We start from the raw sequence: 499140 nt of genomic DNA, 5'->3' as shown, positions 1-499140 counted from the left end.
ACCAGGAAGGTCTCATGAATTACCTCGAACTCCTGGGTTCAAGTGATCTTCCCACCTCAGCCTGCTGAAGTGTTGGGATTATAGGCATGAGCCACTGCACCAGGCCAGTTTGCATGAATTATCTATGATAGTTAATTCCTCCAAAATCTTCGTGGGGATACATATACCACCTTTTACAGTTGAGGAAACTGGAGTTCAAAAAGAGTAAGAAACTTACTCAAGACCATCCAACAGATCAGCTGCAGATGAGAGGTTGAGTCCTGGGTTGACACCAAGTCCACATTCTTCAAACTACATTCCACAAGGTTGTAGGGCATTTAAAAATTATAGGTTAACTTTTCCACATTCAAAGGACTTTCATAAAACTCCAGATTTCCATCTTCTCTTGAAAGACTGAGAGACACAGCAACTTCAAGAGCTGAAAGATATCGGCCCCCAGGATGGCATTGTCATTTCTGGTGGCCACATTGCCCCACACCCAAGCTGGTTCACTCATTCATGGTACTTACCTGGTCCTTCTGTCATCAGAATTCACTGCCTCTGGTTTAGGTGGTGGCTAAATTTTGGGGAGCAGTGAGAAGGAATAAAAGCAAAGATCCTGTATCAGTGATGGAACTAAGAGGTGGGGAGGGCAGTTAGTTTCACCCTCAGAGGCCTGAGCAGGAAGGCAGCTTGGCTATGAGCTGTGGCGTAATCTGCACATTGGAGACCTCTCTTCCCACTACCTGAAAGGAGAATTGAAGTTTGTGGTCTGGTCTGGTCTTCCTATTCTCAAAGATGAATATTCATTAATCTCAAAAATTATATCAAATAGATAAACTACATGCATACACATAAAACAATTCCCTCACCCATAGATAACTCACGTGTATACATTGGTGCGTATTTCCAGACTCCCAATAAAAACATGAATATGAATATAAATGAGTATTTACATATTTAGTTTTTTCATAAAAACAAAATCGTTTTGGACCTATTGGTTTTATGACTTATTTTTGTCCACCAAACAGTGTATCATAAAATCATTCTATGGGAATCAGTGTTAATCTACAGCAACATTTGTATTGTCTGAATACTATATTATTTTATGTAAATTATTATAATTTAACTATTATATAGCATTGGGAATTCAGGGTTGCTCTTTCTTTTTTTTATTATAAACATGCTGAAAAGAGAAACACAAGTATACTAAAAAAATCCTAATGATGTCACTTGTCTAGGACCTTGTGCCTTACAGCAAGTCTGTCTACATGTTCTCTGCTGGACTGGCTGATCTTCCATGGGGAGGGTGGAGCAGTCACTGTTGTCCCTGTTGCTCAGCTGAGAAATAGAGGCCGTAGAGATGTGACTGGCTCCACATTAGGTCACACAGTGAATGAGGGCAGAGCAGATCAGGAATCGGCTGTCCTGACTTCCATCCTTGTGCCATTTCCATTAGCCATGCCTCATCTGGGCAGGGAACACTGGCTGTCCAAGTCATCCATGACCTTCCCATGGAGTTTCATTTATCCATGAAGTGAACCTACTTTGCAAGGTGCCAGCGCCATGCTCTTTTTTCTTAGTATCCTCAGGACTGAGTTGTAACCCCGGATTTGAGATGCACCCGAAGGCGTCTGTCTCTACAGAGAGGGAAGAAGAAGGAAAGTGGTTCATCTCAGTCATTTCCTGCAAACTAGTCCACATCACTGTCTGAGAGTCTGATTCCATGTGATCCCTCATCATTTGACAGGGCTGAGCAGGTTGCACAAGTTGATGTTGTGTTCCAATGGTCACAGCTGTTGCTAGATAGTTTGGCAATTTTAAAGACGAGTTCTGGCCCCATGAGGAGCCCATGTGTTCTCCTCCTCCCTCTATGCTGTTGTTTTTAGATGGAGGGACAAAAATATCCATTGAGGAATACCATAAAAGCTGCCAGAGAGGCTGTTGTACTGTTCTCTGAGAAGTCTGTTTCAAAATGTTTAATGTTTCTTAAGTGAAAAGAATTTGGGAATTGAGGCTGCCAGTTCATAACTAATGTCCTCCCCAGTATCACTGCAAAACAGATGGCAGGTTCAACTTCCTAATGGGTACATGAGAGCTTCTATATGCCTGGGCTAGTTCAAAGACAATATCTCCTTGAAAAGGAAAATTCTAAATGTAAAGCAACCCACACAGTATTTAGAGATCTCTGGGACAGGAAAGGGATCCTCAATCCCCACAGTGTTTACATTCTTTGGTTACTTTCAGTGGTTGATACAGCTTTTTATCATGGGTTGAGATAGTAACTGAACACAGAAAATACAGTTTAGATGGTATTTTTGCTATTGCACAAATAATTTCATGCAACTGCACTCCAGGGGCAAGACTTGACTGGGGGATGTATGTTGAATTAGGACAGATGCTGTAGAGATAGTCAGCATTAGAGAGTGCCATTTATGGAATAATCAGGGAAAATACTGAGTAGAAACAATGCTATTGGGACCAATGACAAAATTTTCCTGTAATACAACTAAATGAAAAACATTATCATGGTGATATTGTACATAGCTTAAAATATTAGAGAATTAAAAAGCTCTTATTGAAAAATAGAGGTACATTGTTTTATCTCTTTTCCATCCACAAGTCCTACTGCTTGGAAGTAACCAATTTCAATTTCTTTTCACATTGATCTCTATATTTCTAAGTAATGTGTTTATGCTGCTAACAGTTGATATATCAATTTTAGACATTTACTATTAGCTTCTTATCATGGTACATAAAAATTTGACCCCCCCGCCACACACACACATTTCTCTGTCCTCATTTTCCCAATAGTGTGTTTACATTAATATAATGACATAAATGTTGTTTTTTGCTGAGCAATGTATTATTTTATTAGAATTAAGTTGCCTCCCTTGTATAGATTTGCATCTTTCCTGGGATTAATAGTTGCCTCATTTTTCCATTTGGTTAGTGTGTATATGGCTCATATTTAATATATAGAAATGATTACTTTTAAAAACTCACTTATATAAGTATTTATTATATTATATAAATAATATAGTAAATATATACCAGCTGTGTCAAAAGTTTTAGTGCTTATTATTATATGTTCTTGATAGTTAAATGAATTAGATAATCTATCAACATTCTTTTTTTTTTCTTTTCTTTTTGAGACAGAAACTCCTCCAAGAGGCCTCTAATCACCTGGTTTAATCCATTTGCTTTGTAGTCTGATTTTACAACTGTTATTCTAGGATTCCCCTTCACAATGGTAGTGGGAAAACCCTTTCCCATTTTGCCCTGTTGGAGTCCCTGTGTCCTGGATCACATGTCTTGTCTTTTCTTGGTTGCTTCCCTTGTTTAGCTGGAGTACATTCTGTATTAGCTGTCTACACAAAGCTTCATTGGTGGTAAATTACTTGATGCTTGCAAGGCTCATAATATCTTATTCTTTCTTACGTAGTTGATAGTTTGGCTGGGTCTAGCATATTTGGCTGAGAAAAATCTTCCTTCAGAATTTTAAAGGAATTGCCCTATAATTTTCTATCTTGCAATGCTGTCATGGAGAAGTACAATGCTATTTTGATTCTTGTTTCTTACTATTTTTTTCTCTATTTCTGTTGTTGCAAAATGATGATCTACCTTATGGAGGGTCTTTTTCGTTTGCTGTATTGGATCTCTCATTCTGATGACTCGTGTCTTTTCTGGGAACATTTTCGAATGATTTCTTTGATTAATTTCCTTTCCTTTTTTTTAGAATGACTGAATTGAGCCCTTATATTTCTTATATTTTCTCCTGATTTTCTATCCTTTTTCTTTTTTAGATTATAATTTCTTCTACTTTAACTTCCAGTTTTTTAATTAAAATTTGGTTCTTCATTTGTTTTTAATTTCAAAGCTTTTTTTCTTTCTACAGTTTTTCCTGTTTCTAGCCCTCTGTTCTGAATTTTAGAAGCAATGTCTTTTACCTAAGTGTATTAATTATAATATATTAAGACTTTTCTGATTCCTGCTTTGGTTTTTTATTTTATTTTATTTTTTTATTTTGTTTTTTTATTTTTTGAGACAGAGTCTCGCTCTGTCAACTGGGCTGGAGTGCAGTGGCGTGATCTCGGCTCACTACAAGCTTCGCCTCCCGGGTTCATGCCATTCTCCCTCCTCAGCCTCCCAAGTAGCTGGGACTACAGGCCCCCGCCACCATGCCTGGCTAATTTTTTTGTATTTTTAGTAGAGGCAGGGTTTCACCGTGTTAGCCAGGATGATCTCTATCTCCTGACTTCGTGATCCGCCCGCCTCAGCCTCCCAAAGTGCTGAGACTACAGGCGTGAGCCACCGCGCCCTCCAATTCCTGCTTTCTTTTAATTTTATTTCCCTATTTGCTTATTTGTTTGTTTTGGTCTCTTTATTTTGTATTATCAGCCTTCCTCAAAGATCTGAATAGATGGATATTGCTGTCCATTCACATGCATCAAATAACATTAATGATGCACAATGACTAATTGTCTTAAATTTGTGTCAGGGTAAGTGGATTTTTTTATTCTTTTAGCTTAGTATTTTTCAAATTGAGGGTCAAAAGGTTGAGAAATCAATTTAGTATGTTTTGAACAACAATTTGAAAAAGAGAAACAAAATGAAATGAGATGGAATGGAGTGGGATGGGATGGCCTGGAATTACACAGAATAAATAGAAATACCAGAATGCATCTAAAAGAGGTTAATACTGTTTCATGTAACTTTCATTTCAGTCCTGTATGTGTATGTGTGAGTGTTGTTCTGGGTCACAATGTAAAATTTATGTCTTTCTGATGGTCACATAAAAAGGCTCAAAGATCCCCCCACAAAAAAAGAGTATTAATGAACTGATTGAACTTTCTGTAAGGGGATAGGATGATAAGTTAACATTTTTTAGGGTTCTCAAAGGGTAGTATATGAGTACCTGGAGCCATTTAGTTTTTCAAGAGGAGACTGTTTCATGTCCTAACTGCGGAAGGTGCAGGTATTCTGGGATCACAGTGAGCAACAGAGCCAGGGGGAGTCAGTCTAATCATTCAGCATGTAATTTATTTAATCCTATCTTTGTCCCATACTTCACTTTTGCTCTTTTTTGTCTCTGGTGGCCTAAACTCTGTTCTATTTTTATTGCCTCCATTAAAGAATCTCCAAGAATTTTCAAGATGATTCAACACTTGCTTTTACCATTGCCTAGTTGATGTAATCAATGTGGAACACCAAGGACAAGCAGTGATTGAGTATCCCCTGCTCAAACTCCATCTCCCTTGGACATTACTAAGCCAGCAGTAGTCTTGGATGCTGTTTTCATTGCTCTAGAGGTAACTGAGATTTGCACAAATGAGAGTAAAGTAGCTCTGCATGTCTAAAAGAGCAAATGTTACTAACAATTAAGAGCTAAAACTTATGTTAAAATTTTAAAAAACAATTTTCAAGCTGGGATCAAACATGGATGAGAAGCTGAACATATCCTGGGGTAAGAGGGAGAGATGATAACATGGCAAAAAGAGCCCTCCCAGCAGGAATCCCTGGCACATCTCACATTCCCTTGTCCTTTCCTGGATGCCTGATTACAGCAGCTTATGCAGCCAAAACTGGGGGTAAAGTGGGTGGTAGCAGATAGACGCAGAGTGTGGGGAATCTCTATATTTAGGTCCGAAACCTTACCTTCCCAATAATAGATTGAGGAAGCTCTGGCTTGGCAGTGTATCTGGAAGTTTGTGTTGACATGTTGGAATGTGACTGCCCTCAAGTGACAGCAAAGTTAGAATCTGTCTCAAGTCATTGGAAGCAAGAATGTGGCCCCACCTTGAATTAATCGATTCCCATATGTGGTATTTCATCCTGTTCTGGGTACCACATTTTAAAATGCATATAATGAACTTTCTTAGGTATTGACAAACTCTTATCAAAATAATTGTATCAATTAACACTTCCACCGGCAATATGGGTTCCTATTTCCTAAAACACACACCAACGTTTGTTGTTGGATTTTAATTCTTGCCAGTTTGATGGGCATACAATGACATCTGGTGGTTGTCGTTTTTATTTAAAGTAAAACCCACTCTTTTTGTTCTTTTGAAACACATGATTTTTATCATTTTAATGCATATTCTACTTAAATGTCTAAAATTAATCAATCAGTATATCTCCTCCTCCTGAATAGCTTAAGGGTCTTAGAATGCTTTAATACTGAGCAGCTCTTCCATTTTCATGCAATTTCTGTGCAATATTTTAGTTGTACAGTTGACCCTCATTATTCACAGATACCTTATCTGTGATCTCGTGTAGTCATTAAAACTTATTTATAACCCTAAAATCAATACTGGCAGTGCCATCATTGAAACTCACGGGCATGAACAGAGTGGCAAAAAAATTGAATTGCCTGACACACATGTTCCCAGCTGAGGTTGAACAAGGTGATGCCTTGGCTTTTTGTTTTAGCTCTTATAATTGTAAGCAAGTATCCTTTTCATAGTTTATTTAGTTGCCACATTTTCCCCAATTTTGTGCCTTTTGTTGGTGATTTTGTTATTTCGAATGGTTCCCAGGCATAGTGCTGAAGTGTTGTCTAGTGTTTCTAAGTGCAAAATGGCTACAGTGTACCTTATGGAGAAAATACATCTGTTAGAGAAGCTTCCCTCAGGCATGAGTTAGCATGCTGCTGGCCATGAGTTCAATGCTAATGAATCAAGAGTATGATAACGTCCAGAAAAAGGTATAGGAAATGCCAATCTATTTGTGAGGCCACTCTGGAAAGTGTTAGAATAACATCTATAGTGAATGATGAAACTACAGAAAAAAAAATTCTAAAGTGGCTATATTTGTGGATTCATGAGATGAAGACTGATTTTTTTTAAAAATCATAATGGACAACATTGTTGTGACACTGAAAGCCAAAATAAAATGTACAGTTGCATTACCCAGGGTCAGGAAAATGTAAAAGTCTTCTCAGCTAGCTGGCTACCTCACAGATTTCAAAAGGTGATAAGGCAGGAAAAATATTAAACTTGCAGGCAAATAAGCTACTTATAGATCAGAAGGCAGCAGAAGAATTTTTAAAATATGTGCCAAGTGTTATGTAGGAAAAGGGCTAAGTGAGGGTCTTGTTCTAAGCCTTAATTTGTCTATAATTGTCTTTTATTCATCCTAGTTCATAAAAGATAGTTTTGCTGGGTATACAACTGTACGTTGACAGGTATTCTCACTCAGTGCTTTGATTGCATTGTCTTCAGGGTTTCAATTTTGCTGTTGAAAAGTCAGTTTTTCTAGTTCTTGATTATCTGAAGTTAATATGGCATTTTCTCTGGCTTCCTTATAATCTTTTCTTTGTCTAATAATGGACTCAATGATGTGTTCATTAACCTATTAAACTTGAGATTCATTGCATTTCCTTAATCTGGGGATTGGTATATTTCATCAATTTTGGAAGTCCTCTGCCATTCTCTTTTCTAATATGACTCTTTACCTTTCCTTCTGTTACACTTATGTAACTCTGATTGCTCTTATTACAGAACTCATTCTATCAGTAATATCTCTTAACTTTCATATTTGTTTCCCTGGGAGCTATTGCTTTAAATCTATTGAACTGCAAGGAGTATGGTTGGTCAACTGACAGGCTGTCAGTTCCTTCAGGATCTTCTTTAGAAGACACAAGTTGCCTTTCTAAAGGTCACTGGAGAAGCTAATATCCTGTTTCTGAGCAATGAGAGGATATAAAGACCCTGACTGTTTCTTCCCTGTGCAGAACAAGGTGTCTGCTAGGAAATATTCACTTCAGATGTCTCTACTGGATTGGCCCAGGTTTGTTAGGACTCTATTTCAGTCTGACTCTCTGCCAAATCTTGCTTCTTTCTCTTTCCTTCCATAGATTAACTGTTTGTACCCCAGACTCAAATTCAGCATCTTATTCCAGAGAATGCAACCTGTGTCACAGCAGACTAGACACAATCGTAAGGAGACCGAGTAAATTGGAAACACTCCTATAAAGGTAGAGGCAATGCTGGTTGATTTATGAAGGCTTTTCTAGCCCTAACATTCTAAAATCCTAGATATATAAGGGTCCTTCTTTAGAAGGAACAGATTTGTCTTCAAAAGCAAGAGTAGAAGTCATAGATAGAGATGGAAAAGAGAAAATGTTTAGATCAGTGTAAGGAATCATAGATGAATGAAGTGGTTCCACAGTGGAGTTCTGACCTAGAGACATACTACTATTCTAGAGTTTTTAAGGCACAGATCCTGGAGCCGGATGCCTAAAGTTCAAAATTCTGACTTTGCAATGTACTACCTTTATGATCTTAGGAAAGTCTTATCATTTCTCTGCTTTAGTTCCTTCATGTGTAAAATAGTAATAAAAATGATACCTACTTTACAGGGTTATTGTGAGTTTAGAGTAAGTGAATATAAGTAATATATTAATAATTGGCACATAGTATTCATGACATCAGTGTTAGTTATAATTATTATTGTGTGTGTAAGATTTCTAGACAGAAATTCTTCATGGATTTACCTATAATTTAAAACTTTATATGAATCCCACTAATACCACAAAACTTTTACAAATGAAATCTCTCCCCTCTGGAAACTACTTTAACACCTGTTATTTATACTGCAAGGGCCTTGGGGAACCATGCTACTTTATTATTTGTTCTATTATTTATTTATTTTTGAGACAGAGTCTCACTCTACCACCAAGGCTGGAGTGCAGTGACATGATCATGGCTCACTGTAACCTCCGCCTCCTGGGTTCAAGTGATTCTCCCGTCTCAGCCTCCCTAGTAGCTAGGACTACAGGTGCACACCACCATGCTCAGCTAATGTTTGCATTTTTTGTAGAGGTGAGGTTTCAGCACGTTGGCCGATCTCGAACTCCTGACCTCAAGTGACCACCTGTTTTGGCCTCCCAAAGTGCTGGGATTACAGGCATGAGCCACTGAGCCAGGCCCAGTGCTATTTTATCAGGTACTCAACACTTCATGACTAGTGCCTAGAGTGCTGGGGCCAGAAGAAACCAACAAGCTTTCATATCAAAGGTTTTCAGATCTGGCTATATGTTAGAATTATCCGGAATGTTTTTATCAAAACGTTGAAGCCTGGGCCCCATTCCAAGAGATTCTAAATAATTTGTTCTGGGGTAAAGTTCAGGCATCAGTATTTATGACATGCTTCTGTTGAGACATTCACTCACATTTTGACTCATGTAAGCATTTCCATCCAGCTTAATGGACATGCATGTGCAAAAAAAAATTAGGCAGGTAGGAAGGGGGAAATGAATTTGTGGATTTTTTTGACATGTAAAAATGGTTAGTTGAATAGACCGGTATGTGGCAGAAGACAAGTACCAGGAAATAAAAATGGGTCAGTAAAATTGTGGGTGGAACGGAGAATGAGAGAGAAACCAGTGAATTCACTAGAGGTTCCAAGAATTCCTCAAAACCGATTATGATTTTTTTTTCTGATGTTAGTTTCAAGTAATGCCCTGAATGATTTGGGGACCTCATAAGTTGAGCACATATTTTAGGCCCCCCAATTTTTCTACTTTTTGCATGAGCCACTGGACCACTGAAATAACTGTGGCCAAACCTTGGAACTTGGTGGACAGTTAATATAAGATGATACCCAGACTAGGAACTTGGTGGACAGTCCAGATAGCCACACCAGAAAGGATGATCCTAGTACTGAAAGCTGCAAAGGAGGCATGCCTTTTAGTCAAGGCCCTGAGACAAACACCACCATCTGTGTGGGTGCCTTCAGCAATCAGCTAGCTGAGCTAGTGGACCTTTTCAGAGCAGGGGCTTTGCCAACTGGAAGAGAGGCTGCTTGTCTGTGCTTCATCTGGCAGGAACTCTTAGCAGCAGAGGGATATCTGAAGGTCTCCCCTCTTGACCAGACTTCTTGCTGCAGACCCACTGAAGAGAGGAATGACACCTTCCTTACCTTCACTTCTTGACTATCCGCATCTGCCTGGGAAGCCCAACAGTCTGACTGCACTGGTGCTTAGGATATCACAGGCTGGTTGGCCCACGTAGGCAAAGAAACATCACAAGCTATATTAGGAGGCAGAGATATTAGAAAAGGGGAGCTCAGGTGAAACAATCAGATTAGGTGCTTTCTATGGAAGCAGAACTAATGGAAGAACTGAACACAATGTCAATAAAAATGTAATTGGGGATCAAGAGATGTTTGCTTGAAGAACAAATTAGAGTTTCTGGAATCAAAAGAGATTCTGAATTAAAAAAATTATTAGAGGATACAGAAAGTTTATTTTCTTTTGCTTTGTCCCATAACAAATCTACTGATATTCCCATAAGATAGTAATTAAGTCAGCCATTAGCTTTTTCCTTTTCAAACTCAAAAAACATCTCTCATTCCTTTCCTTTTCCCCATTTTAATTTTTTTCAGTAATCTTCATTACTTGTCTCTTAACTCTCTTAAATCTCTCCATATCCTTTTTAAAAAAGTAATAATGATTTGAGCAGCTCAGGGAAGCCACTGTGTTCCACGTGATTACATGTTCCTACAAGAGGTCAGAGGCTTCCACATCAGCAAATGTCAGAGTAGCATTCAAAACTCAGTCAGCATTCACAGATACGAAGCAAAACGCAAAGTCATTTTGGCAGCTCCAGTGCTGTGAAGAACAAACACATCTCCTTTTATGTGAGTTACAACTTTCTGCATAATGTCTTCCCTCCTCTTCCTTCCTACTTTCTTCCCTCTCAACGAATTCAGACAGAGCTATTTTAATAGTATCTTTTCTGTTATTGTTATTTAATGTTTATTGAGTAATGGAGCAGGAAATACATCAATGAGCTCTTGACTATCAGACTACAGTTATCCATTAGCTTGGATGAAGCGATCATTTGGAAGTAGTTCAATGTTCAGATTGGCAAGCACACTCGTGAATTTACTTTCTGTGATGGAAAAGCATCAGAAGGATCCATATCTATTCCTGAGAGCAAGGGAACACAATGGTATCTTTAAGAAGTGCTGCTGTTACTCCCTGTGAAAGTGCTCCTGATACCATTGCCTTTCTTCCTTTTTGGTAGTCACAACCTGGAGAGAAAAGGGAGGAATAAGAGAAGGAGGGAGAACATAGAGAAAGAGAGAGAGACTTTTGTTTGTTTCTCAGGAGGAAAAAATGGAGCAATTTAGTAGTAAGGGCCTCTTTCAGGATGTTTAGGGCAACAAAATACACGATAAGGTGGAGTCGGCCTCAAGTCTCCAGTTCCCACCTCATTCATATTTATTAGATTCTTGGAGCAAGAAGGAATCTTGGAGAACCTCTCTTTCAACTTTCATTTTATAGATAAAAGAACTAAACATTAGAAAAGTTAGATGACCTGCTTGAAGCCACACAACTTCTTGGTGATAAAGACAGAGCAGCCAGGGCTCCAAATTCTCATCAGCATCCTTTCCACGACCAAGTCCTTCTGAGACAAGTTGTTGACTATGGCATGTTTGGTTTAGGTTTTCCTGTACTTGCTTTGTTTTATTTTAATTTTTAAAATTTAATTTAATTTAATTTAATTTAATTTATTTATTTTAAGATGGAGTCTCACTCTGTCACCCAGGCTGGAGTGCAAGGGCGCAATCTCAGCTCACTGCAACCTCTGCCTCCCAGGCTCAAGTGATTCTCATGCCTCAGCCTCCCCAGAAGCTGGGATTATAGGTGTGCACCACCACACCTGGCCATCTCCATTCTCTAGCTCAGGGCTCCAGCAGGAGGTGTGAGTGCTCAGGGGTTATGATCTGAATGCAGGTGGCAGGCAAATGGAGCACTACTGTGGTAAGCCGACAGAACCTCCCTTCATGTCTCAAAATGGCTCATATTTGGTCTGAACCCATTTTCTGTAATCTACAATAATAATGTCTTCTCTAAACCAGTGAACTGACTGGTACAGACTCTGAAGTATTAACACTCAGGAAGCCTTAATCAATCATTGAATTCAGCAACCTCTGAAGCAAGCAATCAATTGATTACTCATAATTTACTATCCTGGGCAGAGCATTATTGGATACTGTCGGGGAAGCAATAGAACCATAAGGCTTCTTGCTCTCAAGGAGCTGACACTCTAACTGGCAGAGACAAATAGAAAATAATGAAATGCTGTATTTAAGTATTAAATAGATAGTAAGGGCAGCATGGTAATAGAGTAGTGTTCCTCAACCAATCCCAAGAACCTCTGCTATTTCTCTTCAAAATTAAAATTTTTGTTTTAATTTATATGGTCATTTAAAAATTAATACAGTGGAGATGTATTCTGTATCACTTAGACTCTTCTTTCGATAAAAATTGCTCTCTGATTTCAGGGGCCCCATTTGCGCTGATCACCAAATAGCACTGTTTTGTGACTGTGGGCTAATGAGTAAAGGATAGGAATGGAATTATTATGTAAATGCTGCCTTTGTGCTAAGAGAGGCCAAATGGCATCATGACAGGCTGTGTGAGCAGAGGCTCCACTGTAATTGCAGCATAGAAATATGACCAGACAACTGAGTGTTCTCACAGCACCTATCTAAAAAGAACCTGCTCTGGAGCAAACAGGTGAAGGTGGTGATACAATTCAAGGAAAAACAACACTGTCATACAACATTAATATTAGGATTTTGAGTGTTTGGGTTATATACTCACATTGTATTTGAATATTATTTGGTTTTCATTATTGTATAATTAGTATTGTGACTTTTAGGCTTATTTTTGTAAAACATACTTAATTAAAATTATCATTAAAAGAATTTAAATGGGCTGGGGGCGGTGGCTCACGCCTGTAATCCCAGCACTTTGGGAGGCCGAGGCGGGTGGATCATGAGGTCAGCAGATCGAGACCATCCTGGCTAACACGGTGAAACCCCGTCTCTACTAAAAATACAAAAAATTAGCCGGGCGTGGTGGTGGGCGCCTGTAGTCCCAGCTACTCGGGAGGCTGAGGCAGGAGAATGGCGTGAACCCGAGAGGCGGAGCTTGCAGTGAGCCGAGATCGCGCCTCTGCACTCCAGCCTGGGTGATAGAGCCAGACTCCGTCTCAAAAAAAAAAAAAAAAATAATAATAATAATAAAATAAAACAAAAAAAGAATTTAAATGAATCTGTGAGAGTCTGTAAGAATTTCTTTTTCCTTTTATAGAGTTCGCTACAGGACTGAAGATTGAGAACCAGAGGTATAAAGTATGAATGAAATAAAAGTTCAAATAAATGTAACGAGAGCAGCTTTTGAATCCGTTGGGCAGCAAAAGCAGTGTTGTAACAGGAAGGTTCAATTACCACAATCCAGTTAAAGACCTGACTTGCTTGAAACAAAATGGGAAATGTAAATGGTTTCATGTGCGGCTCCCTAATGGTGAATTGGCCTGGATGAGTATCGCTGATTGCACTGGGCTCACCAGAGCCACTGAGAATAATAACAAAAGCACACCTCTAAGCATTCTGTTTTTGCTACAAGCAAACTCTGGTGCTAAGAGCGTGAGCATTTGTCCTCAGAAAACTTTTCTCGCTCCAATCAGCATCATCTCAGGGACAGAAAATGGAAAACTCTTTGGCAAGTAATTCCATTCTGTAATTCTGCATTACCTTTGATTAATGAAGAGGGGAGGGCACGCTCCAACGAAAACTGGTGCAGGGATTGGCATCACAGTGTAGATGACTCCATCAAGAAATTATTTCTTTCCTTGCTTTGCAAATTGCTTCTACCTGACTCTTAGTCATTTGGGCCTATCTTCTTAAGAGAATTTATTTTCCTTGCTCATGGTCTGAGACTTAAAGTCAGAGATGAATTTCAATAATTTGTGGCCTCAGTGTAAATTTATTTTCATTGTTGCCCATAACATAGTTTTTTACCCTTCTTTCAGAGGTTTTCCACCACTAGTATTCTTTTTTCAAAAATTCGATTGTGGTTAAGAATATATATAAAATTTACCATTGTAACAATTTCTAATTGTATAATTCAGGAGTATTAAGTATATGCACATTGCTGTACAACCAATCTCCAGAACTTTTTCATTTGCAAAACAGAAACTCTGTACCCATTAAATAACAACTGTTTCTTTCACCTTGCCCTGGTGCCTGGCAATCACCATTCTACTTTCCATTTCTAAGAATCTGACGACTCTAGATATCTCTTATTAAGTGGAATCATACAGTATTTGTCTCTTTGTGACTGGCTTATTTCACTTAGCATAATGTTTTCAAAATTCATCCAAGTTGTTGACTGTGTCAGAGTTTTCTTCCTTTTGAAGGCTAATTAATATTGCATTGTATGAATAGATCTCATTTTGCTTATCTGTTCATCCATTAATGGACACTTGCGTTGGTTTTACCTCTTGGCTATTGTGAATAGTGCTGCTATGAATATGAGTATGTAACTATCTCTTTGAAATCTTGCCTTCAATTATTTTGCATATATATGTGCAACAGTGGAATTGTTGGATCATATAGAAACTGCTACACTCTTTTCCTTGTGTCTGCACCATTTTACATTCCCAATCGTGCACTAAAGTTCCAATTTCTCCTTATCTTTATCAACTCTTCTTTCCCTGTCTTTCTTTCCTTCTTTCTTTCTTTTTTTTTCTTCCTTCCTTCCATCTTTTTTTTCTTTCTTCTTCATTCTAATGGGTGTGAGTGATATCTCATTGTTGGTTTTGATTTGCATTTCCCTAATGATTAACAATGTTGAATATCTTTTCATATGCTTGTTGGCCATTTATATCCGTTTATATATCACTTTTGAAAAATGTCTGTTCAGATTTTTTTCCATTTTTAAATCAGGTTATTTTTTTGTTGTTGTTCAGTTGTAGGAGTTCTTAATATATTCTGGATATTAATTCCTTATCAGATGTATTTACAAATATTCTCTTTAATTCCATAGTTTGCCTTTTTACTCTGTTGCTTGTGTCCTCTGATGCACAGAAGTTTTATATTTTGATATATTTCAATTTGTCTACTTTTACTTTTCTTGCCTGTGTTTTTGGTGTCATGTCCAGGAAATCTTTGCCAAATTTAATATCATAAAGCTTTTCCTCTATATTTTCTGGTAAGCATTTTATAGTTTTAGGTCTTCAGTTTAGATCTTTGATCCATTTTGACGTAATTTTTGTATATGGTGTAAGATAGAGGTCCAAATTCATTCTTTTGCATATGGATGTCCAATTTTCCCAGCATCATTTGTTGAGGAGACACTGTTTCCCCATTGAACAGTCTTGACACTCTTGCCAAAAATCATTTGACCCTATGTATGAGAGCTAATTTCTGAGCTCTCTTATTCTATTCCATTGGTCTATATGCATGTCTTTATGCCAGTACCACATAGTTTTGATTAATATAGCATTTTAATAAGTTTTGAAATCAGGAAATGTAAAACCTCCATCTTTGTTCTTTTTTTAGAAGATTGTTTTGGCTATTTGGGGTCCCCTGTGATTTCATATGAATCTGAAAATGGATTTTTCTATTTCTGCAAAAAATGCTACTGGTATTTTGACAGGAATTGCATAAATCTATAGATTGCTTTGGGTAGTACTGATATGTTAACAATATTAAGTCTTTTAACTAATAAACAAAAATATATTTCCATTTATTTGTGTCTTATTTGCTTAAACATTGTTTTGTAGTTTTCAATATACAATTTTTTGACCACCTTGGTTAAGTTACTCCGAAGTATTTTATTATTTTTGGTGCTACTGTAAATGGAATTGGCTGCTGCTTCTTATTTTTTTGGATTGCTCATTGTTAGTGTATAGAAACACACCTGCTTCTTTTGTGTTGAGTTTGTATCCTGCAACTTTGCTGAATTTGTTAGTTCTAGTAGTTTAAAAAATAATAATTGGTGAAATCTTTAAAGCATTCTACACTTAAGATTATGTCTGCAGACGGAGATAATTTTACCTCTTTCTTTCAGTGTGTAGCCTTTTACTGATTTTTCTTGCCTAATAGTGCTGGCTTAAGCTTCCAGGACTGTGTTGAATAGAAATGGCAAAAGTGGGCATAATTGTCTTGTTTCTGATATTGGAGACAGAGCTTTCAGTCTTTCACCATTGAATATGACGTGAGCTGTGAATTTTTCATATATGGCTTTTATTATGTTAGGGTAGTTACCCTCTATCCTTAGTTTATTGAGTTATTTTATTGTATTATTCAAGGTTGTTGAATTTTGTCAGGTTCTTTTTTATATCAATTGAGACGACTGAGTTTTTTTTACCCTTCGTTTTGTAAATGTGATATACTACATTGATTGATTTGTTAATGTGATATATTACATTGATTGATTTTCATCTGTTGAATCATCCTCACATTCCAGAAATAAATCTCACATAGTCATTGTGTAGAATCTTTTAAATATGCTGTTGAATTCTGTTTGGTAGCATTTTGTTGAGGATTTTGTGTCAATATTCATCAGGGATATTAGTCTATAGTTTTCCTGAAGTGTTTTTGTCTGGGTTTGGTATAAGATTAATGCTGGCCTTATAGAATGAGTTTGGAACTCTTTAATTTTCTGGAAGAGTCTGAGGATAATTAGTGTTAATTCTTCTTTAAACGTTTAGCAGAATCCACCAGTGACACCCATTTGGTCCTGGACTTTCCTTTGTTTGATAGTTGATTAATAATTCAATCTCATTACTAGTTATAGATCTGATTCATATTTCTATGTCTTCCTGATTCAGTCTTGGTAAGTGTGATATATATTCTTAATTCAAGATCTCCCTTGCAAAACTTGCATTTGATTACCAAGAGATTTGATGTGCTAATTATGGAAGTTTTGAGCATCACTTTGTGACGTACAGATAGGAGCAAATTAAATTCTTTTAGGGTTTTTGTGTTATTTAAATTTGCCTAAAATTTCTAGAGCTACTTATTGATTAAACTACTTCAGGATGGTTGGATTTAACTCTTATTCCACCATTTCCCTATTTACAACCAATTTGTTAAAATTTTAAAAATTATACCTCAGAAATATCTTTCAAGTATTTATTCCCTTTCCTAGCCCACTGTCACTTCCTCATATCAGGTCCTTAGTATATCTTGCACAGACTACCTCAATAGCCTCATAACTTGTCTTCCTGCTTCTTCCTGTCCAGCTTTGTCCTCCACACCTTGATACATTTCTGAAACTTACATTATATGATTATACCATTTTTCCTGCCTAGGAATAATCCATGTATTTTATCTTCCTATTCCACAAATTTCAAAATCCTCAGAATAGAAGAATCTCTCCAAGTGTCTGTAACTTGCCCCACTCTAGCCTCATCTGCCTCCCCTTCTTCCTTGCCACCTACCCCCATTCCAAATTTGTGCCATATCAATGTATTCTGCATTCTGTAGAACACCCAAGTTTTTCATTTTTCTGTGCTTTTGCAATGTGCTGTTTCTGGGTGGTAAAATTTCACTCAAACCTTTAGAGATAAGGCAAAAGTCATTTCTTTCCTGAGACTTCTCAGACACCAAATGTTATGTTATGTCCTTCAAGGTCATGCCCCAAGGCACATGGAACTTAGTAGAATGCAAGTACTTATATCAATATGTCTTATAATTATTACCCTAATGTTCACCCCACAAAACTCTGATCCTTTAAGGGTAGGATATGTCCACAACTTATCTTTGTGTAGAGTGTGAAACACAGTGTCCCGTATATTCACAGTGTCCAAATACAGCTAGCACAGAATAGCTAGCTACTTAATGAATGCTTATTTAATGCGTGTTTATTCTGGGGGATGAATAACATTGAAAAAGACCTGAACTTCATTGCTCCTTCTCCACTGACTACTTATGTGACCTTGGGTGAGTCATTTATCTTCTCAAGGTCTGTTTCTTAATTTGTGAGTGAAAGATGATGACAGATAATCTCCAACATCCCTTACAGCTCTGACATCTTATTATTGCCATTTTCATTTGTGCAAAAGACAACCTTAATTATTAAAATAACTTCATTGTGCATGACACTCAAGGAAAACAAAACCATAACCAAATTTCTTTACCTTATTTGACTTTACATTTCATGTTCATTCTTGAGTGGAACCATTCTAATCTTTATGAGCATTCCCAATTTTACCTCTATATACTGAATTAAAATGTTTTATGTTGTTTGTTTAAATCTATAGCTCTGTTTATATTTTTCCAGTGTTCTAAACCATAGGTTTATAATACCTCTGTCCCTGGTAGAGGCACAAGAGAAGATATATTTTAAAATAATACAGTATTTAATAAAATAATATTTATCATTTAAAATGTCTTACAAGTGTAACACTATAAATAATTTAAAAATTAAGAGTTATCTTTAAAGTCAACTAATTTCCTGTTTTGTGTTCCTTTTCTTTGTTTATTCATATTCTATATAGTTTCAAGGATGGTATCACTTAATTTTATATCCTAGTGTTTTCATTTAGCACATCATCAGCAATTTGTATTATTTCTACTTAGACCCACAACTATTATTTTGGAGGTCTGCATAAGGTTCCTCCACTGGACATTGAAAAATTTACTTAATTATTTTCCTATTGTTGACCAGCTAAGTCACTTTCTTTAATTTAACATTATAAACAATTCTATAACAAATATCTTTCTTTACTTGGAATCTTCATTTGGGATTTTTTTCTTAAGATGCATTTCTAGAAGTGAGATTATTTGATTAAAGAGTAATATTGCTAATTTTATAGTTAAGTTTGGAAATTATCCATAAAAGTATAATTTTAGGGACAAGATAGTCCAAATATCTTATTTTATATGGATTATTATGAATATTTCAATCAATATATCAAGTATTTTTCTGAATTTATTTGTGCCATGTTATAAGAATGCATTTGGCTGCAAGTAAAGAAAAAAATAAATCCACTTAACAGTGGCTTATACAGATCAGAGTTTAATTTCCTTACATAATAAAAAGTCTAGCAGTAGGTGGACTGTAGTCGGCTGGCAACTGCTCAAAGAAGTCATCAAGGACTAAGGCCTATTACATTTTCTGACTCTTCCATGCTTAGTGAATGGTTTTCATTTTCATGGTTGCAAGACGGTTATTATACTTGTGGGCATTGAGCTCCTCTCTAAGCATGAAGAAGGAAAAGGGCAAAGGACTGAGAGGGCATATTATCTTTCTGTACTAATAAAACACATCTCCAGAAGAAGCTCCATTTGATTATTTTGGCTTTGATCTCCTTGTTCAGAACCAGGTCACATAGTCACACTTCACTTAAGGGCAGTGGAAAAGAAAGCATTTCATCTTGTACATCTCTATATTCTAGGAAGATGGAGAAAGGGAATGTGAATGGCTTTTAAGTTAAAAGGTCAAGGTGTTTGCCACTTGACTTTCATTACTCTACGTAAAAAGAAGTGAAGACGAAAGGAAATGGTTTTCATTTATTACAATTAAATGGTAGTCTCTTCCAGGGAAGTTATCTAATTGTATCCATCTTTGAATCCTTAGCATTAGCAGAATGTTCATACACGAAGAGGCTCAAAAAGTCTTTGTAATATGCTGAAACAGTAAATATATGTTCCCTGCAAATCTAAATGGATTAATTAAAAAGTCATATTAGATTAGCATCATTTTCCTTGATAGCATTTCTTGTTTGATACCTTAGGGAAATGCAATAAAAAGAATATTAGGCATAGTTTACCAACCAAACTTTGCACACAAATACAGGAATGCAGATTGAATGAGAGTCCAGCTGAATGTTTTAATATGGATTTTAATAACTATACACAGAAGTTATTAATTAGTGGAACATTGGAATGTTTAGCACCAAAAGAGCAGGGTCTTTAGTTTTTCCTCACTGAATTACTGGTACCTTGAACAGTACATTATAATTACAAGTAGACATTTACCAACTGCCTGTAAAACAAATGACTGTCAGAATGAATTAAGGTTTCCAGGAGTGCATTGCACATTCTGAGGCCAACCTTATCCTTTTTGGGAGGAAATTTATTGGTGACTTCATTGAGTTTGCTGCAGATCAGGCCTGCTCTTGATAAGTAACCAAGAAAAATAGTGAATGCAATGAATGTCAGACTCTGGATCCCAAAGACTTTTGCCTGAGAGAGTGAGAGTCAGAACACAGCAAGAGGAAATTGAGTGGGAATGCAAGCTAATTCCTCAATTTGCCCCCCGCAAACTAGCTGCTCAAGTACAGTCATTGTAAATTATACATAGGTTTTTTTGGTACACCAGCAGTTCGAATGAGGAATAATGATAAAAAAAAAAAATGGAAAGCACTTTATGACAGAGCCTGTTGAAAATGACTAGGTTGTCTTAGAAAGTAGTGACTCCTCTGTAACTTCAATTGTTTAAGTCTAAAAAAAAAAATCACATGAAGAGATGCTGTGGGAGCACCATGCATGAGAGGGGGCTGGACTGGGTAATCTAAAGACCTCTTCCCTCCTTGCAATATAATAGTTCTATTTTTAGTTAAATCTAGCTTAGACACTGCCTGTTGAAATCAATTCCTATCAATAGAACCTAAAATATTTTTCTCCATACTAATTCAGCAAGCTCCCACTGTAGCTTCATATTTTTTATGGCCATGATATAAGTCTGACAATCTTCAACTCTAGGTTGAACACGGGAACAGTTTAACACAGACACAGTTCTATGTTAGCTAATGGCTGAGAAGGGCAGTTTAGGGAGCGAGAGGCTTCTCTGATGAGATAACATGAGAAGTAAGACCTGAATGATAAGAAGAATTGGAGCACATAAGACACAATTTATGTCCCCAGAATGGCTGGCTTCCATCTATTCTCTCACACCTTTGTGTCTTTGCTTGCTCAGTGGCCAGCCCAAGCCACCATTGCCATTGCCAGTGCCTCATATCCCAACTGTGCCAGTGACCTCAGCCTCTCCCAGTGACTGGATTCCACTGAGATTGCATTAGAAGGAGACTCACAAGTTTGGTGCTCAGGTGCAATCAGTCTGTATCCTCAGAGGTTCCTCCAATCACTGGGGGATCTGGGTTCCCTAGCAGTTGCCATAAAGAGCCAGTAACAGAACCTGGAGGTGAGGGTGAATTAATTAGTTCTCTAAGGGACAAACTTCAACCAGTTTCAACAGGAGACAAGAAGACATTGGCAGAGAATCTCCACTCTCTCCTGTGGACAGAATGTTTCTGGATATAATGATGTAGGTCCTGTCTGGAAGAAGTGCTGGTGACCAAGAAAGCAGGTATGTTGTTTTGTGATGCTGTAGTCATTCATAACTCGCCACCTTGAATTTACTTTCCCCTCCTTTTCAGCCTTGATTCTCTTTTTCCTTCATTCTTGAGTCCTGGAATTACAACTTCACATAAAGTCTTGGCTTGTAAGTTTTGCCTCAGGATCTGTTTTCTAGAAAACTCAGACAAAAACAAACACAATACAAAAATATGAACCATAGTTCAGGAATTGTGCTCAGGTTCATGGAGGTGCTCAGGTTTCTGCCGTATATTCACAGGGGCACCGCAGGATATATTAAAATTTTGAAAGAAACTCAGAGATACTTGACATTTGTTAGACACCATGCATACTACTGACTCAATGTAGTTGATAGTTTCAACACTAGATTACACTACATTCTTTCAGTGACATCATTATGTTTGCAAAGCTGGGTTTTGGTGGTTGCAATTTCATGTGGTATTAAGGAGCAATACCACATGAAAATTAGTGTGGAACAGGAAATGAAGGTGGTGGTGTCTAATATGATCCTAAGATTTGAGAGGTTGTGTCATGCCCATTACTATCCCATTGGTAAGTGATTGTGGCTGCTTACAAATGAAGTACAAACATTTTTTCTTTCAATTTATGTTTTTTTCAAATAGCTACTAATGTTGTCAAGAAGTAAATGTTTATTGAATTGTTAGCATCTGAATACTTAATAAACATAAGTGTTAGGTTCATCTTCATAAATCTCAGCCTAGAAGTGCCAGGAAAAATAATTACTGAGACATTCAGTAAAGGGTGGTGTGAACTGAGAAAGTCTGGGAACCTCTGAGGTAGAGCTTTACGGGCAGGCAGGAATAAGCTCAGCATGTGATGTGGTTTGGCTCTGTGTCCCCACCCAAATCTCATCTCGAACTGGAATCCCCATATGTCGAGGGAGGGACCTGGTGGGAGGTGATTGGATCATGGAGGTGGTTCCCCATGCTGTTTTCAAGATAGTGAGTGAGTTCTCACGAGATCTGATGGTTTTATGAGGGGCTCTTCCCCCTTCACTCTCTGCTCTGCCTCTCCTACGGCCATGTGAAGAAGGTCTTTTCTTTCCCTTCATCTTCTGCCATGATTGTAAATTTCCTAAGGGTTCCCCAGCCATGCAGAACTGTGAGTCAGTTAAGCCTCTTTCCTTTGTAAATTACCCAGTCTCGGGGAGTTCTTTATAGCAGTGTGAAAATGGACTAATACAGCATGTATGAGAAATGGGATGTTAGGAGAGCTGAGTCAGAAGGTGAGGGACTGCAGGGATGGAGGAGGCACAGGAGAGACCAAGTGGGGCCTTGTAGGCTTTGACAAGAGAGCTCAGTTATCATTTCTGTACAACATGATACATCCTGGAAACTTAATCCTGGAAACTTCTTTTTCTTTTTTTCCTCAGTGACAACATTTTCAAAAGCTCTATTATCTTTTCCTGGTTTTATACATAACTGAGGTCTCCAATGTGTGCATATGCATGTTTAAATGTGTCACTTTTTAAAAAAACATTCTGTGTTATTTCTGGAAAATTCCTGAAATTCCTGAAAACTACATACATTTAAAAATGTTAAATATAATGTTCTCATTATTATCTGGTCTTGCAGTCTTATCTAGACTTAAATTTTTTTTCTTCTTTCTTTCAAACTTCACATTGAAGCCCTTTTATCAAGCTCGGCATTTAGGAGACTCAAGGTTGGTATTTAAGACTAGGATGACACCTGTTTTAGATTGAACAGTAATTAATAATAGAAAGGTGAGTTAGGAAGCTCACCAAATGGGGCATGGCTTTGGGCCCAGTCATGGAAATATTGTCCATCTGAGGTCTGAGATTATACTTCCAGGTCCAGACACTGGATGTTTCAATATACCCAGAGATGCTCATTTTCTTGGTTATGTACTTATGTTACTCAAAATCACATGCAATGCAGTTTCAAAGCAGAATGTCAATTTATTTTTGTGATTAGAATGCTTTTGACCCATTTTCAAGGATTCCACTTTTTAGTGTCAAGGAAACTAAGAAGCAGGATGAATAATTACAAGGTTACTTGGTGATCGTTGAAAAATAGAAAGGAAAATAAATTGTCTAAGAGAATGACTAATATTTTAAGTAACTTCTCAGGAGATCACCCCACAACAGAATTCATTTGTCTTTTGCTGGAATTATTTGTGCTTCCCAAATGTCGCTCTGTCTTAAGTTAGAGTTAATGTTCAATGACTGTTTTTTTAAAAACCCAATATTCCTCTGATTAGCAACCCATTAATACACTATTTAAACATATAAATACACACTTGAGAGGTCCAGCTGGCTTTTCTGATAGGCTGGGAGACATTCTGTTGGCATGTACTTATTGAATCAGGCAAAACCTCAAGACTCTAGCTAGAGCCATTCAACTCCGCTTCACTGTGACCATTTTCTTATGTATCCTTCCAGAAATATTATATCTCTATAGATCTTCTTTTCTCCATAAATGATAGCATACTACTAAATACTCTGAGCATTGTTTTTCTTTTTTTGTTAACATTATATATTTGAGATTGTTTTATATTAATGAATGTTAACTTGCCTTATGTATCTTGACAGTTCCAGAGAATTCCATTGTTTGGATGAATAACAATTTAGGTTGTTTTCAATCTTAAATCCTTGTGTATACCTACAAGTATATCAGAGGACGAATTTTTAGAAGTGAAATTGCTTAGTTAATTAGGTCATGCATTTCAAACATGGATAGATATTGTAAAATTTACCATCAGAGAGATTTTACTAGTTAAAGTATATCAAAAATTTGAGGAAGCATTTGTTTTCATACCCCCTCATCAATACCATCTATTATCAAACTGTTTGTTCTGAAAAATGACGTCTTTCATTATGTTCACAACGATGTATATTTCTTTTCTCAGTCAATAAACACTTCATGATGGTCTATGATATACACACTTATGCAATTATGTTACCTGTTTATTATTACTGAAGATATAGTGATAAACAACATATAGCGTTTATATACATGTGGGATAAATAGACACATGACAGTTGCAGTGGTCCAAGTTTAGTACAATGGTGCAATGGGAGCTATGGGAGGTACGTCCATCACAGTCTAGAAAGGGATCATCAACGGAGGCTTCTAGTGGGGAGAAACATGGGGAGAGACATGTAAACTAAAATCCGATGGAGGTGTAGAGTAGTTGGCTTGGCAAATCTTAGGAAAAGGAGAAGCAAAGAAGAGGAGACAGCAGACTCACACGTGCAAAAATGGGAATGGAGAGAGCAGAGAGCGTGTGGGGTTTGCACAAAGAACAGTTCAGAACCTCACTGTCATGACAGTATGAAGGGAAAGCGGGCAGTACTCCACCACCCACCAATGTAGCCCTCAAAATCAGCTGAGTTGTTTGAACTTTACCCTAACGGCAATATGACATAATCAAAAGATTTTTAAGTGGAGGCGTGAAAAATCAGAAGTATTTTGGGGCTCACACTTGAGATTGGATTGGGGAAGATACGGCTAAAAGTAAGTGGGAGTAATGAGGGGGCTGTCCCAGTAATTGGGTTCAGATGACATTTGCTTGATTTTAGGGATGTACGAGATATTCGTGGATCTTGTGTTGAAGCACCTAATACACGATGTCCCTTCTGAAGACGGGTGCATTAAACTGGGGTGAAGCACAAAGGCCACTGAGCAGCCTGGCTTGACTCCTGGCTTTGCCAGTTTGCATTTGCACGTGTCCAAGCCCTTGAGAGGTGCTGTGAAAACATAGAGGTGGATGAGGGAAGTGCTTATACAGCACATACCGTATAAAAAGAGGGCTTCATACTTGCTAGTTGTTTTAATTTTTATTATTACTTTTCCTCGCTGCACATGGAAATGTCTTTACCTTTGTCTTATTATAAGGTACATACGAGGAGAGTTACAGAACATGGGTGTTAGAAGAGATTTGACATATCTGTTCATTTTCCTAATTTTAGTGATGAGAAAATAAAGGGAAAGAAAGCAATTTAGATTTTTGCCAGTATTACAATTCTTTGTTCACGGGCACACCACGCCAGCCTGAAACTGTTCATTGGTCTGGTTCTCTTACCACCTCGTATATGTAGGTTTATAGTTTGGTTACGAACACCACCTTGTCTTAACCATAGATAGTTCCTGTGTTTGCCGACAGCAGCGATTTCTTGTGTGGAAACCCCTAATTTGGGAAACAATCTGTTTTAAACACTTTGTAGCACATCACTCAAACCGCACAGTTTTCGATAATCTTAGAAACAAAAACTGGGGTTGAGGCGGACAGTTAAATTCTGCAGACACCACAAGCTTGGATTCGTTTCAGCAGTCGGTCCTAAGTGGTTTGAAGCCCCTTCCGGGATGCCTCTTCTTATACGAACAACGCAGCGGCGCCAGGCGCCAGGGTCCTCACTTCTGCCTCCTGGATTTCCTCCGCCTTTCTGCTTCACCGAGGGCCCTGTGATCCGATTCCATCGAATTAACCGCTGTTTACCGAGGGTCTGCTGCGCCTAAGGAAGGCACCGGGCGACGAGCAAGGCGGGGACGCAGTTTGGGGACGCAGGGGTCCGGGCCCCAGTCCAGAGACAGGAGGTCGGCGCTTCGACTTGGCACCCGCCGACGAATTCACTCCAAGGTTCCCACTGGCGGAGCTCCTGCTACCTCCCCCCTCCCCTAAATGCAGCTCCCGCTACCTTCCCGCGCCCAGGGGCTGCTGCCTGAGCCCAGCTCTGCTCACTGGAGGGCGGCGGTGGAGAGGGTGCTGGCCCAGCGTCGGCAGCTGGGCTCAGGACCAAGGTGGGCGCCCGCCGGTCCTGGTCCCCCCAGCCTCACGGTGCAGGACCCAGGGCGCGGCCACTCGAGTTCCCCGGACGCTCTCCTTCCTGATGCTCGCTGTCCCTGCCCTGGCGTCCCCAGCCCGGGGTCGCAGCCTGTCCTCCTCTCTCTCCCCCTCCGCCGCAGCCCGTCGCCTCCGGGCAGAGTTCATGTTCAGCTTGGGCTTTCGCTCGGGATTTAGGAAGAGGCCGGCGGGGCTGGAGGGTGCGGGCCGGCGCGGGAGGGCGCGGGAGGCGGGGAGCGGCGGCCTCTGATTGGCCGGGGCGGGGGAGTGAGCGGAGTTTCCCACAATGCCCCGGTGCGGTGCAGCCGCGGATGGATGCTGCGGGAAGGGGCTGCCATTTGCTGCCCCTGCCAGCGGCGCGCGGACCTGCCCGCGCTCCTGCAGCCGCCGCCGCCGCCGCCGCCAGCCCGCCCGGCCCCTGCAGCGGCGCCGCCTGCGCTCCCTCCGCGGCCGCCGGAGCGGGCGCCATGAACCCCAGCTCCTCGGCGGGAGAGGAGAAAGGGGCGACGGGCGGCAGCAGCAGCAGCGGAAGCGGCGCCGGGAGCTGCTGCCTGGGCGCCGAGGGCGGCGCGGACCCGCGGGGCGCAGGGTCAGCCGCGGCGGCGGGGGCCGCTGCCCTGGACGAGCCCGCGGCCGCCGGCCAGAAGGAGAAGGACGAAGCGCTGGAGGAGAAGCTGAGGAACTTAACTTTCCGGAAGCAGGTCTCGTACAGGTAGGTGCGGGGAGCCGGCAGCCGAGACAGGTGCGCCGCGGCGGGAGACCCACTCTTCTACCCAGCAAGGGGCGCTTCCGCGGAGTTGGGCACCTCTCTGTTTCCACGCCTCTCCTTCCCCCTTTCCCCCTCTCCTCCCGGGGATGTCTGTCTTCTCCCCATCCTATCATTCCAGGCTGGAGGGCAGCAACGCCTGCTTTCCCCTGTGGCAGGAGAGAAGCACTGGGTCCCTAAGGTCAGAGCAACAGAAATTTTGTCTGTGTGTGTGTGTGTGTGTGTGTGTGTGTGTGTGTGTGTGTGAGAGAGAGAGAGAGAGAGAGAGAGAGAAAGAGAGAGAGAGAAAGGGTTGCAGACTCAGTGATGCTTAGTTTTCTTAAGAGAAGTCGTCAAAGTTGCCCCTAAGCAGGTGTCATCTTCAACCACCCTTCCCCCACCTTCCAGATTTCGCTGGATGAACCTTTGGCACTAACTTGACAGCTGAGATCACTCCGACAGGCAGAAAAGAATAGCACTACACTGAAGAGAAATCCTTATGGAAGTTGGACCTGCCTCGAAATCCCCCATGAAGGAAGAGTGGGTTTATGTCTGTAGATGCGCCACTGGTTATGGGGGCTCCATGCCTGCGTGCTCCTTGCCTCTCTCCTGGCTGGAGGAGGGTGTGGGGAGCCCGCTGGCAAGCTAGGGGTGAAGGTGAGAGTGGGGACCATATTTGCACCTAAGGATGAGTGTATGTGTAAGACAAGGACAGTGTGGGATCAATGGCCTTTAAATTAGGATAAAAGATAACCCCACATTGTATTAGAATCCAACAACGAGGAATTAGGATTTATTAAGGTCTCTCTCACCCCTCCCTTCCGCAGGCAAGAATAAAGACATTGACAGGTTTGGAGAGTTGTTGACACTAACCCTACTGCTTATCGATGTTAAAGGTCGAGGTGATATGCAAGCATAGGTTTACAAAGATGTACACTTGCTGGAGCTCAGAGGGTTTCTGGAAAAGGGGTCAGTGAAAACATTCTTGTAACCCTACTCTTTCTGAGTTAGTGTTCCCTTCCCAAAAACCATATAAAGTATTAAGCCTGTCACACCATGTGCTGTTATGTAAGCAAACGCAGATGACAGAGGTGTGTGGGTTTGGGAGGGTGTGTTTTATTTATGGGGGCAGGTGTGTGAATAATTGGGATCCCCATAGACATCGCCTGGCCTGGAGGCCACAGTCACTAGGGCATGTGCTCTGTGTCTAAGTGTTGACTTCTGATGACTCCTAAAACGCCTTCCTGGTGAGGTTGTTGCTTCTGCGTTCCTCCCATGCATTTTGTTCGCTGTGCGCTGAGGGAGTTCCCCACCTGAGTTGTTCTCTTAGTTACTCACACAGATCAGGTCCAAATGGATCTTTCTTTTTATACTTTGGTTTCTAAAAATAGACAGATGGTGGGGAGGGGGTAGCTCTAGGGAGGTATGCTAGGACACTGGCAGTTCTACTTCCTAGTTATGATGGCCCGTCTGGCCCCTGGGGGAACAGGGACTACATTCAGCCTAATTTAGGAGCTGTGAGTTGGAAGGGGGTGGTGATTACATGAAGCACAGTGTAGGCTGCTCCTGGCTTATTGGTATTCATCAGAGTCCTCACTGGGTAGGAAGACAAAGCCAGAGTTTGCAAGGGAAATCATTTCAGCTTGCCTCTTGTCAGGGGTCATTCTCTGAGCCTCCTTTTTTAAAATGTATGTTGTGTGGGGTTTTGGCTTTCTGAGTTGCATGCTCACACATGCACGTGTAAGTGTGTACACACACAAGCATAGACATGGACACAGACGCAGCATGTTTCTATAGAAGAATAATAACATTGCGTCTGCTTTACAATCCTTACATAGAGGTGGATTCTACTTCGTGAACATCATTTCCTTTTAAATAAAGCTTTACAGTCTCCAATTCCTGCATCAGTGTCACCTCAGGTGTCTGGTTAAAAGTGCTCACCACCCTAGACTTGCAGAATCAAACTGTCTGTGGGTGAGAATTTTTAACACGCTCCTCAGGCGATGTTTATGCAGACTAATATATGGGGATTGCCACCCTATTTTGCCCCCAAGACTAAACAATTGATCTTTGAACTCATAAACCCTCCCCATCCAAACCAGGCCAGTCAGTCTCAAAGTCAGAGGAAAGATGGTGAAAAGGAGGTGCTTCCATCTGGAGCATGTTTGTGCCTGGGTAACAGGAAATTGTCTCCATTTTGATCACTGTTACTTATTTGTTTTGGAGTAATGGTGAATGGCCTGCCCACTCGTCATGGCGGCCATTGGTGCTGGACTCCTGCAGCAGGGCTGGCTGTTTTACTGTGGGATGGATGAAGGGTGTGTAAAAAAAGAGCAGGTTTGTCAGGAGCTGAGGGTCGGCTCCTTGGTGGGGACCACACCACCTCCCTTCTGGGGGCACCTGAGGACAGTGTCTGGTGGGAGCTTATGGAGAGGAGGCAGGAAGACCTCACAGAATGGAGTCTGAGTGAAAGGACTGAGTTAGGGTATGGAGCATGGCTGCTTGCGTGAGGGGGATCATTTGAGGTGGAGGAGTGGAGATTTGCAGGTAGGCAAAAAATATCTTTTGAAGAACATGTGTATTTTTGGAATGAAACTTGACAGGCAAAAAGAAGGGGGCTTTGGGAGAGAGGGTGTGTGTGTGTGTGTGTGTGTGTGTGTGTGTGTGTGTGTAGGGGGGTCTCATCTGCTCCTTCTGTTGCTAAGGAACATATAAGCTAGGGTTTAAAAATAAATGAGGAGTGGGTGGGCATATGCAGTGACTCCTGTCTTTTTAGGAACCAGAGCCCTTTACAAAAAGCCTTTAAATAACCATTTCTGGAGGCAGATTATTCATTTTGCTTGACTTTTACTTTGTTAAGTAAAATAAACTGCTTTCTGTACTCCTAGATTTCCCCTCATTATCTATTCTGTGTTGGCTTTTTTTGAGAACCATTTTTCCCATGAGAATTTTTTCCTTTATTTCAGAATCTGCACCCCTAGAGCAAATAGTCTCTGTCGACTGTAAAGCTGAAGGTTTGAAAAGGCAGTGCGAGTGAGCTGGTACTTTTCTTTTAAAATTACTACTTCGTTTTTCTTTGCAAATTATGGTGCTGCAACAGATACATATGTGTAAATGACTATATACTGTGTAGGAACTGTTTTTTTTTTTAAACTGCTGTAAGAATTCCCATATAAGTCAGTACAATAAAAAAAAAAAGACTTCAGAAACACATAAGGGAGGGGAAGGAGAAGGTAGCTGATGTTTATTGTCTTCTATGCAACAGGCACTGGGCTAAGCCTTATTGTATATTCTGTCTTAATTAATCTTTGTGACAGTCCTGTGATGTGACTATGACTATTTCCATTTTATTGAAAATGAACTTGAGGCATAGAGCTTGGGCAGGAGGCAGAATTTAAAACACAGATGACTCCAAAGGACTGTCTCTTTAGACCGCATCACGCTGCTTCCCTAAACATTTATTTTAGGCTTGAGCTCTCTGTCCATGTGTGCATATGTGTATGCATGCGTGTGTGCAGTGTGAGTTATCTTCCCCCTCATCTGTAATACACGGCAGGTCATTACATATTATTATTATTATATATTATTGCATACCTTTTTTTGGCTTGTGGCCCTTTGTCTATATAATTTTAGGGAACTCTTCTACTATCTCAGAAATATAAATGAATATAAATTCATGATTGCAAATATATCAGTTTTGCTTCTGAGAACAAAACCACCTACATGCACCTGCTATGAAGATATCCTCGTTAGAGGTTTATATGCCTTAAAAAAAAATTTACACAGGGTTGTGTAGGCGAACCTAGGTCCAATGAAGAGCTGGCCCATCGGTACCTCTTTGGGCAGCACAGAATGAGTGATGAAGTACAATTTTGCTTGTCAGTATGTCTGGGCAGACCATTACTTATGAGATGTTGATGCCTATGATTTAGTTTCTCTGCTCATAAACCATGCTGGTAATACTAAACCTTTCTTAAAGGAAGTTTTTGGTATGAGATAGAAATAGGAGCAAGGAGTATTAAACGCTTTAGTTTGGGCAACCATGTAAAAAATGATCTGTTATTCTTTATAGGTTGATGATTAGAATGTAGTTTTTTTGCGTGTGTTTTGTCCCACAAAGTAAGGTTGTGTTATTACAAGAAAGATATTTGAGGAGTTCGAAGCCACGTAGGATAAAATGGATATTGGTCTTCCTTGCATTGTAATCAATAGTGTATGGGGGAACTTTTCTCCTGAATATCAGTATGTATCCTCTTTTGTAAATCCATTTTATTTTGTTTTTATCCGTGTTTTGCACATCTGTTAGATTTTTAAAGACTGTAGGATCAGATTAAGATCTTGGTTCTAATTTAATTCCTTTCTCAGTAATGACTTACATACTGACTGTTACTTCCTCAGTTAGGATACACACTGGGCAAGATTTCAATTCAACCACTGTCCGGAGTACTTATTCTGCTCTAAGTGATCTTTTAGAGGCTTGATTTTTACCTGGGAGATTGACACTATTGGGTCCTGTGGAATCTGGGGATAGGGAAGTTGAAGAGAGGTCTTTGCTGGTGTTCAATTCTGCTGTGGCAACAAACAACAGCATTGCCTCATGGGGCCAAATTCAATTAGACTAGAGCTAGCTCTTTCCAACACCGCACTTTCTAGTCTGAGGAAATGAGGGTTCCTAGTGAGAGCCCAGGCTGTCTACACCCTGTATGTTCGTCTGGCCTGGGATCTGAGAACATGTTCCCTACACAACCCCAAGGTATCCTTGAAGTTGAGTACACTGTGAGACCAGAAGCATCTGGAAGAACTATTGCCTACACGTTGGGCTGTGACATTTGCTTTCTTCCATGGGTATGTGTTGGTAACACTGATCCTGTGGAGACTAATTATTTTTCCTGAGGTCCTGTAACTAGTTTTGGGACAGTAGTTACTGCAAATAAATGATGGCATGTGAGCTTTTCTTACAGTGGATAACTTTGAAAGAAAGGTCAGAAGTAAAATGAAATCTAAGCCATAAAACTTTTTTTCATTAAAATTTAATTTGCTCAAAATGCCTATAAAAATGGGCTGATTTCTAATTGTTGGAACTGATTGAAACCTATTTCAAGGCACAAAAACAATGCAGATAATTGGAGAAATAAAAATACCAAGCTAAGTCTGTTTGCCCATAATGCTTCCACAACTCATTGCTGGCTTGTTCACCAGGAAAACTCCTCGATTGGTATGAGCTCAAAAGCGTCCACTTGGGGTGATGGGTGGCTGGTGCTCCCCTGTTCTTTCAAATAGCTTTGTTGAGACAAGTGTCATTTTCTGGTCTGGGACTTAGACTAGGGTTTGAACTTGGCATCTTTCTGCTAATCTCAGACAAGCTATGTAACTCCTTGGAGGCCCAGCCAATGTGTTTCTAAAATGAGATAATAGTAATACAGGTTTGTTAGGAAGATTAAATGAGTTACTTTATTTAAAGGACATGGCATAGTGCCCTACATAGAGTTAACTTGTGTACTTATTACCATTCCCCAAACTAAGTTGTTAGCTCCTTTGAAGACAGAACTTGCACCTGATCATTTGAATCGATGACTCTGATTCTTCTTGCTTGGTAGGTGTTGGATAAGTATTTATTGAATAAATACATTTCATTGGCATTTTAAAATAAATTACTACTGTTATTCATTCTTGGTTCATCTCAATTGTGAGTTTCTTTTCTACTAAAGAAACCTCTGCCTTTTTCTTATTTACACTTTGTCCAGCAGCCCAGGACTGCGTTACTGTTTACAGCTTCCTGTTTGCGTACCTGCATCAGCCATTTAGGCAGCTGTGAGGCTGGAGAGGGGTGGCAGAAACTCTTACTTAACCAGCTATTTGCAGCTTGTCAAAGAAAAGGCCTTAATTTGCCTTCTGAGTAGCACTAATTAGCTCTCCGGTTCTCTTTCTGTCTGTCTCATCCCTTTCCAAGGGGCAGCATTGATTTTCTCCTCAGGGAAATTTCTGTTGACTTTTCCTTCAGTGATTAAAATGTAAAAATGCAGAAAAAGGGCTACCCAGCATTCCTGGAGTCCTGACCATTGTCCAGCCAGCCGGAGGTCACTCCAGCCACCTCTGTTCTATATTACTTCACTCCCTCTTTCCTTCCAGCTCATCTGATTGACTTTGGTGAAAAAGTTATTTTAGGAAGAATGCATTAGTCCGCTTAGTGACTCTAAGCTTTTGCTTTGTTTTTAACCCACTTAATAAAATCTTCAGAAAAGCACCAGCTACTTTTTATTCATGTACCATACAGAGCACTTGAAGAATGGCTCACGAGTGTCCTGACACCCATAGTGTTTAGGGAGAGGAGGGATGAGCACTGCTTGGGTTACTTTAGAGAAAATTAAATCATCTTGTGTGTGCATATTAGCTGAAGGAGGGGGCTGTGATTGGGTAGAGGTGGGAAGAAAGATCTTTGCATATGAATGTTAATGTTCTTTCCTTCCAGCCCTGAGTTTTGTGAGCCTTTGAAATAAAGCAAACAGCATTTTCTTTTAAGGGCAACAGCTTTCTAACAGGGGCTTCTGTCATTCTTGCATCCAACCTAGTTTTGCTGAAATGGAAATTTGCCTTTAGATTTCCAGACTCATAAATAATGTTCTGATAAAAGAACCAATTCTGGTTTAAGCTGTAATATTTATAGCCTGGCTTTTGTTAGATGTTGGGAACAACATTCGAAACAGTAATATTTAAACCACAATTAAATTTCATTTTTCTTAACTTTCAATTACTTGAGAGGTAGAGGAGAGTACTGGTGAAGAGCCCTGCTACCTGGGTCCAAAGCGCCACCTCTGCCTGCTGTGTGCCTGCAAAAGTTACTTAACCTCTCTGTGTCTTAATTTCCCTATCTGCAAAATGGTAGTGATAGTAGTACTCATCCTGTAGAATTATTTGACATTTAAATGAGTCACAAAGTACATGCTATATGTGTGTTTGTTAAAGTGGTATTATCTATACTCAAGTCCAGTTAAGGAACAGATTTGTCTATTATTCTTCAAAATACAGAACATCATCAAATGTCAGCAGCTGGTGATAAAATTATTCAGGTAATATGAAAATGAGATAGACATAGACTTGAGAAATTTAACTGACAGGTTTTGGCATTCTTTAAGGTATAGAATATGTACTTTTTCTTTCATAACTTATTAAAACACAATTCATTGTTACTAGGGGATGTGAAGGGGAGAAAGCTGCTTCTTAGTGCTTTGGAAATTGGAGCAGACAGAAGGCAGAGGTCGGAGGAGAGAGGCACAGTCAGTGTGCGGAGGAATCAGGTAGCAGCAATCCAAACTCCCAGCTGGTCATCTGAGAGCAGGAAGCCAGCCGTGGAGGGGTGGGTGAGAGGGGTCTCAGAGCTTCACAGTGTCAGGAATGGATAAGCTGATAAAGACCGAGGTACTAGAAATAGAATTGTCCCCTGTGATTCCAGGACAGAGGTTATTTCTCTTCTGGCCTGTCTTGATGATGCCTGCTTTGTACATACAGACAATGGCCGGCTGGCATGCCCTGGCAATCACAGAAAGAAGCTTCGCAGATGCTACCTGCCCTGGATTATTTCAGAAATGGAAGGTGCAGCCTTCTGGGATGTTCCATCAGTTATTTGAACCAGGCCAAACAGCAGAATATATTTTAAAAGATGTAGATGGTTATTAAATATTTGTTGGACAAATAAAACGGCTCAGGACTGTGAAATAAATTTTGAGGAGGTGAATTCATTTTTTTTCCCCTAAAAAAGGCAAAGATAAGACAGTTGGACTGCTTTTGTGTATCATGTAGTCTTTCAGGAAATAGCCAGAAAATAGATTCCTTGAAAGGACCAAAGTACATTTTAAAAATGTGTCATTCCTTTGTACATGAGAAAGATGTCAGGCTTGTAAGGAAAAATACATTTTTGCTTTTTTAAAAAAAAAACTTGAAAGCAATTTGTTGAAAGATAAAAAGAGCTTTACATAAGCTTATGTGGAAGCGGTCGGAAAGGGTTCCGTGTATCATTTAGAGACAAACTTCTGGAACATTCCTCAGGCTGAAAGGCCTCAGATCTCATCATTGTCCTTATGGATGTGTCAGAGTTTGAGACAATCTCTTTCAGACTGAAAGCATTCTCTTTAAGAGTTTTGAAGGAAGAGCCTGTAATCCCAGCACTTTGGGAGGCTGAGGCAGGCAGATCACAAGGTCAGGAGATCAAGACCATCCTGGCCAACATGGTAAAACCCCGTCTTTACTAAAATACAAGAAAAATTACCTGGGTGTGGTGGTGCACACTTGTAGTCCCAGCTACTTGGGAGGCTGAGGCAGGGGAATTGCTTGAACCCGGGAGGCGGAGGTTGCAGTGAGCTGAGATCAAGCCACTGCACTCCAGCCTGGTGACAGAGTGAGACTCTGTCTAAAAAAAAAAAAAAAAAAAAAAAAAGTTTCTCCCTTTTAAATTGGCCCCCTCTCAATGCAAAGACTAAGGTGTGGCATGTTTCTTTTCCTATGCAATTGAAGCACCGTCCTCAGTGTCTGAAGTTACACAGGAAGCTGCCAAGCATGGGCTTCCCTGACAGCGCACAACCTCGGGGCTGCTTGGTTTTCATGGCTGTCTTCATTAGCTTGGGCTGCTGTAACAAAGTCCCATAGACTGGGCGGCTTCTAAACAACAGACATTTCTTTCTCATCATTCTGGAGGTTGGAAGTCTGAGATCAGGGCACCAACATGGTCAGGTTCTGGGGAGGACCCTCTTTGGGGCTGCAGACAGCTCTCTTCTCATGGTGTCCTCACAGGGTGGAGGTAGTGAGGCTCCTGGGGGTCTCTTTCTAGAGGGGCACTCATCCCATTCATTAGCGCCCCACCCTTGTGACTGAATCACCCCCAGTGGCCCCACCTTCTAGAACCATCACATTGGGGGTGATAATTTCAACATGTGACTTTTGGGAGGACATAAACACCAGCCTACCCTGCTTTTTCTCACAATATTCCAGGAAGCCACAGACATCACTCCTCTTGTCCTTCCCAGTGGCCTCTGAAGGCCATTCCCAGAGGCAGCAAAGGCAATCCATGCACTTCCAAGCTTTTTGTAAGTGCAGCTCAGAGAAGGAAAAAGCTTTTCTTGGTTCAAATACTGACCGCAACGATTAACTTACCTCCCTACCTGTGAATATTAATCATTATAAGTTACTGATTTTGCCAAATGCTTACACTGTGTCAAGAGCTGCTAAATATTTTACATTTGGGATTTCACTGGACCGTCAATTAAGTAGGGACTATTATTATTTCCATTTTACAGAGAAGGACATTGAGGCTTAGAGTTTAAGCAGCTTGCCTGCAAGTCACATAGCTGAGTGGCAGAGTTAAGATCTGTGCCCATATTTGCATATTGCTTATTACTTCCCTATTGCAGCTTTTCTTGTCCTCTTTTCACCCTTTCCCATTACCCTCTCTGTGTGCAAATAGCCATATTTTCACAATCTAGTGGTTTATTAGACCAAACTCTCTTGAGGAGAGAGACCCATGTGTTTCATCTTCATGGGCCCAGCCAGACCTCACACAAGACATAGAGAGAGGCCTTGACAAAGGTTGATTGGCTGAGTGGATGAACATTCTTTTTATGTCTAAGCATAAAACTTAGCTCTGTGAATAATCATGTGCTACTGTCAGTTGTAGGGAGGCCAAGATTGAGCTTTCCATGGTGTTTTTTTGTAAAAACTATATGAATTTTCCATTGCACAAGACGGGGGAATAAATCCAGTTTCCTGGGGCCAAGAAATGATTGCAGGGATTATAGACTGGTACTGCTCCTTTTAAATTCTACAGTACAAGACCTTGTGATTTGTTGTAATCACAGTGGAACTTGAAGGGAGGTGATGGTACCATGGATTGGGGTCCAGTGAAGAAGCTAGGGTTAACTTATGTGCACTTTACATGTCTGAAATGGCATAGTCAGCCCCATTTGATTTTTACAAAAGATATTCTTAGAAGAGTCTGGTCTTTTACCTTTAGCTCGAGGACCTGTTTGAGCTGCAAGTCTTTGCAATATGAGTTTTTCCATAACAACATCCTTCAGAATTCGTCAGTATGTTCATGAGTGCAGTTAGAGACACCTAGAAAGTTCCAAAGGAACATTTTGAAAACCTGAGTCATTCTTTCTCATTTGAAGAAAACTTTCAGAATTTCTTAGGAAAATAAACCTCTACTTCAAAAATAAATGCCCAAGCTATTTAAAGATTAAAACAGAAGCTTTCTATGAGCCAGCGTGGAATTACTTATAACAAAGTCTAAGGGATTTTTTTTAAAGACAAATTTCTGGAGATTTCTTAAACTGTTATACTGACTAAATTTAGGTACTTAATAATAATAAAAATGTGTGTGGTGCTTTCACAGCTTACCATTTATAAACTCCTTTCACATAATTAATCTAACTACTCACAAAACAATCTTAGGCAACCCCGTATTGTTTTCATAGCCATTGTACATTTAAGGAAACAGTCACAGTAGCTAAGCGACTTTCCCAAGGCCATGTGCCATAAGGGACATTGCCAGGTTCAGGCTGGTTTTCGGATCTGAAGTCTCATACTCTTTTCACTGCAGGATGCTGTTTCAACACATGAATCTATGGAAAAATAGCACCATTTCCCTCTCATTAATTTTACTTACTTGAATTAATCTCACTGGTTTATCACAATGGACAAAGTTGGAATCACTAGCTGGTATTCTAAATCCATATTGCATTGACAATGAGGATGACCTCATTGCCATTGTCATTGCCCTTCCTGTACACATGAAAACATGAAACTACAAGTGTGATGGTATATGTTTAACACTCCTCTTACTGGGGAAAAAGAAAAAAAAACAGGTAGAGATAGAGTCAGGCTCTTTCTTTGCATTAGTTGCTAAGCAGCAGCCATTTCATTGTAAAGGAGACCCAGTTCAAGTAATGGCATAGGTATTCCAAGAATAGTATTTCATTTTTATAGCAATTGCATTTCAGGTCTCCAGAAAGCATATGCTTCTGTAGCTCAGTGATTTTTAGGGGAAGAAATAGCCACCTCAACATATTTGTTGAACATATGGAGAAAATTCAGTATAGCTGATTACCTAATAACCAGACTTCCGTGAGCCGCACACGGTTCACAGGGGCAGCAGGTTCAGGCTACCCACAGTTTGAAGGATTTGGAAGTCTCCAGAAAATACTGCTAACAAACAGGTACGTTTTGAGGCTGTATTTGACATTCACCGATACCATCTCAATGAAATACTCTGGGTAATTTAGAATGCTAAGGGTATTGAAATGACATGGTATAGAACAAAATTTTGTTGTTGCAGCCAAGGGGTTGGATGGTGCCAAGATTTCATTGTATTGAGCTTTCGCTGGCAGCTGAAAGCTCTTCAAAATGAAGATAGAAAATACGGTACAAGACAAGCATAATTCATGGAGCTCAGTTTATCAGAAGGATCTGAGTGCAGAGGAGGACGTATACTTAATGTCCCAATGGGTATGTGTGTGAAGGGGCGATGTCAATATACAAAGCTGTCAGGTGCTATATTTTTTGATTGCACTATCACTATTAATTTTGAAGATGGATTGATCTGTGTGTGGAAGCCTTGAAGCCCTTGGCCCTGCCTTTTAAGGCATAAAAGGCATTTCTGCCATCTCTGTTGTAATTTGCCAAACTATTGTGAAACTTATGTGTATCTATACAAATGTATTTTCTTCAGAGAATTGCTTCATGGAGTTGTTAAGGGAGCAAACTTTGTTGTTTTCTAAGAGTGTGCTGCATAATACTGCTCCTCACCATTCCCCTCCTCAAGATATTTGAGAGAAAATGCCCCTTTCCAGGAGCAGCTGGGATGCTGGGAAGCTTGTCTTTAATTTCCAGTAAGTTGCCCTTCCATTTAAGGCAAAATACCTCTTCCAGGAACTAAAAGTCAGACTCAGAAGAAGTAATACATGGATGAATTCACAAATGGTGAATGGTTATTCCCATTGTGGTGCTGGGTTCATTAGTATGGTTGGTTTTAGCATCTCTCGAACAATTAATGCCTCTCATATATGTTTCATCATGCACTTTTACAATGACTCAAAACAGCTTTAGCAAAAGCACTTGTGTTATACGAACCCAATATATAGATGGTGAAATCAAGACAAGAAAGGCTGGGGAGGAGAGATCTAAAACATTGACTTCCCGGCCTGGCATAAAACCCATAGAAATGCAAGATCCTAAGTGTCTCTCAGAAAAAGCATATCTGGGAGGTGCTCAATGATATACCTTCAACATTAATATGAGGTCCTACTTGCCAAGAACTGTGAAGTGCTTTACATATGTGGTTTCAGTTAATTCTTATCACAACTTTATAAGGTAGATGCTTTTACTATCCATAGCTTTACAGAAAAGGAAACTGAGGCACAGGATAATGAAGTAATATGTCAGGGTGTCACCACCAGCCAACGGTGGAGCCAGGGTTTGAATTCCAGAACCCCCTGTCTAGTGCACTTAAGCATTATTCTGTGCTATATTCCTATATGCATCCAAAACCCTGTTTTTCCTTTTAGGAATGACCTCTGTCCTCTTGTGTGTAGCCTTGAGGGGCTGTACATCAAGGTGCCTGGCTCTCCACCATGGTAACCAATGAGGCCTTTGGAAGCTGTTGTAGGGGGCTTCCTCTCACCACCCTGATAGCATCTTGGGGCAAGTGTATGACTTGAGCTTGGACGACCAGACTCTCTTGGACTTGGACTCAAAGGATTGTCAAAGGGATTGCCAATTTGTTCATATCCACTGGCAGTGCCCTGGTAGGACAATTCCTGCTGCTCTGGTTCCTGTCTTTATTCAAAGCATAGGTTGTGATATGGTTTGGCTTTGTGTCCCCACCCAAATCTCATCTTGAATTGTACTCTCATAATTCCCATGTGTTGTGGGAGGGACCCAGTGGGAGGTAATTGAAGTATGAGGATGCGTCTTTCCCTTGATGATCTCATGATAGTGAATAAGTCTCATGAGATCTGATGGTTTTATCAGGGTGAGTTTCCCTGCACAAGCTGTCTCTTTGCCTGCTGCCATTCATGTAAGACATGATTTGTTCCTCCTTGACTTTGCCATGATTGTGAGGTCTCCCCAGCCATGGGGAACTGTAAGTCTAATAAACCTCTTCTGTAAATTGCCCAGTCTCGGGTATGTCTTTACCAGCAGCATGAAAACAGGCTAATACAGTAAATTGGTACCAGGAGTAGGGTGCTGCTGAAAAGATACCTGAAAATGTGGAAGCGACTTTGGAACTGGGTAACAGGCAGAGGTTGAAACAGTTTGGAGGGCTCAGAGAAGACAGGAAAATGTGGGAAAGTTTGGAACTTCCTAGAGACTTGTTGAATGGCTTTGACAAAAATGCTCATAGTGGCATGAACAATAAGATCCAGGCTGAGGTGGAGACAAGGAACTTGTTGGAAACTGGAGCAAAGGTGACTCTTGCTATGTTTTAGCAAAGACTGGTGGCATTTTGCCCCTGCCCTAGAGATTTGTGGAACTTAGAACTTGAGAGAGATGATTTGTGGTATCTCATAAAAGAAATTTGTAAGCAGCAAAGCAATCAAGAAGTAACTTGGATGCTGTTAAAGGCATTCAGTTTTATAAGGGAAGCTGAGCATAAAAGTTCAGAAAATTTGCAGCCTGACGATGCAATGGAAAAGAAAATCCCATTATTCAAGCTGGCTGCAGAAATTTGCATAAGTAATGAACAGCTGAATGTTAATCACCAAGACAATGGGGAAAATGTCTCCAGGGCATGTCAGAGGTCTTTATGGCTGTCCCTCCTATCACAGGCCCAGCGGCCTAGGAGGAAAAAATGGTTTCATGGGCTGAGCCCAGGGACCTCTTGCTCTGTGCAGACTATGGACTTGGTGTCTTGTGCCCCAGCCACTCCAGCCAGAGCTAAAAGGGGCCAAGGTATAGCTTGAGCTATTGCTTCAGAGGGTTCAAGCCTTAATCCTTGGAAACTTCCACATGGTGTTGAGCCTGCAGGTACATGGAAGTCAAGCATCAAAGTTTGGGAACCTCCACCTTGATTTCAGAGGATGTATGGGAAATGCCTGGATGCCCAGGCAGAAGTTCACTACAGGGGCAGGGCCCTCATGGAGAACCTCTGCTAGGGCAGTGCAGAAGGGAAATGTGAGGTTAGAGCCCCCACTCAGAGTCCCTCCTGGGGCACCACCTATTGAAGCTGTGAGAAGAGGGCCACTGTCCTTCAGACCCCAGAATGGTAGTTCCACCGACAGCTTGCACTGTGCACCTGGAAAATCCACAGACACTCAATGCCAGCCTGTGGAAGCAGCCAGGAGAGGGGCTATACCCTGCGAAGCCACAAGGGTGGAGCTGCCCAAGACCATGGGAACCCATCTCTTGTATCAGCACGACCTGAATTTGAGACATGGAGTCAAAGTTGATCATTTTAAGCTTTAAGATTTGACTGCCCGGTTGAATTTCAGACTTGCATGGGGCCTGTTGCCCCTCTGTTTTGGCCAGTCTCTCCCATTTGGAATGGCTGTATTTACCCAATGTTTGTATCCCCATTGTACCTAGGAAGTAACTAGCTTACTTTGGATTTTACAGGCTCATAGGCAGAAGGGACTTGCTTTGTCTCAGGTGAGACTTTGGACTGTGGACTTTTGAGTTAATGCTGAAATGAGTTCAGACTTTGGAGGGACTCTTGGGAAGGCACAGTTGGTTTTGAAATGTGAGGACATGAGATTTGGCAGGGGCCAGTGGTGGAATGATATGGTTTGGCTCTGTGTCCCCACCCAGGTCTCATCTTGAATTGTACTCCCATAACTCCCACATGTTGTGGAATGAGCCCGATGGGAGGTAATTGAATTATGGGATGGGTCTTTCTTATGCTGTTCTCATAATAGTAAATAAGTCTCATGAGATATGATGGTTTTATAAGGGGGAGTTTTCCACACAAGCTCTCTCTTTGCGTGCTACCATCCATGTAAGTTGTGACTAGTTCCTCCTTGCCGTCTGCCACGATTGTGAGGCCTCCCCAACCACGTGGAACTGTAAGTCCAGTAAACCTGTTTTTCTTCCCAGTCCTGGGTATGTTTTATCAGCAGCATGAAAACGGACTAATACAGATCATCAGTCTTTCTATTCATTGTGAACTATCCAACATCTTCCCGATAAAATTCCTTTTTGTTTAAGTTAACTAGGTGGTTTAAAAAAAGTCTAACTGATAAAATATCATTGGCGAATGGCCCAGCAGCCTCTGCTTGTGAATGTCCTCAGTGCCAGAGAGCTCTTGGATACATTAGGGGCATAGTTACGCCGTTGGTCAATTCTAATTGTTAGAGAGTTTTTGTTATAGGAAAAATGAATATATTATCATTTAGTGAATACTTAATATGTGTTAGGAACTTTCTTGCCTCCTTTTTGTGATTTTCTTGTTTAATTCTCACAACAACTCTGAGTAGTTATCACTATTGTACAGATGAGAAAACTGTCTCACACAGGGGAAATAATTTAAGTCAAAGGGCTATAATTGATGGAGTCAATTAATTGGATTCAGACTCAGTTCTAAGTCACCCAAAGCCCCTATCTTTTCCCATTACATTCTGCTGTCTTCATGTTGAGTCTGAAACTGACTCCTTAATTTTTTTACGTACTTAATATTACACTGTAGTTCTGGAGGACATTCAGGATAATACCCTTTCCTTTTCTGTATAACAGGTCTTCGAATATTTGAAGTCAAATATCACATGCCTCTTCAGCTCTTGTTTCTTTAGACTGCACCATCTCCACTTTCATTCTATCCCTTATCCAAAAGTGGTTTTCAATCAACTTCACTTTTCTGGCTCTTTCTAATTTGACAGCATACTGGGTTATCCATGGCTTTCTTCATAAAAATGCAGCACTAAACTAAAAATGTGGTCCAACCAAGGTCACCATTAGCACATATGGTGCCTTTGTTCAAATTAGAAACAGGTTTCAAGTCTGGGATGCATGAATTTACAAAAATTCTCTTGCACTCCAGAGCACAGTCAGCTCCAGCTAGGACCTCTCCTGTGGTGGGGGGCACTGAGGCTGGGTTTCTGTCCCCATCTGCTCCTCCTTTGGATTCTCTGGTGCAGGATACACCTACATACCATAGGCATAGCTTTGGGGACTTCATTAGCTTGCTGTGGCTGTTGGTTGTGGATAGGGATTAGTATGGGTGTGGACCAATTGCTGTGAAACTCATTCCAAAAGTTGAATATCCAGACTGCCAGTTTAACAAATTGCTGATAATATTTCCAAAGTTTTGCTTAGGTTGCAGCCATTTCACTTAAGACTGGCCATTTTAGCTTGGCTAAATGTTTACTTGGCTTGTTTCCTACTTATTTCAGATGCCATGCCCTTTTAGAATGTTCCACATCCATCCCTTCCTCTGTCCATCCATCTGTCCCTCCTTCCCTCTCTCTCTCATTTTTCCTAGATAAGAAGGGGCAAGCTCTCTCTTAAGTTCTATTTACTATTATCTCTATTTTTCAGACTTATGCCTGCATCGTCCTCCTTTTGACCCTGCTGCTAGTGGAGAAATGCCTGTGACCAACTCTTCCAAAAACTGGCTTAAGCTATTTGAGAGGTTTTGGCGAACTTTCTTTCAGTGAGTTGACACAGAGCCAATGAAGAAATCCATGTGGACTTTGGCTAAAACTATATTTGGTGGCCAAGAAAATTACTTATCTTATCCAGAGGACAGCATTTTCCTATTTTAAGTACAAAGGCTATGCCGTTCAATACAGTGGGCACTAATCCTGTGGACCTACCAAAACTAATTAAGTAAACTAAATTTGAAATCCGGTTCCTTCTTTACACTAATCACACATTGAGTAAATAAGGGCCTTATGTAGCTAGTAGCTGTCCTGCTGGACAGCACAGTTACAGAACGTTTTCATCATTGTGGAAAGTTCTATTAAACAGCACAGCGTTGTGGGATTAGGGTCAAGATACTAATTTATCAAAATTACAGAAGCCTCTAGATAGCCATCCTTGAATGATAACCTTGAATGATGAAGTTCTTGAATTACGAAGTCTAGTTTCCCAAGTTAAGAAGTTGTACTTTCAGGGTGTAACTAGGAAGGAGAGAGAACTGTAGACAGGAAATGTGGGGAGAGTCCTCTTTGGTGTTCCGCATCATCCTTACTGTCCTATGTTCCTCTCCTCACCACAGTGGTGACTGAGGATAAGGTTAAAGACAGAGAGTTTGTCTTCTCTTTCCTTTGCAAACTGCATCTTCCTCTGCTTTGCCAGACATATTGAGCATTAGATGTAAGAGAATGTGTTCTATAGCTTTTGGGTGGCCTAGCTGTTTTGCCATCTAAAATAGTTCAGCTTGTGGTGGCTGCACTTGGAGGTAGAATAAAGGTTATGGGAAGAGCATTATTGCTTCTCCAGCAATTAATTCCTAAAATTTGGGTAAGAGGATCATTCAAGATGAAGGATATGAACTTAGAATGTGGATGTGTAGCTTCAGGTTATGTCTGTGTCACAGAAATTGTTTCTTATGCTCTTATTCTTATATTATTCTTAACATCAGTTCCCATCATGTTAAATAAATATTTATTGTAAATTCACTTGGGAGGCATAGAAGTAAATGCATGGACTTATACTTTTACTGTGGCTCCCCTGATTCCTAGGGGAGAGACCTTAGGAAGCTGTGAAAAGAGCTTCAAGGACAGAGCAAAAGCCCCAGGAGGATCTGTGTGTGTTTGTGTGGATTCTATCTGGTGCTTTGAAGTGCCAATATTGCACACAAGGGTGTTCTAAAAATAACTCAAGTAATGTGCATTCTCTGCTGAAGGGAGTGAGATAATTCATGAGGATGATGAGAAATGAAAAAGGAAAAGGAGAGAAGCTTTAGAAGATGAGAAATGAAATACATGCATCTCAATGGTCTCTGAGGCTCTTCCACGCACTGAGTGCTTTCTTTCAAGTCTTGGTATTGAAAGCTGGGAAAAAGTACTTAAAAAAAAGCATCACTGGGAGAACATTGGGGTTTTCTCACCTGTTTTATAGCATGAGGAATCCTCTCGATAAAAACTTACCTAAGTTGTAAGAATAGATATGGAATACTAATTTGTTATATGTGCAAAACACTATTTCAAGCACTTGGTGAAGAATCCAAAATTGAATAATAAATGATTTTTACCTTAAAGTTGTTTCAAGTTGCTTATAACTTATTGGAGAAAGAAATAAAAAAAATAGCCACTATGTGCCAAATACTATGTGAAGTGCTAGAAATAAAAGAGAAATAAGAGTCTCTGTTATCAAGAATTTATGGCTTGGTGATAGAGAGAAGCAAGACATTGACCTGTCTACAGGCTGATAAATACAAAGAGAGCGGGCGGTCAGCGGGCAGGATAGGGGAGCCCTGAGAGAGGGCACTTATGTCTGAGTGGAGAGTGGAGGATCTGCAGCAAGTGATGGTTAAATGTGCCTTGAAGGAGGAAGAGAAGATAACCAGGTGGAGAGAGGAATTAAAGGACTTGTTCATGTCATTGATTGAATGGAGAAAACATACTCAGGGTTCTAAATGGCAAACTAGAAACAGAATTTTAGAACACAGTCCATTTGCTTCTAATCTCTCCTGAAAAGCTCTCAAAGTAGATCATTTGAATATTTGAAGGAATGAAAGGCTTTAACAGGTTCCACTAACCTAGAATTCCACACATAAGTGAGCTTTACTAGAAGTTGTATCTATTCCGTGCTTCTTAGACATCAGCAGCTTGAACAAAGGTAAAGCAGCGGGCATAGCATGATGCACATGATTGTATCTGGATCTGGGTGATAGGAACACAAAAGTGGGAGAGGTTAGTTCTGTTTGGGAGAAGTTTTCTTGGAGCACTGACTTTAAAGAGTTGGTAGGATTTCAATAGGAGGAGATGGGGACACAAGGAGGGAGAGTATGGAAAGCGTTCCAGGCAGCAGGAATTGCATGAGAAAGGATACAGTGGTAGAAATGTATGACGTATTTGTGCAGCAGTGTGAATGGTGATGAAGTAGTTTGGGTTGAGCATAAGGATAGAGTGGAAGATAAGGCAGGGAAGGTTAGTTAAATGCTCATTATGGAGGACTTTGAATGCCATCAGAAGAATTTGGATTTTATAGTTAATAGGGAGCCATTGGAGGTTTTTGAGCCTATAAGTGATGCTCCATACTCAGCTGTGGGGAGGTCCTTGTTCTCTCTGAAGCCATTGCTGGTTACCCTGCATCCAGAGTCACTGTTATAGCTGCAAGTCATTCCTGTGCAAGTGACACCTCCACCCTGCCATGCCTCCAGACACTCCAGTATGGACAATAACTTTTCTTTCTCCTCTAGCACATGAAGAAGGAAGGGGGACCCCTGTTCTGTCTGCAGGGGCCATGGTGGCTGAGAACCAGGCTTTTCTCATGCCTTAGGAATAATAGGAAGTAGGGTGAGTTTCTAGTCTCAAGCTTTGGGAAAGATTGAGTAAGGAGAATTTGAGATGTCCACAGAGTTTGAACGTGAAACTCATTTTTACATAAAGGAATATAACGGATGGTGTTTAGATTTGATGCCATTCATTATTACTTTAGCAAAATAACATTGTCCTAAGTTCTATACAGGTAAATACACAGAAAATTCTGGAACGTGGCTTGCCTCTGAGCTAGGCACTTTCCCTCTAAACTGTTTGGATAAACTCGCCTGCCCCCGCCGCCCCCTTCCCCCTGCCAGATCACATCACTGGACTTTAAAAAACAAAAATGAAGTGGATAGATTTTTTCCCCCAGATTCCAATACCTAGAAATCATTGAACAAATTAATAGGAGAAATGTGTGTTCTGAATTTATTAGAAAACAGTAGTCAAGCAGCTTAAACATTGTTCACTGTCAGAGGGCTGTGTTACTGTCTAACACTGTTACATGAATAGAGATTGGCTGGACCAGTTAATAGAAATACAGATAATTTTGCAGCTAAGAAAGATTTGCCTTTAGCTGCAAACCACACACTCTTTTCAGACATAATCTTCAGTAAATGGAGTGCAACATTGTGGAGGAAAGTCAGTGTGACCAATTCTGACTGCTGGCTTTCAGGCCTGTTCCAGAAGGATTAGGACGATGGCCGGCTTATTCTCTGCATTATGTACATGCATTGCAATGCCTGAGAGCTGGCTCACGCTCTGCATTTTGGAGAAATCACCTTTCTTCTCATATAATGGAAAATAGAGAAACATAGAAAAGAGAGCAACTTTGAGATCAAAGTATTATTAACAGGCAGGAAAAAATAGAGTCTTGGTTTAAGGCCACCCAGAGTGATGAACAGTCTTGGACCCACAGGCCCACATGACCTGCCTGACTTGGAGATGCAACCTACAAACTGATTTCATGATTAAGAAGTTAAAAACTTGATTTTTCAACTAAATCCAATTGTTAATAATGTGGAGACTACTAAGCAAGTTCATAATTCTAGTCAACAATACTAAATTCAAAGATGTAAAACTTCATATTTTTTTCTTGTTACTTAATAGAGGCAGTTTTATTTTAAATGAAAAAAAGTGTGTCCCACAATTTTCTTTCTTGATAGCCTTCATTCAAAAAGGTTTACTTTTCACTGCCCTAGATTGACAAAGACATAAACAAATTCAGAAAACAAGTCTGTTACTGTGTCACCGTCCATCCATGTTAGAAAATACTACTGCCTACCACTGAGTGTGTGTGTGTGTATGTGTGTGAGTGTATGTGTATGTGTGTGTGTATGTGTGTGTGTGAGTGTGTGTATGTGTGTGAGTGCGTGTGAATGTGTGTGTGTGAGAGTGTGTGTGTGTCTGTGTGTTGGGGGGTGCATGCCTGTGTAAATGGGCGTTTTTCATGTCACTTGCTAATCCTCAGATAGGTCTCATTCTCTGAGCCCCAATGTCCTCATCTGAAAAATGAGGCTAATGATACCTATTTCCCATCATGGCTGTTGGTGCTGAATGGAATAATGTGTGCACATTGTAAATTTTATAGCCCTACAGCCATGCAAGATATTGCTGTCACCACCACCATGCTTCATCACATGTATGCCGTCTGCCATGGGATAACGTGAAGACATTACAAACTTCTTAGGGTAATGAAATTTCTTAACACCAGCTCTGGAGCCTAGGTTTATAAATGGTACAGATTGTTTTGGAGACGTGCAAATGCAGTTATGTGAGGGTTGGCCAGCTTTTGGGTTTCGTTGTTAAATATAATATTTATTTAACCAAAGTAATATATAAGCAAGACTTAAGGCATAGCTCATAGTTAGAACTACAGAGCTTTATTGTGGAAGACAGTGTGGCAATTCCTCAAAGAAATACCATGCAATCCAGCAATCCCATTACTGGGCATATACTCAGAGAAATATAAATCATTCTATTATGAAGACACATGCATACATATGTTCACTGAAGCACTGTTCACAATAGCAAAGACATGGAATCAACCTAAATCCCCATAAATGATAGACTGGATAAAGAACATGTGGTGCATATACACCATGGAGTACTATGCAGCCATAAAAAGGGATGAGATCGTGTTCTTTGCAGGCATATGGATGAAGCTGGAGGCCATTATCCTTAGCAAACTAACACAGGAACAGAAAACCAAATACTGCATGCTCTCACTTATAACTGGGAGCTAAATGATGAAAACACATGGACATACAGAGGGAAGTAACACACACTGGGGCCTTTTGGAGGGTGGAGGCGGGGAGGAGGGAGAGGATCAGGAAAAATAGTGGGCACTAGGCTTAATACCTGGGTGAGAAAATAATCTGTACAACCAACCGCTTGTGTAACAAACCTGCACATGCACCCCTGAACTTAAAAGTGAAAAAGAATGACAGGGCTTTAAATAAAACCCAATAATTCCATTTTCTTTTCTTTTTCTTTTTTTTTTTTTTGAGATGGAGTCTCACTCTGTCCCCCAGGCTGGAGTGCAGTGGCACAATCTTGGCTCACTGCAATCTCTATTTCCAAGGTTCAAGTGATTCTCCTGCCTCAGCCTCCCGAGTAGTTGGGATTACAGACATGTGCCACCATGCCCAGCTAATTTTGTATTTTTAGTAGAGACGGGGTTTCTCCATGTTGCTCAGGCTGGTCTCGAACTCCTGACCTCAGGTTATCCACCCGCCTCGGCTTCCCAAAGTGCTGGGATTATAGGCGTGAGCCGCTGCACCTGGCCAATAGTTCCATTTTCAAAGTCTCTCCCATACTTTCATTTCTTCAGCGTTGTTATGATATATTAACTGTTTTTTCTGATTCTGCATTTGTATTTATACATCACATGCTACTAACCACTAAGTGCTGTTTGGTAATTTTTTTTAACTGTCCCTTCTGAGGTGAGGATTTAGTAGTTCTCTTTTTATCCCACCCTTATGTGTTTCTTCTTCCATCCTTCCAATACATATTACAATTTTATTTAAATCATTAATAAATGCTTATATTATCATGACTTTGTAAATCTTATCCATAGCCGAGTCACCCAGTGTGCTATGAAAACCTTTTCTTTCTTGTATTATTGGTCTTATTTTAAAACTTATTCTCATATGGACTTACTCATGATTCTTCCACAAAGTTCTTAACAAGACAATAAATGTTTTATTGCATTTAATTGTATCAAATAATGAGTCAGTTTCATGGTTTTTCTTGTAGACAGCCCTTCTGGTTCCTTCCATCATCTTGCCCTGTCTGAACTGGTTTTTACATAGCTTCCGTTCTTCTCCAATACTTTGACATCCTTCTGCCATTTTCCTCAGGCGGATCCTCTGACTTCCAGATTTCCTAAGCGTCACACCTCCTTTTCTGACTTATGCCTTGTCTGATGGAACAAACAATTTTAAGAAGGAGAAGAACAACACCAGCCTCCTCAATGAGGTTTTTTCCCCAGGAACTCTCTTCCTATTTTTAGATGACCAAGTTGAAAAAGTTTTTCAGGATGTGAAACATCCGCAGGAGCTTCTTTGCAGAGGGTACATGGGAGTCAGATATTTAGAGTCCTTTTATGTCTGAGAATATATATACATTTTACCTTCACACTTGACTGAGAGCTTTTCAGGTTATGGAGTTCTAGATGGGAAATAATTTTACCTCAGAAATGTGAAGGCATATCTCTGTTGCTGCTGTGCTTACAGAGTCACAGCTGAGAAAAATTCCATTCTAATTCTCAATAACTTTACATCTTTTTCTTTCTTTCTGGTTTATTTTTAACATTTTTCCCTTTATATACATTGTTTAGGAATTTCAAAACTGGTGTACTTTGTATAGGTACATATATTCATGGGTTTTGGGACCTTTTTAGATCTCTTCGCTCTAAAAACTTTTAATGCCAAGAAATTGTCTGGTATTTTTTTTTTTTGGGTTGGGGGAGAATATTTTCCTCCTCCCCAATTTACCAGTTGCTTTTTTCCTGGAATTTATATTAAATAGCCAATGTATCTACTGAACTATTCCTCTGATTTTTTTTTTCTATTAAAGTTCTCCTTTACCTTTTATTCTTCTTTCTGGGAGATTTCCTCATTTGTTTGCCATCCTTTCACTGGATTTTTAAATTTTTTGTGATCATACTTTTTATTTCTATGAGCTCTTTCTTGTTTTCTGAGGTTCCTTTTTGTTTTATTTTATTTTTGTTACATAGCTTTAATATCTTCTTTTATTCATTGAGGGTATTAATAATAATTTTTGGATGTTGTATTCACCCTACATTAATTCTGTTTTCTTCAAAAATTTTCTTCTCTTCATGCTGATAGCTTCTCTTTACATTGGAGGCTGTTCAAATGTCTGATGATCCAGTAATATTTAAGAGAGAGGCCCCAAAAGGCTGAATGGAAGCTCGGTGTGCATGTCTGTGACTTATGCTTCACCGTGGGGTCCTGGTTTGTTTTATTGAAAAAACCCTAAACTTTAGCATTTTCTGTTTAGTTTTCTCAGAGAAGAATCCTCCACTTTCCTTAAGAGTTCTACATCTATCTTTTTTCTGAGGCTGAATAATAATAATAATTATTATTATTTTGGAGACAGAGTCTTGCTCTGTCCCCCAGGCTGGAGTGCAGGGGAGTGATCTCGGCTCACTGCAACCTTCACCTCCTGGGTTCAAGTGATTCTCCTGCCTCAGCCTCCTGAGTAGCTGGGATTACAGGCATGTGCCACCACGCCTGACTAATTTTTGTATTTTTAGTAGAGACAGGGTTTCGCCATGTTGGCCAGGCTGGTCTCGAACTCCTGACCTCAGGTGATCCAACCGCCTCAGCCTCCCAAAGTGCTGGGATTACAGGTGTCAGCCACCGCTCTGTGCCCTGAGGCTGAATTATTATTATTCAGTGGATAGGCTTTCATTTGCTCTCTCTGCTTTTAGTAGAGGGTCTCACACTCAAACCCAGCTGCGGTTGTATTTTCTAGTTCTCTCTGGTGTAGCTTTTTTAGAAACTAAATCTCCAGTCTCATAGCTGTGTGTGGCACATGGGAGTAGTCAGAGGTCCTCAGAATGGGGGTCTAATTACTCTCTAGAAAGGATTCTTCCTGTTTTTGGCTCCTCCTCACACCCTCACCTTCAGCACTACCTGATGCCTCTAGTTTCTGAGCTTTTCTGGAACTCTGTGGGGTGACCCCACCTCTTTTTGTTTGCTGCTTCCTTCTTAACACATTTAATTTCTGGATTTGTCTACTCTGCCTGCATTCAGCTCACTTCGCAGCTTCCAAAAAGGTTGTCATCTGTCTCTTTTATTGTCATCTCCTGTTTTCTTTCTTTTCTTTCTTTCTTTTTTTTTTTTCTGATGTATGTCTTTTATTTCCTTGACTTTCATCTTACTGGGAGTTTCTGGAGAGAGCTGGGCTAAAAGTATGTGTCCAGCTCACCATAGTGACCTGGAAGTTGCTTATTCTGTTTTGCTTTACAACAATAGAAAAGTTAACATATTCGTGTATTTCTTCAGAATTTTTAAACAATGTTGTTCTTAGTTCCTCTTACTTCTAAAGGACTTTTAAGAGTTTTTTTAGGTATTTCATCTTTCCCAATTCTCTGTCTGTGACCAGGGGTGAATTGGTAATTTTACATCTTTTTTTCAAGCATTCCAAGTAGAGGAGGCACCCCCTGTGACTTCCAGTGGCATTCTGCAGCAATTAAGTCGCATTCATTCAGCTCATCATTTACCTTGCAGCCATCAACTCCTTTCAAAATATCCCTTTGATTGTCAGTAACTACGGACGTGAAGCTGTGGGTTTCTTCCAGGAACAATGCTCTTCTCTGTAGCCTGTGTTCTCCCAGTTTTCTGGGAAGCCCTGAGACTTGTCATTCTCCTAGCAGCTCAGATGTCATTCTCCTCAAACACCCAGATTTCATTTAGCACCAACGAGGTGCTCAGTCTGGGATTTCTGAGGGACTGTCACTGGGGAGAGGCTGTTGCTAATGAGGTGCAAATTGGCAGCAGCTGGGGAGGAGCTGCTCTCCCCCTCTAGGGCTGGGCCCCAGGGGAGGAGGGGAGGGTTGCTCTGACATTTTCAGAGGAGGTTGGTGAGGGGCCGAAACTAGAGACTCCTCACCCTTTAGCAAGGCCTGATGCCGGCTGGGGGAGGCCCTTGCGTCTTGCTGAGAGGCTGGTCTGGTCTCACACAGCCCCACCTCCAGAGTTGCTGCCAGCTGGCTAATTTCTTGGCTGCCTTTTCTGGCTGGCTTTACTTGCAAGCAGGAGAGGCCATGATCAGACACGGGGTTTTCCCAGACATTGGAGAGACAGCTAAGAAGACCCACAGCCCCCAGAGACACTGTCCTTGGGATTGGTGTTCTAGAAGGTTATGAGGTTGGGGTTTGGTGGTGGAAGAGGGGTTACTGTAGCAACTGTTGAAACAAGAGAGCCCATCCATCTCCCCCCAGCATTTGCCCGCCTGTTTTACATGGAAGAGCCTCTTATGCATTAAACTGTTCACCTGAGTGCTCCCACCAGCTGCGCTTCTCTGCTTCTGCAAGGTGCAGGGCTCTCACAGCCATTTTCATCTGCAAGGGTCTCTGCCAGAGCTGTGGCAGAGTTTTCTGTGGGATGAATCAGAAACTATGTTCTGATGAAGAGAAAATGGAGGGCAGTGGGTGGATGTGGAATGTCAGTAGGTAGTTAAGTGGCTTTTTGTCTCCTGGTCTGTCTGACAAAGTGTGCTGATTGGGGCCTCCTGCTGTGAGATTCATTTGGGTGATCTTGAGCAAATCTCTTAATTTCTCTGACTTTAGCATCCTTCATCTTTTTTCTCTGTATCTCATTTTTTCTAACTTTTTAAGGAGCACACTGAGTGCTAGCCTAGATGCAAGGATGAGTGAAATGAATAAAATGCAGTCCCTGTCCTCACAGAACTCACCTTCTGGTGGAAGAAGGTGGACATATGAATAACATAGACTTACACATGATGAGAAATGCACTATGTCGAAGGCATGCAAGAAGTGTCATGGGATGATGAAGGAAGGGGCAACGATGCTCTCTGAGAGGGTCAGAGAATGCCCTACAGCGGTAGTGACATTTGAACTAGTTGTTGAAGACTGATTCTGTAGGGGGACAAGGAATAGTAATGGAGGTTTGAAAAAACATGGTGTATTCTAGAAAAGACAAGTTGTTTGTTGACACTAGCATGCATGTGCAGGATGAACTGGCAGGCTGTGGGGCTGGCAGTGGACTAGGTCAGATGATGTAGAGTGCTTGCCATACAATGAGTTTGGATCTCACCTTCTTGGGGATGGGGAGTTGTGCTGGGCTGTGCAGAGAACCATGATCAAATATTTGCTAAATGAGTAGGCTGGGCCATATGATCATTTAAGATCCCTTGTAGTCTGGCTGGGCGCGGTGGCTCACGCCTGTAATCCCAGCACTTTGGGAGGCTGAGACGGGCAGATCACAAGGTCAGGAGATCAAGACCATCCTGGCTAACACGGTGAAACCCCGTCTCTACTAAAAATACAAAAAATTAGCTGGGCGTGGTGGCGGGCGCCTGTATTCCCAGCTACTCAGGAGGATGAGGCAGGAAATGGCATGAACCTGGGAGGTGGAGCTTGCGGTGAGCCGAGATGGCGCCACTGCACTCCAGCCTGGGCGACAGAGCGAGACTCTGTCTCAAAAAAAAAAAAAAAATTCCCTTGTAGTCTGAAGTTCTTGGATTTTCTGTGTGGGTACAAAGCTGTGGGTCTGGGAACACAGCTTCGTTGAGGAGTGTTATCTGGTGTAACGTCTGTGAGTAGGTGTTTAAATGTGGGCTGTACTCAATAGCTATATTAAGAGGTAGCATCAAGCAGGGAGTGGAGCACCAGGTTCCCAGTTAAGCTGGAGTTTAAATATGCAAGTCTTGTTTCAGCCTTTGATCGTGCTTTTGACCATGGCTAAAGCACTTAATCTGTCGAAGAGCCTTAGGATCATCACCTGTAAAATGGAAATTTCCACTTCTGTGCAGTTGGGAGGGCTTTTTGTAGAAGCTTTATTTGACAATGATTTTTCTGTTGCTTAGGTCATTTGAGGGGAAAAACATTATTTTAAAGTTTAACGTTATTTCTAATTGTCTTAGGAACTATCAACATACATGGAAATAGAAATTATCTGTGTATTGATTTGTGTGTAATACACTTATGCTGAGTTTTTCCTGAGTTTTTGATCCATAGATAGATAGGAATCTGGTGGGAGTTGGAAATATGGGCAAAAAATGGTGGGAGGGCCAGGTGCGGTGGCTCACGCCTGTAATCCCAGCACTTTGGGAGGCTGAGGCAGGTGGATCACCTGAGGTCTGGAGTTCAAGACCAGCTGACCAACATGGTGAAACCCCGTCACTACCAAAAATACAAAAAATTAGCCGGGCATGGTGGCGCATGCCTATAATCCCAGCTACTTGGGAGGCTGAGGTAGGAGAATCCCAGCTACTTGGGAGGCTTGAACCTGGGAGTCGGAGGTTGCAGTGAGCTGAGATTGCGCCATGCACTCCAGCCTGGGCAAAAATAGCAAAACTCCGTCTCAAGAAACAAACAAAAAAATTGTGGGAGATGGGAATATGTGCCAAAATGGTGTGACAGGAGCTCAGTTCATGAATGTACAGATACACAAAGCTTAATGGTCCACTTGAGCCATCTGAGGAGTGCACTTGTGTGGTTGATGACACATTTCTGGACTCCTAAATATTAGTTTATGCTTATTGAACTTTTGACCTAGAGGATTATTATGGAATGGAATCACATGATGAGCAGTTTGGACCAACTTCAGAGCAATTCTAAATCTCTGAGTTGCTTGTTTGCTTTCGGGTTGGGTGTATTTCCTTCAATTTTGTCTTAGAAGGTTTTTAGCTTGGTAGCCTGCCATCTTCTCAAAATATTCCCAGTTAGCTCATCTTTGTAACCAAATGGAATAAACGGTTTCTATATGATTCTCATGCTGTAAGACAATGTCATTGATAGTGTGTAGCCAAGTAATGGTGAAGCCAATAAGAATATTCAAAATATGGAGCAACTGGTACTGGTTGTGGATGACTGATAAGTTCGTACTAGTACATAGTGTCTGATGTTAGCCCCTGCTGTGGCTAAGAAGGCCTGGGACACATATGCATAGGAATAAAACAGATGTGGCATATTAAAGACTGGGTAAGAACGGGTAAGAAAGGCATGGGAAGGTACCTTTTAGCATTGGCCTCACTCAGATACAGTTTGCATTCTCTACATTCATAGGACTCTTATCATTGAAATAATCCACTGGTATCTGCAGATTGATTTTCCAGTAGGAGTGATGGTCAGTGTGACCTACCAAATATCCTCACATCTGGTCTGCAAGGGCTTTATTAATCACTAGTGAAATTATGACCATGGTCTGTGACTATAGGACTGTATTGGGGGAAGGTGAGTCACAATTCGACAGCAACAGTCTTTACTTGTTCTATACACATAAGAAAAGTACTCATTGAAGAGTATGTTTTCCTCATTCTGAACTCAAATAAACACTTTGTTATTATTGAATGTACGTCACTTATCACCTTTAGTATTATTTGAGAGTTATAGGTATATATATCTTGTGGCCTCTAAATAATTGTAAAATCCTGAGGGCAAAGTAGTTAATTCATTCAATAAATATTTATTAAGCACCGAGTATGTGTCAAGCACCTACTGTGTGTTATAGACACTGAATACAAATGAATTAGACAATGAGACACTTTGAACTGATGACACTTTGAATCGAATTGATGAAAGGATGATGGGGAATTGTTCAGCTGAAGAGGGGTGGGAAGGGTCTTCTACAAAGGTCAAGAGGTCAGCATAAGCACAGGTATGGCCATGGGAAATGACTTGGCTGATTAGGAAATAAAAAGCAAGTTGGTAACCGAGAAATATAACATGATCAGTTGGGTCAAGAAGTGAGACGAGAATGATAACAGTGTTTATCACTTAAATTGTCATTTTAGTGTTGCTATTCAGTGAGGGAGATTTTGTCATAACTCCTGGGATGCTACTGGCATCTAGTGGTTAGAGGTCAGGCTGCTGATAAACATCCTGCAATGCACAGGATGGCCCCTCACAACAAAGAACTCTCTGGTCCAAAGTGTCATTAGTGCCAAGGTCGAGACTCCCTTCTTCGGATCTTTTTACATTTGGATTGCATCATTCAGGTCTTAACTCAAAAGTTCCTTCTTTAGCAGCTTCCTTACTCACCCCCTATTGTCATATAAAAATTTGCCTCTCCTTCTCTGTCACTCTCTATTACAAAACAATGTTTTTTGTCTTTATACCTTTTGATACCATCTAATGTTATATTATGCATTTGTTTATTTTTATTATCTGTCTCTCCTCTTTTAAAATATAAGCACCACAAGGTCTTTGATTGGTTCACTGCTGTATCTCTAGAGCTTAGAATAGTGTGAGGCACATTGGAAAATGCATGGAAAAGTTCAATATATGGGTGTTCTGAGTGGAAGAATGTGGTAAGTTGGACATAGACTCTGAGTTCCTGGAATAATCACAGTAGTTAACATTCATTTTTACCATTGATACTAGGCCCTGTTCCAAGCATTTTGCATGTATTAACTCAATCCCCAAAACAACCTCAGGGGGTAGGTATCTGATTATTTCCATTCTACATATGAACCAACTGAGAAAGAGAGTTATTTTCCCAAGATGTACATCTAGCAAGGGGCAGTGTTCAAGAGGTAAATTGCCCAAGGTGATCTTGTGTGTTTATTCACACATGCTTTTTGTGGCTATTAGTCTGAGAATGCTATGGGGAGTTGGGGGTTAAGTGACTTGGGAATTGGATTTGAGGGGTTTCAAACAATGCATCCAAAACATAGATGGACGGGAAATATAATGAACTAAATGTTGGTCATATCGCACTCAAGGGACCTGTGAGCCATCAAGGTGAAGGCTAACATGAAAAGGATTCTCTCATTCAAGAGAATGGTTTCAGATGAAGTGTGGAATTTGTAATGGGAACTGAAATCAGGAGAGCAGACTTGATTATTTAGGGACAGGTTGATGATGGGAACAGACCCAGGGAACACCCTGACATCACAAATATATAAGGGCCTATAATATAATATAAAAGGGTACCCATAATGAAAATAGAAAGAGCAGTAGAGTCACATTTCAAGTTCTGCTTTGGGCACAAGCTTCTATCTAAAGTCTCTTTTCTCCCTTGTAGAACTAATCTTTTCTCTCTCTGTTCTACCTACAGTATTTTATATTTTCAATGTATTAAGTGACATAAGAGAGGTGTTAGATAATAGCTAGTACTACGAGTGTCACCTAAGCCCGTAAACTTCCACAGGCCTACATCTTCATCTTTGTTCATATCCATGTCCCTAGCGTGAACATCCATAGCTGACATCTAGTAGTCTTTCAATATTAATAAATAGATGATGTTGAATATGTGAATTAGAAAATGTTTATTGGGAGAATAAATGTATCATTTCATTAGAAAATTTGTTTGTAACCCACATCAAAAGAAGAAGAAGAAATGTGTAGATCAGTGAACTTTTCTGTTGTTTTTTCTATTTCAAAATACACTCAACCCCCGACTTCTTAGGCAAGCCATTTAGCTAATTTCTGAAAGGGAGCAGCTAATCCAGCACCAAAGCCTGTGCAGAAGCTGGGCCAGCAACTCAAATAAGATGATTTTCTGAGAATGACCAGCCATGTTGGCTTCACATATGGAAGACGAGTTTCTGAATTCTCCCTCCTCTCGGGTGGCACATGGTGTCTTCTCTTTCTAGCTGCTCCAGGACGAAGGAGGGGGGATGAATTTTTAAAAGATTCAGGGGAAGGAATTCAGGTTCTAGAAATATCCAAGAAAAGTAATAATAAAACCAGTAATTCTACTTTTATGAGCCAAAGGTCAATATTATTTAGTTTTTTTTTTTATTTTTTCCTGGGAAGAAAAAAGAGAGCTGATCTTTTGGGTAATTATTGATATTTCCATGTTTTCAGCAGGATTCAAGTTAGCCAAGGAGAAGCATAATCTTTCATTATCCAAACTGGAGATGTCTTGAGTAATCCAGTGGCAGGAATTGCTGCTGAAGGAGTGTATTTTCTTTTAGTTCATCTGCCTTTTTGACCTAAAACCAGCGTACCATTTTTTTGTTTTAAAATATACGTGATATACATACATGGTTTGTCTACCTCTGGAATATTTATAGGCTCATATTCCTTTCTATACTTGTTCTCTAGCGGGGGTGCTTATAACATTTAATAATACTTACAGAGTCTGTTTCTTAGTCTCATTTCAAACCTCAATGTTTGTGCCAGGTTGTTTGGAGCAGCTCAAGTCTCTGAGGTTATTTTCCCAAGATGTATATCTAGCAAGGGGCAGTGTTCAAGAGGTATAATACCCAAGGTGATCTTGTGTATTTATTCACACATGCCCTTTGTGGCTACTAGTCTGAGAATGCTATGGGGAGTGGGGGATTAGGGGCCTTGGGAATTGGATTTGAGGGGTTTCAAACAATGCACCCCAAAACATAGATGGGTGGGAAAAATAATGAACTAAATGTTGGTCATTTAGTCCATTATTAGCCTCAGAGAAGCTAGAAGCTCTTAAAATATTCAAGAGTATGAGAGATTCAACCCTTCGAAGAGAAGAGGAGTTGATGATGGAATTTGAATCGTTTTTTGGCATTTCTTTACTTTATAAGAACACATGACGGTGTTCCATTCCAGTGCAGAGGAGCTGTTCTTAACTCTTAAATGGAGAGCCCTGCTGTTAGAGAAAAGGCTTCGTGAAGGCTCCTGTGTGTGGGGTCATCCTACTCTCCGGGTGGCTTCCTCCTCCCATTCCTCACCTTCATCCATCACTGTACTTGCACATCCATCCTTTCATTCTGCTCTGGAGATCCTTTGGAAAGGGAGAATAGAAAGGACAAACCATTGATCGATAGAGGCAGTAAAGCTGTCCTTTGGGGTTTCACAATATGTCCTGTACTATTTTTGTGTTTAGCAAAAATCCATTTTGCCTCATTATGAGCCTGTTTTCCCTTGGGCTTTCACTTCTGAGATTATTTCAAGGGAAATTATGTCTATATATTAGTCTCATTTGCCCACATCTCACTCAATAACTATTAGCGTTATTAGATATCCTGAACCAGGAAGCTGCATTTTGCCAGCACTAAATGCAGCTTGAAATTCAAAGATTCAATTTGGAGAAAAATCACTACATTTGAGTGGGTTAAAATCTTGCCAAAAATGCATTTTTCCATCTGTCTCATGGCAAAAGCTCTTTTAAGATTTGAAATTTATAGCTAAGGACTTCCAGTCATCTTTGCAAAGTGGTCTGGAACTAGAGAATATGATAAGACTGGAGGTACTTGGGAGCATTCCTCTGAGGTGGAGGAAGGAGTTGACATCAGTTTCTTTCTGTTTTAAGTTTATTGAATGGTGGACATCCTCAGTATCAAATGCTGTGAAGTCAGCACCAGCACACTCAACACCCAAGGGGGTGGTTCACAAAGTGCATCCATAGCCCTGCCACGCCCAGTGTGACATGACTGAAAGTGATGATCATGGTCACTTTCATTCTTTCTTCCTGACCTGAATCTGCCTGGGAATATGAACATTGGGTTCATCCTTACTGACCTACTCTAATACATACAAAGAAGGCTGTCAGCTTGCCAAACCCAAACAAGAAATCAGAGGCCAAGTCAGGAGTTGGTTTTCAGCCTCTTCACTGATGTGACCCAGGAGAAGTGATGCTCCCGAGAGTGACTGTCTGCACTTTGTCTTAGCAGTGCTGATGAGACCAGTGAGCACTAGCACCATCACCAGTGAGAACTGTACCTGGTCCCCCTAAGTCTGTTCCTGTGTGGGTGGACCCTGCCTCTTAGGGTTGTTCCTGGTCTATTTACTTTCTTTAAACAGAGGAACTCCCTTCCTTCTGGTTGCATATCAACTTGTGTCTCTGGCATACTTTCTCAGGGTCATTGTTTGGGGCTCTGCTCTGTTGACTTCTTGACCATTTCTGCTGTTCTCGCAACTGATGCTTTCTGTACTTCGGTGCATTGTGCAGCAATGATTTGAGAGGTTCAGTCTTCTCTCTTACACATATAAGACATCCTGTATTGTTATTGCCTCAAATATGACTATATACCTAATTAGTATCACACAAAGGCGCAACATAGCTTAGTGAGTAGAACACAGGCTTTAAAAGTCAACCTTCTTGGGACTAAATATTTACCACTTTCCAGGTCTGTGGAGTCAGGCAAGTGATTTAAAATCTCTTGGCCTCAATATCCTTCTTTGTAAAATAGAGATATTAGTATAGTCTGTCACATAGGGTTATTGTGAGTGATGATTAAATGAATTAATATATGGAAAGGGCTTGGAATACTGCCATTTATGCATTAAGATATCAAATTTTAGTTACAGTGATGATGCTAGGGGCTCAGCATAAGGACCTCAAAATTGCGCCTGAAAGGGCAGGGTTTCTTTATCAGTCATCCTGCCTTGGCACCTTACTGTCCTCTAAGACTCTAGGGAAATATAAAACAAAACTAATTAAGAGGTTGAGTGTAAGCTTTGCTACAGTTAAATGCCTCCCGTCTTTATAGGATATAGAACCTAGATGATGATGATGATGATAGTCAACATTTATTGAGCAATTACCATGTACCAGGCCTGTCCTAAGCCAAATATGTAATCATATTTATTCCTCATAAAAACCATATGATGAGAAGCTTATCTCTGTTTTTTAGTTGAGGAAACTGCAACTCAAAGACTTGGAGCTAGATTTACACCCAGGTCTAACTATGAATAATCATTATGAACTTTCTCCTTTACACTAGACTGGTTCTCCTCAAAACAGGAAGCCCGAGGGAATGGAAAGTGAAGGGCATCTCCCTGGGATCTAGTCCTTTGAGATGTTGGACTTTGAGCAAGCTACGCAACTTCCCCAAAGTTCAGAATTTTAATCTGTAAACTAAGATAACAGCTATTTCACAGGTTGTTGTGAGGGAGACAAAACAAGCTAAAATATATAACAAAGCAGGCAAAGATGTATACTTCAAGAGTCACTACCTACCTAGGCTGGGGCAATTAGAAATTCTAAATATATGTACATAAGTATTTAGCAAAGTTATATACTTCAAGAGTCACTACCTACCTAGGCTGGGGCAATTAGAAATTCTAAATATATGTACATAAGTATTTAGCACAGATGATAAAGGATGGGCAATTCATTCTGAGATTAGGCTGTAGTTCTTCTTCAGTATGGAATCAGAGCTCAATTATCTTTAACCATTGTGATTTGGGGAATAGTTTTGGTCCTAATTGGGTGTACATGATGCCTTTGTCTTCAGAAGTCTGATCAATCAGGGGATGCTGCACCACAACCCTTATACTACGTTTTAGTGTTTCTCAATGTCAAGAGACTTCTGTAACAGATTTCAGTTCTTTCTGATGGCTTTGAAAAATGCTAGTAATTCTCTGTCTTTCTAATGGAGTATTTTGTGTTTGTTGTCTCCTGAGGTCAGAAAATTACTTTGGGGAAGTTGACTTTTGTGAGCTGTGAGTATGGTGTGTGTGTGTGTGTGTGTGTGTGTGTGTGTGTGTGAGAGAGAGAGAGAGAGAGAGGGAGAGAGAGAGAGAGAGAAAGAGAGACAGACAGAGAGAATTAAATCTGTATTGTTAGTTCTTGGTTAGAATAGAGCTTAATGGATCTTCCCATTTGTGAAAACCCCATAACTCTTCCTGTGTAATATCATTAAAGAGCCTCCTGACAGCAGTAGGTAAGGAGTAGCTCTGGGGTGTTACTTTTTAATCACTTTAAGCCCATTTTCGTGTGTTATTACAGAACCATCCCTCTTCTTTATCACTGCATCTTCCAATAGCACACCATTGCTCCAGGACCAGAATTCAGCAACAATTTTAGTTTTTCTGTTGACAATAAATATGTTAGCCTGACTGATCAAGGCTGATGCATGAGCTTGATCTTTGGGATTATTTCCATTCTACATCTGAGTACATACGTAGAATGTACTACATAAGATAGAGCCAGTTCTGCCAACTGTCTGTGGTTGTCATAGGTATGCTTCATCAAATATTCTGGCGCATGGTAGGTGTACTTCCTGGCTTTGTATATTTGAGTGGGGCCACCTAACCAGTTCTGGACAATATGTTGTGATTGGAAGTGATGTGTATCACTTGTGGGATGGAATGTTTATTTGCCACAAATAAATAACTAAAAAAAAAACTTCTCCAGGGATCTCTTTTCCTTCTGCCACAGTTACATCTTCTTAATTGTCAGCCTGGGTCCAGAAAGCCCCAGCCAATTCTTTATAGACAGGCAGTGCTAGATAGACATAAACTGCTGTTATTTTAACAAGTGAGATATGTCTTGTGTTCCTACAGTATAACCTACTTCATCTCGACTAACACAATGATCCATAGTCAGGGACATGTGCTTTTTGGTGAGCAGTCAAGGTGTGGCCTTGATGTCCCTTGTTTTCTCTGCTTTGCCTTTACTGTGAAGTCTGTCTAGCAGTCTGAGAAAATTTAAGACCCTAATAATAGATGTCTTGGGGCAATGAAACTTAGTACCTTTCATAGTTTCGTTTTCTTTTCCTTAATTTTTTTTTCTGTATTTCCTTGTACCAGCCATTAATGTTTTGCCTGTCACATAGCAGCCACTCAATAAGTGAGTGATGAATGAATTTGTACAGAAATCCATTGATTGGTAGGGAACAATTAGCATTAGCATTATAGAAGTGTTTTGATTCTCCCTGAACTTATTGTTGTCAATTACTCTTTTACTCAATTCAACCCTAAGTCATACTATTTTCTATTTCCAGGGCTGCCCTGATGAGAGGTAGCTTTGGCCTATCAATAGGTGCATTGGCCTCTCTGAGACAGCAGCACAGGGGACCTCAGCCTTCTACTGCCTACACTCAGCAAACAGAAATATATGAGGCTCTTGGCTGTGAAAGCAGAAGAACCTCTTACTCCTGCACCATTTTATGGCCAAGGCCGTAGCAAACTGCTGACTCCAGAGAATTTTTTCACCTTTTTTTTTAACTTATGTGGATTTTTTTTTTTCCAACTGGGTTTTGCGCTGTTGCTCAGGCTAGAGTGCAGTGGTGCGATCATGGCTCACTGCAGCCTCGACCTCCTCAGCTCAAGTTATCCTCTCACCTCAGCCTCTTGAGTAGCTGGAACCACAGGCACACATCCTCATGCCTGGCTAATTTTTGTATTTTTTATAGAGACAGGGTTTTGCCATGTTGCCCAGGCTGGTCTTGAACTGAGCTTAAGCAATCTGCCTTCCTTGGCGTCCAAGAATGCTGGGATTACAGGCATGAGCCACAGCACCTGGCTTGTAGTTTTAACTAAACTAAAACTTCTCTGGCCCTGGAGAATTTCCCTTTCTCTAAACTTACGCATATCAGGACATGCCTAAAGTGTCTATTTTATGATAAAGTGATGAGAAGGAAAGAGACAAGGGTTAGGACAGCCCGAGACTGCAGGCTGATACCTGGTGGCAAAATACTAGTCTCTTAAACACTAGGCACATATCCTGCCCAATTAGAGATCTCCCTGGAATCAATTCCTTCTCTCCATTCCTCCTGTCATTGCTTCAGATCAGGCTTTCAAATCTGTTGATTACACTATTAAATTAGAACTGTGCCCGAGACATCAATGAGTATGAGCTATTATTATCTTTATTATTGCTATTCTGTAGCCTCCTGTTCCCGTCTCCAGTTTTTCTTCATTTCAATCCATACTGTGTATCTTTTAAAAATAGATCAGATTCTGTCATTTCCCTGTTTATAAAGCTCTCTTGCCTCCACTGCCTAGAGGATAAAGCCCTAAAGTCTGAGCTCATTGTACCTCTTCAGCCATGTTCTCACTCATGTTAGCTGTATCTGAATCATCAAGGAAGCTTGTCAAACTCTCTGTGCCCCAATTCTTTTCTCCAAGAGATTCTGGGAAGCTTTTGGGTGATAGGGAAGGGAGATATGACACATTCCTGGGGGGGTGTGGAGTTTGAGAAAGCTCCCCCAGTGATTCTGAGGCCACTTCTTCCTTACTTAGCCATCCCCACGTCCACAGCTAGAACCTCTAATGTTGCCATGTGTAATGTTGGTTCCAGCCACGCCAGGCTTCTGGAGTTCCTTAGTCTCACCATGATCTTTGACATCCTCATGGTTTGCAGGTGTATTCTCATCACTCTTTATGTTCTTCTTCCTTTTTCTGCTCGGGTCTCTCCCATGGTTTTTTAATATTTCATTTAAATGTTAGTTCTTAGGCCTTTCCTGATATTCCCAGATGACTGTCTGTCTCCTCTCATGGCATGTTGCATTGACCTACATTATTATCCTTGTTATATTGCAGCCTCATTATTTGTGCCTGCTACTGCCTGGACAGTGGGGGCTAGGGGAGGCAGGTGCCTGGTTCTGTAATCTTCTGCCAGATTTGAACCGAGTTTGGTGCATAGCAGGCACTTAATGAGAAGCACACTTTATGAGGCAGCACTGTGTGATGGTTGAGTCTGGGCTTTGGAGTCTTCCCTCTTGGGGACCTTGTGACAAGTAAATGAAATACTGTAAACAAGGCACTTAGCCTAGTGTCTGGCTCTTAATAAATGCACAATAAATGGCACCTACCATTTTTTTGAAATAAATATTTTATGATTAAGTCTGTATTTATAAGATTAATAAGTCTCTCATTTATATACTAATTTCCAGGATGCATAGATTTTTCATCCAGATAGTTTATATACCAGCAAAATGGGAAATAACAACACCTGACTTTTTTACTGGAAAAATATTGGTTGCTGTGGAGATTATCTACTACGTTGTCCTTACTCTCAAAGAGATTACAGTTAAAACACACCAATATCAACATGAACAACTGGGAAATAGCAATGAGCCAATCACAGCAGAGATCTTAATTGGCTTCATAACAAAGTGTGGTCTGTAAGCCAATGGGAATGAAAGGAGAATCAATAAATCCCAAGAGACGAGAGTTGCCTTTTTGGGGGACACAGTCATACACACACCTATATTCGCTCTGGAGGAAAAATGGTGGCAAGAGGGTGTATGACTTGATGAGTGGGGGAGACATGGTCAAGGGGACAGGCAGGCAGGTGAGAGTCTGGGCTGACTCTGGGTTGGTCCTAGTGTTAGGGCCATGCCACTCAAAGTGTGTTTATGGACAGTAGCAGCAGCAGCGGCACCTGGGAGCCTGCTGGAAATGCAGACTCTCAGGCTGGCCCCATTATTTTTTCCAGTTTCTAGTTTCAGGGCTTGCCTGATGGGAGACAGCCTTGGCCTATCAATAGCTGCAGTGGCTTCTCTGAAAGAGCAGCACAGAGAACACGGATGGACTATAATCTGCATTTTAACAGGGTCCCCAGATGATTTGTGAGCACGTGAAAGTTTGAGAAGTGCTGGCCCAGGGATGTGCAGTGACTTGGATGGGCCCTATTTAGCGCTCTCCTGTGAGCTGCTGGAACAAAATAGAGGGTACTTAAAAGCATATGCACTTCCACTGTAGGCTTAAAACTGCAGAAACGAGGTAGCTCGTGCATAAATGTAATAATTCTTTGTTCCAAATGTACCTAGATGTCATTATGACAAAACATAAAATCCATTTGGAACTGTTACTGATTCCTAGCAGCTTTTTGCCATTAGACATTTTCCAGGCATCCAAACCTAAAATAACATGGATCTTGGGTGAAGGTTTTTGAAATGCCTTATATTAAAAAGTCCTTGTATTTGAAAACCAGTAAAGAAGTATTTGGGAACCATTATGCGTTCTTTCAGTACTGCATATGCAGAATATTTTGGGTCTTCACAGATAGACTTGTGACGCAAAAATAAAATAAACTATCTCGTAATCACACAGAACAGATCACTGACATATATGGCAAGCTGTTGCAGTGACCCAGGATTAAAAGTTTAGCATAGTTCTTAAATGTGTGCCTCATACTGCATCAGCTCCTTATTTCGAGGGCTCATAGTGGATGAAGCAATTACCTGGATGGCCCTGTTTCTTGCCCTTTCCCTGGTCTTCTGCCACGTAGGTTGGTGGTGATGGTTGGGAAATGGGGGTGGCAAAAGTGTCCTTTATGGATTTTATACAGTTCTTATTCCACTTTTTGGTGGGTCACTGGCCTGGTTGCTGTCATGCATGGTGGGGAGGTGGGCAGATGAGAAGCCCAGCTCTATTGCCAATCTTAGTCCTGAGCATAGATGCAGAGGTTCAGGCCGGGTGCGGTGGCTCATGCCTGTAATCCCAGCACTTTGGGAGGCCGAGGCGGGCAGATCACGAAGTCAGGAGATCGAGACCATCCTGGCTAACACGGTGAAACCCCATCTCTATTAAAAATACAAAAAATTAGCCGGGCGTGTTGGCAGGTGCCTGTACTCCCAGGTACTCAGGAGGATGAGGCAGGAGAATGGCGTGAACCCAGGAGGCGGAGCTTGCAGTGAGCCAAGATCGCACCACTGCACTTCAGCCTGGGTGACAGAGCAAGACTCTGTCTCAGAAAAAAAAAAGAAGCAAAGGTTCAGTTTCTGATATTTTGTTTCCAATCATGTGGCATTGACACTGGAATCAGCTAGACCTGCATTCAAATCCTGACTCCATCACTTAAGCTGTTGTGTAACTTTGGGCTGGTTACCTCACTAACCTCTCTCAGACCTCTCTCAGTTTCTTCATTTGCAAAGTGGGGAATAACAACACCTGATTTAGATGCAACGCAAGTTGCAAGTCATTCAGCATTTACTCATGATCAGTGAGAGTCACTGATATCTCCGTTTTTCTCGTTTCCCCTGCCTTCTAAAGCCATCAGGTGGGGACCTTCATCTACCAAACAGACGCTAAAGAAGGATGGGCACGGTGAGTGGAAAAAGGAGGTTGAAGAGTTGTTTTTGCTCCCAAGTGTTTCATAATGAATGAGGTTAAGAAGAGAAAATAAAATACCCTGTCCCCTTGCTCTTATCTGGCTCAAATACAGCCTGTATTATTTAGCGTCAAAGAAATTATCTTCTCATGCTTTGTTCAGACCACTCCAACTCATGGCCACAGTTCTGACACTGGCTTAGCCTTGGCTGACCTGTATGAAGTCAAATAAGTTCCTTCACCTTTCTTAACCTCAGTTTCTTTATCTTGAAAATGAGAGCATGAACCTTTGTGATCTCTAAGGTATTTCCAATTATTCAGTTCTAAGAGATTATGCCCATCTGAGAACAAGTGGAATTAATGTTATGAAGGGTGCCTTCAAAGGAGAAATGCTTGAGATGGGAGCAAGAATAGATGCAAATCATGCCTGTTTTTGAGCTCGGGAAAGCTTTCATATGGCAGGGTTTTATATTCATCTGCCTGGTTGCATGCTTATGCACTGCCCTTGTTTGGCCTTGAAGAACATGGTTTTTTCCATTGTTTCTGGTGGAGATAATCACAATGACTATGTCACGTCTGCTTGGGAAACCAACCACGGCTGCTGATCTTTGGATCCTTGTCTGGGAAGCTCTCAAGCCAGTAGTAGTTTGCCTCAACCATTCAGGGGTAGCTCCTCTCTGGCCAGGACCTTGTTATGCCTTCCCTGCAGACAGCGTAAGGGATGGTAGGCATTCTTTCTCCATTCGCTCCCTCGCCAGAATCAGCACTGGTGATTGTCAGGCAGGTAAGGAGAACACTGTCATGCTCAATGGAGATGTCAGACTAATGTGAGTCAGCTCTAGCTTCCCTCAAGCACAGCTGGAAGACAAAGAAACAGATTTACTGGAGATGTGCACAAACTAGTGCCTATTATGTTAAAAAACATAAATAAAACGAGGGAGAAGGCATACAGAGAGAAATTATCTTTTAAAAACATCTTGGCAAAATAGCACTCAATACACATCAGTACAATAGTGGAGTCATCCATGTGTGTCAACCTGTAGTTCTTAATGACAGGGATGTATAAACAAGTAGGTAATAAGCAGCCCAGCTGCTTCTGGGGTTTCTCTTAACTTACTTTCTTTGAAAATGAGTTGGTGGAAATACAGCTGAAAACACAGACTCAGAAAATGAATGAGTCATTTGAGTTGAACATAAAAAAGGAGACCTGGATGAGGATTTAGAGAGAAGATCCATTCAACTCCGTAAGCCTACAAAGTAAGATTAGACTAAATAGATAGAAATTTTATTCTACTCCCAAAGGATAAACATCATTTTCCATTTCTTTTTGTAGACAGGCAAAGCTCTGCCGTGAATCATGGTTTTAATGCAGACTTCTTTACAGAAAAAGAAATATATCCATTTCCTTTCCTTTCCTGTGCCCATCCAAGCTTGTTATCGAGAGGAGTGCCTCTGTACCCTCTGTCAGCTAGAATCAATGTTAAACACTGAGCACACAAACACCAAAAACGTTTACATCTTTTTATTTTTCTTCAAAGACTTCAAAACTGCCTTGCCTTTGTTCTTACAGATAATTTTTAATAGCTGGTCTAGTTGTATTTATGTTAAATGGGGGCACAGGGGTCAAAGAGACTTATTAAAAGGACGGAATGAGTGAAGGACTTCTCTTCTGACGAATGAACAGGGCATCGAGCCAATAATTAAATCTTATTGAAGCAGAGAAAACTAGCCTATATTTATATGCCTAGAATGTTCTGAGTGCTTTCTTGTAGGATCTCTTTTCAATAATTGTAAAGTGGTAATTTTCTTCATTTTCCTGAAGAGAAAACTGATGCTCAGAGAGGCTAAATAACTGCACAAGCTCACATATCCAGTAGAGAGGGGGAAGAGATGGAAGTCCAAAGTCAATGCCACACTGCTTCCTATTTAACAATATCAAACTCAGGCATCAAGCTCCTGCTCTATGCCAGGCATTTGCTGGGTACTGGAGATGTGAAGAGAGAATGGTCTAAGCGCTTACTGTTGAGTGCTTCCCAAAGCATGTGCTCAGTGTTTGCTGGTTGTCACTTACTCTCACAAAGGAGCTCCCTCAGTCTAGCCTCAGAGAAGATAATTGTGCAAAGTGGGCATGCTTGTTAGCTTATATTTTCAGAAAATGAAAAACGCATGCCCGGACTATTTACCTCACGAATCTAAGATGATATAGTGAGCGGGTGTTAGGGATGGGACCTGGGCCAAATCCAAATAGGTTATGCATTTAGCCTTCAAATCCTTGCTGTGTTCCAATGTCCGTTTAAAGCTTGTTAAATTCTCCAGGATATTTGATACACACTTACTTAATATGTTTCATTTGCAGAAATGGTTGTATTTTAATTGAAGCTCCTGGAAGTGAAACTGCGCTTTTGTAAGAAATTCTTAAGTAAGTGGAGGAAAACATTGTGCTCAGGAAAAGTTTTCCAGAGACTTCAAAATGACATGAAATGTTAAGGCCGTGTCCAGTCAAGATGCCTGTATATAAATGTGAAAGGTGCATTGTCTTAGTAGACATCATAAAGAAAAATAGCATCAAAAAGAAAGAAAATATCATACAGCTAAACAGGTGATCTAAATAATATACATAACTTAGAAAATGTGAAATCAGTGGATAGGATTCATATGAGGATCTTTTTAACATGTTTCCTATATCAGAATCAAAAATACAGTTCCAGTCACATTACTTTCTTGTTTGAAAACATTTTTTGGCTCTTTGTTACTGACCTGTAATTTGTCTAAACTGTATACTGGAATGTAAGGCCTCTGAAGAGTGATCACAGCCCCCTTTTTCAAACTTACCTCCATCTTCTCTACAACCCAGCAAAACTGGTCTCCTCACTGTGTCCTGAATTTCCTTGTTTTGTCTCACCTGCGTTTTCTCTCAGCTTGCACCCCTCCATCCCTTCTCTCCAAATGTAGAAACCTTTAATCGCTCACTTGCTTCTCCAGGATGCATTTATGGATCTTTCCTTAATGCAAGCGACCTGCCCTGGCCTTTCCTCTGGATTCCCTTTTGTAGTGTTAATATTTGCATAGTGATTCTTATTTTGCTTTGCTTTGTATTCATTATTTTTAGTGCTTGTCTTATTTTACCTCCTAAACTATAATTTTCTTGAGAGTTTTTCTCATCTAATTTTTTTGTCTTTGTAGCATTTGGCATAGTGCTTCATGAATTGTATTAATGAACATCAGTAGGTATTAGTTAAATAAAATTCAATTAAATAAAGGCCAGAGTAAGATGTGCAGTTGGAACAGCCAGGTGTTAGATTTTCTCTGACTCAGAGATGAACAGCTTCCCAGCAAGGGAAGAAGTTCGAGGAGAGAGGCCGGTAGGAGAGGAAGCCACTTCTATAATTTGGCACTAATAAGAAATTTACTCTGGAAAATCTCAGTTTTTCACAAACCATCTTTCACTTTTCTCATGATGGAGAATATCCCTTTATTAGTCAGGACCTTCTGCAAATTAATGGGCAAGTCTCATGTCCTCATAAAGCCATAACCCTATTTATGACATTACAATTGGTTACTTAGTGATAATTATAATGTCACAAATAGAGGATTATTATGATTTGAGGTGCAAAACAGCTGTAACAAAGAAAGTCAGCAATAAGTGGACATGATGTAGTAAATTTGCAGCTGGAAAAGAATAATTCCCAGAAAGATATTAAAAATCATTTTAATAGTTTTTGGGGAACAGGTGGTTTTAGGTTACATGGATACATTCTTGAGTAGCGATTTCTGAGATTTTGGTGCACCTGTCACCCAAGCAGTGTACACTGTACACAATGTGTAGTCTTTTATCCCTCATCCACCTCCCACCCTTCCCTCTGAGTCCCCAAAGTTCATATATTATCCTTATGTCTTTGCCTCCTCATAGCTTAGCTTCCACTTAGAGAACATACAGTATTTGGTTTTCCAATCCTGAGTTACTTCACATAGAATAATGGCCTCCAGCTCCATCCGGGTTGCTGCAAATGCCATTGTTTCATTCCTTTTTGTGGCTGAGTAGTATTCCATGCTGTAATTATACCACATTTTCTTTATCCACTCATTGGTTGATGGGCATTTAGGCCCATTTTATATTTTTGCAATTGCCAATTGTGCTGCTATGAACACGTGTGTGCTCGTGTCTTCCAAAAATGCATTTTTTTGCATAAAGTTTTCCACTGAGTGATGGGGCAGGGGGGCACATGCTAAAGTTGAAGCTTTTGCCAAGGAGAGAGAGCTGAGGGCTGCAATTCTTTTGGAGGATGCTTTTCCCAGCCACAAACCCATATTGATTTCTTCCAGAACATTTACTAATCCTCTCTCCCCAGCTCTCACCCCCAGTGGGTGCAAGCCTGTGCATATAAACACACTCCCTTGTTTCCCATTCAGGATATGGAATCTTATACATCATAAAAGAGACTGATCTCCATCCTGATTCATAGGACTGTCAGCAGATGGCAGAGAGAGTGATAATGCCACTTACTATCAGGTCACTCCGAATTATTATTTATTCTGTGGAGAGTGAGACTGAGGACTGAAACCTGATGTTTAATTTTTCAAAATCACATGGTTAGAAACTGGAGGGTCCCAAGCTTTCTGGTCCTACATCTAATGAACTAATGCTTTTGTTGTTTATTTTTGCACTATACTTTATAGCTATGTAATGATGTAAAGGACACAGTTGTTTTATGAAATCCATTTCCCCTTGCTCCTTCCTTTTGAAACCTTGATCTTTTTTTTCTCTTTCTAGTAGCTAATGAGATTCAGGAAAGCCGATCCCATTTCCAACTCCAGGGAGCAAGAAAGTATAATATTTGACCTTCCAGCCTCTTAGCATCAGCTGGTACTTCCTTCTTTTCTCTTCCTGAGCCATGAGTCATGCTTCATCAAAAGTTTCCCAGGCTCCTGAAGTGAAAATGACAAATCAGTGCATAAGAGTGATAGGAAGAGAAGTACAAGATTGTATTAGACAGTATAGAACAAAACACTTTGCAGAATGAAAAATTGCAGAGTGCTGACACTTGTTCTACAGAAAGGGCATCAGCACTTAGATCACTGTTGAACAACATTCATTTTGGGATGAATATTGTCTAAGGTGAGGCTGAAATTCTTTGCTTCAAATTCTACAAAATTCTTATTCTACAGAATGGTGGATTATTTAGCTACCAAACTTTACTGAGTATATAGTTATTGAGGATCAACTGGGAGATGCATAATTGGGCATCATGAGCATTGGATGGAGCATTGGGTGGGGGCAGAAAATGTTAAGGTCATACTTGAAATATCAAAGTGCACAACCTAGGAATAGACTTCAATATCAACAAGATTTGACTCAGCTGAATCTCTGTTTTGCCAGTCTTTTCTAGGTCTAGTTTTATACCTGTTAAACATGAACATTAAAACATTTCACTCTGTGTTAGTCAGTTCTTGCATTGCTGTAAAGAAAACCTGAGACTAGGTAATTTGTAAAAAAAGATGTTTAATGGGCTCATGGTTCTGTAGCCTGTACAGAAAGCATAGCCCTGGCATCTGCTTCTGGTGAGGCCTGAGGAAGCTTCCAATCATGGCGGAAATCGAAGAGGGAGCAGGTGTCTCACATGGCAGGAGAAGGAGCAAAACTGAGAGTTGGGGGGAGGTAGCACACAGTTTTAAACAACCAGATCTCTTGAGAACTCACTCACTATCCTGAGGACAGCACCAAGCCATGAGGGATCTGCCCCCATGACCCAAACGCCTCCCACCAGGCCCCACCTCCAACACTGGGGATTACATTTCAACAGGATATTTGGGTGGGGACAAACATCCAAACCATATTACACTCCTTGCCTGTAACCAGTGAGAACCCATTTGGCTGGTATATCACTCCAGTTTGTTCTAAGGATGTAGTAGGTATTTGCCAATTCTGTTGAGCAACAATCTCAACTCCAACCTTGCCATATTCTATAGGGGGGAAATTGGAATCCCCAAATCTCTTGGGTACCTGAGATTTCTCATTCTCCTTAAAAGGTCCTGGTTGTCCTAAAGCAACCATGCCTCCTATCCCTGCCACCCCTGGTATTTGCTTCCTGTTTTATTTCTAACAGTTGTCTAGAGAGAACCGTACTGAAAAACTGAATCAGGTGATTTCTAATGCCATTAAATACTTAAAGTTAGCATAGAACTAATCATTATAGAAGAAGATTTCAAAAGCTTCAAATACATGGTTCATAATCTCATTGAATTAAAAAGCTGGCTAAAGATTCAAAATGGACGCACCTAATGGGACAGCAAACAATATCTAAGTTGTATGGGAGATGTTGTAATTAATCTCTCATTTAATCATCCTTTCATTCAAGCATTCCTTTGATTGGTAGATGAGGCTGGCTGGCTTACATCAGAAGCAGATTTTGATCAGTTTTCCTTAGGAAAGCATGTGATTGACTTCTTAACCAATCCAGCCCAAAATGGATGAACCATAATATCAAAATAATCACTTTTAAAAGAGTAAATTCTAGGCAGAATAACTGTTCTCAGTATGTTCTTATGAGGAGTTGGACTGGTTTTGTTAATAATGACATTATGAGATACAATTTATATACCATAAAATTCATCCTTTTAAAGTGTACACTTTTGTATATTTTAGTGTGTTCACAGAGTTTGACTATCATCACTACTTTCTTGGCAATCTTTTAATCATCCTCAGAAGAAATTGTGTACCCATTAATAGTCACTTCCCCGTTCCCCACAGTCCCTGGCAAACACTAATCTACTTTCTATCTGTATATTGGCCTATTCTGGGCATTTCAAATAAGTGGAATTATGCAAATGTAAGTTTTTGTGACTGTCTTCTTTCATTTAACATAATAATTTCAAGGTTCATCTATGTTATCGGATGTATCAGGCCTTCCTTCCTTGTAATTGCTGGATATTATTCAATTGTATGAATATACCAGTACTGTGTTGAATAGAAGTGATGAAAGAAGACATCTTTTTTGCCTTATCTAAGAGAGAAAACATTCAGTCTTTTACTATTAAGTGTGATGTTGGCAGTGAGTTTTTTTAAAAAAATAGATGTCCTTTATTAGGTTGAGGACGTTCCCTTATATTCCTAGTTTTGTTGAGTGGTTTTTAATCATGGACAGATGTTGGGTTTTTACAAAAATGCTATTTCTATGTCTATTGAGATGATCATGTGGGTTTGGTCACTTAGTCTATTAATATGGTATATTATATTGATTGATTTTACTGTGCTAAACTAACCTTGCACTCCTAGGGTAAAATCTCCTTGATCATAGGTATAATCCTTTTTATATGTTGCTGGGTTGGGTTTGATAATATTTTGTTGAGGATTTTTGCATTGATGTATTTAAAAGAGTCTGGACACAGTGGCTCATGCCTGTAATCACAGCACTTTGGGAGGCTGAAGTGGGTGGATTGCTTGAGCTCAGGAGTTCAAGACTAGCCTGAGCAACATGATAAAATACCCTCTCTACAAAAAATACAAAAATTAGCTAGGCGTGATGGTGCACACCTGTGGCCAGCTACTCAGGAGGCTGAGGTGGGAAGATCACAGGAGCCCAGGAAGTTGAGGCTGTAGTGAGCCATGATTGTGCCACTGCACTCCAGCCTGGGTGATGGACTGAGATCCTAACTCAAAAATAAAAAATAAAAATAAAAAAAGCAGATATCGGCCTGCTCTTTTCTTTTTTGCGATGCTTTGGTTGGGTTTTAAGATCATGATAATACTGGCCACGTAGAGTAGGTTGAAAGGTTTTCCTTCCTCTTTCAGTTCTCACAAGATTTTATGAATGATTGGTATGAATTCTTTAAATGATTGGTAGAATTCCCCAGTGGAGCCCTCTGGGTCTGGGCTTTCCATTGTGAGAACTTTTAAAATTACTAATTCAGTCTCTTTGGTTATTATAGGTCTCTTCACATTTTCTGTTTTTTTCTTTAGTCAGTCTCAGTAGTTTATGTCTTTATAGGAATTTTTAAATTTAATCTAGGTCATCTAATTAGTTGGCATATAGTTGTTTATAGTATTCCCTTATATTTCAGTAAGATCAGTACTGATGTTCCCCCATTTAGTAATTTGAGTCTTCCTTCTTTTTTTCTTGGTCAGCTTAGCTGAGTTTTTCAATTTTATTTATTACACTTTTCAAAGAATCAACTTTTGATTTTGCTGATTTTCTCTATTGTTTAAGTCCTCTCTATTTCATTTATTTAGGCTCTAAGTTTTATTATTTTCTTCCTTCTGTTTGCTTTTGGTTTAGTTTTTCTTCTTCTAGTTTCTTAAGGTGTGAGGATATATTATTTGCTTGAAATCTTTCTTTATATTTTTTCTCCATTCTTTCATTACTGTCTTCTTTTGTGTTAAACATCTATTTCCTAATGTATCATTTTAATTATCTCTTCCACCTATTTTTGAGTTACTTTATTACTGCTTTTTTCTGAGGATTACATTTGAAATCCTAAAACAATGTAGTTCAGGTTAATATCAACTTAATTTTAATAGTTTTCAAAAACTTAGTTCATATACAGCTCTGTTTCCTTCTCTTTTGTGTAATTATTGTCATATCAATGACCTCTTTACACATTATAACTATATCAACATTATCTTATAATTATTGGTTTATGCTGTTTCCATTTAAATCTGATAGAAGAATTATAAACAAAACTTATTAATACTGTCCTTCATATTTACCTATGTGGTTACCTTTATTGGTGGTCTTTATTTCTCCATGGATACTCAAGTTACTGTAAAGTGTTCCTTCATTTTAGCAGAAGGGTTCTTTTTAGTATTTCTTGTAGGATGGATCTTCTTATGATGGGTTCTCTCAGTGTTTGATTATCTGGGAATGTCTTAATTTCTCATAAAATTTGAAGAATAGTTTTGCTAGATTTGGTCTTCTTGCTGACAGTCCCTTTCTACCAGCCTTTTAAATATGTCATTCCTTCTGACTCTGGCTTCCATGTTTTAGGATAAGTCAGCTGTTAGTGTTATTGAAGATTGCTGGCATATTATTTTTCTCTTGCTGATCTCAAGATTCTGTCTGATTCGGTTTTTGACAGTTTAACTATATTAAATGTATAGGTATGAATTTCTGAGTTTATCCTACTTGGAATTCATTGTGCTTCTTAGATGTATAGACTAATACTTTTTATTATTTAGGATATTTTCAGACTTTATTTTGTCAAATACACTCTCTGTCCCTTTCTTTCTTTTCTCTCCTTCTGGAACTCTCCTTGCATGTATGTTGGTATGCTGGCTCATGTCCCACAAGTCTCTGAGGCTTTGTTTATTTTCCTTCATTCTTTTCTGTTTCTCAAACTGGATGATCTCAATTGCCTTATTTCCAAGTTTGTTAATTCTTTCTTCTGTCCGCATAGTTGTGCTGTTGACCTCCTTCAGTGAATTTTTCATTTACGTTATTGCACTTTCGAACTCTAGAATTTCTATTTGGCTCTTTTTTAAATGATTTCTATTTCTGTTGAAATTGTCTATTTGGTGAGACATCATTCTCATATTTTCCTTTAACTCTCTAGGCAAGATGTACTTTAGTTCTTTGAACATACGTAAAGCTTTTTTTTTTTTAAATGGAGTTTTGCTCTGTCACCCAGGCTGGAGTGCAGTGGTGCAATCTTGGCTCACTGCAATCTCCATCTCCTGGGTTCAAGTGATTCTCCTGCCTCAGCCTCCTGAGTAGCTGGGATTACAGGCATCCACCACCATGCCCAGCTAATTTTTTGTATCTTTTAGTAGAGATGGGGTTTTGCCATGTTGATCAGGCTGGTCTTGAACTCTTGACCTCAGGTGACCCACCCGCCTTGGCCTCCCAAAGTGCTGGGATTACAGGCGTGAGCCACCATGCCTGGCCTTAAAGCTTTTTATTTAAAACTTTGTGTAACCCCAATATCTAGGCTTTCTCAGAGGCAGTTTCTGTTGGCTGTTTTTCCTTCATGTGTATGGACCATGCTTTCCTATTTTACTATGTATCTTATTTTTTGTTGTTGTTGAAAACTGGACTGTTAAAGTAATATAATAGAGCATCCTTGGAAATCATATCCTTACTTTTTGTTTTTGTTGCCATTACTAGTAGTAGTAGTAGTTGTTGATGCTGTGTGTTTGTATGTTTTTTAGTGACTTTTAAAATTCTGTAAAGTCTGTGTTCTTTGTTGTGTGCAGCATCTAAAATCTCTGCTTGGTTAGCTTAGTGGTCAGCTAATAATTGGACAGACATTTCCTCAAATTTATTCAACCAATAACTTTCCCACTACTTTTTTGTGATCTATATGTGTGAGTTAGAGTATGCAATAAATACTTTGGTAACTTGATAACTCTACCTTAGCCTTTACTTCCTGCTTTGTCAGCCAAAAGTGAGAGATTGGGGTCTTCTCAGATCCTTCCTGGGAATACTCACAGCTTGCGCATATGCATGGCTTTCCAGATTCCCAAGAATATGTCAGAACTTTCCAAAGCTCCCGTGGACTTCTCATTTCCCATATTTTGATTTTTAAGTTTTTCGATCAGCTTCTTAATTTGCCGCAACAGATAGGGCCACCTCAGGCAGCTATGATATTAAACAATTCCTGATTCTTTTGGAAAAATCCCCTGGGTACAGGGATTTCCTCACTGAGTAATAGCTGACTTAGGTCAAATGAGGATAATTCCATGTGAATGAGAATTTCCCAGGGAGCTTCCAAACAAGTACAATAGTGATAATTCTCTGAGGATGGGCCTTTTGTGGCGGATCCAAACCTATTCTGCTCTCTCCAATAGCTACTAGGCCACTGGTTTTCACAGCTACCATCTTTCTAAAGCTGCTGGTTTTCAAGGGTACTGCAGAGATAGGGAAAGGGAGATGGGAATAGGAATAGGGTAGGTTTAAGTATCACAGAGCTCACTGTTCTGTAGAATAAGCCATTTTTATTTCAACCTTTTGGTTAATTTTTAGAATTCTGAAAATGTTGATTTTGACAATTTTTGCAACTGCTCTCATACTTTCAGGGAGCATCATTCTGTCTGGAGTGCTTCTTTTTCCTAGGTGGTTTTCATATCAGGACTGACTTCTTTTGAGACACAAATATCAGACTAGGAAGTTGTTTTGTGAGTACAGAATCAGAAAAAGGGAAATAGATGTGTTAAAAAGGACGTAGCTGGACGATGAAGTCTGATGCTTGTCTCCTCTTTAGGAAGATTGATATCTGTGTCTCCAAGGGGAATGGTATATCTAATATTTCTGTGAACAATAACCACCACTAAATATTTATCTTAAGTCTTGAGATCATGAAATGAGGATGTTGGTGGTATTTGCTGCTGATAAAACCTGAGTAGATATCTGTCTCAACTTAGAAACCTGATAAAGCCAGCAGAACACAACTGAGGCAGTAAAGCTTTGGGATTGACTGGGGACTCTTGAGATACACTTGCTATCCACTTGCTACTTGAAGTATGGTTCAAAGAGTGCAGCATCAGCATCACCTGAGAACTTGTCAGAAATGTAGAATTTCAGGTCCCACTCCAGACTTTAGTAAGTTAGAATCTTCATTTCAACAAGGTGATTTATGCACACATTAAAGTTTGATAAATACATGCCTGTAGCATGTTTACATCTTCATGTGGTTGTCCTGGGAGGATTCCTGCAATTTGCTAGCTTCATCTATTTAATGTTCATTTGTATCAACTTAAATTTCAGAAGTATCTGCTCCTAAAGTCTTGGAGAATATTAATCTTTGTACAGTCTTGTCCTTCTTGTAACTCTTTATGGTAAGAATAAATAGTTGAGCTTCAAGAATATCAGAGAGGGAGAAAATCTGTGCAGGCTGGAATGGTCCAAAAGGCATTATTTGAGTTAGGCTTTGAGGAAAGGATGGGGAGAAAGTGAATGCGTGTCATGCAGATGAAAGAACATGGGCCAACCTACAGAGGTGGGAATTATTTATTATGTGCAGTAGAGGTCTAAACTGTAACATTTTTGGGGACATGCATTATGTCTTGCTTATATATGTATCCTCAGTGACTGGATTTCATAGATGCTCTATAAATTATTTTCAAACTGAATAGTAGGAAGATTAGTTTAACTCAAGGTGAGGGTTTATATAAGAATTATGGGAATTGATGCAAATTTATTAGCATATGGCTAGATGATGGTGACTTTGAAAACTTGGTAGGAGTTTGTATTTAAATTTGTTGGGTAATCTTCAGTAAGTTACGTGGGAATGGAAGGGGACTAATTTGTGATTATTAGAAAATTATTAACAGATTAAATAACTTTATTCAAACTCCAGAAAATAAAGTCCTTCAAAATCTTCTTGGCTCTTCCAGATATGTGGATCTTTGAATGAGAACATATTGTAGGAATCACATTAAGGAGAAAAAAAGTTGAAGAAATATGGTAAACATTAGTAGCCCATTTTAATGTTTTATATAAGTTCTTAAGCAGGGGAATGACATGTGAAAATGGTGTTTGTAAGAGATTAAAATGTAGGCCGGGTGCAGTGGCTCAAGCCTGTAATCCCAGCACCTTGGCCAGGTGAGGCCAAGGCGGGTGGATCACCTGAGGTCAGGAGTTCAAGACCAGCCTGGCCAACATGGTGAAACCCTGTTTCTACTAAAAATACAAAAATTAGCCGGGCATGGTGGTGTGTGCCTGTGATCCCAGCTACTCAGGAGGCTGAGGCAGGAGACTCGCTTGAACCCGGGAGGTGGAGGTTGCAGTGAGCTGAGATCATACCACTGCACTCCAGCCTGGGCGACAGAGTGAGACTCCGTCTCAAAAAAAAAAACAAAAAAAAGGCAGCAAAATGCTAGATGGATTGGAAGGGGAAGAGAATGGGTCAGGTAGACTAACTAGGGCTTTTTTTCGTTATCTAGAGATGAAGGCAGATGGACAGAGACCAAGGTAATGTCAGGACAGAGGAACGAACGTTGCTCCTTGAAGTCCCTAGTATTACAAAGTAGAGACATCTAATTAAGCAGTTTAGCTTTTACACAAAAAGAAAAAAGAAAAGAGGAAAGAGATAAACTATCTGATGCAATAGCAATAATAGCAACTATTCTTTACCATCCTCATAAGACAATGGTGAGAATTAAATGAGTGAATGCTTGTAAGTTGCTGTATTAATCTGTTTTACATTGCTGTAGGAATACCTGAGACTGGGTAATTTAAAATGAAAAGAAGTTTATTTGGTTCACGGTTCTGCAGGCCATGCAAGCATGGCACCAGCCTCTGCTAGGCTTCTGGTGAGGCCCTCAGGGAGCTTTTACTCATGGCAGAAGCAAAGGGAGATCAGACATGTCACATGGTGAAAGAGGGAGATGCCAAGTTCCTTTAAACAACCAGCTCCCATGTGAACTAATAGAGTGAGAAGTAACTCATCACCAAGGGGATGGCACCAAGCCATTCATGAGGGATCCAGCACCATGACCCAAACACCTCCTGCCAGGCCCCATCTCCAACAATGTGGATCACATTTCAACATGAGATTTGGAAGGAACAAATATCCAAACCATACTAGTTGCCTAGAAAAATGCCTGGCACATGGCAAGCACTCATAAATGTTAGTGATAAGCTATTGTTAACTGGAAGAAAGAACCTCCTGGTGCTATCGAGTAGCACTTCTGTTTCTCAAAATCAGCACCCAACACAGTGCTTATTTGTAATAGATGCTTAATAGATGCTTAATGAATGGATGAAGGGGAAATAAAATATCTCTCAATGTAGGAATGAAATATGTTGATTATAGGGTCACATTTTGCTGTTGATTTCTATTATACATATAATCCCCCAATGGAGGATTGGGGGAAAGTAGTTATTGATTTCTCATATTCTGTTCTCCAAACTAACTTTATCTCTATCTCATTCTCTTTCTCTCTTTGTCCACACCCATCCTAAGGGATTTCCATCTCTATGCTTGTGATTCTTGGAAGCCGGCTCCCCCTGTCTGTGTTTCATAGCACAGGTGCTCAGTCGACATTTGTGTTCATTGCTAAACCAATATATTCTAGACCTATGGCTCATGCCTCAGAGCAGTGCTCTCAGGGAAAAAGACACTCTCTTTTCTCTGCTGTATTTAATTCAGTCCTTTTCAATAGTTTATCCTTTCTGAATGGCCACTGAGATGTTTGATACAGCCAACTTAATGAGTTGTGGCTAAACTGCTTTATTTTATGTGGCTGAAATGTATTCAACTGCGCATGTGTACATAAGACTTAATCTCTAGACATTTCATGATAATTTGACAGCATAATTGAAGTGAGGGGGAAAGGATTGAGTGGTTTGTTTCACTTACATTTCTTCACCCACCCCTAAAATAAAATATTCTCTGAAGCAAATGTCAGGAACTTCTTCCACCACTGTCACCATGTGACAATGAGTTAGGGAATGGAATTAAATTCGTTATCTAGCGTCTCTTTCCAAAGAGCTAAAAGGTTTTTTTGTTCATTACCAGAGCATCTCTCCAACAGAATAGAGACCTTCCCATATACAGCTGCAGCTGAGTTTCACACTTAAGAAATCTTATAGGATCTTATAAATTTTAAGGGACATAGCTCTACCTGAAAAAGTCTGTAGAAACCTGAGGTCCAGCTCTTCTGATTGCCTTGGGTCCTTTTATTTAAAGTTGGCTTGCCTTTTGTAATGAAACAAGCCTTTTCTTTAGTGTTTAATACCAATGAATCTTTTGGAGAAGATATGCTAGAAAGATTTTGAGCAGGGGTAGAGAATCTTCCTATGTCAGGACCACTGACCCACCAAAATAATCAGGCACATTTAAGAAAGGACAACCTTTAGGTCACTTGCAAAAGAATGCAAACCCATTAAATAAGTATTCTTCTAGTTCATATTATGGCCAGCTGAGGAAGATGAGAGAAGAGATATAGGAGGAGAAATAGAGTGGATAAGAAGGAAAGAGAGAAAAACAGGAGAGGTAGACACATACACACAGAAATCAAGAGGGATAGAGAGGAGGAGGTTTGTGAGTACTGAGGTGAGAGTTACTGAGATGTGGTGCTTGTCACATGCCATTGCTCACTTGGGCTGGTTTCCTTGCTAATGAGTTGCTTAAGCCTTGCTCACAGCTCCTTCTACAGCAGTTTTTCAGGTGAAAAAAATTATCCTTTGGACTGTAGCAACACTGACCCCAGTGGTGCCTCTCTGAGAGAACAGAGAAAATTAAGCCAAGTGCTGAAGGTTGCCTAATCCTTTGAGGGGAATGCAACTAACATTAATTGAATTCTTATTCTGTAGGAAGTGCTTTATAGAGGTTATCTAATTTAATCTTCAACAAATCTAACAACAGGCACTGTTATACCCATTTTCCAGGTGATAATACAGTCATTAAGTGCTTTGTCAGGTAACACCACCAGTTAGCAGGGAGAGAATGGGATTCATGCACCAGCCATCTTCTGAGTCCTGCTCTTTCTGTTTCACCAGCCGCATCCACGTCTCTTTCTAGAGCTTAAAGAAATTTCAGAAAATCATCCAAGTTTGCAAATTGGTAGAAATTGCTCCACGCCTCAGACTGATAATAATTTGCTTTATTGATTAGTGCGTCATTGGGCCCCATGCCAGGCATCTGAGCTTTTTATCTATTTAAAGTAGAGCAGCAGCCAGTTGGTTGGAAGTATTGTACCTACCCTTCTTTGACAGATGGCTTTCTATTTGGCTTTTGAAATTCCATAAGAAAGAATTTCACAGTTTCTCACAGTAGCTTATTGCAGTCATATCCAGAGTCAGTCTTCGGATCATGAATACATTGATCCCTTTTCTCTGGCTTTGAATGCAGCATACTGTCATAGGCCTGGGCGAAAGAGTGGTTCCAGTGTGTGTGTGTGTGTGTGTGTGTGTGTGTGTGTGTGTGTTGGTAATACACAATCTGTAACATAGTCAAAGAAGAAATAAAGAGTCGGCAAACTATGGCCCATGGACCAGATCTCGCTGGCTGTTTTTGTAAATAAAGTTTTACTGGAATACAGCCATGCTTATTCATTTATGTATTATCTGTGGCTACTTTTGTGCTACAGTGACAGAGTGGAGTAGTTGTGACTGAGATTGTGTGGTCTTCAAAGGCTAAAATATTTATTTTCTTGTTCTTTTCTGAAGAAGTGTGCAATCCTTGCTATAGATTAACATATCAACTAGAGAATTCTTGAAAAGAACAGAGCATGAATATAGCAAAACTATGGTGTTACCTAGGTAATAGTACTATGAGGATCTACTACAGATAATATTTTCCAAGTGCCCCTTGTTGTGTTTGGGGGAATACAAAGAGGAGGTTCTCTTACTTGTATGTTGAAATAACTCCTTAGAATAAGGTTGGAGAATTTCTGATAGGAATGTTGCTTGTGTATCAAAATACAGAATTGCGCTTCTCCGTTCTGACTGTGGTTCTTGTCCAGGCAAGTTTGGAAATTGTGACTCCTTGAAACCATTCAGGCAGCCAAGTGTTCCAGCTGATGTTTTGTGTGTTTTTTTTTCCTCCTTCATTTAAAAATACACTTTGTAGAATGTTTTCTTTTTCACGGCTCCCTAAATATTCTGTTTTGAAACATTTAATTACCCAGGTTATTTATATGGAAAGGTTTGATAATGTTTCTATGGGAGTCTGTTATTTATTTCTTTTGCTAAATCTTATCTTATATTAGGGGAAGGGCTGAGGTTGGTTACTATGGCAACATTCTCAAAACTGCAACAATCCCATTACGGATGCTAAAACTATAGTCATTTCAGTGGGAGGGTAGCATGGGGAGTGGGTGGTAGTCTTTTTATTTTTATTTTATTTTTTTTAAAAAAACCTCTCCCACTTCCAAATCTTTTGCATTCATTTATTTTAAGCTTTGCAGCTTAGGGTACTAAAATGAGAAACAAAAAGTAAAAAAGAGTGTCATGTCTCTCTCCATTAAATTTCTGTAGTCCTTTATCAGCTCCCTTTGTGGGGATACCCAGTTTTCTACCTACTCTTTTATTCATTTATGCTTTCAGTTATTCCCCAAACTTTCATTGAGACCTGTGTTATGGGTGAATAAGAGAATCCTTGTTCTTGTTTCTCCTTTTAAATTATAAATTCTTTGAAGCCATTAATTCACTTCACTGTAATTCATTTAAACAAATACTTATTGAGCAATTTGCTTTGTATCAAGAATCATACTTGCATAAGAAGACAAAAAAGAAAAAAGGGATTCTGTTGAAGATTAACATTTTGTTTTGTTGGGCAGCACAGGGAAGGGCACATAGTGAAGCACAGAGATGATTGAAATAAAATTTGATAAATGCTTACACAGGGGCACTTAATCCACTTAACTCCCCAGCCTAGAAAGCATAGAAATGACTGCAGGGAGGTGACATTTGGGTTACCAGATAGGCATTTTCTGGTTAGGGCCTAGATGTGTGTGTGTATGGCAGGGGGATGGAGGTGTGTGTGTGTGTGTATGTGTGTGTGTGTGTGTGTGTGTGTGTGTATTTATGGGTTTGGGTATGCAGGGCATTCCAACCAATCTAGACCAACAAGAATAGAGATATACAGGCGAGGAGTCCTTGGCCATGAGCAGGAGAATTTAGAAAACACATGGATGATTGGTAGAAGAACAGTCTGGAGACGTAGCCATCAAGAGAAGTCATGTCTGGGAGGTTGGATTTCGACATTGGGAACCATTGAAAAGTTCAGAAGGAGGAGCAATTGAGTGTTCCAGTTTAGAAGTGGAAGACAGTGAAGGGAAGGGAAGGGGGAAGATGGGATTGGGAAGAGATATGGAGACTTGTAAAAATGGCAAGATTCACCTTGGGACATGATGAGTTTTAAATGAACCCCATCAAGTTGGACCGTCCAGTAGGCAGCTGGAAATGTGGCTCCAGAACTGACAAGAAGTGTGGATGGGACCCAGAGATCTGGATATGATCAGAGAAGGCTTTGAAGGAGGAACAGGAACCTCAAGAGAAATTACACATTATCGTATCCCTAATATGCTGTCTCACTTTTAGTAAAATATTAAGTATTTCTAAAAAGATTTTTAAGTGTTGATGTGACCAAAATATTTTTATAATTTTTTATTTTTTATTTCAATAGGTTTTTAGGGAACAGGTGGTGTTTGGTTACATGAATAAGTTCTTTAGGGGTGATTTCTGAGATTTTGGTGCACCATCACTTGAGCAGTGTACACTGTACCCAATGTGTAGTCTTTTTTCCCTTGCTACCCCTGACAGTTTCCCCTGAGTTCCCAGAGTCCAATGTGTCATTCTTATGCTTTTGTGTCCTCATAGCATAATAGTGTCCAGTTTCATCCAGGTTGCTGCAAATGCCATTATTTCATTCCTTTTCATGGCTGAGTAGTATTCCGTCTGTATATACACCAAATTTTCTTTATCCACTCATTGATTGATGGGCATTTGGGCTGGTTCCATATTTTTGCTATTGCAAGTTGTGCCGCTTAAACATGTGTGTGCAAGTATCTTTTTCATATAATGACTTCCTCTGAGTAGATACCTAGTAGTGGGATTGCTGGATCAAATGGTAGATCTATTTTTAGTTCTTTAAGGAATCTCCACACTGTTTTCCATAGTGGAACTATGTACTAGTTTACATTCCACCAACAGTGTAAAAATGTTTTCATTGCATCCATGCCAACATCTATTACTTTATGGTTTTTTGCTTATGGGCATTCTTGCAGGAGTAAGGTCGTATCAAAATGCAATTTTGATTTGCATTTCCCTGATAATTAGTGATGCTGAGCATTTTTCCTGTGCTTGTTGGTCATTTGTATATCTTTTCTTGAGAATTGTCTATGCCTGTCCTTAGCCCACTTTTTGATGGGATTTTTTTTTCTTGCTGATTTGTTTGCGTTCTTTGTAGATTCTGGATATTAGTCATTTGTCAGATGTATAGATTGTGAATATTTTTTACCACTCTGTGGGTTGTCTGTTAATTCTGCTAATTATTTCTTTTGCTGTGCAGAAGGTTTTTAGTTTAAGTGCTATCTATTTATCTTTGTTTTAGTTGCATTTGCTTTTGGGTTCTTGGTCATGAAGTCTTTGGCTAAGCCAATGTCTAGAAGGGTTTTTCCAATGTTGTCTTCTATAATCTTTATGGTTTCAGGTCTTAGATTTAAGTATTTGACCTATCTTGAGTTGATTTTTGTATAAGGTGAGAGATGAGGATCAAGTTTCATTCTGCTACATGTGACTTGCCAATTATCCCAGCACCATTTGTTGAATAGGGTGTCCTCTCCCCTCTTTATGTTGTTGTTTGTTTTGTTGAAGATCAGTTGGCTGTAAGTATTTGGCTTTATTTCTGGGTTCTCTATTCTGCTCCACTGGTCTATGTGCTGATTTTTATACCAGTACCACGCTGTTTTCCTAACTGTGGCCTTATAGTATAGTTTAGAGTTGAGTAATGTGATGCCTCCAGATTTTTTTTTTTTTTCTTTGCTTAGTCTTGCTTTGGCTATGCAGGCTCTTTTTTGGTTCCATATGAATTTTAGGATTGTTTTTTCTAGTTCTGTGAAGAATGATGGTGGTATTTTGATGGGAATTGCATTAAATTTGTGGATTTTTTTTGGCAGTGTGGTCATTTTCACAATATTGATTCTACCCACTCATGAGCATGGGATGTGTTTCCATTTGCTGTGGCATCTATGATTTCTTTCAGCAGTGTTTTGTAGTTTTCCTTGTAGAGGTCTTTCACCTCCTTGGTTAGGTATATTCCTAAGCATTTCATTTTTTTGCAGCTATTACGAAAGGGATTGAGTTCTTGATTTGATTCTCAACTTGGTCACTGTTGGTGTATAGCAGAGCTACTGATTTGTGTACATTAATTTTGTATCCTGAAACATTGCTGAATTCATTTACCAGTTCTAGGAGCTTTCTGGATAACTCTAGGGTTTTCTAGGTATACAATGATATCATCAGCACACAGCAACAGTTTGACTTCCTCTTTACCAATTTGGATGCCCTTTATTTCTTTCTCTTGCCTGATTGCTCTAGCCAGGACTTCTAGTACTGTGTTTAATACAAGTGGTGAAAGTGGGCATTCTTGTTTTGTTCCAGTTCTCAGGGGGAATGCTTTCAACTTTTCCCCATTCAGCATAATGTAGGTGGTGGGTTTGTCTTGGATGGCTTTTATTCCCTTAAGTTATGTCCCTTCTATGCCGATTTTGCTGAGGGTTTTAATCATAAAGTGATGCTGGATTTTGTCAAATGCTTTTTCTGCATCTATTGAGATGATCATGTGATTTTTGTTTTCAATTCTGTTAGTGGTGTATCACACTTACTGACTCATATATGTTAAACCATCCCTGCATCCCTGGTATGAAACACACTTGATCATGTGGATTATCTTTTTGATATGCTCTTGGCTTCAGTTCACTAGTATTTTGTTGGGGATTTTTGCATCTGTGTTGATCAAGGGTATTGGTCTGTAGTTTTCTGTTTTTTTAATGTCCTTCCCTGGTTTTGGTATTAGGGTGATACTGGCTTCATAAAATGATTTAGGGAGGATTCCTTCTTTGTCTATCTTGCGGAATAGTGTCAATAGGATTGGTACTAATTTTCTTTACATGTCTGATAGAATTCAGCTGTGAATTTGTCTGGTCCTGGACTTTTTTTTTTGTTGGCAATTTTTACATTACTATTTCAATCACGCTGCTTGTTATTGGTCTGTTCAGAGATTCTCTATCTTCCTGGTTTAATCTAGGAGGGTTGTATATTTTCAGGAATTTATCCTGAAATTTATCTCCTCCAGGTTTTCTGGTTTATGCACGTGAAGGTGTTCATAGTAGCCTTGTATTTCTGTGGTATTAGTTGTAATATCTCCCATTTTGTTTCTAATTGAGCTTATTTGGATCTTCTTTCTTCTTTTCTTGGTTAATCTCACTAATGGTCTATCAATTTTATTTATATTTTCAAAGAACCAGCTTTTTGTTTAATCTATCTTTTGTATTGTTTTTTTGTTGTTGTTTCAGTTTCATTTAGTTCTGCTCTGATCTTTGTTATTTCTTTTCTTCTGCTTGGTTTGAGTTTAGATTGTTCTTGTTTCTCCAGTTCCATGAGGTGTGACCTTAGATCGTCTATTTGTGCTCTTTCAGACTTTTTGATACAGGCATTTAATGCTATGAACTTTCCTCTTAGCACTGCTTTTGCTGTATCCCAGAGGTTTTGATAGGTTGTGTCACTATTATCATTCAGTTCAAATAATTTTTTAATTTCCATCGTGATTTGTTTACCCAGTGATCATTCAGGAACAAGTTATTTAATTTCCATGTGCTTATATGGTTTTGAGGGGTTCTTTTGGAGTTGATTTACAGTTTTATTCCACTGTGGTCTGGGAGGGTACTTGATATAATTTCTATTTTCTTAAATTTACTGAGACTTGTTTTGTGGCCTATCATATGGTCTATCTTGGAGAATGTACCATGTGCTGATGAATAGAATGTAAAGTCTATAGTTGTTGGGTAGAATGTTCTATAAATATCTGTTAAGTTCATTTGTTATAGGGTATAGTTTAAGTCCATTGTTTCTTTGTTCATTTTCGATCTTGATGACCTGTCTAGTGCTGTCAGTGGAGTATTAAAGTCCCCCACTATTATTATATTGCCATCTATCTCATTTCTTAGGTCTAGTAGTAATTGTTTTATAAATTTGGGAGCTCCAGTGTTAGGTGCATACGTATTTAAAATTGTGATATTTTCCTGTTGGACTTGTCTTTTTATCATTCTATAATGTCCCTCTTTGTCTTTTTTAGCTGCTGTTGCTTTAAAGTTTGTTTTGCCTGATATAAGAATTGCTACTACTGCTGGATTTTAGTGTCCAGTTGCATGGAATATCTTTTTCTACCCCTTTGCCTTAAATTTATCTGAGTCCTTATGTGTCAGGTGAGTTTCCTGAAGACAGCAGAAACTTGGTTGGTGAATTCTTTATCCATTCTGCCATTCTGTATCTTTTAAGTGGAACATTTAGGCCATTTACATTCAATGTCAGTATTGAGATGTGAAATACTATTCTATTCATCATGCTATTTGTTGCCTGAATACCTTGTGTTTTTTACACTGTGTTATTGTTATATAGGTACTGTGAGGTTTATGATTTAAGAAGGTTCTATTTTGAGGATTTGTTTCAAGATTTAGAGCTTCTTTTAGCAGTTCTTGTAATGCTGACTTGGGAGTGGCAAATTCTCTCAGCATTTGTTTGTCTGGAAAAGACTGTATCTATCCCTCATTTATGAAGCTTAGTTTCACTGGATACAAAATTCTTGGCTGGTAACTGTTTTGCTTAAGGAGGCTAAAAATAGAATCCCAGTCCCTTCTAGTTTATATGGTTTCTGCTAAGAAATCTGCTGTTAATCTGATAGGTTTTTCTGTATAGGTTACCTGCTGCTTTTGCCTCACAGCTCTTAAGACTCTTTCCTTTGTCTGGACTTTGGATAACCTGACAACTATGTGCCTAGGCAATGATCTTTTCACAATGAATTTCCCAGGTGTTCTTTGAGCTGCTTTTATTTGGATGTCTAGATCTCTAGCAAGGCCAGGAAGTTTTCCTCCATTATTCCCTCAGATATGTTTTCCAAACTTTTAGATTTCTCTTCTTCTTCAGGAACACCAATTATTCTTGGTTTTGGACATTTAACATAGTCTCAAACTTCTTGGAGGCTTTGTTCATTTTTTAAAATTCTTTTTTCTTTGTCTTTGACAGATTGGGTTAATTTGAAAGCCTTGTCTTTGAGCTTTGAAATTCTTCCTTCTGTTTGTTTGATTCTATTGCTGAGACTTTCTAGTGCATTTTGCATTTCTGTGTGTCCTTGATTTCCAGAAGTTGTGATGGTTTCTTATTTATGCAGTCTATTTCACTGAAGAACTTTCCTTTCATATCCTGTATCACGTTTTTGATTTGTTTAAGTTGGACTACACCTTTCTCTGGTGCCTCCTTGATTAGCTTAATAGTCGGCCTTCTGAATTCTTTTTTTGTCAATTCAGAGATTTCATCTTGGTTTGGATCCATTGCTCATGAGCTGGTATGATTTTTCAGGGTGTTAATAATCTTGTTTTGTCATATTACCAGAATTGTTTTTCTGGTTTCTTCTCATTTGGGTAGACTATGTCAGAGGAAAGATCTGGGCTTCAAGCGCTGCTGTTTAGATTCATTTGTCCCACGGGGTGCTCCCTTGATGTGGTGTTCTCCCCTTTCGCCTAGGAATGGGACTTCCTGAGAGCCGAACTATAGTGATTGTTTTGCTAGCCACCCAGTGGAGCTACAGAGCTCTGAGCTGGTACTGGAGAGTGTCTGCAATGAGTCCTGTGATGTGATCCATCTTCAGGTCTTTCAGCTGTGGTTACCAGCACCTGCTCCGGTGGAAGTGACAGGGGAGTAAAGTGGACTCTGTGAGGGTCCTTGGTTGTTTTTGTTTAGTGCACTGGTTTTGTGTTGGTTGGCCTCCAGCCAGGAGGTGGTGCTTTCAAGAGTGCATCAGCTGCGGTCCTATAGGGAGGATGCAAACCTTCCCCAGGGATACCTGGTTAGTATTCAGGTTTCTCAGGTGGTGGACGGGGCCATAGAGCTCCCAAGAGATTATGACCTTTGTCTTTGGCTACCAGGCTAGGTAGAGAAAGACCACTAGGTGAGGGCAGGGCTAGGCGTGTCTTAGCTCAGCCTCTCCTTGGGCAGGGCTCCCTGTGGCTGCTGTGGGGGATGGGGGTGTGGTTCCCAGGCCAATGGAGTTATGTTCCCAGGGGGATTTTGGCTGCCTCTGCTGAGTCATACAGGTTGTCAGGGATGTGGGGGAAAGCGGGGAGTCACAGGCCTCACCCATCGTCCACACAGCCTGCAGTCCTAATGGCCGGTCTCACTCTCATCATGCCCCCACGACAGCACCGAGTCTATTTCCAGGCAGCCAGTGACCAGGGCTGAGAACTTGTCCCAGACCATGAGCCTTCCCATTGAGAAAGCAAGCAGACTCACAGTTTTTTGGTGTCTCAAGGAGTCTGCAGAGGTGATCTAGTTCGTTACTTGAAAGGGTCTGTGGATTTTCTCAGCTTTTCTGGTATGTTCCTACAGTAGTTCTTGGAGCAAAAGTTCATGGTGTGAGTCTCCACATGCTGCTCTGTCTGTCTGAGCAGGAGCTGCAAGCTATTCCTGCCTCCTATCCACCATCTTAATTGACAGTGGTAACCAAAATGTTTAGAGCCATTTTGACAGATTGAGGAATCACTGCTATGATTAAAATGTAGCACTTGAGATGACCATGCTCAACTCGTAGGATGCCATCATCAAACAGCTTTGCCTTCTCCCTCCATTTATTCTTTAAACCTGCACAGTGGGACATGTCCTTCCCTGGCAATTCCGGTCACTCTTAGGCAATTAAAAAACAAAACAAAACAAAACATTCAGGTTAAAAACACCAGATAATTCAGTACCTGAAACGTCCAGCATTATGTACTAGCAAAAACACTGGAGTTGATTTAGAATTGAGCTTTCTTCCCTCCTCCAACAGGGGCCTGCCCCAGCCCTGCAGTCATGGAAGGAGAGTGGTCAGCTTCCCTCTTTCTCCTCAGTATTCCTTCACCCCTTTTCTTCTCTAGGCTAGCCTCAGTCTCAGACCCCATTAAATTGGGTTGAGAGAGAGGAGGAGGAAGGAAATATAAGGGAAACAGTAAAGTGCTTACTTAACTGCTGATGAATTGTTAGTCTAGTTTCAGTGCTTTCTGAATCTAGCAGATATGTAAGTTTACTTCTCTGTGGAGTTCTTTTGTGTATTCTTTGCCCAAAAAGAACATACCCTCCCCCCATTGCTAAGGGTCTCATATCTGTAGTTCTCTGAGACAAAAACAATGCGTTGCTACTGGGCTACACCTTTCCCGACCCTTAGGCTCCTGGCCACACCTCCAGCTAATTTCTGCTATGCCTTTTGAGTAGTACCTGAACAGTCCTGATATGGCTGTCTCAGATGCACAGCCCACACCTTGTTCATGGAAGACACTCAAATACCCTTTGCTTCTGCAAACTCTGGGAGTGCAACCACCTCTCCTAGATCCACCAACAAAACAGCCAGCAAGCCTAGATGCTATCATGTCTGATGTCAGATGTGGTTCAGACACAAATCTATTTGTTCCCCAAACTGCACAGACTGCTGAGGACAGATGTGAAGCCCTCTGTCTGCCTTTTTAAAGTCCCTCTTTCTTGACATGAGGTGAAGCGGCAAGCCCCACTAACCACTGGCTCTCCTTGATTGAAGGGTTGTGGACTCTCAACACATCAATAGCTTCCTTGAACAATCCCTCCAAAACTGTCCAATTCTTGATCCTTTTAAGGAATTATGAGTTTTATAAACAGTTTATAGCACCTTTTTTGGTAAATTTTGCAAAACGTCTAGCTCTTTTAAAAAAATTATTTCTTGATGCTTGAAAGAAAATATTCACTGAAACATCATGTTATGTGAGCATCATTTTTCTACCCCCATTTAGAAAAAAGCATTTCTGACTAGTTGCAGAAGGAATTTTGTTACATGGATATAGAATTGGCTGCATCTAGGGATAGATTGAATGGATGACAAAGTGAAACCACGCTTTCTTTATGAAGGTTGTATTTTCACCTTCCTTGTAGACACCCTTCCTTTTCCAGGGTGCCCTTAGATAAACAGCTGTGCATCTTACAGGAATTGCTTACAATGATAGATTTCCCCTAAGCTCATGACTGCCAAATTTGTCTTTGTAGCCCAGACCTCTTTCTGAGATGCAGATCCATATATCTGATAGCTTACTCTACTTCTCTGATCAAAGTATTACAAGTTTAGCTCACATCATCATTACTCTAAATACCATTCCTCATTCTGAATATCTATTTGCCTTCATGTAATTTATCTTTAGTCTTAAGAAATGGTACTTAGAAACCCTTAGTTGTTTAAATCAGAAAGTTGGGAGTCATCAACAGATTCTTAAGTTCTTGTCAACCATGCCACTTTAGCAATCTGGTGATGTCTCTGACCGCCTTTCAAAACAGTGTTTGTAAGAATACAGGACTACTATGGAAACCAATGATATGGAAACACAGTTCTGTTATGAATGACTTGGAATTCATGAATTGTTTTCCTTCTCATCTCTCACATTGATTCAGTATATCATTCACAGATCATCTCCTGAATAGCAGTCAGACTCATTTTATTTTCTCTATCTTCACTGATGCTTTCTTACTTCACTCCTTCATCATCTCTCACTGAATGACTGAAGTTTCATTTAAAAAACAACTTATACTGATAAATTTCAAATATAGACAAAGGACACAAAATAATATAATGTACCCCATGTTGCTGTTACCTAGTTTTACATTCCCACTCCCCACTCTATTATAATGACGAATTTATAGACTTTATTTTAAGTAAAACTTATAAACTGTCTTAGTCTGTTTTGTGCAGCTGTAACAGAATACCACAGACTGGGTAATTCTTTTGTCAAACGTCTGTTCAAGTTTTTATTTTTGACTATTTTTAATTGTTTAAAAATGTTTATTAGTAGTTGCAGGAGTTAAAAAAATCTGGATACAAATCGATTATCAGATTCATGGTTGGTAAATATGTTTTTCCAATCTGAAGCATACTTATTAATTTTCTTAATGTAATTTTTATAAGCAAAAACTTTTAATTTTTAAAAATGATATTATGTTCTATGTCCTTCTGAGAAATCTTTACTTATCTGCAAGTCATGAAGATCTTCTTCTGTTTTCTTCTAAAAATTTTATGTGTTAGCTTTCACACTTAGGTCTATGTATGATTCATCTTGAATTAATTTTTATGCTTGCTATAAGATAGAGGTTGAGGTTCATTCTTTTTTTTTCCATATGAACATCTAGCTGTTCCAGCATAATTTGTTGAAATTATTGCTTGCTTTATTGAATTTCTTTGGTGGCTTTTTCAAAAATCAATTGACTATAGACTTGTACTATTTCTGGACTCTCTATTCTGTTCTGTTAATCTATTTTTCTATCTTTATGCCAATAACACCCTGTAGGTTTAAAGTAAATTTCAAGTCATGTGGTATGAATTCTCTATCTTTTTTCTGTTTTCAAGATTAATGTATTCTGGATCCTTTACATTTCCAAATAAATTTTAGAATTAACATGTCAATTTTTATTTTCAGAAGACCTGCTGGAGTTATGATTGGGATTTCATTGACTTAGAAGATTAACCTGTATGTATAGTTTATTTTTTAGCCAGTGATTTGGGAGAGAGATTTATTTGCAGATTTTAGGGATCACTGCCTTTGTGACTTCTCTCTATTTAACATATTCCCCCTAACTTTCTGCAGTTTTGCCTTCCCCTAAGTTATCTGATACTTTGATCAAGTAAGGAAACTGAGGCTTTCTGCAACCCCAGCTATGTGCAAATTGGGAGTGCTAACAGTCAAATATTTGCAAACTTGCAAATTTCATTCATTGCAGTTTGTCTTTTAATGGGGGTCTCTGCTCCAGATTTTGCCTAACCATGTTCACTTTGTAGTGCCTTTGAGTAGTTTTTTTTTTTAATTGTCCAGATCTAAAAATTGTTATCTGTGGAACAATTGTTCTGACCTAGCTACTTTGCTATTAACAGAAGACAGAGCACCTCCTTCTTGCCTCCTCTTTCATCTCCCTGTAACACACCTGCCCATTGTCCCCTAAGTAATCTTTCAAAAAAGCAAACCCAAGCAAACCATTTTCTGGTTGAAAGCCCATCAATGACTCTTCATTGCTTTCTCTCTGCTTTCTTATCTTCCTTTTTTAGATTCCTCCTCACTTATCCTATGCACTCTCTGGCTTTATTGAACCATTTGGCATTTCCTAGACACACCCTTCCCTTAAAAGTCTCCCCTTCTTGGGCTTATATCATGATCCTGACTAAAATGCCTCTATGTTCTTTGTAGCCGGGCTAACTCCTAGTTCTTCAAAAGTCAGCTCGAAGTACCAACTCATTGGTGAAAACTTCTGGGCGTTATTGAAAGTGGGCTACTCATACTTTCATATTTTCCTAATGTTTTTGTTATGTTTTAGTATCACAAAACTCATCAACTTATATTTAATTGTTTAATCACTTATTACACTGTGAGCTGTGTACGCCTTGGTAGGGTCCATGTCTTACCTGTGATTGCCAATCGCCTAGTATTCTTGTTGAGGAAATAAGGGAAGGTGAACGGACTGAATAGCCACATGATGGTTGCATTTTAGGTGTATTTATGACGAAATTTTAGGTATCTGGTCATTCCCAAATATTTTCCCTTTGTCTTCTCACTCATGGCACTGAATATTTAAATACCAATATGCGATTAACAAGGTAAAGTTAGAACCACAGAAATGCCTCAGTTATCCAGAGGAAAGCTTTCCAGGAGCCTCAGAAAATGAACCAGATGAAGACTTAAAAATCTATGTATATAAATAGAAGAATTCTTTAAAGAGAATAAAAGACATTGATGAGTCGAAAGCAGTGACATAGTAAATAACTAAAGAGCCAATGATGCCAATATTTCATCTGTTGAGATATGACTTAAAGTTTTATGAACACAAAGGAAAAGGCTGATTCTGATTTCAAAAATTAAGCAGCTCTTGAAGCTTTAATTGGCGTGGCTACAGTATGACACAGAGGAACACTGAGGGAGCTAGACCATAGCCGTCGCTGCTGTGAGACACAGGGAGCCAGAATCCTTTCACATTTTCCTGGACATGTCAACCTTTCTTTGTTTCTTTTTTGACTGCTACATAATCATATAGGCATTGCATACTTTTTATGGAGATTCTTTCTTGGTGGAATCCCAGTTTTAATTACTGTTTCCATGTAAGTTATTGTTGGTGAGCAGACAATGCCTTTTCCACTTTTTAAAATAATGCCATAGAATTCCATATTACTACCATGCATATATACTAAAGTTTCTCCCGCCTCATCCTTTTTTTAACAGATTGGTGGGGGTCTCACTCTGTCGCCTGGGCTGAAGCTCAGTGGCATGATCATAATTCACTGCAGCCTCAAACTCCTGGGCTTAAGCAATCATCTGCTCTAGCCTCCTGGTTAGCTAGGACTACAGGCATGTGCCACCATGCCCAGCTAATTAAAAAAAATTTTTTTTTTTGGTAGAAACAGGGTCTTGCTGTGTTTCCCAGGCTGGTCTTGAACTCTTGGCCTCAAGCATTTCTTTTGCCTCAGCCTCCCAAACTGCTGGGATTATAGGCATCAGCTATCCTGCCTGGTCTTTTTAAAAGGCCTTTTCTTACAATTGATTATTATCTCATTACTCCTCCTTTTCTCATGTATTTTTCGTCTCTTCTCCAGTCCATTTTTGCTTTGAGCCTCTCCCACATACACCTGCCCCCTCAAATATCTGTCATTTATCACAAAGGCTTTCTCATACTGTCATGCTTTAAGACACTGATAATCCACTTCTTCCATTAAGTTGCCCTGTACCAATCATAGATGATCGATTGCGTGGTTATATGAAATAGATAATACAAAATGAAAAATGAACGTTTCTTCTTTAAGTACACCTTCCTCAGATACACCTCTTCCCCTACCCTCAGAGGTAACCACACTTAACCATTTTCTGTGTTGTGTAATCCTTCTATATTTTTTCTAAGCATCTATGAATAAACACACACACGTAAAGTAAGATGATGGTCAAAATGTTTAACCACTGCATGGTAATATAAAACTTAGCACTTAAAAATATGTTCTATTCTCTAGGCAGACCAAACTATATATAATTGCCTACCAGGTGATCTATGTTAGAGGTTAAATCATTCATCAAACTATTCCAATAATTTTCAAAGCATTTATTGATTTTTAATGGGTATAATCTTTTGTTTGATGCAGCTGTCGGTAGTTAAGTGATGTCCCTGTATCAACCATGATTTGAAACAGGGAAACACATCAATCTATTCCAATGATTCACTCATTGCATAATACTGCCACTTGCTTCTTTCATTTAAGAATATACTTTTAGCTGGGCGTGGTGGCTCACGCCTGTAATCTTAGCACTTTGGGAGGCCAAGGCAGGTGGATCACCTAAGGTCAGGAGTTTGAGACCAGCCTGACCAACATGGAGAAACCCCATCCCTACTAAAAATACAAAATTAGCTAAGCATGGTGGCACATGCTTATAATCCCAGCTACTCGGGAGGCTGAAGCAGGAGAATCGCTTGAACCCAGGAGGCGGAGGTTGCAGTGAGCCGAGATCACACCATTGCACTCCAGCCTGGGCAAAAAGGGCGAAAAACTCTGCCAAAAAAAGAAAAAAAAAAGAATATACTTTTGACATCTTTCCCTGTGAGACTATAATAAATCTACTTTATTGTATCTAATGATAGGATAGTATCCCATAATATGGATATAAGTTTATCTATCGAGTTCCCTACTGTTTAAATGTTTCCAGTGTTTTGCTATTACACGTAATGTTGCTAAAACATTCTCTTACATCTTTGTCTGCTTCGGTGCATACTTTTGTAAGATAGACTTATAGACGAGGAATTGTTGGTTCAAAGTAGATGTGCCAATCAAGAATTTGCCCACTTATAAGTAACTACACACATCTTGTGTGCACATGCACCGACATACATATTATCACCTGAAAATATAAACCCAGATGCAAACACAGGTGAGCACTAAATTAATTCTAAAATTCATTTGAGGATTTGGCACCATGAAGTTGCATAGCCACATACCCTCAGGTAGACAAGACAGGGGAATGGCAGAGGTACCTTGGTAGAAAGTGAAGGAGAAGAAGAAAGGTTGGTGGTCCAGAGAAGTCAGTATTTCCTTGCCTGGAATGAGTGCCTGCCTATCGAATTTTGATAAAACTTCTTGATTGTCATCCTTGTTTCATTACGGTCCTCCCAGGAATATTTTGCTTTTTTCTAAGCTTTAAAGATCATAGCTTCGTGACTTAATCTTTGGACTGGATTTCCCCACTTATATGAGAAGAACTAATAATGCCACATGGAGCACACCTTTTCAGGACTCAAGGAGTCTAAAAAAAAGAAAAGAAAAATGAGTCAGAACTTCTGCCTGTGAGTCTGAGTCAGCTTAGTGTGTTAAAAAAAATAATAATAAAAAAAGAAAAGAAAAAAAAAACCGTGTGAGGAGACCTGCCTGGAAAAACTGCTGAATGGAAAGACTTGAGAACAGCTTATAGATATTGACGGCAGATGAAGAATTTTCATGTCTTTTCAGAAATGGTTAGCAGCCACTCATAACAGTCCTGTGACGTCACAGAAATCTTGACTCCTGCTTGTCTTTCTCGTTCTCCTTTAAGCCCTTCCCTCCTCCTTTTCATATAGGACCTTAACACAAGAGGGTCAGGAAGAGAAGAGAAGGGTTGCTCACAGGAGGAAAGAAGGCAAGGGGTAGCTGTTACTTTACCTGGTGGGCCATGTGTCGCTACAAATCAGGTGGTCTCTTTGGAGGAGATGCCACTTGGTAAGGGAGGCTTCCTGAGCACTCGAATACTACTAGCAACTCAGAATGTGGGACCGCTGGAAGGAAAAACACCCCTGGATGGGGCGAAGGTTGAGTTCAATTTTATTTTTTACTCTGTGTGTGTGTAGGGGGAGGGTAATGGGAAATGTGTGTTTTGCAGACACATTAACATAAGGAGAATAGCGGATGCGACTTTATTATCCTCATTCACGTAAAGGTGGACATTTAAATTTTTTTTTACAGTAGGGAAAAAGAACCTTCTGAGTTGATTTGGTATAGTGGAAATTGCATGGAAATGTTTAGCTTCCTCTGTTTTCACAAACATGTAACCTTCTAAGAAAATCTCTCTTTGACCTATTTCAAAGTTTGATTTTTTTTTTTAAAACAGTTGGGAAAATAGGAGCTAACATGAATTGCCCCTTTTCCAACAGTGAAAATGTTTGTAATGTACCTTTTCATGTTGCTCTAATTATGACCATAACTTCTTTTTTATTCAATCCTGAATCTGTTATATTTTAAAATTATATAAAATTATAAAACACTGGCCAAAATTAGTCACCCAGGAAATAGTATAAGGGACCCAGTTAAGAAAGTAAGTGTAAGTGACTGAAAAAGTTTGGTGCCTTCTCATTGAGGCAGACTTGCTTATTTGTTTGTTAACCTCAGAAGTATTACCATACATACTGTCTATGGATTTAGATACATGATTTTTCTCACCTTCTAGACATCCACCTTGTTGTGATAGAAGGAGCATGGATTTAGAGTCAGGCAGCCTTGGATCTGAATCACTTTACTACTTCTGTGGCCCTTAGCAGGCTATATAGCTTCTGTGAGCCTCAGTTTCCTCATCCATAAAATGAAAATAATGTCTACAGGTTAGTATTGTAACAAGGGATCACTCAGATTAACTTTGGAAAAGCTTTCTGCTATTAAGCATTTGGAAAACATGAGTTTCTATTTTTTTTTTGTATTTTGGTTATCATTATTGGCTTGGTTTTCTTTCTAGGCCTTGGATTCTCCTTCACTTTATGTAGAATATGATCTTCTTGTAGTAGATAGATGTGAGTCCTGCCAACAGAATTTTTCTGAATTGGCTTCTTGTCTTTTCTTTACCAATAGCTGCCTATTCAGTTCAGCTGCCTGATCAACATCTTGTCTCTCAATTCCTGTGTGCCCTCACAGATCTATTAAAGCATCCTGAGAAGAGGGTCCCTCAGAGTCACCAGGTTTCAGGGCTCCAGCTTTTCCTGGGGATCAGAATACCCCTTCAGAGGCCAACACTCTAAGGCAGTAATGTGTTTCTCTGGCCAAACGCCTGATAGTATCTTCTTGGCAAGTTCATTATTTATTCCCCTTTACTGGTGTGAGGGTTTTCCCAAAGTGTCATGTCTTTGCAGAGTTTTTCCTACCCTTCCGTGCTATACGTGTGGTACCATTTTATGCATTTGTTTTTGCTAATATGAAATAAATCCCATTATAAATAATTCCAAGGGATTTTGCAGATGATTGTACTGTTCAGAATAAGAGGAGTGTTCCGTGAATCATGGAGCTGCTTTGGTACACAGTTTGTAGAAGTAAAATGTGGTATAATGTAATTGACCCATGGGTCCCTTCTTGTACAGAGTGTCACTTGCTGAGAAGTAAGCAAAAAAGGGAGTGCATTCCTGCATCTGGCAATTCACCCCCATCCTGCAAGAGTAACTCATAGAGCAGCAGCTTATTCCATTGTGACACTGACTCACCCTTCCTCTCTCCACCCCCATTGTCTAGTGCTGATGTGTTCTGTCCCCACTAATTCTAGGGTCACACTGACTTATGCCTTCATCATCCTAAGTGGAGAAGAAAGCTTGTCTGTGTTGATGAAAGTATGAAAATAGAAATGCCATAACTTTTAATGCAAACAATATATGTTTGTTGAATGTATGAATACAACAACTTGGAATAACTGCTGACAGTGTTTCCAAATATTTTGGGTCTATTTAAGTAAAGAGACATGAATAATTTGAAACTGGCATTCTTTTTCTTCTTCTTTTTTTTTGAATTAGCAATACATGTGATGAAACCTTAAAAACAAATTCTCATAGTTACGAATGGTTGCCTTTAGTGAGCAGGATGGGGAACAGATCTGGGGGCTTAGGTCATTCATTATAAACCATTCTGCAAGCTTTCTTTTTTCTAACCAGATGTGTGTATTACTTTAATGTTTTTTTGATACCTCCCTTAAGTAGGCCCAGTCCAGTTTAAGTGCAATCTCTTGAGTGCCTTGTGTCAGACACTGTGCCGGTCACCCAGGGCTCCAGGGTGAATCACGAATAGCTCTCACATGTGAATTCACAGTCTAGTTGGGGAGACAGAACAGACCAAAAGCAGATAATATTTAAATAACATGATGCTGGCTAAGAGAGAGGTAGCCATGGAGTTAAGTATCTTCCTCTCCATTTTATTCAGCCTTTTGTTTTAAAATTCTACCTTTATGATGTATTTCAACAGAGTTCTGTGTCATGATTTTGGATTTAGTGGAAAAAGAACAGAGGAGATTTTCTTGTTACCTTAATTTTCCCAACATGGAAGATTTGGGAATGAAGAAGGACACTGCAAAGAGTGAGGCCTAAAATGGAAACCAGTCATGATTTTTATTTTGCTACTTTCTTTACGGACACGAATGCACACAGTGTAGAGCAGCCTTAACTCTGAATTGGAACAAGGTCGTGTAAGTGCCAGGACGTTATTTCCAGAAGCCCACAGCTGCTGATTCCTACACCCAGTGATTTCCACTGCCTTTTCATGATTCTGGAATTCCCAAGAACAGTGTCATCTTATTAGAAGGTATTTCCCAGTTCGAGTTGGAGACAAACCAACCTTCCCTCACAGGCTGAGTCCTTCTGGTTTCACTGCCAAAGCTTCCAGACTCACCCAGGGTCTGTTAGACATATTTGAATGAATCTGTCAGATTGTTCAGTCGTTAATGAGGTCACACTTTCCATGAAGACCATAGTGGCGTCATTTTGTGTACCAACAATTGTATCAAGTCATGATGATTTTTTAAATATCATTGAAATAATCATTAAAATATTATTGAGATAAAGATGCATGTTTATTGGTATCTATTTATTCCTTTCTCTTGTTTAAGAGAGAATTTACTTAGATGTGTACAAAACTGCTTTCTGGCATACTTAATTTTATGGGTTTCTGATTTCCACATCACTGAAAGTATCTGGAATACCTATGATGCAATGTGAATCTTGTTTCCACTAACTAGTAAGTAAATGCTTTGTTCGAGATTTAAGAAAGTTGGCCTGGCACGGTGGCTCACACCTGTAGTCCCAGCACTTTGGGAGGCTGAAGCGGGTGGATCACCTGAGGTCCGGAGTTTGAGACCAGCCTGGCCAACATGGCGAAACCCCATCTCTACTAAAAATACAAAAATTAGCTGGGCATGGTGGCACGCACCTGTGATCCTAGCTACTCAGGAGGCTGAGGCAGGAGAATCGCTTGAACCCGGGAGGTGGAGGTTGCAGTGAACTGAGATTGCACCACTGCACTCCAGCTTAAGTGACAGAGGTGAGATGCCATCTCAAAAAAAATAAATAAAAATAAATAAAGAATGAATATAATTGCAAAGATAAAACGTAAACCCAGATTGGGAATAAGAAGCAGAATTATACCAAAATGGAAGCTGACGATTACACAGATTCACTCCTTATTTACTCATTCAAAGCTTGCCTCACATACCATAGGTAAAGTGGGTAACTCTTTCTGATTTTTTTGGTTCACTTCAAGACTATATGATCTTGAAATTTTAAATAAATAAGCTAAAAAGGCCCTAAAATATTTTATTAAAACCCACTGAGGGCCGGGCGCGGTGGCTCACGCCTGTAATCCCAGCACTTTGGGAGGCCGAGGCGGGCGGATCACGAGGTCAGGAGATCGAGACCATCCCGGCTAAAACGGTGAAACCCCGTCTCTACTAAAAATACAAAAAATTAGCCGGGCGTAGTGGCGGGCGCCTGTAGTCCCAGCTACTTGGGAGGCTGAGGCAGGAGAATGGCGTGAACCCGGGAGGCGGAGCTTGCAGTGAGCCGAGATCCCGCCACTGCACTCCAGCCTGGGCGACAGAGCGAGACTCCGTCTCAAAAAAAAAAAAAAAAACCCACTGAGTATAATTTATTGATTTTTATAAAACTAATTCTTTTTTTTTCTGTTTTACTTATAAGTTTTGGGATATGTGTGTAGAATGCGTAGGTTTGTTACATAGGTATACATGTGCCATGGTGGTTTGCTGCACCTATCAACCCGTCATCTAGGTTTTAAGCCCCTCATGCATTAGGTATTTGTCCTAATGCTCTCCCTCCCCTGCCTCCCACCCCCAGACAGGCCCTGATGTGTGTTGTTCCCCTCCCTGTGTCCATGTGTTCTCATTGTTTCACTCCCGCTTATGAGAGAGAACATGCAGTGTTTGGTTTTCTGTTCCTGTGTTAGTTTGCTGAGAATGATGGCTTCCAGCTTCATCCATGTCCCTGCAAAGGACATTTCATTTTTATGGCTGCATAGTATTCCATGGTGTATATGTGCCACATTTTCTTTATCCAGTCTATCACTGATGGGCATTTGGGTAGGTTCTAAGTCTTTGCTATTGTAAATAGTGCTGCGGTAAACATACATACGCATGTGTCTTTATAGAACAATGATTTATAATCCTTTGGGTATATACCCAGTAATGGGATTGCTGGGTCCAATGGTATTTCTGGTTCTAGATCCTTGAGGAATCGCCACACTGGCTTCCACAATGGTTGAACTAATTTATACTCCCACCAACAGTGTAAAAGCGTTCCCATTTCTCCACAGCCTTGCCAGCATCTATTGTTTCCTGACTTTTTAACAATTGCCGTTCTGACTGGCATGTGATAGTATCTCATTGTGGTTTTGATTTGCATTTCTCTAGTGATCAGTGATGATGAGCTATTTTTCATGTTTGTTGGCCGCATAAATGTCTTCTTTTGAGAAGTGTCTGTTCATATCCTTTGCCCACTTTTTGATGGGGTTGTTTTTTTTTCTTGTAAATTTGTTTAAGTTCCTTGTAGATTCTGCATATTAGACCTTTGTCAAATGAGTAGATTGCAAAAATTTTCTCCCATTCATAGGTTGCCTGTTCACTCTGATGGTAGTTTCTTTTGCTGTGCAGAAGCTGTTTAGTTTAATTGGATCTCATTTGTCAATTTTGGCTTTTGTTGCAATTGCTTTTGGTGATAAAACTAATTCTTAATTGTTATCACTCAGTGAATGGTACTAGTTTGATCTTCCCTTGCTGATTAATCCAGTTCTTTCCAGTTCACTTGAAACCCATTTCTTTGACTCAGATAGCTTTCACTTTAGTTCCAAATTTTCAGGGACATTTGGTACCAAACTCTTCTTACAGAACTTTACCCTCGACCACCATTGCTGGATCTGCCACAGTCAGAGTTCATCTACCGGGTCTAACACGTCTCGGCTTCTTTTGCATTTTCTCCCGTGTCTCCCTTGGGTGTCGCAGAAGCAGCAAGAGATTATTATCATGTAGTAGGGCTCCGTAATCAGAATGCGAAATCCCTATGCATAAATGCTGTCTTTTCTCAGAATTTCCTGACCCACTTTCTATTTTTTGAGAAGACAAAATTGACTTTTTTTTCTGACTTCTTCAGAAATCTCTTATAGTGACTGGTATTTTCATCTGCTGGCACCTCTGACAATGACTATTACAACGTGCCTCAGAATACAGAGTGCTAACACCTCATCTTCTAAAAGAAATGCTTCCTCTGTAAAAGTGTTTTCTCTGATGAAGCCGCCATATAGACCATTGAATAGGAACTGCAGAAGACTCCGGAACACAATTTGATAGCCGTTCAGCCAAGCGGCTGCAATTTATTTTGTCCCTGAGTGTGAAGGAGGCAGCCCAAAGAATGTTGGCTCTGGAGGAGGAAGGCAAGGATATGGGGAAACAGGGGCCAGAGAAGGGCAGGATGGGGCAAAGATTCAGGGCACCTTATGTAATGAGGCACAGCGTGATTCTGCCCGGGGCCTGTACGTGCATGCAGTCGGGTTGCCTCCCTTTCCCCTGGAAATGTGCCCTTTGCTTACTTTTTGTTTGGTTTTAAAGCAGCTGGAAAGGATATTTTTTGCTCAGAATTGGTGCTTAGCTTTTGCAGAAGCTGCTTCTTGAGAGTCGTCTCTTGTCATCCCTCTGGGTTTTAGCTCAGTGTGACGAAGCTATTTAAAATATGTGTGTTTTTAAATGATTCTAAAAATGAAGTATTCACATTGTTATGCCTCACTCCCTCCCCACTATTGAGTCCTGCTCCCCTGACAGCAACTTTCCATTTCTCTAGCTTATCCTTCTGGTATTTATTTATATCTGTGTTTCTAAATACTATGTTTATACTATGATCATTTGGTTTGCCAATTGTAGACATTATCTGTTAGGTTGGTGCAAAAGTAATTTTGGTTTTGCCAAGATGATAGTATTAGGTACCGACCTAATACCATCATCTTTCTATGAGATGGTACCATTTTAGATGAACATCTTGTGTCCACTTAACATCCTCCCACTTTCTGTAGCTTCCTCATATATGTAGATCAAAGTTCTTGGTTAGACTCATGATCAGATTATTTGTTTTTTGTTTGTTTGTGTTTGTTTTGTAGGGACAGGGTCTTGCTGTGTTGCCCAGTCTGGTCTTGGAGTCCTGGCTTCAGGTGATCCTTCTGCCTCTCATACTGGAATATTATATAATATTTTTAAAAATAGCTCACCTTTATTATGTATTTTCTGGGTGCAAGACACTGTCGAAGAGCTTTAGACATGTATTAACTAATCTTTATAGCAACCATGTAAAGCAGATACTGTTATTCTTTCCATTTTGCAGATACGGACATTGAGACCTGGGTTAACTAACTTTCCAAAGTCATGTAGGTAGTAGCTGGTGGAGCCAGACTTCAAACCAAAGTAAACGAGGCTCCAGAGTCTACTTTTAACCACTACACTTTTTAAATGATTAAGATTTTACAAATACTATTTATAGTGGAGCCACATGTATATTATTATCTCTTCTCCTTCTCTTCTCTTCTCTTCTCCTTCTCCTTCTCTTCTCTTCTCTTCTCTTCCTCTTCCTCCTACTCTACTCTTCTCTTCTCTTCTCTTCTCTTCTCTTCTCTTCTCTTCTCTTCTCTTCTCTTCTCTTCCCTTCTCTTCTCTTTTGGAACTCTTATTAGATGGAAGTTGTATGTCCTGAATTTATCCTCTAATTTTCTTACCTTTATCTCTTCATTACCTTTGACCTACATTCTGGGAGATTGCTTTAACTTTATCTTGTAACTCTTACCAAAGAGTTTTTTTTCCCCTGTGACACTTTAAAAGCCCAGTAGCTGTTTCTTATTTTTGTTCTGTTCTTTTATTTTTCAGTTCTTTCTTCCTAATTGAGTACTTTGGCCCTGTCTTTCATACTGGTGGCTTTCCTGCAATGGCAGGAGATCTGCAGCCATCAGGTCACATACATGAACAAGGCTCTGAAGAGCTGACAGGATAACTTCCGTGGGTGGCCCAGGCTCATCTGGTAGTGGCCCCCCCATCAGGTCACAGACATGAATAAGGCTCTGAAGAGCTGACAGGACACCTTCTGTGGGTGGCCCCGGCTCGTCTGGTAGTGGCCCCCCACTGCAGAGTGGCCTAGGATCACAGATCTGTTCACTTGGAGGATCCTCAGATGTCAGCATCTGGAAGCTTTTCCCTTGGGCTGGCCAGAATCTCCATAATAGAACCACCCAGACTTGTTCCTGGGGCTGTGCACCTGCTGCAGGTGTTGTGGGAGCCAAGTTTGGAGTGGGAAACAGAAAGATCTCATTGTGGGTGTTGACTTTCACTCAATTCTCTCTTTTCAGACTCACGTTTACCCATGCACCACCCTCACCACCCTGCAAGCCCTCCCTATTTGAGTCCCTAGTTCCTGAGGATCCCTCTTTCAGTTTCTCTAGAAAAAGAAATTCCTCCTGTCCTGCCCTGGGTGTGCTGAGTGGGAAGGAGGGAATAAGGAAGATTCTCTTTGCCCTGGAGGAAGTCCATGACACTTCCAATTCCTCCTCCAATTCCTCAGCTTTTCTGAGGGGCTCCGTGCAAATTGGCTTGCTTTTTCTTGGTTTTGCTCTTTGAGATTTGTAACTTTCTTTGTGCTAATAGGTTAGTAATAACTTGTCAATTCACTTTCCATCTTCCAGAAGACTGTTAACATTTATTTCTACCTCTCCATTTCTCTGTGTCCTTGTGGAACTTTACTTTTTAAAAAAACTTAATTACTTTCATTATGTTGGAGGTTGGGAAGGGAGTAGAGATGAACATCACGTTGACACAACCATATTTGATGGAAGTCCGATTAGATCACCATTGGAAATATTTGTTTCTTAGAGTTTGCTTCATTTTCCTGTTAGGCTGGAGGATCCCATGATATTTGTCTCAGAATAACGGGAGGGTTCACTTTTCATTCTGTTTGAGCTTTCCTGGTGTATACCTTTCTTCCTTTCCTCTTAGGATCGTAAGTCCTGAACAATCTTGTTCTAGCTCTTTTCTCCTCTTATCTTCATCTGTAAATGAAAGGGGCTGAGAGCTGGTTTCAGGCAGGAACTAGATCTGACATTTAGGAAATCTCCTGTTCAGGTAGCTTCTCTTGGCCTTTTCCTTTCAGTGATATTTTCTGAAAACCTGACTTGCCATACTGATTTAAATGCCTGATACCAGTGTAAGGTATAGATGTGACTTCTCCTAGGAACATAGATAAAGCTTTGGGGGTGAAATTGACAATAGAGTGTGTCTCCTTTCTCTCTTTAGCCAGTGGGAAGGTTGGGTGACTTGGGGCTGCAGGATTCCGGGAGGCCTCCGTATCGTATGCTGCCTGTCCTTAGAGTCCATCCAGACCTGAGGGCTACTTAGCTGAATTGTTTAGTAAACGACGTGGGATTCAGCTGCATCATCTCTATGAAGACTCTCATGTTGACTTATCATTACAAAGGGCTGATGGTGGCAGTGGTTCTAAACCTTGACAAGTGAACGGTTTCTGCAGGAAGGCTCTTTGGAAGACTGTGACATCACAGACAAGACAAGGAATATCATTAGTGAGGTCATTTTAAAATTCTCAGATCTTGGACTTGCTCTGGGCAGTGACTTTGCCAGCAAGTTGGAAGAGGGCACAAGAAGTGTGCTCATCAAATTTGTGGCAGACACAAAACTGGAAAGGATGGCCAATGTAATCGATGACAAAAACAAAAATATGTCTCAAAATGATATAGATATGCTGGAATGCTGGGTTAAAAATAACACAATGACATTTCAAAGGGATAAATGTAAAATCTTATTTTGGAATAAAAAAATCAACGATACATAATGGTGGGAGAAAAAAATCTACTGGCAGTAGTTCTGGTAGAGAAAGACACTGAAGTTTTATTTGACTAAAAGCTCAGTATAAGCCACTAAATCTGACTGAGGCAACTAAAAAGCTGCATTAATGGAACGTTAATGTATTGAACTCAGGAAGTAACACCCCTCTTCAATGGTTGGACTGCACCTGGCGCCTCATGTTTGCCCAGAGAAGGGCAATTAGCAGGTGCCTGAGGGTCTGGAAGCATGTCTCAGGAGAAACCATGGAAGGAACTGAGTATATTCAGATGGAAAAGAAAACTGTCTTCTCCTTATTAGCTGTGAAACTTTAGGCAAGTTACCCTGGAAGCCCCTGTAGCCTCTTGGGTAAAATGTGGAAGGAGACCATTTCTCTGTGGTATAGGTAGGGGGCAGAAAGAAGGAAGTACTGGAGGAAGAGATTGGAGAGGTAGGAGGTGGGGATGGGATTGAGAACATATTCATAGCTCAGGGTAAGGCATTCACAGTTTATCCTGAGCTGCAGGAAAATAATATGGGCACTGTATTATCTTTCAAACCAGGACATTCAGAGTGAAAGCCAGGCTTATTCAATAAAACAGGACAAAAGGTACCAACTAGGGCTGTTGCAGGTACCCTAGACAAACCAGGAGGAAAGGCCATACTGCCGAAGAGCACTGTCAGTAGAGGACATCTGCCTTTTGGGGTGGTGAGTGGTCTGCCTTTGGAGGCATCTAAGCAGGGCTTGAATGAACTTCTCTTGTGGACCAGCACAAGAGAAGTCGGGTGGAAATGAACGAAATGAACTTTCAGATCCTTATTGAGTACTGCTACAAGGGATGCTATGTTAGAGAATATATGAAACAAATTAAACAGGAGCCATCCTGGCTCTCTGCAAATTCTTTTAGATGTGTATATTTGGCAAAAAGAGGGCAGAAAAAGGAACTCTGACCCTTTCTCAATGTAAAAGTTCCTTCTGAAGGATGAAATTAACTTAAAGGTTCAGAATCTGTTCACCTGGAACAATAATTCTGGTGTGCTCAGGAAGCTTTTTAAAAACACAGCTTCCCAGGGTGCCACCCTGGACAAAGAGTCAGAGGAGGGGAGGGGCACTTTAAGGAATATGATCTGTCCTAGGGCAACACCGTTCACATCTAGGGTGAGCATCCACCTACTGCATATTTAGTAAATATTCGTGGGCTCTGGGCCTAGATCTGTGATAGTGTCTGATCAAAGTCCATGTGGGAGCCATCACTTGACACTTTTAGGGGCTTAAAATAAATGTTGTGACAATATGCAAACACTGAACAAATGCCAAAGCAGGTAGACGACCTGTCCCTTATTTAGCGGTCTGTTTTTCAGGCCTAGACTACCCTATCCTTACTGGTTAGAAGTATTACAGCATGCTTTGCTAATTATTACAAGAGACTGAAAATTGCTCTATGTGGAGGTTGAGACCTTATTGGAGACTTGGAGCAGACAGGCATGGCCTGAAATTCTCTCTGGATGAGGAAGGTGTAAGGAAACACTGGCCTGAGCTACATGAGTCAAAACTTTTTAGCCCAGATGAATTACATTCTAGATACAGAGAGAAGCTATAGAATTACTGTTTAGAATCTTTGGAGAATCGTGGATAATAAATGGGACAGGAGCTGGAAAGCTGAGATAGGCAAACATTTTCTAAGTTTTCAAAAATGAGGATACTTTGGATTTCACACACTGTAGATGAGAGAATCTGACATAATTTCCATAAAACATTCTTGAACAGGTTATGAAACAAGCAGTTTGGGAGTCGTTGGACAGGAGATGAGTGATCCCTAAATGCAAACACTGGCCCACTGAGAATGTTAAGCCAAAGCAGCATGATTTCTTTTTAGGAAAATTAAAGTTGCAAAGCCTTAAATAGAGCAAATACAGCAGATGTGGCATATCTAGGATCCTGCGAGACATTTGAGGTGTGTGTCAGTTCACACCCGTAGCTTCCTGGACAAGGCTGGTGCATATAAACTGTATAATAGGACAGTCAGATAGTCAGATAGCATCATTCTTGTTTGAATGGCCTCTCCAGTATTTCACAGGCAGGCAGACATTTGACGGTAGTCATTCTGTTGCCTATAAAAATATAAAAGTGTCCAGTCCTTTGCAGTCCTTACCATACCACTTGAGTGAATGAGTACCTAACCAGAGAGAATTCTCATGTGGACTCTGTACCTTGGCCCCTGATTTGAAACTTTTCATCAGCAATTTAGATGAGAATAAAGAGAACATGGAAATCAAAATGCTAAGTGATATGAAATTGGGAGGGAAAATGAATACTTTGGATGAGGCCATAAGGTTTTGAACAGATATGAATAGCTGGACAATGGAGCTAAAGCCTACTGGAATCATTCTTTGTCACTCAGTCCACAATATTAAATTCCCTATTTGTCTGGAACAGGCTAGGTGCTGAGATCAGGAGATGTGCACGCCATAGCAAGGAGAGCAGGAGGCAGACGTATCCTGTAATACTTTGGTGGAGGTCAGCCCCGGATGCTATAGGAGCACACAATGAACCAGATCTCATGAAAGCTTGAGGTGGGTAAGGGCTTGGGGAGAGCTATTGAACCGAGCAAGGAGATCAGATATCTGGAGAAGGTGATACTTGAATGGTTTTGAAAAAAAGGAGTTAGCTGTGATCCATGCTGGGGTGAGGGTGTTCCACATTCAGGCAGCAACTATAATGATGTCATAACCAGGACCTGGGTGTGAGACAACATGGAAAACCAATTTGCAATGCTCATCAATGGCAGAGAACTGGAAGAGAGAGAGGTGTTACATATTTTTCTCACTTTAGCGTTCCCTGCTGCTGGAGTATAGAATGTGAGAAAGACTCTAGGGATACTCTAAAAAGGAGCAGTTGTAACATAAAGGGCATGCTCTTTTATCTTAGAGGCCAGCATTTTCCAAACTTACCTGATCATTAGAATCACTTGGTCCTTGTTACAAATGTTCTCAGGCCACTTTCTTGGCAAATCTGATTTCAGGTGTGTCAGAGTGTTTCCCAGGAATCTATTAAGAAGATCGCTAGTTAAGTTTGGGATATACTGTTATAGACATGGGGAACTATTGGAGATTTAATATCGGGAATGAACTGGTCACATTGGCATTAAAGTGGGCTGTTCTGGCTACCGTATACGGAATGATTTGAGAGGGGTAAATACATTTGACACTCTAGGCCAGAAATAATGAGAAATAATTAAGAAAATCAGTAATAGTAGACAGCTGTTGGCTTGAGAGAGACTGAAGTGGAACCAAGTGGGTTTAATTACTACCTGGACTTAGAAAATGAGGGATGAGGACGAGGTGATTGACGGCACCAGTTTTCAGGCTTGGGCTTTTAGGTGGTGCCATTTATTGGGATAGAATCTTGCTTCGGTCAAGTTGAGTTTAGGCTGCCTGTGAGACATTGAGGTGGAGATATACAGTAGGCAGATGTATGGGTCTGGAGTCTAGGAGAGAAGTCTGGAGGAACATAGAGATTTGTGGGCCCACCATCTACTGTGGTAGTTAAAGCCTTGGGTATAACTCAGATTGCTTAGTGAGAATGTTTAGTTGAGAGGAACAGATGGTCCAGAACAGGAATCTGTGGACCATTCTATGAAAGAAAGCTAATGAGGCTTTCAAATGGGAGCCCAAGGGGGAAAATACAGGGAAAGAAGAAGAAAGAGGAGAACATGGTGAAGAGTATCAAGAGGAAGAGATCGCTGAGTGCTGCTGAGGGATTCAGGTAAGAAAATAGTCATTAATGATTTCTGTGTACTTTCTTTGAGTGAGCACTGCTGTGGTTGTTTTACAAATGTTGTCTTATTTAATCACCACAATAACCAGGTGAGGTAGCCCCTGCTATTTACGTCAAGGAAACATGGGGAAACTGAGGCAGCAGAAAGGGTAAATAACTTGACCAAAGGCACAAAGTTGATAAATGCCAGGGCCAAGATTTGAACATAAATGAAAGGATGCCGAAGTCCTGTGTGTTGACCACCACAATCACTTGTTAGGAAACACAGTGGCAAAAAGGCTACAAAGGGCTTGCAGAATTTAACAACAGGGAAGTTCTTCATAACCTTGGCTCTGGCATGGTCCTGAAGCAAACCACCGTGCAGTGGCTTGAAGGCAAAACAAAGAAACAGACAGAAAGGGGAGATGACTTTCCAAAAAGGTGAGTTGCTGGTTATCAAAGGGTAATACGGGCCAACTAGGGATGTCGTTTTAAGATGGGAAATTGTGTTTCGATGCTGAGAGGAAAGAGTAGGTAGAGAGAAATTGGTTTAAGATTCAAGAGAGGAAATTTTGGTTGAATTAAGATCTCTAAGGAGGCATGGGAGAACAGAGTGCAGAACAGCCTAAAGGGAATTGCCTGGACTAGAGATGGAAATGTCGTCCCTCTGGACTGGAAGGAAGGAGGGATATGACATAAGGATGCAAGAGGAGGGGAAGGATTACCTCTTTGAAGCAGGATGTAAGGTCTTATTCTGAGGGGTGGCTTGTTGGGTGAAGTGGTATTAGTGGACCTCAGCAGACCCATCTAATAACTTTAGCCATCAGCTTCTTTTTGCCAACCGAAATGGTTCCTATTGGACTTCCCCCTTCTGGCTCTCCTCTCTCCCTTTCTCCTCCATTTCTGGAGCCTGTGTAGAACCTTCATTTTCAATCACTGCTTGTTGCTGTCATGAGTGGTGCTTTTCCATTCGGGAACAGAAAAGAAACCCTCCCGATAAAATCCAGTAGACTAGAGTGGGGTAGGGGGAAGGAACAGTGATTGCTGTTCTTTCCTTTTATCCCTCAGGGAAAGAAGGGGACGAAGATGGGGCGGGAGGGAAGTAGTGAAGGCCACAGAGGTAGGAAGAACCAGGAGGTGGGCTGGAGCAGAGCCAGCTTGTTTAGCAAGCAAAGCAGATAAAGATTAGAGTAACCATGACAACAGGCTACTGGCAAAGGCGCTCAGCATTTGGGGAGGAGAGAGGGAGGTGGAATGGCTTGGCTGGGTATAAGCCCAGAGTTTTGGAAAATGCCGTTTCTTCCCGCAGGGCTCTTGGTTGTTAGAGAAATCACCATAGTCACCAACAGTGAGTGCAAGGGAAAGAAAGGAGAGGGCCCGCAGGAAAGATTAGTAGGTGAGGTGGGCTCTGCTGATTCAAAGAAAGAGGGAGTGACTCCTCTGTGACTGGAGGCACAGAAGAGGATTAGGAGGATTCCCTGTCGATTGCCTCAATTGCCTCAGTCTATCTGTGTGTCTCAGGGTACATATATTTTTCTGTTTAGCTCTATTTTCTCACTCACGCTATGGTAGCAAAGGCGCCACAACTAGTATGCCTTTTTGTTTCTAGTTTTTCAGGATACCACATTTTTTACTTCTGGAGAATGAGGCATGAGAATATCAAGACTCTGTTTTTTTTTCTGAGGATGCTCAAAATGTGTGTGAGGGAGGGAGGGACGAAAAGGAGGAGAGAGAAACAGAGAAAGAAAGGGAGAATGAGTTCATCTTGGTGTAAACTCTTCACCCAGCCTAGGCCTGTAATTAGTTAAGAATTTCTTGGAAATCTTTTTCCCTTGTTCTATTGCCACCCACTTCTATAGCTGCTTGAGAATCTCTATCAATAAGAATGTAGAAGGGCTGGGCATGGTGGCTTACGCCTGTAATCCTAGCACTTTGGGAGGCTGAGGCGGGCAGATCACCTGAGGTCAGGAGTTCGAGACGAGCCTGGCCAACATGGTGAAACCCCGTCTCTACTAAAAATACAAAAATTAGCCAGGCGTGGTGGCAGGCGCCTGTAATCCCAGCTACTCGGGAGGCTGAGGCAAGAGAATCGTTTGAACCTGGGAGGCGGAGGTTGCAGTGAGCTGAGATCGCGCCATCGCACTCCAGCCTGGGGGACAAGAGTGAGACTTCATCTCAAAAAAATAAAGAAAAAAAAAAAAGAATGTAGAGCAGCCATAGAAAATAATGAAATTATGTCATTTGCAGCAAAATGGATGGAGCTGGAGGCCATTGTCTCAGTGAACTAAGATAACTAAGTGAACTAAGAAATAGAAAATCAAATATTGTGTGTTGTCACTTATAAGTAGGCGCTAAACAGTGGATACACATGGACATAAACATGAAAGTAATAGACACTGAGAGCTCCAAAAGCTGAGGGAGTAGGAGAGGGAGGGGGTTGAAAAATTACCTGTTGGGTACAATGTTCACTGTTTGGGTAATGAGTATACTTGAAGCCCAATCCCCACCAGTATGCCATGTACCCATGTAACAAGCATGCGCATGTATCCCCTGCATCTAAAATAAAATTTAAAAAATTTAAGAAGAATATACATACTTTTAACATCTGTGAATATAGTTGTTCCTTTGTGAGTAAGCCCAAAGCGCCTATATGGGAAAAGTAAAAAAATGGTATGATTACAAACAAATGGTGCTTTAGGTTTGAGTATCTATCTCCTGATAACACCCAGTGTGATCTTGCCCAAAAAAGCACCAGCACTGTTGGGGAAGGACATATCACACTCTTCCTTAGTCTGATACGTCAGACTGAGATATATATATATATAATTTTATTTATTTATTATTATTTTTGAGACGGAGTCTTGCTCTGTCACTTAGACTTGAGTGCAGTGGTGCAACCTTGGCTCACTGCAACCTCTGCTTCCCAGGTTCAAGTGGTTCTCCTACCTCAGCCTCCCGAGTAGCTGGGATTACAGGCACTCACCATCATGCCCGGCTAATTTTTATATTTTTAGTAGAGATGGGGTTTCATCGTGTTGGCCAGGCTAGTCTCAAACTCCTGACCTCAAGTGATCCATCCACCTTGGCTTCCCAAAATGCTGGGATTACAGGTGTAAGCCACCGCACATGGCCTCTGAGATATGTTTTTAATATAAAGTGTATCACAAGCATGGCTTTGAGAGGAGAGTCCACTCCCTTCCTTTTCTACCAGACTACTACTTCGTTGCCTACAGAAATGGATGCTGGAGCTACCACTTGGGCCAGGACCTGAGTCCCAGAATGAGCCCATAGCTCACCCAGGGGCTCATAGAACCCCACTGGTTCCATAAGTGTGGGTGTTTCAGATATCATTGCTGAGACTTCTCCGTTTTGATTGAGGAGGAGGTAGTAAAGTGGATTCATTTCCATTTCCAAATCTCTTTCCTTCCAAATAAGCATGTATAGCCCAAGATATTGGAAAAAGAAGGTTCTTTTGCACAAAGGAAACTTAAACCAGGAGATACAGGACTTGAGCTTTGTTCTAAACTGTCATAAATAGCTGTGAAAAGAGAAAACATTAAGAAGACTGATTTCCCCAGGGTGCAGAGGGGAACAAGCTCTCTCAAAGTTGGAAAGAGTGTTACGATTCTCCAATTTCGCTATATGTCTTAAACTACTTTTTAGAGAAATATCTACTTCTGCCAGGTGGATATAGTTATCTTGTTCTTCTCAGCTACGTTCTAATTCATGAACACATAGATTTGGCCAGCAGTGATGTCAAGTGCCCAGTGCCTTGGGGAACCGGCTTGGCATTGAGATTTTATTGGTTAAGAGAGAGATTTCCTGAACCAATATTGAGCTGTTTGCCAGGTTCTGGCTTGAGTAATTTTTTTTTCTAATAGGAAGTAGAGGTGGAGGGACAGGTGTTGAGGGTCAGATAATGGGTACGGTTTTAGACATTTTGAATATGAGCCATTCCCTTCCAGCGGGTCAGGAGAATGGTCTCTGACAGGGAGAGAATGTTGGGACTCCTTACCGTATGGGACTAGCTGGGGCATGAAAGTGGATGACTTCTAGGGAAATCACATGGAGAGGAAGAGGGGCTGAACACAGAATCCCAGCTGACACCAACGGTTAAGAAATGGGAAGATGAGAAGCCTGGGAAGGAGAGGGTGTAGGAAAACTGGGAATGAATCATACACAAAAGTTAGATTAAGAAAGAGTGGTAAAGAGAAGGAAGTGGTTACCAGTGTCTGTGGCTGAAGAGCAGGACTGAGAAATACTAAGGGGTTCTGTCTCCATGGGGATGGTATTGCTGACTCTGGGGAGAGATTTTTCCTGAAGTGGGGTGGGGGAAGCCCGATGACCCAGGTTTAAGAAGTGGATGCAGCGTTAAGTGGAGCAGAACATAGTGTTGGTACCCAGGGCACCAGTGGTGCTTTGAAAAGTCAGGGGCGGCTTTCATGCCTTTATTTTGGAGAGGATTAAAAAAAAAATCCTGGAGAATGTTTACTGAGAAATTCCAGAGAAGAAACAAATACAAAAAGGAAATATTAAAAAATATAACCAAACAGTTATATACCCCAAACACATCCAAAATATATGGAACCCACATGGTTGAGAGAAGAAGGCAGATAAATATATCTGGATGAGAAATTGAAAATTAAATTGTGGGTAGGTATTAGTGGTCCTTGTGTGGTTAGGAGAGGGCTTTGGAATGGAAGGGCAAGGGAAATGTGTTGGGCAGTTAGTCTTAGGAACCCAGTACTAATCAACTCTTAAATCTACACAATGTAGTCTCTGAGGCAAGTTCATTTTAAAATTGGAACTAATTTTTTTTTTAAACCCACAAGTCAAAATACTTAGTCTTTTAGATCGTAGATATGGATGAAGTTAAATAGCTCTTTAAGAACAGCACTGCATGGAAAATAACTAGGTTTACTAGCTAAGTTTAGCATATAAAGCTCTTTACTGAATGGCTTCTTTGTCAACCCCAGGCTGGAGGAGTTCAATTCCTTTTTATTTGGTGAATTCCTTAATTGGATTTTGTTTGCCGATCTTACTTTCTCACATTGTAAGATTTTAATAAATCATTATAATCATTCCCTCATGTCTTACAAAAATAACCTTTCTGACGGTTCCCGAATGACTTTTTTTCTTCTGTGTTTGCATCATGGGATTATTAGTGTAGCTTACAAATGAATCAGAAAAGGGCTGTGCAGCTGAGGGTATATTTCCATTATTTTCTAGGTGTGAACTTGGAGCCTGATAACAAGGAACCTGTGAGGTCACGCTTGGCTGGGAGGGCACAGCAGGTCTTGGCATATTATCTCCTGTCTGGATTATTGATGAGATCCACTGCTTGGAAACAGGAGAGAGATCTCCTATCTGCTTGGTTATTAAAGCCTCTGCAGGAAACAGGTTTATTGGTGATGTATGTACACTGGGGCTTCTGTTGCATTCTCAGCTCAGATTCTTCTGTGTCTGTTACTGTTGATGACTGCATAAGGAAGAACTTATTTTGTTCAACTGACGTGTTTGTTGAATGTCTGGCTCAAAATATACCTCTCCTAAGAACTTCCATGACTGACCTTTTGCAAGGCTGAAGGACATGCTTGGTTACCCATTAGGAACTGGACCAGGAACCCAAGTCTTTTTCTTTCAATTTTCAGAGTTTTGCAGTTTGCTCTTTGGCTTGTGGATGCCAACACTTAGAGTTTATATAGTCAGTTTCTGCGATCCTGAGATGTATTTTTTTTTGCAATTGCAGTTGGTTGTTTCTCCTCCTACAGTTTGTTTAGCCTCTTCCTCATCCATTATCCTCCAGGCTGTATCTGAAGTGGGCATAGGAGGAGTGCCCTTCCCATGACCTGCACAATGTTCACAGCCCCTTTCCTGTTGGTGGGGCTTTTGGAGAAGTTGGGGTTCCCTTGGGGGATTGGCAGTTACAAGATTTTTCAGATGAGGACTGTGGTTTATTTGGCAATTCAATGCCCTAAGAGACTTAAGAGCATTCAGGTCGATTTGTTTCCACTTTGTTCCACGTGTGAGTGACCAAGGCAAAGATCTCAATCTAGACCTAGAAGCAATTTTTAAGCCTGAAAAGCTCACTTGTCTCGATTCTCTGTTTCTCCCTCCTCCCTCTGCCCTTAAACTAAAGTCAACCATCTTGAGGCCATGTGAAAAAATAGGCTTGGATGGAAAGGTGCACCCTTAATCTAATCTTTGCCATGGATTGGCCCCCTCGTTTGGTGGGGAACTCTTCATGGGACATGTTGAAAAAGACCTCACATCTTTATCATTTTTTAATTCATGTTTCTTACCATATTGAATTGGTTTTTGCCACTTGTAACAAAAGGATTCCTGATGAATGCCTCCTGTGTTTGGAGTCTTATTTTATTCTTCCTCTCTGTAGCTGCAGGGTCTAATATATACCTAATTTATAATCTGTGTAGGTGCCAATTACATATGTAATTGTGTGAGCATATGTATATAAAAACTTAGAAGCAGATATGCCCCTGAGAGCAAAATAAAGAATAAAGTTCCTAAAACATACAGAGAAAAAGATAATGTAGGAGAAAGAAAGCAGACGTTTTAAAGTATGCGTTGTTTGAGCTTTTATGCGTCTGTCAAACAACCCTGAAAGTTCCATCACGTGTGATATTTTAAATTTTGCTCCCAAATGGAGAAAGGCATCTTCCCACCCCTCTGCTGTGAGTCAAACCACTCAAGCAGGGCTGTGGCTGTCAGTGTGAAGCCAGCTCTTCCAAGGACCCAGGGGAAGCTGCCATCGCTGCCGTTTCTGCCTCTGCCTTTCTTTGCTCAAAAGTTGGCAAATGCTGGTCATGTCGTGGATCTATTTATAGTAGGCACACGTCTACCCACCTTGTTCTTTTCTTAGCATCAACTTGACATGCTATCAATTATCCATGAGGTGAATGACAACACAAGGGAAGTTATTTGAGGCAGGTGCCCTGAGGTGAGAGATGAGGGGGTGGCAGAGGTCGCACAGTGACAGCTCCGAATGAAAAGGGTAAAACAAACGTCCCTTGCTGCATCTGGCTGGTGAATGATTGCAGACAGGTTGGTGGGAAACCCTGAGCTGGTCACGCAGCAGTCTCCCACTGCCCTTCTTCCCTGTGCCTGCTGATGTTTGAAAAGCCCATTTGAAACAGACAAGGGGCAGGACCTGAAGATGTGATCTCCCTCCAGTGGAGGTCATTTTTGTTATTCTCTTAAGCCACAGGAGGGGAGGACACAAGGACCTCCTGGGGACAGGGGGTGGATGTGGCAGAGGCTGATACTCTTCCTCCACGTAGGAGCATTTCTGGTGGGAGTGAAGCAGCCACCGGGGGATGAAAACAGGGTGCCCCATTCCTCACTGCCTTTGAACCAGCAGGGAGGCTATTCCTGGCAGCAGCAGTGCACCTGCCCCTGGCCCACAGTGCCTCCCACCTTCTTTACATAACCCCCCATGACCCCTCTTGGATTCTAGACTACCCTGTTTTTGCTCCTCCTCACTGACAACATAGTTCCCAGTTAGGGGAACTACTACTTCTTCTTCTCCTCCCCCTCCACGCTCCTCCTCCTCCTCCTCTTTTTTAATGTTGTAATAGAAACATTGATTGCCCATTTCAGTGGGACTGGCTACCCTGGTGTCCTTTTTTTATTTATATGCCATTAATTTGGGGCTGCTCTGTAGGAGCTGGTGGCATTTACTCTCAAAGCTGCTCTAACGATGATGCTGATGTTATTGTTTTAGCTCCAGGAATTGAATTGCTCATGGCAATAGAGGCGACTTCTGCTTTGTCTGTAGCCTCATAGATCACCCCTCCTGTCTATGTCCTCTGTCCACCTTGGATTTTGAATGTGAAGAGAGAGAGAAAGATTGAATTATGGTCAAAGAGAGTGGAAAGCAAATTAATTAAACCTCTATCAGCCTTGCCTTCAGATATAAACTGACTCAGACTTTACAACCCGTTCCTCTCTAAGTTTGCTCAACTCCCCTCCTCCTGCTCCCACTCTGTTCCGTTCCTTTGGGCAATGAGGTACTAAACTACCTCTGTGATAAATGTGTGTGTTGATTCCTTAGGGATAGAGCGGCTGTGCCCTGAAAGGCCTTGGAACCCTCGCAAAATTCCTAAATACATGTGGTGGGCACTCCAGCAGTTGCTGGCAGACTCTCCCAGGGATCCCGGCTGAGTTTAATACTGTCTGCCAGGCTAATCCACTTTCCGGGGCAGTGTCTAGCACCAGAGACTCTCTGTCTGGAAGTATCCTGGCCATTTAAATGACTCCAGGTTCCTGGGGATCAGTTTGCAGCCTTTGTTATCTTTTGGCAGAGCCACCTTGCTTTTCCTTTCTCATCTTCTCTGTAGTCAGACCACTCAAGTGTAACTTTGTTTATTATTTAGGGACCTCATGGGGAGAAGTTGAGATGATTATCCTGAGTACAGAATAGCCAACTTCCAAGTGGGTATTGTGGGTGTGCGTGTGTGTGTGTGTGTGTGTATGTACATTCGTATGTACTAGCATGCACTAGTAACACGTGTATGTTTGTGAGTGATACTGGCTGTCTAGGAAGGATGAGTAGGGTTTGGATGAATCTCTTTTGCAGGAACCAAAACAGGTGCAAAATACCCGTGTCAGAGTCCTCAGATGGCTGGTGAGTGGAGGTGTAGCAGGACAAGCCGCAGACAAAACCCCTCAGACACTGAGTTAAAGAAGGAAGGGCTTTATTCGGCCGGGAGCTTCGGCAAGACTCACATCTCCAAAAACCAAGCTCCCCAAGTGAGCGATTCCTGTTCCTTTTAAGGGCTTACAACTCTAAGGGGGTCCATGTGAGAGGGTCGTGATCGATTGAGCAAGCAGGGGTTATGTGACTGGGGGCTGCAAGCACTGGTAATCAGAATGGAACAGAACAGGACAGGGATTTTCACAATGCTTTTCCATACAATGTCTGGAATCTACAGATAACATAACCCGTTAGGTCAGGGGTCAATCTGTAACCAGGCCCAAGGTGCGGCGCTGGGCTATCTGCCTGTGGATTTCATTTCTGCCTTTTAGTTTTTACTTCTTCTTTCTTTGGAGGCAGAAATTGGGCATAAGACAATATGAGGGGTGGTCTCCTCCCTTAGCGGAATTCCGTACATTTTGTTCTAAGTTATAACCAAAAAACTGAAGTTTATAAATATGAGGCCTTCCTTTTCCCTCTTTGTAGACTAAAGTTTGTGAACCAGGACCCCCTATCGATACCTTTTTAGGGATTGTGAGATCTGACTTTTTTTTTTTGTATTGTTGATTTTGCTATTTCTCAGGGATGGGAGTTCACCACCCACACTTTTGTGCTGTTACTATTTGACCACCTCTTCCTCTTTGCTCCCCCCACAACTTTTATTATCCAGGGAGAAATCTTTTGGAATAGGATAGAAGAGGTTTCTGGGGATAAGTTTTGGAAATAGGCAAATTTTTAGTCTGAAGGACATTGTAGTAGGATTTATGATTCTGAAATGTAGTGATTGTATGTAGTTATGTATTTGGGTACACAGCCTTATGTACATTGCGTTAAATACATTTAAATAATTGGATAATGCCTAGACATAATTAATAAAGTGATGCTGCTTTGTTTCTTTTGTTATTATCATGTTATTATTATTTTATATCATCTTATGCTTGCTTTTTGGTTCTGAGGTTGATTGCAAGGGTTAGAAAATGACAGCGTACAGGTCAATTTTTGTAAATAAAGTTTTATTGGAATGCAGGCTGGCTCACTTGTTTATATATTGTCTATAGTTGCTTTTGTGTTACAATAGCACAGGAAAGTAGTTGTGACACAGATTACCTGGCCAACAAAGCTTAAAATATTTAGTATTTGGCCTTTCGATACAGGTTTCCACCCTCAGGTTTAATTTAGTCTTTTCCTTTACATACTTTCAAAAGTGCTAGAACAATGCTTTAGAAAGTGCTAGTGTCTTTAATGGAAGAATGAGTCATTATCTATACTCAAGCATATTCTAAACCAATCAGAAGAGCTTGAGAGACACGTCTGAAACGTGTGTAGGAACACATATGATAAAAATATATGAAAAGATACTCAGCAGATGTTTGTCAGATGCCACCAAGTACAAGGTAGCTTTTCAGGTGCTATGAGAGGTACTCGGTGAATGGAATACCATCTTATTCTCAGAGAGTTAACTGCCCAATAGGAGGAATCTGCTAACATAACAGAGATGTCTGATAGTGGCTATAGACAATATACATTTTTATAAAACTGAAAGGAGGTAGAATGGCTTTTGTAGCCAAGTCTATGTGTAGAAAATTTGGAATGGAAATTAAGAAACTGTAGTGATGACTGCTGCTTCTAACAGTAAAGGAAATATTTATGTGTATCTTCCAGATGTTTACTGAAGTAGAACCTTAGTAAGTTATTTGACATGAAGCCCAAAGTTATAATAGACACAAAGATGCTTCATTTCAAGCCTTAGATAGGAACAAAAATATGATTGAAACCAAAATTAGCCTAGAACTAGAAGTGGCCTTTACAGATCATCTACTAATATCCTGCTCATTTTGCAGCTGAAAAGACGGGGGCCGAGAGATCTAGTTGTATAAAATTGTCTCTGAAACCTAGGACTTCTGACTTCCAGGTCTTTACTAAATTCCAGTGTAATTTTTAAAATTTTCAAGCCAGATTCTCTGTGGATGTGGAGAATATCAACATGAAGTCTTGCACTGCCTTAAAGATCTTCATTAGCATGCTATTCCTTTCCTTTATCTTCCTGAGTCCCCAAGGTCACAGATGTAGGAGTAAAGTATTGAAAAGCCATTCAGGACTCTGTCTTCTCCCCGTTGCCTTGTTGAACTGCTTATGGGGGTGATGTTCAGGGGCTGGGCTAGGGCATTCCACTAGAGTGCCCAATATCTTTATACAGATGCTGATTGCTGCCCTGAATACCCACAGCAGGAATTTTTTTGAGAGAGGAAGGTGAGTGTGGGCAATTGGGAAAACAGCCCACAGGTAATGGAGGGAGGGAACCTTAAGTTTCCTTTTAACTGCCAATCAGTAATTCTTTGTTCATTTATTCAAGTATTTATTAAGCACCTACTATGTGCCAGGCTTTGTTCTAGGCACTTGTGATACAACAGCGATCTACACAGGATCCTCCCCTTGAGGGCTTTGCATTTTGGTGTGCTTCATGGTGGAGGAGTGTGTTTTTCATGGTGAAGCCATTTGGAATCTGCCAGGTTGAAGCACTGAACCAGGAGTAGGAAGACCTGCATCTAGGCCTCAGCACTACCTACTCACCAGCTCTATAGCCCTGTGCATCTCATTTCTCTGCAGCCGAGTCCTTTCTTGTTAGAACCTTCACCCTGGCTCCTCTACGACAAGGGTATCTTTCTTCTTTATTCTGGTGCTTGCCTCCTTATCTGGTTTCCCCACTTCTTCTTGCCCTTAGTTTCTGCTGATATGTTCTTTTGTCCAGTTGCCTCTTACTGGGTCTCCCTGATGCCAGTTGTGTGTCCCTGTGCAGGTCTCTGCTCTACTGTGACAATATGTTCTGCCTGTTTGCACTTTCTCAGTCTTTGCACTTCTGCTCCTACCCAACCCCACTGAGCAGGTCTAGCTCCATATCCTGGATCCCACCCATAGGCTTATCCACACCAGGGAGAGTTCCACCCCTGGCTATGTCTGGAATCAGGACTTGCTGCATGTTGATTCACTCATTCAGCAGTATTTATTGAGCACCATTTAGGGATGTGATTGGAAGAAGATCTAGTCTCGGTGCTCATAGACCTCATGTGAACCAATGAGGAATCAGAATTGAATTTTGATTAAACTCAGGGACCCTGATTCCTCAAAAAAAATGATAAATTTGGAGTAAACTTCAACAACCCTTTAAGCTCAAGCACTCAGTCCACAAAATTTCTCTATTTCAGACATTTCTCCCTAGCCCTTAAATCCTCTGTCTACAAGCTGATTGACTAATATATTCAGCTAAGGTTATAAAAGCAACCAGGGTTTCTTAGGCAGCCAAAAAGAAGTCAGAGAGCGAAGAGGAGAGAAAAAGCCAAGAATGCCATAGATCCTGGATCAGGTGGGCCAGCTAGGGGAGCAAGGTGGGAAGTACAAGCTTTTTGATGCCTGAGACCAGTGGTTTGAGTGGGGAGCTTGCTTGGGAAAAATCAGCAGGGTCCACAGAAATGAAAGGGGATGTCTACCAGGAGCAGCTAAGAAGAGCCGGGAGGGAGGTCTGGGGGGCTCCTGGTCCTCACCTTGTTTTAGGGTGCTGCCCTTGCCTTTTTCAATTAAAGAAACAGAAACAGCAGCTATTTGGGGTTTTGAGCATGGAAAGGTGGAGGACAGAGGAGCTGTCTGAGTTATCTTAAGAATCTGGTTTTACTGTTTATTGAAATAAAATGGTCAGAGCTTGAAGGAAAAAGTAATTTAATTTATAAATAGTTGCTGATCACTCTTGTGAATAGTATATTCTGTTGTCTTCAGAAATAATCCTGTAGACATCACCTGCATGTCAATATTTGGTTCAGAAAATATAATCACCAGTTGCTGTTATTGTCTATAAGGCACGATACTAAATTATCTTGTCATCTAACTCAGTTTTTATCATTATCTCTTGGTAATTTTATTGAAAGAAACCAGTAACTTGTAAATCATAAAAAGATGAATAATCCCAGTTATAAATTCTTTTCCTTAACAGATGTCTTTAAGACAATCTGACTTAAGTTCTCAATTCTGACTAATTTTTTTCTAATGGTTTTTAGAGAGCTGCATCATGATCTGTGTGATGGGATATGTTTGGGAATGGTGGATTTAAAATGGATTTCTGATAGTATATGAAGGGTATATATCTTTGAAAAAATTGAAGGCAGAAAAATATACAGAAGAAAATAAAAGTTCCCCATGGCTTCCTCTTTTCCAAGAACTAATACTAGACTGTAAGAGGACTGTGAGGGGCAGATACATTGTCTGTTTTATGCTCTGTGCCTGTGTCAAAAAGTGCTTGGCAAATAGAAGGGACTCAATAAATAGTTGTAGGATGACCAAATGAATATTTTGTGCGTTTCCTTCAAACCTTTTTTCTATAGATATATGTATGAATACTATGTAATAATGATTACTTTTATATCTTTAAATAATATTCTGTATTTCAGTTTTATATTCCGCCCCCATTCTTTTTTTTTTTTCTTTAACCACAATAGATGTGTTTATATACATAAGTTTTTCGGGGGATCAGAAGAAAGTATAATACAAATAGTATTATATGTGGAGTGATTTAAAATGTTTTGTTTATATTTTAATAGTTAGTGACTAAGAAATTTGAAGTCAGCCTTCCTCCTTTGCCTTAGTTTCTCAGCTACAAAACTGTGTTTGTAGAATTAGCACTTAGGTACAGAGAGCCAATGTTCAGGGATGATAATGATAAAATGATGTTATATAGATAGGATTGAGAGCTTATTTACTAGAGTCAGAAGAGCCTGAATTTGAATCTTTTCCCTCTCATAGTATTAGATTATGTGACCTTGGGCAAGTGACCTTGGACAAGTGTCAACCTTTATAAATCTTATTTCCTTGTCGTAAAATGTGTTTGCATTTGTTAGGATTGGCTAGCTAGAGTGTGTTGCCATAACAAGTCCTGGAATCTGATCAATTTAGCAAAACAAAAGAATGTTTCTTGCTCACACAAAGTCTGAGTAGAGCCTGGATAGTGAGTGGCAGTAGGGGTTTAGGTTGCCTACTCTTTGTTGTGCTGCCATCCCATCTAAACAGATCTTTAATGTCTCTGCAGCAAAGGAAAAGGAAGCTTGGTGATGGTGTTACCAGTAGAAGGTCTCCAGGTTCTTGGTGTCTTGAACAAATAATTGGACAAAACACACGTACAAAGCAAGGAAGGAATGAAGGGTTTTATTGAAAATAAAAGTACATTCCACAATGTGGGAGCCGGCCTGAGTATAGGGGCTCAAAGACCCCGTTACAGAATTTTTGGGAGTTTACATACCCCCTAGAGGATTCCACTGGTTACTTCGGTTATGCCTTGTGTAAATGGAGAGGATGAGGTAAAGTTACAAAGTCATTTACGGATTATGCCCTATGGAGAGGGTATTTTCTGTTATAGCTGAAGTGTGAATCGGCCTTATGTTCCCTGCCTCCAGACCCTATTTTCCTGCCTCAATGGCACACTAGCTCTTGCTGCCTTGACAATGAAGTTACACATTACATATTACTTCTGCTCACATTTTGTTGTGCAGATCTAGTCATATGGCCACACTTGAGTACAAGGGCTGAAAGTAAACTTTTTAGGTGCTTAGGAAGAAGAGGAGACCCAGAAATAGGTAAGCACTAGTAGTTTTTACAACAGAGGTGAATAATAGTAACTTCAATCAAAATTGGTGTGATCTAATCCCCTACCCGCTTGTGATTAAAAAAAATAGGATTACACTTTTTTTAAAAAAACCTAAATTATTAGGCCAAGGAGCTTCCCACTAGCAAATCGCTAGAAATAAATTCTCCTCAAAATGGCTTTTAATGATTTTGAGGAATTCCCAGGGTCCTGACTCCTGGGTATTTTCAAAGAGATCTTTTAGGTTTCCCCATTCTAGTCCCTTCATCTTGCCCCAGGCTAACTCTGATGTTTTGAGAGGACTTCTTTGTTGTGCCTATCTGTCCCCCATTGGTGGCCAATGCTCTCCCTAGTTCTTTTCAGGACACGATAAGGCTGAGTTGATGAGAACATATTAAAGTCTTGAGGATAAAGCCAGCCAAACCCAAGGAACAGCTTACACCTGATACCAGGTGGGTTTGGACTCACAACCTCAGATCTACACCTAAACTTCAGAGTCTCCTTTTCTGCTAGTTCTTAGCTCGGTTCCATCTTTTCCCTGCCATAGGGAATAAATCAAGCCTGTGCATGCTTGAGCACCTAGACCCAAATGGTTTGCCCTATTTCTAGGCTTAAAAAACAAACAAACAAACAAACAAACAAACAACATCTCTGGATTACTTCCTCCCAGGATGGCTGCCAGTGGGAAATTCATTTTCCTCCAGAAGAGATTTCACAGTGTGGCTTGGCTCCCTGTCTCTGAATATGTAATGCGACGCTTGACAGCACTTTACTCTAAATCTAGATTATTCATGCGCAAATCATGCCACCATGGGGACCAATAGCCTATCCAGATTGTGCTTTGTCAAGTTTGTATCACCTTCATGTGACTTTTCTTCCAGCAGTTGATGAGGGAAAATAGGGCTTTACCTCTCTCTTGATATTCTAGGTCCAGCTCCATCACCCAAAAGCAGATGCCTGGACAACTTAAGCACAGTCTCTCCAGAACAATCCAGAATGTCAAGCATTGATCAATTTTAATTTAAGCTTTGGGAACCAAACCAAACCAAAAAAACCTCCAAAACAAAAACAAGAAACACCCCTATCTCTGCACATACAGTTCTGTTAGTGCAGCCAATTCCATCGTTAAATAGATACAGTATCCCCCCTTGGAAAGCCCCCCAGTAGATGCCTGAAACTGTGAATTGAACCAAACTTGATTCCCATCAATTGTAGCACATTTCTGTTTGTCTCTTCCACCGACAAATTTAATGCCTTTTCCATCTTAACTAAGCACTTGTCATAGACTGTGGCCATAATTTTTGCAATTTGAGGTGCAACAGTAAATCTAGAACGAATTTATTTTTCCTTCTTCACGTTTTCACCAATGAAATTGGTCTTACTGTAGATCTTAGTAACCTCAGCATATGTTTTTTTTTCTATCCTTTTTAAGCTGAGAACTCTCATCTATTCACTGAAAGAAAGCACTTTATGGCTTCTCTTTGGCATATCTGAGTTGCCACCATCACTACTCTTGCATTTTGGAACCATTATTAAGTAAAACAAGGGTTACTTGAACACAAGCACTGGGATATTGTGGTAGTTGATCTGATAATTGAGCCCACTACTGAGTGACTGAGGGACAGGTAGCACTGACAGCATGGATACCGTGGACAAAGGGAGGATTCACTGCCTGAGCAGAATGGAGCAGGACAGTGTGAAATTTTATCATGCTAGTCATAGTGATGCATAATTGAAAACTTGCTGTTTATTTCTGGAATTTTCCATTTAATATTTTTGGACTGCAGTTGACTGGGTGTAGTAACTAAAACCTTGGAAAACATGTCTGAATAAGGGGGGACTACTGCATTTAATGTGTTTGTCTGAAGGTTTTATACTGGGTGATTTCTTTGGACGTAGTCTTCCCCAAGGAGGAGAGAGAGGTACTCACTGCCTTCCATCTACATAAACAAAGGGGTCATCAAAGTAATCCTTTCCATAACACCGGCTAGTTTGTATCTAACAACAAAACAAATACATTCTTCACTTTATAAGGCAGAAACCCACAAACGGATGTTTTTACAGCTGCACTACATTTTTTTTATTTTTATTTTTAAAATATTATTTTAGATTCAGGGGGCACGTGTATAGATTTGTTACATGGGTATATTGCGTGATGCTGAGATTTGGGCTTCTAATGATCCTGTCATCCAAGTAGTGAACATAGTACCCTTATCTTGTTCCAGTTATTAGGGGGAATGCTTCCAACTTTTGCACATTCAGCATGATGTTGGCTGTGAGTTTGTCATATAGGGCTCTTATTATTTTCAGATATTTTTCTTGATACCTAATTTGTTGAGGGTTTATATCATAAACGGATGTTGGATTTTATTGAATGCTTTTTCTGCATCTACTGAGATGATCACATGGTTTTGTTTTTAATTCTATTTATGTGGTAAATCACGCTTATTAATTTTCATATATTGAACCATCCTTGCATCCCAGGATTAAAGCTGACTTTATCATGGTGAATTCACTTTTTGATATGCTGCTGGATTCAGTTTGCTAGTGTTTTATTGAGGATATTTGCTTCTATGTTCATCAGGGATATTGGCCTATAGTTTTATTTTCTTGGTGTGTCTTTATCAGATTTTGGTATCAGGATGATACTGGTTTTGTAGAATGAGTTAGGAGGAGACCCTCCTTGATTTTTTTGGAAGAGTATCAGTAGGATTGGTAGCAGCTCTCCTTTGTATATCTGGTAGAATTTGGTTGTAAATCCATGTGGTCCCAGGTTTTTTTGGATGGTATATGTCTATATTTTTTTAATTACTGATTCAGTTTCTTTACATGTTATTGGTCTGTTCAGGATCTCTGCTTCTGCCTGGTTCAATCTTCAGAGGTTGTGTGCTTTTAGGAATTTATTCATTCTCTCAAGATTCTCTAGTCTGTGTGCATAGAGATATTCACAGTAATTTCTGATAATCTTTTGTATTTCTGTGGGATCGGTTGTGATATCTTTGTCATTTCTGATTGTGCTTATTTGGATCTTCTCTTTTTCTTTGTTAATCTAGGTAGCAGTCCATTAATCTTATTTATCCTTTCAAAGAACCAATTATCTGTTTTTTTGACCCTTTGTATGGTTTTTGGGTCTCAATATCATTTAGTTCTACTCTGCTTTTAGTTATTTCTCTTCTTCTACTAGCTTTGGGATTAGTTTTTTTTTTTTTTCTTTTTTGAGATGGAGTCTCACTCTGTCACCCAGGCTGGAGTGCAGTGGTGCTATCTCGGCTCACTGCAACCTCTGCCTCCCGAGTTCACACCATTCTCCTGCCTCAGCCTCCCGAGTAGCTGGGACTACAGGCGCCTGCCACCACGCCCAGCTAATTTTTTGTATTTTTAGCAGAGACGGGGTTTCACTGTGTTAGCCAGGATGGTCTTGATCTCCTGACCTCATGATCCACCTGCCTCGGCCTCCCAAAGTGCTGGGATTACAGGTGTCAGCCACCGCGCCCGGCCAAGATTAGTTTGTTCTTGTTTTTCTAGTTCCTTTATGTGTGAAGTTTAGATTGTTAATTTAGGACTTTTCTATCTTCTTGATGTAGACGTTTTGGTATGTTGTGTTTCTGTTTTCATTTGTTTCAAATAATTTTTTGATTTTTGCCTTAATTTTTTGTTGTTTACCCAAAAGTCATTCATGTGCAAGTTGTTTAGTTTACATATATTTTTATGGTTTTGAAGGTTCCTCTTAGTGTTGATTTCTATTTTTAATCCCTCTATGGTCCAAGAAGATGCTTTGTATAATTTCTACTTTTTAAAAATTGATTGAGACTTGTTTTATGATCAAGCATGTGGTACTTTTTACAGTATGCTCCATGTGCAGATGAGAAGAATGTATTTTCTTTGGCTGCTGGATGAAGTATCCTGTAGATGTCAATTAGATCCAGTTGGTTCAGTGTCCAATTTAAGTCCAGAATTTCTGTGCCAGTTTTCTGCCTCAGTGATCTGTCTAATACTGTCAATGTGTTAGAGGTCCCCTACTGTTATCGTGTGTCTGTCAAAGTCTTTTCTTAGGTCTAAAAGTAATTGTTGTATAAATCTGGGTCCTCCAATGTTGGGTACGTATATATTTAGGATATTTAAGTCTTCTTGTTGAATTGAATTCTTTATCATTATGTAGTGTCCTTCTTTGTCCTTTTTTACTCTTGTTGGTTTAAAGTCTATTTTATGTGACTCAAGATTAGCGACTCCTGCTCTTTTTTGTTTTCTATTTGTGACTTCACTATAATTTTAAAGCCCAGTTCCCACTAGAACTTCGTTTTGTTAGATGCTTTGACTGTAATAAAACAGCCTTCGATTTTTCCATTTTTATCTTTTTATTCATTATCTTTTGTAATAAATTCCATTATGCATAAAATTTTAGTGGTTACTTCTGGGATCAAGCCTGTTAACCCACTCACACAATTAAATTTTCCTTTCTGACTTTATTTTTTTTCCCCCGGTAGCTGAGTACCTTTCTTGATGTAACATTGAGTAAAACATTGGCTATTTATACATCTAGGCTTTCATTCTCATAAGTGTGTGTTTTAAGCATGGGTATTAATTTCATTATGTGGGTCCAAACCTGTCTCTGACTTGGAAATGACTTACGGGTGCACATGGGTCTGCATATTAAGGTCTCTTGTGGCTGTGGGAGTGAGTGGGAGTGACGGGAGCTACTGTGGGCATTCTTGTGTACATCTGGCCATAGCAGTGGGTCCCAGGCTAGATCACTGGCACTTCTTTAATTAAGGCTCTGTTTCTGCCCAGAGCAAATTTGAGGTTCTCTGCTTCTTTTCCTATTGCAGAAGGGGCCCTACCTAGGAAGGATTTTGAAGTTCTGTTTCTTCCTTTATTTTTTTTTTATCCTTTTGGATGTAACAGCGCACCAACCACTGCCAGAGCTGACAGAATTGGAATGGAAGTAGGTGGGTGGGGGTTGGGGGTGGAAGGAGGGATGGCAGTCATCAGTTTGGGAACAACCTCTGAGCCAAAGAAATGCCTTTGGCATATGAGAACAGTGTGAGTTTATCTCTTTTCCTGTTTGGAAGAAGGTACACTATAAATCCGACTCTACCCAGGAACTGTTTATGGGAGATCGTTATTAAAGAATAGATATTTGATTTTTCCATTGGTTTGGAGAAACTAGGAGTCAGGCACTAAGGACGTGCTGTGTACTCATAACTTTTCTCCAGCTATCCATAAGGCTAATATACATTTTTGACAGGAATTTTTTTAAGTAAGAATTTTTTTTTACATTGTATTTATAGATGTAAAAGCACTGAGAGCTTCATTACTAGAAAGCAGCCCCTATGGTTTTCAGCATTGCTAGAATCAAGAGATGATATTCTTGTTGACTGTTGACCATGCTTTTCCAGATCACCCACTGTTGCACATTCATGAAATTGGAGTGAGCATACAAATTTGTTGAGAGAATTATCTTAACTAGATTCAACCTCTGTGCCCATGAGGTACTGTCATTCTCAGTGATTCAAATAGATATTTGGGTACAGGTGGTCATGTTTGGCGAGCTGGTTTCTGTGCAGATTCAGCACCTGTGGTTTGTTTCATCTTATCGTTCAGACACAGATGCTCTTAGAGCACCACACCATGCATTCCAATGAAATCTTTCCACTGAAACCATAACCTCTGTGATCCTAAAAGGAAGGAGTCAGTGTACAGAGGGACATGACATATTCAAAATCAGAAGTTGGGATAAGCCAGAAGGAACCTTGTGGGATTAATTTTCTTCTTTAAGTGTGGGTAATGTTTTTCGCATGCCCTCTTTTCAAACCTCAGCACTTCACTTGTCCATCTGCATTTTCTCCAAGTATTGTAAATGTCAGGTTTGTGTGAAGAGGCATCTGTAAAACTGCTGGCATGAATAATGACTCTGATGTTTATGTACGGAAGAGCGCACCTGACTTTAGCACTCTTATTATCTTTTACTAATTAAAATCAAGAAGATGTTTCAGCTAGACATTGCCTGTGCATAGCACCTGCTGGATTGCTTTTCTCCTTTTGGTGTTTCTGGTTTGGTGGAAAGGCAAGAAAGGTGAGCTGAATGACTTGGAGCAAGGAACAGTGGTGATGTCCCATCACTCTCGGACAAGCACTCCTTAGCCTATTTAAATTTATTTTTCTAGTTCTCAAAATAATAAAAAAAAAATTAAGACTTAGCCACCCTTTTTATCAGTGAGGAAATTCAGGCTCAGAGAGGTGAGCTCATTTACCTAGTTACTCAGCGTGTGACAGGATTAGGATTTGGACCCAGAGTCACTTCTGAAGCTTGTTCTACTTCCAATCTTATAATTACCTTAAAAATAGGGTGTGGCTGTATAGACCAGCTTTTGCATGAGAAAAGCCTCATTGTTCATGAATTTAGTTTATATTGGATGGTTATTTTAAATTATAGTCATGTGCTGAGCATTATGTCACCAGCAAATCATAGCCGTTTTCCAGAGATATTTCCCTGGTTAAATATTCACATGACATTTGAACATACTGAACAGCCAAGCATGTTGCTTAGTTGTTATGGTTGTTTTTGTGCGGGGATATCGGGTAGGGGAGGGGATTAAAAGTATTGGGCTGGTCTGGCTAATTTCTAGTCTCCATTTCTTGCAGACGACCTCTGATTCTCTGGTTTTGAAGTAGGGAAGTGTGACTGTGGTGAATCCCAAGAAACAGCTTGATAGCTTTACACCATACACCTGCCATTGCTGACATACTTTGGAGGGGACTGAAGTGGAGATGCAAAGCAGTCAGGCTGTAGGCCCCAGGGAGCTTATGAATCTGACCTCAGGGGTCCTCCCTGTAGAGATTCCTCACACCAAACATCTGAACTCATGTCAGGCAGTACTGTTTTAACCTCACTTTTTGCCCAGAATGATGGGAATAAAATCAAAATTGACAGACAGAGGAAGCTGGTCTTTCCTCCAGAATTGATAAACCAAGATACTTTAAACTTATTCCCAAGAATGTGGATTTCTGCATGTATGTATCTCTTCAAGGTTGCATAAATGGAATTTGTGCTTCAATTTGTCAGAATCCTGAATTTCCAAATCCTGATGTAAGGATTTAAGTAGGAGAGATACCTGGATTTGAATTGTTGTGAAATACAGTGGTAGGTTGACTAGCTTTATTCCAACAGAGTGAGGTTGATAGTCTTTGTTGCCATGAGATGCTTCACCTTTTCCCCTACCAACCTTCAAAGACATGGTGGAGCGGAATCACTGGGCAACACCAGTGGGAATAGTTCAACCAACAGTAGTTCTCACTTAGCAGAGACAGACCTCAGGTTCAACCTTTTCTTGACTGCCATTTCGATTCTGCAAGTGGCAAAAATAAACTGGAAAGTGGATGATCACTCTCATATGCTCTATTGACAAATAAGAAAAACAGGGACCAAAAACAACTTTCTCTGGGCAGTCTGGGGAATAAAAGCTGCTGGGAGGATCTAGTGTACACATGCGTGTAGCACTTTTTACATTCGCTAAACCCTTTTATAGTTACTCTGTCATTGGCCATTCTGACTATGTTGTGTGCAGGGCAAATGAGTTTTGTTCTTCCCATTGGAGAAAGGCTATCTAAGGAAGACCCATGGGAAATTAGCAAGTAAGCCAGGGCTGGAGTTCCCAGAGAGGCCCTGCATGAGGTCCCATAGGAAGCCGCTAGGATCTCGAGGTCTAGTCGTTATTTTTCCTCTTTGGCAGATTACACCGTAACTCTGAAAGAGCCAGGGAAGCCTAGGTTGTTTGTTCTTTAGAGTTTTTAACATGGAAGGAGGTTTAGAATTTATTTTGCCCGTCTTTTCATTTTAGAGATGAGGAAAATGAGACCCAGGGAGATGTGATTTCACAGGTCAAATAGTCCTATGACACTGGGTAGACAATAGGATACCTGATGTGAATGTTGAAAAATGTGCCGTAGGAGAAAACAGCCCTTTAGGCACTTGACTTGGCAAGCTGAGGTTACTTGGTGCAAAGGAAGAGATGCCCTTCTTTCAGGTGGATGTAGATCCATGCTGAGACACGTGGCTCAGAGTGCTGAGCATGGGCTGGATTTCAGCTCCTGATCCCTCTATTTTCAGTCCACAAACTGCATACTCTGTGAAGTGGCTCTGCATGGTTTTGCTGGTTCACTTAAAACATATTTGGATAAAAAACATGACTGAATGAGGGAGTCAGCTTTTCATTAGGTAGAGGAGGTGTCCATATGTCTAGTAATTGCCCTCATTTGGCACAAATCAACGAGACCTGAGGGATGAGGGATGAATCTGTGTCTTCTTTTTTATGGTTATGGGCATGAACAGTTAGGATGAAACCAGACCTGCGTGTTCTGGTTTGGCTGATGATGGATACTTTCAAAATTGTATCAAAGAAAATAGACAATGGAAGTCTGGCAGACTTTACAATGAGTATCTAGTAAATCGGATATGAAAAGGAAAGGGGGGGGGGGAACCTCATCTTCTCTGTGAATTTCTAAAAAAGTGTTCACATAAGACAGGGCTAGATAGTTTGAAGGATATTTTCCAAGCCCAAAACTGTACAAGAGGAAGTTTTCTCTGGGAGCTGGAATTTGAATGGACAAAGTCAGGTTGGTCTCAGTGGTTAATGCTTAAAGTTTATAAACACATCTTTTTGTTTTTAGCACATCCTACAAATGCAGTTTATTAATATGGCATTTTATATTGAAAGGTAAATATCACCATACCATTGTGAATAATTCTTTGGTAGTGAAAATAGCCCTATCTTACAGTGACTAGATCCTTCTTATAAATGCTCTTCAGGTAGCCCAAAGTTCTCCTTTGTATAACCCATTATAATTAGATTATACATATAATTGTGTAGAGGTATGTATTTAATATGTGTCTCTCCTAGTAGCTTGGAGTCAGTATAGCACAGCAGCTAAGGGTCCAGCCCTCGAGATCTGCTTTCAAATTCTACTTTTGTCACTTAGTATCTACATTACACCGATTAACTTAATCAGTGTCATGTGGTCCTGCTAACTGCATTAATTTGTCTGTATTTCATTCCGCATCTACAAAATGGTAATAAACATAGGACATATTTTATAGGGCTATATATTGAATGTATTAAATGAGAAAATCCTTGAGTATTGCTTAGCACTGTGCCTAGAACATGAAAACTCTTAATAAAGCTTGGCTATTAGTCTTGCTAAACGGTAAAGACTGTTTCTGTCTTATCCCTTGTGTTATCCCCAGTTCTTTGCACAGAACTTGTGGCACGCAGATTAATCATAGAAATTATTGAATAAATTAATGGTCCCATTTTTTTCCTAGCTCCACTGTGGTGAAGTCTCAGATTCCCAAGGATGTGGTTGTGTGCAGATAGGTTCCATGTGGCCAGGGCTCTTGTTCAGTTTAGTGTATTTATTCTGCCACACTTTGCTTAATTCCAGATTGATTTGCTTTTATATGAAGATAGTAATATATGGGAGGCATTGATTCTTAGCTTCTTAAAAACTGACAGCTAATGTTTAGAGGCATTTCAAAATACAGTATCTAAATAATATGTAGGGAAACAGGAGATGTAATTTGGGTTGATAGGAAATGCCTTGGGCTCAAGTAAGAGGTTCTGGGTTCCATTCCGAAGTCTATCAGAGATGAGCTTTCATGTCACCTGCTTAAACTTAACTTTTTTTTTTTTTAATAAAACGAAGGGACTAAAGTCCATTATCATCAAGGTTTTTGCTTGTGTTTGTATTTTATGACAGTAAGATGTTAGTTACTTTTATTAATTCCTTAAATGCATGGAACAGATTTGCCTTTATATTATGAATAGAATGCAGATTCAATTTCTGCAAATAATGTTTCTTTGTATTCCAGGGAAACTTGCTGTTGAAAGTTCTCCTTCCATGAGTATTTCTTGTAAATCAAGAATCTTTTCTAATACAAATAGTTATCTCATGTTTCTGCTTTGAAAATTTGTATGTATTTTTTTTTTTTTTTTTTTTTTGGTGAAATGAGGCATATTTGAATGCTTTGAAGTAAAACTAATACCATTTAGTGAGTATGCACAGACCCAGCATAGGGAACTAAGTATTTCAATGTTTATGATTTTAAAACACTGTCATATTTCGTGCTGTCCAATCACGTTTAGCTTTAATAGTTTTCCGTCCAATTTTTCGGAACCCACCAGACTTGATTTTTAAGAGTTAGTTCAAAGATTGCCCAAACTTTGATTCAATCTGGCTTATAAGAGATAACAAAGATTATTATTTAAAGCCACAGTCATTAGTGATATGAGGGTAGATATGAAAAAGAAAAACTGAATAGACTGCTTATCTCTTACTGTGATCTGTATGACCTCTGATTAATTTAATCATGGTTCTGTATCTAATGTTGAGGGCCTGCAACAAGGTCTTGATTGACAAAATCTATTTTCTCTTCATACTCATTCAGGCTTCTTGGAAGCTAGGGGTTTCTGATTAAATTATGCTATTTTTGTAACCCACAGAAGATCCCATATGGTCAATTTCAAGTTCCCGTTACTTTCAGTATTTTTCCTAGATGTTATTTCACTTAGGACAAACAGGATGCAATTTGTGGGGTGGTTGTTTGACCTTCTCGTATTAAAAGGTTGTAAGTGTTGTCTCTTTCAGCTGCCCATTTTAGAAGTTAAATTTATTGATTGCTGAGCACTTTAGTGCATTCTCTCATTTATTCTTCACAGCAACGTGAAGAGGTAAGGTCTGCTATTAATCCCATTTTGCCTTTGCAAAATAAGCCATAGAGGAGCTAAATAATTTGCCCACTGTCACACGGTAAGAGGTTGAGCCATGTCTGAAATTCAGGTTTATTTGGCTCCAGAACCCCTACATTAGCCTTACAATAAGATGCCTCGTGCAACCTAGCTTGATGGAGATTGCATGCTAAATATATTTTAATACTGGAAATGGTTTACTGATGTTTCCAGCATTCATAATGATCAGGTTGCAAAATCTGTTTGGACATTTATTAAGAGATTGGAACCAAATTAATGACATCTTCTCTGAAATTTCTCTTGGCTTATCTTAGGAGAAATTAGAATGAACTGAAGCAGGGAAGGATAGGAAAGAGCTATGTGAAAAATTAAACACTGTGTTTACCAATGTTGAGTGGCTTTCTACACAACATGTGTGATCTGTGTGTGGGGCCCTGTGTCCAGTGCTCAGGTTATGGTCCTACTGTCATTTTCAGCCACTGTTCATTGATGTACACTCACTGTTCAGGGTAGTAGAGTCCACAAAAGCATGCAATGTCACTGACATAGCGGACGGTAGCTAGCACAGGCGTTTAGTGTGGCCATGAGCCTCAGCTCTTGCTCCTATAATTTCATTTCTCAGGAATTGTTGTTCTTCCCTGTTGCTGGGTCTTGGTAGGGTCTGCTCTGGTCTATCCTAATCGGTGTGCTTAACTTTACATTTGGAGTACTAAGAGTTGAGGTTTTGCTTCCTTTCTTCCCAGAATTGCTTTGGAATCCTTATGCAGTTTGCTCTGCTTTCTTTGTAGTGACCAAGTTTATATACTGGCACTTCTGAATCCCAAGAAAATGACTTGCTATTCAATTGACATTTCAAAATCTAAGATGGTACCCTTGCAACCAAGAAAATATAATTTATTTTATAAAAGAAAAAACCCGTCTACCTCATCATATGCATCAGATATACAACTAAACTGTGGTAAATGCTTGTACACCAGTATCTTCAGGGTCCTGGGGAGCACAAAAAGGGCTACTTGGCCAAATATGACAGATGATTCCTGATTTGACTCTTGGGGGATAAGTAAAATCTAACCAGATAGAGAAAGGTGGAAAGAGTATTCAAGCAAAAGCACAGGATGAACAAAAGAAGGAAGCAATGAATTGATGATTAGTAAAGCAAAAGCAAAATAGATTAGCGTTGCTAAAACAAAAGTATGAGGCAGAGGGTAGCAAAAGATAAGTTTGAACATATAGGTAGAAGCCCTAAAATGCAATGCCAAGGAGACTGGAATTTATTTTAGGTTACAGGGCACCCCTAAAGGGTGTTAAATGGGACAGACGTGTTTTTCACACAGATGAGTCTAATTTCAGCATAAAAGATGGATTTCAGGGCCAGTAGCTAGAGTGGAAACAGGGAAATCAGTGAAGAGATGTTAACATGGTACCAATGTGAAATGAGAAAGGAGCCACCCAGGGTAATGGTAATAGGGATGCAGAAGATTTTTCAATTATATAGAAGGGCAAATTGACAAGCCATCATGATCAGCGGTGATGTGTAAAGGAGAGGGAGTAGTTGACAAATATTTATTGATCACGCACTCTGTGCCAGGCACTTTAAAGGTCATGAGTCACAGAAGTCTGGATTTCTAAAAATCTACAGAATGACTGCAAGGTCTCTCATTGTGAATTCATTCTCTGTTGCTGCATTGGAAATTGCCCTAAAGCTTAGTGGCTAGAAATAATATTTATTATCTCACAGATTTGTGGGTCAGGAATATAGGAGTAGCTGAGCTCAGGGTCTCTGGCTCAAGGTTTCTCTTGAGGTAGCAGTCAATTTGTTGGCTGGGCTGCCATCATCTCAAAACTTACCTGGGTTTGAAGAATCTGCTTCGAAGGTGGATATAGGTCCCTAGTCACAGGGGCCTCTCTGCAGAGCCACTTAACAAGAAGGCAGCTGGTTCTCCCCAGTGGAAGCACTCTAAAAGATATGACGAAGAGCACACACGTCAGAAACTGAAGTCTTTTAAAATCTTCATCTTGGAAATGACGTCACCAGCCACTCCTAGATTCCTGACCCGCAAATCTGTGAGATAATAAATGTTATTTTTAGTCACTAAGCTTTGGGGCAATTTCTAATGCAGCAATTGAGAAAGAATTCACAAGGAGAGATCTTGCAGTCATTCTGTAGATTTTTAGATTTTTATCATCTCTTCCCTGATCTCCCTGCTCCCACTCTAGCTACTGGCCCCCAAATCCATCTTTTATGCTAAAATTAGACTCCCCAATACTTCTGTTGTATTCTGTTTATTAGAAGGGAGTCCCAAAGTCCAGCTCACAGTTAGAGGAGGGAATTACACAATGGCATAAATGCCAGGAGACAGGGATCTGCAGGGGCCCTTTGAGAGACTGCCTACCACACCTGTATGACTGAGTAGATGGCAGTGCATTAATGAAGATTAGGAATGCAGTTGAAAGAGATTTTAGGGGGTTAATGAAGAGACTTGTTTCAGATAGAAACTGTTGCCTATTCAAATGGATCTGTGCAGCAGCATTAGTAATGGAGAAGTAGATTGGAGGGTGGTCATCGTTTTATAGGTAGCATGTGAAACCATACAAGTGACCACTACCTTACCTCCTTACAAATCATTGCTCAGAGGCCACCCTTTCGATGAGGTCTGTCTTCACCAATCTCTTAAAATTTTAACTCTTTTTTCACTCTAATATCCCATCTCCACCTTTTGAGTTATGCATAGCACTTACCATCTTCTGTCACGCCCATGATTTACTTATTGTTCATTGTCTGTTTCTTCCACCAGAATGTGAGCTCGATTAAAGCAGAGTTCTTTGTTTTATACACTGATGTACACTTAGTGCTTAGTAGAGTACCTGATGTATAGCTGATACGCAATAGTTATGCAAAGAAGGATAAAACTTTGTAAAAGTAGTACATCTAAGCCAAAGGTGGAAATAATCCAAGTATTCATTGATGGATGGATAGATAAACCAGATGTGGTACATACATACAATGGAATACTATTTGGCCTTAAAAAGTAAGAGGATTCTGCCACATGTTACAACATGAGTGAGCCTTGAGGACATTATGCTAAGTGAAATGAGCCACTCACAAAAGGACAAATACAGTATGATTTCACTTAAATAAGGTACTTAACAGTCATCAAATACATAGAGACAGAAAGTAGAATGGTGGTTACCAGGTGCTGAATGGAGGAAGGAATGAGGAGTTATTGTTTAGTGACTGCAGAGTTTCATTTGGGGAAGATGAAAAGTTCTGGAGATGGTTGGTGGTAGATGGTTCCACAACAATGTGAATGTAGTTAATGCCACAGAACAGAGCAATTAAAATGGTTTAAATGATACATTTTATGTTATATGTATTTTACCAAAAAAAAAAAATTTCAAAGGTTGTGGACGTAGTAATTAAGATAAGGACTGAAGAATGCCTATTGGATTTGCTAAAACAGAGACCTCAGTGAGAGCTGGTTCAGTGGGACACTGGGAGCTGAGATGATACTGATGAGTGATTGAGAAGTGAGGGGGATACGAGCTAGAGGAGGCTTCTTTATAAAGAATGGGGGGGATCTCAGAATGTTTCAGGCTGGGAGAAGTGGTAGTGGGGTGCATGTGTGTGTATGTATGTGTGTTGTGGAGACTATGTGGGGCGGGGAGGCCACTTGGAGATACAGCTATTAAATAAGTGAACAACAATACAAAAGGCGGGCTGGGGGAAGGGAGGAAGGAAACCGAAGGAACCTTTCCTGTCTACTTGTATGGAGGAGTAATGTCTGAAATTTTCCAAATAGCCAAAGTTGTGGCACATGAGGAGGTTTGGAGCAAACATTATAATAGCTTGGGTTAATTATCACAGTCTGCACCATTCAGACAGTGTCTATCAGAACCCAGGAACAGCCTATAAGACTAAGCTGTGCCAAACTGTGGAAAGGGGTCGATGGTTTAGGGCAGTTAGGGCTGCAGGTTCTAGGGCAGTTATCATCATGAAAGGCTGTGATAAGACATTAACTGTTGAACATTCTTACAGCATATTGTATTGTAATAGACTCTGAATTTGAATATTTTATTATAGCAAGTATGTTGTATGCAAAGTACTCAGGCATTGCAAATCAGGCAAAGTTGAAAACACCCCAGTATTATTAGAGCTCTACCACACAGATTCTGCAACATGGGGAAACTCAATTTAATACATTTTCATTGAATACCTACCTATAAGCCTCCGTGGTATGAAAGGCATACAAAATGTGTATTTACTATATATATTGTAAAGTGATTATATATACTATTGTGAAACTAGATCACTATTTGGTCTACTAGCTAATATTTATATAGATGGTATTAGCATAGCTATTGCCACATAGGCAAAGAGATCCATGTTACAGATGACAGAATTGCAGGTTTTCTCAAGAACTTCTAGTGGATTTTAAAGTATTATTGGAAGGTGGAAACTTTTGTTCAGACACAAAAGTGTTGTACTGAAGTAAAGATTGCTGCATAAACATGCAGTAATTTATTTAAAGGTACATGGTCCTACTAGAGCATGGGCAGTTAGTCTAGAGGTCCTGATCAAGCATGGTGTAGGACAGAGAGCTTGTGTGGGATTTCTATGTGGGGGCTTGGCAATTCTGGGATTAATTTCAGCAGGTTCCTGAAGGTCAAGTGGGCCAAGCTTCAAACAGAAGACCTGTGGTTATGTCTATTCAGTGGCGAGGCCAGATTTAGGAAGCCGAGAAATCAAACATTATGAGGAACAACTAGTTCCAGAAATCAAGGTCAGGCAAGGGCAAGAATGCAAGGAGAAATGTGAGTCAAGATAGTGTCATTGCTGTCAGAATACACATATGGGCCTGATTTGAAGAGGAAAGGGTTTGTTCTAGGGTTTCTTTCAGAGTGAGAGGTTTACTACGTATGGTGGTGCTAAGGCACATAATGATGATGAAGAAGAAGATGACGATGATGCCGTAATGATAAAAGCTGCCATTTGTTAGATCTGTGCTATGTGGCAAGCACTGTTAGTTCAACAAATATTTTTAGTACCTAGTATGTGCCTACATACTGGGGAAAGAACAATAAGCAAAACAGATAAAATTCTTGTTCTCATGAAGCTTATGTTTACGTGGAAGGAGACAAATAATAAATCTGTAGGCAAAAATACAATAATCTAGAGAATTATAAGCCCTTTGGAAAACACAGAAGAAGCAGAGTGAATGAAGACGGTTTGGAAGAGGGTAAATGTTTCATGTACGATGCTTAGGAAAGGTCTGGAAATTTGAACAGAGATATAATACTAGTATGGAGACAAGCCAAGCAAGTTTGGGGAAGACTTTGAACAGAGTGAGATCAGGTGTGAAGGCCCCGTGGTAGGGAATTGCTTGACAAGTAAAAGGAATAGCAGGAGGGCCATTGTGGCTGAGGCGGAATAGTAGGATTCTTTAGAGCTTTTGCTTGTGGCCATCTTACCAGCTTTGCCTTTGAACCTAGTGAAATGAGAAGCCCTTGGAAGCTTCTCTGAGCATCCTGAAACTTAGGCTGTATTATCCTCCAGATACTTGTGTGAGATAGGTAAAATTATTATTGTACCTTTTACATTAATGAAAAAGCTGAGACATGGAGAGAGTTTAAGTGATTTGCCCAAAACCAGCTCTAAAGCTTTGGAATGAGGATTTTTAACGTGGGGAGTGATTTTAGGTTGCACAGAAAGGATGGCAAAGGGACACAAGGACATTTTGCGGGGTGATGGATGTGTTCATTATCTTGTCTGGCTGGTTTCATGCATGCATATGTATGTAAAACAGTGTGCTTTAAATATGTGTCATTTATTGTATGTCACTGATACCTGAGTAAACTCATAAAATACGTTTCAAAAATGAGGGAGAGGCCTTGATGGAGTTTAAAGCAGAGAAATGGCATTCATATTTTGGGAAGGATGGATTAGAGATCAATTAGAAAGCCATTACAAAGATCCAGGAATAAACCAGTAAGGAACTGAACCAAGGTAGTGTAGAGAGGAACAAGAGAGGACTTTGACTGTAAAGATGACAAGACTTGAAAGGTGATGAGAATGAGGCATGAGAGAAAGAAGGAATTGAGCATAGTTACCAAGTCGGCTGTGTTCAGAGGTGAACCACGGTACCATTAACCAAAACGTAAAATCCCAGAAAGGCATCAGGTCCTGGGAAAGGTGATGACAGGTGTAGACAGACTGTGATCTGGTTGTTGTGGGATATCCAGGACAGGAGGTAGTTTAACTTAGGGAGACTTCTGGTTGAGAACTAGAGATGTGGAGTTGGTGTGTAGGCGGCCTATTAGAGCTATAGGCATGAATGCCATGCCAGAGATAAGAAGGGGTGGAGGAGAAAGCTCGAAAGCTCTGGGGAGCACCAGTATTTAAAATGAGACATAGAGAAAAACTTGGTCTGCATTGTGCCCTGTATCTCATTTCAAACTCACAGGAAACACTGATTGTCAGTCACAACACTCTTTCCTTCAGGCGTCTGTCAACACAGTGTTGGTAGAAACCACTACGTTTGATCAGTGTCAACGAGCAAGATGAATCCTCTTTTCCACCCCTGATTTTAGTAGTGAACATGGAACCATTAAGGAGATGAAGGAGTGTTTGAAAAAGTTAGTAGAGGCCCAGGAGATAATCATGTCTTGAAGGCCAAGAAAATTTCAAGAAAAAGACAGAGTAAGATACAGACCTCACTCTTATAAGAACTGAAACATATCCATTGTTTTTGGCCATTAGAAGGTTAATAATGACTTTGTGGAGTGTGGTTTCTATGGCATGAGAGGGTAAAGGTCAAATTATAGTGGATCCAGGGATGAAAGTGAGGACTGTGCTCCCCGGAAGCACAACTTGGAAGTGAAGAAGTAGGAATTTTATTGAAAAAGTCTGTGTTCTTTTTATAAATTTCTTTACAAATCAAAGAGTTATTTAGTTTTTATAGATTGTCACATTTATTTCTTAAATATAGGAATATCCTTGGAGTCTCTTTGCTAGGAGACTTTTGGGCACAAAGCAGATGCCCTTATTTCTGGGTAGTTTCCTGACCTGAAGTGTGGGACAAGACTACCTGAGCCTTAGAGCCATCTGGGATGGTTTCCCAGCTGCTGGTCTACCAGCCTTTGCCATCTCAGAGTAAGAGAAGTTGCACATGGTGCAAAGAAAAGTGAGAAAACTGAGTTTTCTATAAAGAGCACTGCTTTATCCTGAGATTATCTTTTTTTCTTATATTTGGGTTGAAATGTCTTTGTATTAGTAGGCAGTATTTTTTTCTTTTAAATACCCCACCTAGCAAAATAAAAATTTGGCACCTCTCTGAGTTACTCTGTTTTTTCTCAATGATTCTAATTCCTTAATTCCTTATGAACAGCCATCTTTTTTGTGTGTTTTAAGTTTTTATCTTCTCTAGGCCAGAATTAATTTGGAGAACGAGAACTAACTAGAACAATGATATTGTTAGTCCTCAGGAGCTACAGGCAGATGGCCTATCACCCAAGAACTCCAAAATATAGTACATGAGATTATCCTGATAAGGAGATTATTCTTCCTAAAATTAGAGCTCAAAATCAATCATAGTAGATAAGTGTGTAAAGTCACCTTGAAGATATAGAATAGCTCCCCTGCCAGCCAGATTTAACTTTCATGTGATTAAAAATATTACTATGTCTAAGGAAAGAATGTGTTAATGAACAAAGAGGTTGATTGGCTATGAGAACATGGGAAACCATGGGGGGAAAAGCTGGTGATATCTGTCTGAGCACTGGTTAGACAAGAGGAAATGATGGCAGATGGAGGCCTGAGGATAGTTAGGTTTCACTGGCAGAGACCAGATGGACCCACTGGATTGGAGAGGCCCGGCTATGTGAGCCTGATGTCACCCCTTACCCTCAATGCATCCAGCTTTCCTTCATCTTTTCCCATGCCTACTCTTTGCATTTGACTTCCCAAGTAGGAGGAGAATGCAGTAGTGCTGGGGCTAAACTATTGCTTCTCATACAGACTGAAAGTTTAAGTCCCTGTGTGGATCATTTCTCGATAGAATTTTTTAAACCAGCATTCTGGATTTATCCCTCAGTCTCAGCTCTGGTAGAAAAATTCTTTAATGTGCTGACAAAGTCTGGTTTCTGAGCTTGTGGTGCTGAGGTCTGATTGAGCCTCTTGTGCCTTCAGCCAGGAGGACCCTGGCTTTCCTTAGATGGGAGCAGACTTTGACGTTACCACTGTGTTGGACCACATTGTGACTTGCTGTAATTTTTCTTTTAAAGTTTCCTCCAAAATTACCATTTTAAAAGAAACACCAAATTAAAAACATATTTATTGACCAGACATTCTGCAGAAAACCATGTTCAAGAATAACTTTTGCCATTTTTCACTAGACAATTTTTAGAATTTTGTCATTTCAACATTTTTTTCTTTGTTTCTCACTCCAAACTTCTGTAAATTTTTTATTCACTAAATTTTGTTCACACAATTATAGGTAGTCTTGTGATGATTGTCTCCAAGCTGGTTCCACTTTCTTTGTTTTTAATTCTGCTCCGATGGATTATTTGTCTTGAAGATCTTGAAAGAAGTTGATAAAGAAGAGCTTAATCATAGCAAAATTTCTTAGATTCTTAATTCGGACCACAAGCAAAATGGTCTGTTTTAAGCTTCTGCTATGAAAAATTACATGGAGTTTTTCTCATGGTTTCAAATTATTTTATTCCTAAGGCTCAAGGCTCTTGATGTGATGGTGAACATCTGGGAGAAAAACTTAAGAAAAAATGTAGTCATTTGAATGTTTGATGAACAGTTTGAGAAGTTCACAAATTTGTAAACATTCTGATTTTAGTCATTCGGGTTCTTCCCCTACTTCTTTCATCTGCTCTTGTCATTATGTAAATAGAGCCCTACAGAGGGGATGGAGAAAAATTAGTTTTTGTCCAAATATTCCTCTCTTTTGCATTTGATCAGAATGTTCTCTGTTCTTGACGATGGGTGATAAAATTATGGGCAAGGAGAAGCTTTGCAGAAGGGCAAAAGGAGTAAGCTGGGGCTCTGTGAGTATTGCCTAATTGAGTGGCTTTGCTCAAAAATCTTTTTCTTTTTGATGATAACTTTCTTGTGTTGTTGTCATATTACATATTTAGAAATGAAAATAAGATGAAATATTTACTTATTGAACATCTGCTTTTCTCCTAGATGGGGTCACAGTCTCCAAGTTCCCTGTTTATTTAGGAAAGATTGGCTGGTAATTCCTGTCCCCTTTCCTCCCTTTTGTATTACTTTAGATATCTGATTATTCATACCATCTCTGTTAAGGAAAAAAATACTTATTTCCATGGAAATAACATTAGGAAGTGGCTTTGGGAGCTAAAAATCTTCTTTTCATGAGAAAACATTTTTTTTTCTTTTGCAGATCTTGAAAACAACGGCATCCTTAACATACAATATACACAAATAGATGTTTTGATAAAGAAAATAGATCCATATAAGAACTATTTTATCTGAGTTTACATTAGACCTGCAATAACATAGTAGTGAGTTGATACTAGGAAGCCATAAAGTCATAAAAGTTTTACCAGTATGCTTAAGAGAAGATTCTCTTGAGGAAATTAAAACAGAAGAAGTGATATATCATAATCTTTCACAAATCTGTATAATCAATAGCAGAGATCAATAGTAATATAGCTAAAAATCTTTGAACCCTAAAGATATTTTTTGAAGGGACAACGTTTTAGGAATTCTTAGCTCATTCTTGGCTGACGTCTCCATGAAACCAGGGTTGTTTGTGATTTTGCTTCATAGGAGAATCCTTGATCACTCCGTGGAAGAACTTGTAGTTCCAGAAGAAGAAAGCTCATGATCATAGAATGTGTGATTTATTAAATTAGAATCTGCATTTTGCTCAAATTTTGAAATTCTCAGATCTTTTTAACAACAAACATCATGATCCAGTACCATTATATTTTGGTTAATAATTTCGGTCTAACAGAGTTGTTTTTGGTAACTACGGAATTATCTTACCTGATTTTCTCAGAATAGTGACCATGAGAAAAATATTTTGGAATTGGACTTGGATTGGAAGGGAAAAGTGGAGGACAGGAGAAATCGATCAGAAGCATTTGCAGCAATCTATGTGGACATGGCTCAGATTGGCCTGTGGGGCAGAGGGGATGCAGTGAATGGAGAGCTTCAAGACATATGGGAGAGAGAGAATTGACTGCATTCATTCATCATTGATTGTGGAGGTTGAGAGTGATGAAGTCTGAAAGGAAGATCCCTAGCAACTGAAGTGAGAAAAGGACCATTGCCTGAGAGGGGAGAAGGACCAAAAGTTCAGTTTGGTGCATGGTAGTTATAAAGGATCTTCAGGGTGAGATATAGAGCAGGCAGTGGGAGATAGGAGTTGGGGTTTAAAAGAGTCTCTTGGTCCCCAGACAAGGCATGTTAAAATAGCTGACATTTGATGAGCTTTGAGTATTCTATTTAATAACTAATTTTAGATACTGTACTATATGACAGCTATAAAAATAGGAGCTGATGTATCTGAAAATATCCAAAAAGAAAACGAAAGAAATCACGTTGGGTCTAATAAAAATCAGTCAGTAGATTTAAAGAGAAGAAGAGAGTTAGGCTAGGAGAGAAATGTAAAACTCCCAATTTGGTCTCTTTCGGTTTCATTTACATGGAAATCTATGCTTGAAAGGGAAATACAGACGACTATTAGAAGTCAGAAAACAAAGGTACAGGAAAAGAATGGAAAGTCACCTGGGTTTCCCACCACTTGTAGTTTTCTAAGGTTAATTAAATCTATTTGCATTTTATAATGAGAAAAATATCACAACCTTTTTTTTTTTTAAAGAAAACAAGCTACCTTTTTTTAAAGTGATTTGAAATAGAAATGCCTCTGCTAGCTTCTCTTTTTCATGCTGAGAGGACATTTCCCAGCAAGCCCCAAGGCTTTATCGTCTTGTGATGTCTCCAGGTCACCTCAGGGACATAGTGGTATAATAAGGAAAACCAAAGGGAGAATGGTAGAGGCATAAAAATGTAATGAATTGGGGGAAGGTTGATTGGACCAGGCAAAATCTGGTTATTTTGACCCTTTGTCAAGGCGGTCCCAGGTGTATCTCTGCCCAGAAGAATATATTTCAAATGTCTTCAGCTGTAGACTTCTGAAGCTACAGATGATTCCACTGATTTATCACTTCTCCCGTAGGTTGACAACATTTTGATACTCAAAATGCAGGGAGGAAAGAAGCATAAGAAGTAGGTATGAAAGAGAAATCACAGGCTTTGGGAGGGAGTGGTATTAAAGAGCAGAAGGGGGATAATACCCACAGAATACCTGGGATGAGTTCCTCAGGGAATCCTTTTCAAACCTTCTCGCCCTCCCCACCTCATCCCCTTCTCACCTCTGTATAAAGAGCTTTGCCCTTTTCTCCTCTGCTTTTCCTCCTCCATCACTGGCTGCTTCTTTTTAGTCTTTTTGCTAGAAACGATCTTACCTTCTCAACTTCTAATTGTTGGAGAGCCCCTGGGTGCAGTATGAGTATAGCATTTCTTTTCTTCTTTATTCCCAGCTACTCCCTACTTGGCTTTCATCTGTTCCTGTAACTTTATATACCATTTATATGCTGCAGATGTTCAAATGTACATCTCTAGTGCTTGCCTCCCCTGCACTCCACACCTCCTACTTGACATCTCTGCTTAGAAGTCTTGTAGGCATCTTAAACTCAATTTGTTCAAAACCACATCTGCCTAATTCCAATCACATCCCAAACACTTGGTCCTCTGTCAATGTCCCCATCTCAGTAAATGTACCACCATTTGTCCTGGGACCTTGAGTCATCCTTGGCTTTTCTTTTTTACCAACAATTCATCATTAGTTCATTAATAGTAATCCATTAGCAAGTGGCTCTGCTTTCAAGATATACCTCGAATCTTACCACTTCTTACCACCAGCACAGTTACCACTCCAATCCAAGCCATCACTTTCTGGACTGTTGTAGTAGCTTGTTAAATGATTTCTCTAGTTATACCCCTCCCCTTTCAAACTAATTCAGATATGTTCTCCACATACCAGCGAATGTGACCCTTGAAAACATAAAGATGTTCATATCATTTCCTGGCTCAAAAACTTATGTTGGTTTCTTTTTGCCCTTAGAAAATCCAAGGTCCTCACCATGGCCTATAAATGCCTCTGGCCCCAGATGCCTCTCCAGCCTTATCTCCTGTCACCTCCTCCCTCGCTTGCTGAGGTCCAACCTCACCCACTTTCTGGCTGTTACCTGAACAAGCTAAAAATCTAAGGGACTTTGCATTTCAAGTTACCTTTGTCTGGAATGTTCTTCTACCAAATATTCAATTGACTGTCTCTCTCTCTCTCTCTCTTACCTAATGTAGGGGTCTGCTCAGAGGATGTCATGATACCTTATCAAAAGGAAATCATGGGCCAGGTGCAGTGGCTCACCCCTATAATCCCAGCACTTTGGGAGGCCGAGGTGGGCGGATCACAAGGTCAGGAGATCGAGACTATCCTGGCCAACATGGTGAAACCCCGTCTCTACTAAAACACAAAAAATTAGCTGGATATGGTGATATGTGCCTGTAATCCCAGCTACTCAGGAGGCTGAGGCAGGGGAATCACTTGAGCCCAGGAGGCGGAGTTTGCAGTGAGCCAAGATTGCACCATTGTACTCCAGCCTGGGTGACAGAGAAAGACTCTGTCTCAAAAAAAAAAAAAAAAAAAAAAAAAAAAGGGATATCATGATACCTTATCAAAATCAGCATCCCTTGCCCTACTCTTGATCTTGTTCTTCATCACTGCTGTCATGATTTCACTGTATACTAAGAGTGTATTTGTTTGTTGTTTGACTCGTCTCCCAGGCAGTAAGCTATCTCAAGCGGGGGCATTGTTGGGCTTTTTTGTTTTATGCCCACCATCCAGAAGACTTCCTGCACATGAGGCGTAACTATTAGCTCCATAAATACTAGCTGACTGAATAGCAACGTCAGTAACCAAGGGAATTGGTTTTTGATTTGCGTGGCTTTTTATTTTGACAGCCTTGGAAACAACAGTGAGTCTGCCCAGTTCTCACAAGTGTCTAGCATGGCGCCTGGAGCAGAGTTTGCACATATAAATGTGTTGGGTAAATTAGTGAATGACCAAATGAATGAATAAAGTCACTTTAGTGCTTTAATCACCAGTACATCTTCAGCTACCCTTTAGACCCATTCATTACACAGAGTTACTATGGCAAAGGAACCTAACCTTGTCTAAGGGTTCCATGAAGGCCTCCCTGAGGAGGGTACTTCATCATCATCATCATACCTAACAGGTTCTGAGCACTTACTATGAGCCATCTACTGCTTTATGAACTCTAACTGATTTAATCCTCACAACAAATCTATGAGGTTGATAATATAATTAGTCCCATTTTACAGATGGGGAAAATAAGGCACAGAGAAGTAGATTCATTTATCTCAGGATAGGTAACTAATAAATGGTAGTCTGTTTCCAGAGCCTGTGCACTTCACCACTCACTATGCTATACTTTTTTTTTTTTTTAACGTAGTCAACTATTTAATTAAGTTCTTAAGACATTTAGAACACCAATTTGTGAGGATAAATTCCATTCGTCAGGGCAACCACAGATCACAGGTAGCCCTGGAGCTGAGGAATAGCTTTGATTTTTGGTAAAATTTGTGAGTCCACAGCTTTCTGCTCAATCTTGCACTGCTCCGTAATCTCATATTTCTCTTTTTCTGTGTCGAAGATCTCACCTTCCTGGTGTCTGGGCTTCCGCAGCTTCTTCTTCTTGAAGTAAGCATCAGTAAGATGTTTTGGGATTTTTACATTGCTGATATCGATTTTGGTTGAGGTGGCAATGACAAATTTCTGGTGTGTTCTTCGTAGAGGAACTCGATTGAGGACCAGAGGTCCAGTCACAAGTAACAAGCCACTAGCCAGCTGCTTCAGGAAAACCACCCTCTTGCCCCTGTGGCGTCCAGTGAGGATGATCAGAATGGTCCCGGGGGTAATGCTGGCTCGCAGTTTTCTCACGTGCTGACTGAAGGGTTTTTTGCTGTGGCTCAACAGCTTTCGAGGCACATCTTCAGTAGGATAATATCTAGGCATTTTGCGAAGTTTAACCACCCGGGTACTGCCGTTCTTGTCACCACCAACTGGTTTTGTAACAGTTGCAAGAACCTTCTCCTTCTTTTTCTTTTCAACCTTGGATTTAGCGGCTGAGTACTTCCTCTTGTACATGGCCTTTCTGGAATACATAGCAGATCGGGAATACCTGCCAATTCCTCTGACAATGACAGGGTTGCGGCTGCAATGGGGCTTCCCCTTCTTGGGCTTTTTAGCCTTGAGGTTACCCTTTTTCACCTTGCCACCAGCATCAGCCTTCTTGGCTTCAGGTTTCTTCTCTTTAGTATCTGGCTTCTCAACTTTTTCACCCGCCATCTTGCAAGATGGGAAAGAGCTCACTATGCTATACTTCTAAGCTGAGGACTGAGGATGGAGTATTAGCTGGCTTGATGGAGGATTGGAATTAGGCAGAAGTTAGCATTCTGGGCAAATGGAACCATGTGTGCCAAGGGCCAGATCATTGCCAGTTCCATGAAAGACATGACAGGTTTAGTGTAACCAGGGCACAGACTGGGCATATAAGAGGGTAAGAGCTGAACCTGGTTATTAAGCAATGGCCAGATTGTATAGGCCTGGTAGGCTGTGCTGAGTTTGGACTTACCTTAGGCAAAGGGAAACATTAAATGGTTTTAAGCAAAAATGTTAGGTGTACAGATTTACTTTTTTAAGCAGTCACATTGGTGACCCTGTAGAGGATGAGAGGATGGGCTGGAAAGCAAGCAGGTGGAGGGCAGGGAGACCGTTAGGAAGGTCTCACAATAGTCCAAGAAAGGGGTAATGATGACCTGGTCTAGGGTATTGGTAGAGGCAGTGGAGAGATAGTATAGGTTTGAGGTAAAATCAACAGGCCTTGTGACTTGGGGTGAAGAAGTGGGAGGTGTACAGAAATTGAGGATGACTCCCAGATCTCTGGCTTAGGATGGCAGGTAGAAGATGTTATTTATAGGGACCAATTAGTTGATCAATTCTCTTCTAGGATTTTATTCTACAGATAGACTAGTTACTAGTACAGACACACAAGCCTTTATACAGAAAGACATTCATTGTAGGATTGTTTGTAGTAGGATTAGAAACAATGTGGTGTAGGGCCTTGCACAACTCCAGGATCTGCCATTCACACAGAATACAATGTGGAGGCCTCCCTGAATTTGCACAACTGATAAATTAATTCCCGAATTACAGGATGTCCAAACCATGGGATATAATACAGCAGTTAAAAAGTAGGATGTGAGTCTTTATGGACTGGTAATGGTTGCCAAGATAGGTTGTTATGCAAAAAGGTATCCTATGATTTGTTTTATGTAAGTCTATTCATACACACACATATTTACACTTGTAAACACGTAACATAGTTCTGGAAAGATACATAAAATTTTGTAACAGGGCTGCCTCTAGGGTAGAGGATTAGGAGACGATAGTAAAAAAGCTTTTTTGTCTTGTCTCATTTTTAAATTTGTATGCATTACCTGTTAAAATAATAATATGTTAAAAATACATCATGGAGACTTGATAATGCAGTGACAATTAAGTGATTAACCAAATAGGAATAAAGGAAGCGTGATACTAATTTATAATTACCTTTCCATTGAAACACTTCTGAAACAATAAAAATTTAAGCCATAATAATAAATCCCAGGGCAAAATTAAATATGAAGGTAATAAATATGGGGCTTTGAAATAGTGTATGGGGGATATTACCAAAAATCCCACCTGGCAAATTATTATAAGGACTCAAGACTTTTTCGGCCGGGCGCGGTGGCTCACACCTGTAATCCCAGCACTTTGGGAGGCCGAGGCGGGCAGATCACAAGGTCAGGAGATCGAGACCATCCTGGCTAACACGGTGAAACCCGGTCTCTACTAAAAATACAAAAAAATTAGCCAGGCGCGATGGCAGGCGCCTGTGGTCCCAGCCACTCGGGGGGCTGAGGCAGGAGAATGGTGTGAACCCGGGAGGTGGAGCTTGCAGTGAGCCGAGATCGCACCACTGCAGTCCAGCCTGGGCGAAAGAGCGAGACTCTGTCTCAAAAAAAAAAAAAAAAAAAAAAAAAGATTTTTTCAAGTGTGAAAAACCTTAAAGTTGATGAATTTTAGATTGCACTTCTAGTTATAATATTAGTTGCTCATGAAGTATGGGGACCTCAGTGTCTGGCAGGCAAGTATTACAGCTCTAGTGTAACTTAAAGGATCTGCTGTGTTCACCAGGGCATGTGAGAATCGTCTGCAAAATGAATGCACACTATAAGCAAGAAGAATACAGTGAGGCGGGACCAGAATATTAGATCAAGTTTGCCATTCTAGCCTTCTTTAGATTCTTATCCTGCACGTAATCATGCTGTTTTGAGAGGGGTCAGGCTTCACCAGCCCTCACTTATCTGTGCAGCCATGAAAATGTTTCAGGACCAGGTTACTGTCTTTTTTTATTCAGAACTTCCTTGGATTTTAGGTGAATTTAGAATTGGAATTAGTTTATAGTTGCAGTGGTAAAATTTACTATTGGCATTACGTGGATGGCAGAAAACCTTAAAAAAAAAGGCCTGAGTAACAGAAATGACAAAGTAAAGGTAAATTCCAGCTAGAGAGTACTTATTTCTCCTTACTCCTGTCCCATCTGTAGTAAACCAGTAACTCAAACTATTGAAAGTATAATACGTATATATCTTTGTGATTTGCAAGCACCCAGGTGATTCTGATAGCAATAAAGTTTGGGCAGCGTGGTGCTGAAGAGTGACACTGCCTTCCCAACCAGCCTCAGATGAATCCCGTCGAGTACTTCATTTGTGAATCCCTTCTTCAATATCATTCTGCTTGGGGGCCTATGGAGGAGCAAAACTCTGCTGGAAAACTCTGATGATTCTGCCTAGAAAATGATAGGTTTGTGTTCCAGGGGGACGTGGAGATATATTACTTCTAAATTCTCTGATCTGTTGACCAAATGCGGCAAGGCTAACCGAGAAAATCATCTGGTTTTAAAAGATATTCCTAAAAAAGTTGAGACAGTTGCAACTAATTCTTGGCTGCTGCAAAGATTCCTGCTGTGGAGGGGACTTGAAGCAGAACATGCCCCTCACTGCCCTTTGTGGCTGTAATTCCATCAAGGGATTCTGGCAGCATACACCTCAGACACAGAGAATGTTTGACTTCAGAGACTCCTAGGTAGACTGTGAAACATTTTAGGACACGTTCGACATGAACTCCAGCTTTATACCCTGTTTACATTTCAGAGTCATCTATTAAAGGTGGGTATGAGATAATCAGTGGATACAGAAAATCTAGTTCTCCAAGACATTAAAATATTATGTGCCAAGACCTAGATCCTTCTGCTGACCAAAATATCGATGGCGTGAAAGACCGTGCCCCTTGTATATTTTACACAGAAGTCCATCATACTGAAAAGTTTGTTCCTTTTTTGCAGTGATCACATTGGCCACAAGTCCCCCAACAGGAAGAGTTTTGCTAATGGCAGGCAGCCTTTAATCTTACATCACATAGTCTGATTCTGCCCTTAAGGAGTCACCTGGGCCTTGGAGAGGAGGCCGTCTTCTCCTTTGTTGCCCAGGACTGAGAGACCTGCTAGTGTATCCTGGCAACTGTTGTGCTCACCTCAAGGATGACAAGTCCCTCAGAACTGTGACTTTTCTTATGTTGTCCACATTTCAGAGGCTTCTTTTTCACATGTGCCAGCAAATGACTGCCCACAGCAAGTCTCTTGTTCTTTTGAGGCAGTGCCACTGAGCCTGGAGCTGTGTGTCTGGAGCCTTGCGTATCCAAGGAGAAAGCGCTTGAGTGGCCCTGAGTCAGAAAAAGCCTTTGGCGTTGCCTCTCCCTTTTTTGTAATAGTGCCTCTTTCTCCCTGGCTGCGGTTCCCTTCTCAGCCTCCCCTGTTTGGCATGCCCATTACACCCCTGGCAGGGTGGGCATCTCTCCTCTAAGGGGCCACCTTTGGGTTCAAATCCCAGCCCCATTGTTATTTACTTACAATTTGGGACAAGTTACATAACCTCCCTGGGTGTCATTCTCCTCATCCGTAAAGCTGGTCCAATAACAATAACAACCACAACAATAATATTACTGCCTAGGGTTTGCTTTTAAGAAACCTCCCACATGCTGTCCGACAAAGTGGATGCCCCGTTGCTCACTGCTGTTGTTCTCAGGAGGCTCACAAGCCATCCAGCCCACCCGGCTGGTTTTTGTTTTAATCCTCTTGAGATGCTGTGAGTGGGCAGCACCATTTGGGTGAGTCATCACTCCTCATTCTAGGTGGGACGGCACTCTAAGCACATTCTGAGAAAGCAACCTCCGAGCAGTACTCCTCTTGTCCTGGTAGAAAAGAATAGGTCTCATGATAGCTCCTTCCGCTGGGTGGGTTGTGTAATTTGCAACAAGGATTCTAAAAGGAAGTTTAAATCAATCAGAGGCTGTGTATGTGGAAACAGTGCGATTCATGTGCTGAGATGTTTTTCTACCCAGGAATAGCCATTAGGCACTGGCTTTTTACGTAAGAAGCCTTTGTGAGAAGGTAAAGCATGCTCTTGTTCCAACCCCTTGTTAGAACTTAATCTTTTTCTTCTCCATGCCTCACTTCCCCGCCCCCACATAATATTCCTCTTTTCATTAATTTTTATGGCAATTCAACTTAATATTTCCAAATATGCAAATATTAGAAATAAAAATCAACATAAAAATATTTCTATATGAGTATGTACACACACACATAAAAATATATAGTGTAGGCATTACTGAGTGCTACCTGCTTTCAGTTGTAAACGGACAGACAGACATATGTTTATGCCCTGCAAGAAGCTCCATAGCATCTTCTAAAATGTTAATATCACTTACAATGTGCTTACTTACTCTTAGATTTTATTTCTTTTTTCATTTTCCTGAGAACTGTTCCTTGTAGCCAAAATGCCAATTACTCACTTTAAATAGAGTTCTAATTTCTTGTAAGTCACAAAGAAAAAAAATATGCAATTTTTCCTCTTCCTTTTCCTTCTTGAGAGCCAAAAAAGGCGTGTCTGTGCCATTTCTTCTCACGACTAAATAATGGGCCCTCCCACATCCCACCAGCTCTGAACCAGTACACTGAAGAAAGCCACTCTTTTGACATTTTCCTGTGTACAGGGCAACATTTCTTTATGCAGTTTTATTCACATTAACCAGTACTATTGGCCACCTTCTATGTGCTGGTCACTTCGTGGCCCAAAGTAAGACAGAGTCTCTGTCTTCTGTAATCCAATCAGAAGGGTCAGAAAAGCAAGTTTACCATATAGTACAAGTAGAATAGGATGAGTTCCATAAGAAAAGATAAAAGCCCATCTGGAAGGAGAGAGTAAGGTTACTGGTGAGTAAAAGGATGTTGATATCAAGTTCTGTAAGAGTCAGGTAGGAATGGAGTAAAAAACACGGGTGGAAAAATTTTCTTAGGCCAGAAGGTAGAGCTGGTTGTTATTTGTTTTTCACAGAAGGAGAGGCAAAGGAATAGGCTAGCTATCGTACTGTGAAATGTTTAAATAGGAGCAGAGAGAGGTAAAGGAGGTGCCTACCTTGATCTTGGGGAATTCGGACAGAAGGTATTTTGCACAGAAGGTGGGAGTGGAGATGAAATTTGGGACTTGAGGAGAGAACCTTTCTTGGTCAGTGATGACATGTTTGCTCTTGGTTTATCTTTCAGTCTTTCAACACACCCTGCATGTGTTCAGCAGTCTACATTATTGTTTACTTTTAAAGATCGTTGAGAGAATAGTGATTTCATTTTTCATTACCTCCCTGCTGAGTTTTCCTTCACTGGCATCTCTGGCTTTATGTTTGAGTTAACCTATTCTGGATCCGGCTGTCTTCTGGTCACTGGTATAAAGTAGAAGTGAGTGGCAGGTTGTTACAGCAATAGAATTTGATAGCAGTTGGAGATACCTGTGGGAATTGGTCATGAGCTCGAATAGTTAGCAAGCTCTTTCTTAGGAAATTTTTACAGTCATTTAAAGGCCTTTCTTGCAGTTTTTATTCTGACAATGAGTCTTTTCATGAACGTTCAGATTGTCTGAAGATGTCGCAAAATTACAATAAGACAGTTGTAAGAATGTTCCGTGATTCCCAGAGAACTATAACATTGAATTTCCTATTAAAGTCGTGAATAAGAAAGATTTTGCAGAGACCAGATTGTGAATGCAATCTCTTACACAAAAGCATTGGGTGATTCCCTTTTGTCTGTGACCTCCTTCCTAGGTCATTCAGAGCTTCAAACTCTTGCTCTCAGCCATCCACCTTCATGCCTTGTTTCTTTCCTTCCTACTCCTTACATTCTGGCCCTAGTGGGTGACTTTTTGTAACCAGCACAAGGCATTCACCGTCACAGCCCTGGGGCTTCGCTCTGCTTTCCCCTCTTGACAGCACACTTTGAACCTGATTGTTTATCTGGTAAAGTTCTTCTCAGGCTGAACTCCTCCTCTGTGAAGACTTCCCTACTTCTCTCTTACAAGCAGAATTCACTCCCTTTCTGAGACAATACCACTAATATAATAGGTTTGGGCTTCTATCAAGGTTGTCTGGTTAGTCATCAGGGAGCACAGAGTATTTCTGAGTTATACATGCTTTTCCCTGTTGCTTTGCACACCCTTTGTTCATTTGCATGCTACAGGGCACTGCTGTGTGTGCTCATACTTGCTTATTCTTTTAGGCATATGCCATAGTATTGCCCTAAGTGAAGCTGGGACTTTAATAGTGATTCTACAAGACTCCATTTAATACCCAATTGGTGGTCTGGATGAGGCTAAAAGGAACAACGTTTCTGGACTTTAAGAGACTTTCAAAATAGGAGGGGAGAGGGCAGTGGGTCTCATAACTTTCCACCCTGCTCCACCATCAGACTGACACATTGTTTTGGCCAGCATTTCTCAATCTGGGTTTGCCAGGAACCTAGATTTTCACAATACAAATGTCTAGGCTTCAGAGCTTCTAATTTTGTAGGTCTGGGGATGATAATTAAGGTATTTCCCAAGCTTGGCTGGTGACTTATACAGTGGACTGAGAAGAGTTGATCTCACTGTGGCTTTAGCCCTGGCTGCACATTTGAATCACCGAGGGAGGTTTTCCAAATATTGAAGCCTAGTTTCTACCCGTACCATTTAGATCAGATTCTCAAAAACCAGACCACTGGTCTTAGGCTTCTCTCTGCTTTTCACCAAAAAGCAAGATGTAGAAAAGAGCAGTAAACAGAGAGGGGTGATTATATTATGGGAAACCACAGAGAAGATTCAGTGTAGTCCTTTTTATGGCGGTTATTTTTGTTTCTGTTTTCTGATTAGGAAGGAGGGATGGAGGATAACAATATGAATGCCTAGAAGCTAAGGACAAAGCCATTTCAGGTGGAAGGATTCATACTTACGAAGGCATAGAAATGAGCGATTACTTTTCCTGGTGGAAAGACCACATATGTGGATTCATGAGGGACACCCTTGCATGAAGGACGACAGGGAGGTGGTGAGTAGGGAAACCCAACATCTAGGTTGAAGATAATGGATTTCATGTTGGAGAGAATAGGTAGTTACTTTGTTTCTAAGCAAGGAGTAATTTTAGAGATAATATTGAGTTTCAGTAAGATGTCTTATTGCTATGGTTAGGGTGAACTGAAATAAATGGTAACACAGCAGGGTTTTGTTCAGGGCCAACTTGTGTGATAGGTGTGACAAGGTGGCTGCTTTCTGTTCTGCATGTCCAATTTGATAAACCAAGATCTACCATGGGATTTGGGCAATCCATAGCTTCCTGCCCTCTCTCTACTCCTGCTTCTCTTGCCCTTCTCCACTTCCATATCTCTTTCTCTGCTAAATATGCCATTGTCCTCTATTTAGGGTAAACATCTAAAAATAGGTATAAAGAAATAGAAGAAAAATAAAAAAGTAGCAATGATGGGCACTCACATTATAAAAGATGTAAATTGTTTTAGGGAAGACAGAATTGTTTAAAGTATGTATTTAAAAGCAGATATGTGTTAGATGTTTTTAAACATTTTTTTTAACCTTGAAAGGAAAAGAAAATAATGTTAAAATTTTAGATCTATAAAGGATATGAATTTATGCCCAATATTGTTTTAATTCAATTAGGATAATTATTTTAAAACTGGAAAAAGGAATCAATATTGATAATAGCAAATAATCCAAAATCAGAAAGAATCTATTAAAAAAACTACTTTCTTTGAAGAGTGAAGTTTTCTACATTCAAATAAATTATACCACAGATAGTAAGAGATCCTATAAATTTGGTCATAGGACTATGGGTCAATAATGTCTGAGAAATAGTAGAAATGGGAGAGTTTCTGAAAAATTGGTGGTAAGAAAATATCCCCATTCAAAATTGGGCAAGTGGCCAGGCACAGTGGCTCATGCCTTATAATCTCAGTGCTTTGGGAGGCTGAGGTGGGAGGATAAGTTGAGGCCAGGAGTTTGAGACCAACCTGGGCAACATAGTGAGATCCCATATCTACAAATAAATAGATAAGTCAGAGATGGTGATGTATGCCTGTAGTCCTAGCTACTTGAGGCACCGAGGTGGGAGCATTGCTTGAGCCTAGGAATTTGAGGCTGCAGTGAGCTATGATTGCACCACTGCACTCCAGCTTGAGTGACAAAAAGAGACCCTGTCTCTAAAATAAAAATTAAAAAAAATTGGGTAGGTTAACTTACAGCTTAATAAGTTAATGGCAACCTCTACAAAATTATCCTAACAGTAATTAAACAGATGTTTTATGTAGAATTAGAAAAGAAAATAGTGGTCATAAAGAGCTAGCATGAGTTCCTTAAAAATAAATGTGTATTATGTGTCTCATTTCATTTATTGGATGGGGTTATTATAGTGATAGCTTTGGAAAATTCCATAGACAACTTGTGTCTAAATTTCAGCAATGTATCTGATAATATTTTGTGATTTCCCTGTGGTTAAGGTAGAAACATATAGATAGGCTAAAATTAGGCCAAATCACAAATGTTACATCCCACCCTACTCCACCCTATGTGAATATTATAAATTAATTCCAAGCTGGAGCCAGGTATCTATTTGAGCAGGGGTCCTGCAGTTGGTTCTGTGCTGGTTGCTATGTTTATCAATGACAGGTGAATCATACATGAATGCTTATCAACTTATCAACTTGCTCTTATTCTCCTCTGGGAAAGACAGCTGAGACACATGGTGATAGAAATCAGATTTAGATATCCATAGACTGGAACGATGGTCCCATATCAACTAATATAAAGATTATAAGTTTAGAAACTGTGGCAATTAGCCTTTCACCACTTGTGCTCTAGGGTGTTTTGTCTAGATCTTTGTTACTTAGAAATTCCAAGCTGAAGCTGGCTGACCATTTTTCAGGATTCTTCGCAGAACAAGTTGCTAAGTGGCGAGGAAGCTTGAATTTGATTATTTGCTAACCCTGAAAGTCTATTATTCTTTGGAATTACTTGGAGAAACTGTTTTATGAAACATATCATCATCTCAATTGTCTATCATACAGCTAACTCACCTATCTCATCCATCAAACTTAGTTTCAAATAACTTGTTGCTGTTGGAATAAAATGAAATCTATCCTCAAAATATGACGACTATTAACATTCAGAATCTTCCAAAGAGTGCCTGCAGGTTCAGGAGGCATTTCCAAAAGAGGAATCTTCAATGCTTTAAACAAGATACTGGAATCTCAGTTAAATACCATTTGCTATTGGGAGAGATGTAGTGTGTATTTTCTAGGGTGACAGCTTTGGACAGCAGCAATTTGACTGTGTAAAGGCTTACATATCTTTCTATTCCTAATTTTATAATGCTTAAAATATTTTTATTATTGCACATTCTTGAGATCATTACTAGAATTTGTTGTTAATATGGCACACTTTCAATTTTGATTAGAACACAAAACATGAAATGTTCTAAATGTATAATTAGAATAAATCTGATGCTTGGTTAAAATATTTTTATTGAGAAGAGAATATATAGTAGGATACAACAAAATATTTGGAAATTATAAAGGGTAATAACCCAACAAATATCTGAGTATTCCCTACCCATTTTAATAACAAAGGGTACCATCGTAATAACCTCTGAAGTCTGTTGCTTATTTTCCTTAATCTATTCCTGAGCATCCCCAATAAGCTTAAATTTTTCACTTATTGTTCCCTTGCTTTTTATTAACATTTAACCAAATATTTGTATCTTTACTAATGATAGCAGCATAAAACTTTCATATAGTGATTTCTATGTGCCAAGCACTTAAATGCCATACATTCATTTAACTCAAAAGCAATCCTCAGAAGCAGGTATCCCCAGCCAGGCATGGTGGCTCACGCCTGTAATCCCCAGCACTTTGGGAGGCAGAGGTGGGCGGATCACGAGATCAAGAGATTGAGACCATCCTGGCCAACGTGGTGAAACCCCGTCTCTACTAAAAATACAAAAACTAGCTGGGTGTGTTGGTGGGCGCCTGTAATCCCAGCTACTCGGGAGGCTGAGGCAGGAGAATCGCTTAAACCCAGGAGGCGTAGGTTGCAGTGAGCCGAGATTGCACCACTGCACTCCAGCCAGGTGACAGAGCGAGACTCCGTCTTAAAAAAAAAAAAAAAAAAAAAAAAAAAAGTTGGTATCCCCATTTTACGGATGAGGAAATCAAGATATATAGAGATTAACCCGAATTCCAGTTCAGGCAGTCTGACTGCAAATTCTGTGCTCTTCCCCTCTGTTCCATGCCCCCTGTCAAGAATACATAGTATAGCTCTATTTGCATTTAAAATGTTATGTAAATGAAATACTACTGTGTGCAATCTGCAATTAACACTTTTAGTCACCACTGTGTTCTTGAGTTTCATATGTTTTGTTCTATGCAACTGTAGTTCATTTATTTTCATTTGTAAAGAGTATTATTTCATTGTATGACTATATTGCAATGTATTTATCTGTTCTGCTTTCATCTGACATTTGAGTTGCCTTTATATTTTTCTGTAATAAATAGTGCTGATATGATATTTTAACTATCATCTTGTGTGTATATACCAGAGATTATCTAGGGTGCATATCCTGGAGTATAATTCCTGTGTTTATGTGCACCTTCAATATTCCTATAGAACAGCAAGCTGTTTTCCATAGTGATGAACCATGTTGTCCTCCTTGTGACAGTATGTAAGCTCTATATCTTGCCAAGAGGTAATATTGTCACACTTTAAAATTTTTGTCAGTCTGTTTAGTTTAAAGTGGTAGAGGAATGATGAGGAGGAAAGAAGAAAAGGGGGAGGAGGAGGACGGGGATGAATTTCCAGTTATCTGATGGATCTGAACATGTTTTTCTTTTTTTACTGTTAATATTTGGTTTCTCCTTTTGTAAACTACCTGTTCAAATCTTTGGTTCACTTTTTGGGGGAGGATGTTTATCTTTTTCTTATTAGTATCTATTAGTTGTAGAAAACATCTTTTATTTTGTGGCTAATCTTTTTACCTTCTTCATGGTGTTTTTGATGAACAGAATTATTTAATTCAATTGAATTTATAAATATTTTCCTTCTAGGATTTCTAGATTTTTGTGTGTGTGTGTTCTATTTATTAAATACTTCTGTTCACTTTGATTTTAAAAAGATACTTTCCTGTATTATCTTCTAAAACTTACATAGTTTTGTATTTCACATTTCCATTTTTAATCTACCTGGGATCAAATGTATATATGCTTCGAGGTATAAATACAATTTTATTTAATTTTTCTATAAGGATAAGCAATTATTGTGGGAACATTTGTTGTAAAGTGTATCTTTTCTCATTATTCTGTAATGCCAGTTCTGTCATAAATCAAGTTTCTATGTATTTTTTGGTCTGTTTCTGACTGTCTTTGTTTCATTGGTCAGTTTGTTTATTTCTGTCTTAATACCACACTGTATTAATTGTTAATGGATTATAACAGGTCTTGATATCTGCTAATGCCTTCCCTACTTCCAAATCTTTTTCCTAGGGAGTCTTAACTCCTTTTGTTCTTTGTTCTTCCTTATAAATTTTAGAATTAGCTTGTCAAGTTCCCTCAAAAGCCTGTGGGACTTTTGATTGAAATTGTATGGATCCATAAATCATTCAGGGAGAATTGACATCTTCAAAATATTGAGTCTTCCATGGTATGAACACAGCTTTCCTTTTGTTTGGGTTTTAATGACTTTCTAATATGTCTTTAAATATTGTCTGTACCCAATTCTCTCTTCAATTCTCTCTGTTCTTTTTTTGAATCTCTAATAAACATGTTAGATTTACCTTTTTTCTCTTCTCTATGTCTCTTAATGCTTTAATAATTTATTTAGATCTACATTTTAATTTACTATTTTTTCTGTTTCTGTCTGCTATTATAACCCATTTATTAATTTTAATCATGATTGTCCTTATTAAAATTTATTTTTGTTCTTTTTAAAGTATTTATTCATTTGTTTATGGTCTCTTCTTTAGTCTTAGTTTTAACCCCATCTTTTATTTTTTAGCATTAATCATAATTATTTTATATTCTATTTATGATAATTTCAGTTTTCTGGAGTTTTTGCTGGCTTATACTCATTGATTCTTTTTCATTCTCCTGTGTTTGTGATTTTTGATGAGGATTTCATGTGTCTTGGTACTTTTTTGGAATTCTTTGAGACTTGGGTCTTCAGAGAGGATTTGATTTGCTTCTTGGACATGCAGGGAAATTTATGAAGCCATAAGTACTTTATACTAAGTATTTGGATTGCAGTCTGTTGGATAACCTAGAGAACGAAGGCATGTAAGGGCTAGTGTGTGGTCAGATATGTTGGAAAGATGTTTTTCCTTCCATCACTTAGTGCCAGTATTCAAGACGAACATTTTTCTTGTAGTCTTTAAGATGAGTGGAATCTTTCAGATTTAGTCTTTCATTTTTGCTGACATCACTTTAGACAATATGCCAGAAGTGTTTACATATAAATGTATGTATACTGTTGACTGTATGCTGACTGTATCCTCTCTCCTCTCCCTACACACGAAACTCTGTGACTCCCAGTACCCAGTGGCCCATAAGAGAAAGAGGCCCTGAAATTTAAGCTTCCTTAGTTTCATAATAAATCCATCTCTGCTTAAGAGTAGATGTTCATTATTTTATCATATCAAGTACACTGAAGCTTTAAAAACAAATATTTTTATTATATAAAGTAGTTTATAGTCTCATATTTCCTGTAAAATGTAGTCTTCTCTTTTACAGTTGAGGAAAAGAAGGGTTGGAGCAGCGAAGTGACCTGCCCAGAGTCATAAAGTTAATGCGTTGAATCTGGTTTTCTGTCCAGTCCACTTTCCACTTTACAATGCCAGTAGTTCTCTATTTAGTTATAATAGATGCCTTTTTCAAAACCTTTACTGTGTTTTAGGAAAAAGGTACCTTTAATATGCTTACTGAATTGCATCTTCATGGCTTCTACTCGAGGTCACTTCAAATCCTGTTTCTGTCACCTCCTCTTAGTAGCCTTTCCCTATCAACATCATTCCCATTTTCTACCACTTATTCCCATCATTCCATTCATAGCAGATCTATATCTATTAGCAATAATTCATGCATTTGCTTACTTATGTATTGTCTGGTTTTTCCCCTGAGATCATAAGCTAAGCAAGAAGAGGGACCATGTGTATTTTGTTTACTTCCATACAAACAGCAATTACTTTGAGCCTAGAACATAGTAGAAGCTGAATAAAAATATTGAATGTCTAAAAGTCTGATTCTAAAACCCATTTCTTTTTGCTAAATATATTTATTGAATCGGATGTTTCCTGTTATCTTAGAATTACAACCAAGTTCCAAAGCTGAACTAAGTATCCTACATTCTAAGTTTTGAGAGCTGCCAGTGGTTAAGGCCAGACATCTACTGGGAGGACTGAGATCAGAAAATTATTCCTCCAAAGCTGTCACTTCCACTCCTGTAAATTAATATAAAGCGAGAATGGGAGAGAAGATATTGCTTTTTTGGAGTACAATGTTAATAAAGCAAGTTTAATTGCTTCCTTTACTCTAAATCTGCCACTAAGAGTAGGGCGAGAGGCTCAAAGAGAATATTAATCCAAGTTATGGTTGTCTCAAAGAAGACACTACAGGTATTTTAATCTCCATTAGAACATATGCTTAGCCAGGCTTGGCGACCTGGCTATCTGGCAGAAGAGAAGAATCTGTAAAGAGACATCTTAGTGGGGTACTGCCAGGCAGGAATAGGCCACAAGTTGGGGTTTACTTCAAGTTCTGGTTCGCAGAAAGTTTGGAAGACTGATGCCATATCTGCTGTCAGGCTCAGATAATTGAAACCTTAGGGATAGGGGTCTAGTCTTGTTAGTATCCTCACAATTTGGGGAGATTTGGAGGCAAAAAACAAAACAAAACAAAATAATTCCCTGTGTATTAGAAGAATGGATCATGACGCTACCATCCTGGTATTAACTGGAAGATCTAACAAGATCTTGGTCAGGATGGTTGTATTAGTCTGTTCTCACTTTGCTATAAAAAAATACCTGAGACTGGGTAATTTATAAAGAAAAGAGGCTCAATTGATTCATGGTTCTGCAGGCTGTACAGGAAGTAAAGTGGCTTCTGCTTCTGAGGAGGCCTCAGGAAACTTATAATCATAGCAGAAGGTGAAGGGGAAACAGGCACATCTTATATGACCAGAGCAGGAGGAAGAAAAAGAGGGTGGAGAGGTGCTATGCACTTTTAAACAACCAGTTCTCACAAGAACTCACTGTCATGATGACAGCTCCAAGAGGGATAGTATTAACCCATGAGAAACCACCCCTGTGATCCAGTCACCTCCCACCAGGCCCCACCTCCAACATTGGGAATTACAGTTGAACATGAGATTTGGATATGAACACAGATCCAGACATATCAATGGTCAGTGCTGGGAGAGCTGTGTGGGTCAATGGAGCGCACTAAAGCTACCATCAGTCCAAGACAATAAGCTCAATGTGCCCTGATGGCTTGCCAAGGCCAGCGATGCTACCAACGTTATCCAATCAGTTGAGGACACTGCCTTTTCCTTCTCCTTCCTTCTTCCAAAATGCTAGAGGAATCCGCATAGGTGAATAGAGGTACTTACGATAAGCAGACCACCCCACTCCCTAATTCAAAGCCATTTGTACCACAGGTCTAAGGGAGGAGTGGTGGCATTTAGAATTAGAAATGAAAAATGAAATGAACAAGATCAAAATGAACAAGATTGACCAGCGGAAATCAAATGAGACTGTTAGGGGAGACTGTTAGGAAGGATAGATTTAACATGTCACGACTGGGGAAATAGCTGTTGGAAAATAAAGCTCTTTCTCATTCATAATCAGTGAAGTTGAGAGTCCACATTAAACTATTGAAATAGTTCCCTCTGGAAGGTCAATAACCTAGGACTGGTTCTTAGGAGAGAATTATTTAAAATAAGGGTGTTTCGGCGGGGTGTGGTGGCTCACGCCTGTAATCCCAGCACTATGGGAGGCCGAGGTGGGTGGATCACGAGGTCAGGAGATCGAGACCATTCTGGCTAACATGGTGAAACCCCGTCTCTACTAAAAATACAAAAAAGTAGCCAGGTATGGTGGCATGCGCCTGTAGTCCCAGCTCCTCAGGAGGCTGAGGCAGAAGAATCGCTTGAACCCGGGAGGCGGAGGTTGCAGTGATCCAAAATTGCACCATTGCACTCCAGCCTAGGCTACACAGCGAGACTGTGTCTCAAAAAAAAAAATAAAAATAAAAATAAAAAATAAAAAATAGATAAATAAAATGAAATAAAATGAAATAAAATAAAATGAAATAAAATAAAATAAAATAAAATAAAATAAAATAAGGATGTTTTGGTACTTCAGTATACCACCCAGTCTTTGATTTCCTCTTCAAGGTAAACACTGTGGTATAAGACCTAACATTTTGTTTTAACTGGAACTAAAGGCCAAACTTCATATTTTCCCTTGGTGGTCTGCATATTTCATCTGTGTAGCTATTTTAATGTACCTAGAGAACAAGGAAAAGGAAATACATCAAAAGTTACAGAAAAGAGGAGACCCCAGTGGTTTGTATCTTTGGGTAAAAAGGCCCTGTAAGGGGGCATTGATAAATTGTGGTATAAACAAACCTTGATCCTGGCAATATAGTAGCCAGGATCTTTAAAAAAGATAAATATTTAAATATTTATCTTTAAATTATCCTTTAAATTATCTTTAAAAAAGATAAATATTTCTGAATATTTGCTAATCTGGGTGGTGATTCCACTATTAAAATTAGCATAGACCTGAGTTTTAATAGACTAGCATGCTTGGTGCCTAGTAGGAATGCAATAAAAATTAGCTTAAAAAGATGAGTTTCCAAATGATTGTTTTGTGGGCTCATAAATAAAGATGCTTTTAAGTGTTTTATTGTTTTCCTCCTGACCCTCTCTCAGGGTTATATCTTTACTGCATGTTCCATATTTAATTTCATGATCACATTGAATATCAGAGAAATAAGAAACAAGTTATGTTCATGGATACTGACCTCCATTGTTTAATAATAATAGCTATCATTTCAATAAATATTTATTATTTGTCTATTAATTTACATGCCTTTTTCTTTTTTGTAATTTTTATTAAGGTATATTTAAATGCAAGTTATGAGTTTTGCAAATGTGTACAGTTGTATAATCTATATATTTATTAAGATATCAAACATTTGCATCACTCCAGAGAGTTAACTTGTGTGCCTTCCCAATCAGCCATCTCCCCTCCACTCAGCAACCACTGTTCTGATTTCTACTGCAATAGGTTAGTTTTTCCTGTTCTATAACTTTATGTATAATACATATACAATATGTTCTTTCTGTGTCCCATTTTTTTTCACTCAGAATAACGTTTCTGAGATTCATTCATGTTGTTGGAAGTATCTGTAGTTCATTCTTTTTTATTCCTGAGTAGTATTTCACTTTATAAATATACCATAGTTTCTTTAATCCATTCTCCTATTGCTGGACAGTTGAATTGTTTTCTTTTTCTTTACTAATATGAATAAAGCTGCTATGAATATTTATATATAATTTTTTATATCTAGGAGTGAAATTTCTGGGTCATATTGCATATTTATGTTTAAGTGCATTAAAAACTGTCTAATAGTTGTCAAAGTGATTTACTATTTTATTCTTCCAGCAACAATATATGAGAGTTCTTGTTGTTCCACATTCTTGCCAACATTTAGTGTTCTCTGTCTTTTTATTTTAGTGAAATGAAATCACATTTCATTTTGGATTTACTTTACATTACCCAGATAGCTAAAGTATTGAGCATTTTTTTCTGGGCTTATTGGGCATATTTATCTTTCTTTTGTGAAGCATCCACATAGAATTTCTTTCTTCATTTTTGATTGATAGTCATGCTGGATATAAAATTCTTGGTTGACAGTTACTGTTTTTATTTCCTTTCAGCACATATAACATATCGTCTCACTGCCTTCTTTCTGGTCTCCATATTTTCTGAAGAAACCATCCATTAGTATGAAGGATGCCTTGCATGTGATGATTTATTTTCCTCTAGCTGCTTTCAAGATACTCTCTTTATCTTTTACTTTTGACATTTTGACTATGATGTTTCTAGATGTGAAGGTCTTTGAGTTTATCTTAGAGTTTATTGAGCCTGTTGAATGTATAGATTAATATTTTTCTTCCCCCTCAAGATTGGGAATTTTCTGTCATTTCTTTAAATATTCTTTTTGCCCCCTTTTCTCTTCCTTTTTCTTCTGGAATATCTATTATGAATATGCTGGTATGCTTGACGGTCTGCCACAGGTCTCTGAAGATCTGTTTTTTTCTTCATCCCCTTTTTTTTCCTGTCTCTCTAATTGAACAATTACAATTCACCTATCTTCAAGCTCACTGATTCCTTCAACTATCAGCTTCAATCTGCTGTCCAGCACCTGTAGTGAATTTTTACTTCAGTTTTGATATTTTTAACTTCAGAATTTCTATTTGGCTCCTTTTCAATATTGTCTGTCTCTTTATTGATATTCTCTATTTGATAAGACATTGCTCTCATAGTATCCTTTAGCTCCTTAGACATGGTTTATTTTAATTATTTAAATATTTTTAATATAGGTGCTGTTATTTATTTATTTCCCCAGGCTGGAGTGCAGTGGCACAATCTTGGCTCACTGCAACCTCCGCCTGCTGGGTTCAAGTGATTCTCCTGCCTCAGCCTCCTGAGTAGCTGGAACTGCAGGTATGTGCTGCCACACTCAGCTAATTTTTGTACTTTTAGTAGAGACGGGGTTTCAACATGTTGGCCAGGCTGGTCACAAACTCCTGACCTCAAATGATCTGCCTGCCTTAGCCTCCCAAAGTGCTGGGGTTACAGGTGTGAGCGACTGTGCCTGGCCTGCAATTTTTAAAAAATGTCTGATCTTCTCCAAAAAAATTTTTATTGACTTGCTCATTTCCTGTGTATGCGTGATACTTTCTTGTTTCTTTGCATATCTCATAAAATTTTATTTAAAACAGGACCTTTTAAATAATACAATGTGACAACTCTGGAAATCAGATCTTCTCTCACTTCTCTCCAGTGTTTGTTTATGTTGCTGATTGTAGTATTGTCATTGCTGCTTGTTTGTTGACTAATTCTGTAAAGTCTATTTTCTATGTTGTGTATGACTACTGAAGTCTCTGGTTAGCTTAGTGGCCATCTAATGATCTAATTATTGGACAGATACTTTCTTAAATACCTGAGTACAGTAAGTGTCCCCAATTTTTTCAAGTGGCTCTGTATGAATTGTGGGGCATGTCTTCAACACTCAGGAATGTGTAAGATGGTTTACAACTTTGCATTGGCCATCACTTCCTGTTTGTGTAATGCCTCCCTTTTAGCCAGAAGTGGGACATTAGGGCCTTCTCAGATTTTTCCTGAGCATGTGTACAGTCTTATACATGGTTTGGATTTGTGTCCCCACCCAAATCTCATGTCACATTGGAGGAGGGGCCTGGTGGAAGGTGATTGGATCACGTGGGTGGATTTCCTCTTTGCTGTTCTCGTGATAGTGAGTGAGTTCTCATGAGATCTGATGGTTTAAAAGTGTATGGCACTTCCCCCTTCTCCCTCTCTCTCCTGCTGCTATGTGAAGAAAGTGCTTGTTTTCCCTTCCGCCGTGATCGTAAGTTTCCGGAGACCTTCCAGTCATGCTTCCTGTTAAACCTGCAGAACTGTGAGTCAATTAAACCTCTTTTTTTTCATAAATTACCCACTCTCAGGTAGTTCTTTATAGCAGTGTGAGAACAGTCTTCCACCTGTGCATGGTCTTCTAAATTTTTAGGAATACGTTGAAGCTTTCTGAAACAACATATGTGTACAGCTTAATTCCAGTTTTTCCTTTTAAGATTTTTGCTTAGTTTCTTATTTGCCCCAGTTGTTATCATCATCTTAGGCCACTATGGTGTTAAAAATTCATAACTGATTGTTTTCAACAAATGCCGCTGGTGAAAGTGCTGAGTGGAGTCTGAGCCAGGTTGAAGAAAAACAAGCCATGGAATGGGGGTTTTCAGAGAATGTCAGACATGGCACATTACGACAGTTGTCTGAGCATAGTTTTTTGGGAAGCTCCAAATGTATTTTGCCCTTTCCAGTGGCTGCTAGGCTGCTGGTTTTTACTGGGATCAAGGAGCTGTTGGTTTTCAGTGCTACTATGGAGCTGAGAGATAAGGATGGGGATAGGGCAACTTAAAATGCCACAAAAATCACTGTTCTTATTGAGGTTTAGTTATTTTTCGTGACCAAATGCTTCTCAGATTGTTGCAGGATTTCTTGAAAAATAATCTCAAGAGTTCTGAGGAAAATGATTTTGCCCATTATTGCCGTTGTTTTTACTGCTTTTGTGGAGGAGCAGCTTTCCAGGGGTATGGCTCTGCTATTCCTGCTAGAAGCACAGAAATAGGAAGGAGGTGCTGAGTAAGTAGAAGTATTGCTTGACATGTCTTTTACTTCTTTTGATAAGTAGATGTTAATTTTGATGTAGTTGAATTCATGAATTTCTTCTTTTATGGTTAGAAGTTTCTGCATCCTATCTTGAAAAAAATCATTGCCAACTCCAAGGTCATTCAGTTTTTTAAAATGCTTTCTTTTAGAAGCTTTATAGTTTTAACTTTTAGGTTTCTATCTGTGATCCTTCTTGATGTATTATCTGTATAATGTGAGATAGGGTCAATATTATTTTTTCCCATGTGAATAACCTTTTTTTCCTAGCATCTTGTCTTGAAAAGACCTTCTCTCCATTGGATTGTTTCAATACCTCTGTTGAAGCTGTACATGTGGGGGTTATATTTGAATCTCTGTTCTTTTCAATTGATCAAATGTCAATTCTTTCTTTAATAGCACATGTTCTGGATTTCTATAGCTTTATAATACGTCTAGAAATTGGGTAGTGAAAGTCTTCCCTCCAACTTTTTCTTTTTTATCGAGGTTATTTGGCTATTTTATGTTTTTTTTATTGCTATATACATTTTTTAAATCACCTGGATTTGGATAGAGATTGTGTTGATTTTAAGTATCAGTTTGGGAAGTTTTGATATCTTAATGTTAGTAGTACTGATCTTTCAATACACAAATATGGTATGTTTATTTACATCTTTAATTTTTATCAGTGATGTTTTATAGTTTTCAGTGTAAGGTCTTACAAATATTTTATTGTATCTGTCCTTTAATAATGCATGTTTTTTAGTGCTATTGTTAACAGTATTTTTAAATTTTTATTTTTTAATTTGTGGTTGCATATATACAGAAATACAGTTGACTTTTGTATATAGTGTCTGTACACTATGACTCCAAACTTACTCATTCTGTAGAATGAGTTGATTTTTGCAGATTAGTTGGAATTTCAAGTAATCATGACATTTGCAAATGAAGATAATTTTACTTTTTCCTTCCCAATATGTATGCCTTTATTATTATTATTAACTTTATTTTCCCTCTCTTTTTACACTGGCTAGAACTTCCATTACAATGTTGAATAAAAGTGGTGAGGGCAGACTCCCAGATTTGTTTGAATGTTAGGGAGATGATACTCAGTTCTGTACCATTATGTATGATGTTACTTATAGATTTTTCATATGTATTCTTTATCAGACTGAGGACTTTTTTTTTCCTCATCAATTTTTTTTTTCTGCAAGTAGGCCTGCAGGATACATGTGAAGTATTAGAGTCTAGTTAATGATGAGTTAGTTGCTAGTGAGGTAGGGGAAATTAAAAGAACAAGTATATCTGCAGGCCGAACTGGATAGGATGAACAAAGGCCATATGATAGGAATATAGACAAGCTGGGCTGGATGAAGAAACCTGACTTCTCTTTGTGGCTCTGCCACCAACTTCCTATTAAACCTTAAAGAAGGCACTTTATTTTATTTATTTATTTATTTATTTATTTATTTATTTATTTATTTATTTGAGACGGAGCTTCGCTCTTGTCGCCCAGGCTGGAGTGCAGTGGCGCCATCTCAGCTCACTCCAACTTCTGCCTCCCAGGTTCAAGCAATTCTCCTGCCTCAGCCTCCCAAGTAGCTGGGATTATAGGCTCCCGCCACCATGCCTGGCTAGTTTTTGTATTTTTAGTAGAGAAGAGGTTTCACCATGTTGGCCAGGCTGGTCTCAAACTCCTGAACTCAGGTGATCCACCTGCCTTGGCCTCCCAAAGTGCTGGGATTACAGGCATAAGCCACTGCGCTCTGCCATGGCACTTTATTTTTTACCTAGCACTAAAAGATATAGCTGAGAGCCAGGTTGGTATCAGAAAGAATTTGGTAGAGTTGCAAAAGTGATTTTAAAATTTGAAAAATAAGAAATGTGAGAAGAGATTGATAAGGCTAGACTTCCTTTATCTGCTATGAAAAAGGCTGAGATTTAAATTTTTTGATACTACTTTCAGTTCACTGCACCAAGACAACCATTCATCTGTCTCTGGGTACCTTCACATCCCTTTTCTCCAAAACCACACGCCCTTGGTTTCTTTAGCTATATTGCAGGTCTTGAGATCAGGTAATGCTGTGTTCCCCAGCTCTACTTTTAAGTAATTATTTTGCTAAAGTATCTTCACCTGAATCATCTGGGATGACTTCTGTTTCCTTCCAGGACCTTCACCTCACTGATACAACTGGCACTGATACACCCTGGCAGTGTGTCTCCTCAACACATAGGTGTGCTCTGGGGTCTTTGTAGGCTTAACCATTGTGCCTAGGCCTGACATCGAAGTAGGTAGTTAGGTCTTTGCCTGTCACCACAGACATCCCATTATATCTATGGCACTCTGAATTACAGCTTAGGAAAATAATTTTAACTACTTTGAATGTCATTTGACTCCATTCCTTAGGGTCATGCAGGATTTTTTCATTTTTATGAGTCCCTTCTGAGAACACAGATAGCCTTATGAGGGACAGTTGCCTTCAGTTGACAGCCTTGTGTGGGGGTTGTCTAGTCAGCGATACCATCAGTTTTGCAAGACTGTGGTTGTGACAGTATAGGCGTCCAGGTGAAATTGAAGGGGGAAGGGACCAAGTGTGCTAGCATCGAAATGGGGAGTGGGATGCTAATGATACACTTTTCTTGTTGTCAGTTTTACTGGGAACAGCCCTGTGGAAATTTAAATCCTTTCCCCTAAAATTTCTTTGAAGTCCCAAAAGGCTTATGTTCTTAAGGTTATTTCTGTTCCCAGGCTAATGCTTTTCCTAAATTTGTTCAATTCTGGATTATCTTTTTATCTCAGTAGGCAAAATCTATTCTGTATTCATTGACCTGGATATAAAATTCAGCCCCTTCTCCAATTTCCATATTCATTAGACCTCACTGCCTTTAAGGCAAAAAGTAGACTTCCCTGAAGGTACAAGTCCAGGTGGGAAATATGGAGGAGACAAAGGAGGCATTTCCATGACAGTGTGCAACAACTTCCAATTGAGCATTAGACTGTGTTCTTAACATGCTCTTTATTTACCCCATACCAGGGCATTTGCCTGTATGTTTATGCCCCCTCTCAATCCTAAAATCCTAACCCCCAAGGTGATGGTATCAGGAAGTGGGGCCTTTTGAGAGGTGAATAGGTCATGAGGGTGGAGTCTGCATGAGTGGGATTAGTGTCCCTTTAAAAGAGACCTAAGCAAGCACATTTGCCTCTTCCTCCATGTGAAGATCCAGTGAAATGACACCTTCTATGACCAGGAAGTAGACCCTCACCGGACATTGAATCTGCTGGCACCTTGATCTTGGGTTCTCCAACCTCCAGAACTGTGAGAAATAAATGTCTGTTGTTCATAAGCCTCCCAGTTTATGGTGCTTTGTTAGAGCAGCCCAAACAGACTAAGATAGCATTTCATGGACAGCATTTAGTCCATTGCATGCCCTGGTATTATACCATCTTGTGGATCCTTCCCTTCCTTTCTATTGTGTGGCCCTTCTCTCTCCCTTCCTTTCAGAGCGAATACAGAGTGAGAGAGCCTTTGGAGCCAGACATCTGGGCTCCAGTCTTGGTTTTATCACTGATTCACTGTATGGCTTACCTAAATTACTTAAACTTTCTAATATCAATCGTCCCATTCATAAAATGGGCATAGCAAAACGATCCATTTCATAAACTTGCTATGCATATTTGAGGTGTGCTGTGGTTTGCTGCCCACAGGGCTTCTCAGAACCAAGGTACTCATTTCACCGCTGCTGGGAGTGTTGGCTGCTGCTGGTCCACATCTGAGCCCCTTCCGAGGTATTGTCTCTGACACAAGAAGATCTCTGCCATGGTTATACTCTCCCCAGGGGCTGCCTGTACTCAAAGACTGGTTGATGTAAAGTTTGAGAGTCTTGTTCTTTTACCTTAAATTGGGGCAATCCAGCTCCAGAACTTCTTGTGAGGCCAACTGAGGCTTCCGTTACAACTATCTCATAGTCCAGCTTCTCACTCTGCTAATCCTGCCTCCTTTAATCCCTGACAAGCATTCTTCAGTAAACCTCTTGAAAACTTCTGTCTGAGAGTCTGTTTCCAATCAGAAAGAAAGTGGGTAAAAGAATTTCCAATGCATACTGGGTACCCAAGAAATTATTATTATTGCTTTGAAGGTAAGATAATTTATTTCAAGGTATTTTCCAGGATATGGATCTATCTATATATCTATCTATCTGGAGATATATATATATATATATTTGGAGTTATATCTATATCTATATCTATATATATCTGGAGTTATATATATCTCTCTATATAGATATCTGTCTGGAGATATATATAGATATCTATATATATCTGTATCTATCTATCTGTCTGTTTATCTATCTATAGCTATCTATCTGGAGATCTGGAGAGATATCTATATATATATAGCTATCTCCAGATAGATAGATAGATAGCTATATATACATATAGATATAGATATATAAAGCTACATAAGGAATTCTAATTAATAGTTTGAACCATGAGTAGTGAGAATAAAATTATTCTAAATTTTGACAAGGGAAATTGTTATTGTTTTATTTTTTAAGATGTTATTTTACTGGAGCATATTCTAATTAGTCTCCTCCAATAAAAGCAGAATCTTTTTATTTAGTAATTGACTCTCATCTGATACTCTTGGGTACTATAATTTTGTTGTTTCTGTATATTTGAGTATTATCAATAATCCAAAACTGATAGAGGTGCTGATAGTTTATATTTCTGGAAGGCTAGAAGATAACCTGTGAAAAGCTGATGTTTTATGATTTTATAGACCGAAAGAGAAGTTAATGCCACAGAGGTTAAGATCTTATTCACTGATAGAGTGTAAACTACTCTTATATCTAATTTAGCAGTCTTTTTAGGCATTTCTTTCCCGACTTTTATCAATCTCAATTTCTTATTTATACTTTGACTTTGCATTTGTCTTCTCTACTTGTTACTTTACTAGTGAGTTAAATAAAACTTGGTCAGATGCTCACTACTATGTATAAGAGAATGATGTTTTTCATGGGAATGTGTTTCTGTTTAAGTATTATTAGTTTATAAAGGGTAGCATTATTATGGGAAGGCATCCAAGGTTTCATGGGGGCAACTGGAAAAGAGAAGTCAGCATTTTGAAGTTAGCCAAACCCTATCATGCTAAATTCAAACTTTGGGTGTGGTTTTGAAGTATGTGTATTTGCTAGGGTTGCCATAACAAAGTACCACACATTGAGTGGTTTAAACAACCAAAATGTATTGTCTCACAGTTCTGGAGGCTGAAAGTCTATGATCAAAATGTCGGCAGGGTTGGTTCTCTCTGAGGGCTGTGAGGGAGAATCTCTCCCCTAGCTGCTGGTGGTTGCTGGCAATCTTCAGTGTTCCTTGGCTCATAGAACCATCACCCAGATCTCTGCCTTCATCTTCACATGGCTTTCTCCCTATGTGTGTGTCTGGGTCCAAATCTCCCCTTTTTATAAAGACACAGTCATATTAGGTTAGGGGCCTGTCCTAATGACCTCAGCTTAACTTGATGACCTCTGTAAAGACCCTATCTTAAAATACGGTTACCTTCTGAGGTACTAGGAATTGGGACTTCAACATGGGAACTTTGGGGTGACACAGTTCAGCCCATAACAGCATGATTATTTTTTCTCCATTCTCAAGGATTACTTTTTCCCTCAAGTGATACCATAAGGAGAAGAATGTCATTAACTCTGGAGAGAATCTCAGTGAAGTCATCTTACCATGTTTTAAAATGAGGTTTGTTGCCACATCCCACGCCAAGCCCGTACCAGTGTTGCCTTATGGATGTGGTTAGGAAAGTTACACTTGGGAATTAAATCCTGTCTGAGAAATGAGTTCACAAGTTCTCAGGGGCATTCAGCTGCCAGGCCATTTTTACACATTAAGCAAAAAAAAAAAAAAAAAAAAAAAAAAAAAAAAGTCTTTTGGGCATTGCATTTATTTACATGAATATAATAAATACTTCCAATGGCATTTGGATTGCACATTTGCATGTGTTTAATATGATGGTAAATCTGTCTGAGGAAAGTGTGCGGTGCTTTCTGATTTTGTATTAGGAAGATGGGTTAGGCAGGGAAGAAGAATGATTCCTTTGGCAACCGTGGAATTATTTACTGACTAGAAGAGGAAATCTTCTGTTTGAATAACCCCTTTGAACTGCCTGACACGTGGTGGAAGTTTGTCAAATGTTTGTTGAATGAACAGAAGTGTCCAGGGAACTTAGACTGTTTTGAGAGCAATCAAAAAGCACATATTTATTCAGAGATTTACCATGTACCTAGCTTTGGCTGGTGCTGTGGGGGCCCGCTGATGTGTGTACGAACAATAATAGCAGCAACTATCGATTGTGCTTACTCTGTGCCAAGCATCCTGCCCAATTTTTTTCCACTATTCTCTGAGTTAGGCGCTATTTTTATTTTACGTATAAGGAAACTGAGGCTAAAAGACATCAAGCTATCTGACTACATAACCATTAATTGGTAAGGTAAGGTGTGTGCTTAACTTCTGCACTCCAGTGCCTAGTAAACATGTCCTCTTGCTGGTAGAAGTTTGCATTCTTGTTCTAGAGACAGGAAATTTATAATTAAGGCAATTAGAGAAGTAGTATAGAAAAGGTGAATTTTATAGTACGTCTGGTTTGCTATGTATATGTGTACTGTCAGCATTTTATAAAAGTGTCAGGTTGTGAAATGGTTAAGTATATACCTTCTGGAGTTAGATGCCTCCATTCAAATCTTACTCGGACCTCTTCTTACCTGTGTGTTGTTAGACATGGAGCTTACGTGTTCTCCATAAGCTCCATGGAGAACATCTATTATAAAAAAATGGGAAATTTATTATGAAATAGGGATCATACCTTATTATTGTGAGGGATACGTAAAATATGTAAAAAGATTCAGTGCCTGGCAAAATGTATTTTCTGTTCAAATGTAAGCTTCTCAAAGGCAGCAGTGATTGGGGTCTGTTTTATTTGTTCTTGTAACCTACACATTTAGAACAGTGCTTGGCATAAAATAGACATTCGGTAAATACATTGTTGAATGGATATATTTCAATATGTAAAGGCCTGGGCTTAGTCACATTACAGACAATGAAGTAGTCAGATGTTTGCACATCTGTGTGGAACAGTGGTTCCTAGCCAGGATACACATTAGAAATACCTGGAGGGCTTTGAATGGACTCATTCTTAAACCCCATGGTAGGCAAAGGTTGAGTACCAATGTTGGAGAATCACTGTGAAGGTAACAAACGTAGAATAATAGTTGTATATTATGTTGAAGATTCAATACCAAAAGTGATTTTTTGAGTGACTCAATGGGATGAGTTTCTTAGGAAACAAAACACAACCTTTGGTTCAATAGTAATTACATCTTTCAACATTTCAATGTACATTAAAATAATCAAAAAGTACTTTGAGTTCATATATAATATGAAGTAGGATTTAGGCTCAAATAATTACGCACAGTTTGTTCCCTGACATAAATCAGAGGTGAAGTTTGTGCGGGGCTTGGGACAATTTTTTTATTGCGTGGACTATCCTTTACATTGTAGGCAGCTTGTCTAAGTCAGCCAAAAAGCACTGTGAGCTGCTTTGAAGACAAGCAAAGTTAGTGCCCATATGGTATAAGAAAAAAGACAACAACACACTAGGTGATTAAGAACTCTCTTGGGGAATCAAACCAAGACACTGAGTAACTTCTTAGACAGCTGGTTCCTTTTCTAGAACAACAGGATGAGTTCACCAGTCTCTAATGTGTCAATCTTTAGGAGGTGTTCTGGGTAAGAGACTTCCTGATTCTCTGGTGCTTTTCTGCTCTGCAAGAAGAATCCTGATTCTGTTCTCACGTGCAGCATCACCCAGAGAGGGAGCTGGCAAGATGAGGATAGATAGAAAACGGGAGCCACATAAACCTACAATCAGACTGAAACTGGAACCAGAGGAAATTGAGAGAAATTTGCAAAGTGGGTAATTAGAAAAGGGTATCTCTGGCTTATTTGCATGTTTTCCATAAATTTTTTTTTTTTTTTTTTGAGACGGAGTCTCGCTGTCGCCCAGGCTGGAGTGCAGTGGCACGATCTCCGCTCACTGCAGGCTCCGCCCCCTGGGGTTCATGCCATTCTCTTTCCTCAGCCTCCTAAGTAGCTGGGACTACAGGCGCCCGCCACCTCGCCCGGCTAATTTTTTGTATTTTTAGTAGAGATGGGGTTTCACCGTGTTAGCCAGGATGGTCTCAATCTCCTGACCTTGTGATCTGCCCGCCTCGGCCTCCCAAAGTGCTGGGATTACAGGCGTGAGCCACCGTGCCCGGCCTTCCATAAATTTTTAAATTTCTATTTATGAAGAGTATATGCCACATGTTTCATTAAACACATTGTAAAAATATTAACACTATCATATGCCCTTTACGAATGTGGCAAAGGGATTCCATTTTAATGTTGACCACACAAAGCCGTTTTGATGTTTCTTAGGCTTCTTAACACTGGATTCTACCTTATTTGCATTTATTTTTAAAGAGCTGCTATGAAGGATTTCTGACTCTCTCAGGCAAGAATATCACTGAAATGTAAGGCATGGGATATAATTCAAATCATCCTAATCAGATTTCTCAACCCTTGATCTAATCAGCAAGCTGTTTTTCTTAGCTTCTTGGTCAAGTTCATTCATTAACTCAGAAAGCATTTCTTGAATATAGACTGTGTCTACCCCAGGGCTGGAATGTAATTAAGATTAGTAGATGGATTGAGCCCTGTCCTTTAGGAGTTTATAGTCTTATTGAATGAAGTGAAGAAAATAATATGATGCTACTTAAAATGTATAATGGCTTTTATATTTTAAATATATTAGAGGTCTTTCAGGTAATTGATATTAACTGTGATGTTGTATTATTGAAACTGCATTATAGGATATTTTCTTTTCATATCTATTTCACAGTTAATATCACAGTTCTTTTCAAAGAAGCATTTGTGATTATAGCCATCTCCTATGAAGCGTTGTTGTGAAATTAATAGAAAGAATCATTGGCATTTCATGGTTTTGCTGACCGTGGGCTTGAGAGGATTCTGAGCAGAAGGAAAGAACAAGTTGAAACCCCATTGATTTTTTTTTAATAGGAGCAAATTGCAGCATAAAACTACTGCCCCCTCATCCCACTCCCAACCACACACCAAGTTCTACTAGACTCTTAAATTCGTCATCTACCAGCAAGATAAATTCAAATAGAAAAATAACTTTCGCTAACTTATATTTGAGGTCTGAGATATAATAAAACTATTTTCTTATTTTGGAAGAAAATGTGTATGCATGTATGAATTATTGGAGAAAAGGATTTTCTCCCATGGTTATTTAAAAGAATGGAAAGTTCTAATCAGAAGTTATTTCGTACACCCTGTTGTACCTAAATATATTTTTTCTATTTGTATGTCCTTTTGTGAGGGCAATTAGAGTTACAAACTGGCAGCCACTTTCATGTTTTTTACTTATTTTTTTCTCCTAATTAATGTTTATGTGTGTAGACATAAAACCAACCTTAAATTTGTATCCACAAAGAGAAATAAGTGATCAACAAAAAGGCCTTACTTGTTTCTATTCCCAGGCTAGAAAAGAGTGTGATTTGACTGTAATTTCTTTCAGGGTTAAATGTTTGTATGTCTCTTTATCATATAGCCACATTATCTTTCATAGACACACGTGGCTTGCATCCTTGAATCCTAATTTGATTATTTCAGCAATTGGCTCCTCCTGGCAGTCCTAATTAGGAAGAGTAACCGGGTTTTGGCGGTCAGAGTCTACAAGTTCTGATGAGTTAAACTCATTTGCCCTGTGGTTTCTACTGGTGCCTGACAGTAGCGTTTTGTTTCCTCTCTTAAAAAAATTTTTTTGTATCAAAACTGTCTGGGACAGTTAATGAAAAAATGAAAGATCTGTGTTTTTCTCATTAAACCAAGATTTAGAAATTCTTCAGCCATTCTAAGAGTTTGCACTTGGGTGTGGTTTGGTATTTTTTGTAAGGACACTTAATTTAGGTTGTGGTGACTGTTAAGGAATCAAATGTAGAACCTGTGTATTCTGACTCTTCAGAGATCTGATTTTCTTATGAGGAAAACTGTAGCTCAGAGTCCCCATACAGAGCCCTTCAAAGCCAGAGAAAATCCTAATAAAAATGCTAAAGAAGTTCCTTCAACATAGGTGGAGGAAAACTGTTTTGAGATGAAAGATCACTGTATAAGATTCTTCCACTGTTACTTTCTTATTGCTCGATGATATGGAATATGCTTTGGGGTGAGGGGCCAAAATTGATGTTGCTAATTATTTGCCTTGGTGAAAGTGAGGAACGAGAATATTGTGTCATCATTAAAGGCCTCCATCTTCATAATGACCCTTTCGGGGATTATATAAAGCAAGTAAATTGTCTGTTACCCAGTGGGAGCTTTTGAAAGTAGGCTACCAGCAAGCTCGATGTGATCGCTTCTAACTACTGAAGACCTACCCCCTATATCTGGGACTTCCTGTATAGGAATACAAGAGGCTTAAAAAAAAAAAAAAAAAAAAAAACCCAAAGGTCTAGACACTTGCTGAGCTCTCTGACATACTTGGTAATTGATTAATGGTTGCACAATCCTGGATTCTTACTGGCTTCTACTCAGTGTTTCCTCAGGCTTGGGGGCTACTGTTCATCTTGCTCAACTTTACAAATTATTTTTTGGAGGGAGTTTGCAGAGGTCGCTGAGCAGGATGAAAAGATTACCTGCCCTTCAGGGTTCAAGAAAGCTTTTAAATTCTGTTCCTATTCCTTCCCGTTTATATGGGGCAAGTTTCTTTTCCTTTGGGGACTCATTTGTGATGGGAGTCACCACAGATCTGGCCATCACTGCTTTCCTTTTCTCCATTCCACTGTCTGGAGCTTTGTTCCTCTGTGTAGTCCAAGGGGTTGAGAAGTCTGAGGATCTGGGCCTTTCTGGGGATCCAGGGTATCTGCAGGCCTCATCTCAGAGATGGCAGATTCTTACTGCAGTGTTCAGGTCATATGAGATTAGCTGAAGACAGCCAAATGAAGATAAAGTAAATAATGCAATTGCTGATGTTTTCTTTAGAGCTCCCCTTGATGGGCTTTGGAAAGTTGTGGTCCCAGCTGCTTAAATGTACATGCTCCCACAGAGCAAAGTCTAAGAACTTTAGTGCACAGAAGAGAACCTTAGGAGTGTGTGTAAATGCAGCTTCCTGTGCCTCACCCTCCAACTGATTCAGGACTCAGAGTTGCAGCATCACAAGACCCTCCTGATTCTATTTCAGGTACTTCTCAGACCACACTTAGATATTATTATAGGGGAAAAGCCCCTCTCCCTTCTAGGGAGTGACTTAGTTCAATCACAAATCAGCGCTCATGTTTAAGCTCTAGACCCTTGTGAGACATTTTTTGGGAGGCCATTCAGAAATTGAACTTCCACGGTTCCTGATGATCCCACAGATCTCCCTAGGTGATCTCTGCTTTTTTTTTCTTCTTCTTGCTGTTCTTATTCTCACCACTATGCTCTAACCGTTCTTCCCTTCCCTTTGCTCAGCAATGATCATATTTGCTTTGCTAAAGTAGCCCCTCTTGTTTCATTTCTTTGCAGACCAAGATCAGGGCTGACTATCTCAACCTCTCCCAATTCATACCCTCCTTTCTGACGTGAATTCTGTTATGTTCCACTCAACAAATCTAAAATCTAATTAGTGTTTTTAGGCTTTATCTTACTGTGGGTCTTGGTAAGTTATTGAATGTGCAATTTCTTGGCAGATGCAAAGCAGTCTTTTCCCATTTAGAACCTCAAACTCATGTAGTCCTCTGCAGGGGTAAGGAGGATAGGGAAAGGATGATATTCTCGAGAGGAAAGCAAAATAACAGTGAACTTTCAGCTGTAACCAGCTTGGAGAATGCTTTGCTGGAAAATGGAGGAATTTCAGTAGGAGACCTCATGAGCCCATTTTTCTTGCTTTTAGTCGCTGGCAATCTTAAAGTTGTTCAAGTATGGTGGCTGCCCAAACCCTAGGTCTTTTTCCATAAATGAAGAGTCAAGACCTTTGCTCTTTCCCTCTACTCTGAATAGAGGATTATATTTTAATTTTTGGTTCTGAAGCACTATTTCCCCACAGTGGTCCCCTTGACCTCCCTGTCTTTTGGGACCTGCCACCCTCTTTGGACACCATGCACTTTAGAGAGGTATATTCCAATACTTTGGTAAAGATTTTCAGATGTGGAAGAGGCTAACTCAGGCATTGTTTCTACCCCATGGGAAATTTTGAGCTCTGTATGAGATTCTGATGTTGGTTTTTCTTTGTTTTTGTTTTTGTTTTTCTTCTTGCTGCAGGAAAGCAATCTCCCGGGCAGGCCTCCAGCATCTGGCTCCTGCACATCCCCTCAGCCTTCCTGTGGCAAATGGTCCAGCCAAGGAGCCCAGAGCGACTTTGGACTGGAGTGTAGGTGTTGGCCTTTTCATTTAAACATCACTTCAGTGCATGTTTTGTGTCTCTCATTCTCAGGATTCCTCTAGTTACAAGGAAGACTTGCTTAATAATTTTCAACATTGCCTGCTGACCTGTCCTCAGATACCTTAGCTGTAGCTCCATTTTCAAACTCCTATGAACATCACTCCTTTATATGAAGTCAGATGTGTTCAAGACTAAGATAAAAGCTTCCTGAATCATTTGAAGTATTACTGCAGCTGTAAGATTAAAAAGTACCTCGTGCGCAGTCTTTATTGGTTTCTGCCAAGTTGACGATGAATTGAGCTTACCCTTAGTGCAACATCTCGCAATCTAAGTTTTGATTTCCTCAGCTTGAGCTGAGTTTTTCTGGGTGCTTTTTTTCCCAGAGGATTACAGGCACTTCATGTCATTCTATTGCTTTTCCTTCCTCCCTTAACCAAAGGCAGATGGGTCTGGCATCAGTAGGTTGGGTATATGAGCTGATGTTAACATTTTAACCATAACACACTCACAAAAACTATTAACTTGACTTGAAGATTATAGTCTGAAACTCTTTAGTTGATTAAACACATTTATTGAGAGTCTTCAGTGAGTCGAGTTCTTGGCCGAGTAACTGTTTCTAACTGTAGACCCAAAGGCTTTGTCCCTTCCTGAAGCAATATGAGGAAAAGGTATCAAGGGAGAGAAGGGCTTCCCTGAAGTTCTGCCAGCCTTCCCTGATGATGAACCTTGTTTAGCACTTTTAGTTGAGTCTGAATAGAAGGGATAATCCATGTTCTTTTTCTCCATATGAAAGAGAAAGGTGGGGTGGGGGAAAGGTAACCCATGCCATGATTTGATATCCTCTGTATTATAGCATTTCTTCCTCTCCTCTCAGCACACACTTATTAATATCCTTATTTTACATCTTGGATGCATACCAATGTAAATGCTGCCCACATTTATGAAGTGCCTGGCAAAAGACTGGATGTGCTTGAACTACAGCTTCTCCCTTGGTGGAGATATTGTTACCCTGAGAGTGTTCAGATGCTGCCTGAGCCTGTTGAATTGGTGTATAGAAAGAATATTCCTTTCCTGGAGTTTACTTCTTTATTCCAGGACAGCTATTTAATAAACTCTTAACCCACAATAGAGTATATTTGCACCAGTGTTTGCATAATTAAAAACAATTAAATGCATAAACATAAATAAAACCTAAGAGAGGTATGCATGGAGCAATGATGAGAGTGTATTATGTATCAAGGAACCGAAAGAGTTGGTTTGATATTCACGATGTTCCAAACAACCCTGTAGTCTGCAGCAGCAGGGCCTTCTTTGAGGTGAGACATTCCAGGGGTAGTTTAATCATTTAGAGGCGAACATTCATTAAATCCCTTCTCTGCCCTTTTGTGTGACATTAGGTAAGTCACTGATTTCTTTCAGCTTCAACGTCCTCATCTGTAGATGGGGATAATCATGGCCCTATTTCATGGACATTGTTAGGATCGAATGTGACAATAAGTGAAAAAGTTTTTTTTGTAAACTGTGCAGCCAGCAGATTTATTTGTTAAAGTAATTGATGAATTCATTAATTCATCAAACATTTGTTGAGTTCCTGCTTTGTACTAGAATCTATATTGGTTACTTGGGATTCTGAGGTGAAGAAGATACGGTTTCTGCCTTCAAGGGTCTTAGAATCCTGTGGGCAGAAAGGAAATCAACACGAAAATACAGGGAAATGAGGACGTCACTGGAATGCAACAAAAGGACATTCCATTCCCATTTGATGTTGGAAATAGTTATCAGAAAATGCTTTTTAAAAGAAGTGTCCTGCCTGAGCCAGAGCTTGGCACAAGGTATTATTTTCTGATTCCTATAGAGAGGTATGTACTCTAATATTTCATCAAAATGGTATTTTTGGCCAGTGGTGGGAGGCTGCAGTACAGAATGAGGGAAAAACAAATAGGAATGAAGGCTGGGTTTGTGCCTAGTGATCTTTTATCCCTCCCTCTTCTCCCCTTTTCTTTGATTTTAGGTACCCCATCTTGGAGGTCTGTTGAAAGTATGGCATGACACGAAACACTTAGCTGACATCTAACAATGGTGGGAAAACCGAAAGCCCTTCCTTGAGACAGTCCATCTGAGGGCTTAGAGATCTGATGTGTAAGGAGTTATGAGATGTTACTCTGGAAAAAAACCAACATCTTTGTGGGCTGATTTTGGTGTCAGCAAACAGAAAGCAAACCGTGACCAACACACTACACTCATTTATTACAATCGTGTAAAGCATTTGTTTCAGAAAAGAGGAAAAAGCCGATTGTTAAAAATATTTCAGTGACTTTTTCTTTGGCTAAAACTAGATTACTTGTATTACTTTAGTATGCTCTTCTGTTCAAGGAGCCAGCCAGGGATTTCTTTGTTCTGTTTAAGGTGCAAAAACAGTCACCTCTCTGTGCCATTCCCTCTCCTCCACTCTCTTGTTTGATTCCCTCATCTTCTACCATTAGTCTACTCTTCTGGACTCAATGTATGGAAATGAGCAATCTTTATTTAATTCAGTATTACTATTTATTGAGCAATGAAAAGGGTTGGAGCCTCTTTGATTCTTTCAAATAAAAAGGAAGGTGGCAGGAGCTTATAAAAAAGGTAGGGGGAACTCCAGTCTCTTGCCTTTGATAAGGTAGAGGGCCCCAATAGTGCTAAGTTGTGCTTCTGAAGGTCTTGACCACAGTGGCAGATGGGGTCCAGCAGGGACGACGAGGGTCCTGTTGTTCCCTTTCCCCACTTGACTCTTGGGTGGAAATTCTCTCTGCTCTGTAACACTTTGGCTCAGGGGAATCAATGGGGGTCATCTCAAAGGCGTCTACTACTATGATTCTCTGGCTTCTGTTACTCTATTCTTCTTCCTTCATCTGTAAGGAAAAAGATTAAAAAAAACGTTCATGGTGTGTCTGAAGTTGCAAAGTCAGAGTGAACCTGGAGTTAGGATCTTAGTCCCCAAGTTTCTACTTATTGTGGAATCCCAAAAGGGCCGTGTTCTGACACTAGCCTATGTGCCAAAGTCATCTGAAGGGACACAAGTATTTCCTAAATATACTTTGGCAAAAGGCTTTGAGGAGAAGTCTGTTTGTGGGGTGCCTGAGATACAGGTGAGCACTGATTTAGTGCGCATAGACTATAGGCACCTGCACTTCTTGGCCAGGAGGGTGCTGTTATAGCAGACAGTTTTTATGCTTTGGGTACATTAACTTAATACTTCTCTTTAAGCATTCCATTTTTATGTTCTCATTTCCTTGTTTGTGATATATACAGTCTCTCTCTCTTAGTTTTAGGTTGTTTCTCAAAATCCCAAACATTCTCTCCTGCTGTGTTTTACTCAAATGGCTTATTATGACTTTTAGGATTCTCTGTCCCACATGGGCTCATTCTTTGAAGATTTTTCGGCAATAGATATTTACTGAGGCTGCCTGTGCACAGTCATTTTCCTCCGTGCATGTCAGGGATAGAACCTGCAGTGGTGTGTGGAGAGTATCTGGATCAGTCTTCAGTATGATGCCTGAGTCTTCTATTGACAGCAGTGGACACTGGGCTCTACCCAGTATGAAAATTATTTCCTCTAGAGATTTTCTCTTTTGCTGTCTGCCAAGCCATGCTCATCTTTTCAATCAAACTGATTCTATGTATCTGATGTAGTCTTTGCTTTGTATCCTCACAACACCTCTCTGTTGGTAGTGCATTGTCTTACAAACCTTAGAACCAAATTAGTGCTTTTTGTTTGACTTTCTTATTTGTGGCTGTCAGATTTCAGGCTGCTTAAAAGGAGGGGCAATGTTTTCTGCTTGTTTTCTCTTCACAGTGGAGAGTGCAGCATCATAGACCTAGTAGCTGCTTGGTTACTGATGTCAGGGGATGAATTGATTACAGTTTTTCTGCTCAATCAGTGAGAAGGGGATATTTCGCTGGGAGTTGACAGGCACTCAGATAATCTCTAGTTCCTGAAAGGCTTGGTAGGCATGACTCCAAAGTCTGCTTGAAAAATAAATGGATTTATGCCGTTTTAATCCCAAGTAACTGTCTTTAAATTTCCTTCCTAATTCAATGCATTGTGTTAGATTTTAAGGCGCACACAGTACTTTGGCCTTCCTACTCTTCACAAGGACATCATCTTTTCACTTCCACAGTGACAGCCTGCAGCAGCTGCCCCCTCTGACACTGGATGATGCCTGTCAGCCAAGCCAGTTGGGGTAAAACAAGTTAAATTACTAGAAAGGAAGGAAGTAATGCCTAAGAAGGAAAAAATATTCTCATCTCCTGGGATGGATTCCAAGTTCCCAGTTTAGAGTGAATTAGTCCATTTAGAAGCATGTCTGTTCCACAGATAATGTGTATCTTCTTTTAAATGTCACATGTCTCCCTTCCAATGGAGACTTCATTTGGACTTCCAGCACTCTTCCCTGTTTGTAGTACTGCAGCAGAGAGCCCAGGAAGTGTGTCTCCCATCTGTCCCCACCATTTCATAATTTGTTTTTGCCCATTACACTGCCTAAAACAACCCCCTGAACAGTGGTGGAAAAGCCACCAAGATCTTTCTTAAAGGGCACATTGGTTTTAAACCCAGCACCCTTGATTTTATTTTGTTTTCCTTCCTCATTGGCAAACTTTCTTCGGTCCCAAGAGCTGTGGAAAACAGAGCCTCAACACAAACAAAGCCAGATCTTCAGTCCGAACCACCTTTCCTTTCCTTTCCTTTAGTTGACGATGCTAAGAAACACTTTCTCTGAGGCAGATAGAAACATCACACAGTTGGTGCACTGCCTCACAGTTTGGTTCAGGGACAAGATTAAGGAACCAGAGTCTTCATGTGGGATTGGTTTAAACTGGGTTATGAAACTAGGTCATCTTATCTTTAGAAACCTTGAATGAAAAGCCAGAAGGAGGCAGGGCTGTGTGTGTGCATGCGTGTTTGTGCGTGCGTGCTCGTCCGTGTGCATGTTCTCATTTCAGTCCTGTTTCCTGTGAGTCCTAGGAGACCTGGACCTTAATTTTGGGCGTCAGGCCCCCCTCTTCATCAGGTCTGAGTGTCATCACCCACAGCCCCACATCTTTCCCCACTCCCAGCCCCATTTCGAAAAACTGAAGTCAGATTAATCGATAAATGAGACTGTTTGTTGAGCAGCGCATAAGGAACTACTCACTATAAATCAGTGAAGATCCCAGTCCTGGTCAGCCACGTAAATGAAGGGACAAATCGACCTTAATTTCAGGGACTCTCACCATTCCTTTATTTTCTGAGAACGGGGGAGTTTTTAAATCAAATCACCCTGGCTGCCGAGGGAAATCATGGAATTCTGTAACTTCACAGACCTGTGAGAAGTGTCTCGGTCTAATCTTCTGCCCCGAGGCAAGTGATTATCTAAACAAACGCTGTCCAGTAGAAATAGATATGAGCTGTAATGATACATTTTCTAGTAGCCACACTTTAAAAAGTGAGAAGAAATAGGTAAGATTATTTTTAATTCCATATTTTGTTTAAGCAAATATATTCAAAATATTATTTCAACATGTAATCAACATAAAAATTATTAGGGAGATGTTTTACATTCTTTTCTCACACTAAATCTTCAAAATCTGCTGTGAATTGTTCAAAGAGAAGCACATCTCAGTTAGTGCTAACCACATTTTAAGTCCTCAGTAGCCATCTGCGTATTGTACAGCACAAATCTAAAACATCCAACATGGTGTGTTATCAATTCTTGTCCTGAAGATTTTCAAGGGGAGGCAATCCACTCTTTTTCCTTTTTGATTTTGTAAGGACATTTACATAGGATACATATTTATAATTCTCATTGTTTCAAAACATTTTTATAAGCAAGCGTCTTCATTTTGTGTGGAGTATTTGCTTCTTGTGTGAGCATACTCTTTATCTGTGTTATTCAGTCTCAAACACTCACCTCACCTTTGTCTTTTTGCCTGTAACCATTACTAGAATTTCGGTAGCACTTGAGCAAGAAAACATGCCTATATCTAGAAATCTGTATTTATGTCTATTTAGGTGAATCTCCACTCTTAGATGAATAGATCTATCGATGTAAATCTATCAATGTAAATATATATATAGCTATACAGACTTGTGAGTCTCAGCACTCACAAGTACAGAAGAAGTGCTATCTTTGTTTAGAAATAGGAGAGTTATTTTTCTGTCTGGCACAGATGGAGACTCTTTGAGTTGTATACTATTTGAGATGGTATTTCGAGATGCATGTGTAGAGAAGAGAGAAAGATGTTTCCAGGTAGGGACAGTAGAATGAACAAAAACGTGGCACCAAAAAGGGAAATGCGAGGTATGTTTCAAGAAGAGTGACAGGGAGCCCAGTGTGTTGGCATATGCCTGTAATGCAGCTACTCAGGAGGCTGAGGTGGGAGGATTGCTTGAATCCAGCAGTTTGAGGCTGCAGTGAGCTGTGGTGATGCCATTGCAGTCCAGCCTGGGCAACAGAGCAAGGCCCTGTCTCAAAAACAAACAAACAAACAAACAAACACAAACAAAAAGAGTGACAAGGATAAAAGAGTGACAAGGATAAAAGAGTGATTGATGCTGTTATTGGAGTCTAGTATGCCAGGTTGAATTTGGATTTTATTTTATAAATAGGGAAACATCTAAGCATTCTGAACAAGGGAGAGGCACAATCATGGCTCTCTTTTGGCGGAAACTAAATTTATACTAACGTTAAATAAATCGGAGAGGGTGTCAGAGTTCAGAGCAGAAGAAAACAAGACTCCGAAATTAGATGCACTGTCCAGCGTATAGTAAGTAATTGGGGGTATATTCAGATAATGAAAAGAAACCTAGACAAAAATAAAAGCAAAGGGAAGAGGCCTGCATTTGCTGGGGTAAATGAGGCTCTGCAGCAAATGAAAGACTCAAATGTATAATGGCTTAATACAAGAGAGTGTCTCACCTATGTCATAGACCAAGACTATTCCAGGTGGTTGGCTGGGTAGTCAGGCCCTTTCTCACATAGCTATTCAGTGACCCATGCTGAGGATCACTCTGACATCTCACCAAGAGGATTCCAAAAGCCTGACTTCCCAATTGACCAGTAAGACAAAAAATCATGGAGGAATGTATGTGGGAGGATTTAATGGAACAAGTCTGGAATTTCTGCTCTGTTTCACTGTTCAGAATTTGGCCACACCTAATTGCAAGAGAGACTGGGGAAATAAAGTCTAACTATGTGTCCAGGAAAAGGAGAAATAATTATTTTGAGGACTGGCTAGCAGTCTTGGCCACAAAGACCAAGGAGAGAAACGTAGTTAATGCTAACATCTGTGGATTGGGAGGAAGAAGGGAAACTAGAGAGTAATAGCAACAATAATAAATATAATGAACATCTATTAACTTCTTGTTTTATGCGGAACATTGGGCTTTATGCATTTTTATGTTTAAACATCATTGTAGTCCTGTAAGGGAGGTACAGTGATTTTTATGTGACTGATGAGTAAAATAGGGTCTAGGAAAGTGAGAAGGGCCCTGAGTCATACAACTATTGGGCAATAAGTCTGACTCCAAAGCTCACATTGATTAATATGGAGCTGGAGACGGGTTCCTGAGAATTGTAGGAAGAAAACAAAAATAGTTCATTTGTCTACTGCATTCTTGTGCTAATGCCACCCAGGCTAGACAACTTTATGCAGGATTCAAGAGTCCCCAAGACTACCCTGTCTTCTGACATCAGTTGCAAGTTCGGGACCCCCAAGACCACACTCAGCTTCAGTAACTCACTAGAAACACTCATAGAACTCCCTGAAAGCTGTTAATACTCACATTTGTGGTTTATTACAGTCCTTTCCACGTAGAATCATGGTTCACTAGCTAACTTCTCCCAGCAACCATGTGCTATAATATACATGGCATAGAGCCAAGCAGGGAAGCTCATTCGAACCTTGATGTCCAGAGTTTTAAGTGGGGGTTGGTCCTGTAGACAGCGTTGACTGCCCATTTGGTTGACAATAGCCTCTAGCCCCTCTGGGGGTCAAGCTGATACCTTATGGCCCAAGGCCGCCAGACAAACAAAAACACTTTTATCAGGCAGGACTTTCCATGGGCTTAGAGATTACTTTCTTGGAGCTGAAAGCTCATTGCTTTATCAGTAGGTTTTGACATTTTACCCACTGCTACATTTTGGACTTCACTTTCTAAAGTAGTTAGTGGGATTTTGCTGTGGTTTCCCTCATATTGGCTGCTGTTATTATGCATCTAGTTCCATCTTCTCTGGTAGATTTTTCTCCATTGATTAACACAGAATCTCAGTGCCTGGCACCAGTGTTATCGAATAAAGAATTGTTGAATAAATTAAAGAATAACAAAATGAAAAGGCATTATTCTGTATAAATGGTTATAACTTAGAGTTGGAGAAAAGTTCCCAGTAGTAGAATATTTTAGGTTGTGTGGATTGATGTCTTCAGGATACCTTGCGAAGAAGTGCCTTTCTACTTTTTTTAAAGTGTTGTCATCATCCATCACTATCTGAAAACTTTTAGGGTCTGAACCCATAGCTATGCTTCTCTTGCATCTGCTGTTGTCCCACAAGGTTGACTGTGAGGTGAAGCCTATTTTCCCATTGACTTCCTTGAAAAAATTGAACTTGCAACAGGGAAAAATTACCAGTAGAGAAGAAAAAGTTTTGGTGAACAGGTGTCCACCCTTTGATGTAGAGGGCAATGATCCTGGTCAGTGTTGCTCTCCCTTTAGGAATGGTTTTGAGGCACTGGGAGATGTGGATGGTGCACTCCTACCACCAGGGTCTCCCTGTGCGTTGTCCTGAAGCCCTTGACATCTATATCCCTAGTGACTTTCACATTCTCTTGTCCCTTCCTGCCTCACTTCTGTGGTCCAGGACTTGGACCCACCTTTCTTGGATCCTGAAGCACCTACATCACATGTCACAATACAAATTTTGGTTGTTCTTACCCCAGAATTATTTGAGTCACTAGGCCCTGAAAGGAAAATGTGTTCTATCTGAATCTGAAGAAATACGTTTATTTTAAAAGATGGGTGACACTTGGTATTTTTTCCCAGCAAATGTCATTTAGTGTATATTCCTTTTTTTTTTCTCTTTTCTTTTGAGTCAGAATATTGATCCATTGCCCAGACTGGAGTGCAATGGCACAATCTCAGCTCACTGCAACCTCTGCCTCCTGGGTTTCAAGCAATTCTCTTGCCTCAGGCTCCTGAGTAGCTGGGATTACAGGTGCCTGCCACCATGCCTGGCAAATTTTTGTATGTTTAGTAGAGATGGGGTTTCACCATGTTGTCCAGGCTGGTCTCAAGCTCCTGGCCTCAAGTGATTTGCCTGCCTCAGCCTCCTGAAGCGCTGGGATTACAGGCATGAGCCACTGCTCCTGGCCATTTGGTATATATTTCTGCTTTGCTGTACTAAGCTTTGAGATTCAAAGGGCTATCGTGTGGACACTGCTGGAGTAGGTTATAATAAAAGTGGCTCATGTATAAGATGGGTTTTCATTACATGATTATTCTATAGAATTTCTTATTGAAGTCATCTGCTCAGGCTGCTATAACAAAATGGCAGACTTGTTAGCTTAAACAACAGACTTCATTTCCCACAGTTCTGGTGGCTGGGAAGTCCAAGGTCAAGGTGCTGGCAGATTCCAGTCCTGGGTAGAATCCTCTTCCTCACTTGCAGACAGCTGCTTTCTTGCCGTGTGCTCACATGGCTTTTTCCTTGGTGTGTGCATGAGGGGAATCTCCCATGTGTCTCTTCTATAAGGACACTAATCCCATTATGAGGGCTCCACCCCCATGAACTCATTACTTCCCAAAGTCTCATCTCCACATTCTGTCACATTGAGGGTGAGGGATTCAACATTGGAATTTTTTTTTTTTTTTTTTTTTTTGAGATGGAGTCTCACTCTGTCGCCCAGGCTGGAGTGCAGTGGCATGATCTTGGCTCACTGCAGCCTCCACCTCCCAGGTTCAAGTGATTCTCCTGCCTCAGCCTCCTGAATAGCTGGGATTAACAGGCGCCCACCACCACACCCAGCTAATTTTTGTATTTTTTTAGTTGAGATGAGGTTTCACCATGTTGGCCAGGCTGGTCTCAAACTCCTGACTTCAAGTGTTCTGCCCACCTCGGCCTCCCAAAGTGCTGGGATTACAGGTGTGAGCCACCGTGTCTGGCCAACATATGATTTTTGAGGAGACACAGTTTAGTCCATAGTATCCCCCATAAAAAATAATTACATGCCCATGTACATCTGATGAATAAAATAAAAACAAGAGTAATTTTCCTGTAAGCCATGGAGACTTAGTCTTGTTTCTTTATGGTTAATCTAATACAATACTTTCCCTAACAGCTCAGAGCTCCTTTTAAGCAAATGAGCAAAATATACAATTAATATATAAATCTATAATTTCCAAGATAGAGTCCCATAAGAAGGAATATGGAATTCTATTCATCGTACGATTAAAAAAAAAAAAAAACAGTTTGCTTCCCCCTTTCCCCAATACCGCACTACACATTTCTGGAAAATAGGGTTGTTGCTCATCAGGTCATACATTCTAGCAGCTCTGTTCCCCATCCAAAGTATATGAATATTTTTAGAAGCAATAACATTTAGTTTGAAAAATTGAGAAGTAATTGGGTGAAGACCTTACTGAATTAGTAAGATGTGAATTAGCAGAAACGTATTATGCTTTGAGTACACAGGGACTTAGTTTTAAGAAGCCTCTGCCCTTAGAAATATAATTTACCTATTACTGGTATAACTGTGTTTTCAAACTGTCTTTACTTAAAATACTTTAATGCTACCATCCTCCTTTTTAGCTAATTTGTTAAGCTTATTCACTAAGCAAAGTCAAATTTTAATATAATTTTAGTCTCAGTTGTCATGACATTTGCAGTGGTGGGCCTGGTGAATAAGGTTTGACATCGAACTATTTAGAGGTGTTTTTTCCTCATTTGTTGAATATGTTTCAAAAATGTCCACCTCCATGGATAAAGCAGCTATAAACCTAATGTTTATTTTAGTTATAGCTCAAAGTTTTTCCAAACACCTTTCTCCCTTTTTAGAATTTCGGGAGAATCAACTCTAGCAGTACTTTTAGTGGTCAAATGAGAAATGTTTAGACTCCTTGGTTTCACTAACTTTCTTGTATCCCAAATCTAAATTTGAAATAGTTTTCCTTATCCCTGGAAAAAAAAAATTGATGTCAGGTGGGTCTTTTCCTTGCAGGAGAATGCCGTGAATGGAGAACACCTGTGGCTGGAGACCAACGTCTCGGGAGACCTCTGCTACCTTGGAGAGGAGAACTGCCAAGTCAGATTTGCAGTGAGTGTGCGCTCCGTCTTGCTGGGGGAAGGCCTGTGGATCTGAATGAATAGAGGGGTCACCTTGCCTAAATTTCCAAGGGGAGGTTTGAACGAGCCTGTCCTTGTGAGATGGAAAACTTTCCGGATGTTTTCAAGGTTTGCAGAGAGTTTCTCAAGTTAACATGGCTTTCAGGTTGTCGCTCGTAATGGTTTTAGGGTTCACTTATGCAGGCCAGGCCTTGGTGTCATGTGTTACTTTATAATGATGCCCAGGGTAGGTTGTTGTGTGTTGGTGGGGGGCAGAGGGTAAATGTGTACGAGGTAGTGTCTCCTTATGGAGGAGTTGTTGGTGTGGGGCCAAGGCCTGTGTGTGGAGGAAGGGGCTCTGTCTGTAGGGAAGTGGCCACAGTGGGGGCTTTACTGGTGGGTGAAGGTGGAAAGAGAGGGAAACACCTGTGCTGGGAATGGGTGTAGGCTAACAAATAATCCAGACTAAGTTCTGGAGGATACGATTCTAGAAATAATATAAACAATCAACAGTCAGGTCAATTGGAGTTAACTTTTGTTGTTTAAAATTTGCTTTGTGTCCCTATTTAGAACAATCTATTTAGAGGGTTAAAATTCTCTTTATGTTGTGAGGTAAGTGTGGTTGCCAAGTAGTGCATTGTGGAGATATCAAAACCACAGTGTTGAGAAATTGAACTTAAAGTTTGTGTGTAGTTTTAAATGATTGGTCCAAACAGACAGTAATGGGAAGCTTAGGATAGTAAAGAAGAGATAAAAGATGTATTCCTTCTTATTTGGGGAAATTAGCACCAGAATTTATAGAATGCTTTTTTCTTTTTTAAAAAAATATTTGTTTATTATGTGAAAGAAATATTTGCAGCAAGATGTAGGGCCTTGAAATTGCAGATGAATATGTGTTTGTTAATAACCAATATGGAATAAATCGAGTTTCCATCAAAGCTTATAGAAGGATATGTATAGCCCCCAACGATTTTAACCAGGCTGCCTAAAAGCACAAAGTCCCAGAACCAAGACCTTTTTTGTTGCTTTAGCTGTTTTAACTCCTTGTTTATAAATTTCATTTGGAGAGTTTTGAGAGTTCTGGGGAGAACAGGGCCTGTTTAAGTGAAGTTGGGAATCAATGTCAGGGAAAGACCCAGATGAACAGGCTCTGGATTGGAAGTCGGGAAACCTGGAGCTGAATCTCAGTGTTACTGCTCAGTGTGTGACATTGAGAACTCGTGACCTTTGGGCCTTGGCTACCTTCTAAAACAGAGAGTAGGATTAAATTCTTTTTTATTAATTTATTTTTGTTTCTAGACCTGTAATTAATCATTTGCTTCTCTTCTAATTTTGTTGTAAATTTAATTGACTTAAATATCAGGATTTCAACTTTATGCATATGTATTTTTAATTAAAGTATAATTGCATGGAATTGGATTGAATTAACGAAATCCATGAGAAGCTCAGCTGTTTGGACTAAAATGCTGTAAATAATGAATTAACATTAGTGTCTTGGTTAATTGCGTAAACACTGGTCCTGGGATGTAAGATAATAAAAAATGGAAAAAATGAAAGCCAGTATTACTTACATATATACTTTTGAACAATTTCTACTGATGGACTATGATTTTATACAGAGTCATCCCTTATTTCCAAATTGCTCCCTTTAATCCCTTTCTGTTACTTTTTAGGGGATGGCTACCTCTCTTGACAAATATATGAACAGATACGTATATCCTCTTTAAACCTTGTATCAGTAAATAGCATTGCTATCCACTGAATGATTATTACTTGTTCACTAATACCTTTAGGCCAGGAAAAGCAACAAGGAGAATAAAGGAAATTTTAGGTAGAAGTAGGAAGAAACAGAGTTGAGAACGTTCCCAGTTTCCTTCTGAAGCTTCCTCATAATTTCATACCAGGTACTTGGCCCTATTAACTCATATTACAAAACGTCTGAAAGATGAAGAACTCTCCTCCAAAAAAATGTTGGTTAAATGAAGGAATAAATCAGTGAGGAAGCTGAAGACCTAACTGCTGTAAGTTTCTTGAAGCTCAGTTTCTTTACCTATAAAGTGGGGGAAACACTGTTTTGAGGGTTTGGTGAGATGATACATAGAAAGGGCTTACTTGGCTCAGCAACTGACCTAATGAATTAAAGGCAAAAAAAGAAAAAAAAGAAAAAACCCAGGAAGGACAAGGACAGGAAATTTACAAAAGAACTACCAATTGCCAATAGATATCTGAAGAATACAAAGGCATCCCAATTAAAACAACTCAGGAGTCAACTTCATGTGCCTATTAAATTAGCAAAGATTTATAAAATGGTAATAGTTGCTGCTGGTTGGTTTAGGCTGAAATGGGCAGGCTCATCATCAGCTGCCAGGAGTGTAAGTAGATACACTGTCCTTCACAAAATTGGCAGTGTGTACTGAAAGCACTGAAAATCCTCTCAGTCTCTCTCCCCACCTCGCACTGTGAGGCGCATGTCATCTCTGGGCATCCCATTTTGAGAGAGACATTGGCAAGCAGCAGAGGACCCAGAGTGGGGTGCCCAAGTTGGTTTAGGGGATGGAAGCTTGTTGTAAAGAAATGTTAGGTTACATGGGCTACAGCTGAGTATTAGGAGCGAAGGCAGAGAGATGTCTTCCAGTATTTGAAGAGTTAATTTGAAGAAAAGAGAAGTGACTTGCTATCTGTTGTTAGAAATGGAAAAGTCATAGAGGTAGAATCCACTGACTCTAACTTTATAACAATAAACAAACATTACCTGGGAAACCTAACAATGCACACTCCTGTTTCCCTCTTTGCTCCAAATGCTGATTCAGTATGCTTGGAGTTGGACTTGAGAGTCTCCGATTTTTTTTTTTTTTTTTTTTTTTTGGATGTAGTCTTGCTCGGCTGCCCAGGCTGGAGTGCAGTGGTGTGATCTCGGCTCACTGCAACCTCCGCCTCCCGGGTTCAAGAAATTCTCCTGCCTCAGCCTCCTGAGTAGCTGGGGTTACAGGTGCAAGTCACCACACCCAGCTGATTTTTGTATTTTTAGTAGAGACGGGGTTTCACCAGGTTGACCAGGCTGGTCTCAAACTCCTGACCTCAGGGGATCCACCCGCCTCGGCCTCCCAAATTGCTGGGATTACAGGCATGAGCTACCACACCTGGCTGGGAGTCTGTGATTTTAACGAGCACCTCAAATAATTCTGATGCAGATGGGTCGCAAACCTAACTTTGAGAAATACCGTATGATAAGAAAGAACTTTGTCAGCCTGAGCTTCCCAGCAAGCGAACAAGGTGCCTGGAGAGATTGACTGGTGGGATGTGTGTTTGTGGATAACGTGGGTGGCCATGTTTCAAGGATGCTGTAGTTGGGGACTCTCAGCTGCTTTGGGCAAGAGGTCACAGAGATCTCCAGGCGAGTCTTTAGTTTAAATGCTCTGTTTGCAGTTTTCTTAGAACAACAGTCTTTTTTGGGAAAAAAGTATGCATAAGCAGATCATGTATTTATATTCTAATTTCTTTTAATGAACCACCTTTGAAGAAAGCCTACCTGTTGGGGCTGGGACTAAATTACCATAACCAGGTACTACCTGCAGGCTCCTAAACAAAGTACAGGCAGAGTGCTCAGGGGAGGAGTGAATCCATCATCTACGATGTGCCTTTCACTCCTTCCCTATTTTAGCAAAGCAAATGTCACAAGTAGAAGTTAAGAGAAGGAAGAAGTCAGTGTGGGTTGAAGCAGACAGAGGCAGCTTCATGGAAATGGGGTTCGAGCTCAGTTTTGAAAGATGGGTAAGATTTACATAAGTGATTTTGAAGAAGGAGAACATTTCGGGCAGGGAAGAGGAACATGAGCAGACTCAGAGGTGGGGCAAGCTCTGTACAAACGAGGTGGCAATCATGAGCCGTGCATGAGCATGTGTCAGAGAAAAATGGAAGTAAGAATGGAGTTAGGTTTTTTGAAACAAAACTTGGAGTGCATATTGTAAATACTGGTGGGCTTAGGAAGCATGACTATAGAATACATTGTCTAAACCAAGACACTTTTGAGGGTGAAAGTGGCTGCTGTTAATAATGATGCCGTAACATTAGGGATAAACCAGAACTGCATCACCCTAGCTTATGGGACATTAGGGCATCTATGTAAAACTAAAACTGTCCTGCAAAGCCGGGACCTCCTGCTGCCATGTGGATTGATATTTGGGGACTGATATTGGAGGGTACTGAAAGCCAGGCAATGACTTCCAAAACCCTAGAACAGCTGTAGGAGAGTTTGTTCCCAAGCTTCAGGGCTAAAACTAAACCACGTGACCTTTTCCTGTTCTACAGCTCTCTGGTGGCAACATTTAATACTGTAGAATACCTGTGAGCAGATACGTAATGGAATTAAATTTGTTCCCAAATTGGCAACAGTTCCCAAATTAGCAACTGTTTCTTTTTCTGGTCTAGATAAAATATAAAAGGATGCAAAAGTAATGAAATTGAAGTAGAAAGATCACTGTTTCCCAACCTGATTATGGGCACTGGAAACCTGAAATAAAATTCCAGCCAGAATCACTGTCGTTTGGTGACATTTATTTTTATGTACATTTATTCATTTATTCATTCATTTATTCTGTCAGTGTTTGTGAGCTGGGTTGAGTACCCAGTGCCTCACCGTTTAGCGGGCACAGCCAGATAGAAACTGTTCTCATGCTCTGGGGCTAGGCTATACAAACATGTTTAGCCAAATATTTGTACCTAAAGGAGCTCACCCCTCCAGTAGTAATCCCTGGAGTCCATACCATCGTGCACCTACTCAGACTTGAAAGAAACTTGCCTACATTGATATGCAAATTATACACCCACCGTGGTCACACAGACCTGAATAGGCACAGATGGGTAGCATGGGTGGTCAGAAGGAAATAGACTTTGTGTGGACTGACCTGGGTTTGAAAACCTGCTGTTCCATTTATGTACTGAGTAAAGTTGGGACATATCACTTTGCCTTTTTTTGCCTCAGTTTCCTGATTTAAAGTATTGCTACTGAGATAGACCACAGCGATTCTTATTTCTGGATGAGCATTATAGTCAATTATGCCATTTTACCTTTTAATCTTACCTTTGAAGTGTTGGTTCCCATTCTGGATGTACCACATCAGGATCTCTAGGGAGTGGGACTCAGCCTGATGTCAAAAACAAACAACCAGATCTACAGATGATTCTCTTCACTGTCAGGGTAGAGAGACAGTGATCCACTTCAGAAACAGAGTGTCAGGACCAAAAACCGTGGCCTGGTTCTCACACCTGGTGTGTAGTGGCTGTGATGGGCTAAATAGTGTACTCCAAAAGATATGTCGAAGTCCTGACGCCTCAGGACTTCAGTACCTCAGAATGTAACTTGATTTGGACATAGGGTTGTTGCAGATGTAATTAATTAGGATGAGTTCATCTGGAGTAGAGTGGGCCCTAATCCAGCATGACATGTGCCGTTATAAGAGAAGACACACGCTGGGCGCGGTGGCTCATGCCTGTAATCCCAGCACTTTGGGAGGCCGAGGCAGGTGGATCACCTGAGGTCGGGAGTTCAAGACCAGCCTGACTAACATGGAGAAACCCCATCTCTACTAAAAATAGAAAATTAGCCGGGGTAGTGATGCATGCCTGCAATCCCGGCGGCATTACAGGAGGCTGAGGCAGGAGAATCGCTTGAACCCAGGAGGCGGAGGTTGCGGTAAGCCGAGATCGTGCCATTGCACTCCAGCCTGGGCAAAAAGAGCGAAACTCCCTCTCAAAAAAAAAAAAAAAAAAAAAAAAAAAAAAAGACACACAGAGACACACACACAGAGAAGAAGGCCATGTGGTGATGGGGGCAGGAATTAGAGTGAGGCAGCTGCAAGCCAAGGCCCTCCGAGGATCGTGGCTCTCCTCAGAAGCTAAGAGACAGGCATGAAATTCATTCTCCCTCCAAGCCTTCAAAAGGGTGTTCAACCTTGTTGAAACCTTGATTTCAGACTTCTAGCCTCTAGGAGTGTGAGAGAATACATTTCTGTTGTTTTAAGCTACCCAGTTTGGGTTCCCCACAGAACACCCATTGCCATTGAGTGGGATCTTAGTATTCAGTGGAAAAGTGTTTGAGAAATGCTCACACAATGTTTGCAGTTTTCCTAGGACTCATACTCATCATCTCTGATCCATAACAACAACCTTTTGGGGTGGTCATATCGGGCTGTTCACTTCTACCTAAAGATAAAGAAGAGTCAGAGAGGCTTACTCACTATCCAGAGCTTTATGGCTTCTTTGCTTTCTTAGGGCAGTGCTAGGAACCTAATATAGTAGCCATTCTATAAGTCGAGTTACCTTATCTAGCCATGCAGATACCGCAGTTACATAGGCTCACTGACACGTATGCACACAGGTGCGTCTACAGCAGGCTTGAGTGTTTAGGTTGAGTGGTATGTGGTTGAGGTGTAAGTGAGCAGACAGGCAGGTTGGTGTCAGAAGCTGGGAGCTGCAGGGAACAGAGTAGGTAGATGGTGAGGTGAGTGAGCGTGTATGTTGTGTAAGAGGAAAAATGGAACTGTCAGACTTCAGGATGCTGTTACCAGATATATCTTCTCTATTTTTAAATGTGAGCATGCCACCCTCTTTTTGTGGACCAGCTAATAGGTACTGCTTTGCTTTTGTTATTGTTTTGTTCTTGTATTTTGCTTTAGTCTTTTCCTCGTAGATAATGTTTGGTGAAAATGGCTTAACCCTACCTGTGACACCCTGCCTTAATTCTAAGTTTTCTTCTAATGTTGCTTGCAATTTGCCAAATACAGTTTTACTGAGAAAGTGAATGAATTGAGTTAGAGAGGCCATGTGATATGAGAGTTGGAGGATTGGAGGGCAAGAGCTTCACAGATCCAGAGACAAAAAGATCTAGATAAAAATGCAAGTTCTGCTCTGCCTTTCTGAGCCTCAGTTTCCTCTGTAAAATAGTGGTGATTAAATCTACCTCTCAGAATCAGTAGAGGGATAAAATCAGTTAACAAATGTTTGTATTCATTTTCCTCCTCTTCTGTACCTACTATGGTTCAATGTCATGGAGCTGAACAAGCTAATTAGCAGATTTGGTTGGACTTTGGCTTAACAAGGCCTTATATTTGGGATGATTCCAACACTAAGACTCTTATGGCTTCACCTGTCATTTTGCTGCTGTGTGTAGCATCCATATTCTTACCAAGTCATGACTGCGGACAACTGAGTGGGACAAATCAAAGTAACCCATTCTGTGATCTCATCTCACAAGCTGTGTCTTCTTATTGGTGAATCAGAAGCCTCATCATTGTCTGTAACGGGGTATCACAATATTTGCTCACAGGAATGCTGGTCATGTCCTTAGATTCTTGGAAGAAACTTTCAAGAAGAGTACAAGGGTCATAGCTTTCTGCCCTATTTGAAGGAAACTTTCAGCTTTCTGCTGTTTAAAAATGAAAATGATTTTGAGCCCAGTTACACCTTGTCTGTTTCATCTCAGGAAGAATGAGCACCAGGCAGCAGCTTGTGAAAATGCTGGTTCCCATGCATCTGTGTGTGTGGGTGAGAAGATGAGGCAATCAGAGCCCGACATGCATTACTGGGGACTTTCTGGCCATCTGCGTATTCAGGTCTAGCTGGTGTGTAACATGGAGCACCAGCATTGGACTTAGAATGCACCAAGATCTGCCTGCATGTTGCTCCTGCTCTGTCAGCCTCAAATGCCAGTTGTCTGGCACAGCAGACTCATGATCTGCACCCCAGATGGCAGTTTGGCTGAGCTGGGTGCAGGCTGTCAGAGGGAACCACGTGTGTGGCAATAAAGCCCAGGAGGCAAAGCCCGCTCTCTGAGTTGTTTGGGTGCCAGCCATTCTCTGCCAGGGGCCTTTTTCACCATTAGGATATTGAGGATCTAATGAATCAAGATGACTCATGGAAAGTGTGGCCATCAACAAAAATAAGAAAAGAATTTTCACAGACACACTGTCTGCTACTGAGTTCCTAGTCAGTGGATATGAGAGAGGGAGAGAGTGGGGTGCTCTCAGTGGCAGAAGTAATGTCACCCTTTAGGTGTCTGGCCTGATAGCTCAGCATTTCCATGAGATCGTTCACGTGCACACTTAGTGTCTGGCACATGGTAGACCCTCAGGACATGTTAGCCATTGTTACTATGACAACTGTCATGGGGATCGTTATAATTTGGTACCAAGTGCTGTCTGTATATTAAAGGAGAATCTAGTGCTGATACTGCTCACTTCATGTAATGGGGATAGTGATAGTATATGTAGGCTATGAAGCCAAGGGATCTTTAGGATTCTGTCACTTCTAGGTGACCCTGGATCAATAGTACCATTGTCTATTTGCACAGCCCATTTTCTTTTGACCCAAAATTGTGTTCTGGAGAACACTAAACTCAAAAGAAAACAATATACGGCATTATACATTAAAAGGAGCTCATGACCATAAATTTTGAAAACACTGAATGACTTTAATATGCAAATAGGTCCTGTGAAGCTCAACGAAGCATATAAGGTATGCAGGATTTCCTACTTTTTTTTTGAGTGGATGGGAGGATTGTGGAACCCATAATTTCCCCACAGAACACCCATTGCCATTTTGTAGGATCTTAGGAGTCAGTGGAAAAGTATTTGAGAAATGCTCACACAATGCTTTGCAGTTTTCCTAGGACTCATACTCGTCTCTGATCCATAACAACAACATTTTGAAGTAGTCACATTGGGTTGGGTTGTTCACTTCTACCTAAAGATAAAGGAAAAAAAGAGTCACAGAGGCTTACTCACTCTCTAGAGCTTTATGACTTTTTTCTATCTTTGTGCAGTTCTTTTGCCTTTATACTAAACTTTCATTAAGCCAAAATGCATGTGTCTTATTTTATTCTTAGAGTTTGAACCTCTGAGAATAATTGTCATCTTTTCTGTCATGACAATTTTAGATTGAGGCTGCATTTGCGTGTTTGTGTAAGGGTGTGTGTTTCTGTGAAGCAGTTCTGTTGTTATTGGATATTGTATGGTCCTGTTACCTAGTAATAAAAATAATTTGCATCTGATTTAGCATAAGGCTTACATGTTACCTAGGCAATGCCCAGGTGTACAGAAATGGTTTCTCTTCTTGCAATGTTTTCCAGGGGCAGGGACCCACAGTACTGGGGTTTAACCAGTATTCCTGTTGCTTAGAGGCACTCAATCTTGATGGAAGCATTATTTGCATTATCGGTTACTCCAAAACCACTACTGGCCCCCAAAGTTGGTATTGTCTCTGTTTGTTAGGAGCTTGTTGTTGTTGTTCCCTGCCACATTGATGAGGTGGATACATATTCAGAAGGTGATGCTTTAAAAACACGAGGAAATGGAAAATCCTGCATTGATGCCTTCATTTAAGGGGGTGCAGGTAATGTGTTGATGAAGCGTGTGAGCTTTGGAATCAGATGACCTGGTTTTGAATCCTGATTTCCAGGCTTTGAGTTGTGTGACACTGGTCCTTGTTTTAACCTCGTTAAGCCTAAGTTTTACATCTGGAAAATGGGATTATACTGCTTCTTGTGGTTGTTGTGAAAATTAAAAGAGTTAATGCATATATAACAGCAGGCTGGCAAATCACAGGCACTCAATAAATATTGACCACTATAATCATTCCTCCTTGAATGAAAGTGGTTCCAAGAAACAGAGCCAAAAGAGACAACTCAGAGTACTAGGTTTGGAGAGTCTTAGCATCACCTACTACCTCTGTTTCCTCGAGGAAAGTTAAGGACTGAGCTTGTGAGGTGAAACAACTAGCCTAGCTGACAGTCAGGCTCTCCCTCCCCTCTTGCTCCTTCACCATTCTGTCAACCTTTTACAGCACACACCACTTACTAGCTATCATACTTTTAAAAATTGCTCGCTTATTTATCTGTCTCCAACACTACAGCATAAGCTCCATTTAGCTCAGGAACTCTGCCCTTGTTGTCCTCTCCTGTATTCCCCACACTGAGGATAAGTGATTGAACTGAATAGTTACCCTGTGTTACTTAACATTGAATGAATGAATGAGTTCAATGAGGTGCTTGTTGAGAGAGAGACACATACACACACAGACACCTGTCACCAGATCAACCCTGCCATTTAAGTATTGTTATATTTATAATCCAGGACGTCTGAATTCCTGCCTCCTTTTTAAGACTCTTTAGAGGGAGATTTAACACATGCAGGTAGCTGACTTGTGTAAGGTTTTATGCCCTGTTTAGCCAGTGCCATGCCTTTTGCAGTGCATTTTATTTCATTCTCGTGGAGAACAGAGACTGCTTTTTGCCATCTTGGCACAGGGGGTCATGTGTGGTTGTCATTAGTCAGTTCCCCTAGGGATCTCATGAGAACAGATCATATGAAGCAATCACGTTAAATATCATATTTCTTATCTATCCTCATCAGTCTTGGTCCCCCAGGTTACCACTAGCAAAGAAAAGAGGAAAACAGTAAGCTGTAACACATAGAGATGGCTTTGGGTTAGAAAGACTTCCACTCTTAGCTAGTCTTTCTTGGGCAAGTTGCACAGTCTCATAGGGTCTCAGTTCCCTTAGCTGGGTAAGTCGTACCTACTTGGCATGGCAGAAGTGAGCTCTGTTTACAGTGTGGGTAATGTGTATATTACACAGCTAGCCTCCTGGCAAATCTCTGTGGGTATGATGTCCTCATTAAAAAATGAAATGGGCGGGTGTGTATGTGTCAGTGAAAACATTACCAACTGGAGGTACAGTGTTGAGTAAACAATGACTGAGATGTCTGTGGGTCTTCCTGGACTAGATTGGCTGGAAGACTGCCTTAATTATGTCACCAAATAGCTTGGAATGTGAAAAATGGCAGTGAAAGGATAACTAACTTACCACAGCTTGATATCGCTTCTTAACTAGAAATACAGTATTCCATATCAAAGCAAATATCTCTAAATTTTTGGTTAGAAATATTAAGCTGTGAACTTTAAGAAAATAATTCTATTTCCACAAAGTAAACTGATAATGGAAACATGTCAGGATTCATAATACAAGTAAGATGGTGTTTATGGTACTGTCACACCAGCAAGGACTGAAAAAGGCAAAGTGTTTGGGATTTCCTAGTTTATACTAAGGCTCAAATCTCTGCTGTACCCGTGATATGCTACCTCAGAACTAGAGAAAGCCACCAAGACATAGAAACACCATTTTCTATTAACTTGTTTTGTTATGACTTCTGTAATATGTCTAGCCCATCTTCACTCAAGTCTGTCTGCTTGAAATTTGTGAATGCACATGGGTGTGTATGTGTGTAGGGCTCTAATGGTATGAATTTCTACTTATTAGTGTCTGTGTACCTGTAATTATATTTATATCCATATTTGCGTGCATATCAATCCTTCAATTACTCTACTATAAGACACCTGGCAACTTTGACCTGCTGGCACAAATAATAACCTTGAAGAGCGTGTAAAAATATGACAAGGAACAGCCACAAAACCACCTGTAAAGAGCCAAAATCAGGAAGATTGCATCTGATGAGTTGAAACTAGTGACCGGCTGTGGTTGTATACTGACTTCTAAGCTGAGAAGCATAGAAAAACAAATGGGGAAAAAGAAATAAGAGAAAAGAGAAGCAGGCAAATTTTAAAGAAGCAGAAACAAGAAACAAGGGCAACAAAGTACAGAGAACTTCAATAATAAGAATGATGAAATATGAAGTGTCCTTGGGTAAAATGAGAGCCAGGGTGGGAAACAGAATTATGGATTTTTAAGGATTTCTTCAAGTTCATTAGGCTGGAACCCTTTTTAATGTATCATGAGCATGAGGGAAGAGGCAGAAGGAATACCTGAGCTGCCCAGTAATCTAGATGGAGGGGCACAGTGAGTATCATTCCCCATGACTCTCCGCCTGGCAACTCTGAGGGCATCAGTTTGTTAGTATCATTTGATTAGACTTGTGCAAACCCATTCAAACTTATCAGGCCCTTCGCCATGCTTGTTATAAAGACTGGCTGCAATATTTGTTTTATATCTCAATAACTGTGCCTGAATTGTAAGAAGATTTCCAAAAGATGGTGGCAGTACGCGATAGTCACCCAAATGAATTCCAAGGTGTAGACTTCTCCTAAGATTCACGTCGTAGCTTTCTGTTTTTTTGTTTGTTTGTGTGTTTGTTTTAGAGACAGAATTCTGCCATGTCACCCAGGTTGGAATGTGGCGATGTGATCCTGGCTCACTGCAGCCTCAAACTCCTGGGCTTAAGTGATCCTACTGCCTCAGCCTCCTGAGTATCAGGGACCACAGGCTTGCTGTAGATTTCTGTTGAAGCCTATCAGAGAAACTTTGTGCCTATCACTTTCTTCTCATTAAAAAGAAGTATTAAATCCACTAACATAAGTCACATTTAACCATTTAAGAGTGTGATTTGGTACAAATTTTAGTTTAAGGGTAAACTGTTGAGATACAGACATGTACCTTTTTCCTCCCTTAAAAAGAATCCTGTACTGTTCTGACTGTAGTTTTTACCAAACTTAATCCAGTGCTCAAAACACGATGGATGTATCATTCTTTGTAACCAGTCATGAACGTTAGCTTTGAATTAACGCAATCCTAGCAATTTGGTTCTTACCAAATTGTTTCTCCTATGAGCCCCGATTGGCTGCTTCTCAGGAAGAGGAAAGGTTTTTTGTGTGTCTTTCTAGTTCTTATATTCAGCTCACAGTCTTTTTTTTCCCTTGGCTTTCTGCTGTAAGATTTTGGTTTTCTTTCCCTTCAGATGAAAAATATAAAATACACTGGCTATCTGGGAAATAGACAACTTTTTCTTTCTGGTTCAAACAACAACACACAGGCACTGCTCTTCTTTCTCCCTGTAGGTCTCTCGGGAGGTCATGGAATTGAGCCTGCCTAGGTGGGGTTCAGCCTAGTATCTAGAATCTACCTGCACATCTGAGGTTACTCAGGGGAGGTGCTAGGAACATCAACATAAACACTTCATATGCAGAATGCTTCTGATAATGTGTTTCTCAGAACAGAACAAAACACGCTGTTCGAAGAGCATCAAGTGAGTTTTCCTGCGGTACTCGAGAGGCAATTCCAACCATAATAGAGCATGAGACTGTCAGGTATGCTGTCAGCCCAGCATACACATGAACAGCAAAGCTGCCCAAGGGGTAGGATTGAAGCCCTCCTGAGCTGCTGATGATTCTACTGAAATACTTAAGGACAAAATATAAGGAATTCACACTGACCTTAGTGGAGGCTGGTGTGGGGCTGGGAAGAGGGCTGTGTGCTCTCAGTCACTCTTGTGCCTCTGCCTTTCCTTTTTGTTCCATTCTTGTCACTCCAGTTCAGGCCCCCATCACCTCATACGGGAAATTATCACTGTGACCCTTGAATTTCTTATTCTCTTTCAGGAAAAAAAGCCAGTGTCTTAACCACGACCTGCAACACAGCATGATCTGGCCTGCTGTTATCATCTGACCTCATCTCTACTCCCCAACACTGGCCCCCAGCCACTCCTTAGCATCCTGACATCCTCATGCCTCTGAGCTTTGCATGGCTGTGCCCTTTGCCTAGAATGTTTTTCCGCCAGATATCCACGTGGTGAACTCTCTCACTTCCTTTGGGTGTTTGTCAAAATATTCAGTGAAACCTTCCCTGGTCCACCTGTCTACAACTTCAATTTTCTGCTACTCTTGATGTTTCTTATCTCCCTTTCTCTCTTTAATTTTCTTTTTAGTACTTATTTCTGTCAATATATTATATACTAATCTCTCTTGTTTGTTGTCTGTCTCTCACAGGAGAGTATAATTTCTATGAGATCAAAACAATTTTTCAGGGCTGGGCACGGTGTCTGATGCCTGTAATCCCTGGTTCTGTCTGTTTTCTCTCCACTCCTGCAACTGTTCCCAAATAAATATTCCAAGGTTTAACTAACCTGTAGACACAGGTGGCATCACATGAGCCGCAGTAATACAGATGCAACTGTTTTTAACTCTACGCAGTCTATGTAAGACCTCAGTCTTCTGCAAAATAGCCCTTCTATCAGATAGTCCTGTGGGTCCCCAGAAGATATCTGATTTGTGCTCACAAAAATATTATAGTTGTTCAGCTATAATTGTCATGCAGCCTCTATGCTTTCTTTTTCTTTTTCCTTTCCTTTTTTTTCTTTCTTTCTTTCTTTTTTTTTTTTTTTTTTTTTGAGATGGAGTCTTGCTCTGTCACCCAGCCTGGAGTGCAGTGGCACAGTCTCAGTTCACTGCAACCTCCACCTCCCAGGTTCAAGTGATTCTCATGCCTCAGCCTCCCGGGTAGCTGGGATTACAGGCGCCCGCCACCATGCCCAGCTAATTTTTTGTATTTTTAGTAGAGACAGGCTTTTGACACGTTGGCCAGGCTGGTCTTGAACTCCCAGCCTCATGTAATCTTCCTGCCTCGGTCTCCCAAAGTTCTGGGATTACAGGCGTGAATCACTGCACCCAGCCGCACTATTTTTTCCCTATTGTGGGCAGAGGGCTTCCATTCCTCAAACAGTCTGAGGGCACCTCATTACTGTTGCTTTTGGGATTGCTTATTACGAGAATGTCTATGTCCCGGTGGGGGTTTTGTCTCCTAATGTTTCCTAAGCCACCAATTCTCCAGACCGGGGCTGATTGAGGGTTAAGTGGGGAGGGAGCCCTATGTCAGAAGCCCTTTCTCCTTTCTTCCCTCCCCCTTTCCTTTCAGAATAACTGTGTCAGGCAGTGTTCTTGGTTCTCAGTGCTGGAATATAGCGGCATGGAAACACACAGAGAAATCTCCACCTCTCTGTAACTCTGTAATTTTGAACCCCATGGCTTCTGGGGCGTAGTTCTGTTTCCCCTTCTCATGAAGCTCCTCATAGACAGCTCCTCTGGCTTCTTAACACAGCCAGTGTACCTACTTCCCAGGTTTGAGGGCTGCCAGCAACCCCCAGACACACCGTTCAAACCTCCACACTCAACCACCAGCCCTGAGCCCAGTGACTCCTGTACATAGACACCCAGGAGCCCAGGAATTGTCCCGCAGTGGACATGCCAAAGCAGGTCTCCATGCCTTTTCAGAGGCGTCGGTGCCTACTACGTAAAGAGACTTCAGATCTTTTTCCTGCTGGAATGCCTTTGATTTTTTTGAATATACATATTTTAAGCCCAAATTAAAGAATTTGCTTTCTCTGCTAGACCCTTTTTACTGGTTCAGCCTCAGATTTTGCCCTCCTCTAGGTGACAGCTTTTCTTGTCTGGGCTGTTGTTGAGCATGTCGCCATGTGTGGCTCTCTCCTGTGAATGGCCTTTTCTACCAAGTTCCTCTTGTCTCCTCAAGTAGCTTGCCAGCTCTTGCAAGGACAGAAGCTTCCTCCTGTTTATATCCTGTACAGCACTCACATAGTCTTATACACATAGTGATGGTTAAAATAATTGGTGGACTGAATTTCCATAAATATATTCTGGAAAAGTCAGCAGTAACAGATTGTTTCAGCCATATGGAATCTTCTCTTATGTAGGATAACTCAAACCATCATGATTCCAGATACCCAGCATCTACAGATTCAGGAGTATTGGTGTATATCTGAGCATTGCATGAGTATTTTGGTGTATCCTTTGTAAGAGTCTCCAACCCAACTTCTAGTTGTTCCTACTGCTTTTCTTCCAGATATTCTGAGATACTTTTGGCACCATCCCTTATCAAGGGTGTTGGTTGTTGGGGGCTATCTCAGAAGGTTTCAGCCTTTACCAAGTCCTTGTCTGTCCACAGATCACATTGCACAAACACATGGAGTCTTTACAAATGAAGGCCTGCCCTCCAACATGGGCCAACACTACTCAGGGTCTGGGCTGGGACCTTTTAACATGGAGTGAGGTCTCTCTGCAATTGAACCTCTAAGGAGAGGTCTGAGTTTCCACTCGGGTCACAGACTCCTCCGGACATGTGGCATCTTTGCTCCTTGGTCTGGAATCATGAGATCCTGTTGTCATAGACAGAATGAGTGATATACTGAGGATAAAAGAAGTGTGCTGGGGCCGGGCGCGGTGGCTCACGCCTGTAATCCCAGCACTTTGGGAGGCCAAGGCAGGTGGATCACGAGATCAGGAGATCGAGACCATCCCGGCTAACACAGTGAAACCCCGTCTCTACTAAAAATACAAAAAATTAGCCGGGCGTGGTGGCGGGCACCTGTAGTCCCAGCTACTTGGGAGGCTGAGGCAGGAGAATGGCGTGAACCCGGGAGGCAGAGCTTGCAGTGAGCCGAGATCCCGCCACTGCACTCCAACCCCGGGCAACAAAGTGAGACTCTGTCTCGAAAAAAAAAAAAAAAAAAAGGAGTGTGCTGGAACTTCAGCCGGCCACCCTCCTGGCTTGTCCAAAATGTTCTATATTCCTTTGAAGAAAAAGGGAAGCCTGCATGAGTGATGGTGGAGGTCGGGCTTTGGCCCTGAAATCATATTAATGGAACTTTCAGATAATGTCATTCTTCATTTTTCCTAATGCCAATTTATAGATTGCATCCCAGACTCCCCAGAGAAGTAGAATTTGCCAAATATGCTTGTCATTTCTTCTAATTAGGTTTTTAAATAAATCAAAGAACTCTTGTTTTCATTTACCTTGGATTATACAGCAACAATCTTGTTGTGTATGTTGCCAGAGAGACAATGCCTACTGAGAGGACACCAGATTCCTGACATTCTAAGAGCTTAGGAAGGTTCCTCCCCTCCACTTTCCTAAGCATTCCATTAGCCCCGCCATTGAAGAGGAGGAGAGGACAGTCCTGCCTGGGCTGCATGGCGCCTCCTTCCTACCCATCTCCAAGATGCTGCTGTGGACCGGGCTTTGTGGTCTAAAAGGGAAGGAGAAGGGGGAGGAGGAGAGCACTCTCCTGGCCTCTCTTGCAGTTTCCCCTTTGCTTGATTTTCAGCCTTCCCTCGGTTTCTAGTCCTCGGGGTGAATCTTCCCATCTAGGAGGCTAAGGGGTAGAGAAACCATGGGGGAGAAAGCTGGGAGGCAGCTGGGGGTAGGCCTGGCCCAGCAACCTCCTCTGTCCTTCTCCTTGGCTTCTCACCATGTGGCCCCCCTCTGGCCCTTTCCCCAGCATGCCCCATCTGCCCCCTTATGCACTCACAGTATTGTTGGTTTCTGCCTGAAGCCCCTTTCCTGGCTGTCATCCCTTTGCTCACTGTGGCCTCATAGCTGGTGATTCCTTGCATTACGTCTGGGAATTCTGGAGTGAGGTGCCATGAGCTCAGACTTTGCCCTGGTGTTTTTGGTCCTGCAGCAGCCTCTGGCCTCTGAGCTCCTCTGAGATGGGGAGACTAAGAACCGGTTGCCATGCTGGCTCTTTTCCTACTGCCTTCCCCATGTCCCATCTCTGGTGATTCCACCTGTCGAGGTGGGCAAGCTCAGTGGGAGCTCTTAGGACCGCAGTAGAAGCTATGTAGTCAGCAGGCAGTGCAGTTGGCCCCACTGCAAGAAGAAATAAAGCTTGCCGTGTGCCTCATTCAGAAGGGGACAGCCAGCCTTGTTGTACCTGCTTCCTGGGTGTCAAACTTCTGACAATTGGGAATGACAGATATTTAATTTTACTTACCTTGGGCAGCAAAAAGGCCCCAATCCTTTTATAGATCATGGGCCTGTGAAAGTAGCTAACCCCAGGCCCTGAAGGACCCACCCCTCTTCTCCTTTCCTCCCCTCTCCTCTCCCTTCTCTCCTACCCTTTCCCGTCTTTTCCCCTTCCCTCTTTTTCATCTTTATTTTTCATCATCTTTCCCATCCTTCCTTTCCTGTTTTTCTCCATCAAACTCTCTCAACTCCCACCAGATATTCATTGTTACTTAGCAGAAATCACATATCTTGCTCAAAGGAAGAAAAAAAATAGCTTTCTTGGTACATATAGATCAGGGACTTAGGCAAGGGAGGTAGTTGGGTGGGATAGGATTCAATATTAATCTCTTTATTAGGGACAATTGTATACTCTCTACCACTGCCTGCCACTGATGCCTCTGTCCTCCTCAATCCCCATTCCCTGCTCCAGTGGTCTAAAGCTGTGACAGTTTTTCTCCCTTGCCTGCTATGAGCTGAAGATTGGTGGAGAGCTGTCACTACTTTCAATGCCAGCAGGGCCTGCAGCATGGGAAATATGTAGGATGTGTTTTCTCTTATAACCACTGTATGGCTGCTGGTGAGATCATGCCCACCATCCTAAAACCTAGCATATATATTATTGTGTTGTTATTTAAGTAAATGTTGGTCATGTTTTTATTAGAACAGTGTAATATAATGGACTGTGATCTATACTGTATTCCATATTGTCTTAGTTTAAACGGATATGTTCCCCCCTCTGCCCACCCCGTACCACACACCTACAAATAAGTTTCTTTTGAATACCAACACCAGCAAAATCAGGAAACCCTTAGTAAGGGTGCTTAGGTGCTGTTTGATATTTAAGGCAGTAAGCTCAACTGGCCTTTAAATTCATTGATGAGAGCAAATTATTGTTTTTTAAATAATTTTAATTTTTAAACATGTTTCATGTTCTAGGCAATATTTGTTTAAATTATGTTTTTGTGCTAGGTTCTATAACAACTGTGTCCCAATGTAAGGAATAAGAGGTAACCTACTGAATGCTTCTTTTTTGAGATGGAGTCTCGCTCTGTCGCCCAGGCTGGAGTGCAGTGGCGCGATCTCGGCTCACTGCAAGCTCTGCCTCCCGGGTTCACGCCGTTCTCCTGCCTCAGCCTCCTGAGTAGCTGGGACTACAGGTGCCCACCACCATGCCTGGCTAATTTTTTTGTATTTTTAGTAGAGACGAGCTTTCACTGTGTTAGCCAGGATGGTCTCGATCTCCTGACCTTGTGATCCGCCCGCCTCAGCCTCCCAGAGTGCTGGGATTACAGGCATGAGCCACTGCTCCCGGCCCCTACTGAATGCTTTTAAGTGACTTTTCTTGGTTTAATTTATCACCTTTCGTAGAGAAGTAAGCACTGGCTCATATAAGTTATTTGGGAAAAAGTGAATATTTGTAGTATTTAGAATGTCCAGATTCCTGCATCTTACCTTTGTGTATAGCTGGGAACTTAAAAATGAAAAATTGCAACCTAACTAAGCACAAAATTCTAGGTGTTTTGGGCAATTTCTGTCCGGAAGCTTATTATCCAACTACTTCAAATAACTTTAACCAGTTGAAATGTAGTCATACACCGTGAAGTCAGTGATTAAAATTTCCGATTTGCTAAAACAGTTTCCCTCAATTAAGGAACTAAAAATCTATTTACTTTTCTACTATGGCAAAAGACCTGGGACCTTTATTCAGAATTTATTTACTTAATTTTACATATGATTGTAAACTGTAATTATCTGATTTCTCAGATTAAAAGCTGTTGAGAAGCTGCCATTTAGGAAATTGAGAGCAACAAAAGACAGCAACACTGACTCAAAAGGAGCTCTACCCAAACAGAAGGACAGGAAAGAGAAAAATGACTGTTCTTTGTACAGTGCATCATGTTGTAGTCTTTATGAAGAAAAATTTAGAATATGGTTTATATATTCTGCCTCAAAAGGCACATAAGTTCATAATATATTTTAAGAGGATCTTTTAAAAATCAATATAGTTCAGTTAAAATCAGTTTTAGAACTTACAGCACTCGACTCCATATATTATCATCTGCGGAACGTTGCACTTCAGTTTTTCCATATGAATGATGTTAGTGCATTTACATGACGTTCCAGAAGGCTGAGAGATAGCATATCTTAATGCACCAGTTCTCAAATTCTTCTAGCCCAGATCCCTTGTGCAAAAGATGTTTTGACTCAGAATCCTGATTTGTAAAACAAAGGAGGAGGCATTGCATTTCATTGAATGCATGAGGCTTCCTGAGTTTTCTCCGCATCTTCCTTCCATCTTCAGTGACTTTCGTAACAGACTAAGAAATCCCTGGAACTCCATAGAACTTAATGCAGAGCGTAGTGTCAAGCACGAAGCTAGACTAGGACAGGAGTTATTGGCAAGGAGGGAGGCTTTTCAGGCATCCTTAAATCACAGCCTGTAAGTGGTTGCCTACCTGTGGTAATATTGCATTGCTTATCCACAATGTAATTTACTAGGAGTTTCATGGGAAATGAATAGACTAAAATCAACTCCAGTTTCCTTTGTGTCGCTATAACTCTGATTAGCAATGTGACTCAAATGCCCCATGCATTTTCCACAGGTGGTGCCAAAGCAGTGATTCGCACCAGGATATCCATAGGAAACAGAAGGGAAACCATGATTTGCTTATGGGTGCTCTACCCTGTAGAGCAAAATAGAATTTTTTGATTGTCCTTTTGATTGCTACTGCTGTGTTACTACGATTACTACTGTATGTTTTCTTGTTCCTCCCCCTCCTTCTTTTTCTCTTCTTCTTTTCTTTTTTAGTAGTAGAACAAGACACTGTTCAGTAGTGTAGCTAGATGCTTTGGTTTCTTTTATCATTGTTATGTGCAAAAGCAATTGTCAAATGTATTTCATGTGCTACACCATGTTCTTCCCTCAGGAAGAGGAAATCCGAGAGTGATAAAAGCATCTGCAAGCAGAATAAAGGAATCTCAGTCAGTGGATTTCTTCTACAAGTTTCATGGCAGCGGTACTGCAGTGTTTTAGGTTCTTTGTTGGTGGCTGATAATGTGTAAATACCCCATGTTGAATGAATGCAGCTGTCCAAGACCTATGAGGCTGCATTTTCTTTCCTAATCCTACCCCTCCAAAGTGGTGGTTTGCAGCTCTTCAAATCTCTGGCCGCAGCAATGCTTTATTTCTTCTCACCTACCTGACACAGTTGACTCAAAAATTATACCTCAGCAGGGGAAACCACTCCTCGGAAGGGGAAGGTTGCCAGCAATCTCTAAGAGGACAGGAACTCAGGACCTTTCACACTTGGATGCTTTGATAGCCCATCTGACAGACAGGCTTAGTTATAGTACATTTCTTTCAGGCTCAAACACAGAAATTATTCATACAAATCCTCCTTCCAGTCTGTCCTTTATAGAGAGGGCTGAACTTTCCTATCTTAGATCCTGCATGACACTGGCAGTCATGAAATGTAGATTCTGCTCATTCATCTCTCTCCATGCAGTCCATTTTTTATCATTAGAGAAAAAGATAAACTTTAAAAAGTTTTATTTCATTATAATTTTAAACTAATACTGACTGTCAGAGAGGCCGAATTGTGTAATGCTTATAAGCATGAGCTCTGAAGCCAGACCACTTGGCCCTGCTGTGCCTTAATTCACTGACCTTGGGCAGTTTTCTCATCAGTGAAATGGAATTAAGAATAGGGCCTGTTTCATAGGGTTGTGAGGGTTAAGTGAACTACCATTTGTGAAGTGCTTATAAGAACAGATAGCAAATACTATATTCCTATTAGCAGCGTTTCCTGCTTTTGTTGCTATTCTTATTATTGTTTCCTGGGCGTAAAAGCTGAACTTGCCTTCCTTTACTTCTGGAAGATTTGGGCAGAAACCGAAGTAACTTAGTCTAGACTCATGCCTGGGATAGAAGCCTAAAATGACTGGCCCCTGGAAATCTAGACTCTTTGGCAATAGGGAAAGAATGCCTGTTTTCAACTTAGATCTGAGTTTGGATGTTGGTCTTGCCCCTTAGCTACTTGAGTGATAATGTAGAAAATATTTTAAAATGGAAGAGAATAATGCCTATATTGTAAGGTTCTGAAACTTAGAAATGACAGAACAAAGAGCCAGTTCTTGTTATATGCTCAAAATATTGGAGCTATTATTATTATTATTTGAAGAGACAATCTAGCCCACCCTAAATCATGCAGATGTGGAGCTACTTGGTGAGTGCAGAGACTGTTGATAAAGTTTGTCAGTTTATTCAATATTTAAGATGAAGTTTTAAATTTGCTTTGTAATAGAAATAATTACAATGTTTGCTGTATTTATGTATTTATTATATATGCCCACTTTAATACTAGGGAACTCTTCAGAACAGACTGTTAACATTTCTTTTTTGTCTTTTGAATTGAATATTGTAGAAATCAGCTCTCAGGAGGAAGTGTGCAGTCTGTAAAATCGTCGTCCACACCGCCTGCATTGAGCAGCTAGAAAAGGTAAGAGCGCGCCCCCTGCTGCAGTTTTGTTACATTGCAAGTATTTGGTCTTCAGAGGCCCGGTGTAAATTTCCAGTTCCAACTTTTTGAAAACAATGCCCTTAAAAAAAAGCTGGAAGTCCAACATTATTACCAGATTACTAATGGAAAGACAATGTTTAAGGGTCGTTCACTCTCTTGTTTGCTGAAGTGTAATTTGATATCATTTTACGTTGACTCTTGGGAAAAGGAAGAACACAGTTAGATGGAAAAGCCTGGTGTGCACTGATTCTCTTATTATATCATCTCAGTTCAAGCATTACTATCCACCCATAGGCTGTTCCACAAGCTGTTTAAGAAGGAAGAAGTTCTATAAGCTGTTTATAATTGTTGTTCACATATATCTGACTTGTGTGGTTTACGTCTTCCTAAAGTGCCTGCAAGGGAGCGAGCCACGCTGGAAGCCGGCTCTCACTCTGCTGGGGCAGTGCTCCTCCTGTTGCTGCTCAAATGTGTGGGTGGGGCTGGAAGTGACATCCCGGTGGTGGTGTGCCTCCAGAATCAGTGGATTCGGCAAAGTCCATTTATTTGTCATTTAGGGGATGGGAAAGGCTCCAATAGTGAGTTGCCTGCCATCCTCTTTCCTTTCACACTTCCCACTACATTTTAATGTGTGTGTTTCTCTGTGTATTATCTATGTTCTTGAGCTGTCATGGGTAAATGCATTGAAATATTTTAGTCCCCCATGACATTCATGTAGTTTCACTGACATGACCAGTTGATCCTAGCTGATATCTTGTGGCAATGACTACCAACATGTTATCTTAATATTTTCTTTTCTGCCCCAACTTCACTTACTCATCTCTGCCTTCATTCTTTTGCTCCTTTCACTTTATCGAGTAGCTAACCGAAATGTCAATGTGCCTACTAGGAGACCTCCACATCTAAAAGAAAAGCAGTGCTGAATCCTTTTATAAAGAATAACTCTGGGCTGGGTGTGGTGGCTCATGCCTGTAATCCCAGCACTTTGGGAGGCCAAGATGGGTGGATCACGAGGTCAGGAGATGGAGACCATCCTGGCTAACACGGTGAAACCCCGTCTCTACTAAAAATACAAAAAATTAGCCAGATGTGGTGGCACGCACCTGTAGTCCCAGCTACTCGGGAGGCTGAGGCAGGAGAATTGCTTGAATCCAGGAGGCGGAGGTTGCAGTGAGCTGAGATCACACCACTGCACTCCAGACTGGGTGACAGAATGAGACTCCATCTCAAAAAAAAAAAAAAAGAATAACTCTGTTGTCTTTGAATAATTGTCATAATACTAAAAAAACTCAAGTTTATATTTTCTACTTTTACAATCAGAAACCCAGCTGGGTAGTTTAAGCTGCCAGTATCTTTCCTCTGGCTCTTTCTTATCTCAGTTTCTCAAATTTATGGTGTAAGAGCATTATCGTTTAAAGATACTTAGATTTGATTTGTGAGAATGAAGGAAAGGGGTTGGAGATATAGAATCACCTGGGATCTCTGTTGATTATCTAATGTGATGATTTCAAAAGACTAAGAAGAGTATTATTCCTTGTTCTTTGGAGGTTTTGCTTTTCAGTCTCAATATCTGTCACTGTTTTTTTTTTTTTCAGGTAATTCAGTCTAGTCTGATGCTTATCTCTAATATAATATACTTTTCTTTTTGAATGACAGATTAATTTCAGATGTAAACCAACATTTCGAGAAGGAGGCTCAAGGTCACCAAGAGAAGTGAGTATTTCAGAGCTTGATTTCAAGTATCACCTTTGATTTCTCATTGATTCAGTGGATTCATAGATATTCACCAGGGAATAAAAAATAAATTCTATCTCTTTCTGTTGCATGCCAATTTTTTGTTAACACATCAATAAGCACAATCAATAAAATCTTCAAGTCTTTTCAACATGTGCACACTGGACTTTATTCTCATAAAATGTACTGGGGAGTTTAAGGTCTTACCAAATGAACCAGAGACTAGAGGAAGGTGGTAGTGATAGAATTGAAGGGGTAAGAAAGAAATAGACTTTTATTACTTATTTATTTGGAGACAGAGTGTCGCTCTGTTGCCATGTGTTCTGGTTGATTTTAAGTGCATTTTTCAATTTTGAGTGGGTATAAGCCATTCATGGGGCAGCACAGTAACTGGTTATTCCTATGAGCCCTGGAGTCAGACGGTCTGCTTTCAAAACCAGCCTTGATGTGTGTGATCTTGGGCGTCTCACCTAAGCTCTCTAAATCTCAGTGTTTTCATTTGTTAAGTAAAAAATAAATACATCATAAGCTAGAACTATATTCAGTTCTCAGTCCCTGACCCTCCAGTCTGGTCGTGAAGATAAACAGGTAAAGAGGAAGTTAGAATGAAGAGTTGTTACTGATGTGTTAGTGGGAAGCAGAGGTATGACAAGAGGAGACAGCACTTATTTGTTCACATTTTATTTAGCAGAGACAGCAAGCACAGTTCAGGCAAGAACCCTCCTGTGTTATTCTGGACAGTTAAGCTCCAGGCCCAAAATTGCACTCCCTAATCAGTGAAACAAAAGCCTGCAATGAACAGAACCTGTCCTCCTAGAATGTAGTTCAGCCTGCCCAGCAGTCACTCACTGCCTCCCAAACATTAGCATCTTATACGGTATCCTCCTTAAGACAAAGTCTGGTAAAAATGATTTCTGATAAGCATACTTTCTCAGGGAGACGAGGTTCAGTTCCACTTACAGATTTACCCCTTGGAAACCTCCCCAGCTGGTCTACTCCTCAGATCAGCTCTGTGTAGTAACAAATAGGAAAGAGAGGAGAGGGGTCAGAGAAGGGGCTTCCTGGAAGAGGCGGCAATTAAGCTGAGACCTTAAGGAGCTAACTAAGTTAAGTGAGAGGAGGGTGGTTAGGAGGTGAGTGGCAAGAGCCTTCCGGATAGAAAGAAGAGCACACAAGTCCAAGTGAGAGAGGGTGTACTGAGTAAGACATGAGATCTGAGATAGCAAGAGCTGGACCCTGAAGGTCCTTGTAAGCCATGCTGCAAGTTGAGTGTTTTATCATCAGGATAGTTGGGAGGTGAGCATTAAACTACTTTAAGCCAAATATTGTTCAGGCTGCAGCGTGGAGGAAATACCATGCAGTTCAAGAGTTGGAGGCATAGAGACAACTTTCAGAAGCCATGCTAGTAATCTAGGCAAGAAATAATGGTGACGTGAACTAAGAATAACGTTGGTAGATATGAGTTTGAAGGAAACAAAATTGACAGGATGTAGTAATTGATTGGATTTTGGACACAAGAGGAGCCCAGACTAAACCAAGCTACTGCTAAGTGCGCGCACGCGCGCGCACACACACACACACAAACACACATACACACACACACACACCTGAAAAACTGATTAGATGTTGGAAAATGAGTTGATTTGAGGATGGGCTGGGGAGGTAATGAGTTTAGTTGTAGAACTGTGAAGTGTGAGGTATCCCTGTTGTCCTCAACTGGAGATGCCCAATAGAAGGTTGAGTGGGTATATGAGTTTGGAGCTTATGAGGAAGACTGGGCTGGAGGTCAGGCATTGTGAGTCATCAGCCTATTTACACAGTAATGAAAGCTGTGGGAATAGATGAACGTGGAGAGTGGAAATAGGAGATATCTGAGAATCACAAACATTTAAAGAGAGTTGATGAAAAAAGACAACATGAATATGAATGCTATAATTGCTAGTGACAATGCAAAAGGATTGGGAGAACATGTGGAAAGAGAGTAGGTTGGGATGGAGGTTGTAGAAAGAGAAAACATAGTTGTCCCCATCAGTTGTCTTCTCCCATTGTGTTTGTGCAGCATGGCAGCAATAGGAAGGTTGTGGGCCATGCGCAGGGTGAGGAAAGCAGGAGAAGAATGATAGGGCTGTGGTGCCTCAGTGCCACCCAGAGTGCAGACAGTGTGGGCCAGAAGGTAATTCAGTGGTGACTCAATTGAAGGAGGTGCTTTATTTAGGAAACTAGAAGGGGTTGTTTCAAGTTAAGATGGAGTTTATGACTTTCCAACCAGGGGATTCATATACCCACCTTTAGCTTCCTGCCCTCCAATATGTATCTCTCTCAATTGATAGGTCAATGTGGAGGCAGGGGAAGAGAGAAAGAGAGACAATTTTAATCGTGCAATTTTTCTAATACAAGATGCTTTTGGTTTTCATTAGTCTGTACCACTTCTCTGAAGCTAGACCTTCCATAAGGGTTTTGGATATTCTCCCTTGTCTTCTTATCAAGGACTTGAAATTCCTTTCTTTTATATATTTTCATCCCCTCATTTCTAGATAATTTCTATCAGCATAAACACACTCTAATAATTTCTATCTTTAAAAAAACCCAAAAACATTCCTTAGCCACAAACTGTGTCTTACCTACTGCTCTAATTCTCAGTTTTGTGGTCACTGCCAAGCTTCCAGAAAGTGTTAACTATATAAATTATTTTCGGTATGTCACTTTCTAGTCATTGTAACCTGTTCTGATCTGATATCTACTCTACCCATTTACTGAAATTGCTTCTTTTTTCAGTGTTGCCTATGATCTCCTATATGCTAAATGTATTAGGTATTATTTATTTTTCTGTTCTTTCCTTATCCAGTCTCTCAAAAATATTCAAGATACTACATATTCCATCCTTTTTGGAATGCTCTCCTCTCTTGGCTTCTCACATCACCCTTTCCTAATTTTCTTCTTGTTTCATCAGATGGCCCTTCCTATTCTTTTTCATTGCTTCCTCCCCCAACCTCTGCAAATCCCTCCGAGCTTAGTTCTTTTCTATGTTCTCTTCCGTCTGCCCACTCCTGTTAGAGGAGCTTATCCAGTCTCATGGCTTCAAATACCATGTGGGCTGACAACTCCTAACTTTACATTTCCAGTCTGCCCTTCTTGGAGTTCCACTTGGCATGTCTTTTGAATGTATCACAGTCATCTCAAATATAATACATCAAACACTAGACTATTTCCATCACCATAAAAATGATTTTAAGAAAATCGTATGCACCTCAGGAAATGAGATGGCTGTTAATCTGGCTTCTCAACTGAGAAAACTGGGGAGTCATGTTTATTCCTTCTCTCATAGACTCCCCACATCTAATTCATTTGCCTGTCCTGTCAATTTTATTTATAAAATATATTTCAAATCCATCCAACTGTCTCCAATTCTGTTATCAGCACCTTAAACTAAGACACTGTGACCTCTCCCCTTTGACCAATGTAATAGCTTCATGATTCTTCAGTTGTCACTTTCAATCCACCCATGACTTAAAGGAGTGATCTTTCAAAATGAAAATCAGATTATTAGGTTGGTGCAAAAGTAATTGAAAGTAATGACAAAAACCACAGTTACTTTTGAGCCAGCCTAATATAATTTTCCCTGGCTTAAAACTCTCCAGTGGTTTCCATAACTCTTAGAGCAAAAGCAAACCCTCTGTCTTGGCATGAAAAGGTCCACATTGTCTGGCCCCTGCCTGCCCTTCCAGCCACCTCCAGCTCCCACATGAACTTTCTTTCCATTTATGAGGCATATACCAAGATATTCCCCACCTTTGGATATTTGTGTATTTCACTGCTGTACTGAAAATCTCTTTGCGTGACTGTTTCTTACAGTTAGGCCTCAGTTCAAATATCATCCCCCTCAGCCATTGTCTTAGTCTGTTTAGGCTGTTGTAATGAAATACCATGGACTGGGTGGCTTATAAGCAACAAAAATTATTTCTCACAGTTCTGCAAGCTGGAAGTCCAAGATCAATGTACCAGCGTGGTCCAATTCTAGTGAGGGCCATCTTTGGGGTTGCAGACTGCCACCTTCTCATTGTATTCTCATGTGGAGGAAAGAGGGTGAGAGAGCTTTCTGTGGTCTCTTTTATAAGGAGCCTGATTGCATCCATGAAGAGTCTACTCTCATTACTTGATCACCTTTCAAACACCTTACCTCCTATTACCATTGCGTTGGGGTTTAGGATTTCAACATAAAAATTTTGAGGGGACACAAACCCCAGTCCTTTGCAGAGGTCTTCCTTTACAACCACCTTTAAATACATAGCATATTGTTCTTTATCAAAGTGTCTTGTTCTTTCTTTTCAGGGCACTTTGTATACCATAATAATTTATGCATATTACTGTTTGCTTGTCTAAAGAATATCTCCCTTCTTTAGTGTAAATTTTGGGAGATCACTCCTAGATTTTGTCCTAAATTAATTGCACCAAAACACAGAGTATGTCACTGATGGATATCTGCTGACTGAATGCATTTACAAAGGTATTCATTTCTCTCAAAATGTTTATGAACTCTTAGTCTAAAAGGACATTTTGAAGATGAAACTTATGACTCACTGACTATGACCCATTTGATATTCTTAATTAAAAATTAAGAATTCTTACTACTACTAATTCAGATGTTTATTTAGTAAATGAAAGAACATTTGCTTTAGAATTAGTTTGACCCTAGTTCACATTATACCTCTGCTTCGTTTCCACTAAGTGGTAAGAGTCTCTGGAGCACAGATTGTTGGTCACTATGCCCTGGCATTTGCATAGTGCCTGACATGTGACAAGTTTTAAATAAATATTTGTTGGAGTCATCTAAGTTGAATCTTTCTGGATCTCCTTTTTCTTAGTCATAAGCCATAACGGACTGGGTTATGATTTCTAAGGTCCTTTCAAACTCTATGAAATATATATATATATATATACATATATATATAAAATTTTTTATTTCTATAGGTTTTTGAGGAACAGGTGGTATTTGCTTACGTGACTAAATTCTTTAGTGGTGATTTGTGAGATTTTGGTGCACGCATCACCTGAGCAGTATTTACCGAACCCAATTTGTAGTCTTTTATCCCAGTTCAACTGGCTGTTTGAAAATAGCCAAGCAATTGTATTGTGTATTTTTGCTAACAATACTGAATATAAGCCCTGAAATAATGCATTACCAATATTTTAACACCTGTAAGTAATAGCCCTTTCCTTGCCCAGTACTTGAAGTTGTTTATGAATAATTCAGAAGTTATTGACGAGCAATAAAAAGGTTTTATGGTGTTAGAAGCCTTGCTTTGCTATCTTAACAACAATATATCAACAGTCACATTTGCAGTGTTAAGGATCCTGAATCCAATGTCAGTTCAGCAACTTAGGAGCTCTTAATAATGGTCAAAAGAAAAGAGTGTGAGAAATTAAAGCACTTGGGATATGAGGATTAGAATAAATGATTCTATAGTAACTTTTTTTCCTTATCGATGAAGGCAATTGATGATCCTCCCCTCCTCCATGGTAACTATGTGATTTAATCGTCAAAGAAATTAGGTGGATAATTCCATTCAATTCAACACACATATATTGGATGTTTGCTTTGTTCAAACTATAATTAAGCAGCAGTAGAATAAATTTATATTGGGCCTAAAAAGAACTCTGAACAGAAGGATGCTGGACATCTCAAATCGCAGAGCTGTAGTTTGGAGACAATTACTCATTTTCTTCTACGATAGTGATTTTGTATAAGTTAGTTTATCAATCCATGCCTTAGTTTTCGGCTTATTTTCTAGGAAGGATGATATTAAAAATATTTAATAAATGGTAGAGCCATAGAGAGTAATATTTAAATAATAATTTTTAAATGTTCTTTTTTATTCCCTGACTAAACTATATGATATTCTACATCTGCTTACCAAATTATATACAGTAGTCCCCTCTTATCCATGATTTTGCTTTCCAAGGTTTCAATTACCCAAGGTCAACCACAGTCCAAAAATATTAAATGGAAAATCCCAGAAATAAACAATTCGTAAGTTTTAAATTGCATGCTGTTCTGAGTAGCACGACGAAATCTTGTGCCATCCTGCTCTGTCCTGGGATATGAATCACCCCTCTGTCCAGCATATCCACTACCTGCCCATTCATCACTTAGTAGTTTTCTCAGTTATGAGACTGAAGAATCGTTGTATATGTAAAGTTTGGTACTATCCCTAGTTTCAGTCACCCACTGGGAATCTTAGAACATACCTCCTGGGAAGAAGGGATAACTGTGTGTTGCAGTGCAAATGATGAAGTCAGTGTTAAGATTTCTAAATAATTGTTGATTTATGGACAGTGTTGGCTGACTCTTTTGAGTAGAGCTGTTACTTGCTAAATGATCCCATGAGTCAGCCATGATTTCACACAGGTAATTGCATCAAATGTTTCCAACATGTTTCTTCTTAAATTGATAGTCATTAGGTGATTTATAATCTCAATAATTACAGATTTTTTTCTGACCATCAATGATATTGTTCCTTTTCCCTCGGCTTCTGCTACACTAACAGCAATTATATTACATTTTTCTATTCTGTATGATACTGTCTGACATTTTTATATATTCAATATTTCTACTACTGACTGTCATTGAAATCATTTGTTGGTGTGTCATGTTGAATAGCGTGAGCCCTGTTTTGCAGAACAGAGGAAAGGCACAGTGACACAATGGTAAGGGCACAGATTCTGCTGCCACCCTGTCTGGGTTTGGACCCTCACTTTGACCTTTACATTTTGAGTAACCACTTCTATGCATTAGTTTCCTTATCTGTAAAATGAGAATGATGTTGACCATTCAAGTCAAGCCCTCTGATAATGTGCCCTACTGTAATGCGAATTGGGATATGCTGCAGTTGGCAGCTGGCTCTGGTTCTCCCTAACCCTTATTCCTAAGCAGGCAGTGGACTAAGGTTCTCATCTTATCGGTTGAGTAGGCAGATGCTAAAGGTGTCAGCAGTAGCCTCAGCTGCAAAGTAAAGAGGTAGAGGGTCCAGTGCCTTCATCCTCAGTAGAATTTTTGCACTGAACTGATGGGATAGATACTGATAACTGGGCAGGTTATTCTAGAATTGCCGTCACTTTCTTGAAAGCCACAGCCAGCCACAGGACCCAGAATTGTCCATCCAGGTGGATATTTACGATTGTACATACAACCACCACCAGCTGGGCCCAGCCCAGCATTCTGAGATTCTTTGGGGGAACCAGTAATATTGCTCAGACAGCATGATTTGTTTTCAGAAGAGAGAGATCATTGGAATAGGATCCTGGAGACCTATTATGTCAGAAATTAACATTATAATTGCTTAATAATGAGGAGGTAGAAGTGGTCTCTAATGTTGAGGTGATGCAAGGGAGGAGTCAGAGAGATGGTAGGGGCACTAAACTGCAATTTCCCAATCAACATATATTTCAATATTTCAACAACTCATAGGATTTTACTGATATATTCCAACTAAGTGGCATCTCTACTCATGAAAATTCTCATGAAGATTAGAAGAATTATTACTTATAAAATATTTTTTAAAGCGCATGGCTCACAGTACTCAACAAGTGTTAGCTATTATAATTAGCTTCTTTCTTAGGACAATCTAAGCTTGTGTCTTTGTTTTATTAAACTGTGGTAGTAGGAAAAGTGAGACAAACATTAGACTAAATTGTGGGACCATTGTGCTTATTTATATCTGATTATAGTTAAAAGACCATTGTTCCTCCAGGGTCTTTGTTTAGTTTTAGTTTAAGTGGATTTGACATTATTAAGAGAAATAGAGGTGGCATTTCAGTATTGATAATGCTAATGCTTCTCAGTGGTTTCTTGTCACTCTGAATTTCATGCCTTGATATATAACCTTTTTTCCCTCTACACTGATCTATTTTCTGTCCATCTGTACGTACTAATAGAACAGTGCCTTGCATGTAGGAAAATTTTGAATAATTGAATATATATTCAAGTGGTTTTTAAAGAGAAAATAAGGGTTATGGCTAGACCCTACAATAGACATGTTAGAATTAGATAAAGTGTGTTTTCCCAGAAAAGGGCAAAAGAAAACAATGAGTACTTTAGGGGTATTGGTGTCAGAGGGATGAATTGTTTGTAAGTTATTAGGGCTTGCCTGCATTCCTAGTCCTGAGGATGACTTTCTTGTAATGTATCCTGAGAACCAGTGGTGAATGGCGCTGCTTGACTCTGCCCCAGGAGTGCTTGTCTACTTGGGAGGAAGAGGACTTTCTGTGTTTCCTACAGTCTGAGACAAAGATAGACCTTGAAAGCTAATCTGTAATAGTTCAAGGTGCCCAAGGATGGTTTAAACACAATACCATTGCAAAAACATCATTGATATGCTTGTATCTCTTGTCCTTGACATCTCTTGCCTTCAGCTTTTCTCTTTCTTCACTCTATCTAGTGAATAATTCTCACGTCTATGTCTTGTATTAGGAGATCTCTTTCTGAGAGTTTGATCTACATTATCTCTAGCTAGAATGTTTGGTATAGTGTCTGCCTGCCACAGATAAAGCACTACATACCTATTTGTTAAATTGAACCTGGATATTGTTGTTTCAGCTTCTCCCCTTCACCTTTCCACTTTTGTTTGGGTATTTCTTTTACCTGCCTCAGTTACCTCCCAGCTCAAGGTCCTCTACTGTGTTCACAAATCTGCAGAGTGTTTGACTATTAAGACAGTAGAGTAACTGCAATCTCGTGTGGCCACTTGCCACTAGGAAGACGTGGAGGGAGGGCATGAGAAGTGGAATCTACAGATATGAAAGATCTTTGGGGATGGAGAAGTAACTTAATTTGTCCACGTAGATTCATGTTTATTGTTAAACAAGTCATACCCATAAATATTTGTTTCTGGGCTCATCTGGGCTTAGATGATGGTTTATATAAATCAATAGTATTACCACATTAAAAAATGAATCTTGAGATTTGCAAATTAAAACATACTCAATCAAGTGCAGTAGCTCATGCCTGTAGTTCCCACTATTCAGGAGGCTGAGATGGGTGAATTGCTTGAGCAGAGGAGTTCGAGGCTGCAGTGAACTATGATTATACCACTGCACTCCAGTGTGGGTGACAGAGCAAGACCCTGTCTATAGAAATAAATTTTTAAAAATATTCATTTAATTTTGTTTTCCCACAGAATTTTGTACGTCATCACTGGGTGCACAGGCGTCGGCAGGAGGGGAAATGTAAGCAGTGTGGTAAGGTAAGAGCCCAGCCACCTCATGGCCTCGCAGGAGGCTCCCCAGGCCTCTGCAAGCAACTGAGGTAGATGAGTCCTGTCCCCAAATCCAGTGTTCACTGCATCAGTTCCTTTCTGAAAGACCTTACTTGTCCAGGTCTCCTTAAGAGGCATTGTAGTTGTTCTAGAACTCACTGCATGAGGCAATGGTGTTAATAAAAAGAATTAGCACATTTTTAAGATACCTGGATGCATTCTTACAGTGAATTTCATTGATGATTTTTGAAAACATGACTGTTTTGTGAAAATGCCTTCATGAAGACAACTGGCTCATCGTACTTTGGCCAATCGCAGCAAATCAATGGGTTTGAGCAACACTACGTTTGCTAATATAAAATTGTGTTTGGGCGGAACTGTTTAGGACAACATGGTCAGAAGCTAGAAATGTGTTGCTCCCTTGGGACATTATCCAGTTCATGGAAGAGATGCCCTTTTTATTTGTGGTTATTTATATCTACCTCCTCTGTCATCATGGCTGGTTATAGGTCCCTCAGGATGCAGTGCCACTTGGAAAAGTGAGCTGGAGCAAGGGGTGGGGGTGTTGTGATTGTATACTATTAAATGCCATAGATTCCATGTGTCATTGACCCCAACAGATTTGGGTTACAGCTTTTTCCAATGTACAAAGATCTACTTTAAGGATGACAGGGTCCTCTGGGAGGGTTAAACTGGTGGCGAATATCACTATAAGTATGTATAGTGTGGTTCACCACCAATTTAAATGACATTAATAGTAAGCTGATGGTCATCAGTAAAGGGAAGTTTTGATTTGGCAGACAGCAAGATAATTTGGGGGGAATATCTTCCTAAATAATTAATTATTCCTCTGTTTGTTTATTCATGTGACTCCTTTGGGTCAAGCATTGGTGTGAGCTGCCCAGTGCAGCATTTTTGACAGTAGAGCAATGCAAGGAAATATTGGCTGCCTGAGATATGGTTGTGGAGGGTGAGGGAGGGAGACTTGGAAAAAATTGCATTAATTTTGCTGTTTTGCCCAATGCCTGGGAAGAAAATATGCTGTAACCATTGGTTATGAAGGTCTTCTCTGGAAGGCTACACACCTTAGCCTCCAGGGCATAGGCCTCCATTGTAACCAGTATTTTGTTCTCCAGTTCAACCCTGTGGCTCTCAGTTGGTTCTCTTTTATCCTGTAAAGAGGATGAACAAAACAGGGTGAAAGCAGGGTGAAATAAAACAAAGTAAACAAGGCCGAAGGGGGAAGTGGAAAGATTTGTACTGATTCTTATTGGCCATCCTACATGTCCTGGGGAAAAGGAGGTCACACCTCTACTCTCACATGACCTTTCTCTCTTGGGTCCATCAACCTCTTCCAAGGTGTTGCCTTGGGGCTTATGGATTTTCTTTTACTTCAAGAATCATCGACTGTAACTTTCCCATAAGTGTGCATGTGTGTGTGTGTGCATGCATGTGAGGGTAACAGTATGCTGCAGCCGGGCAGGCATAGCCATTTTTTGGGTCAGAGATGTAAAGAGTAGTAAGAATCTGGATGAATAGGTCCTTCACTTTGGAAAAATATCTTCACTGGAGCCCAGTAGCTGGCACCACCTCAATAATGTAAGCCATAATGGAGTGGGAGGGATTTTATTAAAAGAAAATCAATAAACATTTTATACTTTGAGACAAGTGTTCCCTAGTGCCATATTGCACTCTCTTCTGGCCTCTTGTTGGCATGGTCAACTGAACAGGAAGAACTGGGCTTCCTCCACCCTGAGTTGCTGTGTGTCCTTTCCTGCCAGTGTTCTCAGCCAGCCATCATGCCATGAGCACAGCTCGCTGCACGTCCGTCGTCAGTGGGGAAGTCAGTGATCCAGCTTGTCACATCATGTTTCAAAAATATTGCACTATTATAGTCATCTCTTGTGTTTATAATGCAGCTTCTCCATGAATTCTTCAAGACTCAAACAATTATGGGATGGGTGGGATTGTCTCCTTGCCACATAATAAATTACCCTTCCTTGGATTCCAGCTTCCACCCTGGACAGGAAAGCTATGGCTCTATTTCCATTTACAGATTAAGTAATGAAAATTCACTCCAAACATTGGTGCTATACATAATTTTCATCAGTAGTGTTGTACCTTCTTATTCATATTCATAGACTTTTTTTTTTTTTTTTTTTTTTTTTTGAGACGGAGTCTCGCTGTGTCTCCCAGGTTGGAGTGCAGTGGCGCGATCTCCACTCACTGCAAGCTCCGCCTCCCAGGTTCATGCCATTCTCCTGCCTCAGCCTCCCAAGTAGCTGGGACTACAGGCGCCCGCCAACACGCCCGGCTAATTTTTTGTATTTTTAGTAGAAACAGGGTTTCACCGTGTTAGCCAAGATGGTCTCGATCTCCTGACCTCGTGATCCGCCCGTCTCGGCCTCCCAAAGTGCTAGGATTATAGGCATGAGCCACCGCGCCCGGCCCATATTCATAGACTTTTAAACCTCACTCCATCCCCCATACACACACACACACACACACACACACACACACACACACACACTATTCCATAATTTACTCATTGGGATGGAGTGAAGAATAATTGCTTCACTTAGCAAAACTTTTTTTTTTTTTTCCAACTGATGGCTTGCAAACTTTACAGATTTTTTAGGAAGTGTTTATGGTTAAAGAGTGTTTGTGGTTTCCATTTCTGCTTTTAAAATAAACAATAAAATGATGTTTGGACTGATTTTCTCTTGCCTTAAATATGTGTTTGGCTGAGTGTGTGTGGCATTTAACAGAGATCAGATGAGATAACTCATGATTTAATTGCTCAGTTCCTTTAACGTTAGCCGAATGCCTCAGGCTACTAGGTTTATAACCCTTCTGTGGTTTTTCATTGTCATTCATAGTCCTTGATTACATAAGAGTCAGGGTCAAGGCAGAAAAGAGCCAAAATGCTCAAGTTCAAATTATGTAATTTGATGAGAGTTTAATGAGGAGAATATTTAAAATGTGTGAAAAGCATGGGGGATGGTGGGTGGAACCACAAGAAAAAATGGAGAACACTGTGACTAATGTCAGAGAGCTGTGGTCAAGCTAAGCCTGAAGAGGTGAGGAGATGGAGAGGACCCCTTCCCAGGAGCTGCAACTTTCAGTCACAAGACTCAGCCAGCCTGTGGTGACCTAGAGCCTGGAGAAATAGATACCCAGTAGATACCCAGCTCCACATATCTTCATGTTCTAGTGGCCAAACCCAACAGAAACCATAGCACAAGGGATTGTTTGATGCAATCCATAAAAGCCAACTCTTTACAATGAGTCATTGAGTAGAGAAGGATGGAGAGTAAAACTTGAGAGGCAGATGGAATTGATCTAGCACATATTGTTTAATGCAAACCTGTAGTCAATCAATGGTTGGAGGCAGAATGCATACTTTTGCTGTAAACATGTCTCTGATCTTCACTAGATCTACACATTGCCTTCATTCAGTCAAAATTTATGAAACACTGAGTTGTCTATAGTGCTTCAAAAAATCTATATTCAAAAAATATAGTAATGATTATGGCTATTTTGACTCTTCATTTTTTGAGGGAAGCAAACATCCAAACCTAGCATTATGGTAATTGTGAAAATATGTTTGTAAATCACAACTTAAAAGCTTATCTTTTATTTCTTCATATGTAAAAGTTATAAAAATAAACAAGCTAACTTTTTGAAAATCAAAATTTAAAAATTTCCAACATCAATTCTTGAAGCCAGTTTTAAATGCAGTATACACATTGAATATCCCTTATCTGAAATGCCGGGAACCAGAAGTTTTTTGGATTTAGATTTTTTTCAGATTTTGGAACATTTGCGTATACATAAGATATCTTGGGGATGGGACCCAAGTCTAAATATGAAATTCATTTATGTTTCATGCTACACTTAAACACAAAGCCTGAAGGTAATTTTATACAATATTTTAAATAATCTTGTGCATGAAACAACGTTTTTACTACGAGCTATCACATGAGGTCAGGTGTGAAATTTTCCACTTGTGGCATCATGTTGGCACTCAAAAGGTTTTGGGTTTTGAAGCATTTTGGATTTTTGATTTTCAGATTAGGGATGTTCAACCTGTAATACATAGTTAAACTTTGTCTACATTTTTTATACTGTTCAGTTCCTGTATTAGGCTGTTTTCGTGCTGTTTATAAACACATACCCGAGACTGGGCAATTTACAAAAGAAAGGGGTTTATTGGATTTACAGTTCCACGTGGCTGGGGAGGCTTCACAATCATGGTGGAAGGCAAGGAGGAGCAAGTCACATCTTATGTGGATGGTGACAGGCAAAGAGAGAGCTTGTGCAGGGAAACTCCCATTTTTAAAACCATCATAGCTCATGAGACTCATTCACTATCACAAGAACAGTGCAGGAAAGACCCGCCCCCATAATTCAATCACCTGCCACCGGGTTCCTCCCATGACATGTAGGAATTGTGGGAGTTACAATTCAAGATGAGATTTGGGTGGGGACACAGCCAAACCATATCAGTTCCCTAACCAAACATGCTACATTAATATGAATTATTTGTCCATAAATAGTATGTATTTTCATATATTGTTTAAATAGCATGCTGTGTTTATTAAATGGGAAAACATCAAAACTACTCTTTATTTTTAGTAAATATTGTTAAAAACTAACTTGAGAGTGAACTTAGGGTACAATATGTAAATTATACACAAAAATGCCAAAGTGTTTAAAACTAGTTCATGGGAGTGCAGTTGGGATATTACATGGGTAGTGAAAGGGATTACAGAGTATAAAAATAATGGAAAATACTGACTTGGGCCTTTCAGGAATGTCCCCTTATCAACTTAAAGCAATGTACTCTACTAATCTGAAAATGTGTACCCTGGGAGTTAAGGTTAAGGACAAGGAAGGGACGTTTAAGGGTGAGGATCCATGCACTCATTGGGCAGGTTTGGTTATTTGCCTGTCTGTGTGTTTGTGCAGCTATAGCAAAGGAATCCTCTCCCAGTAGCCTCAGGAGGATTACGAGTAGGTAGAGAGAGGGCAGTACAAGGGCAAGGAATCCAGGATGCTCCATAAAGCCCCTGCCCACATGACTGCTGGAAGCCTGGCCCTTCTCTCCTTGGCTGAGTATCAAGAAGGGGGACAAGGACAACCACTGTTCTACTCTCTGCTCCTATGAGTTTTGACTATTTTAGATTTCTCATACTAGTGGCATCATGTAGTGTTTGTCCTTCTGTGTCTTATTTCACTTCAGTGTAATATCCTATAGATTCGTCCTGGGAGGGGGAAATGGGGAATTATTAGGCAAAGGGCACAAAGTTTCAGTTATGCAAGCCGAGTAAGGCCTAGAGATCTACTGTACACCATAGTGCCTGTAATTAACAATACTGTGTTGAATACTTCAAAATTTCCTGAGAGGGTTGTGCTGTTAAGTCTTCTTACCACCACCAAAAAAAAAAAAACCTAATAATAAATAAACAGGGCAGGAAAACATTTTTGGAGTAATGGATATGCTTTTGTCATGGATTGTGGTGATTCATGGGTGAATACTTATCTCCAAACTCATCAAGTTGTGTACATGAAGTATGTACAGTTTTTTAATGTAAATTATACCCCCAAAGAATTTTTTTTAAAAGAAAAGAGGATGGGGGCTAAAGGGTCCTTGCTGCAGTCCCCAGTTTTCATCTGTAGAACCATTTTACTGCTGTCACTGCTCCCTGGGTCTTTGGTGTGGTCACTATCCTGGTCATCGCAGCAAATACAGTGCCCTGGTCACCCTGGGGCCCTTTGTTCTTTCTTCAGTAGTTCCCGCCCACTTGTCTACCTTCTTCTGGCTGCTGCTGTTGGGCCTGCTGGTACTTGTGAACCCAGATGACCTGCACGGGGAGCAGAGGCCCAAACCTCAGGCCAGGGTGGCAATGAGGACACTTCCTGTCATGGTGTTCAGGTCCCAGGTACACAAGCAAATGACCCCTTTGCTCCCTGATCATGATGGGGGACATGGTCCCAAAAAGTTCCAGGTACACAAGGTCCCAATCCCAAAAGGTTCCAGGTACGCAAGCAAATGGCCTCTTTGTTCCCTGATCAGATGGTCCTCAGAGACAAATGGCTTCTGTCCTTCTTCCTCACTTCCTCAGCAGGGCTGATTCTGCTTCTACATATTTACCCTCCTTTTTGGAGAATCTGGCCCAAGTCATGTGTCTCATGATAAATCTCCGGTTTTGATTCCAGTCTTTTTAAGGGACTGATCTCATTGCATATTTCATATGTTTTTGCTCTCTCTGTTGCTGAATTTGATTGAAGTATAAACTAGATATTAGCAAGTAAAAACATTTTATCAAAATGACTATTTCAAATATAGTAATTTAGGTGTAGATGAACAATCAGAAAAGCAAATCTAAACATTTTTGAAATCTTTGTGTTCTTCTCCTATTTAGAATTACTGTCAGATAGATGAGATCATATATGTAAAGCAGTGTATGGTAAATGTGCACCTCATATTTGGATGCCAGGTGAGGAGAGCTAGTTTCCTCATGAAAAGCAAATCAATTATAGACTATGTACAAATAATAAAAAATTTAGTATTTTTTAAGAGAGAAATTAGAAATATACAGCTTCTCTGCCTTTTAAATTAATAAGGCATATAAAACTGAGAAATTATAAAAATATATACATACAACATAATAAATATCTCTGTATAAAATATATAATTAACATGTTATAGTTATTTACATATGTAATGTGTATATATGTATATCTATGTGCGTACATATGTATCTGTGTGTACATACGTGTGTATATATACATATGTGTGTATATACATACACATATATACACACATATATATGTGTGTGTGTATATATATACATATATGTATATATGTGTATATATACATATATGTGTGTATATATATACACACATATATATACATATATGTGTGTGTATATATATACACACATATATATACATATATATGTGTGTATATATATACACACATATATACACACATATATATGTGTGTGTGTATATATATATATATAGTTGTTCTTGCCAGATAAGAGACTGAAAATTCATAAAAGGGCAAAAATAGAAAAAAAAAGAAGCATTGGGGAAATGAAGAAAATAATGACATTTAAGATAAAAATTGGAGGAGGAACATGAACAAAATGTATATGGAGAGGAAAGAAGAGACGAAGAGGTGAAAGGTGAGAAGCAAAGGGACAGAAAGGTCCAGAGAGCCACCAGCAAATGAGTAAGAGTATCTGGAGAATGAAAAGGAGGAGTTGTGAAGCCACCAAGCTGATATTTACAAGCTGAGCTGTGCTCATTCCTGGGACACACTGGGATTCCCTAGGGCAGGCAGGCTTGGAAAGGGGTAAGGGAAGCAGTTCCCAAATCCTCATTTACCGTTTGTCTCTTTATTAAAACCTGAATCTGACCTGCCTGAGAACACTTTTGTGATTCTTTGCGCTGACCTCCCTTTCCAAATTGCCTTTCTTCAATCCGCTTATGACGGAAATCATTCTTTTCAGTCTTTGCCCCAGGTGTAAAACCCTAGGGATGTCAAACAGACATGAAATATTGATGTCAGAAAAAAATCTCCTTTAATTAAAAAAACAATGAAATGAAATATGATTTCAAGGAAGAAAAAGAAATGATATAAAATTCTCTCTTGTTAAAGAAAAAGCATGTTATGTATTCTTTAAATTGACCACCACAGTGATGAGCAAAGCCAGTGCTTAGTTTATTTATAATCCAGGCAGAGAAATATGAGCTGAATAGTTAGCTGAGAAGCAAAAATCAAGGTTCTGCTGATTAATAATTGGAGCTTTCACTCCCTATAGGGCAGGATTAATCCAAAAGTACATCCACAGTTGATTAAACAAGTCAGGTAAGTCTAAAAGTACCTTCAAGTTGGTTTAGCAGTTGGTTAGGAAAGTTTTTTATTTTGATGAAAGTCTAGTAAACAGGTGTAATTCTTCTTTATTAGTTTCAGCTGGTTAAAAGCAATTTTGGTTTAAACACAGCATTCCATTTTGATATCTACTAGGCAAGTGGTATTGTTGAGAGGACAGTTTTCCTTTTACATGGAAAATGTTTCCTTTTTCATGGTCTTCTCCAATAAAAAGATAGGCATATTATTACCTTTTCAGATCCAAACCATTATTTTAGCTCAGGGTTCCCAAGAAACGGACTCGGAGTTGAGATTTATGTGTATGAAGTTTATTGAGTGATCTCAGAAGTGACACCGGTAAGGAAGTAAAAGCACCAGGACTGGGTAGAGGGAGGTGTTGAACTGTGGGGCAGTCACAACAGAGGCCTTAGCCAACTCCATGGGGAACTGGAAGAGCCCTTCAGAGTTACCCGGACTTGACCTTGGCCTTGACCCACAACTGGGCGAGGGCTGTCCTTGGCCGATGTCTTCGTTCATTGCATTGCTATAAAGCAATACCTGAGGCTGGGTAGTTTATAAAGAAGAGAGGATTATTTGGCTCACAGTTCTGCAGGCTGTACAAGAAGCATGGCACCAGCATCTGGTGAGGGCTTCAGGAAACTTCTGCTCGTGGTGCAGGGGGAAGGAGGAGCCCTGAGTGTAGAGATCACATGGCAAGAGAGAAAGAAAAGGGGTGCCAGTGTCACCCAACAATCAGATGTCACTGGAACTAATAGAGAATTCACTCATTGCTGTGAATGCAGCACCAAGCCACTCATAGGGGATCTGCCTCCATCACCCAAACACCTCCTAACGGTTCCCACTTCCAACACTGGGGATCAAATTTCAGCAGGAGATTCTAGAGGGGACAGATATCCAAGCTGCATCAGCTCAAGTGACTCTTTTAGGCTCAGGGCAATTCCTGAAGATGGGAGGGTGACTCATTTGAAGACCTTCAGCTTCCAAGACTCTTCTCAACTGAGGGAATGAGATGAGTGGCTCAGGCCTGAAGCAGAGTTATCTGGGTGGAAAGCCACAGTATTCAATACTGTCCATTCCTGGTGCTACTCAGAGTACCTTGTTTTGTATCGTACATTTTTAGAGCAGCTCTTTCAGGGTTCTGATTGGTCACATTTCCTGGGAAACATAGAAGAGGAAGGATATGGGATAAACTATAGCCCCCATGGTTGCAGCTGGTCTTACATCTGCTACTGATATTCATCATCTCTCTCCTCAACCACTTATCCTGGATTCACCTCACTCTCAACTAGTGCCTCTGGTCTAGGTGACCTACCTGGTAGGCGGACCAAGACCGTTATCTCTCTGCAGTCTGATTCCCTGGTCTTGGCTGCTGCAGTTGTCTATTTATTATTAAAATTGTTCATAGCATTACAAAGCCTGTCCCAGCGGATTTCCTGGTTACCAGATGTATTCTTCCAGCTTCTGTTGTCAGGTAACAGCTAGATCTGTGCCTAATGATCAGGATCAATTACTCCTGTCAGGATGCTGGCTCCTTTCTGTGCCTGCTAGTCTCTTAACACAAAAATTCCAAAGTAACTGGGTGCAGCAGTAGCTTAAAGTTTAAGAGCTTCCTGTTAAGTCCCATGACGAAGAAATTCACCGTCATGGGATTTAGACCCTCAAAGCCCGGAGCTCTGGGGACCAGAAGCACAAACTCCCAAAGTGGGCCACAGTAGGCATAGCCACTGTTACTTTCTCTCACTGGTTTCTGTATTTCTGTATTTTGTCATGGAGACACAGCACCATGAAATGATCATAGATTTAGTGAGTAAACATACTGAGTCTGGTGGATGGTGCTCATAGGATATTTTCTCAAAGCTGAAGCCAGTGTTATATTTTCAAAAGATTATTCCATCTCTCTGTCAGGCCTTCATCTTCTGGATGGTGTAGGCCGTGATAGTCCAGTGGATCTCATGGTCACATGGCCGCTTCTGCACCTCTATGCCATAAAATAATTTCCCTGGTCTGACACAATGTTGTGCAGGATCCTATGTTCGTGGGTCACACATTTCGTAAGCCCTTGCATAGTGGTGCTGACTGAGGCCCTGAAGAAGGGAGAGGTAAGCCCATATCCTGAATATGCATTGATTCCAGTCAAGATGAGTTGCTGCCCCTTCTAAAGCGGAGGGGCTTCAGTGTAATCAGTTTGCCTCAAAGTAGCTGGTTGTTCTCTCTGAGGGATGATGCAATATTGGATTCTCAGCTTTGGTGTCTTTTGCTGGCAGGTTAGAAATTCAGCAGTGGCAGGAGCCAGCTCAGTTTTGGTGACTGGCCACCCATGCTATTGGACCCACATATAGCATCCATCACTCCACCAAGGGTACTGCACTTACAAGCCCATTGCACCATCCATCAATGGGATGGCTCATGACACAGTATGGTACCTGCGTTGTGTCTAAGATTTTAGTTCTTACAAAGGGAAAGCTCTCTGGTAGGAATTAATGTGCAATAATCTTCACTCTTTGTACTTACTTTCATATGTCCTTCCTTATACCTCTTCCCTAGACCTCCTGTTTCCCTCCAGGGCCCTGGCCAACCAGCCTTGCCATTTATCACTGCCTGTGCATCATTATATATTCTATGTCAAGCCACCTATCTTTTCACATAAATGGGATGACAATTTGCTTCACCTGAAGTTATGCCCATGAGGAGGATTTCTTATTATTCCTGTCTCTAGGACCCACTCCTGAGTAGGCTTCAGTGCAGCAGTAGTTTACTTTTGGCCTGGACGTATATACCAAGTTGATCCATGCATGAACCAATCTCAGCATTTTCCTCCTCTTTGAGCTCGTCATTCAGTACTCCCATTTTTCCAGAGGTGAGTTGAATGAGAGACCTGGTACTGTAATAATAGTGGATAATGTGGGTGATCTGAGCCACCTACTCATGCATCCCTGGTACTGCTTGTTCCAGATCTCAGATGGTCCCACTTACTATAACAATGGATTAAGGCTGGGCTCACTCAACCTTATGATGTAGTGATCTGACAGAACTCAGCTCATGACACCTGATGATTCATGGACAGGTATTTCTCCACCAGAGTACAGTAACCTGCCAGAAAATATTTTTGAAAGGTGTATAGTTCCCTCTTGCAGATAGCACAACCTTGTTTCAGAATCCTAGAGTCTGTGTTGATTTTCCTATTGGTGCTTGTTATAAGCATCACAGGGCATCTTTTCTCCTTCTCTAAATTTCTAATCACATGGAGTGACAGGGATTCTTTCATTGCAGGCTGGACCTGCTGCAGCACTGTTTCATGCTCTGGGCCCCATTCTAAGCTGGCAGCATTTAATGTCATCCAATAAATGGATCACATTCCTAAATGTAGAATGTGCTGCCTCCAGAACCCAGAAAGGCCAAATAAAGTGCTGTGTTTCATTCTTAGTGGTTTAAATTATGAAATGCAATAATTTTTTCTTTAGATTGGAGAGGATATTCTAGCATACCTTGGACTACTGACCCCTAGAAGCTTCATTGACATGGGGGACCCCTGACTCTTCATAGGGCTTATGTCCCACCTTTCTTCTCACCAGGACCTCTGATGTACCTTCCACTTCTTGCTCATCTGCTTTAATGTGATGCTGCTGATATGGTGGACCAAATGATGTTCTACAGAATGTTCACACAGTTCGGGTTCCTTTGCATTAGATCTGGATAACATTCAGAAGAGTTGAAAGCCCTGGTACATGCCTGTAAAAATGTACTGTTAACCCTGAAAGCACTTGCAAATAGTTTTGAATTCTCCTTTCAGAGAGGGATGGAAAAAATTCATTTGCCAAATGTCATGTACTTAAGGCTGAAATATTCTAAATTTGGCACAGTGGCTGCAAATAGAGTGTACTGGGTTAAATTTGTGATATTCAGGCACCATTCTCCAGTCTTTGGTTTTATGGGATCTCAGCTGGTGAATTAAATGGGGATATGTTGGAGTACACCACCTCTGCCTCCTGCTTCCTTTAGTCTTTAAGGGTGGCACTTAGATAATTTTGGAAATGTAAACACAATACCATCGTCAGAGCTTTCAAAATTAAGATAAATTTAATGCCTATTACTTCTTAAGAATGTGACATTGATTTTGATTTAGTTATGGCTAGAAGGATGGTTTGAAGCTTTCACTTGGGCTTCCTCTTACACAACAGACCAAGAAACCAGTCTTGGGGTTGTGCCAGTTTCCAAGTCTGTTCACTCCACTTACACAATTGAGGACAAAGGAAATTAATACTGATGGATTTGTGGAACCAGTAGACTCTCTGAAAACCAGCCCTGGTCTAGGACTCCTGCTTTTTTTTTTTTTTTTTTTTTGAGAACGAGTTTCGCTCTTGTTGCCCAGGCTGGAGTGCAATGGCGCAATCTCAGCTCACCACAACCTCCGCCTCCTGGGTTCAAGCAATTCTCCTGCCTCAGTGGCCCAAGTAGCTGGGATTATGGGCATGCGTCACCACGCCCGAGTAATTTTGTATTTTTAGTAGCGACAGGGTTTCTCCATGTTGGTCAGTCTGGTCTTGAACACCCGGCCTCAGGTGATCTGCCCACCTCGGCCTCCCAAAGTGCTGGGATTACAGGCATGAGCCACTGCCCCTGGTTAGACTCCTGCTTTTTTTTTGTTTAACTGGGCCTCACGTTTGTTTGTTTGTTTGTTTGTTTGTTTATTTATTTGAGACAGAGTCTTGTTTTGTCACCCAGGCTGGAGTTCAGTGGCATGATCTCGGCTCACTACAGCCTCTGCTCCCTGGGTTCAAGCAATTCTCCTGCCTCAGCCTCCTGAGTAGCTGGGACTACAGGCGTGTGCCACCACGCCCAGCTAATTTTTTTGTATTTTTAGTGGAGACGGGGTTTCACCATGTTGGCCAGGATGGTCTCGATCTCCTGACCTCGTGATCTGCCCGCCTTGGCCTCCCAAAATGCTGGGATTACAGGTGTGAGCCACCATGCCCGGCCTGTATCTTTATTTTAATAGGGGACCATTAGATACCTGGTGCTGCTTCATACCCAGGGTATACATGTCAACTTGTACAGTTGTCCATTAGTCTTTAGAATATTTGGACATTTCTCTCTCTCCTCAGCATACAACTACCCAAGTTAATGGATGTAGGTCCTTTTAGTTAAAGACCAGAAAAGTGTTACCATAGACTCTTGCTGTGTTATTGTAAGATTCTTCTCCTGGGGACTTACCCTCTCCTTCAATCAATGGATTCTGTCTTTGAAAACTAGCTTAGGTCGAGAAACAGAGCAAAAGATTATGACTTTTTATTGCAACATCTGCCCTCATCTCTCTTGATCATCCATTCTTGATGTCTTCTGATTCTATTAATTGAGGAATGTCTCTTTTATCCGATAATCCATCTTTCTTGTAGGGATGTCATGCTATGTTAACCATTTCCATAGCTCTCTAGGTCAAGTCCCCTTGCAACTTCAATCTTACAGTAAGTGCACCCACTTTGTTTTGATGGTTTAGTGCTATTATTTTAGAATTCTATATTCCAGTTACTGTCAGAGTGCCCAATCTGTAAGGTGTTTCCTAGCATCAGGTCTAACCTACGAGGGAGAGCCACCTCTGAACTTCCCAACAATGTTGGTGCTCTTCTCACCAGCACATTTCTTATTGCTTTGGTAAATGGAGTGTCCTTTGGGCCTCTGGCAGATCATAGTCAGCTGATGGGCTTTTCAGCTGTACCTAATATAGCAGCTTTAGCCTGCCTAGTTCTGAGATTTGGTTTGCTTCTTCCTCTGTCACAGCAATTCAGGCATTTTTACTTTACTTAACATGGTTCATTTTTTTTTTGTTCAAATTTTCAAGAGGCACCCTGGTGTTATCATCTTCTAGGGTTCTTGATAATGTGTTAAATCCTCTAGTATAGATTAGTGCTCCCACAATGGGAAATTCTCCTTTATCCAACTCTAAGTTCTGCCCTTTTTCATCCTTCACCCTCAGGATCCAGTCCCCCACTCTCTCCCATTCCTGCTAGTACATAGTGATTAGGTCCTGCAGCTAGTTCTTTTGAGATGTAGTTTTTTTCACTCTTAGCAGCCTCTTCACCTTCCCTGATCAGGCACATTGCTCTGCAAAGATTATTAGATCATTTGAGATACTACTGGGAAGAGTAGATGTAGTAAAACCCCAAAGTGAAGTCAAAACTATTTCTAGAGAGCAGACTCTTTTCTCCCTCTAAGGCATATATTACATGCTAATGTCACCTTGACATAAATTCATGAAGCAAGGAGGGGCACAATCTGAGTAATTCTGGGAAATTTTAAAGTCTCCTTCTCAGTTGTCTGGGAACTAGTATAGCAAAATAGTCTATGTTTACACAAAAAGGAAGTGTAGATAATTCTACCAGCAGAAGAGCATTTTCTGCAATCAACGAGCTAAGGCTAAAGAGTAAAGACAATTATTTCCTGTAATGTCACACCATCGGCAAGATTATATGTTAGGTGGCTTAACTGATTTGTCATTGGTAACTCTGTTAACATCAATCCTATCTTTCAAAAATATTTAAACTATTTTAACTAGTCTTTTTTTCAAAAAAAACCCTGCTTTGTGAATATTATTAGCATTAAAATGATAATTTTTATTGGTAAGTTTATTATGAGTTAATCAGAGGTGGAAATTAATTTTCATGGATCAGCATTGTCATAATGATAGCTAGTTGCCTTACTAAGGTAATACTTTCATAAAAGAAACCTTCCTGGTGTTCTAGGACAAAGATATAAACCCAACAGGTAAAGGTTCATATATGATTTTGGCCTTATTGAATATAGCACTAACTATCTGAAAAAAATATTTTTGTCCTAATATCAGGATAGTCATAGCAATATGAAATATAAATATTATAGCTAAAAATAGTTAATGTAAATTAAAATGTACATCAGTTGCCATTGTTATAGGTGTCTATCTCAATTCCAAGGTCTTGGGTTAAGTTGTCTGTTTCCACGAAGGCATCTGCTTCTGAAATGAAGATATCGTGGAAGCTATGCCTTAGTTGTTTCATACAGCATGACACATTTGTGGTAAGAGTTGTTAAGTTGTACTGAGAATCTTGTGCCTTAAATTTTTGATGTTTTTCCCCAGAAGACTGAATGATCTATAGCTTGCAGCAGGAGCCTTCAGATAAATGAATGGAAAAAGCAAAACCTTTCTCAGGATGATGGGGGTGATTGGCTTTGATTAATAATATATTGTGATTACCAACAATATTAGAATGGAGGAATTTAGAATACAGAGGGGTAAAAAAATGTCAATCTATGGACATAAATCCTTGATTCCTCTGGAACGGGAAAATATTATAGACAGTAAGGGCACTGAAAAACTTTCAGAGTCTTTTATTAATGCCATAAAAGATATTGTAATTAAATCCAAGAGACATGCATTTAGATTTTTCAAAGATGATTCTAATAAAGTAACTATCTAGATTCAGCTAATTTGCAACACTGTCAGAAATTATAAAGATCTTGTTTACTATAATCCAATATAGATGAATATATATGTTTACATTTTGAAGATCTTGAATATTTATAACAATTTTAAGACTAGTAAAATTTGTATAGAAAATTTAGGAAATTTAGAAAACTTAGGTTTTCTATGGGTAAATAAACCCTAGTTTTGCAAAGTCTAGAATATTATGCTACCATTTTTACACTGTGAGAAAACTATGGAAAAGGCATATTATCAAACCAGCCTAATTTTCAAGGTTTCACATTAGTCACATTACCAGGCAAGGGTACACATATCAGCAGAAAACTAGGCTGAATAATTTGTTGAAGGAAAAAGCCAATAATTTGTGTATGTATTAGGGAGTTGGGTTATGGTGGGTTTTGCTGGTTAAAAACTGAAGGCTACACTCTGGATAAGACAGATATAGTCCGTAAGTCAGTAGATAGTTGGTTAAAACAAATGCCACTTTTTATCACTGAAAAAAGTTTTCAGTTAGGTTGGTGTGGGTCTGTACCTGGGTCACGTGAAGGTCTCAGTTGCTTATCTGCTTCCACTGGTGGAATGCCCAAACATCACAGTTGTTTGTCAACTTCGGAGGGTTGGAAGCAATTATGTTGAAACACCACAACCAGTTTGAGGTCTTCAAGCAAAGTGAAAATGGAAAAATTGTCTTGACACTAGTGTGTACCAAATCACTATGTTATTGCTATCCCATAGAATACCTTTATATGTGGTCCAACAGTTTGATTTTAAAATTTTCATCTTATTTTGCTAGAAACTTAACTTTGCCATTAATTAAATGTATGATAAACATTTTAGAGATGAAATATAAAATACATAAAAGTACTTTTTTTTTTTCAAAAATCATAGGAAGTATTTGTGTAGAAATGTTTGGAGTTCTGTGTTTTAAGATAAATATTAACGAAAGCAAATTGAGTCAGTCTTATTTTATAATTCCATGGGTTTGTCCTTTGTAATACTTTGTGAGCCTTGGACACGCTAGTGGATATGGAGAGGTTTATTTTGTTGTTTAAAGTTTTGGAGGTAGGAGGAATATCAACTCTTGTGTTGGATCAAATCAGATCAAATAGGGAATCAGCCTATGGTCAGAATATTCTCTCACCCCAAACAAAGTTAAATACAGAAATAATGAAATAAATTCAGCTTATCTTAAGTCAAGCCCTTTTTTTTTCTGGTTTCAGCCAAGGCTGTAAAACTGAGTGCCCTCTGGTACCTGCCCTAGATGACAGAAGAAGTCAGAAGGCAACAAAACTTTAGTACTCAGAATAAATCTGGTTTAAACTTTATTCCAAAGGCTCAATTTGATTGAAAAATCCCAAAGAACAAAAAAAGACCTTATTCCTCAATGTTCTTGGTATTTTTAATCCTGAAGTCAGTTGGATCCAAAGCATCTGGCCTCCCATCCCTATTTTCCTCTTTGACGGTACTGAACTAAACAGCTCTTAAAAATCACAGAGTCGGTTGAACTTCAGTCAGGGCATCTGTCAGTACCATATTAGCAGATTTGGGCCAACATTTAAAAATGAGTAATTGGGAATCTGGTTCATTTTGGCATGCTGAGAGCCTGGCCAGAGTCTTCCTATAGCAGGTGGTTTAATGGGAACTTGGTCCATGAAGGCTCTGATGTGCTCTATTTATGTCTCTGTGTTAGATGATAAGCCCGAAGCTATGGTTGCTGTGAGTCTGCCAGACAAGAATCTAAAACAAAGCACAGAGTTGATTACCACCAGGCTCATTGCCAAGGGCCCTGCCACAATACTGCATAAGTGTAGTGCCCAGTGCCCCAATTGTGATTGGCCTTATTGTTTGTTTCTAGTATCGGTCTGGCTGTTAGTACCACAGTGTATTGTATCTATTCTCTCCCAAAAACCAGAGGGCTAATACTTAGTAGCGAGGTGGGGCTAGATACACTCACCCTATATCATTGAGTAGAGCATCACTTAGTCACATATTAGACACCAGAAAGCTTTCTCGGCGAGATGGTGGAAGAGATTCTTGTTCATAGATCTTGGCAATAAAAGCACTCCTTAGCTTTATATAAACACACATTAAATACATAAGTAGGTAAAGTGTTATAAAGAGTTTTAAATGCATGGCCTCATTTGATGCTTATAACCACTTAGTGTTATAGGAGAGGTTTGTATTATTATTCCCATTTTCTCATGAAAGAGGAAGTTAGAAGAGTTAAGTGATTTGCCTAAGATCACTCAGCCAACAAGAAGATCCAAGAATGGTTCTGAGCTTTGCCGTCTCTCCTCAGCTTTTGTTTCATGCACAGCCATCTGATATCTAAGTGGAGAGAATGGTGGCCTGGTGATTGCATTTAAGACTTAATAATGATACATTTAAAACTGTAACATTTAGCAGACCTCTAGTTGTGGCTACTACTGCTGTCTTGCCACAAATTCTACTGTATTGATTTTTATCCATGCCGCATTTTAATATTGTGGACTTAAAAATGAACATCGGAATCCTACCATCTTTGCAGTGGCTGTAGGGGTTAGTTTTTTTGCCTGGAAGGATGCTGTGAGGAAACATTTTCAGGTGGCTTGGGTAAGGCTTATAATGTCTGGATAGCGTGAAGTTTGTAATTAGATCATGACAGAATAGCAGCAACTTTTTGTTCAATTAATCAGAAAATATCATGGCATGCCTATGATGTTCAAAGAACTATGCCAGTTTGCTAAGAACTAGACAAGGACTGACTGCCTTCAAAGAACTTACAGTTCCATTGAGAGATAATACATGTGCACACAAAATAACCAGCCACATAGGGCAGCTATTTATAATGGCAAGGGTAGGTACGAGGCAAGGCAAGCCTGTACAAGGAGAGGTCACAGTGAGTTGAGGTTATTTTGGAAGACTCTTGTAGATTTTTTAGTGGAAGCAAAATTTAGATACTGTATATGAAATGGGGGTAGGTTTCTAGATGGTATGTTGGGAGTGAAGAAACAGCCAAAAATAAATAAATAAATAGAACTATAAAAGAATAAAACATATTGTGGATATGAGTAGACCTGTCTCACTGCGGACAGGAATTTATAATGCAAAGGAGTGGAAGATAGATGTCAGAAAATTGGTGGGAAGATTATGGATGGCCCTGAATACCTGCATGAAGAGCTTGTTCTGTTAATCTGTAAGGAAAGAAGTGTCATTCAAGTATTTTGAATGGGAGGCAGAAACTTAGAAAGCATCATTTCACCGGGTGGCAGTGCCCAGGATAGAGTGAGGAATAAAGGGAGAAACAGACTATCAGTGGAGGGACAAGTTAGAAAATGGAGCAAAAATCCGGATGGGAGGTGACCCTCAGCAGAGCGTGATACCGGACTGGACAGAGGCACTCGGGTCTCACCCCGGCTTCTGCTGCTCTTTTCCTTCCCACACAGTAGCCACAAGGTGTCGCTGTAGCCTTTTTTTGCTCCCTGAAAAATGGCTTGGGGGATGATGAGGAGCTTTTCAAATGGCTGCAATGTGAAGTCATTTCTGCAGTTTTGGTGCCATCTTATTTCATATTGAACAGTTTAGCATCATCTTGGAAAATACCTGCATACCTCACCCTTTGGCCCACTAGACTCTGTGTCCTCTTGTAAGCTGTTCTGTTTAGGCGGTTGCAACTCTCAGGTGTTGGGGACTGTGGGGGTTGTTGCTGGCCCTGTAGTAGTAAACACATGGACATCAAAATTCAGCACTTAAGTCCGTGTGTGTGTGTGTGTGTGTGTGTGTGTGTGTGTGTGTGTGTCAGAAGCACTTTTTTTCTTCTTGGGAAAAGATACTGTCATTGACAGAGGAAGAAATAGCAGGAGTCCTTATCTGGGAGGAGAGGAACATATCAGGGGTCCTCAAGACCACCCCAGGTTCAGTGATTCACTAGGAGGACACACAGGACTCAGTGTATAGTGCTAATATCTATAGTTTATTACAACACAAGGATGCAAAGTAAAATCAACAAAGGGAAGGGCTCATGGCACAAAGTCTGGAGGAGGCCAGGCACAAGCTTCCAAGAGTCCTCTCCCAGGAGAGTCACACAGGATGTGCCTAATTCCTCCAGCAAAGTACTGTGAAACACATGTGGAAGGAATACTGGACTCAGTGTCCAGGGTTTTTATTGAGGCCTTTTCACATAAGCACTTTTCACATAATCACATAAGAGTTGCAACTGCCTAAACAGAACAGCTTACAAGAGGACACAGAGTCTAGTGGGCCGAAGGGTTAGGTATGCAGGTCTCTGCATTGCACATAATAAAATTCCAGACTTCCAGAAGGACAAAATGTACATTGGTGCAAAAAGTTTCTTTTCTGTCTTTTTTTTTTTTTTTTTAATTTTAATATAGAGATAAGGTCTTACTGTGTTGCCTAGGCTGGTCACAAACTCCAGGGCTCAAGCAATCTGCCTACCTCAGCATCCCAAAGTCCTGGAATTACAGGCATGAGCCACCATGCCCAGTCTGTGCAAACAGTTTAGGCCCAATGAGACTCTCTTAACTGTGCTGTCAATTGGAGAAACCCTCCTGCAATCCGAGTTCCCAGATGCCAACCAAGGGCCAACCTTGCAAGCAGCCTTTCTTTATTTTTTTTTAAATTTTTTATTTTATTATTTTTTTTGAGATGGAGTCTTGCTCTATCCCTCAGGCTAGGGGGCAGTAGCACGATTTTGGCTCACTGCCACTTCCGACTCTTGGATTCAAGAAATTCTCCTGACTCAGCCTCCCGAGTAGCTGGGATTACAGGCGCCTGCCACCAAGCCCAGCTGACTTCTCTATTTTTAGTACAGACGGGGTTTCCCCATGTTGGTCAGGCTGCTCTTGAACTCCTGACCTCAGGCAATCTGCCTGCCTCAGCCTCCCAAAGTGCTGGGATTACAGGCGTGAGCCACCACACCCAGCTGCAAGCAGCCTTTTTAAGGAGTCTGATTTGCTATGTTAACTCTTTTCTGCACAGGGAGTGAAAATACCGCTTAGGTTTTTGAGAAGGAGGTATTGATGGATACATTTTTCAAAACCCAGGAGAGTCTGACGTTAAGGTCATGTCTCTGGAAGTGGTAGTTCAGGTTGGAGCAAAAGTAGTGAAACCAGTCCTGGTTGTCTGTCCACATACAGAAGACTGGAGAGGTAGAAGAGAACTGGGATGGTGTGTTAGGAAATCAAGAGAGGAGAGAAGGCCGGGCGAGATGGCTCACGCCTATAATCCTAGCACTTTGGGAGGCCGAGGTGAGCAGATCATGAGGTCAGGAGATTGAGACCATCCTGGCTAACACGGTGAAACCCTGTCTCTACTAAAAAAATACAAAAAATTAGCCAGGCGTGGTGGCAGGCGCCTGTAGTCCCAGCTACTCGGGAGGCTCAGGCAGGAGAATGGTGTGAACCCGGGAGGCGGAGCTTGCAGTGAGACGAGATTGGGTCACTGCACTCCAGCCTGGGCTACAGACCAAGATCCCGTCTCAAAAAAAAAACAAAAACAAAAACGAGAGAGGTTCAAAAGGAGGAAATGCTCGGTAGTATATAAAGTACTGCAGATGGGCAGGGATTATGGGCGCTGAAAAATGCCATTGGGACATAATTTAATAATGTGGTAATTGATTTTCAACTTAAAATTATCTGTACACATTAAGCCAGACTTACTTAGCCAGTGCCTTGAATAGCTTTCCTGCCTATCACATCTTTCTGTTTTCTTTTGATCACCTTACAAAAGCTCTGTTTTAACATTTTTTATTGTGGCTTTGAATTTTTTGTTTGGGTTTAGATTTCACAGGCAGAGGGAAATGGATGAGCTTTGGGAAGGCTAAAAAAATTCTTTGTGCAATACTACATACTTCTCTCTGGCCATTATTTAGGGACAGCAGCAGCCGAAAATCACCTCTTCTGTTCTGGATGGAAAAGTAATTCAGTTTGTTCCTTTAAGAGGATTAGGTTTACCATTTCATTGATTTCATCGTTGCTTCCTGGTAAAGAATAAAAATTAAAAGCTGCTTGTTTTGAGTGGAGACATCTCAAGGGGCTTATGAAAGTGTCTGAATTTACTACTACACCGTTGGACTTCTCCCAGACCCGGAGTTCCAGTTATTGTCTCTCTGATATTTCATTTCTTTTTTTTTTTCTGGGTTCTCGGATGCTAAAGTTGTATAGACCCTCTGAGATGAATGATTATTGTTAGACAAGACCATGTGAACCAATAATGGCTTTTCCTTTGGTTATAATAAAAACATATCAGAACAACATTTATTTTTTCAAAAAGCTCTTTTTGTGTGGCTGACTTTGAGTAGTAGGTGGTCTAGGAAATACCAGCACCTCCTCTCTCTCTCACTTGAAATGCTTCAGGATTAGAAAATCATTGCAGGCAGAAAGTGGAGAGTGTGGTGCTCAATGTGGCCTTTGCAATTCTACTTACCTCCAGTGGTGGGTGACAGTCCTGGCCTTCTGGCCTTATTCACGTCATTGCACTTCAGGAGGGCAAATGTGCGCTGTAACTGAGGTGGTTTTAAATTATCTGTCTCTTGTTCTAATATCCCAGGGCTTCCAGCAAAAGTTCTCCTTCCACAGTAAAGAGATTGTGGCTATCAGCTGTTCCTGGTGCAAGCAGGCGGTAAGATTGGGATGAAATAAAGCAATGTGGGCTCATGTTTTGTCGAAATACACTTGTGTCATTATTTGAGTTTCTCCCTGGAAGTAGAAGGCATTCCTAATTTAATGTATTGCTTTTCTCATATAGGATCCTTGGAGGAAGAAAGACAGACTGAAACTATAGAACAATAGCATAGATGAGCTGGGATACACTAGAGAGATAAATTAACTTCTATATTTTATGTACATTAAAGCTTGGGGTCAAAGACTAGAAAATCCTCCCCTAATTCTAACACTGGGTCTAGAGTTGAGGACTTCTCACACCTAGACCACATTTTCCCTCCAGTACCTCTGTATTGTTGAGAACTCCTCTGGTATGAAGGTACAACATTAGAAGCAAAGCAACGTATGACCTAAGAGGTCCCTCCAACACAGGTGGACAGGAATCCTGGCTCTTCTGGTTTTAATGTTTAATGTGCATGACTTTTTATTTTGGGGCTAAGTGTGAGGATAAGAAGAGTGGTTCTTGTATGCTTTTTTAGGTTTGGATGTTGTCTGTACACTCATTGAAATGTAGCTCTTTCTTACATTTGAACATATATATACTCATTAGGATCTGATGGTAATGTCCCTATTTATTTTTCTTTAATCTACCTTTTTTCCCACTTTATTTAGAGCGTAATTCCTCGGTCTGTACCAGATGCTACATTTTCTTATTTGTTTGTACATGTGTACCTGTGTACCTGTTCTTTCTTTTACCACATAACATATAGTCTAACCCAGGTGTTGGCAGACTACAGCTCGTAGGCCAAGTCTGGCTGCCATCTATTTTTGTAAATAAAATTTCACTGGAATGCAGCCATGCCCAGTTATTTATATATTGTCTGTGGCTGTTTTTTTTCATTTATGTATTGTCTATAGACACTTTCATGCTACAATGGCAAGGATGAGTAATTGCAACAGAGGTGGATGATCCCATAAGCCTAAAATATTTATTCCCTGTGCCTTTATAGAAAAAGTTTGCTGATGCCTGCTGTAATTTCTCAATGTCCCTATTCTTTTGAATAAGTTGGAATATATAACCCCTTCATTGCACAGGGGACCTGCAAAGAAAAGGCTGTGGTGTCTTGGTGAGGTTAAAGGTTTGCAGAAAACTCCTGCCACTACACACATCACGCTAAACTAGCCACACAGGCCATGGGGCTGGAACAGATGCATTTAGTTGAAACATATGAAATGGACATTTTGTGGGTCAAAACCATTTATATTTTGGCAGTTCCATATAGTTCAACTTAATAATATCTCTAGCCTCCTACATGTCAGAAGAACCTGCTGTCACTAGATAGAGACTCGGTGGTCTGGAAAGCTCAGTGTCGCTGCATCACAATCCTGTGACATTTTTTATTCCTGGCATTTTCATTTACTTTCAGTTAGTTGTTACACAAATAATCATTTCACTTCTGTTCAAGAATGTGTGCACAAATATAAGGCCATCCTAGTTATTGAATGAAACTCTGTACCAGCAAGGCAATATCTCCATTTGTGGTCCTGGGGTCCCCAGTGCTGCTATCTTTGCTCCTGGTTCTTCTAATCTGGTGAGACCCCACTGGTGGGGCAGCCTTCTGGGCAGCGGTGTGCTCAGATCGGCTGCATCTGCTCCTGCCCTGTGCAGCTACCAGGCTGTGGTGCGATGGTCTATCCAGATTCAATTAATTTGGAAACTCAATCCCACTTTACAATGAACATGTGTGCTCTCTTTCTATTAATCTGTAGTCCAACTGAATCACTACAAAGGACAACTTTCACCTGACCATTGTGGTAGAGCTTTGGTCAGTTCCACTTATCTTTGAATTTCCCAGTTTCCCACCTTGTAGAAGGTGATTTTTGTAAGGATAATAGGTACAAAAGATTTGAACACAAATTACAGCGGTTGATATGTTTTCACAGTCCAGGTGAACCCCTTCTAGGATATTTGATGTCAGACAAGCAAATAAATATGTGACCCTTTATGGTACAGGAGAAAGAATATGGGGTTTGGGACCTGGATTTCCAGGGTTGGGGTTTTGATTCCATCATTTAAAAACTGTGCAATCTTGGATGTACCTCTGAGTCTCTAGAGTGGAGATTACTTAAGTATTCATTGAGAGACTTGACATAGGCAGTCTCTGCGATCCCTAATGTTTTAGAAATGCAGTGGTCATACATTTGAGGGTTTATTTGAATTGCCAAGAAAAAAAAGCAATTTTTAAAGAAGGTATTCAAATGTTAATAATATTTATCTGGTATATTTGTTTGCAGATCACCAATAACTGGTGGCAGGCAGAATTATTAATTATTTTACCAGTATTTTATATACAATTGCTTGATTAATGATTAGCCACTGGATCACAGCAGATCTTGAAGACATGTAGAAATGAAAACAAAAACCTCTCTAATGTTATGTAATGTAATTAGGGTGGACATATTTGCCAGTTTTTTTGGAGACGGTCCTAATTTGTGTTTGTGTTTTCAACATAATTATTATCAGTGATACTTTTTACTTTTAACATTGTTCCAGTTAAAATGATAAATAATATAGTTACGTGAAGTATAATCTAAGAAGAAACTGAGGTTGAATTTTTAAAATCACTGTGATTAAAATTTAAGGCCTATAATTATTGCATAATGTTGATTTTAGTTTTCTTTTTCAGAAAAATAAATGTTATTACACATCACTATCACTTTATAGTCACACAAAAGATGGTTGAAAACTTGACTGGCCTAAGGTCACCAGTCTGAGTGTCACTGTTGGGGTATACAGTTAAGACCCTAATACTGTGGTATTGTTATGATCGTTAGCCTACATTTACTTCCTTTCAAAAGCAAAAATCACTTTAGACTTGCCAAGAGTAATAGGGTCATTGAATTTTTTTTTTAGCAGTCCAGACAAACCCAACAGAAGCAATCTCTTTGTACTTTGTTACTTCTGGGATTTTCAACTCTGTAGAAGAGACATCATGCTTCTTTTCTGCCTTCTCTAAACCGGAAAGACAACCTGGGAGGATTTATATCTATGATAGGAAAAGGAAAGGCAGGTGGTAGGCATTGCCTTTCTGCCTGTTCATTTCCTTCTTAACGTTATCTTAGATCAACCAAGTCCATGGCCAGCACAGGTCAAGGGAAGTGTATGTGAACATTTTGTGCAAAATCAGGATTAATAGAACCCTCCAAGACTCTAAAACTTTTAAGTAAATATTCCATGCAACGATTAGAAAGTTTTAGCAGGCTTCATCCTGCTAGACTGATTTCTTGTTATCAATGTTATAAGTTTGTAAACCGGAATAAATCTGAAGTCTGGTCTCTAAGCTCCTGGGGCTGGCTGGGTGGTGATGAGGAAAGCATGTCCTCAGTCCTCAGTGTGTGCCCATGTGTGCATGTGTGCATGCATATGTATTTTTGTGCATGTAATGAGTGTGTGTGTGTGTGTGTGTGTGTGTGTGTGTGTGCGTGTGTACATATTTATCCCTTCTTGCTGCAGCATTACTCTTTGACCAGAATTGTTTACTGGCTTATTTTTCTCTTCAGTTTCACAATAAGGTGACCTGCTTCATGCTGCATCACATTGAAGAACCCTGCTCCCTGGGGGCTCATGCTGCTGTTATTGTCCCGCCCACTTGGATCATTAAGGTGAAGAAACCTCAGGTAACTGCCAGGACTCTGGTGCTGCTGGGCCAGTGCAGAGAAAAATGAACTGCTGCTTCGTGCTTTTCTCCCCAGACTAGTCTTTGGGTTCCTATGACCTCAGTTCACTCATCCCCAAGGCCCTGTGCTTAGCTTCCTCAGTTCATCCCATTGGCCCATCTCTTTCCCACTTTGGGCTCTCTCATGGAACCAGCCTCCCCATCCTAATGAATTCAAAGTTCTAGAGCAGGAATGTTGCCTCCTCATTCATGTGCTAATGATATTCTCTTTGATAGGTGCTCTTCCAAGTTTCATTGAGTACTAGTGGTGGGTATAGCTGATGCTTATACAACTCTGTTCTCTTCCAGCCTGGGCATTCCCAGAGGGTCAGTGTGAGGGCAAACTGTTCAGGCTTCATGGTTTGGTTAAGATTCCTGCCACTTCCAACCTGGAAGGCAGACCATGAATCATGACCTTCCTGAATACACAGGCCTGCTTAGAGAGTGACATTTGTTTTTTTCTTAAGGCAAAGTAGAATTTATTCTCTTAATATCTAATCTCATTCTGTGTTCTCCCCAGTGCACTTCCTGTCCTTGTGAGTATCCACCTCAGTATTCAGGGAAACCTTAGTGGTTTCTTGACAAGGTCGTAATCTTTGAAATAAAATGTTTCTGCCTTTGTACTATACATCCTTGACAGTTAGCTTCAAGTTATGGGATGGCAGATTTTTAATGCTATGGGAAGAGAGACTATACCTCCCTTAGGGTGCAGGTACTGTAGGAAGACTTATCAAATGCAATACCTTTAAATGATATGGTGGTCCTACTTCCTGTGGTCTCCAGACTCATCATGTGATTCATTCTCATTGACTCAGGTTTATTTAAAAACTGGTGGATCAGGGATACTGTTTTGCTTTCTGTGTTTTATATAAAGTTTAGACTCTGTTGATGAGTAATGTTTACGAATAAAATTATAGTCTATGGAAGCCCTTGGGATATTTTTTTCCAGAGGCAAGTATAGTGTCTACATATTAAAAAATGAGGAGCCTAGTGCTTCATTTTATATTTTAGAACCAAATGCCAAGATATGTTAAATGAGTTACCCAAGGTGATAAAACAAATTATATATAGTATTACTATTTGAAATTCAAGTGTACTGAATTCCAGTTTTTATTTTTAAATCTCTTTAACATTTCTACTTTAAAATTTTTTTTTTCTAAAATTTGGTAATCTCTCCAAGGCTTTACATTAAACATTCATTCAGTTAAATCCACATCTTTCCATTGAAAACCTCGATTGTATCAGGAAGGCTAATAGGCATTGCGATAAAATACGTGATCCTTACTCTTAAGAGTCTTGTTATGAAGTGGGGGGGAGGGCTTCATGAAGAAGATGGGATTTGTTCTGCTTTGTAAAAATGGGTGAGATTTAGGTCTGTGGAGTAGAGAGAGAGTAGCAGGCAGGAGAATGGCACACAGGCATGAGTACTGTGTCCAAAATTATATCCGTGGAACTGTGAGTCTAGTTTGACCAAAGTGCAGGGTTTATGCAGAGGGTGTGTGGGAGATGAACATACAATTGCTCAGGCCTGACTGTGGAGGAATTTTTTTTTTTTTTAATAACCGTGAACTTTATCCTGAAGTAGCAGCAGAGTTCCTTTTAAGCAAAGGAATGATAGAGTAAAAAAAAAAAAATATATATATATATATATATATATAGTATTTTAGAAAGAAACAAGTAGCAAGAGTGTGTAAAATAGCCTAGTGGTATGGGAATTTGGAAGTCCGCAGACACACTAGTTAGGAAAATCAGGGGATAATACCAGTTTGTAGGGAAATTGCAAAGTTTACTCTTCTAAACCTTAAGAAACCCTTTTTGTTATGGAAATTTTCAAGCAAATGAAGAAAAAGGTTATAATGAATCCTCTAGCCATCAACTTTTCTGCCATTCTTTTTCATGTGTCTCCTGCTACTTCATATTTTCATTTTATGAATTACCTTTTTCTTTTGAGATTCACATGCAGCTGTGAGAAGCAATACAGAGAAATCACTTGCACCCTTCCAAAATTTCTTCTCATGGTAACATCTTGCGGTATTACAGTACAAAATCACAACCAGGATATTGACCTTGATTCAGTCAAGATACAGAACATTCCATCCCCAGGAGCATCCCTGGTGGTCCCTTGTCAGGAGTCATATCCATTTCCTCCTGGCCTCACCCCATCTACCCCATCTTCCTGGAAGTGGAATCCCCCTACTTTTTCTTTAACTAGAGTATTTTAAAACAAACATTAGACAGCATACCACTTAGTCTGTAAACACTTCATTATGCTTCTGTAAAAGATAGCATTAAAAAAATCCAAATGCCATTATCTCAGTCATGTTAATAATCCCTTAAAATTTTTTCCTGTTGTCTAAAATATATCTTTTTTTACTGTTTTTCAAGTCAGGATCCAAAGTTCACAACTGCCTTTTGTTGACGTAGTTCTTAAGCTTCCCTTAGTATAGAACAATACCCCCTGTTATTTGTCAGGCCACTTACCCGTTGATGAAATTGGGTCACTTTACCCATAGGATTTCCCATATTTTGATTTTGGCTGATTCTTACCATGTTTCCAAATTATTTCTCTTATTGCCCATATTTCTTGTAAACTAATATTTAGACCCAGAGACTCAATTATATTTAGGTTTAATTTTTTTTTTTTTTTTTTTTTTTTTTTTTGGTAAAAGGGATACACTGGCAGTACATTGCCATCACAGGAAGAGGATATCAGCCATTTCACTCTCAGTGATGCTAAGATCAATCAGTGGGTTCAGGAACTGTCATCCTAATCTGTCTATCATAAAGTTCACCATCAGCTTGTCATCTATTGTTATCTATCAAAGAGTTTTGCCAAAGTCTATTATTGCATTAGGGGTTGCCAAGGAGTCGTTTTCCAATTTTCACTCTTTTTAGCTATGATTTTTAGAAAAGAGACCTTTCCTTCATCCCAACAAATACATGACAAACGTTTGAGTATTTGCCTTTATTTGTAAGTTTTCAGAATAATAAGCTGATGCCTTAGCAACCCTTATAGGATGTAGTAGTGGTTGTTTTTTTGGAGAGTATCATTACGAAATTACTTAATTATGTTTTTATGTATTATGTGTTTTTCCAATACGTTGTCATCATTCTTCTTCCTATGTTTATATTGTTTCATCTCCAACCATTGGAACCTCTTCCACATGGTGTCTGTCTTCACATTTGTTATGAGCCATGAGGTTTTGAGAGCTTCCTTGGTTTTAGGAACAATACCATGTCCCAGGATCATTTAATGCATTTCCTGTCCATACCTGGAATCAGAGTCTTGGTTCTTTCTCTAGAGTCTTGGTTACTTTTAATGGGATATGGGATTTATAGCTCATAGTCTGGATGCACAGTCCAAATTCATTATTCAACATGTGCCTTTTTATTACCGTCTATGATTCAGGACAATGTAGTAATAATAATAGTAAGAAGAGCTAACATTTATATGTGTTAGGAAAGTTTTCAGTATTTTACATTCAGTATCTTATTTTATCATCATAGTATCCTATGAGCAGGTATCCTGTTATTCTTACTCTATATCTGAGGATTGTGAGGCACAGAGAAGTCAAATAAATTACCCAGGGTCATATAGTTATTAAATAGTTTGAGATGGGACTTGGACCCAGGAATTTTGATTCCAAAAAACAAGCTCTTATTGGTATGCCACACTGCCTCACTATCTTTCTGTAGCCAGCCTTGCTGAATCAGATGTTTTAAAAATTTTAGTAGTCTTTTCTTTAGTGGGCTTCAAAGCCATCAAGTAAGTTAACCAATGAACCATAGTCTATTTAAAAGCTGAGGTATGGTGAGCTTGTGGGGACAATGCAGCAGTGGTTAAGAGCTTTCTGACTTTTGAGCCAATACCACCTGGGCCCGTAATAACCTTGCTGTAGCCACGTAACTAATTTGTGTAATACCGAACAATTAAACTCTTCTATTGAAACTCTTCGACACCAATGTTAAATTCTATAGACATAAAAAAACCACGAGGAAGAAAACAAGGAGAAAAGTCATTGTGTCTCTGATCTGTTCATAGATGACAGTAAAAACTATAGTTTGTAGTGTGTGGATCATGGGTGGCAAGTTTTAGCCATGATTTGGAGGTCAATATATTAGAGAATTCATTTAAGACATTGGGAAGTGACTAACGGAAAATTTGGAACATAGGTGGAGAATAGCAGAGTAAAATGTTTTTCCAAATTTGAGGATACACACACACACACACACACACACACACACACACACACATACATACATATACACATATATGTATATGTATCTATATTCTATCATACTGCTTCAAAATAAATAATAGAGAAGATGTTCTTAATTGAATTCAGTTCATGTTAATTTAACTACATTCAGAGATGCTATTGTATACAGTAGGAGGTCCAAAGATGAATCCACCGTGATCCATTTCCACAAAGAGTATACTCAATAGTGGGGAATATAGCTAGAACTATCTAAGTCACTGGGCAGAGTGTTTGTGGATTTTGAAAAATTCAGCTGTGTGTAAATCCTTAATAAAAGAGTGCCTCCTACTATCTCGGAAGGTTTGCTTTTTGGTCAGTATGCATCTTTGGGAGAAACACACAAAGGATGGTGAGAGGAAGGGGCCAGACAGGTTGGTTGAATCAGCCATGGTCAGCATCCAAGGTGGCCTATCTATCCAAGGTGGAGAGTGGTCAGTGCTACCTAAGATGTATAAACACAGTGTGAATATGAAGCAGTACGGAGCATTTTCGGTCATGGGGATCAGGGTAAGCTAAATAGAAAATATGCCATTTGTGGTAGGCCTTAAAGGATGTAGGCAGTGTCAGTGAAACACGGGTTGAGAAGGACAGTAAAAGTTGATAGAACTAACTGAGAACAGTTAAGATGGATCTTTAAATAAAGTCAGCTTTATTTGGGATATTTGTGTCTAAACAAGTGACTCTAGAGAGGAGGAGTAAAGGAAATCTATTTGAGGGTATCATGGTCAGGAGACATGGTTTATAAAGAGTTGGAATTAAACCGCATATTTCATTTTTACTCCACGAGCAACTGTGGAATTGGCAGCTCTGTGAAACCTTGATGCTAAAGGGAGTGAGGGCTGCTTGGGTAATTTGCTAGGTTTCATCACCTCATTATTTAGAGAGATGAAGAAGTTATTTTGTAGAAATAAAAAGGTAATGGAAGATAGATGATTTTAAATAACTCAAATGAAAACCCCAAATTTAAGAATCAAGCCTGGATCTGTTGATATATTTGAAGTCCAAGTTATATTTAAAGTTACAAATGTCAGTGTTTCTCTTTCGGACTGAAAATATTACTAGACAATATTTTGATTGGACAGGCAAGTTAAAGATGGTCAAATACCAGTGCATATACTTGGAGCTGAGGGATTGAGACTTACGTGAATTTTCTGTGGGGTCAAGTTGTAGAAGACCACAGTTGGGAAAGCTTTTACAAAACTTATGTATCATGAGATGACATCATTTGAAAAAATATTTTGTACTTGGTCCCCTAAATTTTCCAAACTGTCACTTTTTTGTAACTTTCTCATGAATCTCACTGGGCTGCTCCTATCTTCTAAAAAGAATATAAAATGGATCCTCCATTCTCTTTCCTTAATACAGCCTGTTGTGACTTCATAGTACTGAGTGGGAACAAGCTGGTTTCTTTGAAAGAATGATAGTGCTCAATCTTTTATTGTTTCGTTTGTAGTAACATGAGTAATATATAAATATGCTCCCTGTAAAAATTAAACATCTCAGATAAGAGAGTCTCCTTTCACCAGCATTTAAAATGATAAGCATCTCCGCTGTCTCTTCCTATGATATATGCAGAGTTTTTACTGTGCGTTTACATGCATGGAAATGCACCCACAGAAGAAATACAGAACCACTTCGAGTGTAAGGGTGTGTGTTTTTAATAAATAATTCTTCACATAATGCTTTAAAACTTGCCTTTCTTAGTAAAAAAAGATTCTTGGGGAAAAGTCTGTTATTATATGTAGACTTAACTCATTTTTTAAATTGCTGTATGTATCCCATGCTGTGGATATATCCTAGTTTATTGATCCATCTGCCTACTGGTGGATATTTATATTGTTTCTAATGTTCTACTTATAAACAATGCTGCATTCATTTCTTCATAGCCCTGTATGAGCTTTCTTCATAATAGTCCCCCTTTTTTTGGTTTATCTCTTCTGGTTAGATAATCTTCTTAAAATACTGGGAACCCATGAAATGTAATAGCTAATTTTGTGCAACGACCAATAATATCCTGTAAATTAGCCTCAAAATTGCCTGAACCATTTCCTTTGGTGAATTCTAAAGCTTCATTAGTACTTGTGATTTAGTCAAATAGGCCTGGTTGGAGCTGTTGGGACCCTGTCTGTAACTTTTGGAATAAGTTTTCTTTATCCTTCTGCCTTCCCATCCTCAGAGCAGCCTTTGTTCCCTGGCACAATGGGAGCCCAGCAGAGTAAGAATGCGCTTTAATAGACTAAGTCCATTACTCTCTCTCCTACTGTCTACCAGAGTTTTGTCCAGTATATGATGGGGGGGAGACTTTATTTGGGATGACAAAGAAGAGCGAACAGATCTCTTCTCTTGGGATCTGTTATTATAACCAGTCATTTGTGATCTTATAACCTGGAAAAATCCCTGAAGATTAATAAGAGGTAGTTAAGTTTCAGTCACAGTTGAGTGATTTACCCGTAACTATTTCTTAATAGCCCAGCAAGGAGTCATAAGCATGATCAGGATTTTATTGATAGGATTATTTCTGTGGCAAGGTACAATTATCCTGGTATGAAGTACAGGAAAACAAAAAGCCTTTTTATTTAGGTCTTTAACAAAAGAGCAGGCACAGAATGTCTAGGGGGCGACTGCTGTTGGAATCAGAAGAATGCAAAAATCCAAGTGAGGGTACATACAGCATTTCACTGTGTTTTTAGTGTTGATCTTGCAAAGCGAATGCTTTTATCACCGAGTTAGCTGCCCTTGATATAATAGAGATGATTTGTTTTGGAACATAGCACAAGTGTTACAGGTTTCTTGCATATATCACCAACAAATTCTACACAGTAACTTCTTGACATAATTTTAACATTCTCGAAAAGCGTGCTCTTTTGTTTAACTCTCTCAACAACACTGACCCAGGCAGGATAAGCGATCCTGTAGATTATCAAGAGTAGGTGATTTATTTCATCATGGTCAAAACATATACAAAATCTGCCTTCAAACCCATCTGTTCCTAGAGGTAGAGATAGATACATATTTATACAAAATAGAGATATGTATTTATACAAAAATAGAAGGGAGCCATGGGATTTTGAGGTATGCTGTGAAATTCCTACTATTTATCTTTTGTGTTTGACTATCCGTAGGGCTGTAAGCTTACTCAGAGCTCACATAGATGCGTCCAGGTACTGTAAGTCAACGACTGTGCTTGGTCTCTGCCCTGTTCTTGTTCTGTGAAGTGAAGAAGGCCTCAGATGCATTTGGTTTGGTGAGGCTAGAAGCACTTGTATTTGCTACCTCTGTGTTACAAAAAAAAAAAAAAAAAAAAAGCCCGTTTTGTGTGTCTGTTCCCTATAAGAATTGAGTTCTTTGCCTGCTCTGTTTTCAGACATCAAGCCTTACTTTAATGTGTTTTTCTAACTCTGTGCTCCCCATACGTGCTTGATCATCAAAATCACCTGAAATACTGTGAGTTCTACGATCAGACAAGTTTAGGAAACAATCTTAGCCTGATGCGTTAGATCTGTCTCATGGAGTTTAATTGCTGACATCCTGTCAAGGACCTAGGTCCATAGCATGTTCCTGCAAGCACTTGGTGTCTGGCATTGCTCTTGGCAGTAAATGAATTAAAACTACAAAAAAGTTAGGAGGCAAGCATTCACTTCCCAAGGATCCTTTCCCAAATCAGGAGAGGCTCAGTAAATGCTGTGAATTATAGGAATATTTGTTCATTATTTCAACAATGATTCGAGTGTACACTATGTGCCAGGAATTTGTGCTCGGTGTTGGGGACACACAGCTGAGAATGAGGCATTATTTAGAATGAGCTAACATTTACTGAAGTGCTCATGGTGGGATGAATACCCAGCTAACTGCTTCATGTACCTTTGCTGGTTATAACTTCATAACTGTCCCATGAGGTGGGTAGTGTCACCATCATTTTAAAATTAAGAAACTGTTATTTCAGAAGTTTGACTGACTTGGCCAAGGTCACTGATCTCACAACAGGGAGATTCAGAGTCCATACCAGACGTATATTCCTGTCTCTGTTCATCTTCTGCTTAACACAATCTATGTGTCTCCTCACTTTCCTCTTTCTACTGCCATCACTCTGTGATAGAGTTGCCTGGTAAACTTTTAAAAAGTATCCTTGCCTGGGCTTTACCCCAAACAGATGAAAGAATAGTTGATGGGGCCCGGGCACGAGCATTTTTCAAAACTCTCTGGGTGATGCCAATGTGTAGAGATGGTTGAGAAGCATTTAGAGCATTGTTAATTGACACCAAATACATACTGTTCCTGCCAGCCTCGTGGTTTCTAGCATTCTTCTTAGATCATTTGGCTGATTAAATGATTAATGATTCCAAATCACTTTTCTTCCCTTTTAAACAAACAGAAATCTATCAAAATATAACAAATACTTTCATAATGCGAAATATTCCTCAGTGAGGGACATGATAAAAGACCCATTTAACTGAGAATTTAGAAACTCGAAGATCTATTTTCAGGGGGAAGTAGAGTCAACAGTGAGTGATGAGGAATGACCTGGGGTCTAGAGCACCCATGAGCTCCTCGATCTCTCTTTTCCTGGTGTGACTCTGAGATCCTGAGATCTTTTAATCTGATGGGAAAGAAAACCTTGGGACAGATGGTAGTTCTTGAAAATTTCCCTCATCCCCGGTGAACACAGGTCATGTATCAACTTATTTTTTTTCCCAAATCCAAGTCAAAGTAAAATAAAAGCTAAATAGGAGCTTACTAATTTGGATGACTTAGTATATGTACTTTATACTAAAGATTATTTTGAATGCTCAAAGAAAAAAGAATACATTAAAAAGTAGAATAGACATTTGCATTTCTTGAGGCTGTTTGACAACTTTACTCAAACAATGCATGCATATATACTTATATAAACTTTTAATTTAAGAATTCTGTGTTTCTTGCTGCCAACACTTTGTTAAACATCTATTATATGGTCAGTAATATCTTGCCTTTTAAAGATAGCAGTCTAATTAATCATTGACTCTCCACTAATTAAATCTGTTTTTATCTTGTCTTCAATCAGTGGGTTGTGACTGATCCCTATGACAGGTTCTTCTCAAAACATCTGTATCAAATATTAAGAGAAAATGGTTAGTTGAAGTAATCACAATATTGTGGTCTATAAAGTTTCTAGAAAGAGAAAGACAAGGAAAGTAAATTTGGGGGTCACTGTATTTCAACAAGTTTGAGGCACTTTTATAAGAAGAAAAAAATCAAGGCTACCAGGGGAGGGAAAACTTTTTAAACCATTAGGTCTTTAGACAGAGAAAGAAAGAACAATGACTTCCATCCCACTCTCATAGTGATTTAAGGTGAGTATTATCTTTGCATTTTACATGTCAGACAACTGATAGGACAGTTGGATCATAAATTTCGAGTAGGGTCAAGAGTCACTTTATGACTATTACTAGAAAAGATCATTACCAAAAGAGTAAACTAAGAAAAAAAAAACAAAAAAGAAAAATAAAAACATGAAAAATGGCCTCCTTTTTTACATTTCCACATAGGTGATCTCCATACGAGGAGATGAACTTGAACTTGGTTGGGCGGGAGACGAACCTGGTTGGGCGGGAGACTGGAGCCCCTCAGAGAATTTGGGATTCTTCCATTTTTACTGGGAGGGTTGGCAGGTATAACATGTGTTGTTATGTGAGTCCATGAGAGCCTCTGGGGTTCTTACTCCCTGCCTCTCCGTGTGGTGGAGAGTCAGTCGCTTACTCTGAAGCACTCGACTGATTTCTGTCTGTGGCTTATCCATGAACAGTGGCTTGGAAGTGTGAAAGCATGAGAAGCATGCAGTGGAACAGCATGCGCTGCCGTCATCTTCTACTTGGTTCTGCATGGGAAAGCTCCTGGGCTGGCTGCCTCTGAGCTCAGGCATTTCTCTCTCTCCCTACAGAACTCCCTGAAGGCTTCAAATCGGAAGAAGAAGAGAACAAGCTTTAAAAGAAAAGCCAGTAAAAGAGGGATGGAAGTAAGTGTTTCAGAGTTTTATTCTGAGGAATTTCCACTTTCTTTCCATAGTCTACTCTGTCCTATGAGATCTGGTCCAAGTTGATTTTTCTGATCTATCTTCTACTACTGCTTTCTCCTCACTACACTCTAACCACAATAGGATTCTTTCTGTTCTTTTAAAAAAACAAACACTCAAAACTAACCTCTGCGCTTGCCTGGAAATGTTATCCCCAAGATGATGATGATGAAGATCCAAGCTAATATTTCTGGAATATTTGGAGTTTACAGAGTAAAATAAAAAGCCTGGCTTAATTCTCTGGAGCAAATGATAACTTGAGATACTTTCTTCCAAGCCTTACATGGAAGTCGTGTTAAGAGTCAGCCCTGGGAAACAAAATGTATTATTGGGTGGTTTTCCACCTCCCTTGCCTTGGGGTTGCCTTTCAAGCCATGGATGTGTATCCTAACAGTGCTGATTGCTTCTTTCAGCAGGAAAACAAAGGTCGTCCTTTTGTGATAAAACCCATCTCTTCTCCTCTCATGAAACCCTTGCTTGTATTTGTGAATCCCAAGAGTGGAGGCAACCAGGTGAGTAATTTTTCATGATTTTCAACTTAGAAGTTTTGATAATTTCTTGACGACACAACTCTCACTGCCAATTAAAATAGTACCACTAGGATCCCAAGCTTTGGAAGACACCGGTTTCTCAGGAACAAGGTTATTGTTTCTCTGATAGCTTTACACATTACAGGGCTGGGCAAAACCTAGATGTTCTATAATTTATCTGTCTGCTTCCATATAAGACTATAACAAAGGCACTTAAGAAACCTAACTACTGACTTTTTCCTTACAGATTTTCAAGAAAGGATATTCTAGAATTTCTCTTAGTTCGTATGTTTCAGGATTCCTCAATTCTTATAGTTAGGAGGCCCTTCATCAACTTCTTTTTATTTCTTTCTATTGCAATTTAGATACAACCACTTTCATCCCTATCCTCAGAGAAGAAAAAAGGATGATTCATGAGCCATGATAATCCCTACCAAATACCACCAACATTATAGAAAATATCAACTTCTTAAGGTTTCACTTGGTCCTAGCCCAAATCCAATAGTACAGATACTTATCTCATTTGAGAATAAAGAAATTGACTTAGAAAAGTTAAGTCTAAAGGCATGCCTAAAGTGACACTGGTCTATAAAGGACAGAATTTGTTCTTGAATCCTGGTCTTTGTCTCTTCATCCGATTATCTTCCCACTCTCTGAGGCTTCTTATCAATACTCTTCTATGGGCTTTAATTTTCTGTTATTTTCTTCTGAGTTTGGATGAGAAAATATTTTCTTTATCCACGAAGTATATATTTTACATTTTGAGACAAGATTCCTTCAAGTTTTACAATAAACAACTGGAGATTTGAAACCCTTTAGTCATCCCATATAAGGAAGGTAAGTTGTATAAATAGGATTGACCCACTGGTCCAAGATGATGTTCTTATTACTAAAGACAATGGGCATTGTCCAGAATGTATTAATTACAATAAAACTTCTCTTATGGGAGCTTATGATTTAAATGAAATATTATTCTTCCTTTCATCTCTGCCTTCAAAATTCTCAAAAACTTGATATGGTAAAAATGTGTATTAACATTTTGGAGAACAAGGAAAAGAAATTTGTGTAAGCAAAGAAACCATTTGTTTTCAAGTCCTGCATTTTTGAGTTGCTGAGAGATCTTTATGGAGTAATGATGGCAATTCTAAGACATCATTAGAGGAGGACCTAGACATGGGTTTCCTTGAAATGAGGTTTAATTTTCCCTGAACAATACCCACTCTCTTGGGCTAGTATCCCTATGTTCTATCAAAGGTTAGAGATGCAGTTGGGAACCCTGAAACATGGAAATGTAATTAGTTCCATGATTTTGGCCACCTGAGCACCACATATCAATTAGTTTCAAATATATTTTGTCATGACAGTCCACATATAAGATGCATTTATTAAATCATTATAAGCTCTCTTTCCTAGGGCGCACAGAGGCTAGTAAGTTATCTATTTCTTTAAGGAGCTGATGATCCAGTTAAGACATAGCCTGTTCCTATTCCAGTCTATGTGTAAATTATTAATGACGGGGACTTCAGAGATTATCTAATATTGCTTCCTATTTCACTAAATAGAAAAGGGAGGTCAAGGAAGCTTAAAATGAATTTTCTAAAGACATCTTGTAAATGACACAAAAGGAACAAATGGAAAATAATTTAAGCAACATTAACTGCATGTGACTTCTAAATTGAGTGGCTCAGACTGCAGTGCTATGATATTTCAGAGGTAAGCAGTGACTTGGGAGTGATAAGGAAATGGTGTCATGGACATGGCTGAAATCAAAGATGGGTACTACTTAGTTATGCAGAGGAGAGAAGACTGGAAGGTCTGTCCTTTTCCTGCTCTTTACTGTGGCAGATTCCTGTTCAGCAAATTCTTGTTCATCCTTCGAGGCTCAGTGGTGCCTTTCTGAACCATTTCTCGAGATCAATCATCCTGTCCACTATGCCCCGATAGCCCTTGGTACACACTTGCATGATATGAACAGTAACATAACTGCTCTATGTGCGTCTTCACTGTTGGGGTACAGGTCCACCATTGAATCTGTGATTTCTAGAACACGGCACATAGTTAAATAATTGTATAATAGGATTAGAAGAACAGATGTCATGATGCCGATTATTCATTTTGAGGACAATATGATGAGTGGTGCATGCATATTAAGTTATTGGAAATGTGATTAAAGATTAGAATGATCCTATGGAATCACGTCTTCAAGAAACAGGATACTTCAGGTTGAAGACTTTGGATTTATGCAATGGAAACTAGTTTTTTTGCTGTTTAAAATATTTTAGTTTAAAAAATCTTTTGGCTTTTGAACAGAGGAATAATATGGTGGAATTTAATGTGCGTATGATTCAGATGGGAATTGTGCTAAAATGCAGATTCTGCTTCAGTAAGTCGGGGTGGGCCCTAAGATGCTGCATTCGTAATAAGCTCGCAGGTGCTGAGACTGCTGCTCAGAGAACCATACTATGGTTAGCAGGGGCTTACTGTGATAAATAGAAAAATAGATACTTTTTGTTAAATCTTGAGTTTTGCCTTTTAATAATTTACTTATTCCACTCACCTGCTTTTAGATATAAAGGATTCCTATCTCCTTCTGTCTTTGAAACTTAGGCTTTAGACTTTTTTTTTCTTTTTTTTTAAAAAATTTTTAACTTGCTTAGTCTTCTAAGTAAATTACTGGACAATATTGCCACCTACTGGCAAGAAAAATAGCTTTTTCTCTTTATATAATATTTTACTTGTGTAAGAAAAACATTTTGAAGGAATGTATTGGGATGAACCGTGTAAGGACTGCTTCTATGTCTCTCTTTTAAGAAATCCCATATTTTAAAACTCTTTAATTTTTTTTCTAAATTGATACATTCTTTTTGTACATACTTATGGAGTACATATGCTATTTTGATACATTTATGGCATGTATAATGAGCAAGTTAGTGTATTTAGCACATCTATCACCTCAAACATTTATCATTTCTTTGTGTTTGAAATATGTCAAATCTTCTAGCTATTTTGAAATGTGCAATATACTGTTGTTAAGTATAGTCACCCCACTGTGCAAACACTAGAACCTATTTCTTCTATGTAATTGTATGTTTTTACTCACTGTCCAACGTCTGGTCATCCCCCACACCCACCACACCCTTCCCAGTCTTTGGTAACTATCATTCTACTCTCTACCTCTGTCAGATCCACTTTCTTAGCTCTACTACATATGAGTGAGAACATGTCAATTTTTGTCTTTCTGTGCCAGGTTTATTTCACTTAACATAATGACCTCCAGTTCTATCTTTGTTGCTGCAAATGACAGGATTTCATTCTTTTTTATGGTCAAATAGTATTTTATTATGTATATATACCACAGTTTCTTTATCCATTCTTCCACTGATGAACACCTAGGTTGTTAAATCTCTTCTTTTAAACTTAGCAGTAATTGTCTCTTTGTTTTTCCAACACTCTTAAGGTAGCGATGACACTGGGTGTTTTGCAAAGCTGTAGAGCTTGGTAGCACTGCTGCTATTATTTTATTGGGATTTGACTTATTTGAGGAATCAGGGACCAAAATTTCAACTTTTTTTATTTTATTTTATTTTATTTTATTTTATTTTATTTTATTTTATTTTATTTTATTTTATTTTATATTTTTGAGACGGAGTCTTGCTCTGTCACCCAGGCTGGAGTGCAGTGACACGATCTCAGCTCACTGCAACCTCCACCTCCCAGGTTCAAGCAATTCTCTTGGCTCAGCCTCCCAAGTAGCTGGGATTACAGGCATGTGTCACCACACCAGGCTAATTTCTGTATTTTTAGTAGAGACGGGGTTTCACTATGTTGGCCAGGCTGGTCTGGAATGCCTGACCTCAGGTGATCTGCCCGCCTTGGCCTCCCAAAGTGCTGGGATTATAGCACTGTGCCCAGCCAAAAATTTCAACTTTGAATACCTCCTTCGGTGGAAAGAGATAGTAAGTGTAACATAAAGTTTACTCCAGTGCAATCCCCTCCTATGTGTGGAAACTTTCGAGTACTAGAGAAATACGTCCCCTCCCTTACACTTCTGTTTGCCTTAATGTCAAAACTTAGATTTTTCTTTGAGGTCCTGGACTCATTAGCATCTTTCTGAGTTTTATAGAATCCTGTGATATCTCTCAGTGTTTCCTGCTTTCACACTGTCTCTCCCTCACGTTCTCTCATGACTTTCTCTTCCAGTGACCTAGACTTTAACTTCAGGGTAAAGCAATGTTCTGACCTCTAGGATGATTCTATCTGATCATCCCTGAGAGCCAAGGGATCCAGACCCTGGCTTTGCACACTGTTCGATGTGGAATCCTGGGGTAGAAGTATGGCAGGAGTTGGATCCTTGGATTACAGGTCCCAGGGTCTTTATCAGTAGGGTGATCGAGGAAGAGGTGTCCAGTCTGTGGACAGACACATGGCAGCTGAGTTTACACCACCATCTGGGAATCGGCTTTCTCAGACTAGGGCCACCCCTCCTAAGTCAGGGGCCAGTCACATCAAGGTGGGGAGAAGGGGAAGACAGAAAGAGTAAATAACTTCAGATGAGAAATTTGAGTCCCAAAACTGTTTCTAAATAATTGGACAAGCAACTTTAATGAAGTAGTTACTTTTTTGCAGTACTGGAAACTTCTCAACCTAGTGATAATTCAAGGATCATTATGTTTAGATAAAAGTGCAGGCTCCCTAAGGTTTAGAGTAGGCAGGGAAGAGGGCAGAGGGAAGTCAGTAGACGAGGACACTTGTCAAAATGCAGCCTCAACATCTTCTTGTCCAGCTAGCCTCAACAGATGGAATTAAAACAACCAAATGATGAACCTATGGAAAGTCCTATTTCTGAAATCATAGTATTGGTGGGAGGATTGGGCAGCTAAGACCCAAACTAGCTCCTGTGATAGGTCTGGTTCCTTAGTCTGTAGCCAGAGCGATGCATAAAAAATGTCAGTCTGGGAGAAAAAAAAGCTGGTCTGAATCTCTTAATGAAGACTTTTCAGTGACTCCTTGTTTTCTATAAATTAAAGCCTAAGCCTCTCAGCATACATTATTTAAACCACAGCTCACTTCAGCTGTCTCCTCTCTCGCAACTCCCTGTCTCATGGTTCAGAAAAGTGAACAGAATGTAGCTTTTTCATGGGATGTCTTGCTGTTTCACACCTTTTGTGCCTTTACCCTGAAGGTTCTTCATCTATTCGAGGTGGAAAGAAATAGTTAAGTCTACTCATTTTTCAAGACACATTTCAGATATTTTACTTACAACGCCTTCTAATCTCTCAACTTGGGCTTAAGAGTGTTTCCTCTGGGCACTCATCCTCCTTAGCAGACGTCTGTATCAGAGAAGTTCCCATCTTTGGTGAATTAATTTATTTTGTATTGCTCTCCTTCCAGTAAGTTCTGAGATCCCGACGGTACACATGGACAGAGTAGGGGCCTAATACGTATTTATCAAATAAATGAGGCATTCTATTTGGATTGTTTGAAGCAGTTTGAAATAATAATTTCTTAAGCCCTTCCTCTCATTAATGTATTTTTCTCAGGCCTTTCTTATTGTCTGGGCAGTTGTTCTTTCTATAATCTAGATAATGCCTGCATGATATAAACCAAGACTTAGTAACATAGCAGAGTTTCAACCTACACTAGAGTTATGGTGCTTTGATGAAGATTGATGAGCTATTTGAACCGACCCGTTCTTGATTGCTTCTCCACACCCCCAACAATTGTCATTATGTTTTCCTTTATGAATAATGCATGGAACTTCCTTCTGAGAACAAGATCATCTCTGTCTTGTTCATCTCTGTATTCTCCTACCTAAAACTGTGCCTGTCACATAGTAGGTGAATGAATGAATCTTGTTCAATCCAGTCACTTTTTGGGAATTTGTATTCTCCTGTTGCACTCCCTCCCTAGTACTTGCTGCTTGGAAGAATAATGTTCTTTTACTCCTTAGGAATACCCATTCTTATAATATCTAAAAAAGTTCTGTGGCCAGTGAGGTATATCTACAGTAGCATGCATGGATTGGGATTGGCATATAAGCTGTTTTTTTTTTTCATTTAGAGAAAATTAGACTCTTGCACAAAAGTTGCAGTTTTTATGTTTGGCATTATAGCATGTGATAACTATGAGAGTGCTGGAGAGTTGTTAGTAAGTGACAGATGTCTAAATGAGCAGATTTAATCCTACTATTGAGGAAGAAATGAATTACCCTTCTCCTGGTGAATTAATATTTGTCAAACCATTCAGTTACATTTAATAAATTATCTCTATTAAAGCTTTAAAGTTACTTAACCCAGAGGTAACAGCAGAGTTAATAGAATTCATTTAAGTGTGTGAGTTAGATCTTTGTTTCTCCACACACTAGGTGGAGCATTTTTTCAACGCTTTCTTTTAGATACTTACATTTTTGGTAATAAATACCATATTTTGAAAAGAAGATTACTTTTTAAAAGATGTAATCATATCATGCCTGAATGTCAATTTCAACAGGGTAGCCATGCCTGGCTATGCAAGTTATCTTTACACAATTGCAGGCATGTTATTCCAATAGACTGCAATAGAAATGTCACCTCTGTGGCCACTCGGACCTTTTAGAGAAATTCAAGTTTAAGGAAAACAACCTCTCAATGCTTTTTATTTTTATTTTTTGGAAGATGTTAGTTACCTATTAATATTTGCATAATGGAGAGGCTGAAGCTGAGCTGTGCACTCTACTATAGCACAGGTGGAAAGGAGTAATTAACATCAACAATTCAAACTACTCTAGGAATCTAAAACTGAACAAAGAACTTTCTAGCAAGTCAGTTGGAAATGTTTTATAAATTAGTTGGTCATTAAAATAACTCCTGTGTTACCTATTAAACATAAAAGATTATTCGAGATAATCCCAAACACACTTCATAGCAAGGCTCAGCGTGAGAAGAGGGAAAATGATCTAGTATTTAGTGTGTATACAGATCTAAGTCTATGTTTGAATTTGATAGGAAGCACAATATGTCATTTGGTGAAACTCAAGGATTCGTTGTAATTATTAGATAGAACGTGATTCCTAAAATTATAGCAAGCACATGATAAGGCAGAACTTTTAAATTATAGGTTTGGCTGGTACATGCAACAAAAGACCTGCATTGGCCTATGTAACAACAGGAGTAACAATGTGATAATTATAAGCTATACTTTAGAGCTCACATTCTCAAGTGTAATTTAATGAGTAGATTAACTGGCTGCAAAAAAGAAAAGGATTAACGGTAACAAAGGTCTGTTTTGTGCCGCATACTGTGCTAGATACGTGACTGTTAGTGATTCACTTAATTCTCATACTCACCCTGGAAGGTGGACATCCTTTCTATTTTATATACTGCATTTCTGCAAGGTTATAAATGCTCATGATTACTCAGAACACTGAAGTTAGTTTGACCTCAAATCTCATACTATGTCCAGTATACTGGGATGACTCTTAAATGCAGCTTATTAGATATACAAACCTAGGCATATTTTAAGAAAGAGCAATTACGATATCTACTAAAACAACAATATTATGAGCAACAAACTCGGCTCAACTGGTCAAATATTATTTGCTATGGGTGATAAAATGGGGCATCCTACTGATTTTTAAAGCTCTTTTGGTATTGCTTGATAAAAAGATCCTTCTTGCATTTCTTTTTCTTTTTTTTTTTTGAGACAGAGTCTCGCTCTTTCACCCAGGCCGAAGTGTAGTGGCGCTATTTCGGCTCACTGCAAGCTCCGCCTCCTGGGTTCATGCCCTTCTCCTGCCTCAGCCTCCCGAGTAGCTGGGACTACAGGTGCCCGCCACCGTGCCCGGCTAATTTTTTGTGTTTTTAGTAGAGACGGGGTTTCACTGTGTTCGCCAGGATGGTCTCAATCTCCTGACCTTGTGATCTGCCCGCCTCGGCCTCCCAAGGTGCTGGGATTACAGGCATGAGCCACCGTGCCCGGCCCCTTCTTGCATTTCTTGTTTGCTCAATCCAATTTAAAAATGATCTCTAAAGTGACCTTATGTCTGCTGTAATGATGATCTCTATAAATGTCACAGTTACTTAAAATGCCCCAAAAATGTTCACGTGACAGAGAAGTGTTTGGCTTAAACAAACCAGTATAGGCATGGAGATTGAAAATGTCAAAGTAAGCTGTGATCTTACTAAGGAAGTTTTATATATGTATAAAATAACTGGGAGCCTGGGATACTTTTGCTTCAGTTAGAAAAAACTATTTCTATAAAATTATATTAATACTTAGCTAATACTGCCCATATTTTATATTATACAGACAATAATCTGTACAATAAAGTGAAAATTAATGTCAAATTACATAGGCTGACTAATAACTTTTCTATATGGATTTTCATACATTAATGATAGTAAAATAAATATTATTCATTAAGGGCTTACTGCATTTTAAACACTGTGATGTACTTCTCAAAAATTATGGCTTTTAATCCTTGCAACAAGTCTGCAAACTGGGTATTCTTGTCTCTGTGTTAAAGAAAAGGAGGGCTGAGCTAAATGAAATGAAGAAACTTGCCCAGAGTTACACAGGTTAGATAAACATCTAAACTGACATTCAACCTATGGCTATCCATGACCAAAGCCCGTGATTTTAACTACTCTTCTATACTGCTTATAATTAGATATTATTTTATTTATTTATTCATCATTCATTCACTCACTTATTATTTTTTGAGACAGGGTTTCACTCCTGTCACTCAGGCTGGAGTGCAATGGTGTGATCTCGGCTCACTGCACACTCCGCCTCCTCAGCTGGGACTAAAGACATGTGTCACCACACCTGGCTGATGTTTGTATTTTTTGTAGAGACGGGATTTTGTCATGTTGCCTAGGCTGGTCTCAAACTCCTGGGCTCAAGTGATCCACCTGCGTCAGCCTTCCAAGGTGCTGGGATTACAGGCGTGTGCCACCGTGCCCTGTGTATTATTTTAAATAAAAGTATTTATTTTTTAAATGAGCAGTTATTCTTGGGAAATTTCTTCCTATTATTGCCTTTTTGTGTATTTATTTTTTACAGGGAACCAAAGTCCTGCAGATGTTCATGTGGTACCTGAATCCACGGCAAGTCTTTGATCTTTCTCAGGAAGGGCCAAAAGATGCGTAAGTCTGGAAATATTCTCCATGGTCCATATGTATTTTAGGCAAGTGAGAATTTTCTGCTTCATTATCTGATTACCTTGTGAGGTATATCCTGACCATCTGTCATCTACCTTCTCACCTGTACTCTCCTTCCTTTAAAACTTCATCCAAAGTTCTCTCCTACTCTTTATTGGCTTAGTTCCCTTCGAAACATATCTTCTCAGCTATTAACTCAGGATACGTCTAGTGTGTTTGTTACTTACGTATGTGTAACTGTAGGTTATTCTCTGCAAATCTGTGAATTGAGAAAGGACTCATTGTTTTTCTATTTCTTCATGTACAACTTTGGAGATGCACATTAATGGAATGTAAATGTATGTCTGTGGAGGGTGGAGCCATGTTTGTTTATGAATATTTGAACTGAAAAGAGAGAGTGTGTGTGTGTGTGTGCGCGCGCTTGTGTGTGAGAGAGAGAGAATCAATTGATTATACCTGAGGACTCTGCACAAATGTGGGGAAGACATATTAATTCCTGCTCAATCCCGTTTCTGAGCTTCTCAGAAATCTCATTCTCTGCTTTTGTTAGAAGTGTTTAAAATAAAGTCTAGATTGTAGGTGACCCATATCCTGCTTCTCTCCTTTGGTGGAGAGGCACACAGTGGAAAAGACCAAGGACACTTCTGCTGTTCTCTGGTTCTCCGTTTTAAATTCATGTACTAGGATAGTTCAGATGTTATCTGATAAATGTTAGAACACAAGGGTACCACTTATTTTTTAATAAGTAACAATATCAGAGGAAAAGGTGATTTCTAGAGAAATAGTATTCTTGTATAAAATGGATAAATTACTTATTTTAAGCATGCAGATTAGGAAATATGAAAATTAATTTGTTATTTTCTTAACGTATGAATTTCTTCACCAGTTGAGTTTGCTGCAAGATTCTTCCTCTCTCTGTCCCATAATACATATATATATATTTATTTATTTTTATTTTCTGTACTTGATTATGCTAAGGCAAATCTGCTATCCTGGGATGTGCCATTTTAGGAGCTTATTTTTCTTAAGATTTTATCACTTTAGTTAGACCCTAGAGAGACACTTCAGAGGTCACCGTAAAGAACATGGTAGGACAGGAAATATTTTCAGAAAAAAACCATATTTTGTGATTTAAATAGGTGATATTTTCTAGATTACAGCCTCTAGCAACTTCACCTAAGCAAAAGATTTAGCAGGGGCAGTGTCAATGCATTTTCCTGAGATCCAAGAGGAAAGACAAAATTATCTTATTTCAAGCAGAGAAGTTTGAAATAAATAAAAATCAGTCAATCTTCCCACTTTGGGTTGGAGGTGTAAGTGGTGTGTAACTGAGCTGAGAGAAAGACTAGATGGAATTGTAGATGTGATACCTGTGTTCACATCTGAGAGTGCGGAAGCCTCCCCGTCTCGCTGAAAAAGATTTCTTAGGATTAAGAGTAGAAAGTATAAGTTAGAAGAAGTAAATACATCCAGGGAAAACTAATAAATATAAAGAGGGGATATATAAGGACTACTGATTATCAATTAATGATGATTTTCTTGGGGAAAGGGGAAGAGGAAATGATGGGAAAAGAAAAAGAAGGAAGTCAAAACTAACGAGGAAAATAATGTTGACATATAATAGAAGTTATGGGAAATAAAACTAGGACATCCTAAAATCCCTTAAATTCCAACGTTGAATTATTCATTCAAAAATAATGTCTGATGCCTACACCTGTTCCACTGGTGGGAGTCATTCTTCCTGTGGTTACTTGGGACCTATGATAGCATTGTCATCCTCATGATTACACATTTTCTCCAGCGGACACCACCCCTACCTACCCATGTTGTCCTCTGCTTTCTCTCTGCTCTAGCCAGTGAAATGTTCTTTTGTTTACTTTTTCTTCTATTTCCTCTACAGGCTTGAATTGTATAGGAAAGTACCAAATCTGCGAATTCTGGCCTGTGGTGGGGATGGAACGGTAGGTCCCTGAGAGAGAATCCAGTTCTCTGCCAATTCTATCTTTCTTATTGTTTTCTTGTGGCACTTCTTTTTATTCGTTGCTCAGTCTTTCTAATCCCCTAACACATGTATATCTCTCATGTGAATCATAGCCCCTAAGAGTAACAAGGGACTTTGTTATTGTCCTTATGAATACATACTTGATCCTTCTAATGTGTGCTTCACTCCTTCAACTATGCTGTATTCTTTTGTGTGCCATGAAGTAGGGATGTGGTCAAATCCTTAAAATGAAGATTATAGATAGATAAATTCCTTTTAAAATATAAGCTGAACTGTTTCCATTTATTCTTAATAATTTGGCCACAGTAGGGAGAAATACGTGGACACAATTGAATTATTATGTTTTTTTTTTTACTAGTGGGAATAAAACTCAGAATATTGAGTGTTGTTTTGCCTTAAAGATTATTAATTGGTCCTATTTATGTTCTTTTTTGTTGACATACTTTACCTGTATATGGGGTATGTGTGATATTTTGTTATATGCATAGAATGTATAATGATCAAGTCAAGGTTTGGAGGTATCCATTACCTAGGCTATCATTTCTATGTGTTGGGAACATTTCAAGTTCTCTTTTCTAGCTACTTTGAAATATATAATACATTGTTGCTAACTGTACTCACCCTACTCTGCCATTGAACATTAGAACTTATTCCTTCTGACTGTATGTTTGTATTCATTTATGAAAAAAAGGTGGAATTGGGCTGAAGGTTAATATCATGGATATATTTTCTCCTGTTTATTATGCCTCATCGGTTTTCTCCATTTGGCCTCTACTTATGGTGATATATTTAACAAAGTAAAGAATTGAGAATCATGACATTTAGATTGTGTTGTCTGGTTCTTTTTCTTCCGGATTTGGAATCTGATCTCATAGGATCTACGAATGTATTATGAACTATCTTTAGCTTTTCTCTAATTTCCCTAATTAGAATGTTTTATTCTCAAAGGTAGCAACAAAATCTTCGAATACTATCTCTCTTAGCACATAAGCACTTAATGTAGGGTTGGATACACATTATATACCAATAAATGCAATGAGAATGAAATAGAACTGTGATTTTTATTGGTCTCTCAGATACTGTGTGGAGAGTAAAAACAATGTTCAGTTGGGAAAAATAGTCTTTATCTTTCTTCAAGGTTCATATTACACATTATTAGTTTATAAAATTCATTATAATGTCTTACAGCAAAGAAGCCAAACCTATTTAACTTTTTTAAACCCAACGTTTTTCAAAATTATTTGGCCATGGAATTTTTTTCCCCCACACAATACCAATTTCAATTGATTTTAGTGTTCTAGGGAGATCAATTTAAGGGATATGGTAGGGCAAAATTTCCCAACTTTCTTTAGTAAGAATTACATCCAAATGAACCCTCTGAGGATGGATATACTGTGTTCTTCCTAACTCAAGCATCCCCCAGCTTAGTTATCTTTAATGAAAGGGTAAACTCACTGTGACTCTTTACCATACCCATAGTTATCTTCCTTATTTTAGCATCTACTTGCCTTCTCATATGACTTCAGCATCTCACTCACATCTTTTCTCCTTTTCTAAACCTCAGTGACAAAAACAGATAAGTTGAGGATGTCGTCCTTCCTCTTTCTTAACTCAAATCCACATAAGCTATGCATAACATCCCCAGATCTTGGACTTCTTTGTTGCCTTGGGTGCTCCACCTCCCAGGCCTCCCTTTCTCCATGGAAACTCCCATTCCACCTCTCCCTCCCTCATTCTCTCTCCTTTCTTCTTCCTTTTCTTTTCTTTCTTTCTTTTTTTTTTTTTTTTTTTTTTTTTTTTTTTTGAGACGGAGTCTCACTCTGTTGCCCAGGCTGGAGTGCAGTGGCACAATCTCAGCTCACTGCAACCTCTGCCTCCCAGGTTCAAGTGATTCTCTTGCCTCAGCCTCCCGAGTAGTTGGGACTACAGGCACGTGCCACCACAGCGGGCTAATTTTTGTATTTTTAGTAGAGACGATGTTTCACCGTGTTAGCCAGGATGGTCTCGATCTCCTGACCTCGTGATCCACCTGCCTCGGCCTCCCAAAGTGCTGGGATTACAGGTGTGAACCACCCTGCCTGCCCGTTTTCCTTCTTTACTCAGCAGATATGTGGAGGAAGCACTGTGCTAGGTCATGTAGTATTGAGATATTCTCTGCAATTAGATGAATATTTGAAAGTATGGGATTCCAATGAATAAAAGATAAAGAGGAAAGAGAGCCAAGTCCACACACTTGTGAAATGTATAATTATGGGTCCGGAGCCAAAGTCCAAAAGGAAAATAAATGAAAAAATAGAAGAATAGGACAGCCACCAGTCTGTTCTGTCAAGTAAACAAACCAAAAAAGGAGTTTCAAGAAAGAGGCAGTAGTTACATTTTTAAGGAGAGACTGAAAAGTTACCATTGAATATGGAATTTCAAGAAAGCAGTTTCAATAGAGTATGTGGGGCAAAACCCAGAATGATGAGTAAGTGAAAGTTGGTACAATCTTAATAAATTCCTAATGGCCAGATCCGATTACAGTTTCGAATGTCTGTGATCTCTCTGATGCCATTGTCAGCCTCCTGACATGTAGACTACCTACTTCTCCTATTTTTCATATCCAGTCTTTTCAAGCAACTCTTCATTAATGATAGCATAACTATGAGTATTCCATAAGGGTAACTAATTTTTTTAATGTGGTAGGTACCTTTTCCTCTTAGGGACATTATCTATATTTTAACATCTGTTTTTACCTCCTCTGATGTAATTCACAAATGTACTAGTCATTTACACTTGGGTGCCCCATGGCCACTTGCATTCAGCATGCCTAAAATAAAAGTAGTACGTTTACCCTAGAGTTGGCACATTTAAACTAATTATTTTTGTCAGTGGTAACATCTGTAGTTAAAATACTTAGAATCAAAACTTTGCTTATCTTGTACCTTATGTAAACCCAAGTTTTATTTAATTTACCTTGTTAGGATAAGATGTTTTGTGAAAAACATGGGGTATATGAAATGTTTGTCATGGTATGTGATTGATTTTTTTTGTTTTGTTAGTTTAGAAAATGAAACTTTTAATTGTGGGCGGAGGCAGAGTTTATATAGAGGAAACAGCCTGAGGAATTCATGAAGAAAACTGCTGGCTTTAGGCAAGTGGAGTATAATTCTGAATTCAGGTATATATTTGACACAAGGTATTCAGCCTTTCGTTAGTGAGCACATCTGTCACTGTAGAAGCTGGCAGAATGCTGCCAGTAAAGTGACAAAGCTTAGGGAGAAATCAGAAATTGAATATTTTTCACTGACTGGGATGAGGCTATATTACCCCATAACCGTATTAGTTTAAATTAAGAGTATTATTTAAGGTATAGAAAGTATTATTTAAGGTATAGAAAGTTTGCATTACTTTGGAAAAAAGTTCTTAGGCTTCAATATTAGCTACTTTAATTGTATATTATTTAAAAAATACATGAAAGGCCAGGTGTGGTGGCTCACGCCTATAATCCCAGCACTTTGGGAGGCCGAGGTGAGCACATCACTTGAGGTCAGGAGTTTGAGATCAGCTTGGCCAATCTGATGAAACACCATCTCTATTAAAAATATAAAAATTAGTCGGGCATGGTGGTGCACACCTGTAATCCCAGCTACTTGGGAGGTTGAGGCAGGAGAATCACTTGAACCCAGAAGGTGGAGGTGGCAGTGAGCTGAGATTGTGCTACTGCACTCCAGCCTGGGTGACACAGTGAGACTCTGTCTCAAGAAAGAAAAAAATATGAGAAAGCAGAGGGAAACATTCCCCAATAATGCACTTGGAAGTGGAGGTGAAAGAGGTGGTTCTGCTCTCATTTCTGTGACCTTTGGCAGGTTCCTTAACCTCTTTTGAGACCTTCTGAATCTACAAAGAAATGCATTCAGATCTCTAAGGTTCTTATAGCTGTAGCATTATAATAATATAGGCTATTGTTCAAGGGAACTTTAATGCAAGCCACATTTGTACAATTTTGAATTTTCTAGAAGGTACTTTTAAAAAGGTAAAAAGCAGGTGAAATTAGTTTATAATATATTTTATTTATCTAAAATAGTATCATTTCAATATGTGTTAATTTATAAACATTGTTAAGATATTTTATGTTCTATTTGTACAGTCTTCAAAATCTAGCATATATTTTATACTTACAGCACATCCAATTTGGATTAGCTATATTCGAGTGCTGGATCACCACATGTGGCCAATGGCTGCTGCGTTGGACAGTGCAGGTGTAGTCTCTTTGTTACTGGCTTGCACAGTTCAGAGGCTGTCACATAGTTACAGCTGTCAGATGGTCTGATCCCATTTTCAGATCTCTTGGCTGCAATAAATTCAGCTCACTCAAGAATGATCTCAAACCTTCATGTTTATAAATGAGAAATAGCCTGTCTTTGGTCATGTGATAAATTTGTATTTTCTCACTTCCTTGGCCACGTTGACACCTATTCAACTCCTAATGGCTGTCACCCTGCTGAAATATTGACGAGCACATGAACTGATCTCCTGAGGCTCACGTACTCTCATTATGGTTCCTTAAGGTGTGTGACCCATGGTCCCTATCTATCTGGCTCCTGACTTTGGTGAACTTGGCTGGATCTGCAAGTCCACCTTTAACCATTTTAATTATTTCCAAAAGGCCTGACATTAAATTGACTCCAGCCATCCACTTCATGCTTATTTCTTGTTCTATTGGCTTTTCTAGATGAAAAAGCATCCCAAATGGTAGACATCCCCATGCCCTGACTCACCACAGCCAATGCAAAGAAGGAAGTATTATTTTCCTTTAATTGATAGGGACAATCCCTCATCCTAAGCCCCTTTCCTCATTCATCCTCAGCCTAGTTATATTTCATCCTCTCTCACTGAGTAAGCACACAGTGTACCTTCAGTGTGGATTCTATATTGTTTCAAGAAAAGGTCATATTCTGATTTTTATCTTGATTTCTTTTGGGCTAATTTTAAGCACATTTCTTTTAACACATGTTGGCTTTATTAAGTGCAAACATACATTAAAATATCAAAAGGAAGAATTATTGTGCACATATTCAAAAGGGTCCCCCAGTCATCCAATACTGTGTGGTCATTTTCTTTCAGAGCTCAGCAAAACTCTTGTTTTCCTTTGATTTCCAAACGTGAGTGTCCTTCGCTTTTTGGCCTGCATGTACTACAAGGCAGCGCAACGTGCATCTGTTCTCTTGGAAGAAAATATCAGTTTGCTGTCATCTCCACCCTTCAGCCACCCCTTATGTTAGTATACTGCAGAATGAAAATATTGCTCAAAATGCACTTGGTAAACATTCAGTGACAACTAATGCTAAAAACGGACAGATGGTGGCAGCATTGACCAGCTGCTGCTGTGCATGGCTGCTCAGGGACAAAGCGGAGGACCTGGTGTTCTCAATCTGTCAGCCCTGCTTTTCCTAGGAAGGAAGGAAAGAACTTTGCAAGCTGGAAAATCATTAGGCCCAATCAGGATAACTTTCTTCAGTTCTGGTGGAAAATATACCAAGTGCAATAAGTTGCAGTTAATTAAATAATTTAATTGAAAGGGTGCTAGGTGAGCTGGTGGAGATGATTTGGGAAAATACGAAAGCCGTGGCAGAGTTCCTGCCCATAGAACCTTTCAATGTGCAGTCTGGACTTCAGGTGGAAACGGGTTCCGGATTACTGTAAAGACAGAGCTTCCAGTAACAGCTTTAAGATCTTTTGTAAAGTTTTTCTCTAAGGACAAAGACACAGATTGTTTCCCAAGATTTTTAATGTCTCCTGCTATTGTAAGTGTGTATTTGTTTCCATTTTGTTTTTTATAGCCCCTTTTTTACTGCAGGGAACCTCTGCTTTTACTGTTCTTTACAGTCTGCAAAAGAAACGCTTTCTGATTTGATGGCAGCTGAAGGTGGGGCTGATTTGCAAACTCAGGGCTCAACTTTAAGTGGAGAAATGGGAAGAGGGCATTTTTCTTCTAGGAAACTGGGCCTTTATTGAGGAAGGTTGGAAAGAGGTAGCAAAATCTAGCTGAGTCATAGTAGCTAATGTTAGTTTAGCATTTCCTGTTTGTCAGGCACTAGCTAAGCAATGTCTACACATGAGTTGATGAAACAACTCTAAAAGTCAGGCATTATTATTACTCTTGCTGTACAGATGTGAGGGGAGCTTAGAGAGATTAAATGACTTGCCTAAACTCACCCAGCCAATTTGTGGTGGAGCTGAGCTCCCTGCCGCTCAGCTCGGTGCCCCACACTTCTGCGCTGTGCTGTCTTCCGGGAATGCTGGCTGTTGGGGAATGCTGATAGAGCTGCTGGCTGAAAAAAACTATTCAGGAGCTGTGGAGGGGCGATATAGACCCACCTCAGCCAGAGAACTATTAGCCTAATATTGGTTGTCTGTGGGAGAATTTCAAGACAAAACAAAATCTGTGCTGTGAAAGGCAGGAGGCCTTTGATGACTCCAAGGGTGATGGAATGATGAAATGCAAGATTTTCTGCTTATATTCAGGAGACAATGACATATTTGATCATTTGGCTACAGAAAAAAGGAGAAAGAATCTATTTATCCGGTTCATAAAGCAAATTGATTGATGAGAGGCGAAGCACCTTTACATTCACACACTGTGTACTTGTCCTTTTCTGCATAGACCAAGGGTAAAAGGAGAAGAGATGGTGAGAAATCCAGGCACCCTGTGGGCTCTGCCTTTGTGAGGAATCGTAGCTCAGTATCACGAGAACTCCTGACAACCTTCTCTGAGAAAACAATTAGGAACACAGCCTAGAAGATTTGAATGAGGGCTGTTAGAAGACGCAGCATCAGCTGGATGCAGTGGCTCATGCCTGTAATCCCAGCACTTTGGCGGGCGGATCACTTTGAGCTCAGGAGTTTGGGGGCAGCCTGGGCAATACGGCAAAAGCCGCCCCCATCTCTACAAAAAATGCAAAAATTAGCCTGGTGTGGTGACTTGCACCTGTGGTCCCAGCTGCTCGCGTGGCGGAGGCTGGAGAATCGCTTGAGCCCACGAGGTAGACGCTTCAGTGAGCTGAGATTGCACCACTCCAGACTGGACAACAGAGTGAAACTCTGTCTCAAAAAAGACAAAAAAAACAACAACACAGCATCGATTCATAGAAGTTGTGGGATACGTCACGTACTTCAGAGTCATTTGGAAATTGTTTGTGTTCCATGGGCAGTGAATTAACCCCCTAACGTTCCATCTGTTTTAGTATTAGCATTCCTCCTGCACTGTGGAATTGTTTCTTCTTTGCAAGCTCATCTTCACAGGAAGTTGTTTTATTTAATTTTTACTTTTCTATCTCTGAATCCCTTTGGTTTCTAGTAATATTGAATTGTTTTCAGGACTTTCAGATGAGAGCTGGGTTTTTCTATAGATTCCTATGGCTCCACCCTGGGGAGATGGCAGGGGTATGTCACTGGGCTTTTGGGAAGTCGGGTTGAGCACTTACCAGAGTGAGGCTTTCTGGGCTTCTTTCAGCCATAGTACGTCCCACCTTTCTGTGGGCCATGACCTCAGACTGGTTTTCACATTCCTTCCTCCTCTCTTCCTCCCTGCTATGAAAGAGCCGTGCTCCAGGACAGCTTGCTGTCAGTAGGGCACACACTTTTATTTCTCCATTATCAGGCAAGCCAAAATCCCAGCTTCCTCTGCTATTTGCAAGACCAGGAGCCAAGCTGATCCAAGCCTTTACCCCAGCTCTGCCACTTTGTATTTTTTTTCTGGCCCATTGAAGCTGCGTCTTTTTTTTTTTTCTTTCTTTTTTTCTTTTCTATCATTGTTGTGTCTGAGTGAAATGGGATATTGAAAGTGTAAACTCATAGCATTTTCTTTACCCAGAAAAGAGAGACATATTTCAAGTGAGCATAAGAAAAATGTCTAATTTAAATCTGCCTGAAAGAAAACGGGCTGACTTGGGAGCACAAATCATAAAGGAGAGGTTGAATGATTGTCTCTTAGAGAAGTTTTAAGGAGAATGCCTTCTTCCTTCTTTGGAAGGGGTGGTGAATTAGATTTCTACTGAGTTCTCTGGTGGGTCTGTGAGTCTGGCTCTATTCAGGGCTGTTGTTTCTGCAGTTGGTGATCCCAGATGGGTGGGCTTTTTCTGAGTATTTATGTCCTTTTTATGGCCTTTAAGACCCCTTCTTGCAGTTTATTAGAACTATCTACTTTTACTGTGTTTAATCTGTGCTTTTAGCAGTGCAGAAACAATGTCAAGCACAAACATCAGAACTAATTTAGCATCAGGCATTTTTATTTGGACTTCAGTAGCCAGCTTTGTTGGTATTGCACGTAAAAGAAGAGACTAAAGAAGCTCTGGGTCAGAATCTAAGGATCTGTCTGGGAGTAAGTTCCCCAGTTTAGGGAAGTGGACAGACTTTTTGACATTTATAGGTCTGGATTTTTAGTTACCACATTGGGTGAACCATGTGGTCTGCCTTTTTAGAAGATGAACACAATTTTAGACATAATTGGTAGACGAGCAAGTTTTACATCCTGGTAAGTCACCTTTGTGGAGGAGAAAGAATTTTAGTTGGAAGTCAGGAGAACCAACGTTACCATGACTCTGACACTTCTAATCATTTGGTCTTGAGAAAATTCCATGGTTTTTTTGCACCTCAGTTTATCAATCTGCAAGTTCACTGAATTTGATTAAGCAATGTTTAAGGTTTCTTCATCTCCACAGGTTCCAAAAATCACATGCCACTGCTTCCAGGAGGGTCTGGCCATATCCAGAAGGGGGTTGAGTTCTTTATTTAAGGGTTCCCTATACCTTAGCAGTTAAGGGGTTGGCCACTGGCATTAGGCATTCCTATTTTTGAATGCCATCTATATCGTGTAAACTGTGTGATACTAAGGAGGTCACTTACCTTTCCAATTCTCTGTTTCCTTATCTATAAGATGGAAATGAAAATTACATTAATATCTGTCTTACAGATAATGTTTTAAAGTTTAATACAATAATTCATTAAAGGACTTTGCTCAGGCATGGCACATAGAAAGGCATCGGTATGGGCCTGGCACGGTGGCTCACGCCTGTAATCCCAGCACTTTGGGAGGCCGAGGTGGGCAGATCACAAGGTCAGGAGATTGAGACCATCCTGGCTAACACGGTGAAACCCCGTCTCTACTAAAAATACAAAAAATTCGCCCGGCGTGGTGGCATACGCCTGTAGTCCCGGCTACTTGGGAGGCTGAGGCAGGAGAATGGCGTGAACCCAGGAGGTGGAGCTTGCAGTGAGCGGAGATCTTGCCGCTGCACTCCAGCCTGGACGACCGATTGAGACTCCATCTCAAAAAAAAAAAAAAAAAAAGCATCGGTATGTCCATCTTTGTGTTACTGTGAACTCCTGGAGAGCAATCTTTCTACCTTATCTGTCACAGCCTAGCTCATTTATCTCTTTATTTTGATTGCTTAGTTCTGGGTTTTATATGAAGTAGTGTTCAATAAACAAATGATCTAGTATTTTTGAGAAACATGACTCGTACAAATATAGAATGAATACATGTCAAAAAATTTGCTTAGCTCTTTAATGAGGGAGCCTGCAAGATAGTAAAGCTGATTTATCAGAACTAGAGAAAAAGAATTATGTACTTCGTATCAAAATAATTTTTCTAAATTTGATGCAAAACTGATCAACGTCCTATGAGAGAATAAAACTATAAACTTTAAAGCAATCATCTCTTCTTGACATTTGTGTCTCTATAGGACAGAAATCTATGTTAACCTACAGTTACACAATTCTTAGGCCTGCGAAACACTATTTTAGTATGACATTATAAGGACATTCAAACTCCTTTTTGCCATTTCAAATTTTGGTCAATTTTTCTAATTAGTTATAAGACTAAACCCAAAGTATTATTTATCTTAGAAAAAGATTAAACAGGGATATGATTCTAGTATATAAGTATCAATTTCCTGCCTAAACTTATAATAGGTACTAGGTCTGTCCATAATTATGTTTTCATAATGTTTCATTAAGGAAAATAGAGGGATATTCAGGAAAACACTATCAATTTCCAAGATGATACTATAGAGGGCAACCATTTAATAAGTACTTATATGGGCCATGTACCATGTTAAGTGCTTTATGTACATTTTAGTTTAATTAGTAAACAATCGTGTGAGGTACGTATTATTATCCCCATTTTGAAAATCAAGTAAATGAGTCTCAGTGAGGTTAAATAATTTAGTCAAGGTTATGCAGCCAGCATGAGTCAGAATTGAAATTCAGTCTTATTCTGAGTTTTATATTCCCTCCTATGCCCTGTTATACTACCAAAGTCTTAAACTCTGAGAAATTTACAAGGGTGTTTCTAGTTAAACGCACGCATGAATGGGTTTAGTTTTGCTTGTGTGATAGAACATGTGCAAAATGGTCCTTTTTCCTTTAACCATTTTGTAACTGCCTGTGATAAGCGACCTTTCTGTTCCCTACTCACTGAATGAAAACATACATGTTTTAAAGAAAAATAAAACCATTCTGTTTAGCTCTTGGAAGCCTCTGTTTCTCAAACTGTTTTCTTTGTAACTTATTTATCTTTCTTATATCTCTTCTGGCCCCCGATACGCCTGTAGGTGGGCTGGATCCTTTCCATCCTGGATGAACTGCAGCTGAGCCCTCAGCCTCCTGTGGGGGTCCTTCCTCTGGGGACTGGGAATGACCTGGCTCGAACTCTCAACTGGGGAGGGGTAAGAACTGCTCTCGGGGACTGCCCATATCATCAAACAACAAACCGGATTCCAGATCCACTGATGTTCTAATGGAAGAGGGGGGTACTGCTGCTGCTGTCCCAGGCATAAGTTAGAGTTGAGAATCAAAGTGCCCTTGAGCCCTTATTTGATCTGGTAGCTTCTTCAGTTTAAACTTAAAATCAGCTAGAAGGGAAAGGAAAGCTTGGTATGAGAGAAATATAGTGGTTAGTACACAGGCCTGCGGCTTTTTGAGGTATCCACTAAAAGACAGTGGGTGAGTTTGGCCTCAAGTCTGCGTGCAAAAGGATCATACAGACTTCAGTTAATCCAGACTCTCAGCCCCAGCTAGGATAGCACATCTGGTTCAACTTTACACACCTTACTTGGGAGAGTTATGACTTTTTTTTTTTAGCATTTTATTTTGTTTTGTTTTGATTAGTGTCATCAGAGCTTTGGCTGTATAGGTACTTACCTGTCCTTTCCACAATGAAGCCAACTTCAGGCAAGCTTGGGGGAAATCGTTCTGCAGTCACTAAACAGCCATTTATTTACTTACGTATGTTATAGTACTAAGATAGTAAGAAGGCGCAATATATATACACACACTGTGTATATATACATATGCATACACATATACAGCCCCACCAACTTTTTTTTTTTCTTTTTTGAGATGCAGTCTTGTTGTGTCGCCAGGCTAAAGTGCAGTGGTACGATCTCAGCTCAGTGCAACCTCTGCCTCCCAGGTTCAAGCAATTCTCCTGCCTCAACCTTCTGAGTAGCTGGGATTACAGGTGCCCGCCACCCTGTGCAGCTAATTTTTTTTGTATGTTTATTAGAGACAGGGTTTCGCCATGTTGGCCAGGCTGGTCTCAAACTCCTGACCTCGTGATCCACCAGCCTCAGCCTCCCAAAGTGCTGGGATTACAGGCTTGAGTTACTGCACCTGGTCCCCACCAACTTTTTATCTGCTCATATGAGAGCATTACATGGGCTGGGCTCTGTGAAAATTATATTCAGATATTTAGTAGATGCTAGTTGACCTTTGGGCAAATTAACCTTCCACAGGTCTTTTTTTAAAGTAGGCAGTGTAGAAATAAAAAACGTATTTACATGGGGCAACTAAGGTTATCATCAGTGTTAACTTCTCCCTTCCAAATCAGAGCCTTGCATATCCTATTGAGGACAGTCTATCGTGCTGTCAGTAATGGATCTTCAAGGATTAAGTAGCTCCCTAACAGGGCCATTCCTCAGTGAGACTTGCTTCAGGTCACGGGAAGAATGGTGTCTTCCAAGGAGGTCAGGGAGAGGTGATTGAGAGGGAGTGTTAATAGATAAGCATTGTCAATCCAATCCCTCCTTGATTCTTTCCCTGCCTCTCCAAACACATTTGTTTTGTGTTTCCCCCAAATTCCTCCAGTGAGAGCCATGGGGAGTCCTGTTTTTTACTCTGATAACAAAGTAGCCATCCAGCCTCCAGTATGACCCTTAATGTGTACCGGTGACTATTGGTTCTTGCTGCTGACAAAAAATATTCCTCAGCTCAAACCAGCCAGAACTAGTGTTTCTATGTATCTTACTTATAGTATTGTCTCAAATTCTAAGTACCTCAAGGTAAAAAATTTGCTCTTCAAACCTTGCTAATTATAAAATAAACAATATAACGGCTTGGCTCTTCCTTGCGTAAAATAGCATTGGCTTCACTGTTCTCCACTCTGGACAGCAATGGATATGTTCTCTGATTCCTCAGGGCTACACTGATGAACCTGTTTCTAAGATCCTGTGTCAAGTGGAAGATGGGACAGTTGTACAGCTAGATCGCTGGAACCTCCATGTGGAAAGAAACCCCGACTTGCCTCCAGAAGAACTTGAAGATGGCGTATGTAAGGTTAGAGAGTTTTTTGTTCTGCAGAAAGGAGCCCTGGAGCATCTGCCTGAGCTACAGGAAAAAAAATCCTGGCTGGAGAGTCATGTGCTGATGAATTCCTATGAGATAATGTGATAATATTTGAGTTGATGGCTACTGGGGCTATGTGTATAATATTACCACCTAATGATTCTGCCCCATAGACCTCTAAATACCTAGATTCCGTACCTGCTTCCAAAGCTCAGGGAGCTCTTCTCTGTCTTCAACTTCTGCACTAGAAAGGCATGTATTTTGTCTTAATCATTCATGTTAATAGCAAATAACCTATGAGAAGATGAAAAAATATGTATATTTGTAAGCATTGGGCACTTGTTCTTTCAGTAGAAATATAACCTCCTGAGATTTCTGGCCTGATATAAAATATATCTTACGTTGAAGAGGTATTAACTATGCCAGTGTTACCACTTGGGTGGGACTTGAAGATACCTCAATAAATGTTTTGACTTCATGTTATTTAAAAAAAAATTGACTTTTATTTTAGATTCAAACTGCATATGTGCAAGTTTGTTTCATGGATATATTATATGATGCTGAGGTTTGGGGTATGATTGATCCCATCACCCAGATAGTGAGCATGTTAACCAACAGGTTTTCAATCCTTGCCCCTCTCCTTCCCTCTCTACTCTAGTGGTCCCCAGTATCTATTGTTGTCATCTTTATGTCCAGACTTTATGTTTTCTTTTAGTGATTGAGCTTTTATTTCAACCGAAAAGCAAACCAAGGGATATATGAATAGTTGTAATTAGTACTGTGAGCCTTCAGTTGGTCCTTTGGTTCTAAATTATGGCCTCAATTTCAGATAAATTTGGTAGGTTTCTGAGTAGCCACTTCCCTCATATTACTTTCCATTTTCCTTCTATGATTGAATTTTTAAACTCTGTATGTGTAAGAATCTCCAGGTGTGTTTGTTAAAATGCAGATTACAAGGCCCAGTCACCAGAGATTCTGATTAAGTAAATGCAAGTTAAGGCCCAGACATCTGTACTTTAAATGGTATCCCAATTATAGTGAACCATGCCATTTATTGAGGCTAAGATTTTGTGGGTATTTCCATCTTATAATAGATTAAGCCCCATATCATTTTAGATTTAGATCAAACCAACACCCATTTATTAGCATCGTGATCCTGATCAATTTAATTACATATATTATAATTTAATAGATTTTCAAGTTTCTAACTTGGCTAAATTAGATTAAAACATGTTTTACTCTGTCTTTATGGTTTTTTCACCTAAACCATGATCCTGAAATTCTAGTAGATTTCTAGTAGATATCATGATTGCTCAGCTGAATTCAAGTTTATAATGTCACAATGTTGTTTAAACAACAAGTGTCATCTTGAGATACGAAGCTTTTTTTTAATGTGTTTGACTTATAGAAATTGGATAGAAAACAGCTAAAGTATAAAGAAGAGTACCATATGGATATTGTAAGTTTCTTTTCCTACTAAACTTGGAATAGTTAGACGTGCAATAGAAATCCATATTTAATTCTCTTTCCAACAGCTTAAGAAATGGAAAGACTTCTTGGTGTAGCCAGGGAACACCAATCCAGATAATTAAAGGGTTTATTTAAAATGGGTTTTTAAAGAGATGTATGGGAAACTGGGGCAAGTTTTCCTGGAAAATATAAATAACTTAAAAACAGACTAAATTGGGATATGATTTAGGTGATGGTGACCAGATGTTCTCCTTAGCTATCAGTAGATGTTAAGACATGGGTTAGAATTGTGGCCAAAAGAACATAAATGGTAGAGGAGGTGAACATGTCTGTGCTTTTGGCAGGATCACCAACCCATGCTGTCATTACTAAGAACTGGTATTTTGTTTAAGTGCAGGAACTGGATATTCTCAAATAAGAAGGCTGAAGAGTAAGACATGATTTTGGCATTGTTCTATGTGTTTAGTTTCTCTCTCGGTCCTTCATTTAGTGGAGACCATTTCTAAGGCTCACTTGGACTCTGAATCATTACATAGGCTTTGAATCAAGAGCTTCCATGTGGGGTCATTCCTTACTTTCATTAGAGACCAAGCCAATCCAATTTTCTTTTTTCTGCATTTATATCTGTCTTGTTCCCTCTCTTATTTCACTTTTTTCTTAATGAAAGGAAGTTCTCCTTCTAGTGAAACAGAAAATCTTGCTAATCAAGGGGCATATGAAGCACTGTAAAAAACATACTTTTGAAATCTTGAGGGTTAAAACACTTATCTCTCAGAGAAGACAGGTACAGTTCAATTTGGGACACAAACCGGATAATTAGCTGGAAACATTTCTCGTCTTTATTTACTTTAATATTTACCTTCCACTTGAGTCGCAGAAGGAAAAGCGGGAGAACCAGCCATTCCCACTCTCACATTTTCCGCATGCTTTCTTAATTGTTCTAACATTTAACTGAAGCTTAAAATCACATTAGTTTTGCAGTTTTAATGCAGGATTTGAGGCTGCAGAGTTCTCTTCATTCAGCTTGCAGTGGTAACAGCCAGAGACCCAAAGGACTCTAGGAAGGAAAGTTAAAGCTTCCATGTGTATCTGTGTGGCTGTGTTTTCAGATTTCATGGTCATAATAAAGATATAAGGGTTGATAGATTAAATGAGAACTTGAATAATAGTAATAGGTAGTTTTGTTGTTGTTTTTCTCTCTAGGCCAGCAATAACCAATGGGTCACATTGCCCTATTTTTTATATGACTTTTGTAAAAAAGATTGTGTGTGTGTGTGTATATATATATATATATAGAGAGAGAGAGAGAGAGAGAAAATGGGTGATGGATAAACAAGTTAAATATTCATTTTACATTACAGTATTGGTTTGCTGAATATAAATTCTTGAAAAACGCACATCCACTGATTAAGTTGGTTAGACATTATCTTTACAACTGGATTTACTTTCTAGGTTTGCTTAGTGAATTCTTCTCTGTAACTATTGCAAATATATATCCTTCAGCATAACAAGTTCCTATTATTACAGCATCTATAAAAATGATTCTCATTTAATAATTTGTATTTGTGACACATTTCTTATACTATTTATAATTCTTGAGAAAATTACTTGATTTTAGCTTTCACTCATGAATTAATCCAATAATTTCCTGTTCTTTCTACATAAGCACCCTCCACTTTGAGTTGTGGCTGATCTGTCTCCTAGGGACTTCTTCAGAGATAGGGGTCCAGCTTTAGGTTTTATTCTTCTCTTTCTGCCTGGCCACACAAAATTTTGCCTCTGTCTTTGTTTATCATTGCAGCTCCCTCTGAATGTTTTCAATAACTACTTCAGCCTTGGATTTGATGCCCATGTCACACTGGAGTTCCATGAATCCAGAGGTGAGGACAACGTCCCATTTCCATCTCCCAGGGAGGAAGTTTCTAGCAGGTGTTTTGCATGTTCCCTTTTGTTTGTATATCACTTACGCGTTTACAGTGTGCTTCAGTGTTGTTTCATTTTAACCTTCAGGATGACTCTGGGAGCTAGACAGGACAGGAACTTCTTATAAATGGGACCCTGAGACCTAGTTGTTCAGACAAATGGGACCCTGAGACCTAGTTGTCCAGGGTCTTAAAGACAGTAAAGGGCAGGACTAGATGTGTGTTCCAGGTCTTGGGATTGTTAATCTTTATGTTCTACTGGAAGATTTGAAGTGAGTAAAATACTAAGAAGTGATAGAGACTATTACTGAAGTCACTAGGATATTCTTTAGCTTCACAAAACACTATTAAAGTGCAATACTACACAACCACAGCCATTGAAATATGGTAGCAAAAACAAAAATGTCCCCTCTGTTTGTATAAAAGAAACAACAGGCATCTTAGAACAATAGAGGAGCTATAGGTAGTTTAGGTTGAAAGCATAGGATGTAATGGTGATGGGATTAATTAGGAAGGTACTAGGGATCCCCACTGGATGATACAGAGGTGTGAATGAGACCATGTAGTGATTTCAGGTACTAAAAGAGATGGAGTCAAGATTAGGGGAACAGAATTTTTGAAAGAGAAGATGAAATAATGATATGCTATTAAATATTTCATCAACATTTTCTCATGCCATTTAGAACTGATAAAGTTTATGGGTTTGACTTATGTTTTGTAGTCCCGATTGATCTCTCTCTCTCTCTCTTTCTGTCTCATTCTGTCTCTTAAACTCTGTTCTTATTAATATAGCTATACTATATATCCATGTCTATGCCTGTATCTATATCTGTACCTAGTGCCTTCTGAATATATATAACCAGAACCATGCTAGGATGTAGATTGTTAAGAGACTTGTGAGATAAAGTCATAAATGAGAAGTACTTTACTTTTTTCCCTCCAGGTTATGTAAGAAAGGAAGTGGTGTTTAGAATTTTTGCATACTTTGGAATTTGAAATAACAGAGCACTAAAAGCTAGAATTCAGATTTTCAGATTCTGGTAATAACATGAAAATTCTGATCATGCACTTATGCACTAGAAGTCAAGAGTGATGCTACAGGATTAAAAACCACTAGAGTATAAAATACAAGTAAGGAACAGATCTTTAAAGTCTCTTACTGGATCCAGCAATGTTAGCAGACTTTGACCTTCCTGGTTTCCCAAGGTTTTGAGAGGACAGGCTCTGTAAAGGTCAAATTCTGTGCCAAGCAGGAATGATGCTGTTTGAAGAGAAAGCCATAGTTTGGTATTCCTCTCTGATTGGCCAGAAAAATCACAGCTAGAAGGCATGATTGATAACAGAACCTCAAATATCCTGAGTCAGAAACACTACCACTTTCCGCCTCCCTGCCTTAGACAGTTCTTGGATATTAGGTATTCAGAGGGACTTACCTTGGGGCCAACATTTATGACCTGTTACCCTTCTTATATTTAAGGAGAGTTAATTTGGGAAGTACATGGGGGATTTTATTCTTCATTTCTTACCCCATTTTTTATCTCATATTCTTTAGCAGGATCCAGATCCTGGGCTTCTTAATAAAATACCCCAAACTTCTTAATAATACTTGTAAAGTAACACAATTATCACAAATACATGGATTTCCAAAAATAGGCATGAAAAGAGGTCTAAATGAATAAGTGGCCAACAATGAGCTCATTCAATGAGCTCAATGAGCTCAAGTGAGTCTCATATTTAGTCTAACTTATCCGGAAGTTTTTCTAATGATTCACTTCCTTGAACTATGATGAAGTTTCTATGCATCAGAGTGAGAAGGGAGCAGGGAGAGACCCTTACATGGGAAGACCAGGCTTAGAAGAAAATTCTTTTGGGGAAAGTGATTTTTCTCTTTTATTTTAAGCTGTAGGACTATTTTAGAGTGGAATATGCAAATTGTTGAGTGTATGAACATGTACATTTATATGTATGTGATTATAAAACAATTAGTTAAAGATGTCAAGCATTAATCTTTGTATAGTTTATTGCTAAGGCTTATTGTGTTTTGATGCAGTATGAAATGGAATTGTAAACATTTCCCCTGCATGTAAATCAGAGCCTTTGAGGAAAATCAGCCACTGAAGGGCTGTTAAGGGAGAATTTATGTTAATTGGAAATAATAGGTAAATATTCATGCAGGTGGGATAGAGGTGGTAAAAAAATTAAATAACTATAAGATATTGGAACCAGATTTTGCTGATACACTTAGACCAGAGGTATGGACTTTTCAGTAGCTGTTATTCTGCTTTTTTTAAATAGTAAATTAAAAAATTATTTGTCTATGAAATATATAATTAAGCAAATAGCCTTTTTTTCTTTCTTTTTTTTTTTTTTTACTGTTTCTGTTCATTTGTATTTTCCCCCTATTTTTAACTAGTTAGTCAAGAAATCTTAAGCTAAGCTATAGAAGAAAAAACAGGATAAGCAAGACCAGATTTTTAATTGTGGCAAGCTTACTTATTTTGTCAGTAGATAGTGAGTGGCTGTTCTCAAACCAAGAAAACTCATAGTGAGACTTTAAACTGTTTTCCAACACAGGCACTGTCTGCGGCTTCATGGATCACTTGCCATAAAATACCTAAAGGGTAACACAAAGGCTCATGAAAGCCATTGTGAAAAAAATAAGCTTGGATAGTAGAATCTATGAGGTATTAGTCAAGAAAATGTAATACTTTTAAGTTGAGAATTATGCCAATACATCTACATAAAAATAGGCAATTAATATAAATCTCATTAAAGGAGAATTTTTAAAAATTTAACTATGGAAAGAATTTTTAGCACAGATGTAAATATAGCCCATCAAATGGACACTTCTCAGCATAACTACATATATTGTATTTCTTTTAGAAGGAATAATTAAACTGGCATTAATTCCCAATTTTATATCTACTTTATTCCAAACACAAATCAAACTCAAAAACATGTTTAATTACATTTGGAAGCTGCATACATAGCTTACGGAAGTCATGCCCTATGAAAGTCAAAGTAAATAATCGCTTCTCCACCTTCTTCCACCTTTTCCTGTTATCTCAGCCCGATATCCCTGGAAACCCTCCAATTTTTACAAAGCATCTAGAGTGCCTCCATCTTTAATGTGCTTGAGAATCACCTGGAGAGCTCCCCTCCACAGATGTATAGACTCCACACTCAAGTCATTCTAATTCAGTAGATCTGGCTAGGGCCTAATCATTTGCAATTCTAACAAGCTCTCAGCTAATGTCAGTGATGCCGGTTTGGAACTACACATTTATAGTCCTGGATTACTGTCCCTGTAGCACTGGGCTACTGTACTAACTGGCCTGGAACTGGGGGAAAGATGATAACCAAACCATGGGATCTATTGGATCTGTAGGATAGGAGGGAGCTGGGGAGGAAGTAGGAGTGCTAATCTAAGTCGCTACCTTTAGTGAGGTCTCCATAACAAAACTACTTTTCCTCTTTCACAGAAGCAAATCCAGAGAAATTCAACAGTCGTTTTCGAAATAAAATGTTCTATGCAGGGGTAGGTATACATTTTATTTCATAATTACTACATATTACTTATTGCCAATTCACTGTGTATCATAAAGTTGCAAACTACATGAGAAATAATCACATATACATCTCATTTATATATGTCTATCTATGGTTACTGTTTCATGGCTGGGCTTAAGAATGAAAGTGAGGTGTATTTCTTAAGTTAGCTGTCAGAAAGAGAGTTGGTGTTCCTCATCTCTGAGCTTTTAAGCAAGCCCCGAGGCTTCATGTTGAACAAGAGAAGATGCTATTCAAAAAGGGATGTGAGAAACAAACATCAAAGCCAGTGTAAGAAATGGAGGAATTGTGTAGACTGAGGATGTCTGAAGAATTTTAGGTAAGAACGTAGTTTTCACCAGGGTGCGCACATTGACGTTTGGATTAGAAACTGGCAGAATATGGGGTGTTTTTCATGGACGCATACGTGAGGTTAAAGGGAGTGCCTTCTTTTTCCTTCTTTTGTTTCTCAGGCACGTTCATAGTAGTAAATAGAGAATGAAAAAAAGGCATCCAAAATATCAGTACAGTTTAAATTTATGCCAATCGATAGGAGGAGTTTAAATAAAAGGCGTTTGGGAGCTGCATACGTAGTTTATGGAAGTCAAACCCTGTGAAACTCAGAGCAAATAAGGAAATCTTAGTGGAAAGACTGTATCAGCACTTAATGGACAAGGCAAGTGTTCAGAAAAGGTTGTCAAAATAAACCTTCCAATGACCCTCAGAATTGTCTATTTTTCACTCTCATTCTGTGTTCTTAAATTTATAGTGAAACTGTAAATTATAGTTTGGAAACAAAGAGAAAAATTTCAACTTGACAACTACTGCACTGCTTTACTTTGGATTCTGCAGAAAGAGAACATGTTTAGAATTTTTGCATACTTTGGAATCCTTGGAATCTAGGATATGGAAGCAAGGATTTGGTATCACCATGTAATTACGAATTTCTTCTTCTTTATTTCCCTGTGGTATAGGCAGCTTTTTCTGACTTCCTACAGAGAAGTTCTAGAGATCTATCCAAACATGTTAAAGTTGTTGTAAGTATTGAATATGTTGATTTATTTAATTTGAATATGATATGACTGCCACAAAAAACTCCCAAATACTTAGTTTATATATTGAATCACTGGACTGCATAGAACTTTGGAGATCATTTTGTGTAGTTCATTCAACCTACACTTATTATGTGTCAGGCACTGTCTTAGTTGCTGGGGATGAAGATAAATGAAAAGACTAGTTTCGCTCCTGAAGAAACTCACAGTTCAGTTTTGAAGAAGGTCACATAAGTCACTTCAGAACAATAAAACTGTTATTCAACCGTGTGTATAATATGGTTGTGGCACAAAGGGAGAAGTGATAACTCTGACTATGGTGGGGTCAGGAAGACCTTTATAAAAAAAAATGATGTTAGCTGGGTCTTGAAGCATAAATCGGTACTCTCCAAACAAGTATCTTTATTCCAGGATAATCTGAGGAGGATATTTATTCCAGGATAATCTCCATTTTAGAACGAAGTGTTGATTTCATTATTTTGTGGTGACTCACTCTCCCACCTGGTCAAGGTTCCTCACCACTAGATGGATTTTTTGTGTATGTGCTGTTTCTTCCTGGGTCTCTATATCAGGTTGCGGAAATATACTGCTTGGGGGCAAGGGAGAGAGAAATTTATCTTTCTCAAGGTGACACATTCAAAAATAGAATAAAATTAGGTATTAAGAAAAACATTAATGTTTCCTTATAGTAAACAAGTTAAAAGAAGGAAGGAACATGACTTTGTTGCACATAGTCGTATAAGTAAATGACAGAATGAGAAAGAGAAAAAAGATATATAGATGGAAAAGAAGTGATGAGAATATAGCAATGTTTGAATTTATCAATGCTTGAATTTATCTTATTCTAAAGAATAAGAATAATTTTGATGGGCCAGGCGCGGTGGCTCATGCCTGTAATCCTAGCTCTTTGGGAGGCCGAGGCAGCTGGATTGCCTGAGCTCAGGAGTTCGAGAGCAGCCTGGGCAAAATGGTGAAATCCCATCTCTATCAAAATACAAAAAATTAGGCAGGCGTGGTGGCATGTGCCTGTAGTCCCAGCTACTCGGGAGGCTGAGGCAGGAGATTGCTTGAACCTGGGAGGCAGAGGTTGCAGTGAGCCGAGACCGCACCACTGCACTCCAGCCTGGGCGACAGAGCAACACTCCGTCTAAAAAAAAAAAAAAGAAAAAGAAAAAGATTAATTTTGACAAGAGAGAACAGAACAAAATATATACATGAAAATAGAGAAAAATATATGATCTTAAGCTAATGAGATATGAAGAAATATAAGGAGCATGAAAATATAAAAATTAAAATGTGTAATCACCAGTAAAGCATGTATAAGACATGAATCTCCTAAATCAGTTGAAACAAGAGACAAAGGCCTTTACCGCTGCTATTAGCAACACTTGGCATCCCTTTCAGATGTTTCAGTTCTCATACAATAAAAATATAAAGCAAGTATCTTTTAGTGGTGGAGACGCTTGAGACTGAAATATTGCCTTCTTAAAGCTAGATACAAGAACACAGGGCCCATTGAACTATGAGGATTATTATTTCAATAAAATCGTGGCTATTAAATTTAAGTAGCAGCAACCTTACATTAAACTTCCCCTGTTTCTTCAGCTGCCTGCAGCCTAGCAAAAATTAAACTTTACTGCCCTTTCCAGTGTGTTTTGCATTTACAGGCGCATCCACAGTACCTGCCAGGAGACCCAGTGCATGCTGGGTGGTGGCCATATAGAATGGCAGTGTACTGTGCAAGTCACCGGATTGATATCAAACTCTGTAACTTCCTAACTGCTAGAGAGTTTTCTCTCTCATATCTCAGTCCCCTTGATGATACATGTCTCATGCATGGGTGACTTTATAGTAGAGTCTAAAAGATGCTTGCAGAGAGGCCAAAATGGCAGCAAATAACTAGGAAAGATGTGATATCAGCCTATATATGTAATATTAAAGGTGGAATGTTTATATAAATTATATCTTATGAGGAGGAAAAAAATCATTATAACTAGGTGTAAACATTTGGGATTTAGTTAGGTCTACCTTTGCTAGGTATATGACTTTGGGGAAATCATTTAACCTTTCAGAGGAGTTTGCTTTCTTCATCTGTCAAATAGGTGTAACAAGACATGTCTTTGATGCAATGGTTTTTGACCATTGTGCTGTGACATAGAGAGACACAAGGATACTTTTGCAATGACATCATTCTATGTTTTCCTGAGTGTGAGATGAAAAGGATGGAAGGTTAGTGAGAGTGATTAGATGTCTCCCCAACAACAGAGCATCTTTTCTTTGTCAGAGGGTGAAGTCAGTGTTTCTAATGCAATAGCTAGTAATGTCTCATAGAGATATAAAATATGTATTTGAATATTAGACTGAGAAAATACAAAATGACAGTAAAAACCTACATATAGCCATTATTTGTTCCACTTTCCATATTTTCTTCTTGTTATTTATCAGTATATGAGCTTATACAAAGGAACATATTTTGGATGCAAATATGTCCCTTTGTGTGTATTTGAAGTTGGGAAAAAGTTGAAAACTGCTATTCTAAAGGAATTGCACAGTTTATTGCAATAATATATAAAAAAATCTCTGTAAAGCAGTATACAGTGTAAGGCCCACATTTTCGTATGATTTGATGAGTTCCCAGAATCACTAACATGTTTCCCAGAAGGAAAAAGTAGAAAGTTAAAAAATGAATTCTGTTCTAAATACAATAATATTTATTATAATCTTTCTGCAATGCAACCATAATGCTTTATACACTATTAATATATCACATCCTAGGTTTTAAGTTTTAGTTGCTTATAACATGCAATTTTGACATTTACAATGTCTACTTTTTTATTCATTGGCATAGTCATTTATAACTCATTTCAAGTTCTTAAGTAAGTTGGAAGATGTTTGCTTAGTAGTTGAGAGTACTAGAAAAACATCTTTAATGTCTAGAATTTTATTACTAAGTTATATTTGAAAATAATTTGTTTATTTAAAATTGTAAGATTTCTTGGAAACAATTCTTTGAGAATACTCATGAAAATTAGGCTGTATGGAGATCGACTGGGAAAAAAAATGCAGGTGCTGGAGACAACCTGACCACTAGCAAAATCATTATACTTAGATTGAAACTGATCCTAAAGAACTCTTTCAGAATTTGCAGGGAGCTTGGGGATGCTTTGCTCCTCTCTCCAAATGAGAAGGTAATGGGGAAATCCTGTGATAAGGGTATAAGGAAAGCAAATACGAGAGCAGGCTTTACGCCTTTGACATCGGAAAGTCTATAGTCATGACTAGAGTTATTCTCTTTTGACTTTTGTCACCAGTGGGAAATGAGAAAGGAACATGAAAGACTTTTCCTTGATTTATCAAAGGATGATACCCTTGCAGAAAGCGCTAGCAGATCAGGGAAGCCATCCATGTTCGAGGGTTGTTGAGGCCAAGCTAGGCTGAGACCCTTGATTCCCAGGTCTAAATTCCAGGAAGACAGTGAATCTTAGAAGTCTAAAGTCTGAATGGCCAGGCGCAGTGGCTCACGCCTATAATCCCAGCACTTTGTGAGGCCAAGGCGGGTGGATGACCTGAGGTCAGGAGTTCAAGACCAGTCTGGCCAACATGGTGAAACCCCGTCTCTACTAAAAATACAAAAATTAGCTGGGCGTGGTGGCGGGCACCTGTAATCCCAGCTACTTGGGAGGCTGAGGCAGGAGAATCGCTTGAACCTGGCAGGCTGAGGTTGCAGTGAGCTGAGATCACGCCATTGCACTTCGGCCTGGGTGAGTCTGTACAAGATTAAGTTTCTAAGAACAAACCACGAATGAAGATAATACTACTGTATGATAGATATCTTTTCAAAAGTTTGCGGTACATAGACTTTTTAAAAAGTCTTCAAAATATTTGACATTTGCAAAATAAAAATTGTCTCAAAAAACGAAGAAAATAAATCATTATATTTGTGACTTGTTTGAATCAGATAATGATGGTGGTGAATACTACTGCTTTAACTTGAGGCTTTTTTCTTTTCATTCTTTTAAGTGTTCATAAATCTTTTAATGTTGACACCATCAGTCTAGATAACTAATAATCATCCATTGTTAAGAATGATAATATTTCCTTTGATTGTGAGACCAGAGAAGAAATCATTTTAATCAAATGGAGGTTTTGTTCTTACCTTAAGTGCGAACAAAACCAACCTCTGTACCCTGGGTCCAGTAAAGCTATAACCAGAATATATTTTTAATCACTGTGACCGGCATTCACTTAAGCAGAGATAGGGCAAGGAGAAAGAGACCATGGTGTGTACTATTGTCAAACTAGTTATCTTTCATAGGTTTTTAGACTTGTGACTACTTCAAAACCCCTTTTCTGTTTTCATTGTTTCAGTGTGATGGAACAGATCTCACCCCAAAGATTCAGGAACTGAAGTTCCAGTGTATAGTATTTTTAAATATACCCAGGTAGGCTCTGTTTGTATTGTTTCCTTGGTTTGACGTGAACTCTGACTTGAGGTTATCTGTTTTCATAACAGAAAAGTTTCAGATGTAAACAATGAAGATCAGTTATCTAAATGGGTAATTAAAGATTTCTAGGTCTGATAATTCATTCTCCGATTTGGTTTATTTAGTGTTCTTTGTGGTTGGTGGTTTTGTGCGTCATGTGGCATGCATTGTCTGTACTTACCCATCTTTAAGAAACCCAGGCACCCCTCTTGACTGGAACATCTTAATTTATTTCTAAATTACTGTTCTTCCCCTCTTCCTCCCCATCTAAGAATGAGAGAATTGAAACACTTTTTTTGTTCTCAGTTTCCTAAAAACTGTTGAAAAACCATCCAGTCTGATTCAAGTGCGGAATTCATTCAAAATTGTTGCCAGATGATTTCTTTGAAAAATAGGATGAGTTAGAGTATTGTTTTCTAGCCAGGATGTCAACTCTCCATGGTGCTATTACGCACTTCAGGAGAAAGGGATATTTAAGATAACTAGACTCAAAATAAACATATTATCTCAGTGGCATAAATTATGTTCTAGGCCCTGAAGCCAAGATTTTGGAAGGGATGGATCTATAACCATTTATTTGCCTGCCAAACAACTCAGACACAAAATCTGCAAATACATTGTATTTAGACTGAATTTAATTGAAATGAGAGTTGTATGTAAATCTGTGGCTAGGAAAACACATCATAGTCTCCTGATTATTCTTGGCAGTGCTCAATATAGTCAGTTACAATTTTATTCCAGAAATATTTACAGCTTAATTGAAGTAGAAGGCCTTGATTCTCAGAAAGCATTGTTTATTACTTTGCTTTATTATTCTTTCTCTTGTCCTTCCTCTCTTGTCCTTCTTCCTCTCTTGTCCTTCTTCTGTCTTTTCTTGCTTCTCCCTCTTTCCATCTGTATTCTTCTTCCTCTATTTCTCCAATTTCTTCTGTTTCCCATTCTCTTTCTAATCTCTTATCTATATTTCATCTCTTCTTCACTCTGTCTTCCATAGTTACCTTTCCCTTCTCCTGTGAGTACCTCTTATTTTGCTTATGTATTAATGGCAAATGCTTCCCACTTCATTTCCCTGTCTCTTTTCTACTGGCATGCATACATCTTCCTTTAAGACCAAATTCTGAAACCACCTATAGATAATTCATGATATATCATAGAAAACAGACATACATGAATCATAGTGAGAAATATAGATAACGAACGAGGAGAAAGTTGGATACCACAGGATACTTTTGTTGCAAAATTATGGCCCGTTTTCACAGCTTGGTATTTTGTAGATGATAAGAAGTGCATTTCCTTTTCTAATGGAAGGTGTGTACCAAGAATGGAAAACTGTTTTTATGTTTGATAAACATTGGGTCTAACTACAAACTAACACCTCATGATAGTCATGAGAAGGATGGGACATATTTACTTCTGTCTTTAATCTTCTCTTGCAGATATTGTGCTGGCACAATGCCCTGGGGAAACCCAGGTGATCACCATGATTTCGAACCTCAGCGTCATGATGATGGTTATATTGAAGTCATTGGATTTACCATGGCCTCTTTGGTGAGCAATATAACTGTTTTATTAAAATGAAATGTATTTTAGTCACAGAGTTTATTCAATTCACAGGACTTTAGTTAACTTTTTCTCCTGCTTTATCAAGTTACACATTTTATGAATTATAGAGTTGCTTAGGAAAAACAAGAAAAAAAATCATCATTTATGTCACTAAGAAAACTGATGCACATTTGTTTGAACCTCAAGAATAAATGAGTATCACTTCTTACTTTTCCTGATTAATTTTCTAACAGAATGAAAAGTTTTTATGCTAATTAAAAACATTACACTGGGCTGGGTGCAGTGGCTCATGCCTGTAATCCCAGCACTTTGGGAGGCCGAGGTGGGTGGATCAACTGAGGTCAGGAGTTCCAGAAGAGCCTGACCAACATGGTGAAACCTGCCTCTACTAAAACTACAAAAATTAGCTGGGTATGATGTGCTGCCTGTAATTCCAGCTACTTGGGAGGCTGATGCAGGATAATTGCTTGAACACAGGAGGCAAAGGTTGCAGTGAGCTGAAATTGTGCCACTGCACTCCAGCCTGGGTGACGAGTGAAACTGCATCTCAAAAAAAAAAAAAAAAATTACACTATAGAAACATCCCAGCATTGGCACAGAAGCCATAGCATTTTATACTTTTTTGGTTCACTGAGGAGTTTTGTGTTTAGGTAAAAAAGAGACAGTAGCAACTTGTGGATATCCGTCTTACTTATGAGTAAAATGATCATCTCCATTATCACAAAATATCTGAATATACAAAGACATCATTATTGTGATATTAGTGCATACTCAGTTGCCACAATATTGAGATCACCTTGTATTTTAATTTTGTTTGCTTGCATTAAGGAAGGAAATTTATAGTGTAAGTATATTTTCAAACAGGTTTTAGCCATGCATTCCTGCTTATTATTAAATGATGTGCGGACCAGTTAAAATTATGCTTATCATTTCTTGTGTAAATCAGGCCACACTGAGTTTGTAATGCAAATAAAAACAAAGCTTCTGCTTGTCACCTTTGGTTGGCACATGATTTGTGCTGTACCTTATGCATAAAAGAAAGAAGGTTGTATTTCTCATTCTAAACAAATCAAAATAGGTCTCTCTTTTACTCATCTTATGAATTCCAAATAACTCTACCTCAAATTAGTGAAGTTTAACAGAAAAATCTATTGTGCTTATGGCAAGAATCTTCATCACCTGATTTTGTGATGGCCCTTGTTAACTCATCTCTAGAATAAAATAGTTGTCATGGTAGAAAAGATTGGACTGGGGTTGACTTACTTTCCAGCGTTGTAACACAATATAGCTCCTTATCTCCAGAGCTTTTTATGTTTATTGCAAATGAAGATACAAGCCAAGAGCAAATAGGATTAAGTTTAGGAAGGATATATGCAGGGAAGAATTCTTTTTTTTTTTTTTTTTTTTTTTTTTTTTTTTTTTTTTTTTTTTGAGACAGAGTCTCACTCTGTTGCCCAGGCTGGAGTGCAGTGGAGCAATTTCGGCTCACTGCAAGCTCTACCTCCTGGGTTCACGCCATTCTCCTGCCTCAGCCTCCCGAGTAGCTGGGACTACAGGCGCCCACCACCACGCCCGGCTAATTTTTTTGTATTTTTAGTAGAGACGAGATTTCACCATGTTTGCCAGGATGGTCTCGATCTCCTGACCTCGTGGTCCACCCACCTCAGCCTCCCAAAGTGCTGGGATTACAGGCGTGAGCCACCGCACCCGGCCAGGGAAGAATTCTTGGAGGTGACAAAATCATGCCCGTATATGATGGAAAAAACTCTCTAAACTGTCCATACGTGGGTTACTTATTCTTTATTCACTGATCGAGTGAACATTTATTGAGTGGTTATCATGTGCTAGAGCCTCCTAGTTCTGACTGTGGTAGAAGGCTCTCAGGGATTGTCTGCAAGATGACAATCCCTTACCTAGGCCTGGAAGTCCAAGGGGAATATTCAGTATTTCCCCATTGCTCTTAGGATCAAAATCTCTGTCCTTATTTGGCCTGTAAAGTTGAGGTTCTGTCTGGTTCTCTAGCCTTCCCTGCTCTCATCTTTGCTTTCTAGCTCAAGCAGCTGACAAGTGAAGCACAGCATCGGCTCTCCCTTGCTTCTTTTGTACCACCAAGCCATTGCACGTGTGCTCTCTCTCTCTGAAATGTACTTCAACTGTTTCTTCTATGCCTTCTCAGACTATATCTGTGTCTTGTTCTTGTTCTTTTTGTAGTCTTTTCTGGTATGGGTGTTTTTTTTTTCTAACAATTGTATAATTAGTATAATTTTTATTATACTAATTCGTATATTTAGTATGATAATTAGAATATTACACTAATTATATAGGAGCAATACTGAAACTGGGTAATTAGTGGAGAGTTGAATGGAGGGCTCTTTCACAAATAGTGCACTAGGTTTATGAGAAACCAATTCTTGAGCTGAAGATAAAAAGGAAAAGAAGATAAAAAGGAAAAACAGTACCAGAAAAAGAACTACTTGGAAAGGGTTACGTGATAGGAGTGATATTTGCAAAGAGGAAGCAAGCAACCTGTGCTCACCTGGCAGAGAGCAAGCCAGGGACATAAATACAGCGACTGCCCACTTCACCTTGACCTCTAGATCTTCTGCTGGTGGGTCTATCTGGAGAAGTCTGATTGGAAGCCAGAAGACATGGGAGCCACTGATGCAGTCCAAATAGCTCAGCCTCACAGAGCAGAAAAGAGGGCAGGGAAGGCTGGAGAGGCAGCTGGGGCAGCAAATGGTGAATATCCATCACTCCACTGTGGGTGGCCAGTCCACAACAGGGAGCCTGTGGCATGCAGTTGGCAATGCGTGACGTGACTGACTGAATTTTACCAGGAGAAGAAGAATGGAACTTGGCATTCTGGAAAAAGGAAAATTTACAAACATTTGGAAGTAGGAGGAATTGTAGTGCTTTGTGGGAACTATAAGTAGTTTCATGTAGTTTAAATGTAGGTGAAAAGAGAGAGTGATCACAGGTGGTGCTAAAGATGTGGGTAAGGGCCAGATCATAGAGTGCATCACAGCACTGATCTAGGAGCATTTACTTTATTCAGCATTCTTGAGGAGTTAGTAAAATTTTTTTAAAGATAAATATTTATATGGGAAGGTTTCAGTGTAAAAATAGACAAAATAATACAACAAACTCCCAAGTATCATCACTCAGCTTTTATAATTTTCAATTCATGGACAATCTTATATTTGTCCCACCTACAACCTCTTCCATTATATTATTCTGGAGCAAATCCTAGACATTACGTATATACAATATATGTCATATATACATCATATGCATAGCATATATATCATTTTATCCATCAATAATTCGAAATGGACTTTTAAAAGATACTTTCTTTTATAAACACAACCACAATAACAGTATATTATTTAAAAAAATGAAAATAATAGTACCTGAATATCACTAAATATTTACTCAGAGTTTGAATTTCCAGTTGTCTCACAAATATCATTTATTTTCTTATGCAGTTTCTTTGAGTCGGAATCCAGATAAAACTTACACATTGTGGTTGGTTGATATGACCTTAAACTCTCCGTAGTTTCCCCTTCAACTCTTCCTCATTTATTTATTGAAGAAACTGGTCATTTGTCCTGTCAAGTTTCTGAGTCTGAATTTTGCAGATAGGATCCCTGAGGCATTTATTAAAATGTGCTTCTTTCTTTTTTCTGTACTTGATAGCTGGATCTACATACACTACATATATTTTCCCCCAAATCTACTTTGTAAGCAGTGTTTTCTTTTTCTAAAAAAGAATATATAATGTCTGGCTTTCTTTCTCCTTTTTTAATGTTGGCAGATATTGATGGTCAATGTCTGGATGTAGGAAACATTAAGGGTTGCAAAATAGTGATATTCTAATTCTCTTTTTTTTTTTTTTGAGATGGAGTTTTGCTCTTGTTGCCCAGGCTGGAGTGCAATGGTGCAATCTCGGCTCACTGTAACCTCTGCCTCCCGAGTTCAAGCGATTCTCCTGCCTTAGCCCCCCAAGTAGCTGGGATTACAGGCACCCGCCACCACACCTGGCTAATTTTGTATTTTTAGTAGAGATGGGGTTTCACCATGTTGGTCAGGCTGGTCTTGAACTCCTGACCTCAAGTGATCCACCCGCCTCGGCCTCTCAAAATGCTTGGGTTACAGGCATGAGCCACCATGCCTGGCCTGATATTCTAATTCTATCCTTCTTTACCTAGATAGCTAGGTAAAGGATAAATGCATTAAATGAGATAGAAAACATAAAAGAGAGAATATCTCAAAAGAAATACACTGTGTTTTATCTATTTTAAATTCAAAATCTCTGTAAGACATCTAAGGAAATATAGAAATGGGCAATTTAAAATATATGTTTAGAGTTCAGGAGATCTTTTCAGGAGAGATTGTTTTGGAGAGGGAGGGGTTCTGCCAGATCCTTTTTATTCTTCTCCTATCATTTGTAGGAAAAAGAGAAATAATCGCAGATGGTAGTTGGCAAAAAAGGAAATGGAATACTAAAATTAGGTCCATTATTTTTTTCTCTTTTCATCATGTGAATAAGGTAATCCATATACATCATCAGCTAGCATCAAATGCATGATTGAATCTCAGATTCCAGTGACTCTAATTGCTTCCAAGAAAGAGAATGCTATCTAAGAAAAGCAAAATTAAATGGAGTTTAAACTGTATGGTTTTGAACATTCTATGACCTCTAAATGTATACTGGCATATATTTCTCTCTTTTTAGACACATTTTATCTTACTACTTGCTACTCATATAGCAGTAAAGCATTGTATTTTTTTTTCATTCAGGATGAAATAATCTAATTTGCAGTCTTCAATTTCACATTTCTTGAACTACTATATTGCTTATATTTCTAAGGAAGTAAATTATTTGAAAACTCAAACATTTGTTTAAGATGATTATGTAAACAGACAAATATAGTTATTTGGGTATATGTGTATATATTTTTGCATATTTAATATAGCTGCTATATAATTAAAAACATAACCAGTAGGTCAAGCTTTTTAGAAACAAACTATTTTTCTTAGAAATTTATATGTGTGTAGTAATTAAAGGCTATAAACTTAAAATCATGGAATACACTAATAAATATATTTGTACATTGCTTATGATTTCAGTGAAATCCAAAAAATTGAAAATTCAGAATGGCACTTTTATTATAAGAGAGCTTTGAAATAGAATTACTGGAATGAGAAAAAAGACTGTTTCTTTTAGACTCTTTATCTTGTAATTGCAAATTTCAAAGTAGAAGTCTTCAATTCATTTTACTGGTTGAAATGCATTCCTGCTAATTAAGATGATTCTTCATTGGGTGCTGGGTAATCTGATTACCTTTTTGGAGTTTACACAGACCATAATCAGACATTGTAATTTGTATTTATTTCTGCCACAATTTTCTGCCATTATTGTTTCTAAGGTCCTTTCATGTTGAGTTTGTTTCTAAGTAATTTAAACTTCTCAAGACGTTCAAAGCATTATTCAGTCAGAGGAATTGGGAACCTAATTTGCCATTCAGTATGAAATCCAAAGATTTCAGTCTCGTAAACTTTAAAGAAGGCACGTCCAGCTTTCTTTTTGTTAATTGAAATAAAACTGTGTAAGTTTCTTTATAGTTATGAATTAGGAAAGCAAGAGGTTATCCAGTGAGTAAAAAGGACATGGAGAAATTCTCAGGGTTGAAGTTTTACACTTACCATATATCTTTGTTTTAAGAAAAAGGTAATATTAAATGTATGCTTATTTTGATAATATACATAAGAATTAAAGTAAATTATCAGTTATAATTTTATGACTCATAAATAAATAACTATATTTGATGTGTTTCTAATTGCTTTATTTTTACATTTTTAAAAATACATGAAACCATATTATAAGGAAAACCCATACTACAAATGGCTACCTACTTTTTTATTGTATAAATATAGCCTAATTTATGTAATAATTATTTTATGCAAAGTTTCCTTTATGAAGCTTTTAGGTTTTTGATGTTTTATATTGCAGATAATCCTGTAATTAACATAATTGTTTGTAAACCTCTCTTCACATTTCAAATTATTTTCTTATGGCAAATCCTAAGGAAATTACAATGACATAAGCATTTTGAAGCCTCTTACTAAAAATTATAGAATTATTTTTTAGAAATGTCATACTGTTTACTTGCCCAAGAGCGGCATATAGAGTTCCTGGATGAGAAGTGATTTAGTAGACAGAGTTCCTGGGGCCGGCCGCGACTGTGGCGGTGGGGGCGGTAGGAGCCCCGCAAGGCGTTGGGGGTCGCTGAAGGCCAGCCAGCTGCATTCCAGGTGGCACGAGGGACCGCCCTTGTGCTCAGAGAAGTGATTTAAATATCCAACAGATGTTGAAAATGTGTTAATGGATACAGACATAAATGATGTTTAAATATTATACTTGATGAAACAGGGAAGAGAATAAACTTCCATCCCTGGAAGGAAGTAAAGGAATTATATATGTTTTATACAGATAAAATTCTGGAACAGACAATTATGTCCTTACAAACAACAACATTTGAGAGTAAGGATAAGTTTATTTTTATTGTTACCATTTTGTTTTTTTTAAAAGAAGTCAAATGTGTTTTTTTGCATATTTTAATGGGCTGTTTATCATTTATTGTTGAAATAGAAGAGATATATTCTGGATACAAGTCTTCTGACAGATTTATTTATTAAAAATAAATTCTTTTTGTTTATACTTTTCCTTTTTGTGTTTTTAGTGTTTGTTTTGATGAGCATGTTTTAAACATCCAATTTTATGAAAAAGGCTTAATTTGTATTAGAGCTTTTTGTGTGCTTCCTAAGAAATCTTTGATTACTCCCAGAAAGATTGGGAGGCCATTCTCCTATATTTTCTTCTTGAAGATTTATAATTTTGGCTTTTATATGTAAGTATATGATTCAGCTCAAATTAATTTTTGTGTATTGTGTAAGATACATATTCATTCATAAAAAATGCATTTATCCAGCTTTTTCCAGCACTATTTGTTGAATAAACTTTCCTTTTCTGTAAAATTGCTTTGGTGCTTTTGCTTGGTGTCTAGATTCTATTCTGTTCCATTGATTTGTTTATCCTCATTGCCAATACCACACTGTCTTAATTAGCTGTATGGTAACCCTTGAATCTGGTAATATGAATCACTTTATTGTTCTAACAGTGTTTTCCTTGTTCTAGATCTTTGGGCATTTGCATATAAATATTAGAATCTGTTATTATCTGCAAAAAATTAGGATTTTAATTGGAATTGCATTTAAGTTTTAGATAATTTGGGGAGGAATTGGAATATTAACAATATGAATGTTCCAATCCATGAACATGGTATATTTCTCCATTTATTTAGGTATTTAATATCCATCAACAATGTTTTGTAGCTTCAGTGCAATTTTCAGGTTTTTGCACACCTTTTGTTAAATTTATTTCTAAGTATTTTTAATGCTATCTTAAACAGTAATTTAAATTTTACATTTAATTATTGCTAATATATAGAAATAACTATATGTGTGTCTATACATATACAAATACATATTTGTTTATTGACCTTGTCTCATAACTTTGCTAAATTGACTTATTAGATCCAGTAGCTTGTTTTTTTTAATAGATTCCTTAGGTTTTTCTGCAACCACAATTATATTGTTTGAAATAGAGTTTTACTGTTTCCTTACATGCCTTTCCATTTTTATTTTTTATTTAAAAAATTTTTATGCCACTCTAGAAAATTCTTTAAAATTTCTTTTTCTTGGATGTTCACTAAGATGTTGAATAAAAATGATAAGAATGCACATGTTTGTATTGTTCCTGATTACATGGGGAAGCATTCCATATTTTTCATAAAATATGCTTAATTGTAGTTTTTTTTTATTAGTGTCCTTTATATGATGAAGGAATTTCCATTTCATTCCTACTTTCCTGAGAGCTTTTGATCACAAATGAGTGGTGTATTTTATCAAAGGTTTTTTGTATCTGTGAAATTGACATACAATTTTCCCCTTTCTTTTGTTTATATCACTAATTTCATTAATTTTTAAAAATCTTATACTGATCTTGCATTTCTAGGATAAGCCCCTCTTAGGCTTGATTTATTATCATTTTTATATTGCTAGATACAGTTTACTAATATTTTGTTAAGCATTTTTGTGATTATGATTATGAGGGAGAGCGATAAATAAATTTCTTTTCTTGCATAATTTGATTGGGTTTTGATATAAAGGTTCTACTGGCCTTGGAATCTGAGACAAGAAATGACATTCTCTTCTATTTCCTGAAAGAATTTGTGAAGACTGGTACTATGATTTTTTTCCTTATATATTTCATAAAATTTCCTAATATACTATTTGGCTTTGAGATTTCTTTAAGGCAAGTATAGATATAGAATTATTCATATTATCTATTTCTTCTTGAGTCAACTTTATTAAGTTAAATATTTCATGAAACTTGTTCATTATTTTGTCTAAATTGTTGAGTTTATGTTTACAATGCTATTAATATTTTACTGTTTGTAGGATCCCCCCTCCATTCTGGATACAAGTAATTTTATCAATTTACCTATCTTTTTCTCATAATCCTTCTTCTCTTTCTTACCTTATGCTCTTTTTTATTTTTTGATATGGAGTTTTGCTCTTGTTGCCCAGACTGGAGTGCAGTGGCATGATCTTGGCCACTGCAACCTCTGTCTCCTAGGTTCAGGTGATTCTCCTGCCTCAGCCTCCTGAATAGCTGGGATTATAGGTGCCCGCCACAAGGGCCGGCTAATTTTTGTATTTTTAGTAGAGGCGAGGTTTCACCATGTTGGCCAGGCTGGTCTCGAACTCCTGACCTCTGGTGATCTGCCCACCTTGGCCTCCCAAAGTGTTGGGATTACAGGCGTGAGCCACTGTGCCCAGCATTACCTTATACTCTTACTTCCATACATCTTTCACATTCCATATGAGCTCCACAAATCAGCATTAATGTATTTGCTTTGAACAATTGTTACTTTTAAAGAAATTAAGAGATGAAAGACAAATAGAAAGTCCTTTGTTACCCACCTGTCTCCCTTTCCAGTGCTATTCACTCCTTCCTGTTGATCCAAGTTTCCATCTGGCGTCATTTTTCTTTAATTTCAATGATTTCCTCTAACATTTCTTATAGTGAAGTTCTGTTGGCAACAAATAGTTTTAAATTTTATTTTTCTGAAAATGTCTTTATTTTATCCTCATTCTTTGAATTATGTTTTTGTAGATATAGAATTCTGAATTCTGGACTGACAGGTTTGTTTTTGTTCGTCTTGCTTTAGCTCTTTAAATAGTTGTTTTGTTTTCTTCTGGCCTCCATATTTTATAATGAAAAGTCAGCTGTCATTTGCATCATTATTTCCTTGTATATAGTGTGTCTTTTTTTCTCTGTTCTTGAGATTTTCTCTTTATTTGTTGTTTTTTTAAAAATCAAAATTTTAATTTATGAGTAGTAATTGTGCATATTGATGGAATACATAATGATGCTTCAACACATATAATGTACAGTGATCAAATCAGGATAATTAGCATATCGATCATCTCAAACATTTGTCATTTCTTTGTGTTGGGAACATTTAATATCCTCCTCCTAGTTTTTTGAAACTAGATATTACTGTCAACTATAGTCATCCTACAGTGGTATAGAACACTAAAATTTATTTCTTCTATCTTGTTTTAATTTTGTATCCTTTAACAAGTTTTTTCCTGTCCCTCCCTTTCCTTCACCCTTTCTAGCCTCTAGTATCCTCTGTTCTACTTTTTACTTCTGTGAGATCAACTTTTCCTAGCTTCCACAAATTAACGAGAATGTGTGGTGGTTAACGTTCTCTTCCTATCTTATTTTATTTAGCATAATGTTCTCCAGTTTCATCCATGTTGCCACAAGATTTCATTCTTTTTAATGGCTGAATAATATTCCATTGTGTATACATACTACATTTTTTTTTTTATTTTTTGTTGTTGGACACCTAGGCAGTTTCCATATCTTGGCTATTGGAGCAGTGCTGCAATAAACATGGGGGTTACAGATGTCTCTTCAATATACTGGTTTCCTTTCTATTGGATAAATGCCCAGTAGTGCAATTGCTGGATCATATGATACTTCCATTTGTTGTTTTTTGAGGAACCTCCATATTCCTCTCCATGGTGATTGTACTAGTTTATCTTTAGTTTTAAACCTCTTTGTAGCTGTATTACTTTCTTATTGCTGCTGAGAACAAATGACCACAACAGTGGCTTAAGACAACATACATTTATTATTTTAAATTCATGGAGATCAGAAGTCTAAAATGGGTTTGTAGGCCTGTGTTCCCTCTGGAGATTCTATGGAAGAATTAGTTTCCTTGTCTTTTTCAGCTACTGGAGGCTGCCCACATTCTTTGGCTTACAGTCCTGTGCCACTCCAGCCTGTTTCTATTCTTGCATTGTCCTCTCTGACTTTCATTCTCTAGACCCTAATTTTTCTTTATAAGGACCATTGAGACTACATTGGGTCCACTAAGACAATCCAGAATAATCTTCCTATCTCAACAACCTTAGTTTACTTACACCTGAAAAGGCCCTTTTGCTCCATGAGGTTTGTGTGGTTCCTGGGAGTTAGAACATGGGCATCATTTTTGGTGGTTGTAGTGGTGAGCACTGTTCTGCCCACCACAGTGGTTTTCTTTGCATTTATGCTGTTTTAGGTCCACTGGTCTCCTTGGACCTAAAGGTTTATTTTTTTCCCCAACGAACTAGGAATATTTTTATTCATGTATTTTATGCTCAATTCTCCCTTTCTCTGCTTCTGGGATTTAATTAAATGTATTTTAGATTGCTTGTTATTGTCTCATAGGCCATGAAATAGAATAAAACATTTCTGTCTCTGTTTTTCAGATACGGTAATTTCTATTCATCTGTTTTTATCTTCACTGGCCTCTTTTTTTCTGCAGCTTTCAATTTGCTCTTAAGTTCACTCAGCAATAATTTTGTTTTTTTCATTTTATTATGGATGATGTTTTCTTGCTTCTTTGCCTGTGTTGTCCTAGTGGATGATACATCGTATGTGGGTCTGGATTGTGTTTCGTTGTGACTTAGTGTGTACTGTCTTAGCATTACATTCTACTTAGTTCTCCACTTCCTGCTTCACAAGATAAAAAATCAGTCTTATATAAGGGACGAATTCTACTGGACCAGTATTAAAAGATGGATAGGGTATATTTCTTTTGTTCCAGAATTATACAAATCTATTTTATTCCATTGCTCCATTATATTTTATTGATTCTGTCACTATACTGCCAGAATATTGCAGATTTTAGAGGAATGATTGTCCATATAGCTACCTTTAAAGCATACAAATGATTTTTTTCTCAAACCGCATCATGAATACGAGTCTAAATCTCACTAACAGCTATGAAACTGGACAGGTCCACAAGAGTGGCTTTTTTTTTTTCCTGCTTCTCATAAACTCACTTTGGTAGTGACTAGAATCTACTTTCATTAAACAAAAGTGAAAAAAGACACATGTATACAAGTAATCCCAATGAGAGTTTTGAGATTTTTACAAGACTTTTTCATAGAAAAATTTTTGACTTATAGTAAGTATGCAATAATTGCTACTATTTTTTTTAATTTGCAGAAGGGAGGTTTTTCAAATGCAGTTCTTTCTTTTTCACTCTCTAGCAGTTTAGAGTGGCTGGACAATATCACATCACTTATATAGTCAAGGAAAGAAACAGGGCTCTAGATGGGAGGAGGTGGAATTTGAGAACATGATTATAGAATTGTAGGTACAAGGCCAGGCGCGGTGGCTCACGCCTGTAATCCCAGCACTTTGGGAGGCCGAGGCGGGCAGATCACGAGGTCAGGAGATCGAGACCATCCCGGCTATAACGGTGAAACCCCGTCTCTACTAAAAATACAAAAAATTAGCCGGGCGTAGTGGCGGGCGCCTGTAGTCCCAGCTACTTGGGAGGCTGAGGCAGGAGAATGGCGTGAACCCGGGAGGCGGAGCTTGCAGTGAGCCGAGATCCCGCCACTGCACTCCAGCCTGGGCGACAGAGCGAGACTCCGTCTCAAAAAAAAAAAAAAAAAAAAAAAAAAAGAATTGTAGGTACAACCTAGAATCATAAAACGCTAGTTCTGAAAGTGATTGTAGCAGCATACTGTAATCACTTTACATATGAGGAAACTGAATTTATCGAATTATTTTTGCTATAAATATTTATTAGTGTGGACAATAATTAATACCACCACTACTAATAGCATTTAGGTTCCCTACAGCATGTTTTACCATGGAGCTTTAAAACACACCAGTGGGCTGGGCGCAGTGGCTCACACCTATAATCCCAGCACTTTGGGAGGCCAAGGTGGGTGGATCACCTGAGGTCAGGAGTTTCATAAAACGCTAGTTCTGAAAGTGATTGTAGCAGCATACTGTAATCACTTTACATATGAGGAAACTGAATTTATCGAATTATTTTTGCTATAAATATTTATTAGTGTGGACAATAATTAATACCACCACTACTAATAGCATTTAGGTTCCCTACAGCATGTTTTACCATGGAGCTTTAAAACACACCAGTGGGCTGGGCGCAGTGGCTCACACCTATAATCCCAGCACTTTGGGAGGCCAAGGTGGGTGGATCACCTGAGGTCAGGAGTTTGAGACCAGCCTGGCCAACATGGCGAAACCCTGTCTCTACTAAAAATACAAAACGAAATTAGCTGCACATGGTGGCGTGCACCTGTAGTCCCAGCTACTCAGGAGGCTGAGGCAGGAGAATTGCTTTGGAGGCAGAGGTTGCAGTCAGCCGAGATCGTGCCACTGCACTCCAGCCTGGGCAACAGAGTGAGACTCCATCTCAAACATAAATAAATAAATAAAATAATAAAAAAAACCCAGTGCCTAGAAATGTTAATTCTTGATAAAATGAAAAAAATCTTAATGATAGATGTTCCTGACAGTAAAATAGCTTGTAAAATGTTGTGTCAAAAACTATGAATTAGCTGATATTGGTGCCACTGCAAATTATGTAAGTAAAATTTCTCATTTTGGTGACTAGCTGAGTATATCAAAGAGGAAAATAATTCAATAGGAGATAGATCCATTGAGGCTATTTAGTACAGGAGGCTAGTTATGGGATGCTAGAAGAACTGAAAAGAGGTCAACCCATAGATTAGCAATTCATAAATCGACAACTGCAGGAAGTCTCTGTCACCTCTAGGGCTAGAGGGACAGCGAGAGAAGATGGTGTTATTAGCATCAAGGAGCTCAGGCTATAAAACAGAGCTGGAACCTGGGAGAAGTGGCCACCTGAGAGGCCTGTTGATGGGCATGGTGGGAGGGTCATACGGCAGAACTAGAACTCTGGAGAAGGGAATCGCTCCAGGAGAGTTGGAGCCTCAGTGAGGGCTGCCTGTCTGAGTTGGAGCCACAGGGACAGGTTCGCCTGGAGAGAGTGCTTCTCAGTAGGAAATGGAAGCTCAAAGGAATTACTAGCTATTGCCAGACACTGATTGAGAAAAAGAGATGGGAAGAAATACTTACTCTCTCCTCCCTTTCAGCCCACTAATATTTATATTTGTATTTTTATTTCTTGTTCCTTTGTGTATGACGTGAGGTAGAATACTGATTTTATTTTTCTCTATATAGTGGGAAATATTCCCAGCCTCTTTGGCTAAATTATCCATCATTTCTCCAATAATTTATAATGCCACATCACCGTAGTTCATGTACTCGTATCTTTGAGTCTATTCTGTTCTGTTATTCATTTCCACTGGCTTTCACTATTTTAATGACTGCATCTTTAAGTATTATATATTTCGGATTCTAACAGGGGCAGTCTGCTATCCATTGCCCCTGTTCTTTCCAACTATCCTTAGTAATTTGTGGATCTTTATCCTTCAAAATTAATTATTGAATCATTTTTATAAGTATATTAGTCAAGATTCTCCAAAGAAACAGAACAAAAGGGAGTGTGTGAGTGGGGGAGAGAGATTGAGATTTATTTTATTCTCACGTGAATTGTGAATTGGAGGCTGGCAAGTCCCAATTTGCACCAATTTGCAGGGTAGGCTGACAGGCTAGAGACCCAGGGAGCAGTTGATGTTTAAGCTCAAGTCCAAAGGCAGGCTGAGGTCAAATTCTTCCTGTTCTGGGAAGGTTCTTCTTTTTTCTTTTTAGAGTCTTCAGCAAGTTGGATGAGGCCCACTCATGTTTGCTTTACTCAAAGTCTACTGAGTTAAATGTTAATCTCATTAAAAAAATACTTTCATAGAAGCATCTAGAATGTTTGACCAAATATCTGGTTACTGTGGCTTAGGTAAGTTGACATGAAATTAACATGACAACAAGATTCCTTAAAATAGTATTTCTATTATTTTAATTTGAATTACATTGAATTGGTACATTAATTTTGGAAAATTAACATTATTAGAGTATTGAATTATTCTGTTCATGAATATAACATGCCTCTCCATTTACTTAAGTCTTCCCTTACATCTTTCAATAAAGTTTTAAAGTTTTCTGCATAAAAGTCTGCATGTACTGTTTTTGTTGATATTGTAAATGGCATTTTATATCCTATTGTATTTGTTTATTTAATGCTAGAGTAGTAGAATACTATTGGTTTTTTAATTCAACAGTGTATCAGCCATCTTTCTTATGAGTTTTAACACTTGGCCTGTGAATTTTCTTGGAATTTTTGTGTGTGGGATGATATCAGTAGAAATATTAGTAAGTTTGCATTTTTTCTTTTAATTCTTTTTTTTTCTAATTTTATTTCTTTGTCTCATTGTGTTGGTCAGTACTTCCAATATTATGTTGAAAACTTTCGTTGCTGATGGATAACTTTGTTTCTTGAAAGGAATGCTTCTAAATTTTTTTTTATTGTGAATAATATTTTTTTCTAGGTATCTTGGTGGGTGATCTTTATCAGTTACAAAAGCTACTTTCTGTTCTTAGTTTTCTATGAAATTCATTTTTATCATAAAAGGCATTGAACATCTTTTTTTGCTTAATCTTTTGAGATGATAATGTGGTTTTTCTCATTTAAATAATTAATGTACTGAAATTACAATGATGTATTTTCTGATGTTGAGTAATTCTTAATTTCTTGATTCTTAACAATAAACCATAATAACTTTAACTTCTATAAAAGAGACCACTGGCAGCAATTAGATGTTTTTAAATGATTTTGGCATTATGATCATGAATATAATTTAGGATAAAATTTTTTGTTTTCTTGTACTGCTTTTATCTAGTTTTGTTACCTTAAAAGCTATAGCATCATATTTTCTAAAGCATCTTGTACTAAATAGACACTGTCTTTCCTTAACATTTAGGTAGGACGGACTTATAAAACATCTAGCCTCTTTGACATTTTTGGGGAGGGGGTAGTGGGGCAGGTAAAATGAGGAACATTTTTTGATAACTCTTTCAATTTTTAAAATAGCCCTAATCTATTTAATTTCTGTATTTATTACACCAAACTTCGTAAGTTATATTTTTCCACGAAATTTCTTTCTTATCTAGGTTTTTCGATTTATTGTTTTCCTAAAATTCCTGCATGATTTTCAGAACTCTGTATTATCTCTTTAGCTAGCTCCTTATTTTATTTATTTAATTTTATTTTTTAGATACAGGGTCTTGCTCTATTGCCAGGCTGGAGTGCAGTGGCGTGATCATAGCTCACTGCGGCCTTGACCTCCTGGGCTCAGAAGCTCCTCCTCCCTAAGCCTCCCAACTAGCTGGGACTACAGGCATGCACCACCGTCCTCAGCTGATTTTTAAATTTTTTGTAGAGATGGAGTCTGACTATGTTGCCCTAGCTGGTCTTGAACTTCTGACCTCATGCCATCCTCCCACTTTGGCCTCCCAAAGTGCTGGGATACAGATGTGAGACACTGCACCTGGCCATTTCTTATTTTTAATAAAGAAAATAATTTTGGCCAGGCACAGTGGCTCACACCTGTAATCCCAGCACTTTGGGAGGCCGAGGCGGGAGGATCACGAAGTCAGAAGATTGAGACCATCCTGGCCAACACGGTGAAACCTGTCCCTACTAAAATACAAAAAATTAGCCGGGTGTGGTGGCACATGCCTGTAGTCCCAGCTACTCAGGGGGCTGAGGCAGGGGAATCACTTGAACCCGGGAGGTGGAGGTTGCAGTGAGCTGAGATTGCACCACTGCATTCCAGCCTGGCAACAGAGTGAGACTCCATCTCAAAAAAAAAAAAAAAAAAAAAGAAAATAGTTTTATGTTTTCTATTCTTTTTTGTTTAGTCTTACAAGAGGTTTGTTTACCTTGTTAGTCTTTAAAACACAAGCAGATGATCTCTTGCGCTTGATCTCCATGTCACAGATTTTTTCCTTCGGGTACTTTGTTCCAGGAATGAGGCTGGGGCTGATAGTGGCGGTGAGGAAGGAAAGGAGAGTAAGGTTTGCTCTTGCTTCACCCCTCCCCCAACCCAGGATTGCCTGTTCTTTCCATCTGACAGCAAGTAGAATGACTTAGGCAGTAAGGAGGAGGATATGCTTTGAGAGGGGTTGAGGGAAAATATTCCAGGGAAGAGTGTAGTGTGAAAAGATAGAAAATCTCAAGACATAGCTGCAGTGCAAAGGAGAGCTATGGTCTTGGGTCAATAAATGGCAATGAATGCATTAGGTCAGGGACTGTCTCAGTTTTCCTCTCAAGTCACAGAAAAGCAATATCTGACGTTCTCAGAAGACTAACACATGCTAGGTTAAATAGACAGCGACTGTCACGAATAAATCAAAGTATTACTAATAGTAAATGATTCATTCTAGAAAGTCTTGGGGCTTTCTATTAGGGCTCTTAGAGACTATGTCTTATAAGATGCTAAGCCTAGACCAATCTGAGACATGAAAAGTATGTATTTCTAATAAGTTTTAAAAAATTACTTATACTCTAATTTGTTCCAAAAATAATTTAATGTGACCGTGCTAACAATAATGGAAATGTCTCTACCCTGAAAAGCTAATTACAGTACTTCCTCTTGTCTCTGTGCAACCATCTTGGATTGATTGTGAAATGCCGGTAGGGGCGGCATTGACAGTTATTAACTCTACCTGCTTGTAATATTTGCTGTTGTTTTATTTTTGAGTCTGAGAAGATGGCTTAAAAGTGGTCTAGACTACTGTGTATGACTTCAAATACCAAGAGGTTGGAAGGTGTTCAAGCCATTTTCAGTCCGGTTAGACTCAGCAGAATACCTTCTTACCAGGCAGGTTTTACATTTTATCTGTCATGAGGCCTACTCAAGTCTACAAAATAAAAAGAGTAAAATCATATCAGATAATAAGGCAAAAAGAATTTTAGTAACTTCTCACATCATTCTCCTCTGCTTTCTTGCTCACCAGTCAGTTGGCGGGAGGTGTGTAATAGACTAGGAAGGGGCACGTAGGAACCTTCTGGGTGTTATACATTTTCCAAACTTTGGTCTCGATGGAGGTTCACATGTGTATATAAAATATTTATTAAACTGTATAATAAAATTTGTGTGCTCTATGTATGTTATACAACAAAAATGTATGATTTTTCTTTTATTTCCTAGAAGGATAAATAATACTAAATACATTTTTTTTTTACTAAGTCAGAAGAGGTTATACAAATGTGTTGCTCCTTAATGACAGACTTTTAATATTGTCTTGAAACTCCATTCTGTGGCTACCATGATGAACTGAGTTCTGTCTTTCATTTTGATCCTTAAAGCTGCTTTGCTTTCCAGAGTGTTTTAAATTAAGTAATTGATGTTATTTTGCATTTTGTTGATCTTATACAGGTTAGAGATAGCTTGTGGAAGTTTAGATAAAAAGCAAACACCTATTTAAACTTGAAAAGTAACAATGTGCTGCATATTAAAGTATTGGATAAATACAATTTAGAGGTTAATAAACTACCTGCTTTATATTCTTCATATTGGTTTTGTTCTACTTTCATTGGTTATTTAATGAGAATAGATAACACAAAGAAAAAGCTTTGTATTAAACTAACATGCTTAAATTTAGATTTGAAACATATAAGAGCAAAAAGTGATAGTTAATAGGAATTTATGGTAAAGCTCGTCAAAATTGTGAATATTTGGTTTATTTGCATTAATGGTTTATCCAGGTTTCCTACTATGGTGGTGGTTAATTTTACTAATTTTAGTATGTTTATCAGAGACTCCTTGGTTATGTACAATGGACTTGGGGGTTTCCAGCTTTCTTTTCCTTTTTTTTCTTTGAGATGGAGTCTCGCTCTATTGCCCATGCTGGAGTGCAGCGGCTTGACCTCGGCTCACTGCAACCTCTGCCTCCCAGGTTCAAGCGATTATCTTGCCTCAGCCTCCTAAGTAGCTGGGACTACAGGTGCCTGCCACCATGCCCAGCTTTTTTTTTTTTTTGTATTTTTAGTAGAGACCGGGTCTCGCCATGTTGGCCAGGCTGCTCTGGAACTCCTGACCACCGGTGATCCACCTGCCTTGGTCTCCCAAAGTGCTGGGATTACAGGCATGAGCCACAGCGCCTGGCCTCCAGCTTTCTTAAATAATAACTAACTCCTTGCTCCCCTTTGACTCTTGTTTTTATAGGCAGCCCTGCAAGTTGGGGGCCATGGAGAGAGGCTACACCAGTGTCGAGAAGTCATGCTTCTAACTTACAAATCCATCCCCATGCAAGTGGATGGGGAGCCCTGTAGGTTGGCCCCAGCTATGATTCGGATCTCCCTGAGGAATCAGGCCAACATGGTACAGAAGAGCAAGAGGAGAACATCCATGCCTTTACTCAATGAGTGAGTCTGCTCATGGCCTACCTTGCTTAACATGAAGACCTTGGAGAGGAGAGTGCAGAGCATGTGCATGGTCTGGGGACCTCACTGTGTTGGGAAGAGGAAAAAAGTCCAGGAGACTCAGTAGTTCCTTGGTTTCTCTCATAGGAACACATAGAGTTTTTTTCTCCTTGTTTATTATACAGTTCCATGCCCTTCTTTTAGTAGTTATTACTGTACATGAGATAGATGATTCTTCTTCACTGACCACTTGAGAATATATTTACTGGGACTAGCAGAAAATCATTGAGAGGGATTCTAGGATGGTAAACCGTGTTCAGGTAAATGCGTTTTTGTTTGTTTTGTTTTAGGGAAGCACATAGTTAGCCTGCTCTTTACCCAGGTCGCTTGGAGAGTGTTGGTTTCTCCAGTCACGGGTGGTTGGCAGAGCTGGTCAGTGGCTTGCCTCTATCCACATTGCATCTCTTTCTGCCTGCCAGTGAATTGTTCCCTTCCTGATGTTCCCATTTTGGGGTCCTCCATACTCTGGGGCTTCAACTCAGTGTTGGCTTTCTGGGCAGCATCCTATTGTCCAGACATAGCCTGACCCACTCTTTCTACCCCTGAACACATGGTATCCCACCTGGAGTTTTCCTTTCTTAGGCATTTTAATAAACTGACTTGAGGTAAGGTAATATTGGCTAGATATTTAGAATTCATATTCATCTTATAGTGTGTCTCACTCCAACTAGTGATTAAGTGTCTGTGGGGTTGGAGAAGGGGACGGAAAATGAACATAATTTTTGGCATCTTTTGAGTATTTCCTCTATATCATGCTATGTGCTTAAGGCCATTTCAGGACTTAGCCTTTTGTCATTCTCTATCACAGTGAGGGACTCTCAAAGGTGCTCCTCCCGTTTGTGGCCTGTAATGCATGGTTACCTATTTGCACTGAGTGGCTGGCTTCCTTGTGGTGCCTGTAAAGCAAGGGCGTGCTTTGCCATGCATTTATTGAGTCAATATAACGGTATGCAGAAGTCCTTACAATAGCCAGCAACACAGGTGCCCTCATTCACTACCAACACTTACTGCTCTCTCTCTGTGGTGGCACATGTTGGTTGAGGAACAGGATTAGACAGTGCTCTCAGAGTGTTCCAGCTTTTGGCATCTGGGTCTCAGTTTGAAGCTGGGGTAAAAAATCCTGTCTGTCCTCTCCTTCCTTCTCTCCCAGAATCTGGACTTCCCCCAGAATTTTTCCTAGATCATTTTCCAGAGGTGTTTTTTAGTTACATGTCTTTCTTTGTTTACATTTTGCATTTAGTGAAACTCCTCGCTCATTCCTCCTGTCCTCCGTGCCTGCTGCCCTCCCTGCCTTTACCTTCTATCAGGTTAAATACACAATTGCTGAGGTTATATGTTAAAAAATGTGGCATGCCAGTGGTTGTATATGGTTCATCCAATTCCCCCTAGAAATGTTAGAGTTAAATGGACCAAGGGTTTGCTGGAAATCTATGAACTACTAAGTGAAAAACCATCTCTGAAACTGTGCTATAGCCTATGTTGTTGGGTCACTTGTAGATAGTTAAGAAGATATGCAGAATCTAAAAGTTTTTACTATATATAGGCAGAGAACTCACAGTCTTAGACCTGCTGCTTCTGTATTTAATAACCTTATCAGACATGAAATGGTTTTCAGGTATTTAGTTTTAAACAGCTTTTACCTTTGTGTTGAGAATTCGTATTTGCTCAGCAACCATATTGTTAAGAGTTCATTTGACTTTCTGCATCTATAGAAGCACATAAAAAGAATTTTTTTCTTTTTGTACTCAAGGCACACATGATATATGATGGCATTTTTTGTAGCACTTAGCTTTGCAGGTGTTCAAGAAGCAGCCTCAACTTAAAAATACTGTTACTGGCTGGGTACGGTGGCTCACACCTGTAATCCCAGCACTTTGGGAGGCCAAGATGGCCAGATCACTTGAGACCAGGAGTTCAAGACCAGCCTGGTCAACACGGCAAAACCCCTTCTCTGCTATAAATACAAAAATTAGACAGGTGTGGTGGCATGCGCCTGTAATCCCAGCTACTCAGGAGGCTGTAATCCCAGCTACTCATAAGAATCTCTAGGACCACAAGGCAGAAGTTTCATGGAGCCGAGATCACACCACTGCACTCCAGCCTGGGCAACAGAGCGAGACTCTGTCTGAAAAAAAAAAAAAAAACTCAAACAACAACAACAACACACCCCAAAACTGTTACTTACTTTCTACCAGAGGCAGTGATGCCTGCATCCAAGCCACCCCATGCCCTCTGAAAGACTTATGAGAAATGGGAATAATAGTATAATTTTCATTTTATTAATGAATATTTATAAGACTTAAAGATAACAAAAATCTTTATTAGTACTTGTGAAAAATTATCATTCAACACTACATTTTGAGAAAATCAATACGGATAGCACATTTTCAAAAGAAAGCAAAAAAACCTAGTCATCATGTAATGTTTGCTTACTAAACCTTAATTGCTCTCATTCTGATCTTATTTACCTTCTAACCTATGATTAAATATTTCTTTCAATTTTACCAGAAAACCTTGTTTTGAAATCTAAGGTCTTCCACTAGATTTCCAAGTGGAGTTTCAAGTTCAAGGTCAGCCTTTCCTTCAAGACTGTTCTATAAGTGTTCTTCCACCTTCTGAGTCCTTCAAGCCTTTGTCTGCTTTGACCATCAATTGTGTGAAGTGCACCATTTGAAACAATGAAGAAAGAGAAACTTGAAAGACATTTTCTTTATTTCCTGCCTTCCTGTCTTTGCCTGTCTTCTTTTTTCCTTTACTTGAGGAGAACTAGTCGAAAATATCTTTAGCATTTTTAGCTTAAAAACCTCTGTGTGTGTGTGTGTGTTCCCAGTAAGAAGAAGGTGGTTGTTTAATTCATCTTTAAAAATTAGGCTTCTTTCACACAGCATGTTAATTGGATATTCGAGACGTAAGTGCTGTGGCTCCCGTAACAACAGTTCCCTTTCCACTTAGATGCCAGTGCTCCTTGTGGTTCTGCCCTTTCTCTGGGAGACTGTATCTCTGATCTGTGTCTTCAGCCCAGAATTTTCTTCTAAAAATTGAAGACTCATACCCAAATATCTTAGTTGACATTTTTACCTTAATGTCTCATAGTAACCTCAAACTACATGCTAGAAACTGGACTCATTAACTTTATTTCCTTGACTTTTCTACCCCACCATCCAGTGAGCCTATTCCCTTCACAGCTGTACACATGAAACTACCATCCATTCATTTGTCCTGTTCCTGGCCTCTGGGGTTCCCTCAGTCGCTTCTACTTCTATACACCTGTGTTAGTCCATTTTTGCATTGCTGTAAAGAAATACCTGAGGCTGGATAATTTATTTATTTATATTTATTTGTTTATTTATTGAGACAGAGGCTCACTTTCTTGTCCAGGCTGGAGTGCCATGGTGCCCTCTTGGCTCACTGCAACCTCCGCCTCCCGGGTTCAAGTGATTCTCCTGCCTCAGCTTCACGAGTAGCTGGGACAACAGGTGTGCGCTACCATGCCCAGATGTATTTTTGGTAGAGACAGGGTTTCCCCATGTTGCTCAGGCTGGTCTCGAAGTCCTGGGCTCAAGTGATCTGCCCGCCTCAGCCTCCCAAAGTGCTGGGATTACAGGCGTGAGTCACTGTGCCCAGCTAAGGCTGGATAATTTATAAAGAAAAGAGTTTTATTTGGCTCACAGTTCTGTAGCCTGTACAAGCATAGGACCAGCATCTGCTTCGCTTCTGGTGAGGCTTCAGGAAGTTTACAGTCAGGGCAGAAGGTGAATGGGGAGCTGGCATATCATATGGTGGGAGAGAGAGCAAGAGAGACGGGGGAGGCACCATACTCATTTAAACAACTAATTCTCACATGAACTCAGAGTGAGAACTCACTCACTACCTCAAGGAGGGCACCAGGTATTTATGAGGGATCTGCCCCCATGACCCAAACACCTCTGACCAGGCCCCACATACAACATCGGGGATTCCATTTCAACATGAGATTTGGATGGGACACACATCCAAACCATATCAGCATCCATCAGGGTAGCTACTACATTCTTTGAACTCTATCTTCTGTTTATTTCCCAAGTCTTTGACTCTCATCTCCTCTATCTTCTCTACCAGTAAAGCAGCCAGAGTTCAAAAGTCACGTGAGCTACCTCTCAGCAGCATTACTAAAATATGCTTCTGACTATTTTCTGTTCCTGCCCTTGCTGCCTTCACATAATCTGTCTCTTCTGATATACCCGTTAGATTGATATAAGAATCCCAAGCCTGTGTTCCTTAGCTTTGCAGACCTTTTTGATCACTCCCTTCTTCATTCTCTTTGCTCTTTGTTCCAGGGAAGATTGCTGTTCCTGGAACAGTAGCCTGTCTCCTACATCATCCTGGTTTTGCTCTCTGGTCCTCTTCTTGCAGTGCCCTCTGCACCTCTTTATCTTCTGCTAACTCCTCGCTCACAGCTTAGGACCCCATTGAAATGCTACTATTCCTAATAAGCCTTTTCTGTCTACTTCTAGCTGTTAGATGTACCTTTACGTGTTTCAGTGGTGCTCTTGGTTATTTCCATTACACCACTTACTAAAAATAGTGTAATCATTGATTCACTCCTCCCTTCTCTGCTCTGTGGGGAGGCCCTAGGATTTTCCTCTTAGGATCCTCAGTGTCTGTCATAGCTCCTGAGACAGTCACATCTTGCATCAGCGACTCACACATGAATCCATTCTATAATGCTGTCTCTGCTGTGTTTCTCAGAAATTGCTTTCTAAGATAACATAAATCTAAAATTTTGTGAATATAAAACTAATATCAAATGTGTTTTGGTCACATTGTCTTATAAGTGAAAGATACATATTTAATAATTTCAAGCTATGGTCCACATGGACAGAAGGAATTTCCATGAGAAATAGTTAACTAATAGGGCTTCATGATGCCACTAGATCTTCATTTATGCAAAAGGAAAAATTAATGTTTTCTAAAAAATATTTCTTGGCTTATAATCCCATTTGCTATTATTATACACAAACTAAAAAGCTAGGTCCCACTGTGTTCAGAAGCTCCTTATATATATGGGAGCATATGTCATTTATCATAGCATAGGAATCTACACAGAGTATGAACTACAGTAAATACCTTCCCCACAAAAAGTAATAAGCAGATTTATCTAGGTTCATATTCATATGCTAGTTACCTGATAGCCAATATGCTGGATTATGTTCTTTATTTGAAATGTGCCATTGAAGGAGAATAGAAACAAAATTACCCAGGTGTTTTGGGAGATCTTCAGTGAACTATTAATAAATAGATAATATTATCCTTAGTTCACTAGTAATTAAGGCTACATTATTAAAGATGATCGTTTCATCCAATGACCAGGTTTCTAGTCAGCAAACTTTGAATTGAGCAATCGAATTCCATCATCCTAGGCTGCTGAGAACTATTATTGTTTGGAAACGATAGTACTTGGAGGATAACACAGACAGAGAGAGTCTTGGGCTGGAGTTACCTCATGGGTGACTTTGCATGAGAAGTTATGTATGCTGCAGAACAGAGAGATCCGTGGAACTAGGTCTAATGTAGTTATAATGAAACTCTTTAAATAAGAGAGTGGAGAGAATAATTATGTAAAGTCAACAAAACATTTTGGGTTTAGTTTCTTAAATTCTACATTTTGTCTTTTCTAGCAGCTGCTGTAGACTCCAATATAAAAGAAGGGAGAAAAGGGAGAAATCTGTGGTTTCATTTTTCTACCCAGAATGTGGGTGGAATGATAGCAATACAGTGATACAATTAGACTTTCTTGGTATTACCTTTGGAGTTTTTAAAAAGCCTTTGTTGTTTAACTGAAGGAAGTTGAAGTTTTGGTTGAGACACTCTTTTTAAGATGATTGTCTTTTGGTGAGTGTTCCTATAAAGCCTGGGGAAACCTGATGGCTGTGTGATGAAAGGGTTAAATTGACCTTGAATCTTTTCAAAGATGAGTTTACCATGCCAGCCTACCACTCAATATGTAAGTGTGTGCCTTCTCTCCTTGGGTGTCCTGATGGGCCTGAGCAAGGGAGGCCATGGTCATCCCCCTACACCCCCCGACCTGCCGTCCAGCATCGATCCCAGCCTGGCCCCGCTCCGGTCTGTGACTTGCCTAGAACCAGCGCCTTCCGTGTGTCCTGTTGGCTTCGTTGCTATCACCGGCTTTTTTTGGATTATTTCCGTGGCTGGCTTGGTTTTCCTTTTCCTTTCCTTCGCTGTTCGGTGATGCGCTCATTTAATTTCTGTTTAAATTTTGTGTGTCTCTCTTTCTCTCCCCTGGCTTGTTCCTTGTCTGTCCACGCTGTCGCTGACTCTGTCTTCGCTGCTCATTCCCTGCTGCCTCTAGTATTCATCAGGTGCAAACTGCGGACCTGCGGCGAGTGTCTGCTCCCCCCGGCTCCTTCACCATGTGAGTACAGTGCCATTCTGTTTCTACATTTTCTCCCCAGCCTCGTCTCCTCAGGGTTGGACTACCTGTGTCCCTTGCCTTCACAGGTCTGTTCGTCAGATAAGGAAGCCACCTCACCAGAATTGCTTTCTGTTGCCCTCTTTGATTTGAAATGGAGCTGTGAAGTTTTTCATGTTCTATGTGCTTCCATCCTCTAAGTTAACAGTTCAATTTTTGGATGAGATACTTTAGGGTCCATGGTTGCCTGGGGTTGTATAGAATTCCATGCTAAGCATTGGTTTTTATGGGAAGTGCATAATACCGTTAGACTATGTCATTACTTACGGCTCAGAGATAAGCTCGAGGAAGTGCCTGCAGCCCTCAATTTCTGGATGAAACCTTAAGATTATGCGTGGAGTTTTGAGTGTGTGTGTGTGTTTCTGTTTTGGAAGATCCATAGTTACAGTAAAAGTTCAATGACCCCAAACTGTCACTGAGTTAGCAAAATGCATTTTTATGTATATTTAGGAGTTTTTGCTTAATGTAGTCCAGGGTATTATTTTTTTCTAGTGAGAACAAAAAAATATGTTTTTTAGCATTTCAGCTCAGAATTATTTTGTGCTGTGTACTCTGCTTTGTCCTTTGTTTTCTCCATATCACATATGCTTACCTAGCATTTATTATGTTTCAGGGACTGTTACAGATACTTTACATATTAATTAATTTGCTCTCCCAACAACCTTTGGCCATATGTGGTATAATTATCTCCCTTCTATGCATGAGGAATCTGATAGACAGAGAGGTTAAGTAACTTGCCCAAGGTCACACAGTTAATAAATCATAGAGTGGGATTCAGACTCAGGCAGTCTGGCTTCAAAGTTCATGTTTTTAACAATTCATAGTCTGCTGCCTTTCGTCTGTCAGGATCCTGTATATTTCTCAAGGCCCACTTGAATGATTACCTTTCCAAAGAATTCTTCTTTGATTCTTGCTGTCAGAGTTAATTACACCCTCACTGGAGTTTATCATTCATGTATCTGTTGCAGTTCTCAAGGTTTAATTTGGTGTTAATTACATTAACTCTGTGTCTGTGTATTTTACACAGTAGACTTAGGCTATTTGAGATGATTGGCAATATCTTAATATGAATCTTGTGTTCCCAGCCATGTTCACAGATTTTAATATGAAGTATTCTGAAGCCAAACAATGATTGATTGGTTTTCTTGGTGGAATGAGTGCATAAAAGAATACATGTCTAAATAGAATTGCACAATATCTAACATCTGGTGATATGTATGACAAAGCAATTCCTAAAGTTCAGTTATATAATCTACTTTCAACTCTCATCTTATGGATACTAATTTACTTATTATTTAAAATATGTATTTATTCAAAAACCTTTATTTTGCACTTGCTCTGTGCCAGACAGTATTTTATGCTCTGTGTCTAGTGGTAAGCATGACAGAGCACTACCTTCCTGAAGCTTACACTTGAGCAGTCAAAGAATCAATAGGAAAATGACATTCAATTGCCAAACTGAATGTTGTGGCTGGAGTAAAATTCTATATTCTATATAGGCCAGTTCAATAAATTTGAGTTTAAGGAGTGGCTGCATGTGATCATTATTTTTAGTGGCTCCGTTGATTGTGATCAAAGAATTGAGAATGTTAACAGCAGAAATGCATATGATAGTCATCTTGTTTCTATTATGGGTTAAGTTGGTTGTATTTACACTTTAGTTGTGTATCTTAAATTGGACTGTTTATCTCTTATTCCATGAGTGTGCGTGCTACATACAGTAAAGTAAATTGTCCATACTTGTTTCTGTAGGGTGCAGCAGGCTCTAAGTTGTGGTTACCTTAAAACTTGAATGTTAATTTGAAAATATTTTATATCTACATATGATATATATTGAATATTACATGTCATAGATTTTCTACCTATAGATAAAACATTTACATAATAAACATTAAATCAGGATATTATTTTAAAAATCAGTTAATAAAACTATATGGAATACAGCAAGGAATGTGGAGAAAAGTTTAAGCACAACATGTGCATTTTGTCTTTTTATGTTATGGCAGTGCGGATAGCCTTGATTTACTCACACACTAGTGTTTGCTAATTTCAGCAATGTTGAAAAAACCATGGTAACATTGCTTTGGTCCTGTAGAAGTTAGGAGCCCCAGTATCGTTAAGTGAGATTTTATATATTTTTGGCGGGGAGGGGAAGGGGGTTGCTATCTAATCAGCCACTCTCTGCTCAGAACAACTCTTTTTTACAGATGGTCTTTTCTTTGGGTGAACCCTCTCTTTATGCTGCTCTTGAAGCAATTGTTGCTTCCTTCAAGAAGCTTGAAGTGATCTTTTTTTTTCTCTCTAGCTTTCAGAAGACTTTTTCTCCAGGAATGGAGTACATGGTGGTAACAATGCAATGTATGAATTATTAGGAATTGCAACATACTACTAATGTCTGTGTATGTGCAAAATTTCCAGTTTATTCAAAGAAAAATCATGAAATTTTATGTTTTGACCATATATGACAACATATGAATTGATGAATTTTAATCAATGGTATTTACTGGTCTCATCCAATAGGACAAAACAAAGCAAATAGAATATTTCTCCATAAATCTTGTATAGTGCAAGTTAATGAATTAATAAATTCTTTATAATTGATTGGCTTCATAATGAAGTAAAGTCCTCATTGGAAGACACATGTACACACTACATTTCATAAATCATGACTAGTCATGGTAAATGCTGTAATTGCCAACTCCTATTCAGCTAATGCCAAAAAAGTATAAAACTGCAAAATGTGTCTTTCTAGAACTCTCTTAGCCTTTAGTAGCTACCTCTCATTAGGTTCTGTTTCCCTCCTGCTCTTCCCCCATCAAAATGAAATAATGTGTTCCATTTACACCTAATTTATTCATTGCTTTCATCTTTAAACAAACATTATTGAGTGTTTACTTCAGTTACTCAATGCTCTGTGGGATATTGGAGAAGCAGAGACAAGAACATTAAGGTTTCAGTTGTGTTGCCTATGACAGAATTACGAAGCCATGTGACAAGCATCCAAGTAGAGGTTCTGGTTGTTCTTCCATATGAACGACTTTGTATTGAATGTTTATTATATTTGCTTTTATTTTTAATATTTAAAGTTAACATACTGTAAAACGGACTTTTCTGGTGTACAGTTCCATAAAGTTTAAGACATATAGAGATTCATATAACCACCACCATAGTCAGGATATAGATCAGTCAGTCACCCCAAAAGAGCTGCCTCATGATGTATTCCACTGTAGTCAAACCCTCCCATCTCCCAACCTCTGGCAACCACTAATCATTATAGTTTTGTGTTTTCAGGAATGCTATATAAATGGAAGTATACAATGTGTAGTCCATTGTAGATGGCTTCTTTGACTGAACACTACACCTTTAAGATTTATCCAAGTTGCTGCATGTATCATTTATTTGTTCCTTTTTATTGCCCAGCTGTATTTCATTGTATGGATGTTTTAGCTTGTTTACCCACTCCCCCATTGAAGGATATCTGGGTTATTCTTCCAGTTTGGGGCAATAATGAGTAGAGTTCCTATAAACATTGATGAACAGGTTTTATGTAATAAGCTTTATGTCTCTAGGTTAAACATGTAGGAATGGGATTGCTGGGTCATATGGTAAGTGTATGTTCACCTTCGTAAGAAACTGACAAACTGTTTTCCAGAATGGTCGCACCATTTTGCATTTCTACCAGCAATATATGATCATTCCAGTTGCTCCACACCCCTATCAGCACTTGGTACTGTTAGCATTTGGGAAGCATATGTCCAAGTCTTTTGATCATTTTTTAATTGGGCTGTTTGTTTTCTTCCTGTGAACTTTGAGAGTTCATCATGTATTCTGCACCCAAGGCCTTTGTGTGCTTTGCAGACATTCTCTCCCAGTATATATCCTGTCTTTTCATTCTCTTGGTGATATCTTTTGTAGAGTGAAACCTTTTGACAGAATCCAGATGATTTTTTTTTTTCTTTATAGAGTTGTGGTTTTGGTATTACGTTAAAGTACTCTTTGTCTAATTCCAGGTGAATATTTTCTCCTTTGCTTTCTCCCTAAAGTTTTATAGGTTTTCTATTTTGCATTTAGTTCTGTGATCTATTTTGAGTTCTTTTCTATGAGATGTGCCATTTAGCTTGAGGTTAATGTTTTTGCATATGGATGTCCAATGCATTTGGCACCATTTATGAAAAAATTATCTTTTCCTATTGAATTGCCTTTACAACTCTACCAAAAATCAATTGGATATACAAAAAGTCATCCCTTAGTATCCATAGGGGATTTTTTCCAGAGTCCCTTTTCTTAGATTCTAGATGCTCAACTCCCTCATATAAAACGGGTATTTGCATATAACCTATGTACATACTTTCATGTATTTTAAATCATCTCTAGATTGCTTATAACATCCAATACAGTACAAATGCTATGTAAATAGTTGTTAAATGCATTGTTTGGGGAATTGTGATGAGATAAATAGTCTGTACATGTTCGGTATAGACAAAACCATTCTATTTTTCTGAATATTTTCAACCTGTGGTTGGTTGAATCTGCAGATGTAGAACCCACAGAAATGGAGAACTGATTATACACACACACGCACATGCACACACGTATACGCACACACAGACACACAGATCCAGTGTAGACTCTATTCTGTGCCATTGACCTATGGCTTATGCCTTTGCCAGTGCCATATTCTTTCTATTATTGTACCTTTATAGTAACTCTTAAAATCTGGTTGCATTATTCTTCCAAATTTATTCTTCATTGTCAACACTGTTGTGGCTATTTGAGTTCCTTTGTCTTTCCATACACATTTTTAGAATCAGCTTGCCTATGTCTCCAAAAATTCTACTAGAAATTGGATGACTGGAATTATATTGAGTCTATAGATCAACTTGGGGAATGTTGATATCTTTACTGTGTTGAGACTCTCAGTTCATAAATTCTCTGTGTCTCTTCATTTATTTTATTTGTCCATCATTTCTTGGTAGTTTTTTGCATAAAGATTTTATACCTATTTTGTTAGATTTGTGCCTAAGTAGTTCATGTTTTTGGAGCCATTGTAAATGTTTTTTTTTTTTTTTTTTTTTTTTTTGGGGGGGTTTTTAAAATGTTTGTTTCCAATTGCTCATTGTTAGTATATAGAAATACTATGGATTTTTTTTTCCTTTTGATACAGGGTCTCACTCTGTCACCCAGGCTGGAGTGCAGTGGTGCGATTTCAGCTCACTGAAACCTCTGCCTCCTGGGTTCAAGTGATCTTCCCACCTCAGCCTCCTGAGTAGCTGGGGACTACAGGCACATGGTACCATGCCTAGCTAACTTTTGAAGTAGTGTGGAGTTTTATATGTTGACCTTGTATCCTATTGGCCTTACTAAATTCATTTTTTAGTTCTAGGAGTTTGGTAGCATCCTCAGGATTTTCTACATAGTCCAGCATGTCTGTGAATAAGGATACTTTTATTCCTTTCTCTCTCATCCTTATGCCTTTTCTTTCTTTTGCATTGTTGTCCTGGCTAGGATTTAGAGTACAATGTTGAATAAGAGTGATGAGAGTTTCCCTTCTTGCTTTCTTTCTGATATTAGGGAGAAATCATTCTGTCTTTCACCATTAGATTGATTATTAGTTGTAGAATTTTTGTTGAAGTGTTTTGTCAGCATATCTGGAAAAGATTAGGGTATTATTTGTTCTTTATATGTTTGTTAGAATTTACCAATGAAACTCTCAGAGCCACAAGATTTTTTCCTCTTTCTTAAGCTATAAATTCAATCTCTTTAGGAGTTGTAGGACTACTCAGGTTATCTATTTCACCGTGAATGAGTTTTAGTTGTCTTATAGTTGCTCGAAGTATTTGAGGAATTGGTCCATTTCATCTAAAATGTTAACTAATGTATGTAGAGTTGTTGTATTTCTTTCTCTCTTTCATGTCTGTGAGGTCTGCAGTACAAGTCCTCTTTTATTCCTGATATTAGTAACCTGTATCTTTTTCTTCTTTGTCAATCTTGGTAGAGATCTATCCATTTTATTGGCTTTTTTGAAGAATTGGCTTTTGTTTTACTAACTTTCTTGGTTGTTTTTCAATTTGCAATTTTATTGATTCCTGCCCTTTATTATTTCCTTCCTTCTGCTTGATTTGGGTTTATTTTGCTCTTTTTTTCCCATTTTTTTCTAAAGTGGAATCTTTTATTTATTTGCTTCAGTATGCAATTGACTCAAGTTCAGGCCACAAGTTTTGACTAATCTTCTAAGGGTTGTGGTTACAACGTTAGTTTTATTACCAAAGTCTTTGCATTGCTATTCTTATCTGTCTGGCTTATGCATGACTAAGTTGCCAGTATGGGATCTGGGTGGAGTTCTACCCTGTAGTTCAGTTCCCAAAGTCTATGGTCTGGTGTTTAGGGCTAGATTCATGTATTTACAGCCTAGAGATAAACACCCAAGAGTTCATGAACATCTTTATGGAGTTGTTTTCTGAGTTCCTTCCTTTCTGCTGTCATCCCTGGTACTTTCTGGTCTCTTGGGGCTTCCTTTGTTTGGTCCTTGTGCCAGAAAGCTAAGGGTTTAGTTACCTCACTCTGCTGCATACTGCCTGTAACTGTGTTCATGTCCAGGGCCAACCAATGATAACAGAAAGAAAAAGAAGCAATGATAGTTTCTGCCACTCTCTTGGCGTCACAGCTCTTGTGATTAGAGAGGAAGCCCCTCTTCCCTCCTAATTTTAGGTGCCAGAAGGCTTTGTCATTGCGGCTGCCAGAAATAGTGAAAAGGCCTGAGTAGTGTAGTGGGAGAAAATGGAGGGGGGAAAAAAGAAAGGGAGATCCTTTTCCATTTCTTTCGGCATTCAGAGTCCCTTCTTTTCTTAGAGCTGGAGCACAAGCATTTTGCCAGAGCTCTTTCTCTCTGCTCCTGGTGTCCCCTTTTGGGCTTTATGCTGCCTGGAGTCCAGGCTGGGGCTTATTGGAGAGAGAGGGATTGGGGAGTTTACTACCAATTTGATAGTATCTTAAAATCTGATGTTCTTCACCAATCTACTGCTATCGTTTACTTTTCAAAGTTCTCAAATAGCTGCTTTATGAAACCTGTCCACATTGTATAGCCGCATGCAGTGGGGAAGAAATAATGCTGTGTGCTGACCCACCTTCACCAGGATAAGATCTCCCCTGTTTTTTGAAGCAGAGAACTATCGGACTGCATTTCTTCTTGCCCACTGCAGTGACTCAGCGAGTGTCATAGCTAAATTCAGCAAAACAACTCTGCAGAGACACCAGTGTATTTTGAATTACAACTAACATATGTTAAGTGTAATATACCATCTTGCACAGCAGTTGCAATTTAAACATAAACAGGATATATCCCACTGCTAAATTGTGTGGGTCTGCTTATTACCTTGGGAAAAGCAAAGTTAGAAACCGATCCATGAAGAAAGTATGAATTGTCATATTTGACCACTGAATATGACTCAGCATTCCAAAATTCCTTGTGATAAATGAAGACTTCTTGGTAAGGATGAAAGTAAATTGATTTTTGTTCCAGGAAGAAAGGGAATTTTATTAAAAGCAAGGGAAATATTTTCGATATATTAAAATTTTTTATGGTTCTGTTTTAGGTTGAGTTTAAGAATTTTATTTTTATAAAACTACCAAGACAGAGCAAAGAACCTTTGATCTTCACAATTGAAGAAAACATAAATTAGCCATAGATGGCTAAATGTTTGCATGCCTCTGGCCAGAGAAGTAAACTAGAAGATCTTTTGAAAAGCTTTCTAAAATTCTGTAATTCTATTCTACAACTAGTCACATCAAAACTTTTGTTCTAACATTTACTTGAGTTTGTATAATTATATTATGAAAGGTCTCTTTATTCTGTTTACTTAGTTGTGGTCCTACAATTAGAAAATAAGACTTGATTTGTGTTATTCAGAACCCTCTTTCCTTTCCTTTCCTCTCTTTATAAACTCTGCCACACCTTAACTCTTTAAGGAAGTAACAAAAATGATACCAAAGTGGAAATTTACATGCATGCCTTTGTAAACTATAAGGCTTACCTCTAAAGCAGCTGAGATGATCCATCAGATATGGTTTGCCTCAATGAATTAAGCTGCTGGTGGCTAATACACAACCTTCCTGAGAGTCTGAGAATGAATCGCACTCATGGGCCAGTGGAGCCTCCAGAAATGTGCTTCATGTCTGGGGCAGAAATCTGTCCAGATTCTGATTCGTGGATTATAATTTTTGAATCATACCTCCTGGACCCAAAAACCAATTTCGAGGGTACCAAAACAGCCTAAGTACTTCAACTTGTGTGATTAGGTTTGTTGGTCATGCTTTTGTTATTATTATTATTGTATTTCTAGGTGATTATCTCTGAATTGTAGGATTATCGATAATTTTTTTTTATTTCTGTATTTTCTGATGGATTTCCATGAATGGGGAGTACTTCTAAAAAGGGAAAAAAAGCAGAACATTTCATATTTTTGGAAGAACAGGAGAGAATTGCTACATTCGTAGAATTTAAAGGCATGCTATTTGCTGAATCTTAAGGTCGGATAGTGAAGTGTAAGAGTTAGCTTCAGGCTACCTGGAAAGCAAAGCTATTTGCTCTCTAAACTTCTGAGCAAAGGAAGATGCTAAACTTTGCCCATCGTCTCTTCTTCCTTCCTCTCTCTCCCTTGGCTCCTGAATTTCTTGGGTACTCTTACTAGTAATTTCACTTCAGACTGTGCACAGTTTCTTGACTTTCAGTCATACCATCATGTCATCCCTTCTTTCCTCTTGTTATGCCACTCTTCCCTGCTAGTTCCATAAAACAGACATCTGCAATGGACAATTCCAAAGAAAAGAAATAATGGTTACTTGGACTTCAGCTCATGCCAGTTTCCACACTTTATCTCTCAGTTTCCATGAGAGCCCAGGCTGCAACTCGGTTAATGTTGTTTTTTTTTTAATTTGTTTTGAATTTTTTAAATGAATTTCTCCCATGAGTTCCCTCACTCTGCCTGGGCTTCCATTCCACTCTGAGAGGTCTAGTGACACAAAGAAAAGGGGCAGTGGAAGCAGTCCACGGGTCTGTAGCCAGAGCGTCTTCCTCCTTATTCTGCAACCCCTCTTTCCTTATGGTAACATCCTTCTGATTTGAGTATCTGGGGGAACCCTGCATTTGTCTGTGTAACATCAGCCATGTATTAACCTTTTGCATTTCAGTTTTTCAGATATTTAAAAACTGCAGTTGGTCCTTCGAATTCCTATCAGCTTTGAAGTTCTGTTATGGTAGAATTCAAAGCATGATCTTAGAATCATAAGAAAATCTGCCCTCCAAAAATCTGTAACATGAGGTGGATGAGACTTGCTATGGGACAAGACAGCGTTGTCCTTGGTTCTGAGTACTGGGCAGGGGGGCCGGGCCCTGTTCTTCATTGGTAAGCATAGTTCATGTCTCACCTTCCTGTTAGCAAGAACCAAAGTGGATTTTTACATTTAGTCAGAGACATAATATGTACCTAAGCACCTTGCTCTGTGATCAAATTTAACACCCTACTAACTTCTAAGGTCACAGTTGCTACTAGTCTCATTCCCTAGATGAGAAGACAGAGAACAAGAAATGGTAGGAAACTTGCCTATGATTGCATGCTATACATTGATAAAGTTGACATCGTAGCATTTAAGGCATTTATCTCTGCTGTCAATATCACTTCTGGTCATTTTCTTGTGTGTGCATATATGTATGTATATTTATCTCTATTATTTATATATTTTAATCCAATCATATTATATAAACTTTTAAAAGAAACTTGATTATGAAGAATAACAGTTCAATTCTGAGTGTTGCAAATGTGTGAATCTTTGGTGTCATAGGTTTATAGTTCAAGTGTTGTTATAATAAAATTTCAGAATGACAAATTTCAGGTAAAAATAGCACCACTAAGTAATTTGAAGTCTTTTAGAATCGTAAGGAGTGGCATTTGAACTGAGAAACAGGCTTATCAGGAAATGTCATGCTGACATCCACAGTGGAGGAATCGTTCCTGTGTTCTTATATTAGTAACAGTCCACCCAGAGCTCGGCAATCAGTCCACTTATGTAAAGGCGCAATACACTTAGGGCCCCTTCCACATTTAACATTCTATCTTATTGCTTTCAAATTTATTTTTAGAGGTGAATTATTTATGTCCTCATAGGTGTAGAAATAGTCTTACCACTCAGCACTTTTCATACAGTAAAAGGTTACTTCAAAAGTGCAGCGGATATTTACTGCGGGTTTTGTTGCCTTGAGTGTGCAGGGAATAAGGGAGCTCTTGCAGAAGTCAGACTTGGGGGTAAAGGAGAAAGTTTGCAGGAAGGTTTGGGGGTAGTACATGTGCCAGGTATGTTTGGCAGGGAAAAGGAGGGGGAAACATTTATGAAATTTTTAAAAAATAAAAATAAATTTCACAAATAGAAATCTGACTTTAGAGATACAATTAGTCCAACAGATACAACACTTGTTTTTTAGATTTTTCTATGTTTTTAATAGATAAGTGAAAATTAGGGTCTGAATAGCCAGGGCGGGGATATCAAATTGGCAGAGATTCCCAAGCCAGATTGAAATTTTTGAAAATTAAAAATTAGATTTCTCTCATTCTTCCATTATATATCTTTTTATAAACACTAGTTGTAGGATTAGAACAAAAGGAGTTAGTTCTTTTTGTGCATCTTTTTAGTAGATACCTGTATGAGTTTACTAGGACTGCCATAACAAAGTACCACAGAGTGGGTGGCTAAAACAACAGAAATTTATTTCGTTACAGTTCTGGAGGCTGAAAGTCTGAATGAAGGTGTCAGCAGGGTTGGTTTCTTCTGAAGCCTGTCTCCTTGTCTTGTAGATGCTGTCTTCTCATGTCTTCATATGGTCTTCCCTCTTTGTCTGTGTCCAAATTCCCTCTTTATATAAAAGACACTAGTCATGTTGGATTAGGCTCCACTCTAACAACTTCATTTAAACTTAATTACTTCTGTAAAGACCCTGTTTCCAAATACAGTCACATTCTGAAGAGCTATGGGTTAGAACTTCAACTTACCAATTTGGGGGACAGATAACTTAGTACATAACAGCATCATACTGGATAAATTTGATTGAATTTTAGTTATATTTCTGTGTCACCCTCTGAAGACTAAACTTTGTGTATATTATTTATATAAATATTTTAGTTGTTTAAAATATTTTTTTATTAAAGGGTATAAAGAGAGCTGAAGAACATTACCCTATTATTCATAACAGATTTTCCATATTAATTATATAGATACAATAAGGTGATTGACATCTCTGGACCCAAATTCACTTTCTGTAAAATAAAGTGGTTGAACAATATGTACTTTAAATTTTTGTTCAAATCTGAATTCCTAAAGCATGATTATAGTAAAAACAATCTGCAGAAATACATGCAGACTATAAACGGGAAGGAAAAGGAATACTTTTGTTAGTCTTTGTGAGTAAAATATTTATTTAAAAATGGACTCCCCACCCAGAAAACAAAGCAAAACAAAAAACCTAAATATTTTTGGACCGACCATTATAACTGCAATGTTATTAATGGATTTACTGCATTCAGGAAGGAAAAAGAGACATTTCAACTTTTACTCCAGTACTAGAATAAGAACTGACATTATCCTCTGACATATCAACAAAGAAACCTAGATGTTCGTTTTGAGCGTTCCAAACAAATAATCCAAATAATCCAATTATTTTGGATTACTTTGCTGAAGTGGTAATGAAGTGTGAGGTGCGTTTCATTTGTAGGAGGGCTTCAATTTAATTATACCAATTCCACTGAGTTTTGCTGGTCTCTCATAACACCCTGAAACACTTCCATGAAATGAAAAGAGTACATTTTAAAAGGCATAAAAAGAAAGTACTCGTTGATGCTACATTTAATTAATCCCTAGAACACATCACATTTTGTGTCAGAAAATGAAGTTCTATACATGATTCACCAAGTTCCAAAGTTATAGCTCAGGTATTTGACTGAAATAGAAATACTTTTCATCTTGGGCCATTATAAAAATTAAGAAAAAAGATAAATAAAATAAAATGAAAGTACCATTGGAAGAATCACAAATGGAAGGAAAAGGCCAAAGCCTTTCAGTCTTATAATATATTATAAAGACCTATAGTTGTATTTATTTTGAAAAAGTAATCACTTAGACCTTACTGCTCTTAAGAAAGGTGGCTATGTCCTCTAATTGGGACGTGATTATGTCATTTGGCTTGATGTTATTTTGTTGTCCAGGAAAAGTAAAACAAGTATGTTTTCTTGAGTAAAAGCTCTTGTCTTATAAATACATTGGTTTGCTGCCTTTAATAGAGACTTGATTTACTTTAATGTGGTAAGTGAAAGGAGAGAAAGAAATGGAACAAGCAAAGGCACTCCAAATTATTTTCACATTCTATTATGATATTATCAATAAAACCATTATTTTCTTTCTTTTTCATTGTTTTCTTTTTAGTATTTGTAGCATCAAAATATCTAACTATTTTGTGTTTGTTTCTCCTTCATCCAAGTAATTTATTTTATATATTTACTTTCATTTTTTTCTGAGACAGGGTCTCACTCTGTGGCTAGGCTGAAGTGTAGTGGCACTATTATAGTTGATTGCAATCTTGAACTCCTGAGTTCAAGTGATCCTCCCGCCTCAGCCTCCTGAGTAGCTAGGACAACAGTTGCATGCCACCGTGCTTATTTATTTATTTAAAAAAAAGTTTTTAGAGATGATCTCACTATGTTTTCAGGGTAGTCTCAAACTCCTGAATTCAAGTGATCCTCCCAAAATGCTGAAATTACAGGTGCCACTGCACCTGGCCCCAACTGACCCATTAGTCCACCCATTAAAGTATATTCTAGGGAACTCTTTTTCTCAACCTTGCTATCAAATTTTGTAAAAGTTATTTTTGTTGATGAATAATTGTTATATTGATATAATTATTGTGTGATTCTTTTAAGTTCTGTTCTAGAAATGTCTTTATTCTGTCATTTTTACAAAGACAAGAAGAATGTTTCCAAGAAATAAGAGCAGTTTATAAAATCCCTCAGTCATTGGATCAGGAATTAGAGAAGGGAAATGAAAGGTTTCCTCCCAGTTGGCTAAATGGGCTGAATTGGGAAAGCGGGAGGGTCAGGTTTAGAGGACTCTCAATTATTCCTTCTTGGATTTCCGACAAGAAACCTTGGGCTGGTGGGAACACATCTGAGCTACTAATAGGAGCTGAAGTTCCCACCAACTGTAGATTGATGAACAGAAATATGGGGCCATCTATATCTCTTTCCAGAGCCAAATGTAGCTCCCCACTGAGGATTGAGGACCTTGGCAAGCAATTGTCAACCTGTCCAGGTAAAATATTAATTACCTACTAATGAAGAAAAACAAACAATTCTGCAATAATTTTTTCTCTGATACTCAGATTTTAGGAGAGTATATACATTGTTTCATAAAATGTTTTATGTGAAGGGCTAAAACCATTTAAGAAAATGCCTTTTATGTAATGCCGCTTATTGTCAGGTCAATCCTTACTTTTTATTTCCATTATAAAAACAAAACATGCTCTTCCCTTGACTGAGCCTGTTTCCTAGAAATGCAGATCTACTACCACACAATCTGTAGAGTAGCTTTTCAGTAGTAATGCGTCCTGTAGCTCATACATTCCATTCTTTCTATACATAATTGGGTTATGTGATTTCCCCATTTTAAGATAGCAATATCTGTTTTCACTTCATCATTGCTTCATGAATTTTGGCTACTGTTTTTTTTGATATTTTTATTTATAACACATTCTGAATCTTTGATTTTTTTTTCTATTGGTTTGTAGATGAAATGTGTTCAATATTTAAAGATTATGTGTAGTCTATTTTGGTTAAAATGCTGTTTTAAAGTTACACATAGACACTCAAATATCACTAATTAATTCGTTAAAGTGCTTAGAGTTACTAGAGGGTTAGCAACTATACCAGTAGTTAGAAGCCTAGTTTCAGTGTTCTTCATGGTTGGTATGAAAGACCACAAGTGTTTTCTTCTGTGAAATGACATTTTTAAAATACGCAAATCATAACACTTCATCCACACCCTTTTTTAGCAACGAAAGTGAATTTATCGGTTGCAAATAAGAACAGGAAAATACAACTGTTTGTGATTGCAAATCCTGGGGAAGATTTTTAGCATTTTAAATAACAATTAAGTTTAAGAGATCCCTCTGATACATAGAAACTGAAAGCTGAAGCAGAAAATGTCTGTCTTCCTGAACACATGAGATCTAAATCCATTTTGATGGCTTAAGAGTATCATTGTCCTCTTATGTCTCATTGGTTCAAGCCCAACTGCTCCTTGCTCCACTAAGTATAGTGATGAATGGTCCTCCCTCCAACTGACAGTAAAAGAATTCTCCATGCTGTGAGAATTCCATTTAGTACCATTGATTGCAGGCTATGGTATTAAAAGTAACTCATGTTAGTGTTTTGTGATAGAATCTTTAATCATTTTTAATAACAAGGAAACCTTCATTACATGGATTTACTTCTTAAAGTGGAAATGATTTTGGCCTGATGTGATGAAAGACAGGGCTTGAGTTTTTACTTGTTCCCATTCCAACAGTTCTTAATTTTTCTTCATCTCAACAGTTGGAATTTGCAGAATTCTTCTATGAGAATGCATGTTACCTCTATGTCTAATTTCCATTTGTTTCTATTTCCTGTGGTACTTACTTCTCCTTTGCCTTTTATTAGGATATTTGTCCAAGTTTTATACTCCTTAAGCATGAAAGAATGTACAAAGAGTGTATGTGGGAACTTAAAGTCTAAAATTCCTACCTTAAAATACTTTTTTAAAGGTTGTCATCTCTAGTTGCCAGTTCACCAATATCAGGGCAGAAGACGGCATCTTCGTAAGACTTAAATTTGCAATAATATCTAGTAATGAGTAGAAATTCTTCTCTTTTGTATTAAGCAGGGGCAAGCCAGAGGCTCAACTCGATACCTGAAGGTGGTACAGCAATAATGTAATGCATAATCAGTGATTTTATTTCTTGTTTGTTGCTTTTAGTTATGGGAGTAGGTTTTTCCTTTGAACCAAATTCTTTTGAGTGGTCCCATTCAGGCCAATGATTCTGGCCTAATCACACATGATTAGGTGTGATGAAGAATGTAGTCAGATGTCAGAAAAAAGATGTTTTTCTCATCGCAAATTTAGGAAGTCCATATGGGGATCAGTAATTTAACACATATTGAAAACCTCATATTAAACATATGTAGTGGGAGATTTAAAGATAACTATAGTTGGGCATCCTGTCCTTGAAGAGCTCATGATTTAATGGGGAGAGCAACATTGTCATATCATGATTACATTTATGTTTTAAACAGTGTGCAGTGTGATGAAATTTTTGGATGCATGGGGCCCAATTAGCCTAGGTGCAAGATGATATTAACTTGGTCTAAAGGGGTTTTAGTGGAAGGAGCAAAGAAGCATACGTATTTGAAAGATTTAGAGGAGGATAAACTGCAGCAGAGAGAAAGAAGGAGCTTCTGGTAACTTAGTTGGCAAACCAGAAGAGTGTTTTGAACTGAATTCCAAAAGTAAAGAGCTTCAGGCAGCAGGGAGTTAACCACAGTGTGGAAGGCTACTGAAAAGTGAAGTCAGGTGAATTTAATATGCATGGATAAAGGAAAAAGAGAAAGTAACAATATTGTATAGTCTTATGGAGAGGGAACTTTGAGTTTCTGGGGCAATGAGTTGTTCAGTGGCTTAAAAAATAAATCTGTGACTCTGGTAATAAAAAGTTATAACATGGCCGGGTGCAGTGACTCACACCTGTAATCCCAGCACTTTGGGAGGCCAAGGTGGGTGGATCACCCGAGGAGGTCAGGAGTTTGAGACCAGCCTTATCAACATGGTGAAACCCCATCTCTAGTTAAAATACAAAATTAACTGGGTGTATTGGCACACTCCTGTAATCCAAGCTACTCAGGAGGCTGAGGCAGGACAATTGCTTGAACCCAGGAGGCAGAGGTTGCAGAGAGCCGAGATCGTGCCATTGCACTCCAGCCTGGGTGGGCGACAAGAGCAAAAAGTCATAACACATGTATGTAGGGATGGATCCATGTAAAATTCCAGAATTGGATCAACGAGCCAGTAACAGTGATGGCATTCACTGCCACAAAAGGAAACAGGTGGCCAGAAGAATTTGAAATATCATTCAAGGTTGTTAGTATGTCTATTTTCCTTTAAAACAAAAATGATGAAACTGCTATACTTGTTAACCTGCTCTGCAATGCCACTGAGGGAAGCCACTGCTTGCTTGTTCTATACCTTTGCTTCCCTTTAAATACCATGAACACGACACTGAACAGAAAACACACTCTAGAATAACCATGTGGTAAATTAGTTATGGGAGTAAGTTTTTCCTTTGAACAGAATTCTTTTGAGTGGTCCCTATTCTGGCCAATGATTCTGGCCTAATCACACATGAAAAATCTATGCTCAAAAGCATAGATTTTTTTTATTTTAAAAAGTTTTGTAAGTCTGTGGAGTACAAGTGTAATTTTGTTACATGCGTAGATTACATAGTGGTGAATCAGGCCTTTTAGGGTATCTATCACCAAAATAGCATATGTTGTACCCATTAAGTAATTTCTCATCATTCACGCTCCCCTAAGCACAGAAATTTATTACAAATTTCCATGGAGGCTTTAAAATTTTAATTACAATGTGACTTTGAAGATCTCCAGAAAATTTAAAAAATAATTTCTGTTTCAGCCAATGTCATAAAAATTTATTGACATTTGATGCTTATAGTCTGTTTGCAATATGTTAGCCATCAAGGCAGCAAATATTTCTTTGATATGCATCTAGCTTTGGTGGTTAATGTTTGCACTCTTTTGACATTAGTCCATGTGACTGATTATTTTTGTAACTTAAAAGCCAATTCCCTAAAAATGGTGGTAGATGGGCTAATAAATAGAGACTGCAGAGAGGAAAATTTAGACTGCAGGGAGAATTTGCAAATGATTAAGGTAGCCTGAACAAAGACTAAGCCACTTCCATTAGCATCTTACTGCTTGGTGAGGATCAAGCAGAGACTTAGAATAGCCACTTGAAGATGCAGTCATAGGGGCGTATAGAATTAGATGGAATAGCAAATACTGAATTAGATGAGATCGAAGATTGCTTTTGACTCTATAATGCTTCCATGATGATCTTATAAGAAGGGCTGGAAGAATAGCTGCCTCAAATAATTTGTAAGCTGTAACATATCCTATTACCTCCTCACAAATGGATGTCTTAGAGACTGAGAACTTACTCAACTTCCATCAAAAAAGAATTAATAACCTCTGAAGGTACTTTCTCCAGGAAAACATGTTGGGCAGTGGGAGTGCATGACTGATTGCTGCTAATGTGATTTTGGTTTATGCTTGGTTTAAGAATCAAAAACTTCTGTACAATGTGTTTCAGATTTCCGAGGCATTATTTAATTGAAGAACAGGTAGTTCAGAAAAGGTTTACTTACTTTTTTGATGGGGACATCTACCATTTGTAGGTTCTTCTGTCTTTTTATTTGTGTAGATTCTACTGGAGATAAAAAGTGGGAACATAATTCAACATGGATTTATTTCCTGATCCAGAGGTCAAAGAACAGAAATGGATGACCAAATCAGTTATGACTTTTTCACAAAGGGAAAAGCTGCTAGAAAGCAGCTCAGAAATGCTCCAATGCCAAGCTGTGCTATAGCATCAGAACCATGTACAGTTGCAGAGGAATTTGATTTCCTTGCATTCATTTACTCATTTGTTCAAAAACATTTATTGTAAGCAACATGGACCAGGCATTGTTCTAGCTGCTGGAGCTGCAAAGAGGAGGAAGAGATTCATAGTGTGAATTCATAGCCTTTCACACTGTGAATTCACACTATAAATTCATATTTTAATAAAACTCTATTTATAAAACGAGCCAGTTCAAATGAATTCTATTAGATTAGTTAGAAACAAATTTTATTATATCTAGATTATGATCAGGTAGAATTGCTTGAAAGAAGTTAAGGCAATTCATTATTACTATTAAATCAGGGCTAAAGGGTGAAAGGCAGACAGAGTTATGCTTTTCTGTCTCATAAAAGAAAAACAACTCTATATGAGTAGCAAATGCCTGGTTGAATTACAATTATTTATAAAAATCAATGTTTCTACATAGTGCGTGTTACAAGGGGCAAGCCTTACACTGAACTAAGAAATGTTAATGAAAACAGGATATTTATAAGGTACAAAATGTAGAATGATTACATAACTTTAAGGATCTTGTCTCAACATGAGTTAAGATTTATATTCATAATATCTTTAAAAAGTAAAAAAAAACTTGCAAACATTCACCATCCCTACTTGCATTATTGTCCAAAAGACTGTGGATAGCGACATTCCACTGAATCTTGTATCCCTACTGATGTTGACGGATGCCCATTCTGCTAAGGTTTCCTGTCTACTAAGTGCTAATTAGAGCTGCAACTCTGGCTTCAGCTATGATATTATTATCTAGGACTGAATAAACAATATAAGGCTTATGGAAATTGCAGAAGCGCTAGGGCGATAATAATAGTAACAACAACTATTATTATTTTTGACCACTTATTATTTGCCAGGAAGGTGCTAACTGCCTTATATATGTCTCATTTAGTGCTCACTACATTTCTATTATCAGTCCCATTTTCAGATCACAAAATGGTTTAAAGAAGGTAACTTTAGCGTTCTGACCATTTAGATTGGAACTAAATTTTTTGACCATACGTCTTGCTTTATCCACTTGCTATCATGTCTTAATATTAACGGATATCACTCCTATATAATTCATGTTTCCAGTGACAGAATGAGTTAATGGAGTCCGTGGTTTAAAAGTGACCCTGGAGAACCAAAACGCTCAGCCCATCCACTTTATCCATAAAGAGATTAGGCCTGGGTGGGAGATTGGATGAGAGGCGTCTCTTATCAGTCCGAGAGGAATAGTGTATACTAAAGAAATTGATCAAAAGGAGGAAGACGTTTGAGGGCACTAGGGAGGAATACGACTCTGATGGATTGAAATTCTACATGGGAACAATTGAAAAAGAAGCTATTGGCAACATCTACAGGAGAGCAGAGAATAGCAAGATTAAGTGTAAATTGAATAGCAGTGAGTGTTCAGGGAGTTGTCTTAATGGAAAGTCAGTCTACCTCCCTTCCAACATCTCAGGGTAAAAGGTGTGTATAACATGGATAAGGGAAGCTGTGGCATGGAGGTTACTGGAAACCCATCTGAGTGATTCAACAAGTGCTCTTATTATGGTTCTTGAGAAAGTGTTCATGGGAGACATTTGGGAATTAAGTCCAGAGCCACGAACTTCCATTCTGCATAAGGATCTCAATCACAGTGTTGCAGAGAATTGGGGTAGTGACCTAAACCTGTCGGCTTAGTGAGAAGGCGACAGGTTTAGGTCACTACCCCAATAGGAAAGGGAATTCACAGACTGCTAAATCCCTTCTAGGGAGTTTGAGATGTTCCATGGAAGCCGGGTTTAGAACCCCTGATCCAGAGCCTAATCAGTATGGCAGTATCTTGTGGCAGATGTTGGCAGGAAGGCAAATTTATTTTTACCCAGGATGTTTGTCTCTTCTTTGCTCTACTAACTTCCCAGACAAAATTTAAATTTAGCAAACTAATGGCAGTGCTATTCCCCAGACTCCAAAGAACAGCTTTGTCATCCTCTACCTTCAGTCAGCCATTAATGGGACACTAATATATTTTGACATAAAGGTATGAAATTGAATTACTTGGCTTTCATTTAATCTCTATGCACTTCCCCCGACTCCCCCATGTTCTAGCTGTCTGTTTTCATGTTTTTAGTTGGCCTTTTAAAATACTAGGTGGGAGAGCACCCAGAAGTGTAAAATGTCATGCCACCAGCCAAGCTAGACAATCTCCCCCCAGAGGTAGCCCAGCACCTTGTCAGAAATGTTTAGGGAGGTTCCTTCATGTGCTCTAAACATTTTCCAATATCTGGCAGAAGCAGCAAATGCTGTTGATTATTAGGTAGAACCTTATCTAGGAGAACGATTTTCAGAATAATTATTATAATGATAATAGCTAAAATCTATTGAGCACTGACAATGTGCCAGGCATTTTTCTAAGCATATCACATGTATTGGCTCATTTAATTCTCTTAATATGCCTATGAGGTGGATACTGATATCATCTCCACTTTACCTATGAGGAAAATGAAGCATAGAGTTTCCTGATTAACTAGGAACTGGAAGAACTTTACTTCAAATCCAGGCAATCTGACTTGGAGCCTGAGCTCCTCACCACTTTGCTGTGTTGCCTCCCATACCTGCTGTTTACACCAGGGTTGCAAATGATTCGAGAAGGTTTACCATTATTGACCCTGGGGTCTAATGCCCTAGAATTTGCTGATGAGTCTCAACTGGGACATCTTTTGATAGGAGTTTAAAAAAGAAAACAGATACCCCGCCCAGAAGACTAGGTTTAAGTAAGCTGCTGCTAGTGGGAAAGTGGAAACTGTTGTAGGTTGTTGGGAAAAGATGGGAGCTAAGAGCAAGAGAGCAAAAGTGTAGGAAAGTGGATGGGAGAAAGTGTTAAGCGGTGGTTAGAGTCTGATTTCTTCTGTCTTGCTTAGCTGATCATTCTGGAGATGAACTGAGATCATATGTGAATTCATTTGGGATCTATAAAGTTTGATTCAAATAATAGTGTCTTTTATGCCATGGTGTGCCCCCTGGAAGTTAGGGTGGAGTAGTGGGTGGCCAGAGGTTCAGGAGACAACAGTGCATGGGTTGGAATCAGAGGGCATAGATGAGAACCTGGGAGGACATGGCACAGGGAGCAGCCACTTTATGGGTTTTGAGAAAGGTGATACACACTGGTAAGCCCCAAATTGGGGAGCTCCAGGAAGGGGAGTCCAGGAACTGGTCAGCAGTCATTCTCCAAATCTCATTTCCCATTTGCAACTACTGCCCAATCGAGGTCTTAGTCCTGATACCTCCAGCCCAGTAGAGAAGACTGAAGCCCACTGCCATTAGATTTACTATGATCTCAAATAATTGCTTAGGTAGAGTTCATTCAACCTCTGCCCCTCCTCAACTTCTCCTATTAGGGTCTGATAGGCCACTACATTCTATGGTTCCAGCTTCCCTTTTATCTGCTGTGTGTGCAGGAAAATATTTTCTAATTACAGTCTTTGCAGATCAGTTGAGTGAACTTGGAAATAAAGGGATTATCAGACCCCTTTAATTTGGGGATAAAAATCTAATGTGAACACCATGTGGTCACTCTGTTAATTGCGTAAATTTTTTCCTCCCTACTTGCATCTAATTCCTAACACTCTTTGCTATAGGCCTTATTTTTATTCTTGTCCTGCATTATTGTTTATTTACATATGGACGTGCTTTTAAAATAACTATATTAATTCCTTAAAAATTATACTTGATATAAAATAATGCCCAGGTTTCACCACACAGAGATAACAACTTGCAACAGCTTGTTGGACGTGTCTCCATGCACTTCTCTTGCATGTGCAAACTCCTGAAGTCCACAATTTATATGAAGGAGCTTATGCCATATATAATTATTCATGACTTTTCTTCACTTCACAGCATGTTGTAGCCACACTTCCCTCTAAATGAATAAAGACCTACACATTCATTTGTACTCTCTGCCCAGTGTTCTCTGGTTTACTTAACCACCCCGCCTGATGATTGTTTATTGATAAAGAAAGAAATCTGAGCAGCACACAGAGATCATCAGACTCTGCCAATCCAGACTTTATAGTTTTGCCGTCAAATCCATGGGATTCTTGGTATTTATCCATTGACAAGAGAGTCTGAACTCCTCAGAGGAGCAGAGAAAGAACATGAAACTGATGAGTGAAGGGTCCAAGGCTTTGCGTTTAGCACTGCTACTTAGTGGCTATGTGACCTTAAAATCACTTCACCTTTCTGAACTTCAGTTTCCCTACCTGTAAATGATATTGTGAGTTTTCAGTATATTCAAGGTCTGTTCTACTAACTGAAGGTCTGTATCTATAAATATACTGTCAAGCTGTATCTCCAATCACAACTTAAATGCTTCGGCTTTATTTGTCCATACCTTTTTGATGTCCAGCACTATGGTAATACAAAGTAAATACCCAACAAACACAATTTGAGTGATGGATCGGTATAGCTGTTGAATCTGTCTTTTCAAATTTCCCCCAGAAATATCCATCTCTGTAGTTTTATACTGATTTTTTTAAGCCAGTGAACCTCAGACATTTTTACCTGCCTACCATCTCTCTTTAGAATTTGTGCATGTATATCTACACTTTTAAATAGCCACAGTTTAAATCTCTCTCTCTGTCTGTGTGTGTGTGAGAGAGAGAGAGAGAGAAAGAGAGAGAGAATGCACCATGTGTGAGTGTGCACATATGTATCTATAGTTTGATATGTATGTGCTATTTTGGGTGAGTAAAGTGGGATTCCATATGGAGGGAGTTACTATACTTTGCACTAAAATGAGGCTTTAGACAACAGAATGAGATTATTTTTTTACTCCCTCTTCCAGAGTTTTACTGAAATTAAATGGGTGTGTGTCTGTGTCTCTGTGTGTGTGAGTTTGAAGTGAAGGTAGAGAGGGGTGTCCTAATATTGTAGACACAGTATTCCCTTCTTTCATGTATTCTTTCTTATCTTTCCTGTTTTCCTTCTTTCCCTCCCTCATTCTCTCCCTTCCTCTCTCCCTCCGTCTTTCTCTTTCTTTTTTTCTTTATTTCTGTTTCCTTCTTTCCTTCCTTTTCCTCCTTTACAGGAACAAATTAAAGAATAATGCCATTCTTTCTACTTTAGTCAATGACGTTAGTCAGTGGTGACTTTTGTCACCATTTAATATAAAAAAAAAGAGAAGCCTCTGTATGAGAAAATTCTCTCAACCAATGAAATCCCAGTATAAGGTCGTATTGAAAGACAAGTAGGTATTTTGTTATATTAATATATTGAAGAAATGTATTGACCCATCGTGGTGGTGATGAAAACCAAATTATTCCACTCAACTAATGCCCAAGATTAAACCACTTTCAAAATATCGCTTAAGAAAATCAAGGAGTCGAGTTACAGACATTTGGGGAGTGAATAGATGTTCAGAAAGTTTGGTGCTGCACCATTTTATTGCTTAATATGTGTCTGGAGTCAGTATGCATTGAATTCTTTCAAAATGAGTTACGCACTTCATTCTCTTCCTAAAGAAAGGACACTGTACATATTTAAACATTTTTCTTCATTTTGGAATGCTCAGAGCCACCATTACAAGCAGTGTTTATTGCAATATGCTTTGACTGAGAGGTGCTGTCAAAAGAGGCTATTGAGCTGTGTAGAGCTACTTCGGTCTCAACCCTGTGGCTTCTGGACTCTTGGTCTGCTTTTTAAAGATAGTTTTTCCATCTCTCTGAGGGTCAGGCTGCCCCTGACCATGTCTTACTGTGATGTGCATATCTGCCTGTGGTTCTTAAAGCTCCACTCCACCTCCCACTATTTCAGATTTGCTGAATCTAATTTATTATGTAACAAGCACATGATCTTATTAAATGTTTTAAAAAATCAATAGAAAATACGATATAAAAGTGGGCTCCAAAGGCTCTTTTTGCATATTTCTATATTCTTATGTAAATTCCAGAAACTTTTGGTTTCTGGAGAAGTGTTCTCCAGATCACTGTTCAATTCTGATAAGGAACCCACCTTTCTGGTTTGAATGTGAACTCTTCCTTCTAAACATGAAGAGACAATATTGCCCTTATTCCTTCAGGTGCATGGCTACCAATTCCGCTCTCTCATTTGTATCTGACCACTCGGTTCTTGTTTTGCAGTCCCCAGTCTGTCCCAGATCGTCTGAGGATCCGGGTGAACAAAATCAGTTTACAAGACTATGAAGGATTCCACTATGACAAGGAGAAACTCCGAGAAGCTTGTAAGTTGGAAGTGCCTCATTGATTTCATGCGATCAGCCTATCTTCAGCTTCTTGATCCTCCTTGGTTTGATGGGTAGATTCATTTATCCTTGTGCCTGAAAATCATGGTTAGAGAAGTGAAGTGAAACACAGTAACATGTGGGCTCCAAGTGATAATGTATGGGCTACAGAAAAAGGAACTGGAAAAGGAAAGCAGCTGAATAAAATCATTCTGCTGTGGATGCCAAGTCAGGATCTCTTGGCTTATTCGCCACTTTAGTCTCAGATTTGCCTAAAATGAGGAAAGCAAAAAGTTCGTGATACCAATGGTATAGCACCATCCAGAAAACTCTTGAGACAACACAGATCTCTTCTTGGAGGCTGCGTTATCAAACACTGCCCTCATTCGTCACAGAGATGTGGCAAAGAGGCACATTCAGCACTTCTAGATATTATGCTATTATATAATGTCAGAGAAGGGCCTACGGGAATGTTGTGATATTAAAGTGATTCATTGATGATGAGGTGCCATTATTTTTGAAACCTGCACTTGAGTCGACGTATGAATTACTTCTCAAAGTTTGTATTTTCTGTATGCTTCTTTGAATACATAGCTAATTGTTAGTTCATCTCACTAGTCAATCAGTATGTATTGGACACTTTTTACAATCTGGTACATTCTGATCACTGCATTAAATCTGTCTGTATAATAATTTATGAGGTAATTGGTTAAAATAAGCCAGAAGTTAAGACCATGAGAGTGTTAGATATTAGGGTTCTCGGCTCCTTCCTAATTGTGGGGGCCAATAGTCAACTGCAATAAAGTCAAAGAAGATAAGGAAAACTGGTGTCCAAGGGAATAGGCAATGATGCTGATATAAAGAAATGACTTTTATATGGAACCAAAGACTTACGAACCCAGTCCCCAAATGGTCTCTAAGTGTAGACCTGGCTACCTGTGTAAAAGAGGAAAATAGTTAGAACTGGCAGGATTAATAGTAGGAAAGCCTTCCTGGGATGGTCTTTTCTGAGCTCTGGTTTCTGAGACTGATCTGAAGTAAGCTTTAGTGGATGGAAATTCTGAGGTCCAAGGATAATCCCAGGGGTGGGTACAGAGGGTTCTACAATCTGGAGTTGCCACGAGGTGAGGAGCCATATCCCTGGTAGCCTAATCACTGAATCTACTAGAGAATTTGCTGTGAATTTTCTTTCTTAATTCTCTCAGCTGCTTCAGCTTCCTAAACCCTTTATGTTGTTTTCCTTAGACATCAATATCTTTTAATTTCTCCCCAGCCTTCTCACTTCCATACTTTACCCTCATTTCCTTTTATAGGAAAGTGTGAGCTGGAGGAGGAGCAATTCCCCAAACCTCTGAATTTCTTCCTTCTGTAAACAACATATTACATTTTCTAATCTAAGTGAACTTATAAGCGACAGACTAGCATATAATCTGTTTGATCCATAAAGTGTTAGACATATATTTTTGCGATGGGAAGTGTAGCTACAATGCAAATTAAATTGAGTTCTAAAGGTTACTAATCATAAAGAACAGTGTTTTATGTTCTTTCTTGTTTGAAGCTTCCAAACAAATAGCTAACAGTTCTTAAAAGAAGATAACAGATCTCAAATAATATTTTGCAGCTTACGATCAACTCTGAAGAAATTCAATTTGGAGTGGGGACACATTTGAAATTTTTAGCTGAAATGAGATTTGAAGCTTATTTATAGCTTTCAATTATCTGTTTTATCTTTTCTGTGGCATTATCTGTCTACCATTCCTGGAGGTAATTGTGGTTTGAGGTTTTCCAACAAGATGACATTTTCTGGCAAGGGCTTTACTCAGCATATGTGATAAAATTTCTATGTGAAGAAACTTCTTAAGTCAAATATGGCATAAATGTAAGCCAAATAAATTGAACAGTGTCTTTGGGACCCCAAAGAACACATATACTCTCTAAAAGGGGATAAAGGAGTTATTCTAAAGATGTAAAAATTCATTCCAATGATTTGGATTTGAAGAAAACAATAAAAGAATTGGAATTAAAAGTGACCAACTCAATCATTCTACTTTTAATATGCGGTGATGGTGCTTCTAACTGTGGTTTTTCAGGAAAGTTTATCCTTTGAGGTTCTGGATTCACTCCTACTAACCTTTACTCTTTTGCCTGGTTCCAACTTGAAACAGAATACAGATTCATGGGAAGGCTGACAGGGCTCAAACTGAGTATAAAGACAAAAGCAAGCTTAAGTCCATATATGAGGTGCATGCCAAAATAAATGTTATTTCAGAAGCATTAATTAAGTGAAATTTGCACAACACATCTAGATAAAAGGGACTCTAGGAATGTACTCTGACCTGCATCCCAGAACAAAGAGAGTGAATCCTCTTAGGTCATTCATTTATTGTCATCAATGACTGACCTAGAGCAGTAGCATGGTACTGCGTTTGAAGTTAGTTCCATTTCTTGATGGTGTGCCAAGTGATATCTTCAGGCAGCATGTGGTTCTTTTCCATCACTGTTTAGCAGAATCTTGCTCATTGTTCCCGTTAGATAACAAGCTCGCATGTTTGTCACCTAACAAAGCCCATCTTCCGTCCATAATGCAGGGCTCCCTGACAATAATGGATGGCAGCCCTTTAAATTGCTTTGCTTATTTTAGCACAGAGAAAGAGGACTATACTCTTTCAGATATTTCCCATTCCTCTTCCACTTAGCCCCATCTCACTGGGGGGCAATCCTTCTAAAATAATATCCCGGAAAAATTTAGTCCTTGTCAATCTTTCCCTCAGCTCTTGCTGGTAAATTTCAGACTTATGTAAGACACTAAAAGTCTTCCTCACTCCATAGGATTTATCAACCCTCAGATAATAGTTGTGGTTTGCAAGAGGGGACAGTCTATTCAACTTAAGAGGTAGAACATAAAGAGAAAGTGGCCATATTAAAAAAATTAAAGCAAATCTGTAATAATGATATCAGAAAATCACTCTCATAAACAGAAGTATACAAGTGGGTCCTTAATAAAGCTTATAATCATATAATCTAGGCAAAGGATGATCTGTTTTTAAAAATCTGTTGTATTTCTAACCCCAGAAGAGATTCACTGACACATGATATATTTTTTAAAAATCTGAGATAACTTGATATTCCCCCAAATTTAACTCTGTTCCCATGCAAACTGGTTAAACTTCAGTTTGAGCACCAGTTTATTCTGCACTTTTAAATTGCCATGATAATTTACACAGATCTAGGGTTTAAAACACAAGCAGTAGAAACCAGCTTGAAGCCAATTGAAAACAGATGTAGTCTATAAGGATAGGGAATTAACATTTGTTGTATATCAAATACAGTGTTTGACAATGCTTTTACATACATGATCTCAGTATAATTCAGTATTATCTGGATGTTTATAACATGTAATGCATAATATATCAATAAATAGGGTAAAATCCTAGTATCGTTAGTGTTAACCAAACTAGGTATTTAGTTAAGCATTTGCCCTAATGGAATTTCCTTGTTTGGTGATTTAGTAGAAAAGTCAGAAATTTTGGTGTTTGAATCTCAGTTGAAACCTTGACAAAGTCATTTAATTTCTCTGATGATCAAATCTCTCATCTGTAAAATGAAAATATAATTATAACCCCATTCAGTGCTGAGGGTTAAATGTAATGCTGTATATGGAACCCTTGGTGTGAAGTCTGGCACATTAGTGTGCTCTCCAAAAATGGTAGCTATGATGCTTGTGGTGGTTGTTGTTAGAGAGGCCCTGCTGTCATACTGCTCATCAGTCTTCAAGTCCATAAAACCAGACTCAAAGTAGGTCATAGAGGCTGACTTCCTCTATGTAGAACTCTTCCTGGCTTGAGGCAGCTCACTTCAAACTGCACACACCACCACCCTCCAACTCACTTTCTTACTTTCAAAAATAGAATTGAAAATACTGGTAAATATCACAGAAAGATTATGGGAAGAAAGTGTAACTAAATCATTCAATTTACTTTTATTGTGTCTACTTGTGTAAACATCTGCTGTAATGACAAGATACTTAAATCTATGAAGCATGTAAATACTGAATGCCCATATAGGATGATCTGAACGTTTACCTGCAAATTTCCTTCCTTAAGTCCTAATACATTCTCTTAAGTGTGTCATCTGTTATCCACCACTGAATTTTTTGCAACAAATTTTTATTTTGGAATAATTTTAGATTTACAAAAAAGTTACAAAGGTAATACAGGGCATTCCTGTGCATTCCTCCCCCAGTTTTTCTCATTGTTAAACACTTTACATTACCATGGTGCGTTTGTCAAGGAAACTGATATTGCTACATTACTATTAACTAAACCTTTGGAATTTCTATCCCAGGATCAAATCTAGGATACCATATTGCATTGAGTTGTCATAGCTCCCTAGTCTCTTCTGATCTGTAACCGTTTCTCAGCGTTCTTTCTTTTTTTATCTTTCTTTCTTTCTCTCTCTTTCTCTCTCTTTCTCCCTCCCTCCCGCCCTCTCTCTCTCCCTCTTTCTTTCCTTCTTTCTTTCTTTCTCTTTCTTTCTTTCTTTCTTTCTTTCTTTCTTTCTTTCTTTCTTTCTTTCTTTCTTTCTTTTTCTTTTCTTTCTTTCTTTCTTTCTTTTTCTTTTCTTTCTTTCTTTCTTTCTTTTTCTTTTCTTTTCTTTACTTTTCTTTTCTTTTCTTTTTCTTATGACCTTGATGGTTTTGGGGGAATACTGCTTCCTGTAGAATATCTTCCAATCTGGCTTTGTCTGTTGTTTTACTCATAATTACACTGGATTTATGGGTTTTTAGAAAGAATACTGTAGAGGTGAAGTAGGCTTTTTGCCCCATCATGTCAAGACTTATGTGATATACACATGACATCCCTGGTGATGTTAACCTGATCATTTGGTAAAGGTGGTATTTGCCAAGTTCCTTCACCATAGACTTACAATTTTTTCCCCTTCCCTACTCTATTCTTTAGGAATAAGTCACTAAGTCTAACCCACTTTCAAAATGATCAGAGGAGGTGGATCAAGATTTTTTAAATTGTTTCCAGTTTGCATATTTGAGCTCAACTGAATTTGTTAACTATGCCAAAATGGTAGAGCCATTCAACCATTCATGCATTCATACTTTCAATAATTACATGTTTGCATCAGTTATATGTCAGATACCACACTAGATGTTAGTCATTGAAAGATGAAACTAGAAAATCCAACATTATAACATAATTTATTCAGTGTACCTTTATTGAGTCCTTACCGTGAGCAGGGGTTGGAAGAAAAAAAAACAACAGAATTCGTTCCTGATTTTCTGGAGCTTTTTTTCTTTTTTTAAAAAATGTGATAATAACTGTGATGGGGCTATGGAAACATTCTGTACCTATTTTTCTAGCAAACGTCATTTAAATAATGAAAGAAAGATAAAATATATAAGCAAGAATGAGAAAATCCAGTCTAACCACTAATTAAGTGTGTGACCTTGGGCGATGCATTTGTCTTCTTCAGGCTTCTGTTTCCTTATCTGTTAAATGCAGTAGTTAAACTAGACATTTCTTAAGAACAGATTATAATATAATAAATGTTTAGTTTTATAGAAATTACACAGGATTAAAAAATTTTTCATCAGCATATTTCCTTAGTAGAGTTTTTAAAGCTCCAACATCATTCATAATGAGTATAAGCATTAGAAACCATGTAAGTACATTGTGCTTCAAGAGTTTGCTAAAAACACTGATTTTTTTTCCCTATCAATAGCTTCATCTAAAATTGAATCTTTCCCCCTCATTTAACAAGTTGACAACAGGGCTGTTCAGTAGAGATTAGGCCTCCATTTGGTGGAGGTAGGCTTTCCAAGTTGAAATCTGTCTGAGGAGTTAAATGATGTCAATTTGTCCTCTGAAGGGCATTGTCCTTCCTTTTTGCAAGTGTGTTTATGTTTATTCCTATTTTCACGATTTGACATTTACCCAGAGTTTCGTGCTTAGTTTCTTTTACTGTCTTTTCCCATCTCTTGTCTGTCTCTTATATTTATCATTTTATTAAAAATATAATAATAATAATGGTTAACACACATCGTACTATTGCTGTGAGCTAGGAAATGCCTTTTTTACATATATTGTGTAATTTAACTCACCCGACATCTCAGTGTGATAGATAGTACTGTTATTCCCATTTCACATATAAAGCAATTGAGGCACAGAAAACTCAGACAGTCTAAGGGGCTGACATTTTGAATACTTATTTAATCACTGTGTTTTCTGCTTCCTCCAAGTAGTACTTCCTATTTTTCATATAAATGTCTTTAATAACATAAGTAAAAATTTACATGTCAGTCTTTCACAATTCCATTTCAAATGTCTTCTTACATTTAAACTGACTTTGACTTAGTTTATCACACTCAGGTTTGTTGGACAAGTTTCTGTTTTTGGATCTTCCTCCAACCTCAAATCAGCCATTCATAAATTCAACAAATATTAATTGACTGCTTACCTTATTTCTAGTACTATTTCAAGTATTTCTAGTACTATTTCAAGATACAGAAAAGTGCTTGCCCTGGAACTTATGTTCCAGTGGAGAGACAGACAATTGAATAAATAATACAATATGGCAGCAAGTGCTATAAAGGAAAGTAAAGCAGAACAGTGACAGAGGATCCTGTTTTTGATAAGGTGGTCAGCAAGAGACTTTCTGAAGAAGTGACATTTAAAGAGAGACCAGAACAAAAAGAGTGCATGTATATGTGGATTTCTAGAAGAGTATCCCTGGGCAGAGGAAATGGCAAGTTCCAAGGCCAAGCATCCTTAGTATATTTAATGAATGTCAGGGATGTCCATGTGACTGGAACCTGCTTAGTTGAATGGAGATAGTCAGGAAGTTCTTTTAAAGGGTCAGCACATGGAGGGGGCTTATAGGCCATGGAGAAGGCTTTGGATTTTATTCAAAGTGTAATGAGAAGGTGTTGGAACTACTTGAGGAGTGTATCATGCCTGAATTTATTCTAGATAAATTTGGCTACTAGGTAGAACATTTTCAGGTTGCAATGATGGAAATAGGGCAGCAGGTACCAGGCTAATGTGATACTCCAGGTGACAGGCAATAGGAATGAGAGAGTTAAAGTAGTAGAGTTGGAGAGAATCAGTTGGATTCTGGCTACATTTTGGAGGTAATGCTGGTAGGATGAGATGATGGATTCGCTGTATTGCATAAGAGTGTAAAATTCAGTTGCCTCTGATGTTTTGACCTTGGCAACTTGGTAAATAGAGGTAGGGAAGATGCAGAGGATTCAGCAAAGGAGACCAAGAAGGAGCAATACCAAGGAGGAGCCTATGGTTAGCTACAAAAACAGCAGGAGAGCTTGTTCATTGGAATCAGAGAGAAAAATAACTCATAAAAGCTGTCTAGCTGTCAGCGTTTCAGAGAAGTTGAGTAAGATGCACACTAAGAATTGGTAGTTGGATTGGAGTAGAGGGTAGTTAGTGGTAGCCTCACGAGATTGTGGAGTGAAAAATGTGAAAGTGCATAGAGAGGATTCGTGTGCAAATAGGGTCAAGTGAATGTCAGATGTGAGCTGCATAATGACATCTTGATCAATGATGGACTGCATATACAACAGTGGTCCCATAAGATTTTATTTTATTTTATTTTTTTTAATTCTTCAGCTAAAACCGCGGAAGAGGTGATTTATTATATGGTTGTTACACTCGGCCACAAATAAACACAGAAATAGTCCAGAATGTCACAGGTCCAGGGCAGAGGACCAACATGGGCATTTTGTTCATGAGCAAGGTGGGTCTCAGAGGTGATCGGCGATCAGAGGGCGATGAAGTTCTAGATCCATTGAGACAAGCTCTAGACAGTAGCATGCAGTCCCACAACTTGTACCAGCATCCCCAGCGTCTGGCATTCCATGTTTCTGCTCCTGTGGCCTCCACGGTGCAACAAGCTAGCGGTTTACTTGGACCTCTGCCTCATCTTTCTTCTTTTGCGCTTCAGCCTGCGCATTCGCTTCTTCCTCCACTTGGCTCTCATGGCGCAGAGGTTTCCAAAAAAATGGCGCTAAGGCCGAGAGCAAGATTTTAATACCATAGTTTTACTGCACCTTTTCTATGTTTAGGTATTTTAGATACCCAAATGCCATTGTGTTACAATTGCCTGCAGTATTCAGTACAGTAACATGCTGTACAGGTTTGTAGCCTAGGAGCTACAGGCTATACCGTATAGCCTAGGTGTGTAGTAGGTGATTCCACCTAGGTTTGTGTTAAGTACACTCTATGATGTTCACACAATGAAGAAATCACCTAACGACATGTTTCTTAAAACACATCCCTTTCATTAAATGACATATGACTATAATTCACCACAGATTGCTCTTTTAAGGTATTTAACTATAAAACTAAGGAAAGAAATGGGATGATGACTATAAAAGAATATAGTAGAATCAAAGGAGGATTCTTTTTTTTAATTTGTAAGATAATACAGCAAGTGTGTATGCTGGTGGGACCAATTCACTAGAGAGAGAACTTGATTCAGAAGAGGGCCAAATGCAGGAGCAGTGCCTTCGAGTAGGTGGTAAGATGGAACCTGGTGAGCAATAGAAGGTTGTGGGCAGGAATGTGGGGCAGGTTCTCCCGAGTACAGCCAGAGAAGGCAGAGGAGGGAGTACAGATACAGATAGCTTGGTGTACTTGGTGCTAGGGAGAAACAGAAGTTCTATTCTGATTGCTTTTATTTTCTCAGGAAAAGAAGAAGCAAGCTTACTAGTTGAAAGTTGGAAATGGATAGTATCAGTGTTCTGGAAAAAAAGAGGAAGGTTTGAAATAGCTTGAGGAGAGAGACAGTGACAGGGTTCGGCAGAATTGCTGACCTTTACTTTGGAAATGGATGATTGAATTCATTGTTTTTTTGTAAGCACATAGAGCCTGACTTGCCGGTTTCTGGCTGTCTTGGTTTATAGATGAGCCTACTCTATGTCTTTCTAATTTCAAAGGACTCTGATACCCGGGGAATATTGGGCCAAAATATGATCTTATTATTAATATAAACTTTTTTGCCATCTAATTCTGTTTATGACCTAAAGGCTTTCTTTCTTTATAAGAAAATAAAATATGCTCTGGTGCTGTGCTATATTAGAAGTTAATAATGTTAGATTTCAGACAAAGAACTGGGCCTAAAATGATGATGATATTTGATCCTTCCTTCACTGTTAAAACTTAGCCTTTGGCAATGAGAGCAATCAATTGCAGGTAGATCCTTAAGTCTCTGCCCAAAATAATATTTTCTCTTTTCATTGGTTTATTTTATGTAACACATACTCAAAATTATGGCCAACTCTTACTATTTATAGACCAGCCTAGTCCATTTGGTTGCTGTCTTACCAGGTTGACAACTCTGGAATGTAAGCTCAGATGGTAGTTAGACTTCCCTTTGAAGACTTTCTTCTAAGATCTTTGTATAAAATTATTACTTTCATTCATCTTGCTAAGGTTTGAGTAGTGCAGTGTTGGCCATTGCAGAGTCACAACTATCCTGTTTAATAATAAATAATAACATCCAATCATTGCATAGGGCTTCATGGTTTACAGAGGGCTGTTGTATACACTGGCCACATGCATCATTACAAGGACACTTAAGATTGCCTTGCACAGGGTTACATTGCTGTGGTGGGATTTTAATAAGAAATTATATATTTTCTCTCTTAATCCAGGGCACTTTCTAGTATACAGCCTACTTCTTTATAAAGACAAATTTAAAAGAATTTGCGGTCATAGGTCTTGTCATCATTTGAGTTTCTGGGGAAACAGACTGTGAGACTGAGTTTTGTGTACAAGGGTTTTATTGAGGATTTCCCAAGACGGAACCACAGCTGTGCAGGGCAAGAAAAGTGGGACCAGGAAGAGGGAGATGTTGAACTTTGCTGTAGTCACAACTGAGGACTCCCACAGGGACCTTTGGACCTGGGACAGCCATTTTGAGTTTTCTAAATTGAGGCAAGGGTTATTGGACACAGATCAGGCTCTGCCCTGGAAGGGGATAAACCTTGAGTGAGGTAGCAGCCTTTCTGGAGAAGGACTCAGCTGTGCGCTATCAGCAAACTTTTAGCCTCTGGGAAAATGAGTGCCTCAATCCTAACATGAATGCATTGCTTCAGTTCCGAAAGCAGAGTCTTGCTATGTATTAATAACCTGATTTTTGAACTAAGGCCAAGAAAGAGCCACCCACATACCAAAATCCTTGAGTTCATTCATTCAACTCTTCATTTAACAACGATCTATTGAACACCTACTATGTATCAAAGACTGTTCTAAGTGCTGGAAATTCAGCTTCAGTGAGTGCTAGCTCTGAAGTGTTTCTCTTGTTATATCTTTTAACCTGATTTCCCTGCTATGCCAAATTCAGGGAATTGGAGTACAAGTTGATTATTCAGAAGTGTCTGAATTAGCAAAGTAAAATGGAAACCTAAAAGGTGAATGCTGACCTTTCCTTAAAAGTTCTTTCTGATGAATTATTGCCAAGCCAAATATTCTCCATTTGGAATTTGAGTAATTAAAAGTGGAAACCTGAATATAAAGCCACCTCAATTTCTGGCTGTCACTTCTAGTCTGACGCTATAGTCAGCAGAGAAAACTTCAGAGTTTGATTCTCAATGGGATGTGTATTTTTTATATATTCATTTCTTCCTTCACTGTTAAAATGTAGCCTTTGCTAATAAGAGCAATTCATTGATTGAACTAAACAGAATCAAGGGCGGAAGTGTAAGCTAATCTGAAAATAACATCTTTGCAGATTGACTCAGAACCACAATTTTATGCACTAGTTACGTGGATAAAAACTTCAGGCTTTCCCTAGTTCACACTGGTGGAAAACAGTCTTTCTCAGTACCGAGTGGGTTTCCTGAATCACTGGTCCACTGCCAGTCTCCTGGAGTCATCTGTAAGCAGAATTAGAGATGTCCCCAGGCTGTCAGCTGCTAGGGATGTCTTTGTTTGAGACTGCCCTATTTCACATCTCCTCATAGAAGCTGTCCATGTATAATTTGTTTATTCATTTTATTTCCCAAAAGAGGCTTGGGGCCCCTTCAGCTGATTTTAGAAAATTTTTCTGTCATGAATTCTTCACATGTATCTAATCAACTCAGAAATTCCAGGCTGCATGACTGAATGTGTCCCCAGCATCTAGTTGTTGGTGACCTTGACCATCACCCTGCAGTGTAACAGACAGCATGATGTAGAAATTGTGAAAGAGATTTGGACCAGTGTATCTAATCATCATTTCAAGTATTGAAGTTTTAGGTATGGTTGTGAATCTTTCCTTTCAGACATGTAATATTTCATCTTGATTTTCAGATGTATCTGGCTAGCCTGGCCATGTAGCCAAGATTCCAGTGTCACAGTCAAGCCTTTGTTATCTCCCTCCCAAGTACTTGAGCACTGGTAGTAAATATCAGTAGTGGTTCTTTCTGTGTCTAAGAATTTTACGAATATTCATTTCCATTGTCAAGGGCATGCTAGGACCTCACAGTTAAAAGCTTATATCACATTTAACACCAGGAATAATTGCCAAAAGATTATATACATCATCTTGTTGTACTAGTACTTTATTGCATGCAACATTAGGAACCTTCTTTGAAATGGAATTATCTTCATCAAAAGTAGGCATTTACATCATTGTCATTAAACTTACATATTCAGTTGGACAAGGATGACATGTCATAGCACTATTTGGTCTGGACCTTTGGTTCCTACTATGTATTAGAAGAGAAGTATGTGGGCCTTCTGCCCATACTTGCTCCTGGATAACCACGGTCAATGCGTGAACCGCAGTCATCAGAAGTAGGAAAAAGGCCATTACGAACAGCATCCATGATTGGATCTCATGCTCCACCTGACAACTTTTGTCTTTGTTCAGAAGACCAGGCTTTAACATCTCCTTTTTTTTTCTCCCTGGGATTTTCTTTCTCATTTCTGCTTTTCCATTTATCATGTCATGAATGCCAAAGATTTGGAAAGAGAAAAAGAAAAGGATCTGTTACTAACTCCTGAGGGGTTGTGGGCTGGGCTTCGATGGGCACCTGGAGAGTGTAGTGTTCCCTTTCATTCTCTTTCTTCTGTTCTTTCTTCTCCAGCCTTCAGAATTTTCTTTCCCCAATTCTGTCTATAACACATTCTAACTCAGAAACCATTTTCTTGTATTTTAGGTGTTATCAAACTGCCTTTGAGGCATTGACAAGTGGTCTTTGTCCTCCATCATCACAGTTTTCACTAATTTTACATTATTTTCACAGTCTCTCTGCTGCCGCCTTCTTTGCTCTTTTTTGCTCTCTCCAGCTCAGCAGGCCACAAGTCCATGGTGTTAGGTAAGTGTATCAGAAGGTTGTAACCCCCACAGCTATGCAAAACGACTTCACTGTCACTCTTGCTCCTTTTCCCTCTTCCCATCCAACTGGCCACAGAGGAGTTGCTTCCTTGGACTTCGTATCTCTCTCATATGCCCTTCCCTTCTTGTCTTTCTGCCACTCCTCTATTCCAGACCTCACCATTGCTCAGCTCATTGACTGTATTCGCTTCCTCACTCATCCTCCAGTCACTCACCTAATTTTTCATCAATTTGTCTTCCGTATTACTCCCAATGATTTTTCTAACATTTTGTCCAAGAAAAAGGTGGGAGATTTTTAGGCACTGAGATGAGCGAGTGGAAAAGTACTGGAGGATGTTGTGGGGAGGTTGGTCAATTGCCAACCCATTGTATCTGATTATTGTCATCCATCAAGTAAGAATTGTAGTTTTTTGATAACCTTGGCACATTTGAAACTAACAGAATAAAAGGAAAGATTCCACTTGTGTTTACATCCTCCCTTAGGAATTTGTTTCTTTTCTCTACTCCCCTGCCTCTCCTCCTTGAGTTCCTTATTTCCACCATCCTTTTGACTTCCTGAGTAATGTGAATGCTATGAGTAACAAAATAGGTACTGATAATTGTTCTATGTCAGGATGATCTCATCAGCAAAGTATCTGTCCATAGCAAACTCAGAACAGTTTCTTTTTCTTTTCCCTTTCTCTTGATTTTTCTGTAACTAGGCATCTGTGTTTGCTAATTGTCTCTTATTACCAATAATTATTTAGGCTCTTACCCACCCACAGAGCCTGAGAGAGAGGGGCTCTGTCTTTCATGATGTTTACATTTCAAAAAATGACTTCTAGCTCCTGGAGAAAGACATTCCTGGGTTGTAAAATTTGGCATGAGTCTGGGAGCAGATTTACATACATCTCAAAGGGGCAGAGAAAGGATTTACAATGGAAAGTTTGCTAAAGTAAATGCTCTAAGAAACAAGTGTTCAGAGCCATATAATCAAGAAGAAACCTGTCGGCCGGGCATGGTGGCTCAAGCCTGTAATCCCAGCACTTTGGGAGGCCGAGGTGGACAGATCACGAGGTCAGGAGATCAAGACCATCCTGGCTAACACGGTGAAACCCTGTCTCTACTAAAAATACAAAAAATTAGCTGGACATGGTGGTGGGTGCCTGTAGTCCCAGCTACGCAGGAGGCTGAGGCAGGAGAAAGGAGTAACCGGGAAGGCAGAGCTTGCAGTGAGCCAAGATTGTGCCACTGCACTCCAGCCTGGGCAACAGAGTGAGACTCCGTCTCAAAAAAAAAAAAAAAAAAAAAAAAAAGAAACCTGTCTAAAGTTCCATCATGCTAAGGGAAACATGAAGGCTGTTTTGGTCAGTATACATCTGGAACCTTCACCTTCTGTTGGAAACCTATTAGTATCTACCCATCCTTTTGAGAATAAAGTCTCAACTTCTTAGTATAAAAATCAAACCTCTGGTCTTAGCCTCACCCTACTCTACTCTGTACCTACCTACCTTCCTAATTCCTGAACATTTCCTTTTCTTCTTTTCATGCTGTGGTTCCTTAGAGCCTAAGGGTGGTCTGAGATAATTTCCTTTTGTCTCAAAAACTCTTGTTCCTTTTGTCAAACCACCTTATTTTCTTCACAGCTCCTCGTGGAAGAGTGTCTGGTCTTGGGGAATGTGTAGCCCTTCTGGATTCTAAACACGTGGAGTACATGTCTATCCAATTCCTGCCACAAAGATATCATCAGTAGGATGTTTTCATGTACTCCCCTCCTCCTCCAATTCTGTAAACTCCTTGAGGGCAGGTACCATGTCTTACTCAGCCTTCTGTGACCAACTGCTGACACTAGAGTTGTCCCCAGCACCAGAAAGTCCTTAAAACCCGTTTGCTAAAATGATTAAGTGAATGACTTATAGACGTGAAAAATATTGTGGCATAATTCTTTGTATATGCAATATATATTTACCAAATTAATGAAGATAGAAACCATGAGTTGCTCTTCAAGATTATCAATGCCATAAGCATTTAAGAGGATTTTTTTTAAGTGAGTTGCATGTTCCTTATGTTGCCCACTTAGGTAGTATACTATCATGATAAAAGCAGAATTGGATCTGTACTTGGAAACCCAAATTTCTAGAGAACCTGTTAGTTTCTGGAAAGCACTCAGAAATCTTATCCTTGAATAGAATCCAATGAAAACTACATAATTTACTTTTATCTTGTGGATGACATTTTTAATGGACTATAGACAGGACCTGGTTTAGCTCAAGCTAGGGAATCCAAACTCTATAATTACTTTTAATCGTAAGGACTAGGAGTTGTGAAACTGCTGACAGGTCCCAGACATGGCATGGCAAGGTATAAAGTTCTTGGGATGTTATGTTTCCTTTTGAATGCTAATATGCCCATTCGTTGCTCCCCATTGGTTCCAGGTGAGCAGTGGGAAATTAATGATGACCAGGTGGTTGTAAAATGGACCTGTGACCCACAGCAGGGAAAAACTGGATTGAAATACCATATTGCAAACTGATTCTATCTAATTCTTATCAGCCATCAAGTAAGAATTGTAGTTCCATGATAACCTTGGCACATTTGGAACTAATGAGGTAAAAAGAAAGATCCCACTTGTCTTTACATCCTCCCATATTATATTTCCTATAGACAAAGTATCTGTCTGTAGAAAACTCAGAACAGTTTCTTTTTCTTTTCTTTTTCTCTTGATTTTTCTGTTTCTTTTTAACTAAGACTATTTTTCAGAGCAGTTTTAAGTTTACAGAAAAAGTAAGTAGAAAGTACAGAGAATTCCATATATCCTCTCAACCCTCCCCTACCGCAACCTATCCACACACAGTTCTCCCCTTTATTAACATTTTGCATTAATGTGGTTCATTTGTTACTATTGATGAGCCAATACTGATACGTTATTATTGCCTGAATCCCATAGTGTACGTTAGGATTCACTCTTTTGCCATATAATTCTATGGGCTTTCACAAATGTGTAATGACATGCAGTCATTATTGTATTGTACAGAATATTTCACAAGGAATACCTTGTGTTATGTCTTTTCATTTCTCCCTTCCTCTCCCAAGCCCTTGGCAACCACTGATTATTTTATTGTCAGCATAGTTTTTGCCCTTTCCAGAATTTCACATAATTGGAATTATACATCATGTAGCCTTTCAAATTGCCATCTTTCACTTAGCAATCTTCATTTAAAATACCCCTATGTCTTGTCTTTGCTTTATAGCTCGTTTCTTTTTATTGTTGAATAATACTCCGTTGTCTGGGCATACCACAATTTATCTGTTCACCTACCAAAGGACATATTAGTTGCTTACAAGTTTTGGCAATTATGAATAAAGGTGCTATAAACATCCCTGTGCAGATATTTATGTGGACATAATTTTCAACTCCATTGGGTAAATACCAAGGAGCTGATGCTAGATTGCATGGTAAGAGTATATTTAGTTTTGTGAGAAACTGCCAAGCTGTCTTTCAACGTGGCTGTGCTGTTTTCTATTTCCACCAGCAATGAATGAATGTTCCTATTGCTCCACATCCCCACCAGCATTTGGTGGTGGTGGTTTTTTTTAATTTTAGCCATTCTATTAGGTGTGTAGTGGTATCTTTGTTGTTTAATTTGCAATTCTCTGATGACAGAAAATGTTGAGCATCTTTTGATGACTGTATTTGCTGCCTATATTTTCTTTTTGTCAGATTTTGTTTAGATCTTTTGCCCAGTTTTTTAATTGGCTCTCTTATTGTTGGGTTTTAAGAATTCTATGTATTTTTTGGGTACCAGTCTTTTTTTTTTTTTTTTGCATCTCTTATGGATTCTTTGTTGTAGGCTCCTAGATGTGGATTGCAGAGTTACAGAACATTTAGGAATACTAGTACCTACTGTCAAAGTGCACAAATTTACACTCTGAAACAATTGATTTCATGGCACCCTTGCCAGCATTGAACATTATTTTTTAATCTTATTTTAAAAGAAGTGAATATTCTAATTTGCTTTTATTTACTAAGCTTTCCCCCTGTATTCACTCACAATTTGTATCTAGGGTAATTCTCCTGTTTCAAGACAGAATGAATTAGATATGACATGAACCAACTACAACAGCATAAATGAGATGGTTTCTCTGAGTATTTTCCATTGCTCAGATCTGATTATTGATCTGGTGAGCCTTGCTGAGACAAAGGTTGAGCTTCTCAATGCACGTTCTCTCCAAGAGGTAGGAGAGTATCATAAGGAGAAGGCATCATTATGTCCATGTGGGACAACCAGCTTCCTTCTGTCCTGTGGCCTCAGTCTTTTCTTTTCTTTTCTTTTTTCAGAAATTTGTGCAAAATTTAAGATCAGTTTTCTTTTTGTTTTTTCTTCTATCCCTCCCCCATCCCCCCACCCCCAGAAAGGCCCCAGTGTGGGATGTTCCCCCCCTTTGTCTATGTGTTCTCAATGTTCAGCTCCCACCTATGAGTGAGAACATGCGGTGTTTGGTTTTCTGTCCTTGTGATAGTTTGCTTAGAATGATGGGATACCAGTCTTTTATCAGATACGTGTTTTGCAAAGATTTTCACCCAGTCTGTGGCTAATTTTTCATTTTCTTAACACTCTCTTTTCACAGAGTGGAAGTTTTGATTTTAACGAAGTCTGACTTAACCATTTTTTTCTTTCATGGATCATGCTTTTGGTGTTGTATCTAAAATGTCATTGCCATACCAAGCTTATCTAGCTTTTCTCCTATGTTATTTCTATGTTATTTTCTAGGGAATGGGTTTTTTTTAAAAGGCTATTGGTTTCTTAATACTATGCATAGGTTGATTAAATGATACCAAGTACTTGCATAAACTCTATTGATTATGTTAGTAAATCTAAAATTGATGCTTAAGGAAATGTCAAGTTTTTAAAATGTGTATATACATAGTGTTAACAAGCTTATTCTAAGATGACTATATTTTGATGGTTTACCATATTGTTCAATACCTTTCCTATTTTCTGACTTTTTAATTCTGTGATTATATTTATTGTTCTTTTCAGAAGGTGATAACCTTTTTTAAAAAGCCTCCACAATTCATATATATATTTAAAACTTAAAGCCCAGTCTTTGCAAACACAGTGGTTTCTGAGAAGCTTTTCTCTAAGGTATCACACGTTCTTATAATGATCCTATTGAAGATAGTTTGTTTGTGCTTTGAATAGGTCAATGGCTTCATATGGCTGCAATTCTATTTTAACAGTAATTGCACTGTAACAGCAATGTCACATAATTAAATCTTTTTAAAAAAATGCTGAGCTCTCAGCTCTTTATTTCCACAATGACATCTTGTTGAACACATCATGGTACCTTGCAGAGAACGAATTAACTGCTGTGAGTTTTCTCCCTTTTTATAAATCCCATTATCACTTTCACATGGACTTAGTGTGAAAGGTGGCTCTTTCTGCTTTGGCTCTTAGGGCCTTGGCTTGTGTCATCAAGCAGGCAGCTGTGATTCCCCTCATCTCCTTGTAGGTTTGGTTGATTCTTTTATTTACATGCTTTAGTTTAGACTCTAGAGACTTTGGCACAACACATTATCTGCTATAAAATGTTCTCACATATAGTCTGCTGAAATTGGTTTGGGAATTTATGAAAGGGCAGTACATGTTGATAATAGAATTAAGGGTAAAAATGATGAATTAAATAAGGCTTAGAGGAGTGAATATAGGATGGTTTTTATAGGTAGGACTTAATCTTCACAGTAACCCAGTGGGGTAGATAATATGATCTTTCTCAGTACATTGGGCCTTTACATACTATATTGTAAAAGAACCAAGGGGAAGCTAAGCTCATTGAGCAATAAAAATAATCAAAAGTATCTGGAATCGTAATTTTCCTGAATGTAGTTATTGACCAAGGATAATTAAACATTAAAATGAATGGTATGAGAATATGTACTATAGCAAAACTACCAAATTGATAATATCACAGGCTAGCCAGACTGAAAACTAATACTGTTAAGTAAACACAACATCAAAAATCCTTGGGAAACACCTTTGAATAGCTTGTGCCTCTGATGTCATGAACTTTTCACACCTCAAGTGAGAACGTGGGTTTTGTTTTATGTTTGGTTTGTGTTAACTGTCATTGAGGTCTTCAGTTCAGTATTGGAAATTCTGTTGTAAGAATTTTAATAGCAAAACAAGTCACAGTGATTTTCTGTAATAATCTTGATTAAATTCTAGGTACTCTTGTTATCTCTATTGTCCCAATAATAATTAGCATCTGCTCACAATTGTATAGTTGCATTTCTTTGTAAAGTAAGCAATACTTACTTTAATTCTGTGACCCCTAAATTACAGACAAGGTTATATAGCAAGGCTGTCAGCAGTTTTGATAAGCTTGAGTCATGGTCTATAAGTTCACCTGAATCTGGCCTATCGGAAAAGGAGAGGAATGGGGAGCCTTTAAAAATGACCACATTTCTGCCAAGTATGTTCACGAGAATGTGTCTGACTTCACTGGTAGTTTCTGAGTCTGATGGTTCTGGTCCTTTGTCCAGGCCTGGAGATGTTTCCTCCCTGTTTACAGCCTTTCCCTAGTGCTTGTGAAGCTCTACATATGGGACTCGTGAGTCCATCCTCAGCTGCTGGTCAGCCTGTCACTGGTTTGTGCCTTCACTTCTCTGAGCTCAGTGTTGAAAACTAGTAGAAACTCCATCCTTATGTGCAGCCCAAGTTCAATGGAAAGTAGGAATAGTTCAGAACAGGGGCTCTTGAGTAAGAGAAACCTAGGATGAAAGCTGGTGTTCCGTTTTAGTGGTTGTAATATTTAGGGCATGTTATCTATCTGAGACTCATTTTCCTCATTTTAAAAATAGAAATAATGACATCCATCTCTCAGGATTGTGGCAAAGATTAAATAACACAGTAAAACTGGTATATTATTTATGTGAACGTAGGTTATTTTTTCTCCTTCCTCCTTGCCCTCCCTTCCCCTTTCTCCTCCTCTCCTTCCTTGTTCTTCCTCCTCCTCCATCCTCCTCTCTTTTTCCTCCATTTTCTCTTCCTTCTCCTCCTTTTTCATATCATGTAATCAGTATTATCATTTTCATGTTCATCCATATTTGTTCCACCCCTCCCTAAATTTATCATATGACACAATGCTATGCAACATGACACACAATTATGTATCTTTAATATCACATGGATTTGATCATACTCCCAGATCGCAGGCAATGGAAGTCTGTTCTGGCTTATCTGGCTTTTCCAGAAGTGTGGAGTATGATTCACTCACGTAAGAAAATAAATTACTTCAGCTACTCTGATCCTTCTCTCAATGCTACTTCCTTGAACCCCCAGGCTTAGGCCCTGTATTAGTCCGTTTTCACACTGCTGTCAAAGACATACCTGAGACTGGGGAATTTACAAAGGAAAGAGGTTTAATGGAGAACCAACAGTTCCACATGGCTGGAAAGCCTCACAATCATGGGGGAAGGCAAGGGGGAGCAAGTCACATCTTATGTGAATGGCGACAGGCTAAGAGAGGGCTTGTGCAGGCAAACTCCCATTTTTAAAACCATCAGATCTTGTGAGACCCATTCACTATCATGAGAACAGCATGGGAAAGACCTGCCCCCATGATTCATTCATCTCCCACCAGGTCCCTCCCACAACATGTGGGAATTATGGGAGCTACAAGATGAGATTTGGGTGGGGTCACAGAGCCAAACCATATCAGGCTCCAAGCAGCTGTGCCCAGGAAAAGTGATCCTAGCTCAATTCAGCATCTGGGAGCTCATGTAGTTGGCATGTGTGTTAACCTCAGAGTTCCATCTGTTGTGAATTTTCATTGGCCTCTACGCAATTCAGCACAAAGATGCTGTGCTAAAGGTTGTGCCAGAATGAAATTTGCTTTAGACATCCCTGGGTAGGGCAGTTTAACCTCAGAGTCGGTCTACAAGGGTCTTTTGGCTTTCTTCAACAAATAATTCACTTGAGGAAATTATTTGACTGTCTTTTGCATCATACCAACTGAATCAAGTTTTCTTAAAACTCTACACTGTTGATGGGAATGTAAATTAGTATGGCCACCATGGACAACATAATGGAGCCTCCTCAAAAAAACTAAAGATAGATTAACCATATGATCCAGGAGTCCCACTGCTGGGTATGTGTAGGTACAAAAGAAAGGAATCAGTATATGGAAGAGATATTTGAATGCCTGAGTTTATTACAGCAGTATTCATAATAGTCAAGATGCAGAAGCAACCTAAGTGTCTATCAATGGATGAATGGATAAAGACAATGTGGTATATATACACAATAGATTATTGTTATGCCATAAAAAGAATAAAATTCTGTCGTTTGCAGCAACATGGATGGAACTGGAGGACAGGATGTTAAGTGAAATAATCCAGACACAGAAAGACAAATAGGGCATATTCTGTCTCATATCTAGGGGCTAAAAAAGTCAGTCTCCTGAAGGTAGAGAGTAGAATAGTGATTACCAGAGACTTGGAAGCGTAGGGGTAAGGGGAAGTGAAGAGAGTTTGGTCAATGGGTGTGCAAATACAGGTAGATAGAATAAATAACCTTTATGGTTCTATAGCACAGGTGATAGTAGTTAATAATAATTTATTGTATATTTCAAAATACTAGGAAGAGAAGATTGAGACTGCTTCTAACATAAAGAAGTGATAAATGCTTGAGGTGATAGATTGCTTAATTACCCTGGTTTGATCATTATACATTGTATACACATATCAAAATATCACATGTACCCCATAAACGTGTAAAATTATTATGTATCAATAAAAAATTAACTTAAGAAACAACTCTAGGCACCTTTCATTGTAACCTTTAACAACATTGGTTTATAAAGCTTTGGGCAATTCAGTCTCATATATAGGGTCCCTGAGCTTGATTTATTATCTGGCTGTTTACAATTTGTGGTGAAATCTATGTTTTATAAATTATATTTTGTTATGTTTTATCTTGGTGTATATAGACTTTAAAAGTTTTTTATGAATATAAGAGTATAATTGTGGATTGGTTGCTAGAAGATTTTGAATTTGCTGAGGTTGAATAGTTTTCATTTATGCATTATTTGGCATAAATTTGCATAATAAGTTCAAGTAGTCTAACTTCAAGTATAGAAGACAAAATTAATTAGTGTGACCTGTGGGCATTTTACTTCAAACGTAAAATCCAGAGCATGCACACGTAAAATGTATAATGGATTTCTCAACCAATTAATTTAATCACAGTCTGGATTATGAGACATTTAAACCAACAGGAAATAGGGAAAGAGGGTTAATGGAGGTCAGGTTGAAGCCATAGAAGGGTGCTAGGGCAGGACTTATATTTTGGCTGGAAAGGGGTAATTTGTAGTATAATTTTCTCAGGGCTTAATATCACCAGTAAATTCCACAGTGTAGTTCCTATTACCTGAATTTGTCAAAGCTTCCTCGTTGTTTTAGTCTGCTCTGGCTGCCGTAACAAAATACTATACATTGGATGGCTTAAATAACAGACATTTATTTCTAAAAGATCTGGAGGCAGGAAGTCCAAGCTCAGGATGCCGGCATGGTTGGGTCTGGTGTGGGCTCTCTTTCTTGCTTACAGACGGCTGCCTTCTTGCTATATCCTCAAATTTGTGTGTGTTAGTCCAGGTTCTCTAGAGAAATAGAACCAACTGGATATGTAGATATGTAACAGGACATCTATTATGGGAATTGGCTCATGCAATTATAGTGGCCAAGAAGTCCCACAGGATACCATCTGAAAGTTGGAGGACCAGGAAAGCCAGTGGTGTAAATCAGTGCAAGCCCAAAGACCTGAGAACCAGGGGAGCTGGTGGTATATCTTCCAGTCTGAGAGCCTGATAACTGGAGTGCAGGAGTGGGTATCACTGGTGTAAGTCCTGGAAAGAGAACCAGGAGCCATGATGTCAAAGGGCAGGAGAAGATGGATGTCCAAACTCAAGAAGAAAGAATTCACTTTTATTCCACCTTTTTGTTCTATCCAGGCCCCAAGCAGATTGGATGACACGATGACACTTGCCCACATTGACAAGGGTGGGTCTTCTTTACTCACTCCACTGATACAAATGCTAATCTCTTCTGGAAACACTCTCACAGACACAGCCAGAAATTGTGTTTTACCAGCTATCTGAGTGTCCCTTAGCCAAGTCAAGTTGACACATAAAATTAATCATCACAGTGCGTATATACAATACAGAGGTTTAAATATTAGTAGTAAAATAGGCACCGGTGTACCTGCCACTTAGACTAAGAAATAGAACAAGTACCACCCCTCACTGTTCTACTGGGATAACTACTTTACTCGTTGTATTTGCCATTCTCTTGATAGGTATATATTTACCACCAACGTATGCATCCCTAAACCAGATATTGAGTGGTTTTGAAAAAACTAAGTAGCAGATCTAAATCCCCCTGTGTAAAGAAAAGGTGATGCTTTCACTTTTAGCTTAAGTTTCCCAAGAAAGCTGAAAAGAGTCTCTAGTTCATTGTTGAGCTTCAGTTTTTCTGAGAGTGCACACGGACTCATTCTAAGAGAACTTAGTGGGCAAGGTAATGACTGACTCCTGGGCAGTCCTTGGCAGGTGTTAAGTTGAGTTCTAGCTATCAAATGAATATATTATCACAGGGAATAGGCTTCTTTGAATTTTTCTGCTTCACTATGATCCAACTCTTGCTGTCAGGAATAGGTTCAGGCAGAGCATGTCAGGGGGTAATATAGTGTCAATATATTTTATATAACACTCATTCGTATTGCAAATTCAACTTTATTGGGGCAGATAACCCAGTAGCTTCTTGACAGATCATGGGTCCTTCATTCAACTCTTGCACTTGTTTGATTGTTTGGGTTATCTGTAAAAGTCTTAGAACTTTGAAGGTCTTGTTTCATTGTCTTCCTTACTGTATGGTTGCCTTTGAGAAGTTCAAAAACATTCCAAATTTTAATCCTTTGTATATAATCTGGTTTTTCCTTTCTATAAGCTTGTAGATTCTTCCTTTTGTCCCCAGTACTCTTCAATTTCAAAACAAGATGATGTTATATTGTTCTGTAGTTATTGTGCTTGGCATTTGATGAATCATTTCAGTTTGGAAACTAATGTTTTAGGAAATATTCTTCATTTTGTTTTTTATATTTATTCTCTATTTTCTTTTGTTTTTTGAGACTCGTATTATGGGGATGTTTTTTGAAACTCCTCTTATTGGGACCTCCTGGACTAGGTTTCTAATTTTTTTAGTTTTTCTCTCCTACTTTCTATCTCTTTTTATTTTTGCTCTACTTTTTTAGAGATTTTCTCAACTTTATCTTTTAACTTTTCTAATGAGGTCTCTATTTATTTTATCAAATTTTTATTTTCAAAGGGTTTTGTACTCTTTTATTCTCTGAATGAGGTTCCTCTTTGTTTTCCTTCATATTCTTTGTATCATTTAATATTATAATTTTTCCATTTCTTGGAAATTTCCATTCCATTTTCTCTCAACTCCCTGAGGATATTAAAGATATCATGTTTAAAGTGTTTTTCTTTGCGCAAGTTCATTTTCTATTTTTAAAAAAACTTTTAGATTCAGGGGTATATGTGCAGGTTTATTATACAGGTAAATTTTGTGTCACAGGTGTTTAGTGTGCAGATTATTTCACCACCTAAGTAGTAAGCATAGTACCAGATAGGCAATTTTTTGATTGTCACGTTCCTTCTCTCTACCATCAAGGAGGCCCTGGTGTCTAGTGTTCCCTTCTTTGTGTCCATGGGTACACAAAGGTGGGGAATATTTGTGTCCTACTTATAAGTGAGAATATGTGATACTTATTAAATCGATTTCTGTTCCTGAATTAGTTCGCTGAGGGTAATGGCCTCCAGCTCCATCCATGTTGCTGCAAAGGACATGATCGCATTTTTTTTTAATGGCTATGTAGTATTGCATGGTGTATATGTCCCACATTTTCTTTATCCTCTCTACCCTTGATGGGCATTTAGATTGATTCCATGTCTTTGCTATTGTGACTAGTGCTACAGTGAACATACACGTGCATGTGTCTTTATGTTAGAGTGATTTATGTTCCTTTAGGTATATACCCAATAGTGAGATTGCTGGGTCAAGTGCTAATTCTGTTTGAGTTCTTAGAGTAATTGCCAAACTGCTTTCCACAATGGCTGCAATAATTTACATTCCCATTAGCAGTGTATAAGCACTCCGTTTTCTCCACAACCTCATCAGCATCTGTCATGTTTTGACTTTTTAATAATAGCGATTTGACTGGTGTGAGATGGCATCTCATTGTGGTTTTGACTTGCATTTCTCTAATGATCAGTGATGTTGAACTTTTTTTTCTATGATTGATTGCCGGATATATGTCTTCTTTTGAAATATGTCTGTTCATGTCTTTTGCCCACTTTTTTTTTTTTTGTAAATTTGTTTAAGTTCTTTATAGGTGCTGGATATTACACGTTTGTCAGATGCATTATTTGCAAATATTTTCTTCCATTCTGTAGGTTGTCTGTTTATTCTGTTGATAGTTTCTCTTGCTGTGCAGAAGCTCTTCAGTTTAATTAGGTCTTATTTGTCAGTTTTTGTTGTTTTTGTTGTTGTTGCAATGGCATTTGGTATCTTTGTCATGAAAACTTTGCCAAGTCTTATGTCCAGAATGATATTTCCTAGGTTATCATTCAGGGTTTTTATAGGTCTAGGTTTTACATTTAAGTCTTTAATCCATATTGAGATGATTTTTGTATATAGTATAAGGGAGGGGTCAGTTTCAGTCTCTGCATATGACTAGTCGGTTATTCCAGCACCATTTATTGAATAGGGAGTCCTCTTCCCATTACTTGTTTTTATCGACTTTGTTGAAGATCATATGGTTGTAGGTGTGTGGCACTATTTCTGCACTCTCTATTCTGTTTGATTTGTCTGTGTCTGTTTTTGTACCAGTATCATGTTGTTTTGGTTACTGTAGCCTTGTAGTATAGTTTTGAGTATTGTGATGCCTCCAGCTTTTTTTTTATTATTATTATTTCCTTGGCTATTTGGGATTTTTTTGGTTCATATGATTTTTAAAATAGTTTGTTCTAATTCTGTGAAGAATATCATTGGTAGTTTGATAGGAACAGCATTGAGTCTGTAAATTGCTTTGGGAGGTATGGCCATTTTGGTGATATTGATTCTTCCTATCCATGAGCATGGAATGTTTTTCTATTTGTTTGTGTCATCTCTAATTTCTTTGAGCAGTGTTTTGTAATTGTCATTATAGAGATCTTTCATCTCCCTGGTTAGCTGTATTCCTAGGTATTTTATTTTGTTTGTGGCTATTGTGAATAGGATTGTGTTTTTTATTTTGTTCTCAGTTTGGATGTTGTTGGTGTATAGGAATGCTACTGATTTTTTGTACATTTATTTTGTATCCTGAAACTTTACTGAAGTTGTTTATCAGAAAAAGGAGATTTTGGGCAGAGACTCTAGGGTTCTTTATGTATAGAATCTTATTGTCTGCAAACAGATAGTTTGATTTCCTCTCTTCCTATTTGGGTGCCTTTTATTTCTTTCTCTTGCCTGATTGCTGTGGCTACAACTTCCAGTACTATGTTGAATAGAAGTGGTGAGAGTGAGCATCTTTGTCTTGTTCTGATTTTTAAGGGGAATGCTTCCAGATTTTACCCATTCAGTATGATGTTGGCTTATGGGTTTATCATAGATGACTCTTATTATTTTGAAGCATGTTCCTTCAGTGCTTAGTTTGTTGAGGGTTTTTAACATGAAGGGATGTTGAATTTTGTCAAAAGCCCTTTCTACATCTGTTGAGATGATCATGTAGTTTTGGTCTTTAGTTCTATTTATATGATGTATCACATTTATTGATTCGTGTATGTTGAACCACCTTGCATCGCAGGGATAAAGCCTACTTGACCATGGTAGATTAGCTTTCTGATGTGTTGCTGGATTTGGTTTGCTAGTATTTTGCTGAGGATTTTTGCATTTATGTTAAAGAAGGATTTTTTTTTTTTTTTTTTTTTTTTTTGTCTCTGCCAGGTTTTGGTATCAGGATGGTGCTGGCCTCACCGAGTGAGTTAGGAATGAGCCTCTCCTCCTCAGAGTTTTCTTTCTTTTTTTTTTTTTGTTAAATAGTTTCAGTAGGAATCATACCAGCTCTTCCTTATACATCTGCTAGAATTTGGCTGTGAATTTGTCTAGCCCTGGGCTTTTTCTGGTTGGTAGGCTTTTTATTACTGATTCTGTTTTGGAACTCATTATTGGACTATTCAAGGACTTAATTTCTTCCCGGTTCAATCTTGGGAGGATGTGTATTTCCAGAAATTTACCAACTTTTTCCTGTTTTTCTAGCTTGTGTGCAGAGAGGTATTCATAGTAGTCTTTAAGGGTGTTTTATATTTCTGTGGGGTCAGAAGTGTCACTTCTGATTGTGTTTATTTGGATCTTCTCTCTGTTTTTCTACCATTATGTAATGTTGTTCTTTGTCTTTTTTGATCTGTGATGGTTTAAAGTCTATTTTGTCTGAAATTATGGTAGCAACCCCTGCTTTTTTCTGTTTTCTATCTGCTTGGTAGATGTTTTGTGTGTCATCGCATGTGACCTGGGTCTCTTGAAGACAGCATACCATTGGGTCTTGTGTCATTATCTAACTTGCCATTCTGTGCCTTTGAAATGGGGCATTTAACACATTTACATTCAAAGTTAGCATTAATATGTGTGGATTTGATCCTGTCATTGTGTTGTTAGCTCATTACTGTGCAGATTTGTTTGTGTGATTGCTTTATAGTATCACTGGTCTGGGTATTTAGGCATGTTTTTGTAGTGGCCAGTAATGACCTTTCCTTTCCATATTTAGCACTCCCTTCAGGACCTCTTATAAGGCGGGTCTGGTGGTAATGAATTCTCTTAGCATTTGCTTCTCTGAAAAGGATCTTATTTCTCCTTTGCTTTTGAAGTGTAGTTTGGCTAAATATAGAATTCTTGGTTTGAAATTCTTTTCTTTAAGAATGCTGAATATAGGCCCCTAATCTCTTCTGTCTTGTAGGGTTTCTGTTCTAAGGTCAGCTGTTAGCCTGATGGGGTTTCCTTTGTAGGTGACCTGCCCCTTCTTTCTAGCTTCCTTAAACTTTCTTCCTTTCATTTTTTCCTTGGAGAATCTGATGACTGTGTGTCTTGGTGATGATCTTCTTGTGTAATATTTCACAGGGTTTCTCTTCATTTCCTGAATTTGAACGTTGGCCTCTCTACCAAGGTTGGGGAAATTTTCATGGATGGTGTCCTGAAATGTGTTTTCCAAGTTGCTTGCTTTCTCTTTTTCTCTTTCAGGGATGCTGATAAGTCATAGACTTGGTCTCTTTAAATAATCCCATATTTCTCAGACATTTTGTTCATTCTTCTTCATTTTTTTTTGCTTCATATTTGTCTGAGTTATTCTGGAGGACTGGTCTTCATGCTCTGAGATTCCTCAGCTGGTCAATTCTGCTGTTAATAACTTGCAGTTGTATTCTGAAATTCTTGAGTTTTTTAGCTCTAGCATCTCAATTTAGTTATTTCTTAAAATGGTCATTTCATCTTTCATCTGCTGTATCATTTTATTGTATTCTTTAGAATTTTTGGATTGGGTGTTAACTTTCTCCTGAATCTCGATGATCTTCATTCCTGTCCATATTCTGATTCTATTTCTGTCATTTCAGCTATTTCAGACTGGTTAAGAACCATTGCTGGGGAACTAGTGCAGTCATTTGGAGGTAAGAAGACTCTCTGGCTTTTTGAGTTGCCAGAGTTCTCGCGCTGGTTCTTTTTCATCTTTGTGGGCTGATTTTCCTTCAGTCTTTGAAGTTGCTATCTTTTAGATGTTTTTTTGGTTTTTGTTTGCTTTCATTTTCTTTGGTGTTGTTGGGTGTTTGATTATGGTATAAGGTGGGTTTGGTCAACTGGCTTCATTTCTGGAATATTTTAGGGGGCCAATGCTCAGCTCAACACTCCTGAGCTGTGTGCTTTAACTCTGGTGGGCTCATTTTGGGCCCCCTGCTTTCATCTCTGGCTCCTCAGGGTTAGGAACCTGTTGCCTTGATGGGCAGTGACAGCCAAAGAGCTTCACTGGGTGGTGGAAGTAAGATCTGTGCTCATTTGTACATGCCAGAAGCAACAGCAGTGTGATGACATGCATGCTCATCAGCTGGAGTGGGGCCCTGGTGAGCCAGGGGCTTCCAGCCTCCATACAGGCATTTGCAAGTGGCAGTAATAGTGGGTGCGATGGGGCACTGGCGGGTGTGGGGCTGGTGGTCTCCATGTGTGCATTCACACTGGAGGCAATGGCAACATAGGGCAGGGAGTGGGGCTACTGATCTTCATTTGAGTACTGGTGCTAACAGTGGTGGTACAGCTGGGTGGATGGGGGCAGGTTGCGCTCATGCTGGCAGCAGTGGCACAGTGGGTCGTAGATACGTCCCAGCAGGGAAGGGTAGGCAAGGTCTGCTGGCACACACACACTGGCAAAATGGTATGGGGGTGGCCTTGGATGAGTGCATGCCAGCAAAGTGGTACAGAGGATGCTGCAGTGGTGGGAGGGTGCGGGTGGGCTGATGTGCCTTGGCAGAGGCCACTGGGCTGGAGCTATTTGATTGTCAGGCACAGTCAGCCAGCGCAGGAGCTATTATGCATGTCCCTGGGAGACACCCCAGTTAGGCATCTGCGGCTGCACTGCAAGCAGGAGATGCCAGCATACAGGGGTCACTCAGGTCAGACTGGCCCTGCTCTGTTCAGGTCTGACAGTTTGCCTAAGGCTAAAGTTTCCTAGGGGAGCATGGGACGCCTTGGGGATGGGTATCCCTGGTCATGCTTCACTGTGGACATTGCTGCACCAAACCCTCTGGGCTCCACACTGGCTGGAGCCCTGCCCTTACCACCTCTCTAAGCAACTATCCCTTCCAGCTTAAGTTTCTGTGGGGGTCTTGTGGTCTCCTCCTGCCAGGATTCTATAAGTCCATGGTGAGAGTATGTCATTCCTTCCCTGCTCAACTCACCACTACCCCAGGGGTTACTGAGGGCCAGGAACTGATGAATGGTAGCCCCTGCAGGGTTTCCAGCTTCCTCCCCCTTAAACCCAGCATCTGTGTCCTTTCTCTAGCCATTCTCAATACCTTCCTTCTGAAGATCTGCTTAGAGTGTGCCAGTCTTCCTGATGTCCTGGTCTCTCGATGGCAGATGTTCCTTCTGGCTGTGTCTGTTCAGCTATCTTGCCTGGAGGATCCTGTTTATTTTGATCTTTGGCTTCTGCATTAGAAAAATTTCTCAATTTTCTGATCACTTTTGCCTTTCTCTTCATTATTAAAAGTGGGAAACATAAAAGCTGCCTGGAAGTTCTGAGCTCATGCATAAAGCTTATTGACTTCAAGCTTCGATGTGGGGGAACTGAGTGAACTGTTTCTTGGGAATGATGAATCAGTGCTGTCTTTAGACCTATGGAAGAGGTGCTTCAGCTTTCGATGTCCTAGATATGTCCCATTTCTGGCTTTGCCCTGCTTCATGGGATGATTTGTCTAAAGTGCTAAGGAAAAGGGCTCATCTAGGGATTTCTCTACCCTTTTCTAGACTGTGCTTTGGATTCTTAGAATTCCTGCCCCAACAGCTCCAGACCTGCTTCTAGGATCTGCGTAGGCCTCTTCTTCTGGTCTAGTCTCACAGGAGTCATGTAGAGTGGGCATAGGACTAAGGAAGGCCCTTTGGGGCAGCAGTTTGCATGGGCTTTGGAGAAAGTTTGGGGATGTGGTCTGTAGTATCTGTATACATAAGCACAAGTTCTTTCATGTTTTGAACATCCATGGAGTGGAAAGAGAAGGAGGTCTAACTATGGACCACAAGCACTATGTTTTGTTCTAATACTCCTTGGAGTACAAGAATTATGAGTTTCAGCATCTCATTTAGGTAACTACAAAGGAATATTTATCAGGATAGGAAGATAGAACATATTTCATTTAACAGTTTTGGGGATTAACATTAAACTTATAAATATCTAGAAATATGGAATGCAGGTCTTTATGTTCTTGCCTTGAGCCTTATAAATGTTGGTAGTGGGCCTGTTCTCATGTTAATATATTTCCTCATGGTTTTGTCAGATTCCATTGAGATGAGTTTTCCAATGTTTTTCCTAGAAAGTAAGGTTCTGGCTGCCAGCTTTTGGGGAATTCAGGGTGGGAAGAAAACTGGGGATCACTGCAGTCTTCAGATGATCAATTAATCTTCATTTTCTGTAAGGTAACTGTGCCTTTCCACAATGGGTGGTGGATATCTGGTGATCTAACATCCAGTGCTTCTATCTTAACCACCTCCTTTAACCTCAGCTCCTGAGGCACCCGGTACTGCCAGTTTGCAAGCCTTTTGAGGGTTTTGCAGTAGAAATTATTTTGGTTCATGTCTATACCCACTAGTGGTTTAGGATTTGACTCTCTAAGGGCTCTGAGTCAGTTGCCAATTTTTCATCTACTTCATCTGTTATTTTATCCTTATTTTTGTTGATTTCTTTTAAAAATCTATTTATTGTAGGTTAGTAGTATTTCTGGTGAGAGATTAATATGTGCATGAAATATGCCATCTTATTCTGGAACACAGCTTGTTCTTTTCACTTAGTTAGAACTTGTGAATTCCATTTAATCCCTGCAATAAAAGTTCCATTGTGAAGGTTGAGTATTAACTCATGCTTCCTGGACTTAAACAAAGTCTCTGCTACCAAAATAAGATGAATTGTTGAGCTCAGGGATAGTGACACTGGTGCTCAGGTGATAAGTGCTCTCACTACTCCTAAGTAAAATAGAGGAAATGTCAAGGAAGCTTGGCAGTTGGTTAACCATAGTGTAGAAGGAAGGTGGTAATTTTTGAAAAGTTTCTGCTTTTTCTTCGCCATGTAAAGGCCCAAATGGAAGTGTCAGATTACAATATTTTTCTACTACGTTGTTTTTTTACATGGCAGGAAGAGTAGAAGTTAGTTTTTAGAAAACTGGCATATAACTTACGAAACTACTGCTAGCTAATCCTTGTAGTACTATGCTAAATTAAAAGATAGATGATTGGGTATGTCTGTTTTCTGGCTAAAGATGCTCAAAAGATAGTGAAAAGAGTAAGGGAGAATAAAAATTGATGTTTTGATAATTTATTTTTAAATATAGTGTTGTATTGAGTCTTTACAAAAATCCTGTATGACATCTATTCTAAACACCGTAGTCTTTAAACCAAGGCTCAGAAGAATTGACTAAGTAGCTAAGTTGAGTAATTTGCAAGACCAAAGCAATACTGGGATTTAAACCCAGCAGTGGATGACTGCAAATCCTTTCTACTGCATATTGCCACCTTCTTGGAATAAATTTGACAGTTGTTGGTAATCGTGTTATAAAATTGTGGTAGAGAATGCCCTTTTTTCTTTCTTTTCTCCTCGCAATTAACAGCTAAGTATTGCTCAATCAAAAGCAGTTACTCTTACTTTGCTCCTTGAAGAACAGGCAAAGTTGTTGATTTTATACCCATATTAGAGATGAATGACACATGTTTGAAAACTTCTTTTTAGCTATTCCTCTTGATTCCATATCTTGAATATACAATCTCTAATTGTAGTTTAAAATGTCTGCTATGAAGTACATTGAATTTATACTTGGACCAGACTAACTCCAAACACTGATAATAGAAGGAAATCAGAGGTGTTGATGGGATTCCTGCGTATGTATAAAATATATCTCCTAACTTAAGTAAATGGATAAACATTGATTAAAATCTATTTTCTATTTTTGCACATTTAATATTAAAAGGAAATATTAAGCAAGATTCCAATGTGGATGCTTATGTTAATTATAGCTATATTCCACTTCCAGATTTATTATCTATGTCAAAATTCCAACTTTTCCTCATCATTCCTCAAATATTAGAAATTCTATTCTGCTCTTATCTTGGTGGATCAACTTATTTCCATCTTTATAGTAGGTCTAGCTGAAGATGATTACTCTAATCACTATTTTTAGGAGATCTCCTTATTGAATTTCCCTTCCATTTCCTGCAAAGATGCATGATTGCCATGCTGAAAACTTTTTGATGTTTCTGTTTATCTTTTAAAAGGAGGAGAAATATTCTTTTAGAATGATTATTACTCCCCCAAAGATATGACAGTTACAAGTGCTCCTTATCCTCTACTGACTGTCTTTTGCTTACCTTGTTTCTTGTCTACCCTGGACAGGTGACTTGCACCTGAAAGACAGACTTTCTCTTTTGCATCCAAACAGTCGTTAAGCCCATCTTCCTCCCTCTTTTTATACTCATTTATTGAATATCTACCATTTCTTTACTAGGCATTGGGGAAGTGAAGGTAAACAATCCACACTCACTCACAGGCTTCCATAGTTCCACAAAATCATGGATGCCTTAAAGATTTATGTATGCAGGACTTTAGAAACATAAGGGAATGGGGTGGTGGGATTGATTAGGTCTCCCTAGCAGAAACCAATCTAGGAGGTAACATTGAGATACAAACTCTATTTCTTTTTCTCTAGACCACCTTTACTCCTCTAGCTAAAACGTCAAGTGAGGCTTCATGTTCTTCAGAGAGCCTAAAATCTACCCCTTCACCCAGGCAAGAATTAGCCCCTCTTTCCTATAGTTTTCAAATGACTAAGTTAATACATTTAATACGGCCTGTGTTATACTTATCATTTTTTTGTTTATATATATGCCTTCTCTACTACGTGGAGATTCTTCAAGGTTTTTTATGCATTTTAAATCTTCTTCTGTGTATTATGAATTTTTAAGGCCCTAGTACTTTGTATTTTCAGACAGATTTATGGATGATGGCTTTAAATATACACTCAATGAGTGAACGATTGTAAAAAATTCTTAGAGAACACCACTGTCTTATCATTTGCTTGCTACTTACCAGTTGGTTAATTCAAAATTTTGAAGGTTTTATGTTAGATCATGGATTTAATCGTGTAATTGTACTTTTAAAATGAGAAATTTGTAGATTTTTTTTTAAGTTTTGGAAAGAAGACTATTTTTCAGTATTTCAGGACTCTTGTGATTCTATCTGAAGTAGGTTCTATACACTAAAGCCACTGTGTGTGTTTGACACTACCTAAGTAGGATATTTTATAAGGTGCATAACTTAGTCTTGTCTTATTGTTTTCTGAGGTCCTACTGTTACCACTCTTACATTGGCCATCCTTAAAATTAGTTGGATTTTTTAAGCTTTGCCTCTTCTAGAAGCTGTTTTTTGTTCTTTTCTTTCTAACATTTTATGCCTTTAGTTCTGATATTGGCCACCAGGTAGCAACAGTGCCTTGAGTAGCTCAAGTCTCATAAATAGGAAACTGTTGTAGACAGACAAAAAGATGAAGTTGTCTGCATTCAGGAAGGAAGGAGTAAGTGTCCAGAATCCTCAATGTTTAATTCCCCCGGCACTGCATCCTCATGTTGTCTATTGCAAATGCAAGCATAAATTTAGGCATAAGCATAAAAAATGCAAGCATAATTATCAACTGTCCATGAGCAGCCTCCCTGTTCTGCCAATCCATCGTTACTGCGACAATTCACTTCATCTCAGGGCCAGTGAAACACAATGAGATGAGGGGCAGGTGGCAAGGGGCAACATGGATCATGCTAGGAAAGTGTGTGACAACTGCAAACAAGAAGAGACTGAAATAATAAAAAAGGTGTAGGGAGAAAGTACTTCTTTCTTTTTACGGACATATCTAAAAAACCCATAATATTTATGAGATTGTTTTTTAACCACGAGAAACACATTTATGCTGATATAGAAAAATCAAATATGTTATTTTAGATTTTTCTTCTTCCTTCACCCTTAGCGATACCTCTGGGTATTCTAGTTGTGCGTGGAGACTGTGATTTGGAGACTTGCCGTATGTACATAGACCGCCTACAGGAGGTGAGTTTATTTAGCCAATTTTTTATTCTCCTCAACTTTCCATTTTTGTAAACAATTACCAGCCATATATATTTGCTTCTGAAATGATGCATTTGGAGAGGAAGTGGAAATGTGGTGGCTTTGTCCTTCAAGCATACGCTGTATGTCACCCTCTCCCACTGTCTCTGTTGTTCACTCCTCAGATGGTTGAAATGGGAAAGCATTGACTACAGGGTGCTGTTGCCCTGGTGTGTTCCATAACTATAGCTTGGAACTTGTCATTTTACCAGACACATACCTGTATATTTGAGATGTTCAGAATTTCAACAGGGACTGATAAATAATGAAAGAAAACAGTGATATTTAATGTTTTGTGTCTGACACTTATGTCAGAGACAGCTAGATTTTGTAAACAAAAAAATAAATAAAACTTCTATGGGAAAGAAAAATCCTCTACATCTCATAGGAATTTGTCAGAACACAAAAGAATAATCTATTTTTTTTTCTCAATCTAGTCTTGCTTTAGAGAAACAGAAAGGAAGTGACCCCGTATATGGCACTCCCATAAATGTGAACTGCACCAGCAAAGCCAGGAGACCCAAACTCATCATTACAATTGTTGTTGGTTGTTTTTGCAAAAATTTGAGGGGGAGTCTTAACCGTCTCCATTCCACAAATTGCAAAAAGCATATATGACGATTTCTTTATCATTTTTTTTGATGAAAGATGTATATTAGAGTCACTTTTCTTGGGTGTGGCCTAGACATTTGTATTTTTAAAGCTGTTGGGTTGTCTTGATACCCCTTGATAAGCAATTCTGTCCCAGACAACATGTTATACATAGGTAAATATTGTAAATAAAGTAGACACATACTGTTTAAAATCCCTCTGAGTTGTAACCACTTCACCCTGAATATTTGATTCTGTTTCTCTTGGTAGAAATAAATTCAGGGGAGAGGCACATAGTGATGTGAAAAATTACTGATTTTGAGAAATAGATGACAAATATTGAATACTGATGTGGATGAGAGAAAGATGGTCAACAAATTTTACACTTACGGCTTCATTAAGCTATTTTGACTGAGGATAGCTGCTTAAACAAGTTAAAATACGTGAATTTTTAGTGACTCAGGTCCAATTCTGTTAATATGTTCCCAAACTTCTAGTATCTCATTTCCCAAAATAATGTTTGTATTTTGCTGTGGAATCTCACTCCAGAAACCTGTAATGAAAAAAATGAATCATAATTGGTACCAAACCTTTTTACCTTTTTTTAAAATTAACACATGTAGAGCTTTGTTAACAAGACTTCACAGTAGAATAATATTAATACACGATTGATGAATTGACTTTGTTAAAAACCAACTTAACTAACTTAATAGCATGCTTAATGCACCAATATTCAACTAAAAGTAGGATTTTTAAAAAAGAGGCAACTCAACAAATAAAGAGGAAAAATTTTTAAAACTAATGGAAAGTAATGTGATGAAACCCTGTGGGAAACAGGTGTAAGGACAAAGGTACCCAGGATTGCTGACATCTGTGAATAGAATCACTACACTCATTAGCAAGGAAGCCTAGGAGGCATGACAATGGTGACAAGTTCGTTATAAAACTTTATGAAAGGAGTCAGGCTTTCACAATCTGCCAGTAAAACCTCATTAATTTCAACCCTGTTAATTTGCACTTTGTGATAATGTGGAGGTGGTTGGTGATTTTCTCTTTGTAGTCTATGAAAACCCCTATTTGCTAAGCGACTTATCAGTATAAACAGTTACCATGACAGTATGTATCTGGTCTGAGGTAAAGAAAAGCTTTCTAAGTGTTTAAAGGGATTTCCAAAGCCTTCTTCACAAGCCAAAAGTTTATATGCACATTAAATATAATCCCCATTTATCAGAACAAAATTGCCTGTCTTTTACTTCTGGTCTCCTCTATAGGAGATTGAAATAATAATATAACACTTACTTTAAACACTATGTAGGACTTATAGGTTTCAACAGCTTAATGACCTTCTCTCAGTCCAGCTTGGTTTGATTTTATTATTTCTGGCATTACCTTCTTTATTTAACCTTTATGAATTTGGGTGTGTTCGATACTTTCCAGATGAGCATAGTAATATTAAATTGGGAGTTCAGTTGAGATTGAGTTGTGGGGCAGCTTGTTCAAACTAATTTTAAGGTATGGATTTTTTTTTTCATTTTCTCATTAGGACCTACAGTCAGTTTCTTCTGGCTCCCAGAGAGTTCATTACCAGGTAACAAATAATTGACTCTCCTTGTTTCTTACCTTCTGGCCAAATGAAGTCCATCTTTCAATTAATGTCTTATTTTGATTTAGAGTTCACATCTTCCCTAGGGATAGAGTTCATTCTAAGAATCTAGTGAAAATGGTATTCTGATTCTTTTGCATTTTCCTGATTTTGGACCAGCCTAGTCTAGCACAAATTTAGACTGTGGATTTTCTCCTAGATCATTTAGAAAAGATTATAAAATTGAGTGCTTTCAGTAACAAATACCAGAAAACTCAGCTGAAACTAGCTTAGCAAGGAAAGGGTCTCTTGGTTCACATAAGCAAAAAGTCCAGATCAAGGTGGATTTCTCATCCCATTTGGTCATGGCTCACACTCCACTTTCCTGCTGGTCCTTCTACTTTGTTCTCCTCTTCCTGTCAATTTTACCTCTGGGCTAGATGACTTTGTGGTCCAAGATGACTGCCATTAGCAACCAGGACTATGTTTTTTTCCATCATCTCCTGAAAAAGAGAATTACATGCTTCCTACAACCATCAAGCAACAGTTTTAAAATGTAATCTGAGTGGTTCATCCTGGGTCTTTTGGACAATCTAATAAACCCAGTCTGCATCTCTCTATGGCCCATATAAAGTCTGTAGGAGAACACTCAGTTATTCTTTATCCCAGCAGACTTTGGGGGTGCAGTTTCTTTCCAACTTCCCCATCCCACTTGTGATGCACAGATCTCTTCAGCCATCCTCTTATGCATTAGATTTCTCAGACATGATGTAGATCCTAGTACACAGTATTACTCCCGACTGCAAGGAGCCCAAACAAAGCTCTTTGACTGGTCTCATTAAAGCCCTTTTATCTGAAGGCTCCTTACCCTGCCCTGTTAAGAGGAAAGGTATGTGGGAATCACAGCATGCCAACAATTCTCTCCAAATAAATCTCTTCAAACCCTTCATACTTCCATGTGGGGAGGAATATAACTATGCCTAAATTTATAAATGTGAAAATCCTGGTTTAGCACTTCACTTTGGATTTTTGTGTCTATTTTCCCATGCCTGAAATTTCCAATTTAACATCCTTTAACATAAATAGAAAACACAATAATTTAAAGAAAAACCTATATCTTGTAGCCTTCTAGGTATTCCCCCTACCAATGATACCCTCTGTCCTTGGCTGAAGCAGCATATCTTCAGCCTTAATGACAGGAATGGCCTTTGTGTTCTTATTTGTGTATTTATTTCTCAAACAACGTATCCCACACTTCCAGAGTTCTTTCTTCCATCTGTCTGGCCTTGAAAGGAAGAAAAGTCACTTAGGATATGTTTACATTAAAAACAAAACAAAATGAACTTCTTCTAGACTGTTTTTACCAAACACTAGAAGACAAATTTCCACCAAATTTTTTAGATAGAGCACAACTTTCATCAGAGTGACTATTTGCATATTTACCCAGAGCCACTATCTTGGTGTAAATTTTATTTTAAAAAGCATAGTGCTTTCACAATAGCAAAGACATGGAATCAACCCAAATGCCCATCAACGATAGACTGGATAAAGAAAGTGTGGTACATATATACTATGGAATACTATGCAGCCATAAAAAGGAATGAGATCACGTTCTTTGCACTGACATGGATGGAGCCGGAAGCCATTATCCTCAGCAAACTTATGCAAGAACAGACAACCAAACACCACATGTTGTCACTTACAAGTGGTAGCTAAACAATGAGAACACATGGACACAGAGAGGGGAACAACACACACTAGGGCCTGTTGTAAGGGTGGGAAGAAGGAGAGCATTAGGAATAATAGCTAATACATGCTGGTTTTAATACCTAGGGTATGGGTTGATGGGTGCAGCAAACCACCATGGCACATGTTTACCTATGTAACAAACCTGCATATCCTGCACATGTACCCAAGAACTTAAAATAAAAATTAAAATAAAAAAAGCATAGTCCTTTTAAAGGTAAGAGCTGATCTCTAACAATTGGCAGTAGTAGTTATAAGACTATGAGGATATTGTCTTTAAGAGTTTATACTTTTTCCTCTTGGACATTTTGAACCTTTAAAACTTTATCAAAATATGTTAGATTTATCCTAGCTAGGTTTATGAAACTACTTTTATTTATTATTCCTGGCTTATACGATGTAGTCATTTTTGGTGTGAGAGTTAAAATTGTGGGTATTTTGTACCATATTTTTTTATGCCCTATCTGTAACTATTCATGGAGATCAACGGATGGATAAGATACTACAATATGAGTGAGTTATGTATTGCATGTATTGTTTGGTAATAACACTCAGAAGGATTAATGATATTTTTCTATGTCAAAATATTGCTGCATTATTTTGTTTACTTACAGTCAAGTCAAATCTTGGTGTCAAAACTGCTGCATTATAAATGCCACATCAAAAGGTTTTGTGTGCTGAACATCTAGGATAACGAATGCAGTGATCAGGGATGAGTGTCAGAGGTGTCACCTTTTCCCATATCCTTCCTTAGGACAAGGAAGGCGCAAGAAGAGTGATAAAAATCAGGGGACTTTGAGCATGAAGGAATGGTTGGAACAAAAAAGATCCAAGAAGCCCAGAATTTGCTCATTAAACAGGAAAGAAAAAGAGACTGTGTTAGAACTAACGTGGCCAGAGCACAGGGAGAAGCTAATGAGGAATTTCCTGAGCAGGGCAAGGAGAACTGGTTGAAGCACGAAGCTGGGAGAGATAAACTTTCATGTTTGGCCAAGATCATCAAAGGAGGAATGAGTTGGAGGCATAGGAAATAGAGTTCTGTGTTAGCCGTATTAGTTTTGATATGCCTGTTAGATCCAAGGGGGTTGGTGAGTAGGCAGTTGGGTATACGAATATTAAACCTCATTAAAAAATTCAGGCCCAGAGATAGAAATTTTGGAGTCATCAGCAAATGGATGAATGGTGCTTAAAACTACAAGGCCGGAGGAGATCACTTAGGGAGGAGTTCAGTTAAAGAGGAGGGCCCACTGTTCTATCTATGTTTATTCATGAGTCAAGAAGAGTGCAGGTTCAAGACAGCAACTGGTCAAGAAGAATCATGGAAACTGAGATAAGCAGCAGGGAAGCTGGAAATCAAGGAGAAGGTGGTATCACGAAAGCCAAGAGTGAAATGTATTTCAGAGAGGAAGGAGTAATGGACAGTGTCAAATGCCATTGAGAGGCTGAAAAGATATGGATTGATTTCCGTATTTTTTTCTAGGTGTGTGTATTATAAAACACATGGGATATAGGTGCTATTAATTTTTATGTAGAAAGTGACTGGCAGGAAATTTAATACTAAATCTTTTATTTCTTAGTGCAGAAACTGATTACATCAGAATTCCCTAGTTTGTCCCGGTGGGAGTAAGGAGTGTTATAGGTGAAAAAGAAACATGAACGACGAAATGCCTTAAATGCCTGTTAATGAAGTTTCTTGTCTATGAGATGACATTAAATATGCTTGGAGGATTAACTGTGAAGAGAATAAATTAATACCAGTATGTTTGAAAACTTGAGAAATTCCTGTCAGCTCACTAATTTGCAGCTAGGGTTTTAGCTGACTGTTTTCTAAGACCAGAAAAATCTCAAGAGAAAAGCAGCATTTAGAAAGGTGTACACGTGCCCAAGACACCTTATTAGTGAGCCATGTGGCAGTTTCTCGCCACTTAAGCATTTCATTGCTTTGGTTTCTTCCTTTTCCAAATGCATAGTGAATTGCCAACAAAGCACTGAAGCTCAAAAATGACACCTCATGTTAACCTAACAAGGTATTATGGGTTATACAAGAATGTGTTAGATATTTATAGCCTGTTGAAAATTCCTGCCTACACCATCTCTGAGGTCAAAATTCAAAGGCCCCTCCATCCTAATAGCATTGATGTAACCTGTAACTAATATGTTTTACAAGCAAAATGCATTGCACTTGCAGATTTAGGATATTCTTGAGGTTGCCAAATGAACAAGAATTAACATAAGAATTGGACTCTACCTGCTTATTTGATAAGGGTCCTTTCTGAGGCCACCTACTTTGAGATAATTCCTTCTCTGCTTCCTCCCTCGAAATCATGATATCCCTTCTTAACCCCAAATCACAAAGGTACTAAGGAATAGAGGCAGATGTGCCATTCTAGTGATTTCCAGCTGGGAAGAATTTGCTCCCTGTAGGGGACATTTGGCAAGGTCTGAAGACTTTGAAATCTGTTGGATAAAGGCCAAGGATGCTGTTAAACATCTTAGCGTGCACAGAGAAGCCTCCTACCATGAAGAATTATCCAGCCCCAAATGTCAATAGTGTAGAGCTTGAGGAACCCTGAGTCACTCTGACGGTTCTCAGTACATAAATGAGAACCCCAGATAGGTATAAGACCTAGATGAGGAAATGGAAAGGAGAAAGAGAGAAGAGGAACAAAAGAAAAGGTAGGGATGGAGAACAGAAGGAGGCATTTATAGATGTAGTAGGGTAGAATAAAGAGAGAACTAGGAGCAATTAGAGGGGTTTTTTTGTAGACACCCTGGGTTTCCCCATTTCCCCAGGGTGATTCTTTATGGGGCATTAAATGGTAGGAATTATAACTTGAGATTTTAGTGCATACCATAGGATTCACCTGTAGTTGCAAAAATAGATTCAACCAGGTGATTACTTTCTCTAAGAATTAACTCACTTAAAAATAGTACCAGAATGGTTGGAATATTTAAAAATAGAGAAAACATTATTGAAAAGCCTTTTCATTCTTCAGGGTGGTACAGATGTCTTTCACTTTCATAAGAAAAAAAAAAACAACCTCTTGGTCAGATCGGAGTCTACATTACTTGTTCCTCCTCTGATGTCCTTTGTTCCTACATGCCTGCTCTTCTGGAGGACCAGCCTATGTTGTATTCCATTAAAATTGTGTCTAGTTCTAGGCAAACAGCATTTTCCTATAAATATTTCATTCATCCCCTTTCTCTTTATTCTGGCTGTCCTTATTCATCTCTCTCCTTTCTCTGAAATCTCTTCCTCCTCCATTTGTTTTCTGGAGTCTAGAAGAGTCCTTCAATAGATAGAGTGGGACAAGGTTTAGAGAGTCTTCCTGGGAATTGATTTATCTTGTGTGAGAGAGGACAGTACCAGCTAGAAACTTTGGAGAATGCCATTCCTTTGGACTAGATTAAAGCTGTCAGAAATGGGTCAAATGAGGAATTAAATAAGACTTGCCTAGGGTCAGGTCTGTTGTCTCTTACGAGTGAAGACAGTACTGGAGTTGTCATTATTGCTAATGGAGAACTTTCTCACACAAAGGGACTCTTGAAAATGTTAGAATATTGCTTATTTCTATCTTCTACCCCACTGTCTTCATCTTCGAAATCTGGGTTGAAGAATGGCTATGCCATTTCTGTATTCCTCCACTGTAGGAGTCATGAGTGGTAAAGTAGGTTCGAGATGGAGGGGTTTTAAGATATTAAAATAAATAGTAGCAAACCTATTTGGGGCTGTAGTTAGACAGAGACACATACATACCTATTTGTATGCAACATTATGTTAAAAAAATGGATAGATGGCTTGTATGTGGGAGATGTTGGGGCAGACAGATGAGAATTTTGAATGGGTAATGAGAGAAATTTAAAAGTAAGGTGATTATTGATTGGCCATTATTAAATGAGGCAGGGATTCCCAAGCCATAGAACTTTTGTTTTGTTTCTGTTTATGTCTTTTCTCAATTTTATGAAAGAAAAAGAATTTCATTCACATTGAAGGCATAGTTCAACACTAGGTGAATATTGCTTAATTGGAAAACTTACTAGTGTGTGATGGGGCTGCTGTGCCTTCATTAAATTATGTGTGCATCAGCTATGAGCAATTGCATGTAAATTAAGGGTAACTTTGGCATATGCATGCCAAATAGTGGTTCAGATCATTTTCTCATCAATTTTATATAATTTGTGCCAGTTGGCTTTCAGAAATATATATATATATGAGGAATGTCAGTTTTGTGTTTGTGCATGTGCCTATATTTTTAGCACAAGAAACGTATTTTCCATTAATATATATCATAAGAGAAGATTCACGTATCAGGGATTTTTGAAATGAGCAGTTTTTGCTAATATTATTCATTTAAAGAGCATGTAATTTTAGAAGATTATTATATTTAAAATAGAAAGGAGCATGGTATATCTAAGGTTATGTCATTTGGCCTACATTACAGAGCAATGACAGTTGCATTCATCTAAATCACACCATTTATATGAAGAAAAGTCACAGATCCAAAATGGGCAAGTCAAGTATCTTATCTCTTTGATGAATCATTGATTTGATCATGCAATTTGAGAGGACTGGGGAGACTAGAGGCCCTAAATTACCATTGAAAGCTTTGGATATGATGGTTAGAGGCACAGCTCAGGGAAATATAGCTGCATTCATACAATCCTATTGCTTCAGTATCTACTGTCAGATGCTTTTGAAAGACGCATATTTTTAAGATTGTGTTTTTTCTCTCTATTGGAAAATAGGTCACTGTACATTTATTTAATGTGCAGCATTCACAAATCAAACACACTCTGACCATTTGTGTTCTTGTGTAGTGATGAGAACATCGCCAGGTCCAACCTAGAGCTTCCATGAAGCTAAGGTCTGTCCTGGAACCAATATTCACCCCCTTTCCAGGAGCCATTAGTTTTTCTTACTTCCTATTTCCTTCCAAGTCTAATTCACGGTCCACATTGCACTGCTTTTCACCCTTCTGCAGAGACTAGAGGATGCCCCTGAATCAAGGAATCCTTAATGCCAGGGCTACCCAGTCTACCAGTCTTCCAGACCCTCTGAGAACAGAGAAGGTGTTTACCTGATGTGAGCTGTGTGGATTAGTAACGAGAGTTACTTTAAACACTAATTAGAGAAAATTCAGTAATACCTGTCTATTAACATCACTATCACTCACTTACACTCCAATTATTATTATTTTTTTGAAGTACAAGAGAAAGGTGTATAGATAGACGTGATGCAGGAATTATTTGTACCCTGCGTACGGAAGAAACCCATTCATCTGTGTGGTCATGGTAGGTTAAGAATGTGCGAGCATAAAAAGTTTATGGACTATCGCGGTAAATTGTGAATTCCTGTCTGATATTCTGCTTCTCTTTATTCCTGCTCCATTTTTAACCCATACAATATGCATTTCTCTCTGATATCAAGGTCCTCATGGTATATCTCTTGACTTATATAAGCTATGTGTGTTCTGCAATCTGCCAGGTTTTATAATCTTGGTTTACCTCAGTTTTGATATTGTACGTAATTCTAGACTTCTGTTTGGTTTTTAACTCTCCACCCAATGTAGACCTTTATGGTGCGCATTTTTGTTTTCCTACATTTATACAAAGTTACGCACATAGACATACATGAATACATATGTGGGGATTGTTGTTTAAAAATACAAATGTAGCTGGGCGCAGTGGCTCATGCCTGTGATCTCAGCACTTTGGGAGGCCATCATGGGCAGATCGCTTGAGCCCAGCAGTTTGAGACCAGTCTGGGTAACATGGTGAAACCCCGTCTGTACAAAAAAACAACCCCAAAATTAGCCGGGCGCTGTAGCATGTGCCTGTAGTCCCAGCTACTTGGGCAGCTGAGGTGGGAGGATTGTTTGAGTCCAGGAGGCAGAGGATGCAGTGAGCTGAGATTGCACCACTGCACTCCCGCCTGGGTGACAGGGTGAGACCCTGTCTCAAAAAAAAATAAAAATTACACTAAAAATAAAACTGTGTTTACAATTTGCATGTGCACACTATACATATTATACCACAATTTATTTTTAACAGTAATGTACCATGGAAATTCATCTTGCTAATAGGTGAAACTCTAATTCAGTCTTTAAAAATTATCACTCTATTCCATGGTATATATTTAATGCTGTTTCTATGGATGGCATTTTTAGGTTGTGTAGTATTGTTGCCAATGTTTGCAAAATTCCAATAAACTTTATGGTACTTCAAAAATAAAATCATAACAGAAATGAAAACCATGCAACATGCTAAAAACATATTAAGATTGGCTATATTTGTGTGAAGATTATAAGTTACATAATGCATACAGCAAAGTTACCCAAAATCTGTAATTGGATTTTTCTTCACATGGTTGTAGTCTCGGTTCCTGTGTCTGGGTTGGGGTTGCCTGCCATTCCCATTGATTACCATATTTCTGTGGAATTCTTAGGCAGCAGGGAACACAGTGGTGGGAAGTGGGAAGAGAGCAAGACTGAAGAATGTGTGGGGGCAGGAACTCTGAGCTACCAGGAGCAAACTGTCTGGTAAGAAACAGGAAGCTTAGTTTGACATCTGTGTAAGATCCTTGACTAGAGTAGAATGAGATCTTCATAGCCATTTAGATCATTCTAGGTTTGCTTTCTTCCTGCTTTTGTTTGAGCTGAGTCTAGAAAATTCTGAGCTCTCAAACTTGATCTATACCAAACCTCACTCTTCCTTCAAAACCTGAAATCATAATTCCTCTAGAAGCTGTAAAACCCTGTGCATAAGGTCATGAGCTCTGAAGTAAAAGAAGTCTGTACTCTCCACCACTGAATAGCTTGGGGCTTCTGGGTAGTTTACTTAAATTCTCACCACTGCAGTTCTTTATTGTGGCCAGCTCTTACATGCAGGAGAAGAGGTTCAGGAAGAATAGTGGGGTGGATTGCAGGAGAGGTAGGTAGGAGCTAGATTATGCAGCCTTCTTAATAACAAAACGAAAAAAGCCTGCACATGCATAGAAGATTATGGGTTAAAATTAAGCTATTATTGAGACTGTAGCCTAATATTTCTAAATTATCTCTATGGCAGTGTCCAGGTAACCCTAAAACTAAGGGAGATGACTATGTGAGACTTGAACACTCCAATTGTGAATTCTGATAGTAACATATATGGCTGAGTGAAATTTTATCAAGTATAAATTATTCAGTAGATGAAATAAAAAATGGAATAGTCTAAGCTTTATTTAATCTATAGCCACCATTAATACAGAAGTAGAGCCATGTTTATGGGAAATTCTCAGAAGCAAAAAATGAGCACACCGTAAAAAGAAAAAAAAAGGAAAATTACCATCACCAAAATGTGGTTCAGTGATTTTTTGACAGCTTGTCCGGATTAGTGTTTCTTATCCTTCACTGCCAGACAGTGGAGATGAGTCAGGGCAGAAGCTGTAGGTGGAAGACTAAGAGTAGGGAGGAATGAACGAGAGCCAGAGTCAAGAGCTACCTGTTCTACTTGACATCGTGACAGCTGGCCTCTATGTAACGGGGTTGGATGACTCAGGATTGTATCTGCTGGCACTTCTTGGCCGTACGTCAGCACCAGGACTATTTGAAAACTACTGCTCCAGAACAAAGGTTTTTAGCCCCAAATTTGAGACTTTGAAAGGAAAGGGCTTTCTTAAATGTGAATTGAGCCTTCCATTTGGTTTGCCAACAATGAATTTATTCTGCTGTCTTCTATTTTTTTTTTTAATTACCAAGCTCTGATTCTTTTGGCAGCTGGCTCAAAATCCTTTTTCCAAAATTGGTGGCTGTTGGCAGTAGCCAGGAAATAAATTGAAATCGTAATTAAAATAGTCATCCATTGGGAAAAGAAGTTGAAACTTGGTAAATCAGACTTACAGTAACTCCAAGAATTGGAGCCAGAAAGAAGCATGCAGAGCACCTAGACTGGTTCCTAGTGTAGTGGCCACCCTTTAACGACATGGTCCATGCTTCGTTTTTTGTGACCTTCCGTCACATGCCTTGCATTTCATTGGCTTTAATAAATACACATTAAAAAGGTTGATCACAGTTGTATCACAGGAAAAAGAATAATGTATAGTTTTGTGACAACTGACAAATTAGCAAGTGACACGTTAATTTTGGTGAAACTAAGGAAATAGCAAGTAGGCAGTTACTATTGAATGGGGAAGGGAGACATCAGTAAAATAAAATGTTCCGAAATGTATGCTTGTTGGTGATAGAAGACATTCAGCCTTGAAGACAATATCCTGTATTTAAGACAATTATATAACATCTAATGTTGTGAACAGAGGCACTGGATTGCTGATTAAGACAAGCCCTATAAGCACCAAACCAACAAATGGCATGATTTCAGCCTTTGTTTAAAGCCACTCTGTTTTGTGTTCACTCATACAAATTTGTCCTATTTCTTTGTTTTCTCCAAAACTCAGAATCTGAGTGCAAATGTATTTATGGATAAATAGTGTTGTGTTAGGGGTAGCACCATCTAAATGATCTGGTCTGAAATGTGGCCTGTGTCCCATGAGACCCTCATGTGACTAAGGGCAGAATTGTTTTAGGTAAAATAATGTCTCAGCTGCCTAACATGAGATATAATTATCTCTCGCATAATTATATCTGCACATAAACATGTTTCGGCAAATGGGTTAAGCATTTTATGTGTCATTAATTCCTCAAAAGAACCCTTTATGATAGATATTATTGTAGCCATTTTAAAATGAGGTATTCAAGGAACTGGATAAGAAACTATCCTACACTCTCACAGCGAGTAGCGGGTAGGGCGCCAGGATTGTCGTGCCTCTCAAAGCTGGTGTGCTTCCCATCAGCCTTCCGCCGCCTCTGGGCTTGCTGCTTAATTGGGGCTGGATCCCATACAATCTCTCGCCTTGTTTTTCCATCTCATTCATCAGATCTGTCTCCCCTACGATATTTTAACACCTCAAGGACAGGAACATTTTTTGGCATCTCAATTCTTAGCTTGTCTGTGATAATGATGATCACATCCTACAACAATTTCAGTTTTGCGAAGCAGACTTTCTCACTATCTTTTTGCTCTGTTTTTCAACTCAAGTGAAATCCAGCATCCACCACCGCCACCTCAACCACCACCAACTTTTCTGTCCCTAGCCTGCTCTTCACCTCCTATTCTGTCTTGGATCTTTGAGATATATTTTCAGCACCCATTTATGCTTCGTACCTGGATTTTCTTGTTTCTTGTTTTACCGATTACTGGCATATTTTGTGGGTGTATTTTGCATATTGTCAATCTGTTATGTTGGAACATCATTTTAACATTGACTTCAAAAAAATCTCCAATTTTTAGTGTCCCGATGTAGGTGAAGCATTTTCATCTGCTTAGATATGTACATGGAATAGATTCAAGGGCAATTTTTTTTGAGACTTGATGCTTTTGTACATTTTATATATGTAGAATTTTTAAATAAGTAGTTTAGTTGCATTATGAATCTGCCCAGATAGTAATTACAGTTTTTCATTGGAATTCAAATGACTTTTAACGTAGGACCTATTATGTGAGTAGCTGTTTCTTTAAGAACTCACTTCTTCTTAAAGGAACAAGGTGGAAAGAGCTTCACAAAAGTTGGAAGAGGATGCAAATGTATTTCAGGGAAGCATTTCACAGAAGTTAGAACTCTACTTTTGCTTTTCTAACAACTCCCAAAATTGAAGTTTAATTGTCAGGTCACCAGGAAAGTATCCAATTGTTAAAATCAGATTCCTGTGCCTTTAAGTAATGATGTATTGTTTAACTTCAATTATTAATACCATACAATGGTAAATATAAATACATTTTTTCCCTTTGTTTATAAAAATGAACATAAGTAGAAGAACTTAAGGCACTGAAAACAAACACTTGGGAGAGACTATGGATGGAAATAAGCAAAAAGTTGAGTCTTTCCATGTAAAAATTGACCTAGTTTCAGTCTGCTCCTAGGAGAATAGCCACAAGCTCAGAGAGCTTTTGTTGTTTGTTGTTTTGGTATTACAATTACCAGTAACTTTGCATTGGTGATTCCTATTCTCATAAGGCATTTTACTGATCAGAATCTTCTTATTTTGTTGAATTCTCTGTGACATAAATTTTTGATTCTTTAAATTAATAGCTTTTTTAGCATCTTGGAAATCTCAGATCACTTTGATAATCTAGAAAGCAGTGGTTTTTCTGTCCAGGAAAATGAACATACACATAGACATACCAAATCTGGCATACAATTTTGGAGAGTTCAAGAATTGTTGAACCTATTTGAGGACCCATTAAAGTATTTTAAAGAGCTTTATGGCGACCCATGTGTTTTCACCAAACAAAATTGTAATGTTATCTTTAGACGAAACCTCTTTAAGAACATTGAGTTATATCAGATGTTTCTGTAGATCAAACATTTTTGCAATTTCCATCTATGGATCAAAATGTAGAGTAAATAAGTGAACAAAAGCAAACTACATTAAAAAAGTCAGGCATGGGCATAAAACTCTCCAGACACACAGCCACCTGCACATAAAAAGATATATACCATCTATATTTCCTTACCAACCTGTGGTAGTCATGTTGCTGAGGCAGTGCCTCAATCTAGATTTTACTAACCTAGACTAAATAACATCCAATTTTCTGTAATTAGAATAGCCTAGAGATAGTGTGATGGATCCTTAGGTTTTTAAAACAATAAATCAAGCATTCCTGTATTTTTTCCATTGATTTTTACATACAGAAATTAGGATTTTTTTTATTGTGTCCTCTGCAGCATATTCAACATCAAAATGCAGAAAGTGTCCTTGATGTTTTAGCCCCTTTATTCATAGAGAAGATAATCCTGTTTCTGTTTAATCTCTTTATTTATTAGCTTTCATAGTTGCCACTAAATATTTTGAATCACTTCCAAATGTCTTGATCTATAATTACATTTCTCACCCAACTGAGAGACGTCAGTAGCTTTATCTGTTTTTCAAAAATGCATTAAGTACCTTAAGTTCCTTTAAAACAAGTTGTCACACATGTCAAAATATAATTCTCAAAATGTTACACATAATTCTCATATAAATAGTTACTAAGCACATGTCAAGATTTTACTTAGCTCAACAATCAGGATGAAAATCCAGTTCAAAAAAGAGGAAATATATACACGTGTATATATAATATATATGTATATATAACATATAATATATACGTTTATATATGTATATGTACATATAATATGTATATGTATATATACATATAATAATTATAATATGTATATATACATATAATAATTATATGTATATATACATATAATAATTATATGTATATATACATATAATAATTATATGTATATACACATAAATATACACATACATATAATATTATATGTATATATACATATAATATTATGTGTATATATACATATATTATATGTATATATACATATATATGTGTATGTATATAATATTTATATGTATATACATATATATGTGTATATATAATATTTATATGTATATACACATATATATGTGTATATATATTTATATGTATATATACACATATATGTGTATATATTATATATAACATAATATATATGTATGTATATAACATATATACATATATAGTGTGTATATAATATATATGTATATATGTCTGTATATACATATATAATATAATGTATATATACACATGTATATAATATATAATATATACATGTGTATATATTATATATACATATATACATATAGAGAGCAAGAGAGAGACTATATGTAACATATATTTTTTCTGTATATATTATATAGTATCTCTGTATCCATAGCTATATGGATATATTTATAAATATAAATGATATACATATTTTATATTTATAAATATAGATTTTGGTAGCATTCCTGAATGAGACCATTTTTTCCTCTATCAATTATTTAATTCACAGAATTCATTTAGAGTAAAACTCCATACACTCCAGGTTTCTAGTTTACTAAGATGCATCCTTTTGTTCGGTAACTTTAGGTTCTTTCACATACATCCTCAGACCTATCTGAAAGGCTTGTTAAAACACATTGCTGGGTTCCACCCATAGTGCTTCTGTAGACCTGGGATGGGCCCTGGAAATTTGTGTTTCTGACAAGTTTCTAGCTGATGCACACTTTGAGAACAAGTGATTTAATCCCAGGCTTTATTTGAGGATCAAGTAGGGCAGCAGGGAGTGTTGATTAACTCCCAGGAAAGTCAGTACAACCTCTGATTGGGTCCTTATTACTTCTTCTATGTTATTCCTGTTTTCTTCTCCTGTCCCCTCTGTACACACAAGATCATCCACACCTGCGGCTTCAGCTGCCAAGTCTTTATTGCTGCCTGCACAGCCGCACCCCAGTGCTGCTCCCTACATTTGAACATTTCAAATCCCTATTAAGGGCCAGACTCCCAGTGTCTTCCCCACAGAGACCTGGCCTCCCTCGTTTGTCCCATTTCTGTCAGTGATTTCAATTCCACTGCAAACCAGGGCTAGAATGCTCCAAATCACATGTTGTAAACTAGAAGGTGCTCTCCTCCCTCCCCAGTTATCACTGGCAGGCTTCTCTTAGTAGAGAAAATGTTTAATTTTTAAAAGTTTGGAATCTTAAAGAGAAAATCCTTTCAGTTTTCAATCTGCCAGTTCTCTCTTCTGTTTCGTGGATGTAGCCTTAATTCTTTATAAGAAATAAAAGCTTCTGAGACTTCAAGGAAGTTTGGGAACTGAGAATTGTAGTAAGTCAGGGAAGCAAGCTAGTCCTGGCAATCTCTTGGAAGGGCAGCTTTGGAAGGCTGGGAGGTCAGAGGCCAAGCTTCTAGAGGTCATGTCTGAGGTGTGTAAGTGAGACTTGGAGCAGGAGATAATAAACATAAGCTTCAGGAGTTTGGAAGGGCAAGAAAGGAGAGTTTAAGAAGATTATCAAAAGATATATCAGCTTCAGTTTCAGCTACTCAGGAGGCTGAGGCTGGAGGATCACCTGAGCCCAGGAAACTGAGGCTATGGTGAGCCATGATCACACCACTGCACTCCAGCCTGGAAGACAGCCTGGAAGACAGCCTGTCTCAAAAAATAAAATATAAATGAAATAAAAATTAAAAAAATAGATGTAACAAGATCAGCTGAGGGTAATTTATTTTGGAAGAGAGGGAACTATTGAGAGCAGAAGAATTAATGAGTGGATTTTAATAATGCTACAGAAATAAAGTTCAAAGGAGAAAGAAAGATAGTCCAGAGTCTAAATTAAGTGATTGACTTTGGAGAGAAGAGAACTATTTTTATCCGAACCCAGAGGAAAGAATGATGGTAGTTATGTCAGGCAGACTTGATGTTAAATAGGAGAGGGGAAATTGGGAGGTCATAGAAATGAGACGCCTAGAAAATGCTCAGGTGAATGAGCACATTGCTGTCTGGATGAGTGTTGGACAGAGTGATTTTGTCATGAGTTAACCTGGCACTACTTTTCTTCCTTGTCTACTCCTCTGTAATTAGGTTCAGTGGAGAAGGCTGAGGTTAGAGATGACCTCAGTATGCGAGGTTGATTTTCTTTGTTTCCATGTAGATGAACAGTCCCTGTGTATGGATGGCTGCTGCTTTTTCTCACGTACCGTATGTCCCGTGTGGCCAGTAGATAACGTTTGATTCATTCCCATTCTGTGCCAGCGCCTTAGACCTATGTGTCAATGACAGCCAGCTGTCACTCATTCCTTGGCTTCACAAAGGGAAAGAAAGAAATTCCCATAAGGAAGTAAATGTCCTAAATTAGATTATTTATGTTTAATGGAATAATTGAAAATATTTAATGGAATAATTAAAAACCTCATGCTAATTTTATGAGGGAGTCATTTTCAAAAGTTCTATGTGAAAGAATTTCAAAAAAGAGCCCTTCTTTGTGTTCCTAGAGAAAAAAAAATGTGATTTGCTCTTCTCACCAGTGCTTTGTGTAGGAAAGGATGGCAGAATGCTGAGTGAGGGAAGCCCATCAGGTTATTGAAATGCAGCCACTAGAGTGTGTGTGTCTCTTTCCAGGACCATGAAACCTCCTTCCCCAGGGCTCTCTCAGCACAGAGGCTCTCTCCTCGGTGGTGCTTCCTAGATGGTGAGTTCTGCCTTTCTTGCGGGTATCGTGGGAGTTGGGGAAGTTGAAGAGCAAGGCATCAATTGATAGGGTGGGCTCTAGTTTTCCAAAAGATTATTCAGAAAGCCTTCATGTGACTCCACATGGCTGGTATTGGCATGCGGAACAATGTGGGCCTGCTGATATTGCACTGTCCTTTCCTGAAGTCATTTCCCTCAACACAGCTTGGTTAACTCTGGCTGAACTCAGCATCAAGTTGCTCAGGCCGATGTTTTTCTTTCATCAGCCCTCTTTTCTTAAAGCTTGACTGCCTGCCTTAAATTAATTCAGACCAGTAGCTGGATTCTATATGCATAGGATGGATATAATTTCTATGTTATTTGCATCTTATGGAACATTCATATTATTTTTATGAGACCATTATTGCAGTATGATGTATACATTTCTGGAAAAAGGTGGAAAAATTCAGTTGCATTCAAATCTGCTCAGATCCGCATGATATATTGCATGCATAATAGGTTAGTTATCTTATGATTGTTTAATGAGTCCGTTTTTTTATCTCAAGTATCTCTCTCCTAGATGCTGCCTAATACTACATTTCTATCCAATTACCCGTATTGCAGTACCTTCTCACCTCTGTATATTCATGCTTACATACTACCGAATGTATCTACTACCCATTCTCTCTTTTGTTCATATGGAGACATGATTTTCATTGTAGACCCCTTTTTTGTTTTTCTGGGTGAGCATCTGAGAGGATATAAATGTGAATATGAGTATGACAGGATTTGTGAGTGTATGAGCAAGCATTGGGATGGCAGCAGCAGAGATCTATTAAGATTTAAGGACTGTCCAGTAGCCTAGCATGACTGCAATGTAAGGGTTTTAACTGGCATAGTGGAAGAGAAGGTTATAACTTTGGTGCCAGATCACAGAACACTTTGAATGCCATATATATATTTTTCTAGTGTTATGAAGATGGGCACTTGTATCTGTATGAGATCTAACCCACATAAATCATGATGTAGGTTTTTGTTAATGTCTCATCAGCTGCCTCTCAGAACTTTCCTCCAGCTTCTTTATTCCATAGCAATGAGAAACATAATCATTTGTCATTCCTGAATTTGCAGAGGAACAACTTGTATTTGAGAAAATTATGAAAATATTTATGTTGTTATGTTCTATCTAAAGTCTTAAATAAAAGTACAAATATTGTGGCTGACAGTCTTAGCCCAGGTAGTAGTTTTACTCCATAGTTTTAATAAAATAAAACCTTTAAAAGGTAATTGCAGTCATGGTTTAAAAGAAAAAAGTAGAGTGAATTTCTCCAAGGCAGATTTTATTCTATTCTTAGGTTTTAGACAGCAGGGGTGATGATTGGCTGGTTTCTTAGTTCTGTCGCCTTTGGAGAGAAGCTACTCATTAAATGTTTGTGAATTTTAAATAAGTGCTTGCATTTTGAGTTTTTCTTTCTTGTGCTGTTTGTTTTGTAGAAAATCTATTTATAATATTTGGGCTTTGTTAGATAGATTTAAGTGAGAAGCACATAATTCTTTTTGGTTTGCTTTTTTTTTTTTTTCTTTTTTGAGATAGGAGTCTGACTCTGTTGCCCAGGCTGAAGTGCAGTGGCATGATCATGGTTCACCGCAGCCTTGAACTCCTGGGCTCAGGCAATCCTCCTACTTCAGCCTCCCAAGTAGCTGGGACCACAGGGGCACACCACTATCCCTAGCTAATTAAAAAAATTGTTTTTGTAGAGATGAAGTCTTGCTTTGTTGCCCAGGCTGGTCTCAGACTCCTGGCTTCAAGCACTTCTCCCACCTGAGCTTCCCAAAATGCAGCTGATAGTTCTTTCTAATATTAGGAATATTTAAAATAATTTCTAGAAACCCAAAATTTGTAATTTAGATTTTTTTCGCATACCATAGATGTAGCTCAATCTCTTTCAGAGAATGCTTAAATAATTTTTTTGCTGTTTTGGCTTCCTTCAGACATGACTCTAAGGATGCAGGTTGAAAGTGAAATGATTCATTTAAGACCACATATGGTCTCTGGCCTGAATCTTCAAGCCATTTTCCGAAGTGGGAAGTCACTTCACTGAGAAGTCTACGTAACTGTAGCTTTTTCTAGCTTTATTTACTTAATAAATACATACTAATTCCTAACTTACTTTAAGATCATTTGCTAATTTCAGGAGGCATAAAAGATTAAATGAAACAGATTTTTAAAGAGGCAGGTCTCTTAGTCTCATGGTTATCTGTGAAGATAGTCTGTATAAGAAGTTTTAAAAAATGTAAATGTGGATGGATGCAGGGTCAGCAGGTTCTGTCTGGTGTTGGGAGGTTGGGACTGAGAAAGGTTTCACAGAAGCAGAAGCACTTGAGCTGGTTCTTTAAAGACAAGTATGATTTAGATGGCAGAGGCAAAGGGAAGGGCTTTCCAAGCCTTAGAATAGCAGTGGCAGAGGCATGGAAGTGCTGAGGTTTTCTTAATAGATTTAGGGACTGGCCAGGAGACTAGCATGACTGCCATGTAGGGGTTTTGACCAGCATAGTCGAAGAGAAGGTTATAAATTTGGTGCCAGATTACAGAACATTCTGAATGCCATCTGCATTTTTTTTCCCCTAGCAACTTCTGCTGATCGCTTTTATCGAATAGACAGATCTCAGGTAAGTTTTTTTCCAGCCTGCTTGTGAAAGTGAAAAATTCCCAAGTTAATGTGCTTTATTGGTAGCTAATCTCATAAATTTTTCTAACGAAAACCACTGAGACACAAATTTTGGAATGGTGTTCATAACTTAAGCTTGAACCTTTTATTTGTCTTCACGTGTTTTATGATTTATGGACTCAAGATGATGTGGCTTAATCTTGCAAATGAGTACAGAAAATAAGTTGACTTGTAGACATTATCACCAGCCTGTACTCCAAATTTTCATTCACAAAGATATTTTTACTCCTTTTTAGCCAAATTTCATGTCTTTTTAAGCTCATTTCTGTTTAGCAAGTTTGAGGCCCCAGGTGTATAACTAGACTACTTAGTTTCAGTTCGCCAATCCCTGGAGGTCAGTGATGAGAAAAAAAAAATGGTTTTGCCCAAGTTAAGAATTCCTCCCATTATCTGAATTCTCCTAGGAGAAAAATGTACAGTATTGAACCTAATGATAAAGTTGTTAACCATGCTGCTTAGCTTTGACCAGATGACGGGGTAGAAGTCCACTTACCATACACTCCTGCTGGGCCAATTGTATGTGGGTGTCACTTCTCTAATAGTATTTGGGAAGAAGATGAGGCAAGACCATTTCTAGATATATCTAAGAAAAAGTCCTGGTTAATTGGAAATCCTGAACCAAGGGGATTCATCTCTCCCTATCTCCCACTGTCTGCGTTAGCGCAGCTTTGGGGAGGATCACCAACTGATCAAGCTTCTGACAACACAGTGTGATCCTTTGACACGTTGCAGAATTTCATTATTCCTCGAGACCAAGAATACTTGTTTTGTTATTCTTCATGCAACAGACTTCTTGTTCTTCTTTAGGAACATTTGCACTTTGTGATGGAGATTTCCCAAGATGAGATTTTTATTCTGGACCCAGATATGGTGGTGTCACAGCCGGCGGGGACACCTCCGGGCATGCCTGACCTGGTGGTGGAACAAGCCTCGGGGTGAGTGTGCTTCTCCTGGCCTGTGAGGCTGGCCTTAGGGTGACATCCATGTCTGGTTCGCCTTTGAACTTGACATCGTTCTAATGACATCAAATGATTTTGAAGTGTAGATTTTCTTGTTGTGTTTCCTTAGAGTGGTTATTATAAGTCTGTCTTATGAATGGCCGTGAAGAAACACAAAACCAGATTTACACCATGTCCAAGCCTCTTTCCCCATCACAGCAACCCTTCCTAACAAACCTAGAAAGCACTAGTACTTGTGTTTGTGCTTGTACGTTTGTAGTAACTCTGTTATCTACATTAAAAATTGACACAGGTGATTTGACAAATTTTCTCCTCTTCCTCTTCTTTGCTATTTCCAGGCTGCTGGAGACATGTAGATTATATAATAATAACTATGACATACCAAGCCCTTTTTAAGAGCTCTGTCCTGTGTCTCTCTTCTGTTTCTACCACCGCTTCATAGTGACTTAATCATCTTAAGTGCTCTGTGCTTATTTTCTCATCTGTAAAATACAAATAACAATAATCCTCACTCAGAGAATTGTTTGGCGATTAAAAGAATTGATACAGGTAAAGCACTTAAAGTCATTCCTGGCATTTTTAAAACATGCATTAAACAGAATGTTATTACAATAATAATAATAGTCATCACCATCATTCTAGTGACCTTGAAAATTTGGTACAATTATCCTTAATTCATAGATTAAAAAATTGAGACCTAAAGGGTTATGTTACTTGTCTAATATTTCACAGAAAATAAGTAGAAAAAATGAGATATAGTCCTGGGTTACCTGATGCCAGAGCCCATGCATTTAACTACCACCTTCTACCACCAAAACATAATTAGTATTTCTAAGTTATTTCAATAATTAAAAACTATTTATTTAGAGAATTTTGTGTGCCAGGTCCTAGTGTAAGCACTTGGGGAATAACAGTACAAAAATAAAAACAGATAAGAATCTTTGTCCTTGTGAAATTTAGTGTTTTACTGGTCTATGGGGCCTGAATTGTTGAAGTAAGAATTGCTCTAGAAACCATACACAATGTGCCCAAATAGTAAATGCACATCGTGTACACAGACTCATACAGTATGAATAAACAGTCCACTAGGCTAGCACAACTGCAATGTCATCTTCATTCCTGTTTTCCCCTTGTCACTTGATTTACTTTTTTTCACTTTTTTTGGTTCACTGCTGCTATTTGTGGGTGGTTTCCCACTCTGCCAGGGGCAGTTGATGTCCAATATGTACCAAGTCTAGGTGGAGACAAGAGAGGACACAAGTGGCTGCATGGCCTGATAGCAAGCTGTTCTCAGGAAGCCAGAGCTGCGATGTCAGAGCATGGGGGAAGGCCGACAGGCACAAGGGGTAACCTGATGCACCCCTGGGAGCCCCAAAGGTGGTGGGGAAGGCCAACTTCGTGGGGCACATCCATGCATCAGACCCATCAGTAGTGGGGAAAGCAGGTAGAGTGTTTTGTCCTACTGCAGAAGCAGCAGGTGCTAGAGTCTGGGTGTCCTCCTACCCCACCTAACCTGGGCTCTGACTCTTGATCTAGTAAGGAGAAAGTCCATTCTGCCAAGTTGCCCTGGTCTTTGCTCACTTGGTCATTTTCTTTTTCTTTTCCTTTTTTTTTTTTTTTTTTTTTTGAGATGGAGTCTCGCTCTGTCACCCAGACTGGAGTGCAGTGGTGCGATCTTGGCTCACTGCAAGCTCCGCCTCCCGGGTTCATGCCATTGTCCTGCCTCAGCCTCATGGGTAGCTGGGACTACAGGCGCCTGCCACCACGCCTGGCTAATTTTTTGTATGGTCGTTTTCTTCATGTCAAATAATGGCCAAATGCTTTGGCCTTGCTAGACCTCTGTTAGCTCTAGCTCCAAAAATAAAGTAGCCTGAAAATCCACCAGGACTTGAATCAGTGCCTTTCTTATTTCTCACCAGTTGCCTCCCCTGAACTAAACCAGGAACAGGGAAGCAGTGAAACAGGATGGACTTTGTTATTTTCTAATCTGCATTTCTGCCCTAGGTCTATTACTTCTTATTCATGTCACATTTAAAATGACTTAATCTTGAAAATCAGTTTTCTCATCTGTGAAGGGGACAGAATCATACAAATAGTTCATGATTGTTGAGATAAATGAATGAAATAATAAATGGGTAGTATCTGGTAAACACTTCATAAAGATGAATTTTGCTTCTCACATTTACTGGCAAGATTCATCTTCAGAAAGTGGAAACGAAGTCACGTGGCTGACTTTGAATGTTTAACTGTCTGGTGCCCTTCTTTCTCTCAGGATCTCAGACTGGTGGAATCCTGCCCTGCGGAAACGCATGCTGAGTGACAGTGGGCTGGGGATGATAGCTCCCTATTATGAGGACTCAGATCTGAAAGATCTCAGCCACTCCCGCGTGCTACAGTAAGAGTTCTCTTGCTGTTCTTTTCCTCTGTGCCACTGTGATTGCTGGGAGAGGATGTACTGTGGGCTGTGCCCCAGTGGTCAGGATTCTCTTTTCAATGGCGCTCAGGCTGTCTCATGCAGGTGCTACTCTGTGTTTTCATTCCATGCACCTTGCTCATATTTATCTACCCCAAACCGTTCATGGAACTCCACCTTCCATTTCTTTTGCTCCTGAGCCACCTTGAGCCCCTTGCACGTGGACCTCCACATACTTTAAACCTCACCAGTGTCTTCTTTACTGGAGTTTAGTGTTTATCACACGTCCCTGTTTGCCACATCATAAAGACATGCATGAGAGTGATCATGAGTAGCTTGAAAGTGACACGTGGTTTTTCATTTGTGAACACATTATCTTGCTGTTTCAGTGGTCCTCAGTCCTGAGCCTGTGCATGTGTGCTGTACCCAATATTGCCACGTGGGTTTGTTGGCTAAAGCTGGGTGCTGCCCATGTTGTGGTTGCAGTCTCTGTGGGTAAGCAGTACAGCATTTGTTTGTAGATCAGAACAGTATGTGTGCTTTCTTCTGAGGTCTGATCATGGTGAGAGTGTAGGATGCATGCTGAAGTTTCACAGCAGTGTCGATACCTTTGTGCTCGGTGAATCCACCTCCCTATCATCTCCTCTGGTGACAGATACACTCATGCGCACCTACTCTTTAATTTCAGGCCAATCAATCCATCTCAGAGGTTATGCAAATCCAGTGTGTTCATGAAATTAGGCTGGTTTCCAGTTTACCTGGGGTCTTAATCAAATAATGACAATGGCCTTGTAACCACACAGTCTTAGTCTTTTGACAGAATAACAAGATAACTGAAGATTCTTCGAATCCTAGGGTTAACTAAAGAGGCAAAGGAAGTGCTTTGTTTCTGGAGAAAGACCAGAAGCAATTTCAGTATTACAAAGGGGAAAAAAATGAGAAATTTGGAGCTAATTATTTCATTGGCAAAGTTTCGAGGCACACACCCTCAGGGCAGAAGACTTCATTTTAATTGCTTCTCTGTATTACCTCTTATTTTCTTGTGTGAAGACGGGAAAGGAACAACAATGAATTACTATGGATTTTTCTTTTTAATTAAACTGTGTTGTTAGTTTCTGATGGCATTTTGATTGCTTATAATTCAGGATGTTTTCCATTTCCTTTTTATACAGAATTGAGGCTTGTGAATCAGGGTGAGTCAGCCACCCACGAATGGCTAAAAAAGTGGCCATTTATCTGTTGGCAGACTTATTGGAAAATTAGTGTTTTAATTAGCTACAGAAATAGAAATTAAGCCTGGACAAACCAGTATTTGTTTACTGAGTAAAAACTCAGTAAACCAATGAGTATTTTAGTTGTATATATATATATAATCTGTTTCCACAAAGCAGAATATGAGCTCAATCTAGTTTTCTAGGTCCTGATTTTTCTATATATAACATACTGATGTACGTATCATAATAAATAAAATAATTGTATATAAGATAGTAAATATTCTTCCCAAGAATGACAAATAAATTTACCACTTTATATAATAGCCAGGTTCTTAAAACCAGATGTCAAAATGAACTCTTTCTGTCTGTTTGCGTTAAACTATCTTTTTAGGGATGTCTCTTAATTTTTGGTTGATCTTCAATTTACAGCTATAAGTTTTTGCAGTCATTTATACTACTTTAGTTCTAAAATGCCCTAGAGTAGTAGACACTTTTTAAAAAAACCTGAAAAATTACTTTGAAAACAAGCAAAGTGGCATTCAAACATTCATCCCCAGCCTTTCAGCTTCTCCAGCTGGATCTCCAGACATTGTGGAACAAAGGCAAGTCATCTCTACTAGGCTCAGTCTGAATTCCTGTCTCATAGAAGACACAGCATAATAAAATTGTTGTGTTAAATCACTTAAAAATAAAACTAAACTAAACCAGATGCCTTACCTCAACTTTTTAATTAATTCTTTAACTTTTAAAATTATTATGTCCATTTATTTCTTAGAATATCTTTTTATTTCCTTCAGACATCATCTCTGATACAAATAGGTATAATTGCAGTTGTGGAAATATCTAATAATGTTAATAATAACTACTATTGATGGACTACTTCCCACTTGCTTTGTATCATAATTAAATGATCTTCATTCAACAATTTTTAAATTTAGCTGTTGCTTAACAGATAAGTAAACTGAGGCTCCTAGAGGGTAAAATATTTATCTTAGGTCACTTCAAATGGCAAGTGTAGTTTGACCTGAGGTCGGTTTGGCTTCTGACTCCATGCTTTTTCCATTGTCCTACACTATCTTCCCAAAGGGACCATACAAAGTCAGCGTACCAGAGCCACAGAAGTTTACTTTGGTTTCTATTTCTTTTTTACATTTGTACAGTGAAAAGTCCTACAATATAGGGGTACTATGCATGCACATTAAATATACAACTGCAAACTTACCCAGAAGTAAATATGGCTGAGAATTAATTTTTAAGCATTTTTTTCTTTAAAAGAAGAGATTGAAACAAAATATAATGGTGGTAAACTTCAGTTTAAAATTGCTAAATATATATAAACTATGTTCTAATCAAAATAAGCGTAAAAATTATATAGAAGGCCATCATGTACCAACCACCTTGATTTATTATGTCATTGTTTTTCTATATTTGCATTATATCTTTCTTTCAAGCCATAAACAACACAGAGTAGTGTAAAAAATATTGTTTTATGGTTTTGTTTTGTATTGTACAAGTTGGAGTATCTCTAATTGGAAAATCTGTAATCTGAAATGCTCCAAAATCCAAAACTTTTAAAGTGCTGACCTGATGCTCAAAGGAAGTGCTTATTGGAACATTTTGGATTTCAGATATTTGGATTTGGGATGCTCAACTGGTAAGTATAATGCAAATATTCCAAAATCCTAAGAAAATAAAAAATCTGAGGCACTTCTGGTCCCAAGCATTTTGGATAAGGGATACTCAACTTGTATTTTTGTTTTTGCCTGTGTTATATAATGCATATATTTTGGAACTTGCCATTTCACTCAGCATTGTGTTTTTGAAATTCATTCATATTGATATATGTGGGTTTTTAATAATTTTTGATATAGAATATTGCATCATACATATGCTATAAATTGTTTCTCTATTTCGATAGTGATTTCTAATATTCTATTATTTTTTAAAATGCAGCAAACATCCTGTGCCCTTCTGTGTTGCAGAATATATATGCAGTTTCAGCTTACTCGATAATGCAAAATTTACCTTCCCAGTTAGAGTACTGATGAATCAGTAACTGAAAAGGCCCTGAACACTTATTGTAATAATCTAGGTATGATCAGCATCTGTTGCTTTACACTTTAAAGCCCCAGTCAACTTGGGGGATAGGAAAGGTTCAATTTAGCATCCTGTTGACAGTGCTAAATAACTCACTATATAAACAGAAATCAAAAGAGAAACTTTCAATTCTTAGAACTGAAAATACTACTTATCAGAGTTTTCGAGACACTGCTAACGTAGTATTCATAGTACGTTAGGACTGCAGATTCATTTATCAAGGGAAAAATGATTGTGTGCAAATAAGCAAAGCATTCAATTTGATAAATTGGAAAAAGAATCCCAGTGTAAAGAAATGAGAGGGGAGAAAAATGATAAAGATAATGAGAGAAATCAATGACAAGGAGAATAAAACAGACAGATGATGAACAGAAAATAAAATTTTTGGCCGGGCTCAGTGGCTCACGCCTGTAATCCTAGCACTTTGGGAGGCTGAGGCGGGTGGATCACGAGGTCAGGAGATCAAGACCATCCTGGCTAACATGGTGAAACCCCGTCTCTACTAAAAATACAAAAAATTAGCCGGGCGTGGTGGCGGGCGCCCGTAGTCCCAGCTACTCGGGAGGCTGAGGCAGGAGAATGGCGTGAACCCGGGAGGCGGAGCTTGCAGTGAGCCAAGACCGTGCCACTGCACTCCAGCCTGGGCAACAGCGAGACTCCATCTCAAAAAAAAAAAAAAAAAAAAAAAATTTAAAAAATTCGTTGAAAAGATAAATAAAACAAAATTCTGAGAAGTCTGATTTAAAAGAAAAAAGTACTGAAAACAGAAAGAAATATACCTGCAAGGCTTTCCCCATATCATTCTTCCTCCAAGGCACCCAGGGCATTTTTGTGCCAAGCGGCCCTTTCTCCTCCAAATTGCAACTGACCCGGCTCTGTTGGATCTTCTCAGCATTTTCCCATGGTTTTAAAATTTAAAATAGTCCCTTAGATCCATCAACCTCCCTTTTTCTCAGGCAGAGTGAGAGGCAATTAGTATAAAAAGGATGAATTAGATTTCTATCATTACTGGAATTGGTTGCATTTATTTTAAATGTTTCCATTTAGAAGCATTATAATTTTAAAGAAAGATATACACATACCTACTTATATGCAGATCCTATAGGAAAGACTGTAATTCCAAAGTAGGATACGCAATGTGTATAGTGTCTGCAAAACCTGTGAACATAATAACAAATATTTAAGAACCAATTTTGAAATGAATTGGTGAGAAGTGGTTGACTGACATTATTACTGCTGGGACCATAATGATTTTTTCTTTAAGTTAAAAAAATTTTTTTTCAGTGTCCAAGGAAGTTCTATTTAAAATGACATGATTCTGGAAATGTATTTGCTCTTATCATTAATTGTACCACCACGATTAGTGACAAGACTATATTTCATTTGGCAGAAGATTAATAGAGAGGGAATTTACTTAAATTTTAGCAGACCAAATCTATTTGAGTTGTAAGGAAGAATTTTGCCACTTGAGGATCTATGAGAAAAGAAAATAGGCATGGAATGAAAACTCTGATATATTCTTCTTAAGTTTTCTTTGAGAAAAGGACTGACTCACCTCTGAGTCAGGTGGGTTAAGAGCAGGCAGGTAAAGGGTCTAGGAGACACTGCTTTTGTTTCTGAATCAGAGTAACCTTTTTCCGGTTCTTAGATTTTGTAGTTCGTAAGAAACCCCCAAATGACTGAAAGAGTTGTACTTTTTCTCAATGTCCCCAAGTCCTAGTCCTGAAAGAACTAAAATGGACTGTCACACAAATAATATCTTGCCACTAGACTAAGACACAGGGGAAACAGTGTAGTGAACCACACCGAGGGTAGATATTCAATCCAGATAATTGTGTCTAGGCAGGTATCTGGTACCCGATCAGCTGCACAAGGCTAATGGGTTTTTATGATTGGCAGAGGATTTCTGTCTTCAAGGAAAGATAATGCTATCAAATGTTTAACTATAATGTGTGAGGTCTGATTTGTGATTTCATTGTGATTACCCTAAGAAATAGGGTAAACAATTCAGTCAATCGTGTATTGAACAAATCAGTATTGGGCACCTTCAGTGACTGAAGTCAGGCACTGAAGATATACAACTAAAGAAGAAATAATTATTGCCCTTGAAGAGCTTATATTTAAAGGGGAAATATTAAACCAATTATTAAAGTTCCTTCTAATAAGTGCTATTATGGATATATGCATAGAGTGTTCTGGAAACAAGAGGAAATATAATTTGCTGCTTTTTTTTTTAGATTTAACTTTTTTGACCCTAGAAATGATGAATATTTAAAGAATTAACGAAAATGTCAGCCTCAAAGAAAAAAAATAGGCTTATTAAGTGTTCTATGTGTATTTTCTTCATTTTTTACATGTGAACAGATAAGTATTTGTCCTTCCTCATTGTGTAAACCAGAAATATCTCTCAAATAATGGAAAACATTCAATGGTAGTTCAACCTCTCCATATGCTATGTGTGCTCAAGGAAATTTGGACAACCGAGAAATTATTTGGAGATACCAAGATACCTAATAATACTTTAAACTGAAAAACTGGCCTTTTTAGTATAGTCTGCAATTGCAATTCTGAATCACTATATCGAGAAGATAAAGCCCGGAGACCTCCTGTGTTCTGAAAACTCAGATGTTCTAAGCTGATTATGGGAGAAACAACATCATTCCCCTCTGGTCCTCAACTATTTTCTTTATTCAGTTTCTTCTGGGAACATTAGGTTATGGCCTGAACCTAATAAAAAGGGTAATTGTGCTTATTGTGAAAGTTTCAGGTTCTCAACAGGAAGACAGACTGTTGGACAGCGATTTTGATTTTGGAAATATTCTTTCAGCTTCACAATCAGATAAGCGGGAGAAAATTAATCTTCTTAGTGGGATGCAGGTTTTGCTGAAATATATCTTAGAGATGAAATCAGTGCTGTCAGGATAAAGATGGCTCCTGGCATCTGTTTCACTGAGATAGTTGGGTCCCGTTTCTACCTACCTTTGACATCCCTGCTTACCTTTGACTGGGCTCAATCTTGCTCACCCCGGATACTCATTCCAGCTGGAAAAATACAGGATAGCTGACATATGTCTTCCTTCTTCTTTTTCTTCTTGACTTACCTTGAGTTTGAAATGACTTGGTGAATTACTCTATTTGGCAAGCACATAATAACACTCTATTCCTATGGGTGTGTGAAATATTTAATAAGAGATTTGCCTTTGTTATTTTTAGAATTGTTCCTCAATCAGTTATGCATATGGAGGCCCTAAACCACTCGGAGGAAATGGATTTAAATTTACCTTTCCAAGTTCAGTTAGTGGAAGAGTTAGAACAGAGTTCCCTGTGTACCAGATCTTATTTTGACTGACATTGAAAGAAAAACAAACAAACTTACTTTAATGTTAAACATCCATTTTATTTGAAATAATCCCAGGAAATTCTCGCCCTTCATTGCCATGAGTTCCAAGTTTTGCCAATGATTAGAGTATGAGGAAATATTAGTGTTAAGTGGCTCTCTTTTTACATTTGTAAAAGCTGGCAGCCATATTTATTCACACTTCAGGAATACTGTGAATGTGAGGCAGTATTGATTGGATCCCTCTTTAAAGCATGTGAGTTCCTTGGATGACCAAACTGTGCATTTCTCCCTCTGTCTCCATAGCACTTTGCACCATACCTAAAATGGTAGGCATCCAACAAGGCAGGCTTTTGGGATGAATAGAAGGATGTTCCATTCATAGAACATCCCTTGATAGAAAAGGTGCTTTGTCAAACCAAAATAAATACGTGTCTATTTATATTGCTATACTAAACCCAGTACTTATCAAATTATAACAAAATAATAGTGATAACAAAATAATATGTAAAATGTTGACCATTTTTGTTAGGCTGTGGGTTCCATTTATATATTTCAAATTTGAATATAAGTATGCTGGATCCAGGGAATTCACAGATCAAAATAATAAAGACACACCTGAATGCCTGACTTGGAGAAATGTTGGTATTTCACAAGCGAGAAAGTAAAAGGTAAGTATGGTCGGTATAGGAAGTTGTAGGCACTGTTGGTGAGCACAGTGGTAGGTAGAGTGGCAAGGAAGAATTGTTTCCCAGGCATTCACCTCCAAAATAAACTGTTGGTCCCCGGCTGCATTCTCCAACTTCCACCAACACTCTTGTTTTCTCAGTGTGTCTGTCTTAGGTGAATAATTTGATTAAACAGATCTAAAGTGTGAAAGAGTGATCATTTTGAAATATTTTCAAAAAAATTCGCTTGCAAATCTCAAGTTGCTGGGATGTGGAGCAGTAATCACTTACCATGTTCAGTGTGGAGTTGAGGAATGTGAGAGGGATGTCATATTATCACTGGAAATGGTGGTGGCTGGGGAGTCATATCGGGCATGGGACTTCTCTGCGGTACTTCTGGGGCCCTCTGAACCCCCTACTCTAAGAAGATCAGAACAAGAGATATCTCCACACCATGCTAGCACTACTTATTTGGAATTCAGGGAGATGGAGACCACATTCCCCGCCCCCCCCCCTTTTTTTTTTAACTTTTCTGGATGATTGTGCCAGGCATCACACATAAGAACAACAATCCTCCAACAGTTTTCTCCAATACTCTGTGAGATGCTGGTCTTACTCCATGACTCCCTTACAAGCTCCTTAAAGGTGGGAATGGAATGTTTTAAGTTAAGTACCTCCCACAGCTCTTGGAATAGAGTTAAGTACATAGCAGTTCTTAATATCTAACACTGGAGTCACTGAATTATTCTCACAGTCTGTCGAGCCCATTTTAATTTCTTGTTTTCAATATTACTATGATTTATCTGCATTCATTATATTTTTTTTCACAGAGCTCCTCGAACTGATCTATAACTGAGAAACTCTCTTGTCCTTAGACACATTAGAGTCAGGAGGAAGCAGACAATGTTTAGATTCTGTTCCCACCCTCTCCTGAGAAGGGTGGGGTGGGAGGAGATGTTGTCAGAAAGCTGCTGGGGTATGTTACAGTTATCTTCAGAGGTGCCAAACCAGCTTCCAACCCCGCCTAGTTTTGTCTCCCATTTTCTAAAACTGGGATCAGAAGTCCTTATTTGGATTTCCTAAAAATAAGTAGCTGTGGCTGAGCCCTTACTCAATTACCACAGGGAGATATTGCATATCCGGGATCACGAGATAAGTGAGGTGCCTTGCTTATAAGCCCCACGTGCTAAGACTAAACGTGGCTCTCATGTGACTTGCCTTCACAATCCAGAGCTCCCTCATGTTTCAACTTATGCTTAAAAAGAAAAAAAAGAAGTCCACATTTACAAAATCCAGATGGATTATGTCTCAACAGAAGCTGTTGGCCGGGGTTCCCAGAGTCACTAGGATAAAGCTGGCAGCTTGGCTTTTCCTAAAGGGTCCTTCCTCCTGGCTCTCCGGGTATGTCTCCGTTGTCTGGATTTTAGAATAATGTGCCTTTTCTATTTCTTCACCCTTTTTTTTAGAAAGTGGGCTGGCAACTATATTGCAGAGACTGATTTCTAAAGGCAAGCCACCCATCCTTTATTGCTTCACAACTGTGCTGGGTTTAATTATTTCTTTTTTCATTTTGTCTACAGAATGCTAAAATGTGATGGCTACATCGTCAGGATAAATAAGCTTGTGAAGTATTATTTTCTCCAACTTCATCTCTTTATTTTATCTATTTCTTTTCTGTGTCCACTGTCGCCCATTCTTCCTCAATCTCTCACATTTCAAACTGCTTTGCCCTCATTTTGTTGCAGTTCTTAAAAGTTAACAGTAGGTGGCAGTAAAATTTTATACTCGAAAGACATTCAGGCGACTCAGCAAACTGAGGAGGGTATACAGAAAGTATGGAATTGTAAATGCTAAAGGTAAAACAGCGTTTTTTTAAAATTAGTTTTTAGACTTTTTAATTGACTAATTGCATATATTTATTGTGTACAACATGATTTTTTGAAGTACGTATACATTGTTGAATGGCTAAACCTGGCTGATCAATGAATGCATTACATCACACAGTTATTTTTGTGGTGAGGACACTTAATATGCACTCTCTGTGCATTTTTTAAGAATATATTATATCATCATTAACCAAAGTCACCATGTTGTACAATGGATCTCTTGAACTTAGTCTGCTGAACTGTAATTATACGTCCTTTGACCAATATCTCCCCAACCTGAACAGTGCTATTTTCTAAAAGCCAAATATATCTAAATATAGGAATCTATTTAAAAAAAAAAAAAACAAGATATTTCAAGCCCAGCTCACATGGGGGTCATCAAGGCATATATTTGGGTAGGTGAGTCTTAAAGACTGGGAAATTATGATAATAAAGGGAATTGGTAGAAATTTGTATCAAATGAGGAACTCACCAAGCAGCCTTTATTATTTACATGCTGGAAATGATTTCCTTCCCTCCACACAAATGCTCATCTCTGTCTTCTTCCTTTCATTTTGCTCTTTCTGCACCCCTTCCCTCTGTTGGTCATGAATGTTACCTTTGAGGCTGCTTGGCATTCCCTGAATGGGTTTGTGACCACTTGAATAGAGAATGTGTTTGTCTTTCTCTCATTTCAATGCCACTCTGTGTGTTTGCTGTAACTTTCATCTCTCACTCTCATTCTCGCCTGCTCTCTTTTACTGTATGTGCTTTGTTCACTGTTTTAAGAGAAATATTCACAATTAGAAGGACCAAAAGCAAACAAAGAGAGGATTATGTAGTCGATGGAGATTTGCAGTGCTGTGGGATTTCTGGTCCTATTTTACCTAATTAGAGATGCTTTGGGGCTAGAGTGATAATGGTGAAGATGTCACACAGATCCATGGTCTCATTCTTTCTCCCTTGGGTCCTCCAAATGATGTCATAGGCCTGGCAAACTAGTTCTCCAGGATAGGCAATGCACCCTTGAGAGATGCTCAAGGGAAGAAAGCTATTGCACAGAGATGATAATCTGCAGCCATGCTTTCACAGCACAGTAAATCATACCTTTGCTCACTTGATTTGAATGAAGATTCTTGTCTACCAACAGTTTTAGGAAATAGATGGAATTTGTGTAGCATCACCACTTCACGGTAAAACAGAAGAAAAAGATGAGGTTTCTGCAGTTGTGATGCAGACCGTTGAAATGTGCCTGGAGAGAATGCCCAACTGGGAAATCGGTTTTCATTCGGGACTACGTAGGAGTGTAACAGAGGACAAGCATCATGGCTCAAGAAGCAGGGAGGAAAGTGGAACCTGGGGAATGCTGACCAGGCATGAACATTCTTACATGTTCACCATAGGAAAAAGGTGTGAGCACATGATGGGAGGCTGTTCTATCCAGGAAAGACTGGATTCCACCCAACTGTGACAAAGGTAAATGAGAAAGTCCAGGAAACTCTCAGGGCTGTGGTCAGGAGAGGGGAAAAGAAATACAAGTAAATGACTGAAACGACAGAGAAAGAACATTCAGAGCTGACATTAAGAGCTTCTCTTTCCCTTCCTAAGTAGGATGGATCATCACCTGATGTTTATAGAAAGTGGTCTTTTTGCTGTGGTTCTCATCCCCAAAGCTAGACAGTAAAGAGGAAAGACAGGCATGAAAGGGAAATTGAATAAAATACGCATATAGTGAGTTGTTTTCAGTGTGTGGACATACGTGTGCTGCTTTGTTCCCCAACAAGAACTTCACAATAAGGAGTGGTGTACTTATTTGTAGTGTGCTGTGTAGGGTGTAGAAGGAGCACGGTGTCTAGCTTGCCCAGCATTCCCGCTTTGTTTCCTTTTCTTATTGCAGGATGGTAGCCAGAAAATGAAGGGGCCTTGGCTATTTCAGTCAGGCCCGTGAATTGGATGAGTGTCTCCCACCTCTTCTACTCCATCCATAGTCTGTGGTCCTGGGGAATCCCACTGCTGAGTGTTTTCAGAATATGAATCTATGCTCTTGTGCCTATTTAAACTCTGCTGTCACACCTGTCCTGCATGTTTATCTTAAGCCCATCTCTATGTGGTGGCCCCATCCCTTGGCCAACTCCCCACCAGGTGATGGTTTAGCAGTGCTGAGTAGAAGGTATATGTGTTGGGGACACGGAATAGAGATAGACATTCATTTGTAGATGTTTCTTTACAGAAAGTAAGAGTCCCATATAGAGGCATCCCCAATATTTATCTAATCTATCCTCTGTTCTTTAGGAAAGACTAATGGATAATCTATTGACATCCTATCTCCAAAGAAGGAAATGATGTAGCCATTCTGAGGAAGGGCCAAGTAGGAAGGCCATGGGTGCTTTTAAATTAAAGCCATGAGATGATGAAAAAAAATAAATAAAGCAAAATATGCATAGAGTCTAAAAAAATAAAAAGAAAGAAAACTGGACAGTGTTATTGAAATGAAAAGGATATTGTATTAGGATCAGCTTGTAAGTTTTGATCATTTCATGGAGCTTACCAAGAAAATGCACATATCTAAAACCTATTGTAAAGTATATTATACCAGATATAAAGACTGAAATAGTCGTGACACCCATTATTTCATTTCCAGGTTTATTGACTAAAAACGATAAAACATCATAAGAGGTGCAATACTTTATAAAGTCCTTTGCCTTCCCAAATATAATACTCATTTGCTTTTATGTATTGCTCTTTTGCTGGTAGAAAACTGGGCACATTTTTCAGTGCCCTTAAGCCTTGTAATCGATCTACTAGAAAGATAAAAGGCTTTGAAGGAAAATTTGTGGATTGAAGGCAATCTAAAAAAAGTATCTTTGAGTTTCTTAGAGATGCTTGAGTTTAGATAGAGTGCTGTCTGTAATGCAGCAGCCACTAGCCAATATGTGCTGAATGTCTTGTTCCCTGATTTGTGATATCTCTATATATTAATCTAATAAAATGATTCATTCCAAGATATTATAGCTGTGTTTAGTTGGGTAATTTCATATATTCAGACTGCCATGACAACACTCCGTTCCAGAGGAACAAACTTACTTCCTTGGGAACCTGGAGACTTGTCTGAAGCTGACTGCCTCAAACACAGATATCTGTTTTGTCCTGTTTTATTTTTTGTTTGTTTGTTTGTTTTCGAAGTTTGTGACTTTAAAAATTCAAGGGACTTTTGCTTTTGGATACATAATATGACTGTGCTGGTTTCAGTATGAAAATATTTTAATTTTTACCAGTTAAATTACATAATATTCTATCTAAAATAGCATTTTGTTTTCCAAGAGCTTCCCTTTTTTTCCAAGTTTCTCTGTGTATGCTAGTTTGAAAAGTTGTCTTTATTTTAGAGACAATATGGATATTCTCATAAGCAGGGTTAATATTGGGAAGGGTACTTTCACCAGCAAATATTCAGATCAAGATTCATGGAAGAGTAAATCCAAAGTAAAATATATATATATGTGTATATATAAAGATATGTATATAATTAAAAATATGTAACTATATATTATTTTAATTTTTTATTTTTTCGAGACAGAGTTTCGCTCTTGTTGTCCAGGCAGGAGTGCAACGGTGCAATCTTGGCTCACTGCAACCTCTGCCTCCTGGGTTCAACTGATTCTCCTGCCTTAGCCTCCCAAGTAGCTGGGATTATAGGCGCGTGCCACCACGCTTGGCTAATTTTTGTATTTTTTTAAGTAGAGACAGGGTTTCACCATGTTGGCCAGGCTGGTGTCAAACTCCTGATCTCAGGTGATCTGCCCGCCTTGGCCTCCCAAAGTGCTGGGATTACAGGGGTGAGCCACCATGCCCAGCTATTATTCTAGTTCTTTAAAAATAATTTTAAAATTGACATAAAATTATTATGTGTTGTATACAACATGATGTGAAATATATATAACCATTAATTATGTAGCTAATTAACGTATGCATTACCATGCATAGTTATAAATTTTATTGTGAGAGCACTTAGCATCTACTCTCTTAGCATTTTTTAAGAATGCAGTGTATCATCCTTAACTATAGTCAGCATGCTATACCATAAATCTCCTGAACTATTCTTCCTATCTAACTGTAACTTTGTCTACTTTGAAGAGCATGTCTCCCATCTCCCTCACCCCGAAATGCCCCAGCCTCTGGTAACCTCCATTCTACTCTCTACTTCTGTGAAATCAACATTTTAGATTCCACATGAGTGAGACATGCAGTATTTGTCTTTCTCTACCTGGCTTATTTAGCTTAACATAATATCCTTCAGGTTCATTGATGTTGTTGCAAATGACAGGATTTCCTTTTTTTTATGGCTGACTAGTATTTCATTGTGTATATATACCACATTTTCTTTATCCATTTGTACGTTGATGGACACTTAGGTTGATTCCATATCTTGGCTATTGGTAATTGTGCTGTAATAAATGTGGGAATGCAGCTATCTTTTCAGCATGCTGGTTTCACATTCTTTTAATACTTACTTTTAATATTTACCTTATGATTGCTGAATCATATGGTAGTTCTATTTTTGTTTTGTTTTTTGAGGAAACTTCATATTATGTAGGTTGTTTCTTTGCTCTGGTGATTGTTTCCTTTGCTGTGTAGAAGCTTTTGAATTTGAGGTAATCGCATTTCTCTATTTTCGCTTTTGTTGCCTGTACTTTTGAGGTCATGTCCAAAATAATCATTGCCCAGACCGATGTCGTGGAGCTTTTCTGTTTTCTTCTAGCAGTTTCATGTTTGGGGACTTACATTTAAGTCTTTAATCCACTTTGAGTTGATTTTTGCACATGGTGTGCAGTAAGAGTCTAATTATATTCTTCTGCATTTAGATATATGCTTTTCCCAACACTATTTATTGAAAAGACTGTCCTTTCCTTATTATGTATTCTTGGAGCTTTTGCTGAAAATCAGTTGGCTATAAACATGTAGATTTATTTTCCGGCTCTCTATCCTGTTCCATTGTTCTATTTGTCTGTTTTTATGCCAGTGTCATGCTGATTTGGTTACTGTAGCTTTGTCAAATATTTTGAGGTTAGGTAGTGTGATGGCTCCAGCTTTGTTCTTTTGCTCTAGATTGCTTTGGCTATTCAGGGTCTTCTGTGGTTTCATACACGTTTTAGGATTGTTTCTACTAATCTGTGAAGAATGTCTTTGGTATTTTTATAGGAATTACGTAGAATCTCTAGGTTGCTTAAAATACGAACATTTTAGCAATATTAATTATTTTAATTCATGAGAAAGAGATGTCTTTCCATTTATTTGTATCTTTTTCAATTTCTTTCATCAATGTTTCATATCTTAATAGATTTTTAATTATTATTTATCTTCTCTTAATCTTTTTTCCTAGTGCGGTGGTACCACAGTGGAAAAAGCCACAAGTTTCTTTAATAACAACTAGTTCAAAGACTCTGGGCAGACTTTTGCTCTTTTTGCCTCCCTGTAACTATTTCTTGATCATTTTTCTTCTTTAAGTTTACATTTCACAAATGCTGTATTTACCCCTACCTCCCTTCCTTCCCTCCCTCCCTTCCTCCCTCCCTTCCTCCTTCCCTTCCTCCCTCCCTTCCTTCCCTCCCTCCTCCTTCCCTTCCTCCCTCCCTTCCTTCCCTCCCTCCTCCTTCCCTTCCTCCCTCCCTTCCTTCCCTCCCTCCTCCTTCCCTTCCTCCCTCCCTTCCTTCCCTCCCTCCTCCTTCTCTCCCTCCCTTCTTCCCTTCCCCTTCCCTCCCTCCCTCACTCCTTCCCTCCCTCCCTCTCTCCTTCCCTCCTTCCTTCCCTCCATTTCTAAATTACACGAAGATTTATTAATCATTTTTATCTGCTTTATGCCATCATCTTTTTAGTGTGTTCTTTGCCTGTGTTTTGTGTTCTCCTCTGGTATTTTTGCATAGATGTCATGCTGGTTCTTTTCTGTTATTACTTGTAATATTTGCATTGGGTGAGTTTTTTTTTTTTTTTTTTTGAGCTTCTAGTTTGGGATGGATGGTCGGTCTTAGTGATTTGGTGTGCTGCTCTTAAGTTTGACTTTGTCTCTGTTATCTTCAAACTTTTGCTTATCAGCATCCTCTTCTAGGTTTGGGTCTACTTCTGGCTAGCAGAACACCCTGGCTCAAAGTGGAAGGCTTTCTGCCATAGATTTTGTTGTGTATGAAATAGTTTATATCTCTTTAGCTGACTAAAATCAAAATTATCTGTTTCCCTAAAACTTAGCTCTATTTTTACTGTACTTGGTAGCTCTTCTTCATGTATGATGGTTTGGGCTTATAAATACCTAGTTTAATCAAAGAGGGTATTTCCTTTACCATTTCTCATCCTCCCTGTCATTTTCCATGGGTTTCAAAAAAATTGAAGGGCAGAGGAATTTTTTTTCTGTGTTACTAACATGGAAGTTTTTCAGTCATAGTCTTTAACTTGAGCTCTGCCTTTTAATTTGTCTTCTTGTTATTTTATGGTTCACTCTCCACTGCCTGCTCATTGCAGAATGTGTGACTTCTCTGCCTCACAAGCTTGCTCCATTTAGCTTAGAAGGTAAATTGCAAGTACTTCACCGGGGCCCCACACGCCATGTATGAAATGGCCCTTGCCACTTATTTCTCAAGTCCTTGCTTTTGTTACTCCTTTACATTCTAGCAATACTGAGTTACTTGTATATCTGGTAGGATTCTATGCAATTTCATATCTGTACTCCTTTTCACACGCCTATTGCTATTCTGCCTGGAGTTCTTCTCCTTCCTAACTTACCTAATAAGCTCCTCTTTATTCTTCAAAGCCAAGTTCAGATGATTCTTGTTTTTCTAAGCCTTCTTTCACACTTTTCATACTGAATCAATCTCCCTGTTCTCTGTGCTACCTCTTTGCCTCATATATATTTTGATCATTATATATTTTTTACATTATAATCATTTATTTACATATTTTTCTTTTTCACTAGATTATGAGTTCCCTGAAATTGTTCTTTGTGTTTCCTTCCCTTGGCACATGGCCTGGTAATAATAGGGTCTCAAGTAATAAATTGAATCAACATAAATGGAGAGAGTCAAACCTGAATAATAATGATTTAGGCTTAGTAGGAGAAATATTTTTAAATGCATGGCTTGAATTTTTGTTTTGTATTATTTTGCTGCATTTAAGCAAAATAAAATGTAAAAAGTACCAAAATAAATAAAAACAAAGCACAAACAAATATGAATATTCTGTAGCTAAAGGACTCATGATCAGGAAAGAAGTGAAGAGGACAGCTATAAGAATGCTAGTAATAGTTTACACTATAAGGGCAGATGCTTGCTCCAAGATAAAGTATACATGGAGGAAAAATAAACAGTCTGGGATACAACCACATGTCTTTCAGGTGTGGTGAAAAGAATAACCAGAGGGCTTTCCTGCATGCCTCAGTTGTCAGGTTTAAGATAATTATCTCTTTTTGGGATTGAACCTCTGTTGTTAAAATAACTACTTATATTGCTGATTTCAGAATATTTCTTCTCTCCTGAGCTAACTTCTTTCCCCTCCCTCTCTCTCTTTCTTTCTTTCTTTTTTGAGACAGAGTTTTACTCTTGTCACCCAGGCTGGAGTGCAATGGCGCGGTCTCGGCTCACTGCAACCTCTGCCTCCCAGGTTCAAGTGATTCTCCTGACTCAGTCCCCTGAGTAGCTGGGATTACAGGCACCCACCACCATGCCCAGCTACTTTTTGTATTTTCAGTAGAGACGGGGTTTCACCATGTTGGCCAGGCTGGTTTCAAAATCCTGACCTCAGGTGATCCACACATGAGCTAACTTTTTATGCCGATTTCCAGCAATAATGGATGATGTGCATGTCTCAGTAGTGCAGTGCAGTAACTTGTTGCAGTGAAAGGTGAAATACTGAGTGAGGATGGAAATACTCCATATGTCTTAAAATTCCACAAAGCCAGGCATATGGGAGACATTCAACATGGAAACTCAACATGACTAATTTTCACAAAACACTCTGAAATTGATATTTTATCCACTGCCTGGACATACTGCAGAATGCGTCCCCTTGGGACTCTAACGGAGCCATCTGGAATTTTTCAGATTTAATATCAGGGCTTTGCTTTTGCACAAAGCCAGCAAAGACCTTGCTTCACAAGCTCTCCACTTGAGACATTTAGTTGTCCTTTGGCATGAATTTTACTTTGTTCCTGTAGCTCTGTGACAAATTAATTGCAAACAATCCAAGACACGTTTTCACTTACTTCTCATCAGCAAACACCAGGAGGAAAGATATTTCCTTGTGGCTGATTCTAGTATGACCTAAGCACCTGAAGAAATTAGCTCATCTTACTTAAAATATAGGTTCTCTTTTAGATTCAGCTTCTAATTTCATTTCACCTCTCATTCAATACTCCCCTCCCCAACTTTATTTTTAATAATAATGGAGGCAGAATATGGGTGCCTGTGTTTCTGGGTGCTTTTGATGTCCTTTGGCTCTGAGAGTGTCCACATTATAACCAATTGGAGCTTCAGGCACTTTCAAGTCTCTAGGACTTTTCCTTGCAGCTGGCCTAGGAGCAGGCAAGCTTGTCTTAAGGATGGTTTTACAGTAACATGATGACTTTTTGGGAAGCTCCAGAATGTGTCAGTCTGAATATCAGTGTGATGGAACTGAGATTAATTCAATTCAACACATTTTAATTAAGGGCTCATCTGTTCTAAATAAGATACAGCCTTAGTTTTCAAGGGGGTTACAACCCAGTGAGAAAGGCTGGTATGTGGATGATAAAAAATAAGGGAATCCAGTGGGAGGATAAATCAACCCTACCCAGGGAGGCCAAATGGTGCTTCTCAGGCAGTGTTGACTAGGGATTGTGGCAGGTTTCCGCTCACCACCCCCATGTCCATCTCCCAGAAGCCAATTTTCTTTCCACCAAATCTTGGGACTCTGTAGTTTTCATGAAAAAGTCTACTTTAAGAGATTTGCACAGTTGAAATAAATTGATACTTTGCCACTCATTGAGGTTCAAGGCCTTTTCTCCTTTACCACTGTGTCTTTATTCTTTACTGTTCACTCACATAATAAACAGTAATCTTACTAACCAGTAGATAAAGTCATATCAAGCATCCCAAAGTAGCTAAAAATTATTTTCAACCATTTTTGTATTGACTGAATGATTCTTGTCCTGAGGTTTATCTTCATGTCTCATAAATATTAGTTATAGTAATTGGCAGCTCTATTGCCAAACTCCTGAGTTTATCTTTGGCCATTTCCCTGCTATGGATTTGAGTGAGCCAATCATTCAGAGAAGAGGACTCCTTCAAAATAGGGGAAGTATGTGATGTCTTGTCTTTCCCTTCGAAATTTCAACAACTCTGAATATAATGTTATATGTCTCTCTCTTTCTCCTCAGAAAAGAATAAGTGTGAGTCAAAGCCGTAGTCTTCAAGCTGGAGGTGAATTCATCTCCAAACTTAGGTCTATACTACTCAAAGTATTTCAACTAGTAGTCAACTGGGGGGAAGCAAGCCTTTTAGGGTTGATATGATTTTTCATTTGAGATCTGATTATCATAATTAAAGCAGAACTCACATATAGTTTGCAAAAGTTGTTGATAAAGTTCTGAGGAACCTCAGTGATTGCCTTCTGGCCTCATGCTGTTTCTCCCGGGTTCTGAGACATAATGCAGCGAATAGAGGGTCAGCTCACTCAAACATTAAATTCCATGAAGAGTGAAAACAAAAACTGGTAATGATAAGGGTGCATGCTATTTCTTTTACCTCTGTCTCAATTTATACTGTTCAAGTAGATCTCTTTGTATCTACAGACACCCAATCTAATGCTTTTTTTATATCCCTGGCTGGAGCCATGTCCTTGGGCAATACACATCACAGGATTTCATCTATACTACATTTCTATGAGTTCTCTTTTTTTGTGTGGTAAATCTAGACTTAGCTAAGTTTGTTGCAGTCCTAGGACACCATGCATAGACTGATATTTTAGTAACCTGTAACATCCAACCAATCCAGGTAAGAGTTGGGAATTGTTGATTGAAATATACCATGCAATCAACACATTAATTACACTGTCTACTATATTGACTTTCCATTTAATTCAATTTGAGGGTAAAATTACTATGAAATTATTCTTGATTATCATTATAATTATCATATAAAATATTGATCATGCTTATTATTTCCTTTTAGGTCACCAGTCTCTTCAGAAGATCATGGTAAGAATCATCTGTCTTATTTATACCAATTCAGGATTGAAACTTGACCCCTGGTCTTTGCAGTTCATTGTCAGAGCAAATAATTGTTTAAGCAAATGTCTCTAAGATATTGGCTTTGTGGTTTTTGAATGTGAAATGTCAAACACTTTTAAAAACTTAAATCACCCTAGCTGAATTTGATATCTTTCAAATCTGTTCCAACCCGTCTGGTTGACGAATATTGTGAAGCCTTAATTTATTCTGCCTGATTTCAGTCCCATCAGCAGAAACTTTTTGTGGTTTTGTGGTTTTGGACTAGTCCTGTGCTTTTTATGACTCAGATTTTTATCCTTAAAATGATAAAAATTTTTGTGGTAGTTTGTGGTAGATATTCCCTACAGTCCCTTCCAGAATGGACATTGGGATCATGTTCCAATCACTCATTTGTGAAGAGCACTCTAAATCTGAAAGGAAGGCAAGCAGTCAGTGGTATTTGTTGTTACCCAGTTGAGATGAATTGTTTGCATTTTAAGAGACAGCTAATTCACTCAAAAGAGAAAATATCTCATTTTGTTCCATCTCACCTTTGGAGTTGTTCATTTATCCAATCAGTCACAAAAGTGTTAAGTGTCTACAATGATCAGTTATGCTATGTAGTTATGTTTTACAAATATGCTATATGGAACTTTGGTTTGGGGCCCCTTTGTATCTTACTTGGACTTTGGAAATTCTCTCATAATTGGTATCCATACCTCTATATTTCTTTTCCCTAGTACACTGTATACCGGGCTAGCACCAAAATGATCGTTCCATAGTAAAAATCTGCTCCGATGGCCTCTAGAATGAAATCTTTCCAGCCGACCAATAATTGTGTTCAGCTTTTCAATATTGTATTTTAGCATGGACTAGTAAGCACTAAATGATGGAATCTTTGTCTTCCTCCACTGCTTATTGCTTCATTTACCATCTTTTCCCTTCTCCTACCCATGATCTGTTTTCCAGCCATGTGACAATACATCTAATTCTACATCAAATTTCTGGAGCTCACCATCTTTTCTGCCATCTCCCTGCTTTTCTCCATACTGTTCTCTCTGACAGGATGCTACTTCTTTTGCCATATAGATGGTTTCTATGCACCTCACCTCATCCTCTGTAAGGGCTTGCTGATCTGCTTATCGTTGTGCCTAATATTTTTCTACATTCTAGGGCTTAATGCGCAAATTTCATGCTTTATTTACCTGTTTTCCCTATTAGACTATGAGTTCTTTGATATAGTTTCCAACGAAGAGCAAACAAGGAAAAAGTGTTTATTAAATGAATGAATTAAGAAAAGGGAGAAGGAGTTTTAGGCTGGCCTCTTCTACTGCCACATTGTGAAATCTGACTTAGTACTGGAATGAAGTTGTGTTATTCTCTATGAAGAATCATAGGGAAAATTATGTTCAGGCCCATTAAGTCAGGATCAGGCAATTGACCACCTAATGGTAACCTGCTATTATGTGCTATTTTGCTGATTGCTGTTGGTATTACTAGGTGTTTGCCCATTTATATAGGCCCTTGGGCTTCCATGTTCACATTATAAACTAGAAGCTTGTGTTTGGTTTTTATTTTGAACTAGGATTCCCTTTAATGACTTTTGGTTGTCTTTGCCTTCCTGTCTATGAGAATTTATTCCTCATTCAGACAAAAATGGTGGGTGAGGGAAACTTGTGAATTATAATTTGATAATCCACTAGGACTTCTTAAGTGGTTATGAAATAATAGGGGGCATATGTCAGGGTCCTTTGAAGTCCTAAAGGGTGACTACTGACAGAAAGACTTGCTTGGAAGATTAAGAGCACTTCAGAATTGATTATTTTAAGAACCTTATATGTGATTAGTTGAAGAAACATTATTGAAATTAGAGGGCCATTATAATTTCATGGCTTCAAAAAATTTCTTACATGTTCATACCTCTTAGTTTGTTTCTGTGACTTCCAAAAATAGTTCAAGTACATAATGCAAAATTATAGTGATGATTTACCTAATCCTATGTAATTGTTCATCATTTTCTAGCCCATATATTCTTGAAAAAAAGCTTTTTTCTTTATTACCAGAATTTTCTATCCACCACTCAAAATATATTTCCTTCTTTTTATACATTTTTAAGAGCTCATGTGTACTATGGCTAGTATAAAACCTCTTGAATGTTATAGCATCAATCTTACATATTATTTGTACACAATAATGGCATTGCAACACACTTGTAGGAGAGGTGAGAAGTAGCAATTTGTCTTTCTCAAATTTATTGGTAGAAAATTTAAGGCATGTTGGACACATGGATTGTGAAATTGGAATATAAAACCTTACGTCTCTTGATTTTCTATTTTGTTTGCTTTCCTCAAATAGTCCTCCCTCTGTAATAACTAGTCACTTTGGCTCTAAGACAAGAACTTATTCTTGGAAAAATCTAATTTTGCAACGTCCAATAACCCTGGTATTTTTCATTCCCATGGTACTCTTGCATAGAGAGCTTAAATACAGTGGCTTTGTCCTTTACCTTATCTTGTTTGTTTTCTTTTCCTTGTCTGTAAAATGGAGCTAATCATAAACTGCGTACCTCATGGGATTGTAGCAAGTTCAATTGAGAAATCATTTGTGAAATCACTTTCTGATTTTTTTTTTTTTTTTTTTTTTTGAGACGGAGTCTCACTCTGTCGCCCAGGCTGGAGTGCAGTGGCACGATCTCGGCTCACTGCAAGCTCTGCTTCCCGGGTTCACACCATTCTCCTGCCTCAGCCTCCCAAGTAGCTGGGACTACAGGCGGCCGCCACCATGCCCGGCTAATTTTTTGTATTTTTTAGTAGAGACGGGGTTTCACCGTGTTAGCCAGGATGGTCTCGATCTCCTGACCTCTCGATTCGCCCACCTCGGCCTCCCAAAGTACTGGGATTACAGGCATGAGCCACCGTGCCCGGCCCACTTTCTGATTTGTTAAAAGCACCCCAAACATAGTATTATTCGCTAGCATCCAGGCAGTAGAAGAGGAAGCACAAGTTTATCTGTGATGTTTGCTCGGGATTATGTTCCGCCCTTGAAAAGTTTAAAGAGGACGGGAGAGAATAACCGTTTTTTTCATTATCATTAAATTTTCTCTGGAAACCTTTTATTACATCAGGGTGAGGAGGAGTAAAATGTTTAATACACCATTTAGCTTATAGTGCCAGAGTAAAGGCTCAGTTGATGATTAGATGTGTGGTCATATAGAATTGGCAACACAAGGTCTAAATGACACATAAACTGTTTCTATATTTATATAATAGCGCATCAGGGTCACTAAGAATAAAGGCTAAATTGTATTGAGTGCTTATTATGCAGAAGCACTGTGCTCGCATGCTCCAACTGCCTTATGTCCTTTCATCTTTCACAAATAACACTCTGTAGTCAATGTATCACCCCCAGTTTCACAGCTGCAAAAGCAGGCTCAGAGTGCTTAAATAACTTGCTTAAGGTCACATAGCTAGTAGGTGAGAGAGTTAATTTTCAGACCCAATTCTAACAATCAAACTCTTAACTCTCTTTTATCGGCCATGTCCCTGGAAAACCAAAGACATGATTGAATGGATAGAACTATGGAGATAATTCTTCCCTCCTCTAACAAGAGTATATTTACTACTGTGTAAGTTAATTTCTTTTTAATGACAAAACAGAGCAGAACAAAAATAACAACTTCTCCCTCCTGCTGGTAATGATTTGTCCCTGTAGAAAAAGGAAATACCAATGTCACATTTTCTCATAATTAGTTAACTGAGTGAAACTGAAGTTTCAGGGAAACCTGCCATGCTAAACCCCAGTGGAAACATTAAGTTTTAATGTTACATCTGGAAACTGGAGCCCTACTCCTTGTTAGAAGATAAGCTTGGCAGTGATTGATTGCACTGTCCTCTGCATTTCCTCTGTATTGAATGCCTATCACTTCGTCATTTAAATTGCTCCTGGAGCCATCTCCTGGGCCCAGGCTGCTTCCCTGGCTCTGAGAACTCATCTTCCTTTCTGTCACCTTAGCCTGCTTATTTTACAGGCTCCTTGGAATGCTGCGCTTACCGCTGCTTCACTTACTGCTGCTACCTGTGCCAGCACACTCAGGGCAGGTCATCTTCCAACTAATGTCTGTTCATTTACAAAATAAAAGGCATTAGTGGCTTCTCAAAGAAAGTGCCAGCAATCTGCTGCATGCCCCACTGGAACATCTGAGGCAGGCATCCCTCTCCTGTCCTACCTCTTAGACCTGTTGTCAACTATGGCCGTCACATTCTAGGGCAGCTTTTTTGTTGCAGCAGTAACATAGTGGACATGAATTGCAGTAATGGCTATTTGGAAATAAAATTGTCACAACCACAATCACTAGTGTAAAGTGTTCAATAATGAATCCACTGTCAGGCTTGGAGACGGCTGTACTTGGCAGTAGGTTACTGATATGGTTTGGCTGTGTCCCCACCTAAATCTCACCTTGAATTGTAATAATCCCCATGTGTCAAGGATGGGGCCAGGTAGAGATAATTGAATCATGGAGCAGTTTCCCCCATACTGTTTTCGTGATAGTGAATAAGTCTCATGAGATCTGATGGTTTTGTAAATGGGAGTTCCCCTGCACAAGCTCTCTCTTGCCTGCCACCATGTAAGACATCCCTTTGTTCTTCCTTCGTCTTCCGCCATGATTGTGAGGCCTCCCCAGCCATATGGAACTGTGAGTCCATTAAACCTCTTTCCTTTATAAATTATGCAGTCTTGAGTATGTCTTTATTAGCAACATGAGAATGGATTAATACAGTTATGCAGTGAAACACACTGTGGCGTGGCCCAAACTCTTTGAGGCATCAATGGCTGTACCTCATCAATTCACTTTTCTTTCATGTATATTACTGAAATAGATACTATTCATAAAATATATAAAATGTTATCTGCTCAGTTTAAATAATAAGCAAAACGAACTACTGTGTACTTGGCCCTCAGACTAAGAAGTAAAACATTTGTAGGAATTTGGGAGCTTCATGTCATTTGCTTCCCTAATTATGTCCCCTTCCCTCTCCTTCAGAAATAACTACTATTCTGCCTTTTTGTTAATCATGTCCTTGTTTCTTCTTGTTTTACTACATATATGCATATCTTACATATGAATGGATACGTGGATATATAACTCATATATGTATTCCTATATGTGTGTATATGTGTGTGTGTACATAGTTTTATGTATTTTGAATTTGTACAAATTGAATCATGTTGTTATTTGTTTCTTTTGTTCAAAAGAATAATTTTTGTGATTCATCCTTATGGATGAGTGCCATATGCATTTCATCAATAGTTCATGTTGTATACTACTCTATTGTATGAGTATATACCAATTTATATATCCAATCTGCTAATGAATATTTACATAAATAACAGGTTTCTTGGGGGTTTGTTTTTGTTTTGCTCTTGCAAACAATATTACTATGAACATTCTCTTTTTTGTAACTCTTCCTCGTATCCATGCGCTTAAACCTGGGAATAGCTTAAGTTAGGTGGTAGATTATACACATATTTAACTTATAGCATTATAACATGTTGTTTTCCAGAGTGATCATTTTAATATACACTCCCAACTTCAGTGGATAAGAGTTCCCATTGATCTACATCCTCACCAACACTTGATATTAACTAATTTAAAAATGTTTGCTAGTCTTGTGAAAGTATGAAATGGCATCTCAATGTGATTTTAATTTGTAGTCAATGATTACACATGAGATCAAACATCTTTTCATATACTTATGGGCCATTTGTGTTTACTCTTCTATGAAAGGTCTTTTTATTTCTTTTACTCACTTTTCCCCACCTGGTTGGTTGTGTTCTTCTTAATGATTTATGAACTTTTTAATGTATTCTATGTAAAAATTATTTTGTTTCCTATGTGTGTTGCAAATTTTCTCCAGTTTGTGGCTTATCTGTTCGAGCTCTTTTTGATGTCATCTGATGAATAGATGGATATTCTTTATTTTACTGCAGTAAAATCATTAATGTTTTCTCTATGGTTTATGCCTTTGGTATTTTTTAAAGAAATCTTTCAAAGCATAATCATAAAGATATTGTCTTGTAAAATTTTTAGAATGCTTTCTTTAATATTTGATAACTTGGAATTGATTTTTGTGGTTTGGTAAGAGATAAAGGTCAAATTTAATTTTGATTCTGTTCATATACATAACTAGCTATTTCATTTTCATTCATTTTCTTCACTGACTTACAAAGTCTGTCGTCTCCCTGTAAATGTGAGTCTCTAGGTTCTATTTTCTGTTATATTGATGAATATATCTATCCCTGTGCTATTGTTTTAGTTGTTATAACTTTGGTATGAGTCCAGATATCTGTTGGAGGATATATCCTGTAATTTGTCCTTTGGGAGTGACTTGGTTATAATTGAGTTTTGCCTGTTTCATATAAATTATAAAATTAGCGTATCAAATTTTGTGGTGAAATTTTTTATGAAAATTGCATGAATCTATAAATTTGTATAAAGAAAATTGATATTTCTATGATAATGCATCATTCTATTCCAAGCCACATCTCTTGACATTTAATTGGCTTTTTCAAATGGCTATGAATAGAGTTTTATAATTTCCTTCATGAAGGATTTGGTCATTTTTGTGTTAAATATATTCCTAGGTACTTTATATTTTTAGTGACAATTTGTATGTTGTATTTTTAAAATTATGTTTTCTAAGTAGTCTTTGCTGGCATATTGAAATGCAGTTGAATTTTAAAATCTTGTTTCTTTATCAATATTCCTGCTAAAGTTTTAAATTCATAAATCTTATCTGAAGCGTCTTTTTGTGGGAAGAGAATTCTATATAGGCAATCTCATCTACAAAGAATTTTGTTTCGTCCTTTCCAATCATTATGCTTTGTATACATATTTCTGGTGCTTTCTGCACTGGTTAAAACCTTCAGTGCAGTATTGACTAGTAACAGAGATAGTCAGCATCATTGACTTGTTCCTGATCCCAAAGTGAGTGCCATCCACAAGTCACAATTAAGTAAGAAGTTCACTGCCAGGTGGTCATGATGCAGGTGACAGTACTTGTTTTGTGGATATTTCTTATAAGGATCTTTTCCTTCGCTCTAATTTGTTAAATTCAACAGATGTTGAATTTTATTTAATACTCTTTTCTTCATCTTGAGAGATGACAATTTTTTTCCCCTTGGTCTGTTAATATGGTGCATTTTACTAATTGATTTTTAAATAGAAATCAATATCGTATTTATGAGAAGAACTCAGATTGGTTCTTATATTTACCGCCTTTATACATTGCTAGATTTGATTTGCTAATATTTTGTTTAGATATTTACATCCATGTTCATAAGTGTGATTAGTCTTTAATTTTGCTTTCTATTATGTAGTATGTATATGATATTCATAGCTTAAAATGAATTAGGAAGGGTTTCCTCTTTTATAATCTCTGGAAGGCTTTGTACAATACTTGAGCTACCTATTTCTGGAATATCTTGTATATACTACTATTATTTTCATTTTACAGATGAGAAAACATGCCTATTGAGTAAAAGGTAGAACTAGGATGTGAACTCAGGTGATCTGGATCCAGATCCTTTTCTTAACCATTTCTCTGTACTGTCTGTCAATAGCATTGCTGAAATTTGAGCTGGTGTAATAGGAAATCATGATATTATTTGTTAAATAAAGACCTCATAATTGTATGAGGTCTTTTTATTGGGTAGAAAGTGATTATTAAAGATGGGAATTTTTTATTCATGTAAGTAAGAAAAACCCTTGACACAGAAAAACATTCAAAGATATATTTTGGATCCACTTCTTGTAGCCCCATACTTCATAATCAAGAAAATAGGGTTCCAATCTCCTGTCAATAACATTCATTTTTTTAAATAGTAGAGTTCTCAAAAGGTAGCTATTCCCTTAAAGAGATATCACAAGTAGGAAGATAATTATTATGACCATGATGACTACGAGTAAAGAAGATTAAGAAAGTTAGATACTGGCTGGGTGCTGTGGCCTACACCTGTAATCTTAGCACTTTGGGAGGCCGAGGCGATCACCTGAGGTGAGGAGTTTGAGACCAGCCTAGCCAACATCGTGAAACCTCGCCTCTGCTAAAAATACAAAAATAAGCCTGACATGATGGTGCATGCCTGTAATCCCAGCTGCTTGGAAGGCTGAGGGAAGAGAAGCATTTGAACCCAGGAGGCAGAGGTTGCAGAGAGCCGAGATCGTGCCACTGTACTCTAGCCTGGGCTACAGAGCAAGACTCTGTCTCAAAAAAGTAAACTTGACTGATGTTACAGATGGAAATATGTGCAGATCTTTAATTGCATTGCTAGGTAGAGCCTACTGTACTGAGCGTCACAGTACATCACTTTGCAATGACTTTGGGCTATCATAAATATAAAGTTGCTAGAGTGTCCTTTTTTTTGCCCCATATCAGATTTTTCCTATAGAATCCCCGTTGTAAAAAACAGTGCTCATTTTTGAGGCTCTTTCTCTTCCCGCTTTAGCTCATGTTGCTTTCGAGCTTTAGAGAGTTACTTCTACTCTGCTTGCGGGACCCTCTCTAGACCTCGCCTTTCTTGTCTTTATTTAGCCATAAGCTTTCTGTCACCTCCTACCATCTCTCTGGCAGGCACCTTCATTGTCCTTCATGCAGGTCTCACCTCAATGCTCATTAATTTCCGTGTCTTGGAACCACCTCTATAGACGCTAAGGACAAACAAAGATGAATTTTCCTGACAACTTAAATGCCCATGATTTCTCCTTCCTTATTGCCTGTTTTGTTTTTTTGAGTGTGTTCCAATTTTCTTTCCTCATGGGTAATGTTGCTCTTCTTATTTGACTATAAACTCAGTGAATAGAGACATTGCCCTATTCTGTGCTGTGCCCTGGCACAGAACTGATTCTCTCTATACAAGTCTTACTGTTAAATTTGCTGCAGTATGTGGTGTTGGCAAACAGAAACTTTCATTACACATCTTTGAATCCCATTGCAGCCTCATTAATATTCTTCCCTGTTGTAGAAGATAGGTCACTCCTGGTCTTTTTCCAGAGATTCAGTTACTATGTGCTGAAAAGATGGCCTTTTGTGGTAGTCTCAGTGGGTGTTCCCTATAGACTGTGTTTTGAAAGGAAAAGAATAAAAATGATAGCATATTTTTTCTTAGTTAGCCTTCTTTCACAAATCCTAGGAAAATAGATAATTCACTGCTGATTAAAAAACAGAACAAAACAAAACAAAACAAACCCCCCTGGGCTTTCCAAAATCTGGTTATATTGCTTTCTATGTGTCCTGACCCTACTATTATCTGTCATTTACCTTTACTAAATCTCACTATTGATTGTAACCATGTAATCCTTTTGATTGTTCTGGTTTTTCTGGAATGCTTTGTTGGTGATAATTATCTAGTTGTCTTTTGAAGGTTGATTGTAAGTGGCTGGAGAAGATGAGGGAATACTCTTTTTTGTTTGTTTTTGTTTTGTTTTGAGATGAAGTCTTGCTCTGTCACCCAGGCTGGAGTGCAGTGGCACAATCTCGGCTCACTGCAACCTCCGTCTCCCAGGTTCAAGCAATTCTCCTGTCTCAGCCTTCCGAGTAGCTGGGATTACAGGCGTGCACCACCACGCCCAGGTAATATTTTGTCTTTTTAGTGGAGACAGGGTTTCACCATGTTGGTCAGCCTGGTCTCAAACTCCTGACCTCAGGCAATCTGCCTGCCTTGGCCTCCCAAAGTGCTGGGATTACAGGCATGAGCCACCATGCCCAGCTGCGGGAATACTCTTTATTAAAATTTACCTACAGCATTGCATTGGGTTGCTTTTGGGGTTATAGAATATTTAAGTTAAAATATTAACACATTGTAAAATAAAAAAGTAACGGGAAAAAAGGAGTTAGAAAAAGGAAGAGAGCTGGTGTCCAAGTCCTAGTTTACTTTTTTTTTTTTTTTTGAGATGGAGTTTCACTGTGCCACCCAAGCTGTAGTGCAGTGGCATGATCTCAGCTCACTGCAACCTCTGCCTCCCAGGTTCAAGCGCTTCTCCTGCCTCAGCCTACTGAGCAGCTGGAATTACAGGTGTGTGCTACCATGGCCGGCTAATTTTTGTGTTTTTTACTAGAGATGATGTTTCACCATGTTGGCCAGGCTGGTCTCGAACTCCTGACCTCATGTGATCCACCCGCCTCAGCCTCCCAAAGTTCTGGCATTACAGGCGTGAGCCACCACGCCCGGCCCCTAGTTTACTTTTAAGTGGAAAGATGAGAAGGGGCCATCAGACAAGGTGATGTGTCTGGCAACAAGTGAAGAGATCATAGATTTCATTTCCACAGATAAGTCAATACAGTTATTTAGGAAATGAGAAATCTCTGACTCTGGTCTTTGTGTAATATTCTATGATAGCAGAAACAAAAAATTGAATTGTGCCTATTGTTAAAAGTTTACTTTGTTTATGATTTCTACTGTATGAAATTATATGATCTGGGTTATATTAACACCCAGTGAAACCAAGGGGCTGGGTTGGTACACTGAAAGTTATTATAATATAATTCTCATGTGAGGCTAATTGTTACTATATTTGTTTTTAATTTGACTAGAAATCCCAATATTTAATCAAAAGTCTTCTCCTCTACCTAGAGCTTGTTTTATCGTTTTGGTGGCCTCCTCTTGCAAAGGACTGGCTGGTGAATGGTTTCCCTGAATTATGGACTTACCCTAAACATATCTTATCATCATTACCAGTTGCAAAATATTAGAATGTGTTGTCACTGTTTCATTTGATTCCTAGAAGGTTAGTCTTAGATATGTTACTTTAACCTGTATGCTGTAGTGCTTTGAATGCATTTTTTGTTTGCATTTTTGTTTGCCCAACCTGTCAATTATAGCTGCTTAGGTCTGGACTGTCCTGGATAAAGCTGTTAAAATATTCACCAGTCCAGCCATCTTACAAGCTAATTAAGTCAACTAAATGCTTCCTTGTTTTGCCAGACTTGTTATGTCAATCCTCAATTTCTGGGTTCATTTTGGGTGCCCTAAATCTTAGGGTGTGACTTTCTTAGCATCCTGTAACATCCATTCCCAAGCAAGCACAACTTCACATAATACTTTCCAGAAGTTCATTGCTGAAGCCTTTCCTTCACCCAGCAGAGCAACTTGATTTTCTACAACTTCCCTCATCAGAGCCACAAGAGTATGGGATATGGAGACCACTAAAACTACATCCCTTTGGCCTTACCAGGGAAATATTGGGAAGGAAGGACCTTGTATTACTACCTAATGACCCCATAGTATTGTTTGACAGTCTATACAACCAGATGAGCAGGCAAGGTAGTACCCTGCTAAAGAGACAGGCTTTCTCATATCTCATAAATATTTCACATCCTGGTTCTACATGCTGGTTTTATTCCATATTAGCCATGAGGTCTTCAGCAAATTACTTAATGTCATTAAACCTCAATTTCTTCATCCTGAAAATGAGGATGATAATAATAAGAGTATATATCTAATAGGCTTATTGTGAGGATTAAATTAGGTAATATAGGCAAAGACCTAGCATACAGTTTGCTTACAAACATCAACAAAAGAAAGAGACAGGAAGAGATGAAGTGTGCAAGAGAGAGTGAGAGCAACCATCAATGTCAGACAGCCAAAAAATGGGCATATAGATTTTTTTATAAATAGACCTCATATGTCTCATTTGCATGGGCTTTTGGGATGATTAAAGCCTATTGTTCTCTAGGATTACTTGAAATACACATTTCCTGCAGGTTACAGCCCAATGGACACAGAATGACTTGTGTATTAGTCCATCCATTCTCACATTGCTATACAGAATTACCTGAGACTGGGTAATTTGTAAAGAAAAGAGGTTTCATTGGCTCATGGTTCCACAGGCTATACAGGACGCATCGATGGGGAGGCCTCAGGAAACTTACAATCATGGCAGAAGGCGAAGGGGAAGCAGGCACATCCTACATGGCTGGAGCAGGAGGAAGAGAAAGCAAAGGGGGAGGTGCCCCACATACTTTTAAACAACCAGATCTCGTGAAGACTCACTCACTATCGTGAGAACACCGCAGGGGAAATCCACACCCATGATCCAATCACCTCCCATCAGACCCCTCCTCCATCACTGGGGATTACAATTCAACATGAGATTTGGTGGGGACACGGATCCAAACCGTATCAACTTGTATCATTCTGAGTAATTGCAACTTTCGAATGGGTGGTAGGGTTGGCAATTGCCAAAAGCCATGGTTTGGAGTCACTTGCATCAGGCCTGGGTTTCCCCCTGGAGCAGGCTGAGCTTGGCTGCCTTCTAAGGCCTCTTCTGCTCTGGACATTTACAGGCTTCTGAGCCAGGAGAGAACACTAAGCAATGAAACACAGGAGGAAAAATTAAAAACACCACCTTTAAATTTTGGAAAGTATTTTGGAGATACCTGTGCCCTGCTCTCTAAGGAGTTCCTGTAGGGATTTCTGCTTATGAATTCCAGTATATTGTTTCTCTTTGGGATGACAAATGGAGTTTCTGTTGCCACACCTTGCCACAGACCCACTTTTTGAAAAACACTAAAATCCACTTTGCAAGTGTATAAATATTGCAGGCAGGCAGCTTCCACATTCTTTGGCAAGGGAACAAAATACTATTTAATAATGCAGGTTCCAGCTTTTCTCCTGACAATGCAAAGTGCCAATGATTATTGAAAAGGGAATTTGAAATCTGCCAGAATCCACTCAGTTTTCCTTGTGTGGTTACATTTCCATCCTGTCACCCTCGCTAGTGAAGACAATTGTTTCAGCCATTGAGAAAAAAAAAAAAAAGGTATTTTATAAGATTGCAAGAAAGTGATTTAAACCATGACTATGTCTGTTAACTGTTTGCTTTGTTTCTCTGACTGTGTGCCTCTCTAGTCACCCAATCTTCTTTAGCTATCCTGTGGGCTTTTTCCTGTTGTCAAAAAGCATGGTCTACCCAAAGCCATTCTTCAAGCATCTGATTTCCCAGCTGTCTTTCTGCTATATATTTAAACTTCTAGTTCTCTTTGGGGAAGAGGGTGGTAGACTTGTGTGAGGATATAGTCTGAATGAAGTCTCCGAGTGATTTTTTGTTGATGTTATAGGGGTGGGAGTTCGGGGAGAGGAGGGAGAGTCTTTGGCCTCACACTCCCCTCTGAGTCCTGAATGGGGTTCTCTCAGCATCTCATTTTCCCGCTATTCCTGACACACTCCTCCCTGACCCTATTTTAGAGGTCCCTGTTATCAAATGGAAGTGCTTCTTATGTCTTCCTTCATTCTGCTAAGCTGACTGTTCTCTATAGAAATCTGTACCCCCAGCTTTTCTACCAATGCGAATCTTCGTTTTTGGAAAATTTCTTTTACCTTCTCTAGGAAATCATTCTCTACATCACTCTATTTCTTTAGCAATCAGGGACTACATTTGGATGTATAAGTATATACATATTAAGTTTCTAGATATTCTTTTTCTTTTTTTAAAATTATTTTTTATTTTATTATTATTATACTTTAAGTTTTAGGGTACATGTGCACAATGTGCAGGTTAGTTACATATGTATACATGTGCCATGCTGGTGTGCTGCACCCATTAACACGTCATTTAGCATTAGGTATATCTCCTAATGCCATCCCTCCCCCCTCCCCCCACGCCACAATAGTCCCCAGAGTGTGATGTTCCCCTTCCTGTGTCCATGTGTTCTCATTGTTCAGTTCCCACCTATGAGTGAGAACATGCGGTGTTTGGTTTTTTGTCCTTGTGATAGTTTACTGAGAATGATGATTTCCAATTTCATCCATGTTCCTACAAAGGACATGAACTTATCATTTTTTATGGCTGCATAGTATTCCATGGTGTGTATGTGCCACATTTTCTTAACCCAGTCTATCATTGTTGGACATTTGGGTTGCTTCCAAGTCTTTGCTATTGTGAATAGTGCCACAATAAATATACGTGTGCATGTGTCTTTATAGCAGCATGATTTATAGTCCTTTGGGTATATACCCAGTAATGGGATGGCTGGGTCAAATGGTATTTCCAGTTCTAGATCCCTGAGGAATCGCCACACTGACTTCCACAATGGTTGAACTAGTTTACAGTCCCACCAACAGTGTAAAAGTGTTCCTATTTCTCCACATCCTCTCCAGCACCTGTTGTTTCCTGACTTTTTAATGATTGCCATTCTAACTGGTGTGAGATGGTATCTCATTGTGGTTTTGATTTGCATTTCTCTGATGGCCAGTGATGGTGAGCATTTTTTCATGTGTTTTTTGGCTGCATAAATGTCTTCTTTTGAGAAGTGTCTGTTCATGTCCTTCGCCCACTTTTTGATGGGGTTGTTTGTTATTTTCTTGTAAATTTGTTTGAGTTCATTGTAGATTCTGGATATTAGCCCTTTGTCAGATGAGTAGGTTGTGAAAATTTTCTCCCATTTTGTAGGTTACCTGTTCACTCTGATGGTAGTTTTTTTTGCTGTGCAGAAGCTCTTTAGTTTAATTAGATCCCATTTGTCAATTTTGTCTTTTGTTGCCATTGCTTTTGGTGTTTTAGACATGAAGTCCTTGCCCATGCCTATGTCCTGAATGGTAATGCCTAGGTTTTCTTCTAGGGTTTTTATGGTTTTAGGTCTAACGTTTAAGTCTTTAATCCATCTTGAATTAATTTTTGTATAAGGTGTAAGGAAGGGATCCACTTTCAGCTTTCTGCATATGGCTAGCCAGTTTTCCCAGCACCATTTATTAAATAGGGAATCCTTTCCCCATTGCTTGTTTTTCTCAGGTTTGTCAAAGATCAGATAGTTGTAGATATGTGGTGTTATTTCTGAGGGCCCTGTTCTGTTCCATTGATCTATATCTCTGTTTTGGTACCAGTACCATGCTGTTTTGGTTACTGTAGGCTTGTAGTATAGTTTGAAGTCAGGTAGTGTGATTCCTCCAGCTTTGTTCTTTTGGCTTAGGATTGACTTGGTGATGTGGGCTCTTTTTTGGTTCCATATGAACTTTAAAGTAGTTTTTTCCAATTCTGTGAAGAAAGTCATTGGTAGCTTGATGGGGATGGCATTGAATCTATAAATTACCTTGGGCAGTATGGCCATTTTCACGATATTGATTCTTCCTACTCATGAGCATGGAATGTTGTTCCATTTCTTTGTGTCCTCTTTTATTTCATTGAGCAGTTGTTTGTAGTTCTCCTTGAAGAGGTCCTTCGCATCCCTTGTAAGTTGGATTCCTAGGTATTTTATTCTCTTTGAAGCAATTGTGACTGGGAGTTCACTCATGATTTGGCTCTCTGTTTGTCTGTCATTGGTGTATAAGAATGCTTGTGATTTTTGTACATTGATTTTGTATCCTGAGACTTTGCTGAAGTTGCTTATCAGCTTAAGGAGATTTTGGGCTGAGACAATGGGGTTTTCTAGATATACAATCATGTCATCTGCAAAAAGGGACAATTTGAATTCCTCTTTTCCTAATTGAATACCCTTTATTTCCTTCTCCTGCCTAATTGCCCTGGCCAGAACTTCCAACACTATGTCAAATAGGAGTGGTGAGAGAGGGCATCCCTGTCTTGTGCCAGTTTTCAAAGGGAATGCTTCCAGTTTTTGCCCATTCAGTATGATATTGGCTGTGGGTTTGTCATAGATAGCTCTTATTATTTTGAGATATGCCCCATGAATACCTAATTTATTGAGAGTTTTTAGCATGAAGCGTTGTTGAATTTTGTCAAAGGCCTTTTCTGCATCTATTGAGATAATCATGTGGTTTTTGTCTTTGGTTCTGTTTATATGCTGGATTCCACTTATTGATTTGCATATATTGAACCAGCCTTGCATCCCAGGGATGAAGCCCACTTGATCATGGTGGATAAGCTTTTTGATGTGCTGCTGGATTCGTTTTGCCAGTATTTTATTGAGGATTTTTGCATCAATGTTCATCAAGGATATTGGTCTAAAATTCTCTTTTTTGGTTGTGTCTCTGCCCGGCTTTGGTATCAGGATGATGCTGGCCTCATAAAATGAGTTAGGGAGGATTCCCTCTTTTTCTATTGATTGGAATAGTTTCAGAAGGAATGGTACCAGTTCCTCCTTGTACCTCTGGTAGAATTCGGCTGTGAATCCATCTGGTCGTGGACTCTTTTTGGTTGGTAAGCTATTGATTATTGCCACAATTTCAGCTCCTGTTATTGGTCTATTCAGAGATTCAACTTCTTCCTGGTTTAGTCTTGGGAGGGTGTATGTGTCGAGGAATTTGTCCATTTCTTCTAGGTATTCTAGTTGATTTGCGTAGAGGTGTTTGTAGTATTCTCTGATGGTAGTTTGTATTTCTGTGGGATCAGTGGTGATATCCCCTTTATCATTTTTTATTGCATCTATTTGATTCTTCTCTCTTTTTTTCTTTATTAGTCTTGCTAGTGGTCTATCAATTTTGTTGATCCTTTCAAAAAACCAGCTCCTGGATTCTTTAATTTTTTGAAGGGTTTTTTGTGTCACTATTTCCTTCAGTTCTACTCTGATTTTAGTTATTTCTTGCCTTCTGCTAGCTTTTGAATGTGTTTGCTCTTGCTTTTCTAGTTCTTTTAATTGTGATGTTAGGGTGTCAATTTTGGATCTTTCCTGCTTTCTCTTGTGGGCATTTAGTGCTATAAATGTCCCTCTACACACTGCTTTGAATGTGTCCCAGAGATTCTGGTATGTTGTGTCTTTGTTCTCGTTGCTTTCATAGAACATCTTTATTTCTGCCTTCGTTTCCTTATGTACCCAGTAGTCATTCAGGAGCAGGTTGTTCAGTTTCCATGTAGTTGAGTGGTTTTGAGTGAGTTTCTTAATCCTGAGTTCTAGTTTGATTGCACTGTGGTCTGAGAGACAGTTTTTTATAATTTCTGTTCTTTTACATTTGCTGAGGAGAGCTTTACTTCCAACTATGTGGTCAATTTTGGAATAGGTGTGGGGTGGTGCTGAAAAAAATGTATATTCTGTTGATTTGGGTTGGAGAGTTCTGTAGATGTCTATTAGGTCCACTTGGTGCAGAGCTGAGTTCAATTCCTGGGTATCCTTGTTGACTTTCTGTCTCGTTGATCTGTCTAATGTTGACAGTGGGGTGTTAAAGTCTCCCATTATTAATGTGTGGGAGTCTAAGTCTCTTTGTAGGTCACTCAGGACTTGCTTTATGAATCTGGGTGCTCCTGTATTGGGTGCATGCATATTTAGGATAGTTAGCTCTTCTTGTTGAATTGATCCCTTTACCATTATGTAATGGCCTTCTTTGTCTCTTTTGATCTTTGTTGGTTTAAAGTCTGTTTTATCAGAGACTAGGATTGCAACCCCTGCCTTTTTTTGTTTTCCATTTGCTTGGTAGATCTTCCTCCATCCTTTTATTTTGAGCCTGTGTGTGTCACTGCACATGAGATGGGTTTCCTGAATACAGCACACTGATGGGTCTTGAGTCTTTATCCAGTTTGCCAGTCTGTGTCTTTTAATTGGAGCATTTAGTCCATTTACATTTAAAGTTAATGTTGTTATGTGTGAAGTTGATCCTGTCATTATGATGTTAGCTGGTTATTTTGCTTGTTAGTTGATGCAGTTTCTTCCTAGCCTCGATGGTCTTTACAATTTGGCATGATTTTGTAGTGGCTGGTACCGGTTGTTCCTTTCTATGTTTAGTGCTTCCTTCAGGAGCTCTTTTAGGGCAGGCCTGCTGGTGACAAAATCTCTCAGCATTTGCTTGTCTGTAAAGTATTTTATTTCTCCTTCACTTATGAAGCTTAGTTTGGCTGGATATGAAATTCTGGGTTGGAAATTCTTGTCTTTAAGAATGTTGAATATCGGCCCCCACTCTCTTCTGGCTTGTAGAGTTTCTGCCCAGAGATCCGCTGTTAGTCTGATGGGCTTCCCTTTGTGGGTAACCCAACCTGCCTCTCTGGCTGCCCTTAACATTTTTTCCTTCATTTCAACTTCGGTGAATCTGACAATTATGTGCCTTGGAGTTGCTCTTCTCGAGGAGTATCTTTGTGGCGTTCTCTGTATTTCCTGAGTCTGAATGTTGGCCTGCCTTTTTAGATTGGGGAAGTTCTCCTGGATAATATCCTGCAGAGTGTTTTCCAACTTGGTTCCATTCTCCCCGTCACTTTCAGATACACCAATCAGACGTAGATTTGGTCTTTTCACATAGTCCCATATTTCTTGGAGTCTTTGTTCATTTCTTTTTATTCTTTTTTCTCTAAACTTCCCTTCTCGCTTCATTTCATTCACTTCATCTTCCATCACTGATACCCTTTCTTCCAGTTGATCGCATCGGCTCCCGAGGCTTCTGGATTCTTCACGTAGTTCTCAAGCCTTGGCTTTCAGCTCCATCAGCTCCTTTAAGCACTTCTCTGTATTGGTTATTCTAGTTATACATTCTTCTAAATTTTTTTCAAAGTTTTTAACTTGTTTGCCTTTGGTTTGAATTTCCTCCTGTAGCTCAGAGTAATTTGATCGTCTGAAGCCTTCTTCTCTCAACTCGTCAAAGTCATTCTCCGTCCATCTTTGTTCTGTTGCTGGTGAGGAACTGCATTCCTTTGGAGGAGGAGAGGCGCTCTGCTTTTTAGAGTTTCCAGTCTTTCTGCTCTGTTTTTTCCCCATCTTTGTGGTTTTATGTACTTTTGGTCTTTGATGATGGTGATGTACAGATGGGTTTTTGGTGTGGATGTCCTTTCTGTTTGTTAGTTTTCCTTCTAACAGACAGGACCCTTAGCTGCAGGTCTGTTGGAGTTTGCTAGAGGTCCACTCCAGACCCTGTTTGCCTGGGTATCAGCAGCAGTCGCTGCAGAACAGCAGATTTTCGTGAACCACAAATGCTGCTGTCTGATCTTTCCTCTGGAAGTTTTGTCTCAGAGGAGTACCCGGCAGTGTGAGGTGTCAGTCTGCCCCTACTGGGGGGTGCCTCCCAGCTAGGCTGCTCAGGGGTCAGGGGTCAGGGGTCAGGGACCCATTTGAGGAGGAAGTCTGCCCATTCTCAGATCTCCAGCTGCATGCTGGGGAGAACCACTGCTCTCTTCAAAGCTGTCAGACAGGGACATTTAAGTCTGCAGAGGTTACTGCTGTCTTTTTGTTTGTCTGTGCCCTGCACCCAGAGGTGGAGCCTACAGAGGCAGGCAGGCCTCCTTGAGCTGTGGTGGGCTCCACCCAGTTCGAGCTTCCTGGCTGCTTTGTTTACCTAAGCAAGCCTGGGCAATGGCGGGTGCCCCTCCCCCAGTCTCGCTCCCACCTTGCAGTTTGATCTCAGACTGCTGTGCTAGCAATCAGCGAGATTCCGTGGGCGTAGGACCCTCCAATCCAGGTGCGAGATATAATCTCCTGGTGTGCCGTTTTTTAAGCCCGTTGGAAAAGCACAGTATTAGGGTGGGAGTGACCTGATTTTCCAGGTGCCGTCTGTCACCCCTTTCTCTGACTAGCAAAGGGAACTCCCTGACCCCTTGTGCTTCCCAAGTGAGGCAATGCCTCACCCTGCTTTGGCTCGCGCACGGTGCACTGCATCCACTGTCCTGTGCCCACTGTCTGGCATTCCCTAGTGAGATGAACCCGGTACCTCAGATGGAAATGCAGAAATCACCCGTCTTCTGCGTCACTCACGCTGGGAGCTGTAGACCGGAGCTGTTCATATTCGGCCACCTTGGCTCGACCCCTCTCTTTTTCTTAAGAATATATGAATTCCTATGAAGAATGAAGGTTTAGTCTTGATTTCATTTCCCTTCCTATCAACTGGACAATAAAAATTTGATCTTTAATAAATATAATTGAAGACTTACTGATACACTGAAGCCTATTCTATTTCAAATTAATGTTTTATGTCTTGGGCATGCTTCAGAAGTAACCATTTACATAACAATTCTTCTAAGGCATAATGTTGCTTAATCAATTTAGCATGATATAGTGAAAGTTAAGATTTATTTTTACTTTTCTGAAATAAAATGCTTAATTTTTATATTCTTCCAAGTAATAACTGTCATATGCTTATATGGGGAAGATTCAAAATTAATGTTTTATTATAACCCAGTAGGGGTGGGTCTAGGGGAGGGATAGCATTAGGAGAAATACCTAAAGTAGATGATGGGTTGGTGGGTGCAGCAAACCACCACGGCAAGTGTATACCTATGTAAAGCTGCACATTCTGCACGTGTATCCCAGAACTTAAAGTATAATAAAAAATTGATAAATAAATAATGCAAATAATCTATATTTACAATAATAAGTGAGGGTATGCTCTTGACATTTTATTTATTTTTTAATTGTACACTTTTGCCGTATGTGCATTTTGCTGGTATGTCTCTGAACATGACCTTTGCTAAATTAACTCCTTCCTGACTTTACTTTTGTTCCAGTGAGGGGTGTTTGGCTGTTCTTCTTTTTGGTTTAAAAAGCCTTTATATTACAGAGTGGTCAGTTTGCTGCTAGTCACTGAGAAGAAATGTAATGTGTATCCTGATGACTGGATGACTTATAAGCTTATAATCTTTTTGAGCTCTAGTACATACTTAACTGTACTTGGCTTCTGACCTTAAACATCATTTTCCAAACAGTCTTGATGTTTGGTAAAACCAGTAACCATCCATTACTCTCAGGCCACATCAGACCTGCTTACAGATATCACTGGGTGAAACATGAGTACACTTGTTCACCCCAAGTTCCTTTCAGAGGCCTTGAAGGACACTGCTAAAACACATCCAGTGAGTTCAGGGACCCTGATCACAGGAAGAATGCCTGCCTGATGTTGGAGGAAGGGGTAAAGCCAACGCCTGAAGCTTTCTCTGTGCTTCTCTGTAACAGTCACCAGAGCTACAGGCCAGCAGCACTTTTCTTTTACATGGCACCTTCCTCTCATTTGTGGGGAAAATAAGGACTTTATTAGTTCTTCCATTTCTCTTACCCTCTCAGGATTATAGCTTTATCATCCAAATGCCAGGAAAGTAAAACAAAACAAAGTTAGACAATCTAAATTAAACTCTCTCAACATTATAGGGATGAAGGACCTTCAGAGTACTAGAACTTCTTAAAAAAAATCTCTTGCATTGCTACATCAGTTTCCAACACACATATTATTTCATTCAAATGTTAAGAAGGGGAAAAGAATGTTACAGTGTACTGTAATTATTTTAGGTTCATGATGAAAATGCTTTACAAGGGTGGGCGCGGTGGCTCACGCCTGTAATCCCAGCACTTTGGGAGGCTGAGGCGGGTGGATCACTAGGTCAGGAGATCGAGACCATCCTGGCTAACATGGTTAAAACCCGTCTCTACTAAAAATACAAAAAATTAGCCAGGTGTGGTGGCGGGCGCCTGTAGTCCCAGCTACTCGAGAGGCTGAGGCAGGAGAATTGCGTGAACCCGGGAGGCAGAGCTTGCAGTGAGCTGAGATGGCGCCACTGCACTCCAGTCTGGGTGAGAGTGCAAGACTCCATCTCAAAAAAAAAAAAAAAAAAAAAAAAAAAGAAAAGAAAAAGAAAATGCTTTACAAATATGAAAACTCCTCCCTGGTTTTTTTTGAAAGCTTAATGTTTGTCTAACAAAACCGTAAATAGGATTCTATAATATTGATGTTAGAAATGAATTTATATTTTTCTAGTTTTAAGGGAATAGCTGTATATTACTTTAGATGGTGGTACTATATAAAAATATGTTTTCCCATTACATCCAAAGGTGATGATATTAATTTATTGCTAGAGAAAGAATTGATATTGAGTTATAGAGATTTTCCAGAAGGTATTTTAAGACCCTTTGCTGGTCCTTTGTGACTGGCGTCATGTATGTTACACAGCAGGTTGAAAGTGACATGCTGTGATTCTGGAAGAGTGTGAGTCTATTGGCCCTGTAACCCATGAGCTTGTTTTCACTAACCCAGTGCTCAAAGCAAATTAATTCACCCACGAAGTTTGCTTTAACACTTATCTAAGCGTTACTATCAATGTTCTAGGAAGTAACAAGTATCATTGCTGATATACAGCTCTGAGTTGACTCATAAACATTTCTGATCTCATGAGATAGTTGCAGTGGTGTTTTGCTGTGTTTACTAGATGCAACTAACAAACACCATGAGATTTACAAAGAGATTTGAAGATATCTGTGTCTCCAAAATTGATTGCAAGGTGTAGCAGGGGCCAGTAAGGTGAGCTTTCTTCCACTCCCTAGAATGTCTTCCTCAATCCAGATTTTAAAGTGTATTGAAATGATAGCCGGCTGAATCACCAGGTCGAAAGGATCAACCAACTATTTATTAAGCACTTCATGTATTTTCTGTCCCATAGAGATTTCAGTGAAAGATATAGTGTGGATAAAACAAAGAGAAAAAAGTGTCCTCATGCTTATGACTTAATCGCAGAAGTGGAACTTAGACATGTGAAACAATTAAACAATTTCACAACAACAGATAAGCAAATGGGATGCTTTGGAGAGACATCTGGTCCCTGTGCTGTTTATAGCCAATTCCAGTGGTGAATAAAAGAAGTGGAACGAACTGCTTTTGAAGGGAGTGCATCCTGATCCTCTGGCAGCAAGGTAGAGGTTTTCTGCCAGGAGGGAACACTAGACGGAGGCTGTTTGTTTTTTCTCCAAACAGAAATCTCTTCCATGCTAATAGGAGCTTCAAAAGGATTGCCACAGCAGATGGAAAGAACCAATATATATTCATGCATTTAATTAGCAGGAATTAATTGAATTGGGGGATTAATTCTGTCATTAGAGAGAAACAAAACCTATTTTTGTCTCCCATCTATGGTTACACAATCTAAGATGGATTTGGCACAGGTGGTGTTTGAATATAAAGCCACCGTAGTATCTAATGGCCTTTTGATGCCACTGATGGATTAATCCCAGGGATGATGAGAAGGTAGCCATGTGAGATGTGTGCTCTGCACCATGTTTCAGCAGTGGAGGAGAAGCTGGTAGGTGGAGTGTGAGGGGTATAAACCTAGAATTCAGTGAGTGTTTGAAGGAGGAAAAAGGGGAGGAGATTGGGAGAGTCTCTTCTCTTACATCTGATTTTTTTTTCTTTTTCTTTTTCTTTTTTATTGAGACGGAATCTCACTCTGTCACTCAGGCTGGAGTGCAGTGGCGTGATCTCGGCTCACTGCAACCTCCGCCTCCTGGGTTCAAGCAATTCTCTTGTCTTAGCCTCCCAAGTAGCTGGGACTACAGGCTTCCACCGTCATGCCCAGCTAATTTTTGTATTTTTAGCAGAGACAAGTTTGTACCACGTTGGCCAGGCTGATCTCAAACTCCTGACCTCAGGTGATTCACCTGCCTCGGCCTCCCAAAGTGCTGGGATTACAGGCGTGGGCCACAGTGCTCGGTCACATCTGATTATTAATGAGAGATTAAGGACAGACACACCTAAGACAGAATTTTTAATTCAATCTAACAAGCACCCATTGCCTGGTCTTCCCCCTGCTTTTCTTTTTTTTTTTCTTCTCCAAAAATCTGTTCCTCCAGAAAAGCAGTTTTCATCCTTTTTAATTTTTAGGCCAAGATACTCATGACATAAACCAGATGACATTGTATGCATAACACATTCCCATAAGTGACATAGGTAAAAAGACTGTTGATTATACCCCTTTCCCAACACTGACAAGTCAACACCAGCCCTCCGACTCAAAGCACATCACAATTCAAGTATATGATGTGACAGTTTGTACTTTTCAAAAATAGCCATGGCATTTTCTCCCACCTACACACTCATCTTGCAATGTGACTTTGATGCTCTTTCCATTGAAATGTGGGATCTACGCTCTCTCTCCTTGTATATGCGCAAACGTGGACTTCAGCAGGAATGATACCTTGGGATTTCCAAGGCGAGGTGAGTTGATCACTGGGCTCTCTTGGGATGGTTGCTTTTGGAACCCAGCCACCATCTTATAAGAAAGCCCAAGAAGCACACGGGAAGCCCAGGAATCCCACATGAGAGGATCCAAGGCTCCTAGCCGATACCAGTACCCAGTTACTAGCCATGTGTCTGATCATATTTGAACTGGATCTTTCAGCTCTTAGTGGAGCAGCTCCAACTGCTGCCAGGTATAACAAAGACAAACTATCTCTGCAGAACGCTGCCCCAAATGCAGATTTTTGAGCAAAAGAAATAATTGGGTTTTAAGTCATATACTTTACCATGCAATAATAGATAGTTGATACAGAGTTGCATGTCATTAGAAGAATAATCTTAAATCTGTTCTAATATGTTAAAAACCTTCAGTAGTTTAACTTTTATTATAACAAATAATTTGTCACATGTCTTTTTACTGATTGTGAAAAAGTCCTCTAGGCCTAGATAAAAATGCAGAGGTCTTTAGAAATTTATATAATTCATTCTTTTTCTCACCTCATCTTGGACTTATTCAGTATGCCTATGTAGAATAATATTAATTACAGTCATTTTTCTTGAGCTGCTTCCCATTTATGCCTCATTAGCATAATTCACAGCGGTCATCCATACCTGTGAATTCGTGTTAGATTACCTTTGCTGTGTTTGATGATTATACTAAATTTCATTTTTTTGCGAGCTAAGCCTTCACAGTTTGTTGCTCATGTACCATGGCTGGCTGCTCACAAAATAGAAAAATTGGACAGAATGTTTCTGATAAGGTAAATACAGCAAAGGCTATGCAGAAATATGTATCTCAGAGAGTGAGCTATGGGGCAGCTATGGTATAAGTTATCTGGTAGCCACGCAAGAAGTAACGGATTGAATAAAGGCAAACTATGAAGACTTCAGTCATGATAAGATCAAGAGAATTATTTGTGTCACATTTGCGATGGATTTTGTCTCTGTTGGCACACACAAAAAGTTGGGCCTTAAAACTGTAAATTTACTTTAACTTCATTTTGTATGTCATGCATTCATGAAACTTTTTCCGGGGGTTATTTTCATTTTTGGCTGTCCTGCTCCAAGTTAAACAGAGGAGAAACAGCATCATATAGTGGAAGAAACTCAGACCTGGGGAAGGGGGGAGGCAAGTAAATGAAACAAGAGTCCTTTGTCTCTCAGCTGGATTGCTAAGTAATCTGTGTGATCCTGCAAAGGTCAGTTCAGATCTCAAGCCCTACTTTCCTCATCTATGAAATGAAAGGTTAGACTAAGACCAAATACACGCTAGAAAGTAGAGTATTATTACTCCTCAAGAAATAGTTTAGGGTTGTGACTCTTGCTTTGCACATGAAAATATTTAGGAGTAAAAGTTCACAGAACTTGGCAAAGCTAGATGCATTTATGATTCCCAGTGAATCAACTGATGTTTTTCCCTACGTCTTTTCAAGCCATTCTTTGTTTAGCAGTTTTTATATTTACTTTTATTTTTTTCTTCTATAATTTTGGAAAAAAAGAGTTAGCTGACTGCTACTATGGGCAGACAACAATGTGGTAATAGGATATTATTTTTAAAACTAAAAAAATAACTGAATATGAAAGATCAAACTTTTAAAAAATAGACATAAGTGTTCAGAGTTGTGATTCTATTTTGCATGTAACAATGTAGTTATTTCAGTTGCTTTATTGAGAATCACAAACATATATATATGGCTTTGCCAAGTTCTGTATACTTTTTATTCCCCAATATTGTCTTCTGTACAGCAATAATTACAACCTTAAGCCATCCCTTCAGAAGTAGTCATATGCCAACTTCTACCTTAGTCTAAAATAATTCTTTTTCTGTGTGATGGGGCTAAAAACATCAGTTCTCCCTGCTGCTCTCCACAGATGTCCAGGTACCTTAATGGTTAGGTTCTCTGTACCTTGAGCTTATTTGCAAGGCAGAGCCTCAAAAGAACTGCTTTTTAAATTTTTCCACTGATAGAACTGGAGCTTGGTAAACTAACTTGCCCAAGGTCATAGCAGTTAGTGATACTCACAGGACTTAAACCCAGGAGGTCTGAATGTAGACTCAATTATGGCATATCCCTTCCTAATAATAAGCCAGATTTTGTTTTGTACTTCTTGCCAAAATGTAACTCCATGATGACATTTGTTTTGTACATTGCTGCCTTCTTACTGCCTCAAACGGGGCCTGGCATGGTGGGAACAGGTGGGGATCTTAGTCTGTTCCTGCTGCTAGGACAAAATATCTTAGACTGGATCATGTTTAAGTAATAGAAATTTATTGCTCATGGTTCTGGATTCTGGGAAGACCAAGATCAAGGTGCTAGCAAATTACTCTCTGCTTCAAAGATGGAAAGCTCTTGCTGCATCCTCACATAATGGGAAAGCAAAAAGAAATGAAAACTGTGTCCTCACATGGTGGAAAAGATAGAAAGGACAGGCAGCTTTCTCAAGGCTCTTTTAGAAGGGCATTGATTTCCTTCATGAGGGTGGAGCCTTCGTGACTTAATCACTTCCTAAAAGGCCCCACCTCTTAATACCACACTGGGGATTAAGTTTCAACATGAATTTTGGAGGGTTTATACAAACATACAAATCACAGCAGCTGTCTTCTCCCTTTCCTGATTCCACATGACAGAAGCCATCTCTTCCTTCCGCACATGGATGTCTGAGCACATCCAGACTCTTGAGAGCCCAGACTTAAGAGAGAGAGGCTGTGAGAAGGAAGATGGCAGTTCTCTCCTGGAAGTCTTGACTTCTCAGTCCCAGTTTTCTGTGTTGGTATGTGTACTGAAAAACAATTTATTTGAAGATACAGCATAGAAGGAAAAATAAACCATTTCCTATGAAGTAATGATTCAACTTCTAACCTGTAAAAATGAAAAATTTCTCAGTTCCCTACGCCCTTGCATTCCTGTCTTCATAAGTTTGTGATTTAATTTTCCAAGAAACTTAATATTCATATACTTAAAAACTTTTATATCCATTAACAACTTGACTTTCCCTGCTTCTTTGAATTTTGGAGCATTGTTTCCTTAGTATGAAGGAGTTTTGAGAAAGGCAAGAAGACAAGCTCAGAGCTTAAGAAACTATGAAGAATAATATTGTAATCATAACAACTCATTATTTGTTTTTAAGCTCAATCCTTCAGAAGGTTATTATCTGGAGTTGAATAATAATAGATTCAGGCTCTTTTTATGTGGAGGAAATCTTAAACAACAGTGTTCATAGGGAAGGACATTAATCAGGAGAGAGAAGTGAGCCTTGTTTCTAATAATGTTTGCATAATAGCTACCCTTGGGTGTATTGCTTGACTTAAAATAAATATTCATGCTTTTCACATCCAGTACAATTGGAAACTACTCGTGGTTATGATTCTGTCATATGATCTTCTACCTATTCAAGGGGACTTCAAACTGGGAAGCTGTTGGAAACCAACAAACATAAATAACAATGCTTGGGAGCGATATGGGGTACAAGCTGAAAGATGCTATAATGTTGGCTATGGGGAGAAAAGGAGCGAAGAGTAGGAACTTAACTGTTTCCAGAGGGGGGGAAGCAGACTCACACTGACATGCTTAAGGACATTTATATGCTCTCCTGGTTTGCTTTTAGCTCTTCAATAGCTTCTCATCACCAGGAGAATAAAATTTAAGTGCCTTATCTTGGTGTCAGACTCACTCCTTGGAGTGGTTCCTGTGAAACCTTGGATCGCGTTACCTGAGACTACTCTCCACCTCAGATGTGGCAACACAAAGCTCTTTGCAGATTCCCTCAGACACCATGACTTACTTTTATCTCTTTGTTCACATCCTTCCTTCATCTTGCGAGGATTTTTCAAAGCTTCTTTGTTAATTAATCTATGTATCATTGAAGAGTCAGCTTAAACTTCACCTGCTTCAGGAAGCCTTCTATGAACTCCACACCTAGTCAAGAGTTTTACCCAGACTGTCCTATTTTTATTAACTTATATATTTAGTGATCCTTAAATAGCCTTTGTCCTGGGGAGTTTTTTCATCATCTTGCTTTATTGCTTACATGTACCTAATTTTATTACATAAATGCTTTCAGTTAGTTAATTCATTTTTCTTTCCTTTTCTGTCTCCTTTCTCCTTTCTTTCTCTGTTTCTCTCTCTCTCTTTTTATTAACTTTTAAATTCTGAGAAATGTTTCAATACAGTCTTGAGAACATAGGCTATTTTGTTGTTGTTTTTTTTGTTTGTTGGTTGGTTTTGAGACAGAGTCTCACTCTGTCGCTCAGGCTGGAGTGCAGTGGCATGATCTCGGCTCACTGCAACCTCTGCCTCCCAAGGGTTCAAGCAGTTCTCTGCCTCAGCCTCCTGAGTAGCTGGGATTACGGGCGCCCACCACCACACCTGGCCAATTTTTTATATTTTTTTATTTTTAGTAGAGACAGGGTTTCACCATCTTGGCCAGGCTGGTCTTGAACTCCTGACCTCGTGATCCACCTGCCTTGGCCTCCTGAAGTGCTGGGATTACAGATGTGAGCCACCATGCCTGGCTGAGAACATAGGCTATGTTTTGAACTTCTGTGTGTGTTACAAGGCTTTGCATTAACTGCTCCCTCATGCAACTTTCCTAACCTTCTTTCTCTCCTATTAGAGACATTCTGCTTCAGTCAGGAGAACATCCTATAGTATTAAAGTCCAAACTGATTTGTTCTCTTGGACCTGTGATTGCTAATACAGCTGTTACTCAGTATCTGTGGGGGATTAGTTCCAGGACCCCTTGCAGATACCAAAATCTACAGATGTTCAAGTCCCTGATCTAAAATAGCTCAGTATTTGCATATAGCCTTTGCACATCCTCCCGTACACTTCAAGTCGTCTTTAGATTACTTATAATACCTAATCTAATGCAAATGCTATATAAATAGTTGTTATACTGTATTTTTAAAATTTATTGTAATTTTTACTGTTGTATCATTATTATTATTTTTTGAATGTTTTCGATGTGAGGTTGGTTGAATCTGCAGATTTGGAACCTGCAGATACGGAGGGCTGGCTTTACTTTCCCCAGCCTCTCCTTCCTTGTCCTTCAACGCAGGGTTTTTGATAAACACCACATCCTTGGCTCATTATCTGTGCTTCTAATCCGATGGGTTCTATATTAACAGAGATATGTCTGCCCAGCTTCACATGCCAATTTTACCCTTATTGGTAGGCTCCTTCTGAAGGTCCATATGTCTTTTTCATGTACTTATGTGCAGTCACAAAATACTGAAAACTGTGCCTTCTGTTTATATAACATACCTATTTATAAAACACTTTAAAAATTTTATCCTAACTACCGAGAGGTGAGCAGTGCAGCTGTTAACCTCATTTGCAAATGGAGAATTGGTTCAAAACGATTGAATAACTTCCAAAATTTATGTGTCCAATAAATTGTAGCGATTAGAATTAGACTCCAGTTGAGAGCATTGTTCACATTACAAACCTGACAACAGTGTTTTTTTCACTGTCTGTAGGCCTTGCAGAGCCTAGTAGAGTTCTGTGCATGATGAACTCAATGGGGGCACTGGACACAGGCTCACACAGGGTCTGTATTATGGTGCTGATTTGGGCCTCTATACCTCCAGAGAATTAAGTTACTTTAAACTCCACTATGGACATTTATAAAAGGAAGAGTGAGACCCTGTGTTTTCATAGGGTTTTTTTTTTTTTTTTACACATAACACTTTGTTAATTCCCTTTCTCTTATTTTCATCTCTCTTTTCTTCTCTTTTTCTGTTTTCTTTTCAGTCAGTTCAACAATTAATTGGTGTGCACCTACAATGTGCAAAGCATTATGCTAGGGTTCACAGGGGAATGCAAAGAGGATGCTGCTTATAGCTTGTTATGGCGAGGCACTTTTCTTCTCTCCATTTTTCTCCATTCTTCTCTTCTTCCTACCTTCTTTTTCCTCTGATGTTCAAGTAGCCCTCATCATTTCTATAAATTTCCAAGGCTTCAGCGTTGGTCAAAGGGAAGGCACTCAGCCCAGGGGCAGTGAGTAAGTTTAACATTCTTATGGTCCTTTGCATCTGCTCACCCAGGACTCATACATACTCAATATAAAAGCTTTGGGGGTTTTGCTCAGTGACAGCTGGGGACTCTATGTAATTTAATGCATGATACAGCACTTTTGGCTAACTCTGTATGAGAGACTACTCAAATAGGAATAAAATATCACTTTGCAAAATACATTTAAATTATTTTTCTTCTAAAACTTTGTGACTTTAAAGCCTTAAAATCTATTTTTTGAAAGCCAAAAAATAACAGATGTTGGTGAGGCTGTGGGGAAAAGGGAATGCTTATACACTGTTGTTAGAAATTTAAATTAGTTTAGCCACTGTGGAAAGCAGTTTGGAGATTTCTCAAAGAACTTAAAGCAGAACTACCATTCGACCCAGCAATCCCATTACTGGGCATATACATAAAGGAAAAGTAATCATCCTACCAAAAACACATATGTACTCACTGTTCATCTTAGTACTATTTACAATAGTAAAGACCTGGAATCAACATAGGTGCCTATCAGCAGTGGAGCAGATAAAGAAAATGTGGTATATATACACCATGGAATACTACACAGTCATAAAAAAGAATGAAATCATGTCCTTTGTAACAACATGGGTGCAGCTGAAGACCATTATCCTAAGTGAATTAATGCAGAAACAGAAAACCAAATATTGCATCTTCTTACTTGTAAGTGGGAGCTAAATCTTGGGTACTCATGGACACAAAGATGGGAACAATAGACACTGGGAACTCTAGAAGGAGACAGGGAGGGGGACAAAGGCTGAAAAACCTCTTGTTGAGTACTATGTTCACTGTCTGGGTGACAGGATCAATAGAAGCTCAAACCTCAGCGTCATGCAATATATCCTTGTAACAAACCTGCACATGCATCCCCTGAATCTAAAATAAAAATGAATTTTTTTTTTTTTTTTTTTTTTGAGATGGAGTCTCACTCTGTCGCCTGGGCAGGAGGGCAGTGGCGCGATCTCCGCTCACTGCAACTCCACCTCTCGAATTCAAGCAATTCTCCTGCCTCAGCCTCCCGAGTAGCTGGGATTACAGGTGTGCCACCACTCTGGCTAATTTCTGTATTTTTGGTAGAGACGGGGTCTCACCATGTTGGCCAAGCTGGTCTTGAACTCCTGACCTCAAATGATCCACCCACCTTGGCTTCCCAAAGTACTGGGATTACAGGCATGAGCCACCATGCCTAGCCTCTCATTCCTCTTCTACACCCCACATAAGGTGCATGAATCATTAGACACGTATATTTTTTTTTCCCTAAGGCTACGTATTCCTAAAAGTAGTTTAAGTTACCTATTACCTCTAGGCTTTTTTTTCCATAAGAATCATCAATAAATTAAATGCCAAACACGTGGTTGTTTTCTCAAGCACACAATTAAAATAGACTTGATTCCTCTTTGCTGTCTCCAGTCCTCTTAATATTCATAGCAATAGGTATTTATCTATCATCACAAAACACACAAAAAGACTGGTGATTGCTTAAATCCCAAGAGGGCAAAGTAGAAGGAACTAGAAAGAAGGAAGCAAGTGCAATCATGATTAGGCAGTTACTCCGCATCTGTGGCTGGGTTAGGAACATTCATAGGACTTCATGAACCCTACTAAGTTACAACCTGCTCTTTTACAAATGTGGAAACTGAGGCTCAGAGGGGTTAAATGATTTGCCCAGTGTCCTACTGCTTAAAGTATCAGAGTTGAGATTTGAACCCAATTTGCGTGACTCCAGTTTTTAAAATATTTACTGTACCAAGGCTGGAGGGGGCACGCATGGGCCCTAGAAGGGTGCGTGGAATGGGTACCTGGGTGGGGAAGGGTTAAAGAGGGGGCCTCGGTCTGCTTCACCAAGATATTTTCCTTCCCTGATTCCTGCCCCAAATGTAGACTACTTATCCAAAATATGGATCCAACTTTGTGTAATATTTTAATAAGAGGGTCTTCTACTAATGGGACATCTCTCTTTTGTCTTTCACAGCAATTTTGCAGGCAGTAATAGCTGGTGATCTTATGAAGGTAAGATATCTTCCTACCAAATCTTTGGCGATGCTTTAAGAACTTTAAATCAACATCATTCCTCATCAAAACTCTATGTTCCCATCTATCATTTATCATCCCCTGCTTGCACTGGCTGGGTAGAAGAGGCAGGATGTTCTTTTGAGAACTGAGCAGAGATGGTGTTCAAGAGCACCGGGGTACTTGTCTCAGTTACTTAAAATGAACTGCATGTCCCCAGGATGCAATGTGCACAGTGTGCCTGCCCTCTAGAAGCTGACATTTGAAGAATTTAAAGATTTCCTTTCAGGCAGGTATTGAAATGAATGTATCTGTAAGAATTACCTGGGCAACACTCAGAAATGCATCCTTCAGGCCAGAGATTAATCTTTCCTTGTCGTGGTTTTATACTTTGGGGATCATAGTTAGTCAAACAAGGACTCTCATAGTTAGTCAAACAAGAACCCTGATCCCCTTGGAATAGTTTAATTTGTGTTTGTGTTTTCTGGTGAGTTTTGTTCAGAAGGAAGGAAGCGGTCACCACTGCCCTGAGGGTGAATGTAAAATCTGAAGTCAGACTTTCTAAGTTTGGATCTCGGCTCTACCATTCACTGTCTGTGTGATTTTGTGTAATTATTTGATTCTCTCTGTGCCTTAGTTTTTTCATCAGTAAAATGGAGTAATATTACCTCTCTCTTTGGCTTGTCATGAGGAATTAATGTAATAATACATATAAAGCTCTCAAGACTGTTCCTATTTCATGGAAGGGGCTCTAAAATGTTAGCTATTTTATTAATATTCTGATAGTGTAGATCTGTGTTTTTTAATAGCTAAACATGGTGGAAATACAAATATTTGTTATATAATATAACATCATCTATGAATATTCTAAAGCTATATTTGGTTTTCAGGCATCAGGCTGATGACTGCCCATATGCCCCTGCAAACCCCCTGCTGGAACTGATCTGCTCTGTATTAATGACAGCTGCCTGAAGGCAGAGGCTACGCCTGACTCCTCAGCCTGTGGAGTGAGGTGCCATTGCAGATCAAGGAACCAATAGCCCTAAGAGAAAGCTGAACAGTCCTACCCTCAGACATAACTTTTTTTAGGCGCATCTGTTGGACAAACTGAAGGACACCTGTGCTGCATTTTTCAACAGGTTACTAGAGGAAAACAAATGGTGAAAATGTTTGCAAACATCTTGATCAACTGCCCCCTTTAGGCACATAATCCTGAAAACGGTGCCTGTGCCACTGCCCAGATCATAGTGTCAATAGAAATTGTTACCCAGAAGAGAAGAGTGCTCTCCAAGCAGTATATTGATGAGTTCAGTGCCGTTTCTTACCAGTGGATTAAGCCCATACCATCCTGTACTCTGTGCAAGGCCTTCCATTAGGTTTTGTGGGAAACAAAGGCATGAATAAAATTGATTCCTGCCCTTGGTGGATTTCTACACCAGAAAATTTTGCAAAGCACTGTACATTTGAAACCCTTCCATTTTATTTTCTATATGCTTTTAGTTCAGGCAACTGATTTCCCAAGATCCTGAGTTTATTATCACACTTTTTTTTGTACTTTTAAATAAAGAATCATTTGCAATGTGGGAAATCACTATATCCAGCTGGTTGTCTTATTATAGGTTGGTGCAAAAGTAATTTGGTTTTTGTCATTTCAGTGACAAAACCTGCAATCATTTTTGCACCAACCTAATGCATTCTCTGTTATAATTCTTTCCTAAATGACTAAAACATGACTTAATAACACCTTATTTTGTTTTTGTTTTTGGAGATGGAGTCTCGCTCTGTCACCCAGGCTGGAGTGCAGTGGCACGATCTCGGCTCACTGCAAGCTCCGCCTCCCGGGTTCACGCCATTCTCCTGCCTTAGCCTCCCTAGTAGCTGGGACTACAGGTGCCTGCCACCACACCCAGCTAATTTTTTGTATTTTTACTTGAGACGGGGTTTCACCGTGTTAGCCAGGATGATCTCGATCTCCTGACCTTGTGATCCGCTTGCCTTGGCCTCCTGAAGTACTGGGATTACAGATGTGAGCCACCGCACCTGGCCAATAACACCTTATTTACTGAGAGATGGAATATTTACTGAGGGCTTAAGGTTTTACTTTTTCTCTCTTACATATTTTCTTATTTTCCTTCTCAAATATTCATGCCCTCTTCCTCTTCTCCAATATCTTTTGTTTCTTTCTTCTGAGCAGAAAGTGCAATATATATAAAATATTAAATGGGATACATGTGTATATGTTTGTATGAGAGAGAGGGAGAGAAAGAGAGAGAGAGAGAGAGACAAAGAGAGCGAGAGATAGAGACTAGCGAAGAGAACATCTCTGGAGCCACCCCTGTGTGAAGGCTGTCACAAATAGCTCCTGGACAACTGGGCTGCAGAAAGTGTCCGTGGACTAACTGAATGTTCATGGTGTCTAGAAACAGCACAGGAAGGCAGGATCAAGGCAGTTGACCCTGAACAGGTCCCATGCTGCTATCCTTTGTCGATCTCCCCACAAAGAAAGGGAGTGTCATTTTAAGACAACGCAGTTGAATGGAACAGGATATCCTTTTAGAGTTTTGTGGAAAATTGCTAGCTACTTCTTCCTGCCCTCTTGCCCCCCAGTTTAGGGATGTTCCTTACCTCCATTGTCCTTACCTCCATTCAGCTACTGCTTTGGATCCATGTCCTGGGAGGTCTTCCGTGGCTGTTTCCATCCCCTGCTTCATGCTTCCCTAGTGCTTCTCTGAGACCTTTGTGATGTTCCTGTCCATTACTGTGTGATTCTTTACCTATCCGTCTCCACCATGGGCTGTGAGGGCTTTGAGCACAGTGACTGAATTGTATTCACATTTATCTTCCTGGCATCTAGCACATGACAATTCTATGGATGTATTTGAGTGAAGACGTGAACTCTGAATTTAGGTTCTTTTTTTAAGAAAGTATTTTTAATTGACAAATGATTATACATATTAATAGAGTACATAGTGATGTTTTGATACGTATACAGTGATCAGATCAGGGTAATTAGCATATCCACCACCTCACACATTTATCATTTCTTTATGTTGGGAATGTTCAACATCCTCCTTCTAGCTATTTAAAACTATTTAATATATTATTAACTATAGTCATCCTACAATGGTATGGAACACTAGGACTTATTCTTTGCATTTAGGTCATTTATGCTCTTTCACCTTATGGGATGTTTGATTATCTATAATGTGTGCCATCTAACTTCTTGAGAGATAATGTGTTCCTTTTGCTTATTACCTGCTGGGTTATTTAATTCTCATTTGTCCTAAAATTACCTGTTAGAAGCTTCATGCAGGCACTCTTGTCATGAAATACTGTAGTTTGGAGATGAGGGACTCATTCACATTTTCTGTAATGTTCAATATTTTATAAACTTAGACCATATCCTCATGTAGCCACCTTATCCTCAGGCTACAAAATTCTGTTTTGTTTTTTTTTTCCAGTCTTCTCTCATATAGAAACTACTACATTTTCTGAATCATTTTGGGTCTCACTCTGTGGATTATCTCTAGCCTATTAGGTATGTGTTGGATGATTAACAGAAGGTTTGCAGGCTGGGCTGCATATCTGGATGAAGAAGGAAGCCAGATGTGTGTTCGTGTGTGTGCATGCATGCATGCGTGTGTATGTGTCTATACTTGTATTCAGTGATCTTACATGGGAGAAAAAGAAGCAGCTTTGATATTTGGTATATAGGTTCATAAGACTGAAGAAAAACTGAAGGACACAGGCAAGAAGCTTAGCTACAGTCACCAAGCTATTTCTGCTTATAGCCATAATTACTCTTTCACTCAGGAGAATGCTAAGCCAACATAGAGATGCTTTTGTTCTCCACTCCACCCCTCACTACTCCTTCGAGAGAGAGACCATAGAGACCAGTGCTCAGAAAATAAATGAAAAAAGTAATTCAGCATGATTCAGTTTCCCTAGCCTGTTCAATACCCACAGACTCTCTCCAGAGTTAGAAGAGACACTGGTCATCTCTGTGAGTGATAACACAGTCCAGGAATGTTACTTCACCTTTTTGACTTTTCTCTATGTCCTCTAAGGCTGGAAACATTGTGGTCTGCTACATGACTCTCATTTTATTACCGGTTAGCTGTTATCCTTGTTCCGAATTCTGCCTGAGCTTCTTTTTGTATGTCTCTCTTTGCAGCTAATAGAAAGCTATAAAAATGGAGGCAGTCTGCTAATTCAGGGACCAGACCACTGTTCACTCCTTCACTACGCAGCTAAAACCGGCAACGGGGAGATTGTGAAATATATCCTTGACCACGGTAAGTAGGCATAGTGAACTTACCAAGGATCACTTACCTGTGAAATCCATTGCATTTTGCATTTTCTAAGTTACCCTTCATCCAGGCAGTTTTCAGAATGGCAGAAATACTCTCGAACTTTTAGCAGACTCTGCCCCTGCTTATTTGAGGCAGTCGTGGTTGCAGACCACTGACACATACGGGCCATCCTATCCAAGCAATTAGTAGAAACAGTGTTCATACCAAGCTCTTTACAGGCTATTTTTCAGACTAATTAGTTTTTTTTTTTAAATAGAGGACAAAAATAAATGCAGCCTGGCATCGTGTGCTTTATTTTTTTCTAGAGCTCTTCTGTAAATTAATGGGTTGGGATTCCCTACCTCACCTGTATTTGCGGTTCATCGTTGTGAAGATTCATGAGGATAATTGTTTTGCATCTTTCCAGTTTCTCATTTTTTTTTCTGTTTGATCTCATTTATCTTTTCCACCCAAGTTACGCTTTATTCTCTTTGAAAATGTCTGGTACTATTGTGTTGTCTGTGGCAGATCATACTAACCTTCCAGACTGCTTTCTAACTGGATTTCTAATAGTTGGTGCCAGATCGTTTGCAGGAAGTAGCATGCGCTATAGCATCTGCCTCTAAAAACCCTTTGGAAGCATAAACATATTTAATGAATACCAAATCTAAACTGTTACATTGAATTTATCATGTTTTGTAGTATTTCTAGGAATAAAGAACAGGAATAAAGGGGAAAAATACTGCCTAGCTAGTCTGTTTTAAATGAGAAGGAATGAAAGAGTCTAATTCTGCTGGATCTTGGTATACAGAGAGATTGGAAAAGTTTCTTTGAGCCCTGACAGTCAGCCTGTGGCTGACTCCTTTTGTACCCAAATTCAGCCTGTAGATAGTAAGCATACTCATAAACATTCACATCCTTTTTGCTCCTTTTTTTTTTTTTTTTTTGCAATTCAGCAAGTATGTCTTATTCCATTCATTGATTCATTCATTTAACAAATATTTGTGTAGTGCCTAACAGGAGCTGCCTGTTATAGATGGTACACAGACAAAAATAAAATACAGTCACTGTTTTCAAGCAATTGCAGGCTAAAGAAAAAAATAAGATCATGTGTATAATTAAATTTAAAACCGATATATGGAGCTGTTTTAAGTCCTATGGTAAAGCCACAGATAGATAACATAGCTACCATTTATCAAGCACATATTTGCCAATTGTTTATAGTAAACACATCCCGTCATTTGACAAGGTCCTTGCAAGGTAGGTACTAAACTATCAATCACGTTAGACACCCCTTGCTTTGTCTTCAACACCTTCTCACTGTGAAGATTCTGCTTGAACCCTTGGTCTGAAATACGGTAGAAAGGGTGGGTTAGAAAAAGGAAAGACCATGAAAACAGGAGGGCTGCGATGACAGCATTTCTTTACTCCTTGTAGGCTGGGTTGGATAATCCCAAACCTGTCTGCCCTGGAAAGCCTAGGTAGATAGGATGTATTTTTGGTGCTAAGTCTGGGGCTTGTATCATTCCATCTCCTATTTCCCTGGCTATTCAGTCTCTTGCAGTTAAAAGCGTTCCTTTCTGGGCAAGAGTGAAGCCACACTAATATCTCAGGATTTCTACTGCACAAAGCTCAGGTGAGGGTTAGATGTATACTGTCACTTTATTTTTGTTTAGCTCAGGTTTAAAATTCTCCTATTTGCTGTCTTCTTGATCACTTCCAATCTACTCTCTTTAGTTTACCCTTTACCCAAGAGATTGAATGCTTGCTTGGATACCTTAAGCCATTTGGTGCCCACCTACCCTCTCTCTGGAGTTAGGTGAGACACTGGCCATCTATTTGAGTGACAACACAATCCAGGAATCTCTCTCTCCACACCCCCCCACCCATCTTTTCACCTTTCCTGGAGAAGCAGTATTTCCTCCCCTAGTCCTAGGATCCTCTCTGTATCCACCGTCTCACTTGGTCTCATTTAGGAGGCTGCAGTCAGCTCCTTTTTTTGATGAGGCTTTGTTGAAGATGGACTCTCACATGTTTGGGGCTTTCAGCTGGGAGGGCTGTGGAAGGCCAGGACACCTAAGCCTTTCTCAACACCTCGTCTTTTTTTCCCAAGATCCTTCACAGCATGGTAGTGCTGGGGTTCCCAGGGGTGAGAGTGGAAGCTCCCAGATGTCCTGAAGCTAAGCTGGGAAGTTCTGGATGATCTCTACTGCATTCTATTGGCTAAAACAAGTCACAGGGCCAGCCCAGATTTAAAAGGTTGGGAAACAGATTCCACTGTTTGATGGCATGAGCTGTGAAAAATTCATGGAGATATTTAATCTACCACACTCCCTTATGTCCCGGTCTCTGCAGTTTAAAGTGAACAATGTCCTAAACTTCTGACTCACCTGGAATCCCTTAGAGCTTCGTTTTTCTATTTGACTTTGGTTCTGGGTCTTAAGAACCCCAGTTTCACAAATAAAAATACAAGATGGCCGGGCATGGTGGGCCCATAGTCCCAGCTACTTGAGGCTGAGGCAGAAGGATTGCTTGAGCCCAGGAGGTGTAAGCTGAGTGAGCTAGAATTGCACCACTGCACTCCAGCCTGGGCAGCTGAGCCAGACTCTGTCTCTTGAAGAAAAAAAAATGATAACAATAATGAAGGTTTTAACATAAGTATAGCCCATGCAATATTTGAAATATGATTATACTAAAAATGAAAACAGCAGAACTCCTCATCTGAGTTGCCCCAGGGACATGAATGATGAGTCCTGTGCCCCAGGGACATGAATGATGAGTCCTGGGATGATATCACCTTAACACAGTAGCTTTTCACTTTCTCTACTTCCTCTCTTCCCCTGCGTCCAAAAATAGGGCCTTTAAAAGCACCGTTCATCCAAGCTCACAGGCCTTGGAGTTTCTAACCCCAAATATAGATCAGTACACACCTACTTTGCCTGGCATCAATTCATCTGGCACATTAGTCTCTGAGGGCCTTGATCAAAACCTAACATTCCAATACAAATCAGTTTCTCATCACCCCGCATTGACTCTTGCAAGACTGAGTCACACAATACCACTCCGCCCAAATGGAAGGACACAAAGGAATTCAGTCTTTTTTAGGGGGGTGGGGGTGCTTATTTTTCCAGTGCTTTGGTTAGATGTTATAAATTAATCAGCTTAATATTTATGCTCACGAGAAGAAACACAATGTTCACAGTAATCATCCTAACTTCACTTCCAGGCAAACAATTTCTGAGGTCTCAGAAGGCATCCTATACCTTTCCTGCCTCACCAGGATCTCTAATAGCACAGGAAGAAAGACTGTGGAGATGGGAGAGCACAATCCATCTCTTTTGTTTGTAAAGAAAATGTTATTATGATGTTCAGTCCAAGGATCACCGCATTTTTGATGGATGGCAATTTTTAACACTTTACTACTATAGCTGAATATGGAGACTTAAATGCAATTGATTCTTACTGAAATTAGTTTTTATCAACATTGATAGACATTGTCAATTTCATTTTTGATGTCTATCTTATCTTTTTTATTTATTCAGAAATACGGATGTAAAATCATTTGATATAGCCTAATTCACCTCATTCCACAAGAGCTAAACACTTCAGCTCAACTGTCGTTTTGTTTTTTAATATCTTTAGTTGCTGATTCAGTTTATATTAACCTTTGCATTTTATTGAAAACTATCATAGCAAAACCATTCCTCTCTTTTAGATGATAGAAACTCCTTTAAATTATAGTGTTCTTGAAGTCAGAGACAAGTACACAGAAAACATTACCCTTTTTCAATACTGTAATCACCTTCTTAAGGTGATCTCTCTTGATTGAAATACTCTCTCCTAACTTAGTAATGATGATAACTCTGGAATATCCTGACCTGACAAAGAAATCAGCCTTTCCAAGAGGCCTCAGTAAGTCTGGGATTTAGGGATGTATACCAGACTATGGCATTGTATTTTTAAATTAGCATCAGATTTGCAGTAGGTAAGTCTGATCAGTTTGAATTCATGTAAATGAAAAAAAAAATAACAAATAAAAATTTTACACTATGCCGAAGATCAAGAAAGACATTCCTCCTGGTTATTGAATATTGCAAATCTCTTAAAGCCTTTGTTGTTTATTTACTTATTTTTTACAATTTGGTTTATGTCTGTCCCATGGTTTCATATGACATAAATCTGAAAAATTGTTCAAAGACTTGACTGTAAGGATGCCTTTAGTAATAGCAATTCTGAAGGATTCACAGGCTCTTTGCCAGGTGCACAGCTGATGTTGTTTGTGGCTCTTGAGTTGACACTTCCTTTGCTTCCTGCAGCCTTACTCCTGAGCCCCTCTCCCCTCTGCTCTGCCCTCTTCTTCATTGGCTCTGGTCAGGAGTGTGGGCCGCCACCATCAAGAGGACACCTGAACAAGAGTCCTGAGATTAGTTATTCTCCCAGACACAACAAGCAGCAACTGATTTCTCTTCTATGGGCTCTTTTAAAGCAGGCTGGGGGCTGTGCCACATGAGATCTGCGGTATGTTCTGAAAGCGCCATGGGAGGCTTGAATTTTTTTCGGCTTGCATCTTCTTCCTTTGGATGTCTTCTCTCATCTATACAGCATGCTGCTTTCCTTTATGAAAAACTGGAATTTGGACATTTAGAGAGTTGAAAAGAGACTCGGGGAGGAAGAGTTAATAATTCCACAGAGACTGGGAGAGAGACTAAGGATGCAGGGATTCCAGCTGAGATTCCTCTCAGTGCTTCCCGCTTTTCAGCTCCTTTCAACCATATTTTCTGCCCGCTCCCTCCCCCCTCGTTTGCCCCTCCAACCCTCCAAGGGACTTTTGTGTTGTTTCTTTCCTTCGCCACCCTGCACACTCTGCTCTTTTGTTTTTATTCTCCCCACGCCTACCCCATTGCCTCCTACTGGTTTTCCTGATAGAAATCTCACTCATGCATTTCCTTTTTGATTTCAATGGGTTATTTTGTCTTCCCTCTTTTTCTGTCTTCAGTCTTTCTTTTCTCTTTTTTTAACCCCCCTTTTTCTGCCTCTGGTCCCAGAGAGAACTGACCACCATCCTGCTGGGACAGGATGACAGTACTGTTAGCATTCCCAGTGCCAGCTCTCCCCACATCTGTGCAGCTTTTGTCCTGTGGCAGGGGAGGATTTGGAATGGTCTGCTGGCAGCGTCAGGGAGACTAATGGGAAATGAGGGCCCAGAGAGAGGCCATGGGAAGTGGAAGGAATAGCAAAGGGGATTTGGAGGCATTGGTGTGGGAAGCAAATTAAAGGATGCATGTGACAAAAGGCACGTCATATATAATACAAATATAATATTGATGACAAAGTCACATCAGCGGGAGCTGGGGTATCCAACAGAAGAGCCTATGGAATGAGTACTGGGCAGCAACATTGTAATTTGGAAGGCCTGGCTGCTTAACACGATGTTCACTTTCTCATTTTGAAAGATTTGTGAAGTTTTGCTTCCTTTCGCATTCCCTGGGTGTCTCCTGAATACTGATGTGTATGTCCACTTAACAGAATTTTCTTTCCCTTAGCTTTCAGACCATTTCCCATATAGCACAGTCTTTTGAATCCATATTTCAATTGTGAATCTTTCTCTTAAAGTGATATTGGCTGGGATCCAAAATGGCTTTAAAATGTCGTTTATTCATTCATTCATTAAAACATTTTAATTCCGTCCCAGGCACTTTTGAGGAAAAAAAAGTTTCTGTAACAATCACTGCTAACCTCTTTGTTCTAAATGTTCTAAATGCATTATCATATTTAATTTTTACAACCCTATACAGTAAGCTCTCATCTCCGTTTGACAGGTGTTGAAAACTGAAGTATGGTGAAGTTAGGTTCCTTGCCAAAACTCATCCATACGTGAGAGATGGTCTGTGTCCTCCATATTCCTAATACCAGCAAGGGAAATGAAACATGGATAAATAACCACAATGCAGGGTGGCACCACGTGAATGTCGTAAGCAGAGTTCAAATGACAACTGATCTAGGGTTCTGGAAGAGCAGAGGCCGTTTTCATCTGAAATTTTCATGGAGAAATCTGCACCCATATCTCCTCAATAGGGATTTTATAGTATTTTTTCTGGTTCAGGTCAGCCAAAGGATGAAGGGTGGACATTTCAGTAAACCCTGGAAGAGACAGAGACCTGAGATTTCCTTTTCTATTGAGGAAACAACAGTGAATTCTCTGCTGACAATTTGATGATCTCCCTCGAAATTCCTTAGGGGAGATGGCATAGTGTCTGCAATCAGAACGTATGTGTATATAAAACAAGCCCCAAACTCAAATGTTACCCATTCATATATGTTGAAGGAATTCAATTATCTTTATTTTTATTTTTTTGAGACAGAATCTCACTCTGTCACCCAGGCTAGAGTGCAGTCATGGCTCACTGTAACTTTGATCTCCTGGGCTCAAGCAATCTTCCCTCCTTAGCCTCCCTAGTAGCTGGGACTACAGGCATGTACCACCACGCCCAGCTAATTTTTTTTTTTTTGTAGAGTTGGGGTCTTGCTATGTTACCCAGGCTGCTCTTGAATTCCTGGGCTCAAACAGTCCTCCCACCTGGCTGTCCCAAAGTGCTGGGATTACAGACGTGAACCACCGTGCCTGACTAGTCTTTATTTTTTTCTCTCTTGTTTTTCTCCTTTTGTCTCGTTTCCTTTATTAGTGAGACTCAAATTAACTTTTCAAAAATCACAGGTGTTATTGTTTCTACACTAAAAGTCACAGGGTACAGTTAAACTCCACATTGTACAGTTAAAGCATAGCTCCCCATTGGGCAGTGCAGGTTCAAATAAGGAGAAGAACAGCCTTGTCTTAGGCTTCTCCTGGCATCCACTCTCTGTAACTCCTTCCTTGCTAGCATTATGCAAACAGTTATCCTAAAGCAGGCCAAAAATGATTAGAAAATGTACCTGTGCTTTTAAAAATAGCTGCCCATTCCCATCTGTAGTCAGCTGGCTGCTACTTTTGCCTCTTCTTGGCCAGTGTTCAGAACATTCTGCTATTTTGTGATTATCTATGTTGATGGGAGAATAAGGAAAGTTGAAGTTAATTAAATTGATTATTTCAGAGCCATTCCCCAAACCTTTTAATGGGCATTTTTTTTTTAGATATTAATTATGAGCAAAAGTTTCTTGCCTTGTTATTAGTGCCTCTGCCTCTCACCTCTGTCAGCTGCAGAGGATGAAAGGGCGTGGAGGGAAGGAGAGTGATGGGTAGCCGCGGGCATGCCTGACTCACAGACTGGATAATCAGCTCTGGAATAATTCTGGGTAGTGACTCTGGTCAGAAATTGTGAAGAACAGCTTTCTTCCTTGTCCCCACCTTCATATTGTCAAATTATTGCTGTGCTAGCTCAATTAAAAGCCTTGAGGATCCCCTCACTTGCATAGAGGCTTAGACCCTGGATAACTGTGGACTCACCGTGGCATGGCTCTGAGAACACCGAATGACAGAGCTGAATGAAGGAGAAAAGTAAACAAGGCCCCTGTTGCCTAAATAGTTGTGCAATTAGCAGTACCAATGGGAACAGAGCTACTAATGAGTGTAGGCTGCTCATGTTCATGGAATTTCTTCCAAAAGGAGTGGCTTAGAATGTTCACTGAAGGCGACAGGCACTCTTTAAGAGGACCATTGGGTACTTAAGCCCCTTGCTGACGTGAAGAGTGCCCTGTTGGCAGCTAAATAGGCCTCAGGTGCTTGTTTCTCAGGACATAGAATTTGAGTCAACAAGTGTCTTCACATGTAAGTGGGAGTAAAGTGACCCTTTCATACCACATTCCTTCACTGATGATCCCATATCTTGATGTAGTGTGACCTGCTGTATCAGGACAGAGAATAGGACACTTCATGCTATCTAAAGTTGAAGCAGTACCTGTGGTGTGCCAGGCACTGTTTTAAGCACACTATGTGTATTGACTCTTTTCTTTCTTTCTTTTTTTTTTTTTTGAGAAGTCTTGCTCTGTCACCCAGGCTGTCACCCAGGCAGTGAGCACAATCTTGGCTCACTGCAACCTCTGCCTCCTGGATTCAAGCGATTTTCCTGCCTCAGCCTCCTGAGTAGATGGGATTACAGGCACACACCACCACGCTGGGCTAATTATTGTATTTTTAGTAGAGACGGGGTTCCACCATGTTGGTCAGGCTGGTCTCGAATTCCTGACCTCAAATGATCCACCCGCCTTGGCCTCCCAAAGTGCTGGGATAACAGGCGTGAGCCACCATGCCCAGCCCTCTTGAACTCTCACAACAACCCTGTGAGATAAATATTATTATTAATTTGACTTTACATGGGTGATAAACAAGGAGCTGAGAGATTAATTAGACTTGGCCAAGACCTAGTCTATATAGAGCTGGGATTTTTAACCAAGAAGGGACAGCTCCAGAAACCTCGCCCCTGGTCACTGTCCTGTGCTGCTCTGCACTTTTGTATGTGTGTGGGAGGATAAGGATCATTATTCATGTTTTCATAGAATCACAGGACCAAGGAACAAAGAGGTATGAGTTAAATCTTTGTTGTTTCCTTAATATAGGGTAGGTGCTAGAAGGATACAAAAAATAACTGAGGTGTTCTTATATTCAACAAATATAGAATAATTTATTTATGGAAGGCATGCATTCAAAAAGCAAATACATAGTATGAGGATAGAACCAAATAAGTGCTTTGGGAGCTGAGAGAAAGAATACATTCCTTCTGTCAAAGGTCATCTTTTGAGAGGACCTTGTCACAGACTAGCCTTTGAAGAACATGTCAGATTTAGATAGGTGGCTGTTCTGGATAGGGAGAGCTGGGAAAGCCTGAGAAATATGTGGTTGAGTGTGCAATTACCACTTTAGCTTTTGTGAAAAAAAAAAAAATGGAACCCTGGGAACAAATTGAGGAAATGTAGTTCCAGATGAAAGACTGTGAGCTCCAGTGTTTAAATACTTGCAAGTAAGCAGTAGATATGATGTATTGGAAACCTAGAAATCTAGATGATATAAGACCTTCTTATCTTTCTTGGTAACTACTTCTGCATGCTAATAATGTTCCAGGCAGATACTGGTTAGGAAGTCTATTTGTCAAATAGGACAAGCAGAAAAGACAAATAGGAGAGACTTTGCAAGAGAAGATTCACCTGGTCCCAGTGAATAGCAGGTGTGAAAGAGAAGAGGTCAAGATGATTTGGATGACCAGGAGAATTATGAAATCCCATAACATCTCTGTTATGTTGTCCTTGGCCAATGACTTTCATGGTAAGAGTGATAACCTCTTCCACCCCTTCTTACTATGCACAATAAGTTAATTTTTAATAATAATGATATCCACCAATAAAGAGAGCAAATTCCCAGGATCGTCTTTCTAAAGACAAAAATACTCAGTACCTTGAACTGTGTTTGGCACTTACAAGCATATTTATTCATCCATTCAATCAAATGTTTAAGCATCTACTTATCTCCAGGCTCTACACTAGACACCAAGGAATGACACAATGCTAGACAAAGCATGGGCCAAAACTTTAAGGGGTTTTCTGGAGTCTAGTTATAGGGAGAGATAAATCAGTAGGTTATTTTAAAACGGTTTGTTACGTGTCATGATCAGTATCATGATCATATATCCCCCCTTGCCTGGGGTGGTCCCAACTTGGATGATAAATCCCATTACCCATTCAACTATAGGAAATAGGGTCAGTACATAAAGTGAGGGATTGTATAGGCAGGTGTTTAATAAGCTGCTTGAAGTGGGATCATGAAGGGCTTTATGGGGAAAAAAAGTCTCATTGGATACCCATAGGCTGAAGAGGGCAAGAGATGGCAGGGAGAGAAGCAGTGGTACAGAGCTAGAAAGGAAGACATTCCAAGCAGTGTTTGTAGATTGAATGGATTAATTCATGAATACACAAAACATTGTGAAAGGGAAAATTCACAGAATATTTCCATTCCTAAGGATGCATCTATAGTCATTTGATGTATATGCATAGTATTTCTTTCTGGTCTGAGAAGGGAAATTTTATAAAAACTGGAATTGTACCCTAGATGATACGTATAGTATCTTACAGCCTTAATATTTTGCTTCATAAGACGCCATCCCAAGCAACTCGTTTGAGAATGAGAAATTGCCCTGATTCCTAAAGCCCACCTAATCTTCCCCTTTCTCCCTTGTTAGCCACTTAATTATTTTTCAGTTATTCTATTCCAGTTTTATTTCATAAACTTGATCGAAAGCTGCTTGACAGCAGAGACCATACCATTCTTTTTTATCTACCATTCTGTACATATTGGTTCATGGAGATTGGGAGTTTGGTGATGAGGAGGTAGAGGAATCCTTTTATTTTTCTTTCTGTCTTATTATTCCTATCCCCAAATTTAGCTTTCCAAGGCATTTTAATTCTGTGACTATAGATTTTCTGTTAATGTTTAGTTTTTGAGCTTATTTTTGACGGTCATCTTGCTTTCTTCTTATTTAGGACCTTCCGAGTTATTGGATATGGCAGACAGTGAAACGTGAGTGTTGCCTTTTATTACATAGTCTAGGTTATTTTCTTCAGAACATATCTGGGAGAAGAATGTAATCTATAGAGCATATCATAGGTAATTTTAACTTAATTAATTCAAAGTCCACTTTCAACTTTGTTCATAAATGTGCAGGGCTAATAGCCTAAATAAAAAATTACGGAATAGAAATTGATGACAATTGTCATAATGCTTGCCTCCATAGTCAGCGCTAATCATCATTTAGAGCTTGCTTCAAACAATGTACTTCTGCACTGGTGCATCTTGGAATGTTGAGAAGTCTAAATAATTACACTTACCTTTTAATATACCCATCACATTTATTCTTTCTCAACTGGAGTTTCTGAAAAAATGGGGCCCTACTGCCCTAAGGCATTATTCACATGTAGTGACATAACTTCTCTCTGTTAGTCTAGAACAGGACAAGTTATGAACCACCACTGAAGAACTGAGAACATAGTCACTCTATTTTCTGTCTTCTGTGGTTCAGAGAAGGGATCCTGATTGAAAAAGTCATCAGCTCTGGGATGGTGCCTAAACTGATGATAATGTTTGTTTTCAACCTTATTTCTAAAGTAGCGAAATAGCTACTGCTCCCCAAACAGGAACAAAGATAGGCTGTACAACTAATCCTGAAAGCCATATTTGAAAAGGTATAAAGATGAGTTGGTGTGGAGAGGAATGAGGTGGTGAGTAGCTAAGCATGTGGGAAGGAGGAGAAGTAGAAATGAATAGAATGGAGGACGAAGAGAAGCAGTAGAGCTGTGGAAGAAGCTGTCTATCACTCCATAGAGCTGGTCCACATGCCAGCACATCCTATTGGCAAGATTATAAGTGGTGCCATCACTTACCCCATTTTGCCTTCTCTAAAGGCTGCTATTGATTTTTCCTGAAACACTTTGGCGTTAAGCATCTTGGTGCCTTTGGGCTCAGGATAGGAATACCCTCCTCCCTATAGAGCCTGTCAGTGATGGGGAAATGGCCAGTTTCCCTTGCTCCTTCCCACACTGAGTGGCTGGCCTCAAGCCTGCTGCCTCCTGGGGAGAGCCCTGGCTCTCAAACTCTCCCAGGGTCTCACTGTGCCTCTCAGATATCCTCTATGGCTGCCCCCTCCTTCCACCTGCCACTCACACAGAATCTAAAGTGGATAGAGCAGAGTGGGTGTTGGCCTGGTTCTTTGAACTTGGGTTCTCAGGAGATACTCCACTGCAGGCCGAGTGGCCATCAACCAAGGGCTGCGTGCTGTGCCTGAAGGGCCAGAGGCGCTCCACACTGCTCCCTGTTCTTTCACCCAGTGCCTTTCTCGCTCTGCTCAAATGTATGCACAGAGAGAATGGCTTCAGTATTCAGATACATCTAGACAATTAGTCTGTTTAATACTGCATTGACTATCACCTAAATCAAATAGTAGTAGCTTTTAAAAAAATTACTAAACTTAATCAACACTATTTGGAAAGGGGGCTAGAGTCAGATATTATGATCAGTTGATGGCTAGCTCAAGGAATTTTTAGAAATCCCCTTCCCTACCTCCCCAGAATGTACCCTACAGCCAAAGTCTCAGCAGCCTACAGGGAAGGAGGCTGAGGAGCACCCTACATCAGCTCCCCTCACCCATTCCCTGCTGCCTCCAACCCCTTTATGGGTGGTTTCCCATTTCATCTTTGATTTAGGGGTGAGACTGCACTGCACAAGGCTGCCTGCCAGCGGAACCGGGCTGTGTGCCAGCTTCTGGTGGATGCAGGAGCATCTCTGAGAAAGACGGACTCCAAGGTAACTCGATGAGTGAGTGCAAACATCCTCCCGCTGGGCGAGATCGCAGGCGCTGTTGCCTTTGCTTGTGACCATAGCACGGACATCCTTTCTGTGCTTATGGAAGTGCCTGGGGCTTTGGAAAAAGGAGGAAAAAATAGAGTGCTTCATTTAGAGAAACTGTGATTTAAATGTATAAGCACAAAGGGAGGGCGTGTGCTTGCCTATGGGGCTTTATAAACCTCTGAACACGTTGACCTTGGGACTTTGGGGTTGTCCTGCTGAGCGCTAGCAGCCAAGTCATGGGAGTTGAGGTCCGAAGCCCAAGGAGAGGGGTCAGGACCATTTTCAAAGACTTTGGCCTGACTACTGAGAAGCCCCTTTGGGGTTTTCCTTCAGTACTTACTCCAACGTGTTTTAAATTCTATGATTTATATGGCCCCTTATATGGGTGCCAAAGGGATTCTTTCCCAGCTCCCAGGATGGTAGGATCTGGCTTTGAGATGGTCATAGTCTTAAATCTGGTGTGTTTATGTAGTTCTTCATTTTTAAAAAATTCTTTCCATTTGTTTTCTAATATTATTCTCTAAAAGTTAACCTCAGGTACTAGATAGCATGGGAATTACTGTCATTTATAGGTATAGGAGCTAAAAGCCTAGAGAAAGTTACACATACCCTTGGACCAGTAGCTGAGGCTTAAATTAAATTGAGCTCTTTTGACGTCCAGCCCAGTGTTGTATCAGCAGGTTGGTGGTTCTCATTTGGTGCCAGAACACCCCAGCCACATAACAAAATCGGTTTGTTTATGGAGTCTGTTTTGTTGAGGTACAGTGATACCTGTGGCACTTGGCTTGAAATGTGGTTGGTTTCTCCACAGCAAAAGTTATGTAAATCTGAACTTAAAGTGTCCACTTTCTTAGGACTATCTTAATAAGAGGGCAGTGAGGCCAGATATTGTACTGTGACATGTATGCCAACCTTGATAGCATCAGCTGGCGGAGGTGAGGCCTTAGGGGAAACTCTGTTTAGGAGAACTGAGAACAAGCTGCACCACGAGTTGTTTAAGTTTATAGAGAGCACCCAAGAGAAAGGGTTGAAAGATAGAGGGAAGGAGGAGTTGTAGCTTAGTAGAGTTGAACCAGGGCTCAGCCTATAAGAAAGAAGAGAGAGAAAGAGGAGTTAGTTTACATAGAAGATCAACACCATAGAGCAGGGGTGTCCAATCTTTTGGCTTCCCTGGGCCACATTGGACAAAGAAGAATTGTCTTGGGCCACACATGAAATACACTAACACTAACAATAGCTGATGAACTGAAAAAATAAAAATCACACACACACACAAATCTTACGATGTTTTAAGAAAGTTTACGAATTTCCATTGAGCCTCATTCGCATCCATCCTGGGTCGCATATGGCTTGCGGGCTGTGGGTTGGACAAGCTTGCCATAGAGGATTCTGATAAGCTCTGAGAGTTTTAGAACACTCTCGGTAGACTCCAGGAAAGAATGAACCACTTACCTATAGACACTTACAGAGAAGAATCTTGATATATAGTTGAGGCCTTCATTAAGCAGGTACCGAGTAGCTCAGGTTTGGGGCCAATGGTTGTAACCATGACACATACATAGATTACTTAGAAGCCTAATTAATGGCTTAAGCTCCATTAGATTTATTTAAGTGATAAGAATCTGCCTATGTGCAATTTTTTTCCCTGGGGCCTCCTCAAACTGCAGTCCACTTTATGAAATAACTTTGCCTTCCTAGTGGACTTTCTTTCCTTTCTGAGCCAGTTGTATTACATAGAACTCTCCACTTTCCTGGCAACCCATGAGCACCCTTGCTCTCTGAAGTCCCTGGCTGCCTAGGTATATCAAACACACTTGAGCTGTGTCCTGGTTTCTAGTGGTCTGTTACCTGTCTGGCTAGCTAATTGGGTACACTATTTCAAATGGCAGATAATTAGGTTGGTGTAAAAGTAATTGTGGTTTTTGCCATTAAAAGTAATAATTTCTCAATGTGATGTTCTTCCCAGATGTTATTTGCACTCAGATGTTTTGATGTTTAGCCTGATTGAGAAACACACAACTTATATTCAGGATTAATGGAGCCAGGTTATGGGGTAGGGTTGGTCTTGCCAGGGCCACTCAGACCACAGCAGCACAACTGCCTCTTTACCACACAAAGGCTGGTCCTACACTCAACTCAGATCATTTTAAAAACAGAGAGAAGCCATGAAAAAGAGGGACAAACCAAACAGGAATCAGGAGACCTGGCTCTTGAGCAGGTCTGCTTTTTTATCTTTCTAAGTTTCTGAATCAGATAAAAGACTCAATGTTCATGGAAACTTCTTTCTGTTTTGTGTTGTGTATGTGTCTGCTTTTTTTAAAAAAAAATGGAAATAGCTTGTTTTTATAATTATAAACCCCTCACATAGAAAACTAGTAATGTAGGAAGATATGCTCCAAAAAGCAAAAAATTGCTGGAAACCTCACAACCTAGACCTAGATATCATTAAACTTGTAATGATCCCCCTTCACATGTAGATATGCCTGTTTTTCTCTCTTGTTGTTTTTAACTAGATGAAGTCATACATACATGATATCGTATAACTTTTCACTCAACGTTATATTCTAGAGGTCTTACCACATGAAATAATATAGCTATACTTCATTACTTTTTAAGGATTTTTAAATTTTGCCATTCTGTAACTTGATGCTAGTTTAAAGTTGAATGTGATCATTACAACTGAATCTTCTCCTGGAATTTTTTGGAGAGAAGCAGCATCCTGAGAATTTCTCCTATTAGAGTTCAGTTCCTCAGAAATCACCTCAAAGGCCCACCTCAGCAACCTCTCTGAATATTTGGAACCTGGAAATTCCAACCTCATTATTATGGAAGTAAAGACACAATTATCTACTAAGGCTGCAAACAAGTTGAATAAAAATTATTCAAGGAACTTCAAACTAGTGGTTAACGGCTAAATCCCAAGTGAATAAGTAACATTTTAGAAAGATTCTAGAGCCATTGTTACTTCCCTTTTGTCCTCTCCCCAGTAGGCTATGTAGAGCAGGTTGGATTGAGGTCGCCAGTATCTGTTGGGATAGCCGAGATGAAAGCTGAGAAGTCTCTGATAATATTTATAACACTTGTGTGCATTTGTACATGGAGCTATTTATTTGGTACAATGATCATGCCTCTACCCTTCCTTTGGAACTTAACATAACTTTTTAAATAGTTAAAACTTTATCATTCAACAAAAATTAGAAATTTTGAGCGATGCCAAGTAATATATACAGGCATTCAAAAGAATGGACACTCTTTCTCCCTTTACTGCTGACTTCTTATTCAGTGGCCTCATTTAAAAAATAGCAATATATATATACAAATATATGTGTATATGTGTGTATATAAGTGTACAAAAGGCATTATAGTAGTCTGTAAGAAATTATATGATCATTTAACATGTTGATGTAAAAAATTAATGACAAATTTATGATATATTACTAAGAAAGGTTGTAAAACAGTATGTAAATGAATTGTGGTTTTGTTTTTATAAAAATACGTATAGAGGCATATAAAAGACAAAATCTAGTTATCAATGGAAGGTTAGTAGTGGTTATCTTAGTTTGGTGGAATGATTAGGGATATTCCTTTTCTTCTTTGTGCTTTTCAAGCTTTCCAAGATTTCTTTAATCAATATCTACCACTTTTGTATTGAGAAACTAGCTTAGTTTTTAGAGAGATGAAATAGCCCAAGTCTGAAACCAATAAAGAAAACCTTTCAATTTTTTTATGACTATCCCTTCCTTTTAGTTTCTGTATGTTGATTTCCCAAGTTTAGAATAATAGAAAGAGTCCTAAACTAGAAATCTAAATGCCTGCCTCCCTATTTTTTAAATTCAGTAATTTCTACCTCCCCATCTTCCAGAAAGGCTCTGGGTTTCAAAACTCGCTTTACCCCACTGTTTCCTTCTGTATACTGTTAACCTCTGTGAACTTCTGTTTCCCTAGTATAAACCCCACCCGTCAAAAGTGATAAACTCTTTCCCTTTCATTTACCAATCGCACATGTTCAATTTAATGCTCATATAAGACAATAGATTTGAAAGTGTCTTGTAAACTCTAAAACACCAAATGTGAAAGGATCCTTACTAGCAGGTATCCTTGCGTAGTTCTGTTTCTGTGATTTTTGTTTTGTTTTGTTTTTTGTTTTTGTATTTCACGACTAGCGCTTGTGTCTATCTCTCTCTCTCTTTTTTTTTTTCTCACTATTTTCGTATAGGGTAAGACACCTCAAGAAAGAGCACAGCAGGCTGGGGACCCAGACTTGGCTGCTTACCTAGAAAGCCGTCAGAACTATAAGGTCATTGGCCATGAGGACCTGGAAACTGCTGTTTGACCCTGGTATTCGGGCAAAGAGGACATGAGCAAGCGTATCACATCTGCCCTCCCTGCAATTGGGCAGCTCCCCTGGAAGAAGCTGATGGAATTCATATATCTGTCTCTCTCCTGCAAGAATCTACCTGAGACCATGCCACTAGCTTTTAAGGGCTACCAAGATGTACAACAGAACATGATAGCCCATTGAGAAGGAGGCAGGATACCTGGAGATTTGTGGAATACAGTACGAGTTCCACAAAATTTGATCCTTATTGCTTCCAGCAAGTAGCATGAACTTCTGTGTTCACCTGTATAATTTATTTTAAAGATTCAAAGGATGTTCGTATAAATGGCACTGCTCCATCCTCCCCCTATGCATTGGTTTTTTTCCCTGTACCATACAATTCTACTGTAACTACCCATCAACTTAAAGAAAAATATTATCTCTTCTCTTTACATTCAGTCTTGGAAGACCACAAGATTGTCTGAAGGCCTTCTAAAACCTTCTGAATGTCCTGCAGAAATATAACTGTAAAACCACTTCCATTTCTAAGACTAAATATATCAAGACTATTTAGTGACTCTCTCTGCATGTCCCCCTCACCCGCCAACCCTCCGTTTCATTATATAGGAGCTGGGAAGTGCCACATGGATAATGTCAACTTGTGTGCTATATCTCTGAGGAATGGTGAGGTGGCATGGGAGATGTCTGTGCTTGGAGGTACCTCAGAGAGGTAACCCAGGGGTCAGCCCAGGCTGCTGGGCTGTAGCCAATAGCCATGCAGGACTGGTTCAGCTTGGGCTGTCTGTACAGCTCCGTACTGCCTATGTGTAGCCATCTTTGCCTTTTGCTGCAATAGAAGATGAGCAAAGGATTAAACAGAGGCCCACAGCTAGTTTGCAGAACCACTCAATTTTAAGTGCTGTTTAAATTGCAGAGCAAATAATCCTGTGTGGGAACTGTGGTTACAGGAAATGGAGCACTCTAACAATGTTTACTTCTAAACTTTGTTGAATGATAATAGAAAGCACCCTAATTGACTTGGAAAAAAAAAACAGCAAAAGCAAAAGTAGCAACATATGTCAACATATGTCACTGAAATAGGAAACAGTCATTGGAATGTTGCACAGAGGCTAATAACTATAGACTGTTGGATACAGTGGTGAGAGGAGCCCCATTTTAGGTCTTTCTTTTAGGTTTTTGGTTTTCATTACTCCAAGTAATCCTTGACCCAAGAACAAAGGCTTGTTGTATGAGTTCCACTGCCAGATTTATGGGATGCCTGGATCATTCAGAAGGATGCTTCAACTATTATTTGTCAGGTCCAAAGGTCGTACTTAATAACCCCATTTTCTATGTATGGGGTAGTCTAATATATTATTTTATCTACTTTATTTTTCCCTTTTCAGAAAGTCCTTAGTGCAAACCACCATTGGAATCTAGCCAGAAATGTCTGTCAGATAGTTAGAATTGTAACATCTAAACCTGCCACGGATCGAATGGTACTTACAGGTACCTCTCTTAGGGACTCTGTGATCCCTAAAATATCAGAAGAAAATGTCTGTCTTTCTGTCCAAATATCTACTTGACTTGGGGGTAAGTCAAAAATAAAAGTAGGTGTCCAAGGATTTTACTTTTGGCGAAATCTGACGTCTCCTGAGCTTATTTTCATTTTGTCCTTGGACATAGCATAGTGCTTCCCTAATGTTTCTACATATGACCATGAATGATAGTGTCTCTACATTTAATTTAAAAGTCTAATGGTGACATTTTGCTTATCTGAGTCACATTTCGGTAACATATCATCATTTTGAAAGTGCGGCTATGACGTGCTATATTAAACAGGAACAGCCTTTCAGTGGATGGGGATTTTATTACCACAGTCTTTCCATAGTCATTTCAAAATCAAATTGTTGGTGGGAGGATGGATTGGGTTGTGAGTAATCTACTTCCATATATCAGCCTCAGAAATGGAACTATCCTTTGGATATTACAGGAGACACTGCAGCAGATTGTTTCCAGAAGCTGGAAAAATATGCTCCAGGAGAATTTAATCACTGGGCTTTTGCTGGGGGATTTTTAGTTGGCGGGACTGTCAAGGAAATGTGATGACAGAAATATAATCCTTAACACAAACTGGAATCTGGCTTTGAATGGCATCTTCCATTCCCTGGATTGAGTCAAATGTTTGGCCAAGCAGTCAGTTATCTAGCTGTTACTGTTGGGATGAAGAACTCTGTTTTCATCAACTACCATCTCACATTTCTCTAAATACTTCCAAGTAGCCCAGAGAAAATTTAGGGTACAGGTGGCTATGGGCCAATTTCTAAATAGCTCCAATTGAAGACATAAATCTGTGTTATGAAAAATGATGAGTTGGTACTGTAAGATTCCTGATGCATTTGGAAATTTTTTCAAACCAAAAAAAAAAAAGGCATTAGAGTCCTGTGTTATTCATGGAGACCAATATTTGATATATCGCTTTGAAAAAAGCAAGTACCACTAGGACTTGGGATTTCCAAAATAAAGTGAGCAGAATAACCACATGTTTAATGGCTTCAACATTAAACCACCTCCTGTAGCATGTTTTAAAAATTGGTCCTGGGCTTTGGAAAGAGCTAAGGCCTTATGGTCTAGGAGTTTCCATCTCAGCTTAAGTATATTGTATCCCTACTATTAGGACATCAGGAAAGCAAGTGATCTAGTCCTGGTCTGAAGTGCCATGTAACTTTAACAGACATAAAAATATGTACCTATAGAAATATCATTTCTACAAAGCCTACTGAGACAGCACTGAAGAGGCAGCTAGCTTGGCTGACTCCTCTGTGTTTGTTTCTTTGTGTCATGGCACTGACTGCTTTGAGATTCCATTTTTAGATGTGGTTGATAGAGGAATGGAAAATGAAGAGTTATTAAAAGACAACATTCTGTAACCTGAAAGGTAGTCATTTTTGCAAGCTTATATTTTAATATTGTGCATTTAACAAAATAGAACACAGTTAAACTGTGCTTTATCGTATTCAAGGACTTCATAAAGAATAAGAGAGAAGATTAGTAAGCCAAGAATGGAATAAATACCATGACTAGGAATTTTGCTTTCAGAGCTTATGTTTCCTCTGTAGATGTGATAACCAAAAACCAGTGCAAGTTTTGAAACATAATTTAGCTGGCAAATGCACAGTGATGGAAATTAGTAATGACTGATGGAGAGCCGTACATACCTGTTGCTCCTTATCCTTTCAGAATGGCTGCTTTGGCAGATCTGCCTGTGCTGGGAGCTACTCAACATCACTTCATTTTCATCTGGACCTAGTGAGAGTCCCTTTGCCTAACGAATTTCTGAAATTTATTTATTTACTAGACCCCTTATAATATTCATGGCTTTAAAAAATGACACAGCATCTTTATTTTATTACATGTCAATTTTATTAATAATATTTAGGGGTTTTTTTAAATTATAAAAATGGCACATGCTTTTTATAAAATGTTTTAATACCACAGATGAGTATCACATCCACAGTCAAGGCATCCCTTTGTTCTGGTGTTGTGTCCCACTTCCCAAAAATAAATACGGTTAACACTGATGAACACTGTTGCTTGTATGTGATGTCAGAAATACCCCATCCGTTCATGCACAAGTATGTATGTATATACGCATATACATTTACACACATATATAGACATTTATTTATATACACATGCAAGTATGTATACTATATTCATGTATATTGCATAGGTTTAGAAAAGAGCAAACATTTTAAAAGCATGCTGATCATTTGTATATGTCTAGTGAACACCAGTAGGCAAAGACAGGTTAAACAGAGAAGTTCCATTTATTTTTTTGTTTCCACCATTGCTAGGCTTAGATCTGTTATGGCATTACTACAATTGCACTTAGCATTTTCTATTACCTGTGTCATAAAATTCATGACCAAGAGTTCCTGTAATTGTTTATGTTGCCTTCCATGAAGCATGAAACCTACCATAGCCCCAAGACTTATCTATGCTATGTTTGTATTTCAAGTAAAGGAGAGTTCTTTCCTCTGTGATGCTTACACCACTTTACAAGGCTGTTTGTAACACTAACACTCAGTAGGTTGCCTAGTGATATTTAATTAGGGCAGGCTACTTCCGGGAAGGTGTAACTTCAGTGTAGTATGGGGGTCTGAGCAGCTTGTCTTCCTTCCAGAAGGAGTAGCTAATGAAATCACTGAGAACAGCATATTTTATTCAATTATGCTATTTAAAAATGGGACTTTGTTAAAATGGCTCATCATAACCATCAAATAAAACTACTAATTGTTCTATTTAAATGAATTATATTCATTTTAGGAAAAGAAGTAGAAAAACATCTAATAAATTAGCTTTCTGATTAATCTTTAACACTTATTTAATATAAAATGGCTTCTGCCTGCATCTTAATTGAACCACCTTTGAATCTCTCAACTCCTTTCACTCTGAATCTCATACTCAGCTGATTAGAAGTCCTACAGGTCCTTCTCTGCCAGGTCTGTCAGATCGACTTGGACCCTACCCTTTTCTGTGTCCCCAGTCATCCATTATCTCTTGTCTCTCTAAGTTTTGGGCCATAGCGGCAGTCCTGTCCCTGAACTTTCTGCCTACTACTGTCAATAATTTTGTCACGCAGTTGCAAAAATCTTCCCCAGATATTATGCTCAAAATACATCAAAATGAAATTACCCTCTGGGACAAGTATACCTTTTACTCAAAGGACACATGGATGTCCACTGACCTTGATCATCTTATAGAATTATGGCAAGCATGATTCTGAAAATCTATCAGGTTTAGCAAATATCTGTCTTAGTCCCATGAGGGTACACAATCACGGCTGCTGCTTCCTCATTCAACAATGTAAGCCACATGCCTCTTTGACGGCACCTGGAGGACTAGGTTATAGATTTTACACTGCTGAGGGCCATCTTTGGTTTTACACTGTCTCCTCACAGCTTAATGAGAAACCTGAAAATAAGAACCAAGAAAAGAGTCATGCCCTTGGACAACCTCCTCTCCCAGGACACTGAGATTTACTGACCAGGTCCCAGAAAGAAAGCAGAAAAATAATTCTTAGGCTCTTGTAGCATGGATTTTAAAATAGAAACGTGAAAATTGAATGGTATCTTCATAATGCATAGACTCCAGAGTCTATTTACATATGTATTCAGTTATGCATGTAATCATATGTCCATGAATCAATCATAAGTGCATGTATTTAATCATTATTTGAAAAATATTTGTCACTCTGAGGCAGGCATCATACTAAGGATATAACAATGAATGTAATAGACAAAACTCTTGATTTCATGAAGCTGGCATCTAGAAGAAAAGACAAATTCCAATGTGATAAGTGCAGTGCAGGAGAACCCCAGGGTGTCCAGCATGGGCTGGAAATTCAACCAAGGCTTTATTGTACCAGCCACTCATTAGCCAGCAATGTTTTGGTTCAATGAAAACATAAGTAGGAAGAGAATAATATTTTGCATTTCCATTTTACTGGAGTCATAGTAGATTTCTAAAAATGTATCTGAAACTAAGATTTTAAAACAAGACTTAGAAACACTATTAAAATGAAAGCTAAGACTGATTTATTCTAGCTCTCAGGATAGAACTAGGAAAAATAAGCAGAGTTTTCAGTGGGTTTTGACTAAATATAAAGAAGATGAAGTACAAATAATATGTAATAGTGGAGTGGATATCACAGTTATAAACTTTCAGCCTCTGTTAGCATTTAAACAGAGGATACCTGACCACTCTGAGGGGTGTTGTGATTAGGAATATGTGATTTGAGGGGGCTAAAATTAGATGCTGTGATTTTTCAAAAGATATTTTTTAATGGCTTTGTTGAATGGCAGGATTTTATTTTAAAAACTCATGAAAATCTTGATTTTTGATTTGTTAAACTTTGCTTTATAACTGAGAATTTTAAAAATATCTAGGGGAATGGCCGTTAGTTATCATTTAAAAAATTTTAAACTAAGCATGAATTTAAGAGCTAGTCAAAAGAAAACATACTAAAAGGTGTAATTTAATTAAAAATACTTCTGGAAGCTTATAAATTTTGATCAGTATTCTTAGTCATTGTCAAGTAAAATTCTATTAGAAATCTGTCTTACTGTCCATCCAATATAAAAAAGTGCTGTGGTTTGATATTCTAAGAGTTAAGTGTAATCTAGTATAACCACAGAAGAAAATTCTGCCTGTAAGGTATTTGGGAGCCAAGTAAATGTACATGAAAGGCAATCATGGAAAACTCTTTGGCTTCTGCCACCAGCGTGGCAACCACAAGGGAGGTCCTACCCATGGAAATAAGAAAATAGTGATCCAAGTTTTCACCCAACTTTTGAAATTTCAATATTTTGAGCCAAATGCCTTCTGAAATGGGAGGCTTTGATAGTGGGAAATACTGAAATTATCTTTTCCCTCAGACCTTTAGTGAAACACACATATAGTTTTCACTCTATGACAGTATAAACAACTCAAATCTATACTGTTTGTTAAGAACAGTTTCAAGAATTAAAAAGTGCTTTAGCGTTATGATGTATTGACATGTTTGAGCTTCAGTTGGGGTTCAAAACAACCCCAACGAGGTGAATAATGCATATAATACATTTTAGATGAATGCACTGAATCTCAGAGCAGTGAATTCAGCCTGTGCAGATTCATATAGCAAATGATAGTGCTGCAGCCAGAACTGGGTCTTTAGAAATTACATATTAACATGTTTTCTAAGTAAGTCATTTTCCATCATTGCCTTCAAGGATGTTTTATATCAATTGTTCAGATTTCCATAATATAGAAGTTGCCTCCATGAAAAAAAAATGTTTACCTAAGTTTCCACGGAAAGAATGAGTTAGAAATAAGGGAGAATGTGAAATCAAAAAGTCAGAGTTTTTGCTGTCGGAGAGAGGCTTGTCAGCTTGTACATAGTTCAAGCAAAGAAAAGTCTAATGTTTGCATACCAGGGTGGATTTCAAGAGAAGAAATTAACAGTGAGCGTTAATGGCTTCTTTAACTTATTTGTGATTCTCAGCATTTAAAAAATGTTAGTCCTATTTTTCTTCCTTTGAAGTCACTATTAGGATGATATAATTTCTGAATGCTGCAACAAAAAATGTTAAAAATGGCCCTGACATCCAAGACTCTATTGCTCTAAGTTTATGGGTGGGTATGCAAGCTAAGTGTTATGATAATACATAGTCATATACATAGAGGTTTAATACACCTATGGGAAATTCCGGCATATTTGAAGTAGAGAAAAACAAACAGGCTTGAAATGTCCTTCAGTTCAGAATCTCATACTTTACAAGGGACATTTATGGGCAGATTGGTGAATATGTAGAAGGAGGATGTTTGATCTGGAAAGAAGACAAAATTGGATTAGGAATAAGAATATGTAGAGGAGTTAGGTTAAGTAGGACTGTTAGTTTCAAATTCTGCAGGGAAGATGATTTGTAGAATAAAATAAGGAAAGAAAAGAGCAGTAACACATGAAAAGGAGTTAGCTTTATTACTTATAAGGATTTATTTTTCCTAAACATTGCATCCAGAAAAACAGTTTGGGCTTTCTGAAAAACAGTGAAGTTGTTATCACTGTTTCTTCTAGTAGTTAAGTGAAGATTGAACAACTAACTCAGAGATCAAAGGCATATCTTTAATTGTGAGAGATCTTGGACTAGAAAAACTCTGTGAGATTTTCTTGGTTTAAATGTCTATAATTTTAGACTGGAACAGAACTCAATTTGAGCCTATTTTTTTCCCCCAGGTTCCTGCCAACTAGATAGCAATGAAGGCATTTTTTAAAAAAGCTTCCATCATTGCAAATATATCCCAAATCACTTAGCAGCGGGGATTTCATGACCCTAAAAAGTTGCCTTGCTTACACAAACACACCTATGCTTTAGTAGAAACATATCTTTTTTAGGAGATTTGGGAATTGGCTAGCATTTTTGCCAATTGTTAGCCAATTTAGGAGATTTGGAAATTGGCTAGCAATTTTGCCAATTGTTAGCCAATTCCCAAATCTCCTAAAAAAGATATGTTTCTACTAAAGCAAAAAGGTCACAGATTCAGGAGTCAAAGTGAAAACAAAGGATTTAGTGTTCTTTCCCCTACTTACTACCCATTTGTTGTTTGGGATGTAGAGTCAGGACTGGAGAAGAGGGTGGGAAATTCTATATCCTCTGCCAATACAGAGGCATGGAGGCACTTTCTATAACTTTGTGTCATGAAACAAGACTTAACCCCATATCAGTAGACTAATGTTTCTGTCATATTTCTGTCTAGGTGGATTACAGTTTTAATTGCCCATCATCCCTTAATTCTGTAATACAGCTTGAGTTCCTAGATTTCAGGTTGACTGGGTGAGGGAGGAAGTCACTTGAGGTAATTTTAAGAAATGAATCCATATCCAGAGTCTTGCAGAAAAGACCTGCTTCTACTCCACCTTCTTTCTTGTTCTACTTCTTGCCTCTGGTTTGGGGGCATAAAAGAGGGGCAGAGTTGTGAGGAAAGGAAAAAAGATTCTCAAAAGTAGTACAATAAGAAGACCCTAGTAGTAACACAAATTCTCATGGTAATCTCAAACAACTGATAGTGTTAGCAGATATTGAAAATCAAACTCAGGAAACATACAGAAAGATTAAATTTGTTCAAAGTGGCTTCAAGGGGTATTAGTTGTGAAAATTTCAGTTTATGCAGCATAGAAGAATTAGATTGTGTGTGGAACTTGGGGGAAGTAGGGTCAGCTAATAGAAGAACTTTTTAATGGAGCTTTCCAAAGGACGAGGTGGTTTTTGGAAGGAGTTTGTCCAACCTCTTATAATACATTATGCCTGTCCACAAACTTGTTCTGGTCCCTGATAAAGTTTGAAAAAAATAAGGAATATTTAGGGTTTTTTCCCACAAATCTCAATATATTCACTTAAAAATTCAGAGACTGTGACCTTGTTATTTTGGGTTTAAATATACATTTTCCTCTTAAAAATGATAGATATATGTTTACAAATTGTCTTTACTCTTCACTTATAAAACACACACATACAGATAGGATAGTCCTGTCAGTTTACCCTATTTTTTGTTTCAAATTTATAGGTAATTTCAAATTTATAGGTGTTGGTGAGATTTATCACTTTTAAGATACCATCTAGCCTTGATATTTGTTGTACCTTCTATATGCAACCAAATGGCTCCTGATCTCCTGATCTTCTGGAGATCAAAGAATTTTTATTCGCCACTCTCCCCACCCATCATTGGTTGGATTGAGACTCTAATTACATACAAGCATAATTTCCAATGCAAGTAGAACTTTGATGCTCTCCCTGACTTACCGATTATAAGTTGGGAAAGTTTGGATTCTTGCCATCCTGGGGAAGGAGATTTAGAACTCTCATAGACAAAATATTCTAACACAACAGAATATTTTGCAAAACACATCTTTGAAAAGTCAGGGGCCAAAATAGTCTCAGCAAAGGTTAGCTTGGCTGTTTTTTAAAATTACCAATAGTTAAGTGGGCAACCATGAATCTGAATATTATACAGACCACCACTGACTGAAACTGAGGAAAACCATTCTTGTGAAAAACTAAGGAATAGAGGACAATCTCAGTTCTAAAAGAATGAATATATTTGATTTAATTTGATTTCTGAGTGGGAAAACGTTCCCAGGCATCCAGGGTACCCTTGGCTGTGGGTATTCCACTCGCAAAGGCTACATCTGTATGAAGAGTTGCAGTCACATTATAAAGGGCTTTTTCATGATTTCTGATTCTGCCCTATCACATCCCAGAGCCATGCTTTTGCAAAGCTGCCAGCTGGCAGGTGGAATCCATAAACAAGTAGCAGCTGTGGCAGTAGAAAGATTAAAGTTTTATTTCCAGGTAAAGGAGGATTCAGATAATACGAAGTGGAGGGAGGGTGGGTGGGGGGGGGGGGGTGGGATGGGAAAGGGAAGAATGAAGTTTTTTGTAACAAAGTCATAAAGTATTTTTCCCTAATTTTCTTGCATTTCCTATTTATATAAAGTATCTTGATCACTGTGTTGCACTACAGAGATTTTCAATGGAGTTAATTTGGGAGACTGAACTAATCTCTGAAAAAGAAATTGACTAGTTACAGTTACTTTTTGGACACTTTTTCTGTATTGTGAATTGTGTGGAAATGTACAGAATAAAAATGAAGAAATGTAGTTCATTTGTTTATTTTTTCTGGATCCTATAAGTAGTTGGTGTGAATGCTATTTTTAACTAAAGTTAAGTTAGACTTTCAAAATCAGGAGGTAAAGAAAGAGTTGACTATTAGAGCAGGCAGAGACTAAATGGGGTCCCTGATAAGGTAGGAATTTAAAAAAAAATTAAGACTTCTGCTTCCAAAATGGACTAACAGGCCAGATTCGCCCTCCCACCAGATTTTTTTTAAAAAAACCTAAAACATGTATATATAAAACAATGATTGTTAAGACACAGGACCTTGGCGGGGGCAAAAAAGGCAGTGATTCCTGAGAGATGGAAGCAAATGATATAAGCCCTTTAATCTCTTCATTTTATAGACTTCAGAGAGTTTCCAGATAGTGATTCAGGGAGTGCTAATTTAGGAATTCCTAAGAAGTTCCTGAGTTGAGACAGAGCTGAAAGTTTGGGAAATAGAGGCAGCTAGAGCTTACAAGAGATGAGTATCACAGAGGGGAGAACCATACAGAAAAGTAATCCCACAAATCTGCAGCTACTTCCTCTTAAGTATTCAATAAAGTACTGAGCAGTTTACGTATGTGAAGAAACTACTTGAGACTGGAGAAAGAGCCATCCAAAATGATCTAAGGGACAGTGTCCAGTGCTCACAAAGGACTGAGAATTGTGCCTGTTACCACTCATCACACTGAAAAACCTCATAATTCGTGAGGCACTGAATTGGGTCTTGACTCACCTATGAGGAGTAATTAACCGTAGACTAAATGTTGCCCTAAGACTGCCTAATCATAAAAGCAAGAGCTGAAAAGACAAAATTGTTTCCAAATAATTGAATCTTATCTCTAAACAAAGCCCAAGGATACAGAGGAATATAAATTCACCTAGCATGCAAAAAGAAACATTCACAACATTTGACATCCAATGTACAGGCATGCAAAGAAGCAGGAAAATATGACAAAAGGAAAAAATTAGCCATCTGAAACTAACCCAGAATTGACATAGATGTTCGCATTTCCAAAATATTCAAATAGTTATTTATATTCCAGATGTTCAAAGAGTTAAAGACATGAAAAATATAAAAGAGACCCAAATGAAATTTCTAGACATAATTACATTATCTGAGATTTAAAATACACTGCTAAAGATTAAGAGCAGATTTGGACGCTACAGAAGAAAAGATCAGTAAACAAAGATGTACCAATAGAAAATATCCAAAATGAAACATGGGAAAGGAAAGGGTTTCTAACTATGAAAAAAATGCATTAGTAGAATGCGGGACAACTTCAATTATTTTAATATACAAGTAATGAGAGTCCTAAAAGGAAAGAAGAGAGAGGGAGGATATGAAAACAATTCGAAAAAATAATTTCTAGGAATTTTAGCACTTTTACTTTAAAAAAAAAAACTATACAAATTCAATAAGCTTAACAAACTCAAAACACAAGAAACATGAAGAAAACTAGATAAAAATACCCTGTAATCAGCCAAAACCACTGCAAAAAAAAATCTTATTAAAAACCAGAGGAAAAAACACATGAATAAAAATAAGAATACCAGTAGATTCCTTATCACAAATAATGAAAGCAAAAAGAAAACGGAGCACATCTTTAAGGTACTAAAAGAAAAAAATGCTATAAAGCTATAATTCTTTAGCAACAAAACTATCTATAAAAATAAATGGGAAATAAAAACCTTTACAGATATATAAAAGCTGAAAGAGTTTAGCCAGGCGCGGTGGCAGGCGCAGACCTGAACTATAGACCTGAACTATAAGAAATGTTAATGAAAGTCCTTCAGACAGAAGAAAACTGTTACCATATGAAAACACATATCTACATAAAGGAATGAGGAGCAATGAACATTATAAGTATTTGAATAAATATATACATATATTTTCTTATTGTTATATTTTTAATAAATGACTTTTAAAACAAAATATTGATGATATGTGGAATTTTAAAGTAAAATATATGACAATAGTAGCATAAAAGAATGGAGGGGAGAAATAGAAGTATGTAACTGTAAGATTCTTATACTATTCATGAAGTGGCATAATATTACTTGAAGGTAGACCATGATAAGTTGAAGATACATCCTATAGCTCTGCAAGTGGAGAAGCTGAGAGGTCCCATTGATTAAGGGACAGTTCCCAAGAAAAATCCAGCCATCAGTGCAAAGGTTGTTAAAAAAAACACTGACTGATGGAATGTGTCATCATGGAAAATGGCCAAGTGGAATCCTCCAGGGTTTCATTTCTCTACTGAAACAACCTGTAACCTGGGGGACAAATGACAAGAATCAGCTATTCCAGAACTCTGGGACCTAATCAGACACAGCAACTGGGGGAGTGATTGAGGAAGAGAGAGCCTACTGAAATTTGGGATATGCAGGAACCTCTTTCAGACCACAGGCTGATTGCAGAGACAAAGGACAATGGGACTTCAGTTACCACACCCTAAGGAATACAGACTTTGCAAAAATAGTTTGGAAAGTTCATCATACAAACAGATTAATACAGCTTGCAACAAGCAAAAAAATAGCTTCTGAGGATGAGGAAAATCTGATTTCCAGAGTTACCACTTTACATTACTGAAAATGTCCAGTTTGCAACAACAATAAAATCGAAAAGCATAAAAAGAAACAAACTTTCACTTCTTCACTTAATTAGCCTTAAAAAGAAGAGAAAATGATAAATTTTAAAAAATAAGAAAATGTGGATTATTCACAGGGAAAAAAAGAATTTGACACTATCCCTGAGGAAGTTCAGATATTAAAATTTATTAGTGATAGATGTCAGCTGTCTTAAATATGCTCAGTGACTAAAGAAAACCATCAACAAAAGAAGTAAATTGTCAGAACAATGTATGAACAATTAGGGAATGTCAATAAAGAAAAATAAATTTTAAAAAGGAACCAAGTAGAAATTCTGAAGCAGAAAAGCACAATAGCTGAAATGAAAATTTCACTAGAGGGGTGCAATGGAAGATTTTGGCAGGAAGGCAGAGGAAATAATCAGAAAACTTGAAGATGAGACAATGGAAGTTATCCAGTCTGAGCAGCAGAAAGAGAAAAATGAACAAAATCTGAGGAACCAGTGAGATGGCATCAAACTTACCAAAATTTGCATCATGGGAGTCCCAGAAGGAGAATAGAGGGAGAGAAAAGAGGAGAAAAATATATTTGAAGATGTAATGGCTCAAAACTCCTCAAATTTGATGAAAGACATGGACATATACATCAAAATGGCTCAACAAACATCAAGCAAGATGGACTCAAAGAGATTGACACCAAGACATATTGTAGTCAAATTATGTAGACAGTCTTGAAAACAACAACAACAAAAATGACTTTTCATGTACAAAGGATCTTTAATGAGATTAACAGCTGATTTCTCATCAGAAATCATGGAGTCCAGAAGGCAGCAGGATGATAAAGTGCTGGGGAAACAACAACCAAAAGCCTGTCAACCAAGAAATTTATATCTGGCAAAATTACTGTATCCTTTAAGAAAGAGGGAGATATTAAGACAGTACCAGATGCACAAAAGCTAAGAGGTTTTGTTACCAGTACACTTACCCTACAAGAAATCCTAAAGGCAGTCCTGCAGGCTGAAATTCAAGAACAACCAACAGTAATTCAAAGCTGTATGAAGAAACAAAGAACACTAGTAAAAGTAAATACATAGATAAGTACAAAAGCTAATATCATTGTACTTTGGGTTTATAACTCCTCTTTTTTTTCCTATGTGATTTAAAAGGCAAATGCATAAAACAATAATTATGAATCTGTAATGACCACACAATGTATAAATATGTAATATGTGACAATAACAATATAAAGGGAGAAGGACACAGATGATAGAAGTAGAGTGTTTGAATACTATTGAAATTAAGTTGTTATTACTCATTATGTTAATTTTGATAGTTTCATGGGTTATAAATATATACAAACTAATTAATTTTACCCTTTATTATGTGCAGATTTTTTGAATGTCGATTATACCTCCATAAACTTGTTTTAAAAAAATCAATAGACTTTGTATTAAAATACAATAAATGTATTGTCATTACCCACATTAGAGATGGCTTTGGTTTATGAAACAGAAACATCTTTTCTTGATAAGTTTGTAAACCACAGTCTGCCTTAACAGCAATCCTAGAACAGGTTTTCAACCCTCATACAAGCAAGCAGCAAAGTTCAAATAAAGGATAAGTGTTATCCCTCATCAAACCATAATGCAGCTCAGATTTGAGAAGAACACCTGGCCATCACATTTCTAAACTTAAATACCAGAAAATAAATATAACTGTCCGTTTATTAAGAGTGCAGAGAAGTTTGGGATCTGTTTCTTCATTTAAAAATAACTCATGCAAAGTTTAATTCTAGGATCAAAATCAAAGGACAAAATCATCTTTAAAAAACTCTTATGAGAAGAAGAATGTTTCTCTTTAAATGGATCTTCATATAGTTAATGATTTTTCTTGGATTACAGCAAAATTCATGCTTCGTGAGATTTTCCTTTGTATCCATATGGTCAGGATTTGAAATCAGTGATGCACTATTATCCTCAAAAATCATACAGAAAGTCTGATTCAGATATCTTTAAGGATTCTGTTAGGGAAATGACTTGAGAATGTAAAATATGCAATAAATTACCTCTCCCAAAATGCAGACCCAAACTCCAGATTGTGGGTGCTTAGAGAAAGAACAGTAATTTTAGGGCCCCCACCTAAAATTAAAAAGTATATGTCCTTAGCTAAAGTTTCTAAAGCTTCCAAAAGGAAGTAAAAATTATTTAGGTAGAATAATGACTTTTCTCATATTTTCTTCTCAAGAATATTTAGATCACATTTTTACAAAGTCTTGAGCTTTTTAAGTTGCAAAGGAATAAAGAATAGATCAGCAAAAACAAATGTTTATATAGTGTATGTGTGCACATACACATTTATATATTATTTATGTTCATGTATCTATAAGTATATACCCATATGGGCGCTTACGTACATGCACTCGCACACACGCACACACGCACACACACACACACACACACACACAGAAATGCAACCAAATATGAAAGGTCATCAACTATACTCAGTGCTACTGGATCTCTCCATGAAACCTGACTGCCCAACAGTTACTGAAGGGCTATGGAAACTTGAAGCTTGAAGAATTTTTCTCTTTCAAATGTCAGAGTCATATTAGGATTTAAATTTTAAACTGGTTTATTTTAGGTTAATGTAGCCCAGTCTTTTAGAGACGGGAATCATCCAGAAACTTCCATTTAGCAGAATGTGATTAAGCCACCCAGGCATTCCCTAGGTCAGAGATTTTAAAATGAGTTCCTGGGACCAGCAGTATCAGCATCTTCTGGGAATTATTAGAAATGTAGATTCTCTGGTCCTATTCTAGACCTGCTGAATTAGATACTCTGGAAGTGAGCCCCAGCAATCTGTGTTGCAACAAGTCTTCCAGGTGATTCTGATGCACTCTGAAGTTTGAGAACCACTGCCCTAAAACAAAGAAATGCAAATGAAATGGTTCAGTAGACCATTTAAAAGTGTTAGCCTACTTCTAGTAAAAAAAAAAAAAAAATCTGATTTTAAGATCAGTATAATTCAAAATATTGTTGGTAAAGACTCAGAAAAAAAAAAAAAGAGGGAAGAGAAACCTATGAATGAAGCCTTGCACATACTCACTTCTCCCTACTTTGATATTATGTGATGCCGGCTTACTCCTGTTTGTTTCTTCATTATTTAATTCCTTTTGTGCTACTTCATTTACAGCCCTACAATCTGCAAGCACTCACAGACTTTTACTTATTAAGCAGTCATTACAATTTCTGCGTCACATTTCCTCCCGACTCCCTGTTCACAGAAGCAATCACTACAAAGGTTTTATGTGAATCTTACTCTTAGAGTTAAAAAAAAGTAGGGCTGGGCGCAGTGGCTCACACCTGTAATCCCAGTACTTTGGGAGGCCAAAGCGGGTGGATCACCTGAGGTCAGGAGTTGGAGAGCAGCCTGGCCAACGTGATGAAAACCTGTCTCTACTAAAAATACAAAAATTAGCCGGGCGTGGTGGTGGGCGCCTGTAATCCCAGCTACTCGGGAGGCTTAGGCAGGAGAATCACTTGAACCCAGGTGGCGTAGGTTGCAGTGAGCCAAGTTTGCGCCACTGCCCTCCAGCCTGGGCAACAACAGTGAAACTCCATCAAAAAAAAAAAAAAAAAATTAAAGAAAGTGACAACATGTAGAACTTTTAATATTGCTGCCAAATAGATTAAAATTTTACAACCATAACAAATAATATAATGAATAGAAACTGTGCAGAAGGGAGAAGAGAAAATGAGGAAATGCTGAGTTGAAAATTAAGAACATGAAATTTCATTAGCATGGCATGTTAATAATATATGCTGCAGAGCTAAGTAGTGTGCTAAGATTGCATCTTTTTTTCTGAAATATTTAAAGGCCATGACCCCAATGCAAAGGACATGCAATGTTCCTATCTTCCAGGTCAAATAATTTCTCTTAGATTTTTTAATTGCTCTAAGTTATACCACATTTTAGTTTGCTTTATATTTGAACTCTTTGATAATGTTTTTATGACTTTTTTCCTCTGGGTGTTTGTTATTGTCTCTTTGTTCTTGTTAAATGATAAAAAGACATATATGCAAACATTTTTTTCAACATGCAACTAATATCATTTAGCTTCCTGTTTATTTCTGGAGTTGATTCCATTCTTTCTTCTGAAAGCACTGTCTTGTTCTAATTTTGATGAATTGTTTCATAGACTTGCTGTATACTTATCACCCTAGGATTTTCTTATCACTTCTTGACTCACATATTTCTTAGCTTCTTGATTTGCTGGAGTATAGCCATAAATTACTTCTTAAAACTAGGCACTAGGGAAATAAATTTTCTGAGTTCTTACATGTCTGAAAATGTCTATTTTGTCCTTAGAGTTTGTCTGGTTTCAGCATCATTTTTATTAGCAATCCAGAGAATTTTAATGAAGGAAAAGAGGGCCCATGTGCTTTGTGAAAAGTAGAAGTTAACTCACAAATATAACGG

At 39.0% G+C, this 499140-nt stretch overlaps 1 protein-coding gene and 1 pseudogene across 9 annotated transcripts, besides 20 other annotated features; one reads left to right on the top strand and one right to left on the bottom strand.

The window, feature by feature from the left end:
* Positions 10432–10726: a silencer, noted in NCBI's record as "tiled region #13047; K562 Repressive DNase matched - State 9:DNaseU". NCBI's record gives its function as "represses a minimal TATA promoter and a strong SV40 promoter by Sharpr-MPRA in K562 cells {active_cell/tissue: K562}" and the evidence as "EXISTENCE:reporter gene assay evidence [ECO:0000049][PMID:27701403]".
* Positions 25332–25626: a silencer, noted in NCBI's record as "tiled region #15617; K562 Repressive non-DNase unmatched - State 20:ReprD". NCBI's record gives its function as "represses a minimal TATA promoter and a strong SV40 promoter by Sharpr-MPRA in K562 cells {active_cell/tissue: K562}" and the evidence as "EXISTENCE:reporter gene assay evidence [ECO:0000049][PMID:27701403]".
* Positions 26111–26160: a silencer, noted in NCBI's record as "silent region_18684". NCBI's record gives its function as "represses an Ori minimal core promoter by ATAC-STARR-seq in GM12878 lymphoblastoid cells {active_cell/tissue: GM12878}" and the evidence as "EXISTENCE:reporter gene assay evidence [ECO:0000049][PMID:35858748]".
* DGKI (diacylglycerol kinase iota) lies at positions 26135–492072 on the top strand. 9 transcript variants are annotated; one of them, XM_047421020.1, is made up of 35 exons: positions 26135–26647; positions 183107–183215; positions 194457–194552; positions 216569–216643; positions 218321–218377; positions 227572–227637; positions 249555–249626; positions 253169–253285; positions 263500–263574; positions 264045–264143; positions 273204–273286; positions 275202–275262; positions 285899–286012; positions 287763–287900; positions 291181–291259; positions 294784–294839; positions 295825–295887; positions 300271–300344; positions 301823–301934; positions 320541–320740; positions 327147–327209; positions 351143–351243; positions 379273–379326; positions 385420–385499; positions 387691–387735; positions 403490–403559; positions 406167–406207; positions 407074–407201; positions 409498–409620; positions 429007–429032; positions 460902–460939; positions 465114–465234; positions 475696–475732; positions 477412–477511; positions 481773–492072. In XM_047421020.1, exons 1-35 carry the CDS (start codon positions 26247–26249, stop codon positions 481887–481889), a joined length of 3291 nt encoding a protein of 1096 aa, XP_047276976.1. In that variant the 5' UTR covers positions 26135–26246; the 3' UTR covers positions 481890–492072. The 9 variants fall into 9 exon arrangements, with proteins under 9 accessions (XP_047276976.1, NP_001375021.1, NP_001308637.1 ...); NM_001388092.1 differs by lacking the exon at positions 379273–379326; NM_004717.3 differs by lacking the exon at positions 327147–327209 and having other exon boundaries at positions 26245–26647; positions 406197–406207; positions 481773–485459.
* Positions 26795–27296: an enhancer, noted in NCBI's record as "H3K4me1 hESC enhancer chr7:137530559-137531060 (GRCh37/hg19 assembly coordinates)". NCBI's record gives its function as "activates a minimal SCP1, AML or CMV promoter by ChIP-STARR-seq in naive H9 embryonic stem cells {active_cell/tissue: H9 hESC(naive)}" and the evidence as "EXISTENCE:reporter gene assay evidence [ECO:0000049][PMID:30033119]".
* Positions 32274–32856: an enhancer, noted in NCBI's record as "OCT4-NANOG hESC enhancer chr7:137524999-137525581 (GRCh37/hg19 assembly coordinates)". NCBI's record gives its function as "activates a minimal SCP1, AML or CMV promoter by ChIP-STARR-seq in naive H9 embryonic stem cells {active_cell/tissue: H9 hESC(naive)}" and the evidence as "EXISTENCE:reporter gene assay evidence [ECO:0000049][PMID:30033119]".
* Positions 52278–52327: an enhancer, noted in NCBI's record as "active region_26726". NCBI's record gives its function as "activates an Ori minimal core promoter by ATAC-STARR-seq in GM12878 lymphoblastoid cells {active_cell/tissue: GM12878}" and the evidence as "EXISTENCE:reporter gene assay evidence [ECO:0000049][PMID:35858748]".
* Positions 52353–53133: an enhancer, noted in NCBI's record as "NANOG-H3K4me1 hESC enhancer chr7:137504722-137505502 (GRCh37/hg19 assembly coordinates)". NCBI's record gives its function as "activates a minimal SCP1, AML or CMV promoter by ChIP-STARR-seq in naive H9 embryonic stem cells {active_cell/tissue: H9 hESC(naive)}" and the evidence as "EXISTENCE:reporter gene assay evidence [ECO:0000049][PMID:30033119]".
* Positions 90268–90768: an enhancer, noted in NCBI's record as "H3K4me1 hESC enhancer chr7:137467087-137467587 (GRCh37/hg19 assembly coordinates)". NCBI's record gives its function as "activates a minimal SCP1, AML or CMV promoter by ChIP-STARR-seq in primed H9 embryonic stem cells {active_cell/tissue: H9 hESC(primed)}" and the evidence as "EXISTENCE:reporter gene assay evidence [ECO:0000049][PMID:30033119]".
* Positions 118360–118860: an enhancer, noted in NCBI's record as "H3K27ac hESC enhancer chr7:137438995-137439495 (GRCh37/hg19 assembly coordinates)". NCBI's record gives its function as "activates a minimal SCP1, AML or CMV promoter by ChIP-STARR-seq in naive H9 embryonic stem cells {active_cell/tissue: H9 hESC(naive)}" and the evidence as "EXISTENCE:reporter gene assay evidence [ECO:0000049][PMID:30033119]".
* Positions 125738–126474: an enhancer, noted in NCBI's record as "NANOG-H3K27ac hESC enhancer chr7:137431381-137432117 (GRCh37/hg19 assembly coordinates)". NCBI's record gives its function as "activates a minimal SCP1, AML or CMV promoter by ChIP-STARR-seq in primed H9 embryonic stem cells {active_cell/tissue: H9 hESC(primed)}" and the evidence as "EXISTENCE:reporter gene assay evidence [ECO:0000049][PMID:30033119]".
* RPL6P19 (ribosomal protein L6 pseudogene 19) lies at positions 150223–151141 on the bottom strand (annotated as a pseudogene).
* Positions 201993–202042: an enhancer, noted in NCBI's record as "active region_26725". NCBI's record gives its function as "activates an Ori minimal core promoter by ATAC-STARR-seq in GM12878 lymphoblastoid cells {active_cell/tissue: GM12878}" and the evidence as "EXISTENCE:reporter gene assay evidence [ECO:0000049][PMID:35858748]".
* Positions 202103–202152: an enhancer, noted in NCBI's record as "active region_26724". NCBI's record gives its function as "activates an Ori minimal core promoter by ATAC-STARR-seq in GM12878 lymphoblastoid cells {active_cell/tissue: GM12878}" and the evidence as "EXISTENCE:reporter gene assay evidence [ECO:0000049][PMID:35858748]".
* Positions 202173–202222: an enhancer, noted in NCBI's record as "active region_26723". NCBI's record gives its function as "activates an Ori minimal core promoter by ATAC-STARR-seq in GM12878 lymphoblastoid cells {active_cell/tissue: GM12878}" and the evidence as "EXISTENCE:reporter gene assay evidence [ECO:0000049][PMID:35858748]".
* Positions 230109–230797: an enhancer, noted in NCBI's record as "NANOG-H3K4me1 hESC enhancer chr7:137327058-137327746 (GRCh37/hg19 assembly coordinates)". NCBI's record gives its function as "activates a minimal SCP1, AML or CMV promoter by ChIP-STARR-seq in naive H9 embryonic stem cells {active_cell/tissue: H9 hESC(naive)}" and the evidence as "EXISTENCE:reporter gene assay evidence [ECO:0000049][PMID:30033119]".
* Positions 280839–282038: an enhancer, noted in NCBI's record as "MED14-independent group 3 enhancer chr7:137275817-137277016 (GRCh37/hg19 assembly coordinates)". NCBI's record gives its function as "activates an origin of replication core promoter dependent on BRD2, BRD4, P300/CBP and CDK7 cofactors, and independent of MED14, by STARR-seq in HCT116 cells {active_cell/tissue: HCT116}" and the evidence as "EXISTENCE:reporter gene assay evidence [ECO:0000049][PMID:35650434]".
* Positions 280839–282172: a biological region, named in NCBI's record as "MED14-independent group 3 enhancer GRCh37_chr7:137275817-137277016".
* Positions 281672–282172: an enhancer, noted in NCBI's record as "H3K27ac hESC enhancer chr7:137275683-137276183 (GRCh37/hg19 assembly coordinates)". NCBI's record gives its function as "activates a minimal SCP1, AML or CMV promoter by ChIP-STARR-seq in primed H9 embryonic stem cells {active_cell/tissue: H9 hESC(primed)}" and the evidence as "EXISTENCE:reporter gene assay evidence [ECO:0000049][PMID:30033119]".
* Positions 282173–282673: an enhancer, noted in NCBI's record as "H3K27ac hESC enhancer chr7:137275182-137275682 (GRCh37/hg19 assembly coordinates)". NCBI's record gives its function as "activates a minimal SCP1, AML or CMV promoter by ChIP-STARR-seq in primed H9 embryonic stem cells {active_cell/tissue: H9 hESC(primed)}" and the evidence as "EXISTENCE:reporter gene assay evidence [ECO:0000049][PMID:30033119]".
* Positions 380015–380515: an enhancer, noted in NCBI's record as "H3K4me1 hESC enhancer chr7:137177340-137177840 (GRCh37/hg19 assembly coordinates)". NCBI's record gives its function as "activates a minimal SCP1, AML or CMV promoter by ChIP-STARR-seq in primed H9 embryonic stem cells {active_cell/tissue: H9 hESC(primed)}" and the evidence as "EXISTENCE:reporter gene assay evidence [ECO:0000049][PMID:30033119]".
* Positions 432819–433335: an enhancer, noted in NCBI's record as "OCT4-NANOG hESC enhancer chr7:137124520-137125036 (GRCh37/hg19 assembly coordinates)". NCBI's record gives its function as "activates a minimal SCP1, AML or CMV promoter by ChIP-STARR-seq in primed H9 embryonic stem cells {active_cell/tissue: H9 hESC(primed)}" and the evidence as "EXISTENCE:reporter gene assay evidence [ECO:0000049][PMID:30033119]".
* Positions 492073–499140: the final 7068 nt, after the last annotated feature.

Source organism: Homo sapiens, chromosome 7, assembly GCF_000001405.40.
Source record: "Homo sapiens chromosome 7, GRCh38.p14 Primary Assembly".
Taxonomy (NCBI): domain Eukaryota; kingdom Metazoa; phylum Chordata; class Mammalia; order Primates; family Hominidae; genus Homo; species Homo sapiens.
The sequence above is the reverse complement of the archived record's forward strand: the minus strand, read 5'-3'. Positions and strand labels throughout refer to the sequence as shown.

What these genes read in the sequence shown, in the direction of transcription:
- DGKI (XM_047421020.1), top strand. Translation starts at nt 26,247, where the DNA reads ATGGATGCTGCGGGAAGGGGCTGCCATTTGCTGCCCCTGCCAGCGGCG. An exon ending in CCCCCCGGCTCCTTCACCAT is followed by an intron (nt 327,210 to 351,142) that starts GTGAGTACAGTG and finishes CTTGTTTTGCAG; the next exon opens with TCCCCAGTCTGTCCCAGATC. An exon ending in ACATAGACCGCCTACAGGAG is followed by an intron (nt 385,500 to 387,690) that starts GTGAGTTTATTT and finishes TTTTCTCATTAG; the next exon opens with GACCTACAGTCAGTTTCTTC.